This window comes from Patagioenas fasciata, chromosome 3 (genome assembly GCF_037038585.1).
Source record: "Patagioenas fasciata isolate bPatFas1 chromosome 3, bPatFas1.hap1, whole genome shotgun sequence".
NCBI classification, from domain to species: Eukaryota; Metazoa; Chordata; class Aves; order Columbiformes; family Columbidae; genus Patagioenas; species Patagioenas fasciata.
In genome coordinates this window covers 99,169,381-99,673,880 of record NC_092522.1, presented here as the reverse complement: position 1 = coordinate 99,673,880, position 504,500 = coordinate 99,169,381, and the positions used below count along the sequence as shown (strand labels likewise).

Genomic DNA, 504,500 nt, shown 5'->3' with positions numbered 1-504,500 from the left:
AGAAAGGCAGTTTGGGAACATTTGAAAGGAACGTCTTTCGTAGCAATTCTTTGTTTCCCATCCTTACTCTGACCACACATTCAGAAAACTGAGCAGCTCAGCAATGAAGCAATAGATATCTCAGTTTGTGATGATGCAGTTTGATTGCTGTCAGTGAATTTATTCACATATATGTACTTATATATATACCTAAGGACATGGACATATGTGTATTTTGTGTATGTCTTCTTTTTCTGATTTAAAAGAAGAGCCTCTAGGAGAGAGATGTTTAGGGGATTCTGCATATGAACTGTCACAGAGTAGACAATACCTATTTTTAGCTAAAAAAGTTCAAGAAAAAAAATTAATAACTGAACTATACCTTGGACAGAGAACATAATAGCAAATGCCAGCTCTAAGAGGGTTTAAATTTAACAGAATCAGTAATTTTCAGTATGTAGCACCTCTAGGCCATTGTTCCTGTGAAGAGAATACTCCTATTAACAGCATAAACAATTTCTTACCGATCAAGGCTAGTTTAACAAATCTGCTTCCTGAGAATCGTTTTAGAAATATAATAATACTACATGCATAAACTTTGCCTCTAACAGAATCTACAATGAAGTCTGAAAAATTAGAGTGATAAAGCAGCGGTCTCAATCACAATTAGCTATCATATGACTTAAATTCACCAGTGATCACCCAGACTTCACTGATGATTCTTTTGTCAATATGCACAAAATATACACAAAAAGTCTTGTTAGACCTTAGTCTGGTCACCTTAGAACAAATTATGCACGAAAGTGGATGTGAACACAGCCCCCAGTAGATCATCGTTTTGCCTGTATGTTTATTCACCCATTAGGATGCTCCTTCCATTAAATTATTAAAATGGTGAATTTTTGGCCGATTGTTTATCAATAACATTTGATATTATTTTCTAGATGCTGAGTGTGAAAAGAAAAAAAATTCTTATACAAAGCATAAAAAAAGTATGGTACCCAGTGCGGCCATGCAAAAGAGAAATTAAATGAAAATGCAGACTGAAATCTAAGCATGAATTCTGTCCAAATTAGTCATTTTGAGGTCTCTGCTACATTCCCATCTTGCTTCAGGCAATCAGAAATTGTGTCATCCTCCTCCCACACTGTGAAAGCTCTCGATGTCTTTCTTTGTCTCAGGATTCTGCGGTTTCAAATGAAGTTTCTGGTTATTCTACAAACAAGTGACATTAGCCAAGTCTGTGTGGACAGAAATCTGTTTCATTGTGGAAACTCTCAGGAGTTACACTGAGCTAAATCCATTTCACCCAAACGTATTGAAGATTCTAGCTTTCTTGACTCAAATTAAGAAAAGTACCTTTCAAAACCTACTATTCTATGTCTCTTTTTCTCCTACTGAAAAAGGAATCACATCCTGCAGCCATTATTCTTCCTTTCTCAAGAAAAATTTTAATTTTGCCATTTTTTTTGTTCAGCAAAGTTTTAAAGGACAGAATAAACAGCAACATAGCTCTGCTGTCTTAACTGAAGATAAATGTTTAGAAAAGATAAAATTTACATTAATAAACAGTTCTTTATGACATAGCTCTGCTTCTGTAATGACTTGCCCATTAGTAGCTTTACTTAAAAGAATTGCATGGTGTGCATATCGGTGTGTGTACTAGTGTTTGCAGGGCATAGTGTCCTGAGGATGTGAGTCATGGAGATAGCATGACTCATCATTGTAGAAATCACATGAAGCTCAATTCTCCTAAGACCCGTTTCACTAGCCACAAATTCCCCTTCTCCTTCTCTTGTAGCAGCAACACAGGGCCCTCTCCCATGCCCTTTGGTGTGGGACAAAGGGATTGCATGAAATCATGGGGCATGAAAGACTGGTCATGAAACAGCATCTGTTAAGTTCCTCAACTGTCCTGCACAATGGGTTAAAAATAATAAATAAAAATTTTTAAAAATTAGAATCATAGAAGTTGGGAGGGACCTTCCAAAGTCATCTAGTCCAATCCCCTGCCATGAGATGACTTCCGATGTAATATAGTGTTCAGATCATGTAATTTGAGATATTTACATAAACTGCTGCATTTATTACTGGGCATCACATTAAAATAGTGATATTTCAATGTATTGCAGAAGACTAGGCCACTATTACTTACACATTCAAGCTTAAGAATATTTTCTGCTAGCTTCAAACGTAATTTCCGGTTTTCAGGTTTGTCTGTCTTGAAGTTTCAGTGAAATTCTGTGCCAATGATTACTTTTTGCCATCCCTACAAGTTGGCAAGAAATATTAACAGTAGGAAGCCAGCGAGGAACCAGTAAGCTCAGAGTAAGTGTTGATGCTGGACCAGCTCAATTTATACCTGTGTATGATAGATAATTTTCATGGGACCAATCCTACTCCTAGTAAATAGCAGTACTTCTTTTAACCTCAGCAGATGCCTAATATTTAGACTTCTAATAAACATCTGCTTGCCTTTGAATGGCAATATTTCTTAAGAGGTTAGAGCACCAAGACCATGCTTTGCGTCCTGATAAGATCCGGTGCATTTTAGACAGATACAACTTTAAGCTGTATATGAAATCCCAGTAAATACAGGAGCTATAGGAAGAACAGCACTTAGAATTTACACTATAGAAAACCAGCAATGCCAGAAATTTACTTAATTCTGCTGTCAGCAACCACACCATATTCTTAAACCATGTCTGCAAGATCAGATTATTTTTTAAGGGACAGAAGTTTGACAACCTTATTGCTTACCAGCATTTTTGTATTCTACATCACTTCTCCAATAAATATACTTTGGTTTACCGTATTGACATAGCCAATACTCTGAAATGAATTCTGCATTATGATGATGACAGAAGGGACTGGGAAATTAGAAACTAGAGCTAATGTATGAGAAATAAACAACTGGAAAATCGTAGTTGGAGCCCAGGATTTGCAAAACAGAAGTTTCCACAATCCTTGTCATTTAAGCCATTGCTTAAAAAAGCTTGTTGTTTGGAAAGTTGTATTTCCATAGTTAAAGTGATAGCTCTTCATGGTTTAATGATGATAATGCAGGCACTCTGGGCAATAGGTACAAATGGCTGGGTTGGGTGCTCACTTTAGGAGCCCTGTCTCATTACGCAAACACTGGAGAGGGGCTTCTCTAACATACACATAAGAACATTTAGAGAAGGTCTTCAACCTTCATTAATAATACAAATCTGGAAAGAAGTTACATAATATGAATAGCCCTCATAGATGGAATAAGTCTTTCAAAAATAGGGTAGTACATTCGATTTTCATTTACTATAATTGTTATCACAGAAAACAAGAGCATTTAAAATGCACAGAAACTTTAACTTGGGAAATAATTAACTCCTTGTACTTGCAAGATTTTACAGAAATTTTGCAGATTTCTGTTCACACAAAAAACATAAATAAGAGCTCTCCTGTAACTCAGGCTATTTTCTTCTCTTGTGAATTAATATAATCCATATAGATCAGCTGAAGCTTGGGACTGAATTTAGGGCTCCTGTAGGCAAAAATAATTTTCAAACTATTCGCCCTGGCTTACACCCAAGATTTCTTTCTGTGATGTGATTGTTGACTTGCAACAGCCCAATAACATGCAGGTCCCAAAAATATGCTTTTAACCTTCTAAGTTACATAAGAATCATTCTAGGAAGCACATCCATGAAGAAGTATTTCATTTTAGTAGCGGCATCACTGTTGTTGCCTTGGAATTAGGAGGAGCAAGAAGAAAGTTCAGTCCTGCCTCAGAATGCTTCCCTGCCATTCACAACAGTTGTGGCCAATGGCTTCTGCACACAAAAGAAACAACTACCAGCAAATCAGGTAAGCTCGGGATTTCTGACCTAGCACATTCAAGAAGAACCAAAGCAGTCAACAACATTAGAAAATACTGTATATAAGAAGGGTGTTTCAATATTAGCCCTTTTGAATCTTAGTTTATAGATGATTCTCAATGTGGAAAGGCTGTAACTTTCATAATTGCCTAGCTTGCCAGTGTTACTGCAAGCAGAAGAGAGGATGCACAGGAAGGCAGCTGCTTCATTGGGCAATTCCTGTAAATTTGCTCAAGAGATGGACTCTGAAACCTGAGTAAAAAGTCATTTTGTAATTGACTTGGAAGGAATTCTATGTTCTCCTTCCTCACCAGGAAATCATAGTACATAAAACAATGATCAAGAGTTGTAAGCAATGAGCAGAAACTGTGTCATGGAAACTTAATGAAAGCTTTTTTTTTTATTTTCCCCAGAGGCCAAACATGAGTGACTGTCAATGTAGCTGGGAAATACTGAGGGATTTCAAGGTGCAGAAATCTCACAAAAAAGTCACTGGCCAGATGGGTAAGAAAACACGTTTCTTAGCTGGCTCCAAGCCACGTGGCATTTACAGATGGTAGAACAGCCTGTGCTGAGGATCACCATCTTACAGGAGAATAAAATCTGGTGTTGTTGGAGGGCTCATGGCAACCCAGAGCTTCTGGGTTTTCTGTAGCACTTCTCTAGAGCCAGCCGTGGCTGGAAAGCGGCAGAGCTGTTGCACAGAAAAAGCAGTGCTCAGGTGGCTAGGCTGAGGAAATTGTGCTTAATGCTAATCCTCTGCCACTGCAGAGAGGAGAGATGCAGTGTGTGCTTCCTTTCCCAGTAAAATGGTTTGTGCTGCTATAGTATTAACATTCCTAACCAAGATGTTTTGGTAAAATATTTGATCCAAGACTTGAGGCTCCCTAGGGCACTAATAGAATAAGGTGCTTTGTGGGTAATATTTAGGTACGCAATGTCAGCAGGAAGAAGTGTGATGTCCTGAAGTAATGGTCTTGCCTGCAGGGTGACAATGAGGACATTCTCTCATTACTCTCATTCTGAGCAAGAGCTCAGAACAGAGTTAGAAAGATAATAAATCATCATGCAAGTACATCTGTAAGGTTAAGAACGACTGTTTGAAACTGGGACTGCTGTTTTGCAGAACTTTGATTCAAGCTAGATGAAGGATTGAGCTCAAAGAGAAAGGAATAACTAGGAGAAAGTGCAGCTAAAGAAAAATCCAGCTATGGGCAGAGTGTACAATGGGGCTGATGATTCAGAGCTTCTTAGAAAGACAGAACTCAAGCGGAGCAACCCAAGAACCAAAAACTCTAGGAACAAACCCAACACAAACCTCCACGGATAGCAAGGAAAGGAAGTGACTAGAGCAGTTATTTTGTACCTTGTGTTCTCCAAGTATAATGGAACAGTAGCCTCGCCACCCCATTGGATTTTTTAGTATATCACATAGTAATTAAAAATAAATTAGGTTTCATGCTAGCAGATGACTTGAAGGAACAGTCACTATGATCTTCCATAGCTGTAATTGTTTTAAACATCTGGTAGACACATGAGGGGACATAAAGATTTCTGGTTATAGAAATCTTCATTTACAGAAAGGCCAAGATCATCCACCATATTGTACAAGAGACACTTCAGAAAGAAAGGTAAGGAGCCGCATATATTCACAGTTCTTATTCATCCAATACGTGGATATCCTTCAAGTTGAATTATCATTCAGAGATGGAGGGGAAAATAAAAACATCTGTTGTGATAACCTGTGGATTGCTTCAGTGGTGCAGAATTCCTTTTAGACTCTTGAATGCACCAGGGACATTTCAGATGTTTCTGAAGAGTATAACCCAATTTCTGAAGATCAGAAAACATCCTCACATCCTTAAATGACTTCATCTGTTCCCATAAAACATGGGTGGAACATCTGGTAGAAGTGGAAAGTACTCCAAAACTTTCTGGGAGCCAGGGTTTAAATTTGTAAGAAACAATGCTCATTTACAAAAGATCACACAATTTTCCTGGGACAAGAAGTCAGTGATGGTGGGCTGGAGCCTTGTGTCCAAAAATATGGGAGAGTAAAATAACGGAAAGTTCCTACATATGTGAGGAGGGCACAGTGACTTCTACAGCAGCTTTATATGAAATGTTGGACTTTGTGTGTTTGTTGGACTCAATGATCCTTGTGGGTCCCTTCCAGTTCAGGACATTCTATGATTCTATGAAATTTTTACAGAGCAGAAAATACAAGCTACTCTTCTGGACTGAGAAATAGTCAAAAGATTAATCCTGAAGGAGAAAGTGACTTCTAAATTATGCTGTGCCAGAATCATCCCAACTATTTGCCATAGACCTGTGAAAAGTCAAAGTTTTCTGTGAAGTTTGTACTTTGAAAAAAATCTTAAAAACCCATCAAGTTCAACAGGCACAGACCAAAAATTGTCCAAGGCCAAAAATCAGAGAACCACAAAAGTTCACTTATTTGGTTACCATGGAGATCCTCCATTTTTTGTCATATATTTACCTACTGGGAACAGAACTCAGAGGGACACAGACGACAGACTCTGGAGTGACTCCAAGGATGTTTGTGAATTCACGACCTGCCTAAACATGCATGCAAATAACACCACAATGCTGGAAAGTGAGAACTGGTTATTTATATATTCAGCTAAAAACCTAGTGAGAATAACTTCATCCCAAAGGTGGGAATGACAGCTACTTCATGAAGTGGCTTTTCAGCAGCACTAGAGAAGGCTTTCAGCTGACCAAGTCAGATGTGCTACCTGAGCAGTTGTACTCTGTCTCCTCTGTAGGAAAGTCCATAAAGCACATGAAAACATTCAGAATATCAAGCTGTATCATATCAGTCTCAGTCCAACGACAGGCAAAACCTGTAAACAAATGCTGAATCTGATTGGGCAGGTGAACATGGCTGCATGTCAGAAGCCTCAAGAAATCAGTCCCTGTCCTGAATCATTTCCATGAGCTGTTTGCCCAAGTTACTTTTAGGAATGTCTAATAATAAAAAAATTCCTGCTTTGTCCAGGTGATCTCTTATCAATTTTGTTTACTAGTATTGTTAAAATATTTTCTTCTTATCTAACCTTATTTTTTATTGCATGTTATACTCACTACTATTATTTTATCCACTTTTGACTTAAAGAGCAGATCATCTTTAATTTTTTTTTCAGTTTCTCAATTTTAAGACCAGTAAAATAGCCCCATTTGCTACATGCCTTTTCAAATATCAAGTAAAAAACCTGGTGTGCGCCTTAAAAGCAACATTTTTCTCATGCTAATTATGAATTAATTACATCCGAGTTCTTATCATAACCTATGTGCCACTGTCATTAAAGCCACAGAAGCCAAAGTGAGTAAAGACGAAGTCACACACTGGAAAATACTGCATCTGTGCAGTAGCCTGGTCAATACTAGAAATTGATTCTCGATGTAGAGAAAGAATTTGTATGGATGAAACCTGGTCCTGTTGAAAATCAGTGACTGAACTACCATAGGTTTCCTTAGGGCTCAGATTTCGTCCAGGGGATGTATTTTCCTGTCAATTACTTGATCATCTTCCACTTTCTTTCCTTCCTCCCCATTGTTTGTTTCATTTTCTTTGGTTTGGTTTTAGGAGCCTCCTCTTCTTCTCTGAGTATTATTTCCCTGCTTTTGACTTTGTTCAGGTTTTTCAAATATTTGTAATTTGAAAACAAGTAAAAAAAAAAGGTTAAGTAGCATTACACTGCTACCTAAGTAAACTGCCTAGTTCATGCTCTAGCCTTCCATACAAAAGTTCTAGGATTATTAAATTATAAATGTATGTGAAAAGTGCTCCCATCATATTGCACAGTCCATCAGATTAGGAGATTATATATTTACTTTCTACTGAAAATGCATGTATCTACATAAGTTTATATCAAATAAAGTACAACTCATGATTTCCAGTACTATAGATAATAGTGCTGGGAATTAATCAAAGTTTGCGTTGTTTTATGGTAGGATGTTTTACAACTGAAACACAGGTTTTTTATTCTTATTCCATTATTCTAATACTACTTATTTAAGTACCGAGCTTTTCTTATGCTGTTCTCGACAGCTCCAAGAAAGAGAGCCACTGTAAGATTTTGTACTTCTGCTCCTAATAATGTCAGCCATTCACTTACAGTAATTTAATGAACATAAAGACAGCCGTCAAAATGTAGAAAACAGGGGAATAACTATATTACAAAAAACAGATAATGGAGATTTTTGTCAAAAGGTGTCATAGACAAGTTAATCAGAAATGTTCACTGTGAGTCTAAGATCCAGTGGATATTTTTAACACAGATACCTGGAAAGACTCCATAATATCAGACTTGTGACATCTCCAGAAATGGCAATTTTCCCCCTCTCAGTCTGCCTAACACACACAAATTCCCACTAAGTAAAGGGATTATTCCCCCTTCTGTTTCAAGGGCTTAAATGTGAACACAGAGACAGGAAAACATGGAAGGGATGGGGGGAAGGCAGGAAAAAAAAAAAAATGGGGGAAGACTACATAAAATTGAATTGCATTTGAGGAAACAGCGACTCCTGAGCTGACGTGCTGACTCAGAGCCGCACCGGTGGCCTGGCTCTCCAGTGGCTCGCTGCAATGTCTTCTTGATTTTCTGACTCCTGTTCAAGTCTGCTGGACCCTGGGTATCCCAGAGAACAGGCATGAGCTTTCTTTCCAGTTCTGTAGCTTCAAGGGCTATTGCTCTAAGTATAATCAAGTCCATCCTGTTATTACACAAGGTTCAGCAATAAACTGGTGCAATAAAAATGCGACTCTAGCATAAAATCTCAGTGTGTTTGGGAAATTGATTTCTGGAAACTTAGAAAGTGGAACAACAATAATACTTTCCTTCAGGATCAACAGACATTAATATTCTTGTCATCATCACTGGTTACTGCCCTTTGGCATATGAGGAAAACATGACTGATTATGTTTTGTGTGACACTGAACAGTTTTTCCTCAGTAGTACACGCATTCCGGTAAGCCGGCACAAAATAATTAAAAGGATGGTAGTTGAAAAGTCAAAACTTAGTTGAAGAAACTTCAAAAAAATGCATTAAGATGAACCTTAGATAAAACAGATGCAAGAATGAGCTTCTTTTTGAACAAGTGTAATTTTACACAGCAATATGCTGAATTCTACCTTAACCCAGGGGAAGGGGAGGGATAGTTTTCCCTAGGAGCTGGGGAACAAAAAAAACAGAAAATGAGCCGAATGCAGGTGACTGCCATTGCCACCTCTCAGCAGCCCCAAAGGCAGGGAGAGGAGGCGAGGTGCCGAGGTGGGACCGCAGAGTGAGTCATCCCAGGGTTCTCTTACTGAAAGGTCAGTGGGGAATGGGACAGGGACCAACCAGCATTACTCAATTGCTCTGTGAGTTAACATTTCCCACACCCCGTCTTTTTTTCTCCGATTCCAGCATGTCCTTCCACTCAACATGTTTCATTTGGAAAATCTGGACTATTTCCTTGGAAAATGTATATGCTCAAGTTACTAGAAGCAGTTTTGTAAATTACTGCACTTCCAAAGCCCATGTCAACATCATACAATGTCATTAAGACAATAACTTCTCTTGGACTAATAGCATCAGCCCGTGGGTGCTCTGTACAGTTTTTGTGTAAATTAATTATATTCCAATTTGGCTAAACTTTGTCTTGCATTTCTGCTGTTTCTTTAAACAGTGAAGGGAACAACAACAGCAACAAAATAGCACAGAGGGTAATAAAGAAAATTCTGTGTGTTCCATGAATAAAAAAATAGTTCCATCCAAATAACTGAGTCTAAAATTCTAATTCTCCTTACTACATAGAACAAGGGTGGAAAATAAATGTTTGACTGTGACATTTAAATACAGTAGGACACTGTGAATATGCTCAGCTATATGTTCAGAATTTAAAATTTAACAAAAAAAACCAAACAAACCAACCAACCCAAACAAACAAACAAAAAAAACCCACCCATCCACAATACCAGAGCTCCCTTCTTCTATATTTAATGTCTTTATGCGTTTTTTCTTTCTTGTTCAGTCTGTTATATTGGCATGCTCCTTTTACTTCAAGCATATTTTGTGATAAGCATTTTACACGCCATCAAAATTAAATATTGACAAGATGTACTTGGAGTAATTTTTGAGATGTTTTAGTAATATTCCAATTTCCATTCAGATTTTAAAACCTGGTATTTTCTAAGTGATATCCAAGAAATTTTCCCTACTACTCTTGTTGTTTATACAGGGATTGTTACTGTTGAATTTTTAAAAAAGAGTACAGCATTTGCACATATGACATCTGTTTGCAAAGTGCTTACTTTTATTTACCAACTTCTACTGATCTTCAAATATGGATAAAGCAAGTTGTGTATAAAATTGACAAAAAACACAGAATTTTGTGCATTCCACTATGCATGTTCAGTGGTATCATATCTTCAGATCTTAACTCAAAGACTAGTTAAAATACAGATATATGTAGTTTTGTCTAAAAATCTATACCCTGAGGATCAGGAAAAAAAAAAAACACATAAACTTTCATAGTGCTGTGTACATCTAGCAGTGGTGTCTAAAGTAGTATAATACTGTGATAAGCAATTAGTTGAAAAAAAATGGAGTAAGAGTAATGCCAGAACAAGATTCAACAGTTCACAGAATCACAGAATGTCAGGGACTGGAAGGGACCTCGAAAGTTTATCCAGTCCAATCCCCCTGCCGGAGCAGGAACACCTAGATGAGATTACACGGGAATGTGTCCAGGTGGGTTTTGAATGTCTCCAGAGTAGGAGACTCCACAACCCCCCTGGGCAGCCTGTTCCAGTGTTCAGTCACCCTCACTGTGAAGAAGTTTCTTCTCAAATTTAAGTGGAACCTCTTGTGTCCCAGTTTGAACCCACTTCCCCTTGTCCTACTGTTGGTGGTCACCAAGAAGAGCCTGGCTCCATTCTCGTGACACTCACCCTTTATATCTTTGTAAACATTAATAAGGTCACCCCTCAGTCTCCTCTTCTCCAAGCTAAAGAGACCCAACTCCTTCAGCCTTTCTTCATAAGGGAGATGTTCCACTCCCTTCATCATCTTTGTTGCCCTGCGCTGGACTCTCTCCAGCGGTTCCCTGTCCTTCTTGAACTGAGGGGCCCAGAACTGGACATAATATTCCAGGTGTGGTCTCACCATGGCAGAGTAGAGGGGAAGGAGAACCTCTCTCAATCTACTAACCACCCCCCTTGTAATACACCCCAGGATGCCATTGGCCTTCCTGGCCACAAGGGCACAGTGCTGGCTCATGGTCATCCTGCTGTCCACCAGGACCCCCAGGTCCCTTTCCCCAATACTGCTCTCTAATAGGTCATTCCCCAACTTCTACTGGAACCTGGGGTTGTTCCTGCCCAGATGCAAGACTCTACACTTGCCCTTGTTGTATTTAATTAAATTTTTCCCCACCCAACTCTCCACCCTGTCCAGGTCTTGCTGGATGGCAGCACAGCCTTCTGGAGTGTCAGCCACTCCTCCCAGCTTGGTGTCATCAGCAAACTTGCTGGTAGTACACTCTATTCCCTCATCCAAATCATTGATGAATATATTGAATAATACTGGCCCCAGTACTGACCCCTGAGGCACTCCACTAGAGACGGGCCTCCAGCTAGACTCCGCCCCATTGACCACGACTCTCTGGCTTCTTCCCTTCAGCCAGTTCCCAGTCCACCTCACTACCTGATCATCCAAATCACACTCCCTCAATTTAGCTGTGAGGATGCTGTGGGAGACTGTGGCGAATGCTTTGCTGAAGTCAAGGTAGACCGCGTTCACGACTATGACAACATCTATCCACCTCATTATGTCCTCATAAAAGGCAATGAGGCTGGTCAAGCACAACTTCCCCTTGGTGAAGCCATGTTGACTGCCCCTAATGACCCTCTTATCCTTGATATGCCTTGAGATGGCACCAAGGATAAGTTGTTTCATCACTTTCCTGGGGATGGAGGTGAGACTGACCAGTCTATAGTTACCTGGGTCCTCCTTCTTGCCCTTTTTGAAGACTGGAGTGACATTTGCTTTCCTCCAGTCCTCAGACACCTCTCCCGTTTCCCAAGACTGGGCAAAGATGATGGAGAGTGGTCCAGCAATTACCTCGGCCAGCTCCCTCAGCACCCGTGGGTGCATCCCATCCAGACCCATGGATTTACGGATGTCCAGATTGCCTGATTGCTCCCTAACCCAGTCCTCATCAAACAAGGCAGACTTCTCCATTGTCCTGACTTCCTCTGGGGCCTCAGCGGTACAGGGCTCCTCAAGACAGCTTCTGGCAGAGTAGACAGAGACAAAGAAGACATTTAGTAATTTGGCCTTCTCTGTATCTTCTGTTGCCAGGGCACCCACCTCACTCATCAGTGGGCCTACATTGCCTCTGGTGTTAGTTTTATCTGCCACGTATTTGAAAAAGCTCTTTCTGTTGTCCTTGATCCCTCTCGCCAGGTTTAATTCTAAGGAGGCCTTAGCTTTCCTAGTTGCCTCCCTACACCCTTGGACAACAGCCTTATATTCTTCCCAAGTGGCCAGCCCCTCCTTCCATGATCTATAAACTCTCCTCTTCCACTTGAGCTTACCCAGCAGTTACCTGTTTAACCTCACAGGTCTCCTGGCTCCCTTCCTTGACTTCCTACGTGTCGGGATGCTCTGATCTTGAGCCTGGTAGAAGCAGTCCCTGAACACTAACCAACTGTCTTGGGCCCCTTTACCTTACAGTTTGTCCTATTCATCCAATTCATTGCAGAGATTTCAAAGTGTGCTGTCAAATAGCTTAGACCTGATATGGCTGACCTCATTTTAGTTATTACAACTTGGCATCCTTTATCTTCTAAAGAAAGAGTGCTAGAAATACACTATTGGGAACAACCCTTGTAAATTAAAAGCCTTCCAGATCAATCACCCTACACATGGTTAGACATAATCCTCCAGATGCTGAGCTCAGCCCATTCCACCACACACTCTGCCCACCTGCCAGGTGGCACTTTTGTTAAAGCCAAAGTCCTCACAGCCTCAGATAATAAAATACGTAATAGAGACATTCTTGGACATTCAGTTTAATAGGACTCACTGTACTGGTTACTGCATCTTTCCCCTGCCCAGGCAGTAGAATAAACCAGGAGCACCAGAAAGAGTAGAGAAGGGGAACAGAGGGAGTTTTAAAGCAGGGCTGTTTGAAGGGCAAAGGAATAGGCAGAGGTAAAGGACAAATTTTGGCAGCAAGGCCAAATCCTCTGTAAAAAAAATCGTAAGCAGTAATATCACTAGTTTTATTTCTTTCTCATGTGTATTGTACAGAAGACATTAAAACAAAAAATACAGGAGGTGAACCAAAATAGTATATTCTTCTAAAGCCTCAGGATCTCTTGGGTCAGTCTGAGGATTTGGGGGCTTTACAGTGGACAGATTATTTATGCGAAATTATTTTCCAAAGAGGAATGCTGTTCAGTTATTGTAACAGGATGCACACACACACAAGAAGCATATTGGATAAAAAAAATTAACTTAGGCAGGTCTCCTTCTCATAGAGGCATATAAAAGGAAACATGTAGGCTCTGTTTTAAATTTATTTTTGTCATGAAAAATTTCAAGAAGAAAACTTACCTTTTGGTAAGTTTTGGCTCTTGATTGCCTTCAAAGCAAACTAGTCCATAACTTCTGTCCCCCTCACCTCTGTTTTCACTGCACTCACCTAAAACTTGTGGGGTACTAACCATACAGGGGTGAGGAGTGGGGAATATTTATCACTATTCAGTTTATCAGCTCCCATCTAATTCTCTTAGCTAGTCACCTGCTATTTTACAGCTGATCCAACTCCTCCCTTAAGATGACAAATCTGCCTTGAGTTACAAGCTCAGGCAAGACAAAGGAACAGGTAAGAGCAATCAATGCAAGGACCCGGACCACCTGAGTATGTGTGCCTTGGGAAGGGATCCTCAGATCTGACAATTTTTTTGTAGCTGTGGCGTTGCTGGAGTAGGTGAAGGTTTAAGACACCTCCTCAGGTCATTTTTCCAAAGCAGCAAGTTCTGCTCAAGGTGGGAGCAGAAGAGCAGCAGGTCAGAGGGCACAGCAAAGCCTCCAGCTCCTGCAGCAGTGTTCTCCACCAAAAGGGGTGGGAAGAAAAGGAGGGGGTGGGAGGGCAGCCCAGGCCTTCCTCCCCTCTGAAAATGCTCTCCTGTAGTTGGCCAGGTAAAGGGGAAAGAAGGGATGAGAATGTAGGCATTCGCAAGTCTACTTCTGCTTACATACAGAAAAGGGAAAAGAGTGAAAAAAGCCTTTCCAATGTATTATAATCTCATGAAATGTGTTGTTATCAAGTACATCCAGTTCAGGTGGAAGATTCATATAGTGCTGCTACAAAACAGTTTAAACGGTGGCTAGATTATGCATTGCTCACGTTCTTTATGTTTGAGTAAGTTTTTTCTGATCTCCTTCTGCCACCCAGTGGATAGGTCCTATGAAAACTCCCCTTAGGGTTTGTTTTAAAACGTTTCCTAGAAAACATGTCCTTGCCTGTGTAATTCTGAGCAGACAGCCAATATCAGGGTCTCAGTGAGCAGCCACCAAGCGTGAGCTTCCTAGGGTGAGTATCAGATAAAAGGTCTGATGGGCAGAACAGGGAGAATGGATTGTATAAAGCTAAGTAGTCTGGAACATAAGTTTCAGGGGGGTTGGTGTGGTTTTTAACACCATACTAGTGGCTCTTTTTTCCCACCATGGTCCTTTTATTCCTCAGTTTCACATCTGTGAAAGAGAGATGAAAATGTTTCTTTGCCATACAATGTAATGTTGAACAAAACTAATTCATCTTAGTGAAACAGAGAGGACACTCCAGTAACAGCTGCCTGATAAAAGCTCTTCAGAAATTGATTTTTTTTTCCTAACAGCAGCTCCAATATCATGAAATAAGAACACCTAGTTCCACATATTGAAGTCAGCAAAAGATCTAAAATCTGTTCCTGAGGCAGTGTTATCTATTCTGTGCTCTGAGCAATTAACTGAAGTGCTATTATAATAAATACGATCAGGCTTGAATTGGTCTTTTCCTAACATTGGAAAATTTTACTTTCCAACATGGAAAATATTCTTATGAAGGACATTTTGGGTTAAAATAGAAATTACAATCATCTTCCATCTAAAAGGCTTCTTAAAACATATTAAAACTCATATAAAAATGTAACAATCCAAGCCATTGCTTTCTTTTCCACCATAAATACCAGATGTGAAAAAGGAGGGCATTACAGAAGACTGAACAAGGTCAGGCTCTGAAATCATCTCCCAGCTGTGTGATAGCCATAACAGTTGTGTGAACAATTTAGTGTTTGCAGGACTAGGACTCACAATGAAGCTTATTAAAGGTCTCTCAAATATCTACCTGTTATACATTCAGACAGCAGATACAGAGGCCCTTCTATGGGCTGAACTTTTCTTCAATGAGACAGGGAAAACTGCGATGTTAAGATTTTATTAAACTAAAATATAAATGCATACCACTCTCCCATTTTCTCAAATCAATAATAGAGGACAGCTCTTTCAGGAGAAATTATTTATTACAGTCTGATCACAATGCATATCATTAATTTTGTTTATATACATATGTATTCCTACAAAAGCTGAATTGATTAATGCAACTTTATTTTCACTAGATCTCTATCATCCATCAGTTGAACAGGTTGTGATAGTTGTGATTTGCAGAAGACCGTGGTTATACTGCAAACCTTCAAGGTGTCTTGTGCCTCTATGTTAACAAATAATTTTTCATCTTATTTTCTTCAGCCAACCATCACATCAGGCAGTTTGACTCACTTATAACTTTTGCTTCCAAAGTGGAAGGAATTTTTTCTGCAGCATTGCTGAAGTGAGGTTAAGATCACGAAATACAGTTGTCCTGAAAAAAAATGGCATTCAGTCCTGGCCAGTTCTAGCACACACACAGCAGTTCAGAGCAGACTACACTTTTATTAGTTGCTTCTCTGACTTCTACTTGACCCAGAAATAAAAATCTCTAAACCAGATTAAGATAGCTTTGGAAAAACACAGAAACATCCTCACCTGTCTTGTTAAAGCAGCTAAATTTCTAATGTTGCTGCAAATCCATTAATTCAGTTCATACTAATTCCTCCGTTATTAATTCTGGTCTGTAACATCAAACAACATAAATTACGAACAACAGTAGAAATTTGTCCAAATTTACCATGTAGGAAAAACAAACCAGTGATTTGATTCTGTATAGAGGTACAGCTTGTCTTTTTTTATAAACTAGACTCTTTGAAAATGCTCTTTTCTTTACACAGAAGGCATTGGAGAAGGGAAAAAAAAATCAAAGAACAACCTCCGAGACCTGTAGAACTTTATAGGGGAACTTCCTAGTGCGGTTAGCTATACCTGTGAGAGCCAAGGATTCTTGCTCTAGATAATGATCATATGAGAATAAGGGCCACAGCATCTGCAGAAGCCTGCTTTATTGGAAATAGTGCTTAAGCTGTGACAGCTGAGAGCTGATGGTGTGGACTTGACCATGGCTTGTTCTGTTGTGGACATGATGTTCCCCAGTCCCCCAGGCAGCAGTGCTCTGCGTCACCTCCCAGCATGATCCTGTGTTAGCATGATTTCCAACTGGTTTATGTCTGGGCAGAGATGAAGTGAAGGCATTATGGAGGTTGGGGGATGAATGATTGTTCTGCTCACACGTCACATTTGAAACATGAGTCTTGAAGGTGTAACGACACAGGGAAGACTTCTCCCTGAGGGGGAAAAAGCAGAGGGCCCACAGCAGCAGCACTGGAGAGGCAACACTAAAGGAAAAACACTCCGGAAAAACAAAGGGATTAGAAAAACAAAGACTGTTTAGAGCAAAGAAATGGCATAAAATAAACTCAAAGTTTGTTTAAAAGGACAAAACCAATAAAATCCAACAAAATAACAAAACCTCAGACTTTTAATTTCATGGCAAGAAAACTGAGGTAACATTGTGTGCTTTCAGTTTGTCACTGTGGTCTACACATATGGAAATGTGTGTTACAGGGAGTCAGAGCAAGGGGGGAAGAAGAGTTAAAATTAGATGGGTACTTTCAGTCTTATTAAATTACTTGTAGTACAGTTAGGTTAACATCATCTTATATCTCTATGAGTTGGTAACCTAAAATTTGGAAGGCGAAGTGAGGTTATTTTTGCCTATTTTCCAAACCTGGCGTGCAATCCACTGCATTTTATTCCACTTTCAAAAGTGTATTTTGTCTTTGGAAAGTATCACTAAAAATACCTCATTACTATGGTATTTAACTCTAAATTTGGAAAATAAATCTTGCTTGTTTAGAGTCCATGACATTGGAGGCGGTGATCAGCAACACACTGACAAAGATATATGATCAACATATATGAAGATATATGAAGGCAAAAAGAAATAACTCAGATATTTTTGCTGATAACTTTTTAAACCCTCCCTCTTCTTGTAGATCATCCAAGGTTTTGGCTGCACCACAGTAATGAACATAACAACTCAAATAAAAAATGTATTTTGGAACTTACTCTTCTGTGATATTCTGTGGTATATAGAAAATACTAATAAACTGTATATAATGAAATTATGATCCCTCAAAGGTCCCACAAGAAAGGGAAAGGTAAATTATGGTCCCTCAAGACCCTGTAGATCAGTGGGAGATGAATACTCTGATTATAACTCACAGTTTGCTTTCAGAGTTTTTGAAAATACAGATTCAAATAAAGTTATAAAACTGTTGCATATCATTCAGGGGTAATTTAAAAAAAAAAGTTTATTAAATTATTGCTCAGCTTGTAATAGCATTAAAATGGATATATCTAGTATTCTACTGTCTCTCATGCTAAAGTAATCCTCTCAAGCACTTGCTTTGGGCATTTTACTTTGTTTTACAGGCTTCTAATTTCTTCCATAGCTATTCTATATTTGTTTTCCCTGTATGGAAAACAAATTCCCCTGATTCTTATTGAAGGAAATGGAAAATTCACTTCAGATTTAGTTCCATGAGAATGAAATCACATATAACATTACACTAAAGAAAGCCTTTCCTGTTCCTTACACTTCATGTTCTATGCCACTCAGTGCTTAAGCTACATCTAGATTTGTGAAATGGGCCTGTTTTTCTCTCCCACTACACTTACCTCTTGCCTGGGATATCCAGGAATATCCCTACATCCTGGAGAACCCATTGGCACGGTTCTGTAGAGGGGGCAGCTGCTAGCACATTTCTTCCTCTTGCTGTCTGCAAAAGTTGATTTTTGCTCTAAGAACATTTTAACACGCTTATAATTACATGAGTTTGTGGGAAAGGTAGTGCCTGTAGTTAAAGAGCTTTAGAAACATTAGGAAAATAAAGTAGAAACAGTTCCACCAGAAAATCCCACTGAAACGCCTCCTAAATTTCCTGTAATTATCTGGTTAACAATGTTTGGCTGTACTGCCCTTTTCTAGCATCCAGCTAAGGCTAAAATTATGTTTATACTCCGAATATTCAAGCGGAGTTATTTTTACACATGGCTTTTACAAAAATAGGAAAAAAATTTACAAGAAAATGTCTGTGATCTTATCAGTTTGGATTAATTTTCTTGTAAAGTTAAATTCAGATTCACTGAGCCAGAGATGTTCCCTAATGCATTTTCACTGGCCTGAGGAATAACTTTTTGCTACCTTTGTTCCCATTCTGATCCTTCTATGGTGTTCATTGTAATTATTTCCTGCTGTATTGGCTCAATTTCATATATCTCCTCCTCACCCTAACTATTTGTTACCTTTTGTGGTATTTTAGGTCAGAAAGAACAGCAAGTCCCACAAGTGGTCCCACAGATGGGGCGATGCCAGGCAAATCACCGGCTCCAGGAGAATGTTTCTCCCTGTAGTGGTCTTGGCATCCACTCTTCCCTCCTCTGGGTCATTCATGGCACCTTCAAGCTTGTGCAGTCCTCTGTCTCCTTTCCTAAACAAATAACTCACTCTTAGTTGCACTTTGTATAACAAATTATGGCTTGCTGTAACACCGTTGGAACAGTTATTTAGCTCTTCCTGGCTTTATTCAATTGTTTTTGCAAGGAGTTCAGGTTAGATGAATACAATAGAAGTAGAGAGAAAGGAACAAATAGATCCCAAACCATTTCTTTACTTACAGTTCCGTCAGTGCCTTTTTCTCTCTTTAAAATAAAATACAAATGTTGATATTGGACTAGATGACCTTTTGAGGTCCCTTCCAATCCCTAACATTCTGTGATATTGCACCTAATTTCAAACCCATGTTCCTTCTCACTGGTTTACATACCAACTTTTATTATGTGTAATTATTATTTTACAGCTTATTAGCATCTTCACTAAGATCCAAACAACCTACAAATTATTCATTATGATGATGAAGGTAGTGGAGGATCACTGATATTTTTTCAGAACTCTTGGCTGTATAAGATGAAAAATATAATAAATATATGTGGTTGACAAAAAAAAACACAGAAAAGTGAGTGTGAGAAGACAGTAAAAATTATAAACACAGAAACAGCTAAAACAATATTTTATTTTAATCTCATTATAAGCATTCATCTTTTAGCATATATACCTGGAAGACCAGATTTTCTCTAAAGCTGGAAGAAAACCTCTGGCATAGAAAGCATTTAGAAGTCTCCATAAATTCCCTTTTTTAAAAGAGGTCATAATTATTTCAATAATTTCTACTCTAAATGATGCATGCTTCTTCCCTGTGATATTTATTAAGATAACAATTCTGAAGTCATTTACTCATTAAAATTTTTGAAAACAATACATTTTTTTAAATATCTAAATAAAGTATCTAGCTCTTAAATGGCAAGTTTAATTTGTAAATGTCATAGCATTTTAACATGTACTATGTTTATATACTTATTCCTATTATTCAATATATCCTCTTAGATTCAATATATTTAGTCGTATGATATACACAGGAAAATCAAATCACAAAATGTTTTGAGGCTTACCCAAAATAATTCTTAATTCATAGTTGAGTGGCAGAGATAAAGAATTCTCAAGCTTTGGTTCGTAAGTGTTAGGCTATGGCATTATTTCAACAGGCATTTGCTGAGGAGGGGCATTAGAGGACTACAAATTGAATTAAACACACTGTTAAATAGTCGAGACTCTATTATTTGATACCATGAGGTATCATTCAGCCTCAGGCAAAAAAATTATATCCTACTTAAGAGTGTCTCTACATTGTCACTAATTCAAGGAAAATAAACCTCTTCACAACTCTTTTGAGCCCAGTTTTCAACTTAACACTTTGAGTTTGGCCCTAGTGCACTGACAGGAGCTTCAGATGCCCATGGCCTGCACGCCTGTGCATACGGACAGCATGGCATTGGTGGGCAGTGCCGACGGCGTGGGACTCGCGCAATCACCAGGTTTTGTGGAGGAAAAAAAACCCAGACATTTTGAATGTGCAAAGAACTGAAGCTCTCTGAATCTTTGTTTCACTTCTCATCATCATAAGGCAAATAATACAAGAAATTTTCCACTGATTTAAAGCCAGTTCCTGCTTGATTCCTACACTTATCTGTCCAGCAATGAGAGGAGTCAGGAGGTTTCCCCTCAATGGGTTCATAAAAGAGTCAGGAACGAATTGCAGGCACCATTTCTGCTCCACAGAAGCATTTAGCGCCCTGAAGGAGGTGGGAATGACCAATGCGGCTGTGGCTCTGTGGGACCTGTGGGTCTCCAGGCCCAGCCAGCAGTGCTGACCTGCTCTTTGCCACACATCACCAATGGCAGCAGCACTGAGCACATCCAGCCCACCCGTGCTTCAGGGAGCACTGTGTTTGCAGCAGAATACATGCCAGAGCACATGCGTTATGGGTACTGGTTCTTCATCAACAGTACAAGGGAATCACAGCAGCACTGAAAGATTTCCCCCTAAGAAGGGAGAAATAAACAAAAAAACCCAATATTGTCTTCTGTATTTTATGTACCTTTTTTTTTCTCCTACAGCCACACACATTTACACTTAGAAATCAGACACGTTTCCAAGTAGCTGCTAATTTGCTAATTTGTTTTCCATATTTGTTTACCTCTGAAATACATTTCCTCTCCACTTTAATCTTAATTGCCCTGTTCTGACTGTACTGTTACCTGAAAATCAAAGTGTCTAATCCTCAGTTTAAAGGTAACCCTCATGCGAAACTGTATTTCTCGGTACCTTCTGTCCATGGTGTCCTGGTAGACTTGCATAACCCTGCAGAAAGCAGGAAATTAAAATTATGATAGTTCTATTTCTTAGCTGCTTTATGACTATCCATGTTAAGTTAAATCCCAAGTTTCACATCCATCCACATCGACTGCAAAACTGGCTGACATGATTGCATGTAATTAGTAGCAATTTAAACTCACCGCTGCTCCAGGGAGTCATAAGTCCTGGACTTCCAGGAATTGCTGCTGTTCCTTTTGGACCAACTTCTCTCTGTTCAGATTCGTATTTGGGAATCTGTCTCACTTCTGTGATCACCAGCTACCAAAGGAGGAAAAGGATAAAGTTCCACTTAAGCACCTTTTATTGTGACTCCCCCAAAGTGTTTCCATTTCACACAGCTTTAATAGTCCATCTCGCAGCGCCGGCCAGTGTGCAAACAGTCCGCGCTTGCTTCTCTTCACTCTTGTCTCCATTTCTCCTAGAGGACATTCAACTCTAAGAAGAGTCATCCCCAAGTGCTCTTTCAGAAGGCAGTGGTCACCCATTGACCTAGAGTATGCTATTAGCCAGGTCCACAAAGATCCCAGCCAGACAATTAATTATCTGTTAGCACGTATACGCATATGCTAAGATCCACTGAAAATTCAAATCCAGATTAGAAGAAGCATACACTAATGCATACCTTCTGTAAAAATAAATCAGACTTTATTTCAGAAGGGACAATCCCAAACAGATCATAGAATGAAACCTCTCCAAATAATGTTTGTCACGTTTAAAAACCTTCGAGAAACGTGACCATCTGTTTGAGAAAAATGAGCAACAAACAGATGACAAGTGAAAATTAGTTCTTCCTCAAGCTGCCACAGGAGCTGAATCTACCCACAGTATCTGCAACCCTCTGTCGTGAGCAACAAGCAAGCACAAATTTCAGTTTTTAAAGACCAGGGTAAAAGTAATTAGAACTTACTTGATGATGAGAAGGATCTATAACTTCATTATGATCCCATTTATGATTTCAAAAAGCTGGGTGGAAGTAAAGATACTTTTACCCCTAGATTCTCCACCAATATGAATCAGCTTCGTTGGGAGGGATGGTTTGTCTTCTGTCACTGAGTTTGTAGACTCAAAGATAAAATGATAGGTATGTTCTGAATCACTGATAAACTTACATTAACGATAGAGAATGCTTTGCCTTCTTTTCCTGCTCTTTCATAAGCTGTCAAAATAAGTTTTGTTTAAGATGATTATTTAATTCATAATCAAATAAGGAAAAGTTGGCTCTGAGAGAAAAGCCTCAAAGACTGTGCAAAATTAGGCTTAGTCACTGAAAGCTGTTCCCAGGCTTCCTTAGCATTTGCACATCCTTAGCATGGATACACAGCCTTTTCTAGTCACCCAGAGCTCTGTGGGTGCATACTGATTTCTATTTCAATTATTTCATAAGTAATTTTTGGCCATACAGAAGAAAGGATGCTGCCAGGAGGCAAATGAAACCTTCCTCCTTTAGGCCTTTCCATTTATGACAGGCAAGAAATCCTCTTTCCGCTGCCACAGCTTCAGCCTCAGCCATAGAAAATGATGGGGTTCTGTTGCCCTCCAGAAAAGACAAATGGAGCAGCAATATTCTTCTAGCAGTTTTTGTGCTTTGAGTGACCACAACAGTATGAAATAAAAGAGTGCCAAAGAATCCACAGCATGGCCTGACTTCTGCAGCCATGACAGCCAGATTCCTGTTTTCAAATCCATCCCCTCCCTGCCCTCCTCTCAGCCTTTCCCAGTCCCACTGCCCTCCAGGGGAAGCTGACTTTGTGCCAGACTTACAGAAAGTGTTACAAATGTGGAGGCCCTATAGATATAAACAGAGCTAGCTATGTAACCAAGGCCAGCCAGCCTTGGTGTTTGTTTGCTAAGCTGTATGCAGACTTTGGTGGAGATAAGGTAAGATCCTAACAGAAGATACACACGGGCCCCACTACCCATGTTACTGGTTGGCGCATCTATACCTACCTTCTGCAGTGGCAATTGTTACTCTATACACCTCGCTTCCTCAACAGCTCTGTCCTACACACGTGAAGGCTGTCCCCTGCTGCCAGAAGGTGAGTCACCATGCCTGGAGGTGTTTAAAAGGTGTTTAGACAAGGTTCTCTGGAACATGGTTTAGTGCTAGAGGTAGGTTAGGTTATGGTTGAACTCCATGATCCTGATTCCAACCAAAATGATTCTATTATTCTAATTAAGTACAAATATAATTCATTGCAAACGCACAAAAAGAGATAGACATCTTCACTAAGGCTAAAGAAATTGAGTGAAGCATTTTGGTACAACTGTCACACTACAGAACAGCTGCATCAAAGAAGGGAATTCTTCTCCAAAAATGTAGCATATACTTGACTCCTCAACATGCAGTTTGCAAATGGTGAACGAAAATTAATATTTATTTTTGCACATTTTGTCTTTGAAGAATCATCATTGGGAATTTTCATTATTTGCTTTCACTGCCACAAAGTCACTGAATTTTAGTCAATATTCTGGAGTACACACAAGAACTGAGTGCTGAAGTAGGTGTATTTTACTAGAGCTACTAAGAAAAATAGAGGCAGAACAGGGGAGGAGGAAATCAAATTAAGAACAATCTTTGTATTCCAGATCTTTACTAGCTTTTGGCTCCAAAAAATAGCTTTGGCCTTAAGGACCAAACATAGTTTTAGCAGCTAAGTGTAGCTACAGAATACAAAAATGTATCAAATAAATTCTAGAATCAAAATTGATAATTCAGATTTTTATTCTGAAAAACATCCTTAACAGAGCACTCAGAAAAGGTGAAACAAGGGTAAGCTGATGAGTGACCTTGCAATACTTAATAACTAAGTTATTCACATTGGGAACTAATAACAGCAAGTTTTGAACAGTGAGAAATTCCTAGCTCTGCAGATTTGTGAAGTACATACAAATTTGGAAAGGAGAGAGGGAAATAGACAGCAATACCAAAAGGAAGCATTGTAATCATCTATTGGGACTTACGTTGTTGACTAGAACTAGACTGGTTGATAGCACACTGGATTTTGATCTGTTCTATCTCTGTTTAGGGTTTTCCTGAGAGAAAGACACTTGCATATGTATGTAAGTGTGCATATGCCTGTGTATATATAGGCGCATATACACATGCACATGCAAATATGTGTATGAGACACACATGCATGTATGTGTATACTGTCTGCATGGGTAAACCCAGCACTTGTGGGCATCGCAAACCTGCCAGTGCAGACAGACTCTGACCTGTGCAGAATCTGTTCATGCAGCCCAAACCGGATGATTTTCAAGTCTGCCACATGCACAATGCAAAGTGATCTGAGCTCCCAGCACCAGAGACACAGTGACTTTGCAGGAATTTTGACTGGGCTGTAGGTGTCAAAAAGTCCCAGAAAAAGGTTTTTTTTAAAGTCTTTTGATTCTGACCGCACTAAATGTGTTGTTGAAAAATGAGGATATGTCTGGATTAAGTTGGATATTGCTTGCTTTAACTAGGAGTTATTATTTGAGTATGGATTTGACAATGCCCACGTTATGTATTAAAAGATATAGAGTATTGCCAGAAGGATGCCATCAAATTTTAGCATACATTATTGCTTTGTAGGGAACATCATATATTTTGTTATAAAGTTTTAGACTTTATAGCTTGGAATCTCCAGACTCCAATAAACTCAATTTCTCCTTGATCTCCCTAACAGATTGCAAAACAGCTACCAATATTAGACACAGATGTGTTACTTTTCCCCAGGAATCTGCACAAGTAATGTATCACACTGCTGTAGAGACTTCAATGCAATTCACGTATCTTTACTTTCCTATAATGCTTTATTTATACTTCTCTGGAGTTTTCAAATTAACACACACAAAATACAGCCACGATTGGAGTGAAGGAAAGAATGAAAAATGCCTCTACACCTAAAGACAGAGAAAGTTTCAGTCTTGCTTTTTCTGGGACAGAAAAACAGAAGGTCATTCAAAAACCAGAAACATGTTTCTGAAAGTCATCAGGAAAAGGGCATCTTCAGAAAGGTGTCATTCTATAAAATTCTGCAACAACACCAATTCAGTATTAAATCAGTGAGAAGAGAGCTGGTTTTTGAGTCATTGGTATTACCATTTGCATACCAAGGCTTACCCTGCCTTGGGACTAGCACCTTCCAATTTGTTTCTCAGTTTCAAAACTATCATCAGTGATCCCTGCAGCGGCAGGGAGTCTTGCTGAAAAAAAAAAAAAAAATAAAAAAATTACCATTTATAATGTATCCAGACAAAGATTTTGATTAAAAAGTGACATCCTTGTCAAGGTACTCATTTTCTCTTTTAAAGTTAGCATTAAAATGTATTATACAAGGAGAACACTTAGTTTGTTTGGTTTTCTCAGGTGTAAGACCTTTAAAAGCACACAGAATAAAAAGCAAAAACTATTCCATCCAACATGTAAACTTATCAGATCCTTTTCACCTTGAAGGAAAAAGTGTTGTATTTATTAATGAAATCAAAAGAAAAATTAGACACCTATAAAATCTGCTAAAATGGTACAGTTGTGCCAGAACTCTGACATTTCCATACTCCCCTGGGTCACTTAGAACTCTGCTAACAAAAAATAATTACATTGTTTCGTGCAAAGTGAACGTATTACTGTTGAATATTTTTAAATGACTGCCCTGAAACACAGCACTTTCTGTTCTCCTTCTAGTTATACCCTGAGGCAGAACATGTTGTGGTTTTACCCTGTTGCTCAGCACAATCCTGGAGGACATGGAGGTGTGTACAAAGAGAAGATGCTGCCCTTGCTCTGTTCTTAACCCTGGCAGTGGTTCCCACAGCAGCCTGTATCCAGCCTACGTCACTCAGAGCTGAGAAACCAGCATTTCTAGTGCAGGTTACAGCATCTGGCCAGCATGACAGCTGAGCATGAGAAAGCTTCACCTCACATGTGTACCAAATGGCACAGATGAGCACACATAATGATGATGAGCATGGCACAGATGAGATCACATAACAGAGCAGAGCCTACCAGAACAGCAATGATTAAAATCTCTCAGCTTCCTCCATGTACCTTTAGGTTTGGTTGCTAGGATGACAGCTTGCTCAGAGTGACACCAGAAAGCTTCGTCTTGGAAATTTATTTTTCCCCCTCCAGGAGGATTGTAAGTGTATGTTGATGTCCTAATGAATGGTTAAAATCCCAAATCCCACAGCAGCAGTCCTCAGCAGACTGTGGTCCTTGCTCCGCCTCTCCAAGAGAAGCCAGACAAGTCACAGAATCATAGAATAATTTCAGTTGGAAGAGACCCTCAGGATCATCAAGTACAACCATAACTTAGCTCTAGCACTAAACCATGTCCCTAAGAACCTCATCTAAAGGCCTTTTAAACATCTCCAGGGATGGTGACTCCACCAACTTCCCTGGGCAGCCTGTTCCAATGCCTGACAACCCTTTCTGTGAAGAAATTTTTCCTAATATCCAATACAAACGTCCCCTGGTACAACTTGAGGCCATTTCCTCTTGTCCTAGCACTTGCTGCTTGGGAGAAGAGAGCAACACCCTCCATGCTACAACCTCCTTTCAGGTAGTTGTAGGCAGCGATAAGGTCTCCCCTCAGCCTCCTGTTCTCCAGGCTAAACAGCTCCAGTTCCCTCAGCTGCTCCTCATCATAATTGTGCTCCAGACCCCTTAGCAGCTTCGTCACCTCCTCTGCACTCTCTCTAGTATTTCAATGTCCTTCTTATGATGAGGGGCCCAAAACTGAACACAGTATTCAAGGTGGGGCCTCACCAGTGCCGAGTACAGTGGCACAATTACTTCTCTAGTCCTGCTGGCCACACTATTCACAATATCACAGTATGTTTGGGATTGGAAGGGACCTCAAAAGATCATCTAGTCCAATCCCCCTGCTGGAGCAGGAACGCCTAGGTGAGGTCGCACAGGAACATGTCTAGGCGGGCTTTGAATGTCTCCAGGGAAGGAGACTCCACAACCTCCCTGGGCAGCCTGTTCCAGTGCTCTGTCACCCTCACTGAGAAGAAGTTCTTTCTCAAATTTAAGTGGAACCTCTTGTGTTCCAGCTTGATCCCATTGCCCCTTGTCCTATCATTGTTTGCCACTGAGAAGACCCTGACTCCATCCTCGTGGCACTCACCCTTTATATATTTATAAACATTAATAAGGTCACCCCTCAGTCTCCTCTTCTCCAAACTAAAGAGCCCCAGCTCCCTCAGCCTTTCTTCATAAGGGAGGTGCTCCACTCCCTTAATCATCTTTGTTGCCCTACGCTGGACCCTCTCCAGCAGTTCCCTGTCCTTCTTGAACTGAGGGGCCCAGAACTGGACACAATATTCCAGATGGGGTCTCACCAGGGCGGAGTAGAGGGGAAGGAGGACCTCTCTCAATCTACTGACCATCCCCCTTGTAATACACCCCAGGATGCCATTAGCCTTCCTGGCCACAAGGGCACAGTGCTGGCTCATGGTCATCCTGTTGTCCACCAGGACCCCCAGGTCCCTTTCCCCTACACTGCTCTCTAATAGGTCATTCCCCAACCTATACTGGAACCTGGGGTTGTTCCTGCCCAGATGCAGGACTCTACACTTTCCCTTGTTAAATTCCATCAGGTTATCAGGTGCTTTCCCACAACCAGAGGGAATAGGTGTGGGAAAGTGTTTGCAGTTTGTCATGAAATCACAGTGTGCAGGCAATCCAAAAATTGTGCTGACGGCCAGATTTTCGTTCTTAAAAGGAAGAGCAAAACCGCATTGTTACTGTAGCGCAGCACAGAGGAAAGCAGCTGCACCCTGGCACTGCTGCCCAGCTTCCCACCCTGCTTGCTTCAAAACTGGATTGGTAACAGAAGGCTGATACCTTGGTTTAATAGTAAGGCCGATGTATATGGCTACTAGATTTATAACTCTGTCAGATTGTCCTTTTTGTCTTTGTAGTCACATTAAAAGAAGAGTGGGGTTTGAAGAGGAATCAGCAGCATATCTATGTGGATATGAAAATTTCCTCAGGGGCAGCGAGTTGTGTTTAAAGGTTACCTGGTGGCCTGGTGCTCCACGTCCTCACAGTTTGCTGCTGGCACGAATGAGTTTCCAGAGACATCGAGTTCAGTACTTTCTCCATGCTGACAACAAAGATATATTATTTATTTTCTAAGTCCTCATTTCTACCCAAAGGCAAGTTTGCTGGCAAATGAGTTTCAGTGACTCTGCAGGCAGGGGAGGGACAAGTGGCCAAGAGCTGGCAGGTCTTTTCTTCCCCTGCATCTGGGAAGAAGATTTTGAGGACAAATCCTGAGCAGGCAGGGAGGAGGCAGAGGGAGGTGGAGAGAAAAGAACCCCCTGGGCTGTGCCGAGTGCAGGCCAGCCACCTGGGATTTCAACAAGCAGCTCTCAGGAATGGGACATTGTCCTGGCTTTGGTTTTGATTTCTCTGTGTGAGGAACTGCAAAGCTGCTTCTTCTCAGTGTGCACTAGAAAGGCTGTAAAGTCCTATGACAGAGCTGCCTCTTGGCAGACACTATGAGTAAAATCACATAAATGCTGCGGGGTTCCTGTAATTTCCACATCATGCAGGACCTCCTCAGTTACTGCTGACTGGGCATCCCACACATCCCCTGCACCCCTTGGGAGGTGACAGATGCAGCACCAGGCTGGTGGGAGCAGCAGCTCTGCCCTGTTCCCTGCTAACCATCCCCTTCTGATCCCCCTCCACAGGCAGCACACACAGTGAGCATTTTGACAAAAATCATCTTCATTTCCAAATGCTCTCACTTTAGATGCCAAGTGCAGCCTGAATCTCCCTCCTTCTGTCTACTATCTCATTTCCACTGTGCAGTCAAAGAAGCTGTGTGTTCTTAGACAATACAGAGAATTAGGGGGAACTGGCAAGCTAATATTAGGTAATCACTGGTAAAAGCAATCATGAGAGGAAGTCCACAGTGCCAGGAAGAGAGCACAGTCTGACTCTATCGGGAAGCTCCCGGCATTCTTCCAAGCAGGCTTTATCTGCACTACAGTGTATTCCAAGTTGCTTTCAGACTATATGAAAGACATATTAAAGAATTACTTTTAACTACACACAGTATGGCACTAATGAGTAAACAAATACATGAGCCAAGCAAACCCAGAAAACAGACTCCTAACCCCAGTGTGCTCCTGGACACGGCTCGTCCACACACCAGCACGGCGTGTCCATCAGCCTGGTGATGGCTGTTTCCACACCGTCTCAGACACAGGCCCGCTGCTTTGCTTTGTCCCTCCATTTTTTCCAGCACCAGTTGGTCCTCACGCACACAAGATTTCAGTTCCTGTGTAGAAGCTGCAGAATCTGCTAAGCAAATATTGAATAGGAGGCAATTACAACTCTGATTATTTCAAATTTTTTGCCCCCACTAAATCAATTTTCTTTTGCAATTGCAATTTTTAGGTGAAACTCACTGTTTGCAGCCTTTATCAGGAATAACACTCTAATTTTCACGTCGCTGCTTTCTCTCCCTCTTAATTTCTTTCACTTACGATGTACTAAACTATTCAAATTAATACAGTAAACTTGCACAAATGCTAGGGTTGGTTAGTAACCACGACACTGCATTTACATACAGAAAGGATGCCACCACTGTGCAGAATTGTATGGTTTGTCGCTATAAAGCAGACGAGAGCGATCGCCTCCCTTCTTTCTGAGTCAGAATCCCCACTAGAGGGGGGTGTTGCTTAAATAATACTATTTCATTCAATTTGCCGGAGAGGGGTGTGGGGGGGAAAACATATACTAGTTGTAATATACTAGTTGTAAATAGTTCTGAAGAGAACTACTTAATAAGAAAGATGGAAAACAAGTTTGCCACGATTAAAAAAATCAATTCTTCTGCCTCTGAAAGTCAGGATTTTTTTTTCTGATATCTGTAAGATCACTAGATAAGGAAGGAAAAAAATAAAGTATAAATCTAAAAACTGCTTTTGGCAGATTTACAAGCAAAAAAAAATATACTGACTGTAACAAAAATGAAGGCCTGCTGGTATGCTGTAAGAGATTACACAAGAAGCAGGGATGACAGAAGATTGCACAATTGTGAAAAGCTTATTTATCAAAACATAACCTACTAGCGCGTCTTACCAAGAAGCTTACTGGTCAATCCAGTAAGCATCATGCACCATTGGGTACCAGGAGGAAGCAAAGTGTGACACACCCAGCTGAGCCTCTGTTGAACCAGGTTGATGAATCAGCTGATGTATTCAATAGTAGAACATACTCATTTCTGCAAGCGATGCTTTCCTCACTTACTGGGATAGAACCGACCATTTAACAATCAAGCAATAATTTTGCATTATTCTCCTTCCTGCTCAGCACTATCTTGTGCCAAGAACCATCAAAAGCTTTCCTTGCAATCTGGAGCATTTAATCTGGTGTGGTATAGAAGAAACCCAGAGATTGCCTGCCTGTCAGGACATGGATGCCAACATGGCCTCCACTGTCAGAATTGCTAAATTGCCATAAATCCCACCCAAGCCATGGACGGCCTTTCACAGCCTCGAAGGCTGCAATGATGAAGTACTCAGATGGGAACCCATTTGGGCAACCCGCACCATAAGGAGAATACATGCAATGCCTGCTAGAGTCTGCTTGCTGACAAATACAGAAAATATGTATTCAATAAATCACATTTCTAGCGGTTTTCACATAGCTCTTTTAATGTCCCTGTAGTGCAGGAGAGAGACCCACATCAAGAGATGTTGAGGAATACATTTTAAGATTTGTATTTAAAGGATTTGGCTGCATGAAGCTTCCTGATCCTAATTAACCACGTGTCTGGGGACTTCAAAGAAGAAAAGGTCACTATCTGCATTTTTATCTCGGGCAAACTTCTGCTGAAGACACCAGGGCCACTCTTCCTGTGGGTCTGCGCAGCATTCAGAACTGAGACTACAGCATTCAGGCTGAGACTACTGGGAGGTGGGTTGCCTTACAGCACACCCGAAGGGAGTGATCTCAAGGTGCTTTTATGTATATGGATTGCAATTAAGACTACTATTTGTTTGTTTAGTAGTGTTTCATCTCTTAGGAAAAACAGCAACAGAGAGTTTAATTTATAACTTTTGTAGAGCTTTTCCTGTACTGTGTGGTAGGATCTCTGTGGTGGGTTACAGTTCATGAACTGGATTCTTCAGCTACGCTTGTCTCACTTTTTTCAGCCCACCTGAATCCCTGAAGAAACTCAAACACTGCAATTTCAAAATATTTTCATTACACTCATTTGTTTGACATGGATCGGCACAAATTCACACTGGATAGAATTTTCTGCCCATCTGTATGACTTCAGTGGCTAGGTTGCTCTTTAGAGACAGTCATTTATGTAGAAATGCTGGTCTTGTCAATGCTGCCAGTAGAAAATGAAATTATTGTGGTTATTTCCCTGCCTATACTTTAAAATCATCATGTTTGGCAACTCAAAGGAGTTCTTCTTTCAAAGAAGGTCTGTCTGCCAAGAGCACACAGGGTACTGGTGCTGGCGATTCCCCAAGGGGTGTTGGCTGTCCTGGAGGAAGTCAAACAAAGACAAAATTATGGACCTGCTTCCTCATTGCCTACTAAAACTGGAAGTTTACGGTGGTTTGGACCAGAGAATGCACAATCCCAGCTCCCCACAGCTTCTGAATCTGCATCTAAATTGATCGCTTGATTTCTCCTTTAAGAAAGCTCAATGTGATTTTTATTAATATCCTTGTTTAGGCTACCTGGTGCATTTTACAGTAAATGCAGTTTCAAATCAAAAGACTAGTTGGAAGGTATGAGACATTTCCTTCCCCTGGTCTAACAATGACTTCTTGCCCTGGGAAAAGAATATCTACTCTTCACAATTGCTTATTTTATAGTTAATTAGAAATGAAAAGTGTTTTGTCAGGAAATGTGTTTCTTATCCAGCTGCATGAAACACAATTGCATCCACTTGCTTAACTTACAAGTAGGCTTCAGTTGTGTAAGCCAAGCGCAGCGTTCCATATGAGTGTTTCCATGCTGACATCCAACATGTTATTCCAACTCAAGGAGATTTACGATTTCAGAGTACATTGAAAGACGCGTTCATAGACGTAGGAACAAATTTGGTGGGTTACTTTCTAAAATAGCATAATCTTTGGATGCAGAGTACGTTTTTTCTGTTCATTTTCACATTTTAAGCTTAATGTTAAATTGCATCCCAAATAAAGGTGCAGTTCAGGTAGTCTTCCAATCCTGTGTATACACAAAAGAAATAAATACATATAAATATATGTGCATCTTGAAAAAAAGGGGACACACACACACGTTTTAACAAAAGACACCATTATTAATTCCATGAGCTTGAATATCACTTATTCAAACAAACAATCAATAAACCACCACCAAATGTGTTGCATTTTAATAGTATTAATAGAATTTGTTGGACTACCTCAATTTTATAACATCATGGCTAAACTATGAAGAGAAAGCATGGTTACTTCTCTTTTTTCTCCATCATGGCATGTTTGTGTAACAAAGTATTTTCAACCAACTCCAAATTAGAATTTATGAGCTATGAGGAGAAAACAGTAACAGAGAGCACTTCTATGTTTGCATACTTGTAGCATTGGTTAAATACAGACACAATTAAGTACAGAAAAGGATCATAAAGAGAACTGGAACAATCAGAAATTGCATGGTTTGCATTGTATGATACATTATATATGTATATATATAGTTAATTCTGGTCACTATTAATGATAGTCCACTCCTGACAATCTCTTAAGCAATAGGCTTGCGGTAATTTTCATACAAAACATACATGTAGAGACATAAAAAAATAGTTGATAATTTTATAGGTGTTCTTAGTTAATATACTCTGAATCTCTCTCTAAAGATTCTCTACCTCTACACTGAACAAAATATTTATAAGTGCTAGGAGTGTAAATATCCCATGACTACATAAATTCATGGTTTAGAAATATACACCGCAATTCTTCTGAAAATTAGATTGAAGAGTCATCCACAATAAGAAAGAGGCAAGTAGCATCTTCTACAGCTAGATTATTAATATAGCAACTCCTGACATTTGTTGGAAAAATCATAGAATTTCAACTGAGGTTTATTAACAACGTTCCAGGTGTAGTGCATAGAAACAGTACATAGAAATACATAGTACATAGAAATAACCCTCTTTTGCCAAGAAGTGAGGTTAAACATTGAATGTACTAGTTAGAGTTTACTGTGGAAGTCTGCTCTAAGATTTCAGCTTTATGCTTTTCTACAGACTCTAACTAGATGATTCATGTAGGGGTTTCTTTGGTTGTTTTTTTGTTGTTGTTTTATTTTGTTTGGGGTTTTTTTCCCACATGGTTTTGGTGTTTTCCTCTTTCCTGTTTCCTGAATTTAATCAGTGAGACATGAATCATGTTTTCTACATGGAAAGATATATTATTAGACAGATTTACTTCTTACTCCCACCATAAGATCTAGCCCTAAAGTTACTGATTCCAGGAGGAATTTTGCTCTTAACTTCATTTTAAAAAGATAAAACTCAAACTTGCTCACGGCAAAACAAATCCCAATGTGTTCAATTGCGACCTGCAAAGCAAACTTCTCCTTCCTTTGGGACTGCACGGGGTAGGGAGCAGGTCTCTGGTGAGAACATGGAAAGGCCAGTACGTTTCCCACTGACCAACCATTCCCGCTCTTTCTATGAACAGTTCTGATTGCCATGAATGATCATCTGCAACTATCCATTGACAGACTCGCAGTGTTGTGTTTGTTGTGGTGAGATCCTCACCACAGAGGGCTAACATATGCATATATGTGTGTAACATTTGCAAGTGTATGTATCTCTTGGAAAGAAAAAGAACAGCTGACCAATCCATCCCAGGAACACCCTCCTAAGCCTCCCAAGAGATGACACAGAGACTGATCCTTCTCTGACACTGAGGTATTTTGGAGACCTTCCAGCTGGGTAGCACAAACTGCATTTGAGCCCAGCCATGCCCTGCTCAGCAGCAAGCCTGCAATTCTGGGGTGTGCAGCAGCCAGCCTGCATTATCATCTGCCCCATCAGCCTGTCTCTGACTACAAACAGACGAAAGGCAGAGGTGTAAAGAGATATACGTGCACTGACACACACAAATACTTACCAAAACCAGGGTAACGGCATTAATAGGCTATCAGGATGTTGCAGTAATAATAACAATATGCAATTGAAGCATAGTGCTTTAAATACTGATATTCAAGTAAATAACACACTGAAATCACTTCCCAAAATAAAGATCAAAGGACTTCTCAAACACCATCTTTCAAAACCTTGCTTAAATATTGCATTAGTATATGTTACTTACATACATTAGTATGCAGTTACTTTTATATCTCTGCATATTTAATATAGGGAAATGTTTATTATATCACTTCATAGCTATTAAAAATTATGTTAAATTATGTGTATATTTACCTTAAAAGACAGCCTGCACATTTCATGCTTGATACCTTGGGGAAAAAATTGCTTTAACATTCCTATAATACGACATTTAAAAAATTCTTACATGCAGTGCAGTTTAACTAGTTGATCATTTTTGTATTCCCATTATTCTGAATAAAATCACATGTTGTTATAAAGAATGGAAGAGAAATAGAATGTAAAAATTCATCTAACACAGTTAACCATTTTCTGCACTTTCATGGCAGCTGGGAAGAACAGCCACCTGGGATGGATGCCCTGTGATGGGTAAAACTTGTACAATACAGGAAAGCAACATTACAGATACAAGGAAGAAAAAGCACATCTCTGATGGGCAAGAGGCAAAGCTGCTGTGAGAAGTGAAAAAGTCCAAAAGCACACATGGCACACACAGGCAAGCAGGAAGAAATATGTAAAAGCTACAGATGAAAAGAGACCCACAAGGATCCCTCCCACCCAATGCCTTTTTCAGACCTTCGTTACCTTTGAGCAGGTTTTTTCCTTTCATTGCAGTGTCTACAAACTCTGCTCTCTTGCAGTAGAGTGGGATTACTCTTGGAAGGTCTCTTGCCAAATTGAGTTGTCTGGAAAGTCTCACCATGGCTGAAAGATATTTCTGTATTGCTTTTCTCCCATCTGCCCAAGAGCTTTCAAATATATGACACTTCACTGGCAGGGTAAGCAGTGTAAAACCAGCTTTCATTAACAGGTAAGTTCTGCTCAACCATCCTTGAGCCTGCAGATTTTTCAGTTACTAAACCTTCCTTAGAAGATTTTCTCTTTCTTGTTTTACTTGGGGGTGAGTTTGTAATATTTCAGCACATCACTTACAGTCCAGCAGTAATGACATCTGATGAACCAAAATCTAACAATACCTTTCTAGCTGCTACTCATATCTACTACGGATTTTTTTCAATGTCTATTCATTACAGAACACAAGAGTTAATAAAAATCTTAATCCACTACAGTAAAAGAGATTGTTGCTCACAATTAGAAGTTACAAGGAAACATTTGTTATTCTCCTTATTTGAGGCAATTCTATTCATACATGTAAGAGTCTGCTGTAGCCTGTGATACACTGTGTAGTAATAAGGTGCAATATTTTACAAGGACTTAGTAGATCCAAGAGAAAGATATCAGCTGTGGATAGAATGGATTTTGGACTTTTTTTCCAAATGATGCTGGTTGACTCCTAATGGTACCATAGAGAAGAATAAATTATCAACATAATAGCTGAGCAGTCCATCAGTAACCATTTATTAATTTCTCCTTCTCACATCACCTTAAGGAGACTTCAGGGTGGTGTTTTCCTTAGGCTACCTTGGACCATCAGGACAGAGGAATGGAATACTCCATGGCTGACACTGGAATGAACCCAAAATAAGCCATTTGTGTCCTTTCGTGGAGTCCCATCCACCCCACAAAATTGTCATTGAAAAAACAGATGAAAACTGAATAGTTGCTGATAATGCATCAGTTTTGAGTGTGCCTGGCTGTGTAACTAGCAGCAACACCAGGGAACCAGGTAACTTTCACTAGTACCTCACTCAACACTACAGTAAGTTTTATGGAATACATGTGATAGAAATAACTGTTGTCTTCTATCAAGATAAAATACTGAAAAAATCCTTTTAATCCATTATTTTTCTTCCTGGTAGACCAAATCCTTCAGCGAGTCACATCCAAGCCTGTTCTTCCTGTGACAGCTGCACACTCTGCCCATGAGAAGCAATAGCATCTGACCATATAATTCACAAGAAGGTCCCTACTCTTGTCCAGAGCAGAAATTTCCCTCCGACCCTAAGCAAATCTAGTGTTAATGACCTTCTATTATCTACCACTTACATCAAAACATAAAATCATGAGGAAACAATTATCGTGTCTAAAAAAAGTGATGCCACAATTGAGACTCCTGATTTACAAGCTTGAATGGAGTGCTTGCCTGCATATGGTAACATTGGTGTTTGCTCAGTCCCAATGTAACTTTCATTAATTTCTTGACTTAAAACACTACAACAATATTTTTTTTCCAGACCAGTATATTCATCCATAGGTTTGAAGAGTGTTGTTTCATCTCTTGTTGCTCTTTAATGACAAAATAGAGCTCTGTTCTATTCCTCTTTAAATTATCAGATGAGAGTTCAGCTTCAGCCTGCATGTCTAAGCTTGCTTTAGATTTCATGAAACCTTTATTGCAGGAGTGAGTACAGCATATTTTCAATAGATTTCTTGCTATCTCAGGGAGAACTCCGTACAAAAATTTAGCAATATTGAAAGATAACATTTGGAGAAGTAGTGAAGTAAAACTTGAATTAGGAGAGTAGTGGCTTTCTTATAAACTGGCACAAAATAAATCCAGCATGGTAGGCATTAAATAGGCTTCGAACTAAGACATCGGCTGTAACCTGATCGGTAGTAATTCTTCCAGCTCTAATACCCAGACAGCAACCGCAAATTACATAAACATTTGAAAAAAAAAAACATGGCTCGTCTGCACACAAATAGCTACCACCAAGTTCCAGGCTCTTCAGGCTTTGATTATCGTGTCGTTCCTTTTTAGTGTATGATAAGAATCATACCTAATTTCTTGGACTGAAAACAAACGGATTAATGTTTCTCCTTCTTGCTACCATTTCCGCTGTTTCATACCAAAATGTCAGCACAAAATCGGTGGTGAAAATGTTCGTAGCCAAACACAACAACTTTCTCTTGCAAGAGTGGTCCAGCTCTATCTGTGCTCTGCATTATAAGGATGGAAACCCAATGAGTTGCTAAGGAAGTCCTCTGCACCGTCATGAATCAACCCTATAGTCATCAAGTCTCCCTTACACAGGAAAATTCCCAGCCATAGGTAAATATTTCTTCCAGTCATCCTAGTGACCCTCACACACTCTGATCCTGGTGTTCATACTAGTCTGCTGCTTCTTTAAATCCTTTGCAAATACCCATCCCTTCAACAGCTGACCTTTCTCCACTTTCACATGAATTTTTTCCCCTTCAGCCCCCACGACTGCCTCTGTCTCCTATTTTGATAAAGTGGTTCTTCAAGGCTATCTTCTCAAACATTATCCAGACTAGAAAATGTTTCACTCGTAAATGTTTCTAGATAAAATACTGATTTTAGTCCTCTGCCAAGGACTACAACTGGTACAAAGTTGCTAATGAATAAATACCTAGGTCATCATGTCCTCATTTTTATAAAACTCAGAAGTTATCTACATTAACTAAATACAAAATCCTCCCACAAGCACACATTCTTGCAGATTCCTCATATTAATAGATCAAAATATTACAGGAGTGGAGAAAGGAGAAATTATTTCCTATTTCCAGGTATCTATTTATAAAACATCACTCTGTGTTGTTCTTCTGTTTGTGGTAGAAACAGTAAATCCCTCCATAGCCTGAACATGTAATAACTACAGGTCTGCACTTTCCTGGGTAGCAGATGGGTCACTGGCCTATCAGGCAGAGCTTTTATGTTTTGCAGGTTAAAACCCAAACCACCTGATTTTCACTTCATGTAGAGCGCCGTGCCTCAGGTTTGAAGTAAAAAAGGTCTCAGTGGCACATGCGTCAAAAGGGGATTTTCTCTTGCTGGTCCAGTGGAGGGCAGCAAAATATTTACTGAAGAGATTCCTAATTTAATGTTCTCATCACTGACTTGTCTCAATAAATGGCTCCATGAAAACCTTGGAATAGTTCAGTACTTCTTTGTTTGGCTTACAAGACCTTACGTATTTGTTTATTTTAGTTAGAAGTCAGTTTTCAGAATGTTTGAGACTATTTTTCACATCAGAGATCCTGCCTTAAGACAAACAATGCTTGCTGCATAAATAACTCTGTGGTGCTCCCATTCTTTCCAGAGCTAATGACATCCGTATCAGGAGGAGGAGGAGGGCACTAATGCTCTGCCTTGAAGCCTGCTAGTCCATTCTCTGCAAAGCTTGTGTAAATTTACCAGGGGTTTAAATCCAACAGCGTATCTCCAGCACAGCTGTATTGGCGTACTGATCATCTTGCATCATTCATTTGCTATAAGCACACATTATCTCAGCTTTTAGTTTAATATATAGGGGAGTCGGCAGTACTAATGGAATAGCTTGAGACTGTGTCCTAAACTGGGACTCAAATTAAAAAAAAAAAAAAAAAAAAGAAAATATTTTAATGTATTGGTTAATGGAGTTTCTACAGTTCTCTTTAGCAGAATCTGACTATAAAATATATTAATTTTACATCTATTTTTCATGAGATGTTACTGATAATAACCCTCCATGTGGGGACAGACTGACTGCAGAAAGACTACTGAGAATAAAATGCAGCACATCTAGAAGTCTTCGGTCTAAATCACAGCAGCTGTAAAAGGTCTTTAACTAAGGAGTGCACACGTGTTTTACAGCCTAGAAAAAACTCACTCTCTTTATCAAATGTTTAGGATATCCTCCTGGAAACCAGCTTCCTCATTGAATTTTATAATGACAACAAGGCAGAAGGCAGAACAAAGAGGCATCACATAATGGTTTGAAGCCAGGAAGGGAGCAGAGGCAGCTACTCACACTTTGCACCAAGCTGGCGGTACCTGCTCTGCAGAGCAGCCCCAGCTCTGGCAGGAGAGGGGAGCAGATGCTGTAGTCCCAGGGGTGACAATTGTTGTGCTTCTGGTGTTGGCTGTAAGCAGCCAGTTCAGGAGCTCAGGCTGAAATATTGAGGAGCACACACTGAGAGCCATGCGTACATTACCATCAGAAATTTGAATAATGCAGGTGATTTTTCCTGGCAAATACTGGCAAAATCCAGTGTTTTAAACTGTAACCAAAGCAAAGAGCTATTCAGTAGCTGCATAAAGGTGTGTATCAATGAGTGCTCAGATAATGTAGTGAGGGCACTGGAGAACCCCTCTACCCTACAAAATGGGCCGTAGGGAAAACAATAAAATCATTCCCAGTTATATCGCTGAAAATTCAGGACAGAGCAGCCTCTGCAAATCTAGCAATATTCAGAAACAGAAAAGGTTTTGCTGTGTTTCTGACAAAGATATTGTCAGCTGCTGACACTGTAGATACTTGACCGCAGACAGTGAAAGTGAAGAAAACCATCGTGCAACACAACTGCTGAACTGCGAAGAGCAAGGAGTCCAGCAGGGGGATGCAGCAAGCTGCGGGGCTTTCCTGCAGGACTGCCGTACAGCTAGCTCCGGGGAGCTGGCAGCTCCATCTTTAGAGAAGGTAGAAGTCTTGATAGCTCAGTGAAAATACAGAAGAGACAGGGCATCTTTAAGTGAGAGGCGGGATCTCAACCAGGAAAGCGGAAAGCACTGACAAGGGGTGGGAAAGGAGAGCAGAATTTTACACAGCATTATTCCTAAATTAATAAACTCTTAAAGTGGGATGTCTTGACATAAAACAAATTACCAACTTCCTCTTGGAGCTATATGAACTATGTATAAGACATACTTATCCGGGCAGGATATAATGGTATGTAATAGATGTTTACAATGCACAAAGTACCTGTACATACATATAAATTCTATTTGATGCTTGCACTTGGCTCTGGCACATTATTTTCACTGACACATGCTGCAGTTACTGTAACTACAGAAAGCACTGTGCTCATGGAGCAACCACCAGCATCAGAACGGAAACCTTGCAAAAGAAAACTGCTCTGCTTTACACTATGCAAGGACTGACTGAATAACTGACCCATAATGGTGATGTTCAGGAGGTCATGAAGGCCTGCTGAAGAGCAGGAGGACAAGCTTCATCCAACACAGTTGTTCTCAACTGGAAAACATTGGTATTATTTCTAAAGCATATGGAGCTGTCTTAAGTGGTTGTTTACAGTCATATTAATTGCTATGGAGCCTGATCAGGTGGAGATGTTGAAAGGAACAAAGCCGGAAAAGTGAAACAATAGTAAAGAGAAGGAGTGGCCCAGTGCACACAATAACCAGGTTCACAGCTGCTAAAAAACATCTCGCAGCCCCTGCTCCCTGGGACTGTCCTGTCTCGCCAAGGCTGTTGGTGAGACACCCTGCAAACACTTGAGCCTGTCCTTCCTTTCCAGGTTCACTGGCGTCCCCTCGGGCAGGGGGGAAACGCCCCGTCCTGCTCACAGTCTGTTCCCCAGCTTCTGCTACAAGGCTGCCTGCTTAACTCTAGACCTTGTTTAGCACCAAGCTCCACTGAAGGGTCAGTAACTCTCTCTCACTCTTAACAAAACAAACCATTTATACCACTAGGATGAGAGTCAACACGAATTTTCTTCACACCTGGAAGCCCGGCTACTGCACACCGTGGTGTCCCTTGCTTTGGCTGCTGCCTGGCCTGATTTCCTACTACCTTCCCTGCCTGAAAACACCAGATTACCTCCACCTTATCCAAAAACACAGGCAAAAGAAATAATGCCTTTTACTCTCCTCCCATCTCCTTGCCTCCATCTCTGCAAATTACTCATTTCTTTGCTCTTGTATTTCTCATTTCTATTTTAATATTTTTTATCAGGGTAGCATGCAGCTTACTTGGAGTAACAGCTCTGACCTGTGACATAGCAAATTGACTGTGTATGCGATTTAAAGTTCATCTGGGAGCACACGGCAAGTCTGGTGGGCCCAGAACACATAAACCGAAGTCTAATTGTACATGATCGCCTGACATCACAGACTTTCCTAGATTTCTACCTGAGATTTTCCAGCACAAACACAGAATATCTGCTAAGAGCCTCTCTGAGATAACTAGCCATGTAACTGCAGTTGTAGGAAACAAACCAAGAAATACTATCAAATTTAGCACAAGGGTGTTTTATACTCTTTTCCTGTAGTGAGACATTAAACCTGCTAGAAAGAAAATATATTAGTTACAACTATGTCTCAATAAACAGCTCACGGAGAGCACAGAGTCAAGCAGTAAATAAGGCAGAAATAAGACACATATTGCTTTTGTCGGATTCTTGGGCAACACGACACGGTTCTGTTCGGAAAAACAGTTTGCCTGTATGGCAAGGGGAGGTCCAGAGACAGTGAGGTCTGGGAGGCAGCCAGGGCTCCTGCCCTAGTAGAGCAGCATCTTCCTGCCCTGGGCTCCATTTCCTGAATTAGATGCAGCAACGGCAAAAGCTGCAGCTGGGGAAAGAGAAAAGCAGCCTGCCAAGCAAGGGAGTGAATGATGGCTGGGAGGGAGACACCTTGCAGCTGGGACAAATGGTGAGGGTATGTGGAGAGAAACAAGAAGCCAGAGGCCCCGGAGGGTGAGCGGAGGAACAGGACACAACACCAGCTTTGCAGGGGCCTCATGTGCTAAATGGTGGCCCAGGTCTCCAGAAGGGAGGGAGGTAGAGATGCTTCTCTAGCCGCTTTTGTATGGGCTGGAAGGCTGAACTGCAGAATGGCTCCTTTGTCTCAGCCCCTTGCTGGGGCTAAAAGCCATGAGGCATGTGGCCCAGATGGCCAGGGCTGGCTCTGAGGACCTGGAGGGAGGAAAAGAAGGAAGGCTTCATTCCTTAAATTTGTACTGATCCATGAGGCTTAGAGAACAAAACTCCAGGGAGCACACACAACATCAGGGAGTGCTTTATAGATGGAGGTTCTCAGACAGCTAGGAGGCACTTGCGAGGAAGAAGGGGAACTGTGGATGCACCCGCCTTATGTGACACATAGTCTTAGCTGCTGAGACCTGTTTATGAGACCTGTGTGACTCCAAAGTGCAGCTGGTGAATGAGATCTCCATTTGCTTACCATGCCACGAGCATGCCAGGAACAAATCTAGTTTAAAAAGAAAGCCCCATAACCTTATGGTCCCCTGAGAGCAGTCACTCAGGGAGCTTCCCAAAATAGAAACTGCGTAGTGGGTGCCAGAGGCAGTGAGGCAGCGTAACTAAGAAAACTGATGAAAAACAAGTGCTGAGCAAAGCAACAGAGAGGTGGTTTTGTATTAACCCTGCCAAATGGATTATTTATACCCTAATCTTCTGCTGTTGGTATGACTGAGCTTTTTGAAGGAAAGCTGCAGCTAGCTTCTCCTGGTTATTTAATGAGGCAGATAAGCTTATACCTTAAAGCAATTCCACCAGCCTCTGACAGCCGTCCCATGCACATGACTTTCAGGATAATTCTTAAGTATGACAGAAAGTGGCAGTTACAAGGAGATATTCTGGGGACAATGGGACATGAGGACTGCCCAGACCGTAAACAAACATCAGGTAGAAAAACTACATCAAACACTGAAAGTGTGTAGCTTCAAGAGAAACTTCCATGGCATGAAATGCTGATTAGAGGACCTGGATCCTGGCAAGTGATGGAGGTAGCCAAAGTGGACTTTACTGCCCAAGGGATGTCAGTGACAGATGAAAGGCAGGCAGGCAACTACACAGGAGCAGGACAGGGTGCTCCAGCTCATGGGAGCCAGGTGCCCTGGCATGGGCACACAGAAGCATTTGGAGAACAAAAGACAAGAGAAAGAAGCTGGACTCCAGAAGCAACCTTGAAAGCTTCAAGGCAAGGTAATTTCTATTTTGAACAGCAGCATCTGACCAGCAGCACTAGAGCCCCTCTTCGGCCTTACCAAAATCCAGGTGTCACTCCCTGAGTGACTGAAACCACCTACATGGGACAAGCAACAGCTTCTGCCCTTTCCTCATTAGGTCTGCTCATGTCATGGTGGAAAAATGGTCATCCTCAAGGGTCCATAAAAGACTATACTGCTCACCACAGCTCCTCACTAGAAATAAACTCTTCCAGTCAAACTTTGAGTGTTTATATATTTACATACATAGTATGTGTGTATAGACATTTATTTTACAGAACTCTAATAATGGGGTCCTACCACCTCCCACTTCTTCTTTCAAGAACCGCCAGTGCTTGGCTATTTGTATTATTAAAACAATTTGGGTTTCCTTAAAGTTTAACAGAAATCTCCCTTATTGCTATTTAAGACCATTGCTTCTTGCACTTTGCCCACTGCAGCAAATCATTTATTCCCTTCTTCCTTGGAGCATCCTTTGAAATATTTTAACAAACACTGTTATCACACCTCCCTTCAGTCATCTTTTCTCTAGACTAAACAACCCCAGTGCCTTCAACTCATAGGGCACAATTTTTTAAACTTCTGCCATTCTTTTTGTTTGCTTCTGGATGCTGTCCAACTGCTCCACACTTTCAAGAAAGTGCAGCGTCCACAGAATCACATCTGAAACTTCACTAATATGTTTAATACTAAAATAGTTACTTCAGAGATCTCATTATAGGGAACTCCATACATCTCAGTGCTGGACTTGCACTTTTTAACTCCTCTGTTCTTTTTTTTTTTTTTTTTAGGATTTCACAAGGGAAAAATACAATTTGGGATGTTACCGAGACAGTTCAGGGGTGTAGAATAGACTCCCAGGGCAGGAATCTAATGGTTCTGTGTAGGAGACGAGGCCAGATGCCAGGGTAGAATTGAGACATGTTACCTCTTATTAGATGATGCAGTCTTGCTAGTGAATTTAAGCTGACCTGTAGTGATGTACAAAATGCTCTAGCAAACTATTTCAATCCATTGTGAGTGGCAAACTAGAGTAGTTCTATTGCCATTACAGCACTTTTTGTGCTGTGGGTTTGCCTTTTTTTTAAACTAACTTCCAGACCACTAAATTAGTTATTGATCCATTGTTAAAAATTATACCAACAGGAAAACTGAGAAGTAGGAAGTACAAGTAAAATTACTTTTACACAAAAATGTGTATGCTGGAACAGATATCTTAAGTTTCCTAACATTGTAAGGAAAAACGTAAGATTGTGAAATGACTGTCACTATTACCATCACAGAGAGGAAAATAGTATAATGCATGGTTTAGGACTGACATTTAATTATTTGCTCTGCCTAATTATCTAGTGGACTCTGGTGGGGTCTACAAAAACTCTTCACTGGTTGACATTTTAATTACCTTTCTTCAATACTGAGATCTGCAAAAATTCCTCCACAGCTTGCAGTTCTTCTGGTTTTTTCCTGTTTGACATGAAATTTAACATCTAATTGCACTTCTAGAGTTTGGCTTATGAGTGCCTACCAAACTCTTTCTCAGAGCAGTATCTGACTTGTGCAATCTGGCATCATCATCCCCCAAGGACTACGTGTTTGTCTCAACCAGCCCAGGTCTAAAAAGATTGTAAGGTGTTTCCCTTTCTTCGTTGTTCTTCTTCTGACTGATCTCCAAAATTTCCTTCTTCCTGGGCATTTAAAAGTGTACAGAATCTGCATAGCAATACCTAATAACCAACCTGCTCTTCCTCACAATATGTGAGCTATTGAGGATATTACCTGCTATTAACTAATGCTGCAACTCAGAAAAAACTCAGAAAATTACCTATATTTCACATCTTAAAGTACCTTCATTTGCCCTTATGAAAAGGCAGATCTATCATTTGAACTGCTTCCACCTACCAGCCAAATTTTTTGAGACCTTGCATCAAAACCACAAGCTTCTTCATTTTCTCATTCACCATGTGTCTGTTTTCTTCTCAGTTCCTTCAATATTTGCACTACTTACTTTCTGGTCTAGTTCAAATTTGTGGTCTCTGGTCTTGGTCATATTTCTAAGGGGAGATTAATGAGGAGCCTGAGTCAATGTTTAGAATTAGCAAGCAGGTGGGTTAATGGATGCTGAGGAAAGATCCCTGTGGAAGGGAGAAGCATCTACCTGCCTTAGTCACACCATTAACACTATTTAACAACTGGTTTGTACCAGACTACCCCAGGAGCAGGTTAGATTTCTGCTCTTAAATGGTTGCATACCTTTGCACCCTGGCTTTAGAAACTGGCTCTGTTACAAGATTTGCAGTCTTTTCTTATAATACTAGTGTTTCTTCCATGCTTTAGAGAAACTGCATTAAATTCATACACAGCGTACAAAGATCTTCCAAAATCAGAATAGAGGTTAGCGTGTAGGCAGCATTGCAGTGATAACCCACCCAGGTCTTGAACCTAATTCAAGAGATTCGCAGTCATCTGGAAGCTGACACGAAGACTAGTGGTTTAAATTCTCATAGAATCATGGAATAGTTTGGGTTGGAAGGGACCTTCAAAGCTCATCTAGTCCAACCCCCCTGCCATGAGCAGGGACATCTTCACCTAGATCAGGTCACTCAGAGCCTCATCCATCCTGGCCTTGAATGTCTCCAGGGATGGGGCATCTACCACATCTCTGGGCAACCTGTGCCAGTGTTTCACCATCCTCATTGTAAAAAAAGTCTTCCTTATGTCTAGCCTGAATTTCCCTTCTTTTAGTTTAAAACCACTACCCCTTGCCCTGTTGAAACACACCCTTCTAAAACGTCTGTTCCCAACGCATCCTTCTAAAAAGAAAAAGGAAATGAAGGACTGCTCAGAAGAGTGAAAAGCCTAGATACTGTATGTGTGGGTAGAAGGGAAAGGGAGTGTGTTGCATAGACACTGTAATGGCTTGTGGAGCTGGCAGGGCTCAGCACAGCCAGCACTGGGCTGGAGCAGACTCCTCCAGCAGCACACAGGTGTGTGCGGCCTGCCCAAGGCTGGCAGAGCCCCCAGGTTAATGCGCCCAGAGTGCTAAAACTGTGTTAGTGGAACAACCCTTGGCTCCGCAGGCAGCAGCCGAGGTGCAGACAGAGTGAGCGGTGCTGCCTGCGGAGGAGGGGGTTCAGTGCACACCTCAGCAGGCTTCCAGCCATTCTCCCCCGGGGATGGGAAGCAGTTACCCGAGAAGCTCTGGCCCGTAGCCCACTTAGGGGTTGTTATCTTGTGTGGGTACAACACACAAACAGCTGATCCACTTCTGGGCCAAAAGAGATGCCGAAAGCTGCTGGTGGTGCCACTCTACCTGTGCTAACAGGCTCCTTCAAAGGCAGCAAGTGTATCAACATCAACAACTGAAACCACTCATGAACACAAAACTGCCTAGGTAACTAAGGATGCTAAAAGCATCATAGGATGCACAGTCAGACCATTCCCCACCCATAATTTAACATTTCTACCCAGCTCCTAGATGTCAGGGCAGCCAGCATAAGCACAGCTTCCCAGGAGCATTCAGTGGTTTAGCATTGAGCGGTTCTGCTCTCAGTCCTCTGGTAGCAAAGAACAGCACTACACTCAATTCTGTCATCCAAATTCTTCGTTGTTCTTGGAAAACACACCAGCATACCATGAGAGCAGCTGGTCTAATTGCTTCCTTTCATTACCATCTATGGATGCTTCTGTCAAGCTAACCTCCTCTACCGACTGGGCTTCTTTACAGCTCTTGACCTTCAGCCTTGTGAGAGGGTTTGAGACATGAACTACATTGTCCACGTCCCACACAGTCTGTTTTTTGCTACTCTCTGCCCTTCGTGGTCATTCACAGTAGTTACTCTTTTCTACAACCCACCCTGCTGCACAGCCTAAATTGCAGTTTTTCTAAAGGACAGCTTCAACAGGGTATTTTCTGCTTCAAACAGGCTACTGGGCATATTTTATATATATATATATATACATATATATCTATTAGCTTTCCAGATATTTTTGGGGTTTTTTATAGCCTAGTTTCATGCCACTTACTTTTAAATTCCTACATGGAAGAATTCTTCTTCGGCATGAGGTAGATATGGCAGAGAAATCTCCAAGGTCCTAGGAGTATCCTACCTCCTTCCTTATTCCCAGTACTCTGCATTGTTTTTAACAGTAATCAGTACCTAATTAATGTTTAGCAGAGTATCTGTGGCACCTGTGGTAGAAAAATGACTTCCCATACAATATCATTAGAAACAGCAGCAGGATGACTGCAGAAATAGCACAGCATTAGGTCATTTACTGAACACACAGCAGAGCTAAATAGGTACCATTTTTCTAGACTTTGTAGTGGCCAATAATTAATAATCAGCCATTGAAACTTGTAGAGTACAAACTTTATTTCCCTTGAGCTCTGTTATTTCTTTTCTAACCCCAGGAGCAGACTGGTTTCAGATCCTCAGTCCAACAACACTGTGATCTGATTCCAGCAGAGAGGACAGAGCAGTCCCAGCAGTCAGTGGTCATGACCCGCCACCATCACAAGACTGTTTTCTTGGTGCAGAGGCTGCTGTGGCAATTTTATCTCAGTTCTTTGGATGTCAAGAAAAAAGTGGGAGTCTATCAAAGAGGCAGATTTCTCAGGTTTGTCTGCATGCCCATTGGATTTGTGCTTAGAAGATGCTTCTGGCAGAAAAGCTGGATTGCCCACCGGCTGTCATATCCACATAGACAAGCCAACACTGCTGGACAATCCATGGAATAACCACACCATACCCAGGCAGGGCAGGATTACCTTTAGCATCTTTGAATAGAGCCAAAATAAATAACAGAAGATAACCATGACCATTTTGGACTGCTAAGGACTACTTAGAGTACTTTCATCTCCACTTAGCACTTAGAAAGTATAGCAATTATATTTTGTAATGCTGGAGCTTTTCCAGTTTAGACAGGAACCATCCCAGAACAAGGTAAGTCAGTAGAGAGAGAAGGCATGAACTTAAAAAATAGATGTAAGAAAAAAAAACAAAATTAAAGCCACATTTGTGAAGAAAATTCCTGGTTAGAAACAGACTTTGTTAGTAATCCCATAAAACTGTCCATCTTCACATTTTTCACATATTCAGCTAGACAGCAGGTTGCAAACAAAAGGAGAACTCCTCTCATGAGGCAAATCAGAAAAATTAACCAGATGGCAGAAGCTGAATTTGAATCCAAAGCCAGTTATCCCCAAAAGCAGAACCATAAGTTTCCTTCAGACAAGTATTTCCATTGCTCAGGCTGTGGAAAATTGCTCTATAATTAGAAAAAGAATGAACTGTGTTTTTACTATTCATGTAGTAATACATATTTTTTCTGATAAGAACACTTGAGAGACCTAAAAAGTTTTTGGTCTTTATTTATAGATTTGCAGGGTAAAGTAGCCTGACCAACAAAGAAGTATTATAAAACCAGAAGATTTCAGAACACTAAAAATACCCAGAAACTGTGAAGCCAATCCTTCTTGCAGAGTTTACATTCCAACCAACAGCCCGAGGTGAGAGATGAATTGAGAGGTCCGTGAAGAGGACTTTAAGGGCTCTACACAAACTATTTTTGAGGGAAAAAAAAACCAAAACCAGATAATTTGCAATTGGTGTCAGCTTGAGATAATTTCTATTAGAGCAGTACGCAGAAGCTTTCTTACACTGCTGTGTAATATACTGTGTAGCGTTGTTTTGTTTTTCTGTGGGTCTAAAGTTTGAGGTCATATATGTACTGCAGAGTAAACTGTCATTTTTAGCAATACCAGGGGGTGACTCCCAGCAAGATGGTCTGGGTACAAACATCATTAGCCAAAGCATCTGCTGTTGGCTGGTGTCAGAGGCAGGATATGAAAACAGAGAAGCTTTTGATTTTATATTGTAAGGCCAACGGGCTGCACAGAGATATTAGTTTGCATCTGAGCGGCAGCTAATGCTGCCAGCTCCATTCGATTAATCTTCCTTTTGGGCTGTACAAGCTGGCCAGGCACAGCCAGAGCCACAGCTCCCTGGAGCTTAAATCTTGCTCACTTCAGGCAAATAGACTGGGTGGAAAGGACCAGCCTGTGGAGGCCTGTAAAGGTGGCTGCTTTCTGCTGCATGGGTGTCTAACGGAGACGCCCTTGTAGGAAGACCATGTTTGGCAAGGGGTCTCACTCGCTGGGTGACTGCTGAGAGCACTGCAAGGAAAAAGGCACAGGAGAAGAGCAAGAGAAATTATCAGCATGTCTCCAGACTTTTGTCTACTTTAAATATTAATAGAAATAAAATACCACTTTCACAGTGGAGGTTATGTTCCTGCAGGGGACCGTGCCTTTCAATATACTCATAAACGGTAGAGAAAAAGAAGCAGCTTACCACAAACGAAAGCAAAGAGGTGTGAGGATATCACATAACTCAGTGACAAGGCAGTACAGCGAAAAGATGAGGTTCAATGCTGAACAGTCAGAGGATTTCAGGAGGACAGTTTTCCATGAGGCAGAAAGCTTACGATCAGCAAGTGATGTTAAGCTGTATAATGAGGCTGGTGGAAGACTCAGATAAATTCTGTTCTTACTTGTACCATTTCTGGGGGTACAGCAGAAGAAGGTGACGGTGGCAGAGCAGATCACAGCCGTGCTCTCAAATCAACAACGTTTTCCTGGGTAACTCTAAGAATACAGTTGGAAAAAATAAAAACAGTTATAAATCTGGCAACATAACTAATCTTATTTTTAGACAGTTGTCAAAATACAATGTTTAAAAACATCACTGGTAATGGAAATTTCTTTACGAGACCCACCTCTGCCATTATTCATTAGCTATGTCAGTGGCTAGAATAAAATCCTTTTTTCATGGTTTTATTCTATTAAATTGATCTAGGATAGTGTGATTTTAATCTCTGCTCTTCCCTGGTAACATCTACAACAAATCACATGGTCTTATCTCCTTATCTCCCATTATGCTTTTGATCTTACTTTTCCAAACATCAGTTTTGTTTCCCCAGTCTCTGTTCCCTACAGCAAACACATCACTGTTCCTTCTGTAACGGCTCTACAAGGGAAGGATTTCTTATTCACAGGAAACACGGCTTCCTAATGCAAAATGTTTTTCCCAGCCACACTTAGGCAACCACAGTGCAGCACCCCGTCAAGCAAAATACATTCTCTTCTATTTTAAATTATCTTCAGGCTAAACAGATAAACAAAAGTACTAAATGTAGGATCCAAACACAGAACTTCAGTTCCTCTAACTATTATTTCTGAACTCTGTTGAAATTCAGAATTTCATTGGCAGAAATTACCATTGCTCACATTTTAACAAGATTCAGAGCAGCCCAAGTCTTGGATGATTTGCAGCTGGATCCCTTTGTTTTTACAAACAGCTGGATCCTTGTACCCCTTGAACTTTGCAGGCTGAAACTACATCTAAGAAACACACTTAATGTACAGACAGCAGAATCTGGCAGGGATATACAATGCCACCTGCAGCATTTACCCAATTTATTTGCTTTAATCCCATATTACATGGTGCAAGGAGAAACGTGTTAGTTATCCAAGATTCATTCTGGTATCAGAAAACATAGGAGTATACGCAAGTCGCACTAGAGTGGAAAAAAACCCAACATTTTTTATTAGCAAATGTGAAAACAAGCGCAAGTTTTGTTTTCTGCTGGAACAGGGTCCAGATCAGGCTAGTTTATGTTACATTCCTGGAGGGAGCATGCTGTTGTAGCATGTCATATATCAGATCCAGGCATGAACTCCTGAAAACTAACACTTGCCACAGGTGTTATAAATTCTTCATTTTCTGTGTTCCAAGGGATTCTTTTTTTGCCAGTTTGCTGATAAATATTATCTGACAGTGCCTGAAATCTAAAATCATCTGCTCACAGAGGAATGACACCAAGGGTGGCTACATAAGCCTCAGCAACGTGAAGACCTTCGCCCCTCCAAAATGAAGCACCATGCCCAGCTGGCTCTTGTCCTGGGGACTGATCAGGCTGCCGAGCAGCAATAACCGTCATTTGGGGTTTTATCCTGCAAGAACTCCACACTCTGACCATTCAGCATGGAAGCACTGCCCAATAGCTGCCCTATCTAGTCTGCATTGAAACCGTTCCACAGAAGCTGAGGGACACTTCAATCAGGATTTACCCCCCGAGCAATCCAATTGGCTCAGTTAGGTTGTGGGCATCCCAAGGAAAGCAAACTGTCAGGAGGATGCTGTAAGCTGGGGAAAGAGCCATCTTCCTCCAGTCTGCCCCTCCAAAAGAACCAATCTAGGATTACAAATTGTCTCTGCATGTAGCAGCAAGACACAAAACGTGTGTCAAGCAAAGAAAAATCATCACCAAAATCTGACATGACAGATAAACATAGAAGGCATTAGCAATTGCCAAATTTTTCATAGCTTGCTTAGATCCTTTGGATAAAAGCAGGCACATGATTAACCAAAAACTTTAGTCAATAGCTGATGTTATTTCAGCATTTTTCAAACGCTTCAACTAGAACCTTGTCAAAATAAATGGTGGATTTGTGCTGTATGTGCTTATATGGCATGGTTGATCCTCACTGATACTATTGCAGTGTTGTAAAGCATAAAATCTAGTTAATGGTTTCTGCCAAACCATGAATCAGTTGCAAAATAAGGACCTGAAGTATGTTCTTTTTTTCCATTCTCTAATATTTCTTCGCAGCACAACCCAAACAATTGCTCATAATTAAACTGATTGGAGGAGCAGACACTGGCAGGAAATACACTGCTGGCGCTGGTCCGATAGCACTTCATTGTACTGAATTTAGAACAATTACATCAGTTCCTTTCATTTTGCAGAAAAAGAAGGGGGGGAGCTGCTTTTTTATCCTTTGCTCACTACAAGCAAAATCAATGTTTATCAAATCTCCTGAAGCAGATTTGTGTATTTTACATGAGCAGCATAAGTGCATCACTGGGTACTCTAATGCTTTTGCCCATCCTGTTTAACCTTCTTTATGGATGCTTTGTGTTATTAGTCATGACTCATCAGGGTTTCTTCTAGGAAAGCATGAGTAGATCACCTTTTAATAATGGCAAAAGAGAAAACGAAACGTATTCTGCAGCAAACAAGCAAAGTGAGTGAAACTGAAGCCCATATTTAAAATTCAAGATTGACTTGTGACTTCTTTCACATCTACAGAGCAAGAGTCATGCATATGTATTACAGAGCAGAATAATATCGCCCAGCACTGTAGGGAAACTAAAGCCAAACTTTGCTCTTGAGCACACCTGTCCATTTCAAACAAAGAGACCAAAGGGTATGCTGGTACCTATGGAGACAAACAGTCAAAAAGAATGCTGCATAAAACTGTGAAACTGTCCCTTCCCTTTCACAGTAGTTTTGTGCCCCAGACTAATCTGAATTCCCAGTATTTCAGGAACTTCACTTTCCTATACAAATCTAAAAAAAAATTCAGCTCTGTTTGGGTACCTACAGTTCCTCTGTACATAGAGAGGTCCTTTCGAATATCAACTGCTCTATATTGCACGAGGCTGAGCTTTCAGCTCTCGTGGCTGTCCTGAAAGAGCAGGCAGAGATTTGTTTTCATTCCGCAGTGCCCAGTCTACTGGGAAGCTCATAGAGAAGAAAATGGGGTGGCCCAGCAGTGGTTTCATGCTCCCAGCAGACCACGTGCAACCTTGGCCTCATACAGAGGCCAGTCACAATCAGGCAGCCAGTCAGTTACTCATGCATTCAATTAAAGTGCTTTTTCTCTCCCACATGCCCAGAGATGTAGCACTTCCCATGAGTGGCTGTGAATAGATCTTTGAAGAGGTTCTCGCAGAATGAATGTACCTCTGTTTCCCCAAAGTGCTGAATAGAGGGCAAACTTGGTTCAGAAGTATATTCAGTGTTAGTATAACAAGCGAGATCTGTGCATTCATGTCTCATGCGTTACCCATGCAGACCTTGAAACAAAATCCAGAGCATACTTGGGGGTAAAAAAAAAAAAGAAGGAGGGGAAGGGGGTCGAGGCTTGTGAATAGAGCTCTGTGCAGGGAATGAGGAAGATATGGCTTGCAGTTTGCCTCCACCAAATCAACTTCTTTCCCCTCTTTTTCATGGTCTAAAGCTTTGCCTACCCGTATTGACAACTCCTTGGGAGCCATAGTTGTGGTTGATGCTCCCGGATTCAGTAGTACTGTAAATATCAAATACCATCAAGAGTATGATTTTGTGTGTTCCAAGGATGAGGGTATCAGTCACAGAATTCAAGAACTGTCAAGGTTTGAAGGGACCTCTGGAGACCATTCAGTCCAATCCCCTTGCTCAGAGAGTGGCCAAAGCATGCCACTCAGGACTACGTCCAGTCAGGTTTTGGATGTCTCCAAGGATGGCAACTCTACAGCTTGTCTAGGCAACCTGTTCCAGCATTCAATCGCCTTCACAGCAAAAGGTCTTTTCTAAGTATTCTTCCTGTGTTTCACCTTGGGGCCATTGCCATTTCTCCTTTCACAGGATACCGCTGAGAAGAGTCTACTTCCAACTTCTTTACTCCTGTATCTCCTCCAATAATATTACCTCCTCCAAGATAAACAGTTCACTGTCTGTCTTTCTATGTAAAATGCTCCAGTACCTTCATCATTGTGACTCTTTGCTGAGTTCCCTCCAGTATGTCCATGTCTTGTAGTGGGGAACCCAGAACTACATACAGCACCCTAGATGTGGCCTCACCAGAGCTGAGCAGAGAAGGATCCTCTTTCAGCCTGCTGGCAATGCTTTTGCTAATGCAGGCCAGAGTGCTGTTGGCCGCCTTTGCCACAAGGGCATATTGCTGGTTCATGGTCACCTTGATGTCCACCAGGACCCCGAGGGCCTTTTCTGCAAAGCTCTTCCCAGCTGGTGGGTCCCCAGCCTGTCCTGGTGCTCAGGGCTGCTCCTTCCCAGGTGCAGGACTTTGTGCTTCCCTTCTGTGAACATCACGAGGTTCCTGCCTGCCATTTCTCCAGCCCACTGAGATCCCTCTGAACAGCAGTGCAGCCTTTTGCTGTATCAGTTTGTGTCATCTGCAGAGCAAGTTCCAGACCTAAATAAACACGATGTGGATTGTAACAGGAGCAGAAGTACGTTTCGACCTGTCTTCCTGGTGGACTCTCCTGGCACGGTTTGCACAGCCCCAAAGGTGCTGAGGCCACTGTGGCTTTAAGATGACCCGCCAGAGGCATGGTGGGACCACTGTGCAGAAAGGCCATTTGTCTTGTTTGTCCTGCATCATGCCATTCTCAGTCACGAGAATAAATCAATTACATGGGAAAATGAAGGAGAAATAACAGCTGCTTATTACAGAAGTGCAGCAGCTCTGAGATACAAGTAAAATGTCAGTGTCTTCTTGTTGGATTTTTTTCATTTTGTGAACAATCTCGTTTTGCAGTTTATCTTTCTGTATAAGAAGGAGGGTGCCTACTTTCTATTTTTATCTTTGCTGGGAAAGATTCAGTGTTTTGATTTTAGCAGAGCACTATTAAAACAGAAACATTCCAGAGTCCCAAGCTGAAAGAAACTAATATTTATGTTTGTATTACCTCTAGCCTGGGTTCCCTACCAGAAACCCTCAATGGGCACAGCGTAGTGCAATTGCTTGACTCTTACATTTGTACCTAGCACACCTGACACCTTCTCTATCAAATTATCTATGAGTAAACACTGGCATTTAACTATTTTTAAAATTAATCATAATTTAAATTTCCAGATAACCCAGAATGTCTTTTCAGACAAGGAGGATTAAATTTAGGTTCCTAAAGAGACATAATTAAATAACAACGTGCTTGAAAGAGAGGGATGTTCTTTTCAGGTCGAGGACTAGATGAAGATTAGTGTGTGCCAAACCACTTTCTTGATATGCCAGCAAATTTCCTGAATATTCCCAGCCAAATTGCTCAATCCGCTTCTCTGTTTCCTGTTTGCAAAGCTGGCATATTCCTGCTTCCCTTCCTTCCACCCTCTATCTGTCCTGGTTGTGGAGGGGTCAGAGCCAACTGGCACTCTGCAGAGGTGACAGATACTGGAATAAGGGACCAGAAGTGCCACCATAACCACAATTTTGTATCTAGAACACTTCCTACAAGGACTGAACACTTCTGCCCTGCAGGCTGTTTTGGTACATGTTACCTTTAGGAAATGCTCAAATGCATCTTAGCTCTCTCTGGGGCACATTGTTCAGACCAATTCTAACTTCACCAAGAGGTGTTTTTCTGCTCTCCGTCTCATCCCCTTTTTAATTTTAATAATCTCTTTGGAGCAAAACTTAGATAACATGTTATCTCTAGCATAAGAGAAAGTTTGGAAGTACACAGAATACTTATCCCTTTCTAAATCAACCATCTATTGGCCTCTGGAAAAAGAGGGGTGAGGGGAAAGCGTTTCAGTACATTTTGAATTCCATTCTCCAGGTGAACTTTGTGATATGCTAGGAAAAGATATGTATGAACAGGAAAAAATACCCTGAGGCAAACCATTGAGGATTAAAGCCAACCTGCCTCTACTTGAGAGTTTTCAAAGTACTTGCATACATTGACTTTTGCATCACAGAATCACAGAATGTCAGGGATTGGAAGGGACCTCAAAAGATCATCCAGTCCAATCCCCCTGCCAGAGCAGGAACACCTAGATGAGGTTACACAGGGAGGTGTCCAGGTGGGTTTTGAATGTCTCCAGAGAAGGAGACTCCACAACCCCCCTGGGCAGCCTGTTCCAGTGCTCTGTCACCCTCACTGAGAAGAAGTTTCTTCTCAAATTTAAGTGGAACCTCTTGTGTTCCAGTTTGAACCCATTACCCCTTGTGCTATCATTGGTTGTCACTGAGAAGAGCCTGGCTCCATCCTCATGATACTCACCCTTTATATATCTGTAAACATTAATGAGGTCGCCCCTCAGTCTCCTCCAAGCTAAAGAGCCCCAGCTCCCTCAGCCTTTCACATTGCTCCCTCAGCATTCTCACATTGCACTTCATTTCTTAGTTTCACTCAGCATAGGGAACAAAAGTACCAAATGGTCATTATAATTTTTCCACCCAGAACCATGAAATCCAAGAACAAGAAAACCAACTCCCTATGAACAAGAAATGCCATCTCTATTTTTCCAGCTCCACTAGTCATCGCAGCCTTCAGTTCAGTGAGAGAGGAAAGGTGCTGGCAGAGTGCCGTAACCACTTCACCAGCTCAGACAACAAAGAGTGAGAGCTTTGAGACGAGAGTCACCATCACAAATGCTGAAAATAGCATGTGTTCTGTTATATTACTGTTTATTGGAAGCATAACATCACCGAAGTATTTCTGAGGCAAACCAAGACTAACCGGGAAACTATCACATAAGGTATTCTTCATATTTCCAGTAATTTGACTTTTTATTTTTTAACTACAGAATGATTAGCAACACAAGTGCTTTATACTGGTGTCTCACAGAACTGCGCCAAAAAATACCAGCTCAAGAAATGCCCCAATACCATCCAGCTTGAAATGCTGGCTTGCTTCTTTACACCACTTTGCAATGACTCTCTGAGTAAAGGCTCTCCGGAGGTTTTATCGGCTTGAAGAAGCCCTGTTCATCTTCTGTTTTATTGCCAGCATAGAGCCCTGCCAAAGAATAGCTGCTGCAAGATATGACATTAAATCTGAGGCTCCTTGTTTTCTTTTGGACGGTCTCCCCTCCTGAAAGACTAACTAACAACAACAACAACAACAAAACCCTTGACAGAAAACACAGTTAGACACTGGAACTTGATTTTTAGCCATCTTTCCCCAAGCTTTATCAAGTCAATCCCAAACGCAACCCCACCCCCACCCAAATGCTTAAGTGCCAGGAAGACGGTTTTGTACTGCAGGACTTGCTGCTCACGCTTTAACTTGCAAGTTCTGACGGTTATTTTTGCTTTAATTGCACACTTATTTCAGAATTTAATTAGGCAGCATGCTTTAATTTGCTTTTTCTTTGTCGTCCATCTTCATGGTATTTTATCACTGTGATATTGCACCCTTGGACAGGACACACACTAGGACAAACCCTTTTGTTTATAGGCACATGGATTTCAGCCTTATTTCTGCTATTCCAAGAGGTATGAATAAATTAGGCCATAATTTTCTCTGACATGCATTGTTAATTAGATCTCTCCAGTGACAGACACAGCTGGTGCTCCAGCCTGAGACTACACATGTGAGTTTACACAGTACAATTTATGGCAAAAATGTTTCCTTGCAAGTTGATATTACAACAACAAAATTGTGTCTTCTCCTCTTGGATTTTAATCCAACTGATTTTATCTCTATGTCTACCTTCTCAAGCATGTATACTTCTTTGTGTTCGACTGCAAAAGACCTCAGTCTGGTAAGCTCGTAGATGGGTACTTAGCCACAAAAAACCACCACCAACCCCCAAAACAGAACTCTCCAAATCATCTCTTGATGTTAACACAGCTGCTAAAAATATTGTCCATCCAAAAGGTGCTTCTAAACTTTTTCAGTACTTCAACAATCATACCGTACATAATTATTGCACAATTATCTATTTTTTCAGAGCTGTTCTTTTTTAATGGTCAAATGACATCACTGTGCTTGAGCTCAAACTCCCTCAACATCATTTCAGTACTCACTTTAAAACACTTGCTCTTATTTATGTAGAGTTGGAGACCACATCTTATACCCTAGAGTTTAATAACACAGCATTCAGGGCCAGAGTCTGACTACTAATACACAAAGACATAATTTAGAAAGACATTCCTGTACGCAGCAGGACATATATCCAAGAAAGGAAAAGATGCCTTAATCTCTGTCATTTTGATTGAAAACTCAATTCCAGCTGGTAATCCCCTTTTTTAGTTTGCGTTGTTATTTAGGAAATTCCTGACTCCTAGTAGTGTTTCACTAGACAAGAACAACACAAACCAGAGAATAAGTTAAGAAAACAAAGGAATGGGTCTGCATTTTCTACCTGTCTTTTCTACCGAAACTAGTTAAACTCAAATCATGGCTAATAAAGCCACAGGAGACCATTCTGCCCCTTCCAACACAATGGCATTTTCTACAAAAAGAGAAATATTTATCTTTCTCAAAGACAGTCTTTAGAGGCATTAATTCTGAAGTTCAGCCATATCCTAAAAGTAAATGAAAAACTTACTACCTTTCATTAGGAGAAGAAATGAATACATCTTCAACAGTCATTCCGACATAAAAGTCATGGAGCTTTATGAATAAAGAAATGTGACCCAGTTGCAACTCTCCACCAGACACAAAGTCCTGCCCTTCAGGTGAAAGAAACAACAACCTGTCTCTTGTGGGTCTGAGTCCCACTACTTCATTACTCCTACAAGGTACTCACGTGCTGCAGTGAGTAGCATGAATCCTGGTTCACCTCCATGGACCAGCAGGACATACAGGTGGTGGCATGGTCCCACTGTCACCTCCCGTGGTTTGGAGCTATGGATTCTATACACATTTGCACGTGCGCACCTTCAGAAAAGAAGGTTTCCCAGATTCCCACCTGCCACTCTTTCCAAAAGCCACAGAGGAGGACACAAAGACAAGATGCTCAGATTCCTGCTGAAGAGGAGACACCAGAGCAGCTAACAGGCAACGTTGATACCGATAACTTAGTCCTGACTAAGTAAAGAGCTATTCAATTGCAGACTATGGAAAGTACTTGGGCAATTCCTGCTCTGTACATCACCAGCACTTCATGATACAGTGACCAACTGAGAGCATCCAGCCCTGAGCCTGCTGAAGCCATCTGGCATGAGAAAGAGGACAAGTCCAACACGTGCAGAAGCTCCCAGCACCAGCATGGTCTGGCTGGGGTAAATAAGGCCTCTTTCTCCCCATGCTGACACCACTGGATTGCTCCTGCCACGAGAAGAGAGGGTGGTGGCTGTGGCCTGATGACCCTGTGCCTCCACAGGCTACAGAGGACCTGGGCTAGTACTAGCCAGGGTTATTTGACTGGATGAGGTCACAGCAATGCTTTGGGAGAGTCCAACACACCTCACTGGAAACAGAGGGAGAGCTCAAAGGGGAGGAGGAGATCTCTTGCATGGAGAACTTTATAGCTAACAAATACTAAGTGCCCATTTGGGGGCTGAAGTTTCCATCAGTAATTAAGAAGAGCTTTTCCTTTAGTGAGAGCTACATTAGTTTTCTGCATCATTAAGAACAGAACCCTCCTCAAAAATCTGGAAAGATTAAATAAGTCCTTATAAACTGGGAAGAAAAAAGAAAAGAAAAAAAAAGAGGGGAAAAAACCCCTGAAGTGTGTGGAGATAACAGACTAAAGATTGATTATTGCCATTTCATCTCCCAGGTAAATGCAGTGTGTGTGTTTAAGAAGAAAACACTTGGAGAAGTCAGTGTTGGCTGAGTGACCGTCTCAGCAGAGTTACCAAGGCTTTCCAGTATCTGAAAACACGGCGGCCAGGCTGACGATCTTCCCGAGCATCGCGGGCAACACCGAGCCGTCGGCTCCCGCCCGGCCGCCTCCGTCCCCGCGCTGCCAGAAGGCGGCTGTGCCTGCGCGGGGCCCAGCGCCCCCGCTCCGTGCCGGGGGTTCAGCCCGAGGTCAGGGGCCGCGGCTCCCGGCCCCTCCTCGCTCGCCATCTGGCCGCGGGAAGCAGCGCCTCGGCTTTTGTCACAGGGCCACCCGCGCCGCCTGGAAAATTCAGTTTGCTCGTTTTAATAAGAAATGCTGCAGAGCTGCTGCGCAGGTCAAGACAACTGCACCAAGTATTTGCAAATGTACTCTGCGAGGAAAAAAACCAAAACAATATGCGTGAAAACAGCATTCACTGCTAGTGTTTTGCCTTCCTTTTGAAAGAGGTGTTAGGCTTGCTTATTTTATTTGTGGTTTGTTTACTGCATCTCGTTGTATTTTTACAGAATAAATTAAATTCAGTTCAAATTGTATGCCTATGTTTTGCCCTTGCATTCCAATATAACAAACTGTGCTCGGGATTAATTTCTGACCAAATGGAGAGCTGTTCAAATACACAATTTTCAGTAAATATTCATCGCACCCAGAACTTAACACTCAATTATTTTCATTTTTCTTCATTCCAGAAAGAGCTACTTATGCACAGCCACATTCTATTGTGCTTATTTAGAATGCAAAAAGAAAAAAATACAGAAACCAACCACACTGAAATAACAAATAGCTCATGTCTTTTTGGAAAATCCCTTTCTGTTATCTTTCTCTGATCCACAGGACACTTGCAAGGAAGAGAAACATGCCACTGTGGTATTCTTATCAATGACTTATGTTTTTAAGCGGTTTGGATATTGGTGTGTGCCAGGTCCGCCAGTGTCCCATGAAAGACGCCTTCATCTACACCGATGCCAACGGATCTCTGAAAGTTCCCACTATGAGGAATGACTGAAGAACCCAGGTATGTGTGACTGGGAGCAACACAGTGGGGAACACACTTGCTCATACCTGGTTTTGCTGCTGAAGGATCCCAGGAATGCTCAGAAGTTCCTAAAGTATTTGAGAGGAATAATGTGACTGAATTCTCGACCCGTCCTACATGGTTTTCATTTCCTGAATGTGACTAGAAATTGTGATAATTATATGATGCTCCATACTTTGCATATCCCTAAAATACATTTAGTGCATGTAAGTGAAAAAAGCCATCAGCAGCAGAACTCCCAAAGCATTTGTGAAAATCCCACCCTATGCTACTCTTTGCTAGAAGTACACTGATTAATTTGGGGTGGGATTCATTCTGCTTAAACAAGCCACCCAAAGGTTATTTGCTGAGGGCCGAGCGAGTGGCTGCGGGCTCCTCAGCGTCAGCGGAAAGCAATGCACACCTCCCTCCCAGGAGGCGCGATGAATCACAGAAACGCAGCGATGCTTTTTCCAGAGCACCCTTCCAACAACGCGCGCTCCAGGAACTTCTGAGCCAGCGTTTGCAGCTTTGTGTTAAAACCTGTCAAGGGCTCCACTGCAGATCTCTTCTGTTAAAACTGACCACCTTCTCCTACACTGTCTCTCTGAGCTTTTGAAGTGCTGTTTAACCTCATGAAGACCTTTCTTTTGATCCCATAAATGCTTACTTGAGAATTTGTGGTGAAAGACCTTGCTGAATGTTTTTGGAAAGCCATGTGGTCTATCTCAACCTTTGTCCACACTAACAGATCCTTTCAAGGGATTCCAGGCAGCTTGTAAGGCGTGACTTCCCCCCAGAAGCTAAGCCAACTCTGCCATAGTATATTTATTCAGGTTTCCGCTAATATATCATTTATTATTGCTTCTATCATTTTTTGAAGACCAAACTGATCAGCAGTTTCCCAGAGCTTCCCAGTAACTTTAAAGCAAAAGTTGCATCTAAGTTAGGCACTTTTCAATCCTCTCATGTTCACATGAGATGAGAGGACTCCAGGCAGCAGCCCAGCCACTTCACCTTTCAGTTCCTATAGCGGCCTTTGGTGAACACCACCTACTCCTGCCCGCCTTGTTTTGTTGATTTGGTCCATAAAGCTTCACATCAGTGCTGCCAGAAGCGAAGCTACACACCCCTTCCTCTTCTGATCAGCAAATGTGGAGTTGCTCAATATTTGCAGTACTTACAAGCCTACTTCTTTCATCCTCAGCTTGAACTGACTTGTTCCCTGCCTTATACTTTGACCACAGGTTTTTGAATACAGAGATATTTCTTTATCATGTGAATGCACTGCCTTTAAAAATAGCCCAGACAGTGCAAACTCTTCCATAGGTCCCCTAGGTCCCTATTACTCTGCCAATAAAACAGGACTTGGAAGTGCTATGATACAGCCCCAAAAAGAAGAAAAAAAAAAAAAATTGATGGTGTTGGATATTTTTCTAAATGTTGGAAAGATCATTGTGACCCCAACAAAAAGCTCCAAGTCAGCTTTTCCTGTCAGGACAGAGCTATCATCACCCTGGCTGCCTCCCCCCAAAGGAACAAAAACCACTGTAGATGTTGACAGGGCCTGATTTATGGTTTGGGGTTCTTACTCATATTGAATCATCTGAGTGCTAAGAACACATCAATTAACTTTCTCCTACGTACTCATCCAGGATGCCAACTAAGTTACGCAATTCACCTTCATCGCTCTTTTCTTCAGCCTTCAAATACAGAAACACATTTTGAGCACCCCGAGCTGCAATTCAGATTATTTGAACAATTCCAGTTCAGGAGAACTATATATTTATGAAACAACAACCTCCAAGACTCTTTTAGCTCCAGGCCAGATACCACTACATTTGCAACAGTCAGACCCTGAACAAGTCTTAACAGAAAGACTTCAATCTGCATAAAAAATACCTCAACAGTATCAGCCACCAAGTGTTTTCATGTAAGTTACATGTAATTTAAGCTGCTGCCTCATCCATTATTTTTGAAGAGCTCCCTTTTCCTCTGCAGTGTTCTTCTTTTTAATATATATAACTTATTTTTCTACAGAGATTAACAACCTGCCTGCGTTTAACCTGCCAACACTACTAGAAAAAAAAGCAAGCAACCAAGCCAACCATCTCTCCCACCTCCATGTCTGCAAACAGCTTATTCAAATTCAGCAGAAAGAACAATTTTCATTAGGAAAGCACCTTTTCTTTGTTGTACAAAATTCCACTCACCTTGCATAAAGATATAAACCTCCTAACAGCACCACATCCTACTATGGTCTGCCGTCAGAGCAAACATCTGGCTAAATACCACCAGCCTAGATGAGCTCAGATGCTACCACACAGCCTGAGAGTGGGAGCACCTGGAAGCTGTTAGAGCAGCTGTACCGGGATGCAGCAACCAGGTAACGCTTATTTTCCACCCCTGTTGTTATTTACAGAACATCACACAAGCGCTCAGCAACGTGTCCTCTTGCCATGCACTGTGACTGACACCTGTGAGCTCTACGGCCCCTCTCTCACACACAAGCTGTGGGGGGTTGATAGTCTTGTTGGTCCTATGGTAGACACAGGTGTCTACAGGTTGAAACGCCGCTGCAGGCTATGGTATGGAATAGCTGCTTGCATCAGGGTTTATTTTTATGAAATGCATTGATTTTAAAATTAAGATTGCATATAACCTCATCCCTCTGCTTTCACGATGTGCCACAGGTGCAGCTGGATTAGTGCAATTTATTATATTAGCATGCAATTAAGAGGCTCACCATATATCTAAACAGAAGAAGCCGAGGCTGCCTATGCCACAGGGCACCACCAGCTCCTCTAATGGTGCATTTTTCACTTATCGATTTAATCTCCAGATTTCAGTAAATTCTGTGGACATTTTCCCATTTTGAAGGCAGCAAAACAGAAATGCAGAAAGCTCAAAATTGAGCCTAGAACTAAACCAGTTTTTCTAAGTGCTAAATATGCATTATTCACTGAAGAATATGATTGTCACAGTCAGGCTTTCCATCCCTTCTTCCTTCCCCATCACCTCTGCTACTGTAGTCACAACAGTGACTGCAGAGGAGAATCACAGAATATGCAGGTGTAAGAGCCCAGGGCACACTAAAAGGCTGACTCGACTCGTCCAACAAACCAGAAGAATTTATTATCAACTCCTGTCCTTAAGAGGACAATGGAAGGGAGAAAATGCATTTCTGACAAAGATATTCTTTAAAAACTCATGTGACTGAGCAAGGTGGGGATTTCATTATAGGGCTGATCCTTCCTCATTTATGCTGGTATCAAAGAAGAAATATTTTGGAATTACAGCAAGATGGAAACCAAATACCTCTTCTTTCTTTACAAAAATTGTTCACTAAAACTAAGATACCTGTAACTTACTGGTAAGTCCACAACATGCCTTCTAATTCTGCTAATTTGTCCTTGGGTCCCAGAAGTTCAGAGAACCAGATGTTCATTTTCAGACTTTTCTAAATATGATGTTTGTAGCACAGGGAACAGAATTTTGGAAAGTCTCTCAGTTTGAGGAATTCTTGGTATCTTTCTAAGGCAGTTAAATCAGCTTTGGAAGAGGGTTATGAAGTAAGGTATCTTGAGAAAGATTTGGGCTTTTAAATAGAATTCCTATTCCTATCCCTATCTAATTTACCATTACTTGGGTTTCCAACACTGGACGGTTCTCTCAAGCCCACAGATGAGCTTCACTGGTTTTCCAGTCCCTGCCCGCCCTGTTCTGCAGTAGCCAACAAACCACAGAAGCCCACTTTGTCCTTGTGTTCTTTCAGCTGACATTGGGTTTCTCAGAAGCTGGTCACAGCTCTGGTATCTCTGTAAAGTTACAATGTAGCAACATGAAAATCTCATCAAGTTGCAGAATTATGAAATCTTATAAACACATTTAAAGCTAAGACCACAACATCCACACAAGGTGCTTCAGGTATGTGCCAGCACCTCATGCAGAAAGAGCTGCTCTGTCCATTTGGGATACAAGGAACTGAACTGTGACTGCAGAGAGTGATGCAGATTTGCCCTTCCTACCTCTTCTCCATCAGTCCTGTGGCTACAAAATGAACCAAGAATGTCACATTTGGTACCATCTCCTCCTACATCCACACAAGTGCCTGAATTCTACCCTTCTCATTTCTTTTACTGACGAGTTGCTTCAGAGACCATCTGTAACTGCAGACTGCTTCTCTTCACCCAGGGGTGTTGTGGGGTTCCAGGAAGCGCTCAAGTCATCGTGTATTTTAATATTTGAGGAAAGCAATCACCGGACGAAGAGCAGCAACAGGAGAGGTGACGCAGGGGAAGCTAAAGCAGTGCAGCAGAGCCTGGTGCTTTAGGATTCAGTGAAGGTGTGCACGGGTTCCCAAACCAGCTGCTGCAGGACTGCTCCTTCCTTCCCCGCTTCCCCCAAACACACAGCTCCGTGTTGGAGGAAAGCCTGACACAAGTGGATTTTGAGTGACTGAATGATCTTTTGATTTTGTTTTTCTGTTTCTTATGAGCTGATTGTGTGAGTCAGCTTGTGAGTTTGCAGGAAGCTCTTGTAATAACTCAGAAAACATCACCTTAGTAATGCTGCCAGTAAGCGCTAGCACCAAACGCAGGAATCGCTGTCACCTGCATGTCATCAGCTGAACTCCTCCATCATCTTCAGCAAGCTAAGGGACCAACCATGTGCCAGCCTTCCCCTAAAATTCCTCTGCAGCATTCCCTGCTATATGAACAGTCAGCTTTAGACTATTTGCCATGTTGGCCAAATTCTACCCGAGTCTTTCTGATATTATCAAAGAGCATTCTTAGTTTCTAGAGATTCTGTCACTACTTACTACAGCATCTAGCCAACCATTCTACAGCACCCCTATTTGAAGCTGCATTCTTTCTCCACTGAAAATCAGCTGTTATTCATCCTTTCAAAGAATCCATGAATGGAAAAAATATTTCACTGACAAAAAGAGCAACTAAATTACTCCTTGTGCCTTAGAGATATATAGTATATAAATGTCACAATACAATATGGCAGAAATAATTGTCAACACACAATAATTACATACAATTTCATATGATCTGATATGTGCAACTTGGTGTTTTATTAAACAAATACAGTAGCTAACCAAAATCTGATTGCTGATAATGGGAAATTACATTAAAGCCTATATTCCTATGGTAGTTACTGGTCAACTGAAATGATACATACTCTAAAATGTAATGCAGGAAATTATGTTCCTATGAAATAAGAAATACAATAGAAATAAAGTTAAGGGACATGTTTATTTCAGAGCTTTCTGCAAGCAAAATTGCTTTGATACAAAATGAGTTCAATGATACAGTGCTACCATCCACTCAAGCAAAAGAAAACCTCACATTTACATGAATGCACTTTATACTGATATTCTTACAGAATAATAGTTCAGGTATCCAGAACGTGTCCGGCCTCATTGAAAGCAATGGCACAGAGACGCTGCAAGGTATTGGAGTATCGTATTACTGGCGAGTGCTTAATTAACTGTGAGTTCTCCGAGAGATGCTGTATAAATAAGGGTACTGTGAACGTGGGCTTGTATTCCTTAGTAGCTCTGACGTACGTACTTTAGTGTTTGTTTAGTCAGCTCAAAGTGTGTAAATGTGTCTTTTGGCTTTTTAGTATTGTCTTTTTCTTTTTTAAAGAAAAATCATGAGGTATCCTTTACTGTTAACTAATGACATAGTGACAGGCCTATTTTATTCGGGTTGCAGAGACTTACTGTACATTCAGTACACTGTACATTCGGCAATTATTTTTAGTGTACTTTCTACACATTACTGTGTACAACTGTTAGTTTACATTAAAACTCTTCCCCCTTCTCACAGGATATGGCATAAACAAAAACAAATCTGACAAAAATTATACACATAAAATAAGAAGACAAATACACAAATAAGGCCATCTGCAGAATTAAAAATCCACCTCTTGCGATATTTCACAATAATTTCTACATAATATTTTACATCTTACGAACTTAAATACTTAACGCAAAAGGAAAAGACCTTTACGGAGCCAATCATATTATCTCTTCAAGGACTTGTCCAATTTGCTGGCTAGTGGCCTTCTCTGGGGAGTTGGAATTTTAGAAGGCTTGGCTGATCCTGGCCGAGAACCTGCTCGGGGTGTCGGTCTGCTTGTAGCAGGAACAGTCTCTGACATATCTGAGCACACGGACTGGATTTCTGAGATGTCAAAGTCAGACGCATCACTGCCTCGGCGGCTACTTGACCTGCTGCCAGCCTTGCTTCCTGCTCGGCTTCCAGGTCTGCTTGGGGTTTTTCTGGTTTCTAGAAAGAGGAATGATATCCATCAATATTAAAGCTAAGGATAGAAAAGGTGTACGGCTCCTTCCCAGGTCTTTGGCAACCCCAAAAATTCCTCATTGCACAAATTACACTTTAGACTCAGCCAGGTAAGCTGGACAATGACATATCTCACACTAAAGAGAAGGGAATATGAGATCAAACGATGAGACTCAGTTAATTTGTCACTAGCACATATCATTAAAAACGTATTATCCTGGTAAGTTTTTGTGACTTACTAGACATGCATTCTATATGCACCCAACAGCCAGAGACTCTCTTTCCCCTGCCATTTTCTCAGCTAGTAATCAAAAGAATTCAGTATCTGGCCTCTTCATGCATTCAGGATTTCTCAATATATGTATCTTGGATATGCCAATGAATATCCCAGTTTTTAAATGTGTACCCCTTTTTTCTAAAAATCAAAACCATACAGTTGAAAGCTTCAAGTAAACAAGGAAAGAATATACATTCTTCCACAGGCCTGAGCAAATGAGCTCTCGGCAAGGCTGCTGAAGTGAAAGCCTGCCCAGACAATGTGCCATGAAGAAAAAGCCACAACAAAGAATCTTAAACAGAAAACCATTAATGTGGTTTTTCATAATTTTCCAATTACTTATAGAATATCTTTGATCTTGACAAATCTGGTTCCCTGTAAGTGTGAAGAACACCAAGTTGAAACTGAAATCTCAGGTGGCTCATTTTTCAAATCACCTATAATTAAGAGACATGTACTCTTTGAACAGGATTTTCCAGTACTGCCCAGTATGCTCTGCAGAGCTAAAGGTTTGAGGGAAAGCCAGCAGAGATCTCTTCTAACCACCCAGCCCTCTCCCTTACACAGAGCTGCCCTCAGCATCCTGGAAGAGCACAGCTTCACCACTTCCTATTTGCATATACTGTTTCAAAAATCTCTATGATATATTCCATTAATCAGGTCACCTACAGATGCTCCCTGCAGTTCTTCTTCCAAAAGAAATGGATGACTCATGATTAAAGTGACCCCTTTGCTCCATCACAGTTGAGCATAACTTGAATACTGTGAAGAACTGAACCCTTTATTCTTACGTAAATGCTGCTTCTCTAGTTTCTTATGCAGATACACTGGAAAGACCATTGTCAAGAAGGCTGCAGTCATGAATTTGCACATCCAGAGCTGAACGTACCTGCTGTGCAACCACGTGAAAGGAGGACCATTATCCTGATTACGTACACTCTTGTGGAGACAGTAGGACTTGTACTTCTTCCCACTTTTCTGACATCTCCCCCACACGCCAACATGACCCTAATTACCCAGGTGGAAAACAAAGTAAGCAGTAGATCAAGTTCTAAAGTCAAGACACTCACCTGCAAACTGAGCTCTAACTCTGGTAGCTGCTGTTGACAGGATGCCACTGTCTTCTCCAGAGTGGAACCCCTTCCCTGACAGATATCCTGGCATCCTGAGTTTACTTCCTTGAATTGGTGTTCCCTATGCAGGGGAAAAAAAAAAAAAAGAAAGAAAAAAAAAAGATGCTTTTTCCAATTGTCTCTGCTGAAGATGAAGTCTGGTATTAGGTAGCACACAGCTTAGAATAGATCATAGCATTCACTGTGAAGCTGAAAGACTGGTTTGAGTCACTATGGATGTTTTTCATTATGTGAAGTTTTGAACATTCTATAGCAGTTAGTATTTGAAGTAATGCAAATGTCAAACAATAACAAAAAAATCAGGGTAACAGTCTGCTTGATACCTACATTTTAGCATTCTTTGTGCATATTTCAGTGCATATCAAGAAAGAAAAAATGCTACCTTCTTTAATTAGTCAAGCATGTAAGATTAGTTGATGGTACATAACTGAAATACAAGTAGTTGAACTTTTATATCTGCATAGCTTGAGTTTCCATCATTCTGACTGTGGTTATAGGTGGTGAATATATTTGTTTCAATTTTATAAATATTTTGATGGCAAAACAAAACTACCAAATTTCAAAACCTTTTGCTAGAAAAAAAGCAGCAAAAAAGACATAGGACTAACTAGATGACCTTTGAAGGGCCCTTCCAACCCAAACTATTATATGATTCTGTGAAAAAAGTTCTTGTTCTCAAGATATCGTCTGAAACGTCTCTACTCCAGTGTCTTATCCTGCCTGCTTTCTCATTTCTGAAATGAGTATTGATTTAAAATCCGCCCCAAATGGGAAGATTCCTTTCAAAGCCACGAAAATGAAATCCTCAAATTTCAAAATGCATGTAACATACAGATAAGAGGTGTATGCAAATAAGAGGAAAACTACTGTATTCATATTCATTTAATCCACACTAAAATACTAAGTAAATATCCAAAAATAAGTACAAACACTGTGGTGATGAATGCGACATGCTGAGCGGCTTGGATCCCCAGATCCAGTGTTCTGTGCCTCTGACCCCCACACAGTGGGGTAGAAAACCAAGATCCAGGAGCGTGTGGGAGCCGCCTGAAGCCAAGCGCCGAGTGCAGCCTGGCAGCTGCCAGCTCGGGCCACCTCTGGCACGTCTGAACAAAAGAGCATTGAGATACTGCAGAGCAGAGAAGCTGCTGGCTCTGACACGGATGGTCACAATGTTAAATTATCTTTAAATCCAAGTACAAATGCTCAGCATCCAACCAGCCACACCTTGGAAATCTCTGCTGTACAGAGACTGCTTCAGAGGACAAAGAGGCAGAGAACACTCTCCATTACCTCCACTGAAGCTGCTGCACTGTGGGCAAGGCATTGGGAGAGAATCACTGGTGCAAGAAGAAAAGGAGATCAAGCTTGTTCTTCCGTTTTAGTCCTAAACCCAAATGCAGCCTCCACATAAAATATATAACCACTCTCTTGGGAAAAAAATGCTGCAGAGTGCCTCAGAAATTCACTGCGAACTACACCACACCAATCATCCAATTTATAATCTTAAACCATGGTGGCTTACATACAAGAAACTCACTGAAACTACCGGTGGTTGTAATAGCAGGTGAGAAATACAGTGCCCCTATTTGAAACCAACGCCAACTGCTTCCACCTCATTGTAATTCAGTTTTAATTCAGTGAAAACACATTTCCATGTCTATAAACCCTTTAATGTGCCATCAATTAATCTTACAATTCAGTTACCAGCTAAGAGATGAAAGAAAATACAGGAGTACATTAGAAACTGACAACTGACTCAACTGTGTGCTGTTGTTAATCATTGTGAGCAGCAGCCGTGTGTGCTGGAAGTGCTGTAGATACACACGCCTGCAGTGTGCGCAAGGAATGCACCCGCTCGCACAGAAGGAGGGCGTGAGGAGTTTGTTACGCATCTTTGAGCAAAGCCACACCAAGTTCATGTAAACTTGGCACCAGCAGGTGTCAGAGGGCCAGCGACAGGCATTAAGGGCAGATTTGTGAGCAGCAGATACAGCAGCACATACAGCAGCACAAGCTTCCCCTGGCCCAGGGCAAGAGTGACCCTACAAGGGACACGGCAGCTGGCAGCCTGAGCCACCTGAGATCCTTCCACTGGCTGGAGCGACAGGAGAGGAGACACTTGGGCTCCAAGCCCATTCAAATTCTGGTCCTACAGCTTGACTGCCAGCACGATCCTAATTGCTACACTAGCAGTTTCTGTGGAAGTCATGGCCTGGAAATAAGACCAAAGCTCATTTCCTGTGAAGTCACCGAATAGCTATCTTCTTAGAGCGACAATTGGTCACTAATCCCCCTAAATGAAGCATTCAGTTGTTGGAAAGATTTATATATCACAGTCAGTCTTTTGTGCAATCTTCTTGACAGGGATTAGCTATCTATTTAGTGGTTTTGCACTGGAGATCATAATTTATTAATCTCATTCCTACAGTTCATGAATATTACGGTACATTAAGAACTCAAAGTAAACAGCTTTAGAAAAGAAACCTGCAAAGTATATAAACCACTTTATAAAGTACTTTTCTACATTTGTTCATCCAGTTCATTGCACACTGTTACGATTTATTAACCATTTGCACTTTAAATATAAATTCATTGAGACTGAGTTTTCCTAAAAGTCAAACATGGTAACAAACAGAACATTAAAAAAAAAAAAAGACTTGGGGGGTGGGGGGGGGAAGAAATAAATAATTTGACAAAGGTCTAAAATAACAACAATGCATTAATATGCAAAGGATGTTGCAGCTCTGAAGCACTGAAACTCTAGTGGCTGTTAGTGAAGTGACAGTTTTAGTGAAGGAAGGTCATTAGACTAGAATCTCTGTCCTTACTGTACCTCTGCAGATGACCCTTGATAGTCTGAGGATTCTGGTGGCTTAGAAGGAGTTGACGTTTTGCTGTTTGTCAACCATGGTTTACCATAGTTGCGTGTTAAATGATGGGGTGTCTGTATGAAACAATGGTAAATCAAAATATGAAGGACAGTAGGTGGAAAACAATGTCATGGAGAAAGATACCCAGGCTTTCACAAGAAGATCCAATCACACAGTAGAAATAAAAACTAAGAAGAAAGAGTTGATGATAAATGTTCTGAGACGAAGAGATGGCAGAGCTTATTTTTTAAAAGAAATGGAGAGGTTCATTGCTCTTTCAGAGCTTATTCCCAAATCACCAGTTAGCTCATGAGGCACCTTAAATCTAAAGAATTCTTCCATTCCTCTGCTGCAAACAAATGGTAGAGGAAATACATTGAGAAGACTTCTCAGATCCTCCCCAGCCTACAAAATAAAATTGAGATCCTTCTTCCCTATTGGCAAGGGAAAGCACCAATATTGTTGGAGCAAGGGGAAAAAAACAAACAAAAAACAACAAAAACCCAAACCCATACCCTATTCGTTTACCAGCGTGGTTTTGTAGGTTTCTCCTTACCTTCGGTGTACTTGTAGCAACTGCTTGCGGGGAAGCTGCCTGGCCAGCTTGACTCGACAGAGAGGTGGATCTGTTGGGAGAAGCGCCCCTTGAAGAGGGTCGTGATCTCCGGCCCCTCGGTCGGAAAGCTGCCATGCTCTGACTGGCACCATCTGCCAAAATGAACTTCTCACGCAGCTCCACATTTGTCCTTCCTTTAGCTGCAGCAAAGAAAGGTGTTCATTTAATCAGATACAAAAATTGTCACAAGGCTGTTGATTGTCATTTTTGCCATGCCAACTTCAACACATTTTAACAATAAAATGCATTACCGTGTAATGCATTTATTCTGAACACAGAAGAGTTATGTGCAGAACTCACTTATTCTAATACTTTATGCCAGCAGGAATGAACCACTGTCAAAGGAAGTCAGCGTGATAATGGAATGCTCAGCGTGCTAAATCGTTGTTAATCAATCAACTATCAGTACATAGACACAACCTGATGAGCAGTTTTGCTAACTCTACAGCTACTCATAATAAATAATACTTGCTTCGATGTTCCAGAAGAAATTGCTAAGTACAGGAAAGCAGCAAATATATTTATTCAAAACGATGAAGTTATGTAGTTTGGCAACATGCAATGATGAACACAAAATCCAAACGATGATGAGGTAATTGGTGGCTAAGCACTCACACACATACAAACACACATATGAGAGAATATTCCGCAAGAATAGATGCAAGACATGTTAGAATTTAACTCTGTCAGTGTGAATGACAATTGTTTTTGAAACACTCTTAAAGCGTGTCAAAAAAAATCAGCTTGCAAAGCACCAGCCCATGTAGGAACACATTAAGCTAAATGTGATGAGTGTAGCATATTGTCAAAAGTATATATTATAATAAAGTGGGAAGGAAATGAAGAGAGAGGAGAAGAGGGGGAGAAGCAGACAAAGAGAGGGGTTTGCCAACCTATAGTAGGCTGAGTGGTAATTGAAGAGTTTGATTCCGAACGTAACATTTTACTCCCGTGATGATGAACTAGAAAAAATGACACAGGACATGGGTCACATTAAAGAAAATCGTTAGCAGGAGAAGAAATCAAGTACAGCAGCTGCATATGCAAGAGACTCAGAGCACCAGGCCAAAAGACAGGACTCAGAGCAAAAGCTGTCTCTAAGTGCTCCGAGATGAGTTCTCAAAGCTCTCCCAGGCAAAAAGGAAACAGCGCTTGGATAAAATCAGCTGCAGTCCCAACTATAGTTGTGCAATAGTATTTATCTGCTGACATAAAGAAATAATATAAGCTAAAATTATTTTATATAACTAGGTCTAATACTTTTAAAGCCATTTATGACAACAGTTCTTTGAAATATCATTTATCTGAATACATGAGAAGCCCTTGGTGGAAATGGAGATTTGCCAGGTGAAGTGCTTAAGGAAAAGTCTGAACCTGCACCACTGACATCAGCGACTAACTCATCACTGACTACAACAAGACCAGGATTAGGTACCATGCACAATGTCCAGTGTCCAGATGACTTTACAGAGATCGGTATTCCTTTACACTCCCTGTGTTGACCTAACTGCTCATATATTTCCCATGAAAAAGGGATAAAGTGCTATAGAAAATACTACAGAGATACATAGAATACACGGTTTATTAAAAAAGAGGGGATAAAGTTCCAAAGGACTCTTAATCTGAGGACACTAAAAAGGAATTCCAGTAAATTAATCAGTTTTTAAGTATTGTATCTCTCAGTGCCAACCCAAGGAGGAACTGCAATAGTCTACCTGTCAAGAGGCTTGTGAAAAATGTTTGGAATACATCAAAAGTAACTAAGTTAACCCTTCAATGAAGTCAGATATTTTGAGGCACGTCTCATTTTCTGTTACTGTGCACTTTTGAGGAACGGGAGTAGAAAGCTGTAACGTAAGGATGGCTCTGCAGCCACAGATGACTCACCAATAGTAGCAGGTGCAGAATCAGGTGCTAAATTTCAGTCAGACCTGTGGTCCAACACCAATAAATGTAACATTACTGTTACATTTCTTTAGTAAACAATGTATGCAATACATTGGTAAGCAAAAAGTCTATAAAATAAATAGTGCTGAAAAACTCACAGAGGTCATCACAAGGTTATGACAGCTCTTTTATGTTACTCTGACAAGAAGTTTTTTAAGGGTACCTTGTAAGTCTTGTAGACAAAGGTTTCTAGGCCTCAGTGGCACACTGTCAGCCCTTACAGGGCTTTGTAGTAAGATTTTTTTTTTAATTTAACATCCTTGACTTAGCAAAACAATTGCTACAAATGCAAGCTCTCCACCCTCTCCAAGGTCTGTATCAAACAGTTTAGAAACCTTGGTCCCAAAGCAGAAGCTGTGTGAGACAGCTGACACTAGAGTCAGGTCTACAGGACAGTTGATGTCTGCCTCCACTAGCTCACTTGTCTCTCCTGAACTCCTATGATGTTCTCACGCTATTACAATACAGATTATGATTCTGTAGAATGCCTGACAGGTAAAAACGCAGCAAACTTAATGCTGCTAGTTAACTGGATAGAAATGCCTAGTTATAGAACGTCAGCTTGCTCTGAGCAGTCATCATACTTTCTGCACCTTATGACTGCCTATTATTTGACTTGTATTTCTCCCACTCCCTTCACAAATGGCATCTTTTCTATCTCCAGCTGTTCCTCCAAGAACAATGCCAGAGAGCATATACTTTCCCACTAGAGCAGCAAGTGTCCTGACAAACTATGATGTCATTACACTGCTGTGTACCGATCAAACAAGGCATTTGATGCGGTGCCCTGGCGGGCGCGGTGATGAAGTGCTCCCTGCTTCCCCAGAGGACAAAGTCCTCCTGACCCGAGCATTTTCCACTTGCTTTGTAGAAGGCTCAGGGCTCTGTGAAGTGGTTTTGGGGAGGATGCCAATGAAAAGACAGAGCTACGAAGGCAGAGCCTGAAAAGCCTGGGCACAGCCACTGGCCAGAGAATTTTTTTTTGTGGTGGTATTGTCTCTTTTCAATTCAATTGACTTATTTAAATTTATTGCTTTAAAACTTCTCTCTTGCTGAGAAGGTTTTATTGGACATTTCTCTGTGTTCTTTCTGCCAAGTCATACAAGCAGCTTACAGGCCATAAACTCTGTCTGGGCTAAGTTCAATTCTTAGCTACACCACTCTAACGCTGGAGGAGCTGCGCAGAAGACACCACAGTTATTCTAGACATACATCAGTGCATGTGAAGAAGATCTTAACCATGGGGTTTAAAGTTTACAAAAACAGATCATTATGTGACAGTTAGTGAGATGATGTTTACAGAACTGGCATTTTATACAACTCAATCTCCATCTTGAGACAATGAATGGTGACTGTAACCAAATAATTATCTGCATGTCCATTTTCACCACGGTGTTACATACCCCTGCAAGGATCATTCTTCACCAAGAACTCATCAAGTGCCATCCAGCCACCTCCAACACGAACCATGACAGTACTTCTTAGGATACGAACAAGGCGTAGTTGTTGAGAGTCACCAAACTGAAATAAAAATCAAAACAACCATCTCAGGTTCTCAGTCATTCAGATGCAGTTCAACACTGACAGGTTAAAAATCAGACACTTTAAAAAGTTTGATATGTAATTATTAGTAAATGCTAAAAAAATCAGATTTATTTATGCAGATTATTAAAGCTGTTAAGATTTCAAATCAGATGGTGCTGCATTAATCCAAAGGAGATAGCAGGATGGTAAGAAAGAATCTCAGGTTTAATTTTATGCTTGATTCTCAAATGTCTGAGCTCATAAAGGAAGCAAAATTAGTAACACATTATTTAATTGGTTACGATCTGCATTTGTGCAAATTAATGAAGACCTATTTGCATTATTTCACTGTTAAAATCTTAAGCAAACTCTCTTCTGCAGCAGTCAAGATTTTAATGATGTCAGCTGGAAGGAAGGCAGCATCACTTTAAAATGATCAGCATGTGGGCTGGAAATTCAATACATTGCAAGTGTTGCACAGTTCTATCAATTGATTCAATTATAGGGATATTTTCAGGTATAGCATTGACACTGCTCACGTATAGCGAGGTGCACGTGGGGAAGGATATATTAAAGTAGCAATGAATGACTGACAGCTACCATCACTGTCCTTTGTTATAAACTGTTTGTCACTTCTCTGTCTACATATCGAGGTTCTTCAGAATTCAGAGATGCACAAAAACCTGTTTCATCCTAGCTCTTGTACCAGCCCATTCTTCCTTTGGGCTGATGGCCAGGCCTAACATACATTTTCCTCGTGAAACCTGTATAACAAAACCTGTATGCGGTATCTCTGTTCAACTCCGGATCAAAGAAAACATGACCAAAACATTGACCACACAATCTCAGGAAAACTAACCAGAAGAATTTCATACCTTTTAGCCAATGCTACTAAAATATTTATTTTGATATCAGATCATCATGCCAAGTGCAATGCTCTCACATGTAAACATGCCGAGCACTCACTGAAACCAACAGGAGAAAATACACCTCTTTGGGGCAACCTCTGACCCTTGGAGAAGGCTGGCCATGGTTCACCTGTACCTACTTGCTCCGAAGAGGGGACTGAAATGCTTTAAATGCAAACCACACAAACGTGCTCCCTACTTGTTAAATGACTTTAGTTGTTTGGTACTACTTAAACCAAGAAGAAAAAGTTTAAAGGAGTATTACTTTTAGGAACCAAACAAAAGCAAAGCTTGCTGCTTAATTCAATAATATTTGTTTGTTTGTTTTAAGTAAGAATATTCACATAACCATTATTTGTAAGGGCTTTTTAATAATGCATTCAATATGTGGTAAACAAAGAACCATTTTACATCTGTAGATCAAATTTAAAAAAAGAAATGGCATCCAAATTGATGGTGTTTACTTTCATTGATTTGCTTCTACAGAGAAGTATTTTCTAGAGGTTCTAAAAATCCTCTCTTTTTTCTTTATTTTTTCCCCATCCCAGCTTAATTCTTCAGTTAGACCCTATCAGGCAACTACACCAAGGGTCAGATCCAGCATCCTTTGGAAACTGCCTACCCAGGCAGTGGTTAATTCAGACAGTGGGGCTCCTGGAAAATAATACAGGTATCTATTATAACAAAAAGCATTTTTCCTAACAGCAACTCAGTCCATTTCCTTAAAATAGCCTGGACACCAACTTTCCTTGAATAGTATTTACTATTGTTTCAAGTAATCAGAGCTAAAAACACTGGAATAAAAATGCAAAGGAGGTCTTGTTCAAGCTCCAAAAAGGCCTGTTCTTGACAACAGCCATATAACATCACTGTCACTAGAGATACCTCGGCCAAGTTGCTTTAGGTGATTTTTACTGTTCTGCACCAGTAAGAGTTAGATGCTCTCAAAATATGCTGCATTTTTCCCAGATCTAAAAGTACAGATGGCAGATAAGAAGATTAACCTAATTTCAAATAGTCTCTTCAAATAGAGGCTCGTTCTATACATGGAAAACATTTAAAATTATTACTTAGAGGCATGTGGTAAGATTATCCACGGCTCTTTGTGCTTTCTTCTAGACTTCAATGGGCTTTGCCAATAAATAAGAATGCAACCACATTCTCAACAGCTCTAGACTGAAAATGGCCGATCTGTTAACACTACCATTTCCAGAATGGATTATACATATTATTGCCTTTATAAGAGCATGAATAAGATACTAATGGTACCCAGTATCTGGCTTGTGTAAAGTATTTCCATTCTTACCAGGCAAGCGTGATTTAACACCGGGCAGTGGTGTTATCAGTACGTCCCATAGAGGTGAGCGTATCCCCCTGTCCCACTGTACAGTGACATCCTACTGACACAAACTGTTCTTAAACACAACTCCAACACGTTATAGACCTGCCAGGGCTCTTTGAAAACACTCTGGGAGAGGGAATAGTCTGAACTGGAACAGCAAGTTTAATTTGCCTGTTTCTAAAATATGTTACTTAATGATTCACTGAGTTAGTATATAAAATGCCAACAATTAGCTAGGTTCTTAATCACTCTGCTTGATTGCACAAGGATTTGTTTTAAATCAAAGTATTTTTCACCTAATCTGGAATAAATACTGATCTGTGTTTACAGTGAGATCAGCCTTTAATCTGACAGCCTAAAAAATAAACCACAGAATTTTAAAGCATTCCAGTATTAAACTGAAAACTGATCAAATAACAGTAATTCTAGAATTGCAGTTTAAATGCTCAAGATTTTTTTCTAGGGGAATTGCTGCCAATCATTATCTGGTTCCTTTAAAAGTAATCTCCTTAATGAGGAAAATGGCCAAAGAAAGCAGGTGAGGGATTGAAGAGGAGGGATCCTGAGACAAGGAATGCTCCATAGCATTTAAAGAAATACCACAGCTGACCAGCAATGAATTAGCTGAAGATGTAAGGATGGCAAGAAGACTGACCACTGCAAGCTTTAATCACTATGCGTTAGGAAAAAAAAAAAAAAAAAAAAAGCTTCATAACACATTCCACTGGTTTATACCTGATTTCCCAGGAAGAACTGATAAGAAATGAAAAATGGAAGAAAGACACGATTAGTTTACAGGAAATTCTCTACATGACTCTAGTACACATGCAAACTAACACATTAGACATTCTAAATAAAGCATCTACTTCAGAGACGAACAGGTAGATAGCCATCCGGAGACTGAATATTGGAAAATATTCAAGGCCTTCATTTCCTTCCCATTGCTGTTTCTGTGGTCTTTTAAAACAATCTACAAGTATTTAGCAATCTCTCTTGGCCACATCTTGTATATTTCATCTGAAGTTATTCCGGTTATTGAATCTAGGGGTAGTAGATGTTTCTCTACAACAGGATTTTTATTTTTCTGTGATCTGAAATTGTTCTTAGGTATGTAACGCATTTCTTACACTTCTTCAGAAGGAACAGTGTGCTCCAATAAAATGCCAGGGAGGATAAAAGTGATTGAATACACTTTGGGAACAGATTTTTGAAGTACAACACAATACCAGCCCCTGTTTTTATGAAACTAACAGAAAATCGGTTACAGTTTAAACACCTTGGGCATCCAGGAAAAAAAAGTGTTTTTTAAGGAGCTGTCATACGTATGTATGCATGTGTGTATGTATGTATGCATGCGTATGTGTGTGTATGTATGTATGTATGCATGCAGTCAGCTTTTACAAATTCTCACATTGAAAACAGTTTCTGTAGTGTCAGTGAAAATAAATACAAGCAGCAGCATTTTCCCACATTTTTAGCCTATATGTTCTAACAAAAGAAAACCCATAACATTTAGATAAGCTTAAGAAAACATAACAATATAATACAAAATTTCTGTTCATTAATGTACCCTAATTCCTTGCATAAACAATGTCATATGAAAAATCTTCAGGCTACAAGAATTAAAATGGTCTTCTGAAGACTTACCCTGTACTTGTTATCCCCAATCTGTTCCACTTGAAACCGTTTTGCACATTTACATTTAGCTACCTGCCTTGTAACCTGCAAAAAATAAAAACTAGTTAATTACTTTACTGCTAATATCACAGTCCTAAAGATTTGTGTAACTAGTAAACTTCAAATTATATAGGAGTGAAAATAAAATTAATTATTAAAGAACATGACCCCAGCAGAATGGAGTGCAATGGAAGAAAGCAGATCATGTACCTCATCTTCAATTTTGTCAGCATCTGTGAGAGGCTTGTATGCATCCTTGTTTGGATGGAGAGCTGCTACAAATTCGTAATAGTCAATATATCCATCACCGTCTCTATCAAAGATGTCTGCAACAGCACTCATTTCAAGTCGGCTTGTTGGGAATTCTGCAAGACAAAGACAACAACAAAAGCTAGGTTTTTTAGCTTTTCAATACCATGACAATGAAAAGCCTTGACACAAATATTAAGAGGTTTTTAGGCAGTATGTGACAGAAAATGCTTATTAAAAAAACCCCAAGACATTCAGAAAGATTCCTTCATGCTTTTGAAAAAAAAATCTGGATCTCCAGTGTTACCAAGATGTTGCATTAAAATGAATAGCATGGTCTGTCTTGAAGAGAGACACAGAAGTGAAGACAAAGATTGAATTGGAAGATATATGTATTTTTTTTTTAACATTTTGACCTTCAAGGTGCATAAAATACCGCAGATTAAAAAGATAAATTGTTATTGAGGAAAGGTCAAGCGAGAATTTCACTGCTAATGAAATTCGGAATACAAGACCTTCCCACTGCAGAAACACAAACGATGCTTTGTGAAATTATTCTTTTAGATCTAATTCACAGCAGCAGAATATTAACCCACACATATATTCCTGACGAAATGGTCAAAGAAAATTTCAAGATGGTGAACCGGGATTAGAAGTATTTAGTAGTTGTAACAAGCTGATACCAAGTTAAATAAGATGCTTAACCTCTTGGTCGTATCAGGTGTTTTTTTCATTAATGTCTGACAATTTATGTAAAACAGTGATGTGTGCATATAGTGACTATTTTATTGCATTTTGGAAAGCAGGGGGGAAATACATAGACTACAATATTCTTCTACTGAATAATTTAAACATGAGATGCTAAAAGCAGCCCAATTCTAAATGCTCTCTGCTCAAAGTCTCCATGACCTGAAGATAAAGGATCATTTTAAGTAGTAGGCTCTTATCTGTTACGAGTCAGTTGCTAAAGGAAAACGTGATCGCATACAGACATGATGTGCGCTTAACGTAACCACCAACTGGTCATACTGAAGGAATACCAATCCACCAGGAAAGCTGTGAAAAGTCCCTTCCTAGTCTGATTGCCTGACATTTTTATCCTCATTATACAGGTACATGAATATGGTCACAGTTCGTGGAAACACTGGTTTCAGAAATTACATGTTTTCCTTCTACAACTGAAACTATTCCATGTAAGTTCTTTAATGCAAACCATATGATCTTATGAAATTATTTTGAAAATTATCTATAGGTTTTATAAGGTATGTTTTACTATTCTGACTAATCAATGAAAAGTAATTGTTGAAGTGGCTAGTGTACTGTAGTGTACTGACAATCCGAGTCCAGTAAGTCAGTAAACTGTTAATTAGCCAATAACGTATATGCGAAATTCGTAATCTGATTTGTAATGTAAAGTAACTAGAAAGAGTTTCTAGAATCCAGAAATATTTTCAAGTAAAATTATAGTTTAAATTAATCGTAATTCAGAACTTCAAAATGGAAATCTGTGACCTTCTAACACAGTAAACCACATAGTGTACACTGTATAGGCAATAAGACTTCATGAGATGTTTGTTCCAAGTTCAACATTAAGTTATTTTTAAAACTTACTTGAAGAAAGAATTCCATCGATGAATTCCTGTCTTGTTATCTTTCCATCCTGATCTTTATCAATCCTCCTAAAGAAGTCCATCACACGAGACTTCTTATGGTTCATCCATCGCATGTATTTTTTCCTCCAAATATCAAAATCAAAGTTGGCAAATTCTCTCAGCTTAATTAAAAAAGAGAAAGAACTATTTTCACTTGAAATCAATCTAAACAATCCATGAGAGAGATACCACCTGCGTTCTTTTGAATAACTGGTTCTTTGAGGACCTGTACAAACATTTTAAACATCTTAACTCTCCTCACATTTGAAATGAGAACGACAGCTTCTAGAGCACATTAAAGCATGTATATCACAGTTTTCAGCTACCTATATCATCCAATATCATACAACAAATATGGAAGCTGTTTACAGTATTTATGATATTGAGAGTTTAATCAGGGTAAGCTACACAGAAAGTATGTATATTCTGTACAGTCCTTTTCTGACCTCTTCAAGCCTGTCCAAAGCGTCATTAAGTTTTCTTCTTCTTTCCAAGGCCAGAAGCCAGACCTGCTGCCATTTGCTGACTAAAAGGTTTACCCGGGGATTCTTGGTTTCAATTTGCGCCTGGGCTGCTGAAGGATAAATGCCTGGTGTTGGGGAACGCTTTCCTGTTAAGATATGATAAAACATGTAAGTCTCACTCAGTTGAAACAAAACAAACACTGACATGATGGGTACTTGACTCTCCTAAAACTACTCCTTCATGTCCCCAATAATGAGCCAATACCCTGATATGATTTCCATCTGATGGGATTTTTTTTTCCCCACTGCTGGGCAACGACTACATGGTGGCTAAAGCATCTTTTGTTTAGCCAGAAGCAGCTCATAGTGGCTGCACCAGTGAAGCTACACAGGTTAAATAAAATCTTTGTAAATCTATCGGAGAGTGGCAAAGTAAACGACCTGATTTTAGAAGCAGGTTCCATGTATGGGCAAGTATAAAATACAATGGGTAAGTATATCTAAAAATACAAAAAGCAATTTCCTCACTTGATGATTCACTTCCTATTCAGCTTTGCTGAACACACTTTCTAATTGAATCCATATAATTTCACAGACAGTAAGATCAAAATTTTGTCTCTACTTCTTTACGTAAAAAGTTGTTTGCACTTTCAGATAACAGTACATTTGCAAAGACTCAGCATATGAACACTCTTGGAAGCTTAACAGCATAAAAAAGGCTGCATGGTTTAAAAACAGGCATTCAAGAAGTATAGGACAAAATGTAATAATACAAGTCTGCTCTGAGAAATTTCCTCACAATGAAAAAAGAGATAATTTTAAAAAACAGCCAAGAGAATTTCACTCTGTTTCACTAATCAAACCTATTAGTAATCCATTATCTTCATAGACAGTGCAATGGCACATGTGACCCGCCCCAAACCACTTCATTACTCACTTCCTGTTCTCCCCTTATCAAGGACAGGAATATGAGATTGTACTGGAGACGGTTCAAGTGCCTTTCTTTTATAGGTCTTGGTAACTTTATCCACATCAGGTTGTTTTCTGGTCATTTCCTCCATGAATGTCTACAATCAGATAGAGGTGGTTTTAATTAACCATACACAAAAGTGACCACAAGAATGAAAAACACAACAGTGAAACACCAAAGTTAGGAGAATAGCACAGAAAGAGTCTTATAATGCCAGCCTCACAAAAAGACACAGATAAGGATTTGGCAGGTAAAAAACATCAGCAGTATAAGATTTTAAGACCACCATGGCCTGGCTGATAAAGGAAGTCTAAACCTAAAAAACAGTCTGCCAAACTCCTTTATTAACTGTGTTTGGTGAGGTGATGTACAACAGATTTTTGCCCCCGAGTACTCAGGCGTTTCTTGCTGTCCAGACTGCAGCTCACACAAGTGAGCCAGCTCTGGTGTGTAACCTGCGGTAAGCCTGTGTGCACGCACTGCACCAGCAGCTTCCTCTGGCACTTTATAAACATATTTTTGAAATCCAATCCGTAAAACCATACTGCAATACTAGTTCTAAGGCAGCAGCATTATTATGTATTTCATGTGTGTTATTATTACCCTGTTCCTATGTGGAGTTGTAGTTTTTCTTTTAGCACAATGTAGTGCTGAATTTTTGTCTGTTTGTTTTTCTGCCTCTGTGTTGAATAAACTACAAGCACGTTGTGCACATACAAAAGACACAACTGAGATTCTGATAAATGATTATTAGGAGAGAATGGTAAGGAGATTAACACTTAATTACAAAGCCTCATTGAGTAGTAAGCACCATTTGTGGAATGTGTAGGGCACATGTCACTTAACATGCCTTACCTGATGTTCAGCTATAAGTGCTTTAACTTCCTCAATCTCCTGGGGGATAATCTCTTTATCTTTTTCAGTAAGCGTAGTCTCTGCCCACTGCAACCAGGACAGTAAGGCTTCCAGCAATTCCTGGTTAGCAATAAGTCCAGCCAGAGCTCCTGCCAGTCTCTGTTGATGTTGTTTAGCCCATGCTAAGACCTTGATAAAAGAACCGATGCATGAGTATGTGCACAGCTGAACTTCTTTAAAATGTATTTAAAGGTGCCCTGCTCACTGTAAACCCAGAGCTTCCTCCCAGACCTATTGATGTTCATTATCAAAGGTGCTAGATGTAGTGGCTAATCACTAAAGGTGCTGGGTAACTAGAATTCCCAGTTCAACACTTACCTTTTCCACAGATATTCCAGATTAGGTGCTGTTAACTGAAGTAAACAGCATATTCAGGCAGTACATTAAGAACTTTATCAAACAATATATTTAACTTAGTGAATCAGGCAGGATTTGGTGTCCATCTTCCCCCTGGGCACTTCTGAAGCCACACTTTGCTAACACCAGTATTTTGTTTTTCTTTAAATTTAATACACACAGATAATACCATCTTAGCAGCTGAGAGGGTAGTATACCCTGTGAGACCTACTTGTTGCCAGTTAAATAATTTGGAAATCTTCTAGATTAAGAATCCTCCTTACTGCAACCAGAAAATGCTTCACGTTTGCTCTGTATTTTGTTTCCTTTGTAACTTTTAAACTTCTCCCTATAAATTATTGGCTTTCTTCACATGGGAAGTGTCAGTCAGTATTTCCTCTAATACATACAAAGAAGCTTGACCATCTGCTTTAGTTCTTAAAGCCCTGAAAGTTTTAAAATAAAACCTAGGGAAGGATGGTATTCACATCCATCACTGCGGGTATTTTAAATGTTTAGTTCTCAACAGCTGGATCATTTCCTCCCAGTGTAACTACCATGCGAGTTGTCAGCTCTGTTCCAATCAAAGACGGACTGTAGCAACGAAGATGGCTTGACACATACTGACCTCTTCAAACCTGGCTCTGATGATTGTTATCCAGTGCTTAATGGTGGTGATGGAGTCTGGGTGGCAGATAGCTAGGATAGCTTCTCCCATACCTGTTGCTTTATTCAGTTCAGCCTTTTTCTCTTCCAGTTTTTTCATGAATTCCTAAACCAGAGGTAATAATTTCAATTACATGTTGACAAAATTTGCAAGAGAAATCTGAGTGCATAACCTGGAAGGTCATAAGCCTCTCGATTGCTCAAACAGGTTCAACTTGCAAGAGGCAAGTTTGTCTGAGAAATGTTAAAAATCCTATTCCACATAAAGTATTAAGTGAAGCCCTAAAATCTTCACTGCAGCTTGCCACTCCTTAAAGCCCACCATATGGTAAATACTTGAAAGATACATCCACTTACTAAAAACTAGAAGGAAAATTAGGGAATTTTAGAAGTGCTGTAAATCATCTATGTGATAATCACTGGCAACATTTCAGATGACTTATTTTGTCTGTCTGTTACAGTAATTCTTCATAATAAACCATCAAGCTCCTAGCAGAGGCTGGAAATGTCCAACTATAATTACATGCTCAGACAAGATGACAGAGGACTTCAGGAGCAGCTATACTAAACTAACACAAATGTGAAAACTCAGCAGCTGAGGGGGAGAAACACAGCGAGAACAGAGACAGAGACTGCTAATTAAACAGCTGTTTTCAGAGGCGCTGCCATGTGGGAAAAGTCTTGTAAAAGCAAAAGAATGTTTACAGCTTTAGACATCCAAGCTCATGGCCACTGATGTTTCTGGGAACCCAGCACAGAAAAGGGTGGTAAGAGCAGAACTGGGGGGCAGTGGGGGGACACCGTGAACGGACAGCAGCAAAAATCCTGCAGGACTTTTCACATTCTTTCCACAGTTTCCATATATTATTATTTTTATTATTACTACTACTATGGTTTTACTATTCTGTCTATTTTGTTTTGTCTAAATGTTGTGTAAGTCTGTGTGTCTCTGTGAGCACCCTTAACTGGAACTCCCAACATCTCTCAGTGCCTAGTGGAATTGCTTGTTATATTTTAACATCTTTAATTGGGCTATAAAATGGAACCATGTCTCGGAAAGTTTAGCTCTTCCTCTCTCCACCCACAAAGGGCTATTTTGGATTTCAGAAATTAAAGATTAGCCAAGTCAGGTCTTATAAAATTCAAAATCATCTGAACATTATAGAAACAGGTTCTACAACAACTCATAATGGCATTATCCTGTGTCTTCACAAATTAAATATGAAGCTATTAGGAAATAAAAGTGTAACAAAACAACCTCTTCTACTATGCTCTAAAAGCCTTGAATAGGTAGGCTGCATATTTAAAGAGGCTCATTACTAACTGATTTTGACTTAAGCTTAAATTAATGTCATAGTTTAAGACCCAATCACAATAGCAGTCCTTCTCTCAGAAAGACTTTAGAGTTCTTACAATATTTCAGTTCAAAATGCTTTTGGAAAAGTGGAGGTGGGCTGTAGTGAGAGAATACCAAAATAAGCCAGGGCCAGGAGAAAACAAGGAACAACACTGTTTTACCTGCACAACTGTACTACAATATCTCAAAACCTAAATCTACAGTATACTACATAGTGTATAAAGCTTCCCCTCAGTAAAGGATGTTAATTGTATTGAACTGTGTGGCAGTCCAATGCTACAGACACATTCACAAGAGAGGAGATGGGATGTTTCTCATTAACTAATGCACTGCATTAACCCACTGCACCTCTCGGTCCCTAGAGAGGATGGCGAGTGACAGAAATGTCTCTGCCTGAGATAGCAGAATTCATTACATCATGTGCAGTATTTGAGAAAAGAAAATCAGTGATGGGCATAAAGATGGACCATTTGGATAAAATATCATCCTGAAGAAACCTTTCTATGTGTAGTTGGATACAAATGCATTAAGACTATTTTACAAGAATGACAGTGATAAAAGGAACATACATTTTATATTTATGTAAATGATGGCAGTCATACATTTCTGATATTAACGTTGCAGCCATATAATACAGACACGGTCTTTAAAACTAATATAATATACTACATGTTCCTTTTTTTTTTTTTTCTTGAAAGCTAATATTATGAGTTTAAGAGGAGAGACCACTCATTCATGGAAGATTTTGCTGTATGTGCTTATCGAGTGGTAAAGAAGCAGTGTCACAACCTTTCTTAGTTGAACAACTTCTGTTATTCGCCCTTTAAGAAGAAAACGCAGTTGGGAGAACATCATCTAAATTCTACTAAAAAAATTTAAGTACAGTATGGCCACATCTAACACTGAGATTGATTGTGTTGTGCTAGTGATTCTTCTCCCCAGCTGGACAAGGTTTCTCAGAGACAAACTTTGCTTTGGTTTGAGCTTCCAAGTTATGCTTCAGCTTTGGCAGCACAATTTTGAGCTTTACAACAGAAATAGTTGGTTAATCTATCTACATTACAGAGGGAGAAATTTAAGATTTTTTTTCTAATGATTTCAGTAGACGTAAGTTTTCATTCAGACGGTTCTTTCCCTTGTATTTAGAAGATCAAAAAATAAATAAAAGGAAACTGATGAAGCACACATGGAGAAAAGGCAGCTAAAAGACAAATTTCTTTGCACTGGAGACAGCGGGTTGCTACTGCCAGCACCCGTAAGCACACGCTTTTGCATACATACACCTGGCCACTAAAGAACAGCACCCAGTTTCCAGAACCCTAATTTAAATCTGAAAATGTCATCAAAACACTGCCGCCTAAGTACCTTAAAAACTCCATAGTTAAGAATCATTAGACAGTCATACTCTGCACGCACTCCTCTGCATAATAATATTCCCAAACTCAATTTAAACAGGATGATTTTCCACTCTCCATTTTGTAAGTTTTGTTATAACTTTCTTCAGAGCAATGATGAACAAATCCATTACTGTTATAATTTATTCTGTGATATTGTGGGCAATTTCATTTTTACACTACATTCTTGGTACTATTACTACTGCACTTAGAAGCAGAGTTTTGCATGAACTTAAATGTGCCTGTATGTAGCCTCCTGTTTGGAGACTGAAAATATGACCTCTATGTTCCTTACTTAGCCATTTTGTCATTTAATTACGGCAAAGTTAGTTTGATGGCTTATAATCCAGTATCTGCAGTACCTATGGCACTGCAATATTTCAGTACCTAATGCATGTGAAGCGTGACAGCACACTGTTTCACCATGACAGAAGGTTAATGGATGATAACATCATTCTGCTGACATTTACAAATGACCTTGAAAGAAAAGTATATGCTGGTTTGCTCAATGGTGCTAAGAAGATAGAAATACTTTCGCTACCATAGCAAGCTGTGTTATAATTGTCAGAAAGCGCATATTCCACAGAGGGGTTTTTATCGGTCTCTAAATGTTTACAGCAACTTTATAAAAGCCCATTATTTTCTTAGTACGCCCAGATGACTCAAACAATAGCCCAGCACCAGTATGCAAACCAAACTGTCAACTCCGTTAAATTTCTAGCTTACCTATAGAAACAGTTACAAAATCAAGCTGGATGCTGGATATGACTATAAGGGACAGACTTTGCCTCCTTTCCTTCATTCCACCCTCCAACAGACTTACTAGAATGAAGAGGACCTTCACTTTCTTGCTTACCCTGTGTTGGTCTATCAGTGTACGTAAGGCCTCCTCATCATCTGGAAGGACCCCGTGGAAACGAAGAGCCTGCTCTGCCTCGGCCAGCCACTCCAAAAGGACATGGACAACAGAGTGGAATTCTTCTGCCTGTTAAAATACAAGAAATCATGGTCACTCATGAGAGGATCTGACAGACACACTGCAGCTCACATAGGGAGACTGAGCCCACATTTGGAGTCATTAATCACACTGCAGTACTGGCACATTAATTTTCCATTTAAAAGTCAATGATATACAGTACTACATTTTCATAACCGTAAAAATATCTCATGCTTCCCAAAAAATTATACGAAGCCTAAAAGCCTGTTCATGCTTTTAGCCATCTGATTTATAGTGTATTTGCAGCTCAGTTGAGAATGTCATGCCTTTACACTGACAAATTACCCGGGAGGTGCTTTCACGGACCAGCTGGAGAGATGAGAATTATATTTTCTGCATAGTCTAAATCACTGGTTAAGCAAAATTAATTGACAGCCTGTTGGTGACTGACCCTTTTATGTCTGGAGAGAACAAGCAAGTTCCACCTTTGGTTGCAGCCATATTCAGACACAATTTGTGTTTGAGGTAGCTCAGGATTGTGCCTGCTCAGAGACCAGAGCACTGGACAAACACAGTACCCTGGGAAAGGCAGGGCAGGAATATTGTACAAAGCGGACACATTGCTATTGCAGAGGTCCCATCCTAGCCTAAACTCCAGATAGTCTACAGAGCCTTTACAGAGCTGTACATCTGTATTATCTCAGGTTTGGAAACAATACAGATTGGCCTATTTGTCTGGGATTGGTACCAGCCAATACTGAGATACATACACTGTTCAAACTCCTGAATGCACTCAGCACAGCTTCATTTTTTCTGCTACGTACTTCACTGTGCACTGCCATTGTGCCAATGTAAAAAAGTTTCCATTACACAAATTCACTTCTTTCCAATAAGGCATGAAGGGCATAAACGTGATTGCAATCTCCAGCTTCCTGTGAAGGGGCCATAGTTTTTAATTACCCTTCATGCTTGACTGTAACATCAGTGATTTCCTTAGATGGTAAGGTCTTTGAAACATTTGCTTTGCATTTGTGGTATAGACTAATAATAACAGCAATAATAAATGCTAAGAGTCATTATTTATGTGCTGTGGCAAAGGGATGGAGACAAGGTAAGCAAAGCATGAGCACTAAAATGAGTATTTTCAAATGAAATTAAATGACACGAAGGGAAAATGAAATTTTTTTTTTTGGCAAATAGACTGTAGATATTTTCTCCGCTTCTCATAAAGTACATATAGCACCACAAGTACTGCTCTACCTGCCGAAGAGCCTGTTCCAGTCGTGTTTGCTTGGATACTGACAGGGCACAAACTGTCTCCCACCGAGTGCTTAGCTCCTGCATTTGGACCTTCACCCACGAAGAGTCATCACGACTGCCTTCTATCAGCTCTCTGGCAGAGCGCTTCAGAGCCTGGACGCTGCTCGTTCTTTTTCCCAGCTCCTTCTGGAAAACCTAGGCACCACCAAATACATTTGATATGTTTAATTAATTAAGGAATAATTATGTAAAGACAGACAAAAAACTACTGGTTATAAGAAGAAACTGGAAGATGGATTTAGTTCAATCAAGAGTAACTCCACCAAAGTGACTCAAAAGACATAAGTTGTCGTCATTAGACTCCATCTATTTATACTCTATCCTATCCTAATAAAACTGGAATATGGCAGGAAAATGCCAGACAGATCCTGAGAAGCCATCCTGATGGAATGCATGGGAAATCCAGTCTCCTTACCACACTGGCTTTACACTCTTTATCAAAACAACTGATCTGACAGATTGGATTAACGTTCAAGATTGCCACAGCAGGAAAACATCAGATAAAATGCTAACAACCAAGGAGAAGATTTAAAATCACAAAAATGGAACTTAAACCCCATCTGGGGCTTTGAATATAAGGCTGTAGATCTCGCCACTGATTGATATATTTATGTGAGACTATGTTTATATTTTCAGACATAACAAGAATCACAGAATGGTTTGGGTTGGAAGGGACCTTAGAAATCACCTAGTCCCAATCCCCTTGCCAAGGGCAGGGACACCTTCCACTAGATCAGGTTGCTCAAAGCCCCATCCAACCTGGCCTTGAACACTTCCAGGGATGGGGCATCCACAGCTTCCCTGGGCAGCCTGTTCCAGTGCCTCACCAACCTCATGGGGAAGAATTTCTTCCTTATATCTAATCTAAATGTACCCTCTTTCAGTGAAATTCCATCACCCTTGTCCTATCACTACATGCCCTTGTAAAAAGTCCCTCGTCAGCTTTCTTGTAGATCCCCTTTAGGTACTGGAAGGCTGCTATGAGGTGTCCCCGGAGCCTTCTCTTCTCCAGGCTGAAAAATCCCAACTTTCTCAGCCTGTCTCCATAGGAGAGATGTTCCAGTCCTCTGATCACCTTCGTATTCCTCCTCTGGATTCACTCCAACAGGTCCATGTCCTTCTTATGTTGGAGGCCACAGAGCTGAACACAGCACTCCAGCTGGGGTCTCACAAGAGTGAAGTAGAGGAGGAGAATCACACTTCTTTTGATGCAACCCAGGACACAGTTGGCTTTCTGGGCTGCAAGTGCACATTACTGGGTCATGTAGAATTTCTCATCAATCAACACCCCCAAGTCCTTCTCAGAGCTGTTCTCAATCCATTCTCCACTCAGCCTGTATTCGTGCTTGGGATTGCTCCAACCCATGTACAGGATCTTGCACTTGACCTTGCTGAACTTCATGATGTTTGCACAGGCCCATCTCTCCAGTCTGTCAAGGTCCCTCTGGTCCCTTTTCTCCAGCATGTCAAATGCTTTGCTCAAGCTCCAGTTGCATAAAGGAAGCTCTTAAAAGCAGATATGACACCTACAGTATTCTCTGCCACTATGACTTAAGTTGTGATGTGCAATGGGATTTAAGAAGCAATTCCATCATACTTCAGGCTAATTTTTATAGACAACCCATGTTTCCAAATACTTATTTTCATGAGGGAGAAAATCTCCTCCTCACTGAACAGTCTTTAGATACTGGAAATCACTGGTAGACAAACGGAGAGATCATCACCTTGTAATCCTCCCAGTCTCCAGAGCTCTGTATGTAGCCTTTGCAATACCAGTAACTTCAACAGCTCTTTATTCCAACATACTGAAGTGCAAAACTGGGATTCAGAGGCACAGTCCTACATCTCCTACTTGCTCCCATCTCAAAAAACACTTTGGTAACAAAATACTGCAGCTTGCCAATGCAGGCTTCCTGGGCCATAGCCTAGTTGTATAATTTTAGCATTGCACCTACTTTTCTCCATGAATATACAGCAGCCCTGCAGGTTTGAAAGGCTGCTGTAGTCATGACAAGTGCACTGAACTTTTAGTTAGCAGATTACTAAATAAAAGCCCTTTTTCTCCCAAAGATTTACAGTAAAATAATTTTTGCCACCTCTTGCCCATATACACGTATTAATAAATGCACACTTGTGCATTTATCATAAAAACAAAGGATAGCAGCACTAAGTAAAATATCTCAAAGCTGACTGGTGTCAATGAGTCTCTAACAGTTGTTTTCTTCCATATATGTTTTACAGCATTTCCCATTGTTGATGACATGTTGGTGCTATAAAACTATTCCATGTTTCTAAAAATTACAGAATAGCCAAATAAAGATACCATCAAAATGCTACACTTAGCAGTCTAGTAATTAGAAAATCATGGTTTTGGAATTACCTTGTGATTGTCAATCAGGTTCATCACTAAATCAATGTCTCCATGTACTGGCTGATCTTCCGCCAGCTGAGGTTCAATTTTGTATAACCAGTCAATGAGAGCTTGGAGAGCATCAGTAAATTGTCCCGAAAATAACAGGGCTTCCTCCAGTTTATTTTGTCTGAGAGGAAAAAAAAAAACAAAACACCACACACAAACAAAATAATCATTCATTCACTTTAAGAAAACATTTTCAGCATAAAATGATAACAACCAAGACCTTTCAATCAGCGTTTCCCTTTTCAAATAGTGAGACCATCACACCCATCCAGTCCTCTTCCATACCATCAGTAAAGGATACATTTCCAGTATTCTACTACTTGGGCACTCTTAACTCTCAAACAAGGTAGCCAATCTGGTTTTACTTCTACACAACAGAAGCTGAAACAGAAGTCAAAAGAATTCTCCTAAGCCTTTTTCTTATCTGCTGAACAATTAGTTTTAATTTACCTTTCCACTGATTTTCCACAAATTGTATCCCACTTATCCCTTAGTTCACTCAGCATATCGTCAAGTTTCAGATTGTCATCAGCCAAGGTGGTTTTCTCTTTCAAGGAGCGTCCAGTCCTATTTGTAGTATCATACACAGAATGTTTGGCACCAAGAGATTTCTGGAATTCCTATGTATATGGAATAAAAAGAAAACACCTATATAACATTAACTGCTTACAGGTCACAGTTTATTAGTCTTTGACATATTATTTACAATGGAAATTGTAAATGTGGCTACAAGAAAATGTTAAACTTACTGCAAATTTTCTAGCCTGACAGTGCCACAGTGCACCTGACATTATATGGGGCTTGACACTAGCAGAGTCCCTGCCTTTTGTCCCCCTCTGTAGCTCTGTGTCTACTGGAACAACCCCTGGAAAATCCCTCCTTCAGTGACAGCAATGATTCCTGTCCTACTGCCATATTCCTGAATTTGAGCAAGAGGCTACATGGTAGTCAGAAGAATGTGAAAGAACTGTGACTTTGGGAACCATGAACTCAACAGTATTCATACTACATTTTTACGTACAGAGATTTCAAGCCAGTGTAGAGCACCCCAAGGGATACAAAAGTCACTCTGTTTTAGCTCAGGATGGTGAAACTGGGAAGCCTCCAATCACAAGTGTTTAACCCTCCTAAGACTAAAGCATACTATAATTGGTAAGAATTGTATGCCAGAAATAAACAGATCCAGGCACAAGAAGCAGCCAGGTGACATTCCAATAACCCAGTTTGGGCTGGAAGCCACAACCACAAGCAGGTTTCTGCGATCCAATGACTCTGGAAGATGACAGTGACACAGCAGTTCCATTCACCTGACAGCTTCTTCTGCACAGAGTCACTGGAAGCTTTTCAGAGACACAGAGGAGCACACAGAATCACAGCTCATCTGATACTGCAGAGGAGTTAACCAACTGACAGGGTAAATAATTAAATAAAGAAACACTGCCAAAAGACAGAAACAGTGCTACACATCAGCTTTTAAACGGTAGCAATGCATAAAGTATGTTATTTCACACCTTCATGAACTGCTAGCAGGAAATCAGTTAACGAAAAAAATGAAAATCACGAGCTTGCTTTAGGAAACTGAGATATACAGAATTAAGTTTGGGGGTTTTTTTGGGTCACAAAATAATACTAGGCCAAAAGAGTCTGTGCTCCTTTTATTTGATGAGGTTTATTAACTACTTTATTAACTACTTAATACTACATGCATGGCTGCCAGAGAAGGATCATACAGGAAAAACAGATTTACAGGTGAACAAATGGTTGCAGACAATTCCTTCTTTGAGAGACTGACTACACATACTATATCATATCTACTTTAACTTGATTTCACAGAGGTGTAATGTAGATTTTGGTTTAAGCTGCCTGAAGCAGACAGGTAAGATGAACGGAATCTCAGTAATTAAGTATTTACCTTCCTTCTAAGGAAGATGGGAACATATAGATAAAATTAGCCAGGTTCATATCAATGTACTGTCAGGAACATTCAGCATTAGCACAGGAATGGACTGGGTGACCTAGTAAGGGTTTTTCCATTCCTGACTTTTAAAAATGAGAAAAAATTGCTGATAAGCAGACCGTGAATAACCCCCAAAAGTCCCTGGCAACACACTAGATATGACTGAGAGAGAAAACACATTATCTTGGCTTTTCTCTTTCAGGGACTCTTTTTTCTTTTTCTTTTTTTTTTTTTTTGGCAGTAACAACTGGTAAAGAGTGAGTCCAAATTATTGCTTACAGCACACACATTCAGTTCAGATAGCAAAATCGTTAACTAAATGGAGCAAGGAAACCTTCAAGGCTGGACAGAAAAGACAAAGACAGACACAGGGGGTATATGTGGGAGTGGAAGGAAAGGACTCAAAATACAAGGAAGGACATTGCAGTGTTGGGAAGTTTGACAGCTCATTAAAAAACAATTGAGTTGATTTCTTGGGGGGGTTGTTTGAAGTTTAAAGTCACAAAGTTCACAAAACTCCTTCTCTCACATACATTCATCTTCTTCCTCCAAACTGCCAGTTTCAATCCTAATATCCCTGTGTCACACTCCATGCCATTCCTTAATGAGATTCAAGCAACTGAAGCAGCTACTCTCTGCTGGCATTTTTTAAGAAAAGAAGCTGGCAAAAAGCTACTGAGAGAAGTGATGAGTCTGCCAATCCATGTGAGGCAGCCTCATCTCATAAAACGTACTGCTGTAGGCGGAAAGAACAAGTGAGACTATCAAGTTTAACATGTCAGAAGAGGGGAGGAGAATAAAGGTAGAGTCAAACCTCAGGACCTGGAAGAACCTCAAAGCATACTCACAACGTGTTGACCATACTCATGAGGAGTCTGAACTTTACATAAAGAAAATAGAGCAGTGGAAGGAACAGAAGACTGATCAAGTCACAGAAGACAGGAAAGACTACCTTAACAGATAGATTTTTTTTTTCCCCCCCCCTAAATTCCCATTGCTGACTTAAAATTCTGGCAACAGCAGCAGTCCCAGAACAAACTGAAATTGCAGAGTTAGCATAACAGAACGTTAATGTAGGTTTTATCAAAAAATTTTAACAGCAAGCATAGGTAAAACTATTTTTGTTTGACCAAAAGCCAACCTTCTATAAAAGAAGAATATTTTTCTGGTTGATAAACAATACTTAAATCATCATGCAAACTGAGAGATTATAAAAATATAAAGCAGTCTGATGCAGTAAGCAATTATTAGTATATGTGGAAAAAGCTGTCAGAGGTAAAAACAACCAACAGAAGCTACAATGAGATACGCAAATCCTTGAGGATATTGCGCAGAATGAAAACATGAAAGAAATTAAGAAAAATAAAATGGAGATGAAAAGTAGAAGTTATTGTATGCCAAAATGTAGAAAAATGAATGATCTTTCGATACTCTTGTCTCTGATGAAACTGCTCCAAGACAAATCTTGAATCACAGTCTGTCCCTGAGGATTCTACCACTCACTCACTTGATCCTCAGTAATATATCATTAAAGGATTTTACAAAAGTAAAAGTGAAGTAAAGGCTTCTTCCATCCTTTATTTTTTCTGTGTTTGATGGAACTACAGAGTTTTTACACCGCTATTATTATTTGTTTGAGAAGCAAGGTCTATCAGTGAGATTTTCATTTTCACCTACAGTAGTTGGTTTGTGGAAAGCTGGTCCTGGAATTTTGAATCCCATAAACAAAAACGGCCTTTGCTACTAAATGGTGTCATTTTACTTTCCAAAGGATATCATAAATATTTCCACTTGACATAAAAAACAACTTCCACTCAAAATACAAGATTATTTTTCAGTTTTCAGGTGGTTCTGTAGTATTAAAATGAAAACCTCAACCCAAATAACTGGATGGTAAATTTGTGGTTTAAGGACTGAAAAAAGTCTGCAATAAAACCTCTTCAGATATTCCTATTCTGAGATTACTTTGTTTTTACAGTTTCCATGGTGCTGTATTATTATGTCTTTCTTTTTCATAGTTATCCGTTCCCCCCCAGACAAGATAGTGTGAAATTTTTGTTTTCACTCCCCACCGGTAACACACCACCATTTAATCTGATGCTAATAAACACTCCATTGTAGTAAAGCCACAAACCTTCTTCCTTTGATGACTGAATAGTATGAGATTGACAAGACTTACCTACATCTCACTGGGCACTTGGCATTTCCTCACTCACGACTCACCTTATGCTGTGCAAGCTGCATCTTTATTTTGTCAGGGTCATTTGCAATTTCAAGATCTGAGTCCAAAGATTTCTCTGACTCTTCCAGCCATTCCATAAGTTTGTGCCAGGCATCATGGAACTGTGGCAAAGTGAGATTCGCAAGAATTAAAAAACTCACTGGTTCATAAAATATTCTGAAAACATTAATTACCGACCAATTCTCTACAGGCCAAACAAGTACTCTGCAGACTTCAGAAAAACCTGGTGTCCTTCTACTCCCCTGTCTCTCACAAAGGACCAGCCAAACCATGGACTCAGCCTCCCCTCTCCTATGTGAAATAGCAACCTTTTATGTACATGATCTGCACACATAGTGTCTGTCTTTCAGAAACACATTGATAACTCCTGTTGATGTGCTCGTCATTTAGATTCTTACATTTTTAGTAACGAATAGTAAACAGAGCAAGAATGGGGCTTAGCTCTTGCTTACATGGGACTACAGAAATAAATCACTGGGGAAAACTCCCGTCTGAATGACTGCTCAAGATTTTCCCCGGGATGTTGACAAATGCTGTCATTAAATCAAATGCAATCTTGGTGTGCAAGGAACAGATTCTTGATCTTCCTTCCTCTCTCAACAAAAAGAGCACTTCGGGGAAGGAAGCAGGGAAAGACTAAAGATTCAACCAGATTTCACTAAGTGGCATCCCTTTGGGATTCGATTTTCTATGCTACCCATTTCTCTCTCTGCATCCCTTTTGAAATTTTTTCTTGCCTGGGCTGCCTACAAATGAAAGCACAAGAAATGAGTCCAGAAACCTCTCAAAGCTCCTGGACCCTGTTTTGCATGACTGGATCAGGCCTTGACACCAGCACCCTTCAGTACTCCTTTCCTGGTCTGTACAGAGAGTTGTCATCCTAAATTCATAACTTATTGTTTTCAGTTCTGTCAATTGATATAGAGATGAAATCCAGCTCATTGCAGAACTGTTGTATGCATGAATGCAGAAGAGAAATTGCTGGAAAATAAATAACATTTACTTGGCTTATGGACTAATTAATTGCCCAGAGAAGTTCTTAACTCTATGAGCTGAGCAGTGGTAGCAGTGAATGTGGGAATGTGGTTTGGCTATGGACATGACCAAATTCTGGTCATGTTCACTTGAATAAAAGCAAGCTAGAACTTTCTATTGACTTTTAAACATATTACATTCCTCTCATACATTTTGTTTCTTATCATTTATGTTCGTCTGTGAGTGGAACACGAATCCAAGGAAAAAAATGTACGCTCCCTGGTGAGGAAAACTGCGTAAAAAAAAAACTCTCCAGGATTTTCAGGAAATAAATGGAGATACATTACCACACAGAAGATTATTGGTCTAGTAACTAACATAAGAGATTAAGGAAGTGATGACTATTAATCAGAGCACAATGTAAACCCAAGAAGAAAATACTAAGGAATACTCCCACAGATAAATGAAAAGGGTTCATCACATTCTTTAAAATATAAGGGGTTGATTGTGAAACTTCTTTTTGAGGACAGATGGCACTAGTGCACATCTGGAAGCCATACTGTAACTTTCTTCTTTCAGACTATTCTGTACTGCAGACAGAAGTCACTGCTCGGGTTGAAAATGATGCTTTCACCTCCCAAATGAAGTGCTCTATGATTGAATCACAGAAATTACTCCACTAACTCAACAGTGTCTGTCACACTAAACACAGACTTACTTGAAAGTGCTTTAAAGCATCATATTCTTCAAGAGTCTGGATGTAATTACAGCTAAGTTCAAAGAGTTGTACAACAGCTGTTGTCCGATTACCTGTTTTGCTCTTTTCCTTGCATCATCCAAAGCTCTTCCCCTTTCAACTAAGCGTTGAACTACTTTTTCCCATCGGCTCTGTACACTAATCAGCAGATTCTTAATGAGGACAACATCCTGTTTCTGGCTGAAATATTTCAAATGGGTTCCAGTTTTGTCCAGCTCTATGATCTGATCTCGATGAGAATTCACTTCTGTGGCAAAAACCTTGGAAAAAGGGGAGAAAATTACTCTGGATACTACATTGCTCAAGCACTGGGTAAACACTGAAAAAACTCCAGTTTGATAAAGAATGATCCAGCGAGAAAAAGTATAAAACGTACTTTAAAACAAATTAAATGTTTCTCTGAATGCCAGCATTACAGGGTTCATTTGGACATTGTTAAAGTATCTCCACAGAGTGGGAGAAAAACGTTACACATCTGTTTCTTTACATACCTTGTGTTCATCAATTTGAAACAAGACAGTGTCCAAGATAAGACTTGGCCGAGAAGCTGCAGTTAGAGTTTGCTCAGCCTGAGTAAGCCAATTGATGAAATCTTGAAGTGAGTTGTGGAACTCCATAGCTAAATTGAGGGCTTCTTCCAGTTTGGTCTGTAAAGATAGGTCATATTTTAATAACAGCTGATATTGTGCAGGGGCCTCAGCCAAGTAAACCATTTTAGGTCCGTATTTTGGAGTAAACCATTTTAGTTTAGCATTTTAAAACATTCTTCAACTCAAAGTTTCTGACCTCTAAAATAACAGCCTGCATTTCAGCATATTAAAGGAGATGGACAGAAGAGTAACAGTAAAATGATGTACAATAGATAAGTAGAAAATACAGCACCTAGTATCAAGATTAAAATTTCCACATTAGAACATTACATCTACTACTACTTAATCCTAACGTATGGATTTATCCATTTCAATACAAAATCTGTAATATATCATAAATCTAAGGTGGTGGTGCACTTGGAAGAGCCTCAAAGAGGCTTCTCTTGCACTGAACAAAAGAATAAGTTTCCCTAGACCACTTCTTTTTAATCAAGCCCAATTTTCATTTTGGTTGCCTGAACTGAGACGCGTTTCGGACACAGAATTTTTGTTGATCATGAGATCGCAGTCAGAGATTTTCAAACAATTACACTGCTGGCCTAACTCAGCACTTACAGCTTCCTGAAGGAAGGTGCTCATGTTGGGTATTAATTAGTTTGACATTATTACATTATACAGCTACCTTAAGAGACACCAGCATTCTTTAAAATATAACTAAGTTGTGAATTAAATATTTGTGCTTCATACACATCAGGGCTGTACAGAAAGTTCTTCTGTTTGTAATTATTTATATTCTTCATTGTTTGATTGAGGTAGAACAAATGGACTACACTTCGTGAAGGAATGAAAGCAAAATGAAATTAATAACAAGAACACGTATGTTGCATATCAGTGAAATCATGCTATTCATCTGTGTTAGAACAGAAGGTAGTCACTTGAAGTAAGTGGCAGAAGGCCAAGCATTTGGAAAATTTAAGAAAAAAATGGATGAAAGCTAGGAAAATTAATGAAGCAATTCTGTACTGAGAAGGGGGTAAGCTTGAATGATCAAATAATCTTATTCACTCTCTTATTACTCTCTGTAATAAAAAACAGAAAAGCCCTCATCCTACTAAATGAGCATTATCAGTATAAATTAACATATTTCTGTGGAACAGACTTGTACCATTCCCACCCATCCTCCCCCCCAATTATAGATAATCAACTTCTTGAATCCCATTTTTCCCAGTACTTTCTAAACAAACAAATGAATTCTGCGTAACTGTCTCTACAATTGATTTTCAATCTACAAGATCAAGCAAGTATGCATGCATAAAAGCACTGAACATTAACATCCTTAAATACATTATTTACACTTCTATTTTTATGTAAAAATACGTACTTTTCTTTCACTGAGCTTTGTTTGTACCGATTCCCATTTTTCTTTTAAGTTATTTATGTCCTGCTCAACATTTGTTTCAGCAGACTCTGGGCATCTTGCAAGCATCTGCTGGCCTTTCTGCATTAGACACTTGTATGTCTCTTCTTTGGCTTCAAAGGCAGCACAAAGTTCCTAAATAAAGCAAGCACAAAAAAATAAGTCAGGTAGAATTTAATACTCTCTACAAATACTATTATGATATTTATTCCTCCCCCAACATTTAGCAGGTATGATTAAGACTAATAAAAGAAACATATGTAATTCATAAAAAGCCAAATGAGCAAAGAAAGGGCCCAATTCTTCAGGAAATGAGAACTTGTACTGTCTGTCAGATATTTTCTCTGAGATCTAAAGCCTGGCAAAGAAAGTACTATGCACTTAGTGCACAAGACTTGTTACAACTTGGTTGGTTTAAGGTCCATGTGCAGCTGACACACACAAAGTGTCAGCATTATACAGTGCGCTGAAAGCCCAGACCTATCCCAATACGTCTTCAAAAGTGGGTGGAACAACTTGGGAGGGCTGCTTTATTGGACACTGTCTCTTTTGTTTTGCCCATATATTCATTCACTTGCTAGGCAAGAGCACTGAAGAAATTTTACACAGAAAAAGAAAGCCAGGAGAATAACGGTAACGGCTGTTTTACCTCCTAATTACTCTACTAAATATTCTTCTTTAACTATGTTAAAGACAAGGTGGAAAGGGGCATGTTCAATATTGTAACAGACCATCTAAAAACCATTAATATTAAAAAAGTTGCTGCAGACTCCCAAATGAGGAACATCTTCCAGGAAATGAGAAATAAGTGTCTTGCAAACAGGAGGAAAAGGACTCTTCCTCTGATTCCCAGGACAAGAACCCAAACCCCACATTTTCTTTGGGCTAAGAGATTCTGCATACAGGGTTCTACCTGAGCACAGAGGAGAGCAAAGCAGGAAGCAGGTTCAGCCACGAGCTAAGGCTTTAACAGGACACAAAGCTCCTTTGCTTTCTTTCTGAGGACTATGAGAAGTGGTGCCATCTAGCCTGTTTCCTCTGACATTCTCAACCTCCCCACAATATTTCTCGTTTCCAGAACTCCCCAAAGCATCTTATTTTACAGCAGAACCTCTCCATAGTAAACCCAAGGAGTCCAGCACAGGTGAGTCACGGTGAGGCAGGAGTAGCCCCAGACACTGGGGCTGGGCTCAGCCTAAGACAGGGTTGCAACACAAGTGGTTAATTCAGCAGTACAGTCATGTTCTGAAGTGGGCAAGAGCAGTTAAAGTTGTTTTAAAGGAGGAACTGAGAGAAATGATTGTTTTAAGAAAAGGAGAGGGATGTTCTGAGCAGCGCTGGGACAGCCAGAGGCATTTTTTAAGACCTTTTCCTGTTGGTGTCCTGTAATGTCTCTTCATATCTTTTGTTTTCCTGAAGCTGCCTTAGCTGGAGACGCTGACCAATCTCAGCTCCATTCATGAGCTGATTATGGTTAAGGGCTCTCTTATTTATATTTGAAGAAACAGATTTTATACTCAAGAAAACGGTTCACAGTGTTATTTCCAAAGAGAAACAAATCAAAGTGCAAAACTTTCTTCTTCAGCCACAAACTAACACAGGTTCTATCACTTAGGGGCAAGTTTGAATTTAGAATAGTACTCAACATGACAAGTGGCTTTAACACAGGAAAAGAAAAAAAAGGAGAATTTTCACATATCTGCACAGATGAACTGAGAACTACCTAAACTGAAATCAAGTCCTGCTTTTTAAGGCTTATATACATTAAAGGATAACAAGTCAATGCCTGCAGTTACATGAAGGCCCACACTATAGTAACAATCTGTTAAGACATCCACATACAGTTAGGAAATGATTGTATAGAATACATATTACTGGGGACACATTCACATTTGTTTCAACTATAACACTACATTCAGGTTAAGGATTCTTTAATCAATCTGTAAGTAAAGTAACTATTAAAAATGTGTAGAGTAGAAGAATCCATGGAAAATATTTTGGTCTTGATCTGAGCTTAAGTCCAGGATGAAAAATGGAAAGAGCTCCACTGACCCTCATGGAATCGTGATTTTGTCCCACCCACACCGTGGAGAGAAAGAGAGAGAAGGAAAAACAAAAAGGTTTGTTTGTTTGTTTCCCTTTAAGACCAAAAGAGAATGATTGAGGGGATGATCAAAATCACAAGTTTATTTCTGTATTTTGTCTTAATTTCCTGTCATAACTGACTTTAAAACTGTAAATTACTTTCCTTCTCAAAAATAGTTATTGGTAAATTTTAGAGGAAAAAACAAAAAAAAACCTGCCCTGCCCCATATTGGTGGGCAATGACCTTCAGCATTATTCCAAAATGAAATCTGATTTTTAAAGCTATGACAATGCAGTATTCTAATGGAAACAGTGTCAGGCATATTCAAGTTCAAGGACAGTTCAGTAAATATCACTGTTACATCTGAGCCAGGAGGTCAGGAGTTTAGATCACTGGATTTAGACCTATATCCTGGCCTAACAGCACAGCACGATTTTACATGAATGTAGTACTACGAACTACCTTCCTTTGAGGTAGGTGATCAAGCTTAAGTGTCTCTTTTCAAGCTCTGTGGTTGTACAGGGCCAGAGAAATCCACAGAAAGTTTCTTAAAGAGAAAGGAAGGGAAGGAAGAGAATAATTCAGGCATTCTGATCAGCTTGCAATTTCTAATGGAAGTAGAGTCTCTATATGAGGCAGTAGTCCTTATTACATCTGTACTAATGATGACTTCAATGTCAGCTGTGGTTAGATAAAGAATAAAGGATCAAGTCTCTTAATTCAAGGTTCAATTAATGTAGATCACTTTGAGGTTCACTTTCATATCTTAGAAGCAGCATAAATGTAGTCATGGGGATAGAAGGGAAAACAAAAATAGGAATCGCTGAAAAATCTGCAAACACTTTCTGTTTTTCTTTCTGAGAGAAGGGATGCAAAAGTTCTTTTATTTCCCTCTCAGCACTACTAATGGTTCAGCTTTGGGCATCTCCCAAGTGACTACTTTTCCTACACTGAAAATAACAGTGTTGTTTTGAAGGCTATTAAAATGTTTTAAGATACTGTACAGACATTGTGATACATAGAACATGCTCTGTATTTACCATAAACACTTTTGAAAGATAGTTAGTCCTGAAATGTAATTTGCAAAACATTCTAATACTGATCCTTACCATATGGGTATTAAGCTGCTCTCTTGCTGTTTCTGGTAAGCCTCCAACAGGTTTTGATGCCAACAGCTGACGTTCAGTGTCTGTCAGCCATTGCTGCAGATCTTCAACTTCACCATGGAAACCTTGGGCCTAAAGGATACCATATCATTTTAGAGCTCACTTAAATGTTCTTTGTTCTAAAACCGGCTCAGATCCAGAAGTATAATGGCAACATATTTAACCAAATACTTGCAATAATCAAAGAAAAAAAACCAAAAAACAACAACAAAACAAAAACAAAACCAAAACCAAACAAACAAAAAACAAACAACACCAAACCAAAACACCACAAAAAACACACACACAAAGGAAAAAAAAACAACCCAAAATTTAAACTAGCTCAAAAACCACGGAAATCTTGAAAGCAGGCTAGAGGAGCAACTGCGAGATCAATGCTTTCCCTGAATAATACACCTATACAGAAATTTCAGCCTTTAAAAATACATAGGTCAAAAGCTGAAGTCTTAATTCAACACTATAAAAGCCAGTGGTCAGCTGTTAAAGATACAGCTGGATTCAAACTTTCTCCAAATTCAGCAGTGTTTGCGTTATGGTTTTGATTTAGGGCAACTTCTAATACTTTATCTCTGTATTTCATGTAAAAAGACCCTTTTTTCTGAGTTATCTCTCTATTCGATCATTTCCTGTTCACCTGGATCAAGGCACTGTCCAGCTGCTGTTTCCTTTGCTCTGTTTTTTCCAACACATTTTGCCAGTGCTGATTCAGGAGTTCCAACTTGCTCCGTAAATTACTTGCTTCTTCAACAGCACTTGATTCCATCAGGTCATTTCCTGCTTTCTTAACTGCTTCCACTGTAGACTGATGAGCTAAAACATCATTTTGTAGCACCTACAAATATAACACAGTATGTATGATTGGCCATGTTGATACCTCATTGAATTAAAGCAATCACAGCAACCCAGCTACTTCTAATCTAGTGACAAGGCAACACTTTAACATGTATTAGCAAATAAAGCAAATAACCAAGGTCTCTTCAGTCAAAAGCAGTAACAGACCATTCTGCTAAAATGTTACAGTTTATTTTACATCTTGGAAGAAAAATATACTCCTTCTGAATACACATATTTCTGAAATTACGAAAGGTTTCTTGTAGTGCTAGTTAAGAACTATTTCTTCACTTTCTTTCATTTGCTACATACTTTATTAGGATTTTTCTTTGTTTTTGAGGGTAAGGTATGGAAACAGTGCTTGTGGAGCAGTAGTCTGAGAAGAGAGAGAGGAACAAGAATACTATGTGCCTGCTGTGCCATACAGCCACACGACTGCCGCGATGTCTTTTCTGATAACACGACAAGTCACAAGTAGCCTTGTATGCAAAACACACATCATATTTGCTTTAATTCTTCTAAGCTAAGGACTGGAAGAGATTCTTTATTTTATTTTCCTAACAGGGTGAAAAAAAGGCATATTCACAGAAGCAGATACATCCTATCACTTCCTTCCTGCTGAAGCTCACTAAGAACAACTTTCCAAAGTTATTCAAGAGATGGATGTTTTTACAGGCTACCACAGGATGCACTACTGCATGAACTTTCTAACCTATAAACTCTGTTTTATGAAAAGGAAGTAGATTGATTATGTGTTTGCTGAACTCCTTTGGCACTGAAGGTAGATGAAGTCATAAATGATGTGTGGATGCTTCTTCAGTAGTAAACCACTTCTGTTTGATGAGAATATAAAAGGTTCATGGAGCAGAAGCTATGTTTCTAATTTTTTTTTAAGGGCCTGTTTATAACAGTAGTCACACAGGGCACGTGGATATTTTCCTCTGCTCAAGTTCCAGCTCACCACACAAAAAGCTTCAGAAGCTACATTAATACAAACAATGAAAATGCCTTAATTATCTGTGTACTGTCAGTTTAAATCAATTCTAAGACCAAAACCAACTCTGAATACTTTTCACATCATACGCAGGCCAAAAATTAAATGGCAGATTTAAAGGAAAGGAGAGGATCTTTGAGATTACATTGAAATCTTCAGGCCTAGAAAGAACACATCATCATGAACAGCACAGAGTCACACAAAGTGGTAGAGAAGATCTCTAGCTCCTGGGAGATACTCTTCAAAATAAAGGCACAATGGAATCATTCTTCCACGGGCTCCGAAGTCACAATAGTCAGTAAAAATACTAAAACAAAAAACCAAAAAATTAACCCTACACTCTATGTAACAAAGAGAAAAAGATGGGGGTATTGATACCCCTAAAGTTTGCAGAGACTTTCAGAGAAGCATTCTCTCTGCTAGCTGGACCCAACTGAAATACAATTTTGCAGAATTCAGAAGAACAAATGACTGTTTCCTGAAAACAAATAAACAAGCACAAGAGATATATAACATTCGTGCATTTTGTGAAACCTGCCCTAAACAAGGAGTTTACTCCTTCAGGGAGAGCAGCAGGTTCCATAACTTTCGAATTCCCTGGGTCAAATGAAGGTGAATAAAGGTGGAAACTAGGGTGAGCTGCTCTTTTTTTGGCTGAAATTTATGCCACTTGCATGGCATATGCAGGAAGGAAAGAATACAGAGGAGTAAGAGCAAAGACATCAGTTATTCCAAGCCTGCATTTCAGCTATAATCTACATCTTGAAAATCTCTATAGGGAATTATTTATCAAGTGCTAAATTTTACTACAAGACTCATCACTAAGATAAACATCAAAAGAACGTTTCAGTTAATACTCATTATAATTACATACATGATGTTTGGCAAGTTCAATTTCAATAGCCTTAGGGTCTCCACCCACAGGTTTCTGTTCGTTCAGCAAGTCCTCTGTATGCGTCAGCCACGTCAGTAACTCATCCAGGGCGTGCTGGAACTGCCCCAAGGCTAACAAGGCACCTTCCAGCTTGTGCTATAGTAAAAATAAAATTAATAATACAATGGTTTCATGATGCTATTGAACTGGCTTATATTACCATTAGTCACCATAATCCAGAGTGGAGTACATGCATATGATAGCACAAAAACCAGGGAGAAACAGTTATCCAACACAAACAGCTACTTTAGAGCTGAGTGAGCAATTCCCTTGTAAAGCCTTACATTCCAAGCCCAAATTCCTGACCTTCGAAGATCCCATGTAACCAGAGCAGAATCAGACATGACAGTAGTTTTTCATCACTTAAAACATAATTTCAATATAAATGCCATTTGTGCATGATCTTTGTTATGTAATTATTCAATTTAGAAAAAAATACACTTCAAATCACTGCATCTTTAAATCTTTCACTTTGATAATTTAAGAGCACTGAAAGAGTTTAATATTAAGGGATTTAAGAAACTAAACCAAACCAAACCAAACCAACCAACCAGCACCTATTATTAGTTTTGCACATATAAACATGTTTTCAGCTGTTACTTAAGATGTCATCAAATAACCAAAGTGAAATAATAATGATTCAACATGGCACCGCTGACAGAGGAAATGACAAAAAAATACCGCTAAGGGTTTAAAAACCAAAAAACCAACTTGGTAAATTGTAAAATTAAAATTCTATTATATATGGTTCTGTAATTTCCAAAATAAAAGGAATAACTCTGCAAATTAATACAAACATTATACATAACTAAAAGCTTTTCTCAAAGTCATGAATAAAGCCCCCATCTTCAAGTTTATTTACCTGTCTATTTATAATTTTTTCTTCTAGGGTGTCCCACATTAGTTTGAGCTCTGAGAGAGGGTCTTGAACAGTGTGCTTGTCACTCTCTTCTGTTACCTTCTTCAGCAATAATTCTGCCTGATGGTTCAATCTTTCCATTTCTATCTGCTGCTGATAAGCTTCTGTCTTAAATTGCTATGATGAATAGAAAAAAAAAATACAACTAAACATATCACAAGCAACAACCTTATTGACTATGGCATAGTACAGCAATATTTACAATACTAATGCATCACTGTCAACTCTCATAAATTTGAGGGTTTGTCTTCCATGGTCAAAACGCTTTTAAGACACTAATAACTAGATAATCCCAGTTAACTGAAAATATACAACAAATCTTACTATTCAGCAGATATTGCTAGCTGTGACCAGTGGGTGATAAAGATGCCCAATAGGAAAATATTCTCTAATGATCTCCCTGATCTGTAAAACAGGTAGAACATATCTGGAGTAACTTCTAGCTCTTGTGGTTCAAATAGAATTATTCTTCAAAAGAGCTGAAAAGCAAATTTTTTTTAGTAGAACACCCTCTTTGTACACACAACTTGTGCAGCAGTCTGAATACAACTCGCATATGTGTGTTCTTCTGAACTATGTGAGATTATGGTTCATTTGAAGTTATAACATAAAATAGATGAACAACCTGCTCACAGTCAAAAAAGAATGTATGAGTGAGCAACAAAACCAAGGACACGCCCTGTTCATTACACATCCCTGGTTTTTTATATAGAGCATAACAGCCTAGAACAGGTCAGAAGCACAATCAGCCATAGATCCATACAGACAGGTTTCTAAATTAGCCTGAAATTTTGATTTTCAGCTTAATGATGTATTGGGAATGTTATGATCTGCGTGAGCATTTAGATAAAGCCTGTAATGGCAGAAGTGAATCTCTGGAGACATTTTCTTGGAGCCTCAAGGAAACTGTTCATGACAGAAACCAGAAAATGTAAAGGTCATAGTGAAAGAACCCTGTACATAATAACCTTATAGCCTCTGAAAGAGAAAGAATGCTATTAGAAGTATTTGTGGGTTATCAGAACATAGTCACAAAATAAAATGTAGATTTTAAAATGAAAAACAGTTTAAAATGAAAAGTCCGCAATGAAACGTTATTTGAAATTTTCATACAGATTTTTTTTTTTTTTACCAGAAATTGAAAATGAAAATTGCTTTTTACTCCTCAAAACTACTAAGCAACACAGAAAAATGCAGACAGGTGTGGCAGGATGCAAGCACCCTCTCTCCCCCTCCCTCCTTCACTAAGGAAGGAGTAGGCACATCTCCCCCTCTCTCTGCTGTTTAAGGCTAACAGCTTCTTCTGTTTGGTCCCAGAGCACCCTGCCAGGGCCATTAGGAGAAGGGAGTGCCGAGGCCCAGTGAGCCGCTGGGCACCTGCGGCCAGTGTGGGGATGTCTGGAGGCTTCAGGGGCACCCCACAGCCAGTGTGGGGGTGTAGAGAAGCTTCTGGAATGCCTACAGTCAGATCTGATCAGCCTATAAAAAAACTGAATTCTCGTCAAGACTCCGCCCATTGTCACAGGTCTCTCGGAGCACGAGCGATATGCTGCCGCTGAGAGCCCCCACCCCCCCCCCGCCCCGGGATGGAGACTCCGCTTGCCTTGCCGCCATGGGTGTGAGTGAAACTTCTCGTAGGATTGCGAGTGTATTTATACTTTCTGTGCACATATGCACGTGCAACTTTCCGTGCTCAGTATGAGCACGCGTAAAATTAATCTTCGCATAATCGCGGGTGTATTTTTCTCCCGTGCTTCCACATAAGCACGTGTAACTTTCCGTGCACATTTGCACGTGTAACTTTCTGTGCTTAATACAAGCACGTGTACTTTCCGTGCACATTTGCACATCTAACTTTCCATGCTCAATACGAGCACATGTATAAATTATTTCCTCGCACAATCACGAGTGTATTTTCTTCCCGTGCTTCCACATAAGCACGTGTAATATTCCGTGCACATTTACACATGTAGGTAAATTAACCCTCGCAGGATTGTGAGTGTGTTATAAATCTACCCTCGCAGAATCGTGAGTGTACACATTCTGTACTCACTACGAGTACGTGTATCTCTTTAAAAATAATGCCACATCGTGTTCAGGCAAGTGTGTACTCCTCCGGGACGGCTCCGGCATTGTTTTGGTGAAGCCACGTGCATGCACTCTGTGGACCGCCTGTTGTATTAGTTGCTGCCCCTTAATCATTTTCCTCAACTGATATCCAAACCTGTATTTAAGTCACTTTTGGAGTGCTAAAACCCTGTTTCTCACCGGTTTAGTAAAAGTTGTTTTGGACGCTGCTGTCCCTTAAACTAACCTCGGGGTGCTTCCGTGACAACAGGTTAAAATATAAATTAAATAAATTGCTAGTTCATACCTTAAGTTCCTCAGTTTGCTGCTTCACTGTCTCCAGATCCGTTCCAACTGGGGACATAGATGCTAACTTGCTGCCAGCAATGTCTACCCAGTCAAATATTGCCTGAAAATCAAAGTATGAAATTCAAGCATTAGAAGAGAAACGACGTCTGTTTGAAAACTGTATTAAGTAAAATACCTGTTTTTTTTACTCCAGAGAACAATATTGCTGTGCTTTCTGAAAGGAAATACCTTTCTTCAGCGAAACCTGGATTACTTTACAATACAAGGGATCACATATTAACTAAAGTATTTCATGTAATAGCTACAAGAATGTACATGCTGCAAGACTGAACTTCTATTAGCAGCAATATTGTGCCCGTACTTTCAAGCTGCGTAGCACTCTAATTCTTGAATTAGAAAGCTCAGAAAATAGTAGCAGGTGAGTATACTGATCTGTGTTCTGTTCCTTTCAGGTCACATAAATATGTCATAACTTCAACCCATCTATCATATGAAGTATTAAATATCACAAGAAAAAGTGAGCAGGATTACCATGAACTTGTGTGGTATCAAAAAACCTCTGATCTCGTCAATAAACAAGGGGACATTAATTTTGACTCTAAACATAGTGCAATATGTGAACTACATGAAGAACCCACCAGATCTATTCACTAATGCAAAAAAAACCCCAAATGAACAAACACCCCCCAAAACACAAACTGAATTAACCCTGAGAGAAAGTATCTGCCTACTGAAGAAAATAGTCACTATAATAAGAGTAATACATCATTTGCCCCCACCCAATCACAGGACATTTTTAAACACAACCACATTAAATCCTATTGACTCAGGTTTGAGGTAAGTGTATCACACCATCTTACCTGCAGCCCATCTTGATACTGCACAGCTGCCTGCATGGCTTCAACAAGCTTGTCCACCCGTTCTTTCCAGGTTTTGTTTAAGGCATCCCAGGCAGAATTCAGCTGCAAGTTAAGTGCAATTTACTCCAACAGACAAAAGAATTTTACTGCTGTATAATGTGCATTCACTAATTATTGACTGATCAATAACACCAATAAACTAAGCATAAATAGTTCATGTTCATTCCATATGAACACTCTTGTTCTCCCTGTCACGGCATAGTTTCCTTTAGAATACATTAGAGGTTCTGCAGTACAAAAGCTGTAAACTTCAATACTGGTTATTGCATATTTTTATTAACATAGGGATTATAGTTAATAAAGGAGATGATATTATTAAATCATTTGGAGTTGCATTGTTATAATAAAGGTAGCTTAAAAGAAATGTACATTGCTGAACATCAGAAAACTTAAAAGTACTTTGTAGTGATTCAAACAGGACTGTCTCAGCTTTCTCACTGCATAAACCAGATATCTGAAATTTATTTTAGCATTAATTTGCAAAAAGTAGCCATCTACCTTATTAATACATGAGTATTTTTACAAAATATCTGTCTTTTACAAAAATTTTAATGCATAACCAATAAAATAAAATTGTCTGTACATTCTAATCTAATCAGCATCTGCATTTCCCATACCTCATCTATACTCTTGTTGACAATAGGTTTGTCAGGCTCTCCACAAGCAGCTCTAAGCTCAGAGCCAAGGCTCACAACTGCTTCTAGTTCTTCTTGTAGTCCATCAATTTCTTCTTTAACAGCCTACAAAGAGAAAAAAATCCAACACTGCTAATGCTATATTTAATAATATACATACAACTTGCTTTCAAGACAGAACATGGCAGGATTCCACCTTTGTTTTCTTTAAAGTCACTTGCACTTAGAATTAGATGCTTAAAATATAAGAATCCCTTTGCAGCCTCATAGTGAAATCAACTGACATCAGTCTAAATTATATTAATGGCTTATGATGTCATTTTGCATGAGACAGAAAAAAATAAACAGGAAGTTTTAAATTAGATTTCTTTAATCAGACTGTTTTCTTTTTCAGAGGTTACCATTCAACTTTCAAATCTTTAACTATCAGCATAAATAATTACAGGCTTAGAGCATAATACATCTGTATACCTTTCATTTAGATGTTACGTGTTACTCAGGGAATCTAAGGTATGTGTAACTTTTAAAAGTCTCAGTGACGCTTATTATATACATGTTTATAAACAGATATGTAAATATAATGACAGGCACATGTTGCATGCTCACTGCAATTAAGCACTGATACATGTTATTTACCATAGACTCTTGAGATACCATTATAGTGAATTTCTATACAATTATCCCTCTTGGTCTCTAGAAAAAAATTGTCCTGTGGTATTTCATAGTAATTCTGTCTTTCCTCTGCCTACTGTTAATAAAATACTTCAAGTCAACGAAATACTTTCTACTGACCTCAGTAGCTTCTTGCTGTTGTTTCACTACAGACGGGTCAACTCCAGGTCCCTCCAGTTCTCGAACGAAGTCCTGAGTATCTTTAATAGTAGCTACAAGAGCCATATGATCACACCAAAACTTTTCAGCCAGTTCCATTACATCCAGCAATTTCGCCTCCCTTTCCTCCGTCAAAGTCTGGATGTCTCCCCAAATGAGGACCATTTGGTCTAGTTTATCCTGAACAGCTAAAGAACAAAGGAACTAGATTACTACCTTGGCAAACAATTCTCAGCCATAAATCTCTCCACAGTTCTACAGCAGAACCATATGTGTACATTTTAAAATTTAGACTCTAAAATTGTTTCTTTAACCTATAATGTTAAGTGGAAACAACCAACACAGCCTTTAGAAATAAAACAAAGGTCACATCCATGATGAATTATTTTAAATGAATGCTTTGCTTTTATAAATCTTTAGCCGCTTCTCCAGGAGAACACAGTCCCCAGATCAGTGCTCATCAGAAATGAACATGTCTATATGGCTGCAGTTTGCTGCATTTCCAGTACGTGAAACTTTACTCAACTTATTACCTTTAGCAGATATATCCTTATCAGCTCCCTCTGAGCGAGCAATCATTTCCTCCCCTCTCTGTTTAAGTGTCTCATACACTGGCTGAAGCTTTTCCAGATCCACCGACACATTTTTATTTTCACTGATTTGCTCTTTAATCTTCTCGACTTCTGCTGAGATCGAAGGTGGCTGCCTCAGACGTTCAACTATGCGTTTCAGACTCTCAAGAGTTGGATCTATCTTGTCATGAAACTGGGAGGGTGGTAAAGGACAGCAAGAAGTGGCAGAGAAATTAGAAAAAGCAAACCAAACAAACATCCGAAATTCTCTTGGAAAAAGGTACTTAAAAATTAACACATTTAACATTTCTATCCAACATACATTTGTGCAACTTGCAATACCCCCCCTCATGGTTATACCTATCTTTAACATCTAAATTACAAAAATGACCTTGCAAAATGATACTTCCTCTCAAATTTAAGAATTTTACTGTGAACTCTGGTTTTGGTCCTGAGACACTCCACCTGAAGCTACTACACAGCAGCATTTGCATTTGGTCCTGTGTAATTCACATAGGAATTTGTACCCTATTTTAGAGAGCCACAGCTTCCTGATGTCATCATTTTAGAAATATATTTACCTTAATATTAAATACATCCATTTTCATATCAGGAGCAACATACTGGCATACAACCACTGATTAAGATTTGATACGTAAGGTCATTCAAAAGGACACTTGTTAGTGCCCAGGTGATGCTTAGTGCAGTAAAGGCCCATTACTGTCTGCAACTAAAAGCACTCAACAGCGGGTATTACGTTCACCCACATTTGACTGAGCCCAGGTATGTGCCCAGAAACTCAATTACAGCCGTTTTAACATCGTTCACCCTTTGGTCCAGGTCCGAAGTTAGCCTTTACCGTATGCTTTTGGATCCACAGAGATTCCTAAAAATACCACTACACCCCTTTAAAATTGGAGCAAGTAATTAATTGTGGTTGCATTGAATGATCCTCCAGGATCTACAAAAAGCACTCTGGACTACACTTGGGAAAGGTACTGGGAAGAGCATGGCAAAACAAGATTACTGTATGTGAACAAATGGCTACATCCTTTCTTTTCAAAGGAATATAGGCAATACAAATGTAATTACTTTTTCCCACCATACAATCCACTTCAAATCAAACTCTCTGACTAATATTACAGACTCAGTGTTTTTGTTAGAGGTGTGAATATCACACAAGCCAGCAAAATATGCTATGAAAGATAAGTAGTCTTCCCACATTCAAGCCTTCTGCAAAACTGATCGTGGCAGCAAAAACTTTCAAAAGCTATAAAAACTGAAATTAAATTGGCAACATTCAAGTCTAATTTTAGGACACATATATTCCATTTTTAAGCTGTCAGTAGGCTTCCTTGTACTCATACTTCAACAAAGGAGACAAGGTGTTTGAGAATTTAAAAGGAAGAAAACAGAAGTCATTACAACCTCTCATTCTGGTCCTGCCTTTGATACATAATGCAATTTAATATAATTTAAAAGCTGAAGAGTTAAATCATTATTCTTCCAGGACTGTCTAGACAAACATTGACATAGCCGTCATCATACATAAACATATATTATCAGGGCTCTGTATCTTAATAAAAAAGGAGATTATACAAAATTATATTCTGGGTGTTACAATGTTTTACTTTGCCAACTGCATATACATTGACGTACATAAAATGTACCTTAAAGTACTGTATAAGTAAGTACTTTCTCAACATACTATTATATTCTAGCTGTTAACAAAAAATGCATTTCTTATTCTTGCTTTCAGTACTTAGCCAGCACAACATCTCAATGTCTATCACACATAAAGCAAGGACTCGAATATTAAGTAAATACCCTGATTTTCAAATGGCCATGTCCAAACAGGGGGAGGACTGAACATTTATGATAAAGGAAAGAACCACTGAATCTAAATAATCAGGCATCTTTAAGAGGTGTGAGTGAGGAAGTATTTTTATTCAGGTTTTTGTACACAGTTTTACTAAGTTATTTTCTGAATCTGGGGTTGAGTAAAAGAATTTCAGTTTGGGTTTAAGAACAATTAACCCAATATTTATAAGTCTCTGGAATGTGATACCTAACAATATTCTACCAAGGTTCACTGCATTGGCTGATGAACCCAAGATACACAGCTTTTATGAACTTGATCTGAATTTTATGCTTATGATGACATTTTGTGAGGTCTAACTTTGCTCTCCATAACAGTTCCAGCTTTAGTTACATTAAGTTCTTGTGGCTCTGCAACAAAGAACACATGCTATTACTATTGCCAAACTACTCTCTAGTTCCATTGGCAGCTTTAGTTACAGTCCATTACCAAGTTCTAGATATAACTATACTCAAGTTAACTGATCAGCATTCACATCCATGTACAAGCAAATTATCAGCTAGTAACAGACCAACAAGAGAAAACGGAATAAAGTGGAAATAAAACTGCATATTTTTAGACCAAACGTTCCTTTTTTTACTTAAAGCTTAAGAAGCAATAACATTTTTTGTCTGCAGCAGAGTCATAATACTAATATATAAAATTATAACCTCTCAAGAAATAGAAAAATCAACGCCATAAGCAGTGATATGAACATTCACAGGCCATTAAGTTGAAAAATCCAGATAAACCAGCAGTTTAGTCTTGATATATACATGTAAGATGATGATGTCGGTGTATCTTTCCATTTGAATGAATCCAATTACACTTCAAATTTAAATTCATACCTGGGTACACTGAGAAATGGCTTCATCCAGTGCCAGTGCTCGCTTTTTGACATCTTCCTTAATTTTACTGTAAAGGGTGTCAGCTGCCACATATTTCTCTTGGATAGAAAAACCTTCTCCTGGGCTCAGCTCCAGCAACTGAGGCCCAGTTTTGTTCATCTTATCTATATGAGGCTTGTGCTCAGCGATCAGCTCACGCAGTTGCTATAACAAACGAAACAACTTATCAGTTTTTTATGCTTGCACCACCACATTACAGCTGTCCACACTTCTAACACATCCAGCTGGCAAGAAATTCCAAATAAATACCCTTCATCCTAATGTAAAGCACAAATAATATCAAATCAAGTCAATGACTCCTCTGCCAGTGATCGTTCCCATTCTGACACAGCTACCCAGGCACGAAACATCACACTTGGAGATGCACTGGGAAAGTCTGTGTGATACTCTTGTAGGACATATGAATACAGGTAAAATATAAGATGCTAACTATGCATATGATTCTGGCAACATTCATTCATCATATTTAGCACCTATAATGACAGAAATGGTAACAATACTCCAGACATGCGTGTAACACCACCATGAATGTACTTTTCGTGTTGATACTTGTCACTTGCCACAAAGCCTTCTATTGAGGACGTCACAGAAAGAGGTACTGGCATTGCAAGAAGTAAGTCACAACTGTGCAGAAGACTGTGCAGAGGCTGGTGGAAGTGAAAAGTCACAAGGTGTCTTCCGGCTTGCCTAGGGATTTTGGTTTTGTTTACTTGCACTCATAGATCTGACAGAAGGGAAAGGTGTTTTTTTCGTGGGAGTAGCCTGATCCTTCCCTCCAGTTTTATTTATTTTCCCAGTTCATCCCTCCTTTTTCAGAAAAATCCAGCTGCCTTGTGAGGCACTGTCTCTCTCGCTGCTGTGAACTCCATTCATTTCTACCCTATAGACCCTGTGCTGGAACATCAGAGGCACATGCTCTCTTCCTTCCAGTGCAGAGTTTGTTTAAATTATGAAGACACAGGAAAGGGTCTATATCAGTCTCAGTATAAATAAATCCTCTTCAATTAAGGTCCTTCCCTTAAAAAGAAATCCTGATTCTGGCATGCTTACTTGCTCCTCCCCAGAAGACGAGAGGTTGAGAAGACTGAAAAGACAGTGACCATGACTCTCCATTGACCCCTGATGACAAAACACTAATCAAAATACAAAAAAACCTTGACTATAGCTACATTCTGAGAATGTAACTCTATATCTTGCAACAAGAAAAGGAATGTTGACTAGCAGAGAAGAGGAAAAGGCGAAAGTAAGAACAGCTTGAAAGTTCTTCGAAAATAACTTCGTGCATTTTGGTTTTGTGCACAAATGGATGATCTGAAACAAGGCCACAAGACTGCACATTTCTGGGTCCAAACCTGATGCTAATACTCTGCCCACAGCTCAGTTCAAACCAAACTGACTGCATGTTATTCACAAAGAATAAACTCAATGAATTCCATGACTTGGAATGAAGATAGTAATCAGTAAAATACATCAGAACAGAAATGTAAGTGAATATATAGAACTGTTTTCCATTAATATTCAGAACCTTCTTCCTTTTTTTTTTTTTTTTAATAGAACAAGAAATTATATGGTCTTCTCCATGACCTACTATTGGGTAAACAATTCCACTAAACAAGTATTTTGGATCAGATTATGTGTGAAAACTGTCTGACATTAATTTTCTACTTAAACAAATCTCAGCTAATGGCATAGCCCAGGGAAAACTCAAAAATAGCTCATCTGAAGGGTCTCTCATGCAAGCAGGATGATTAAACTAGATGGGGAACAATCCTGTAAGTAAAGCAAACATGATTTGGTTCACAGTGACTAATCAAGATAGTTTGTAAAGCCCATGTCATAGAGCTAGTCTTAGTAGAGCATGTTTGTTCATTGTGGACATAAAAGACAGACAAATTAGTGAAGCCAGTGTTTACCAGTTCATAAAAGCGGTACATCTTCATCGACTAGTCTAGAGTAAACAAGACTTTGAAGACGGAGTTCATCCTATCTAACGTGAGTCACTTAATTGAGGCGGCTAAAACAAAAAAAAATGAGTTACGCTATGCTCAGCAGGGAGAGACAGGTATCTCCACTAGCCATGAAGGCTTTGCACGTGTCAGAATCTGCTCATTTTTCATCTTGCTAGGATAGATCTGATTCCAAGTGATACTAGTAGCCATATATGAAACATACAGATTTTTATCCCAGCTGATTATTCCTCCATGTCAGAAATACCACATGGTGACCAGCCTATAACACTGTTGCCTCTGTTTTGTGATGGTATGGTAAACAATTATTTCTTTTAATTATTACATAACAAACATACTTGACATGATAAACGATTACAGGATGGGCTGGAACTCAAGCAATCAATTCTTGGCCCTCTTAACTGTCCACCTTTCTGGTTCAGCTAAGTTTAGTTTCAATGCCATCAACAAAACAAAAGCTACATTTTTTAAATGCACATAAGATCAACATGTGTGCATATTTGTATACAGACTGCACATAAAGGCAGCATTTCACTTTCAGCACACTGACAGCAGGTACTCTAGTTCTCCAGATAGTCATGTTTTATCTTCTTTTGTTTCTTGCTACAACATCCCATGCCTGTTCTTCCTGTTTATGGGTTTGGCTTGTTCTAATACTGACATAAATGTGTACTTTTAAATATACTTCTTAACTATTAACTTTTGTGTGTTCATTTTTCTCACTAAAACAGCAATTTTTTCCCCTTTAGCCCTTTCTATGCTTATACATTGTTTGCTGCTGTCCCCAGAGAATCTTGTTTGTATGTACAGTTTGGGAAACAGTAGAGGTATGACTGAAAATGTATTTATTTTGTATTATTATTTTAAATAATTATTTTTTCAACAGAAGTATAACTGTCTGGATTTTAAGCTTTTAGCAGAGTAACCCACAGTTCTAAGCAGAATATTACTGGGCTTCTGACACTCTGCTTTTCAAAACTGGCAAAATGCTTACCCTATGCTCTTCTTGTTGTTGCTTTAAAGTCTCATATTCGAGGGCTGGAGCAGGAAGCTGAGAGATGATCATTTCTGTTTCAGTTAACCATGGCCAAAGCTCTTCATAAGTCTCCCAGAACTGGTTAACCAGGGACTGAGCCCGTTCCAGCTGGAGGTTTCTCTCAGAGTTCATTTGACAGACTGCATCATATTTCTGTAAAAGGCTTTCCATTTTTTTCTGTAACACAACATTAACAAAAAATAACAACGTATGTTTTTTCCTCATCTATTACCTTAATTTCTAAACAATCTTTGATAACTATAGCGCCAAACCCCAGTGAACAAAATAATGATAAACACAGATACTGTAGAGACATTAAGGTGGATAGAATCAATAATGTGGGAGATAGGAATCTGGCAGACTACTTTCAAAGTAATTAAAACATATTTAATGACACTGATATTTACAAATAACACTTTGTTCATAGGGCTTCCAGTCAAGCTGCAAATGACTTCAGTGCAGATCTTAGCCCTGCTTCCTTGCTGAAGACATTCATCTCCAGTGACTCTTGGCAGAAACTAAATTTTCTGCAGCATTTCTACATCAAAGGATCATGAACCATAAACACTTTTTTTTTGATCTGGCAAGATAATAGCATATACTGTTGTGCTCGTAGCTTACAAGCGTGCAACAGAAACAACAAAACATTATTTTCCAGCTTAGCATACATTAATAAGGATGTGTTATCATTAATAATATGATAGAACTACAAGGTTTAAACAGTATAAATCTACTGTAATTGGGCATGTGATAATAATAGAAAGTATCAACTAGCTATACATTTTTTGCTGTGGAAGACTGCCCATGTTATCATTTTTATGAAATATTATATGCTGCAATGCACATAAATGCTAACCTTGGAAAATCTAGACATATAAGCAAGCCACAGAATGTGAAGTAAAGAATCTTTTTTGGCAGAACAAGATATCCTTTCATTTGTTATGTCTTGCATGTAAATTAAGTACAGAGATGCTATCCAAAGGACAAAACATAGCCTAACACATAGCTATACAGTATTTTTGACAAATACAAATATTTCATAGAGACTCACATAAAACTGCTCTCCCTTATAACGACAGTTTCATAGACAGAATCTCTCATCTATTTTAAATTCACTTAAGAGCAAATCAAATTTATTCAGAGATCGTATGGCAAAGCTCAATTAGTGGAAAATTATTGTTCAAGGAGGGTGGTAACTGGAAGGACTAAGTTTACTCAACATATCCAGCCTCACAATATTTTAGCAAAAAAACCCAACCCCACAACTAACTCATTCTGAAACGTCAACACGAAAAATCTGTCTGTATATATAAATATATGTAGCCCAAACATCATGCTCTGTGTGTGTGTAATAAGCAAAGGCATAAGCCTTTCATGGGCTGCATCAGTCAACAGGTTGGAAGAATCCTGGCAAGTGAGGCCCACACTGAAATCAGCAGAAATGAGAGTCAAGCTTCACGTGGAGGTGCAGTGCCACTGAATCTGGCACAGCGATACGCACAGAGCATCACTGAGCCAAGAGAACTGGGGAAGATCAACAGCCAGATTCTACACACACCACCCCCAGATGACTAATACCTATTCACTCCATCTTCCATTGGCTAACATAGTATTTACCAGAGATGAAGATGATAAATGGGGCTCCAAATTAGTGTCAGGCAATGAAGCAAGTACACAGTGTTTGCTCATTGCACATCCTGAAGGAAGAAGAGTGATACACAACAGCACTACTTCTAATATTACAATCCTCAGACTAGAAGCAGCCGTAATTAAAGCTTTTTCATTGGTATTTAAAAAAGGACACTATAGGAACCCTTCTACTTATACATTGTCTGCACATCCATTGTTGTAGCTGCAATTTAAGGAACTTTACCTTCATGGTCTGCTTCTCTTCTTCAGTGCACGTATTCATAATCTTATCCCCAGATTTAACAAGTTCATCTATAATATCTTTGTGCCTCAGAATCTCCATGGTAAAAGCCTTCAAACACAATAAAAATTGGTCAGAAAAAAAAAAAACAAAAAACAAAAAACACACAAACCAGAGTGCATGGAGCATAAACTATTTTTGAAACTGAAAATTAAATAATGCCAGTACATTTTCTAGATGGAGAGCGTGGCGGCCAATAATTAACATGACAGTTGGAAATGCATTTCTTTTACCTTTTGAACTTGTAGCTGAGTTGTGGTCTGGTCTTGCTCAAGCCTAATATCACCCAGAGACATTAGTTTCTTTTCTGTTTCTGCAATCCAGGCAAATTCAGCATCAGCTGCCTGATCAAACTAAATGAGGGAGACATTAATTAGTTCAGCGCTTCTACAGACATGAAATTAGAATGACTGTTTCAAAAATTGTAAAGAAGATGAAAAAGTATATTTTGAACTGTTAAAAAGACAGCGGCTCACTTTCCATATGAGGTTTTTAAACAAATTAAATACAAAGCCCAAAAGGGTTCTGAGGATTGTAATACAAACAGCTTAATAAATAAAGCGTGACAAAGCAACAGAAGCAAATATATTTTTCCAAAGCCTACAGTTCTCTAACTGACGCAAGAAAACAAAAAGGGTTATAATTTCAAAATTCTAACTAGACTGTTTATTTTCATTTTATTGTTCTTTCACGTGTCTTCTCCATATCTATGTTTATTATTACTGTCAGTGTTGCAATTATCCCATGAAACAGTTGTTTGATCTTATCCTTTTAATCTTAAGAGTTGTTTTGGTATTAAATGATAAAGGTAAAACAATCACAATTCAATGAAGTCAGCGGAAGAACTTCACTGAATTCAAAGAATACAAAACTTCACCCAAAACTAGACCTTGATTTAACGCAACATTTCTTTGGGGCATTTGGGCGCAGCCAGTCCTTTTCCTAAAAGATTAACGTTTGACTACCATTACTCAACACTTAAATGTTTCAAAAATTACCTCAAACCACTAAAGTGATGAGAGGATTTAAAGCATGTGTTTTTTACTAATTTGCAAAGGAAAGTATGAGATTCTGAAAATTACTACGTGGGGATCTAATACTAATCTAATAAATGGCATGTATCTTAGCACACACACACTGCAGTACTCAACAGGAACAGCTTCGAGCCTAAGCCATAGAGAAATATTACATGGGAAGATAAGTTGCACAAAATAGTCATTGTAGAAACTACTAAGAACTTATTTATTTATTTTAAACTCTGACCTCTGCTGCAATTAGCTGAACACTAATATGGCTCTGAGATATTGTGATAGTCTATCAAGACGTTTTAGGCCAGAACCTGCTACTTGTGTTGTTGATAACTACACTTTCCTCAGAAATCTCTTTCTGACCACACTCAGTCCCTCTTTTCTTTTACATCTGTTGTCCTGTGCCTCTGTGGCTGTAGAGCACAGCAGCCTTGCTCCTGTAACGTAGCTAGAGTTCACTTTAGACACTAAATCAGTCTTGTCTTAGTGGTTAATCATGAGTCATACAAAAACAAAAGAAGCAGTTCTGAGATTTCATTCTTTATGAGTCAATCTTTTTCAGCCTTTATAATCCATTTGTTACATGAAAGAGAACACAAACATTCTTTTTCACTGTATGTCACTTCTCATTTAAAGTAACAGAAGGTAAGTTTTGTCCTAAATATTGTGACTTCCTAATAGAAAGGTATGTTCTGAAACAATTAGTACGGTAAACATTACCACGAAGTACATGCACCAGTGGTAGTTAAATCCTGGCATTAGAAACTGCAGCTCACAACCACGCTCTTCAGAGCCCAGCTATTTATGGTCCAAATCAAGGAAATGAATGTGGTGATTTCAAATGTGTCAGATGTACAACTCAACTGCAATGTGCCTTCCTGACACCTAATACGCATGGGTATTTAAGTAATATTGAGCAAATATTTAACGGAAATAACAAAATCAAGGCATAGCAGTGAAACTTCTAAAACTTCTAGGTTACATAGCATCAAGGAAAGACAGGCCTCTCAACTCCATTTCCTGAAGGTACAGGATTTCCAACCTGTGCTGTTCAAATATAACATTAAGAAATAAAAAGCACAAAATTGGTACTCTCTGCATGGAAATTTTGAAGTGTTTTCTTCCCACGATGCACGACAGTTATTCATGAACTCTAAGCGTCACTTGAGCCACCATAAAATCACCTGTTTCACCAAGCACAGTGCATTGTGGTACTTTTTCTTCGAAACTGGAGCAACTGACTTCTGAATATGCTGACACTGTGATTTGCTCCATGAATGCTTTTTAAAGCACTCTGTGGCTTCTTTGGAGTGAAGAACAAGTAAGCCAAATGTAGAATATGACCTGTTTCTTTGTAGCACCCCCTGCACTAGAGGAAGACACCGACCAATGCCTTCACTGTTGAGAAACAAAGACTACAACGTGTAGCTGAATTTAAGGTAATTCTATCCATCTGGGAGCATTTTGCCCAGGTTGAGCAAAACAGGATGTTGCATTAGTCTATTAAGCCTTCCAGCTTCCGTTCACAACACGAACCAATATGCTTACCTGTTCAGATAGCTTATGGCATTGGTCACCCTGGCCCAGTAACCTCCAGCACAAACACCACACTACTCCCATGGAACCCCCACATTCTTCTTGGCTTTATCCTCCACTCACAACTTTTTAGTAGTACAGGCACTTAAACAATTGCCACAGCATAAACTTACAGAGCACTAGCTTCTCCAAAAAATGTTCTTTATTTTGCATGGTCTTTCTCTGAGATAAATGGAAATTAGTTTATCCTTCACTTGAAGTGTATTAAGCCACTTGATAATTTATCACAACATACAGAGTACAGGAGTATATTGCAGTGATGTGAGTTGGGCTGAAGTGGAGGTTAGGGGTACGTCCTCTTGACATCAGTTAGTGGAGCAGCAGCTCTGGACCTTTCATGCCTGGACTGGAATCTGCTAAACTTGTGCTAGGGGATGCAACATACTTGCATAATTCAGAAAAGTTGAAGGAGAGCCAACATACACTCTCTTATCTCAACTTATCACTCACCAAAAAAAACACACCCTTCATTTTTGGGGATTTGGTTAATGACATGAGATAATATTCACAGCAAACTCCTTAAAAGTTAAACATGGAGTTATTTTTAACCTTGGTTATAAGGAGATCTGAGTTACTGCCAGCCTCTTTTGGTCAGCTTTCAACAAACTTTGAAAATGTCACACATGCTTTCTCCTTGTCCAGTTACAACTGTTTATGGGAATGATTAGCAGAAACCGAAATCTCCACCAATATTTTTATGCCTGAACTGTAGGCAGACACTGGAAAATTTTGTCTCCACAATGCATTTTTAAGCAAGGAGCTTAAATATGGGACTAATTAATGATGAAGTTAGAGTGCCAGTTCTCAAAGACTACCCCTATATATACATCTGTGCATGTCCAGAATACTCCACGTTTTAAATTACTCAGTTTTTGAGTCCCAAGAAGAAAAGTAGTGTGGGTATTAATAAAAGCAATTGTTATTTAAAACCTCCACCACAGCCTGAGCAAGATGATTCAGCTTTTAATCGTGTAAAGTACGGAGGAGCTATACCACCAGCTGATGCTAAAAGGTGTAGCAAGGGGGCAGGGGATCTGGAACATATTTGACAATGTGATCTGCAAAAGACACAGACCATTCAGTTCTTACTTAAGCAAACTCCCACTTAGGGAGCCACAGGATAGTTACAGCAATTTTAACTACAAGACTGATGTTTGTGTCAACCAAAAAGCAGACAACTACAACACACAGATCAGCTGAGTTCTGGCATTCATATCTTAACAGTGGAGTCCCATTCTACTCAGCCTTTTGTTGCACAGGCACAGCAAGTGTTTGGTAACATTATTAAAGGACATCTTTTGTCCAGGTACAAGTTAGACACTGTTTCTGCCCCAAGAGCAGTTTTCAGTACCTGCTGGGATCTCAGGATGGCAGCATCAATCTCATCCACCTTCTGAGCAATCCTGTCACTCACTAATCTGTATCGTTCGTTGTCCTCCGTTATCATCTTGTCAAGCCCCTCTCTGGCCCTCCATGGCACCAGCTCCAGGAAGGCACTGCCAACTTCGTTCAGAGTGTCCAGCAAACCTTTATTGTTCTTTGCTTCTTTTTTCAGCTCCTGAAAAAAGCCATTGAAAGTAAACACGCGAGCATGAGTTGAAAACACACAGCTTGCACATTTCTTTTTCTTTTTCAATTACCCTGTGAGTCAAGAACTGAAGTGTTTTCCATACAAACCAAATGGATAAATTAGCACACTTAATTTCAGCTCAGTTGCATTAGCTCTTTGATACTATAAGTTGTTTGACAGAAAAGTGGGTGATTCTTGATAAGAATTTTCTACATAATATATCTCAAATGTATTTCTCCAGTCAGTATGGCAGTTTGAAATTCTTTGTAATTTTGTAAGAGCTGGTAATACTTCATGAAGCAATCAAAGAAAATGAAACTAACAGATAATCTTTGCAATCTGCAACTGCACAAGGGACTAATTCACCAGCAAGTGAAATCAGGCACACAATAAAGAATATATGACGAATCCAAGTGACTTCTTACATGAGCACTGGCTGGATTAAATTCCAATCAAATCATCACACAATACTTCAGAAATGAGTTTTTACTTGTACAGAAACCCCCACCCCTGTTTCATTTCTTTTTGTATACATCAGAAATTTAATGGAAAGAGGGGGTTTTTAAGCTCCCCCAAAACACGGTCTGCACCATCCAGTTTCTACTGCAATTTTTCTTTCGAAATAAAGAATGTTAAATGAGATTAGTAATATGTATTATAAATGCTGACTCTTCGTACACTTTACAGGATTTTATCCATGTCACAGCTAAAGAACCAAAATAACTTTGTTTGACAATCTAAGAGTTTTCCCAGGATTAGGTAGCTGCTTAAATAAAAACGAAATGTTGTGCTTCTCTTGTGCTAAAAATAAACCTCAGCCCAATTTCATAAGTGAATTTAACAGATGACTCTGGAAAGTGAGTTTGATTCTTAACTACTGTTACATTTAGTCAAACGATCTGATGTCAAAATTAGTTATCCACAAAACATCTCCATGCCAAACAAAAGTTAACACAAACCCTACATGAATCATACAGCAATAATTCACAGGTTCTAAAACATACTTTTTGTCTTTCTTGTACTTGGCTTAACTCTTCACCCGTTGGTAACTGAGTTTCATAGGACAGTAACTCCACCTCCACTTCATCAAGCCATTTGCAGAGCTGCTCGTGAGTTGGGTGCAGTTGACCTGCAAGCTGCAGAGCCTGCTCTAAGGTCTTGGATACATCAGAACACAATTTTGTAATGTCTTTGTATCTTGCTTTAATGCCTTCCAGTTTATCTTGAATTATTACAACTTCATCACCTAAAATATCAGAGGAATGTTATTTCCTGTGATCACAAATATTTACAACCAAAAAAAACCCCGAATCCCAACCCCCACCTATTAAAGAAATCTCAATATTTATTTATAAAACAACCCAAACAAGCTGACAGGGTCAATCCTCAACTGTTGTAAATTATCCTTCCATCACCAAAGTCCACAGAGCTCCAAAGTTTACCTCAGCTCAGGATCTGTCCTTCTGTCTTTCTTCTACTTTACTGAACTATTAGAAAGGACTTAGATCCAATATTTAACACAAACATTCTCTAAAAAAAATTCCACCCTTATATTCACAACACTTATTTTACAATCTAAAAAGAACAATTCTAGAAGGGTTATTGAAAATGTGAAAAAAAAAGTCAATAAAACACTAACTAGATTTTCAACTACAGCAATATTTGGCATCACTCTACACCCTCTTTACTATCCGTTTAAAACACAACTCAAAAGGCTAAAATAAAAGCAACCTACTGAAATTTATCAGCGTATACTCAGATGTCATTACAGACTACGCCTAATGTCCAAGTTTGGAACAGAAAAGGATAATACTCCCTGCCCCCAACCATATGTGTGTCTTAAAGAGTTCAAGAACTTTACAAGTACTGGAAAATCCGGACAAATGTTGATCTACAGAACAGACACGTTGTGTACAACTGGAATGCAACTTTTCCCACAGCGTTAGCTCCAGTGGCCGATGCTTTTCTCTCACAGTAAAAGGTAGCCTGATCTCTCGCTCATCTGTGGATGCCTGCAGGGAATTGACTGCGTCCACTGCCAAACAGGCCTCCATTATGAGTAATGGCCAGAGCTTGCTATTAGGAATGGAATGCAGGTTCACTAAAATAATTTTCCACTAAAAATAATAAAGGATTCAAGGGCCAAATTCTCTCCAGGCAAAAAAAGACTTTTTCTCACTTACATTAACAGTAAAATTGGCACAAACACATAACCTATCTTGACCTCAAACCTTTATTAAAATAAACTACGACTGCTTTAACCAGCAAATATGGACTGATATTTACAAGTTCCACTTTAATTTGCTCATAAGCACTCAAAATACAAGAAAAAAATCCTGATGAATCATAGTTTTATATAAGCTCTCACCTGTTGTTTGCTTCAGAAGCTCTAAACCATTTTGTATAGCCAAATCAACATTTTGTTTTCTAAGAAGAATCTCTTCCTGAAGATCCTAAGAGAAAAGGCCACTTGTGTTAGCAGACATAGAAATTACATTATTTTTATTTGGAACTATTGCCATTCTTAACAAACTTTATTAATGTAAAATAAATGACGTATGGAAATATAAATCAAACTTAAAAATGAATTAAATAATAAATGAACAGAAATGAAAATACCAGTAGTTCAGAGTGCTGTTTCTCAAGCAGTTCTGTGTTGCAATCTTGGACTGACAATTTGCTCAGTTTATTATGGACTTCATTCAGCCAGTTCATCAGTTCAACTTCATCCTCCCCAAAAATCTGAGCATTGCTGTAAGCTTGCTGGAGAAGTTCAGACCTGCTGTTGCTCTTCTCTTGAATCTCAATGTATCGCGCCTGAGAAGAATCTAGCTTTTCCTGCACCATATCTTTATCTTCCCTGGAGCTCATAGTCTTTAGAGTCTGACCAGTGCTAATGGCCTGATGTAAACTCTTACTGTGAGCTAGGACATCATCTTCTAGGGCCTACAGTTTTTTTAAATAATGAAGAATAATGGAAAAGAAAATCAGAAAAACATAAAAGAAACATAAGTGGAACTCAACAAAAACAGAACAAAAAAGGACATGTAGCCAACACAAATACATAAAATTCAAACTACAGAAAAAGAATGCAGTATGGTAAACCATAGGTACACCACAACAGCTTTGCCAGTTGTGTTGTACTTTACGGAGCATCTACAAAGAATGACACAAGCAAGCGTGTGGGTTGTATCTTACTTTATGCTGAGAAATTTGCTGCTCCAGTTTGGAGGCCTGTGTTCCAATGGGTTCTGCATTTGCAAGCCTCTTCTCTGTGGCGGTCAGCCACTCCACCAGTGGCTCCAGAGCTTCATGAAACTGCTGCGCTACCACTGAGATGCCTTCCAATTGACGGTTCCTAACACCACACCAAGAGAAAGGTTATTTTTGTGATGAAGCAAGTGTGAAATAGTAAAAAAAAAAAAAAAAAAAAAAAAAAAAAATCCTTGAATACTTTGCAAAAAAAAGAAATAATTCAGTAGGAACCAGTCATCAAATGAAATAGAAATGTATCTATGCTACTCAACCACAATCAAGGTAAAAATACTTTTAAAACCTCCAAAGTTGTCTGAAAGTCTTTTAGCCAATATGCAAGTCTTGCAAATAATAATAATATTACCTTATTCATACACTTCTTGCTGAAAGCATCCTAGCACTCAATTCAGCAAAACATTCTTTTCTACCCAATTTGTATCGTTCTCAATTTTCTAGCTGTCTTTAAGTATAAAGTTACATTCCCTTGATTATTATACATGTTTTAAAGTTGGGCAAAGGCTTTATTGAACCAGAACATGTCGTCATGCTTCCTCAGCATTGTAAAATATCTTTAAACATTTGCTCAATGATGTGAACAGAACTCCTTGGCTGTACTTTTGCATATCTTGTTCTGGATAAAAGCTCTCAATGAAGTTAGTGAGACAATGTTAATAAAGCACAGAGACTTGACCTCCAAAATAAAAAAGCAGTATATGAAACATTTCTGTTTCAGATTATTACATTTCACGGAAGACTCTTGATTACAGCAACCACTGCTGAACAAACATCACTCAAGCAGACTTTTAAGAGAGATTTGCCCTACATGAAAAACATCACAATATTGTCTCTCAAGTGGGGATCTAATTCCAGATAAAAGCTATGTTTATACGTGATTCCTAAGGCCTATAAACAAGGTAGACTTGAGACAGCCACAGAACACTCAGTGAAGCACTCTGCATAGATTTCAAAATCATCCTCAAATCTCTTCATTTCTAGAGACTGCCCAAGGAAAAATGGAGGAAAGATTGCAGCTAATAGATGGCCTGGGAAAAGCTGCAATTTGATTTTTAATTAAATATCACCAGACTGGGAGAATAATATTAAATTAAACATGACATCAACATTTACCCCAGGTAATGAGTCAGATTTCTTCAATTAAGGAAAAAAAAAATAAAAAAAAGGAAATAATTGGCTATTAATGGTTGACTCTAATGAAATAATTGTATTATCAGTATGAGGTAACAAAAGAGGTTCTGAGTAAAGGAACTAGAGAGAGGCTACCAGAAGGACTAAGAGACAAAAGAGGTGAGTTCAACGCTACCCTAAGCTCTCAAATCTCAACATGTGCATTCACTCTTAATTGCAAAGCTTTGCTGTTCACTTAAATTCCTTTTCTTCAACTTTCCAAGTACTTTCCTGCTCTCAATAACATGTCTTTTTCAGGCCACCTCTTGAGCACACTCTTCTCTCTACTCTGAACAAGGCCATCCTTTTCCAAATCCCCACCTAGAAAACACATTCAGCCACCCTTTCAACACAGGTTTCTTCAAAGACACTTTACAGTTCATAACTTTCCAAGTATTTTATACCTCGACAACAACTCACAAATCTATGTGTGTGTATACACAGATACTGTGTGCATGTTTTTTGTTTTGTTTTTTAATTGGAACTTGAATTGGACCGCATTGCCTTTAAGAGACAGCGTTTTCTCTGTTGCTAGAGTATATCTACAAGCTTGGAGGGTCCTTTTTCTTCTTGAGAATCAACAGAGCTCAGCACCTTGCATAAGTACATCAGCAAATGACCGTATGAGGATGTCCAAGTTGTAGAAACAATTATATGGACAATGCCGAATAGCAAAAGAGAAGAGCTGAATGCCCCCTCATTATTATTAGTTAAGTGTAAAATTTGCACTTGATTCTATGCAAAACAGGTTCATACATCAAGAAACTTGCATTCTAATGCACTAACAGAGATAAAATATTCAGAAGATACATATACAATTAATCCTAGCAGATTGTAGCATCTTAGCCTAAACTTTAAAAAAAATTTTTGGTCTGTTCAAATCACTTCTCTCCACTTTTGCTTCAGAGGACTATTACATTAACATCAAGGCATGATAATGTAATGTTATAACAAGAATGACAGTAATTACAAGATTTCACACTACAGAGTTCCACATGCTGCTTTCAATAATCTATCACATGCTACATCTACACTTTTCAAAACTATGAAAGGATTTCAAATACCTTGTTTCAGCTTTACTGAGCAATGCATCCCACCGACTATCCAGGAAACTCAACTGTTTCAAGATTTTCACTCTATCGGCAGGTTCTGCTGACTCTGCAATTTTCTCCCCTTCACGTTTGATTACCTCAACAGTAGGCTTGCGGTCATCCAGCAGCCTCTGGAGAAGCTACAGAGAAAGCAACCAGGCATTAGGTTATTAATAAACATTGTAATAACACAAGTGTAAAAACACAAGGAGCTAGACTTCTTGAAAAACCTGTTAAAGCAAAAAGAAGTAAAAAGTAGTACCTATATTGTGATGAAAGTGTGAATAATGCTAATCAAAAAGAGAAACACACAACAACCCCTCCCCCCAACACATGCTCATTTTATTTGCTCAAGTGTTTTGCTATGGACAGCAGTCTCACCACACCCAACCAGCCATTCTGATATTTATAGACAAAGGAAAATAGATGTAAAAACCCTTGTATAATCGACTAATCACTTGTTTGAGATACAACTGAGTTCACTGACCTAGTCCAGTAAATTAACTTCTCCATGAAGAATAAAACACGCCACTGTCTAAAATCCTCCCTTCCTCCATTCTCTGATTGCCTTTGGTAACATTAACATTTTGTCTCTGCAGATATCCCAACATGACAACCTGTACTGACCATAACCTTATATTAAATCTCTGGGTGGCAGTGGGTCACACAGTCTAACTGCATGGAGCGTGTGTTTCATGAGCTACATTATGGTTCTTTCTTCTATAATCATTATGAAAATTTGCAAAAGTTGTCAACACTGATAGCACTTCTACATTAGCACAGGTCATTTCCCAACAGCATTCCAACTAATTACCAACAACAATAACATTACAATTAGGATCAAGAGCCAAGTATTTAAATCCATAATCTACAATTCAATTTACTTTGGAATTATTACAATGAAAATTTACTAGTTTTCATCTTCTACTTTCCAAAGGGTCAAACACTGTTTTTATGCTTTCTCTTTTTCCAATGGACCTCTAAAAATTCTTTCCAAATAGTGTTAATAATTCTACCAGAGCTCAGATTGCACAGTGTCACTCTTTGTCTTATGTCCCAGAAGACGAGCATCTCTGCCAATCCTGGACACATTCGTGAATATCGAACAGATGACTGCTTTAAACACCTCAGCACACTTCAATGTAATATAATAAACTTGAACAGATTTTATGCTTTGTCAAAGACAGGGAAATTATTCTCATTGATCCAGTGGAAAGAGAGATTTTCTGAATGCATTTCACTTACTTTCTGTTCTTGTATTTGGGCTTTCACAACTTTGAATTCAGCAGATGGTGGTTTCTGATTAGCCACAAGGTCTTCTGTATCAATGAGCCAGCTAAGCAGAGATTCGAGGGCATCCTGAAACCTCCCACAGTGAAGGAGGGCTTCCTGCAGCTGTGCAGCACGCTGGGCAACCTGGAAACAAGTACAGTATTGGACTGTGCTCACCTTTTTATTTCTGTGAAATAAGTAGCCAAAAACTGTAGAACATCTGGCAATATCACTAACAAGTACTCTCATTTTCACAGCTATTCATAACGGCTCTATGGCACAATTTAGCATTAACCTCTTGGGGCTACAGATATGCAATGACGAGGTTGACTGCCAGTAAATCAGACTGCTCTAGTAGTCCTTTGCAAGAGATACTCCTGTTATATAGAGCTGCAGCATTACGAAACATACTGACAGGACATGTATGTTTCAGGGAGTCTTTGTTTTCCTTATAGAAAGACCAAGCCAGAAACCCAAAGCAGCAACTCTCAATAAGAAGCAATAATCCCTTCAAAGGAAAAAAGAAATAGGAAAGAAGAAGGCCAACAGGTGAACCACAGGTGTCTATGGTTCTGCTGCGTCACTCCTTCAGTAAGACAGACCAGGGAAAAATGAGCACTGGTTTTACTTCCCACCCTTGCCATCTTCCAACAGCACCTACTGCTGGAAGAGAACTCTTCAAAAGCGAAGAAAAACATCTATGGCAGTGGTATCTTCCAACGTCTCAAGCAACACAATTCTTAAGGGGCTATAAAAGACATGTGCCACCAGTCACACAAATCTGGACTGCATCACTGCCCTGTGCAGGTACAACAGTGTTCATGAATGAACACAACAGAGTGAAAAAATGTGTGAAGACTGAAGAAGAACTACTTGAAAGTGGGTGGCTACAAATGACATAACTACTTTTCCCATGAATGCGTCACAATTTCAACCTCTTTTATTGGGTTATCCGAATTCCCTGATCTGCTCAAGCAGGAAGGAGCACATACTCCTAGAGGAGTCTTTCTTAAGTAAAATCCAGGACAGACCTACAGAAAGTTTGACAAAACCTCATAAATCATAGTAATACCTCTGGTTAAAACTGATATAAATCTTATCCTCAGAATTACCAAAGTGATTGTGTAAAGTAATATAACTCATATTCTTAGTGAATGTTTAATTTCCTGTATTTTGAAAGACGTCAGCAAGCCAATAATCAAAAAGCAGAGCACAACAAAAGCAGAATAGTATACAAAATAATAACCTTCTTATTAAGAGTCTTCCATCGGGTGTTGACATCTTCAAGGTCGTGTTCAAGGTTTTCTGTGTTGGTACTTTTAGCAGCACTTTGAATAAGGCCTTGACCCAACCAATTTACCTCCTGTTGTTTCACCTGAAGAGGTTCAATTTCTTCTTTCTGGAATACCTGCAGTTGAAATACAAGACACTAATGAAACATTTTATTTTCTGACATAAAATGCATTTAGTGGTTCCACCACAGCAAACAACAAGCTGAAAATTGGTCTCTAGAAGAAAGGAAACCACTCTTCATCAAAACCTCCCTAAAAAAAAAATATCTGAACAGAATAGACTCAATCTAAATTCAATACATGACAGAGGGAAAACTACATACATTTCTGTGAGTAGTTTTAGACAGGAAGGAAAAGGAGAGAGAGAGAGAGAAGGGGGGGAATTTTTGAGGGAAAAAAAAAAAGAAAAAAAGAAAAAAATAAAGAATTTCCAATAGAGGAAGAATCTCAAGACTGGGGAAACTTATCCGTTTACTTATCTATCTGCAAAATCTAACAAAAACTGGCACAGAAGGATTGTTAAGCTTCATCAAATAAACAAGCATACACACACCAAGAGAGACAACGGGGCATTTTTTTTCCAAATTAGGATAAAAGCAAAAGTTTTAAGTTAAAGAAGCAGTGAAGGAAGAGATATTTTAAGGTAGTTTTTAGGAGAATATAATGGTAGCAAGCAAGGAGGAGGCACTACAGATGCTGCTGAAACAGTATCCCAGCAAACGCCCAGGAGAATGGGTTTTCATTCAGAGGGATATTCTTGCAAATTGCCAGGGCTTTGACAGTACCCAAACAGCAGTTTGAGCAGTTTTCTGTTTGCTTTATTTTACTCTTTCAGGTATTTAAGCTTTTCAGAGCCAGATTATTACCATTAGCAACAGCAATGTAAATTTCCATTTGTATTCAACTGCATTAGGCTGCACTGACACCAATGTCAATGAGATCAGAAAATGGCCCGAAGCCCCTGAATTAATTACACAGGCCAGCGAAAAATAACCAATGAATAAACAATGCTAAAGAATGCTCAACTTTTGACCCTAAATCCTTCTATTTCTATAGCAGCATTCAGCTATTCAAAGAAACCTTTCTCAGCACCCCGGAAAGCCCAGATGACTTGGAACACACCAGCGCCTCCTCCTTTACACCAAACACAGTGTGGAAAGTGAGCACTCGGACAGCCGAGGAGCTCAGGTGGCTGAGCACACTTCCACCAGCTTGACAAGTCAATCTAGAAGCTAGAGCAACTGCACCAAACACGAGGGGTAAAACAAATTAAGTACCCTTAAGAATTGTGTTCCTAAGGATAAAGAAACCTGGAAACTATAGGACTAAAAAAAGAGTTGCACTGAAAGAGTGCAATCAGCTGGCTGCTCCCAGAAAAAGGAAAACACTTGTGTTTTTCTTGACTGTAGGGTAGGGAGGAGGCAGAATAATATTTCCACACAGAATCAATAACAAACTCTTCTTTTATGTTCCATAAAGCCTCAACTTTTGAGAGCAACGTCCTACCACAGGGAGGACTGATCTCCATAATCTGCCCTTTAAAAGAGTGTGCATACTTTGCAGAGAGAAGCTTAAAGTAAATTACAATTATTGCTGAGGCCAAAGTTTACCAGAACAACTTAGCAACAAAGCTTGAAGTATCTCAGATTTCAACCAGAGTGGGAAGAAAAAAAATTACAGACCCGACACAAACACCCTTTCCTTATTACAAAGCTTCGCTTTTTACTCTCTTACCTCATCCACCACACGCAAAGCACTGCAAGATCCTGTGCTTGTAAAATACTACTGTAACGTCAGATTAGCCTTCTGGCACACAAACGCAAAAGGCAGCTTTCAGAAGAGGCGGTGAGCCTTTAATCTGCCTGCTTTGGAAACCACAATGATCTGATTTTGCTGCTTATACCTTGATGAGCAAGGCTACACGGGCTGCAGCTGCCCTTGAATGGCGCTGCCTGTGACCGCATTGCCTGCAAACACCCAGCACCATGCGGGTGCACGGGGGAGACGCTCCAGTCGGGAGTAACAGGCACCAGCTGGGCAACACAGAACCCTGCCCTGCACAGCTGGAAGTGATCAGACCTCTCAGAATTTGCCCCCCGCCCCCCCATTTTCTGAACTGACCATCTCACCTATTTTGGACAACCCACATGTGCAAATGACACTGATTACTGCAGCAGCTGAATTAATAAAAAAATGACATTTTTGCAACCGCAGCTTTAAACAAATACCTTTAAAGCTGTGTTACAATTATTTACCAAATCTATAGATTTTTTTTTTTTAGTTACCTTGTTAGACAATAGGCCATTGCAGACTGTATCCAAGGTTTCTTGGATGCCAGTAGTCCAGATATTGCCTCTACTTCTCCCCGGGACAGCTTTTGGACAGTTTACAGTACTATCTAGCTCAAGCTGTTCAACAGAAATTGTTATTTCATTTGAGCCTGTACATGCTATGCTGGATTCCTCTGTATCAGATAAAATCTCATATTTTGCTAAATCCAAGTCACTAGCATTTACAGCAACATTTGCATAATAAACATCTATGTGATGTGCATCATGCACATAATCCTCCTCTACTGCTGTAACTCGTGTTTGAACTTTTTCATGAACTTCATATACATTTTCCACTTCATTTTTGTCGAGGGAAATACTTCTTTCATCACTTTGAAGAGGATCTTCATGTGACAGAGTTTTCTCTTTGAAACCTTCTAAGTGAGAGTATTTCCCACCCATCTCTTCCTTATCACTCTCACATGTCTGTACATTACTTTGTTTTACTTTTCCAGAGGGTAAAATGTCATGCAAAGTCAATCTGCAGCTTTCTTTGACAGGGACACTACTGCTTGCAAGCAGTGGGGTTTGCTGCTCTCTGCAAATCGCTGGGAAATAGGATCTGAACTGACCTACTGCATGGATATCTTCTGCAGAAGATAAACTTTGTACTTGAGCTTGCTCCCCTGCTAACAGTGTGTCCTGTTTTTCTTCCCTTTCTGCTGGAGGGCTGCATAAACCAGAATCATCTTCTTCCGAGGTAAGAGAATTGGTACCCCATTTGCATTTGCCTGATCTAGCTGTATCTGACATATCAGCAGTTTCATTAAAGGAGGATTCACTTTTATTCGTGTAATCCGAAAAGTTGGGCGGAACAAACATTCTCCATGATCGCCTATGCTCTTTCTTTTCTGTGTGAGACTTTGCTTTGGGTAACCCAGCTGTCCGAATTATATCACTGTTCAGTTTCAGAGCATCAAAGATCATTTTTTCATCTAACTTGTTAGCTTCACGGCTTCGGAGCTCAAAAACACTGGAAGAAGTAAGGGCACCATTGGAGCACAAAGTGCTGATGTCCAGCGTTCTGTGACTGTAGGGTAAGGTCCGGTCTGTGAAGTGCCTCGAGGAGAGGCTGCCCTTGGAGCCTGAATCGATCTGTTCATTCAGCCGCACAGTGTCATAGATGGATCTCTGGGGAACGTAGCAGTCCTCAATATTTAGATCTTCATCTTCTTCCCCTTTGCCAACACAAGGAGGATTCTGTCGTAGACAGTCTGGCCTGCTAAGTGGCTTCCCCATCCTGAAAGTATTTGCACAAGTACACCACTATACCTCTGTTTTCATGGATATAGGAGAAACATTCAAAAAACACCAGTACTCCGAAGAATTACAGTAAACTTGCCGTTAGCATAAGAGGCATAGATACAAAATACACATCATAACTTATGAGGTGGCTAAGGTCATTCATAATCAGTGCGTCGGTTTAAATGCAGCTTTACCTGGATGTGAGGTTTCCCCCCTCCCCAGAATACAAAGTGCTTCAGTAAGAAAATAACAAAAGTCTTCCAATGTCACAGAAAAACAAAGTATAGCAAAACCCAGCAATGGCTCGAGTATTTCCAACACTCCACAGAAGGCTTAATTTATTTTTTCGGGTCAGAATCTTTCTTTGAAATCTCCCAAATAAGCCCTCCAAATGAACAAGCACTACAGAAGGCAGGACATTATCTTCTGTAGGTGACGGCTTAACTGTAATCCATTTAACTCGTTTGCAGAGTCCCATCTCCTTTATAAATAAAACATGGTGTGGCAGCTTAAAAAGATGGAATCCACAGTGGCTGTGTAAGGTCCAGACCAAGGCACAGAGAAACTCTTGGGGTGAGGGAAATAAGTTAGATCCAGAACAGCAAAAATAATAAACCAGCCCTTTACTTTTTTGGCAGTAGCTATAAATAACCTTGATCCGAAACGCAGCTTATCCTCCTCTTGCACCAGGCTTGTCCGTGGTGCCTCCACAAGTTCCACAGCAAAACATCCCTTTCGAGCAGCCAAACCAACGCGTCCTTCGAGCAGACACTCGGAAAACGAACGTTTTAGACCGATTCTACCAATACCATTCCGGAGAGCTGTGTAAGGCAACTGCAGAGCAGAGCGAGCGCGGCGCGTCCCCCCAAAGGCACGGCAGGTTTACATTCAGCAGGTCCCGACTACAAGCCGCGGTCCGTGGGCTGCCCTCCCTCCTTCCTCCTCTTTTCTGAAGCGCAGCTGCGAGGAAGGAGGCGAGGGCGGGAGGAAACCCCTCAGGGAGCGCCGGCGCGCACCGCCCGCCCAGCCCGCCCCGCTCCCCCGCGGGCCGGCGCTGCCCTCCCAGCGCCGAGCTGTGAGGAACGCCCCGCTTCGCTCTTCAGGCAACATCTGCTGCCGGCCCACCCGCTCCCGCAGCGCCGCTCTGGGGGCTCCCCCGCTGCCTCCTCGTCTCCTCAGCGCTCGCCGCGCCCTCAATGCTGGCGTAGGGTTGTGCCGGTGCAGTGCGGCGGGCGGGAGGCGACACGCTGGGCAGCCGGCAAAGCGGGAGCGCGGCGGGGCGCTGCCCCGGGGTCGACACTGCCCGAGCGAGAGGGCAGGCAGGGCGGGCCCGGTGAGGTGAGGCCACAGCGCTCCCGCCGGCGCTTTCCTGAGAGAAACTCTGGTCAGGACACGCATTGCTTTTAACCACCGCCCGCACCCAGCACCCCGTCTGGTAAAGCCCTCATTTAAATGGACGCTTCCACACAAAAGTTAAATTGAAAGTATATCTGCGTATTGTTTTTAAAATCCCCCAAACTCAGCTTTAGTGACATGTGAAGAAAGTGAGCCCAATTTTGATTCTCTCTCGGTTCTTACCTTCTGGCTCTGAGGCAATGGCTTACTGAGGAACACAGCAGCACCCAGACACCCCCTCCCACTGAAACAAGCATTAAAAGTATTGATATTTGGAAAACTTTTTTTACGGGACTTAGACTTAACGACAGAAGCAAGCTAACAGGACAAAGATTCAGGTTTTGGACATTTGCATCTTTTAAATACTGTTCAGCATTTTGCACCTACACTTCTAGTTTATCCTCATGTAGGTGAAGGGGTGGGAGACTCAGAGGTACCTCACCAACACTATGGAGAAACTGTCCTGACCAAGCTGCAGCTGCACCACAGAAACCATACACTGAATGACCAGAGACCTGCACTGCTTGCATGACAGCAGCCATCAGTCACAGTGACAATTCAGACCTCAGTATAAGGACAGCATATAGCAATTAGTGCTAAAACTTAACACAGAGCAGTAACTACCATCAGCTTGAGCTTTCTGAGTTAAGCAACAAGCAAGATACACTGTATGCAAGAAATACACCACACTTCTTGTTTAGTGATTTACTTGATATGCAGTCAGCTACATATCACAGAATCATAAAATGTCCTGAGTTGGCAAGGACCCACAAGGAACATTCAGTCCAACTTCATATAATGATCCTTCCACAGGTTCACCTAAGGATACCTTGTTATGACTTTTACTTCCTCTAGACAGTCAAGTTCGACCCTCTTCTTGACACTCCAGCAGGGCCAAGGCCAACCCACCAGGGTCGATCTGAGGACCTCACTAAACCATCCAAACACTAGTAGTGAGGGGTGATGTGTACAAAGGGCAGGGACTTTACACAAGCTTATGACCCAAGCTTACTGGGAATTCCTCATTCACAGGGAAAAACTGCAATCCCAGACGCCCATCCCTAATGGGGTTCAATGGGACAGAGGAGGGCAGGCACAAGCTGAGCCACTCAATGTAGGATGCGTGCAGCCCTGGACATCCAGGGCATCACAGACCTGTTATTGCTCAGTCTCAGGTAGCTGAACGCTGCTTGCCCTCTAAGAAGTTGGGGTCACGTAACTAGTTCACATGCCAGAGTCTCATTTGTTACTGGAATTAACCAGAGAAATCACTCCACCAACTAAGAATGGCCACGTGCCACCACCCCAAAAAAGAAGGGAACACATCCCTTCCAACTGTACACACAGCACTTCTGGAGCTGTCAGAGGCCCAGCATCAGTGTAAGGCTGGCAGCACAAGCCTCAGCTTTGGCATGCAGGCAGGAGTCATTCCTCATCCCCAGCAAGCAGGAGGCTGTAGAGGAAGATGATGGCATGCTAGTGGTCCTGCTGAGTCTGCCGTGCCATCAGGTTGGGTGGAAGGCACAGGAGGAGGCTGGAGAACTAAGTGGCAATCATGGCGACACTGGTATTGTTGTCTTCTGAGTATTTGAGTAGCACTCAGAGGAATTATATTAGGTACTGAAACATGCTGCAATGGCAATGAGGCAGCTGAAATATCACCTGGCAGCACAGCCAGCTGTTGTGCAACCAGGTGAAGCACCACTGATAGAGTTTGTAGCAGATCACTGGGTCTGGCAGGGCCTTGAGGAAGATGAGCAAGACTTCAGCCACACAGTAGTTACTGCCCAGGATCATCCTGGGGATACTGGTGTTCAGGCAGGCAATTATTTCTCCAACTCTTCTTGCATGCTTGGAGCCTGGAACAGGTCCTCCTGGTGGCATGCATGCTTGAAGAAGTGGTTCACCAAGAGCAAGATCTCCTTTGGCACCTGCAGTGGCATCCCACTTGCATCCTCACTGTCCAGGGAACCCATCTGCAGAACTGATTTCTCCTTTTCTAAGATGCTTTCTTCTCCCAGGTCAATGAGTTTGGTGACTGGAACTTCTCAGATCGGTCATCTCATTTGGCATAAGGCCTCCAGGAATGTGCCAAAGCAGCTGGGCAGGTAGGTCCCACTGATAGTAAGGAAATAGTCCTTCCCTTCGTCCAAGTGAAGTACAGGAATATCCTCAATTGTATCCTCACCAGAGTTCAGAAGGGTTACTGAGTCCTTACTAACATACCTGTTCGGGGAGATCTCTATGCTCTCATCTGGCTCCAAGTAACCTTCACAAAACTCGGTCTGAAGCCATGGCTTACAGTAGTGGCTTACCACTGAGCTTTGCGATGGAGAAGTGGCAGGTGACCTGCTCCTGATCTCGAACTTCTGCTTCTGCAGCTGACAGAAATTCACATTCCCAAACTCAAATTCTCTCCTGCTTAGCTCCAGTGAAGGAAGGAAGTCATTCTCCATTCTGTCCACCATACAAACAACATCTTCAAACAATTTTAGATGCTTCTGCTCATCCACAACCTTTACCCTGATGTGGAAAAGTGCACTGACTGGCTTTTGGTCACTAGTCTTCAGGTTCATATGGCTACAATATTTATATGTGGGGGTGAATTTAATCTCTTGGTGAAACCTGCAAATGCTTTCTTATGAGTGCGCTGAATATTCAGCTGGTCATGTCAGCAATTTCTGAAGCTCATTCTTACTGATAAGATTTTTCACTTCACTGGCATCAGGGAGACAAAGCCTGTAGTTCAAGTCTCCTAGCCAGGTGATCACGTTTCATGATGTTAAGCTGAGGTAGACTGTCATCAGGGGTTACAAAACTAATCTGAGCACAGATATCCTTATAATCCTGGTTTCGCCACTTGAAGTCCTCCACGTGAGTGACAAGGTGCGAACTGACAATGCAGAAAGTTGTGTTGTGGAACACGAACCCCATGGCCATGCCACCCTTGTTGCCCTTCTTCCCCATAATTCCTGTGCCCACAGACTTTGTAATGATCTCTCCAATATTGCGCAGCTGATCCTTCCTAGCCAATATTAGCAACATCATCCCAACTAGATGGGCCATTTGCTGTTTCTTATACTAAGCCTGAGGGTGCAGGGATCTCTCCATAGCAGCCAACCATTCTTGCTCCTTTACAGAATCAAAGTACTAAATACTTTAGCATCAAAATATTAAAGTCAGGCAACACAAATTCTCTTTTCCTTTTCTCTGGTGAGCAGCCATAACATTAAAATTAGGCCAAACAGACACTCACCTCTGGATTCTATAGCTGAGAACACATACTATAATGGTAAAGAAGTGAAAAGCATTTTTTGGGATACTGTCACCTGTGGTTATTCTCACCCAAAACACCCACAAACAGATCCTTACTGAATTCAAACAGTGCCGCACCATTTTGTAGAGAACGCTTAACTGAAATTGGTCTGTATTTGTTCAACAGCAAAATGATTTTTATTATCATTTTAAACATATTTAGCATTTTTCACTGAATCTATTGAAGATTTTCATATGACGCATCTGTCACTTTCAAATACAATACTTGGAAAAAAAAAAGTTTGAACACTTGCTTATTTTACCTTTGCTTTTCTACACTTTAGTTTCTTACTGAGCACAAAGAGAAACCTCGGATGATTCTTTCAACATTATCTGCATTCGAGTGAAAATCGGAGGACAGACACCCACTACACAACTAACATAAGCCAATTAAAATCTTAGTTCAAGCTCATTGGCAGCAACGCTCAGGCTAACTAAAAATTCCTATAAAGTCCAATTAGAAGGCAACCACTAATGACTACATCTACTTTTGTTCCAAAAATAAAAGCAAAAATCAAATGAACCATACATGTGCTGATGAAATCTGTAACAGTGCCATGTTGGTTTTACTAGGAATGATGCCTTTTAATGGCAGTATAAAGAATTGTGCAAAGGTTTCCAGAAGTAAAATAATTGAAGTTCTGGGGTTTTTCTTTCTCGCTTTCAGAGAGAACCTAGCTGCAAATACTGCTCCTACCATGAACATCCCAGCGCTGTGTGGCTATCCAAAACCAGAGTGTTCAGTTCAGCCCATTTGCACAATTCTTTTGTGTTCCGCTTTTGGTGGTGGACTCTGTGTACCTCAACAGACCTAATTCACTGAAATTTCCTTTTATACCAATCTTCACATTAGGTACAGACTTTGGGGAAAACTGTCTAACAAAGCTGAGTTAATTAGTAATTGATTTTGTGTGTTTTATATTAATTAAGACAAATTCATCATTTGATCATACTTCCTGGAGTACTTTGTGAAGCAAGAGTCACGGTTCTACTTTCAAATGAACTCCACTGGAGATTTTAATTTACAGAAAGCAAGCTTTATATCTGCATTGTAAATAGATACAGTTTAACCCTGACAATGAACACTTTCAATTTAACACTCTATACTGACTGGAATAAGTAGATTACAAAACAAGAATATAAATAAACAAGTTTGTATATGTATATATAGAGATAAAAAAATACAACTCAGAGCCTGTTTTTTTTTTTTTAAATAACTACGCATTTTAATGTCATGCCAAAAAGACGCATAAAGCTCTAACTCTTTGTACATAAAAATTGGTCAAACCACAAAAACCACTTCTGGCCCATTACAGGAGATCCTTCCCTGAAGACAGTGAAGATTTCATGTGAATACATCTATCTACCAAAGAAAAACTCTTTTGCTTTACTTTTGAGGAACACAGGCTGATCGCACTTGACCACAGAAGTCAAAGCCATAAGGAGGTGACCTGTGGTTTTGTGGCCACAGCCACATTTTCAGGTTGTGTGTGTTTGCGTACTCGCACAAACATGTGAGCAAACACACCATGAGTGGAGAAGGATCTGGGGGAGCCAATCTCCCCACAGTTTGCTGCCACAGGTAAAACTGCTCTCTGGAAGAGCAGAGAGTACGAACAGGTACATTTCCTACTGTAATTTTGCCATGCCCCAGTAGCACTCACAACAAGTATCAGGAGAGCAATCATTGATCCTGATACTCCTGCTATCAGTATCTCTTTGTGACCTACCACCCTCACCTTGTAAAATTTCCTATTCTGGTCTTCCTATTTCCTTCCTTTGGAGGCTCCCCACCCTGCTGCTTTATTCCTGCATTTGCTCTTCACTTACTTAAACAATCCCTTCACCTTTTCATAATTTTTCACCTCATGTTTAATGGTATTGTGTTTTCACTCATAAGCAAAAGCATGGCCTGAAATAGTTGCTTCAAGCAAACATACTTGTAAGCTTACAAACATCTAACATAAATACAATCCTGGAGTAGGCTTCTGGATATAGACATCGTACAATCACTGTTCTCCTTTACACCTCTGCAGGTTTTTTGGTCCTTTGACTCTTTGGCTGTAGGGACACTCTCCCCACAGATCTGCACAGACCAGGGAAGGCTCTCGTTCCAAAATTGTGCAGCTGGTATGTCTTGTCCAATGCCCTGATGAAGCACAATACTGGGGCAATGCACAGGGAACTCAATTCTCCTGTCTGCTCATCAGGCTATTTCCCTCCAAAAGTGTTGTTCTTTGTAGCCATAAATAAATGAATAAATGCACATATATAGCAACAAAGACTTAAAGCTGCATCTAATGTTTGAAAATGCAAGAAATGTGGCAAAATCAGAGATCACAAATGGGCTACAACTGAAATCCTGTACAGTCAGCATAAGCAAGAGCAATTCCAGCAGAAGCTTTTGCTATTTTCCAATATCCAAAGTGTTTTTCTAACCATATACAAAGAAAAGCCATTTGTTTCTCTTTTAAATTGAGATAGACTTGTTAGGACAGACTGGCCTACAATTTTAATCCTCTCAGTCTAATGGAATCTCCTCATAATGTAACTATTTGTTCAATATTTTTGTCTCTATTTATGCATTCTGAAAGATCATCAAAACTCACAGTCACTTGCATCCAAAATTCCCACATTAAAGTTTTCGAGTTTAGTTTCCCTTTCTAATATAGTTTAGTTTAAACAAGCAAAATGCACCCTCTGTTGGGCCAAGCCTGTAATGACGTTTTTCCAAGGTCATTTTTTTTAGTAACATGGTTCATCAAATCCTGTTACGGAGGTTTATTTTTATGACTAACTGCAAACTAATGTACAAGTCATACAAACATTTGAATCAAAATTAGACTGAAATGAAACCAAAGCAGCACAGAATATTCAGTGTTACTACGGAGCCATTAGAAGATTTATGATCTTTTTCAAACATTGCTTACATCTGTAGGATTTATACATATTTCCAGTGAGCATTGGAAATTCATTTATTGTAACCTAAACCAAGCAAATATCTGTATTTGATTTCAACACTAAAGCACAATTAACACTCGCTATCACTGTAATGCATTTTTTTTTTGAGCTGGACAAGGATTGCTAACTGGCATATTAAAAAAGCTACGCACAGAAGCTCCAAAGTGTGTTTTGGATAAGGATGATGCAGATATATTCCCAATATTAAAGGCAGCTTATTTTACCTGGTTTCTTCTTCCCACGATGTTTCTAGGTAAGGGTGGGATTCAGTGAGGTAAAACTGGCCAGTGTATTAGAACAGAAAACAGCAAAAGGTAAGGTCTTAAACCTACATATGCTGAAGCCCATACCCACGTGAAAAAAAACTAAACTACTCAGATCAGCAAAGTGAACACAGGCCAGTATGTGAACACTGGAGTCTAAAATTCACACTGCAGTGAAGGAGAAAGTTTGTGTAACAGATGGACACAGAGATAATAGACAGTTCTCAAAACCAGAAAAGGCAGAGGGATCGCATAAGGAAATGAGATGGTGAAGAGGGAACTGGGTGCAGTAATTGTAAGCAGGGATGCAAAGTTACTCATGTCTGCCAAGCTGCAGCCAAGGAAAACTCCTCTGGAGCACGAGACAATATTCCATTTAAAACAGATAAAAAGCACACAGGTAGAATGGACTGCCGTGAAGCAAGACTCCTCCAAGGTCAGCAATTCATTAATGAACCCCTTTCACAACGGTATTTAATAAAATTGAAGTGTGGTAAAATACTTTATGTAGTAAGAAAGAACTCTTCCTACCTTGAATGTATCCAGCTGCTGATTAATAGTCTCTGTTTCCATTCCAACAGGACCTTGTGACTCTTCATGTTCTTCAGCTCTCCCAAGCAGACTGGAAAATGCTTTCAGCTTACTGTAAAACTCCTCAACACGGCTAGTAGTACTCTCCACTTGATCTTCCCTGGCTTTTGCTCTGTCTAGTAGCTTGTTGCACTGTTTGTTTAAAGCTTCCAAGTCTCTTTTTATACCAACAAGATCAGGAGAAGCTTCAGCTTCTGTGGCTAGCATCATTTTACAGTTTTTATTAGCATTTTCATTATTCATAATAAGATCCTCCAGCTTTTTCAGGAAACATTTAATGTCCTCTCTCTGTGACTGCAGTACCTTGAGATCTCTCCCCACTGGAGCCATGCTATCAAGTTCATCATCGAACTCTGCAAACTGAGAGAACATCTCTCGGATGCTGTTTTGGAAATGCCCGATTCCCTGAAGTTTTGTCTCTAAGAAGGAGCATCTATCTTCAACCTGCTGGTTCACTGCAGTGTATTCTTGCTCCAAAGATTCAGCTTGGATCAAAAGGTCAGAAACACCTGCTGAATCAGAAGCCTCTACCACCAGATCTTGGGCAAGCTTTTTTGCTAAATCAACATGAGGCTTTAAAGCCTGCAAGGCTTTCTGCTGGGCCTGCATCATTGTCAGGTGTTTGCTACTGAATGACTGAGGTCCAAGTGAGTCATGAGCTTCCAGATGCTCTTTGGTACTTTTAAGCTGTTTTTCAGTTTCCCTGGTTGATTCCTGAAACTCTTTCAGCCTTTGTGCTGTATTTTCCAAGCACTCTCTCTTCTTATGTAGCTGTTCTGTAACCACATTCACTTTCTGATTCAGCACCTTAGTTTCTTCTTGAACTATTTCTTTATCTGTTTGACTTGCACTGAGCAAACTTTCAGCAGTATTATTTAATAGCTCCACTATCCCATGGTGCTTATCCAGGTCCTTCTGCCAGGCCCTCACCTGAACAATAGAATTCTCTATTTCAACAGGGTTTACGCCAACTTTTAATTCACACAGGTTGCTTTGACACTTCTCTATCCACGGCTGCAGGTTTTCTACATGCTGTTTGTATTTGAGGGCTTTCTCCAGACAATCTGTTAATCTATCTTGCCTTTCTTTTACCTGATTATTCATTTCATCCCAGTTACTTCTGAGTGTGGCAATTTGGGATTGTAGCGCTGCTTTGTCAGCTCCCTGAGTCTTCTGTAAGATACTTTCTCCTTCTGCAACAATTCTTTCATATGAACTAATCTGATCAGTCATGGTCTTCTTAAAATCTTTCTGTTCTTCAATTAGTGACTGCAGGACATCAAGTTTGGCTGATACAGGATGAGCCTGGTTCAGCTCTTCTTTCTTTTTGCATAGCCAGGTCTGGAAGTCCTTAGACATTTGCTGGAACTGATGAGAAGTGGCATAGACTGACTGAAGTTGCTGAACATGGTTATCTACAAAACAGAAGACAACACAGAGGCTCATTATCAGAACCTGCTAGTATTCAGTGAAGAAATAATAATATTAATTCTGTGCCTACATGAACCCCATTCAGGCAGATTTTGTGGGTAAAATACACACAGTCGTGTTTCATGATATTATGAAGCATAAATACAGGGAATATTAAGTAGTCTAGCATAGCAGTGTCTAACTCATGACGTGCATACAATATGTGTTCTTCAGGAGATCCTTTGAAGTTTCTGGTGACCAGAGGAAACAAAAAAGCTAAAACTGAGGCTGTTAGGGCAAAGAAAGTATGATATTGCTTGCAATGTATTACTTGCTCAGTTCTGTTTTTCACAGGGTAATGGAAGGCTGCAGGCTACCACCCCCCTTCTGTCACAGGCAGTTTTATACTATTACCGCTGCATTTTATCAAGCCATTAACTGGTGCTTGCCTAAAAATTACAATTTTGGGTTACACTCTGCACCTACATAGTTAGGTAGCTCAATGAACAGCATCCTCTTTTGGTATTCTAATTCAGTGAAGAGGCACCTGAAGCAGCCCTGCTATTATGCTTCAAATTGTCTCCCAAACTGTTTGCTAGAGATCCTAAGTATTGTTTTTACCTTTTCAAGGTATGGGGACTCCCTTAAATTCTAATGCACAACTGCGTGGGGGTTGGACTGGATAGAGAGCTGGCATGAGGCTCGGCTCACTCAACATGTCTATAAAGGCAAATGACACTACCATGCTTTACTTTATGCCTTAGCTACTATTTTTCTTTAAATAAATACTAACCTGATTTCTGCTCAATATCCTTAAACAATTTTAAGATGCCATCTAACTGTCTTGTAAGTTCTGCTTTCAAATACTCTTCTTCAACCAGTGCTGACAGTTCTTCACAAAGAGCTTGAGCTGCATTTATGTTCTTCATTTCCTGTTCTATTTCCTCCTTCATTTCTCGAGCAATTTCCAGTTGTTGTTTCACAGCATCAGGTTGTGTACTCACAGCCAGGCTGCTGCTTAGTTTACTATCCAAGGCACTTAATTTATCAGACAGACTTCTGAGCAGACTTTGATACTCTGTGCTTTTTACAATGGCTTGGTCAATTCGGTCACATCTGTTCCTCAGCTGGCCAGTTAGACTGTCCCATTTTTGTGCCACGGCTGCCAGTTGCTCTTTTACAATTTCATGGGAGGGCAGATGTTCACCAGGTCTCTTCAAAATCCCCTCACCAGCCATAGTTAACTGCTCGTATTGTGGCTTTCTAGTGTCAAACTCTTGGAGCAGAATCTAGACAGAAAGAACATTTTAAAAGGCATTTACCACATGGAAAAAAAAAAAAAAAGCAAAGTGCTTCTGACAAAAATCATGTAGAATTTGTGGTAGTTGAGTTCTCTTATTGAGTAATCAATCTCAGAGTTTAAAAGCCAGTGAAATAATTGCGTCTTCTACCCTTCTAAACTGTGCTGTTTTCAACTGTTTACATCAAAGAACAAGAAGAAATTAGGTTAATTTACACATCATCTAATGGAAATTCAATCAGCAGATACAAACAAACACTGGATCCTGTTAATACTACAGTAATTAAGTAACCATAGCAAGTAAAATAATCACTGTTTAGTTTCAAGCAATGTCTTCTTTCCTAGACAGTTTCAATAAGTATCTTAAGATCGAACTTCAAAGAAGGTATATTCTGACATAATATTGCAATGTATTATTATAGCAGAGAGAGTATTTGGATAATTCACAAAATGACAGAATGTGTACTGTAAGACCTTTAAAGTTTATATCACCAATTTCCAGCTTGTTTTGTTTTGGGGTTTGGTTTTTTGTTTGTTTGTTTGGGTTTTTTGACAGTAAGTCACAGTGCTTGCAGAAGAAGGGACAAATATAATGGTTTTACTTTACAGAACATTCCAAACCCTTTCTTTTTAAGTCAGTTAGGTTTAACTTCTAAGGACTGTTAAGTAATACATTATAGTCTTACACCAGCTGTCTAGATTTTTGAAGCACTTACAAACCAATATTGTCATTTTGACATAGTACTACAACATAGTTCATGTTTTAAACACTTCATTTTAATCAATATTGATATGCCAGCCTTAATAATATTTTTGCAAAATAAAAGTTATTTCTCATCACAGTTTAAAATAACTGGCAGCAATAGAAATGTTTGAAATTAAAATTTCTAGTTTCTGCAACTCTGTCTGATTTAACTTTTGTTTCTTTTGGCTGCAGTTTGCTGTACTTCTGCAAGTAAACTACTCCACCTTTTCATTAGACTTTGTCTTCTGTCTTCCACACTATTGGCCCCATATCTATTCACAGTACTGCATTTAACTTGCCTTCATATTCTTATTATAGTACAGTCAAGTGAATAAAATCTCTAAAAGGTAGTTCTACAGCATAGATTGTATATAAGGACTGACCCTAAAATGTTACATACACAGTCAAATTAATAAAACTTCAAAAGGACATTTTCATTCGAATACAGGGAAACCACAGTGCGGTCAAAACAAACAAACAAAATGTATCAGGGGATTGGTATCTCCTCAACTTTTTTTTCCTTTAGCTGTTCTGATCTCTCTTCATACTTATGAACAGCTTTTCTTGTAATTACCATAGTCAAGTATGACTGAAGCTGATATTTGCTGAAAACAAATGTAATGGCTCATACTAACTGTGCTGTACTCTTATCTAGATGCAAAATAGTATTTGCCAATAGCAAAAAAGCAGAAGAAACTTAAATCAATAATGCACATGGGCATGACTCACCTGAACCTGTTGCTTTTGTGTATTCAGCATATTAGGATCAATTGACAATGGTCCCAGCACGCTGACCATTAGCTCCTTTTCTACAAGCCAGTGCTTCAGCTGAGCTTCTGCTGTTTGGAACTGGGTCAGGTAATTTGAAGACTCCTCCAGTTTTTGTTGTCTCTCAGATGTAACTTGATTGAGCTCTTTCCATTTGGAATCTAACAATGGTAATGTTAACATATTGCATGCACGTTCTAGCAGATGGGTTGTCAGACAGCAGACTATATATGAAACATAAACAGAGCTCTCTAATAAGGCTTCTAGCTGATTAACTCCAGATGCCTTATTGCAGTGATTCAGCAAATACATCTTTTAACAGTCAGATCCATAGACACTTGGATAAAGATCTGCAGCTTAGCACAGCCACGTCCAGAATTTTTAGAGAAATGAATATATAACATGTGATAGCATTAGAGTAGAATATTACAAAATGAAATACCACCAAATTTAGGCTCCGGTCTCTAATGAAATAAAAGCCAAAGGGTTGTACTCAGTTATAACTCAGGTGCCTGATTTAGATAGACAAATCTTTCTGCTTATTCAGTAAAAAAGAACAAATACCTTTCCAAGGATGTGCAGAAGCCCTAACTTAGGCTTCTACTCTGAACACCCCTCTGAAGGAGGAAACCTCTTTCAAACGTCTGTATTAGGAGCCTGTGGAGATTAACTGCCTCATTTAGACATCTAAACCAGGCACCTAATGACAGGCAAGGGGAACACTTCTGTACATGGGTATTTCAAAAGTGCAGTGTGAGCTCAGGTTCACACCTAGGCCAATCTATAGTCTCTTCTATTTGTAGTAAGCAGCTTCCAGAGCAGCCATTGAGTCTGAAACTCTTGTAACCTCCCCCTTCCCTCTGCAATACCATCAGTGCTCACTCAGCCAGCCCTAATATTTTGCTAACTCTCTTTGCCCCCGAATTTCATCCATGTTTTTTCAGTTTCCTCTGCCACTTCACTGTCTTTGACCTCCGCTCATTCTGTGTTAATTCCCTCTCAACACTTCCCAAGTTCTCTTGGAGACCTTACCTTTCAGAGTTTCACTTACAAACGGGACAGCTCAGAAAAATTCACAGCTTCAAAATTACTGTTGGTAGGGCTACAGAAATACCTATCAGTATGAAACAAGACTGACCTATGATTTATTTAAAATATGACAAACCTAAGAAGAATTTTTAAAAGCTAATGACAATTATGCACTGCAGTATCTCAAAATCTATCGTCCAAATATGGTCATTTGCAATTTTTTGGGCAACATTTATAGAAACAGTTTTAGAAAATTACAAAAGGCCACCAAAACCCACTAGCGCACAGGAAAAAAGCATGCACAAGAGCATTACCAACAACTCAAACTGTTCTACGTATTAAATCAGAATTAACTTAATTTGTTATAATTTGTAAGAAGAACAACACATGTATCTGGAGTAGTAACTGATCAGTCAAGTCAAACACACTGTTTAAAAAGACAAAGCCCTCTCAGCCGGGGCGTCAAGCTGTAGCCTCTCTCAGTTGCACTGATACAAATTCAAAGCTCATAGACATCAGTGGAATTACTCCAGATCTACTCTCCTGTAAAAGGAGTTACTTCCACAGAATTTAAAGGGTAGGAGGGAGCAAGATATTAAAAATACTAGTGATTGCAAATATATTTAAAGACTCATAATAAACAACTTCCAAATCAGTCTGAGTTGTAATACAGCTTTACTTAAATACCTATTTTATCCAACATTTGTCTCCACTTGGGTGCCTCAGGAGAGTCAGGGTTCTTCTCCAACAGTTCCGTCACTTTGTCCTTTAGTTCCTGCACTTTATTCGCACTTTGCTTTAATTCTGTTTCAAAAAGCTGAAAATTCAGGTGATAAAATAAATATATATGTAAGAGAGTATAGAAAAATAGTAAAGTATAAAGATTGAAGGCCATAATACTGCAATGCCAAGCATGAAGATAAACAATAAATAGCTAACACTTACATACTACTTTTCTACTATGAATCTCAAAACACATTGTAATGGCTTATGTTGCTGGTCAATCTCCTTTGGAAGACATAACCAGACAGATTTGAACTACATTAATAATAACAGTTTTTATTAAATTTGAAAAAGTGACAGAACCAGAAGAATTCAAATAAATAAGATCCACGAGGTCCCATCATACCCACATATACTTGGAATCTGTTCTTGTACAGAAGGCGAATTGGCTAACGCACAGTACAGTCTAGTAGAAACAACCCAGCTAGCACCAAGAGAGGAGCGTGGTGTAGCCTCATTTACTTCCCTAGAAGTCTTGCTATCATGGACAGACTGTTTGTCGCAGATCATCTAGAACTATAAAGGGCAGCATAGCTGAAAGTGTAAACCTAGCAGGAGACTGAGATGACCCAGCAATTCCTCAGTCATGCTGTTCTTAAAGACAGAACTGAACAGTCATTATGCCTGGCAAAGGGCTCTAACATGAATATTCTTAAGTAACAAAGCTCGCCCTGTGGAGTTGCATTTTAATTATCCAAACTCACTAAAATAAACACTGAACAAAACTGTGCTTGATTTAGAACTTTCAGTAAAAGGTCCAACCACATCAGAAGGACGACTCTTGCCTGAGCACTCAGTTTTCCAACTATATGCGAATACTCTTCTACGACTACACTGGGGGTAAGATGGTCATGTTAGCTTTGCACATTCTTTGTTAAAAAATAAGAAACTAGTTTTTTTCCACATGTAGTCTGAGTTTTAGGACGGAAGGTTATCCAAGTCTGAGGAAAGTCAGTAGCTGTTCAAGTTAATTTTTAAGGGTGACCCATCAAATATAAAAGTAACTCAGTTGAATCAATTTCTGTTCTTGTTTATCCACAATCACAGGCAAGGAAAGAATTTTCCCTATCCATTACATTTCCCTTTATAGAAGAACCTTTACATGTGCAAATACTGCCCTTCACTGCTAGAGAAGCATGTATCTCCAATGCTGAAACAGGACAGAAGCTTACTGCTGATTCAGTGGTTTTCTCATATCAGCTTAAAAGCGGGGAGAAGACTGTTGTGTAGCTATATAAGTTAACAAGCATGACAAAGCTGCTGAAGAGAAACACTGCCCTGGAACAGGCATAAGCTGCTGCAGCTGCAGAGACCAGGCGGTCTGTGGAGTGTCAAGTGAACCATCAGCTGCAGAAACAGCTTTTGGATAGATATAGCCCTTCAGATCTCACAAGCAATCCAGTATATATCTCTAAACCACTAAGAAAATTAAAAAAAAGTTTATTGCAGGATCAATACAGCCTCACCTGTTTAAACTGGCCACCAAAATTATTATTTTCTGACCTGCACAACTCCCTCTCTCTGACACAGTGGCCCTTTTACTCCACTGACACAGTTTGCCAGATTTGCTCTAAGTCTGACTGGCATGCTTACTAGGATCATTTAAATACTCCCTGCAGCAGTAAGCTAGGCTGAGATACCAATTGTTCAAACAGAATTTACCCAATAACTGCAAGAAAGAGTATTTTTTTGAAGGCACAAAATACCTTATGTTGCTCGACTTGGGCTTTAACTGCTTCACTATCAGTTGGAGCAGCTTCCCAATCTGATGCAGTTTTGTCCATTTTTTGCAACCACTGCATCATTGAGCTTGATTCTTCCTGAATATTCTGCATTTTTGAAAGCATACTTTCTAGTTCTGAAATCTTTTCCTTCAGTAAAACTCCCAAATCTTCATAACTGTGATTTACATCAGACATGGCTTGTTGAACAGCTGTCAGTTCTGTAAAAGGAGAGATGCAAAAGGCTCTGTTAGAGGTTGCAAGCCCTTCAAACAATACGTAAGACTTCAAGAACTACAAAACAGTACTCTGAGTTACAATACCTAATAGTTCCCCAAATAAGAAGTCACTAAATGTGTTAGAGATATTTCCAGTTAACTTTAAACATGGTAACACTACATCTGAATGACCTAGTATAAGTTCCTATTTGCTTTATATTTCACAGAATTAATTACTTTAATACAGACAGGTACACAAATACCACAAATACCTTACAATCTTTCCACCCATTGTTATTTTAGTATTTTAAGGAACAATTCTGTGACAAGAATTACTTACATGACAACCTAACATTATGGCAACAATATTTTGTTTACATTTATGTACCGTTATAAACGTGTTTTATCACTGAGAGAGCATAGCAGGCAGACTGGGTACCAGACAGGCTGTAGTTCAGAACAGACACTGCAGACTGGGGACATGGTACACGGCAATCCATACACAGATATAAACTGCCTATGTAAGCTCCTTTGCTTCTGTAAAGGGGTTGGTCACATACAGTGATACAAGTGTACGCAAGACAGGTATATTTGTATATGTATGTTTGTGTATGTACATGTTGTGAATGTCGGTTAGTGTTAAAAATTTTCAAACCACATACACGCATGTTAGAATTTTCTCCAAAGCCATGCATTATATTAAAATAGCTATCCCTGTATACATTTATAGAAGTACATATTGATTCAGAAAACACAGCCAGCTTTGACCTGTCTTCAAAGAAAATATTGAAGGGAAGTATTTTTGCAATTAATTTTAGTATTATCACCTGGTAAATATCATTTCCTTACATGATGGCAATGTGAAATTTCAGTCTAGTAGTGACTGCTACAAGCAGATTTATATGCAAAAATTTAAAAAATACATATTTAAAAGTAACTAGCAGCACATTTCTTTATCACATCCTGAAATTTTTACTGACCTTTATTTTTCAGGAAATCATGAGTTCCTGGAGCTCCTCCTTCACCATTTAACATTGTGCCACCTGTGGATCAAGAGAGACCAAGTCCTCTGCTAATCCTGGCCTTTTCGCACCAAAACCCCAGCATTTCATTTCCTCTTCAAAACAACATGATACATAGCTCTCATTATAACATTAAAGAAGTATCTGAATGCTAACCTTGTAGCAGCAAATATTTCATTTGAACTGGTTTACATATTTTAAGGGTTTTTTTATGTTTTAAGCTGCTCTGGCCAGCTAGTACTGTAAGTGGTAGCACACAGGCACAGCACATGCATAGCAGGTAGGTGTGCATATGGATATACACTTAAGTGTGCACATACGCATGATGTTTAAGCAGTCCTACCACTTACAATACTATGCTAAATAAACAATTCCATTGGACAAAGGTCTGTGCCCTAGCTGTGAGGTCTGCTCACATCCATATGGCTAACATCACCTCCTTCCTCTCCGCAAAAGGAACCCATTCTCTGCTGCTTACTAAGAACATGGTTTTGCCCATACCTGGGCATGGCCTGGGAGAGCGCCAGCTGGCAAATCCTCACACTCTGAGGAGAGTGCTAAACGTTAAACAGCAAACAAGCCCACTACAGACACCACAACCAAAGGCACTGCTTACTCAGGACACCTTCACCCACCCGGAAAGTGGCTGAGTCACCATCCTTGGAGGTATAAAAATAATGTAGATGTGGTACTTAGGAACACGGTTTAGTGTTGGCTTTGGCAGTGCTAGGCTAAGGGTTGGACTCGATTTACATGAAAGAGTCTTTTCCAACCTAAATAATTCTGTGACTAAGCACTACCTTTCCTCTGCACAAACAGCTCTTTCTACCAACTGGACAAATTCCTCCCTATCTTGTCATAAGTAAGACTTAAGCGTGTGCTCAAAGACAGGGATTGCAATGTAGAGTCCTTACTGCTACACATGATGTCCTTAATGTCACTCAGAGGCAGCCACTCACCCAGCCAGCTCTACCAATTAAACATAATTTCAAAGCCTCTGGAACCAGAGCTACATGAGCTTTGTGAAACACCATCAGACCACAGAGCTGGGGCACACGGTCAAGCCAAAGAGAACTGCGGGGAGAGTCACTTCCCACTCTCCTGCACATATGTATTTCCAGATGAGCAATTAACAGGGAAAGATTAACGGTTGCCTTGGAAAAGGCTACACATCCACTCCACAGTACCAGCTGGAAAGTGAGGACCACATTAGTGGCAGCTGGAGGATGGCAAGTGAAAATAAACCAGATAAGAGAAGTCACAGGCCCCAGCCAGAGCCTTGTAAATCTTCATGGTCTATTAGCTGCACTCCGGTATTTATAACTCTGATTAAGTGATACACAGTACAGCTCTTGTCTAGGAGGGCGAATACTCTAGTCTGGAGGACTACAGCTGCTCTTATATGTTAGTTATGTAATTATTTTTCTATTTGGATGCAAAGGAGAAGAGAAATGGGCAGAGGAAGGATCCCAAATATCCCATATAAGGTTCCTAAATGTTCTGTGAAAGGTTTTTATTAAAAATTCAAAGAAGAATAAAACCAAAAAGCAGCTACTACACAGAGATGTGAAAAACAAAGTGCTCTGCTCTTGCCACACAGGCATCCTCTGGCAGTTCCCATACTCCCAGTCCTTTGCAGATGACCAATGAAGGCCAACACACTTGAACTGATTAGGTCTGGAAATAAATTCAAGAACTGACTGTAAATGTGCTTATGGCCATTAAAACACTCTTGGAACCACATATGCCTTGAACAATGGCTTGAATTATACTTAGCAGAATTAATGGTTTCTCTAAAACAAATTAACATTTAAACACTAGAATACAGAAAATCATGGAAACAGATTTGCTGTATTAAAACCAGATTACTGTTAAAATATTATTGACTAGCATTAATTATGCTATCATATTGGGACAAGAAGGTTCACATAGGCCCACTTTTTAGATAAACCATGTCTTCACCACCCTTCTAATAAAAACAACTCTGCAAACCTTTATGTGTGTGTTTGGCATCACACAGAATACCCTTGTGGCCAAGAGAGAGGTGTCTCTGTGGCAGCAAAGGTCTGCAGGTACATCAGGGTTTGCAAAAGTGGGGTTTGTTTTTGTCCTCCTAGCAGACTTGGTGGATATGTAAAGCACTGAGCACTGATCAGAATAAGTCAGTTCCTCATTATCAGAACTTTTCTGGGATCATGTGAAGGCAACTGTGATACAGTTCATTTTGTTCATTTATCTGTGAATTACATACTGAAGTAACAGCTTTAGGACTTGTTAATCTTTTACATCAAAGTGCTTTTACACTATTTTGGCAGTGTAAAGCAATCAGAATGTGAACTGAATTACTACAGCAGTTAGTTTAAATGATAATCACAGCAAATGATGGTCAGTACAGACATGGCTAACTGACTTTTCATGAGCCACAATATTCAGAAAGCTAATCCAAGTTTTTGTATTAAAGGTTTTTAAACCTCCTGAAATGTTAGGCTTACCTGATTATACAAATGCATACCTGATTTTGCAACTGCTCTCAGTTTGGCAGGAGAAGTCACAGCAGTAATTAGATTACACAGCAATGTTCCTCTGCTGTTCATTTTCTGCAGTTCAGGTGCTTTCGATGTCCATTCATCTTTCAAATTCTGGTTAAGAAAAATAGTCATTTGTTCATTACAAAAAGAGATTTCAGACTTAAAAGATTTAGTGTAGAGAAAGGAACAATCTTGCTGCTTGGGAATCCCCCGCAGTACATCCAAACATGCAAAGGAAATGGGAATGTAAATGTAGACTGCAAGCTCCCTAGTCCCAATTACTGTGACTGCTTATCCCTTAAGTCTGTGCTTTTATGTTACTAACAGATGCCCTATTTCCTTCAGCCATATTTCACTTCTCATCTACAACATCTTACCAATGTATCTTCCAAAGGTTTCTTTAACTCCTCTGTATTCAAAGAGGGTTGTGCTGCTGGAATTCGTTCTGTCATCTCTTTTATCCATTTCTTTAATGATTCTACAAGAAGCTCGAAATCATCCATTTGCTTCTGACAAGACAATACATCCTCTTCTCTAGACAATTAAAGACAGCAAAAGAAATTGAACACTGAATGTCAGTATTCCTTCTGATAATTAAACCAACAGATATTATCAATCTGATATTGCTGTTCCTAAATTCAAAGAATTGCAAAACCTTATTTTATGGATATGAGCACTGAATGTGGAAAATCTAGTCTTGCTATACAGGTAACTTATATGGAAGCTCTAACAATTTCTCCAGTTTTTCTTTGCAGCCTGATTCGAAATGGTATTCTGTTGCACAAGAAGCAATTTATATTCTATCAGTGAAGGGAAGAGGTAGAGTCCTCTTAAAACTGACAGAACTCCTGTGAATGGCACAAAATTTGAAGTTACTTGTCTCTTCAGCCAACATTAGAGCTCCTGAACCAGAAAGACCAACTACAGGGCATTTCTGATTAGAATTTTTTTTTTTTTTTTGTAATAAAAAAACCCTCTCTACTTTGTGGACTTTGAGACTGCATGCAAGAGGATAAGCCTTCACAACATTCACATATTATTAACCAAGGCAGAAACACTTTAATTATTCAACTTACTTTTCCTTTACAGTCTCTTCTACCTCTCTGAATTTCTTTGACAAAGCATTTACTTTTTCTAATACCAATGCTTTATCTCCAGGAAGAGCATGGAATGAAAGTTCTTCAAGAAGCTGCTGTAAAACTTCCAGATCCTTCTTATGTTGTGCCAATTCTACACTAGCTTCCTGCAAAACAGGATTACATTCTTCATATTACACTTCACAATCACTTATTCAAAATTGAATTATTGATTTTAGCTAACCAACCAAAGCTGGGAAACAAGTATGCCTTATTTGTTGTCCAATCACTTAGATGAGTTAGACCGGAAACGTGCAAGATATACAAATGGAAGCGTACAGTACCTGCATATATTGAGACACTTCACTAACATCTTTTCTTGGTGCCTCTGTCTCACTGAGTGCCTGGTTTTTCTCATCTAGAAATGACTGCAGCTTTTCTGACAGATCTTCAAATAACTCTACTTTAGTCTTCAACTCCTCCATTTTCATAAGCTTCGCTTTATGCTTGTTACTTGCTTCAGAAAACCGGCCTGCAAGTTCACTCATCTTAGCTTGCAGTGTAGATGCAGTGGATGGATCTGCTGTTTCCATGAACTTCTTCACTTTTTCATTCATAGTGTTTATACTGCTTTGGCGACCCGCAATGTCTTGTTCTAGCATCTGAAACAAGCGAGGAATACTTTGTATTGCTTATATTAATACCTAAATTTTAGTACATGAAGCTGTTCCACCATACAAAGCAACAAATCAGTACAGCTACACCATCAGCACAGATCTAAGCTACAAAAATCCTTATGTGCAGTTTCACTTAATGCAACAATCCTCTTTATTAAGAATTCTGAAACCATTAAAGATGCTAAACTAAGATTTTCAGCCTTTCTTGAAATCTGAATTATCAGACGAATGTTTCTTCTTTCAGAGTGTGCTACTTACAATGCTTTTACTAATAATATCCTGAATAGCAGAAGAATTCAAAGGCACTTGATCATGCTCTTCAAGGCTCTTTTCAACACCTTCCATCCAATCCAGCATTTCATCCAAACCATCCTGCACACTCAGCGATCGTGTCAAAGTTATTTGGAGCTTCTCATTCCTGTCATTCACAGACTTGGATAAATTGTCATATCTCTCCACAATATCATCTGATAAAGAAAAAATATATTTCAATTTCTTCGTTTAGCCAAACTAAGCTTTTAACTCATTTCACCAGTTCTCACCAGGTAACTGTGAGTCAAAAATTGCCCACATCAGAATGAAGCAAAAATATCAACTTTATTAAGTAGAAACACACAAGCAAAGATCAAAATCTTCAGATAGAGCCCACAGGACAAGTGAAATGAGGGAACAGGTTACAGCTGTGCTCCTCAGCTTTTAGAAACTGGTTCCCATGCAGCTCTAGTTTATGCCAGCTGTTAAGTGTTCACAAGAAATAAAATAGCAGAGTATTAAGATAGCTCTTCCACAATTATGTCTGTTACTGTTGGAGCTGAAATGTTCTGCCAGATGGTTCTTCATTAGACCTGCAACTCTTTTATTTGGCAATAAATTAAATTTAATGTTCTCCAAGTCAAGCCTGTTTTGCTCATGACAGTAACTGCTAAGTGGTTGCCCTGTCTTTATCTCGACCCACAGGCTTTTCTACCCTCCTCCTGTTGGGCAAGGGGAGCCAGAGAGCTGCTGGGTAGGCATCTGGCAGCCAGCCAAGGTCAACCCATCACAGACAGTTTCTTGAAGTCAGAAGGAAATAATTCCTTGGCTAAATGAACTTCAAATAATTGCTTGGAAACAGATAGTTGGAGTCATGTTCCTTGAACCTGAACATGCTCCTTCCTACTGGAGAATTTATGATCTTCAGCAAATCACTACCTCTGTTTGGCATGCCAATCTGTAACATGAGAATTAAACATAATCCCTATTTCTGAAGGAAAAAAAAAAGACAGCTTTTAAGTGAAAAGCATTTGGATCAATCTAGGAGACAGACCAACAATGAAGTTACTGTGTTGCAACAGCTTATGACTCAACAAAACATGGAATTGGACAGTGACACAAGAATGTGCAAACTCTGTATTTTGTCTCTTCCAGTACCTGCATGCAGACACAAGTGATAAAAAGAAGTATTAAGAAAAGTAAACACTTTACCCAGTGTTTTCTGAATCTCATCTTTGTCTGGTGTCAACTCCCCCCTTGTATCCAACAACACTTCAGCAGCTTTTTTCAGTTTTTCTACAGCAATTTGGTGGTTAGACACTTGTCCCTGAAGAATCTGTAAAATTCCACAGTTATCAGTTATGCTTTTCAATACAGCTAATAGTCACATATGCGAGGCTGAGATATGTCATACAAACTAAACTTAGTGTTGGGAATAAACTAACTCAATTTGTGACCTCTCTTTATGAAAAATCTTCAGCAGCAGCTCTGACTGCTGTCGACCTTCTGGCTCTTGTTTTAGTTTGTTCACCATCTTTTTTATCTTCTGTTTTACAGTACTTCTCCGACTCAACTGATTTCTCGCGTGCAACTTCAAAAGGTGTCTTTCAACTAACTGTATTTAAGGACCACTTGTACAGACTCATATACTATCCAAAAGAAAAATAAACATATTTTTCAACTCAGAATCAGAGAACAATTCAGGGGGAAAAACAGTCATTAGCAGTAGTTACACATTCACTATCAGTTGTATTGACAAAGGATCAGGCTGATATTGTAGCACCAACAGGAATAGTTTGAAATAAGATTATCGCCTTCCCAGTTTAGGAACCTCCTGGAGGCAGTGTCACTGAATTTTGCCTAGGTTTGTCATCTAACCAAGGAATACAGGCTTACAGCCCAGCCAAGACTTCGTCCAGAGTCAACAGAGAAAGACAGCAAGACTGAATCAACTTCTACAAGTGGCTTTCTCTCTTCAGTGTATAAAAGTATTTTATAGAGTGAATAGTCATGAAATTATTTCAGGCCTCTGTGCCAGTGTATATGATGTACCCATTAAACTTTGGACAAATCAAAATGAAGGAACTTCTCATTTATTTTTTCATATACCCTAACTTAATGAACATATGACTCAAAAGGCAATCCTATCTGCCCCAACAGGACAAAGAAGTCATGTTGCTGCAATAAAACTCAGACTCAAAGAGGAATTTTCCTTACACTAGAGAAATATACTGCACTTGTGGAAACAAAAAAAAAAAAAGGGAAAGAAAAAGTAGAAAGATGTCCCAGAAAACCTTGCAGGCTGACAGAAAGCAAGCAAGCTGACACCAGAGGCACTGAGGAATATTCTGAAGAACAGTTAATCCCCATAAAAAGATTAGACCCCACCATGGTGCCAAGGTCTGTGTCTAGCTGGATTATCAGCTGCATGTGTTGGCTACAAGGGAGAGCTTTAACTTGCAACACCTGACTTCTTCAGCAATACTCTTTGTTTTGCTTTCATTAATTGGCTTTCTTTCTACAGCCTCCCATTTTTTCCCTTCCTTTGAATCTTTTGACACTTTGCACCCTCTCCCTTCTTCCCCGCTCATATTCATTGAGTGCTCTTTTGTGTGGCAAGTAATCCATGTAGGCATTACACAAAAGAACCCCAGTACTCACTCCTTTTGTATTACTTGCATGAAAACTGGCATTATACAGGATATAATTCATTTTGGCATAAGGAACAAAAAGTCTAAATGAAGCTTCAAATTGTAATTGGTGTTATTCCTGCTTTCCTAGTTCTTAGAAGCATAAATGTACCTAAATTGTTCCACTGTTAGGAGTTCAAAATTTACAGTTCTACTTTTGTTGTATTACAGCATCGCTGTGATTTGTCTCCTCTGACATGTCAGGCAGCAAAGTGTTGGGCAATTTGAGTGGCAGATGTGGAAGACACCATGTGGTAAAGGTAACTACTGCTCATATAAGTGAAATATATACTGCTGATATAAGGGAAACTGTTAAAGGACGTACTTTTTCCATTGACTATCATTTGACAATAGCAAGTATATCAGACCTGCATGGATACTCCACATAGCACAGATAAAACGGAGAGGAAATAAATGCCCAGCCAATAGCCTTGCTCACTGAAAAATAAATAACCTGGAATTTTAATTATAGTACAAATCTTTGTGTTTATGAAAATATAAGAGTCAGTTCAAAGACAACAGATTGTACGAAACTACGTAATCTACCTTATACTTGGGTTCCTAAAGCATTCTGTAAACCTACATTTTACGCAACTAACCAGAGATTTACCTTCACAAGCTCCATCACTTCTTGTCTCTACTAGAGAAAAAAAAATAAAACCGAAACAGCACAAATTATGTTACGTTCAATCTCTGCAGGGCAGACCATACTGGATCCAGCTGAGGCAGACAGACAGGTCACGTCACACTGCTTATCCAGTATGATCACTTGCGTAATGCAGTAACCACATATGTGAATAGGAAACAGTAAGAGTCTCAGACAACAAACAAAAATGGTCTTCTCTATCAGAAGCCCAATCCCAAACCCTACTCTGATAGTAAGTTGTAATCACTAAACCCTTAGCTCAAAAACGTACCAGATTTCACCCTATCATTTGCTAAGTGATATGAAACACCTCTTGCTTTCACCACTGCTAATGGCATCTTGGTCTCTCATTTCTTTTCACCCCAGTGCTTTTCAGATAACACTCTGAAAAGCTGAATTTCAGAACTATAAAAGTTGCACACCCACATGCAAGGCAAGAATTTGGCTTGCAGCTACACGGACTGTGTCAGATTATCCTGTTTTTCAGGCAAAAAGCAGCTCTTTTTAGGACAAAAGTACTTCTGCTTTTCAAAGCTTTTCACCTTGGTTTCTTCTAGTTGTCTTTGGAGATTTTTGGGATCCACTGCAATTGGCTCTGACAGTTGTTTGTTCACAGCTATTTCAGAGGCCTGGAGACCTGACAGAAGTCCAGATGAGGCATCTTCATAATGCTGGTATTTATCCACCAGGTCTTTAAGGTTATTTCCAAGGATGCTACACTGAAAGAGTAGAAGATAAACAAGTAAATACGCAGACATTAAACTGTGAGCTGCATTTCATACCAAGTTCATACTTTCATTCCTGAAATACTGCAGAATGTTTTCCTATCACCATTCTACTGTTTAATCCATTTCTGAATTAAGGCACAGCAGCTGGACAAGCTATGCAGGTGTGACTTAGGATCAATTCACTAATGCAGCTGGGAAACCAGAATCTAACCCATTGTACTAGAACAGGAAAAGCTTTAGGAAGATTTTTTGATCCACCAACATAAAGATTCTTTATCAGCATTCTGACACCAAAAATGCAGAAAATTAAAAAAAAAAAATAACATCAGAAGATACATGTATGTTCATCAACATACAGACAGCAGAGTACTGCTTCCATAAATGCCTGCATAGCGAATCCAAAGTGACATGGCTCAGTATGGCACATATGCTTTGCTTTTGGTCCCTTAAGAATGTCATCTGACCAAGATCCTATTCATCCTATATGTTTGCATATCCCAAAATAGACAGTGAATCATCACATAGAAAGGTCAGTGGAACTCTTTCAGTCTTTTTGGAGATGGTTTCTCATGCAAAATTGATTATATCAAGTCATAATATTTATAAGCTGTTACTTTAAATATTTATATTCTGAACCTTCCATACACTGAATTTTCATATTTACATTTGGTACTTGGTCTCCATCTGGTGGGCAAGTACAGAATGCATTCGTTTACATCATCAATTAACTCCAAACTGACTTTAACATCCCTTCAATAAGTCTACCTTGTGTTGGTTTTGCTCTACATATTTATGGTCAAATATTTAAAGCATGTCTATAGTGTCTGTGCTAAATGTACATATGTAAAGGATAGAATTTGGCAAGTTGATTAATATGAGGCCACCAATCAAGCCATTAGCACAGGATTTTGATGTGCTTAAAAATAAGCTCTCTGAAAATTGTGCAATGAAATCTCTACATTCACACTCAAACTAATCCAATAAATCAACTGTTTCAGTGCTAAGTAGGAGAACGAACTTCTGCAAATGGAGAGCCTTCTTCACAAACTGTTCAACACAATTTACATTGGTTTTGTAATCACGTGATCAAATCCGTGACTTTACAGAATTTACATTTCTGTGCAAGAAAACCTTAAAGAGATGAAAATACACCAAGATGGCAACTGCTGCAGACCAACACTGTATCAGTGGACACTGAAGCTCTGCTAAGGAATCTGAACCTCTGATCTTAGAAAATTATGAAATGGCATAGCCAAAGCACATAGTAACTGCCTCTTAAATGTTTCAATTAATAACTATCTCAGAAGTGTAAAATTTCAAAATACTATCAATATTAAACAACACTTTGTTAATTTTTTGAAAACACCAGAAAACAGACCAGTTGGTGATGTTTGTCTGGTTCTACCAGACAGATCCCATACGTGAACATGGCATAGAGAGCTGCATTATCTTCTCTCTCTAGGGTATGTGGAGAAAAGATTTTGCATTGCTAAGTTTCCCATTAGTTAGAGACCAATCTCAGACAGTTAAGCATAAAATGTTTATTTGGCAGAGTAATGGAAAGGATTTGCTATCCTGAAATCAGTACGTTTTTGCACGCCTACGGCTGCCAACAAAGGTCATGTTGGGATGAACTATTTCAGGACACAAATGAAACTGAAATTTTGAATGTCAATCTTGGCAGAGTCTCTCTCTTTCTAGACTCATTTTATTAGTAGGAAAGCATATAAATAAGCACCTGTGGAAAATATCACAAGGAAGATAAAGAAATGTTACCCATCTATAAGTCTTACGATTTCTTTCCACCCCAAAAATGTTGCTCAGGCATTCTGTGCTGTCATAAAGAGTCTGTTTAAAGCTGGAAAAAGTAATGAGGAAATCTGGTCTGATTTCTTCCTTACAACACAAGGTAGAAAACTTCATCCATTCAGACCTTAAATAGTTTGACACTTGACTAAAGCAGATCTTCCAGAAAAGCATCTTGTTCTGTTGTCTAACTTTAAGAAACAAAGAATTTACAACTTCCCACAGTATTTGTTTCATCAGTTAACCTCTTTTCACACAAACTGCCAAATCAATTATAGTAGTCTTTTCTACCCAGTATAAATAAAACTTACCTGAGTATAGAGAGATTTGAAACGATCTGAAGCACTATCCAGTTTATTTTGCACTTCAGCATACGTAGCTGAAGTATCAATGCCATCTTTGTCCACCTTCACACCATCTCTCTTGCTACATGACCTTGCAGCATCTAAAACTCTTTGTCCAGAAATTGTAATATACCGTAAATCACCTTTGTGAGATATAACATCTTCTGAAAAACTCTTTTGCCTTTTCAGTTTGACCATAATACCACTGAAGTCAGAAGCACCTGCCTCCAAATTTCCAAGTTCTTGTTCTGCCTGCTGCAGCCAGATTTCAAATTCACTATAGTCCGCATCAAATTTCTCAAGTTCTTCTCTCAGAGAACGAGTCAACTTCATTTTCCGTTCTGATTCAGCTAAAGCAGCCTCATACTGAGCCTTCAGCTCTTTCATATTCCTTTGCATCTTGTCTTTTTCTTCAGGGGAAAGGTGGTGCCCTTGTTTCTCAAGCAGTGCCTGAGCAGACTGAGTTGCTATGATGACAGCCTGCTGCTGTGAAATAATTTTCTCATGTTGAGCCTACAAGAAAAAACAATCAAAATTACAACCAGCACCTTCTCAGATGGTTCCATTAGACCATCATTGTCTTGAAATTTCTGCTGAATTCTATGTAGAAATGATAAGTAAAACAAAGTCCACCAAAATTATAAAACCTTTTCTCATTTTCATATTATTCGTTAAAAAACATTTTGTGTTTAGTTTCAGTGAAAGCACGACTCCTGGTCACCATATTTCTGTACAGTTTCTGAAGCCTTCAAAAACTGCTCTGCCCATGTGTCAAAGTCATAGGAAATTAAGATGATAATTTCAGCAAACCACTGTTTGTAGCTCTTGGTAATAAGTGTTCACAGGAAATTGCAAGGGGGTTGAATTATTTGGCTACTACAAAGATTCGTGAATGAGTCACATAAAGCTTATTAATTGATGTTGCTGCTTTTTGCAATTTATTTATCTTCATTAATTTCTTGCTATAAAAATTAAGAACAGACTCACCATCACAATTCTCAACATCTACCTATAGAATACGTCCCTTTTCTTATTTTGCAGGGAACAACCACAGTAACAGTAAAAAAGTGACAAACTTGCAGTACATTCTAACTACTTAAGTTCACTGTATATCACTAACTTCCTAGTGCCTGTTCCAAAGTCTATGACAGAAAGGATGAGATTGAATTCGCTTGTGTTGAATGAGGACTGGCACATTTAGCACCTAAATGTTGAATAAACCCAGTAACAGTACCTTGACTTTCTGATACTGCTGGTTCAGATTATCTTCTGTGCTTTTTACTAGTCCATCAACCTGAGTTTCAATGTCTTCCATTTCCAGCAGATTACCATTGACATCATCCTCCTCTCCTTCCAAAACCTTCACATCTCCCTCTTCAAAGTGTGTTCCATTCTGTTCTATCGCCTGCTTGAATTTCCGGCCATGCTCTGCTTCTTTATCCACATTTGATAACCAATCCAAGAGATTTTCTATTGTATTTTTACTTTCTTCCAGCTGTTCTATGGCTGCAACCTACATTGAAATTTTACAGTTTCAGTTTAGAAATCTTTAGGCACTACAAAATATTATATGCAAACAAGCAACTTAAAATACAGTAAAATTAAATAAAGGTTTTGATTGACATAGATCTTGTTGTTTATTTTATAAAGAAAATAAATAAGCAAACAGCTTATTAATCATCCAAATGGAATATGATTTTAACCACTCCACAGTATATCAACAATAAGTTGCAAGACACATTAAAAGTTTGAATAAAGGTATGAAATGGTTGCCTAAAAACCTTTTCCGTTTCTTGCTTAATTGCTGTTGTCATAGCTTTATCCAGTTCTTTTTTGGACTCTTCTGCCTTCTGGCTAAGGAGCAAACACTTTGTCTTAGCTTCATTCAGTTTCTGTTCAAGAACAGTCTTGTCTTCTTGTGACAACTTTTCTCCATTCTCTTTCAAGAAGGTTTCAGTATTTTTCACAATCTCTGCCAGTGTCTGGGCACTCATTCTCATGTCTTTCTGTATCTCCTTTAGGGAAAAAAGAAAGCAAACAGAAGTAAACAAATTATTTACCAGATCTTTTCAACTAACTTTATTGGAACTACCTCTGTTCTATGGGCAAGCAACACACTGGTGCTTTCTAACTTTGGAGAGTATATGGTACATTACTAAATTGCAGATAGGGTTATTTAAAACAAACAAACAAACAAACACAAAACAAAACAAACAAACCCCAGAATAAATGCAACATCTGGCAATGCTGCCGCAACTAAATATTTTTTTTTTTTTTAATTTCAAATCTGTTGGCTTATTCTCCTTTTCAGACTGAGGCCACTTTTTTCCTTTTTTTAGCAGCTCAAATATTGTATTTCCATGTACACAGAAGAAAACATATCTTATTTTTTAGATATCAAGAGATAAAGTAAATCTGCTACAGTGTAGTTAGTAAGGCGAGTCTCCTGACAAACTCCATTCCACTACTATCCTAACAGAAAGCTGCAGAAAATATAGTGACTGAATAAAAGAGACTTGCAGTTATCTTTCCCAGGTGGAAGTTTTACCATATTTCTTGGTTTGGTTCAAACAGAAATGCCATAAGAATATTTTTCTTTAATTGTTATCAATCAGGATATTTCAGTCTCTAAAGAACATTAATTTTCACAGAGGGCAGACATTTAGTTTTAGTTTATCCAAAGCAATTTTCCTAGTCCTGTGATACAGTGAGATAAAAAATCTGCCTCCCAGTTATTTGAATGGAGCTTTAATGATAACAATAATTATGCTGTTGAATACATTCACCCAGTTACTGAAATAATGAAGGATTTTTTTTTCCTTATATGCAGCGTAATACTCCTGAAGCTGCAAGACAAAACATTTGGTGCTTATTTTAGACTACAGATTTTGCAGCAATTATAGTTTGGCAGCTAAAACTACAACTTAACACTCCAGTAAGTATGTTAGAAAGGTCTTCCTGGGGACACTACATCAAGACAAGATTCTTCTCTGACAAAGATCTCTGTGTTTCTTGTGGATGAAAGCTCTGACTTGTTCTATAAAAGACCTTTTTTAAGCCTCCATTCCCCTCCTAAGACACACTTCTGCAGTGGTGTCTAGAAGAAATCAGTCAACAAGTAACAACTAGTCTCCTACGCAGTCACCAACAGCTGATGGGAAAAAAACCAAACCAAACCAAACCATAATGCTATCTCAGTTCTTCACTCCCATGGGCACCCCATTAGGCCATAAATTCTTAAGACAAGTAAGCAATATTAGAAGGTAACCCAGGGGTATCTGTATCTTTCCACTGACTACTAAGAGAATTTCAACAAACTAGATGTGTTACTTCGAAGTAAAGTAAAGCAAAGCAAGATGAATAAAGATATTAATGCCTGTATAGATTACTAAACCTGATTTGGAACTCTACAGTATAGCAGACTACTACTAGGAGAAGGAGGAGGAGGACAAGTACCAAGTCCTTTACAGAATCACAGAATGGCTGGGCTTGGAAGGGACCTCTGGAGATCATCTAGTACAACTTGCCTGCTAAAGCAGGTTCACCCAGAGCAGATCGCACAGAAATGTGTCCAGGTGGGTCTTGAATGTCTCCAGAGAAGGAGACTCCGCAACCTCTCTGGGCAGCCTGTTCCAGTGCTCTGGCACCCTCCAAGTAAAGAAGTTTCTCCTCATATGCAGATGGAACCTCCCGTGCTTCAGTCTGTGCTCGTTGCCCCTCATCCTATTGTTGGGCACCACAGAAAAGAGTCTGGTCCCATCCTCTTGACACCCACCCTTGAGATACTTAAAAATATTAATGAGATCCCCTCTCAGCCTTCTTTTCTCCAGGTTGAACAGACCAAGCTCTCTCAGTCTCTCCTCGTAAGAAAGATGCTCCAGGCCTCTCATCATCTTTGTAGCTCTCTGCTGGACTCTTACCAGTAATTCCTTGTCCTTCTTAAACTAGGGAGCCTGGAACTGGATGCAGTACTCCATGGCAGAGTAGAGGAGAACCTCCCTCGATCTGCCGGTCACGCTCTTCCTAATGGACCCCAGGATACTCTTGGCCTTCTTGGCCACAAAGGCACACTGCTGACTCATGGTCAACCTGTTGTCAATCAGAACTCCCATGTCCTTCTCTGCAGAGCTGCTTTCCAGTAGTTCAACCGTTAACCTGTACTGGTGCCTGGGATTATTCCTCCCCAGGTGCAGGACCCTACACTTGCCCTTGCTGAATTTCATCAGGTTCTTCTCTGCCCAGTTCTCCAGCCTGTCCAGGTCTCACTGAATGGCAGCACAGCCTTCTGGTGTGTCAGTCCTTCTTCCCAGTTTGGTATTATCAGCAAACTTGCTGAGGGTGCACTCGTTCTCTTCATCCAGGTCACTGATGAACAGGTTAAGCAGGACTGGACCTAACACTGACCCCTGGGGAACCCCACTAACTACAGACCTCCAACCAGACTCTGCACCATTGATCACAACCCTCTGAGCTCTGCCGTCCAACCAGTTCATGATCCACATCACCATACATTCATCCAGCCCACACTTCCTGAGCTTGCCTATGAGGATGTTGTGAGAGACAGTGTCAAAAGCCCTGCTGAAGTCAAGGTAGACAACATCCACTGCTCTTCCCTCATCTACTCAGCCAGTCATACTATCATAGAACGCTAACAGGTTGGTCAAACATGATTTCCCTTTGGTGAATCCATGTTGACTACTCCTGATAATCTTTTCCTCCACATGCTTGGAGACCATGTTTGGAACGAGTTGTTTCATCACCTTTCCAGGGATGGAGATGAGGCTGACTAGCTTGTGGTTAACTATCATGAACTCAGCACCAGTCAGGACAGAATAAAAGCTTACAGGTGACAGGATACAACTGAAAGGCAAGGTCTCGGTAGGAAAGCAAAGAAACAAAGGAGATTGCAAGCTATACTAGAAAAAACAGAATTCAAACCAAAACAAGAGTGAGGCAATGGCAAGCCTTCCAGCAAAATTCTTCAAAATATTTTGAACAGGAATAAGCACTCCCCAATACCAGTTAAAAAGTTGATTAAATTATTTTTGCATAATTAACAAGTCTGATTTTATCATATCTAACAGGAACAATCTTAAGCCAAAGATTCATATACCAAATTTCATGCCTGCTCCAAGAGTGCTTCTTGAAATGTCTAGTACATATTCTAGTGTCTTCTACTTTGAAAGCTCTTCTCCAGCTGGCACATACTGGAGTGTATTCACAGACAGCAGTTTAAGTGCATGCCATTAAGCCTTTACTTTTGGTAAGTCAAACACGTCTATTTTGCTCTTCTCTCACATGACAGTCTTGTTATTCAACAAAAAAAACTAGTCAGTCTCCTCTGCACTCAGTCTTCTTTATGTGACTGAAATTGTGCATACCTCCTGTTTGGTCTGGTATTGTTGTAGCTCAGCCTTGCTGTCTCCAATAACAAGAGACTCTCGCTGTCCGATGAGTCGATTTTCGGTCTGTGTAAGCAAATCACAGATTTCCTGCAGTTTCTCTTTGCATTCCTGCTGCCGTTCAGCCACATCCTATGTTAGAGCCAAATACAATCAAACAATAAAACAAAAACGTCCTCACTTCAGCAACTAACAGACACTCTAATAGGAATAACCTCCGACCATTAATATTGCAAAGCAACCATTTTAGAAGTATGCTGTAAACATGATAGCAGTGGTACAAGGAGCAAGATGAACACACAGAAGTTATGGATAAACCTCAGGTATGTTGTAAGTAAAAGAGACCATGTTTGATGGAATTGCCCAATAGAAGTCTGGCCATGCACATATGTGAAAGATGAAATCTCCAAACAACAGGAATGAAAATCCAGTCTCAACCGCTGAAACCTGTGATAAACACTATTCTGAAAAAAGGATATCAAAACAGAGGTTAGTTGTGATTGCGAGTTAGGCTCTTGTTGGTATGTATAATGTTACCTGAATAGAAAATGTTGACGTTTTAAGCAGTAGAAAAGAATGAAACATGCAAGCTTCTTATTATTACTAAATCCCAGAAAAGTAGGTATGCCTCTCTTTTACTCAATTTTATATTTCTTTGACAAAGCATGGTAGAAACAAACAGTAAACCGATACAAAGTCCTCAGAATGCTTAAACACACACAAACTGGGGGTTGAGGTGGTGATTCTGAGTCTTAACAGTGCTTCTGTGAGAGAGAAAGAGATGGAGCTACACTGCAGCATCTTATCACCTACAACTGCAGCCATGCCAGCTGAAGAGGTAACTGCCCCAACCTGACTCATGGCTTTCCCAGGGCCCGCACCTAGAATTGCAAATATCTTAGCTGATTTGCTCATGTTTGTGCCTCTAACCCATCTCAGTCAAAACAACAAACATGGTAGCAAGGCTTCGAACAAATCTAGTTCTTGGACGACAAAGGCCTAGTAAAAGATCACATAAGCAGACAACCTGGTAAATCAGAGGAGAAAAAAAGTCTTCAGCAGGGCAGAAGTGATGAGCAGTGGTGAGATAATAAATTCATTGATTAATACAGATGCAGTCAAAAGAGATCACTGCTTTAGTTATTGATATAGCTGCTAAACAAACACCTGTGAGAAACCTCAAGTAAATTTCTCTCATTACTAGGAAGAGCAGACCTGGTCACCTCAGGCTGTACAGATCTTAAAGTCCAAAATTGTGTCTGTCCATAATCTGTTAATAATATGCTGGTTTTGTGACTGTATCAAGAAGAGACAAAAAGGACATTTCACCAAACTTGCTCAACACCATTTTTGTAGTACTATGAATGTAGCCGTTGTAAAACTGAGAAGATAGGAATATATTTCATAGTGCATGCTGGTGTTAAAATTCCTTGTCCATAGACAAAACTGGTCAGCACACATTTACACAGAAAGGCAAACCTTCTGATCACCCAGCTCTTGCGCTGCCTGCAACTGAGCCTCTAAAGTTTCCACTTGAGATATTATTGCTTCCTGTACTTCCTGAAAAGATTTCTGTGTGGTATTTAAGAGCCTCAGTAGCTGTTTGCTCTGATTAGGAGAAAGATCTTGGGCATGTTCAGAAATGAAGAACTGAACATCGAACGCAGTGGACTCCAGTTGCATTTTTTTACTGCCAAGCTCTGCAGCACTGTTCTGTAAATGAAGAGAAGGAAATTACCAGCAAATTCAGTACAAACACAACACAATTATTACTATGCTTTTCTCTTAGCTCTGTTCCAAAATGTTTTTCAGAGACAGTTTAGCCACAATAAATCAAAACTCTGGGTCAGAATCATTCTGACACATTTGGATATGGCATTTGATTTTGAGCATGGTTTGTTCTGGGTCAGTCCCAGTCCAAGCAGTAGATAAGAAGACCTTCAACATCTCTATTTCTTTGCTCTCTCATGGATGTCTGAAAAGTGGTTGACCTTCAGTTCTGAAAAATTTGCAGTCGGTTAGGTTTAACGTTTCCAGGTTCTACATTTGAAGACCCAGAAATGTTAAATATTTACTTGAAAGCATTGCTATTCTTAAATGCACAGCAAGAAGCCCCATTTCCAGCAGTGTGGCAAATTCTGCTCACAGTTACACACTGTGCAGCCCCTATGACATTGTCATGCATACTGGAACCCTAATATAGCACAGTAAAATAATGGCGTTTTTATCATTCACACATAAACTTTACTAAAAACTTGATCTGTTTTTCATGATTGATTTCATGGAGTGTGTAATGAAGAGGCTTTTTATTTTTCCCCATGTTCCGTTCTCACGCGTAATTGATTTGGAAGGTAAATAAACTTCAGTAAAGATTCTGGATCTTATGCACAAAGATCCAATTTTAATCACTGAAACATTTGCACTATAAATTAGATTTCCAAAAAGGGTCAGATTTTATTGCAACAAATGTAAGCAGAACAAATAGCTTTCTTAGTAAGCCAAACTCTATCAAAATTTTTTGCAAGATAAAAAGCAAATCAAGTAGTTGTCTTCCTAAGTGATTAGTTCTAGCTGTCTGTTTAAGTGATAGAGGTTAATGTACAGGTATACAAAACCTAGCTAATACTTCATAATAAGTAGTAACATTTGGCAGAAGTACCAACACATGCCATAAAGGACACTTACTTTAAGTAGCTGTAAACTTTTCTTGATCTCTTCTATACCATTAGTATTCACTATGAAGTCATTTACAGTTTCATGGTTTTCTGCAATCCAGTCTGAAAATCTCTGCAGTTTGCTTAGAAGTTGCTGGTGTGATACTGCAAGCTTAGACTAGAAAGGGAAGTTGTATATTTATTTGTGTCCCTGGAGCCTAGTCCCATTTTTTATTATATGAAATAAAACCATAAATGCATTTTTGTACTAAGATAAAACAAAATAAAGCAAAATCAAATCCCTTTTTAGCCAAATCGCCTTGAAGAAAACCAAGACAAAAACGTACACTGATAAAAACGTACCATTTCCAAGTCAACAGCACAGACTATTTGTTTTGCTCGTTTTGAAGATGTTTCACAGACAACCAAAAATGCTTCCCGCAAACAATCATAGCTTATCTTTAGCTCTTTAAGTTTCTCTTCAGGAATATCCCTGTGACAAAACTTTAAAAACTCTTCTGTCAACTTCATGTCCTTTTTTAGGATAATTGCAAAGGTAGCAAGTCCTGATTCAAATGACTGCAAAGAGAATATACATAAAATTGCTAAGCAAGAAAGACATTTAAATCTGAATTACACAGTATCACAGTATGTTAGGGATTGGAAGGGACCTCAGAAGATCATCTAGTCCAATCTGCCTGCCAGAGCAGGAACACCTAGGTGAGGTCACACAGGAACATGTCCAGATGGGTTTTGAATGTCTCCAGAGAAGGAGACTCCACAACCTCCCTGGGCAGCCTGTTCCAGTGCTCTGTCACCCTCACTGAGGAGTTTCTTCTCAAATTTAAGTGGAACCTCTTGTGTTCCAGTTTGAACCCATTACCCCTTGTTCTATCGTTGTTTGCCACCAAGAAGAGCCTGGTTCCATCCTTACGGCATTCATCCTTTATATACTTATAGACATTAATAAGGTCCCCCCTTAGTCTCCTCTTCTCCAAACTAAAGAGACCCAGCTCCTTCAGCCTTTCTTCATAAGGGAGATGCTCCACTCCCTTAATCATCTTTGTTGCCCTACACTGGACCCTCTCTCCAGCAGTTCCCTGTCCTGGAACTGAGGGGCCCAGAACTGGACACAATACTCCAGATGGGGTTTCACCAGGGTGGAGTAGAGGGGAAGGAGGACCTCTCTCAATCTACTGACCACCCCCCTTGTAATACACCCCAGGATGCCATTGGCCTTCCTGGCCACAAGGGCACAGTGCTGGCTCATGGTCATCCTGTTGTCCACCAGGACCCCCAGGTCCCTTTCCCCTACACTGCTCTCTAATAGGTCATTCTGCAACTTCTACTGGAACCTGGGGTTGTTCCTGCCCAGATGCAGGACTCTACACTTTCCCTTGTTGTGTTTAATTAAATTTTTCCCCACCCAACTCTCCAGCCTGTCCAGGTCTCACTGGATGGCAGCACAGCCTTCTGGCGTGTCAGCCACGTGTCATCAACAAACTTGCTGATAGTACACTCAATTCCCTCGTCCAAATCGTTAATGAATATATTGAATAATATTTGCCCCAGTACTGACCCCTGAGGCACTCCACTAGATACTGGCCTTCAACTGGACTCTGCACCATTGACCACCACTCTCTGGCTTCTCTCTTTAAGCCAGTTTGCAATCCACCTCACTACCCAATCGTCCAGACCACACCTCCTCAACTTAGCAACTAGGATGCTGTGAGAGACTGTGTCAAAGGTTTTATTGAAGTCAAGGTAGGCCACATCCACCACCATGCCATCATCCATCCACCTTGTTATATTCTCATAAAAGTCTATGAGGTTGGTCAAGCATGACTTACCCTTGGTAAAGCCATGCTGACTGCCCCTAATGACCCTTTTATCCTTGATATGCCTTGAGATGGCACCAAGGATAAGCTGTTCCATTACTTTCCCAGGGACAGAGGTGAGGCTGATCGGTCTATAATTACTCGGGTCCTCCTTCTTGCCCTTTTTGAAGACTGGAGTGACATTTGCTTTCCTCCAATCCTCGGGCACCTCTCCCGTTTCCCAAGACTGGGGAAAGATGATGGAGAGTGGTCCAGCAATGACTTCAGCCAGCTCCCTCAGCACCCGCGGGTGCATCCCATCTGGACCCATGGATTTATGGATGTCCAGACTATTTAATTGCTCCCTAACCCAATCCTCATCGACTAAAGCAAACTCCTCCATTAACCTGGCTTCATCTGGGGTCTCAGGGGTACGGGGCTCCCCAGGACAGCCTCCAGCAGAGTAGACAGAGACAAAGAAGGCATTCAGCAATTCTGCCTTCTCTGTGTCTTCTGCCACCAGGGCACCCACCTCATTCATCAGTGGGCCTACATTGCCTCCGGTATTAGTTTTATCTGCTATGTATTTGAAAAAGTTCTTTTTGCTGTCCTTGACCCCTCTCGCCAGCTGTAATTCTAAGGAGGCCTTGGCTACCCTAGCTGCCTTCCTGCATCCTCTAACAGCAGCCTTATATTCCTCCCAAGTGGCCAGTCCCTGCTTCCATGACCTGTAAACTCGCCTCTTCTGCTTGAGCATACCCAACAGATCCCTATTTAACCACTCAGGTCTCCTGGCTCCCTTCCTCGACTTCCTGCGTGTGGGGATGCTCTGATCCTGAGCGTGGAAGAAGCAATCTCTGAATGCGATCCAGCTCTCTTGGGCCCCTTTTCCTTCAAGCAGTCTTGCCCATGGGATTTCCCCCAGCAATTGCTTGAAAAGGCCAAAGTTAGCCCTGCTAAAGTCCAGGGTTACAATTCTACTTGCTATTCTGTTCCTGCCACACGAGATGCTGAACTCCACCATCTCGTGGTCACTGGAACCCAGGCAGCCCTCAACCTTTACTGCTTCGACCAGACCCTCTTTGTTAGTGAGGATGAGATCCAGCAGTGCACCTCTCCTGGTCGGCTCTTCCACCATCTGCATGAGGAAGTTATCATCAATGCACTGGACTGTGGCTGGCTGGCTGAATGGTCCTTCCAATTGCTTTAATTATATTTGAAATCTTTTTTTTTTTTTTTTTTTTTTTTTTTAGTCTAAGGGCTCTTTCTGGTAGCCATCACTGAAGTACAAGCATTAAGAACAGAGTTCTTACCTCTAGTTGTTCTAGTTCATCTTTTAGTATTTCCAGGTTGTTACTAATAGGCTGCTGGTTATCTAGTTGGCTTTTCATATCTTGAAGCACTGCCAACTGCTCCTGCATTTTTTCTGTTAACTTTAAACATTGCTGCACTTCATCGACCTGAAAATGAGTTTTAACAATAAGAAATGCTTTTCCAAACTGACTTGAAAAAAGCAATAGAAGTACTTGTTTTAATTATAATTTATTTCAAGTTTATAATTTTATTTCAACCATTTTTCAGTTTATTTGTTGTCTCCAGCACTTGGAAGGATTCGTACAATTCCTTCAACACAGTTGTTACTTACCGTGCTAGGGGAGGTGTCTCCCAGGATGGCTGCTTTTGTTTCGAGAAGAGGCTCAGTAAAGCCTTTGGCCAAGCTCTCTGTCTTCCCAAGCTCCTGGTCACTTTTCCAAGCAAAGTCTGTGTCAGCTGCCAGTGTTTTCTCTTTAGCAATTTCTGATCCAAACTCTGATTGTTCTGTTGAGAAAAGAGTACAAAGCCCATCTACTTTGCCTTTACCCTCCTGTTCTGTGGCAATACCAGCAACCTGTGAGCTTGTAAACAAACCGCTTATCAGCTCCTCTAACTTGCTTGTACTTTCAGCTCCAGGTGAGATTTGAAAAATCTCCAGAAGGTCAGAAGCAGGAAGCTTTGGAAGAGAAGCTTTCACGCCTGTTTCACTCCTCCTTTCACTTGGATCATTCATGTTTTGCTTGCAGGATTCCTGCTTCAGAATATCACGAAGAAGATCAGGACTTCTGCAATCAGGCCAAAGGGATGAAAGAGCATCACTGTCCTTGGGCTGTGGACACGGCATGGTAACCGTTAATGCAGTTCTAACAGCATTGCTGATTTGCTTGAGATTTGACTCACTAGATAGGTCACTCCCAAGCTGGGTGCTTCTCACCATTTTAAGTAAACTTTCCATTAAAATTTTGGTATCGGAGTAACTTAGGGGTTCACCCTCCTGTTTGCAAACATGTCCCATTTTCAGTTTCCTTTGTAATACATTCTTTAAGTCTTCCATTAGTGTGTCAGACATCTCTGGTGATTGTGAAATACATTCATTTACTTGAAAATCTTTGCAGGGTGCCATTTCCTTTTCTAATGACTCCATGGACCTTTGTTTTTCGAAACCATTTCCAAGGGAAGGGGTCTCACAGGCCATGACATTTTCTCCCTTTGTGTTTTTCAGTGGGACACTCCCTTCCCCCGATTCTTTGGCATCCTCAATACTTCCTGAAGCATTTGCTTTTACTGGGGAAAATTCAGTATCATTGTTGCTCTTGTTTTCTGAAAAGCCTTCAAGAACATTGTTAGTATTTTGACAGATAACTCTCCCTGTTTCTTTAGTTACGCTCATTTCCTTTGGTTTCACTCTATCAGTTGAGGGAACAGAATAAGTGTTAAATTCACTTGAATGCATTTCATCCATATTTAGCAGAAAATCCTTTTCATTCTGTATACCTTTTTCCCCTCTTTCCCTGTCCTCAAAGCAACAGGATTCAGTTTTAACCAATTCTGAATGGCCACTTTCTTTTATGTCTGTGGTATATACTTTTAAAGAAGCGGAAACGTTAAAATCTCTCTTCAATTCACCTATTTCCACATCACCTCCAACATTAAGCAAAGCTTGATCAACATTTGCTTTTTCCTTACTTGAAACAGGAGTTTCTCCATCAGCTTTAATTACTGATGCATCAAATATTTCCCCAAGGCTTTCCATCTGAATGGGACTTCCACTTAGCCCCATGATATCACATTCCTCCATAATATTTACTCTAGCTTTATTTTCTGTAGGAATTTCAAAATCTCTTCCTATTTGATCACACTTCCTGCTGTTGAGTGGATGTACTTGATCACTGAGAGAACTATCACCATCACTCACATAAGGCGTATCCATAAGAAATTTACTGTCCATTTGGGATGAACTTGTCCGAGTACTTTCATCATCATCAGTAGGGTTTTTTGTTATTAGGAAGGCTGCTGTACCAATGTCAGATGTCACAGTATCATTAAGAAGCTGAGAGCCTGGAACATTAGGCAGTGCTTTATTATTTTCTTCACACTTACGGGACATCCATTTAGTATCAAAGATATTTTCTGACTGAATAGGCCCAGTAGTATCTTCTGACATGCGTTTACTTTTGATACAAGTCCCATATTTATTTTCTGTTTGCTGCTGTCTGTCTTCTTCATTTGTAAGACCAATACATCTTTCCTCAGGAACACCTACTGCAAATTCACATTTTCCTGAGGATAGTTTTCCATTTTCATAGTTAGACTGGAATTGCAAAGTATACCCTGTCTTGTGGCCTGAAGGATAGCAACAGTCATCAATATTCTGATTATTTTCATTGTCATCTTCTATGTCTCCTAATGAAATTAACAGTTGGTCACCTTTGTTTATACACTGATGGTGTGCGTTAAAAACACCCATTTCTTCATCACTGTCAGAATCAGTGTCAGAGTCATCATAGCTATCATAAACCTCCTCATAATCTTCCTCCTCCCATGTTCCTTCAGATTCATCTTCATCGGAGTCACTTTCTGGTTTCATTTCATCTTCCTCATTTCTGTTTTGTACTTGTGCTTCATACTTCTTCTGTAAAGAAGTAAGGACTTCCTCCTTTCTTCCTTCAGTCTCCAGAGTAACTGGTAATTTTTTCTCCTTCTCTCCAAAGCTCCCTGTTCTTTCCCTTTCCTCCTCAGGGATTCCTTCCACAGCTTCGACACTTGCAGAAGCTATATTTATGCTCTCAGTTGGGCCTGTCACATTTACATGGACACCCTCTCCAGCATTAGTTGCAAGTTCTTGAAAAGAACTAGTGTCTTCTCTCAGGGTTATTAGACCACTCTTCTCTTCTAAAAAACCCAATGGAACTGATGTTCTAGATAATTCTGGCTCTGGTGTATCATCATCCCCCAAATGCAAGGCATCAACACCATCATCACCTTGAGGAGTTCCATAAGAATCATCATCATCAATTTGTGGAGTATCATATACATCACTATCATCATCACCAACCTGAGGTGTTTCATAGGCATCATTGTCATCATCATCAAACTGAGAGCTGCTGTCTTCAGAGGTTACCTCACCACATTCATGCTGCAAGCAGTTCCTTTCAAACTGTGGGATGCCATCATTCCCGTCTACTGATGAGTCGGAACTACTGTCACACGGCAGTAATTGGCTGAACTGAGTGCTTTCTTCTGCTGCTAGCCCTTGTGCCATGCTGTTGCTGTTCCCCACAGGTGGTCCACTCTGTATAACAGTATCACCATCCAACAAAGGACTGCAGTGCATGTCTCCACTATCTTCTAGACACAGCTTACTCTGCAAATCACTGTAATCCTCCAAGGATGGCCTGCCATGTATATAAAGATACTCCTCCAACGATGGCCTGTTATGTAAATCAGTGTAGTCTTGAAGAGGTTGTTCACTAGACCCATTATCTTCAAACTGTAGCATGTCACCACATAGATGAACCAATTCTTCTGGAAGTATGCATTTAGTATCTGCACTTACACATGAACCAAGACTTCTCTGGAAATCCTCTTTCTTGCTGCTATCCAGTATCGCTGTGCTATTTTCAGCCTGCTGAATGTGAGGCTCATATTTTGTGCACCTTTCCAGCTCTCTCCAGGTTTCATTATCTGACAAATCATTCACACCCAAGGAATTTTGTAAGGTTTTATCATTCCTTTTTTCATTACACAGACTGTCTGCCATACAAGTCTCCTCCTCTGTTTCTGAAATAAGATTCGGATTTGCATCATTGGGAAGATATCCTTCAAAGTTTTCTGAATTTGCCTTCTGCTTGTTATGCTTACACAGTTCTGCCCACTCAGAAACCTCCAGAAAGCCTCTGAGTGCATTTCTGTTCATGGAATTTTGAGTGCTACTTGCTACTTTTCTAAACTCTGTAGGATTAGTTGACAACTGTGTATATTCTGATTGCTCGGTACCAATAGCATTGCAAACACCTGGTCTACACACATGGAGATCTTCTCCCTGTAAAGATATGTAATTGCCCAAATCTTCAGACTGATTTAATTGCCTGTTATTAGACACGTTCTCAGCACCTGAACGATCACCCTGAACAGTGCCCATAACACTATTAAAGTGGACACTGCCAGCTGATTTTAGGTTACGTCCTTTTGGGCTTATACACGTGTTATGAAACTCCATTTCTGACACATCAGCATTGCACGCAGCACCATCACCTTTCAGCAACATATTGATGGCTTCTTGCAGCTGTCCATCATATAATAAAAGTCTTCCTCCAGTGTTTGCATCCATATAACTATTTACCATCAGATAAGATATGAATAATTTCTTAGCTTGATCTAAATTATGACATACAGGGTCTTCTGTGCCAGAATCTTCATGTTCCTCCTCATGGTCACGACATACGGATGGCAAGAACTCATATATTGATAACCACCTTGCAGCATTTTTACAAGGGGACTCTAATTCTTCTACATTGGGCATTTCATCTGGTAAAGTCACATTGGTCAGAACAGATACAGTATTAATATCTAGTATCCCTGATTGTGCAGCCTCATCTAGACTGACTATTTCACAAGTTTCTGGAATGTAAAGTGCAGCTATTTTCTGTCTATTATTTAGTATTTTGAATGCCAGCTCATTTGTTATCATCTCTTGGTGCAAAGACGTTGATATGGGGAATATTTCACCAGTGTGAGGAAAAATCAGTCCAACAAAGCCTCTCTGTGCTTCTAATACCAGCAGAGCACTGGTAGATGATATCAAGTTGCACTGCACAGCTTCATCAACAGTCAAGCGCTCTCCTGAATTTGGACAAAGGATTCCACCAGTCTGAACCTGATGTGTGAGGATCCCACATGCAGTGTCCTGATCTATCAGCCCTTGTCTCATGGCCTCTTCCACAGTCATTTGCTTCCCTGAGTCAGGTTCAATTAAACCTCCAGACATTAACTGAGCACCCAGCAGCCTGAACATTGTTTCCCGATCGATGAGCCCTTCATGGGCTGCCCTCAAAATAGTTATCTTCCTTCCACATTTGAACACGATTCTACCTTTTTCTTGTGGTTTTACAGGTAGGAGTCTTAATCCTGTTTCTTCATGTATTACGCTTCTATGAAGCATCTGTTCAAGTGAAATCTTCTCAGCACAGTTTGGGTCTATGAGATCTTTACATGTGTCTTGTCTTTCCAGAAGCTTTTTATATAATGTTGGAGTAATCAGGTTTCTCTGGAAAGCAGTCTGCAAAGTCAGGTTTTCGCCAGTAGATGGTAAAATCAAGGGCCCACTTGAAAGCTGATTCTCAAGAATTTTGATAGCCAAAGGTTCTGAAATTAGACCTTGTTCTAAAGCTGACACAACTGGAATATTTGATAATGTTGATTCTGAAATAAGCTTCTTTGCTCTACTTAATTCCTGCAACTGCGACACAGTCTGCTCATCAATCAAGCCATGAGCTTTAGCTTCTTCCAAATCATAACATACTCCTAATTCTGGAGAAATTATTCCAGAAAGGATCAGCTGATTCTCAAGCAATCTAATTCCAGTGTCATAGTCAATAAAACCTTTTAAAATAGACTGAAAGACTGAAAGGACTTGTCCAGTTGTTTGGTCAATGACACCAGCAATGACTTTATTCACCTAGAAATGAATATAAAAGAAAAGCTGTCACTATTTTCAGGCTGTGTATTTTACATTTTCTTTTGATTTTGAATGCATGGTAAGCATAAAAACATGTACTTACCAGGCCTGCAGGAATGCTGTGAATGTTAGCAGCTCAAATGCGCAAGTGATCTATGTCATTCATTCAACAGCACACGATGTGATAAAAGATTTTAAATCACATGCATCTGTGAATTGAAAACCTATGCTTTGCACACATAAACAGGGTTAGTGAAAGACAATAGAAGAAATGATTGCAGAGTGAGCAAATAGAACATATACCTGGAAAGGCAAATTTTCATGCTCTAAATGTCTGTGAAAGGTTAGCATATTCAGAAACAGTATGTGATTCAAAACAACCATGCTATTCATGTTTACAGCATACAGCACTTTTGTTTATACGCTCAACAATATGGAATCAGATACTCCATCACCAAATACTGCATTTAGTTTGCATGGAAGGCATGAAGTCAGTTTGGCAACATTATTTGAACTAATTACACAGACACTGTGTAGATGAGAACACTTTTTTGCAACGTAATTTTTGAGAATACCATATTTAAGCTCCATTAACAAACGTATTTGCAGTGTCTCAGAGCTAATCACATTAAGTGCTCCCATTTTCATATCCAGATAAACTTTAAGAAAAACCGAAAGCAGATCTCTTCTAGAACATTTCTGAGTGATACATGGGAGAGATTAACATGTTATTTTATGGTGTCATTTTTGCAGCAGAAACACAGACTTATCTAGCAGTCAAAGAATGGCTTTGAAGAGAAGAGTTAAGAGATGAATGATTTATCTTTCTTCATGCAAGGCACACATTATTAAGACTCCTCATAAAAAAAATATGATGAGCAGAATGTTCATATGCACAGGTGAGGTCACACAGTATTCCATAGCAAATACAAAAAAACTTCAGTCAATTAAACCTCAAGCTCCTTTACACACTGTTAATTGCACCTTCTTCTTTTACTGATCATTTGTGGTTCCCAAACCATGCAGTAAATCTCAGAAGAGACTGAAGTCCAAGTTTCAGTCTTGTTACCTTTTCTTCCATCTTTTCATCACCCAGATACTGTTCCTCCTGCAGCTGCTTCAAAGCTTCATTGGATAACAAGCTGTAGCTCTCCTGGAGGGATCTGACTTGCTTTTCCATTTCATTTCTCTCTTCATCTGTCATTCTATTAAGAAAAAAAAAAAAAAAGAAAATAAAAATGGAAGAAGATCTCTTTGAGTAATTTGTATCCTGCAGGGATTGATCTGCTTACCCCCTTAAAAAAGGTGAGGTGGGGGGAGGGAAAACCGGTAAAAGCAGTCTGGAAAAAATGTAGCCTAATTAACAAGGATGTTCAGGAAGGCTACAATCTGCTTGTAGTTCTTCAGGAAAATAAACTACACTAATCTAGAATTTATGTTGAATTATTGCTAAAGCATTTAACCTTTGCATGAGCCTTTATTTATAGAGTACCAGTCAAGACAGGTAACACAGCTAGCAAGGAGTTATATCTCAGCAATTTAATCACAGAATCACAGAATGTTAGGGACTGGAAGGGACCTCAAAAGATCATCCAGTCCAATCCCCCTGCCAGAGCAGGAACACCTAGACAAGGTTACACAGCAATGTGTCTAAGCAGGTTTTGAATGTCTCCAGAGTAGGAGACTCCGCAACCCTCTTGGGCAGCCTGTTCCAGTGCTGTTACCCTCACTGAGAAGTTTCTTCTCAAATTCAAGTGGAACCTCTTGTCTTCCACTTAATATCTTAATATCTTAAACAGTCTAATTTCAAATACAGATGAAACAAACTTGTAACATATAGTACAAGTGTTAATTTAGTACTAATTTGTTAATTTTTGTGACTTCAAATGAAAATTACTATCTAATGTTTTTAAGCTGACCACAGTCAGATTCTTGAAATAAAAATGCATCAAGTTTCCCAAATGGGAAAAGAAGATAATAAGACTAACAAAACCCCTTGATATATTTGTACATGAAACATAAGTGAAACTGTAAAATGAGGAGAGGATTTCTTTTTAAGCAAAAAGTATGTACTGATTCAATTCATTACGTTCAAAAAATATAAAATGGCATACTTGTCACTGTGCTTAGCTAAGAATGACTGAGTAGTCTGCAGAGCTTCAGCTATTTGTTCTTTCTTGGTTGACATCTCATCCAGGGAAATCTGCAAAATAAACAACCCATGTTCAAGACTTAATTATGCACATATATAAAAAGAAAAACAAAGTACACGGTATTTCTATCTGGGACCAAACTCAATAGTAAAAGAACTCAATTTTTTTTCCTTCAAATATCTGCCACTCTTAGAAAAATATTATTTATTATGGAATTGCTTCATTTACAGATGGAAAAGTCATTGTGCTATGCCTCTTTGCTAAATAAGTTGTATTAGAAAACTATTGGGTAAGACAAATGGAATGTATTTGTTTGAAAATTCACCAGTCATTTAAAACCAGTTCTTATAGTTGGTACAGTTTAAACCAGGTTTATAAAGATACGTGTATAATGGTCATGTTCAAGAAGATGCTCACCAAGATGAGAGAAAACTTTTTTAAAAAACATATCAAAAGGCCACAAACCTTCGTGCAATTCAATGATGAAACAAATGCAGTATCAGACACTTGAAAAACTGAATTATTTATCAATACTCTCCATATTATCACTTCTGTGTTATCCACACTAAGGCACTTGCTCTGGCACAGGAACTTCTGAGAATTTAATCTTTTAACTCCTGTGAGAAACTGCCTGCAGTCTCTTCAGCGAAAAGCACTCATTTGGGATAAAAAAGGGCAAAATATCAAAGTGGAGTCTAGGATGTCATTAGCAAGCCCAAGATACATGCAATGTCTATGCTAAGAGAACTCTATCAAGGTTGTTTGGCTCTGTGTTCACCTGTCTCTGGACACAACCAATTCTGCCCCTGGGTGCACCACGCCAAAGGGCCCGAGTACGGTCTTGAACAGTGCAATCACCACCAGCAAGACACGATCCCACCACTTCTGCTGCTTGGGCAGAACCCAAGAGAGCAGGCACTGTATGCACTGCACAAAAAGGCGACATGGGCAGGCTGAGGTAACAAGTGGGGTCATGAGCTCCACTTTGCTCATGGAATTGGCCTCATTGCAGCTGCTGCCTGCACCTTGTCACTACTGGCACCACCTTCTCCATGCACGCCATGGCTACACCCCACAGCTAACACTAGCTATCAAGTCTATGTGTTTCTACAAAACTTGTCAAGACACCTGTGCTGGTCAATGGAAACACAAAACCAGGCACCTTTGGATGATGCCACTACCTTGCCAGGGTGTTTCAAAAGGGAAGAAAACACCCTCAGCACATGCCCATCTCCTACAGGCTGGAGGAAGCCAAGGGGTCTAACTCACAGGTTACTCACTGAGGGCTCAGGCTGGAGGGGGGTGATGCCACCCATAGGTGCTGAGGTAAGCTGAAACGCTCTAAAGAGTTGAGCACTGGCCCAACACTGACATAGATTTGCACTGTTGCCATTAACAAGGACAGAAAAAGACTAGTGTTGAATGCTTCTGCAAATCCTGATCCTAACTACTAGGGATTTACCAGTCTCCCTTCTGTAGACACAAGGACATGCTCAGTAACAGAACTAGCACTGATTCTCTATGATCAAGTGGTGTGCTGGCACCAGGGGCCATTGGGACTGCAGGACTGCTGACCTGCCCAACAGCAAGCTTGATTCACGGACATGCTGCTCCAGTGGCTCTAACCATCACGCATGACCAAAACAACACGGCAGGAACAGCCTGCCAGGAGGGCAAAAATCATGTTTGCATGACCACACATCCAGCCCTGTACCAAGGGATGTGGAAAAGACACTGTTCTGTTTCTCTGCTCCTCAGTGTGCAGGTAGACCTTCATCTACTGAAATCTTTCTAGGTGTTACCAAGCTATTTTGTGGGCCAAGTCTGCGAGCGGTGCTGTTAGACCGTATAGGAAACTTCACAGAAGGAAATTCATGGTCAGAGTGACAACTGCACACAACAACAATGTACCTGTTGTACACAAAGGTGTGAAGATGGAACACTCCAGCAGCCTGCGGACTCACGTGGTAATAAAGAGGGCTCAGCCAACAACTGTTGTATTCCCCAAGACCACATTTTGACTACCCCATATGAGAACCCCTCAAAAATAACTTTTTAAAGGTGAACGAAAAGAAACCTGGCCCTCAGGCCCCTCCTTCCCAGTGCCACAGTGGAAGTTACCAGATTTATTCACTGAACTACCTCATGCCAAGGGAAGAGACCTATAACATGCTGTCCTGCCAGGATGCACTGGCCCTCTACTAAGGCTGGGTTATGGACTGCAGAGTCAAGCTTCTCAAACTGACATTTTGCAGTGTCAGAATACGTCACATGTCAAGCCTGTAAAAAGCAGTTTGCAATTTTTCCTGAGTACCATGTTTGTGTCTGTAAACATTGGTGTACATTTATCCAGCCCTCCACTCACAATCAAAGGTGGAATTATATCTTTAGTAAAAAGTGGATGGTCATTTTAATCAACACAAAAAGCTAAAACGAGAAAGTGGTATTTTACTAAGACAGATGTGTACCTGCTGCTTAGGCATATCTGTCTTTTCAGCCTTTTCTCCTCCTTCTTTGCTGAGTGTCTTGCTGAGGTTTGACACCCATTTCAATAAATCCCCAGCTTTCTCAACATGTTCCTTCTTTTCTTCTTCCATTGACTTCTGATGAGCACCACAAATTGTAAAAAATATGTAAACATAAATTGTTGGAGTATTTAACATTAGCGTCCATAGAAACACAATTCTACCACAATGGCACTATTACCACATAAACATAAAGTGATTTCTTTTTATTTATCACCACATGCATTACTATGACATTTTGATGTAGGAACAAAAATACCACATAATTGTAGACATTAACAGCATAATTCCTCAAATTATTCATAACTATGATTATGGTGCTTATTCATAGACACATACATTCATTTTAAAATGATTAAGAAAAAGCACAGCTTCCCAGCCATTACTCAGCAGATAACATCTAAACATTTGCATATAAAATATCTTTGAAGTGCTGCCTTTGCATTACCCTCAGGTGTAGATAAGTACAGCCAGCATAAGATATTGCAAACTACGCACACGGATTCCTAAATTACAATCAGGAAGAATACACTGCTTTTGTGTCTACAGAAACAAGAACAATACAACTAAAATTCTGAGACATTTCATCTTTTTCTGCACAGGAAAAAGAAAAAAAAAATATATATATATATATTTTTACAGTAGTACAACCTGTTAGTAGTTTGAAATTTATCAATACTTGGAAAACATGCTCAAGTCCTTCCTTGCATCACAAACAAAAATAAAAAAAAAATTATTTTAATCTTTATTTTTTTACTTGATATGGGAATGTGATTCATTTGCCTAATAGAGCATGAAAACAATTTTTTAAAAAAAGTTACCTGAAGTGAGAGAAAAAACTAGGATATGTAACTTTATGATGTGAGTAGCCCGTTAATTTTAAACGAAATGCCAGTGTGAGAGAAGTTACTTACACATATGTTTACTGGACCACAGATTTAACCCTTGTATACTTGTTTGCCACTTTTGTAAAGTAAATTGTATCTACAAACCAATCTGTAATATTAAACTAAGTAATCAGGCCACATGGAATACTGCGCTGTCTTCATTAACAAAATGGACACCTATTTTGATTTTTAATATAAAAATCTGATTCTTGTCTCACTGAAATCTATCCATTTTGCACTAATGTTAACTTCACCAACATCAGTATAACTTGCAATTTATAGTACCTACATATGCTATCTTAAAATGCTAGATAAGGCCTTCAGGTAAAGCCTGAACCCACAGTCTGCATTTTGAAATTATGAATCTGCCTAAGTTTATCTAAAAATTTCAACTTTATAACAAATAACATCTAATTCCAGGTTTCATCGTTTATACTAACTAGTTTTAAAGCAACTCACAATTACATTAGACAACACCATTTATAGTTTTCCCTAAAGGTCATCACAGATCTTTTCCTTGACTTCATTGGGTTTTAAAGCAGGTCCCAAAATGAGTACTAATCTCTTTGTTCCATTATGAATTATAGTAGAGACTGGAAATTCCTGTTTTCAAAGGCTGAGCTGCTTCTAACAACCGCAGCCCAGTGTGGTGATCAAAAACAGCTCTCTCTAAAGCTTCTTTGTAGGTTATCTTCTTCTTCGTTTTGGGGCACGTTATAACCTTAACATACGAGTTTTCATCTTTCATCTTTGTAGCTGTGACAGCATCAATAACGCCATTCTTAATCGCATCCTCCATTGTCAATCTGCAATGAGACTTCGGATCTACCAACCCACCAGTCAGGTACTGATACTCCAGGCAGCGCATACCCATTTCTTTGTCTACGGCATTTAAATGCATGGCTTCTACAGCTGACATCACCGTGTTCCTTACAGGGTGGATGATCCCAGTAAAGATCAGCTCACACTGCTGGATTTGCTTGGCACAACCGTCATCGATTAACTCCCTTTGCAAAGCTTCTGAAACACTGTACTTTTTTCCAGTAAATGGGTCAATTATGCCTCCTGTACTAACCTGAGCTTCAAGACACCGGAGGGCAGTAACTCTATCTACCAAGTTTTTGCGAGAGGCTTTTAAGACTGGAATTCTTTCATTGGTTTCAGAAAGCCAAAATCCTGCAATAGGACTGTTTAAATCTTTATTTGGCTGGGAACTGCTAACTAAAATATCACCCAACTCGTTAGCTGTGATTAAACCTTCCTTATATTTATTGACTAATGCTGTGCAAATTCTACCCTGATTTAAGGTCTCCTCGATATTAAACTGTACACCAGTTTTAAGATCTGTAAGCAAACGAAAAGAATTCCCATCAGAGTCAAAACACGTAGACTCCTTCCAATCAAATTCCTGTTTGGAAAGCTCAAGATACGTAGCTTTATCAACACAATTTTTTTTATAAGCCTCATATGAAGTCATTTCAGCTCCTGTTTTGACATCTACTACAGAAATTTTATGACTTTTCTCTGCTGACGGGCTGCTTATTTTCCTCTCACCAACTGGAAGCAGAAAGCATTGACTGCTTACACTGAACAAACACATTTTCAGCAAATCACAGTAGTACATAGCTTTCCTGTTATTTGGATTGTGAAAGCATTTTGCATTACTAGAAGGTTCATGCAAAAATTTTAAAATTGTGTTATTCAGCAAGCCAAGCTGCACAGCGGTTTCTGGAGGTACTCGAACACTTCTTATAGGATCAATGACCCCTCCACTTGCAATTTGAGCCTCAAGGATATTTTTACCTTTCTGTCTTTCTAAGAGCCGAGCTTCCATAGCCTGATACACAGAGATCACTTTCCCAGAACAGCAATAGCCCAAAACAGCTTTCTCTGCCTCAAGCAGTCTATTCTTGAATTCATTATCTGCAAGTCCTCTAATGACACAATCATCAACAGAGAATTTCTGACCTGTTGTGGGATCAATAATGAAACCAGTAGCTGCTTGCGCCTCTAAAAATGCTACTGCCAATGCTTTTCCAATGATTCTTTTCTTTGCTGCTAAAGCAAAAGAGAGGATCTCCTTGCTGGATTCAAGGTACAGCCCAGCTATAGCTGTAGGTTTAGTTAAAAATTTTTCAAGACTTTTCTGAACCGCATCAATAGTTTTCTGCCCTGAACGGAGCTGCTCAATTGTGAGCCTGTCTAGAAGTTTTACTTCAGCCAATTGTCTGGCAGTCACATCACGTCTAAGACCTTGAAATTTAATATCATCATATTCCTCTGTAAAATAATCCAACTGAGTAGCATCATCAACAGTTTTCAAAATCTCTTCCCCTAAGAGAGAGCTCATCTTTGCAAAGTCTTCTCTCCTAAACCCTTCCGACGTTTTGTATCCCTCAAACATCCTCTCTTCGTTACCAAAAGTCTTGTCATTTTCTTGGTTTAATGTTGTGACTTCAACATGCATGTCATACTGCTTGTTCTTCACTATCTGTAAACAGGAATTTTTTGAGAGAGTGAGAAATCCGTCTGCAGAATTATGCTGTACATAACTCACTCCTAAATCCACCACCAGAGAAACGAAAGGGAGAACTTCAACGTAAGTCAGAAAAAAGAACGGCTACTAGCATTGGAGAGCAGAGAAATACAGATAGCTAGAGTTTTAAAGTGTATTTGACATTTCAAATAGTTATTCAATAAAAGGAATGTGACTAGACTAAGCAACAAAAACTGGTTTTTGTCACTATATGAAATCTGTTCCATTAATCAAAGCTTATTTTAACCAATAACGATACAATGGTGTATGTGAATTCCCATCCCCAACAAAAACTTCTAAAATAATGCGTTTCTTAGGAATTAGTAAACCTGCTACAAAGGACTTATGAAAAGCTTTTTGTGGCATGTGAGAGTGGAGTGGTTCCCTTCACCAAGGCAAGAAACATCAGAGAGAATACAGAATAGTGATAAAGCATAACTAAAACCAAACAAAACAGAACAGTAAAAACTAGCATTAGGAAGGCAAACCCTCACAAAACTTAGCGTGTACCTCCAAGGGATGCAGTTTTACCACTCCTAATTCATGTTTCACGTCTTCTTCATGTCTAATAGTTTGTCTGGAACTGTGTAGGTTCCTGTTTCTCAATTTGTCCCTCTCAGATGTTTCAGAGATTTGGTTTGCTTTATCGAAAGTTATCTGGAACTGTGTACTCGTTTGAGAAACAAACTCTGTAAAAGATTGTGGGTTTGCATCTTCTGCTAGTGATTGGTTTGTTCTTGACATCTGAAACTGCACCTCTCTCGGTATCGTATCATCAGCACTCACATACAAGGTATTTTCTTCTATTTGATCAGATTTAAAACTTGATCTCTCCTGTTTCCGCCTTAACAGAGGTGAGCGGGGTTTTGCATGTGGAGAAAGCTGCTCAAATTCTCTAGCTGCAGTGTCACTCAGGTAACTGAAATCATCCCCTCTTTTCTCACAGCTCAATTTAAATCCAGAATCTTGGAGTTTATTATTTTGCTGAAGTTCATTTTGAAACAAAAAAAACCTGTGTTCACTCTCCTTGACCTGCAGGTCCATTTTCTGCTTCAAGCTCTCAACCGTGCGCCTCTGCACTTCCAATTCTTCCTCAAGTTTCCTGCACTTCTGGTGATATTCCATTTCAGCCCGCTTCCCTTGCTGGAGCTGGTCGTGACATTTTTTAAGCCTTTCTTGCAGATCTTCCATTTGTATCTTGAAAAACCTGATGTTTTCCTCAGCCATCTGCTTCTCCTGCTGAAGGGCAACACATTCTAGCTTTATGCCAGAAATGTCTTTTTCTGTGATGCTATGGGATTCTAGTAATTTTTCAACTTTTTTCCTAAATTCCTCTGCAGAGTGTTTAAACTTAATGGATTCTTCCTGAAACAGAATCATCTTCTTGCGTGCCATTTGTTCATCCAGAGTCTTCTGATGGAGTTCATCCTGTAGCTTTTTTAATTTACTACTTAGCTCTTGTATATGAGCTTGTTGCAATTGTACCTTCTGCTCATTCATTCTCTTTTCCATACTTACAGCATTAATTTGGGCATTTAGATTTTTAATCTCCCGATCAATGGTTATGGTGGAAGCACTTTGTTTATCACATTTTTGTTTATATTCACTAGCTAAGTCTCTTGCTTTTGCTAGATCAACTTCTAGGCTTTTGATTTTACATATGAATTCTTGCTCCATTATTGTTTGCTTATGCAATTGTTCATTTGTTGTACGCAGTTGCTCTTTGAAACCATCTGCTAGGGCTTTTAACGCATCATTCTTCCTCTGAATACTTTGTTTTTCCAAAGTAATCTTCTCTGATTCAGACTGAATTTGCTTCATCAGTAGTTTCGTTTCAGTATTCCATTTGTTATGGTCCTCTATCTTTTGTTTCAATGTTTCTGACACCTGATGACTTTTGGCTAATTCATTCTTCAGCATCTGAATTTCCTGCTGGTTTTCTTTCTCTACTTCCATTTTTTGAAGCAACTGTTCTTGAACTTTCTTATATTGGTCTTGAAGATTATTTGCTTCTCCTTTGCATGACTGTGTTCTGTGTTCGGCTGCCAGCTTCTCCTTTTGAAGAGAACTGATTTGTGAATTTAAATGTTTGATAGTGATTTCAGTTTTTGTCTGTGATCTAGTTAATTCATCTAATTCTCTTTTTAGCTGTGTCTTCTCTTGCTGAAGAGATTTCAGCTCCTCCTGATAGTTCATCTTAATTTTCTTCAGATCTGTGGCTTCTTGCATCACCTCTTCAGCTTTACCTGTGGTTCTATGTAGCTGCTTGTCCAGTTCTTTCAACCGCTGCAAATACCCCTGCTCTACTCGGTCTTTTTCCTCCAACTTAATTTTTAGGCATTTAAGTTCACTATTGAGCTTATCTAGTTTTTCTTTTAATAAACGAGACTTTTCTTCTGTTGATGATTTCTGAAGTTCAATTTCATTCAGTTCATATTTGAGGTCTTTAATAGTTTTATCTGCTTTTTTGTTAGCAAGGGTTAGCTCATCTATCTTCTGTTTAAGCTCTTCTACTTTTTTATCTTCTTTCTTCTGGAAACCTGTAATTTCATAATCAGGCCTACAGTGGCTGCCTCGCCCAGCCGTGAAACTTGGCAGGGAAGTTTCTCTAGTTACAGAGTACCTGCCTTCAACAATCTTCCTTCTGGTTTCAGTTTTCTCTTTTTCTTGCAGCTTTATTTCTGATAGATTTCCTTTAAATTCAAGATCTTGTTCCATTTGCTTCATCAGTTTCATAAGTTTCTCCTCTCCTTCTGTTTTCTTCTTCAGCTCCTGCATTAAGGTTTTTTTTTCTTGCTCTAAATCATGAAGATTAGTATCTTTTCTTCTTAGATGATCTTCGAGGTTTCTTCTGGTAAAGGTAATTTCTTCTATTTGATTTCGAAAAGCACGGAGGTTTTCTTCCAGTATACTCCTTTGAGTCTCTGCCTGAAAAACAAGCTGCCTTACACACTCCAACTCCTGCTCTGCATCTGCTTTCTCTTTCTCAATGGTCTCCAGATCTATACGACACTGCTTTGCCTCTTGCTCAGCCTTGGTCTTCTGCCGACAGATGTCTTCCATGTCCTTTTGCTGCTTCTTCCGCTCTTTTTCTGCAGCTTCCCGCACTTTAGGGAGCTCCTGTTCCACTTGGAATTTTTGTTTCTTCATGTCCTCCAACATTTCCTCAAGTGTTTTTACCTTTCCCATGAGTCTTCTGTTCTCATCAATTGTGCTGTTTTGTTGTGCCATTAGATCTGAATATGCCACCCGCACTGATGCTTCCTTATTCTTTAAGATCTGCGAAAGAACAAGACAAGTTGGAATGTACTTTTTGTAATACAGCATACAAAATGTATTAGGCTCTTTGAAAAGCAGAATGGAAAATACTTACTCATATATAAACGGTATGTCCAGAAAGTAGGATGAGCAGTTCCCACCACCATCACCTTGTCTTGATACAGTAAGCTTCAGGCAGTTACTGTTAGCCAAACAGGAAACCCTTCAGAAAGATTTCCACCAAGCGAAGAAGTCCTGAAGCCTCTCACTTCAGTCAGATGCCTCTTAGCAGTAAGCAGTTTCAAACAACAGCTTGCATGTGCTTTTTCTCCAAACAAATAGGTAGAGCAAACAGTGAGCCAAACAGTAGGCGGAAGAATTCCCAAGGAAAAAGTGTCCTGCCATTTCTGGATCAGTTCAGCGGGAAACAGAAGACGGATTTTACGCTTGCAAGCACAAATAACACAAGCAAAGTTTGGAAATCCCCTCCAAGAAAAGAAACAGTATCTAGATTTAGAGCCAAGATGCATCATTTCCAGAAGAAAACAGTATCTTAACCCCAGTACATCTATGCTGCGTACTGTGCTCCGCAGTCCCAGTGCTCCCACTGGTTCAGCTGGGACACTGGTAAGAGCGCAGCTCTTGTGCAGTGTGGACACAATTTAGAAGTATAAACATGGCAATAAGGAAAATCCCTGTGAAAATCAGTTAGCTAGAAGTCACCCTATGCTGGCATATCAAGGGAAACTCTTATAAGCAAGACGTGTACTCACCAGTAAAAATATGGCTGAAACCAGACACACCTTGTCTTCATTAGCATTATTATGCTGTTAGTTACCAAATGTGAGCTAACATGAGGTAAGAACACACCTATATTCCTATGATCATACAAACATGGCATGAAAGGTAATTACAGCAACATTTTCAAATAAACAAAATGTTGATTTAGTTCAAATTTACAAGATCTACTTGATTTTTCAGATGATACATGAAACTTATTTACTAAAAGGTTAATGCAAAGGCAGCTTCTTCAGTTCCTCTCCATATTTCCCCTATGTCACAACTTTGAGCAGGCCCCAACGGAGAAACATTTAAATTGGTTTCTTATCAGATCTCCTTTTATGTTCCCATGGACACAAAATCTAATGTTCATGCTTGAAAAAGAAGAACTAAAGATACAGACACAGTCACAAACTGTATCTTGTTAGCTTTCATTATTTCTAATCAACATGGCTGAGCATCAGCTGTGTGGAGAAAGGCATGATAATTAGATAGTAATACAAAATAAGCAAAAATAAATAAGAACTTTTAAAATGTAAGCATCTCAAAATGTGAAGTAATTAATATAATTAGCATATTCATTGTTTGCATTATAGTCAATCAACTTTAAATCATTTGACCTTGGTAGATTTGAAGATTCAAATGTTGATTTAAATTGATTTAGAATCATTCTTAAATCAACTGTTTCGGTTGCACTGCATAAAAACTGTGGTACCTTAAAATGAGTTGTTCTCCTTTTCTCTTCATTATCATTGTCTCTTTTTTTCGGCTTTTCTTTTTTTTCAAGTGAGGCTTTTTTCTCTGTTTTTTCGCAGAACGTTTTCTGGAGTTCAGTGTTTTTTTGAGGTACCTTTGTGCTATGACCCTTACCTGTACTGTTCATTTCTGCAACTAGTAATAAATCTTTACCTTTCTGACGCTGTTTTAACTTGTCTTCTCCACTCTGCTTCTTCCCACTTATATGGTCCAAGCCACAAATTTTACCCTCTGATATTCTCTTCTCATTTACTTTCTCATCATGACTCAAAAGTTCTTTTGCTAACCCATGTTCTGATAATGGAAAACAATCCTCTCCTTCAAAATTAATTTGTGGGAGGGCTATATTTGCATGTAAATCACCAGCATTTCCTAACAATTCCACACCTAAACCTGGATCACTCTGTACAGGTGACACTTCAAAATCTAGTGGATAAGATTCAGAGACTTTTGCCGCATACTGATTCCCTGAAATACTTCCTGAAGTAACAGCCAACATTTCTCGCATTGTACTCCTGGCTTCATTTGGATTTAAATTTGTTTTTTCTTGTGTTTCATTTTCTGCTATGAAGTAACATTTATCCAGAGACGCTCTGTGCAGTTTGTTTGTGTCCCTTTCAACACTACCAGAAATGCCTGGATTGCTCACAGATTGCAAATTTAATGATGTTTTTTTGCTTTCATTGTGTGCTGCCAGCTCTCTGAAAGAGGATGCAATTTTCTCTGAAGGTGTTGCATCACTCACACCTGAAAGAGAGTCACCTTTTTCATCACATGCTTGAAACTCTGAAGAATTTAAAGTATTATGGTTATTACTTTCTGCAAAGCAATGCTCTCTATGCTGACATTCAAAGTGAGTTCTTGGTGAAAAATGTTGCTCCTTGTAAGGGTTAATATCCACAGCATGCTTTCCAGATTTTGGAGTAACTACATCTTTTTTTGTTGTTGGCTCAAAATTGGTTTCTAATTGCATCTCACATTCTTCCTTTGTTGGAACATCACTCCTTGCCTTTCTTGAACAATTTTTTCCTGTGCTTTTGTGTATCATTTCCATGTCAGGTAACTTCTTTGACACTCCTCCTGTTTGCTGCCTCTCTCCATTAACAATTTGCTCATTTAGCATTTTACCAGGACCATTACTCTTACTCAGACAGACTTCTGCTGAAATAAGATAATCTTTTCTACCATTTTCTTCTTCTTTAGTTTGATTATCAAAACCAATTAAACTCTCTTGCTCTGTATGTAGCTTATTTACTCTGTTGCCACTAGTGCTACTTTCTTGACCACTGACATTTAAAAATGGCTTTACTGTTCTATCACTTTTGTTTTTATCACATCTGGCTACATCTAGTTTTCTTCTGTCAATTTCCAATTTATTTTCTGTGTGTTTAGGCTTACTGGAAGAGTTATCTTTCTGCAAATATTCCACATCCACCATGCTTTCATTAGGCGTGTTTTCCTCTCTGAATTCAACAGCTTCATTACATCCCAAACGTTGAAAGACTTCAGCTGACTTCACAGATTGCTGGAGTTCACTCTCCTCTGGTAAGCTCTGGGCATGACAGCATATGAATTAAACTGAGATATCATGGAAAGGATCTCATTCTTTCCTAATTCTGTGCATTCTTAACGCCAATACTAAGAGTTAGGAAAAAAGGCTGGTATGGAAGACAATCTTGGAACAATCACAGGCTTCAGAGGTCTGATCCCAGAAGAAAAAAAAAAAAATTAAAGAATTTCTCTTTTGAAAAGGATTATTAATTTTCTGATTTGCTACCCTGATTACAAAGAAAAAAATCCATCGAATCACTTTGAGACTGGAAACCTACTTAGGTTATCTTCAAAGAAGCCATCAAATATTTAGTAAGCTGCCAGAAGGTAGAGAAGGATGGAAGATGAGGGCATTTGATTTCCAAAAAAGCAGTCCTGGAGATCCAGAGCAGACAAACTCAAGAGAGTTTAAGAGACTCCATTTGCTCTTGAAGAACATGAAGCCTCTTGGCATTCACAGGTTTCTTGATCCTTGTTTCAATTTGTGTTCTTGGTTTCATTTTTTTATCCTGGATACCATTAGCATTATTAGTCATACTAAATCCTCAGTTATAATGGCTGTTTATCACCAAACATGAGCCATTTCCATCCATATGCTCCACTCCGTGATGCACAAAGATCCATGTTGATAGTGTTACAGTTTGTCCAGAGGCAAGAAAAGCCAATGAAGACAAAGCCAGCACCAGAATTACATAACATTCATGTAAGAACTCTGATTCTTTTTTTCTTTAATAATGTTAACATTTATACCCTTATGAGAGCATTCTCCAATTTATGCAATTTAAATAGAACTACATTTAATAAGGGCACAATTAATTACAGGACTACAGTTAACACGGGCATTATTTGAGAAATATGCACTGCACCATAGTCCTTAATGAATAACTATACAATCTCTTTCAGAGAGAAACATTTCCAAAGAAAGCGAAGGGTTTAAAAGTATTTTTTTTTCTCAATCATCTGGAAGGCTGATTCTGCAGCAAGCATGTATTTTGAGTAATTTGTCCAGTTCCAGTAACGTACTTTTGTTAATAAGATTCAAAGCTAAGCATAAATAAAATGTTTGACCCCCAGGAATCAGTACAGTAGAAAGGTAGAAGGAAAAAAAATTCTAAACATGTCAAAGAAACTTAAGAAATTGAGATGGCATTGCATCTCTCTGTTTAAAGAACTCCCTTATAAGTTTTTAAGTGGACCAGAATGTACACAATGGAATACTAAGGCCTACACAGGGTATCAATGGTGCATGCACACTGTCTGCCCTCATCTTAATGTCTGCATTTATACAAAAGATCAAACCTAAAATATTGAAGTATTAAAATGTACTATATGTAACCAAATCTCAATCATAATTTAGTTAATCATATGATCCTTCTAGCTGGAAGAACTCATAAAATGTAAGGGTAGTATACGATTTTGCTCATCTGAATAATGGTGTAATTTAATGCTCCTGTATGAAGTGTGCTGTATAAGGAATTTCAGTCTTTCAAATCTGCTTCTAACTTTGTAAATACTTCCAACAGGTATATTGCTCTTTGTTTGCCTGGCAAGCCAAGGGAAGACCTACCTCTTCCTCTTCCAGTCTTCTCAAAGAGTCACCCGCAAACTTGATGTATTGAGTCATCAAGGTCACTAAGGCAGTATAACGAGTCCGTAAATCCATGAACTGAAGAGAAACAAAGGGGCAAGGGGAGGGGGAAGAAGAGAGAGGGAAACACTCCATCAGCCTTCGAAGAAATGACAAACATGACTCTAGAACCTATCCTGATTTTGATCCCAAAACCCTGATCGTGGAATCCAAAGTCCTAATTTTTATTTCAAAGTGGAATGCCACCAGCGGGGTGCACTTGCACAAATAAATCCTAAGGATCTATGAGGAGATTTATAAGGAGAATAAACAGAAGACGATGTTTTGAGTTCACAGTTACTTGATTCTTTCCCCCTGTAAGACCAGGTTATAAAAGGGACAAGCAGTGCTGGCTGCTGGTCCTCTCTGTAACAGTACAGCAGGAAACAGATTTCTCTTTCCCACCCAAATGAGGCTGGTTTGCCATAGAATCTCTCAAAGTCTCCACATCAAGTAAGCTCTACCATAGCAAAGATGAAAGCTCTCCCTATTTACTGTGATCAAGATCCAGCTCAGAGGTCATTCTAAACAGTTTTACTGAGGTACATTTCTCATTAGTTTTTCATAATTTGGGGAACTTCTGTTTATCCACAGCAATATACCATCTTGTTATCTAAATACTACATAATGACCAACAGGATATCTATCACATCATAAATCTATACAGGAAAAAATAATCTTGCTTGGTTTACCCTATTTAATCATTAATAAATCCTAATTCCCATTCTTGTGTTCACTCTGTTTTAAGTAAAGGCTCAAAAACACCCCATGTTTTCCTGTCGTAAGAAATCCGTTTACCTCTTGAATAATGAAGTCTGACGAGCTTTGCATTCTTCGGCGTTTCACTGGAGATTTTTGCTGGGAGTCAACCATAGCTCTGTAGGTCATAGTCTGCAATTCATAATCCTGTAAAAAAGAGAAAATACACAAAATAATTGGCATTCCATGTGATACTGACACTAAAAAAAAAAAATAGGGATTTTAAGCACAACATTATTTATTACCTTCACAGCAGCTGAGTATTGTTCTGAATACTTCTGGCATTCATCTATTTTGCTTTGTTTCATTTCAATCTCAGAAACCAGCATCTGTAAAATGAAAAAATTACATCTTCATCTTAAAAAGTTATTTTTATTACTATTATTATTAGCATTTCTATTTTATCTAACATCATGAAATTTACATAATACACTCGTTTCCATGTGTGTACAAGTAATTACATTCTCAAGCCCTGGCTTTGTCACGCCTACAGAAGCAGTGAAAAAACCCTGCCAGGTTTAATAGCTCATGAGTGAACTTAAAAACAAATTAGGAATATACACCTCATGCATATAATTGGTTACTCTGTTTCTTATTTAAGCTGTATTTCCTTCTTGCAGGAGAGAGTTTAGCTCTGCCTCAGTGAAAATATAGAAATATTTCAACTACCAAGTGCAGTACTGAGTAAAAAATTATGTGATAAGGAGAGTCCAGAATTGTAGGCACTCTCTAAGGTTTTGCTCTTCTTGCAGATTTGAAGATCTAAACAATCTCATCCATAGGAATGGCTATAAACCGTGAGTGATACATTAATGATATTAGCTGCAGTCTAAATCCCCAAAAACATAAAAGCTGGTGATTATTTGAAATTTTACAATAAGCGCTGAGGGACATAAGCACTTCCTACCAAAAAATAAAACTGGTATGACTGGGTTCAAAAGATCTTTTAATTCTTTTTCAGTCATTCAGTGCTTTCCTGCAATGAAATTCCCTTTCATACCTTATGTTGGTTCAGCTGTTTAGCCAAAGCTTTGCTATTTTCAGGATGGATTTCTTGAATCTTTCGCTGAGTATCTTCCACTTGTTGAATCCACGTATCCAAAGAATTATAAGTATCTTTGTAATACTTCAGAGATTTATTAATACCTTCTAAGTCACGCAACCTGGTTTTATTTTAGAAGACATGCCATAGGATAGAAGACGAATATAAAAGATAAAAGATACATTAAGCCAAATACAGCCTTAAAGGCTTCAGATGTCTATAGCTCTGATTACAAACATACTAAAATAACACCAAGCTGCAAAGACACATGAATACAACTAATACAACATGCCACACGATTATGGACAAACCTACTTATTTAGCAACTTTTTATAGTCTGACTTGGAATGAATAGTTTGAATCACACTAATTTTGCTCTCAAGATGCAAAAAGGAGTCTGAAAAAGAGCAAGCAAAGGCAACAATATTGCTCAGGTTTCATACTTAAGCATGTTTTAAAGCTAGTAACCATAAAAAAAGAGAAAGGATGATGATAACTGGAGCCAATATTTGTACATACTTTTCATATAATGATCATCAGTGTCAAGCTGTTCAGAAGCAGCAGAGCAAACATTTGCAGAAAGCAGCTTGTTTACAGCTACATGCTCAATTACCACAATCTGTCCTATTTACCCTAGAAGCAACTATGCATTAACAGTAGTTTTTCAGGATATTCTGTTCAGCATATTGCCCTGTGAGGAGAGGATGTGGTTCATATTTGCCCTCCAAAGAAATAAGGAGACTTCAGTACCTCATACCACTACTGTTCATCATTTAAATTCTGTCATGCTACCAGATGATGAAAAATCCAATGTAGATTTAAAGCTAGCCATCCTGCAGTCAGCTTTAAATGAGTCAGCTTTTGCCCACCTACCTTTCAACTTCTAGCAATTTTAAACAGAGACAACTAAATTTGGTAATTGTAAGCGAACAACTTCAGTATTACAGCTGTACAGATATTCACCCCTTAAAAACTGAGGACAAAAATACGAAAGGTTGTTGTGTGAAATTTTACATGAAAAGCACTGCCTTTGATGCGCTTGTTCAGGTTATCTATAATGACAAACTGAAGTAGATTTTAAAATAAATAAATTCAGGCTGTATAGTACAGACTTCCTTAACTTGCACATACTTTTTCCTTCAGTCTCTATAGTTTTGTTTCCTATCCATACAAGAAACAGAACTGTACAGATGGAAGTAAAAAATACTTCTAGGAATGTCATTTATGGATATCTCCATCAGAATTACAGGTAGGTGTGTTCTGCTGTACCTGCACATTGGTGTAGGCATGCGCATTTGAGTAACACTCTCCAATAACACAGTGACAGTAAATACTGAAGGGCTGAATTCAGAGCACCATTTCCATTGGGTATTGAGACTGCACGAAAACAGTTGCACACCAAAAGGAAATACTGGTACTTCACCAAAAGTTATTGTGACAAAATTATCACAGAAGTCAATGGAAGTTGAGGACTTTCAGACTTATCACTGGAGTCATTAAAAGCAAGTTAACATAAATCCAATCATAACTGATGAATCACCTCATCAGTTTAGCCTGTCAGAGATGGTATTTCCACAGGACAGTAAGCCATTTCTGCAGGCCTTTTTGAGAAAGAAAGAAGACAAATTATCCCTACTGCATCTCAGTAAATTTTAAGTAAATAAAATTTCTATATCTTGTTAATTTTCTGGTGCTCAACAGTCACGGATGTTTCCTGTGGAAAAGATAAATATGTCACCAGCACAGAAGAGGTAAGAATCCTTAATCTTAGCACTTCTCACAAATAGTTCGGAAAACTATTCTGCCCTATTTTAACATTTATTTCTGATTGTTTTTTCTCAGAAACAACAAAACCTGCATAAAACATGAAGAGATTACAATAAAAAGTTATACAAACCTATTTTCAATTTGAGAGTGAATGTTTTGCCACCTCTCGGCTAACTGATCAACTTTTTCTTTATGCCAGTCAAAGTCAAGATCACGTTCCTTGTGCATTTTAAACATCTGATCACTGATCATCTTTGCCTTCTGCAGTTCATCCTCTAAGGCGTGGAACACTTGTCTTTTCTCGTCTACTTCAGATCTCCATTGCTAGCATGTGATAAATGATAAATCGTAAATAACTCCTAAATTATTACACTATTTTATAAATCAGTATTTTACATGAGTAAAATGTATAAATGAATAAATGAAAAAAATATATTTAAATGAGTATTTTACTTCTGGTTGCTCAAACACTGAAATGGCACCAGAACACAGCTATGAACTGCAGAATAATTCTGAAAAACAGCATCCCCCCAACATATATCGAAATAGAGCGAGCAATTTAACACACTCATCTTATGAACTAAAGCTTTCAAAAAAATCCTTAGGTGGATGCCAATTATTCTCTCTAGCAAAAAAGCATTACTAATCATTTGCAATATTAATATGAGGTGCACGGAGTACATAAAAAAATACTCAACTTCAATCTTATCCTTTCTCAAAGATTTCTGCCAAACCTCCTAGGAAACCCTGATCAGTCAGTGTACCACAGCATTAGCAAGAACGTTATTGTGGCCACATTTATATAACGATATATTTATGTTACCTTAAGCACATGTTACCTTCTGAAGAGACCAAAAAACAGTTTTACTGCAGCACTGACAAGTGCCACTCTTGGCAGTTTCAGATGCTGCCATGCATTTCCTCAAAGCAGGAACACACTTGCAAGTGATCTAATCCCTAATGCTCCAAAGTCGCCTCTTTTTTTCTGACATGTCGATCCTAATACAGAATTTCCTCCAAATATACAAGCCAACCTTTGATACACTATACAGTACAGCATAAACAAAACAGGTGTTATAAGTGATAATTTTCCTATTTTTTTTTTATTTACCCATGAACAGGTGCCAGCCAACTCTTACCTTTAATGTCCCCATTAGATTTTCAATATTGTTTTTGTCAGCTGTTACTGCCTCTTCTTCACACAACTTAGTTTCGTAGAGTTTTACTAATGATTCTGCTCCTTGGGTGCTCTTCAGCACCATATTTACAGTTTTTAATCTGAAAAACAGTAATCTCCTGTTAAGTGAACCACCAATAACAACACTCAACAAGCTTCTGCTTTTCAGCCTTTTCATGTCACTGCGTAACCCTTTATACAGTGGTAAAATTACGTTAACTGCCTCTTCTTTGATGAGTATTATTCATACTAACTCATTTATTTTGAAGATAAAATTGTAAACTAAAATGTATGATGGGAGATGGCCTGTTACATACTTATCTATGTAAATGGAAGACATGGAATAAACTTGGTTCATGTTCTGAATAACAACATTCAGTTCAGAACGCAGAGTAGGGACTGAAGGTGAACCAGCAGCTTGACTGAAAAACTCTTCACATTTATTTGTGATGATTTCCAGGTCATCTTTCAGTCGATCCAGTTCTTTCTTCAATTTCTGTAAAATGAAAGGTGATTGACAGAGCTTTTATCCTACATCAACCTCATGTATATTGTACACATCATTGTCAGCACAGGTCTGCTCTCCTTTGCTTGCTTCATGTGGACATCATGAAAATTTTTTTAAAATAAACGTATGTATAAGGGGGAAACTAACAGAGTCACCTTTTATTGGCATCTCTTTTCTCACAAGCACAAGCTTAAACTTCGACTCTTGTTCTTTCAAAGTGCATCGCAAACTTTCCTGGCTACACTGAATACAGCTGGACATAGTTGTTTTAAAATAAAACTCTTCTCCTAGGTAAACCAGCCTTTTGCAAAGGCTCACCTCTTGCTCTGAAATCCTGAACACACTTTCACGTAGATCATCTCTTTCCATTGGGGTTCGGATCTGCCGTACCAACCGCTCCTCGCAACTCTCCAGCTGAAGTCTGATATTTCTGACTTCAGAGATATACAGATTGTAAATAGATTCTTCCTGCTCCTCTGTGGAAAGAAATGAGTCACACATTAGCAAACAAAGCCACCACGTCATTTCCACCATGCATTTTTAAGAACACTTTTTAAAAGTCACCATTCTACAGGTCTTTTTACGATTAGCTGAAATCCCATCAATTTCCTTTGGAATTTTGGCTATAAGACACATTCTAAGAACCTTTATATAATATATTTTTGCTATTATTAGATCACCTCCTCACACATGAAAAATTAGTATACATCTTTGATCATCCATCCCAGGCACAGCCATCACCCCTCACATGGACACTGCTAAACTCAGTGACTGATATTTTTTTTTTTAATCCTCTCTTTCCAACAAACAGGGCAATGTATTTTCCCTTAAGTGCAGTGAATTATGCTATGCAGTAATCAGCTTTGCACTACTATATTTCTTCAAGTCATTAGCTACTTGACAGTAAATCAAAGCAGGTATTTCAAACTTTCTGTTCTTACTGTATACAGAAGTTGAGACTGCAGTAACTACAGGCATTTGGTGGAGCTAGGAAAATATCTAGGACACTTCTTGCTTTAACACCGGGAAAAAGTTCTAATTCTGTTATGAACTCAACATAATAATCAAGTTACATTTTCAACATTCAAAAACAAGGAAGGCACGATTAACCAGCGAGTTGTAGCACACAGAATAAATTCTTTGGCGTCAAATTCTTTGTAGCACTCCACATATTAAGTAACACATTAATATTTCTACATAGCTCAATATATACAAAGTTAAAAAACCTTAGAGCTTCTATACAATGTAATTGTGCACATTGTTAAAATGATGACTTTCTGTTTGTTCAGAAGAGTTGGGCATTAACAATATCAATATGATAAAATGGGTCATTCTCTAGAACTTTTTTTCAAAGAGAGAAGTTTTATCAAGAACTTCAATATCTCTTATGAGAGCATCTTTCTGCTTTCCTTGGCCAAGTTATACCTCTTTCTGCAGATTTCAGAAGCTCTTGATAGTATTGCTTGCAAACATCAACTTCCCTCTCCAGCTGTGCTGTATCAGAGCTGGTGAAAATTTTGGACTCCTGGCTATCTTCCACAAAATCGTCAAAGCGGGACTGCAAATTGCTTAGAACCTGCTGATGTTCACCTGGCAACATTGTCTTTATCTGCAACAGATTATAAACCCAAGGCACAGTTAGCAACGATTCATCATTCACACAGTTCCCTGCAACACTTTTTATCAAAAAGCAATATTGACCAATCACTCAGTTGGTAAAAATCAAAGAACTGAGGTTCTGAAAGCTTGTTGCTCCTTGTGCTGAAGTCCACTTGACAGGTATCAGTACAACAACTCATAGTTCACGCTCTAAAATCCTTTTCCATCTTTAATGCCTGTATTGGGCTATGTTAAGACAATCCTACATCAGACACCATTTCTGCATCTAATACCATGTAGCAACAGACAGGAAGCCAGCAAGAGTCATACAAGTAGGGACACTTCAAGAATTATCTCAGATTCCTTCTCTTCAACAGCAACAGTGAGAAATTAGGAGTAAAAATGTCTTTTTGGGTACTACAAATATTATTGCAGCAGTCTGTAGAGAGATACATGCCAATGATGTATAATAAACTATTATACTGAATCACGTTATGCTATACATATAAGATTCTGTAATTCAGTGACATCACCCGCTATTTTAGCCAGGCACATTAGTCTTTTGATACATATCACTATTTCATTTCTGACAAATTGATCCTAATTAGCTATTTAACACTTCAAGTTACTGACATGTATAAGAATTAAATTATGCATTACAGAGAAATGAATGTTCAGCTGCGTTCAACTTGAAAGACTAAATGTTGCTTCATAGTTGCTCCATTTTCATCAAGAAGTTGTAGCCATAAGGAAATAACAGGGGTTTTCATGACAATTAACCTTAGCTTAATGAAGCAAATCTTCCACATAAGTAAAGAAAGGTAGATTCTTCAAGAGCAAAATTCAGATTTAGTCACTGTTCTACTGCTTCTGGGAGATCCTGTTCCTCTGCTGACAACAGCAGACCTGAGAGATGAGTGCAATACGGCTACAGGTAGTTTTCATAATACAACCTCTCTGCTCCTTCCCCAAACACACCTTTGTAAAGGCTCCTCAGGTAGAATGTTGCACAGTGGGAACCAGCACGGCCACTGCCAGCTGTTCCCTCAAGGAAGATAACGACTGCTGGAAAACGTTAATTTTACAATATTTCTGGGAAGTGTAGTCTATGGTATCCCAGCAAAAGGTTGAGGCCCTTGCTAGACATAGCACGTACCGAGGCAACATTGCCAGCTCGAACAGCTTCGATTTCATTTGTCAGGTAATGCCAGGACACCACACTCTTCATGTTTACATGAGACTCATGCCAAAGGGCCAGAACATTCTGAAATTGCTGTTCAATCCTGAAACATAAAAAGATTCCAACTTTAGATCAAAGTAATGCATGGAAAGGGGGGAAAAAAAAAAAAGCTAAGATATTATTTTAACCCAAGCTTCATATAAATGAATTTTAAAAGAAAATGAATGGTTTTGTTTTGTCCCTACCTGTTGGCTGTATCTATTGCTTCTTTGTTTGGTGGAGGAACTGTAAAGCACACAGATGGAACCATGGCCTCATTACCACTTGGGCTAATAACTTTCCATTTAGCACGATGGGAGTTGTTTGCTAAGACACACTCATCATCTTTGTAAATAGTTATCTAGTATTAACAGAAAAGCAGAATAAGCTAAAGAGATGAGCATTACCAAATACTTTTACAAAGCACTTCTGCAAATGGTGTCAACAAATAAACAACAGAACAAGAAAAACAATGTTCAGCACAAAGATTTGCTCTTGTAGAAGGGTGGAAGAAATTTAAGAGCCTAGTGTTCTCCAGGAACATCATAATTAATGACACGTTAGCTGAATTCTCACGTCTGTAATTGATTTGAGGGAATTCAAGCTTCTAACCTCAATTTGTCTATAGTCACAGATGGCTTTAATTGGGATGGATGTTTTGAGTATACAGTCAGGGTTCCTTGGCTTCAGCTGAATTATTGCCTTTGCTCTCCCCACAAGGCCAGCTACTGTGCTCTTATACTGCAAGAGTTGTTCTTTTTCTTCCTAAAACAGTTAAGAAAAGAACACATTATAAGAGATGGTCAGAATACAGTGCTGCTTCTTTGATCCTGTTACGCTTTTTTTCCCTCACTTATTTTACTATGTTTCTTAAGAGTAACAAATTTTACAAGAACCAAAGTATCTTTCTGAAGTCACTGGTTTCCCACAACATCTGCTATTGTAAAGATAAAGAAATAAAACTGTATTTTAAGTTCATGAAAAACATTAATTATACATGGACAGATGCCATTATTTAAGTTCTAAAAAAAAAATCTTTTTATATTCCTTCACTTCAAATGAATCATTTAAACACATGTATTTTAAATCCAATTATAATCTACACATTTATTGTTTAATTGTAACTCATGTTAACAGTATCCTTGAATTCTTACCATAGACTCCTGGACAAGGTCTTCCAGTCTACGAAGGCTGCTTGATCTATCACAACTGTATTTTCGGTATATGGTATCTTTCAAATTCTTTAAATATTCCATGGCTTCTTTGGCATCACTGAAAAACTAGGATGAGACAAATATCTGGGTTATTTTTAAACAACATAAAAGTATACAGACAGGTACGCTATGAAGTTTTCTTTAAGTGCTGTCTTCATAAAAATAATATTTTCTAGTAGCCTGAAGTGACCACTGTACCACAAAACACTATTTGTGATCTCACACCTAAATGTACTGTTCAAGAAGGCACACACTGTAACATCAGTTATTCTTGGTACTATCTACATGCAAAATTAATTCAGCAATTATTGAACTTCAGTTAATTATCGTTCCTGCAATGAAAAAATTGTCTGAAGTTATTCTTGCTTCCCTTGGAATTACAATTACTTTTATACATAAAGAACAGACAGACCTACAAACTGTAGCAAACTAGCTGCAAACTTCAGCAGGCACAATGAAGTAAACATTTTGTGCAAAACGGGAAGAGAGTGACCACACTTGATTGTTCTGCATGGGTATCTGCTCCTCCAAACTAAGGTTCTGGTTAAGCATGACTGGGAAGGGATATGCCCTATGATAACCCTTACCTCATTCTGCTCCTGAAACCTCACTTCTCAAATCCAGAATTCCCTTTTCTTCCCCCTTCCCCTTGGAAACCAAATCAATCAACTATATCTTTTCCAACGTCCACTTCCTAACTTCGGGCTCAGACCCTTCTCAGTCCAAATGCATCTCATCCAAACATCACCCCGCTTCCTCTTCAACCATCCAAGCCAAGAAAACACTAAGGACTAATCTTCATAATTTAAATATATATTTAAAAAGAAGTAGACTTTTTTTCCCAAACAAAAGACTCTTGAATCTTCATTCATCTTGCATGTAACTGAGTATCATCTGCTGAGTGTGTGGGTGATAATCAGAAGGGTGTTACGCTGAACATCTCCACTGTCAGGGTGTTCTCTGCTCTGTTTATTATTAATGCCATACATTACATTTGTATTTGGGTAGTCCTGGAAAAAGCACCCAGAATATGTTCTCTTTGGGCCAGCATTAACCACCCTCCACTCTACATCATCTGCAAAAGCTGCATTGACAGCAGTAGTGCCTGACAGGGAGAGAAAACGGCTTCGTTCGCAGAATCCCTACTTGTAGCTGCAGCACTCTGAAAAAAAGTCAGGCCAGATTTTTGTCTGCTGCGAACCGATATAATTGTAGCGAGGATAACACAGGTATAGAACACTATAGGAGCACGGTTCATCATCTCATGATTGCATATGACAAATGTCAATTCTACAACTACTGTGAGAGAGCAACTAGCACTTTCAGTGGAACTTTTTTTACTATGGTCCTAACAACATTTTGCAGCCTTACCTCAAAATATGCAGCATTTTCCCTCAAATGTTGTTCAACACAGTGACAGAGCTGAAGAATCCAGCTCCATTGTGTCTGCATTGCAGCTCTATAGGCCTTTAAAGGAAGAGATTTTACAAAAGGAAACAAAAATTATAACATGTATACCTTCACAGAATTTAGGAAACATAAGAGTAATGTAGCAAACACAAGCATCTAAACCTGACTTCCTCACCCAGGAAAAGCAAGCTGCAGCAAAGAAAATGCCAATTATATGTGAGAAAAATCCTGTTGCTACAGCACAGTGGTATCAGAAAACTTGCCCAGAGCAGCTGTGAAATCACCACATCCTTCGGCATGTTCAGAATTCAGCCAAAGGAGGTCCTGACACTGCTTTAGGCAGGGGCTAGACTGCATCTCCCAAGGTTACCCCAGTCTTATCCAGTGTATGATTTTGTGGCTTTACTTATTCATTCAAAACTCATGGATTTTTCCTTGGATACAAATCAGACTTTAAAGTAACACTGAATGCACAATAAAAATAATTAATCAGGACTTACTGCAATGTATAATTTTGTGTAACAGTTGCACAGGAATTTAAGGGACAGAACCCTACTCGAGTGATGCCTCCTGTACTGTCTGCAGGGTGCTGCCCCTGCAGAGGCACTGCAGGCGCATCCACCACCAGAGGGTACTCTTGACTTTGTGAAATCAGCCAAAAGTCTCAATTTTTCAATTCCCTGTGACTCTCCGGGAATTCAAGAATCTTTTCATTGGCTTCAGTGAACTTCAAACTGATGCACTAATGTGTAGATTCTGTAGAGAAGGCATAAGAGTTGTCTTTTTTTTTTTTTTTCCCTCTTTCTTAAATGTCCCAATACAGCATTATTGCAGACATCATAACCTGCATAGTCATCTCCACTGTGGTGGCCTGGTTTCATAACGTGTATCTTGAATATATTAATATTTAAAGTATATTACACTGGTAAGGACCCATTAGAACAGTATATACTTTGTAAAGAATAAAATTCCCCACATTACATAAAAAGTCATTTCTTATTCATAGTAAATGTCATGAGAAGGACGGAAGGCAAGAGTTTTCTTCATGTTTCCAGTTTACTCTCTGAGCTGAAGAATAATAAAAATCCATCCTCTCTGTTTTCTCATTCTTATATAATAAAACCATTTTTTATTGTTGCCATTTTTACCACTCACTGTTTGTAGTTACTCTTTCCTTGAACCTCTACAGGGAAAAGTGTTTTACGTTCTCCTTTGGAAACTTGTTACGACCCCACAACAGCTACAATAAATTTCCTGTAAACTGTTAACCTATAATATGGAGCGTGATTCAAGCCTGAAGTAAATCGTATCACCTGGTCAGATTTTTAACATCCAAACAAGTTTCATAATTCACTGACAAATAAGTTATGAAACCAACTCTAAATCGTAATAGGAACACGTACCAGTAAGTAACTAGAAAAGCCCCTACTGAAACTTCTTTCATTTCAACAGGAGAGAAACCACCCAAGGACTGACTGTTCCATGCCCTCCATTTGCCAATGCAATTTTTATCAATAACTCTAGAAGCTGCATGCACGACCAGAAATGTCTGCACAGATCAACTCCGGAAATTCTGATTTTAGACTTCAGAAGGATTTTACCTAAACAATCCAAGATGTAACCATAACTTTACAAAAGTGTTTTTACTTTTTGGAAACTGGAAAACAGATACAAAAGATATGCTGAAGATGAAAAGAAGATAAAAAAAAAAAAAGGCCCCATCATTCAGTCTTCTTGTTTAATTTCCTATGAGTTAGCACCTCCCCACTTCTTCCCCAAAATCTAAGGCCTATTATATCACAAAACTATTTTCTTCTTCGTCTGATGTGCCTACTGACTTACCTCAATGGTTAGCCTGGCTGGGTGATTTTCGAGAAGGAGTTGCTCAGCTATTTCTTGTACTGACTTAATAACTTCTTCTTTTTGATCAAGTTCTCTCATTAATTCCTTTTTCCAGATGACAAACAAAAACACAAACACAAAACGTTTTAGAAGTCTCTTAAATTCTTAAAGAGGATTTAATTATTCCCTCTGGATTAGATAAGCAATACATACTGCATGGTATTCCTTTTTTCTTGCTATATTGGGGTTTCTTTCACTCCAGTCATATGCAACCTCTTCCTCTTCTTTCTCATTCAGCCATATCAGCTCTCTAGTAGCACGAGACACAAAATTGTGAAGAGTATCTAGATGTCTTTCCTGATTTCTCGATGTGTTCTTTATTAAAAAGAAATAAAAATGTTTACAAAAATCAGAATTTAAAGCTCATGCCTTATCAAACATGATGTACACTAAGTAGCTGAACATAGAAAAAGTATTGACAAACTTACCAAGAGTTTTGAATACTGACTCTCCAGTTTGTGCAATTTTTCTGCATAACTGAGTTTAAGAGGAGCAGTCATTTGGATCTGTATTTGGTATATAAGGTCAAAAGACAAGAAAAAGTTCAGATATGTTAAACCATTAGTTCTCCTGATTCCATGATATGTCAGTCAAAGATCACAAATAAAAGTAAGACTGTGAAACCCAAACACAGTTCTGAAATTCAACATTAGTTTATGGGTCACCCAGTAAGAAAGTAACCAAAGAAGTAAAAACCATGGTGCTGTACCTCACTGATTTTAGCTTCTTTAAGGCTGGATTCAAATTCCTCAATAGCTTTGTGGACATTTTTGTGATTTTCTAAATGGCTTTCAACACTTGGTAAATCTGATCCCCATTCTGCTCGATCAAGTTGCACCTTACAAATGAGAAGAAAAATTAGTCATGACCTACAAGGAGTAAGCATTATAATTAGAAGTGGACTGTTTCCATAGAGATTGATACCTGCATTTCTTCTACCCAGCACAATAGGTCCTGGACAAATTTCATGTTCACCTCTTCTTCTGTTAAATTCTGATCTACAAAAGCCGATTTCATAAGAGGTTTTCTGATTTGCGTCAGTTTGAGTGTTTGCAGAGTCCCACTGTCTACTCCTGTCACATAGCTTGGAATTAACCGTGGTGGGATGCCTGGTGTGTAAGCAGGAGTGATGGTTGGGGTCAGTCTGGAAGTAAGACCCGATGAAAGGCCGGAAGTCAAGCTGGAAGAAGTCAAACTAGGTGCTAACCCTTGGGTCATTGCAGCATTTAATTCAGGGGTTAGGTTTGTTGTAAATCCTGAGTTTAAGCTTTCAGTTATTCCTGATATCATCAGTTTTGTCTGCTCTGTTGTCAGTGCATGCCCCTTGTTGTACACGGAAGAACATTCGGTCCGTATGACCATCAGTTCATCACGAAGTTTTGCAACTCTATAAAATAAAAGAAAATCAATAAATGAATAAAAATAATTTCAATTAACGCTTACAATCAAGGCTTACCATGCTGAATTGAAGAGCAATATGAATTCACAAGACCTCTTACACTTTAGTTGTACCTAAATATTTATCAATAAACATTTATATCAGAAAATATACTTCTATAAATACAGATAACAGATGTAGAAATTGGGCAATGACTAGAAAATCAGCATGGAATGGGCACTAGCATGCACCACACACAACTGCAAGGAACAATCAGCAAAGCAGAAATCTTACAAGATACTACATGTTGTGGTAGATCAAACACTTGCAGTTCACTGCCAAGGGGCTGTTATGTGCTTGATCTCACCCAGTCCAGGATGAATCCTGCAAAACTTTGGAGCCACTTCTTCATAAAATTGAATTATGCTGTTTAAATGCATCTTTTTGCCAAGACTGTACACATTGCCACGTATAAGCTAACGTTACTCCACTTATTAACTGTTAAGATATCTACAGCCATCATCAGAAATCTTGCCTCCATTTTTAAAATCAAAGGCATTCTGAAAGCATGTTAGGTGCAATAAAACAAGCTAATATCTTTACACTCAAATAGATGGTAAACATTAAACATTTACATCTCATTCTGGTGAACTACATCATTTTCACAAATTAGTACAAACTGCTCCTCTTGTCTTAAACAATGTTTGTGGGTACTGTACCCACCAGAATACCTGATGAACATTGTTTGGGTGCCCAGTGACAGATTGAGAAGTTTATCCACACACATAAAAATTTGAAAATGTTGTCCATAATGGGTACCCATATTTGGGACATCTATTTATTCATATAAATACACTATAAAGTACCTTTGCACCAGCTGATCTGCCTGATAGTATTTTCCATCAATAAGAATTTGGGCATCAATCACTTGCTGGCGGAGAAGGTTCTCAGATTCAAGAAGATACCCAGCTATCTCTGCTTCATGTTGTAACTGGAGCCCTGACTCTAATCGCTTGGCATCCTGAATAAATAAGAGAAAGCCATTAGTCCTGCAGCTAAGCCAAAGAGAAATAAGCTGTAAGAAATCCCAAGTTTTTTTGTAAAAGCTTATTCTGATCTTGAAACAATTGTGAAGCATTTTATCTAACTTCCAACAGAAAAAAATGAAACAGAACCCACTCTAGGAAATTACTTATATTTTCCTGAAGAAATAGTAAATTAAAAATAACAGTACTACGAAAATAAAAGTAGCAGCTATTAAGTACACACTTCAAGAATCCTAAAGAATTTTTTTGAAGTAACCATTCCACTGCAGTAAGTTCATGAACACAGAGAAGTAAAATCACCAACTGACTTACAGAATGCAGAGCATTCCTGGCAAGTATTAGTTTGTCCTCACAGCTCCGGCTGTCCCGTTGAATTCTGTTTGCAATCTGCTGCAGCATTTCCAACCTAGGTGATGCCAGAGCATTTCAGAAGAACAAATATGTATTAATGTTATTTATATTTACTATATACATTGCATGACTTTAAAAACAAACAAACATTTAAGATCTAACACAAAGCACAAATACATATGCCAAGTTACCTGTTTCCTTCTAAGGTGCCATTACCAAAGCTTATACAAGATCTAATCAGCGTGGGACCACAATTAACGGAAAGGAAATTCTCGTTAGAGTCAACGCTGGTTCGAGCACTAGTACTGTTGCTAAACAGAGAATCACTGCTGTGATAGCTATAACTACTGCTATTCATTTTTACATCCAGAGCACAGTCCTTCTGGCTGTTTACATTTGCTGAAAAAATGAAAAGATAAAACTCCTACAAAATGTGCAGCTTCTAGGAATGAAATTTCACTACTGGCTTTTGAAACACCTAGCACTCCTCCTTTAAATAGGCTTCGGTACGCATACTCAAAATCCAGCAATTAATATTCTGCCAGCTCTTCAAAGGATTTCACCTGGGGCTACGTACACTACCTTGTTTTTGGCTTCCCTACATGGCATTAAAGCTCTGCAAGTACAGACTAGACAGCAACATTAGGGCGTCTCTAGGAAACAGACATGCCAAATATTTCATTTAGGTGTCACTAAATGTCTATATGCCAAATAAGAACTTAAAGAAGACTCTGCAGTGTTTCTCAGACTCTTCAATGAAAACTTTCAAAAAGGAGTGAAGTGAGAACAACTCCACACTCCACAGTATGGTACAAAACACCTCCAGGTTGGTCTGACTCCTTTTGCTTCAAATGGAACTGCACAAAAAAACCTGGGGGAATATCATAGTTAATCAGCTCATATCAGTTTAATTTGGGACACCTGTACCCCATCCAACCCAACATTATTAACCCACTGCCAAATATGCATGTTTACTAATCTGTTCTCCTGCAAATTTCCCTTCAGCTTCTTTGACATTCAGAACTAATCGCTTCTTACTGTTTTGACTGCAAAACAAGTAAGAAAAACCTGACCACTGCCTTTAGGTTTACGTTTTAACTCAGATTTTGGGTTCAGGGTGAATTTTTCAGTATTTCACCAGCTGCTTTTAGGACCTCCTGAAAACCACATCCGCTCCACAAGATGCCTGTTTAGGCGGAGGAGCACAGCAAAGGCACAGACACACCCTGCAGCAATTCCAAACTCTGCTGGGTTTGCAAACCAGAGCTCAGTTTGGCATTCTCCTCACTGACATCATATTAAGTTTCAGTATTTGCCAAATTTCAACATTAGCTGAGGTCACTTTTTTTGCCACTACTAAATCCCACCCCAGGAGCTGTATCAACACCTCATCTTGGTGAGTTGCACTCATAACCAATGCAACTAATGTGGATTGAGTACTTGCGTCCAAATCAACCAACTCTTTTAACTTGATCACGAAGCCAGAATCACTTAATCACGGCTTCTCTCTCATTTTATAGTGACCCTCACCATACAATCTGTCACTTCAAATGTGTTTACCAACCCTGAAATATGGAAAGGAGTTTACGTTTGTTTGCATTTACCTGAACTCAGTTTCTGAATAAAAAATAAATAAACTATTGTAATTTATTCACAGTCTAAACAAAGATAATCCAGCTTTCTGCAAGTATAAATAGGATTCCTTTTGGCGAAAACAGGCACTAACTTTGCTTTTTGCAGGTCAGGACAGATGAACCTACAAGATCTAGCAGGCTGTATTTCTTCCACTGCTTTCTGCTGCTCTGCCCTGCATGGTGAAGACAACCTTGTATTCCTTTGTAGGCACTTCTTTCACAGCAGGATCCTCCCATTGAATCTGCCATTTCAGTCATGCTCTTGCACCTATTCTATCAACTCTGACTTCGTGATTTTCTCTTGCTAAAATCTGTCTTTGAGAACTTCCTACACAATGGTCTGGATCCTCCAAAACAAATTTCAGGAACCAAAACCAGAGAGAATGACCACCCTACTGTCACCAGAAAGTCAGTGCCAGGATTCTCTAGAAAGCAATTCAGATCTCAGGTGTCTCCTTTGGATGCTTAAAGTCAAGCAGAATGGATCCACACCTGGGTGGCTATACCTACCTGCAGGTAGAATCCCAAAGAATCATTTCACTTTGAGTTAAAAAATGTTTTTTTAAAAATAATGAATAGATAGAACCTGTGTCTGCCACAGAATTCAAAAGAGGTACCATTAAAAAGGTACCATAAAAAAAAGCAGAAATGCTCTAAGACTACATAAAGATTTTAAATATGCTCAGTGTGTTATTAGTGACGTACAAAACTGTCACACATTCTACTACCAGGGAAGACTACTATGAGCTTTACATGTTTAAACACTTTGTGTGCCCTTGACTACAACCAACTTTTAAACAACCTCAGAACAGGACATTAGCCCACAATGCTGTGCACCAAGTGAAATACACATTCAATGTAAAGGATGAATGTTACTTATACGAAATGAAGTTCAAATGAGACAGTGTAGTGATATGAACCTAGCTCTGACTAACTGTACAAAGAAGTTGTTTATATTTAAGTGCTTTCCCTATCTGAGGCACAGATACTATTTATCACAACCTTCTGAAACCACTGAAGTTACTTCCATCTGGACCTGCTTCTAGGAAGCAGGTAAAGAACTTAAGGCAGAATTACTTGATCTAGAAAAATAACACGGATGTTACCACAAAAGAAGACATTTAGAATTTTCAGTAGCATACCTCTCTACTTCAGGCCGAAGGATCTTCTCTCTTTCCAGCATGGCAATAATAAGCTTTCCCCATTCCTTTTCTGTATCATTTGGATGATAGCCTTGAGGGAGTTTGATGCGTCCAAATTCTATCCAGACCTTAACAATTTGCACATATTTGTTATTTTAAGCCACAGAAAAGGAACTTGTATACATTTCAATGCATGTAAAAACTTACCTCTAGCAGTTTATATAGACGTTTAATTTTTGATTTATCTGTTTCTTTTGGTGGAATTTCTGTTTCTTTAAACTGCAAATATTGATTATAAAGTGCCTACAGAAACATAAAAACCATCATCAGCTTTATCTTACAGAGAATATAATCTTACCCTCAATTCTCGCCTAATATTCTTCATAAGCTTACATTCTTATACTGCTCTACTTGTACAAAAAAGATCAATGACAGCTAAAGATTTGCTTTTGATTATTCATATGTTAGTAAAGTATTTATTGTACTTTGAAAAGGTTAAGGAGTAGTTTTGTCCTACAGTTGATTTGATTGTATAAATCAACAAGCACTTCATTTGTTCAAGCATGCTTTGAGTCAGTAAGATGAAATATCATTCCAACAAGGAGTTTAACACAGCACACCTCACCTTTAGCTCCACAGGATTGTTGGGAAACGTTCTGTCAGACATTATCGCAACATGGTGTCTGATCCACTGCATGAGGTAGTTCACCATATTCTGATATTCAACCCATTTGACCTCCACATCCTACCAAAACACAAACCAGACTACAGATCAAAAGAAAATAATCAAAGAGCTCATTTTTACTTTATCTTTGAAGTCCGAGATCTACACACACATAGAAAAGAGATTTCTGAACTCTACAATTCTGAAACAGTATTTACTTGCTCATTACAGCTCACTTAAAACTTCCAAATAGATTATTTCACTCTTCAGTTCTTGTCCCAAATAATTCCACCAATACACATTTTCTCACTTAATAAAAGTCAAATTGATAAGAATCAGAGAGGCACAATTCACAGGTCTATGACTGAAAGTAAGAACTTTGACTCCATCTTTCTCCAACTCATGGTATATTGGTTTTAGTTAAGCGTTTTGTAGGAATATTTTCATGTCTAAAGCATGAAATAGCTGCTAAACCTCTAAAAGCTCAACCTAGAGAAAATCATGTCAAAGAAAGGTGTGACAGCATTCCCACAGAAGATGCAGCTAATATTCTGGAGCTGAAATCAAGAATCGTATTAATGAAGCTCACACATTGTACAAGTATTTTTCTCCTACTTACATTTGCACTGATGCCTTCACCACCTTCTGGTACTTTGGGAAATGCATCATAAAGTGATGACACATAGGTTATTACTGACTTCTCATCAGGTGAGGAAACATCAACATCTAAAAGCACAAGACAGAACAGCACTTTATCACGTAGTTGTAAGAATGCCCACATATATGCTACAACCTGCAGGCAGTTTGGATTTTATTTTAACATGAAGGTTTTTGCAACAAAGCCCTTTGCAGCTGTCTTACCTTCAGGATCCAGAAGTCTGGCAACACCAAGTTTTTCTGCTACAAAAAAAGCATGTTCTAAGTTTGCAAGGTTGCTTTGAACAGCAACGGTATTCATGTCTATCAGGTCCGGCCTGTCAAACAAAAACAGTAACACTTGATTACAACTCTACCTGTTTTAAATCACTGCTGTATTAGTTAATCAAACCAAGAGCATGGATCGATACAGCAACAGCGTTTTCATTAAAAAAGGATTTCATTAAAATCATGTGAACGAGCTGAGGTCAGGGCTAAGCAATAAACACAAGTAGCAGGCAACTACAACACTGTGCGTTCTTCATCTACAAGCTAAAGTTTCTAGCCATGTCTTTTATGTATACATTTTTTGTTCTTGTGCATGTTTATTCAGGTGCATTGCCACTGTATTATCACACCTTGCCCTTTCCAGTGCCTTTGAGGAGGTTAAACTCACTCTTCTCATTTACCTGAGGATGTTCCTTTCTTTTGCCTTTCCAAGTTTTTAGTCATTCTGCATCGAAGTCTTCAGCACATGTCAGAACCCATATGGAAACAAGTTCAGTCACAAAACAGCTCTTTACCCTGGAAGATGAGTGTTCTGACTGTGCTTTAAGGGAGCGCGGTTCAGGCTGTGTTGAAGCCCTGCTTGCAGATGAACGCTGCAGCCAGTCCCTGCACTCACACTCACACCTCCATCCTGCTCAGCTCCACTGCCGCACACAACACTCTGGTTTTACTACAATACTCCTCTTAAGCCAATCTTACCTATAAACTTAATTAAGGCCCACAAATATTATCCTATGCCAACATCACTAATGTTTTAAATTAATGTAAAACTTGAAAATTAGTACTGTCCTTCAGTTTCACTATATGGTGCCTGCTTTTCAGATCTTGAGGTTCTCAGGGTAGACTGTTCCTGTCTGCCAATTACACCACTGGGAATCCTCTTAGCCATAACAACTAAAAGGAAGAAGGAATTATCAGAAATGCTGAGCAAAAACTCATCCCATTGAAGCCAACTAGGGTCTGAAACTTTTGCTACTGAAATCTTATGCTACTGAACACCAAACCCACACTGAAACAAAAATACCACCCCCCCAAAAAAAAAGAAAAAAACCAATCACACATATAAACTTTACTGAACAATTCAGTCTCTACATTTTCTCATTTCTATTTCTAGAAAAACTATTTTCTTAGTTTTACCTAGCAGAATCTTTAAATAATTGCAACAGAGAGAAACAAAACTGTTAAATATCACATTTTTCAAAACAAATGCTAACATTTCACTTGGCAACACCCCAAATTCCCTCGATCACAAAATGGTATTAACTTTGGGACACTCAATACAAGATTGTCTTTGAATGAACTGCAGGGGCACTGAAAATAAAAATAAATGTATTTCTTTTCAGCCATTTAGAATCACTGGTTTCCTTGTGTTCTTTAGAAGCCAAGTCTACAAGACAGATAATAAAACTGCACCTATTATTTCTTGAAAGAACATTTAATTAATAATAAAACTTAGGCAGTATAAAAAGAAACATAATCCTCCTAAACCAGTGGGACTTTCCATTTCCAATATGCTTCGCGGGAGCATGAACAAGTTCATGCCATTCTTCTCTGAATTTCAGTGTAATGAAAACAATGCAATGAAACCAATATCGTCTGTTGCCATTGGCAGCACAGAAAATCCATGAAAAATAAAAGACAATACTGGAGTGCTCTGTTTCCTTTTCTAGTCTCCCATTTCAGCCACAATAACAGAGATGGTATGAATAATAAAGATTACTTTCACAGCAGTTTAGATGAGAGAAGCAGGTTTCTGTAAGCGTACACTGTTGGTTTGTTTTGCCTTTTTTTTTTTTTTCACCTGCCTTCTTTACATTCGCTTCACACTTGATAAAAATGGCCCAAGAACAACGTATGTTGTTTGTTTGATTGCCAGCTCTCAGAACAAGAAAGGACAAGTTGATGATCTGCAAGCTGCAGAGCCACCAACACGATTATCTCCTTAGAATAAAGTTTTTATTTAGATGAGGAAGAGGTAAGGCTTTTATCACAGTGATAAGGTAAGAATCAAGAAAAAACAACAGCCTTTGTGTAGTACATCATTTTACATTACTGCTGTGGTTTTGTTCCCCAGCTGAAGGAGAGCCCACCCTCTGGGATGCCTCCCCCTTTTTAAACATCCTTTCCCATCCGTGTAACTCCTATCACCATAGGGTTATTCCAGTTTCCCTTTAAGAACAAGGGAAATTTGCACTGTTTCTGGTTATTTATACAGGTAACACACAGCATACCAGCCTAGATTAATCAGTCTTTATTTACCTAAAGTCTTGATCTACCAGAAAATATTACAGAAGACAGCACTTGTCTCTGTCTTGATTGTGCTTGCCTTTGGTTTTCTCAAGCAGACAGAAGGCTCAACAGATGATTGAGGACAAGCCCAATGATGTTTTATAGAGAGAAAGAGATAGGTATTATGACTTGAACGCAAAAGCATCTGGTACTGGCCATGGGAAATGCACCCTGCTGGGGGTTTGGGGCCTGCCCCCTCCGCAGGTCACCCCTTCCCTTCCCAACTGGCTGTGGGACATGTTGCAAAGCCACAGAAAAAGGAGTTTACCTCCCAAGCTCAGCACCGACTTCTTTTAACCCCAGAAAAATGCATCCAAAAAACATGGCTTAGGAAATCACCAATTGCCACATTGTTCTTTTTGTTTAAGAGTGTTTCCTCATGATTTTAAATAAAAATCAAAGTAGTTTTTATCTGCTATAAGCTTGCAGAGACACCCACCCACTAAGTGGGTACATGGGAGTTTGCATGTGAGCATGCCCAGGCAGATTTCAGCGCTGCGATCACTGATCACCACCCTCCTCTGAAGAATCACAGGAATTCAGTCTTACTGGGTACAGGTTGTGCACAGCGAGTGTTGTGGGGCTGTATTATAAAGGTTCATAAATATTTTCTAATATCTAGCATTTAATGTCTCCTTTAAATTCTGGCATACTACTAACTGTTTAAATTTCAGTTGTGATTAGTATCCCTCTAATGCGTATTTATTTAACTGTCTTATTTGAAGTAAATGCTAGATTTAAAAGCATTATCCACCACAGCAAACACTGTAATTTTTAAGGCTAAAAAGAAAATAAGCAAGTTTTGTAGAGGGCTGTTATTTGTCATTTACTATAAATATATTTTTATATCAATTTGCATAGCATTATTAAGTGGTTTTATACATAGTCAAGAACAAATCAAATTAAATGTACATTAAGTAAAAGACGATGACTCTACCTTCTGTTATAATATTGTGAATCATCTTATGGCAGATTTTTCAGTGGGCTGGGCCCTTGCCATGAAAACACACACATAAACATCCCAAACACCAGCCCAGTTGGAACATTCCATGCAAAGGAGATGCTTCTCCTGCAGCCACACCTAAGTCAAGGGGTTTGGCTCCTACACTGTGAGTCATCAATCATTTCATTTATAAAAAGACTGGTGCCTGCCATTCAAGATCTTCGTGTAGGTGTTAGAAATTAGACACAATTTGTATCAGAAGTGAGGGGGAAAAAAAGGGTGTGATTAATACCACTTTAATTAGGAAGCTGACAAAATTATGATCAATTCAAAAAACCAAAAATATCTAGCACCACAAACAGAAGCAAGTGAACGATATTTGCAGAACAGCATGAAGAAATGAAGGGGTTTATAATGCAAGTCACACAGATCAAATGTGAGCTTTCTACTCTGCAAAGACTCCTTGAAAGAGTTGTGCATAATAAAGTTAAGCACGTGTAGATTTTCCTGTAGCCAGAATCTAATACCTAGTAAACCAGTTCAAGATTTGAAATAGCAGCTACAATATTTGTTGATTACAACAAAATGTTAGATTTGAAAGGTATTTCATACTTCAAAGTGGAAAAGGGTATTTAATCGAACCTTTATTTTCCCAGTCAACAATCAAGAAACCACATCCTTCTCTTCACTGTTCCTGGATGACAACTGCCCAAGTTACAACAATGTTTATTTAACTTTATTAAAACACATATACATCAGAGTAATATTCCACATTAAAATACTGTTAATGAGTTAAGGAGGCTGACAAGCTTGAAGTTATTTACATGAACCATTTAAGATGTTTAACCTGCACAAGTTTGTTTCAGCTAAAACTCTGTCTGCTGTCTGAGTAATACCTGACATTAAAAGGGTATTTCTTTCTTGGCTTATATTGAGCAGAAATACTAATATAGCGAGTTTCAAGTAGAACTCTCAGACAAAACATAACTGAAGATGCAGAGTGAAATGTATGCGTTGTTATAGTCCACTTCGCGTTTCCACTGCTCTAACTAGAAAACACCTATAAAAAACCCCAAAATTCTTTGCTTCATTGTTTTTAGACAATTGAAAAGGATGAGTTCCAGAGAGACTCACGCATTTTTGAGGGATGAGAGGACTACTGAAACAAATTGAAGACCATGCCAGAATACACAGTCATAAAATAAAATTAAAAAAAAAAAAAAAAAATGAATAGAGAAACTTCTCAAACAGATAGGATTCAACACATATTTCAAAAGGGAGCACAAGGAATATATCATCATCTGCACTAAAGATTTTGGTTAATAGCAGAAAGACTGCAAAGAAAGGAATAAGAAGTTCGGAAAAGTCCACGTAAAAAGTCTCCTGCTACTTTCCCAGGAACTCTACAAATGAGATGATGAAGCAAAATCTATTTATTACTTAACCTGCTATAGAGTAACACCTACCATTTAACCTACCCCTTAAGAAAGTTTCAAAAGCTCTAAAAAATATTTACAGCAGTTTATGTGCATAGCAAGTGTCTGGGAACTTTTTAAAGAATTTGTCTTCATGTCAGGTAGATACCCTTTGCTAATGCATATATCTACCACAATTAACTTGCCTGATCTTTTTTCAATCATCACATGGGAGCTTCAACATAAAGGATGCCATGTTTTAGAGGAAAAACGCCATATAGGACTAGCTGGATTCAGTAACTCAGTTTCGGAGAACCTGGTAACCCCAGTTTCAGGGAACAGAGCAATTCCGATTTCCTTCCACATAGTCTGATCACTTAGAGAGGAGGAAGAGAAGACTTTCTACTTAGGCGTGACTTTGTGGCATTAAGGAGGAACAGATCATCATGAGAATCAAGGATCACAATATGGACACACAGCACAAAGTTCTGGAGCAGGTTCCTTGGTGTGAAAAAGCCCATGCTGTAGAGAAGAGGTACAATGTTGACTCCTGAGTCAGCACTTATCTCCAAATATACCCTTGGCCACCCCCCTTTCAGAAGCTCTAAATTCCTTACAAAATTGTCAGTTTGTCTCAGAAGGATCTGTGGACAGCAATCACACACGAGGGGGTCTTCTAGCTTCACTGAGTTTCTTGCTCTATATTGGGAAAGAACCCTTCACTCTCGGCCTTCAGCACAGAAATGTCGGCATTGATCTCCATGCCGACATCTGCAACTGGCAGGAGTAAGTATCAAACCAGATGTCTGAACCAGGTGACCTTTTTTACCTGACGCACTTTGGCACTGGTCCTTGAGCTCTCATGTCTGCTACATGGATAGTTTTGCACCCTAAGTTACAAACATTTGAGTAGAAAAGCTAGAAAATTAAACATGAAAGATACATCATGGACATAAGTGTGACCAAGTATCTTAAAGAACTGGTTGCAGCTGTCCTTCAGAGGAAATAGGTCAAAGGACAGGAAAGACTATTAATTCCTAGGTACAACACTACTCAGTCTGTATGCATTTCATAACAGCCAGTGCAAATCTGGTCAACACGACCAGTGCAACCTATTTAGCAAACTATCCACAATCCAAGAGTTACTCCAGAGGAAGCCAAATCCACTGACTGTACCAAGTAGAAGTTTAGATAACTGCAAAGCTGTCATGAAATGTGCTGCCTCCCTGAACACACAACATTTTGAGACTGAAATGCAGAACTGCCTAACTGGCTCTCCTAGACTTGATAACAATCATTACTGCAGATTTGTGTAGGACTTCTTGAAGACCTTCTCATTCCATTAATATGAAACAAATTAAAAAAAAAAGCTACAAAAATTCTACCATCGTAATTATGGAGACACGTGGTATGTCATGTCTGGTAGCTCAACATTCAGCACTTGACTGAAAGTCTAAAGGTAAAAGCAGGTGAAAAGTACTCCATGAAGTCCTTCTATCTTGACCTATTGATACAGACTATTTGAAGTAAGTTTCATAAATATTTGACTACATTTCAGAAATATCTTTGGCGGAAGGAGATACAGAAAATATTTCACATAATCTCAAATGTGAGACTTAGATGACTGTTCAACCATAGACTTCACAACAACACGTGACATGGTGACACCCCAAAATTACCCAACACATCAAATCCCTGGTGAAGCTGAGCAGTGTCATCACTGAAGTTAGGCAACACTTCAGAATTCAGGGAAAATGCAAACAATTTTCTAATTGAAAACCAACATTGTAGAAAAGTTTTATCCTTAAAACTGCGACAGACCAAAAAGCATGCTGCTGATTACAGCTCTGCATACTGTTTCTTGAAGTACGTGGCACATTGTTTTCTCATGCTCCACAGGGCCCCTGCCTCAATGACACACTGTGCTAATGTATTTCACATGATCATTATGACTTGTACAGTCTTTTTGGTTTTGTTTTCTCTTGTGTTGGTATGACAGGAATGCCTGTACTATCCATTATTTGATGTGCCTCTATAGGTTTCATTCAATGCCTCTCTAAAGATGAACAATGACGCCTTTTTATTCCATCAAGAGCTGAAAAGTTCTCATCTGATCTGAACTCTCCAGTCCTCCTTTGTATATCTCTTTCCTAATTTTTCATACAAATTTTCATATACAGTGAATAATTCTGAAAAAAAAATATTGCAAGTGACAGTGAGCTGGAAATACTCTAACAAGGGCACACTATTCACAGATATTCTTCTTGCCTATTCTTCAGATATTTCAACATGTTGTAGCAAGACCTCCATAGAAAAAGAATGAATGTTTCAGCTCCACTAAACATAAGGGCACGTGAGGGCTTTTTTTTCCCTAGGTTACTAATTTAGCCCCTAACAATATATACAGCTAATTCCGTATATCGTGCATGTCCTTGATTTGACAAGCACTGAGTTTAATAAACCAACTAAAAGCCTCCTGTCCCACCCTTGTTAGCACAGCAAAACTTTACCTGTAACTTCCTATACCAATTTATTTAGATAAAGACACAATTGAGGCATTGTAACATCAAAGACCCAATAGCTAAACCCTGAGCTCAGCTTTAGCCATGCCTAACCAAACCTAACCACAACTTGGCAGTAAGTTTGCAAAGCAGACTTCAAGCTATACACATGAATGAAACTGAAAGGATCTTAGTCCTTTCACCAGCTTCAAAACCAGATTTTACATGCACTTTGTAATAACTCGAGATGCTTCTGTCATTACAAAAACAGTAATGGTATAGTATTATAACTTTGCCAATTTTTTGCCTACGATAAAAGTTAAATAGCAGAAAGGCTCATAACTGTTAACCTCAACCCACACTGTGCAGTCTAGAGAGAAAGGAAAAAAAAAAAAACAACAACAACATAAGTAATGGTTCCTTGGAGTGTTTGAATACCAAAAATACAATGGAGAAACCAAATCAAATATTTTTCTGTTCTGTTCCCTGAGAAAACTCCTCCCAGATGCCAGCAGTGACTGCCTGATGCACTTGCTTTCCAGTGCGATTAACACGGTTGCCAACAGCGAAGAAGGGTGAGGTACCACAATGGGTTCAAGACCAAGGTTCCTCCTTGTGCCATCCTGCCTTGGAGGCAACTGTTCTGCCATGTGCCACAAACTTGTCAAAGACACTGCCAGAAGACCAAGACCTTTCTCCCTGTCCTATTTATCATGAGCACACACATCGCCACTGCTCAGTCACCATGTGCTTTTGAAAAAACTTCTGACACCCACAGGTGTCCTGGACTTTTCTAATCGAAGAGTAAGAGAGAGATGAAATTCATATTTTAAAAAATACCTTTCAATTCAAAGCTTTATTTTTCAGCTAATTTCCAGCTGGTTAAACAAGAAAAAAAGCTTTGGTTTCATTCCAATATTATTTTTCTTCTCAGTTAGTGCAAAAATAACACTTATCTTTCATTCAGCTGCTACTCAGCAGCAGGATCCAGCACAATATACACAGGGATCACTTTAAGTCCAGATCTGAAATTAATCAACACAACTGCCTGGAAGTCTTCCATTCAATACCCACTAAAAATACCCACCACCACAACACAAGATGTTAAAACTGCAGGCCTGCTTCCAGTACTATTTTAATACAGTCTTTACCAATAGCCATCAGAATTCTGCTGAGTACATTCAATTAAACTGTAGCTGAGGTTACATGCTATTTCTAAACCCATCAGCTATATGTATGTGCATACTCAGGCAAGTACCATTAGAAGCAAGTCTGCCTGTCAATATTTTTAATAATCCTAAACCCTGTTTATCTTTTCCCAAATTACCAATTCTTAATGCCAAGTTTGTTTCTTCTACATAAGAGAAACTGTTCAAAACAGCTCAAGAGTTGAAAACTGTTGAAAATCTGAAGAACACAGTGGGTGGGAAGTGGGGCACAACACAACCAAACACACATTTTCTTTTTGTTAAAGATGGGTAACAATAAATTATGAGTTACAAAACGGCAAGCCAAAACTAGCAGACCCAACTAATCTCTTTATTTAAAACATATCCCCTAGCATTTTAAGGCTTGACACTGTATAGTATTTAGTTTCTTTCTCATTCATTCCCCAAGGGTGTTTAACATGTTCCTGCACATTGAGGCATCACAATCCCTCCCCTTGAGGAATGTATTCATGTTAGTACCTGATCAGCTGCAACATGTTGTAACATCAGAGGATGCCACCTGCACTGCTGCCCAGGAGCTCAGTATTAGTTAACTATACACACACGGCAAATCATGCTGGGTAAAGCTGAAACAGCTTGTTCTAAACCAGAACAGTTATTTAGTAGGCATGAATGTAGCTTGCTCCCTGCTATACCACACTCCAAAAAACACCCACCTAGTAATTCTGAAAGCATATGCAGTATTATAGTAATATTTCAACAGAAAAGTGTTGTGGCACTGGCAGATTTGCCTCCCTTGCTTTAGCATTTGTGGAGTTGTCACACTGCTCCCTCCTTTGGGGACACATTCTTTGCTGCAGCTTCTGTTCCTCATCCTCTCACATGAAGCACCCAGTGTACCTACTACACTAACCCCGTGCTGCATTCTCTGTCAGTCTCTGCTCCCCACCTGTTTGGGGATAATAGCCATTTTCTCCTCACTCTCTCCCTAAACTGTATTCAACGTAAAAGTATAAGCATTTTTAATGTCTTGCACAAAGTTTACCAGTACCAAAGGCTCCTTTGGATCAGATCCCTACATTTCTTCAACAATACAGGAAAAAACGTTTTTCTCCAAACCTATGCTCCAAATACACCCCTTTGAAATCTATCACCACTTTTCCTTTCTGCAGCATTTGTAACACTTATCATTCCTATCAGGTGGTGCCAAAATTTGTAGACAACCGTCTGCATGCAGCCTCAGCAAGCCTTGGTACACCATTACACGAAATAACCTTGCTCATTGCTTGTTTCAAACCCTTCATGTGTGTACTATAGTCCTGCTTGTTTGTCAGGCCTGACCTAAGCACAGTTTACCCATGTGTTGTCCTAACCAGTGTCTTTCCATTTTGCACGGCTGCTAAAATTCACCTAAAAGTACAGACACAACTGGACATGCCCATTCTGAAAGTGTGCAGAAGCCCATGGCTCCAATTCATGGTCCTTCCCACAGCATGACCAAGGCCACTGCAACTCACACCCTCCCAGGCAATACCTGGGACACCAGTGACCCAGGATGGCTCCGCAGGGGCTGCACCCCATCCGGGGGCAGCGGGGAGAGTTCAGCCCCAGAGACACAAGCCCTGCTGAACCGCTCACCCACTGGGCCAGACAGCAGGGGCTGGACCCACTGCATGTACTAGGACTGACCCAAAACCTGAGACCAGAACTACAAAAACGTGGCTTTGTCTGGGAACTAAGCTTGCAGGGCATCCTGAACAATTGCTGGTTTTTACCATACAGGTACCACTGGGGCTATTAATTAAATGCTAGTATCTAGTTACACAACAACATACTGCCTGTGCTAGAATTTCTTTTGTAAATGCTAACAGCAACATTACCTCTTTATTATAAAAACTGTAATACAAAAATAAAATGCAGACAGCAGTGCACACATCTTTGACAATCCTCCATACCTCATTTTTTTTCCTTAGAAAGTAAGATGAGTGGGTCTGTAACCACACCTGTGGTTTCTGAGTACCAGCAGCCACTGTCCTTAACAAAGTGTTTATAGGTACTATTAAACTGTAAACCTTGAAGCTCTTATTTCTGCTATTGCTGAAATTCAGTTTTCAGACACTTGCTAACTGAAATCGCCTGCAGATCTCATACACCAAAGGCTCAGGGCAGTCTGAGGTCAAAAAAAGCAGTTTGTTACTTTGGTATAAATGTTAATTTTATTTGCTTTGCTTTACAATAAAATGTATTTGCAAAGCGTAATGTAGATCTACAATTAAGATTATTGGCTTCAATCTGGCACACAACTCCTAATGAAAGAAGAGTAGCCTTCATTGTCTATAGACAACTGTTTCTATACATTTTAACAATGGGATACACTTTCAAAAAAATGAGTATTTCTTCTCCCTTAGCAAAAGGCACATACATAAGAAAACAAAAACACAAATCAAGAGCATTTACCTAAAACGCAGCATAGTGACTACAAATACACAAGGTGATAGAGCTGCAAGATGAAGACCCCAGCATGCAGAATGGTAGTATCTCTGGGAAAATCTGAGCATTACAGCCTCCAACACTGAAGTCTGGCTTACAGGTTTTTGCTACGTATGATATGATGGTATGAAAGAAACATAATGTACTTTTTAAACTGCCTGAAGTCAGATTTCTTCCAACACAAGACACTAAAGTAACACATGTCTTCAATTAAAAACTAAGCTATAAAAGGCCAGTTACATAATAGATGAGACATACAGAATATTCTTGAATCTCCGGGGCGTATCTGTAGCTTTCACTAATGGACCTGACCCCACATTTACAGAAAGGTGTGGAGGTTCAAAAGAGTCTGAAAGATTATATATTTACCTCGTTTCCCCCAAAATGAGACAGGGTCTTATATTAATTTTTTGCTCTAAAATATGCTTATTTTTCTACATTTATCTGGACACTATTTAAATTGACTTTTTTTATGAACTGCAACTAGGACTTACTTTAGCTTATATTTAGAGCATCCTCAAAAATCCTGAAAAATCATGCTAGGACTTATTTTCATAGTAGGTCTTATTTTCGGGGAAATGGTAAATAAAAATGTACAATTAACAAACGTGGTAATGTTCAGTAGTAAAACTGACTTTCTAATCTGATCATTTTATTTGATATTTCTATGTAAGAACAAATATTCACACAGAATAACAACATGAAAAGCAAAATCCTGGAGCTGCAATGGAGCCCCCTGAAGCAGTTCTTGAAGCCAGTGGGGAGCCCCATTCATTTCCCAGGATTTAACCACATTTTATACACTCTTCAGAAGCTCAGCCGAGTAATCTTCAATCTTACATTATAAACACAGACTGCTGGAACCTGCTTAACACATAACCAACCTTCTTACATGAAAACAAATTACATTTTCCTATATCGGGGTGGGAGGGGGGGGAATCCAGTGGTATATGGAGCCAAGTATCACAGAGTAATTTTTTCCTCTCATTTCTGTCATTCATAAAATTACTTTCATTTAAAGAATACTGCAAAGTCACTGGAAACTCATTCATACTCTTAGCAGAGGTAAGAGAGAAAGTGACTGAAGGCCCTTTCAAAAAGCTCTGGCAGCCCAATTTGTGTTGTTTGAGAGGAAAGGAAATAAATCTCCCGTGTTTGCTCAGGACAGCAGGTGACAGACTTGTGCGCTGCCCACCTGCCCAGGCTGGGCGCTGAGGCGGGTGCTGCCTGCACGGCTGTGGGTGCCCGCAGGGCAGAGGCTGGGCAGGAACCCGGCTCGCCCAGCCACCACACACCGGCCTGCTGAGCTCCGACAAGATGCTGTGCGGGTACTACAGCTAGTCATGTTGGCCCTTTCTCCCAGACACTCTGGGGAAGTAGGAAGCCATGGCAAATACATGTGCTATTCCTGCAGTTCAGCATCATAAATCTTGGCTGGTTTGCACCAAAAGGTGCCGGGATCCTCTGCTGGTCAGAAAAAAATTGAGATGACTATGAGCAGTCCATATGAAACAATCCTCTGTAGCTGTTAAGTGCAGCTGGGCTGTCCTCACTGAGGGGAGACGCTATCCACCCGTCGGCAGCCGATTCACAGCCCAGATCTTCACCCAGTCCTATGCAGCTTTGCAGTTTCCTGCTGTATTGAAGCTGGTGTGCACTTGCCAGTTAAAAAATCACTTATGCCTGGAGAGGAGGTAATTATAACCTGCCACTCCCATCCCCTGTCACCTAGAACTGGAAAGTCCTATCTAGTTATCTCATGGACAAATGACTGTAGGAATCATGCTGGACCTATATGGCTAGTGTTGTTGATGACTTATCCAGAAAGAACTGCTCAGCTATGGTGTCAGTGCTGCAAGTACAGGCTTTGCCTGTCTGTGCTCAGGTTCAGCTCACAGACAGCATGTTTCCTGCCCTTTGGGAGCTGCTGGTGCTCTCACCTCTGGCCCCAAGCCCAGCACTGGCCCCTGCAGTGGTGCAGTCCACCTGTGGGCCCACATCCCAGGCCCAGCCACAGCCCATCCCCAGGGATGTGCCCCATGCCTGGGGCTGGTGATGCCCCAGTGTCCCCCGCTTCCCCACTCCTGACTGGGGCACTGAGATAGGCCCTGGCTGCCAGGCCCTGACCTGACAGACCCTCCACAGGGGTCCCCCACCACTGTGACCTGACATGGGTATGTGCTCTCCATCCAACATGCAGCTTAATGTCGCTCAGTACAACTGCAATTCTAGACACCAGTAACATGTCTGGGTATTTCTGAGCCTTCTGGTAATTACTATAATAGCACTAAGTGTCATCCCCTTAAAATCAGGTCTGGGTACATTTAGATCCCTTCCACGACTGGCAGTCATGTCCCTGCTGAAGAGCACTGTCACCACTCGCAGAGAACAGATACTCCTGGCCTAGGGTGTGTGGCACTTCTGTAAGGAGAGGTGTCTCCAGCCAGCACAATATATCTGGCACAGGAGGGGCTGCCACGCTGCACCATGACTGACAGATGTGCACCCAGAGGGGTGCTCTGCAGTGCCAGCACCCCACACCCACCCCACTGTCTGAGCAGGAACGCTTGGTCACCTGCCCTGGAGAGCACACCAGCTGGTGGTCTCTGCAGGATGCTCTGCCCAGCTCCTGAGAACATCTGGGATCCACAAACTGGGAGCTACTAAAACAGACAAACAGAGCGTATGGAGAGTCACTGCTCAAAATGTGCTCATTTTGGTAGTGTTTAACCTACTTACTGCTCAGAACACAAACCAAGCTTTAAAAGAGTTCCCTGGAGTAAAATACTGCAGTTAACAATATCAGATGACTGTTTGGAAAGACCATTCCTATCTTGTGAGCAATACCTGGAAACTATTATCTCTGTTTTAACAGTACAAAACAGCAAAGAAACATAAAAGCTCACTGAAATCAGTAGAAGAATCTCATTGATTTAATCAGCAAGATGGAGTCCAAGAATCTGTAACCTCTCACAGCAAAAAGACATCAGATAAGGACGGTAAACATTCGTGGGAAGGACACGGGATCCTTAAGTGCAGAAGTTATGTTTACAGGAAGAGGATAAGCTAAATGGAAACTGGCACAGAAGCACACAAAAACGCGGACTCTGCTCTTCAGCCACTGAATCATCTGCTTTGACACACTCACATCCAAGGCGCCTGTGCTTCCTTGCTCAAATGCTGTGAACAAAACTCAGAGAGCGCTGCCAGAAACACTGTTCCAGCAAAGCAACTGCATGTACTCAGTCATTTCCCAAGGCACTAACATTTGCACAGTCAGAGGACAGAATTCAACGTTTTCATTATTTATGAACTTATATATACCACAACTACTAGTTGTTGAGCCGTAAAGGCTACACTACTCTATGCAAGTGGTACAAGGCTCTGAAAAAGTTCTGGGAAATACTTTCCATTATTCCATCTCATTAAGATCTTTCCTTTTTTTCTTCCCCTCTCTCTGTATCTTCCAAATTGTTTATTTTTTCCAAATACTTGCCTGTGCTATGTTCATTCTCTTGGCTGCTCTGTCCTAAGTAAAACAGCCCACTCTGTTGCCAGCTATTTCCCTTTGTCTTGCCAATGTTACTAAAAGAAGACTTTCTTGCTGGCATGCTCCTCCTCCCTGACCAGCTACCCAGAACAGAAGCATTAGTCAGAAAGAGAACTCATTGATTCAGTTGCAGCTTCCTTTTACCACAGAGCTATGCACTGCCACAGCTACCTTCTCTGGGGCTCTGTACACTATATGTTATGCTTACAGCCTCTCTACACAGAGTGTGAGGAAAAGGCTGCATCTGCTTGACTCGCCCGTTTTACTTCAGTGCCCTGGTTCCCATACAGTGTGTGTGTTGGCTCTGCCTATTCTTCTCTCTGTGGTGAGCCAAGTGGTCCCGCAAGAGAAAATCCAAGAAGAGAATAATCTGCTCCAGGGTCTGTTCCCTGGAGCTGCATTAAAATGTACCAAATTTGTCCCTCCCTAATTGGGACACTCCTTTGGTATTATACCAAGGAAATAACGTACCCTCAAACTTTGTTATGATATGCCCCAGCGTATAAAGCACAAACTATTTACTTATGCTATAATGAAACCCAGGAGCTGCAAGCCTTGCACACTGAGGGACAAGTCAGCACACGCTAGTTAGCCCAGTGGCCAGAATACTCTCTCATGCAGTCCTCTAAGACACAAACTTCTTTATTCAATTCAGGAAACAAAAAATGTACAAAGCCAGAGAGATGCTGCCAACCAAGAGAGAATGCTGAGCACAGCAATGATCTTAAATCTTGTTCCTCTGTCAAGTTTTGATGCCAGAGCTGGCTTTGTCAAAAGAGACTTGTTTTCACTTAGAAACTAGAATTACAAATCCTATCTCATCAGTAGAATTCTTCAACTGTATTTTAAGAAAGTTAATGTAGTGCAACCTTTAGCTTCTAGCCACAGCCACCAGTAGTTCTACAAATGTCTGTCTATAAGATTGTGGTCACGAAAGCATCAAAAGGGGGAGAAAATAGCACACTTTCCTTCTCAGACTGAGAACATTCAAGACAACTGGTCTCATTTTTCATGAGAATACCCTGCCGTTTTACAGGAGACATCTCAGTAGATCTGGACTGCAAGCAGAAACACCAAAGAAGCTCTAGGCTTCAGGGGCATGGTAAAGTCACACAAGGTAAAATAAGGGACCCTTGGGCATATCTCAGGTCATGCAGTAGCTGATGGACTTTACCAACAGTGCAGTTTTGGACTTCTGTGATCAGTTCTGACTGTACCTTGCCTATACTTCACAATCAAGATGACCAAAAGGGACTGTGACAAAGACTGAAACCTGGGGACATTCTTCTCAGCAGCTTGGAGGTGGCAAAGAGAGATGGGCAGGATTCATGGAGATGCTCCTCTCAGTAAGGAGGGGCAAGTAAGGGCTAATGAGGCATCCTTGGGCTGCAGAGAGCAGGGAATTGCTCAGGAAGAGTCAGTATTGTCTCAGCAGCTGCAGTGTTATTACAGGCATAAACCACAGAGCCCTCTCTATGTACATTAAAATGCTGTAATTAATATTTTTCAAGGGAACAAACAGAATACTTACCTGTATTTATGAATGATGGCATTAAATAACCTTCCATCGCGCCAGCAGGTAGTGAAATTTTCACAATGGATTCCAGCATAACCCTCGGTTGTCTGCTGTGACCACAGGAGCAGCCTCTCTTTAGCAGACATGTCCTCTGACTCTCCAGTAACATGGATATCAGATATCTAAAATACAGTTAATATAAATGTTACATTTAACACATAATAATGTTTAAAATATTGCAGAAAACCACTCTGCATTATTGAAAAATTTTCTGTCCGATACCTGTATACATAAATATTTTTATTATTAATCACTGTATTAATACTCTTTCATGTCACATCCTTACACACTCTTAGTGTCATCAATATGAAATACAAAATTCATAGCTTCACAATTTTCTTCTGTTAGCTAGTTCTCAGCCTCTTTATTTCTGGAGACAATGTAATACTATTAAATGATGAAAAATACTTAATATGTCTATTTTATGTTGATAATGTGAATAATAGACTATTTTATGTATTACACCTATTATACATAAATGTTATATAATTACATTTACATACGACATTTTATATGTATATATTCACAACTTATGTAATAGTGATACTTATATCTATTTTATTTTGCTGAAGTGTTTATCTTCTTTTAAAATAGGTTAAATCGTAATATAGGCTGTTCTGGAATTCAGTAACACAACAGTCATTTACAGTGAAAACTGACAATAATGGGTTTAGAATAAAATTATCTGAGAAGCATTTCAGGAATGACTGAAAGGTTCAAGGATGATACATGACAATTTTTCCTGATATTTGTTTTTAATTTATCTAAGCATCATCAACTTCATGTCAGACAAAAAAGGAAAGCATTGTGAAGATTACATACAAGTACTACTTTCTAGTACCTTGAATTTTCCCTTAATGAAGTTCAGTCAGTTTGCTTAGAAAACTATCACTGTATGAATATGAAGCAGACATTTCCCTAATCTGCACATGCACTGTTTGCACCTTATGTGATAGAAACTGTATTGAATGTGTATCTGAAATGCGAGATATAACAAAGAGATTACATGTCTTGATGAAGAAGCGATATCACAGGCTTTCTTCTAAGTGGCCACCTTTCCCCACTTATTCTAACAGTAGATGGTATAAGATGTTATTATGAAGAAGACTAAGAACCCAAGTACCAAGACGCATTGCACAAGGACCCATGTACTGCAGCTCAGACATTATGAAGAGCAGGCTGAACGGCTCAGGCAGAGGCAAGAGGGCTTGAGACAAGGCCAAGATTTGTGGGTGGACACCACGCACTCCGGTGAGCCCACCAGGAAGAGGCCCCACAGCACAAGGCTACAGCAGCCCTGTGGGGAGAACACTGGTCTGCTGTGACTCTGGAGGCAGTGCAAGGCCAAGGCTGAGGGCAGGTTTGCCCACAGACAGCTCTGGGGGAGAGATAAGTGCTGAGTTAGCTCCTGAAAAGGCTTTACTCAAGAGCTGTGACAAATCCAGCAAACCTGTCCTAGTGTAAACCAGAGAGCAATGTCCATGAGGTCAGATGGGACAGTCAGAACGACGCCTCCTGGCCTTGAAACCTCTGCACACAAAGGTATCTTCTGTCTGGGATCTTCCTCAGGGAATTCAGACAGGCTAGGCTGGGAATTATGCGTTTTTCTCATGTTAAAGCCACACAAAACACAGTGCCAGGAGCAAAGAGATGTAGCTTTCCTACCAATGCTGCCATGTCACTGCCTGACAGGAGGTGGTGGGCAGCACCAGCAACTGGGGGACTAAGGAAGAGCCTTGGGCTGCCAGGTCAACGCAGCTGCTGCAGGACCCACTGCAGCTTCTGCTTAACCACCTCACACACTTTCAGGGGACAACGAGCATTTACAGACATACAGCAAACATGAGTTAAGTTACGCAGGGAACAAATTAATTTACTATGCAAGTATTCACAAAACAGCACGTTGTGAAAGCAGTTCTTCAGATACTTATCACAGGCCATCATATCCAGTGGCTCTAGGTAAGGGAAAGATAGAAGTACTGACACTAGAAAGTGGAGCAGTTTTAACTGTTCACCTAGCCCATAAACGCCTTCAAAGATCTGACAGCATTTTTTGTATCCTATTGTCTCCAGATTCAACACTGCACATTTTTAAGAAAAATCAGAGAGAGAAAAAAAATATATCTTTTTTTGTTTAAGACACTGAAGAGAACCACATGTAGATGTGATAGCTTATAAATTTCTAAGTATCAAAATCCTGTAAGGAGTATTTACTACACGAAATCACACAAGATACAGATGGTATGAGTCCTGCATGTGAAGACAGCAGGGAATCCAATGTGGCAAAAGACCAACTTAAAATCAGTCTGAAAATTTTCTTGTAAAAAAACTAGGGAACTCATCTGTAGTATAAGATTTCCTTTCAGTGGGTTACCTTTATTCTTTGGTATTTCGAAGCAAGAAAGCAAACTAAATATTTTTTCAGTAGCTTCAGTTTCTATTCATCAGAAAACAACTAGACCACAATATAAATGCAGTCAACCATTTACCACTTATCCGGACAATGCTTCTGAAAGAGATGATGTCATCTGGAAGTGCCAGATGTCTAGCAGAAAAACCCCTCCAAACCGATACATTTTTCCCTGTCATTTTCAGTAAGTCTTCTATGTATAATCCTTAAGTATCACATTTTAAAATATATTGTAACTCAGCAATCTAGCAATGTAATTTGCTAATGGCCATTCCTTACTGCTAGGTTAAAACCTTTAGCCTCCTGCACGGCTCATTACCTGGCAATGGCTGTGTACATTTCAGACTGCAGAGTGCAAACGCAGCATATTTGAGGGCACAGCAGATTCCTCTGGCAACAAGCATTTTCAGACATCAAGGCAACTTTTGATGGTCCTACTTGTATCTATTGTTACATACGAAAAACATTGGTAGCTATGTACACAAACACAAGGAGAATATTTCTTATTCTGAACTTGACCACTAGAGAAGCTTGCAATCCAAGTTTTGGATGGCTAAAACATGAATTTAGCTCATTACCCTAAGATTAACAGCATTTTCAATCCAAAGATCTTCCAAGCACCATTCAGCATCCTAGTTAGTGCTGTGGTTTAACCCCAGCTGGCAACCTAGCCCCAACACAGCTGCTCATTCACGCCCCTGCAGCGGAATGGGGGAGTGAATTGTGAGAGAAAAACTGAGAAAACTTGTGGACTCTGACAAAGTTTAATAGGTAGAACAAAAGCTGCACAGGCAAGCAAAGCAAAACAAGGGATTCACTCACGACTTCCCATCAACAGGCAGGTGTTCAGGCACCTCCAGGACAGCAGGGCCAGGGCTTCATCACACATAACAGTTACTTGAGAAGACAAACACCATTAACACCGAATGTCCCTCTTTCCTCTTCTCCCAGTTTCACATGCTCATCATGACATCATTTGGTGTGGAACATCCCTTTGGTCAGTTGGTGTCAGCTGTCCCAGCTGTGTCCTCTCCCAAATTCTTGTGCACCCCCAGCCCACTCACTGGCGGGGTGGTGTGAGGAGCAGAAAAGGCCTTGACTCAGTGTAAGCACTGCTCAGCAGTGAGGAAAACATCCATGTATAATCAACATTGTTTCTAGCACAAATCCAAAACATAGCCCCACACTAGCTCTTATGAAGAAAATGAATTGTATCTCAGCCAAAACCAGCACAGTTGGTCATCTGAAGAAAAAGGAGTAGACTAGACTGGGTTTAAAAGCTGAAGTTGCTTTTTACTCGTGGAGGTAGCCTATTTCAGTGCTGGTTAAGGAACACTAACATTAGCCTGAGACCTGAAACAGGCTGAGCACTTCTGTTCTCTAAATAAAGTACTTCAGATTTCAAGGCTAAGATTTCACACTTTTTCCTAAACACTGAGTTCATATTCAAAAAGTATAAAAATACACTGAAGGAAATGGTGAGACAAAGAGCTGTAGCTTATTACATTTACAAATATGAGCTCTACTTTGCAAGATGCCCTATTAACTTGGAACTACTTAACAAGTAAAATGCAACCCCCACAAAATAAGGTGTCAGAGGGAGAGAGAGCACATCTTTCCTTTGATAACTTCATAAGGACAATATAGATACTCATCTACTAACTATACACCATCAATATTTATCATCACTTGCCACAAGAAAGAAAAATAAGGACTACTGAATTAGGAACACTAAAACTGAAAATAAGAGGCAATCAAATCTTGCACTGTTCAGTTTCTGGACTTCAAAGTAAAGAGTTTGTGTGAAAGTTCCATTCTTATACCCCACAAACCTATAATTTACCCGCTATCATTAGTTACTAAAGGACATTTGTTCCTTGAGTATGGAACAAATTATTGAGTTTGCATGAGTTTGAACAGTTGTTTGCTAGAGATCCGGTTTTCCAAATTATCTCAAAGCATATGAATTATAAGGTATGCAAGAAAAAGAGACAAATAATTCTCTGCACAGCCCTAACATTTCAGGTTCAAAGTCTTAATTGGCACTAAATACTCTATTTCTTGCTTCTAACTGGGAGAACTAGCCCACGTCTGCTACTGCATGTGTTTTTTCTCTGCCTGTAAGTTTTCTCTGCATCATAAAGTACACAAAATCCATACACCAAAAAGCTTCAAACTCTTCGCAGTGATTTCAGTGATGCAGTTTTGAGTCCAAAGAGCAGAGCAGAGCAGATCAGATCAGAGAACATTTTCCAAAAGAGATCAACAGGGTTGCTGGATATCTGTGGCTGATTTTTTACAGTGCAAACAGAAGAAGAGGCAGACTTTTAAAGTAAGTAAGGAGTATTCCCTCCAATTCCATCTCATCCCAAATGTTTTGAAGCAAGTCCAAACTTGACATAATGTACTTAACTGCACAAAAGTACATAATAAGCTAGAGATGTATGAGGTATAATGCAATATATTCTGATGTCAGCTAGCCTTACACCAGAAAAGTCTGAAGAACACAAAGAAATAAGAGACAAAAGAATATGCTAATACGGATAGATTTTGAAATGCTCTTTTCCACTTAAGCTAAATAGTTACATGTTGTGTTTGAAAAGGATTGTTGACAACATGTTAAGGGAAGTATAGTTATAGGAATGGAATTTGAACTTGCACGTGATCACAAGAAGTCATCTCCCCTGATGTTACAGTTGGACTTTGTGAGTTTCCACTTGGCTATAAATTCAAATGCTCCAATTCAGCTCTCACAAGGCTCTGCAGAGCTGTGAGTCCAGCTTTGGGCAAGACCCTTCAAAATATACTGCATCAGTTGGAGCAGATCAAAAGAGAAAAACAAGAACGACAAAGATCTAAAAATACATGACCTGTTAGGAAAGATTGAAAAATTAGGTTTATTTGAAGTAGGAAAAACTGAGGGGAGATGTGACAACAGTCTTCAAATACATAAAATGCTGCTGCAAAAAAAGGTAACAAATCAACTCTTCTGGCAATGAGAAGAGAACTAATGAGTTTAAAATGACCATACTTGTTTTCAGCTAAAACCAGTTTTTAATAAAAAAGACGGATGAGCACTAGAATAAATACTCAGGAGACATGTGAAACCACCAATAAGACAGACACAGATGAACAAGAATCAGTCAAGAAGAGTTCTCATGAAATTATTGTGCCTTCATGTACAGAGATGACCCAGATGACCTGTCCAGAACCTTTCCAGCCATGGCTTTGTAGTTCCATCAATGATTACAGATCTCCTTCACCAGCATTTAAGGTGGATTGCATCTGCTTCTTGTGAAAATTACAAGGAAGTAAACAATACTATGCCAATAAAGCAAAACTGACTTTTGCATTTTTACTGTGCTAATCACATTCCAGAAGAGCAACCGGTATCTCTTCCTCCCTTAACTGTACTATATGAATAGATAATACAAGATTATATGATGGTGGAAGTTGTCTTGTTATCTTACAATTATTTCCAATAATAACTGAAGTAATAAACATATCACTATTTAGCCCGAAGTATTCTGCTGAATATGCAGGTTACAAATATTCCACATTTTTTATATAAAAACAAGTGTATTGCCTTCAATCTGACTCAAATATGCATTGTTTTTCCTTTTTTTGTTGTTGTTTTTGTTGTGGTTTTTTTTTTTTTTTCCCAGATTATTGTTAGTACTATAGATAAGAAATCCACTGTATCAGACACTATGTAGATGCATGGCAAAAAAACAGCTGAGGAACTTGCAGCCAAGACAACAGTTCAATACTGGAAGTAGATTAGTTATTCTCTTTACATATTAGAATTTTTTTTCTGGAAAACATATACGTCCATAAACCAGAACTGAAACTACCACAAACTAGACTGGAAGAATAATGATAATGATTGATGATGTGATAAACACAAGTCATGGGTTTTGACACAAGCTGGCAATCACCAAACACTGGTGGTAAAACCAGCTGGTAGCTGTTTTTTGCTGACAGTGAATGAAAACCACAGCTTGCTTCAACACAGGAGACATCAAATATCATGGCGGCAGTATCTCCTGTAGAGATACCAAAACTACAGCCTCGATTTTCTACTCTACCTGTATTGTGCTAAAACATCACTGAAAAGGGCTCTGCTGCAGGAAACCTCCTTCAGTCTTGACTCACAACTTCTCGACCTCAGTGCAAACTGCCATCTGCTCTAGGACAGCCCCGAGTCACAACAGTATCAGAGCGTATCTCACTCAAGGAAGTCGTGTTCCTGCATTAGGAGCAAAGGGCTGCAGAAATAAGGCTTCATCAGAGAGTAAAAAGTTTTTTCTCAAAGCTATTACTGAGCAGTCAGGAACGAAGCTTCACAACACCCCGCTTACCTTAATTTTACAAATAGGAAAACAGAGGTACTGAGGTAGCATGTATTTGAACATGAAAACGTAACTGGTTTACATGCATAAGACGACGTAACACAGACAGAAACTTAAGGGATGTATTCCAGTAGTGGGGACTAAGGCATTTCAGAGGGTAAAACATGTTACAGTGCATATTAGCCAGCTGTACCAATAAGTTTCCTCTGCGTGCCTGTCTCTGAGTTTGAAAAGCTACCACACTTTCAAATATCAGGCACATCTGGGGCACTGTGGAAGCTGAGAGTACATTACAGCATGAATAAGTTGACATGGTGAGTGGAGGCTACTGATCTCTGTAATTAAAGTAAAGAAAATGGTAAAAACTGAGATTGGTAACTGCAAACCTTGTGTATCAGCTCAGGCTGGTAACAGGAACTTTGCAGATAAGTAACAGCTTCACTGTTTTATACTGAAATACAAGAGATGCAAATACTAATTCAGTTCTCAAAAGTAATCAAAAGGAAAGTGGTCATGACTTTGTAAAATAAGCTAGAGTCTGAAATCTAGTCTTCTTCCTGCATTTGTTTTCAGGTCAAAGCTAAGTGCTCTTAAAATTACTCATACTCAAAATCTTGAGTGGAGAAAGGGAGCTGAACTGAAAACCAGACATTTCAGCAACTTGGGCATTTAGCTTGACCTGTCAGCAGATTTCATATTTATACCTTTATGCAGTATTTTATCAATATCACCAGCACAGCCCTCAGTATTGATGCAGGTGCTCAACAAAAGCCTCATGTTTCCCTTCCTCCTCCTGTGGTAACAAGGGTTGTATGCCTGGTTGGAGTAATAACTGCAGCAATATTAGAAGCTGTATTATTCTGATTATACAGAAAAAGCAGCCATGCTTGGCAGAACTGACATACTCTCTTACTCAGTAATGACGTTTTGTTCAAATCAAAGAACATCCGTAAGCTGTTCCTGAATTCCAGCTAAGATTAGAAGGGCAAAGATCTCCGTGTGTATTAGGAGGCTATTTGTACTAGTGTGTACTGTGTGATGTAATTTGGTATGTTATCTGTATTTAAAAACTAAGCTCAGAAAAATATAGTATCTGTTACAAAAGTAAATTATGTAAACAAGAGAAGTGCAGTTACCCTTTGCTGGAAGGAGTACCTTTGGCACAAGTCCATTCCCTCTGTTCACCCAACTCGAAGCTCAGACATCCATGTTGAGAAAGGGAAATCAGTTTTGGACCAGATCCTGGATTCAGCATTTGATTAAAACTTACAGATGAGTGGGGCAAAACTGGTAATATGGACTGAATTGGTAAGCATGGATACCAACAGAAAAAAAAAAATTGCTTTCCTTCCAATATTCCACAACTAACCTAATGCTTTGGTTTCTTTTATTGTAAAAGGAAAATAATCCTGCCCTCAGAGGAAGACAGAATTTCAATAACTACTATTAATAGGTCATACAGACAGTTTGGGAGGAAAGAGCTTTTAAAAGAAGTGTAGAGAGTTATTAACATGATTTATGCTTACTTTTTCTATTTCAAGCTGCCTACATACTTCTATCTCTTCAGTTCCTATTGGCCATAACTGAAAAGAATTAGAAATATTCATTTCCTTGATACAGGGCCCAAAGGAATTACAAGACTGTCAAAAGTTGATGACATTTACTGCAGACATTAAATGTGAACTTAACTCTCTAAAATGCACTCCACCACTTTAACACGGAAATATTTTTCCTAAATTAGGAAGCACATTAGACTACAGACAGCAAAACAGCACAACGATACATCAACACTCTGGAAGAACAGAGATATTACTTAACCTGTGGAAAAGATGAAGCAATATGTCCTGTCCTATGACTACCTGTAGCATCATAGCAGGGGTAAAAGGCTTATATACGGTAAAAATACTGTTTCAGTATTTATTCTTACTTAACTTTCAAATATTATACACTATGCATATATACAATATTTACCTTGTTCCTGTTTGGTGGAATGCTAAATAATGTATTTTCTTTAGACAGCTGGGAAAACACAGCATCAGAGCAATAAATCCTGTTTTGTTCAAGCAGCGGATCACTCCTGCTTTCAGAAAGAAAGTGACGCAGCTTTCCAGATCTACTGCTTTCTGGGACATCTTCAACAACTCTGCAAGAAGTTATGTTTAACACTGTTTCATCACGTTGTCTACCTAAAATGTGGATAGCAGAATCCAAGCTGGCTGCTTTTCCATAACAAAGACCACTAGATTTCTTCAGGAATGCAAATTCTCTCCTTTTGTCATCCTCCAAGCATTTCCTCTTCCACGTACAGTGTTTCTCTGAACTCCTCTTGCCTTGCTCCTTTAACCACGTTTCTGTTTCATCAGACTTGGAGAGCCTCTGATTATCACCCTGAAAACTGTCCTCACAAAGAGTATCACTCTTTGTTTCACCCAGTACGATTTTTGCTTTAGTAAGATCAGCTGAAAGGTCTGTACTCACAGGCAGAGCATTACCAGCCACTGTCACTCTCCGGGGGAAGGAATCAGCCAATTCCACACCCTTGGGATGTTTCTCGGTGTTTTCTGAAATCCCCAGTTCATACTGGCTTCTCTCTTCATTTTCTTTAACCTGTACTGAATCTGGTCCCTCCTCGGTTGACTTCTTTCTCCTTTTTCTTCTGAAATATCTTCTTCCAGGGGAATGTTTAGCTGGACTTAAGGGAGCTTTGGCGGGATCTAAACACTGTTCTTCCTTTTCAGCCCTTACGCATCCACAGACATTCCCCATTTGGCTTTCGGTAACTCACAGTCACACAGTCCCATTCATCCCGGTATATTTACATACACTTAAATCCTCCTCAGAAAGTTAAGAACTGCCATTTGAACCGTAATTTCTTCCAGACTTCACGTCCATCCTCCTCAGTACGTAGCCATTTTGCTTATGAGAAATGCACACGCAATAAACGTTGTGGCAGGGTGCCCAGGCAGGGCCTGTGTCTGATTAGACACTGTGGCTTATTTCTGGCCACCAATCCTCTTAAATAAACATGACTGCTTCAGTGCTGGGCTGTAACGCTGATGGCCTTTCACAGAGATGACATAGCACTTATGAGTAACAGAAAATCCTCGCCTGCATTTTAACTTGACATTTTATTTAGTAACTCGAGCAAGATAAAGTAGAAAAATATGCAGCAACCTTTGAAACTATTAGCTATACTCCAAATCCAAAAGTAAGCAGGGCAGCAAATAGCAGGGATTTAGCTAGCAGATTTGGTTTGCAATTCATGTTTTTATTACGGATCCAATGATCCACAGAAGGAAGATTAAAGTGGAGGATCAGAGATTGCTCTGACAGCTTGTTGAGGGTCAAATTTTTATCTGTATGTGGAGTTTTCATAGCAGTTGATGTGATTTTTCACTGATTTGTCAGCTATAAATAACCTGCTGTTTCGCTACTATAATAAAAGCACAACAGCTTGCTCAGGGCAGTGGTGCCATGTCCTGGGAGCTGGAACTTTGGAACAGATTTGAACCTTTTGGCAGATAAAGGTGAAACAAAACACAAGAGCCAGTCTGTCTAGAAACTGTCCACAAAGCTACAGTTTGTAAGAATGGAGCTTTATCCTCCTCCCATGCTCCTGTTCCGTAGGCATTTCTGTGTAGTTCTAAATAATAACATCTAAGAAGCATCTAACCACGCCTGAAACTAGGTACAAATGTACACTATATTCAAATGCAAGTCTAATCACCAGCATACTTTGTTTGGAAAATATCTTTTCAATCTTCCACGTCATTTTTGTTACTGATATGCAAAACCTACTAAAACCAACACACATCAGCAGGGGTCAGTGTGTACGGTTCCTCATGCTGAGAAAGAACAGGCCAGTGACGCTATCAAGCGTTACCATTGAGTTTTCCTTGGAAAGGAATTGCAATAATAAAACCCAGAGACTTTGTCCCCAGGGGCCAGTTCCACTATGAGATTTTACTGACGTCTGATTCATCTAGAATAAATAATATAACAAAGAAGTAGGATCAACCTACAAAGAATTTCCAACAGAATTTTATACCGTAACACGAAGGGGCTAGGAGGCTGTCAGAGAACACCCTGTACAGTGGCAGACAGGCAGCTGCACACAGGCACAATACCGACGTGTTTCTTTCCAAAGTCGATGCTTATGCCATGACCACACTCTCTTTCATGGCCTCAGTTTGTGTTTGCATTTATAGTACACTTAACATACAGGTGCGGTTGTGACATTTGCTCCCTACACTCACAGTACAAAGCTGTATTCTAGTCAGCTTAGAAAAGTGATTTTCAGTCATAGCCCAGAGGACTCATTGATTTAAAACACATATCCACATGTGACTGAGTTGGGTCCTGACTTGTCCTCCCCTTAATTAATAGAAAGGCACATTTAAAAAAAAGTATTTGGAAATGACATTGCTGTGTTTGTACAAACAAATGGCTTTTACACTTGAAAATATGACTTTCTTTCTCCTCTCTCAGAAGATTCAGGACTTTGCAGTGCAACAGACCAAGACTGATTTAATTACATACATGTATAGCTTCTGGTTTAATAATAATATCTCTAATAATAATATATGGTAAGATATATTACAACAATTATGAAATATTACATTATGCACTCATAAAAACAGACTTATTACAGCTACCTGATAAAGTAGAAATTATGTAAAAGGTTAAAGACAAGCCTGCCCAGCATTTGAATGAAAAATTGCAAGTTCATGCTATATTAATTCTCTGATCAAAAACATATTAAAGTAGATACAGACTAAGATGAGTACAGTACCAATGTTGTTCTTTATTGACAAATTTCATGGGAGTTAAGAATTTGCTTAAAAATACTGCACATTTTTGTTTTCTAGTGCAAGTGGCATACTTCAGTTAAGACACACAGGCACTGAGGTTTCTAAACAATAATTACATTAGACTGAGTTCTAATGAAGTGTGATTTAGTATATACTTTTTTAAAAGCTGTTTACATGTTTAGCAATCAGCACAATACCATGTAATACTAAAGAGAAAACGTCCCTAAAGAATTCTCTGTTATTTCAAAACTCCTGTTAAAATTGGTGTTAATCTGTCATAAACATTTCAAATAAAATCCAAATCAAGATAGGTCAGAAGAAACACATACTGTTATTTTATACCTGACAATCTGTGTCTTGTAATGTAATCGGTAATTTAGAAAGCCTTTGATTTTGCACATCCTCTTTTATACGTATCTTAAATCTACCTTTTTTTTTTCTTAAGACTAAGTAATTCACTTTTTCAGAAAATCAGGTGCCTCTGAAGTGGAATTTAAAATTTGCGGTAGCAAACATACAAGAACCGGTTCTGAAACACTCGTTACAAGCTCAGAGCTCCCAACAATCCTGGCTTACTGCTGCATATTCCAGGTCAATTTAGTTAAATGCAGATTATATCTGCAGCTATTAATTTTTAAATATTCACTAGGAACAAATGCATTGCTAATAGGTCTCTACAGATTGTGGGTAGTATTTGTGCCTTTCTATCATCCTAGAAACAGCTAAGAAATATGTATTTTTGATACTTTTAAAGCAATGTAGCAATACTTACCAGCTGTTACCTGAGATAGTTGTCACCTCTATATTAACAATTCTTTCTAGTGCTCCTTGTTTTTCCATTAAACAAAGTTAAAGCGACAATAAAGTTACTTTTTGGAAGTTACTTATGCTCTTGAACCAATGAAAAGATCAAGGACAAGAGAACTGACAAATTGCATGTATGTCAGTTGTATTTTTTTTAATATAAAAAACCTATACTAAATCATATTCCATGTTAAGGGAAGATGATAAATGAAAATGTGAGTAACTAAGGGAAAAATAACCACTTTCAGCCAATTTAAATTCTATTACAGTTGTAACGTTGGTCTCAGTGAGGAAAGAGACAGAGACAACAGGACTGAACTGGAAATTCAGAAAAGGGAAGTTGAAATTCCCTCTAAACCCTGCCTGTGAGCACAAAGAAAGACGGCATTCTAAAGCACCAAAGGAGACTACCCTGAAGGCAACAAGAACCACCAAAACATAGCAAAGACCTGACCACACCAGCGATTTGTCTCACATACCTGGAAAGACTCAAATGGAAGCTCAGCACTGGCTAATGCCGAAGATCCAGATCATCAAAGCTGTTAAAATACTATAATGGATTTGTTTGTTTGTGGTTTGTTTGTTTTTGTTAACAAAAGACCCAAAGATACAAATTTATACTCACCAATGCTGGAAAGTTTTAAGGGGAGATTAGCAAAAGACTTTTTCTGCCACATAAACCCTTAAGAAGTATAACATGAATAAAGGATTAGACCAACACTTGTCTCCAATTTGATCTGCCTTAGAGGCTGCTTGATCACAAACAAGAGGTTAACATTAAGACATGGCAAACAAAAGATTAACATCGAGATATGAAATAACTCATGCAGATCTGTTTGAGTCTGCATTTAACCATAGATTTCTGTAACTTGGCAAGCACGACTGCGAAATGCATTATGCTCTTAACAAGAGATAGATGTATTGCACATTAAAGTGGCAACATTGTTGAATATCTATTTGTTACTCTGCAAAATACTGAGACCATTCACCCTGTGTGCACTGCTAATTTATGCTTTATAATTGGTTTTATATAGTTAGCAAACGTCATAAAGGAAAGGTTATTTCACTTTGCCAAATCAAACCACACCTGATATCTTTTGTCCTAGAATAACATGATCAAGAGCCTACTAGGAATGCATTTCAGGTAGTTTTGGATTGAAGATCCCTTCCTCGTCTTGTTGTTGTTGATGCAGCACAGCAAAAGCAATGGAGGCTTTTGCATAAATGGGACATCATCTCATGGTACTAAAACAGCACACCAGATCACCAGCACAGCCTGAAGATCACATGCAGAATGACAGAGAGATAAGCATAAGCCAAAGAGAAAGTGAAAAGTAAAGCAGCACAAGATAAGAGAACAAGGCAAAAAATAAAGGCTTGCCAGCACACAACATAACAAAGGTTATATTTGGAGCTGTTCGAGCTGTCCTGGCAACCACTGCTCAAAATCTGAAAGAGCTGTTCAGCTTTCAGGTACCACTGAGGTACCAAAAGTCAGGACCCTGAACAGATGTTTTATACCCAGGGAGACAGCTTACTGAAAGAGGAAATTGTTCCTTGTTGATGGTTTTATGGGATGAAGGACAAAACGAATCAAACAGATGAGCTCTCTGTTTGTATATCTTATCCTGCTGCAGATATCCCGGTACTTGTAGAGATGAAGTCTAAATATGACTCTGCAACCAGCCTTAAAAGCCTTTTGTCCTTGCTGTGATTCAGATGAGTCCCAAAAATTCCAAGAACTCCACACTCATTTTATGAGTCAGCATTTATTTTTATTGCTGAAGAATTCGGGAAGAGATAACTAGGAGCTCAGTTGAGGAATAAAATACAGGAAGAGTATACCCATCGTATGCTGAATGACAGGTCTGCTGCAATGGCTAATGACTGGGAATTGCAGCTCCCGGATAGAGTGCAGCTTCCCCCACGACCACTTATCATCAGAGATTAGACAACTGAACACACAGCCCCATCTTCAGATCTTTGAGAAGATCAGACCTCGAACTGTTCTAGCTGTTTTAAAGCAGATTAAACTTCACTCCTTGTGAAGGGAGAAGGAGAGCAGGTAGCATCTCTCACGTAGTGACTCCATCACAGATTTATCAGAAGAGAGCTGAAGCAGAGGAGGGTGTATGGGTCCCACAGCATCCCATTATTCCTCTGCCTTCTGCATGTCATGCATTGGAATGGGCCACTACAGCTGAGGTGTCTCCTCCTCTGGTCACCCTGTACAATGGCCACAACCTTCATGACCAACCCAAGAGTACTTCAAAATTACTACCTGCATTGCAGACTCTGAACCCCTGACTGCAGTAAGGGGTATTGGGAACTTGAGAAACAGCTGCATAGTCATCTTTTATCTCAGCCAAGTCAACTGCAAACAAATGCACCCTTCTTATCTTTTTGCCAAACACAGGCAGAAGTTGAACGTCTGATCTGCTGGACCAAGCGAACAGTCTATAGACTGTATCAGGGCGGACTGATAAAGAAATCATTTTGCTTGATGGTTTATGGAGGGTCAGCAGCAAACAAAAAGTATTTGCTGGCTTACGAGCGAAAGACGAAGAGGTTACACATGCCCCAAAGAGGCATGAGAGAAAGCAGCCACCTGGCCAGAGGAGCCTGACTGCCCTGTAAGAAAAATGATATCGATTGAAGCCTTGAAAAGGAGCATCCTACAAAGAGGCCTGACAGCGGGGAGCTAGGGAGAGTGGAAGGAAAAGTGTTTCACACCAGTTCCTGAGGTGCAAAATTATGATGAAACTGAAAAAGTCCATTGAATTATGACTTAGAAGCTCCAGAGATTTTTTAAGGTCTGAGTTTACAAAGCCCTGCTCTCAGATGCATTAAAGTTCGAAGTTTCAAGTTTTGTGTTTTGTTTTGTTTTGTTTTTTTTCTCCAAACCACTGCAAACTATTCAAAATATTTAACATTTGATAAATTAAAGAATGTTTGCAGTCGTTTGAAAAGAAATTATGACAAATTTTCACAGAAATTATCTTACTAAAATTGTGGTTATTTACTGAGGCAAATTTCTGCTTTCATTCACAGTTGCTCATCTCCAGTGTCATCAGTGAAAATATACTGGGTGTTGAATGAGGAGTCCAATCAAGTATTAATTTGGACATTTATACATACAGCCTATAATTATATAAAATACTGCAATGTGATTGAGCATGTTCTACAGGTGCCAGGAAAATAACTTGCAATAGTTATTGCATTACAAAACCTAGTTTTTAAAAAGTCACATAATATTAAAAGCATGTGAAATATTGAAAACTTGCCTAAATCCTAACAACAGACATGTCTCAGGGATTTTTGATACACACAGGACAAATTATTTTCTAACACACTCAGTTCAATAAACCACCGGATTTCCCATTCCATCTTTTCTATGTCTTATAAGTAATTACTCGGGACACAGAAGAATGTACAATTTCTGGACTTGTGCAGCTGCAAAAGTGGAATAACTCAGTTATATTTATTTAATTATGGGTACCAAGTTACAAAGCCATAACCATCTCTAGACATAATTCAGATGCAAGAGAAACATAATCCTCAAATATATATCACTTTTATTTTTGTTCATCATGTCTTTCCCCTAAATCATTCCTAAATTCATCCCAATACTCATAAGGATTTTCTGTTTTGAAAAAATATCCTCCAGATAAGTGCCATGACTCAGAGAAACAAACAGCCACAAACAACAGCCAAAAAAAAAAAATCCCTGGTATCTTGACTACCTCCCAGGCTGCAATGTTATTAGAATACACTTAAATGATGGAGTGGCAGCAGTAACATCACAGAGTAAATAACTCCTTAAACTCACTGAGAAGGTAAACTACTTCTGCAAACACTAGGAAAATTTAAGGCACAGTTCAGGTGTCTACATATACATGGTTACATACTGGCTATGTCTTGAAGAGCCCATTTTATCCAGTGGTGGCAAGATTTAAGTTTCCTAAGTGTGACCTTCTAGAGCTCTTTGAGACACCCTGCTGTATCTCAACTAGCCTCCAGCTGCAGGTCTAGAAGAGCTTGGGTCTCTCATAGATCTGGTGTCTCATCAGAGAACCCCACACATGTCTTCAATACTCTAGCACACCTCAGATGTCCCTCAAATGCCACCTGTCTTTAGGAAACTGAATCCAAAACCCTGGAGATCTATTTAGTGTAATCAATGGATCTTGAACAGTTATGTTTCACACCCTCAAATAGAGACGTAAGAAGAAAAGTTAATCGGTCATCTAGAACATGTGAGACACTTAAAACTGTCCAAGATATCTACATGGGGATAGCAGATACTGCATATTCTACTGAATATGATGTGTCCTCTCAGATCACAACAGCACTCAGCAGGTACTCTAGGTACCTACTGCAGGGGGTCTGAATTGCTCCAGCAGCCTCACCCACTGTATTGACTTGCCCTGCAAGTCTCTGACCTGTTGCTAAACTCGTTTACAACCATTTCAGATGCAGTTTATCCTGCCTGTTCTGTCTCTTCTCAGATGATGATGGGTCTCCCATAAAACCTATGTCATGTTTCTCACACTCAGGTGGGTATCTCATAAATCTCCACCACCACAGATGTTTACATTCAGTCAAATGGAGCGAGCCTCTAGTTGCCGGTTCACTGACTCACTCTCTAAACTGTACTAGCCGTGTAGACTAAACCTCTGCCACTCAGATTAGCAGATTACTGGGACAATTTAGACACTTAATGCATATGAACACAGCTCCCCATAAGCACCTGGATTTAGATGTCTTAACTTTAAACTGAATCTCACCATAGCTTTCCCAGTATCTATAGAATTACTCCATGCATAAAGAGTTATTGCCATGAAACTTCATCCCTTTGTGAAGATTCTGCTATTAGACTTTTCTGCTCAGATTTTTCTCTCATTCAAAATCTAAGTGAAGCAAAAAAAAGTATGTGAGGTGTAAGCATGCACATTCTTTTGAACTTCCTTACACATTCTGAAGGCAAATCAGCCACAAAAGGGTGTCAATGACATTAAATTGCCATATACTTCAAAAGAAGTGAGACACCCCTAAATGCCAGCGTAGCACAGATTAGCCCAGAGGATGTCTCTTACATCACCTTACAAATCCTTTCTGCATTCAGCGTAGGTACAGCACCCAATAATAGCAAAGTAACAGAAAATATTTTTTAAAAAAATCCTGTTCTTCAGTTCTTTCACATTTATTAATAAGGCTTAATATTTAGTCCAAGAAAAACTATTCATTCTTAAAATTAATTTAACACTATTTTTTTTAAGATATTATTTTGAAAAAAATAAGAGCTGACAGGTCTGCAAGATCTGACTTGCACTGATAGATTTAGTTGGTAGTTACTGGGGGTCAGGACAGAGGGAAGCGTGTTTCAGCTACAATTTAAATGCTGCTACACATTTCATATGGAGGTGGATACCTTACAGGTGAAAAACATTATCACACCAGTTAACCCAAATTACTTTATATAAATGTTTTCTCTTCTCATAGTGTCTTACAGCTATAACTAAATTTCATCACTTCTTCTAAGTAGCCAAATTTGCGTTAGAAGTCCTGTGCTTCAGCTAGTGAGAAAAACTAAATTTCATCCCGCAAAAACTTGTTCAGAAAGATAAAACATATATCAAGTCAAAAGTTTATTTCAACTAACAGCTTTTATTAGTAAGTTTTTAATAATCTTTATTTTTTAAAACACAACAGCATTCAATCACTGCCTCAATCACTGAGAGTCATGCTTAAATATGTTTAAGCCCAGCCTTCTTTCTCTGTATAACCATATGGAAGCAAAGACTCACACAACAGGGGAGGCTGAAGGAGCTTCAGGTGCTCACTAGTAGTGAGCAGTTAATCGTTTCTCTGTTACCCTGTGCACTGGCCTGGCCTAAACTGTGCACCCTGTTTAGACCAGGGCCACATTGGCTCTATTCATACCTTCTGCTCCTCACTAGGATTTGCAGAAAGGCAAAGTAGATCCTAGCAGCCGTTTTGCTTTGAGGGTTTTTCAAGAATTTTTTTTCCAGTCATAAAATCACTACACAATGCTCCTAAGTGAACCATGCTTCTTCTGTATGATCAAGTAATTTTCTGATCATTTAAAATGCCTGTACAGCAGGGAGCTTATCACTAACAATGCTGCAGTCACTAAATGGGAATTATCTGTCATCTGAATTACATCATCTACAGTCAGGGCCATCGTGAAAGCCTCATTTTGAGGAGCAATTTAACACCACACACTGTAAGGCCGCATTATACTGTACACAATCCCCTCAGTGTCCAACAACCAGAGTGCCACCTAGTGTGACCCGCCTGACCAGCACTGGAGCCAAACACTAGTGCCCAAGTGTGAGGGACTGCTCAAAAAGGCTGAGCCGTGTTCACTAACATACTAGTATCAGCAGAGAAACTCAAATTCAGAATTAAAAAAATATTTTAGACCTTTTAATATATTTTAATACTCATCAAAAGAAGTCTGCAGAATAAAACAAGACTGGTTTGCCCAAGCGCTAGAAGGAAAAACACCAACTTTTGTCTTTAATCATGTTCAAGACCAAGGTATTTTTCTCTCACTCCAGACAGGAAATCAGCAAACAAACACCACCTTCAGATTCACTTCCCCTTGCAAAATACAGCATGGAAACCTTCAAATACACATTAGAGAAGAGACAGAATCTGTATTTTTGCACAGCCTCTATGGAGTTCTAAGCTGATACATTCATCTTAACTGTATGCAAGAATGTGACCAAAATATACCATCAAGCAAAACTGGACTTACCTGAAAGTGCAAAATTATGGTCCATATCAACCCCAAAGTCAATTTGGGATTCCCATCTGTTATGTCATCATTTCTAATGTTAACCAGTTTCACCTGCCATGGTAAAAGGAAAACACATACAAAATTGAAACACATGTCACAAATGCATGTTGCATTACACAGACGTGACTATAAAGGATGCATTACTCACTTCCCAAGCCTACTCTGTTGGGTTTTTTTAATTCTCAAGAGTGGAAAGGAATTGCATTCTGGCTGTAAGCAGCGCACCAGGAATCACCCTGTCCCATCCACGCCAAGCTGAGAAGATGCCTCAGCTGTCACTACGCCAGCAGATCCGCTCCCTGTGCCAAATACCCTTCCCCTCAGGCTGTCTCAGAGGGGGAAACAAGAATACGATGAACTAGAACTGTGGTGTTATCAGTCTCAGGCAATGCTGAGACCTGGGAAGCTCTCACCACCTTTCTTCCCCACCACATTCTCCTGCACCAAAGCTACAATTCAGCAGCAGGAGAACTGGCCTGCTATAATACAACAGTCTGGCTTGATCAAACCAGGAGTTTAGTGTCATGTTTAAATAACCAACGGCTCAATAATCATAGCAGTTACTATTGCTTCTTCCATTGTACTCATTGGCAGTGCTACAAACATGAAATAGTTAACAGAATTAAAACAAAGGCTGAGATTTTTGCTGTGGCAATAAACTCACATCCATAGTGAGTTCAATAATTCTATTTTCTTTGTTGTATTACTATTATTACTTAATTTCTCTGTATGTATTATGTACCTCTATAGCCTAGCAATTAAGGATGACTCGGCTAAAAGGGTGGGTTTTTTTTGCTTCTTAGTAAAGTTACATACACGTGCTTTTCAACATATACCCTGTTATCAACAACTAACAAGCAAAGGCATGTCCTCTTCTTGATCTGCAGACATAATCTTAACCATTAGGTAACAAAAAAAAATAAAAGAACAAAACAACACAAACCACCACCCTAAACCAAAAGCACTGTCTCTGGAAGAAAATGTATTCCACAGTTCAAAATAGAAATCATAAACAAATACAAATGTTTTGTTCCCACTGCATTATAAAAACTGTGTTTGGCAAAACTCTACAAGATAGTCAAATATCTTTGCTTTTTACTCTAAGTCAGGCTCCAAATTTATCAATCTATACCTTACAATCTATACCTTATCAATCTGCCTTACAATCACAACAAAGCATTGTATTTGGAGACTGTACAGCCATCCTGAGCAAGTTCCTCCTCAATATGGTTTAGAAACGCCTGACATGGGGTTGAAACTTTCATCAAATGCAAGTCCTGTTGGCAACTTGCCCTACAAGCATTCTGTACAGTGGAGCACAGACATCTTCACAGAACTGCGAGGCTAAAGAGAGCACAAAAATTCTCAGATCACAGTTGACAGCTGCATGATGGAGACTTGCGGGTCCCAATGACACACACACATTCATAAAATGAGGATGACCTGATCCTTCATCTCCCGCATTTAATATGTGTGGTCTGTCACGCATAAACAAGGCATGGTACGGCACAAATGACTGTCATTTCAAGTAGCCTGTCATTTACTTCACAGCATATTTGTTGGTGGCTCACTTAGGTTAACCAGAAAAGTTTGCTTTGAACTCAGCGAAGCAGGATTGAGTTCTCAGTGCACACACACTCAGTGACCCAAGAGATGGTTTGCAATTTCACTCAGAATACGAAAAAAAAAAAAAAAAATGTTTTTACAACCACATTAAGTACCTCTCTGTGGTTTGCTACCTCATATTTTTTCAAACCTTTCAAATAGCAAATTAAATTTAATAAGTAAATAAATTAATAAAATTGACTGATCAGAAAGCAGGTTTCCAGTATCAAGTCATTTGGATGAGATCGGTAAGGAGGCAGTTTTTCCTTCCATCCATGTTATGGCTATTTTTTAATATTGACATTTTGTAAAGGAAGAAAGCAGGAATCCTCTAAGTGTTTAAAAGAAATTTGGAAGTGGAAAGTAAATTGCAGCACTGGAAAACCACCCAGCAGTGTGGATTTTGGGTGTTTGGCTTAAAGGTGAAATTAAGCCTGAATCTTCCACAGCCCAGGTGACTCCGCTGCCTTTCCAGGGCACCAGCAGCTTTGCTTTCATCAGGATCAAGGTTTGAGAAAGTTTTCCCAAACAAACATCATCAAACCAAGGAACTCCCACGCAATGTTCCAATTTCTCTGAATCTGCATTTTGCACTAAAAATCAGATTGTGAAGAAAATTTCATACTAGCTAGTGTCTGGACAAGCATAAAAGACAGTCAAATCTACTGTAAACACAACTCCTGAGGATCTTATCCATAATTTTCTCCTCTGTAACATCATATACCACGTGAAGTGTGGTAATGTTATTGTTCAGACAAGGGTGATGTAAAGTTACCTTTGCCACATCTCTCAACCGTCTCAAGCCTCAGATCAAACCAGGCCTACACCAGCAGCTATTATACAACATGTATAAAAGACCAAGTAGGACGCTTATTTTTTATTAACTACAGGTGATGAAATTTTCAAGTTTTTTATTAAACTTTTCACCATACCTGGCGTTTTTTCAAATAGTCAAGTGCAATCTGGACGTTCTGGAGTCTGTGAAAACGCATCCGACCTTTTTCTCGGGGCTAAAATTATAAAATAATAGTTGTGAGATTTTCTCTTCAGACAAAAAAAGTTTCATTTAAAAGACGCCACATAAAACATCTGAGGCACTACATCTTTAATGAAGCCAATACTTTTGGTGGAAAAGTGTGCTTTAGTAATATTTTTCTTAAACTGTAGTTTAAATTTTTCAGCACAGTGGATTGTAAGAGAGACCAGCGGTCTCCAACTCCAACTTTGATCCATGCAGGCTGGCAGTTGTCCCCCTGTGAAGTATTATTAAAGCCAAGAGGGCTAAAAAAGTCCCTACATGAATCTACCTACTGAAACTAAACTGTAATATATTATTATTAAATATTTACAACATATTAAGCAAAGCAAGATAAAAGCAATGTCATGGACCTTTATGTTGCTCTGGTAAACTCTGTGATGGAAAAGCTTACCTCTGTATACAACTTCATGATTAAATGTTTTTTATTTACAGTAGACTGCATAATCATTATGATATAGATACATATTTATTTAAAGCATCTAATGAAGAGAATACCTTCCTCCTAATAGAAAAATACACTCTAGAGCTGTATATATTGTAAGTTTAAACTGTTGACTTGCATAGAACACTGCAAAGCGTGAAAAAAAAAACCTAACAAATCACTCTTCTCACAGCAAAGTCAAAACTAGCAAGAAGAAACTGTAAAATAAGCATGAGTGGTGTGTTAATGGAAAGATGGCAAAACTGCATGCAGTTAGCATAAAATCACCAAGAAGAAGAATCACACAGAAAAAGCATATTTTACTTAGCTGTCACAGATCAGCCATGGGAAAGCAGTTAAATTTATATCATCATCATATCCAAATCCTTCTATTCTTCTTATTTCAGAATTTTCAAAAACTTTCACAGCAATAAACTGAAGGGGACTGTAATTGCTAGGGATCACCCCTGCATATGAGTATTTCCTCAGTCAATCACTGTGAAACACACAGACACAAGCCCAAGCCTTCCTCAACTGCCTGTTTTTTTGCCCTGTGGAGTATCCGACGCTTGCCGAAAGAAAACATGGGAAAATGAAGTTGAATTAAGAAGCATAAACTAAGACACAAAGAATTTTAATTTGCATTATAGAACCTTTAATTTAGCTCCTTGTATTTCATATGGACAGCCCAGGATCAAGCCCCACATCCCTCGCTAACAAGTCACTTCCCCAGATGGACTGAAGGACTGCAGATCTGGAACCCAGATTCCCACAAGAAAGAGGGTATAATAAATCCCAAACTATATAGTTAGGTATAGCATCTCAGAGGGGAAATATTTTTTTAAATGTACAGCTACAATGCACCATTTTGAGTTATGTTATGCCTCAGGAAAAAAAAGCCCAAAAATGCCACTGAATTTAAAACTGCAACGCAACACACGGGGAGCCCAGAAGGTACTCAGGCCCTATGACTGCAAGTTGCTTTAGCAAAGGTCAATAATGTCAGGTCTACAAAGGCATGAAACAGCTCACTTGGACTAATAAACACTCAAAATTTTACACTTTGTAAGTAGATATTTCCCTTCTGGATGGTTAAAATACAATGAAATGATAATTCAGCATTTGTTGTGAGAAAGAAAAACTCTGCAAACAACCCATATATGTAGCAGCCACTACATCAAGCTGTCACTTTGACTATCTGCTTCAATAAAAATAACTATTACATTTGATAAACTCTAACAACTAGGTCTGCACATCTGAATTGCCTCATTTCAAAATATCCAATATTATGTCAAATACATTTGTGTGTCAGCTGTTCAGAAAAAAGCTGAATAAAAATCTGTCTTTATCATACGTTTATCACAAACATAGGTATCCTGGTTTACCAACAAGATTTCTTTGACCTTTCTACAGCACACTACTGCAGCACACCAAACTAAGAATTTACATGAGCAAACACCACACTTCAAACACTACGTTAGTACAGTTATGGGGGTCGGCACCTACCCCCTTATCCTCATCCTCCACATCCTCATGCTGTTCATTTGCGCATGCTTCTGTAGAACTCACCAACCGTAAGGTCTTCAAAAAATCTCGCTCTCTTGGCTAATGAATATAACAGACAGGAGACAGGACAGCAAAAACACAAGACAGACCACAAATGAAAAGAAGAGCATGAAAAGAAGAACATAATGAAGAGAACAAATACCAAGCAAGGGAAGTAATGCTCACAAAGAAAGGAAATGACACCTGAGGAGTGTTAGACAATTTCAGGGACATTTTATCCTTGCTATTTGTAAGTTACTCCCTGGAATGCCAAGGGACTTTAAGCATCCAGTAATTGTTAAAAGAAAAACTGTAAAGAAAAGGGAAGAACAGAAAAAATAGCGCATTAGCCTATTACGAAAGGAAGTCTCACTGACTACAAGAAATGAAGAGAACAGATTGTACTCTCCCACAAAATTCAGAGTGGGATACTTTACCAACAGAAATAAAACTTGCGTCTTTTGTATCAAGTCACAGATTTTATAAAATATCAAAGAAACCTCCAGCAGTCAATACCTAAAGAGCTAACAAACAGAGCAAACGTATACATAACAAACTGGAACCACTGTATTCCTATGTAAAAGCTTACCAAGGTGTCTCCAGAAAGGACTTCTAAAAGTGAGATCAAGTTATGTCCATCTCTTAGGTCTTCATACAGGTCATTGACATGCTTTCGAACCTACAGAGATAAAGACAAAAATCACATGTAAGATCCCCAGTTATACCTGACAATTCACACTCATATTAACACACATATTTTAGTACACAGATAAACTTCAGCATGGCTTTTCAAATTTATTCACTTTCATGACAAATTTACAAACCCAAATCAATTGTAACAGACAAAATTCACATCTATCTCTGCACTTGCACAGTTTCATCACATATTCTTCTATTTTACTGAAAAGGAAATGAAAAGTAATACAAAGTTATGGTAATGAATGCATGTAGCAATGAAAAAAAATCTGTATCTGACAATTTAAACATTAGCAGATGCCCACTTATTTTGACCTCAATTATGGCTGCTAACAGACAACACTAGCTAGATCAAATGATTTGTAAAAAAATACACATGAAGTATATATTATGCTCAGCATGCATGTTCACTGGAACCAGGTAAAAACTTAGAGCACTTTTTGGCCTTAAACTTACTCAGAATCTAAGCATAACATCCACCAATTAACAGCATGTTTAGTTACCTCGGATTTCACAGAACTTAGCGAGTTTTCCCAATGGCTCACATGCCCACCTCATACACTATACCAAAGAAATATGAAGTTAGGTTGATCTAGCGAAGCTGAGGATGCGCACAGCCCTTTCCACCAGTCGTGTGGGTGGCAGAGCTGAATTTGCCTAAAGCTCAGCAGCACCACACAACCAGCAATCGCCAACCCAGCCATCCCATTCCCTCTTGTGGTGCCCCAATAGATGTCAGCCTTTGCCAGCTGAACAAATTCAACTAATGCGGGTCGAGAAGCACTGATAACCAACAGAGCCTGTGAGGCCACCCCTGAGTGAGGGAGCAGATACAAGAAGAGAGACAACCAAAAGCCTAACTTTTCTGACAGGCACAATAAAGCTGGGAGATGTCTGTCCACAATCCAGTCTCTTGTTTCTTAGCATTAGCTTAATTATAACTTATTTGAAATTTCTTTAACAATTTCAGCCAGCTACTCTTTAAAGATGAAACAAAGGGTCTCGTTTATCGGAAGCAGATATTTTTGATATTGCCAGCCAGGGCAAAGGGCTTTCCAGCTACAATTTCACATCAGTTCCCTGGCATTCCTATCGAGGTGTCAGATCAGAAACTTCCTAAGCTTGCAGAGGATAAAATACAACATCAGGATTTTCTTCTAAAGTTATCACCTCTACTAGAGACAAATGGCACTCCCAATACGAGATCTATGGGACAGTCCTCTGACGGCCAACATTTCTCTGCGTATGATGAGGACAGAAGGAATTGACCCAGATCTTCAACTTCATACAACACCTCTGTTTCCCTGACTTTTAAGGGTATTTCTAGATCAATCCAGTTGAATAAAATAACTGCCTCCATTCTGGTGATTAGCTTCATAAATACTTTTTAGTTCAGGTTTTCTTACTTCAACTTTTAAGCATGACCTTACCTTGTGATCTGTTTTTTACAAAGACCATCATCTTAAATGAGAATAATGGCAGAGCATAGTTATGCTCATGCAGAATACTACCCAGAACAAATCACCTACAAGATTGTTCTGTAAGTAATTACAACTGACAATATTTTCCAAAACGTTTATGCAGACTCTACATAAGCAGTTGAGTTATATACTAGCACTCATATACATAGCTTTACACACTCACACACATACACAAAAAAAAAAAAAATTAGGTCTGATTTAAAAATAATCCTGTAAGCAATTCATTTTAGAAAATTTCCAAGAGAAAAATTCCCTGGTAGTATTGAAGTACCACGAGGCTGAACAAAGAAACAGAACAGATGTTCTTTTACTAGATCTGTGGTGAAAAGAAAGAAAACGGGAAGCCACATAGATATAATTAAAATCCTTGATAAAAGACCTGATTATGCCAAATGCTTGAAAGATGAAAAGTACAAGGGTCTTTATTTTTTAAGCCAAAACAACTGTGACTTTTCATTTTTCTATTCAAAGAACTATGCCGAACTGAGTGTCAGACTCTTTCTAACAAAAGCAGGCAATTTTTCTTTACAACGCGAGCCTGTGAGAGGGCTCCCCCCTCCTCCAGCTCAAACAGGCCACTCTCCACTGCCCTCAGGAGAGTAGAATCCTGAGGCAGAGCAGATCCACAGTGCAGGCTGGCAGCCAGACTCACGGTAGAACATCAGGTTAAGGACAGAGAGATGCGCCTCTAACAGACACTCACCGACACAGCTGAAGAGCTACCTGGGCAGCACCACATCAATTCCCACACTCTTTTTAACACAGAAATCATGACAGTTGCCCAACTCACAGGTATCTGAATTGTGGGACGAGAAACACTACGATTTCTTATCTGTCTGCTTTTATTTTCCGTTAGACAATTTTGTTATCCTGCTGGTCTGTCTCTCACAACACACATTTGTTGACCTTCTGTTTGTTTCTTATACTCTGAGGTTTCCAAAGTATTATAGAGACAACCATCTTGCCCAACTTATCTTTCTAGAAATCACAGATGCTTCAGAGATGAACTCATACTGTGTATGAAGAAAGTGCCACAGGGCTGTCAAAACAGGAAAACCAGCAGTACACCTCAGACATCTGTCTTAGTTCTGCCATTGGCTGATAATTACTGAGAGGATTAATTATTTAGGACATACTGTGTTGGTATGCTGGTACAGGACAACATAATAAGGAAATGCCAATATCCTGAGCCACGGATATGCACCTAAAAAGATGTATTTGAGCAACTAACATTCAGCAAGCATGTTCACTCACAGCAGCAAATCACTTCATTTCAAAGGAGCACCTTGTGGCGGATGGAGATCCTAGGCTGGCACTTCAGAAGAACTTGCAAAATCATCTCGGCTGTCTCTTGGGGAGGTCTCATCTCTCAACATATATAACGAACTCTTAGATCTCTAAATGCACAAACAAAACATATTACTATTTCATCACTGTTTTGCCATCATATGCAGTCTCCTTCAGAAGATGTAATGCCACAAGTAATAGATGCAGATGGGGTTCCTGGATGGATCTGTGGGACCCGCCCATGTCATTTCATTAAGAGTTCTTGCGGCTTTTCCATAAAATAACTGAATTGTCAGTCTTACATTTCACAAGGTTCATGTGCAAAGCAGCCTATATGCTGCCTCAGGCAACTTTTTGCAATATACCCTCTTGAGCGTGGCAGCTTTAAAAATTCAGGCATGAGAAAAGATTCTTTAAGAAAAACGTGGGAGGTGCTGAGGAGCATCTGACAAAACTTAAACAAGAGCAGCAAAATGGCTTCATCAGTCAAAAGGAGACCAGGAGAATTTAAGGCACTGTTTCAAAGGCGATTCCTCTTCTTATCTTCATCTTCCGGCACGTATACCATGATGTTTGTGGCAAGTAAAGCTCCATCCCCTTTAATACAAACATGAGATATTTTTGTAACATACCCTCCAAGTAAGCTTAAGCTTTGCAGTCAAGTACCTCGTGGAGAACCTACACTACCACCAGTAACAAACAGCTTTTAAAACTGCAGCAGTCACAGAGCTGCAGTCTCGCTCCTGGATGGCAGCATGTTAGGCACTTGACAAACGAAGACTGTGAAGCTGGCTGCCACCTCCAAAAGCCAGCAGCCTAATACCCCAGATAACTTGCATAGCTTTATGATACCATTCAGCTGACACATCTGGTCATCCTTACAATCAAGTTGCTATCGATTCCACCCTCATGTACCATTCTGCTTCTGCAGTTAAAGACCCTGGCTCACCAGGCTTGGCTTCGTCTTCTGTGGCTGGCATCGCAGCAAAGCTGTCACCACCGCCTTCAGTCTGCCTGGTTCTCATTTCCATCAACACAGAACAAAGCCGCGATTCAGCTGCCCAGACACACACCTACAGCCCTGGGTTATGGTTATGTTTAGGGGGTATTGCCACTTAGCCTTCACCTGCTTCTTGCTTAAGTCCTGCCAGCCAGTCTCCCACAGTCCTCAGTACCCTTAACACACCTCCAACAGCCCTGGATGTCCATACTTAGGGAACTGAAACTGCACACAGAGGTCTCTGGTTTTGCCATAAACAAGCCATCTTCCACAGCCAGCCTGTTTCTTACCATTTTTCTTGATATTATGAGTTGTGTTATGCTGACACTGGAACAAAATCTATAATCTTACACAATAAAACCATAAGCTGCTTATGCTTGGTATGGGTAAAAGGGGAAGGACAGAAGATGCACAGGTTGGAATACAGTAGGAAGGTCATGCTAACACCACCATACCTTTATGAAAACACAGAAGAAACACCCCTTTTTTCTTATTCAGAAGTAAATCTGGCAGGAAAATAGGGTTGTGGCCCTTTCTGTGCACACAGCGGGTGCACACCCAACATACCCGCAGGCAAACCTCACATTCATGTTACGGTACAACATGTTCCAGACCAGCACCTAAAATGTGAGGGACCATGTTCTTGACTGAAATAGTGTAGGAATGAGTGGAAGCAAACATTAATGTGCTACAGGAACTAGAGTTGAGGCAAAAGAGAGTTCATAATCAGATCAGGCAGGAGTAACTACAAGTAACTCTCAGGCCCGGGGTCCACCAGGAATTCCCCCAAGGAAGGGAGGGAGGCAGCCGCTGCAGCCCCGGCCGGCTGCCAGGCTTGGAAACAAGGCAGACTTCTGTGCTTGCACGCTTGCAAAATTTTCCATGTTTACAGGGTGAGGAAAGCAGACTATTGTAATCAAGTATCTTTCTTAAAACATGTGGAGTCTCCTGATCTGTATTATAATTAAGCTGAACTGATCATTACAAGAATGCACTAAATTATATATTTTCTTACATTTTCCAGAAAAGGCGAGATTAGAATCAAATCTGAATCACGTTTGTTTTGAAAAACCGATGTTCAGCTGAGAAAACTTTATAAAATCATTGTCATCCCCAGTCATTATCAAGTATTATAATACTATGGATCCTACAGAGGCTTTTCAGAACACATAGCCTGGGAAAGGCTTTTCAAGTACCACTCTCTTTGCTTCTGGAAGCAAAGTTAACTAAATGCCCGGCACAGACATAAAGCATTACCACTTTTCCAAAGGAAAATGGGATAAGGCTCAAAAGTTAGAACTGTAAGGGGTGTGTTTGGGAAAAAAAGGTCAGGCCTTAATTACCACTGAGGTCACCAATAAGTCCAAATGACAGCTGGCACAAGGCCGCCAATAGTTTCACAATGAACTTGAAATTTGTTCTTTAAGAATCTGATTTGGTGCCCATGGAAAAAAGATCCCCTAAGACTCCCATTCACTTCAGCTACAGTAAAAAGGCTTTTCTCTGAGATAATAGACACAGATAGTTAAGAGGTACTATAATTACACTGTTCCATACAAAACATCATCAGCATTCAGACCTCGGCAAAACTGCTGTGGCCACTGCATCAGATCCTGACATCCTGATGAGTTTCCCTCATGTTTCAGCTTCCTAAAGCTACACTTAAGTTTGTTTTTAAAGGACAAATTGTACTAAAAGTGCTATTGATGAAGAAACAGTTTTCTGTAAATTTTGAAAATTTGTATGTTTTAGTCCTTTCACCTCTGAAAATTAAGGAACCATAGTGGCAGTTCTAACTGCATGATAGCAAGTAAACCTACGCCATGAGTAGAGAACAAAAAACCTCTCATACATAAACCTTTATTTTTGTACATAAGTAGAACTTTACTATGCCAACACATGCAGCATGATTTACGAGAAACACTCTAAAATTGTGAACAGGTTGTAACAAGATCCATGCAACATGTAATTGCCAAAACATCAGATTTGTCAAAATATTTTCACGTGACTGATCTGCCAAGCAAGTCTGCCTCTTCAAACACCTTCAAGGCCTCTTCTTTTGCTCCGCAGACTTCTTAGATTCACCCATGTAACGCACATGGGTGTTGCTCGATATGCTGCAGGGCCACTCCACCTCAGGCCATTTCCATCCCCAGGGGCTGCTCGGTGCAGCGAGGCGCTGAGTCGTGCTCCGTGGACAACCTGATGTCACGCAGAGAGAGCAGGGAGCCAAAGCAGTGACACAGACTGACATCCTCCCTCCAAGCCTCTCATGTTCTTTAATCTCCTTACTTTAAAACCAAAATCTATTTCTGGGGAAAACACAAACTGCAAATATACACCCTGGTCACGATCTTAGTTTTGTACTGAATCTTATAATAAAGTGCACCAATTCTGTTAAAAATAAACAAGCACAGAAGTTCTGGCAGAATGTAATCGCTGGCTAAGCCTGCAGCAGTGACCTGTGGGCACAGCTCTCCCCAGGGATGGGCGCAGGCACACGAGCGCTGGGCTGTCGATGGTGCTGTTCCCCAACTCCAGCACTGGACACCTCCCCGCCCAGCAGACCCCAACCTGTTCCCCACGGCCCGACAGCACGGGGTGCAGCCAGGGATGGCAGCAAGGTTGCACAAGGGGGAAAACTTGTGCCTGGTCTCTCCCATGCGCTTATTCACTTGCAAGTGAAGTCTGCCGAATCCAGGTTTAGGTCCAGTGGTCTGAAACTCACTGTCACTCTTGTTCGCCAGTCTGACAATCCACTCTGCAGGAAACATTTCGTGCAGTTCACTGAACACAAATCATTCTTAGTTTCATACTCAGGAGTAATTTTCTAGCTGTTTGACTTTGGATATTAATTTTCCCAACTAGTGTGCACAGCTAATGCTACTCCATTTTGTAAAGTCCCTTTACCATTCCAAATACTTTTAGCGAGTCACCTTTAAACAAGTCTCCCATACAAAGTGAATTCAACACCCCGATCTGTCTTTATAACAGATGTTTTGTAACAGGAGGTTCACCCTTGGCTGCATCCTTGGGTTCATCCTTCAATTTCTCATCTGGACAATGTTCTACACTCTATTAGCATGAGAACTTTGTGATTTGAACATACTTCATCTGTTCCACTCCTCTAAAGCTCTGTCCTTGTACCCAAGCTTGGATCAGTCACAAATATATGTTTGTGGTTTTTTTTAATTAAACTTTGCATCTCTCTCAGACAACTCAATTGTACAATTGCTTTTGCATACTCCATTTTGCATTTGCCACCAGCCTTTGATTGTTTCATATGCCTCTGGATAACTCTTAATAAACTAACTTCATTAAAAAAAAAAAAAAGATACTTGTATGGCTATAAGGGAAATATACTGTTGCTCAATTAAAAGAAAATAATATTCAGGTCATTGCTAAACCTTGTCCTTACACTTCTCTCCTTATATTCATATGCCTGATTTCATGAAATGCATTACAACAGTCTCCTAATCCCCAATCAGCAAGTATGTAAGCAGGTGCATAACATTACACTGATATAAAACAGTAGCACATAAACATGTACATCCCTGAGTCCTTCTCTGGATTTCAGTGGCTGTGTGATACCTGAAACACCCTTACTGTACAGAAGAAGCTGAAATAAATGTCTTACATGCAAAAATCTGTCTTTTCCACCTCCTACAGAAAAAAAATAAATTTTTCTCCATCCCAGCTCACACATATCAATTTGTTTTGAAGTAATGGGCTGAAAGGTTCTGTTCAAACAACACTGGTCCAGCCACTCACAATACCCCTATGTATCCTATTCTGCTTATTCACTATCATTATCACAGCACCACCCTTGCTGTTTTTAACACTTGCACAGTCTTGGTCAGCTGCTTGCAACTTTATGTATCAGGATCAACCAGCCCATCTGAGTGGAGGCCAGAAATGGGTATCTACTAACACAAAATGGACATTATTGCTACAATTTAAAGTCCTAAGATATTAATTTCAGTTACAGAAATATCCAGCCAGCTTTATCATCTATTTCACCAAAGTTACTTTCATTCTAGAAGCCCTCAGTGAGCACAGGGGACAGATGCTACATGTGGCATATGCCAGGTGAGGTTCCCTGCCACTCCACACATGCTCCCTGCCCATTAACACTTTCTGCACCAGTTGCAATTTTAATGCACAGCACGCCCATCTCTCTCCCCTGTTTTGCACCCCAGTAACCTTTTCTGATTCTTCCTCAATGCAGTACTTTTTGTTCAAACGCTTTTATATATAACACTATATATTTATAAATCTCAGACACTCACAAAAAACCCCACATTATAAAACCCTCTCTACATCTCTATCATATTTTCTAGCTGTTAGGAGATAATACCTCAGCATGTATTACTGATGATAACCAAAGTACGATTCACAACCTGCTTAAAGTCTTATTTGTGACATTTATCCTGTCCTCTTTTTAAAATATTTTCTTGCAAAGGCATAAATAGAGATTAATGAAGAATATAATGCAAACAACACTAAGTTTCACTTTACAGGGTAGTTCACTGACAGGGCATTCTCACCAAAACTGTAAGATTGATGCAGACTGAAATGACTAATTTAATGAAAACACAAACCTTAGCAAAGAACTTGACACAGATCAGCTCAAAGACTCAAAGTTGAATATTATTTTGATAGAGAAGGGCTCAGCCTTGCTAGGCTGTCATAGAATAACATAACTGTAAGGCTAAAAAGAGCTGAACAGATCACCTCACATAACCCAGTGCAGTTGACCAGATTGAGTTTGGCTAGAACATGCTGGAGATGCTTCTCTAATTTTTTTTTCTTTAAAATTCAAATGAACAAAATATAATATGTAATACATATACTTGAGTGTTTTACTACATTTGCTTGCTTTTCAGAGATGGGGATTTTTTCCTTGCTGATCTTCAAATTAAATCTTCTTCTGCAACAAAAATGAATTTTTTGTTGTCCCTCCACTTAGAGCCTGATCATAGAAAATACTTGTTCGCCAGCCTCTGCATAATCACCTTTTTACATACTGAGGACACGTTATCATGCGTCACTTCAGTCTACTCTGTTTCAGACTAAACAAACTCTATTATCACAACTTGTCCTTGATCTTTCAAGACAACTTATCTTCTTACAGCTTCATTACAGAGAGCTGCAAACCTCTCATCGTTACAAAGATCAGGAGCTTCACAACTGTGTGCCCATAAGCACGTCCCATACTTTCTGTCAAGGATTCCACAGACCCGCTACAGTTTCCCACAGCATGTTCGCTTGTCTATGAAAAGGCAGAATTACAAGCAGTCTCTTAATGTCCCAAGCACCATACTGGCCCACAGGCAGGGCGAGGAGCTCATTTATAGTTCCTGGAGCTCCCATGCAGCCCAGTGCAGGTGATGGACCCTGCAAGACTAGTGGCAGGACAGGGGTGATGCTGCTAACAACATGACAAAAAGCCTGAGCCAGAAAACGGCACAGCCTTACACAAACAGAGGTATCACTACAAGGATGAAGTGACAGAGCTTGAATCCTCACTTGAGGACGTGCCACAGCAAGAGCAGCAGCCACGTGGCTGCCATCTCCGGGTGTAAGAGAGACGGGTCCTTGCTCATGCGTGTAACGTCCCCAGAGCCACAGGATGCTGCTGCAGCACCTGATGGCAGCCATGAAAGCAGCACCAAGCCAGGGCACCGGCTCTTCCTATTACCAGCCCTAGTTGCAGCTGGTACCGTGGAGTATCCAGGCAAACTATACCTGGGATCCTTTTATTCAAATGTTGTGACAGTAATCTGCTGACGAGACTACATGTGGTAGCATGTCAAAAAATGTAGATACACCACGTGCATCATTTCCTTTTCGCCCACTTGCTTTCACAAAACAGCTGTGCCACGGTCTTCCCAAGAACGGAAATTACCCTCCAAGGTTGTAACTCCCCTCCTTTTCTTCTGCTTGGGAGAGAAGTATCGTGGCTACTGCAACTGCAGGCTCCCCTGTCCTCTCTGAATTCTTACACAGAATGATAAGATGTTACAAATGACTTCAATTAGTTCTTAACTGTTGGGTGAATAAATCTGCACAACCATAAAGCACACAACTTACCTGAATATTCCTTGCCCTGCTCTTTGCTTATCCGAATTTTACCCTCATCTTGTTAAAATATATTTCGTCAAGCTGGTATTTTGTAGACTGAAGAGGCCAGAATAATTCAGACCTTTCTACACCATTCAACACTATTCCTGTTTTGGATTTGGATTTTTTTTTTTCCCTTGGTAATACATCCATACTTGTCCTTTCTTCTTCATATTCTGACATAATTACAGAGCCTTTCTCCTGTGGACTTACATCACACTCTTACTGTAACTCTCTTCTGAACCGTCTACTTGTCTGGTTTTACCCCATCATGCTTTACTAACTCCCTCATACAAATCTTTAGTCCTGCTGCCCTTATTTTCACTTCTTGTATGGCTCCTTTGTATTTCATACATCTCTTAAAAGCTGCAGTATATTCTATATGATGCCTCTATGTGTCCTGCCTGTCTGCAGCCTGCTTTTGTGCCTCCAATACAAATGCTTTCAATGACTGTCAGATCTCCCGCATTCCATCCTGGATTACTTTCCCAGGAGACCCTACCTATTGCTTTCCCCACTTCTGCTGCTTAGAAGTTCATTGTCCTTTTTCCACTTCTCTCTTTTCTTTGAAAGGTGACCCTGGCTTTTTGCAGTTACTTTCCCTCTTTAAATTTTCCAGCAGTCGCTCACAGTCAGTTCAGACCTAACTGAGTAACTAGGAGTTTTGCTAGTGACTTTCTGAACCCGACAGGCTGAAGGCCTCTCCGGCGCCCCCTCTCTCACAAAACACATCCACACTGGGGGCAGCCGCCCCAACCCCTGCAGTGGGCAGGGAACAGAACAGTAAGTGTGTCCTGACCTGGTTTGCACACCCATGGGCAATGGGCTGGGCTGTGCCACAGAAACGCCTCCTTCTCACACAGGCTACAGAGGGCACCTGTGGAGGTGTTCAAACACAGACCTCCACACCTGCTCCTCCTGCCACCTACAAGGATAAATTATTTTCCCTGTTGCTACACAGTCCTGTCCTTCCAATGCAAGTTAGTAATCCAAAAAATATACTGCCGACCTCCTTCCTGCAGTTCAATGCCTCCAAGTGACAACCACCACAGTCACCTTTTGTGACTTTTTCTTTCTCTTTGGCCAGAGACAGGCTGTGGTGTTTCAGCTGCACAGTGCCTCCGTTCTTCTTCACCCTTCATGTTTCCAACTCACCCTCTCCTTTCTAGCCCTGTACTACGTCCCCAAACATTCCTCACTGCGGATGAATTGTGTAAAGTATGCAACTGTAATCCTAATAACATGAAACCCAGCCAATACATCTGGCCTTCACAGCTTAAAACTACAGGGATACACTTAACTTGGACCAAAGACAATACACTCCACACCTGCCTAAAGCAGGTAAAATACAAGGCTGACAGACGTAACACTCTTCTGATTAGAGCCAAGGTACTGTATTTCAGTAGGTAGATGAGGAGTTTAAACATCATGTCACTACTTACATTTCTTTGTTCAAAGCACAATAAATGCCTTTAGCAGACAATACATTCTCTACAGGAAGAACATGTATTCTGATAACTTCTTAGGTCCCCCTGTAGTCACACATCTACATTAACTCAGGGCAATGGTTTTCCAAAGTATACAAAAAACCCGCTGTGAAATTAAATATTTTGGTACTGTTTATGACTGAATGTTAGAGGTTGCTCACTGTTTGGAGTCCACATATTGGGACAAATACTGTGCCAACTGGAGCCAATGGCACAGTTACTCTGGCCCCATGGGAGCTCCATCAAGCCAGAATACTTCTAAACTGATACAGATACTACTATTAAGTGTGGGTACATCAAAAGGATAGAGATAAAATATAATTTGATGCATAATTTAACAATTAATTTAAAAGCTGGCACTTAATTGCAAATGGTAGAATTTTCTCTCCTGTGATCTCTAAGGAATAAATAATACTAAATAAAATCTATGCTGAAAGCAAATTGCAAACAATGAACCCACAAAAAGAGAATGAATTAATATATAAATATATTAGCCTACCATAGGAAACATAATGATTCTAGTGGTTCTATTTCATCATACAGTAATCTCATAGTAGACTTAACTCTGCTTACACACATTCTTTCATATATGAGCACCCTTATAAAACAATTTTTAAAAACTCAAACACCAGAATAAAAAGGATCATAAAACATACACTCAAATAGTTCAACAGTCCTGCATGCCATAAAAAATATTGATGCACTCAAGCTATCACATATTTCATGCATATTTAATTCACTGTTTTCAATTATTCTGTTTCCTGCTCCCAATTAGTCATGAAGTCTGCATGCGTTAAGAGGATCAAACAAACTAGAAATCTGTGGCATGGTTTTTATTGACTTGGATTTATTTGCATGCAGAGAGATTTTATGATTCAGCCTAAAATTAGCCTCTGGAACTTTGTACAAATCTCCTTCTCTTTTTCAGCTTTAACTCCTAGCATTCTGTCACTACTACTTCTCACTGTGTCCTGGTTACCTTTCTCCCTCAGCTGAACTTTGATGAAACACCAACGAAGTCCTGAGTTTGCTTGCTGATCTGCTTTGCAAACAGCTATAGATTATACTAAGCAGATAAAAGAAGCTGTGGGGTTTACTTCCAAGCGAAGATTTTTTAAAAATTTGCATGCAATGTAGTGTGAATAAACTATGATGGTGCACATTTCGAGGGATAATAACAAAATCAAATACTTATTTACACTATTAACTGATTATCTTCTTCAACAGTTAAAATTCTCTATTTTTCTGAAACAGCGAGTCTCAAAGAACAAACACTTCAAGACCTTTTAGAATAGTGCTCATAAAATAACAGTAACATTTCTAGAAGAAAACCAGAAATATTCTTCTGTCTACCAAGAAGATAATAGGCCCTGCTGAACAACTGCAAAACAAAATGGAGGAGGAAATACTGATACCTCACCTACATCCAACGCCTAAAGCAAGCTGTGTACCATGTCAGAAGAGGAATTTTACAGGATTTACTCCCAGTACAGTATGCAGCAGCTGTCAGAATTAACCAGGAGGAATACATCGAAGACTCATTTAGATGCACCAGCACAGCAAGCAATCTTCATCTTATTTTCCTTAACACAGGAAAAGAAACCCAAAACATGCTTTTCCCCAGTATGTTTCAAAAACAAAAGCTGTTAAATTGAAAGTACCATTAGTCTAAACATCAGGTGCCTCATCTCTTAAAAATGTAGAGCTAAAATGTATTCATTTCTAAAAGAAGAGGAGACAGGGAATTTTAAGGAAAAGATTAATTACATGGTTAAAAAGATAGTGCAGAGTAGTGCTATCTGAAATAATAACCACTAGTGCCAGCGAAGTACCAACTTTCAGCAAGGGAACAATGACACTATATCAGGAATGACAACTCTGCTTTGTTAAATGCTCAGGTATACACTTAATGGCAATTGACCTAAGTGGCTATTTACAAACCCTGTGCTGCCTCAAGGACGCACAGAAATCAATAACTTCAGGTTACTGGTCTGAATTATTCACACATTCTTTGCACAACAAAAAGCTGCTCTCTCTCTAATGCGCTACCACTGCAACACAGCACAGGATTTTGGATCTTTAAACCAGCAGTTTTAAAAGCATTTTGTCCAATTGTTTATAAAAACCTTCTTGTTCATAGTACCTGTAAAAGTGACTTTTGGAGTAAGTGATGCCTGTGCAGGAATGCTGCCCATTGCTCCCATGACCAGTGGGTTCTCCCAAGGCCCAGCTGGCCAAGGGTCCCAAGCCCATCTGCGATGCGGGGACACAGGGTGGCCAGGGTCCCTGCTGGTGACGTGGGCAGGACAGCTTAACCTCCAACTCTGGGGAGCTGCCCAGACACTCCAGAGTCCAGCATTGCTGATAAAAGTTCAGATAAGACCCTCTACAACTTTTTATTCCAGGAAAAGGAACAACAATTACCCTTCGAGAGGAAATACTTGAGTGTTCCTGGTATTTTCACATTAGAACACTGAACTAGCCAGTCACTGGCTACCTTGCCTTTAATCCTATTTTCAGTACATCATAATTTCTGATAACAACTTCTAAGTACTTCAAAATATCCTTTTCAATCTCTCAAGACTAATATCCAGCATTACAAAAATATTTTTCAATTGCTTTGAAAAAGGAAATGAATGATGAGTGTCTGCTTTTACGCCTTTTTCATCAACAGCTTTTTTTATTTTCAACTTTTATCTCATTCTCCCTCTGTATTTGATACTTCTCTCATTCTTTCCTTAGGTTTCTGGGTCTGGGATTCAAAGAAGTGTCAGGAAGAATTTCTGAGGTTTAGAAGGAGTTGGATTTCTCTTTGGATGCTTTAAGACCACGCAAACCCCTTTCTTCCATATATTTACCTGTTCTTGTTACGTCAGAGGCTACTCACTGCTCTAACAAGTCCTAGAATTTAACATCCTATTCTGACAACAGCAAACACTTGCTGGAAGCAGAGGCACATGAATTTCTCCCGGGAAGCTCATTCCACAGCAACAGGTGAGTTTAAAGTCCAATATCTCGACTCTCCAGCCCATGTGTCAATAAGAAGGAAAAGATAATGTTGAAACTGGAGCCCCACCATCAGACATTAAACACTAGCCTTGGCAAGTGCAATGCTCTAATCAGTCCTCAGAAAATCTATTATCAATTCAGAAGAAAAACTTCAGCATTTAAAAAATGTAGTGACAGTCCACTTGATCTTAAACTGTGCAATTTCAAGGTAACTTAACTGGTTGAACTTTGCAAATAACACATTAAGTACCTGTCTGTAAAACTATGTATCTCAAGATCCTCTGCAGGAAATATTTCCGCAATGACTATGTTTCTAGTTTATCAATGCATGCAAACACATGCTTAACTGGCCAACCAATCTGACAAGGGACTAATCTTACGCACTGAATTTCATATAGTACACACTTACGTGCTCTGAATCCATTGTAACTAAAAATGGGCAATGGATGGCAGAAAGGTAAATATTTCTCAGCCATCCTGTTGTTTGTGGTTACTCAGTGAATCTCAACAACAGAATTTAATTAGACAGTAGGCTTCCATGCCATCCCCCAACGAATTGATAGTAACCCATAAAAGTATCATGCTGTTGACCTAGAAAAAACTCTTTTGAATATACTGCTATAAAGAGATAAAAGTCTGATTCTTTCCCAAGGACTGCAGGAAAACAGGAGATTAATTAAAACAAGCAAGAAAAGAACTACACAAGCAGGGAAAAAGTATAAAGAGAAAAGTAAACCCGAAAAACTTAAAAAAGAAAACCAAAGAATAAACAAGAGACAGAGAAAAGCAACAGGTAAAAGAGAAAGTAAACAACGTAAATAGAATGGAAAAGAAGATGGAAGAAAAGCGCAATCCACCCCCACGCCCATAGTGGGGTCCTGTCCACACGCATGGTCCGGTGCTTTCCACGTTCTCTCATAATTTCCACGATCCCCTTCAGCCTTCCCACTTCTTGCTGAACCTACACAATGACAGGTAAAAGCACAAGGACCTCCTTTTTCAACCAGTGCAGAGAAAGCACTTCTATAACACAGTAATCTCTCCCTAAGGAAGGTACCTTAGGGGTACAAGATCTACTAGGTTGGTGCAAGAGGAACTGCATTTTTTGCACTGCTGAAATTCGTCATTTAATATTGGAATACATTCTTAAATACATGTGGTTATGTTATACATCATTTTAATACGCTTTTCTAGTTTTGTGGGTTTTTTGCTACTGACTTACTGTTTATTTTATATTTATTTTAGACTATGGAAATGATGTCAGACAAAAAGCAAATTTGAATGATTTTCTTATTTGAGTTCAAAATGGGTTGTAAAGCAGCAGAGACAACTCGCAACATCAACAACGCATTTGGCCCAGAACTGGTAATGAATGTACAGTGCAGTGGTGGTTCAAGAAGCTTTGCAAAGGAGACAAGAGCCTTGAAGATGAGGAGCATAGTGGCCAACTATCAGAAGTTGACAATGACCAATTGAGAGCAATCACGGCAGCTGATCCTCTTACAGCTACATGAGAAGTTGCCGAAGAACTCAACATCAACTATTCACAGAATCACAAAATGCTAGGGATTGGAAGGGACCTCAAAAGATCACCTAGTCCAATCCCCCTGCCAGAGCAAGAACACCTAGATGAGGTTACACAGGAAGGTGTCCAGGCAGGTTTTGAATGTCTCCAGAGAAGGAGACTCCACAACCTCCCTGGGCAGCCTGTTTCAGTGCTCTGTTACTCTTACTGAGAAGTTTCTTCTCAAATTTAAGTGGAACCTCTTGTGTTCCAGTTTGAAGCCATTACCCCTTGTCCTACCATTGGTTGTCATCAAGAAGTGCCTGGCTCCATCCTCGTGACAGCATTTGAAGCAAATTGGAACGGTGAAAAAGCTCGGTAAGTGGGTGCCTTGTGAGCTGACCAGAAATCCAAAAAATCATCATTTTGAAGTGTCATCTTCTCTTATTCTATACAACAACAATGAACCATTTCTCAATTGGATTGTGACATGCAATGAAAAGTGGATTTTATACAACAACAAGGTACCATCAGCTCAGTGGCTGGACAGAGAAGAAACTCCAAAGCACTTCCCAAAGCCAAACTTGCACCAAAAAAAGGTCATGGTCACTGTTTGGTGATCATCTGCTGCCGCTCTAATCCACTGCAGCTTTCTGAATCCCAGCCAAACCATTCCAACTGAGAAGTCTGCCCAGCAAATCAATGAGATGTACTGAAAACTGCAACACCTGCAGCTGGCACTGGCCAACAGAAAGTGCCCAATTCTTCTCCACAGCAACACCCAACCACATGTCACACAATCAATGCTTCAGAAGTTGAAATAATTGGGCTACAAAGTTTTGCCTCATCCACCGTGTTCACCTGGCCTCTGATCAACCGACTACCACTTCTTCAAGCATCTCAACAACTTTTTGCAGGGAAAACACTTCCACAAGCAGCAGGATGCAGAAAATGCTTTCCAAGAGTTCACCAAATCACAAAACATGGATTTTTACACTATAGGAATAAACAACTTGTTTCTCATTGGCAAAAATGTGCTGATTGTAATGGTTCTTTCTTTGATTAATAAAGATATGTTTGAACCTAGTTATAATGATTTAAAATTCACAGTCCAAAAACGCAATTACTTTTGCACCAACCATAGAAGGACCTGCTCTCTCTGCAATCTACAAGAGAAGTCTGGGTAACTAGCCCAAATAAAGCTATTGAGATGCTTGAAATAAACCAATTCCCACCTTTTTTGTCTGCAACAAAGAGTGAATGGGCAAATAAGAGTTGCATGTATTTTGTATTAAATCCAAGGTAACTGAAAACTAGAGCTCAAATTGAACTTAATGCAACGACCAGGACAGTTCTAGTGACTCTGCTACAAACACACCCACTTATGGTGCTGCTTTTTCTGCATTCCCTCCATTGGATGGTATTTTCTAAATATGGCCTTGTGTCTTAAGAGAGAACATCTGAAAAATTAATTTTAATTCCCATGGAAGTCACTGTTCTAGAAACAACGCTGTAAGAACAGAAATTTGACAACTGTATCACAAACTGCTTTCAAACTGCGTATTTCCAGAAGACAAAGTTGAGTTGCTACATAAATTCCAAGTTAATGGAAGAGCTACAGTCAAACTGTATTTGCGTAAGTCATCGATTCTTAACTTGAATTCTAAAGTGGGGAACCTGACAGGAAAATCAAGGTCAGCAGTACACACACAGACATACATGCACACATATATATATCTACATATCTAGCTGTATCTACCCCTACAATCACTGACATTGAGAACTATTGGAAGACAAAGGCCTGAGGCCACTGACCTTGGCAAAAAACCAAAAGGATTTAGTGTGAACTCTTTACCCTGATTTCCTTACAGGTTTAGAGCCTAAATCTTTTTTAAGCTACTCCCAAGAGGTTGACAGTACAGCAATGATGACTGTGCATGTTTTAAAAGTGTGTAAAATAACAGTGCATGGAAACATAATTTTCAATACACTGCTCTTCTGTAAAAACAGACATTGTTTTTAACTTGTACTAAAAGATTGCGCTCCAAAAAGTTTCAGATAAGCTTTTCCTCATTCCACAGAAAATTAAAACTGCATCTTTAATACATAAAAAGATTAGTAGCCTCTACAAACATGGTAACAATTACCATCAATTAAAAGAAGAAATGCCTGATGGTTAATTTGGAGATTGCCTTTTGCTGCCAGAGTACTGGCCATCTGCCTGCATGTTTTTTTCTTTAAATCTAATTTGTCTGAAGTACTAGACAACAGATATATGTCTTATACTGGAAATTTCAAGTAAAATCCAGAAAGGGAAGGCCACGGGTCTACAGCCTCTTTTCTCATTAGCAAGTAAGACTTCTGCAAGGACATGGGCCACTCAGCTATTTCAGGATTACAGCGAGGAGGTATCTGTACAGAAGGGGTTCTGGAGTAGCTGTTTCTATACCAGTAGTAAGTCCACAAAGGAAAACCTATAGGTATGAGCAGTAAAGGTTGTGTGCTTCACTGAGACTGATGTCAGGACCACTCCTGATGGATCTGGCATGGTAGGAAGGACCAAAAGACACATTCTGGAAGACAGGTCACTTGCTAAAGACAAAATTGAGACCAACACCATATCCAGGCCTTGTTAGCTCCCTACATCATGCCATTTCCAAGAGCTTTTAAAGGATGTGCAACCAGAATTCCACATCTCCTAGAAGACTGAGGAGTCAAAAGAGAGTTGATTTTAAACATTCCTGAAGAAATTTTGTTCTGCCTCAGTGTCCAATATTTCCCAAATACCCACAAGAGCAGCCACAAGAATCAGATAGATAACTAAGTGACCTCCTTAAAAAAAAAAAAAAAAAGGTATTTTTCTCTAAATACGAATACAAGCAGATCTGTCCAACAGCCCCTGAACATTATAATGCTTAATTAAATCTCAACTCTGACAGTTTGCAGATACATTTTTATTTAATGTGACTTCTACATGAATTCAACCTCGGGGGGCGGGGAGGGGGGGAATCAAAGCAAGTTATGTGAAGCAATTACACAATCTGCTTGCTTCTCAAGATGAATGTCTGGACTAGACAGTTGGCACTGAAACAGCAAATTAAATTTAGACCTGAAGGGCCATGCAGTGAAGGAGAACTCACAGCTTTTAGTTGTCTGTTGACTAAAAGCTGCACATGTTGTTAAAATGATGTGCTCTGTCCCTGAAACAAAGTTCACTGCTACTCAAAAGAAAGATATTGAAAAGTGACTTCCATCTCTAAAAAGCCCCTATTTCTAATCCATGAACAGCATACTGATGCCACAGGATGATCTACAGCCATCCTTCTCAAGGTCATTTCCCTGACCTCAAAACGATATTAAAAAAAATCCCAAACATTCTTCATTTGCCTCACCTGTGGTACGACAGCCATGACACTCTAAAGCTTTGTAGAAAGAAATCATGTCTCTTAGGCTTTGACTCATTTTAATTTCAAATTCAAGTATTCAAATAGATCACTTCGGGATATCAGACAGCAGCATTTCAACTCCCCCATGACTCCTCAACGACAAAGTACACGCATGAATCTCATAATTTAAGTTATTCCTTATTACATGTAATGCAGCTGCATCCTGAAATCAAACATTTAGTAAAAGACACAATCACTGCTGTAGTAACAGTCATCCAGACATCACAAAAATATCAACTGACCTTCATAAGATGCTGATTTATCCATTTTGTGAAGGTCTTCTTTTGCACTTTGTCCCGCTCATCTGTAGGTACAAAGGAAAAATAAAAGGGTTTAACAGTTCTACAAGTGATATAGATGATTTTTTTTTTTATGAACACCTTCATAAAATTAGCATTCTAATAAAGTTTAAAAAAATAATAGTCCGTAACATCTCTGAAGTGTTTGATCAAAATAATAGCACACAAATGTTTTTGCAGTATATCACAGCATGTCATGAAAAAGTTTCCTGGGCAGAAGCTCCAGGCAAGCTCCTCCAGGTCGACAGCCCTGCTGGTACGATAGCAGCCCTGTTAACAAAAACGTAACTTCCTAGGCGAAGTCAGATGTTTCCTAAAATGTACTGAAAAAGTCAAGGCAAAATTTTATGAGCTATAAATACTACTTATAGCATCTAAAATTCAATTAATTATTAAAGTATTTAGCAACAGAAAATCTCTTACTGTATGAAAGCTGGCTTTTTTAATCATCATGGGTTTTGACTGGAATATCACTCTTGTTCCAAAATGCAAAGATGAGCTACAGCTTCAGTCTGAGAAAGGACTCTCTTGCTTTTAATCCTCTCTAACATGAACAGGGATGTGCATGAAGCCAGATACAGGACCCAGTCACTATCAGCAGTTTGCTCCCTAGTGTGGCAGTTAGCATCAGTGATTGCCCACAAAATACTGAGAAACAATAAAAGCAAAAAACTCCCTGTAAGAAAACATCACAGTTACGGACGGGCAACATATACATGTACTCATGTCAGGTTACAGAAACACTGACAGCCACTCCAGATCCAGAGTTATCTTCACAAACCTGGGTATGGTCACCCCTCAATACAACTGATACAGAGCCCCTTCTCAGCCCGGAGCTCAAGTCACAGTGCATAAGGAGCGGGACCATCTGTGCAAGCCTAAAATAGCAAGATCCCTTAACACCTTGCACAGCACAACTGCAGCTGTTTCATTGACTCAGGCTATTTGTAGTGCGGCTGAGAATGAGCAATGACCTCAGGTAGCAAAACAAGACCCCTTCTGCAGCTACTGTCATCACCAGAATATTGAATCAGATCCATGTGTTTTCAGCTTGGTTAAAGGCAACATTAATAATAATAATAGTAAAAAAAAAGAAAAAAATCACAGAAGGTCCATACTCAAGGGTTTTCAAGTCTCTGGTGTGATACTGAGGTCTTTCAAAAATGCATGAGATCATATAGAAGTCCATCCTGAGTACTGAGAAATGAGTATTCGGGAACAAATGCAAAAACAAGACAAGCAAAAGCCTGTGAAGCCCTTGTAATACTCCTCCCTTATGTGACTCACAGACTTTCTACATGCTTATATATGTATTTGCATGTAAGAGTCATAGATGTATTTTTTTTCTGTTATTTTTTTCAATCGTTTCATACCACACCTATAACTTCTGCAGCCACAGTTCACTGTGGCAATGAGTCCTTCAAGTAGTACATGCAGTGTATGCGTACATTTGGCTCTGTACAGTATAGCTGCTGTTCCCTGTATGCCTCTTCCATGACACTCAAGATCTTCCAAGTTTCTGGCATATGCTTTTTTTCCCATTTTGCAGTTGCACACCTTCTTATACTAGTTGAGGACCCAAGAAAGAGGAGAAAAACTAAAAAGCAAAAACTAAAAAACTAAAAAGCTAAGTAGCAATACCAGAGAGAAAAATCTGGCAGATGAAGAAAACATTTTGCAATATATACATTTCCCTATAGCCTTATCTAGCAAGACAGTGTTTCTGACATCAGTTGTTTATCCTAATAAGGTAGAACCTCTGGTTGGTAAAGAACAGAGTATCTCAGAAATAAAAGAAATCCAGAAATACTTTCACTTGTAACTGTTCTCTTAAAAGTAGCTATTTTAAAACGAACACAAGTTTTGCCAACCACAGAACTAAATGTTCCAGCCCACAGGTGTACAATGTGTCTTTTTTCCTAATGTTACCTCAGCTAGTTTGGACTAATTACTACAGAAGTTTACACTTCGGGAAATGCTAATGTGACAGTAAAAAAAAAAAAAAAAACTTCCTTGTATCTTCTTAGAACATGCAGTGACTATTAATTCCAACTCTATTTTTAATTAAAATGCCAACCTACATAAAAGAAGCGATGCCTACTCTCTCTGTTCCTTTTACATACGTATATGTTACACATAGACTCACAGGAAAACTCTGTACCTGACATATACAAATGTGCAATAAGGAGGAAAGCTGTCACCTGACATGTTGTGAAAAACACCAGGATTAAAAAAAAAATGAAGTCACCAACACACCACAACTGTGATGTTTAATAAAAACAAAAAATGCTTCCAGAAAAGCAAATGCACAGTAGGAGGAAAACAGTGCAACAGTATTCAGCGTGCTCAAGTTCTGAGCAGAACATACCAAATCAAACTCCCTACATGAAGTAGAAAACAGACAGCTGACCACAAAGAACCCCAAACTGAGGAAGGAAACTCACTCTGGGAGAAGGTTCCCCCACGGGGAGCTGCGCTGGCTCCCGCGGCAGCCCAGCCACCCTGCCAGCCCCATTACTGACCCATGCAGCACATCCCTGCCACCAGCTTTGCACTCTGCTCCTTTTCATCTTCAAACTGTCCCATTCTTCCCTTCAAAACTTGAGAGTTTCTTTTCTTTTCAGGGATAGGAGAGCCAAGGAGCAACCAGGGCTTCTCCTTAGCTGACTGAAAGTAGCAACTCCCCTTTTTAAAAAAAACGAGCAAACAGCCCATGTGCTGTCACGGCAAGAGAAACTGCGAACGACCCAGATTTCAGACTCACAGTGAGCAGTAAATTAAGCATTTGTGTTTCTTTATTTTGAACTTTCAGGTGTATTAATACACATTTGAGTACAAAAGTTGAGCTCTTCAAACCAGGAAGTCTGGGGTTTTTTTTCCTCTCTCTACCAGCAGTGAGTAGCAAGGAAAGAACGTCACCACAGAACGAGCTGCAACCGTGCTGTTCAACCACGGTAATTTAAAAATACAGGTGAGGAAAAAGTTGTGCAAGGAAAACACATCTTCCTAGATTATCTGATCTGTAGATTGTCACAATAAAACCTCAATAGTTAAATAATCAACTTGAGCTTCTCTGTTTATTGCAGGCACACATATTGCAGGTATTATTCTGATATATGAGACATACAAACTGAAAGCCTCTTATGCTTTATATGTCTGCAAAGTACTGCAACAAAACGCCTCCAGTCTCAATAGATTGCCACCTACTTTATGAACCTACAACACAGCAGTAAGGTACCATCCATCTAAAGAGGCTCCAGATTAGAAAATTTGGACTTAAAAAGCTGTTGCCACAACCAAGGCACCTCATTGCACCTTCTTAGCATTCCTCAATCCCAAGGATCAATTCAGGGGCCAGATCCTCCCAACACCGATGCCTCCTTCCAAAAATCCCTATGGCTTGCACGGACCATGGTGTCTACAAATTAGAACAGCTTCTCTGGAAGACAGGTTTGCTACCAGGATTACTCCAATGGTGGTCCGTGGCATTGATGCCTCTTGAATGCTCTCCTGGGGACAAGCTGCTAGGCGGTGCTCTCTGCTGAAGGCCACCCAAAACCATCCCTGAGCACCTGCACCAGACGCCTCCAGCTTGAAGGACCAGAACAGCACGTGTCTCACACTGAGGAATAGGTAGAAAGAGAGCAGGAATACAAAATCCCTCAGTTTCCTAGCTCAGCTGCAAATTTCTGAGCTTGCTTCTTCATTCTAACAGTGAAAAGAGCTAAGTCTGCAGTTCCTCCACCTAGTGACAGACTTGCAAAAAAAATCTCAGTTTCTCAGGCAGCTTTTTGCACTGCTAATTTGTATTTGCTTCTCTCTTGATATTTGTTTGCCTACATGAACAGCCAGATAGGTAACAGGTTTTTCTGCATTCACCCAGGTATTTACAAAAGCCCTGATACACGTTGTTCTTTAGTCATGTACAAATGCACTAGTGTTTCTGCACATACTGTTTCTATTTACAATACCTATTTATATTAAACTCAGAAGGCTGTGTTAAGGTTGCAAAGTGAAGTGTTCAGAAGTGCAGTTAAAACTGGATTTAAAATGGGCTGCAAAACCTTAAGACAACTTTCTTGGGAATATGCATTATGATATTTAATTAAATTATCATTTATAATTTTTACAAGACTACTGTCTGCTGCATAGAAGCGATGCTATCCATTTACGGAATAGTTATTCAGTAATGTATTTCACATTGTTGTTCAATACAGAGTACCAAACCTATTCATGAATCAGTTTTCAAGCTCTGAAGACAAAATTCATTTCACAATAAGTTTTTCTCTGGTATTCCTAATACACCTTCCACAAACCAGCCCCTGATATCTCAAACGTCACACTCAGAAAAATGGCAACATAATTAGCATATGATCTCCTGGAAAAACATTTGTTTTATGACACTCACACGGAATCACAAAGTTAAATAAGAAACCGGAGATGAATCTAATTCTACAGTCAATGCTGAAACGCCTTATCGAATAGGCCTTGACCTCTGCTCCTGCAAACTTGACCTTTACTTCTCTCGTGCTTTCCATGTATATACCCATTATTCATTCTTGCTAATTAAGAACCAGACGACATCCAAGAAATCCATCACAATCTGAAACAGTCTCCAGAAAGGTAAAAATCTCAGTCAACAAAAGTTTAGTTTGGAAAGTTAAAATGACTGGATTTTCCATAGGGAAAGGCAGAATAACCTTACCAACAGGTTATCTACCAGCTTTCAGATCATTTGGGGGTATTCTTAATTATAGCTGGTTTTAAAATGTCTCTGCCTGTAGGCCGTGTATATGAATTTGAACTATCTGAAACGATTCAGTGAAAATTACCCCTGTTATGAGTAACTGGGAACATCCTCGATACTGTGCAGTATCCTAAACCAGATAAACTTAGAAATTAGCAAAATAAAGCTTTAACATTATGCAGTAATGTGTACTAGTACAGATCTATGCTATGAACTGTGTGCTATCATGTCAAATTTTCATTAAAACGTACGCTATACAAAAGCCTACATACTTTCACAACAACTTCCAATAAGAAAATAAATACATTCTTTCTGCTACAAAAGTATCAAACACCCTTATATCTAAGGTATTGGCAGCTGTGGTGAGGTCTTGTAGAAACGCTAAAAAAAAATTCTGAAAAAACACTTTGGGGCCTCACATGAGGATTTCTGCACAACCAGTCCCGCTACCACAGCCAAGAGACACATTGAGTCTGTAAGTGTTACAGTTCCAGGACTTGCTTTTGTGGGGTCAACACCTACTGTATCAGAAGAACTCCTAAGTTATTTTCAACAGTTTCTAACATAAAAATAGATTTTTTTTTTTAAATACCACACAAAACCAGGTCTCCATGAAACACTTAACAATTTAGTCACCCAGAACTAGAACGGCAATATACATTTACTGTTCATCAGGAAAGATTAGCTGCTCATCTAAAGGATCTCTCCTAAGTTCTCACCTCCCAAAAGTCCTGGATAAATAGGACAATTACGTCAGAGTAATCAGCTCACCTGGCAATCCATCTTTTTCTTAGATGTTTGCTCCCTCAAATAGAGAGTATTGTGCTACATATAGTGTTTCATGGTTTATATTTCAAAACAATACTCCATGCATTTTAATATATAATGGTGCTATCCTTAAACCAGTTGTTCTTAAAGGGCAGGAGAAGTTTGTCAAGTGTAAAAGCAACATTTTATATATTACCATCTTTCTCAGTTTTTTAATTTGCTCAGCCTCCCCTTGGATTTATGACACTCATAATATTTCTTGTTTATGTCCCTGTTGGTGTTCACATATTCAGGACAGCTTGTGGAATAGCACCAGCAGCTTGCAGGAGCTTGCCTTGGAGACAGCATCACATTACTTCTTTTTTTAGATAGACTGAATAGAGGCCTTGTCAGCCAAATACAAAATAAGAGGATAACTGGAGACAGACTGGTAAGGTACGGAGTTTAGACAACACAGAGAAAGAAAGACAGTAATGGCATGGAGCAAGGGACAGACATGGTCCACACATGAGAAGTAAGAATTTTTAAAAAGATATATGTATTGACTATCGATAGTGAAATCTGGATAAGAGAATTCAGGATAGACATAATTATGGGGTTTCACCCTACCGGAAGAACTGTCAGAAAACCAAGAGGCAGCAGGACAGACAAGGACTCTTATAAAATGGATATATCCTACTATTTAAGAAATGCAGGCAAAAATGAATGCTGCTAGGCATTAACAAGTAGGGAACAAACTCTTGAAATGCATTGCTTAATTGAGGCTCACTTCTTTAAAATCATGAAAAATCTAAAACCTTCTTTAAAAGTCTTATTAATTCAGGTAAAATTCCTTCATTTCTCTTTCCCACTTCCTGGTTACTGCCATCACTTCTTCCTTGTGACAAGCTTCCATTCCAACTCACCTGGCTCATGGATGTGGAGTTTCAACTACTACTGACATGTCCCATGCATACACAGAGGCATGAATGCTGCCGCCATTGCATATGTACAAATGTAGCTTTTCAGAGAAAAAGGTGAGGCACAAAGTGCTTCTCACTATGTTACTCCCAAATGTCTGGAACCTCAAACTGATGCACCAGTGCAGCGGAAAAGGTTAGGTTATGCAAGAAAAATACCCATCAGCAACCAGAAAATTTAGGGAAAGTGCTCAGATCCAAAATATTTATTATTTATGTTTAAACCCGGTAAGAAAAGCTTGTATTATGCACTGGTGTTCCCATCACTGTTCGCAGTATTTTTAGCTACACCATCCGAGGATGGGAAAAGTACCACTAGATCCTTCTCCTGCTTCTACCCAGGCATCCACCACTAGCTGCTGTCAGGGAAGGATCCTGGTGAAGCAGAACTCGGGCCTTCCCCAATATGTCTCGCCATCAACTGCTACACTCACAAACAGAAATATTTGGTAACTGGTATCATCTGATCTGTATTTTTCCAGAAAATATATCCCCACTCCCTCAGTGTCTCCTCTGACAAGGTCTGCATGGGTATGGCAAGGTTCTTTCAGGAGAGTGGCTCCTCTTCCGCATATTCCTATCAGGCAAGTCATCGACATTTACAAAACTTTTACAAAAAATTTAACAGACATAAATGCACCGAAGACTGAGAAGTGCTCAGGGTTTTATAAAGTTTCATGAAAAAACACTAAAAATGACAGAGACTGAAAATAAGCTGGGAAACTTCAGCATTTGATTTTGCATTACACTCAGTCATCCCCTCAGTGAGCTTCCCAATAAAGTTGTCTTGACTGCAACAGCTGCAAACAGAATCCAAAGATACTGCCCTTTCATCTGTGCTTTACTTAATGCAATGCTTGTTCACTGAATTCCAGCAACCTGCTTCAGCAGCTCCTCTGCCTTGCAAGTGAAGTAATGAAACAATACTGCAGATGCATTCCTGGAGAGAAGACTTGAAATAATACAGAAGTTTAAATGTTGTGATATGGCACAATACTTATCTCTGAAACTCTGCAGTTCTTCATAACTAAATACCAGGATAATAAGTGATTAACAGGTGTATTTATTAAAATAGATAGAACAGACTACAAAATCTGAAATAAATTGCTTTGATATGTTAGCAGTATAGTTCCAATGAAATTAAGAGGCTCACAAAATAAAGTCTTTAGTCACACATAAACTGTTCTATTTGGTCTGTCACCAGCTCTTGTAAAACGCTTCACAAAATTCAACACTCTGGAAGATACGTTGCTACCCTTCTGTAAAATGTAATGCAACATTTAGACTCACATTCCCAAGACAATCTGTTATTTGATCAGATGGGCTTATCAGGACTCACATACAGAGTCACAGTAAAATCGTAACATCAGCTGCACTGTTCCGTCCAGCCATACACACACCAGTTGTTCATGTATTGTTTCTCAAACAAAAGACCTGATTCTACATGCAAGCCAATAAGCAGTTTCCCTGACTCTATGCACGATGAAGATCCAGCAGAACTCCACGAACCAACAAGAAGACTCCTCTGGAGTTTGGGGTGCTCAAGCTGCCTGCAAGGCTTGATTGCACTTGGCTCCTGGCCCTGCAGAGGGAGGACCGGAAGAGCATCAACCTGGACACTCTTCAACGAGCCCCTTTGGGTAACTGCAGCAAAACTGCTACACCTGGGAGCTTTAATTCCCACTTTGGTGTCAGCAAGACTTCGGTTGCTCTGGCTAAACTCAGTTTCCCAACTCCTTGCTTCCCAGCTATCTCATGCCATGCATGAAGCAGGAGTGTCAGACAGGTTTGATTGTAACATAACATTCATAATCCAGACTGATCTCAAGAGATATTTGCCAAAACAGAAAGATAGAGACGTAACAATTAATATTGTTCTCTGTTACTACTATAGTTTGCCAAAAACAAAATAAGACTTTTTGATATTTTTGGAAGTCAGAGTTTAATCCCAAATGCAGATGAAGGAACAATTGTAAAACTCCCACTGACTTTGACAGAGCTATGACCACCTCAGAAATAGAAATAAAGATCACATGCAGACAAAACCACACAAAAAAAGATCTAAAGCATATGAGTGACTGGCTCACCACTTAGGCAGGTGATATTTTGAAATGCACTGCACATCAACCCTACAAACGGCAGAGAACATGAAACCACAATAGACAGTAAGTAAATACTTTGTGTGCTGAAAATATTCAAAAATTTGCTAATTGCACACCCATCTGGCTCAAAAAGAAACTGCACACATCAAATTCTCGCTTGGACCTTTTTTCTGCCACTCCTTTCTATCTGTGCTTGGAGCAGGATGAAGAATTCAGCTGCCCCACACCTGAAACACCTGGGGATGCTCAGCTGCATAAAGCCTCCACAGGTTTGCCCAGGTTTTCCATTCTACACAGAAGATGTTACATATATCTTCAACTACTGGAACAACAACCATACTTCTAATATGATTTGCAGGTGTGTAAATTAACAGTACATGAAATAAGCTCAAAAAGCATTTTTCTAGTGTCTTCCCAGCAATGAGTGCCTCAAAAGGTTTAGAAACACAAATCAGACACAGGTACCAGCCCCTGGAAGTTTACAGCTGAAGTATAAAACAAGGCATCAATCACTAATACAGAGAGAAAAAAACACAACAAAATAATGAAATAATAGCATTTACCTATAAGCCTGTTCCAGTTAAGGAAACAACAACAAAAAAATTAATATAGCATTCAACTTTCTTATCAAGGCTTTTTAAAAAGAAAAAGTAATCAACCAAGTCAGATTGACTAAAGCCATGCAGAAAATGCCCTTTGCAGTGCTACAGATTCCCACGTCTGGTTCCTTTCTGATCCGAAAAATCACTCCTGGGCAACTACTGCACTAGCATGATACCCTGTGAACAAAACTCCTAAAGCTCAGTGATCTTCTCATGCATTTCTTTTTTGTGAAGCCCACTCCCTCAAGCCCTATAGCAAGACAGATACTTAACACTATCACAAAGAGCCCAACAAAGCAGAAAAATACTTGTTTTCCAATTTGATTCAGTTTTCAGTATTATTTGATTTCTGCCTTTTATATGAGAGAGAAGATCCACTTGAAAATGTCACATCCAGCTACCGAGACATGTAAAACCTGCACGTAGTCCAAAAAACTATCTCAACAGGCATCACACTGCTGGGAGGCGTACCACAGCACCTTTTGCCTTTATCCCTTTCTTACATCACCACCTCAAACAGCATCTAAGCTTTTTTTTTTTTAAGTGAGATATCACTACAAATCAAAAATGGGTTTCTACAATGCCAGATGACAGCTTATACATTATAAAATGTTGAAGCAAATTTTAAAAGAAAACCCATACCAGAAAGATGTGCTTAACCAAACAGTCAAAAGCTTATGAGACTAAAGCCTTCTTCCGGTGTAAACTCAGGTCACAGCAATAAGCAGCATTGCACTAAGAAACCCACAGTCATTTTCCCCAAGCCCCTCAGAAGCCAGTGGAGATTTATACTGACTCTGTATTTCTGGCCTTTCATTGAGTCCTGCTCAATTTTTTATATTCTCCCTTGGAGAAAAAGCACAGGGATACATTCCAAGAAACCAAGGGAAAGAAGACAACTAGAACAGTGTTCCCTTTGCAAACTGTTCAGGCAGCCTTTGAAGTCCTGTGCTTGCAGAGACTGGACCAAGTCCAGACTGCCGCAGAGAATGAACAACTGAGGGAGAGCAGTAGCATCTCCATGTAACACACTCGGCCTCCAAACAGCGGGGTTTCCATCGCCTTTGCCTCAATACAAGCCAAGACTACGAAAGTTTAATGCAGCGTACAAAGTAAATAAATCCTCTCACAAGCAGACTCAAGACTGCTTGAAAATAGGGGATGGGACAGAGATCTGTGATGCTGAGTTTAGCTAAACCAGTTGGTCTTGCCATCCCCTCTCATCTTCACACACTCCAATACACTTACAGTAAAGAAGACTAATGCAGTTTATGTGCGGTGTTAAGATAACCAGAACAAGAATCGGAATCACTGGACATTAAAAAATAAATTTTAAAAAAATCCACTTCACCAGCTGATGTTTACACCGCAGACATATATGATATTGCTCCTCATTCATCTCCATCAGCACACTCACCCCTTGTTCTCCCTTCAATTTTTCAAACAATAGAACATTCTCCTCCCCAACAAAGAAATGTAAAGTAACTACTAGGATGTTTCCTGTGTTATGAGAAGACAAGGAACATACACACTCTGAAATCACTATCAGATTTTCAGAGATTCAATCCCAGCTCACATTAAAAAAAAATTAAAATGAGTTGTTATTAAAATGAAAAGCATTCCAGCCAATTTAATAGCACAGTATTTAAAGTATTTCAGCCAATTTAATTTGAAGACCTGGTTTAAAGAACACACTTTATTTTTAAAACAAGCCTACGATAATACAGAAATTTCATCAACTACTTTGCTTGATTACCACACAAACCCAGAGTCAGAGTTGAAGTGTTTCAAAAGCATTTGTGTTTCACCAGGAATACCTATAGTCTTAACCCACTTCACAAAGACTTACTAACAAAGCAATTTTTTTTCACTCATGTAAAAAGAAATCAGCTAATTGAACTGTCATGCTGAGATATGCAAAGTTATGTTGAGTAGGGAAATAAGAAAATTATTTACTTGATGAATGACATGTGATTGCTTTTCAAATATAGTGTTGCTATACAGAATACACACCTGTACAAACATCTGGAAAACAGTGGAAAGCAAGGGGAAACTACATGTGTGTTTAAAAGCATGCAGGAGGGGACACACAACAACAAACCAAACACACTCCACCAACACCTACCTGGGCAGGCAGGTGGCCCTGATCATCAAATTATCTTAATTATCTTTCCCATCTTCAATTCTTATTCTAGATTTCATAGTCTAAGGCATGCAAACTTGATGAGCAACTAACCAACTTCTGTATCTCCCCATTTTACACAGACTTAGCACAGAAATTCACAGCCTATATCAAAATGTATCTCTGCCTCTAACTTTCACAGAGAGCTGTGAAAGCTTCATATGATGACAAAATTCCCACTCTTTATGAAACAAACACTCTACCTGTGCCAATAAAGGAAGTATACCACATAAATACTCTATGTGGCTACACTGGTGCTATTAAGTTAAATGTAATGGCAGTGAACTCAGGATACAGAGAACATAATTACAGTGCAAATTTAATCACATTAAAATTATCCTGAAATCACTCATTCTTAAAGTAAATTTCCACGTATAAACAATCAATTAAAATTACATATCTTATTCAGCGATCTGTTTCCTCCCCATATTCATGACATCAACACAGTATCATTTGAATCACCCACAATAATGACGCAAAAATCAAGTCCTGCAACAGTCCTGAAGCATATTGAACAAGGGGTCAGTGGGGCTTGGGGATGATGCATGTATGGGTATGTGCCCCTTCCTTCATTAAGCTTCCTAAGCACATAAATGCCCCTTCCATCCAATCTCACTGCACCACCACAGACAGACAATTAGGGATTTTACACTGTGGTGCAGGTACCAAGGCAGTGCTGGAGGAGCTGGGACACCTTTGCTCTCCTGATCCCCTGGAGTCTGGGACCTCTAAGCTCACTTCAACACATATTTTACTCATACTCAAAGGTTCATGGATCTCTGATGACTTCATGTTCATAGTAGTTCCATGCTGCAGTACAGCTAAGAGAAGTACCACCACGGATGGAGACTTTAAGGTTTTAAGGAGAAGAAAAGGTCATTTCCCAGAAGACATTGTCAGGCATAAAGAGCAGCTGATGAAGAGCAGTACAAGAACAAGCAGCAAAGCGAATTTGGACAATGGCACTGTAGGAAGAACAGGAAAATTTCAGGAATGAGAAATGATACGGCAGAGAGGGCTGTGAGTGGTACTGAAGATAAAGACAAGAAGTGTGTGTGTTTTACAGGGAAAGAGGATTCCAGGACAGCAATAAAGGAAGAATATTATTTTAGTGAAAACATCCGCTGAAGTGACTGGTTAAGCTCAGCACCTGGAGCAGTATAAGGACGGATCCTATGGCAATCAGTACAAGACTGAGACCCCTACACAGGACAGCTCATGCTGCATGCAGAGAGAGGAAAAGTTTCAAAAGCACTCTTTAGTCTGAAACTACAGACTAAGACTCCAGGAGAGAAGCCATGTGTTTCAGCCTTAGTGACTGGTGAGTGCTCTCAGCAATGACAAAAATAATACAATAAATGGTGATTGAACTTGAGGAATTTTGTGTATCGATATGATAGGGAATGTAATTTTGGCTGTATTTCACCCAAAGGGTGGCAAGGCAAACAGGCAATACAAATGAGATGGGGCAAAACACAGCTTTGCTACAGCAACAGATGAAATCACCAGGACAGATCGGACTGCCCAGAAACACCAAATGGAAGATAAGACCAACAATGGGCCATCACAATCTCAAAGGAATAAGGAAAAGAACGATGAGGATTACTCCCTTCAAGGAAAAGCTACTGGAACAACCAAAAAAGAGAGGAAGAGCAGGGGAGGAAGAGCAGTGCAGTTAATAGCTTCAGAGTAGTCACAAAGGTCAAATAAGGTGAGGAAGGATTTAAAAAAGTAAAGTGAATACAAAGCTCTGAATGTGTCAAAACATTCCACCAGGGTGTTAAACAAAACAGTCACATGTAAAAATCACAGCTAAATCCTGGATTTTCGATGCATGTTATTTAAATATAATTTATAAATACAGTATTTAATTCTTTAAACCAAGAGCTAGCTAATGAGTAGGAGCACGTAGTTCAATTTTTATTATTTTCTTACATTTAAAGATGAAAGGATTGCAAACTCTAAAAATTATAACTAAGTGAAGTACATCATGAGCAGAAAGCTGAACCATGTTCCAGAGCAGAACAGTTACAGGTGAATCACCTGCTAACAGCACTAAAGCTCCTCAATTGCAATGATTTCTACTGCCAGCAACACTTGGGTTATGGCTCAGACTGCAGCTGGATACTGGGGAACGTCCTTGCTGTCATTCTAATACTGTTGTACCAGCACTTCCCAACCTCCCTCCATAAAGAACTCTTGCTCAGGGACACTACTCACAACTAAGCCGGCTGGGAGGGTCAAAGCACTATCTCGAAAACATCTGTGTTTTTCAAACGAGAGACAAAGGCTTCTTCAGCGAGACAGAAAAGCACGGCAGCTTCTCTGCCCAGGCAGTCTAACCCTACCTTTTAAAAACTGCACAAATACAATAAATATGTACTTCCACGAGCAGTGAAACCAGGGACAGCTGATTTCCTGTAAGCTGACTGACTGAGAAAGCGCAAGATTCACTTGACGCCTCCCCTGCAGGCAGGGCAGGGAGAGGGAGCAAGGCCCTTTCTCCCTTTCCCTCCCATAGCCACACCTGAGGCTTCTCTGCTGTCTTCCAAATGGAGCCATATGTGCTCTCTAACACCTGCTTCCAAGTCCTATCACTCAGATTTAACACAAAAAATCAAAAAAGGGTTTATGTGACCCTAAGGAAGTGTATTTATTCATTAAAGCTTTTTGAATACTTAAAGCTGTGGGAGCACCCCACTGAAGAATCCAGCTTCCACAGCATCTCTGGTGTGTCAGAGCTACAAAGATTTGGATCAAGCATGTACACATACTTTGTTCATGTTCTACTTTTGTCTACCTAATTTTAAGAAATTCCTCCTTTTGAATATTTTATTACCTATGCTTTTTACAGCATAAACACTTTCTGAGATGTGTCATGGACAAGATCTTTTTCACCAGTCCAGATATAAAACCAGCAGCCTCTCCCAGCAAAAAAGTCCCTGTTACAAAGCGTGATGAAAAAAAAAAAAAAAGAAAAAAACCTCATATGCATAACTCTCAGCTCACTAGTTAATAACAAAACTCATCTTCACTTCAGAGTTTACAACTTTCTTCTCTATTAAAGTAATCCTTTGCAAAGAGCAAGTTATTTAAAAAGTAGCCACATTTCTGCTGTAACTGAAGGAGCAAGGTGGGGAGCTCTAACCTGAGGTGACCTACTGAACAGAAGAACTATCATTAAAAAAAAGGCATAAAGTACATTTAAAATAATGTTTCTGTATGAATAACAATTGCAGGGCTTTGCTGTTTTTCTGCATGATCCAGAGAGTTGTGAACCAAGAACATAAATGAAAAATCATTAGCAAAATACATGTTTGTGTACTTAGAGATATCATTTTACATATGGCCATAACCTTCCTGCCAACCTAAATTATCTCCTCCTGTGTGAGCATAAGAGTCTACAAAAGCAAGTGCCAGGCTGATATTCTGCACCATGAAATTTGGTAGGGAAATTCTGAATCTTGTTTGAAGCACTGTACCTTATGGCACTAAATGAAGTGATATACCTAAGACCTTCAAAATTACATTAATATCATCGGTCATAACTGATCCCAAATTCCAGTAGGCAGAGTAAAAAACCAAAGATTTTTCCCTCCTAAGACTATTCCTTAATACCTCTGCTGTGGATAATTTTAAAAATGAAAATGATAGAAGCAAGATCCATCTTGCCTAACTGCAGAAGTCTGCAACGCAGATTCATCCAACTAAAGGAGTCATAACACAATTCCTTTGCAAGCAACAGAGAAAAAACAAGCTCTTTCATGACTGTCTTTTCTCCATTAACCACAAAGACATATAGAGCTAGCTCATATTAAAATATTTTCATCTGTTCTCATGAACCCAACAACAAACCCAACGGATACTCCAACTACTGAACTGGAAGTTAGTTAGCCTGGAGAAAAAACAAACAAACAAACAAAAAACCAACAACACCTAAACCACTTAAATCTACAAACTTTTGGTTTTGCAATTTGTACAATTAAATTTTTTAATCCATTTCATATCCTTTCTACAGTTAGCCTTAAATTACTAAGCCATTTGAACATTTCCAGTAAAAAGCAAAGTCAAAAATCAGCAAACTTGGTTCCCAGACACAATGGGTACAGATACTACACTTTTCAACTGCAAAGCAGCTTGCATTATCTAAAATGCTTTTTCCCACAAGCTGGCCATCCACGAAGCCGGAGTTTGAAGGAGGCTCCAGCATCCTTCAGATCTGGATAACTAGAAGTATACAAATGTTTGTGTATCCTTTCATACCTTTACATCATACTTTGACAAATTCCAGTATACACTGAACGGATACACTAGCTAATGCAAGCTTGCTTTCCAAAATCATTGTACCAAAGAACCCCAAAAAGTCCTCCTTTTGCATTTAGCTACCCAGCCAGAAGTGTAAAGGTACTCAGATTTCATACCAATTATAACACCAAATGAATGCCCTTGGACAATACCTCTCTTCTGGAAGTGACTGTACTCATTTATGAGCTCCACCTCCCCCTGCTCTGAAATAATGAAGCCTTTTGAGCCTTTCATCCCCCCCTAAAGGCTTCAAAAGATTTCTGTAGCAAAGTTTTCAGTTACTGTCTTACTCCTATGTTTTAAAAGCCATACTCCACATTCTCAACTCAGGAAAACATAAATTATTCACTAAAACCTTGACGGCCTATTTCTGTTCTTACAGGACTAAAAATTCACACTTGCTGACTTCGGTGGTACCTGGTTTTCTTCAGCCCTGTAATTTCAGTTTGTGTTATACTTTATTTAATCTCATGGCGGGAGGATGGTAAACAATATGTTAGAACACTGAGAAACACGGTTTTCTCTTGGAACTCTGAAATATAAAACAAAGCACTTCAAGCTTACAGACAGAAATTACTTTGTAGGTAAAGAGAAATAAGGAAAACGTAACTAGAATGCAAATATTTCAGAAAACTCTGAGTCCTGGGAAAGAAACTAGATCAGAACATAGATTATCTATAACTTGATTGCAAAATCCCCACTAACTTAGCCTCTGTGATGACTTTATTCCATCTTTGTCTGTCTCTAAATCTTTGAAGATCTATATTCAGTAGGGGATTTCTCCTATAAGAGGAGATGAAATACAAGTTTAAGGAGTCTAATGTACTCAGAGACACAGAGTGCAAGCACAAGAGAAAGGATGACAGTAAAGGAGGCAGACTGAGTGACATGCCACCTGCCTGTCCCAGGCAGAGAGATTGATTACCACCACTGGGGTTGCCAGACCAAAACCTGCCTCTCTGTCCAAGTTAGGATGTTATTTTTAGTATTTGCAAATATTACTGGACTATAAATGGATTTTGTTCTAATACCTTTTTATTATTATTGCAATATAGAATTAACAGTGTTTTTATCCACAGAGATTTAGCATCGTAAAAGCAGAAATCTTATGCTAACTGGGAATGATCATGAAGCCTCATGAACATTGGTTAGCCCATGACCTGAAGAACTACCATACTTACACATGCCAGCCAAACACCAGGTCAAGAAGGGTCCCTGTCGCAGGAGGTTGTATGACAGAACTGATGACAGACACCAGGTGACAGGAACAACCGTAGAGACAGAAAGGGGCTCCCAGAAGAACCCAGGGCAGGAATTGTCCGAAAGGAAACTGACCCAAGCACTCAGCTGTATCTGCTTTCTCACCTATAGTGCTGTTATTCAAACAGGAAGGAAACACAGCCCCTACGACAGCCAGATGGACAAAGTCACCCACCACGACAGAGCCAGACCTACTGCCCAAAACCAAGAGGAAACGCCAGCAGCAGTTAACAGCACGAGGACCAGGCTGAGCAGGTCCTGTTTAGCCTTGCCCCCTTGTATGTCACCATGGTATTTCGCGACAAATCAAGGTCTTGCCTTATGTATGCAGTGACATGCACAAGGAACACCACAAACCAACAGAGTCTGTTAGGCCAAGATGGCTGTTTAGCCCAAACCGCCTTACTGAAAGCAAGCTCAGGTGCCACTGAGAGTCCCCACAAGTCTCCCAGCCCTTTAAAAGGAGGAGCTTTATTTTTGAAGCTAAGAGCCCGAAGCTTGGCTTGTAACCCTCAAATAGTTATTGCCTGAGATAAAAGGATCAAATGAGTTACTGTCTGAAATTACTGTAATGAAATAAGATACAGTCTGCCCAGTCACAAGATGCTGACAAGATGTGAACTACTTGATTTTACAGTACTGCAGTAGCAGTGTGACTTCAACTTGGGGTAGAGAGAAACTTATTTTCAATTGAGTAGGATTTTGCTAACAACTGGCTTGTCCTACACATCAGATTTGTTCTACGGTTCCTGCAACAAATTCAAACTCATAAAAATTGTATTATTTTATATAAGGTATAGCTACAGAGAAATAACAAACCTGATTAAGTGATCCCCTACATAATCAGCAAGATCTTCTGCCAATAAAAATGAAGAAGGTATGAACAAAACTCATCTTTGAAAGTGCTCCACGATTCACATACAGACGTGATCCAGCAAATTCACAACACAGAGATCTTCTGGAACTGCTTCCCATGCCAGAATGAGACTATGTATTTCTCCCACCTAGATTACCACAAGGAGTACCAATTTCTGCGAGTCTCAGGAAAGAATGAGAGATCCACAGTTACACAGATCATAAACCCAAAAGAAGGAGTAACTGCGACAGATGCTGTAGCAGTGGTCCATGACTTACAAACCAGTGAGCTGGACAAGATCTTTCAATCAAAATCCAGGACGCTTGTGCTAGAAGAGATTTTTGAAACACTACTCTTTTATGACTAGAGAAGCAAACATTACTGGATATTAATAATCAAAAGGTGAAGAATGAAAAAACTTTACAACAGGCAGGCCTGGTACCTCTATCTTTGCAGAGGCAAACATTTTACAGGCCAATGGCTTACTGAGTTTGTGCACCATCACACAATAAAAGCAGAAGTGCAATATTTAGTAACATTACAAATCTTAAAGGTAGAGTCAGAGATCAGTCACCAAGGCAAATGAGTACCTGGATTTTGAAAAGCGTTATTTAAAATGGCAATCACAGCAGAAGTTCTGGCTTCTGTGGAAGTATGATTGTTCATGAAGGAAAATTTCTTAAGATAGGCTGAGACAATATTCCTAGGGATGTTAAAATATTTTTTTTAAAAAGTGTGCACAGGTCTGTCTGTAGCTGTCTGGTTCTGTCAGTCCAGCGAAGACCTAGAGCAAAGCAGCAGGGCTCAAGATGTGTTCATAAGCATAATTCTGTCCACAAGTTTCAAGGATTTGCCTTTTTTAATCACACAGCTTAGAGCAGAGACACTCCCTGTTTTCAGGGACACACAGGCACTGTAAGTGTGAAGGATCCTGCCTCCCCTAATCCCACCCAGAACAGCTGCACAAAGCCCACTGACTAATCAAGGGCAAGAATGTCACCCTCCATTAACAGCTCCAGTTAGAACACAACAATAGCGATTGTTAAAATACTCAATTCTAGGCAGCTTGCTGCATTACAGATACGTAACCTAGGTTTCCAGATTTATGGTAAATAAAGTTAAAAACTCAACTGTAGGAAAAAAAAAAGAAAAAACAATCATTTCAGGAAAAAATACATTCACATTTGCGATGTTAAAAATAACACAGATGAGTCATGGTTACCAACAGCAAACAGAAGCTCATGCCCTGTTCAAAGTGGCTAGCTTAGACAGCTTCCGAAAGAAAACTTATAAATATACAAGCAGACCCACATTCAAAATAAATCCTCTTGAAAAACTAAAAAAAAAAAAAAAAAAAAAATCTGAAACTTAAATCAGAAATAAAGTGAAGATAAATGAAAAGCAGTAGCACACCCATTGGTCCTTAGCTGTACATATTTATGAAACTACCAGTACAGAGTACTAGCTAGCGATCACATTAGATATTCTTACAGTACTTTGGAAATACACTGGAAAATCTCTAACTTGCACTGAACACAGCTAAGTAAACATGTAGTTAAAACTAAGTATTTTTACATGAAACAGAACACCAACGAAGGCACCAAAGCTGTTCACATACTTCCCTACAGATATCATGTCCTGTGCTCACGCCTGTGGGCACTGGATAAGCAGCTCCTTACTGCACTGGTTCAGGGAACTTGGCTGTGTCTGCCCCAGTGCTTGACTGGGCCCTGTGGCTGCACCACAGCATGAACTGCTTTTCACTTCTTCACTGCTTTTCTTCGTCTTCACACAAGGACGTGGGGCAAGAGAAAGTTAGGAGACAAAAGACAGGAAATATTTCTTGCATTTCTTTGTTAGTTTCTTTATACTGTGGTAGTCACTGACAGCCTTCCATTGTGCTAAGTACTCAAAAAACACACGAACAGACAATTATTGCAAACATTTTTTTCTTCTTTTTGTTTTTCGATTTTTTAGGCAACACTTCTGCAAGAACTGTTTTAAATGAAAGCCCCACCAAAAGCAAAGGCTAAAGGAAGTAAATGAAAATAGTCTTGCAGCTCCACTTGTACTTCTCCTTGTACCACCCATCAGCAACGAATATAGAAAAAAACCAGGATGAAATGTCTGCCCAAGAGCACATATATTTTTGTAACACTAAATATACATAATTTTCTTTCTGTATATTTAATATAGACTTAATATAAATTAAACAATTCTACATATTTATCTTTTAAATGTAAAAGTGTAGGTTATGGGATGAGATCATAGGAGAGAAATATAATTTCAGAATGAAATAGCCAAGCTCCTTCCCCAGAGAATTTTCCCAGTGCGTCTCCACCTCCAATACTAACTTTAGCAAAGGATTTTATCATTCTAGTAATTGTGGTACAAGATTCATAAACATTAAAAAAAAAAAAAATTTACTGGTTTGGGAAGGAACTGAGCCAAAGTTGCAGCTCAGCCAGAGGCCCATCTTCATTCATTCAGAAGGCACCTATAAGGCCCACGCTGCCCAGGAGTCTGGGACAATTCCTCTGAACTAGCTCCTAGCACAAATGTTGATTTCCACTAAATTACTGGGAGCTCTGCTGTAACTTTTAAAAATTGGCAATTTCAGAAATGTTACTTTTTTTAAGTGATACGCCTAATTCTCACAGCTACTGAACCAATTCAGAAGAGGGAGCACTTGTTCATGAAGCAGTCAAGAAACAAGACAAATGTAAAAAAAAAAATAAAAATTAAACTAATCTCACCTAAATTGATGAACACCATTGCCTTATGTTATTCCAGTTTAAACTGAATGGACAGACAAACTAGATTACAGTAGATTAAGATCAAAAGAAACAAACCGTTCTTCTGGAGGCAGCCCCTCCACCCAAGGAATCCTGGAACTACATGTATAACCAAGGCCTTTAAATCACGCAGTGCTATTAACACCTAGGTAGTCTGGTTTTAAAGGCCCACTCTTGTACTTTTTTGGCCAGATCTAACTTAAATTCTTATCTTGGATTTGCAGCTTTAATAGTACTAATTCCTATTCCAAGTTACAGTGCTTGATTTGTAACCATATTGTCTTTTAGCAAGGACTTTTAAATCAAAACTGAGAAAAAAAAATTAAAACCTATTCTGATAAGGGACTTAGGCCCTGTTCTTCCTATTGCTTGTCTGATTAAGTAAATGATGACAACAAAAAGGCCTTTATCTTCTACACAGAGGAGCCACAAAAAGCAGATGACATGCTGTCTGCAGCTTCAGTGTATTTTTGGACAGAAAAATTGTGTGCAGATCGAGCGTTCTTGGGCTTGACTTCCAGGGTGTATTCTCCAAAGCCCTTTCTCCACCTATTACTGCAGCTGTTCCCATTCCTCTTCTGCAACTATCTGGCCTTTTGTGGATCTCCTTCTTCTAAACACCGTATTTTTGGTCTCCTGCTCCCTTCCATCCTGCTTATCCCCATTTCAGATTTTTGCTCATCAATCACCATTCCTTCTCTGTGTTTCCAGCCTTTTGATGCCACTATCCCTACACTCTTCACTTTCACCTTCCTCTTGTTCCTGCACTCCTTGGCTAAATAGAATGCACCCCTTTTCCTTCGTGTTACATGAAAGTCAGCAGAAGGAACGGATATACAAGAGCCAACCTTGCTAATGTAATGGAGGTGAGATGCTCAGCATCTAAGCATCAGAGCTCCACCCATAAAACACATTTAACCATATGTCCTAGAGGTGTGTGTGAGAATAGCCTTGCTGTGCCAGAGCCAGGAAGAAGCTCTCGAAGACAGATATATCTTCACTCTAAGCTCTATAGCCATGAAGTTGTAACTTAGAGTAATCTTTTAATTAACTTCTAATTAGCTGCAGCAAAAAGGCTCATTTTGAAAGGCAGCGTTCTCCACTTATTATTAATGGCTTATGTGTTCACAGTAGGTTAAATTCATCTCTTAATTTTAGTTCACTGCAACAGAACATCATCTGGCTGCACATATACTGTTACTAAAGATTACAGCAGTAGTGTTTACTACTAGTAAACAAACTGATTTGTTTAAATTCCTCCTTTGACACAAAAGCTTAACTAGTTTAACTTATGATCAAGTCCCTCAGACTCACCAAACCCAGCTCTCCTCCTTGCAGAACTAAATAACAATTGTATTTGTCTTTTTCAACAGCTTTTTTTTTTTTCTGTAAATGCACTTGTAAACACAAGTTACAGTTCTCTTGCACTTTTCTAGCCATGAAAATAGCCTTCATTAAGGGAAGACTTCTGCCATTGCTCCCTCTGTTGCTCACCATCAGAGGATTAATTAGCACCATACTGATCCACAGCGCCTGCAGCATTGCTCATCCAGTGGTCTGTCAAGTCACATCTCCAGTGCAAGGCAGGAGAGAGTAAAAGGTAACAGCCCTGCGTGGGGTCCAGAAGCGATGAGGTGAACAAACCACCCAAGAAAGAGTGAAAGGCTCAAGTGACCTTTGTCTCGCTGTAACTGGAAGGCATATCATGCCTGGCAGAAGAAATTAAGACAAATGGAAACCTGTTCTAGTTGAAGTAGCCCAAGAAAAAGAAATTATTTTATCTTGGTGCCAGAAAGAGGTATGAGAAAGGACAGAGACCATTTGAATGATCATATCCATCCTGAGCAAAACAAAGAGGGAACCTAGGTGACTACTGCAGCATTTCAGCATTTATCTTTGGTTGCCCAACAACGCTGCAGTTGAACAGTTTGCCAAAGAGAATAAAAATGGAGAGAGAAGGTCCTGGTATTTTTTTCTTCCACTTTTTTCATGTCAGGACACAGCTGGAACGAGCAGCAACCTGGGTGATGGGGGCATCAAGTGCTGCCCATGGAGGTGTGACAGGGCAAGGCCTGGCAGCTATGGCCCGTCCCACCACCCCAGTCAGGAGCAGGACAGCTTGGCACTCCAGGGCAGACCCAGCCATCAGGCACCTCCCTGGGCATGGGAACAGGCTGAGGGCAGGCCAGGGTGTGGACTCATACATGGATCCTTCTCAGCAGGGCCCATCTCAGTGGAATCCAGGCTTTCCACGGACGGGAAAACCTGACTAAGTCCTGCTGCAAAGCTGCCAACAGACAGCTGGGCACACAGACCCTTCTTGCATTGTGGTAACCACCAGTGCAGAGTAAAGGGGATTTGTACTGGCAGGGAGTCTACATGACCACCTGTACATACTCCAGTAGTCTCCTACAACCTTAGCGTCCTAAGAAAGATTTAATTTCATCACTGTGCAAAACCTATTGAGGCTGATAATTTAGTAAACATACTAAGGGTAATTTTAAGATACCACTGGAACATCAGCTGGGTGCACAGGACCAAACAGAATTACGTTCAAAACTTCACCCTAAGAGTTAAGCATCACCACATGTACTAACCTTCCCATTCATGACAATCCAGTAAGCAAGGATAAGGGATTCACCTGCATTCTCACAGGAAGCTGTTTTGCTAGGATTTAGGCAATTGTGGCATTCAGAAAAAACACCATGTACTCCTAAATCCAGAAATCATTAAAAATTACAGCAGAGGTCACTTTTCTTTAAAACTATGTACTGTTCATGTGTTAGCATTTATTTTCTATTCTTAAGCAAACTACATAGTGTTCAGCGGGGGGCAAGGAAGTGTGACAACTGAAGTAACTGAGAATATCAAACATTCAAAATAACTAGGATGAAACACACTTATTCAAGTAGGACATACATAGGAAGCAATTCACGATTTAGTAACAAGAAATTTGTATTCTAGCAAACACTACTGTAAAAATGATGTGAAGCTTTGAGAACAGATATACCTTTTTTTTCCCCTCTTTTATCCCCTCTTCAGGCTTATTGCCTATCTAAAAGTCAACCACATTGCTGACTTCATTTTCTCAAACACAAAAATAGAGCCCTGAGGCATACACATTAAAACTAACTTAGTTAACATAAAACATAACATAAAACTAACTTAGTTTCTGCATGCACATTAACAAACATCAAAAAAAGGAGGAAAAAAGAAAGTGGGGATAAAGAAAAGACAAACTGCATGCTCTGTAAAACAAAGTGCTGCCTTTATGAAGAACATTATACACAGTACTGTAAACCGCTGGGTTTGAATTCTTCCCCAAAACAGCACGATGACCTTTCCGTGTTGCCTAGCAGAAACGCTGAAGCTTCCTCAGATGACTTTGAGCCAGGAATGGAGGGATCCGAATGCCTGAGTCCCCTCTGGAGCCCCACCAAGGAGAGGAGAAGCACCCCCATTGTACACAGATTGCCTCCTGACACTCAGAAAGGTTGTGGCAAAGAAATAGTTTCCAGAAGAGCTGCAGTGAGGAAGATGAATGTTCTTCCCATCCAGATAATTTCACTACATTTCCTAAGGTTTTCTGCTAGAGTCAGCTATGAGTGGTATTGAAAACCGACAGAAATGAGCAACAACAAGGCAAGAATGCTATCTAAAAAAAAAATGCCCACATTTTTCCTGTAGCTGATTGTGAAATACTTTTGTTCACAATTAGAAATAATAAACCAATATAAAAAAATGTCACATAGCATGAATGAAAAAAAAATCAAGGCAAAGAATTAACATTAGATAGATTGAGAGGACAGTTTAATAATATTATATTCATATGATTTTTTTAGTGTATGTCATGTCCTAGTCAACCAACCTTTTCATTTGCTGGTATCAGGCTGAAGTCATACCATAACAAAACAGACAGAATTACAACTACTAGTGCATGCCACAATGACGTGGAGAAAGTTTTTGTGGGTTTTTTGTTTGTGTTTGTTTTTTAAGAAGTCTTATCTTCCAGTTGTTACCTGATTTTAACGCTCCATTAAATAGTCTGAATGAGTATGAAAAACAGGAAAAAAAAAAGGTAAAACTGATAATTTAACAATAATTGGAAAACTGCCAACTGATTTTTTTTTGGAAAACTAACACTGAAGAGCTTTGAAAGTATTAAACCACTCCTTACTTAAATTTTATATTAATTTCCACGTTACAAAGCTGTTGCCTATGGCTCCTGAGCTTCATGGTTATTAAATACAAAAACACAGGATTCCCCAGGTCTCAGGAACAGTGTAGCTGGTGTATAAATACACAAAAAAGGGGAAAAATCAACTGTAATCTAAAATGCATACAACTGGAAGATTTTTGCTTGATAAGCAAGGTCATCTTCACTAACAATATAACCTCTTGTAAGAAACGTTTTAAAGCTACAAATGAAATATGTAATGGTATTTCACATGGTGTATATATCAATTTGTGTATTAATGTAAGCTATTTATCATCTGCAATGATTAGTCCCTGTGATAAAAAATAACTATCAACGGAGCTTACAAAAACCAGACCATTTTGACACTGAAATGTACAGAAATGGTAAAGTTACAGAGTTAAAATTTTACAATGTATCTACTTTTGTTTCCATTCAAAAAGATGTCTTGGTTCACACACTTCAAGTGTGATTTACCTGAACAATCTGTCAAATCTTTCTAGTTTGCTTTCTAAATTGTCTTTTCATTCCCTCACTCCACACATTCCCATGTGCTTTGTTTCCTTCATACTGGACACAGCTCCATCCTCACCTCCTACCCATCCCAGTGGTACTGTAACAAAAACATTGCAACAGTATCAATGGGCGGGCCTCGCATCCACACAACTCCTTTGGTAAAGCTAAATCACCACTGAAATGGAAGGACTCATACCACTGTTCAACAGAAGCAAAACAACAAACCAAGCCAAAAATGATGAAAAGAAATGGGCTATCATGTTCCAGGCACAGCTAAGTTTTTCCCCATGCTCTCACATAAAAACATTTGGAAGATTCATACATTTATTAAACTATTTTCTCCTTTGATAAGGTCATGTCCTGCATCAGCACAGGCTCTTACTCTCCATGCTGTACATTCGGCAGTGTGTAAGGACATACTAACCACAGTCAGCTTCATTCTTCCTCCTCTGTGGCAGGGCCCAGCAATATTTCGCAAGATGCATTCACCACATTTATCATACAGGCTAAGGCAAAGCCATGCTGTAGCTATTACTTTTGAACTGTTCTTCCCTAACTTATTTAGCACTAAATGATTTGTCCAGCGCAAAGCAAAGATCTTTGTAGGTCACCACACTTGATGCATCACTCAGGGAATGGTCTGAGATTTGTAGAAAATCTGAATGCACATATCTCTGTAAAACATGAGAGATTTAGAAGAACAACAGGAATTTCTTCATGGTGGCAGCTGTCAACTCAGCCAACCTAGGTTTAATAATGACCCTTATTACTTCAGTGCTGATTTCAGCCACAGTCTCCTGAGCTCAGAAGTCTGACAATATCCTCTGCTATTCTAGCAAATAAACCAGAAGACTTCTTTTTTAAGTGAAAAAAAATAAACTCATGATTTTTAACTTCCTTTCATTTTTCAGCAACATTTTTAAAATACCACTCTACAGCTCAGATATTCAGAAGTCAGATCATAAGACTGACACAGAGATCAGTGAAGGTTTCATCTCTTAATCTCTTTCCAATCATCTGTTGGAGGTGCTTCTTATACTTTTATTATTATCTTTTTTCCATCAAATGCTTAATAAATGCAATGAGTCTACCCTACAGTGCAGGCTACAAAACCTCAGGCATCCCCTGCTATTCAAATTATCTGCACAGTAAATCCTCATTTTAGATAAAACTAAAAATAATATCAAATATTCACGGTTTCTCTATTCTCTTCCAACGCTGCCAGTTTTAGTTATTTGTTACAATCATTTTGGTCCTAAAGTTACTGAAGCAATACCAAGCAATACCTGGCACTGCAAGCATCTTTGGTTTTGCCCATCAGCACCACCAAACATGCCCCCTGCCAAGCCCCCCCCCACCCTCACCTCACCTCGACTTTGAATTGTTCTCTTACACAAACACCCCACAGATAAATCTGGGCAATCCCTTTTTTTGCTGTGTAACCTGAACGTATCAGTAGAAGCTGCATTTGGGAGACATTTTTTTTTTTCCAGTAACTCTTCCTAAGCCATTCCAGCTCCCTGTGACCTGGAAAGAATCTAGCTTTGGAATTTCAAAATATTTTTAGATTTAAGTTCTGCCTATTCCCAATACTAAAAAATAAAGAATGGTTTAAAATTTGAAAGGTTTTGTTGTTGATGTTGTTTTCAAATGGCCTCTCTTCAGTTGCTTTCAGCCCTTGAATCTTTAGCATTCCTACTACCAAAATTTCCTCTGATAGCATCCAAGCCAAAATCTCACTCTTTCTAATATAGACAAGGGTTTCTATGAAATCATATAAAAACAGAAATACAAGATTTTGTAAGAACAGTCAGTCTTGAAAGGCACAAAATCAGATGACCAGTGATAGCAATTTATTTAGTGGAAGACATTCTGAGAAAACCCAGAGAATTCTCATGTCGAAAGTGACACTTCCTTGTTCCATCCTATTGTATTTGTGTGACACAAACAGTAGAAAAGTAAAATATCAATTACTCGATTCTATACCACAGCCCATCAGTTTTACAGTGGAATAACTTCAGTGACATGACAGCTAATCAAACACGCTGCACCACTACGTAGCATAAGAATCTTGTTACTTGATCAAATACTCAACAGTGGTGAGTGGGGTTCAAATAATTTGTTAACACTAATATTAACAACTAAATGCTTCTATTCTTCTATCTCCTTAAAAATGTCCAGTCTGAACAAAAGATCCTACAATCAAAGAGAAATACTTCCATTAAAGTCAGTGAGATCCAAGACTGGGACTTGACCATCCTATTTACAAGAACATTGCTGACTGGAGCTGACTGTGATCCAGAAAAGGAAAGTACCATGGTCCTTGTAACAGCTGTGCGACCACCAGGACTCAACTGCCCAGAGGCAAAACTCCCATGGCCACAGTATGACAAGCATCCTAAAATGCTCTGACATTTTCAAAAAGGCCACTAAACCCGAAGATATGGGCCTGATGAAATAGAGGGAGTGACCAAGAGAGGTAATGTGAGAGTCCAAATTCCCAGCATCTGACTTCAGTTGCGTAAAACTCCTAGTAAAACAGAAAGGTTTAGCTATGGCTTTCAGAGCCACTGGAAAAGGTAGATTGTAACAAGCAGTAATGTTTCAGAACAGGAGTCATATATAAAGTGAAAAATAATAGCACCAATTTTTAGTGGTGCCCTTTTGAAGTAGTTAAGAAATGGAGTGATGACTAAGACAAGAAAAAGCAGTGACAAATAAAAATGCCCCATGGATTTCAATACTATATTTAAATTATATTTTTATGTCAGTGGAATACTACAGATGAATATGAAAATCTTTTGTACTGACAGCTGCAGAGCAAGGGAAGAAGTTCTATCTCCCTAACAGCAAAAGTCAGAGACCTAAATTAGAAACACCTGGGAGTTTTGTATCCTTCAGCTCCCACTTCTGCTACATACACATTTGGTATCTCAGGAGACATACGGCAAGGAAACAGCCAAAACACTTTCTGACAAAGAGTTTTCCCTGCACAGGTAGGTATACATCTCCAGCAGCAGAAGCTGAAGTAAAGCTGAAGTAAAGCTGAAGAGCTTTACACTTCAAAACCAGAGACCTCGCAGAGAGACACTTTCTGTCATGAGCATTTTTCATTTTTCAATTACATTTTTTGTGAATTATTTTTCACACTGTGTGATTGCAAATGTACACTTTTTTCCATAAAGGCAGACCGCCACCTTTGTGTGCCATTAAAACTGGTATTTCTCTGAGTAATTAGCTCTACAGCTTCCATAGACATTTATCACAGTGAAACAGCAGCAGTGAAAATGAGAACAGTCTGTGTTACCACTGCTCTTCAGGAGGGGTGGGGAGGGGCAAATGCTCTCCATTACAGAAAAAGATTCAAAATAATGTAGGGAACCACTGTGATCTCTTAATACCAAGTCAACTAGCTCCATCGTACATCCCAACTTAGAGACAGATATAATAAAGACGGGAGAAAAGGCTTGATTGTTGCTCTATTACTATCAAAACAAGTATCCTGTTAGGAAAAATGGAAGCATCCCAGTTAGACAAAAAGGGCACAGCAGACATCAGCAAGAAGATGCATGCAGCAGAGCTGCCCATCCTCTGAAGTGAAGTGTACACACTTTCCATAATCATCTGAAACAAAATGTAAGGAAAACAATTATATAGTCACCTGTGCCAGACCAACTACTAGTTCACATCAGCCAACCTTTTTGCATTAACAGATGAGGAACAGGCAGCATCTGATGCCATTATTGACTGATGTCACATTACCACAGAATTTGTACTCATAGATCTTTGCACATAAAGAGTTAATAAATGTATAGGGTTCATAATCTAGAGAAGTCACGTTTGGAATTTGCTACAGCAGCCAAGAAGGAAGCAGAATTTGAAAGCAATCTTTGAAAATTTAATCGTCAATATTTTTAAGCCTTTCATTTGAGTATCTAAAATTTGGGTGCCAAAGCAAGCAAGATTGATTCAGAAGTTTGATGAAAAAAGAGCCAGCTACCTACACTTCAATGTATATCTGTGTACCAACACACTGCCTAAATCTTCAAAAAGGAGCCTTAAAATGCTTTTGGGAAATACCAACAACACAGTTCAACTAAATAAATTCACCTTCTCTTTCATCAGTCTCTGCACTGTTCATATATTAAATATTTCAAACAACTAAACATTAATTAACAAAAACTTCTTTCTGAAGTTTCACTATGACGGCAACTGCCAGTACACATAGTGCTATTACAGCAAGGAATTACTTTGTGAATAAATAACATTAGTTAATTTTATTAAAAAAAAAAATCCCTAAGACCTCTAATAGTCATTAACTATTACCATGTAATAACACGTTATTCCACTCACTGTTTCTCATTTTTTAGAAATGAGATCCAAGAACACTGCTCAACATCTTTAATGTATTATAGAAAGCTGGGAGGTAGGGTTAATATTATTAGATACTTCTAAGTTTTAATCCAGTGGAAACCTGGCATTGATCTGATACAGTTCAGGATGATGGTCAGGATGCAGAAATAGCCAGAGAATGAGATTAATTCCATGTCCAGGAACCTGATCTGAGCCTCTTGAGCCATATGTGAAGTAGCAATGCCAGAACACAATATGTGTTCCCATGAAGAAAATGGATTTAGCATATAAATAAAACAAAGATGTTAAAATAGCCAACTTCAACTTCTCTCTTCCAGGGATGAGAAACTGAAAAGTGCTGAAGGATTTTGTCTTGTTACCTAACTACTTTTTAGAGATGTCCCATTACATTGCTTCTAGAACCAGAACTGGCATGGGAATCACAGTTTTTACAGGAGTCACGTTGCTAGCAGCAGAAATTTTACAGCTGTGCAGTATAAACAACTGGGATATGCTTTCCCAGGCTCACCAGCTTCTTCACTCAGATTCCCTCAAACATCAGCCCCAGACCTTGAAGAACACCCTCCCAAAAAGTGGGGAGGCTGAAAATGGGGAAAACCCCTGAAGTTTAAGCTTCTTCTCTTCTGTTTTTATTAGTATTCACATTCTAATAAAATTGCTATCAGTATTGTAAGTCAAATTGCCAAAAAAAAAAAAAATCACCTTAGTGCAAGTATGTATTAATAATTGTTAGGAATTTAATACTACTTCTCACTAAGCAGCAGGGTACCACAAAGAGAACCCGCAATAGCTTCAAGCAGTCTTCCAATGAAACAAGGTTTCTAAGGTTAAAATAAATTAAAAAAAAAAAAAAAACAGGAAAAAATGCAGGCCTCCATGATAAACATTGATGAATACTCATGCTATGAAACAAACTACTTTAATATATTATTTTCTCATTTAGTGTGAAGATGTATTAATGATAAGCTTAGAATTAAAATCACAAGTTGATTCCACCATATGAAAGGTGAACTGATAAAATGGACTATCACTGGAAAGTCAACCAATTCCCGATGTGTCAGAAGGGGGAGAAAGCCATCTCCACCATCCTGCAATGCAAAGAGCTACCAGCAGCCCCCAGACATTCACAGTCAGGAACTGGTACCATAACTTGACCAGCTGAACTCAACTGCTGTGTCGGGTCACACTGAAGAGGCAGCTGCTCAAGCAGATGCCATCTACATCACTTTTGAGTTTGAATTTCTGCACTCTAAAATGTACCTGGAAGGGAACATCCAGTCTGCCTAACCTTTGTAGAATCAGAACAGTGTTCTCTAAATAGCCGAGTTGATTGCTTAGCTATCCTAAGCAGAGAATTAAATACTCCTCAAGCTGGAAAGACAGAAAAAGCCTGGCAAAAGACCACTTCTTCACCATACTTGAAATACAAATTAAAACAAACACCTTATATCCACAAATCCTTTTCCCTCTTTGAGCCATTAGATGATTTTTTTTTCTTTATTATTCAATTATATTTGTGTAGTCAGTAAAAAAAAAAAAAAAAAATCACCTGGTAAAAATTATAGTTAATATAAAAGATCCTCTCATGACAACCAGTACTTGTGCTCTGCACGAGTTTAGCTGATGGCTGTTGTTGTGTATTCAGATCTGTGCAAGCATGTTTAGTATGTGTAGCTAATCAATGTAGCTAATACACAGGTCAAACTGTAAGTATGTAAAAGTGCCATGACTTTTTTTTCCTATTTACTGCACCTCACCACTGGCTCACAGTACATTACTATTCTGCTTTATAGTTACAACAATTTCCATGGTAAGATGAGGGGGTTTTTCCCTTTAATTTCCTGTTTAGAATGACTGACAGGAATAATTTTACTCCTCCATCCAATTTAGTCTCCCTGATTTTGTGCCCCTTCAAATAAATTGGAAAAAAAATCTAACTGAAATAACAGAGTTACTTCACCAGTCATAAGATCATACTGTTCTTGCATTACACCAATAGACACTAGGTACTGCAAAAAGACTAAAAAAATTTAGTAGTATCATGAGATTGACAAGAATAATTTACAAGCCCAAAATGAAAAAACAGACCAAGTTTGTTTTGAATTTTTGAAAGTATTACTCTGCAATTCCATTTGTGTGGTTGCCACAAAGCCTAAGCACACTTCTTCACAACGTGTTCATCCAGAGTCCAACACAATGCAAGGAGCCAAGGTCCATCTGGGACACAAAGGTACCAAGGAAATGGAAAGTAATAATTTAAAAAACAGAAAAGGTTGAAATATAAGACGACAAAAAACACTTCAAGCCTATGTAATCACTGGACTTAGAAAAAAAGGATGTCTATCACTGATGATTTTCTATATCCATGTTATTTATTGTGCCTTGGTCCAGGATGCAAATCAGTTGCAGAGGCAGAAACATTCCAGTCTCTGAACTGATGGTAACAGGCTGTAAATGAATTCCCAGATGCAACGAGAAAGAATTTTGTATCACATCTAGTCATACATAGTGCTTTTTCCAAAGGTATGAGATAGGTCAATTCTCCTTGCCAGGAACCTCTGCTCTGGCAGTCTCCAGCCTTTTCCAGCTCTCCTTCAGCCAAGAGTAAGGCCAAAATAAATCTGTCATCTCTACATGCCAGCTTCTGCCTTCCAATTTTCCTAGACTTTTCATTAGCATATTGAAAATTCATTACTGGAGACAGCAGAATAGGAAATGAGAATGTCAGTATCCTCTTTACCCAAAAATGCTTACTCTCAGTGTGCCACAGCAGGAGGTAGTCATTCTACACTGGCACAATAACACGGTGTCTAATACTTACCCCGTCAGCTTCCAAAGTTACTCTCTCAACCAAAAGTTACAGAAAACATACATACACAAACCATTTTTTTTCCCTTAAAGACAACCTAGGAAGCACAGAGAACTGTTTAGACTTAAAAGCATTTTTTTCATGGACATGAATCAAATTGGAAACATTTTGATCCAATATTAATGAAACATTAAAGCACGTTTCTGCAAACAAGACCAAGAGACTTCTCACTAAGGAGCAAAGAGAAAACAGTCATGGACAGGAAACAAACATCTCACCCAGCAAAAGCTGTTTTACTCCAATGATGTCAAACCAGTGGCAAGAAGGGGAGAGCTGCGATCCCAGCCTCAAATCTACTGCAAATCAAGCAGTTAATCACAGCCAGTAAGTACCTGTAGTACAACCCATATTGGCAAGGGGCCTACCAGGGTTACAGCAGGTAAAGGTGTTTACTCCAGGAGCGCAGGCACTGGGGGAGGCCTGCAAGGCCTGATGCCTCTATGTGGACAACACAACTCTTTCACCTTGAGAGCATTTGACCAATTTTTTTCCAGTTTTGAAAAGTCAATTGTTCTGTCAATTGTTACTGTTCTCAAAGTATGACTACTCTGCAAATTCCATACTAATCAACACCTTTACATTAGTATTACTTCTAAAATGGTAAAGAAGACTACAGCTTCTTGTAAATAATCTTAGCAAAATTATGGAGTATCATCAAGGATGACAACCAGATGAAATACACACTGAACAGGTCAGTATAGTGCATGCGCTCTCTCTGCTTTACTGTACTCTCTATTTTTCACTATGAAGTTACTTTCAAAAAAAAAAAAAAAAACCAACAGAAATATTCTTTCGAAGTTTTCCTATTCCTTTTTTCACTAGAAAACAATAAAATGAAAATTCTACTCTTTGGTCGCAGGTATCTGGCAAACCACTGGAAAACACCTAAATGAATGTGTTCAACAATTCGACTTTTATAATGAAACCCAGGTATTTACAACGTTAAATTTCAACTTCAAAGGAGGAAAATAATAACCTGTTTTAGCAGGGATTATGGCCCAATAATTGTTTTTACCCAGTACAAAGCAATTGCACTGTAACACAATTCCTACAAAGACATATAAGAGGTGCATTGCTTAGCAAGTCTCAGAAAACTCACCACTAGAAAATGACAGTCCTCTTTCAAGAGAGTCTGAATTTGAGATGACGTCTTCTCCTTTCACTAGGAAGGTTTCTCTCCTTTTTTTGTTTATATCTGCTTTCTTCTCTGCTTGAGACATTCGAAGATGTTTTTTTTTAAATAAAGTTTTTTAGAAAAACAAAATATAATGTTAGAGTGATATGACTAAGCTACTACTCTCCCACGAAGGACAAGTGAAAATATTTAAGCAAACAGTAATGAGCACACATTGTCCAGAGTCTGTATTACAGATGGAAGAGGATTTTAGTCACTGATTTACGTATCAAACGTTGCCATGGGACCCTATTAGAAGGAGATTTTGTTAGCAAAGAACATTAAAGGTCCTGATAATTTTTTTTCTCTGACAGTTAATGAATAATTATTTTCAGAAATGAATTTAGCAAGCTTTTCAAACTTGCTGAATCACGCATCTCTGGAAGGGTAAGTGTTGTTCCCAGGCCCAGCAATCTCCAACTGGATCCTCAAATTCCCTGGACTGCAGATGCTCCAGAAAATTATTCTGCAACATCACTTAACTTTTACCAACCCCTCACATTCCATTTGTGTCTATTAGATTTACATCAGTTAATTTTATATCTCAGATAAGTTTAAAGGAAATAACATATACTGTGAAAGTGGATTTAAAAAAATCATGTAGTAAATGACCTATTAGAGAGCAGTGTAGGGGAAAGGGACCTGGGGGTCCTGGTGGACAGCAGGATGACCACAAGCCAGCACTGTGCCCTTGTGGCCAGGAAGGCCAATGACATCCTTGGGTGTATTAGAAGGGGGGTGGTTAGTAGGTCCAGAGAGGTTCTCCTTCCCCTCTACTCTGCCCTGGTGAGACCACACCTGGAATATTGTGTCCAGTTCTGGGCCCCTCAGTTCAAGAAGGACAGGGAACTGCTGGAGAGAGTCCAGCGTAGGGCAACAAAGATGATTAAGGGAGTGGAGCATCTCCCTTATGAGGAAAGGCTGAGGGAGTTGGGTCTCTTTAGCTTGGAGAAGAGGAGACTGAGGGGTGATCTCATTAACGTTTACAGATATATAAAGGGTGAGTGTCACGAGGATGGAGCCAGGCTCTTCTCAGTGACAACCAATGACAGGACAAGGGGCAATGGGTTCAAACTGGAACACAAGAGGTTCCACTTAAATTTGAGAAGAAACTTCTTCTCAGTGAGGGTGCCAGAGCACTGGAACAGGCTGCCCAGGGGGGTTGTCAAGTCCCTTACTCTGGAGACATTCAAAACCCTCTTGGACATGTTCCTGTGTAACCTTGTCTAGGTGCTCCTGCTCCGACAGGGGGATTGGACTGGATGATCTTTTGAGGTCCCTTCCAGTCCCTACCATTCTGCGATTCTGTGATTTGAGTGCAAAAACTGCTAACACTCTTATAAGAGAGATGTCTAAAATAAGAAAGCACAATTCTAAAAGGTAATTAGCAAGAAGCACCCACCAATATGTTAAAGAAACTGGAACTTGCCTCAACATTGGACCACCAGCCCTGGGGAAATTGAAGCAGTAACTGTCTGCTTGCCCTGTTCAATGCCAAGCCTCCACTCAAACCATATAAACATTTTTATACTTTAATAATAAAATACATAACCTTCTAACCCAAAAGTATTTATGAATTCATGTCACCTACCAGATAAAATTAAAAAATTCTGTCAAAATCACTAGGTTTCCCCGTTTCCTTTTGGTAATCCATTCTAGACAGCCAGAGCTTACACACCTTTTTACTTCCATGAAAGGAACAGAATAGTACTTGCATGTATTAATACATTTTGGAAATCACTCAAAGTGAACACAAATCTCAAAAGAACATACACCACACTTTTCCTTGATATTTGTCACAGAGCTTGAGGAAAACTGAAGTAATGTGAAAAGTATAATAGTTAATGAAACTGATGCTAATAATAATAATAACTAATGCCTAATAGAAGGGGACTTCTTCATAGAACAGTAGTGACACACAAGCATATTTTACTAATTATATTAGTTGTGTTTTCTTCTGCTTCAATAAACTCACCTATTTTTAAGTTTTATAACACTGAAATTCTCATAGGGCTTAATTCTACATCCTCTCAGAGCACAGGCCCCTCTGGGAAGGAGCACAAGCACCTCATTCATGAGTAAAGAAAAATCTGGAAGTTCTTAGCGGTACCATAAATGTGAGAGTGGAAAACCACAAACATATAGCTCCTTCCTTTGGAAACAGATTTTTCCAAATTGCAAGAATATTTCTTGTTGTTAAAATTTCTTCTGAGTTTGGCTATTAAATAACTTTCTAATGCTTCAAGATTGAAAAAATGTAGTATTCTTGAAGGTTGAACGATGCAAGAGTTTTCTTCACAAAGTTTATTTCTTCTACTGTTAAGGCACAAAGAATCATAAAAATGAAAGTACTATGTGCAACTCCAGGCAGGCTCAAGTTCTTTTTGTTTCCATCTTACAGTTTTCAAAGAAACTGGGTCTGGCATTACACTGTTGGAGGTCTTGCAGAAATTGCCTTGCAACATTTAGATCATCCAAAAAAAAAAAAAAAAAGGTGGAAAAAAGTCACAGTTATACAATTTCTGTAACCATATCCTGCACCTTCTGTATTTGACACCACAGTGGATGATATTTTACTACCCAAAAGACAGGCCAGATCTTATCAGCAATAACTCCTGTGCAAGTGTCACCACTGCAGGGTGGCTGTACTGAAAACAAAAAGGCAAACTCACCAGCTTGCAAATGTTAATCATCATCCATACTTTTACTCTAAAAGAACTGATCAAACTGTGGGCAGGACAATAATGGATTTTCAAATGTTTGTTAGCACTTTGCAAGAATATTTGGCAATTACTAGGTAAGCTGTGTAGCATTCACAATTGCCATTGGTACTTAAAAATATAAAGGCTTTTAATTACATTAAATGCAAACCTTACCAAGATCTTTAGAAATATAATACCTCCTCATGTAAAAGGGAATGTGAATATGAAAAAACATATGTGCAAGTATGAATGTTTGCTAGCATATAGAGAGATAGCATTCATAAGAAGCAGTGGTAAAATTATCAACCCAAGGTGTTCAACTACTGTTCTCACACATGTATGAGCCATAATTATTAAAACTATCACAGGAAAAATTTCAAGGGAGGGGTGGAAAAGACAGTATTCATAATTACAGGCAGATTTGTTTCTCGGGAAGGAAGCAAAAGCAAATCTGCTTAGTTTAGCAGAGAAATATTATCAGGTTTTCAGAGCTGGACTCTTCCGTGTTGGACAATTGTTGCTTCATATTACATTTCTATACTCTGATGCTCTTTGAACATCAGCTGCTTCCTGTGCTGAAAATTCACCATCACCATCTGCTTCTACAGTTCTCCTCTAAGTTCATCATCCTAATGAAATAAGCTTAGTAGGCACCTGGCCTTGACCATCCCAGCTGAAGCACAACCATGCACTTGTGTTACCTCAAAAATAGCATGTGAGATCACTTCCTCAAAATAAAGGTTTTGCTCTCCCACACTGTTACAAGCAGACTGAAAACAAGTGCTGTTCAGTAGCTGTTTCAAGGCTGAATCCACTCATTCTAAAAAGGAAATTAACCCTAAAATTTTGGCACCAGATAATCTATGCATGCACGGCTTTGCAAAAAGGTAAAACATAAGTTTTTTGGGTTTTCCATCTCCCAAAGTCATTGTATTTGCCTCCGTTGTGGTACACCATCTTGGTCACCACCATTCTTCTGTTTTCAGTGGAGGTCTCAACCCCCCAACATGGGTCATCTGCTGACACCCCACCAGCAGACTTCATTGCTTTTTAAGCTACACCTGCACAGCAGAGTATCCATGTTCTGCAACAAGCTGTAGATTATTCAGACCAAGGACCTGATTTACAGCTTTCTTCCACCTTCATGCCCTTGTTTCCTCTCATTGGAAACCTGGATTCAGGCTTAAAGGAAAAGCAAAAGAAGAGAAAAAGAATAGCATGTGCTCAGGGCTCACCCCAATATTAAATCAGGACACAGGCTGTGAGGCAGGATCTGGAAAGTGCTCCTGAGTTCCAAAGTTCAAATACAACCAAATTAGGAGGACAGCCTAAAAGCACAGGTCTCCACTTTCATCCCACTTAAGTACTTCACCATTAAACACTGCTACCTTCCAGTTCCTTCTGTACTCGACACACAGAAAGGGACATGGTCAAAGACTAGTCCCAAGTTGAGGTCCCACCCTGCTGATATTAACAGCTCAGTGAGGTGGGATTACTCTTGACCACAATGTTTCCATCTTAAACCTCTGCATGGCCCTCAGTATCCATCAGGATTAGCAAGCGGGGGGAGGTTGCTTGGCTTTACGCTTGTTCTTTTACAGATTGTTTGTTTTATTTGTTTGGGTTTGTTTGTTTATTTTTAGTGGGATTTTTTCTGCGGCCTTTTTTAATGCAACAGTAACCACAAGATCAAGCCTTGATCACAAAAACTGACATCAGACATAACAGGGTACTCATACTGTTTAAAGTGTCACTCTCTAGCATTCTGCCAAAAATATGTAGATGTAGTAGTATAATTATAAATATCAAAGTGACTTTTAAATACATTAAAATATGAATTAAATGTCCTAAGGGAAAAAAAATCCGTAACAGCATGATTTAATATCAGTCCTTCTGTAACACATAGATATTTTTAAAAGCCCGTGTATGAAATACTGCTTATGTAATTTATTATTTTTTATGAGCAAGAGCCTTTAAGAACACCTCTCAGCAGCACTAATTAACATCCCCTCCTCTGCAAATGATTTTTTTTTTTACCAAAGAAAAAGAACGTATATTGTGGAGTACTCTTAGCACTAACAGATAGGAATGAACAACAATGCTTTTTTATTTGATAGAGCAAGAGCAGCTTTGGGCACCTCAATCTTAAACTATGCATCACAGTAACCAATTGCATAGAAATTTCTAAGAAAAATAACGGTTTTAACTCAAGGTTAAATACCATCTATGTACCTAACCAAACACTTTTCCAGAACTTCTCCTACCTACATGAAATCAGCCAGCACTCAATGACCAGACAAGGGGAGTTAAGCCGTGTTTGGGAAGTCTTGAAATGCTCCCGAAATTCCTAATCTGTTACGCAATCACAAAGCTCTTTTTAAACATCGAGCAAAACCATCAGTTTTTAGAAGTATAAATGTATGTTGTCATGGTTTGTTCAGGAGAGAAGAGAGCAACTATTCTTGCCTTCCACTCTGTAACAGTCGCCCATGGGCACTATCCCTCTCCATAGCCCTTTCTAGAAGAGCAAACACAGCCCAGATTGTCAAAGTCACACCAGCTCAGGGCTACAGAAAAGCTCTGTTTCCATACCTGAGAGAGGAAGGGGAAGCAAAATATCTCCCTTTCCTCAAACAGAAAAGCAAAGCAAAACTGTTAAATCTGCCAATCTTCCATATCATCTCCTCCTTGAGCACAGATGTTCTACCTTTGTCTTATTAGGCACTTTGACAGTCAGGACAATACAAGCCTGCATGTATAGCATACCTATACACACACAGCTTCATCCTTCCCATTTTTAATTCTTAGTTGTACAAGCCTTCAAAGATTTTTTTTTAATTTTGTTTTTTAATTTTTTACCTTTACAAGACTCCTACTCTGATATTTATCAAGGTCTTCAAGTGATGACTGAACTTAAACACCTCATTAAACACCTCTGTTCAGTCCCAGTGTGGGAAGGTGCCTACGCCACCGGATGACTGGCTGTACTGATAGAGCATCTTTCACACCTCCTGCTGAAGCCAAGTGCCAGGAAGCAGAAAAGCACAAGCCAAAACCTGTTTATAAACTCCCTCTTCCTGAAAGCATTCAAGCCTGAAGCGATCACATACAGAACATGTGCACTTACAGAAATTCAGATTAGGTTGATTAGATCCCTGTCCTCATTTCTAAAGTGAACTTTGTGTGCTTATTCCTCTAAAGTTTTTAAAACCTTTTTATTCGAGAAACTACGGTGTTCCTTTTCACAACTTTATTCCTCACATGAAAGACTCCTATATTGCATGGTTACTTATTTTCCTCCTAAAAAAAAAAAAATCTAGAATAAAAAGAATTATGGTCAACTATTTTTCCCTTTCTTTCCACAAACTTCTAGTAATCCTATGCAGTGACCACGCCATAAAGATTTTTTTAATTATGCAATGTAATTGTAACTCCAACATGAGAGAAAAGTCACAAAGAAAATAAAACTATTTTAAGAGTTTTCTCCTTTCCACCAAAGACAACAGCTCTCCTAGAAGTGTCTGTAAATCACTTTATCATGAGCACCATTTCAGCAATCAACACTGGGTTGCACATTAGTCTTTTGGGGCTCAGTGGTCACACAAACGCACGTGCTCTCAGATTATTTTAGGTTAGGAAGAGATGAATTGGTCAACATGCACATTCCTCATACTTCAAAAGGTTAACCCAACCCACAAAATAGTGGGATATAAAAGAAATTATTGTGACTTTTGTAAAGTAAGTACTGCCTTTGATCTTATCTGCTACAAATGCAGCTACCCCGCAGCACCTCTGGAGAGCCTGTTTTGTGCTGCTGGGACCAGAAAAACGAGGATTTCATGTGATCTCAGCATTTCTACTGAGAATCTCTGCAACTTGGCTCCCACAAGCATCTGATGCTATTTCACATTACAGAAAAATACTAAGCAAAAAAAGTAAACACTGATTTACAAAAATAAACAAAAGAAGTACAAACTTCAGATATGTATTACTTAATAATGTTAGATCTCCCTAGTCTGCCATATTTCCAGCACCGTTTAAAATGGTTCTATTACTTTACTGCTCCTGCTATATACAGCTCTATAAGCATAATAAATATTCCACAGTAAACATAAATCTTTTCAGCATAGCATGATACTCTGAGTTGAGATCTATGTATTAACTGCAGCTTTCAGATCTTATTCTGCTCTTTCTGTCTTTCAAATGCATTCTGTTTTGCTGAAAAAGCAATACTTTTTATCTACTGTCTATTTAGATTTTCATTTCCTGCTGATTTTGCTACATCTTTACATGACTACAACTGGCAATTCCATCTAATTATTTCAGTTGCTTTTAAGAAGATAAGTATAATAATTTTCCCAAAGTCAGTAAATCAATCAGCAGCATCTAGAGCTGGAGGATCAGATGTTTCTGCATACGATCTGAATTCAAATTCGCCAGCCCAAGATCTAGACACCATTACAGTTTATGGTTTTGATGAACTAATATATAATATGCTCTTTGCTCATCTTTCTTTTTCCCCTTGCCTCTACTGCAGAGTTAACTGAAGCTGAAATTAGTGTTAACCCTAATCATCATCCTGTGCATTCAAATCTCTTCTCCTAAGGGGCTGATGTTCTCTATTCAACTTGTCTAATCTGTCAGAGGGTACAATGCAAACCAGTGCAACTCATTAGCTGCTAACTCATCATCTTCATATCACAGTGAAAACAATGACTGAGCAGTAATCCAATTTCACTCTGCACCTCATATGTTATTTACGGCGGCTGGTCTCCCTTGAGCTGGGCTAACTTGCCAAAAGGTAATGCGAGCAATTTAATTTTTCAAGAAAGATTTAACCTAAGACAAATTTAATGCGGCCAAATGACTGAGTCAGAACTGAAAATTAGGTATCCAGACCAAAGTTAATGTAAAGAAAGTCTGTATATCCTACAGATGAATTAGACAAAAAAGGTACAGAGTACTATACCATGTACCAGTTCCAAAGCAATGACACCAAACAAGTAAAATTAATAACTGGAAAACATGCACAATATAGTTATTGCACACATCTAAAATAAGAAATGTCAGCAATCAGGCTGAGCACGTCTACCTCACAAATCAAGTTCCACTAAGCACATATAAAAGTAATGACCATGGCACAGGGAGCAAACTCTCATATTAATATGTAAGCAGTATTTAATAAAAAATAAATAAAAATTTTTTTAAATATTAAAAATTTTATTTTATATATATATATATCTCCACACAACCATGAGAAGATCCCTTTTAAATCTTTTCTCAGCTATGCCTAGTGACAACACATTTGTAACATGCACTCCCTTCTGGTCCTCTTGCTTTAAAGAGTAGGTCAGTCCTAAAACAGACCATTTATCCATCCCACTGTGTTACTTCCTGAAGTAGAACAGAATCTGTGTGTGACATTTGTTCAGCTGTTCTTGTCTGTGGTGCCAATGGACTGTACGCGCTCAGTGGGACAGCATACTGATACCCCAAAGATACCAACCACCGCAGATGGACCACAGAGCACTGACTCGCACCAATTCTGCAGTTTAATGCATCTATTCCAGATCTCATTAAAAATAAACTCATCCAAAATCCTCAACACATACTCACCTCCAGAGTTAAATACACTATTTATGTGGCATTTGGACACATCATAAAACCCCATGAGAAGCTGGAGCATACCAGCAGAAAGCATGAGGTGCTTACCACAGCCCTGCAGAGCACAAGAGTAGCTGCGTTTCAGGGGGGCTCCTACTCCCCATTAGACACTAGAATCCAGGGCACATTCCCATGTCACTTTGGAAAGGTCACTGTCCATCAGGTTTGGTGCCTGAAATCACTGCTGGGCTACCACAGGATTTTCAACTTTGTTGATGATAGACAGTCACGGTCATGCCTCATCCTGTGTCTCTGGCAGTTCCTGAGCACCAGTCACAGGCTGATTGTTGGTGGTTGTTGGTTGGTTGGTTGTGTTGTTGTTTTGTTGTTTGCTTGGTTTTTTTTAGCTTCCAAATATTATTTAAATTAGTCGTCTTTTTTTTTTTTTTTTCCAAAAATACAGATGTTATTTTGAGACTTTTTTTCTCTAAAGAAAGAGAAAAATCCTTTTTTCCATAAACTTATCAATTGAATATTTGGAATACGTATGGACACTCCATTTTAAGAAATCACAATTCAATGCTGCACATCTGTGGCACATGTTTGTGTGTACACAAGCACACAAATAAGTGCACTCTGAAAGACTTCTGAAGAAACCTTGAATCAGTTATTTTGCTTTAAGGAGATAAGCTATTTTTAGAAAAAAAAAAATCCATTTTCCTCAGTTTTGAGAAAACTAATTTCTTCCATGTGAAAAAGGCTTCAAAAATCCTCTTTCATACAAGTCACTGATATTTTTTATGAAGCAATAAGTCTTGCCTAAGGGACCTATATTTTTCACATTTCATATACTCCCATTTAGAGCAAACAAAAGAAGAATACAACAATCCATCAACACAACCAAGCAAAATTACTTCTGCATTTTTTCATAGTCAACTCTGCCAAAGGCTACAGGAGCACACAGCTGACAGCAGCACAGAACTGACAAGCATTTCATATTCTCCCAAATGTTTACTATGTTACAATTCGGCAAATACTGATCATATGTAAGGTTTCAACTTTTAACTGTGTTGTAGATTGTTAATTATTCCCTTTCCTCCTCTAAACTAGTAGGTATGTTTCCACCGCACTTAAGCCTACTCCAGTGTGGACTTGACATATTTCAATGTTCCAGCAACTTTTCCATTACTATTAATATCAAAATCTTACTAAAATATATAAAAGTATTACTGCATATTCCTTGCCCACGTTGTCCGCTTGCATTCTGGAAAAGTAAATGCTGCCAAGACAAGTGGGGTACCGTGAGGGGAGGTAACGAGGGGACACAGACCGTATAAGACATATCACAGTTACTGTGAAGCAAATGTCAGATTGCCTAGAAGCGCAGTGCTGGTCGAAAAAAAGATTTAGTTACAACCCATTTCACCACCGAGCATGAGCACAGAAGGTAGCTGATACAGATTAGCTAACGCTCTGTAAACTCTCATTTTATCTTAGTCTAGAGCAACTTGTCCATTTTGCAACACCATACAGCAGCTACAGATGAAGACAGGAGGCGCATAAACCTGCGGTACTTGTGAGTCTGGGCAGTTCTGAAGAGCAGCAATGACCACATGCCCTGTGTCGCACTGGATGACGGCGTGCAAGGCTGCTCAGACCCTGTCACAAGTGAGTCAGTACGGCTCCCACTGCACACGGCTGGCCAACACCATTCCCTCCAAGAAAGACACGGAAGAGCCATTTCAGCTGCCTTGGTCAAGCAGCAGGTGAAATGCTGCTCTCTGAACCAAACATCCAACTCAGCAGCCAAATTCAAAGCACCATGCTTGTATTGCTTGTTTGCTTACACCACATTGCTGCTGTTTTAACTCACCTGTGCTTGAAGTGGGTAGAGGACACAGCAACTGGTGTCTCTGATGTTCAGTTGGACAGAAAGGTTACCAGACAGCTGGTACCTTGGCAAGATCAACTAGGTTGCGCACTTCAATATTATCTGTGAAAAGACAGCTATGGCTCCTTAACTTCCTCATACCACAACAAACAGGAGGCAATAATCAGTAAAAGAAATCAAAATCTTCGGAACATTAAACCAGTTTCTATTTCTTCTATACTAAATGTGGTTCTAAAAAGAAAGGACACTTCATATGAAAGTTATCATTCTGAAATTAATCTTAGACAAATTTCACAGTCCTGGTGAAATGCTGTTGCTTGAAGATTCAGGTAGAAATTCGTTGCTGAAATAACGGCTACCAAAAATAGCTCAAGTGATATTTGACTTGATGTAAGGTCACAAAGGCGACATTTGGTGACGTGTGATGAAGATATATAAATTTCAAAATCACTGGATCCCAAACTGACCTCACAGCAACAGACTTCTTGACAGTTAAGAGTAGCTTCATTGTAATGAGACAAGGTCAAGATACAGAAAACCTGTACCACTGAAATGTAATTAAAAAAAAACCAAACACTACTATATGCTTCAAATACAACAAATAGTCAAGGACTGTCAGTGACAAAGTCTACATGAGACTGTGTATGACCTTGCAAGAATCTCTTCTGTACTTCAACTGTACATCTCTAGTATGCTACAAAGAATCACATTTAGCAGATTAATCTCTTCCTCTAAACCAAACCATCCTGGGACTATAAGCAGCAGTTCCTGCCCAGAGTACCAAACCAGACAACAACCACATCCCCTGTCACAGCAGTTGCTGCAGGGACTCAAGGTCTGCCTGGAGCACTTCCCCTGTTACAGTGGGACAACAGACCACAACAGGCAAGGAAGCACATCCATAGCCACAGAGAGGGAACAAATGCATCTCCCATTTACCTGCACAGCTCCAACAACCATAAACCTCTCTCTTCTGAGCAACAGGATGCTGCAGTCTCAACAATATTAGAAATAACTGCTCTACAGAGAAGAAAAAAAAGATGTCATACGGGGCAGGGAGGGAATGAGTGACTCAGTGTGTGCACCTAGATTCAGCAGCAAAGCATTCATTAGCCTGTGCTGAAGCGAAGCCAGTGATGGTGCTACTGGAGAGTGGTCATGCTTGACGATTCTCTGAAGGCCTCTGGGCACATCCCAAACCATGTGAGGGACGTGAACTACCAACTGAGTCTACCCCACTCCAGGGCTGTGGGCCTGAACCAGTGGGCAGGGTTTCTGCCAGCCCAGTTATCACACTGGGTTCCCAGTACCTCAACAGAGCAGCCAGCCCTCACTGCTCCCCAACAAGTTCCTCAGAGTTTCCATCCTCCCATCCAGATGACAGATTAGAAGGTATTATGGAGAAGGGAAATCACAGGTATCTCCCAAATCCTCACTGTTGTTTTCATAAAAACTGCTCCAGCTGCCTGCTGCAGCCTGATTCTGCTGGAAATTATATAGAGCTTTCTATCACAGATTGCTGTTTGGATCCTGTTCTCAACAGAGTGGAGAACACCATCGCTGCTTTTGATGAAGATATCTACATCCCTGAATGGCAGTGTCATAACCTCTCTTGGTATTCTTGATGTTGACAGCTTTACAATTTATATGGGTTGTCAATGTTGAATACGTTAGTGGAATCTCTAACTGTGGGTCTTCATGGAACTGTTACCATACAGTAGAGTTCCACTCAGTGTTTCATCCTATTCTTTAAATTTTGTATGAATATTAACATCAGTGAACAAAAAGAAATACAAGCCCAAGAGATAAAGACCAGAACCTATACTTTCCTCTACTGCACACCAATCTATAACTTGCTCTGCTTTCAGCCTTCTTACTCCTACATCATCACACAATAACTCAGCTTTAACAGAAAAACATTGTATTTCTACCCAAACACCCAAAAGCCTGTGGCACTCTGAGTTCCAGATAATCAAAATTCTTCAAGCTCAGAGAGACCAAAAATTATGTCTAATTCTCAGGCAAATACTCAAATCACTGTTATTCTTATGCAAATTCACGCAGAAGCAGCATTCAGTTTTGGACTAGGTTTCCCTGGTTAGTAAACCAAAGAAAACATTAAAGCAGTCTGCTGTCTGACCCTCAGCATGCAGAGAACCCTAGGCAGAAAATGAGCACGTAACCCCTGAGAATGCAGTATTTCTGAGAAGGCACAGACACCCAAGGGCTTTTTAAGCCAAACACTGACACTCCTCATAAATTCAGATGCCTAAAGAAGTTGGCAGTGGTGGAAAGCAGCTAAGCTGGACTGATATATAAAACATTCCAATTTAGGCAGGATTTAGGGCTGGACTTTGCCCTTTCTCTTCTATACGGTCTTGCTACATACACCCTTATTGCTAAACATCACTGAGTTTGCATTAAGGCTTTAGTATCTCTGAGCCTTCATTTCTTGGCTGCACCAGACAAAGGAGTTTTCTGTACACTGGGTGGTCTGAGGAGTGGGTATCAGATCAGCATAACACCACAATGCAGAACACTTCTTCCAAGGATCATGGTATTTTCCAAACATTAATTAATTATTTTTCCAATTAGTGATACATATGCAAATCATGAGGCTCTCCTAGCTCCTAAGAGAGCTCTCTTCCCAGATCCTTAGTTACAGTTACTTCTCAGTACCTTTTAAGTTGTGCACTGAACTTGTTCTATAGCCCTTCCTTCTCCATCACTGGGTTGTTAGGCCCTGCTAATAATAATAAAAGCCATTATCTTCAAGAATATGTTTAATCTTCCTGTCAAATCCTCACATAAATGCCATGCTTTTATCTTAGTTCTTCACCTTCCCTGTAGGACTTTCAATGTTCCATATTGTTGAAAGACTTCTGAGAGCTACACCTCCTGAACAAGCTGTTTTAGTGGTGTTACATTTTACTCCACTCAGAAACGTGAGGGTGGCTCCCTCCATCCCCCCAAAAAATCAACATTAAATATACAGTCCATCACATTTTGAGAGTAAGTGAAGAGTTTCTTCAGGCATTGTACAACTACTCCTACAGCACCAACAAGTAACAACAGCTACTTACTGCAGCCATGGTCCTCTGAGCAGACATGGCAGCTGCTGATTACTACTCCCATCTGTACTGAAATCACTCATCAGCCCTAAAACTGAATTTCTCCATAATCCTTTCTGATTAAAAGTTCAAAAGCGTGAAGAGAGGGGAGAGGTCTATTTTTTTTTCCCTCAAGTAAACAGACATCCATAATTAAGTAAGAATGATGGAGATACATGTCAGAAAATGTGAATCAAGCTCTACCAAAGCTGTATAAACAAATTAATTTTATGTTCAGAGAAACTGCATCAATAACACTGTCTTAACACATCACTAAAGTGTGTTATTTTCATGGAGCAGTTTTGAAACTACACCATAATTTCTAGAATGGCCAGCACTAATGAGCACATGATATAATACAGCTGGTCAGGAAGGCACAGCCAGCCAAGCAGGTGTAAACTAGACTCCAATAGGAAAAGTTGTCATGCATGCATCACAAGGCCGGGGGAAAAGACAAAATCACAAAGAAACACATTAGTTAGTAGTGAAAAGGTAATTTAAAGAGAAACTAGGTGAAGCAAAACATAGGACTGCAGAGAACTGCCACAATGCAGAGGAGACCAGCGGCTCCCTGTGGTCAGGGTGCTGGGGCAGCACGGGCTCCCCATGGAGGGTCCAGCAAGGCAGGGCCTGCCAGTCAGGGCCTGTCCCACAGCCACAGCCAGGAGCAGGGCAGCTGGGGCACTAGGGCAGCCCCTGCTATCTGGTTTCTCCTTAGGCATGGGCTGAAGCCAGGCCATTCCATGAGTTCATGGCCAGGCAGGGCTGTGGGGGCTGCAGACCAGTCCTGCTGCTGCATTGCTGGGACAGGAGCTGATGGCACTGGGGGGCTGATGTGGGGTCCTGGGCCGTGGACAAGTCAGGGAGCCCCAGAGGGCTGGGCTGGGCCAGTCAGGCTCATTACTGCCCTCAGAGCCCAGACAAAAACTAGCAAACAGCAACTGTGATACCAATTAAAACATAAAAATAGCTTTACCCTGATGTCGAAAGTGAAAATGGTCCAATGGGTGAGATAATAAGCTCCACTTGCAGATAAAGCCACTGTCACACTAAAAATATCAGCAGCAACTGACACAAAAAAAATCCTGTTTACAAACTTCACAGGAAGAGACAAGGTCGATCATGAGGGATAGCATTTCTCATGAAGCTGCCAACAGTATCCATCAGGAAACCTTCAGCATGGGGAACACTAAGCAGAAGAGGGAACTATAAATACATAGTTACCAAGGGTAATAAAAATGGCATTAGTGTCTTCCAAATCAGAAAAAAAGTACATTGCTAATTTTAAAAGGTTAAATCTTGAAATCTTCATTCAGTCTTTATTTTGATTAATTGCCTCAAGATATAATTTAACAGATACTTATCTGCATGATTACAGAACACACTGTCAATATTCTGCACAAGACTGGGGATCACTTGTTTTTAACAATGAGGAAAGCATTACTGATGTCACTGTGTCCATTTTTCAGAAATAATTTACAAGCAGAACACCTTATTGCAGTTAAGATTTCAAATGTCAGAAGTGGCGTTTGATTTCAAAAAGGCAAAGAGTAGTATCTTTAAATTACTTATATTAAAAATAACGAAGATTTCTAATTATAAAACAGGGCAAAGCACTATAGGTAAGTCAAAGGGAAGTAGGAGAAAGTAAAACTAAAGTTATATTACTCAAGTACATATAATAACACGTGAAAACAAGAAAGCATCAGGTAAGGGAAATTTTGTTTTAAAAGACACACATCTCGCTATTTTTCTAAAACTTTCCCATCCTATACAAGTACCTTAGACAATGTTAGCTAATGGAAGTACGTTATAAATTCATTTTTAATAAGGAAAGAGAGTGCAAGATTGATCTCTTTCCACATGAACATTATAGAGTGTAATTTACTTAGGTACCAGCAGGCTACTAATTTAAACGCCCAGTGCCAACAAGCAAAGACTCTCATGCTATAGAAGCTTGCAGTGCCAGAAACAGCTGCATAACAAGACAGAAGCCCTACCCAAGCAATGGCTGGAAAATCAGGATAACAAAAAAAAAAAAAAAGATACATAGCACCTATCAAGGGAAAAAAAAAGAGAAATTTGTTACAAATCAGACAATAATAAACATGTTCATGGATGATCAGAATGAGGGAGGCAGTGAGAACAGGCAAGTCACTGCAATGGTTAGGAATCTGAATGAACTATTTACAGAGCAAGGACCTGGTCTTTGAGATAGCAGTTTGTCATTCCTTTCCTCAAAGCCTCCTTTACAGAAAAATTACCAAGTTCCATCACAGGAACGAATCTCAAAGAAGAAAGGAAGTAGCTGCACAGGAAACCTAAACACATCCACATACAAGCAGCTTACATAGCCAGCTACCATCACCTTACAACAAATTAAAAAAAAAAAACTTAAAGTATCAGAGAAAAAGGCTGCTTTTAAAACCACTAAAATACATCACTACTCTCCAGATTACTTGCAAGAAGTAAATGAAGCAGGTTGAGAAATTACTGATGTAGCTCTGACTAGTTCCACTAGGAGTAACTGGAAAGTACAAATTAAAACAACAACAAAAAAACCCACCACAAACTGGGAAAGATACTGAGAATATAATGCCAGATTGTCATCATTTCTGCAATGATAAATCAAATTTCTCCGTAATTGTTTGTATTCCTCAGGGTTAAAAACAAAAAAGGTGCGTATACATATAGGGAAGGTGTGTATACATCAATTTTCCCTCTATGTATATTTCCAAAGATGACTAAAACCAACTAGAACAGAGCATGTAATCCCTTTGTAGTCTGAAAAATTACTTGGAGAAAAACAAAGTATTGAATTTTGGCTGCTTTCCAACATAAAAATGGTGTGGTTTTCCAGAAATCATCAATGCATTATGCATTTATTAAAGATTCAGAGAGGGCAGTAAACAGAAAAATGAGATCTTGACTGATGATACAAATGTTTTCAAATTGGGAGAGCTCAAAAATGTTAACTCAAAACCAAACCTATTGAAACTGGAAATACTATTAGACAATGACAGGATATTAAATATAATTAAAACAAAAAGTAAAAAAGTATTAGGAATGAAAAACAGAAGCTAAGCATCTCTGAACTACCAAGACGATCAGTGGAAAACTGCCTGCTAACTGCATTAGAATCAATAAATCTTATACTTGGTATTCTAGAACTATGAAAAAGAAAAAAATGGCAAAGGGAGTTCTGAAGTACATCTCAAAGACATACAATATAAAACAGTAATGCAACAAAGGTATTGCATATAACCATGCTGTATCATCTCACAAAAATACATCAGTAGTAGGAGCGCTGAGGTCCATGTAGAGCCATTAAATGCTTCAGTACTATGGCACAGAGAGAATTTAGAAGCATAAAGAGATTGTACAAGCTGATATTATTAATCATGAAATACAGAACTAAAAGCATTTTAACTGAAATACAAAAAAAATATGAAAAGACAAAAATGATAATTAGATTCTCTTTTGCTTATTTGGCAGCCTGACCAAAAAAAAAAAAAATTGCAAGCAGACTCCATTATCTCACCTAGCATCTAAGCCATTTGTCAACACTAAGTGCTAGTCATGGAGATAAATACTGTGATGGTCTGTTTATTTACACAGAAGGAAAAAAAAAGGCAAATAAAGCAACTTGAAAATATTCATCAGCTGAGTTGTTACAACAATACATGGAAAACAAGTTTCAGGGATTTAAAATACAGTCAAGATACAGACGACATATTAGTTGTCACACACAGCAGGAAGGGAGCAGTTGCCTTCATTGGCAGCAGGAGGTCCAAGCACAAAACCAGACCAACAGTCTCACCCTAAACAGCAAGGCTCGCACATCCAAGTGCAAGACAGTGAGCTGAGACCAAGAGCTAACGAAATACAGTCATTTCAAATGAAGTGACAATGTGAGAGTGTGTCCCCTGGGCATTCTCCTCTCTCAGCACTTTCACTGAGTGGGATTAAAACTCCACACTTCAAACGCTCTCACAGTCGGACACCCACACATTAGCTCATGAGCTGAGACTCAAGTCCCAGTTGGGCTTTATCCCGACTCTAGGAACTCGAGTTCACAGCAGGAACCAACACATGGGCACGCAGCCTGAGAAATTTCATTCCACACACATCTACTTTTTACATTTGATCATGACAAGGAAAAGCTCAAAGGTTTCTCCACAGCTTCAACTACAGCTCAGGGGGTGAGGCCCATGCTGCTCCCTGGGACCAGAGCTAGTGCTCTGCTGGAGCCCCCACCACAGCGGCGGGCAGAAGACGGGAGACAAGGCCTCCTCTTCTGCCACCAAGACCGGGAAGGGACCAGTCTACAAAGGAACTAGCAAATGTGCAAACTAGCAAATTGGGTACAGGGGTGTGCAGGTGTGAACCACAAGAAGCCTCTCACAGCAAGCCAATCCTCTGTCTGCACTGTGTAGCTGCTGGCCCACAAGAAATCCAATCCACAGCTAAAGTGTAACTTGGAAGCGATGGAGGAAAGGAAAAAAGAGGAATCAAGGGTAGAGTAATAGGCATCACACTGTGTATTTCAGGTGTGAGGAACAAAGCCCTTTTCTTTTTTTGGGGGGGGAGTGGGGGAAGTTGTTTTTTTTTCCTTCCCCAACTTGAGGTATTTTTAACTAGGAACACAAACAAATGAAGTGGAAAATGACAGAAGATCAGAGGTGGGTAGACTCAACAAAGCAGACAGGTTGGGTAAAGACAAAGGAAAAAATCCAACATCCAATACAAACTGCACAAAGATCCATCAACATTTTAGTCATATAGCTACACCTCTAATACACCATTTACAATGTTGGTCACTGAAACAACTACAAAAATCTACAACTATAAAATTCAGAATATATTTAATGTTTAGAATAAAGACAATCCGCCACTTTCTAATGTTGTTTTGTCAAATCCATACATTCAGTATTAAATTGCAAATTATTGCGGAGACATGCATGCTTTCAAAGTGTAAACTTAATTCTTCAAATTCTCTGGAGCATTATGTGGTTCCTCCAAGCCAAAAAAAAAGCTTCAGAATGTGAGTCAAAATATCAAGGCATAAACATGTATTGTTTCTAGGACATTAATGTAATCTTTATAAATTAGATTATAACTGAGATTATAAAGGTTTGATGCTGATCAGTGCTACTGCAAGCATATTTTAAATGGCATGTTGGACAGCTGGACTAATTCAGTGTAACACAAGTTCTGAAGAAAATATGTATCTGTGAGAAAGCAAAAATAAACGTACAACTTCAGTAGAAACTTGTAACGCTCACATTAATCAATTTGACTTGATTTAGTACAATTTGCAACAGAAACAAGCAGAAAATTAGAATTTGAGTTGTTATTCTCATAGGTAGGCTAGATTCAGCTTCACAAGGACTGTACGGATTTTATTAACAAGGGCTCTATTTTAAAACATTGAAACAGAACAATGCAAAAGTATCCTGTTGAGCATGGTAAAATTATAAGATAATTTCATCAAGGGACCTAATCAAGTTTGGCTTTCTTTCTGTAGCTCATCTGTGTCTGTTCTTCTCTTCATTAAATAGATACTGAGCCAAATGTTGCTTTAACTTTACTGTAAACTGGATGTCAACAAAAATCATTTGCAAAGAAGAAAAGCAAAAACCTACCCCAAAACACAATAAATGTTTCTCAGCAATTCTTTTGTTACAAATTTGATGAAAAGGGTAGAAGTTATAAAGCCTGAAAAAAAGGTTTGCTTTACAATACAAATAAAATTTCAGCATGTCTGAAAATGTAATTTTAAATTCTGAAACAAACTTTCTTTTAAATATTATGATGAATTTCCCTCTAGAGAAGATTTCACATGTAAAACCTTTCAAAAACTGAGCTTTAAATGCAGAACTAATCCATAACACACGGTATTTTAACACTGTTTACAGCACCAGGTTATAATCAGAACCATGTATAGTCACCAGGAGAGAATTTCCAAGACACAAACAGCAGTGAAGCACCTAATTTCTATTAAAAGTCATTTGGGCTAGCAATCAAACTGTTATGTGTGTTTTTGAAAATATCCTCCTCTGAAATCAGAACTATCCTAGCAGCAATACCTTATTCCCAAAAGTTATGGAAAAGTAGACAGCAGTGGCTTCTCCTGACAAATACCCAAGTAATTTCCTAATTTCTAGGACATAATGCAAAACCTTTATTTCTAGATTAAAAATTTATCTGAAGGCAGAGTAATTTAAAGCATTAAATATTTATGAGCATCAATAGCCAGGTTCCTGACTCCTACCAAAATTAACAAGTTTTATCTGAGTAAAATCCACAGCATTGCAAATGCCATTCCTCTCTCAAAAAAGCTCTTTTGCTAACTGCTCAGGACGCTTTATTAATACTGTAAAACTTCCATTTAAATGACTACACACATTTTTCTAATGCTGCTTTCACTGTGCCCAAGAGACCTTGTCACAGGAGGAACACCCAGCCTGTAACCTGACCAGGCAGAAGAAACGTCTCCCAGCAGGATGACAGGATTCCCATTTCAGTGCCCGGCAAAAGACTTTCAGAGACTTCTCTGTTCACCCATAGACCCACCTGCAAACTGCCTGAAACATGCCTCTGAAAGATGTATAAAGACTCAGACTTTTACCCATTTTGTGAATCAAAACATATACACATCTCCCTAATCCGAGTGTAGAAGAGCTCTGCTAATTTTAGATCCAAGTGGTGCAAAGTGTCATAGCTGTCAGCTGGATACCTGAATCTCAGGCCAAACTAATTTAGTTTTCCAACAAAATCAGGCTATAAACCTCACTTAATTGCCAATCTGTATTTATATGCATTGTAAAACGAATGATTAAATACTGTAATTTCACATATTAACTACAAAACTGAACAATGAAAATATATTGAAAAGTAAACCAAGTTCAAAAGGGCCATGTGGCTATAATCAAGAGCAGATTTTGGCCTATGCTACTGAAAAGCCCATCAGGGGCCTAATCCTCCTTGTCTTACAGAAATAGTTACACTAATTGTGTAACTGCAATGTGCAGAATTTAACCCTCAATATATTTGCCTAGCATTGTTGTGCTTTCACAGATTTATTCACAGCTATTGCCAATTTATTTAAAATGTATGAAATCCAAAAAGTTGATAGATTACACTCCACAACAAAACTATGTATTCTCCAGGTATAATGAAATAAAATCCCAAAACACACTAACTAGCTTTTAATGCAGCCAAGACCAAATCTGAATGCCCCAAAGGATGACTGATTTCAGCAGGAATATGCCTTAATAAAGGCTGAGCTACCACTGGGGCCCAAATCTTGGGAAGAGGCTGTGGGGGTGAATTTCTGAAGCCAGCGTATTCCCACAAAAGCACCGGAGTCAGCCTACACAGATCAACTTGTAAGATCTGGCTATTAACATGCCCTTCAGGATTTGACCCACAGACTGAAGTGTCTTTGTAAGCATTGTTTCACCTGTTTGAAAGCTGGGCTGACTGAAAGCATTCAGTAAATGAATATTTTCACCCACTACAGAAAATCAAGGCTTTGTTAAATTAAACGGCTTTAATGATGTTTTACAGAAAACATTTCAGGCATGCAGCAATAAGCTGCATTCATATTTGACATTTAGAAAACTTTCTTCTTTTAAGCCTGAACTTATAAAATACTTGTACTTAACTTCAAGCATGTGAATAAGCCTATTTTTATTTTACAAAGCACTTAATTCCGAGTACATGTTCTAGTGAAACGGTGGAATAAATTCCTCAAATCACGCATATTTTAAACAGTATAGAGGAAAAAAAGAATACATAATCTGGTGTTCAAGCAAAATATCACTAGAGATTACTAAACTAAATCACAGCAAACAATTAGAAACACCTCAACCAAAACTATAAACTGAGCCAAAACAAGCCTTTTAACAAAACAATGACTGAAGTTTATTTTCCTCCCCTCCACATCACAACTTCCTGGTGTTGGCCCTAAAAAAAAAAAAAAAAAGGAATTATAAAGTATTCCTGGGAGCTCTACTTAAAAGATCTTGCTGAATCAATGGGATATTGGGAAGCACCAAAAAAGCAATGAAACAGACCTCTAATCTCTGCCCCAGTTCACATACCAAAGATACCTGAATCGATGGCCAAATTCTGCTCACCTTAGTCATCCAAACAGGTATTTTTTTAAAAGCCATGGAGACACAACTGTAGTTTATTTATACCTTGGAACTCAGTTTCAGAATCTGCTTCCCAAATCTTAAAGCCTTTACACAGACAAAACCTCACTGAATTGGCTAACATTCAGGTTCTCAATATTTTATTCCAATGAAATTAAGACCTCTTCAATTTAGCTCAAGTGAAGTGCTCACACAAGTCAAATCTGGAAGACCCAGTTCATATTTATGATGAAATGTACTAAAAAAATCCTGTCTCCAAATGATCTGAAGGTGAGAGCTTTCTGTCATATGAAAAAGGAATGCTGAAACAGTAAAATAGCAGGTTTTACATTTTTACACAGCCCAAAGAGTTTACTGATTTTGTGTGACTTCACACAGCACAAATGCCACTATGTTTCCATCCCTAATTGAAGGCACCTTCTGCTGGCTACAATCTGTGGTTCCCAGGAAGTCAACCTGCCATGGAAATGCTCTGGGAACAGTGGAAACAACAGCGCTGTCATGCCAAAGACTGGCACGGTGGCAAAGAAAGGATTAGGTAACCTGCAGCTGGATAATCCACACGTACCCTCCACTAGTCAGCAAAAAACCTGTCCTGTTTGAACAAAATGTGATCAATTCCAAGGCTAGATACCATCAGCCCATGAGACGAGGTTGAAGAAAACCATCCAAGGTGAAAATTCCTTATACATCCTGCAAAACTAACACCTATATACCACCAATTTTTGTTATGCCAAAGGAGAAGGAAAATAAATACATCTGATCAATTATTCCAGTTTTTCAAAATCAGAAGCCCTGAAGCAGGAGATCCAATTAGTTCACAGCCCAAAGCCCAGAAGTGCAAGATTCTACAGGCTGTAAATTCAGTCCCCTGAGATCAGAGCATAAATAAGGAAATTCAGAAATTCACAGATTCCAGAGCCAGAAACATCTGCAATGGCCTCTCCTGCCTTTGCTCTATGAAGCCATGTCTTAGGAAGAATATCCCTGGACTAAGTCTGATACCAAACACATTTAAGAGATTCCAAATTCCTAAAATGCAGCAGCTTCATTTTTGAATGTACAAAAATAATTCTGAGCAAATGGTCCCTTCCTGAAGCCAGCTCAAAGGAGCTGGGTGACAGGCATCTTTTTTGTTTATCTTAATTAAAAAACTGTACCCAAACAATGTCAGAACAGCTTTACTTGATGCTATCCTCAATCAGTCATTAGAACAAATTACATTGTTTCTGAACCCTACACGGGCAACAAAATGCATCAGATGACCTGCCAGCTCTCATCCATTTCTAAGGTCTTTGTTTCTCAGAATACAGAATCAGAACTGTTTGCTGTGTTTCAGCTGAATGTGTAGTATGACAGATCCTTTTAAAGCAAGAAACACCAACAGCGAAACAGAATGCACTGAAGTTTATAAACAACCCAACCTGAGTTTTGCTGTCCCCAGTCCCAGACTTGCCCCTCCTTCCTACAGAGACAGAGGCCATGTAGCCAGCCCCAGGGACCCTACAGAAGCAGCCATCAGGCATCTGATCCAAATAACACACTTATGTGATACCTCTCCTATCACTGATGACAATTTAGCCACGTCCCTGAACCACAAGGGTGTATTTCTCACGGGCAGTCACCTCAGGCGAATTTTCTAATAGATCCATTTCCTATAGAGCCAATATCCACAGCATTTAAAAGGTCTGCATGGGCGAGGTAACCCTACTTAAGCTTTGTTCTTACAGGTATGCTATAGTTCTTGAATAATTGTGATTTAATACTTATCTCCAAGAATGAGCTCTTTTTCAGAGACAGTAATCACAGTCATTAACAGATGTTCCCATTTCAGTAATTACGTCAAAGGGAGGCAACTTTGTTACATAATTGTTCAAAATCTTGCAGAAATATAAAGTTGTTGCAACTGAAATTTAAATACATTATTTACTACCTGAACTGAAAAATACAATATTGGAGGGATCATATATGTAAGTCTTAATCTTGGTGTATTACTTAAAATTTACACCAGAGTAAATCTAATTAATGCACTGTACTTAGTGATGTTTAAAAGGGTGATCTTCAAATCTTTAATGCTTAAATAATGTTGCCATGGAACAATGCATACCTACCCCATCTGATAGAGATACCATTTAATACTTTAAAAATGAAATGTATATGAAATACTATTGAATATTTTTAATTAAAAAGTCAGAAGGAACCACTATTTATCAAGAAGGCCGCAGTTAACAATAACTGTATTAATTTTTGTTCCCAGGCAGTGATGAGATAGATAGGTTACAAAGCAGCAACACGGATTTGAGCCTTTACAACCTCCTAGAGAACTCAAATGTAGTTTTGAGATAAAGTTCAACTGTTAGTTATATTAACAAACACTGCACGATTTCTCATCTTCCTATTCTGTCACAAGCAAGACGTGATATACGTGAAACATTTCAGATTAAATATGCTGGGTATTTTATTGCCACTATCTCAATAAAGGCTTTGCCTTTGAATTCCAAGAGGCACTACTAAAAAAGCAGCATTTTTTTCACCTGAATAAGTAGCTTCATTCAACATGATTTCTAAATCATCTGAGATAATGTGACTTTTTTCCTCCACCAAAATGCTTTAGAAATACTGCCAATAAATTACAACATGAATCAAGAAAAAAAATTTGACAGCCAGCAACTGAGCTGACCAGGAATCAGGAAACAGCACCCTCTTCTCACATAGCACAGAAGAGCTGTTTGCTATCTCAGATTTAGCAAACAGTTGCCTAATTATTTACTGTCACAGCGAGAGACATGGTCAGCAGACAGAATTTGGAGATGCACAAATATCCTGGTTGTAACTGTTAAAGCAACAAGGTACTTGGGATCGTGCAGCCTTCAAGATCCGCAGCCCACTTTGGGTGCAAGAACAGATGAAGAGTAACATTTCACTTTTCTACATTCAAGAAGGACTGCTTTTCTTTCCCTAAATCAAATGGCCTGAATGTCTTAATGATATGGCATCATATGATCCCAAGCCCTCAAAGACAGGCAATGAATTTTGTACAGCTGACCCTGCTAGTTACAGTACTCAACAGCTGGGACATAGATAATTTGGCACCCTCATAATGTCCTAGATGAACACAACAGTGCTCTGCAGACTGTAAAAAACAAAACAAACACTATGGGTTGGAGCTTGTCTTGAAAATGAAGTCAATATGGCTTGCATTTGATTAAGAAAATTACTAATGGTGGTGTTTACAAAACTGAGAAATTCAGAGAAATGGCACTCCCTCTTCAAAGCCTATATTGTAACAATTCTTTTCTGATTAGATCAGCTCCCATAGCAAGTCATCAGAACAACAATCGCTGTAGTGAAGTCATACTACTGGGATTCGGATGGGAAATCATGACCGGCTTGGAAACACATTTTAAAAAATAATGTGTTTTCCAGGCTTCCAATATATCTTAATTAAAACAACTTTAAATTTTTACTTTTACTCCCAATGTCTGAATAAAGTTTAGCTAGAGCAGAAAAATACAGCATACCAACATAGAGAACACAACACTAAAAGATGACAACAGAAACTGAATCCTTCCAAATAATTTCAGGATTTGGCTGTCACTGAAAACAGCATGTTAATGGACCTGATAATATACCACAATAATATACCAAAATATTTCAAGAATGTGCTTTATTTCTAATAAATGAATTATTTTTAGTAGTTTATTTTAATCAAAATCCCTTTCCCCAAAAAAACCTTCAAAACAAAATCTTTCAGTCTTTGTGTTGATAAAACTCTCACTGAAGTAGGGGAAATTAAGCCAAATATCTTTACCAGGTTTTTAAGCAAGCAGACAAAACTGGTATTACAATGAACCTTACTAAGCCTCACTCTAGCAGCAAATCAATAGTAATCTAAAGCAGAACAGCATTACTTTGGATTAGAAGCAGAACATAAGAACAAGTTTCCTCAGCACTTTCATTATTTACAAAGTAAACATTCTACTTGCTTTAAAATTCTGCGAAAATTTGTTCAGCTACATATAATGTAATTGATGACAAAAAAAAAACGAGAATGGGATAAAGATGTGTTTTTGAAGATGGTCTATTACAAACCATAATTATTTCTCAACCAATGTATTTCAGTACAGAAATAGCGCACATGCTCCACAGCTGCATTGACACAATGGGCAACAGACACAAAGGAGTCATTAGTCAATACTGTTAATGACACATGAAATTGCAGGTGAAACAGGTATAAAGTAGACTCAGAACTGACAAGTTCTCACGTCAAAATAACTATCTGTAGGGGTTTTTTCAAAATATTACCACTAACAACCCAGATCAAATGAAGTCAACTCTCAGTATCTTCAAATCAAGCTGTCTTAAACTATGCCACTCCCATTCCCATCAGTGGAAACCATTTAACCAAAACCTTTAGAACTGACTGGAAACATACCACTGAAAAATTGTAAACCTTCAATGTAAAAATTTCAGATACAAAAATCTTATTTTTTATCCAAACATTACAAAAGGACTCAGCACTGCAAATGTCAGCATATGCTGTGACATGCTGTAAAAAGCTCTTTCTAGGATGAATATTCAATCTGAACAGTTAACTCGATCCCTTTTGCACTTAAAATAAAATCAGACCTGTAACACTTCTGACAAGTATTTTCAGATTTAGTACTAGTGAACATACTGAAAAACAGAGTAATGAGTCATGTCTCCCAAACCATATCTTCCATCCCAATCAATTTATGAAAGAAATATAAGATCAATTTAGCTGTGTGCATCTTCATTACATATAATCACCTTTTTGCTATATTTTCCGTATTTGATGAAAAGGGAAAAAAGGCCAAAATAAACTAAGGCTTTAAAGACATATCGAAATGAAAATCGCCCTGTCCGCATTTCCCTCGAAAAAGATTTTTAAAGACACGAAAGTACGTTTCACCCACTGAGGAGGAAGAGACGGTATTTCAATTTATCGCAGCAGCCGCGGACGTGCGCTCCTGTGGCAGGCACCACGCCGAGCCCCGGGCCCTGGCTGTCCACCCCGGCGGACCCGGGCGCACCTGCCCGCCCCAGGCGCTCCGCCGGGGCAGCACCGGAGCCTCCGCGTCCGCAGCCGCCACGCCCGGCGAGGCAAGGGCAGGCTGGACGGTGCGGCGGCCCCGCTGCGGGGAGGGCTGCCCTACCTTTGTATCTCTCCAAGACATCTTCGTAGGCCTGCAGGTACTCCTGCTCCTCGGCGTAGAAGTACGCGCCCGGGGAGAGGTAGCCAGCCATAGCCACGGGCTAGCCCTGCCCGTTTCCCTGCGCGGCTCCGGGCAGCCAGAACCCTCGGGGCCGGCACAAGAAAAAACCCAGCGGCTAGCGGGAGGAGGGCGGGGGGGAGGGCGCTGCCAGCCCAGTCAAGGAAACGCCCTCGCCGGCCGCTCGGGTTTCGGTAGCCGCCCCTCGGAGCGCGGAGGGGGCGGCCCCAGCCCAGCGACAGCCACCGCCTCTCGCCGCAGCCCCCCGGCTCCAGCCCCATCGCCGAGGCACCGCCTGCGGGGCCGGCGAGATATGCCTCTGCAGCTCAGGCGCTGAGCCGCCTCCCGCCCGCCCCCCGTGTTTCTGTCCCGGCCGCCGCCGCGGCGGGGAGGCGACGCCCGCCGCACAGACGAAGCCGGCGGGGACACCGTCGTTCTGCAGCGCTGGCGCTGAGGGGCCGCAGCACAGCAGACACTGACGGGAGATGGGGGCGGGCAGAGTCCCCACGGGCAGCCTCCGGCGCTGCCAACTGGCCGGAGCGGGACCTCCTGCTACCCAGGGGCGCGGGGTCGGGCGGGGCGGGCACGGCGGCAGGTGTCACCGCTGCTAACCGCCCGCGGTCCCATCCCCACCGCGCCTGCGCCCCGCGGGCCGCCACCGCCTCTCGACCCTGACCCCGGCGCCGGGCCCGCCCCAGAGCGGTCCCTCCTGCCCTGCCCACGGCACGGCCCAGCGCCGGGCCCCCGCCCCACACACCCTGCCTCCGGGGGGCGGCAGCAGCGGCGAGCCCCGCGGGTGGCCGGGCCGGCTGCGCACCCGGCCGCCCTGCGGCTGCGTTCAGCGGCTGGCGAGAGCCGGGCTTCGCAGAGCTCTGCCACCACGTCGTCCGGTGCCCCCAATAGCGCCGTTAAGATGTATTACCCTCAGAAACGCTATCCCAGGAGGGAACCCACGGAGGTGCACACAAAAGGGGGGGAAGAGGGGCAAGAAACAGCAGCGTCCCAGGGGAGCACCGAGGAACGCTGCATCTTACAAGGATCCCTTTCTCGGCGGTTTCCAGCTTTCACCGGGGAGGACGAGACCTCCGCCCTATTTTCGACATCATTTGTCGCTGGGCGGCGGACCAGCGCCCGTCCGCCCTCTGGCACAGCGAACGGCTCCGTCCCGCTCCCTGTCCTCCCCCCAAGATCGCGGCCCCAGCCCCACACGGACAAAGACCAGCGCCTCGGCCCCGGCACCCGCAGAGCATCATCAACCGCCTCCACCGCGGCCTCTCCCCGCCCTGCGGGCGGCCCTGCGCCGCTTCCACCCAGCGAGGCCGAACGTTCCCGCGGCCTCCCGGCCAAACGCCGGCACCAGCTGAAATGGCTGATGCCGCCGCTGCAGCCCCCGCGCCGCTCATGCGTTTTCGCATGAAAGTTTAATGGGCGCACCTGCGTGTATTTCGCTTTGCTTTCCCACACGCGTCAATTCACCCAGGCGGAAAACGCGGCTAAAGAGCTTAGTCACCACTCGGAGGGGCCGTGTTCAGAAAGCCAGGGGACGGAGGTCCCTCTGTCCCCAACCCGGTCCCTTCCCGTCGGCCGCGCCTTACCGGCGATGCGCAGCACGGCCCTCTCGGCGGGGTCCAGCACGGAGCCGCCCTGGATCTTTCGCTTGGACCGCTCGTGTTTGGGCAGGTTCCAGGGCAGCGTGTCCCCCGGCGCCGGCGACACTGTCCCCGACCTCTGGCTTAAGTCCTCTTCGTCGGAGAAATCGGCGGAGGACGACATGGAGCATCGGTACGATGCGTTGCCGGAGCTCTGCATGGGGAGACAGACAGGGGTGAGTGGATAACGGCTCGGGACGCGAGGCCTCCGGTAGCACCGGCAAATACCCGCCCCAAGTGGCGTGGAAAAACATCTCATGGGAAAAGGAGGGGAGGGGGACGCCGCTCACCATTGCCGCGAATTTAAGGGGGAAAGAAGGGTGCGTGTGCGGAGCACCGAGGCTGAGCCTCAAAAAAAAAAAAAAAAAAAAAGGCCGGTCTTTAGTGGGAATACATTGGGAGGGATGTGTGGGGAGAGCCGTGGCCTGCGGGTGGGCAACCGGCTCGCAAATGAGCCTCCCACTTCAACAATAAGCCCAGCAGCAGCAACAACAACAAAAAAAAAAAAAAAAAAAAAGGAAAAAAACCCAAAACCTTCCGGGCTACAAATCGATAGCGTTTGGCTCCCCCAGCAGGACGAGGGAAAGATTCGCCATCACCGAGCTGCTGCTGGAATCATTCGTGCAAATCGTCTCTGGGAAAGAAAAGATCCCCGCCCGCAGGCAGCCCACGGCGGGTCTCTGTGACCGTCGGGCCCCTCTGCCTGCCCCGGTCTCCCGGGAACAGCCCAGCGCGGCTGGCGGGCGGGGAGGGAGCAAGGAAATAAATACGATTTCTCAGAGCAGCCCCTTTGGGTGGCCGGGAACGACAGGCGGCTTTTGGTCACGCCAAGGCGGGTTTGGCAAACAAACGGCTGATCTCGGTTTATAGACCGTGTTCATGCTTCCCAGCGACCCGAAAAAAGAGTGCGTCCAGAAATGTAAATAAGCACTGATGCACTGCAGGGATAGGGCTGCTGGCCTTGCTGGCTTCACTGTTCAGGGTGAAGTTCAAAACAGGAATGTCTGAATGACAACACTTCAATGCAAAGCTGATAATTTAGGATACAGCATTATAGACAGGTTGTCAGGACATGATGGGGGGCAAGGTGCTATTTCTCTTCCTCTGCATTTTGTGGTTGGGGAGACTTGTGGTTTCTCCAGGGAACCTAACTAGCAAAGGATGGTTTTGATTTGAGATTTCATTTAAAAGTAACCTGATGCTGATCCAGGCATGATGTTGATTTTTAGGGGTATGCTATTCTCAACTTGGAGAGATGTAGTATACTTATGTTATGTAGAGACAGCCATCATTCAGCCCATCTAGATTCCAGATTTTTTTTTTATACTAAAACAGCTATTATTTTAGGCTTGTCTTGTCTCTTTTTTTTTTTCCCTTTTTCTTTTAAGTCCCTCAGGGAGGGAAAAAAAAATGTACCTTTACTTACAGGAGAAATTTGTACTGTCACTGAGATCTGATCATTGTTGCTGTCAGAACCATTTTACTGTCAGTTCTCATGAGGTGGACAAGTAGATCACTATTATTAAATTTGGGGGTATTTTACCCATTTTAAAACTCAAAACCTGCATAATCCAGAGTAACAACATATTGTATCCTTTGCTATGCATAAAACTGCCAATAACATACAGTTAAATAATCTGCTAAGTAAGAGGAGATCTCTTATTAGTGGTTGCTCCTCCTGACCTCTTTCACTTGTGTTCCAATCCTCTTTTCTCTTTCTACCGTACTTCGTGGTGAAGTTTGGAGGTGAAGGAGGGAGGGAATGAATGCATAAAACCAGTTAACTGAATTCTTGTTCAATGTATTGTGAAGAGAGCAAGAGGTCAAGTGCAGAAAAACAAATATGTCAGACACAGATCTGATTGTCTTCATAATTAGTTCTAGCGCCAGCAATATTTTGCTGCCAGTTCATATAATAAGCTAAAACTATCTGCAGAATCTCGGAAAGCAGGGTAGTCACAGCCAGGTTTTCCTGGTGGGAGCTGCAGTCCACAGCTTGCAGCAGGGTAGGGAGGGCACTGTGCTGTATCAGGTGGGCCTAACAGGGCCATGATGTGCTTAGTCTGGGATTAGGTTTCTCATGGCCTGTCTTTAGCTCCAGATTTTGCAAGAAAAGTGAAAGTGTTCCCTTTAATCCCACCACTGAACATCCTGCTTCAGGCCTGTATCTGCTATTGGCTGCTCAGCAACCCTCAGTATTTTTGGATCACACAAAGCCATAGAGACAGATTTTGCACTATTTTGCAATATTTGGTTGTGTTTATGTAGCAGCCTGGAATATGCAAGGACAAAGGACAACAGCAGTACTTATTGAAGCTTTGAAGGTCTCTCAAGTCTCAGATTTATCTTTGAAAGTATGCTCCAATTTTTATCCAGCAGGATTTCCTTTTCTCAAAAGAGGCCTTAATAGCCCATTTTTATTTTTTTTAATAACAACAACTTCTGTAGTTCCTCCTACCAGTAGAAACCAAAAGCATTGTTGGGTGTTCATTCCATATACATCACTGAACGTGTTCTCCATACTCTCTATTGAGATGTCAATTTTAAGAAAAAGGGGACTGTCCTGGCCAGCTGTGCTACGCTACTGGAACATAAGCTATGTGAGGAGATCCCACTCCCGTGTTTTTGAGAAATCAAACTGAATAGGCAATGGTAGAGCGATCTTTGGCATCTATGGGTATTACAACTAGCTATCCTCTTTTAAGTTGTCCTTTTACCTTACTTAATGGATTAACAAAATGAATGAACAGAACCCACTTGAGCTTACTAACTCTTCAGGAATTATGGTATCTCATTTTCAGAACAAAGTAGAAAGCTCAGAAAGGAATTTTTCATAATAGCAAAGTCTAGCAAACTGGCATCTGAGAAATACCAACTTCTAACTTAAATACAGTCTACTTTTTTATTCAGCATGGAGATGCTTCTGACTAATGTGTACACAGAGCTATTAAGCCCACAAGTGTTTTTAAGAATATCAACTTCGCTATTCCAAAGACGCTTATAATGGAACTTAACTGTTTTGTTTCAGTAAAATAATAGCTTTGATAAGAAGTCTGTAATTGTTATCTTCTTGCACAGCCACTGTTCACAACATGCTTACCACTGGATTCTTTGTTTCTAGCAAATACGTTTTCCAAACCATAGCTGTAAGTCCCAAATAAGCATTCCATTAATACAGCAACATATTGACTGGTTCAAAAAATACAAAATAATGCAGAACATCTATGCTATCCTGAAAAGGGTTCCTTGTCAGTTAGGACGGCATGTGAAAAAAAAAAAATCAGTTATATTCTGTTAAAATCAAAATCTGTAAGGTACTTCAGTTATTTTTCTATAGAGCACATTGCTGTAGGCAAGTGGAAAATACAACAGCCAATAATATGCAACTTTTTTTGGGTTACGTGTGAGATGGGTTTTTTATATCCACTAAAATATTGATCAGACACATCCTTACTTAGCCTACTCCAGGATTTAGTGAGGGTCAAGGCTTGACCCTGCTTAGCTTTAAGGCCCATAAGGTCACAGCCGAGATGCTATAGCTGCTTATTCTATGCCTCTGATTATGCATTCCTTCTGCTCATTAGCCTAAAGACTTATCTGTAGCCTCTACTGTTGATCAACAGGAACTGTTGAATTTGCATAGTGGTTATGCATACAACAGCTTGTGCACTGAAGCCTGTGGGTCATACATAAGCAAATCTAAGAGGAGTTTTGTCTGCATTCAGAGTACAGGATGAAACTGAACGCATGATTTCACTGTCAGTACCACAGGGGGGTGCAAACTCCACACTGAGTCCTCACTGCTGTGTCTCGGGAGGCAAAGTGCTCAGGACAAGCATTTAGGAGAGCAAAACTGTCTGCCAGTGTCTGGGGTTTTCTCTGTGATCAAGTGATTCGCAGCAGCCGCCTGGGAGTCAGACTTGTTGCTGTGCTATAAAAGTGAGCTCGTTTCCAGTAATGGGAATGATTTCAAAGAAGTATTTAGTGTATTTCTTGTAAGAGTTACTTGGCAAAGTACCAAGGCATGATTTCCCTTGAGGTGGGAAAGAAGGAGTGTTTGTCACAGGTGAGGCACTGCAGATTAGGTGGAAACTAGGTGGAAGATGAGGTAGCTGGAAAACAGTATAAGATAAAACAGTATAAGGTAATGCACAACCCCATGTATCAGATAAGCTGCCACTGAATAGGATCTGATGCCCTCAAGAACACGCGTGGGTTTTGCACTGTCATTGCTCGAGGCGGACGCATTAGCAGAGGTCGGGTTTTACACTCAGCCAAGCAATCCAGCTGGCAAAAGCTACCGAGAGGCTGATACCGAATTATTGTCATATTGCAAAAATTCCCCACCTTTATGACACGTTGGAGATTGTGCTGGCCAACTGAATTATACTCAAATATCTTGTACTTTCACATCTTTGAGAAGACTCTCCTTTCCAAACCCAGTGAGTCCTTTCACACTGGGTTTGGAAGCTGTTGGGAAGTACAGGTCCATAATTGCTTGAAATGTAATGTTCAGTTCAGTTCAAAGTTGTTTATATTTCACTTATACTAAACTATCTCAGAATTCCTGGAATACATTTTATTTCTATATGTTCATTGTGGGAAATGGATAAATACTAACAGAAATGGAGTGTTAGAATCATGGTTTTACTGAGTGTGCTGCAACAGAATTCCTCCTAATTTACAATATCAGTTGAATGTAACAGGCTATTTTTGTCCTTTAACATCCCAGATTGAATGCTATTAAAGTGGATCAACTTTTAAAGTAAAATAACTTAATAAAGGTAAGACAAAATCTAGGGCAACTGAATGTTCCCATTAGTAAATCTTTACCACTTTAACCTGATTAGATGATAATTCAATGCAGAATACAAAACATCCAATGTATGTAATCAGGCTACGCAAGTCCCCCAGGACTGTAAGTTGTCAGAAATGATCAAAACTCAAAACAGACATACAAATGAAAGTACAAACAAGGGCAATGTAAAACCAACTATGCTAAGCTTAAAAAAAAAAAAAAAAAAATCCACCAGTGGAGACAGTCATATTAAATGAATGTTTTTCTCTTGTTCTGTGCCAGTCATCCAAGACAATGTCCACACTTGAAAGTGGCTACATTACCAGAGCATACAAACCAAAGCTCTGACTCTAGGTTAAACCACCTTTGCCAACAGGTAGACTTTTTAAACACCAGGACAAATTATTGCTTTGTAGAGAGAATTTACTTTTTTTTTCTTTCTAAAGATAGGAGAAGATGGAAATAAGCACTCAGGGTTTGGTTTGTTGTTTTTTTGTTTTTTGTTTTTTTTAATATGCATTTTGAGCCTGTAATTGTATCTATACCAGAAAATTCTGATGCTTTCATAGTCTTGCAAAAGGAGATGGGATTGTTTCTGGGTGCTAGTAGGTCAATCTCTACCATGCTTCCACTTTGCAAATAACCTTACAGAGGCAACTTCCATGAAAGAAATACGTTATTTGAGGACATGAAATTCAAAATGGATAAAGAGCTAGATCCACGTTTCTACTTGGACATTGCAACACAGTTTTGTAACATCAAATTATATTTACTGGATAAACATCTACTTACACATCTAAACCGATGTGATGCAAAACTGAGGTTTTGGTAGGAACTAAGCAGTCAGAAAAGCCTTGCCACCCAGGATGATGCAGCATCTCATTCTTCAAGGATATAAGACACCCCAAACCTTCTCCTGAAATCGGTCCTCAGTCATCCTTTCATAACAGCAGAGAGCACTAGTTTCTTTTGAACCATCAAATAACTGAAGCAGCTGTTTGCCTTTTCCTTATTGTCTTAACAAGCTTGAAACAAGGGCTCAAGCCTTCATCTCCCAGCACCCAGCCAGGAGACTATTGTGGAAGTGCTACAGGTTTAAAAAAAAAAAATAAAATAAAATAAAGAGTTTGAGATTCTTGGTGTCGAAACAGAGGAAGAGGGAGGATAGCACTCCGCTCTCTCTGGGGAGAAGGAGTGCTGGGCTCTGATCCCTGCTCCAATGACTGCTTATACATTCTGCTTTAAGTATTATAGCAATTAGGTGAGGTATTGAAGTAGTCCCTGGATGAGACGTGCAATGGAGGCAACAGAAACCACAATGTAGTTTGTGTACCAATTCTGCAGAGATACACCAAATCTCAAGTATTTATTGGTCTGAAGCAATACCATCTTCTCGCAGCTAAAAAAATGAATCAGTGTATACTATGCTACAACAAGTAGTTTCTGTTTCATTCACTTCATTTATTGGTGATCTCTTTCAGGAGCAGAAAGTTGAGAGATGCTCTGCATTTGTAAATGCTTGTTAACCATGAGATGAGCTAAGGGATCAGATACTGCCAAGATAATCTCCACAGATCTCAGCAACTTCCAGCAAGGAAGACAGTAATCATAAGAGAAAAACAGTGTTTAAAGTATGTTGCTATGCAAGGAAACCTTGCTTTTGTTTTTAAATGAATACACTGCAAAACAAGGCATACTTCACTCAGTGTGACCAAGACCAGTATATAAGTGGAGCCAAATAACATTCAGCTTAAACTCACCATATTGTCCCAAAACATTGGAAAAGCTGCTTAGTAAAAGTATGCTAACAAAACTGTGAATTCTTTTTGAATGTCACTTGAAAATTAATATCACCATCAACATGACAGCCCTGATATGTTACATATTTAATGCATTCCTTTATTCGTCACTTATTTCCTCTGTTTAGTTTTTCAATACGAATTGCAAGGATTCAATCTTGAAATCACCTAACCAACATCATAGAAGCCAACAGAAAGGTACTGAAGGTTTTACAGGTAGGAAGTTAATATTTTGAGCTCTGAGTATCTGCAAAGCTACATCATGGGGAATAGGTCTTTTAGTTGAGTTTTATGCTAAAACCATCAGCAAGATAGAAGTGCTACTTCCATTATAATTATCATGATCTTGTTTCAAAATTAATGCTTCATAGATACTAATATCTAAAATGTTAGGATTTCATAGTCTCAAAATCATGAATTATTTCTGTAAAAGAAATGCATATACCTTAGATGACTGCTGTATATAACTGTTGCAAAAAACCCCTTCCCATTACTTAGAAATTTTTGTATTAATTTTTAATTGCAGCTGTCTTGCATCCATTCAGATCCCCCCTAGTCTGCCAGACACGGAGGAGAATAACGTGATAGAACGGCTAAGGTTTGAGGAAGGCACAGTTTTATCTGCCTGCTTATGCCTACAAGGCCAACCACGTAACAGAGGAAGAGTCTCGAATAAGAAATGATGTAGCTTCAAATACTTTCCTCAGCCTTCTAAATGTCTTATTGTAGATTGTATTATATTATATATATGTTTTAATAGCAAAGCAAATTACTCCTGCCATAAAAGGTTTATCAGAGTATGGAAACACTCTGGACAGCAAAGAGCAAATTTAAGTTCTAAGTAGCTTTTGAATCTTTGATGGGCACAGATTGTTTTCAAGAAAAAAAAAAAATAAGAGGAGCAGTTAGAAGAATCTTTTTTAAATGACATAATGAAAATCTAAAAAAGTGGTATTGATATTCTGCTTTTAGTAACAACTGTTAACATTTCTGACTGACAAGTTTCCCTCATTATAGAATTAAACAATCGTCAGGTTTTTTAAAAACTGTTTCAATCCCATGTTTTAAAACATTTCAATACTTGATCCAGCAATCAATCAACATTTAACTATTTGAAAATACAGATTCTTGTAACTACACAACAATAGTAATACTGTTAATAATTATCAAACTGTTTTCTCTTATAAAATGTATGGTAAGTTGCCTTATGTTTGGTTGAAAATACTCCCTGCTCAAGGTTGAATTGTCTTGAAAATTTTTAGTGAACGGCTGACTGAGAAGCCTGAGAGCAAGGTGATGAAAATGCCCAGTAGTTATCTGTCAACAATAAAATATATCCCAGTGATCTTTTCCGGGGACAGATACTTCAAATATGAGCGTCCTTTAGGCTAGACATAAGCCTTTTGCCATCTTTGTTAAAAATCTGTCTACATTTGTCAGAGTGGTAAGTTTTTGAGATTATATAAATATCATCTGCTATCCCTGGGATCAGGGAGTATAAAGTAAAGCTTTTAAAGTTTGGGGTTGATTTCACTGCTCTGATAAAAAAGCTGCTTTAGAACCTTCTGTCCTCTTGATTACAAGTAATCTTCCTCTAGTTGCTACCTGAAACTTATTTCCAGTCTTTGGGTTTGTGATAAGAGTGTTCATTTCCTTAAATATATTTTTTTGCTTCCCTGCATTCATAGCCTGCACTGTACCTCCTCTCAGCCTTTTTTGTTTTTCCTGAGGAAGTCAGCTTCTTTTAATCTCTCCTCAACTGCTAGTGGTCCTTCTTTGCAAAGTTAAATAGTTTTAATTATTCCTAGGGCCCCAGTGACTACCAATGTGATTTTACCAGATTTTTTTTTAAACAAGGCTATATTTGAATTTGTCAACTAAAACATCTTCAATGTATCAACTAAAATCTATTCAGATTGGCACCCACTAAACAAAGCTCCTCAAGACTTTCAGGGTCTTACAGCTGCCGGAACAATGCCCCACCATCACAGACTGACCAAGCAAATTCCACCCTCGTAGCTCTTACCTTAGCTCTCAGGATACCTACTATCCCTGCCGAGGAGCTGAGCATGATCCGTCCAGCTTGGAGATATGGAGGCAAAACTAATCTTTCCATCTAATAGTTACCTGCTGTGGTTGCGGACTGATGGCAGTGCAGGCAAGAGGCACGGAGAGCAGGGGAGGGCAGGCACCAAACCCAACAGGCAGGAGCCCATTTCTTTTTATGCTCTCCGTGACTCGCTCGGCTGTGCTTAACCAACAAGAGGAAAAAGCAGAACAATCTGAACATAGAGAGGACAAACACAGGAACTGGCGCACTGGAGGAAAGGGCTGGAGAAATATGCTGGGACTGACAGCCTGAGGGACAAATAAAGAGACCGGCAGAGTCTGGGAGCTGCAGATGAAAAGCATACAAGGGAGCGGCAGACTCTGTGGATAAAGACTAGAGGAGACATGGACCTGCAAGATAACAGCTGAGACTAATAATCATCAGCATTGGGGAGAGCTAAGGATCTGATATGCTGGCATGAAACTGGTATTGCCTCAGCAAAAGGCTTTGAACAAGGTACTTTGAACTAGGAGGGTAGACTGTAAGGAGTTGGTCTCTGAGAAGGGCGACAAGCACCAAGGAAGGTGCGCATGGAGTATGCAACCAGGGGCCATGAGGAGTCACAGAAATCAAAGTGACTGGTTGACCAAGTGCCTCAGAGCAAGGAGGTGACAGACTAGGTGAGCCTGGGCAGGGCTGTGCCATGGACCAATGCTCCAAGGGCTGTCAGAGTGGGCAGAAAAGGGCTGAGCTCAGCAAAGGAGTGAGGACTGGGCAGCAAGGAAGGAACCAGCGGTGGCTCAGGAGCTGGGGGAGATGGGGCAGAAGGAGCCACATTTGAGAAAATGAGCACACAAAAGCACATCCTCCTAAGAAGCCTGGTAGGAAAGGGAAATTTCACCCCAACTCCAGCCATTAGCACACATTTGAGAGTTCCTGATAGTCATTCATATGGAGAAATACAAATATCATCAATCTCTCCCTCAAAACCAATAGCAGAATCTTCTGTGTTGTGGTTCAAGTGTCAAAACCTGCTGATGAGCCAGGCAGGGGTGCTTTGGTTTTAAGTTTACTTTTTTAACAACAGTAGGAAATCCAACACAAAGTTATTGTTAAAATACTTTTCTTAAGATAGCGAAGTCAAGCACTAAAATGTTACCAAATCCCAGATTCAGGATTCACCATGCAACCTTAGTTCAGCCTGTTCTTTTGTACACTATGATGCAGTTGTGATGTGATCATATTCTATTACATCCCCAGTGTCTTGTTCTTATTTAGTGCAAATGATGGTATAAACAGTTGTTCAATATTTTATGTGTCATCCTCTGTTCAATGGGCAGCCCCAGAACTTGGTTTGTTTCATGCTATTCAGCTGCTGGTATGAAGAAGAAATTATTATTTCATAGACTGTTTTGTGGTGCAGTAGTATCTGACTGCTTCATAAATACTACCAATCTTTCCCATTACACAGGATGCAACTAAAACCAGGAGTTCTATTTTGATAGCTAGGACAAATTGAGATGCCAGGGATCTGATTTTTTAGAGTTATTTGAATTATGTTTTAGAAACAATCTAGACTACAGCACACATGGAGTCCAGTCGTGACTGGCAGCTAGAGAACTTTTATAAACCCAACTACATGCTTTGAGTCAGGCACTTAGAAAACGGAAAATAAAATGTATTTTAAGGCAGTTATGCAGCATGTTCACAATGACCTTGTGCCCACCCTTCACTCTCCAAGGCAGCACTCACTGCTTTTTAAAGGAATAAAAGATTCTCTCCCTGCAATCTCCTGTTTTATTCATTTACACACTTTACAACTTCTGCAGCAGAACTCCTACACATAAGAGTCATCCTAAGAGCACTTCCATCCTACGATGAATACAGAGCACATCCTGTGAGAAAACCGTACACCATCCTACAACTAAAGTCTATATGACAATGCAGATGCATAATCGACTGAATTAAAACTGCATGTGTAACCTTAATTCCAGCACTTCCTAATCTTTTAATACTTGGCTTTGACAAACTTCTTTTGTAATAACATGTAATGTTATATATAAATAAGAGTGGATAAGGGAGTCCCTTGCTATAGAAAGATGTGCTGCTTTTATGCCACAGTAGGATGTTACACAATGCAGCTCTGAAGAGTGACTGCTGTGGCAGTGAAGGAAAAGGAAACATCTGCATTTAGACTCTATAATTACTATGCATCTATGAGACAATTACTGGTCATTTTAAGTTGTGCAAACACCACCATCATGACAAAATCAGAGCCGATTAGTATTTTTAACCTGCCTTCAGCTACTGTACAGAATTTACTATCTGTGGTTACTGACATGAAACATTTTTTCATACTGTTAAGACCACTAGCACATTTTAGCAGTTTGGGTTTATATTACTACTTCTCAAGGAAGGATATTGGGATTTTAAAATGAAAAATTCTGAACAGTTCAAAATCTAGTTTCTTAGTGAAGCTACACTGCATACATGTAGTACAGTTTTATCAATGAACACAAATCCCAGTTGATACAAATCATGGCAAAATGACAGTGGCCAAAAAAAAAAAAGAATTAGAGATTTTTTCAAGCCAGACTTTTACAACTCTATTCTTTGATACAACAGTTGAAGAATATTATATCTCATCCACTTCTAGTTAGCTTCAGGTCTGAGGACCAGCATAATGCAAAGTCAGGTTTATCATGAAGCTATTGCAATCTGAACAAAAATATAAACCACAGTATAGAAAGAGAAAATCACCATATTGGCAACTGATGTCAAATGTGTCTGTTTGATAGTAAGCACTATTTTTTACATCAAAAAGAGTGTAATTGGCTATGCTGCTTGCTTTTTTCTCCCCTCAAGACTAGCTACACTGCTTTCTTTTCTTTGAGCTTGTAAAAGAGAATAGAAGTCAAAGTCACATCCTACAAGAAAGATTGCTGCCTTAGCTTCATGCTGACGGTGCACTTTGACCATCTTTCAGCACTTCAGATCAAACAGACCCAGGCTGGTTTAAGCTCTCATCCAGTTTTCACTAAATAAGCATTTGCCCTGGGAATGAAAATTGACAGAGAAAATAAAGATTGTATGGAATCAGCTTAGCTATCAAGGCAAAACTTGTCATATTAGAGGGCTTTGCCTACAGGTGTAGGATGATTTGAAATGATGTATAGAAAAATAACATAGATTTTATGCTATTTGCAACCACAGAAGCGTAAATCTAAGTAAATACACTCAAGCATGATCATGCCACGGGGACAATTAATTCAAATGACCTTAACTTCCCAAAGAGCTAGCAGTGAAAAAGTCAGTTAAAGTCCTCTAAATGTGGATTTGTACTATTACTGCTATGCTTATTTCGATGTATTTTATGTATTTGTGTCATCACCAATTATTAGCACTATTGCAATTAACCATTTCTCTTGCATTATGCTTAATAGCTGTAATAACTCATCCGTAGGGGGGAAAAAAATCACTAGAAAGACAACTGAACAACAATTTTAAATCTCAGATCTAATTCTTAACATATGACCATCGTGTTTTAACAAAAAAGTAGTTGTAAAGACACCACCTCCCTGGCCTAGTGAAACTCATGGCAATACACCTTTAAGAAATCCCTTCAAAAATCTGAAGTGTCTGGAGCTGGGCAGAAGGAGTGGAAGAAATGGGCAGTTGCTGCAGTGCAACAGATGAGCTGCAGGGTGGAGAGGGAAAAGCAGCCAAGAGGAAATGGGGAGCAGGCAGCAAGGGAGGAGGTCACCGCAGTTCGCCCAACAGTGGGAAAATGGAGTCTTTGTGCAAAACTCTGTGGAAAATTTATCAGTGAGGAGTTATGTGCTGTAAGAAAAGCAATAAAACACAGCAGTCCAAGAAAGAGATGTAAACAGTCTCTTGGTGGACTTGTGTTTGGAGAAAGAAGAGGTACCTTTGAAGTCAACCTAATGGCCACTGAAGGCTTTCTCTTTATTTCAGAGGTGACTGGATTTAGCATTTACAGTCACACCTAAAATAGGTTCCTTGAGGTATTTTAAAAAATGTTTAAGATAGCTAGATGCTTAAATCTTGTTAAAAACTTGATGAGTCCATCAGCTAATAAACTGTCAGGTGCTTCTCAAAATCTCCATCAATATCCTTTAGGTCTTACTGCAAAAACGCAGTCCTTGTTTCCCTTTTTATATTCATTCACATGTTCCCTGCATTTCTTCATTGTGGTTGTGCTCAAGTTATCATGAGAGAGGACGTCTCTGTGTGTGTGTGTGTGTGCACATGTGCATGTAAACTCTGGAAGCTCACAACTTTGTCACACGTTTTCAGAACACTAATGCAATGTTAATAAAAATTATGAAGGTGAAAGATGATATGATAATGTTTTGCCATATTTGCTTCTAAATGTGATTCACAGGAGACACAATCCAACACAAGCAGATGTCACTGAAAGAAAGAAGCTACGAATGCAGTCTACAGATAAAATAGCTAATACTTGGAATTAACTAAATCTTGTGCAGGGTGATGAGTAATTTTTGTATGTCATCTGTATTAGGTCATTCAAATATCACATAAAGTACATCATGGTATTGGAAAACTAGCAAATAACACCAAAGTAAGAATAAATGGAAAATAACAAAATGACAATTATTTAATGAGACATATAAAAACTCCTAAAAATCCCTGTAGAACAACTTAAACCATATGAAAAATTTCATTGCAAGTAAGCTGTCAACTTATACACAGACTAGAGTCATAGAATCACAGAATGTCCTGAGTTGGAAGGGACCCACAAGGACTGAGTCCAACTCCCACCCCTATGACAACCCCACAGTTCGCACCATGTGTCTGAGGGCGCTGTCCAGTCTCTTCTGGAATACTGGCAGGCTTGGGGCCGTGACACCTCTCTGGTAGACTACTTCTATAAATTATTTGGTCTCAGAGTTTAAAAAACTTCCTAAGTGTTTTTCTTACAGAATTGTAATACTGTTTTTCTCACAGAACTGTAATACTGTTTTTCTCATAAATGTTAGTGCTTAAACATATACAATTAAATCCAGGATAGCTGAATAAGACCATGGATGGGACAGTTCATGGTTTTACATGCATCAGAAAATTAACTTTGCTTTGAAGCTTGCATCATCAGACTCTTTACAATGCAGGCTTCACTTCAGTCATGGAAACAGGCTCAGTGGAGCCAAACGAAGCTGCTCACATCAGTAGACTTTTTCACATGTGTCCTGCCAGACATCTGACCATCCTCCCGGTTCCCTTGTAGTGACTTGTAGCAATGCTGCGCCCACCCCTAAGGAGCTAAATTGCTTCAGCAAGTGGCAGTCTTTAAATAATCAGAAATGGGTTCATTAGGAGACACTGAGGGATACCTATGAGCAGCAATCGTTCCAAGATCATCCTGAATAATCATTATCCATCATCAGTTTATTTTTTGTAGGTTACTTCAGAGATACGTTTGTTGAGGTTTTTTTGACACTATTCAGTAGATAATCACTTCTTTATCCGCTGTCACTACAGTGCTGGGACAAAATACACCAGAAACTTTGGATGTGTAAAGTACAAGGCTTTTGAATAGAAACAAGGATTTCATATCTGACAGTGAAGGCACCAGGTTTATTGATGCCCCAGTCTCCATAGCCTCATCTGCTGCACATCTTACAGTGATCATGTTACGACAAACACAAGTGCAAATTTTGGTGCTGCATCTGATGATCTTATATATTCCTTGGTGGCTTCCTGAGTCAGGCAATTTAGGAGCCCTCCACACTGTTTGACAACAGAGAGGTCAAAAGATGCTGCTTTGACAGCATCTCTTTTTGACTATGTACTTAGACATACAGGTGAAATTAGAATTTGGCAGAACTGTATGTCTAACTGACCCCACAGCTCAGCAGTCAGATATCTTTACACAGACTCAAGGCCATTTTTTTGTTCCAGGCCAGCACAGGAAGAAAACCTAATAATAATTTGCAGTGGTTTATATTTTCACTTCAGAGGAGACCACTATTTAAAATACAGATATTTGCAAAATGCTTGTAAATGAAAGCCCAAGATTTTAACAGTGTAAAATTTGCCCTGGAGAAGTAACTGTAGACAGCAGCGAGCTCACAACAGGAGACATTTTTGCACATCCTTCTACACCTTCAGAAGTTTTAACTACCCATACAGAATCAACTACCTGATTCTTGAAAGGAGTGATATGTAAAGCTCCTTTGACTTGCATGAAGTCATGCTGATTTAAAGAACATAGTCCTGTTCGTTCTCAAGAGTTCTCCATTGTGTTCAAAAATTCAAAGCACATTTCAGTAATAGGTATTTGTACTCCCCTTGGTCTGAAACTGATATAAAACTGTCACCTATGGAGAGTGTCAGCACAAATAATAGAACTACCAATGAAAGGGTGACCTGGGGGGCACAAGACTTAAGCAGATGCCATCAAAGGCGTGAGCTACGCACCATTATGTTGATGTTGCACTGCAGTAAGATGAATAAAATTAAGTTAAAATGGCTATGAACTCTGTCTGGTAAGGATCAGTAGCAGGATGAAATGTATTTAATATCTTCATTAATGACCTGGAATGTGTAAAAAAACCCTGAAATTTTCAGAGAAAACGAATGTTCTATTTCTGCGAACATCTGCTCATGTAGCTTTTCAAGGGGAGCAGTTATTGTCTTCAGCAGGATTACTCCCATACACACAATTACACCTAATTTAGTTCTGACAAGATCAGGGACAATAGTGGAAAGATCTGAGATTGCTATGCAGGAAGTGAGAAATAATCCAAGCAAAGTCAGATAATTATAACCATGGCTAGGAAACTGCAAAACAAGACTTAGACACAACAAAACCAACCAAATACAAAATAGTCTAAATTAGCATGAATAAGAAAGCTGAGCATCTAGACATCCAACAGAATTTTTAATGAAATATCTGAAAAGTCTTTAAGCCTATATCTAAAGACAGCAGCAAAACAGGCTAATGTATTTTAGGACTGATTACTAAAATTTTCCTAGAGCAAAGAAAAAATCTTTCTGCAAAGCTGTCTTATAGTTACTTTGGAAATACCATTCTCTATTGTCAGAAAATAGAAAATAGAAAAAAGCAACAAAAATGATCAAAAGAAGAACCGTTTTATGAGGAGAAATTATATCTCCTAGGTAGCAGACATCATACATCTCTTTTTTCAAGTGATGACTAAGCAGGATATCGCCATAGCTGCCTAAAAATACTTCCATAGTGTAAACATCAATAAAACAGATTATTTAAAGTGGTTCAAGTGGACAGAGCTAGGAGTAACAGGAAAAAACAATGGAAATAAATTATGTAGACTAACAAGAGCACTTCTGGCACTGAGTCACATAAAACCGTACAAAGATAAAGGCCAAAAGTCTCGTCTTCAAGACATTGAGACTAAGTGCAACGAAGTTGCAACAAACTGCGGGATGGACAACATTGTCACTGCGTCGAACTTCACAATGCTGCAATGATTTGTCACGGCATGAACCTTACTCACCCTGTCACCAAGGCATTAATAATACATTCAGAATAACTTACAATGTCCATGAGAAATGAAATCAGTGACTTATGTTTTCTGGATTGTAGTCTAATAAACGTAATGATTTATGGTGGTTTTTTTTTGTGGAAATGTGAGTTCATTGAGGCTGTAGAACGAAAAGCTATCGAAAGAACTATATAACTTCACCTAAAAGATATACTGCAAAGGTAACTGCAGGGTAGTGACGTAATGGTGAGAGCACTGAGAGTAGTTTTCTCTAAATCTGGGATTTATTGTTGTTTCAGTGGTAGGTCTTGTCAGACACAGCATAGACCCATGAAATGACAGGAAAGTGAAGTCATATAGTAACACTGCACATTTTCTAATCTTATACATTTTTTTCTTTGCTGGTCCTGAAGTCCCTGATGTGTTACTGACTTTGGGGAAAAGCAGAGCTTTCTTAGCTTCACTAATCTATACTTCAAAGCCTGTTCTGCTGCTTACTCCATTTCCACTGTTTCAGCTCTATTTCAGCACTACTGATGCTCTTTTTCCCATGCTGGTAATCAGTGGCAGTTGGTAACAGCCTCAGCAATTACAGGCAGGCTTACCCTCAGCGTAGGCCTATCATGGAAAAAATTAAGAATACTCAAACAAGAAAGGGAACCTAAAATAAATTAGTGGAATGGAAGATAATAGAGAAGATGATGGAAGAGATGACGGAAGGACAACAAAGTGGGGAAAGAACCAGAAGCAAAAAATGAACAGAGGAGAGCCTGATAAGAGGCTGGAGACCTGGTAGTAACAGTTAGACAAAGTAGTCTAGAGAGCAAGACGGGGTGGGAGCAAAAGGGAGATGATTGAGAAAAAAGGAAGAGCAGATATCTCTTAAGAAGAGCAGAAGACAAATCCATCAGATCAAATTAAACCATGGGAACAGCAGCAGAGTGAAATAAATAACAAACAGAAGCATGAGAGAACAGAGGAAATTGGGGCGTAGTGAAATGAAAGCAGAGAAACTAAATGTATCAGCCAAAAGGTAAAAATTCTGGCAGCTGTTGACAGCTCAGGCTTTCTTTTCTGTGCACAAGTTTCTTGCTCTCTCAGACAATGTACTTCCACTGGGGAATATGCTTTCACAAACATCAGAGCGCTCTGATAATTCTTGGTGCTCAGTTAACACAAATGTGGGAAGGTACAGTGAGGCTGGAGCAACCTCAAGATAATATTTTTTAGAGTATGCTCAATAGTTAGCTCTTTAATAACACTGGCTTAACAGAAGTAGTTCAAGCCCCTTAACATTGGCACAAATAGGTTAGTCAGTAAATGCATCAACGCAATGAGCTCTCATTCAAAAGAGAAATGCATTATGCCTGCAGGAAGTATGACAGAATCATAGTTTGGGTTGGAAGGAACCTTCAAAGCTCATCTAATCCAACCCCCCTGCCATGAGCAGGGACATCTTCAACTAGATCAGGTTGCTCAGAACCCCATCCAGCCTGGCCTTGAATGTCTCCAGAGATGGGGCATCTACCACCTCTCTGGGCAACCTGGGCTAGTGTTTCACCATCCTCATTGTAAAAAATTCCTTCCTCATGTCTAGCCCGCATCTACCCTCTTTTAATTTAAAACCATTATCCCTTATCCTATTTTCCACACACATTTCATTAGGGACTGTGTAAGTGTTTCAATGAATTGTCATATTTCCTCACTAAAAGCAGGTTGTCAACATTCAAAGAACTATGTAGATCAAGCTGAGGAGCAAAGAATGGTAAGAGTTGATACAAGTTTTGTTGAGCAGAAAGATTGTAAAGATTGTATAAAGCAGAAGAGACCTCAAAATTGTATCTAGTAATGAGATTTAATAGAACTTGGCTTCAGTACACAGAATCTCTGATAAATATGAGTGAGGAGTGTCAATAACAAACATGTCCATTATAAAAACCTGTTCAGTAATATCACAAAACTATCACATGAAATATCTTACTTGAATGTTGACTATGGACTGAATATTAAATAAAATGCAAAATTCAAAAACCCCTCTTCAGAACTGGATTTTTTTGAGTTATGCATGAATGCTAAATACAGTCCAATAAATTTATACCTGGATTTGCTGAACATGAGAACTGAAAAGGTTTTTAAATTGAGGAACTGAATATGGATGTCCCAAAAATTAGAATTATATTACATGCCTTTCTAATATACTTTGAGTGCTATTTATGCCTAAAGGAAGATTACTTACAGGTTTTCGAGTTGGGGTAACTTGAACAGAATGATAAAATTCTGGTTGAACTCGGCTGCTTTTCTTGATTCTTCTTTTCCTTACAGAAGTTTCCTGCTCACTTAGGTGGTGAGCTTCCACTAGAGGTTGTGTTTCCTCAAGGCGAGGTGCTACACGCCTTCTAGCATGACGAGGACTTGATCTAAAGCCCTGAAACAGAAAAAGCAATCATTGTGTTTGACATCTCCCAGAATGGAGTCATGTAACAAAACAAAAATCATACAGGATCTTAACAACAACCTGAGGTACAAGCATGCTCATCTTAAATTAATATAACATCTGTATTTACTCCATGTAACAATAAACATATGCTGTCAAGTGCTGTTAATATCACATTTGGTTTGTATTTCTCAATTATATGCACTACTGACACAGGTAGTAGCAGTAACTCCAGTTACTTTTCTTTATAAGCTCACACTGTAAGTTATTTATAACTAAATAGTTCTAATTTAGAATTTATAATTACAATTTTCCAGGTTAATTTTTGGCCTCGTGGGAAATTGTTTTAGGGAGCATGAGCTGAAAACGTACATTTTTTTCCTGAGAATGAAAGTAAAGAAAAATGGGTAGCTGGAAACCTTTAATTATAACTAACAGATCTTGTTAAGAGTTCTGATGCTGCTGGGTTTGGGGGGAGACTTTACCATCTGGAATAAAATAATTAAGAGTGAGTGCTGCCTTTTGCTATTATCTGAAAAGTACATGTATATTTGGCCAAATTAATAAACTGAGGAAAAGCTGCCCTTCACAAATGCTTTTTAGAGGTTTGCTGTGAAAACCTCTGAGCATCATCCTGAATGTCTCATAGCCTTACGCATTTCATTCCTTTAATGGCAACATGTATAATGCTGTTCCTGTCTGGCTACCTGCAGAGCATATACAATGAGCATTCTCTCATTTCACTGAGACCCTCATGAGCGTGCACGAGCTTGCCATGCGTTATTTGTACTGAATAGCATATTAAACTTGGCCAGATTGTAAATAAGAGTTTCCTTCACTTAGTCACATCAGCTTTCAGAATAAGTGAGCCAAATCTATGCCCCTAGTGAAAGGCTGCAGTTTAAGAACTATATTCCCTTTCAAAATGAAGAAAAGATGCAACAATTCTTAATTTTCTACCTTATTTTTTCTTCTAGTAAAACATCTCCACTGAAGCCCTTATGTGAGAAGCCCAGCACTCAGAAATTAATGGTTTGTATAAAGAATCAAACTTCTGCAAGGTGAGATTTTAGCTAAAACTGCAGAAATCTATGCTGCGAATCTAAATATTCTGAGTTGCTGCCAGCTGAAAAGTAGTGGGAGCAATACATTTCCATATAAACCTGCTGTTCTTTATTCTCCCTTCCCTTAGCTTCTAGTTTTGGGTTTTGTGTTTTGTTGCTGTTGTTGCTTTGTTTTAATCAGGAAATCAGCATAGAAAAGTTATGCTAAAATGTTGTTATGTTGATAAACATAAACAAGGTCAGATGTATGGCCCTGTGCAAATTGGATTTACTCCTCTAATGTTCATGAGACTGCAAGGGAAGAACGCTCAGTCTGTTCTGGGCACTCACAAAGACAGACAGCTATTTTCATTATTTAAAGGTGTGCTTCATTAAGTAAATATACCCCTAAACAGCCAAAACACACAAACGGATATTTACATACACATGCTAGTCATTGCTACAGATATACACTGCATGCAACAGATGATGTGAAAAGGTTGAAGTGCCAAGGTGAATTATCAGGTGAAGAAACTTCCAGGTAGCAACTTTCTACTCCTGGACACTGGACACAAATAGAGCCCAGCTCTATTTAGTCCACCTGGGAGGTTCACAGATGTGGTACATCACGGTTATGAAACACATTTGATGAAAAGATATGGCCAGAATTTCCTGAATCCCTTTTTTTATGATTCATGCTATTCTACTGAAACAATAGAGTCTTTCAGACTACAGGTAGGGCCAGGCTCGGACTGTCTGTATCTTAAAGGAAACGGAACCTTGTCCTTATCAACTAACACAAGCAGTGTAGTGGAAGCCACTGCAGCCAGCAGACCTGCACAGATTTAAGAAAATCTCGAAACATTCAAAGAGGTAAATCTGTCTGATAGTCTGCCACACTACTACAGTGGGAGAAGTTATTGCCCCTTTTTCTTTCTATGTTGTGAAATAGCTAAGAGATACTTGTAACATATTATTCAACGTGATACTAGGACTGTTCAGGATGTCAGGGAGAAAACAACACAGGAAGCCTACTATAACAGAATCTCTTGTGGAAATTTTCTTTTACAAAAAAATGTTACTGTGCATCAGGGATTATTCCATAGTTAAAGAAAATATTCCTTAAGAGACCAAAATACCCAGCAGATCTGTTCTGAGTTCTGAAATCAGAAGAGACTTTCTAAACGTTAAATGCATCATGACTCATTTACAAATGATAGCTACTGGCCGAAGCCTGGTTATATACCCTGTGCTGCAGCCGCTCCCTCACCGTGCTCCCATCCCCATTAGCTGGATAAAACTCTTTGGGAAAGTAAGTTTATGTAACAGAAGAATTTGGTAGAAGCTAAGCAGCTCTAAAAGTGCTTAGAGACATATGCCAAATAGGGATTTAAGTATGTGGGTCTCTCTCACTGAGTGAGTTCACCTCAAAATACTTCCAGGTTTACTGATTATTATGTTTTGATATGAAAAAGTCACTGTGACTTCCAGAAAAGTCTGGTTATAGACAGTGCTTCTCCTTCGTATTTTATATATTTTTCTCTTTTGCTGTTTATTAGTAGCAAGAAAACGGGATCTTTATCTCTTTAAGAGCTCATCTGCCTCTGTTTGCTGAAGCTTATTCTTCGCTCGAAGTCATAATCTGCCTGCAGTATCACAAATGGTTGCTCTGGGGAGGATTATAATGCAATAAAGGCAGAGGATCATGATTTCAGGTGGAAAATTAATTCCATATCAACAAAGGTAATGTTACAAGGGCAGAGTCCTCAGGCCAAACCCTTACTCATTCCTGAAATGAGACTTTGCCAGAGCAAAAACCCAAACCTGTAAAATTTAAAAATTTGGTAATAAAAAATGAAGACAGGAGTCAAAAGTGATGTTATATATGGGAGCTGCTACTCCTGTGCTCCATTGCAAAACTAGAATGGCCAGCAACTCCTTTTCAAGAGCAAAATGAACAGACGCTCCTGTCATCTCTGCCATTTATCATTCAAGTGAACCCAAAACTGAAAATATACCATACTAACATAGCAATGAAAACAAACCAAAAAAAAAAGTGAAAACGACACTAATTTCTGTTTGGCAAAGATGGCACTATTTTAGATGTTAAGTCAGCACTCATGGAAGAACAGGAAAGTATTGCAAAATATCCAGGGATACACAGTACACCACCAGAGAGCAAACCCCTGAGAAAACACTAGAGATTTTAAAATCACAGGGGCAATACAACAGGGTTACTCTAACACCATTAAGCAATTTGTAGTTTCCGGTATCACAGCGAATGCTGTGTCACCGGACAGTGACAAGGCTTTCTGTGCTCTCTGTGCTGATAGGGAGTTACTCATTCCTAGACCCTACTGCCTGACTCATCTTTATGCCTGTAAAACTCCGAAACAAGCCAAACCAAATAAGACTTCAAATACATCTTTTTAGAAAATCCATCTTCTAAATACTAAAATAACTGCACAAAGGTTTACACTACAAAATATTTTTCCTTTAATAAACAACTCAGATGACCACCAGAACCAGTTTTAGATATCACAGAGAAAGACACGAGGCAAACTGAACCTGGGATTATCTTTTCTCAAAAGCATTCATGCGCATCTTTCCAGTTAAGAGTCTGTTTGAAACCATGAAGACTGATCTTCCTGGTCATACTCTCCAGTCAGCAGGAATAGAGAGGGATCTCTGGATGCTGATGCAGAACCAAATCCTAGTTCACCTATTCTCAAGGGAGCCTTTCTGTCTGTGGAAGGAGGCTGGGGAGATCAGTCTCCTTCGGCTGAAATTCATCCTTTAAGTCTTCTCTGAAAGTTTTGTTTGATTGATTTTGTTTGTCTGTTCCTCTGGAATGAAGTATGGTAATACTGAAAGGACCTGCTGTGTCTCTCTTTACACCCAACCAACAGTGACTGTTGCAAACCTGGGCACTGGGTGCCAGAACACACAATCCACTGGTTGTGTAAAATGACTTCCACAGTAGGAGGTTCTGTTAAAAAATATTTTCTTATCCAGCCAAGTTTTAACTCCACACCTCTGATTCAGTGACTTATTTCTTGTGTATAGAAACATGGTGTTAGATTCCTCTGACCAAAGCTCAGCAGACCTCTCCTCCCTGGGTCCCCTTCTCAAGTCACTGAAGTCAGCGGGTCAGAAGAACCATTCCCTAGTGGCACCTGTTTCTCTCCATTGCTATAAAGGGAGCCCAAGCTGACTGCTTCACTCATAGACATCTATACTGTAAGTATGCAAAATAAGATAGGAGGGATCAGACCCAGGATGACTAGGTTTTGGTCTGCCTACAGTATTAATCATTCTGTATTACAAGCAGATTTCCTCTTATTTTCCTCCTTCTACATGAAATAATCCCAGTGTCTTCCATCACTTTTTTTTTCTGAGAGTTTTACATGACGTTATTCACCAACATCACTTGTGCTAGATCACCATAGTTCAGCAGAGTACTCTTATAAATTTGTATTACTGAGATATATATAATAGTGTAGCATGCTTTTCCATTCTGTTTAAATATTTCCCAAGCCATTTTCTTTTCTGATCAGGCTATGTCAAGATCAGGCTATGTTCATTGTCAAGAGTAATTCAAAAGGCCCTTTCTGGAGACCATAAACTTAAAAATTAATAAAGTGGATAAATGACTTTTCTCTGTAACACACCCAGCCATATCATGTGTGTTCATTTGCCCCATTCTTCAGAATTTCTTCAGTATGGTCTGGTAATATTGAATTATGTTATTGAATTACATTGAATATTTGATAACAAATTATGTGATATTCTGCAATCCTTGTTATTTGTTTGCCTATTCCCATTCCTACACTTCCTAAAGAACTTATCCAGCTTCTGGGTTTTTTTATTTACAGATGAGGATATTTTGGATAATGTGTTGAACCTTTTCCTTTCACTTTCTTAATTTTTCTGCATTTCTTCTTAATTCTTTGTCTGATACTTTAATAGTACCATGTGAATGCATCAGTGCTATCCCATGTATGCACTATTGCTTTAGTGACATTGATCTTGGACTCCTCCATTCTTTCAATGTGTGATTGTATTAATTGGCCAGATCTTTCTCTTCTCCATTTTAGTTTCTACTATCCCTACTGCCTTTATCGTATGTTTTCTATTATTTTTATGCTTGATAAGAAACCATATTCATTCTTCTTTTTTTTTTCCAGTATGTAAACATTTTATATAGAATATATTTGGTGTCAGAATTCTAATTTTGAAACCCAGCCTTTCAGAGTCACTAAACATTAACTTCAAGAGAAGTAACACTGCATTATCTGATGTCCAACTGAAGTCAACACAAATCTTTGCATTAACTTCAGTGGACATTGGGCTGCAGCCCAGTTTACCTTCTGGCAGAATTTCAGTAAACCCCAGAAAAAGCACTAGGTAGTGTTAAGCCACAATTCAGCACACGAGGAGGAATGACAACAGAACTCATCTGTGTTTGGAAATGCCTTTACAGATATTTGAGTGAGTCCCACAGATTAAATGCACTTTTGCAGGCGCACTAATGAATATCAAAGCCAAAGGAAGCCCAGATAGGATATCCAACTTCATATGCCTGCTTCTAAGCTTTTTGACAGTGGTTGTGTATGCATGAGAATTGTCATCTATTACGATTGTCAATTAATGGCCTCAATAAAGAGTCTTTGAATTGTCAGTTACTGCCTCTTTAAAGCTTGGAAACTTTCATGTATATGCAACCTACAACATCTTAGGGCCTGGAGACATCAGTATGCATAGTATCAAAACCTTCTCAAGATACCAGAATTCTCAGCAATTTTGCAGACAGGCTCAAATAGAATTAAACCCTATAGCTGAAGTACCTACTTGAACTAAAAAGGCAGGTTTAATTAAATAACTTTATTGTATCAAATTCCCCTGTATGATGAGAGAAATTTGAAAGCCTTCCTGCTGCACATATAAAGATACATACATATGCACCTGTATTGTAAGAACAGTTTTAAATTAAAAACTGACCAAGACTGTGTTATCTCCATTGTTCTCCCATAGTGACTTCCATCCCAAATATTCTCAGTTTACAAAGAAACAGAAAAAAACCCACAACATTTATTTAACTGCCAGTTCTGCAAGTTTAACCCAAAATCCAGAATTCAAGTTAAGTCCTCCAAACTACTTATACAACCTCTCTAACAGTAAAGATTGCTAAGTAAAACTGGGTCTTAGTTTTGTACAGCAGGAAGATTACCAACATTCACACAGTACATTACTTCACAAATGCACAAGGAAAAAGCAACAGCATTTGCTCTTTCTTGGTTCTCTCGGGTCTCAAAAAATAGACTTGCAACCATTTACTGGGGGCTTGTCTTCATTATTTTCTTTTTAATCTTAGCTAAGGGTTACTCCTACAAAGATATGAATCAAGATTTAAAACATCAAGTACAAGATTTTACATTCCATTTCTCATTCCAATCCCTCATTAACAAGCTTTCACTGATGCTTCTTTCCATGCCTTATGTTTATTTTAGGAGATATTATACTTATCTTCTAAAACCTAAACTCTACACAGTGCTAGAACCGTATATCAGATATTGAAGACTGTGATTCGGCACGTGTCGTATTCCGAGATAAAACCACACATTCAAAGGGATTAAGAGCAATTGTCTTTTACATAACCTGAACAAGATTACTTTTCCAACTGAGTTCATGAAATACAACATCAATAACCTGCTTTCCAGATCTTAAGCGGGCCCCCAGGTGTATACATACAAGACCTTGTATGAACCTAGGGTTTAGATGTGAATTTAGAATATAGTTTTTTATAACCCATGCTGCATTACACTGCTGTTTTAAACAATGTGTTTCTTTTTTCCTATCGTAAGGTTAGGATTCCTATCAAAGCAGGTAAGCTATAACACTAGGAAAATCTGTTGACATGTAAGCAAATAGCCAGTGTCCGCAGTCATGCCTCAAGATACCCTTTAAATACTCTTTCCTGTCTAAATCCATAAACCGCAGAGGCTGGCCTGTTCTCCAAGCAGTTCTATTATAATCTGACAGGGAGACTTGCAACCCTCCACGGCTGCCTTGCCTTTGCAATGGCTTGTCCCAGTTCCTTCCCTGTTACCTCAGGGCACTGCAAGCCTACAGTAGGAAAGGAACAATTATTTAAGAACAAAAATAGATCAGAGTACTGTTTGATCAGTGGTCCGCAAGGGAAAGTTTCATTTAGAATATACTAGCACGTTGCCCAAGTATGTCCCTTTTCCACCCCTGCTTCCTCCATTTTCTGTCTCATCACTTCTCAGCTTGGGCAGTGCATGGTCGACATCAGGTATCAGCCATAAGGAAATACCTTCAAATATTAAAAATACAGTAGGAAAGAAAATAAGAAATAACACACAGATTGCTAAACCGTGTAAATGCTGCCAAACATCTAGTATAAAGAAATGACTCTCCTCTGTCCCATGTGCTTGTTCAAAGTGCAAACTGGTGAGAGAATTTACACCACCATAGCATGTGAAGATGGGTCTGCCCTTTGTCAAGCATAGAATAGACGCGTAACTGCTGAGAGACTTAACAGGCATATATATAAAAAAGATACCTAGAACAGAATTCAGGTATCTATTAAGATACCTAGATTCACATACCAACAACATATCTGAATGGGTCTCTCCTTCAGGAGCTCCTAGTCTAAGTTCTTGTTATAGCCAATGAAAAATGTAGTCAATACACATTCAGTGAGGCTTGAAGAACTGTTCAGTTCATCCTGAAGCAGACACCTACACTAGGTCAGCTGAGTAGCTCTGGAGACTATAAACTGTAAATGCTTACAGCAAGCTGATCTTGCTGTTTGAGAAGATGCTGTTTTTGCAAAGTCACTTTCCGCTTCTGGCTGCACTTTATGTGCAGGAAGGTAGCAGCAGCAGATCAGAGGGGAATGATGCCTCAACCTAGTTGTATCATTTTCTTTTCTTCAGAACAAAGGAGGAGGATAAATATAATGCCTCCAAGCTGACATGATTATGCATTTCAGCATAGTTAGTGCTATCGATTTCGATAATCATAAATTAAGTCTTGTAAGAACTATGTTTCTCTTCCAATCTTCTATTTACCCTGCCATCCTGAAGCCAAGTGCTGTATTTGAGCAGCAGAGTGGACAGGGGCGATAAAGAACATTGGCACAACTTGCAAGAAATGTGTCTTTGCCCAAATGCAGTTGGTTTCTAGAGCTGATGTGGCGTTTTCACGCTTCAGCCGTAACTCATGTTTCATTCACCCGATGAGTCAGGAATGGCAAACCACTGACTCTCCTTGATGCAAAGCAGAAGGGCATGAGGGAGCACAGCAGGGGCTCAGACACTTTGGACGGCAGAAGAACCCAGATAACAGGTACCCAGGCTCGCAGGTGAACTAGATACACAAGGAACTGGCTCAAACCAGACAACTTTGCTGTCACTAGCTCAAGCCCAGCCATATCAGCCTGACAATCCACTCAAGCATGTCTACAGCGCAGTGCTGAGTCCTTGCCCAGGGGTCTGGTGGGCCTAAATGTGCACTCCGGAGACCACTCCGGAGCACAGAGCATGGGGAGCAGTTGAGAAGCTGCAGCTCGGATGGTACCTGCTCATATTTGACATGACCAGGCCCAATAGCTCAGCTCAGCTAAATTGCATCCTGTATGAAAACAGCAAGGTGACTTCACCCTGTGCCCTGCATGGTTCTTCCACAGCACATCCAAGGTGCCTCTCCTTAAAAAAGTCTGGGAGAGGAAGAGAGTGCGAGCAATGTTCCCATGCCCTAGGAAAACACATGCAACAGCCCAGGAACAGAAACAGCCCCAGAGGTTATACTACCCCGTTCATGCAGTGGTTTCTTGCATTTAACAGCCTCAGCCTAAAGTGCTGAGCTGTTTCTGAAGGGGCATCCACAACCTGATCTGCCACCCTAATAATCTAACCAGAGTAACTGAGAAATTAGTGTAGGTGGTTAAGGTTTTCTGAGACATACGTGATCTGCAGACCCCTGCATGATCCTTTCTGTCCAAGCACAGTTTCTACAGCAGATGTGGTAATACATGTGCTCACCACAAGTACGACCTCAGCTATTTTAATTCACAGTTTCAATCTGAGGTTAGTTTTGGCTAAAAAACAGTAGCTACAAATTCCCATTCTGTACATGCGTACAATGTGGCTGCTAACAAATGGATGGCGACAAGCCGTGCTCCACCTGGATCCTCTTGAAACCAGGGCTCTGCTTGCTTGCAAGCAGCTGCCTGTGTGCACCAGGAGTGTGCGCTGTAAACAGGCATACGATGTAACTGAAGCTGAAACCTCATCTAAAACACACATTTCCAGAGATAACAGTAGATTCTGAGAAGCCTGAATATGTACATATTGACATGATAGCTAGGAGGTTGTTGACATAACTATACCAATGGGAAATTACATAGTAAGAACTTTGATTATGTACCAGGTCTTTATGCAGTGGCTATCCCCATCCTGATACAGAACTGAGAGGATGTGTTCATCTATAATGCAGGTCCCAATCTACAGTGTATTGAGACCATGCCTTACTCATTGATGTGAACGGTGACACAATGTCAGTACTTTATGGGGTGATTGATAGAGCCAGGAGGAGACCCCCTCAGCATTTGAGTGCCCTGCACACTGTTGATGCCAGAACAGAGATGCAGGTAACCAGGTGGCCATAGAAATATAGAGAGCATTTCTACACTGCACTGTAGCAGGGAGTAAAGACATCTGAGTAACTCTGGAGTTAGCTCAAGAACCCAAGTGGTCTTGCTGCAGCAACTGGGGAATTGCCATGTATTTTGTGATACAATTGCCAAACGGGCTGTTTCTCAGCACAGACCGATGCTTGCTAGGCTGTCTAAAGGCAGCACTGCAGTGAATAAAGCTGACAGTGACGGACAGAGGTGCAGAATCTCAGTGGTACCTAGTTTGCAATTTAACAGCTCAATGTAACATACTGTCTGGGCCACACTCTTGGACATGTTATGAAAACTGGATAGAAGGATTTGTCCTTATACAGTGTAACCTGTATTTACAGCTCTCCATTCATTCCTGTACATAAGTGGTTTCATACATCTAAGAAAACAATCTATTTTTGCCTCTGATTTATTTTCCCTTGAACTTGTTCCTTAACTCTTAGACAGCTAATGGAAAAAACAGTTTAAACATCCTGGGGGGAAAGTACATCAAATACAAAGGTAAAATATTTTCAGGCTGATTCAGCTCCACAAAGACAAAGAGAGATCCTTTGAATAGGTGAATGGATGTGTTTTTCTGCCTAGTCCTGTACATTTCTGTTGCTCCCTGAATGCATTGCCTTAAATCAAACAGAAGACTCAAATTCAGCTTGGAGGGTCTGCTGATTTCCCTTTCACTGGAGCTGTACATACATATCTGGAGCAGTTTATAAATAACTCTGCAATGCCTGGGATAAATTACGGCACAACTCTTCAAAGACTATTCATTATTGTTTTGTAAGATATCTAGAATTGTATTTTTAGGCAACTGTCTCACAATCAGGAGAGGGACAATTATGGTAAAGGCATGCTTAGGATAAATTTATGAACACTTTTTCTCGGCATCAGTCGTTGGCAAAGTCAATATATACATTTACTTGAGATCATTGTACTATAGTTTTGCATCCATTGTACCATAATGGATGATCTAGCAAATTCATTTGCTCTTAAAAATTGGCATCTGTCTCAGCTGACCTATTTCACTACCAGTCTTGTCACAACAATAGACTGAATATATATAACCTTGTAGTGACTGTTCAGTATACTAAGAAGAATACATGGGGTCTGCAAAACTCAAATGACCAAATGTTATTCCTTTGCTACAGCTGTGGTTAATACATGCTGCCAGCCCTCCCAAAGAGTCTTTACATCATGTGTCATCTCCTGTTTGCCTCACTGGTGTGTCTAGTCCCACCAGACATGCACCTGGGTTATGTGAAGTCAGAATTTACAGTGGACTGTTTAACTTCTATGCATTTGCTTCCTAGTGGGTTTATACCAATAGGTTTCAGTGGAAGCATTCACAGGAAACTTGCTCAAAATATAGGCGTCAAAATTAAATAAATACAAAAAGATACCATATTGCTCATGACTGCCCACTGACACTGATACCTTCAATTACTGAGATCATATTATTTCTAGTTTAAAAGGTAAAATAAGGGAAAATGTAAAGCTCACAAAAAATTTCAGGCAAAAGGTTTATAAATCTGGTAATTTTTCCCCCCCAATAATATGAAAACCATCAACTACTGGTTTAGCAATTAGCACAATTATCCCTTAATCATCTAATAAAAAAACACCATTTAAATATTCTGAATGAGAACCTTCCTTTTCAACAATTCTTATGCCCAAATACTGAGATTTTAAGAATTATACCTGTGGATTAGTTCCTTCTAGCCTTAGGGCTAGAAGCTTATTTCCTTTTTAATTGAAAGGTAGAAACATCGCATAATCCTGTGACTCCAGGCATTTAGACAATGAGGAAAACTAATGCAAAAAGAAATTTAAATCACAAGAAGTAACAACACCAACACATTAAGCAACTCCTTTAAATTGTGAAGTACAGAGGACACTCAAACCTCTTAGTAAAGTGCAAGAAGCTAAATGTTTCAACACATCGAGCCCAAGCCCTCAAAATACTCAGAGAAAATTCCTATACTTTATGAAAAACCAAACTTCGACAGAGAGCAAAAGAAGAATGAAGTCAGTGAATCCTTGGCAATATTAAAATTTTTGAATATACAAGGAGTAATAATAATTTTTAAAAACCCAACACAGTCCCTATTTTAGTAAAACTCTCACCAAGTTATATTGTTACTTTGGTGTGCTTTTGCTTGAGCACAGACATTTCATTCTACAACTGATTCTCAAAATAAAGAAATAATAGTGCAAATAGCTACATCAAAGTCTGATTTGTCATGTAAGCAATGAATATTTCTGTTGGAAATTTACTTGTTTTCTTTTTACAGCCATGGCATATCTAGGTCTCCCTCAGATTAGAAACTTTAACTATTCTGGGTGCGATTCCAATGTGACTTCATGGAGTATCTATAGCACCTGAGGGATGGAAGGAATCTTAAGAGCAGTTATAGTCATAATGAACTTAAAGGATTGCAGATTAAAAAATATATATATAAAAAAATAGACCTGACAAACTTCCAATAGTATTAAATGAATGTTAGTGGAGAGGAAGACAAACCACTGTATTATCTCAGGAAACCCTCTCATCTTCTTGCTGGTTAATTTTTCTGTTATGGAACACCTCAAACAAAGACAGACTTTAACCTACTTTATATTCATAATGATTCATGCAAATTTGCCTCCTTTTGAGGCAGGGGGTCAAGTGTTTAAGTTCATTCCATAATGAGTCTGCATAGACTTCTGCAGTATAATAATGAGACATGTTATGCAGAGACATTCAAAATCAGGACCCACGAAAACAAACTATTTGTGGATTCACTTCACCAGTGGCATATAAAAATCAGACAGAAGAGCTGATAAGGATCATAAATACATTTTCAAAATTAGTATTTACACTCCCATAGTATGGTATCTTATTTGTTAATGTGGGGTGCAGTACTAAAGAAAAGGGAATAAATATTTCTCACTGTATATAGGCAAAGACAACGTAGGCATGCACTGTGAGAGCTATGACTCTGGCAAAGAACCTCAACATAAATTTGCTACACATCTATTTTTCCAAATATAAGGCTTTCCTGGCAGGCAGCCAATCACGCAGGAATTGCCAGCCGTTCTGTAGATAGGGCAATTATAATTCTCTGTGCAGTGCCACTAGACCACCTGCATCTTCATGTGTGATGTAAGTCAGATTTGAACCCAGCTCTCAGGAGATTAATGCCAACCCTCTGCTATGTACTATCAACCCATTTTTCATTATCTTTTATTATCATTAAGAAACACCATTTATATCTGCATCTGACAAACAACTATGCATAGTGGAAGCTAGTAAATGGACCCTGTGCTAGAGAACTTGGAGTTGAGATGTTATGTTCATTGTGGGGGGCAGTAGGAATTAAGCAAAGCCCATATTTTTACATATCATGCTTTGCATTCATCAACATCTTACTGGAGTTGGAAGTGCATAATGCTTTGTGCTGATATAGATTGAGAATGTCAAATTTTGTTTCTGATAGTCCTGCCAATATTTTTTGTGGGAATATGCCTGTAATTTATTAATAATCAATTCAATTAGATTCATTAAAATAAGGTTTTACTTGGAAAAAAATGGAAAATTAAAATGTAATGATATCATATGAGTCATCATTTTCTCTTAAGAATCAAAAGTCTATCATTAGATAATGAAGGGGAAAACAGCTCCATCACTTACTTTAAAATGCAGTTTAGAGCATTAGCTGCGGTGTTATTCTGTCTAAACAAAATGTTGAAAAATATGAAAGAATATAACAGTTCTTAATGGTTTATTCTAGCACTTTGCAGTAAATGCAAACTTCTAGGAAATATTTTAAATGTGTCTACTTCTAACTGGGTGATATGCAAATGACCACATGCTGGATGAATAAAAATACATTAGTCACTTTGCAAACTTCCCTTTTAAGAGTCACCATACAGGACATGTATATCAAAAGGCTGTAACACATTAAAATTCATCTTTATCTAGGCTCAAGAGTGAAAGAATTTTACATGGAAACCAAGTATTTCATATTGGAAGAACTAAATAATGAAAAAAATATTTTGTTTTCCGGAGGGACACAATTTTTTTTCATTTACTGTACCACTGTTCACTCAATAACACAATCAGACCATTCATGGCTTAAAGACAGGACACTCCCTATGTCATCTTCTTTTTGTGATAGTGCATACAAATTTCAAAATAGTTAAGAGTGTAAAATTAATTGCCAATTCAAACTATGTTGCAAAATTTCTCCCATACACACTCTTTAAAACATTACTCATAACTGGGTAATTTTCTCACCCACAACTGGGTCAGGAAAAATGCAAATAAATTAAAACAAAAGATCATTTTAGTGCAAAACTCTCAAGGCCTCCAGAGAAGCAGGCAATGGCATGAAGATATACCTTAAATCAATAGCAGGAAACCAAGCAACAGACATATCTAGACAGGAGCTCTACAGGGCAGCATGGAAACAAAGTGGATGCCAAAACAAGTTTTATTTTCCATATTTTCCCGGAAATTCTGCTCCTCATCCAGAATCCCTACAAAGTCACTGGGTTTAAGGGACTGGGTATGTAAGTGGCATGTAAGAGTTCTTACTTCCCTGCCCTACAAATAGAGTCACGAAATGAGGCACCTGCCAAGCAGGCTTGTGGTCTGGATCCTTCTGGGATCTCCCACGGCAGCATCCAAGCCCAGTGGCAAGTTCTCTGACACGGAGCACAGCACAGGTGAGGGCTGGTGGCAAACAAGCGAGCAGAAGCTCTGCAGTCAAAAAACCTACCAGCTCTGCACATATTTACACTGCGGTCAATAACTGGGCTCAGGGTTGCTTTTTGGACTGAGGGAGGTCTGGCATGTACAGCAAGCACTGCTTTTCTTGAAGTAACCAATTGCTTTGGAAATGACACAAACCAGCAGGCCAGTTAGGGTAATATGAATGAAAATCTGACGTTTTGTGCCGGCAAAAGAAAAATTAAAAAAAAAACAAACAAGAAATGAAAGAGGACATTATGTCTTTCATGCAAAATGAAAAGTTTGCTACGTGATTTCACTAACAAAAGACCACAACGATATGTACTCAGGTAAATAGAACAACTTCTGACCTTGAAATTGCGTGCTAAATAAATTACCTCAGAGCGAAAGTGATGAGTTCTCATAACAGCATCTGTAAGGGAAGCAGAAAGACACACAGGCTGCATCCAGCTCCGCCTCAGATTTCTCTCTGGCTAACGGGTTTAGCTAATTGCTCGCCCTTCAGCGCATATTCCCCGACCGGCTCTGCCTCTCCCGGCGCAGCCGGCAGCTCCGCCCGGCATTTATATTTAATTCATCGGGAAGAAGTTGGGCATAAAGTTCTGCTGCACTTGAGAGACCGGGGAGGGCTGGGGGGTTCCCGGCCCCTCACTTCCCTCCCGCGGGCCGAGGTTTCGCTAAGGGATGGGTGGAGACAAGGCTGCCGCAGTCCTGAGCTCGGCTTCAGTTTTATTTAAAGCCTTTGCCCCGCTAAATGGAGGCACAGCGGCCCTCCGCCAGCAGAAACCGCGGGCTGGGCCGGGGACACCCTCCCTCCGTCCTCGGGGATGAGCAGCATCGCTTACCTCGGCTCCTTGAGCGACCTGAAAAGACAGATTTGATGGGATGCCTCCCTTTCTGGAGCCTGCGGTGCCAGCAGCAGAAGAATAAAATCGTAGCAATGGTCCCCAGCAGCAGCAGGAGCAAGAAGAGGGCGCACTGGATGCTGTAGGGTCTCAACAGAACCAGGAAAGCCGCGGCAATCATGGCTCAAGCGCACGGCTGCCCCTGTGCGTGCACGGGTCTGCGGCGAGCGGCGGGGGGCCGGGCAGCGCCGGGCAGCCTCTCCCCCCGGCAGCGGGGCGGGCATCGCCGCCAGCACGGCGCTGCTGGAGCTGGCGGCCGGGCGGGAGGCGGCAGCGCGGTGGAGGAGGCGGAGGAAGGCGGGAGGAGGGGAGCGGGATGGGATTCAGGCCGTGACTCAGCAACCGCCGCCGCGGAGACGGTTACGCCGGGGCTGCCCCTCCGCGCCCGCGCGGCAGCCGCGAGCGAGCAGCGCGGCGGGCTGAGCGCCCGCGGCACCGGCGGGAGGGGCGGGGCGCGGGGGGCGGGGCGCGGGGGGCGGGGCCCCGCATGGCAGCCGCGCGGGCACGGCGGGGCGGGGCGCGGGAAGGAGGAGGAAGAAGAAGAGGAGGAGGGTGCCGGTGGCGGTGTCGCCGGAGGGAGAAAGGGACGAGCACGCCGCCGCCGGGACTTGGCCGGGGCGGCCGGTGACATCACGCGCTGGAGCTGCTGCGAAGGGAAACGGAAAATGGCTGCGGCGAGGTAGCGGGGGCTGGCGGGGCTGCTTGGCTTCCTCGCGTGGGCCGGGGACCCCCAGTAGGAAAGCGGCAGAGCCCGCCGGCCGCCCCGCTCCGCCCCCGCGGCTGCCCCCGCTCTCCCCGGTGAGGAGTCCCCGCCCGCCGCCGCGGAGGGCAGCGACCTGCGGGGCGCGGGGTCGCGGCGACGATCGCCCCTGCAGGTCTGTGTGCGCTGGCGGGGCGTCGCGGGGGGTACAGACCAGCAGACCTGGGACACCGGTCGCGGCCGGTTTCATGGCGAAGCCGTCGCAGGGGGAAGGGACTGGGAACTGTTAATGAAAGACATACTGAGAAGGTGATCGGGGTCCCTGTGTCGCGCTGACCCCTGTCTCTGATGCTGGGATTTAGGCACAGCTGCCAGCGGGAGGGACAGCACCAGCCTTCATCTGGGCTGTGCAGTAAAGCACACACGACGTTTGGTGCTTGTGGCCCGGGCGGTGTGCGGTCTGCACGCCCGCCGGGATGTTTCCCGGGTGAAAGCCGTGCAGAAGGCGGCTGGTGCGGGGTCTCGCTGCGGCGGGAGCAACCCGGAGACAGAGCCAGCGTGCCGCAGCTGATGTCAGCTCCTGTGCCCTTCTTTGCCGCCTTGCTGAAGCTTACGCGTCGCATATACCATAAAAATCCTGGCGTGTGCGGGTTGCTAATGCAGATAATAACAGGAGTTTATCTCTGTCACTTACTGCTACCCATGTAGCTCTCACTTTGCTGATACTCCTGACTTTCAAAGATTGTTTCAGAGGTCTTTGAAAAACGTAGTTTTTAAACTCCCTTGTACTACTACTACTGCATACACACACACAATTACATGCTGCAAATATATCCAACATATTTTTGTCTGGGTTACTGCGGAAAAAAGTTAGGGTTATTTTGTGATTAAATTCATGCTCTTTTTCATGTATCTTTGACATGAGCACATAAATGAGAGGAACATTTTGGAAACTTTACAGAAATAATGAAAATCTCTGTAAACACTGGAATAACAATGAAATGTTACTGCTTTACACGACTGCCATAAAAGTATATAGAAAAGCGTATGTGCAAATTTAAATTAAACTACAAAATATGAAGGACAGAGAGGGAAACAGATCTATGGGAGCTTAAATAAGATCAGGAAAAATTATCTCTGGAAGACTAAAATTCATTTATCTCTGAACTAGTAACATTGTAACACTCTACCCTTAATGACAGGGAAATCTCTCTTCATTTAATAATTCTCTTGACATGGAGTTTGGGGGCTAAGTAAAAAAAGAAAAAATATGTTGGCTTTTAGGTCTCTAATATTTTATTTCAGGAATTTTTTATCACTTCATAATATATGCCAACACAGTGAGCCAAAATAGTCTGTTGTATTACTTTGTAAGATGGAAAGTTGCTTCATTGCAGCTTTTGATTTAAAGCTTTCCCTGGCAGCCTAGGAACTGACAAATGCGATAAGGTTGTGTTGTATCACGTGACGCAATATTGAAATCTTTCCTAACACCGCAGTACACTGCAGTAAAATGGTTTTAATGCAGATTACCTGGAGATCACTCAAACGGTTCACGTTACCTCGCTGTTACATGAAGCAAATTGGTGTGATGCTCCACTGCAGGATATTGCAGGAGCAGCAAACTTTTGGACACCTTTTGCTCTGCGCTGATTTATTGTTTCAGAATGGGGTGGTAGAGGAAATGTAACACAGCAGTGACTGCATGGCAAATTGCAGAGAACTGAGAGGAAACAGTTATTTTCACATTGTTCTCGGGTAGCAGTGCATAGAAAACATCTGACTGACAAATCTCGAATGTTAGCTTTTTTAGTTCAAGGTTTATAGCTTTCCCCTTCTAAGACTTAGAGTTCATTGGTGTCTTGAGGATAATATTTTGCCAAAAGGATATAATAAATTTTATGACATCTGCTTAGTTGGTTGGTTTTTTGGTTTTTTTAAATGCAAAAGATAATACAGTTCACCACAAGAAATGCTGACATGCATGAATTTTCAGAGAGCTACTGCTCTAGGCTTCTGAGCTAACTGTTTCCCATGTATACCAAACCGCTGCTACGGCTTTTGATATATACATTACTGCTCTGTGTTGGTTAAATACTGTAAGGTTGGATAGTGTGGTTAAAATATTACTTCTGTGGTGAGTAAATTTTAAGTTACTGAAGTTATTTCACATTAAAAAATAAGCAAACTATATGTAGGTAGATTTTTTTTCCCTCAAAATAGTAATAAAGAGAAATTAAAATAAGTTTTATGTTTATAGCATTTTTAATATAAGCTTTTTTGCAGAATGTTTTTTGGGGAACTTTTCATAAATCTTAAGGATGACAAACAGAGAAGAGAGAAGGAATGAAGAGAGAAGGTTAAAACAAAATTGTTGGCTCTCAGCTGAGATTTGACCTCAGAAGGAGAATCCAGGAGGTGAAGCTATTTCAGAGAAGAGGAGGTAAAACAAGGTAACGGAGTCTTGAGATTAATGGTGGCAAGAATGTGTGGAATGGCAAGGCAGGTCAGAAAAGAGATCTGCGTGCTTGAGAGCTTGAACTAAGTTAAGAAAGTAGCCTCCGAACCTGAAATAAATAAGGGGTACTGCTGCCATTGCAGGGTATGCATGATGTGGCTTGCACTTTTGCAGAGATGTGAGAAGATGGAAGGTAGCATCATACAGATGGGTCTCACAGGGAAACAGAGCAGCGACAAAGTCACGGGCACAGCTGAAGTTTTGGGCAGGAGGCTTGGAAGCAGCCTTTCAGTTGAGCAATGCTGAGGGAGGAGGTGGTGATAAGTACTTGGGCAGAGGGATGAAAAAGGAAAGTTCTGCTTCAGAGACTCCACAGAAAAGAGGCAACCAGCAAATGTTTGCAGTGGAAAGGGACAGGAGGAGAGGATGTTTCTCTGGTTACAGTCACTCTTGAATGCAGTTGTTTACCTATATTCCCAAGTTGCATTAGGGAGAGGAACAGCACAGATATGAGGTCAAACTTCTGCAGTTTAATGGAAAAGTTGAGCAGGGAATGTGTTGTAGCAGCAGCAGCCCTCCTGCAGGGACACAAGGCAGTATTGCCCTAAAATATTCTTTCAGCCAGTGTTTTATGATGACCTGTTCTGACTTAGCAATCTTTCCCAGCGAAGCTGAAGGTAGAGATACTTTCTTCCCTTACTTTTGCGCTGTTCGCAGAGTTGCAGTACAATCTATGGACTAGTGCATATTCTTTGATAATTTCCATAAGGTTCAGTGACTCTTTTTATTATAAAAGAAACTAAAAATCCTACCTGGGTACCATGGAAAGGAATTAAAAAAAAATGCAAAAAGAAAGTATGGTGGTGCTTGGAGTGGAGAAACCATGTCTGCAGAGAACTGCTGACTTCCCCCAGTATGAGCCATGGGATTTGAGGGCAGTCAACTCTCAGAAGTCACCTCTCTGTTCGTACAGATTTAGACCTTGTGGACCTCATTTTGTAATTGTAAGACTCCCTGTATCAGTGAACCAAAAGAAAGAGGTCAGATGCCAGATCTGGTGATGTGGACATAAGAATAGGGTAAGATACATTATATGATTTCAGAAGAGTTGCTAAGTAAGCAGGAGAGTAAGATCATTTCCTTTCACTGGTATGTAGGTATGCTTTGAGGGCTGTGTTTCTACTAATTAATTAAAATTAAGTAAAATATTCTGCTTAAATGACTACTTAACTGGTTAGAAGGGTTCTCTAATCATCTAATACCTCTTAACAAAATATTTGGGTGTTTTTTTCTAATCAAAGTGGAACCTAAGTAAATGCAGTAAAAACCAAAGCAGCAAGCAAAGTAAATACAGAACATATTGTAGTATCTGCATATTATCAACTTCATTCAATGAATGGTCCCCTCAAACCCAAACTGTTCTATGATTATATGATTTTATAAATAATTGACTTTCCCTCTCAATACTCTGCTTCACAGGTTATATGCTGTCCTCAGTGTGCTTTCTAGCAGTTTAAGATGATGTATAAGAAGGTGTTGTATGACTTTCTAGTAGATGATTAAACCTTATAAAATACAATCTTCAGCTGAAAGAATAAGATTTTCCAGCTTGATATAGGCGTCACATGAAAAAAAACTCAGCAAGGTTATTGCAAATCTTTGTTTTGCAAAACTTGTTAATTTGTTTGCTTTATGCAGGGCTTTGTGTGTTTGGAAGGCACACTAGCATTAGTTAATTCCCACAGTATCCTTGAAATTATATAAATATGTATTATTATTTCAGATCATTTGAAAAGAGAAGCTAAACTGTAAAGGTTGTTTAACTTACCCAAGACCAAACTCTGATTCCAGTACTGCAGACTAGAGCCCTCCGTGACTGGAATATTTTACCATCTGCAGGTGTCTTGGGTGACCATGTAAAACCAAATTCTGCCTCCTTTATGTATGCAGAGGTAATTGACCTTATTTTGCAGGTTCAACAACTCGCACAACTTGCATGTTTTGATTACCTCTGTTTATTACACTGAATGTAAATCAAATGGAGTATGAACCATGCAGTTAGAATCACAGAATTATATAGGTTGAGAAAGACCTTTAAGATCATGGAGTTCCACTGTTGATCTACCTCTGAACCTCTAAGCACCTCATCTATATGACTTTTAAACACCTCCAGGTATGGTGACTCAGCCACTTCCCTGGGCAGCTTGTTCCACTGCTTCACAACCCTTTACTTGAATAAATTTTTCCTAATATCCAATCTAGACCTCTCCTGGTTCAACTTGAGGCCATTTCCTCTCATCACTTGTTACGTGAGAGAAGAGACCAACACCCTCTATGCTGCAACCTCCTTTCAGGTAGTTGCAGACAGCAATAAGGTCTCCCCTCAGCCTCCTTTTCTCCAGGCTAAACAGCCCCAGTTCCCTCAACCGCTCCTCACAAGGCTTGTGCTCCAGACCCTTCACCAGGTTCGTTGCCATCCTCTGAACTCTCACATCAATGTCTTTCTGGCAGTGAAGGGCCCAAAACTAAACACAGTATTCAAGATGGGGCCTCACCAGTGCTGAGTACAGTGGCACAATCACTTCTCTAGTCCTGCTGGCCACACTATTCCTGATACAGGCCAGGATGCTGTTGGACCTTTTGGCCACCTCGGCACAGTGCTGGCTCATATTAAGCCGGCTGCCGATCAACACCCCCAGATCCCTCTCTGCCAGGCAGCTTTCCAGCCACTCTTCCCTGAACCTGTAGCACTGCCTGGGGTTGTTGTGACCCAAGTGCAGGACCTGGCACTTGGCCTTGTTAAACCTCAGACAACTGGCCTCAGCCCGACAATACAGCTGGTCCAGATTCCTCTGTATGGCCTTCCTAACCTCCAGCAGGTCAACACTCCCACCCAATTTCATGTCACCTGAAAACCTACTGAGGGTGCACTCAATCCCCTTATCCAGATAATTGATAAAGAAATTAAACAGAATTGGCCCTAATACTGAGCCCTGGGGAACACCATTCGTGACTGGCCACCAACTGGATTTGGCTCCATTCACCACAACTCTTTGGGCCTGGCTCTCCAGCCAGTTCTTTATCCATCACAGAGCACACCCATCCAGGCCATGAGCTGCTGGCTTCTCCAGGAGAATGCTGTGGGAGGCTTTGCTAAAGTCCAGGTATGCAGCATCCACCGTCTTTCCCTGATTCACCAAGTGGGTCACCTGGTCATTGAAGGAGATCAGGTTGGTCAAACAGGACCTGCCTTTCATAAATCCATGCTGACTGGGCCTGATCACCTGGTTGTCACGTACATGCTGTGTGATGTCACCCAGGATGATCTGCTCCATAATCTTCCCTGGCACCAAGGTCAGACTGACAGGCCTGTAATTCGCTGGATCCTCCTTCCAGCCCTTCTTGTAGATGGGTGTCACATTTGCTAACCTCTGGTCACCTGGTTACCCAGGACTATTGATAAATGATGGAAAATGGCTTGGTGGTCATCTCCACCAGCTCCCTCAGTACCCTTGGGTGGATCCTTGTTGTGCACTCACGGCTTACAGCATTGCTGGAAAAATGCTGGCAGGAATTCTGTGGGCATAAATTTACTTTGCAGACGGAGCCTGATATTGAGCCTAGATGGAAATATACTGCTAAAGCTCCTATGGCTTTTTTTTTTTTTTTACTATTACAGCAGTGATATGCCCTTTTGTCCTTGGTTAAAATTTGCTCTGTATTCATTTTTGGCAGCGTTTAATGTAGCACTTGTCAATCTGAATGTGGCCTTGCATCCCGGAGGGACTTGCACTTCATTTGTATTTTATGTATATAATTGGAAGTTCCTTAAGGATTGTTTCAGACCAGTACACAACACTGGTCGTTGAGCTCTTATATTAATTTATAAAGTTAGGTTGAACTACACACACTAAAAAGACATGTAATTTTACATGAGGGAAAAAATAGCTCTAATAAGGTTTGAGGTTGTTACGCTTGCAGGGAAGATACCTTTCTGTCAATTCTCCTAAGCGCATGCACAACCACTCTTAGCTGCAGTAATATTCTCTGGAGTAAGAGAATGTATATGTCTCTTGTTCTAGCTCATGACCTTTAATAGTAATGCAGATTTTTTTTTTTAACTGGAGATCATCAAATTCATCCCTCCTACCAACATGTTGCAAAACCAGAGCAACTGAGGAAGAGCTTTGGAGTAAAAGAGCAGGCACTTCAACTATTAACCAGGCATGACTTTAATCTATTATCACTCCCCTATGACAACCAATAAAGACACAGGAGAAGAGATAGTTAAGATGCCACTAGGTTATTAAATACAGACCCAAGTTCAAGCCTGGGATTTCCTTAGCTATTTCACTTCTGTGCTCTTTGAGTTGAAGGGAGAATGTCACTGATAGTATTACTTTGAGACAGCACAGATTATTGAACGATATAAGATACTCTTTTTTAAAGGTGGCAAAAACTAAGATGTCTTTCTTACAAACTTCCCACCAGGTTATCAGTGGGTTTGTTTCAACATAGTCCAATTTGAAACTATGTTAGTTGCATGTGGAAAGTACATCTAATATTTTTTTCAGCCTTCTAGGAAGAGGGTATTTGAGAGCTTGGCTGTTACATATAGCAAGTGCACAGTTTTTCCACCTCAGCACAAATTTGCATGTGGTCAAACATTCCCTTAATGATTCTGCCTTGCCATAAACATCTTTAGGCAAAATAAGCAAATACATCACTGGTCTTTAACCTTTATAATTTGGGAGCTCTTAAGATGCATTGCATTGAATTACCCAAGCCAGATCAGAATGTAGGTAGCCAAGTGGTAGACTCTACAAAGCCATGCTGACTTGTTTCTTCTCCCAGGCTACTTCCTGCTTCTATGAGTTTGCATATGTTAACCTGCATGGAAATAGCTTTCATGTGACTATTCAAATTCCTGTAGCTTAGGTATCTCATCCAGTTCAATAAATAAAATTATTTTTGTTGGTCTGTATATTGAATACCTTTTGTTGTGCATGGCATTTGCGAACAAGCAAGTGAAAGTGGGTACTAGTTTTCCACCTGTCAGCTGTGAAATAGTTATTTAATAAAGATACTAATCTACATTGTAGAATTAAGATAACTTCCTGCATCTTGTTATTTGGCATCTTGTTATCTTTATGTGGATCTTTCACTGAGTGTGGGATTAAAATACAGAGAAGTAAATATGCGGTTTAAAGGCATGTGAGGTATCTAAGCTCCTACTTAAACTCAGTTCAATCACTGGAGCCTGAAGAACAATTTGCTTCCCTAAATGTATGTGTTTATTGCCATTTGAAGTGTAACCTCCCTCATGAACCTGGAGGAGGGTCTAGGCCCTACATGAGGTATGTTCAACAGGGCCTTGACTCTTGTGACTGTTGGGAGGTGCTCAAGGCTGAGATATCTCCAGAGGGACAGCAGTTGTGATAAAGACCTGTGGGAGATTTGCACTTCTTGAGTAGCAGCTGAAGGCAAAGTAGAACACCACAGGACATTGGTGGTAGACAACTACATTTAGGAAGTGAAATTGATTCTTAGATCTCCACTGATTACAGTGATAACTTTGATACCTGGTGCACCAGTGACACCTAAATGTAGGCATCTAAATATAGAACTAAATCTGTCCTCAAAGTCCAATAATGATGCCAGGTTGCTATCTTGGAACTTACTGAAATGTAAGCCATGTTTTACCGTTAGTTTAGTAAATTATTAATTAGAGCAAAAGTTTAGTACTTCTAATCCTACTAAATATACACCTGCTTAATAAATTAATTATTTATTCTTTCCTATCACTCTGTACTACAAATAAAATTAATGGTTTGATGCAAAAGTCAGGGATTTTCCAATAAACTTTTGATTTAAGACACAGTCCTACAAAGGGCTTTGGTGTACTTGGGTATTAATGTTATTTTATAGAACTTCTAGGTTGCTAAAACTCTCAGCATGGAGGGCACTACTGTGAAAAATAGTAATGGCTTAATGAATTCCTTGAGCTACTCAGATCAATTTTGGTATGTGAGACAAGGTATGGGCCAAATTCTGTGTATAATCTGTGGCTTGTAAATGCTGCTGAGGCCTTGAAGTCAATGAGATAATCTGCATAAATAAGGGCAGAAGATGTTGCTTTACCATGAATTGCATAACTTCTTAGAAAAATATCTCAGATTATTGAAATAATTGAAATAGCTAGTCACACCAGGATAGCAATCATCTCCAGTCAGGAACTGAGCTGTGGGTTATCAGTAATAAAAGTCATGTAGTTCTGTTCTTCCTGTGGAAGTGAGATAATTTCTGTGCATTTATAGTCTTGAAAGTTGCAGTAATGTTCTGATAGATGCTCCCCCAGATTTCCAGCTGAATTTGGAACATAGTGATACTGATGATTCTGGAAAATCTGTACTCTCTATTTCTCAGCTGAGAGCAGCAGATTTGTGCTTTTAAGTCTCATTTTTTCCCATAAAATGACTAAGATATCACACTGTAAATCTTTTGAGCAGTAACACCACTTCTGCATTCTTCCAACGGTACCTAATTCCACTGAAATAATTAATAAATCTTACACTGGTTTCAGGGGAACGAGATTAGAACCCACAACAGGGCATGTAACATATTTAAATATGGTCATGTTTTCCATCATAAATTTGTTAGAAAAAGCTGGGAATTTTGAGACTTCAGTGTAGCCCAAGAGTTTTACACCAACATTGTATTTTTAGGTCCTCACAAGTTCAATGTAAAATGCCATAGTCAAAGTGGCACAAACCAAATCTGTGACTATCACTCATTATACTCAATTGCAAATAAATAGTTTGAGCAAGGTAAGAGTAATTTCTAGCTTAGTAAGGGCGGTGTGTTTTGTTTTGTTTTCCCAAGGAAAACTGGGACTATTGAAGATTGAATTTAGAGGCTAGACAATACAAAGTATTAGTACTTTATCATGGATTTGTGTTGCATGGTTATGGTACAGTTTTATAGAATCATAGAATCGTTTAGGTTGGAAAAGACTTTAAGATCATTGAATCTAACACTTAACCTAGCACTGCCAAGCCCACCACTAAATCATGTCCCTAAGAACCTCATCTACGAGAAATCCGTGGCAAAGCCCTATTTTAAACCACGGCAGAATTGGACCCATTGACTTGGCCTACAATCTCATGTTGTAAATTCATAATACTTTACACTGCATTCACTGAAAGGAAAGAGAAATAATGATCTCAGCATGCCATCTGCCAACTCTCCATCTGAATGGAACAGACTATGTCAGACAAAGGGTGACATATGTCTTTAAAAGACTTTTGTATGTTTTGTTTTGGTTTTTTGTTCTTTTTTTGAGTTGCTTAGTAACTGTTCTGTGTGCAAATTTGTAGCACGTGTGCAGAATGTGAGGTGTTAACATGTTTGTAAAAATTAAGAGGCCAGTTAATGTTTCCTTAAAAATTAAATGGTTCCTTCCTTTTTTTGCCCCTTCTACAAATTACCTGCTTTTAGAAAAAGACAGATTTATGTCTTAGAACAGCGGTAAATCATAAATTTGCATTTCAGTACTTTTCAAGTAAGTAGTTAGTGTTTTAAAATGGAGAGTATAGCAGAATTAAGTTGCAAAACGTAAGTGGCTTTCAAAGGTCATGTAATTCTGCCTCTGGTTAGCACCTGCACACATACATCTTCCAATTAAACCACCGAACAAAGCACCAAGTGGCAGAAATCTTACTTGATGACTTGCAAAACTGTGTAAGAAAGATTTGAAACAGAGAACTGGATACACTTTAACAGACTTCACACTCCATCCTCTTGGCTTCCTATAGCAGAAGGTTTGTAGGAATCCATCCTACAGCTTTAAACCAGAAGAAACTAATATAGGATGGGTTGGACCAAGCCAGCTTCTATAAGGAGGCATACCTCACCTGTACAGTCACTGAATAGTCAGTAGAGAGAAACAGGCTCTCCCAGACAGTAAGTCATCCACTGTCTTTTAGATATGTGCCTCAGGGTGAAATGAATCACCTCTCTTTCTGCAGTGACTGAGCAAAACATGGCTAAACAACCTCCCACTTTTAAGGCAGTAAAAGTTTGGTGAGATTAATCCCACCCCAATTTTTTTTTTCCTGATGATACAATATATTTTGCCTTTGATCTGTTTTGGCAAAGGAAATAGTTTAGAGGGAGACATCTGGAGCAGTCCTTACTCAGACAAAGTTCACATTGACTCCAGTGGGAGAAGAGGGTGAGAAAACACTGCAGGACTTCTCTTCCAGTAAGTGCAGTATTTATTTCAATGTTCCTTTTATTCATTAAAGACATTTTGTTCTACCTTTCCATTCCCTTTATTCACTTGCTAGATGATGCCAGCAGTTTGGTATTATCCCCAAGGCCCATGGGTTGTCACAATAAATTCTGTGGAAAGGCTTAGTTTGAATAAATGGCTGTTGGGGGAGCTGAAGCCATAGCTCCGTAACAGAAAAATACGAACAATCAACTATTGCACTCTGTCCATTTTATTTGGCAATGTAATCGTTCCATTATTTTATGTATAATGCGAGCAGCTGACGTGATGCCCAGCAGAGCTGCAGCAGGAGAGATGGGACCTGGCCAGTCCCTGTTGCTGCCCCACAGCTGCTTTCCTGCCTTGGTCCCTCCAAAAGCAGCAGAACAGACAGGACCAAGCACAAGCCTCAGAAAGCTGCCGGGAGGGTTCTAGACTCCTGCTGGGAGCTAAAGGAGTGATCTAACCCATCCCGCCTGCCATGACTATTTGTGAAATCCATTCCTTATTTCTCTCAGCATTTTATGTAGCTTATATTTTAACTTGGCAGCTGTTAAGACTCTCATGAAGTCAGTTTAACTGTAGTACTAGTATACCCTCCCACCGCAGGCAAGAATCTCGACAGCTGAAAAGAGCTTTATAGATAATGTACACATTGACAAATTGCTGATCTCCGAGTCCTGCCATGACCATGGTAGAATTTGTCCCTGGCTTTGAGTGGTGGTCTGGATTTTCGTGCATGCAGGTGCTTGTCTGGCGCAGACTGTTGGAGGGATTTTGCTGTCCATGTGCTTCACAGTGTCCACCAGTGGCACCAGGCTGCTGTCATGGGTTCCAGACATCCAAAAGTTCACTTGTCCATTGACTTCATTAGACTGTATAACATATATGCAAATCCAATACCTCCCAAAATCTGTTGGACTTGCTACCAGTGTGCAGCATTGGCACAGTGTGTGTGTGACCAGCCCCTGTGCTATAGGAATCACTGCTTACCCTCCATACTGCGAACAGCCTGTGTGTTCAGCGCGGCCCTGGAAATCCTGGGCTGGCTCGCTAACCCTGTACGAGCACAGACCACAAGCATGTCCCGTGGCTCAGAGAATATTTGTCTTAATACAAAATGGGAGACAACATACACACTGTTAAAGGACTGCAGGGAAACGTAAAAAATATATATATAGAAATCAGTCAATCAGCTTTCAGTCTTAGGACACTGGCAGCTCAAACTTTGCTGCAATTCTGTTGACCTTATGTGGGCTTTTAGGAGGGTAATGAAGCAGCTCACAGCTGCCAAGGGCCAAAGAGGGGAAAGCTCCAAGTACTTCATTTGAGAACTGAAGAACCGGGTGATGGGGATTGCTGTGCTGGCTGGATCAGAGTTAACATTTTGCATCTGGCACGAAGATGTTGAGCTGACTGGGGTTTATACTCAAAAGCAGTTTGAAAAAGACAGAAAAATACTGATGGTCAATGTGGTTGCATGCATGGGCTGCTTTAAATTGTTGTTAGAACAAACACACCATTTCAGTTTGGACCTCAGCTATCCCTAGTGAGGTCAGTACCGAAACTCTCCTTGGGGTTCTGCTTTGTCTATATGTTTATTCACCTGAATGATCCCTGTCTGTGGTATGAGGATCCACTCAGCATAGATCAGTGGCAGAATGAGGCCTCTGGTGATTCATACTAGGCATAGACATTCAGGCTGCTTCCTCTCCAGAATTTACATGGAATGGATGTTTCCCAGTCTTTCTAACTCTCTTTAAAGAAAATTAATGTGAATTCTTGCAAACACAGTCTCCTGTCTTCAGCAGTGCAGTACTTAAAAATTCCTACTGCTATCACACTGAACACATTCTGCATAAAAGCATGATTTAATACTCTTTTTAATGGCAATTTTTAACGCTGCTTGCCTCATTGTATCAGTAAACATGTTGACATGGGTGCAGCTGTCTTCCGCAAATTAACAAGTTCACCCCTGTGTGAAGAGCCAGCTCTGCTGAGGCGTAACACAGGCACGGTGAATAGTGGCGAGCTGGGCTTCTGCAGACAAATTGACGTTGCTTCTTAGAGCACTGCAGCCAGATTTTCTCACTTTGACATAATAGCCCCACATAATTCTCCTTTCTCAGCTCTGAGTTACATATTTGACAGCCTCTGCGTGAGTCAGTAATTTGCCTCCGACTGATTGAGGCCAAGTAAATCACAAATCATGCTGTCACATCTGGGAATTCATGAGGTTTCAGCGCTGTAAAAGTCCTTCACCTCTATGGACGGGCAGGCTAAACCATACATTTGTTGGAAAGAAGATCAAGGTTTGACAAAATCAGATTTTTTATTAATTTGGTTTATCTGATTCAATAATTTTTAAAGTAGAAAATATCTTCTCTGAGTATAATGGCAACACGTAAATGAACCATTTACATTACCAGTAGAGTTTTATAGTGTATGTTACATTTCACACTTTCTTGTAAAGCATATATAAACTTCATTAGAAAAATAAAGCATGAAATATTACTTGTTCCCTTCTCCCATTGTAGAACTTAAGTGCTTTAAAAATCCCAGAAACGGTCCTTTGCTTTAAAAAATATTGTTTTATGTAAGCAAAGGATTTAGCTGTATTTTTGGGTTTGAGTTCTCTGTGTTGCTGTTATTCTTCATGAAGCAGCGCAGCTCTCTTCCAGTCCTTGGCCTGTCATTTCTTTTGTACGTCAAGTTTTCCACTGCCAGAACGTGTCACACCTCACCCAGTCAGTTGTTCTGGGTTGGTTTTCTGTGGCTGCAGTTGTACATCTTGCTGTCCGTGAGATGAATAATAGAGCCCTGGAAGTCATACATCCCTCTTCATAGCATGTATAACTAAGACTTTCCTTCGTTCTAGGGAATGTTTTCATCACACCAGTATCTTTTAGCTAGAGGCTAGACTGAAAACTTTTATTGGGGCAAATGTAGCGGTAACAGAGATCCCAGCCCGGAGATGTATTAGGCATGGCAGAAATAGGGAAGCAAGGGCCCTGTGAGTGAGAGCTGTTTTCTCTGCATAGTTCTGGAGGCAACTGTCTGATGTGCGTGTATTGAGAAGACTGTCTCCCAGCTTTCAGGGCAGATATAACACGCTGGTTGCCTAGTTTTCCTTATCTGGAATATTTTCATGCAAGGAAATTACCAAGATCCAGGAATAGGAGGGTTGTTTTGGGCTTTTTAAAGTGTTCTTGTAACATTCCTGTGGCATGACATGGTAAAAGCTATTTTTCCTATGGTGTCCTACAGGCAGTGTCTGTGTGACAAGAAAACCACTTAACAATGAAAAAATTCACGCTGTTTGATTTTGTAAATGATAATTCACTGCAAATTGGAGAGACTTCATGGATACAGGACCTTCCCAGTGATGACAAAGAACTAGAAAGACTGCTGAAACCAAATGAGCACGTGCTAGTAAACTGGCCTGTGGGCGAAAGAAAGACAGAAAAGCACCTGGTGAAAGTTGTGTATATGAGTGGTGAGCACAGTTCCAAAGCATTTGTCTGATATGAAATTTTAATCTAGTTGTAAGGTATTGCTACCTGATTTTCTGTGCTTTGGTCTTTTTTTCTTTTCATCACTTCAGATGACCCCCAGGAGCTGGTGGAAATGATGCAAAAGATATTACAAGCAGATGAAATTACAAAAATACAAGTCCTTGGAAAAGGCAAGAGGAAGAGGATAGAAATGATATTCTCAGAAAGTGAGGACAGTGACCTGGATAAAGAGCAGGTGAGTTTCTGTCCTTATGTGTCTGATAGTGGTAGGCCCATAATGGAAGGAAAGAGACTGTAACTATTGATTCTTAACAACATAATACACAAATTAGGTATAGTAAGGGTAGGAATGCAAGCAGTCTCAATGTGGTACCTTAGCACAATAACCTTTCACAGTAACTAGACAGGCCAATAGATTTTGTCCTATGCTATTTAGAGAAGTGTTATCTAAGACTTTGGATGCTCTATAGCTCCTTTACATTTTCTCCCATAAGACAGAAATCTGACCACAGCATAAGAAAGGGAAGGGATCAGGTTTTCTGAGCTTTGCATTGTGCTAAGATCTGCAGTGACAAAATGCAGGGAAAGAAACTATAAACTTAATAATAAAATTACAAACATATTTTTCAAAAATAATATGAATATTGAGTGCACAGTGAATAAAAGTTTATAATATACTATGAGATACTGTATGAGATCATAAACTTATGAAATACTGTAATGAAAGGCTCTATAGGATGCAAATGCACTATTATGCTCTTGTTTACAGGAGAAGATTATGAAGCATATAAAAAGAAAGAAATCATTGCAGGCATCTGCTCCTGCCAACATCCTGAGTCAACTTGAAACATCTTTAATTAACAAACAGGTAGACATCTCATCTTGAGCGATTTTTATGTACTAAGCAAAAGCCAACCAAAAGGTATTTCTTTAGGGGGGCATAAGAGATTTGTTTCAGTGAAGTTAATGGTTCTGAAAGACACTACCTTAGAAAATTGGTGAATGGAGAAGAGAGGGAGAAATACATAACAATTTTGTATTACACTGATATTTTTAATGTTAATAGAAATGGTGACAACTATGTTCAGTAACAGCTCTTATTAAAATGCACTGAGTCTATACAATCTGTGTACAAAGAGAATATTCTGATTTAGCCAGATATTTGAATGTTAGTTTTAATGCTTTAATTTTATGTTGTTGTTGCTCTAGATAGCATGGTTTTGTTTTGCTTTTTTTCAGCGAGAACAATATTCAGGAAGCAACTTTCTGTACAGTGCAAGTAGCAGTGATGATGAAGAGCCTTTATTTCAATTATCCAAGGTAGAACTGTGTGCCAAAATAAAAAGTCTCAAGAGGAAGCTGGCAGACACCATGAGAGAAAACTGCCGTCTAAGGCAGTCCCTGGTGATGCTTCAAGGTAAACTCAGGGGAGGTATTTTGATGACGAGGAAAGCCTGAAGGTCATGAAAAGCCTGATTTGTAAGAGACTATTTGGATGGTTATTATGGATGCTGAAGCACTTGACATGGTCAAGGCCTACCATGAGCATCAAGCCTTTGATGCATGGCAGCATTTAATTCCAGCAGCACTTAGAAAAAACTGTCTTACATGGAGGCTAGGCAATCAGAGTTAGAAATGGAAAAATCTGTCTAATTGCTGTCAGTTGTTCCCAAGAGAACATTTCTGTACGCTGTAAATAACCATTGGCTAAGCTCAAACACTCCACTGACCAGTCCAACTAACCTCATTTATTAGCTATCTTTCTTCATCTACCAGAATTTTCTTTATTCCGGAATGGTTTCATTTCTAATTAGTTTGGTATTTCCTCATTATTGATAATCTGAGTTAGTCTCAGGTGCCACAAATTTAGTCCTTTCCCAGAGGTGAAGCATTTTTCTATTTTATAAATGAATCCTTCATCACTTAGTGATCATCTGGTCTGAAGCTCCTCTTACTTGCCCTGTCCCTCACTATGGGGCAGCCAAGACTGAATCAAAAATTTCAAAACATTGGTGAATGAATCAGGTTTAAAGAGGATTTGCTAATTCTCTTGCCAGCTGCATCATACCATCCCTAGACACCCCAATATCTCTCTTTTTTTAAGTGTCATATGATTTTGCAAGTGCTTATCAGGTCCACTGTTCACCTGATTCTATTCCATATATTATTCCACTTGCTTTGAATCATTCATCCTCACCTTTTTGAATATTATTTTGAAACATTTTGTTAGTGTCTCTCAACTTTTCTTACACATTTTGGTCCATTTGCCTTGCGTCTGAAGGACTTGTATTAGTATTTTCTGTATTTTAGTGATTCTGTATATTGCTGATTCTTTATCCCTTGCATCCTTTTTGCTCTGGATTGATTCTTCTTAATGGATTCTATAAAAGTTTATGTTTGAAAATAAATATTGGAGAAAAGGTTATTTAAATTCTCTTAGACTGAAAAAGAGGAAAAATGTCTGTGCAGTCTATGTCATTTATTTGAAGGGAAAAAAAATCATAACATTACTTAGCCCATATTGAGTAACTTTACAGACTTGTAGAGATTTTGAGATAGCAAAAAGAAAAAAAAAAGATAAATAGCCTACTTAGTGCCGTGATGGGCATAAAATAATGGTTCCTCTTAGCCTTGCAGAGAACTGATCTATCCTGTTCTAGAAAGAGAGGCCAGATCTCCATGGGTGAGGCCAGCAGAATAGCACGAAAACATTTGAGAGAATAGGAAAAAAGCACATTGAAGCATCTTTGCTGACTACTTTGACTCTTTCACATTATGACAGAAACATAATTACAAAAATTTACATGCTTATGTAATTAGAGTCTGAAGCTTCGATTACTATTTTAGCCAGCATGTTCCATTTGATTTCAGTGTTGCCCCAGGCAGTCACCCATTTTGAGGAGCTGGTAGGGATGGCTGAAGCGCTGCTCAAAGGAGGAGTGACATCATCTACGTCCAGTCTGCCTTCCCATGCTGTTTGGAAAGCAGCTGCCAACCCATTAGCAGATTCGTATGCAGCTGTGCATAGTAACGCCAGCTCACCAGTGACTTTGAATGTGGACGACGAGGAGCAACAGGCTGAAAAACAGGTCAGTTAAAAGGCATAAAAATTAAAACTTTATACAGTACAAACTTTACTGTTGTAGTATAACAAATACAAACAAATAAGCATCAGAAAAAATCATTTTATCATCATTCAGTCGATGATGTGACTAACGAGCTCCTTTTATGCAGAAGGCTCTTTCCATGAGAAACCAAGACTTAATTCAGTGTGCTGGTACACTCCCAAACTCACTTTGGTTTCAGTGGCTTTGCACATCAGTGACTAAGGGCAGAATGCTGATGCATGAAGAAAATACTGAGACCAGGGATAACCTCCAGCCTAATACTTTGGATGCCAGAGGAGAATGGTAGTGTTTCAGAGATAATCTAAGAAAAATACCAGCAGTCTGTTTAAACTATTAGTAAGTACATTGGGGATGGTATGATTCTGCTCTTGTTCCAGACACTGGCCAGCAATTAAGTAGAAATAAATTTATAGAGAGATAATGAATGATGCTCCCCTATTCTCTGTAATTATAACAGAGCATAATTAAGAAATCTCAGGCACAAAGGCTGTACATGGAAAATATAAAGACCCAACCAAAAGAATAATGCCAGCTTCTGCGTTTGCAATTTATATAAAGATTCTTATGCACCAAGTCATGCCTGTTGTTGGAAATCATTCTCCTGCATTGTCATGGGGTCCCCAAAACCAATGAAATCTATGAAGAATTATCCAGGTATGATGTTTTGACTAAATATTGCAACATACAAAATCTGACCTAACATCTCCAAAGAAATAAACACAATCAATTTTCTAAGCAACGGAGCCTTATTTAAATAGAGGTAGCTGAAAATTGCCCATTAGGAGAGCTGGTGCTTAAGCTGTACAACTGCTGTGTGTTGAAGTCACTCTCGAGGCCCAGGACCAGATGTCACAGTTCTTCGGGCACGTCTGCTCGGAGGCAGGAATATTAGCTTGGGTGCAGCGCCATGCTCCCTAGGCCGTACAGATTCCAGGCCAGCACTGGACCACAGCCAGCCCACATGAGGTGCAAGCAGAAGGTTTTAGATATGTCTGAACATGTCCTGTCTCCACGAGTGAGTAATAAAGATTGCTTGATGAAGTGTTTGCTAAGATGAATGGGGTCCTTAGTTTGCCCCACACACACTTCTGAAAAAAAAAACAAACATCAACCTGCAGGTACAGTTGCAAATGTTGAGTGGTACGCAAATTTAGCGTTGATCTCAAGCACTCAGTTTGCAGAAATTCCTTTGGAAATTGTAGGGGTTTTTTTAAAAATGAAAATTGTAAAAAATATATTTCAAAGATAATGCTGTATAATATTTCTAGAGAACTGCAATAGTTATGTCTATTACCAATTTTATTTTCCAGTTCAAGATTGAAAAGTGGCAGATTGCACTTTGTAACAAGAGCAAACCTCAAAAGTTTATAAATGACTTGATGCAAGCACTTTATACACATGAATACATGGCTACGCACAGCCTCACAGGTGCGAAGTCGTCCTCTTCAAAGGATAAAGCAGCAAAACCAGCAATGAATCAGAATGAAGTTCAGGAAATCATAGGTGATGACTTGTTAACATTACTGAATGTGGCACTGACTTGCCAGGGGGCTTTCTCTGGGGGGGGGGCTCTAATGCTTAACAGCTGGTTTGCTCAGGTGATGTGCAACATGTTTTATATTTCCTTATTCTGGTACATACTTTACCCATCTGTTACAAATACTGTCAGTGAAATGCTCAGTAGTAGTTTTTCTATTGTGTGAAATTTGTGGTTTTTACTTGAGTGGATACTCAGCACAGTGATATATTTTTTTTTTAGCTTTTGAAAGGTTAATCTACAACAGTCAAAATTGAAGCCTGAGAATTAACAGATAGGGGAAGGTAAATAGAGGACACACTTGGATCAAATGTGAAATAATGTCTGCTATATTCTGGAGTTAGCCAGTGTTATGAATTCTGACATTTTAAATAGCACTGGAGGCAAAACAAGACAATAAGTAGAGAAGGCAAGAATAGTGATCAGAGAAGCAAACAAGATTTGTTTTATGCTTAGGTTAAAGGCAAAAAATGTTTGGTGCATAGGAAAGAGAATAATTTCAGTTGGAAGTAGCAGCTTTAAAGAAAATAGTATTTTGTGAGCACATGAAGCCTGATTTTTGTTGGATACACACCTATATCTTAATATGTGAACAACATAGCCTACATTCCTGTACTAGAATCCCTTGCCCATTGCCATTCACCTGGACTTACCCAATTCTCTTGGTTCCTTTCCCAGCTTAGCTCCAGTTTCTGTACCTTGATCTGGTTTTGTTGAAGTTGGCCAACAGTTTCAAAAGTTATCAGTTGCAGAAACCTCTTTTCCTAAGAACCTAACTAGAGGAAAAAGGCCCAAAGTCAAGAGAGAGAAAACAAAAGACTGTGTAAGGTGGTGAAAATAGATTTAGAGGCAGTAAGATGATACAATTTTAGTTGTATGAGAGGAATTAAAAAGATTTCATGGGATGAGAAGAACGATTGGACTCAATGATCTTAATGGTCTTTTCCAACCTAAATGATTCTATGATTCCAAGAGCTGCTAGTGACTTTTCTAAAAGCGGATTCTGCGGAAGCGTCTAGGCAAATCTGAAAACTGAAGCAGAGAGGATCGTCAGGACACTGAATGCAGCATACTGCAGAGAATTCAGTGACAAAGGGGACTCTGTAGAGAAGTCAAAAATGTTTAAGGAGAATGAGAATGCTCCCGAATTCAAATAGAAAAGTGTCAACATTATACAAGAGAAGAAGAAAAATAAGATGGAAGGCTAGAAATTCTAGGACTGTAGCAAATGAGTTAGCAGATCATATTATTTTAAAAAAATGGGAACTGTGAGACTTCAAAATAACACGAAAGTGGGGGGAAATCAAGAGAAGGGAAGATGATGGAGAAAAGGAGACCAGGAGTTACATTCCTGATATTAAGTCCTGTTTGGTTTTTTTGCATTCAGAAAAAGTTAGCCCGCCAAAACAGAAGGGAAATTTTTAGGGAAGGAGACATCAGCTGCAAATGAAAATTAATGAACAAAACCTGTAAAATTCAGAAGTGTGAGGACTGGCAAGGATGGGAATAGGACTCTCTGATCAAGAACAGAACAAAGCGAGAGGAGATGAGGAAACACAAACCACTCACTACGGGAAGCCCTTGTGGCCCTGGAATTCCCGTGGAGCTTGCCAAGAGCAGGCACAGCAATATGGAAGGCAAAGAGAAAAAAGCAAGAGCTGGTGCACACAGTATCTATGAAGTAGTGTTTGAAGGCAGCAAAGTAACTAGAGCTTAAGCTGAAGTAGCTGGAAATTTCAAAGACACAAGAAATGTGTTTTAGATCATACATCTGTTGTTTCTCTGATCTGGAGGCCTCATATATGTCATCTCTTTATTTTGCAGGAATCACGAAACAGCTGTTTCCAAACACAGATGATGCTTTAATTAGGCGAATGATGGGACAAAAACTGAACAATTGCACCAAGAAGCCAATTTTAAGCAAAGATCTTAACTCAGGTGCTTTTCAGAAGCATAGCTTTTGGTAAGTCTTAAAAAAAAAAATCATAGCCTGTCATTTGTAATTCCATATATTAACCTGTGGTAACAAAATCTAAAAGCAATGTTAAAGTTACCATGAAGATATATGTTCATATACACATTGCCTAATAGTAAATATTTTTATAACCTTGTACCAAACGTACATAATACAAAAGCAGTTCAGCTTAACATTACATCACAAAAAGATTTGTTCATTCTAGACAAAGCAGCATGTGGCTATTAAATTACAGGAAGAGAATCCAGAAGTAAACGGAGTTACTTTGATCAATATATCTATTTCAGATTTGGCGTTATTTACTTTTCTTATTATTCTCTGTAGGCTCTCCAGAAACCAGTCAATTCCTTTTTCATGTCACTTGTGCCTCAATTAACCCACAAGTAAAGATAAACATAATCAAAGCTCTTTTGTACCTACTGTTAAAAGTACTGTAGGAGAGCTCAATTAGCATTCTTCTACTGCCAGAAGAGTCTAAGTCATTGTGACAGAGGAATTATTAAATAACATCTTGCTTAGTATGGGTATTCTTACCTTGTGAACAAGACTAGTCTCAAATTGGTGAACTCATCCCTAGCATTAGTGAAGTCAGCTATTTGCACAGCACTATTTCCATATATACCGAAAGTACACATCACAGAATACCTGAGGTTGAGAGGGACCTCTGTAGGTTGGCAAGTCCAACCCCTGCTGCTCCATGCGAGGTCACCTAGACCAGGTTGCTCAGAGCCATGTACAGTTGGGCTGAGTATCTCCAAAGATGGAGACTCCACAACTTGTCTGGGCAACTGTGCCAGTGCTCGGTCACCCTCACAGTGAAAAAATACACATAGATAAAATCCCCTTGAGCCTTCTTGAGGCTAAACAGCCCCAGCTTGCTCAGCCTCTCCTAGGGATTAACAAGGAACAGGATAAGAGATTAAAATTAGTGTGACAAGGAGAACAGATTTGTCCTTACTTAGACTTTCCATACTGAAATAATATTTTACTTCTTTCTAGTTCAGTTACCTCATGCATGTTTTAATATGTATTTGCAGCTGTAAGGCACTTCATAATAACAACAACAACAAAAAAACCCACCCCAAGATATTTGACTCCGTTAGGACACAATTGTTTGAGAAGTATTCGTAATAGCAGTGCTTTGCTACAAGAATTCTTCTCTAAGCCACCTGGAAGTACTTCATGGACCACCAGTGGTCTGTGAATTACTACTTGAGAAATACTCAGATAATATCTGTTGGAGGAATCCGCATACACAGGTTTTCCCATCTGGAAACAACAAACTAGCCTGGCTAAAATACAGTTTATTATGTTAATTGTTTTCTCCTAGAGATGAGAAGGCTTCACAAAATGAAGGTCCGCTGTATTTGTAACACACAGTGCAAACTGACTCACTGTAGTACTTTTCCTTGTCCTTGACACAGCTGGTAAAAATAACAGCACAGAAACACAGACCCTGTCTTCCTTGAAAGTATTAAATCTTAAATATTTTAAATGTTTCTCTGCATCAGATGAATCCACAAATTTTGTTAATTCCTGAGTCTTCTCCTGTACACAATATTCCTGAAACCTTGACAGGAGGATCTTAAGCTAGCACTGTGTCAAGGTTTAAGGCAAGGCGGCAATAAACCATGCCAGATGCTCCCTGTTATCCCCTCATTTCCTGCCACCCCTTACTTTAGATCGGAAAGGTAAGAGGAAAGGAAGAGAGACTTAGACTTCAAGTTGGAGAGTTTTAAAGGGTTGTACTAATGCTACTAATAAATAGAGAATATATATACAAAATATACAAAACCAGTCTCAAGTGCTCAATGTGGAGTTGGCGTCACTCCAGCAGCAGAGCTGGGTGTGCGGAGCTGGCGGAACCTGGTTGCAGGGATGCAGGGCCTGAGGCCTGTGCATCACAGGCAGACAGACAGACAGGGTCCTCTCCAGATGCCGGCCGTAGTCGAAGAGAGAGTGACCCTCGTGATCACCCTCTTATATAGGGGTATGACAATTATGGGATGGAATACTCAGTTGATCCTCAGTTGGTCAGTTCTAGTCACCTGATCCATCCACCCCTCCTACAACAGAACTGGGGACAACTTATCAGTCTTTCTTGGCTACCATAGTAATAAATCTAAACACGAGCTTCTTCAGCAATCCGTTGGTCTCTTATCAGCACAGAGTATAGCATCCTAGAAAAATATGCAGGCTAAAACTCAAAAAAGTACAGCCACCTAGAAGAACTTAGCTGAAAGGAAAATCACTAAAAAAGAACCGGTCTTGTTTTTAACAAAACCAGGACACACTGTAATAATTCTGGATTGTTTTTTAATACTGCCTATAGACCTTTCAGTTTAAACTTGATATCTTAAAAATGTCGTTATGTCTGTTACTCATAAGTGCCTATGTAAAATCCAGTCCAACATCCATTGAAACCAATGCAGATATTGCCTGTGTGGTGTCTCTTGAATGGAAGCTTGTTAGAATACATTTATAATAGATTAGTTTTACATCTGTTAAGAGTTCCCTCACTGTAAAAGCATTAAAGCACCTTGTAAGTAATCAGGCTAATGGTGGCAATTCCTTTAACTCAGATGACAGAAGTTTTCTCTGTAAGAAAATCAGAAGAATTTCAAAGTGCTCATGACCTCCTTCAGTTCACCTTCCAGCAATGAGGAGTCAAGAGGAAATTCTGCAGTGCAGAACCTCTAGTAACAACTTACACACAAGTTACTAACTTTTAAAACTGGTGATATTGCACTTTTGATCTCCTCCCTTGCTGCTCCTCCTTCCTTATCCAGCATCTCCACCTTTCCCCAGAACATGATTACAATTCAAGAGAAGAAATTTTGAGCCAAATCCAACAAGACAGACAAGTCACCATCTCAGATCCATATGGCTGAGGTAAAACAAAGAAAAGGGAATAAGTCTGAAGAAAATTAGTTAATTGGCTAATAAAAAAACTCCACTGCTCAAAAACTAAGAACAGTAGTAATTGCACTTTTAATGTTAGTATCTCAAGCTTAGTTATAAATTCTCTCAACAGTAGTTCAACAGCTGCTCCTCAGGGCATCATCTCTTCTGCTGTTCATCCCAGCACACAAGACCAGCAGGATGATGATTCACCAGCTGCTATTGCACAAATTCAGCAAAGTGACAGCCGTCAGACCCCTCCAGCCCCCAGCACACCAGGTCAGCAGGAGCGCTTCAAACCCACCTCCAAGGTGGAGTCTCACCTCGGCAGCAGCTCACCAGCGCCCTCTCCCAACCAGGATCTCAGGAATTTAGACAAAGAATAACAAGGTATTTCATACCACTTCAAATTCTCAACAGAGATTAAGGAGTAGTAAAAAATAAAAAATATCTAAATGGGTCTAGCAACAGTGAACAGAGCTACTGCAAGCAGAATACAAGCCTGAGAATAATTTTCTCAAGCAACTGAAAATCCCACAGCATAGAAAAAGATGAAGGTATATTAGTATCTTTGGCTTTAAGATATTATTAAATATATGCATGTTACACGGTAAATCAAAAAAGTATAAACTTGTTCTGAAGAATATAGGAGTTCCCCTTAGATAGAAAAAAAACATTATTTAAAGTAATACCAAAAGAATGTATAAGAGAAACCTTAATCCCCTTGCTTTCACCTTGACAGCTGGTAAAAAACTGCTTTACCAAACAGAGAAAGTTATTGCATATTAATACAAAAAAGATACAGAGGTATGAAAAGAGAATAGAAAAATTTCCTAGTGAAATTAAGACTATGACCAGCACGGGGTTAGAAAGCACAGAAAGCCACAGGAGCAGAGAAGAAATAAAACAGGTATATAAGGATGTTGTTAACCTGGGGAACAGAAAACATTCTTAGAGCAATGAAACTGCCACTCTCAAGATGTCTGCAAGAAAGAAACAGCTCATTTTTAACCTCTGAAAGTTGGAAAGGCACTGAAAGAAGCCATGTTCCCCCTTGGCGCAGGGCAGGGTCTTCCCTGATAGCCTGTTTGGTTGTGGCAGCCATGGCTTCTCCCATAGGAGTGCTGCTGATGGTACCCAGCTGGGTTGGCAGCTCTCACTCTCTTTTCTTCCCTGAACATCAGGTTCATAGGACCAGCCCAATATTTCTGCAAACCTAACTGTACTAGATCAATGCACTAATAAAATGCACTGTGGAGAACACTTCTGTGTGGGCAGGGGTATGAACTAAGTGATCTGCAAGTCTTTTTCATGTCTCATTCCTTGTAGATAGGATCAGGAGAAAAGCAGGTATGAAATATGATTTAAGTTCTATCTCATGTTATTAACTAACATCCATAAAATGTAACAGAAGGATGTTTGCTATTATATATATTTTGTATATGTACCTGTATGTACAGCATATAAGAATGTATATAGTTAACCATATTTTTGAAGTAACTTTCTATCAAATAAAATGAAACATTACTGTGTCTTAGCTTTATTTTATTATCTTTATTGTCTTCTGGGCCTTTCATACATCAGCCTCTAATATGGAAGGTGGTTTTTGTTTTTCTCTCACTTTTCTTTTTCCTTTTTCTTTATAACTGTTCTGAAGCCAATTTCTATAAAGCTCATAATTTTCAGCTGGGGAAGGGGTTTGGCCCACTTTACACCTTAAAGTTGTCCTGGCTGATACTACACAGCTGCAGCTGTTGTGCTGTTTGCGAGGTACAGAAGCACTTGGGCAGGTACATGGAGCCAAACACAAATGGCTGCTCTCCCTGGTGCAGCACTGAAGATCACACTGTACTACACGCTCTTCTACTGTGCTGATTAGGTAAGTTATCAAAGGCTTACCGCAAAGAGAAAAGGAAGATTTTTGTGATAGGGTGATAGGCCAGGGAAAGAGATGGATGTTCTGGACAAAAAGAGCAATATAGAGAAGATCACTCACCAATAAGGTACAGTGTCTCAGTCCCCAAGGAAATTTCCTTAGATGGCAGCCCAGTCTAAGGATGAGAGTCTTCCACTGCTCCAAGGAAGACCAACTCAACAGCGGCCTCTGATGGGCTCCATTTTATACTCAAGTTGAATCTGAGCTATGATCATTTATGGTTGTGGTCTAGAAACTTCTCTCAGGCAAGGTGTCTCTTGGTCAAAGGCTCTGTCTTTTGACCAAGGGGCATGTGCATGACCATACTGGTCTCTTGGTCTAGAAGTGTCTAATGCTTGAGGGTGGGGGGAAAGCGCATCTGCCATAGTGCCTGATACTAATGCATGCAGCATGGGCAATAAACATGATGAGTTAGAGATCTGTATACAGCTGGGAGGCTAAGACCTTGTTGGGATCACAGACATGTGGTGGGATGGCTCCCATGACTAGAGTGTTCCAGTGAAGGAATACAGGCTCTTTAGGAAGGACAGGCTAGGAAAACAAGGAGGAGGAATCACCCTTTATGCGAAAGAGCAGTTGGAGTGCATGGAGCTCTGCCTGGGGATGGAACAGGAACTGAATGAGAGTTTATAGGTGATGATTAAAGAAAGGACAGGTAAGGACATTATAGTCAGTGTCTGCTGTAGGCCACCTCATCAGGAAGAACAAGCAGATGAGGTAGACAGATACCAGCAGCTTCACGTTGGCAAACCCTGGTCCTCATGGGGAACTTCAACCACCCAGAAATTTGCTGGAGGAACAACCCAGCAGGGTATAGGCAATTCAGGAGGTTCCTGGAGTGCACTGGTAATTTTTCTTCCAAGGCATAAAGGAGCCAGAAAGGACCAATGAAGAGCAGTGCTTTGCTGGACCTCATAACGAGGGGCTTGTTGGGAATGTGAAGCTCAAAGGCAGCCTTGGCAGCAGTGACCATGAAATGGTGGAGCTCAGGATCCTGAGTGGAGGGAGGAGTGTAACAAGCAGACTCATAACCCTAGACTTGAGGAGAGGGAACTTTTGCCTTTTTGAAGATCTGCTTGGATAAGGCCTTGGGGGGATGAGGGGCCCAAGAAAACTCATTAATATTCAAGGATCACTTCCTCTAAGGTCATGAGCAGTTCATCCCAGCAAATAGGAAGTCAGGCAAAAATACCAGGAGGCCTGTGTCAATAAGTAGCTCTTGGTCAAGGTCAAACACAAACAGGAAGCCTACAGAAGGTAGAAGCATGGACAGGTAACCTGGGAGGAACACAGAAACGTTGCAGCATACAAAGATGAAGTTAGGAAAGCTAAAGCCCAAATGGAATTGAATCTAGCCAGGGATTGTCTTCAGGAATCCCAGGTCCCAGAGACCAGGGGGAAAGGCGGGAGCAAGGAAGATGCACCCTTGGTGGAAGAGGATCAGCTCAGGGGATACTTAAGCAAACTGGACACATGTAGTCCATGGGCTCTCAGGGGATGCACCACAAATGCTGAGTAAGCTGGCACATGTCATTGTGAGGCCACTCTCGATAATTTTTGATCAGTCATGGTGACTAAGAGAGGTGCCTGGGGATTGCAAGAAAGCAACTGTCACCTCCATCTTCAGGAATGGCAAGAAAGAGGATGCATGTAGCTACGTGATCCCTGGAAAGGTAATGGGGCAGCTAATCCTAGAAACCATTTCTAGGCACTTCAACAACATTACCAAGGGAAAGTCAGGCCTGACCAGCTTGATTAACTGTAATAAAAGGACTGCCAAGTTAGATGAGGGGAGAGCAATGGACATTGCCTAAGGCTCTTGACACAGTCTCCCGTAAGATCCTCACAGACAAACTGTTGATGTCTGAGGTGGATGAGCTGGCAGTGAGGTGGGCTGAGCACTGGCTGACTGGAAACGCAGGACGCGGGGCTGCACGCAGCCACCCGCCCGAGCGGCCACCCCGGAGCAGCCGCCTCCCGCAGAAGCGCTTTCCCCGCTTTTTCCCTCCTCCACTGTCAGCCCCAACGGCCGCCACCTTCCCCCTCCCCCCGAAGCGGCGTGTGAATTTTCCTGCTCTGAGCAAGAACTACCTGCAACCCAAGCGCAGGCGGAAGAGAGGAAGGAGTTATTGAGGGAACGAGCCCCGAGCCGCCGCGGTGGGGAGGCTGCGCCATGGCGTTGTGGCGGTAGCGCCGGCAACTGCCATGGGGGAAGACGAGGAGGAGCGAGGCGCGAAGCAGGCGGCAACTACAAATCCCGGCAAGCCGTGCCGCGCTCCCGCCCCACCCACCGCCCTGCCGCCCCCCAGGCTGAAGAGGAAGCGGCGGTGCGCTGGGCTGGGGTGTTGCTGTGCCCTCGGGTGCTGGCGGGGTGAGCGGGGCCGGGGCCTGCGGCGGGGCCGGGTATTGTGAGGGGCGCGGGGCCGTCGCTTAGCAACCCAACGCCTGCCGGGCGGCCCGGCGAGGAGCAGGGGCCGGTGAGGCCGCCGCTTCCCTTCCCGCCGCCCAGCGGCGGCAGGGCGGCCTGGCGGCGGCTGTTGTGGGGCGGGGGTGCCGGTGCAGGCGCAGAAACGTGAGTCAGCAGAGCCGCCCGCCGGGGCCGCGCTGCCGGGGCCGCCGTGGGGCGGGCGGCGGTTCCGCATCGCGGTTCCCGATTGGCAGGGCGATGCTCGTTTTGAAGCAAGTGGCTCAGCCTTCTGGCCCTGTTGCGGTCCTAAAGCGGCCGGAGGCATCGGAAATATCCCCTCCTGCCGATTGCGCCTGAGCTCACCCGCGGCTGGTACTAAACCGCGGCCGGTACTAAACCGCGGCCCGTTGTGCTCCAGCAGAGCCTTTGGGCTGCAGCTCCCTTCCTGGGAGTTTCGGATTTAATCACATTGCTGAACTCTGGCGCTACGCTATAGCCGTGGCTGCTGGAGAAATGTAGGTGTTGGGATTCTTGGTAGACGGGGCCACGTTTTGCATATTTGGAAAAGTACAATAACGTGATTCAAGTTGCAGTTGTTATCTCTTAATCTGCTATTACTGGTAATTGTCAGTGCATGATATGGAGAGGCTTGTTGAGTGCAGGTATGCCTACTTTGGCTTTACAGCCTAAAATGGAAAATGCTGTGTAGTTAAAGAAAGCTACGAAATGAAGTGTTGAAGCATCTTTTGGTTTGTTTCTGTTTAGATAATGGAATCTAGCAGCTCTACCACCATTCGTGGGAGTACATCATCTACTTCTGAAAGTGAAGATGACATTGAGTTCGTTAAAGTAAGTAGATCTTGAACTGGAAACATGCTGCCTGTTCCGGTAAATATGCTCACAGTAGCTTGATAAAACAAGAGGGGGAGTCTTCGTGTACTTAGTTGATGACCTTGATTATATTTTGATGGTGAGCATTATTTTTGGATTTAAAGACAATTTAATTTTTAAATCGTTGTGGTAGATAACAGGTCTATCTTAAAAGTGTATTTCCCTTTTTTTTTTTTTTTTTTTTTTTTTGGAAGGTTATAAGGTGATGTGAGTTGGTCCTATAGTAGAATGTAGACTTGAATATCCCATCAAGTGCGTGGGGGATAACAGTGATCAGTGAGGTATATGAGAAGTCACTGTAGATGAGTTTTCTGGTAATCATATTGCATAGCATTTTGCTTCATGAATGGTCTCACTGAAGTTAATGGAATAAAGCAGTATTTACTCTGCAAAACAATGTCAAAACCACTATACTTTGTTTAGAATGTAACTACTACATTTATACAGTCCTATAGTTACATTCGGCCCTTTGAAGGCAACCATGAGGCTGATGTGGCCCCCAGTGAAGATGAGTTTGATACCCTTGATTTAGAAGAAGAGGAAGGAAATAATGGGTGAGAGGCTTTAAACAGTTTTCTCAAATCATGAGGCACTGTATAGTAGCTACAGTACAACACCTAGTCTAATATTGACATGTGGCTTATGTTAATGTAACTTTAAGACACATCTGTTGACTATCCAGGAAAAGTGGAATCTTCTTCCTGCTGCCTGTATTCTGGCCTCAATCCATCATCAGTGAAGTGGTGCTGGATAGCAGGGACATGTAAGAACAGAAAGATGATCTTCCTTAACAAACAAGTAATGCAAATAAAATCAAGTGCTTAATTGATGCCAGGACTAATAATGGCTCATTTCCTATAGATTTATCTAATTTTTAGTGCTGAACAATAACTAGATGTGGGGAGTTTTTTTCTGTTTTGTATGGTATTTGGTTTAAACCTAAGCTCAATGTACAGACTTTTTCTGCAAGGGTATTTAGGTACTCCAGTGTGAGGGACGTGTGTATTTTTGCAAAAAATACAAGTAGTTGATTATCTCTGAGACTTCTTGGTCTTTTAGTTGATTTAGTAAAAATCTAATGATAAGTTCAGTGTTCATTATATACACGCATGAGCATTCATGTATAGCATGACTGCATAAGCTTGATTTTCTTTAAACACTGGGTAAAGAATGAGGAAGCTAGTATAGCTTTGAATGTGTGATGATAGAAGGGCTGCTGGAGCATCGAGAACAGTAATTGAAAGAAGAGAGACCTACTAAAATCAGTGCTTCTGCTACGTTTATTTTTCTTGGTTTCACCTGTGGTTAAGATGGAGCCTTTCTGGCACCTGTGGTGATTGCCTCTGAGAGAGGCTGCTATATATAGGAAGGTGACTGCTTAGGTTGGTTTGTGCAGGATTGGTGTCTTGGGGTGAGGAGCTTAGTGTTGCCATTGATAAATACGAGGGCAAAGGCGTGTGACCCTGGCCATCATCTACTGTCAACAGAGTGTCCTCAGATCTCCCATTTGCTCCCCTCTGAGTAAGGGTGAACTTAGACTCTGCAGAAGGATTTCTAGACTAGTTGGCTAGCTGTAGATCATAGTTTCCCTATAATAATGTGTATGGAGAGAAGTAGGTAGGCTTCATAAGTGTTGTGTTTGAATGCTGCATGATCACCCAAACGCTATTTTCTGCATGTCCTGGGGACCCAGTGCCCCAGGTCGTACTGTATAAATTGAATTTGAGAAACCGCTTGGATATCTCAACCTGTGCTCATTTTTTGATAGAAAACTAATAGTTGTAGGCCGTGTGATCTCTGTGGTGTGTGTTTGTTTGTGTTTGGTTTTGGGTGGGTTTGTTTGTTTGTTTTATTTCTTTTTATTTCCTTGAAAGTAGGGTGTTTTTTTGGTGTGAGTTTTGTGTGTGTGTGTTGTGGGTTTTTTTGGTTGGTTTTGTTTTTTTCCTGTTTCAATCACCTTACTGTAGGACTAGGACAAAAAGTCCTTTTTTCATAGAATATGAGCAATTTCTGTTGCTGCCAGACTTTTTGAGCATTTACTAGTCAGATTGACCCTCATTCAGGAAACTTAAAACTGTTCTTCCATAGTTTCCCATCTTTTAATTCCGCATTGCAACATATTTGTCCACTTCAATTATTCTAAATTTTGCATATCAGCCGAGAGATATAATGTAATCTGCAATGCAAGCCATTATTCCTAATGGCTTAATTTCTTACGATGGGATGGTCTGGCCCCTATTTTCTTTCCTTGGGAAGGATAAGGCAAGTGTGAAGAGATTCACAGGTTTAATGGGGTCTATAGCACTTAAGTAGATGTATTATTCAAGTTGCCACAGTCTACACTGAAAGCATTGGATGCTGAATTGTTTGTTTCTTCATGGTATTGATCCACTAGGTTTTTTTTCTTCTAATTTCTTTAAAGATGAAGGTTGTCATTATGCTGTTCTTCTAAAATATATGTTATCCCTGACAAAGTTAGTGGCTTTTACAGACAGGAGCTCTTCTTACCTTTGTTACTATATGTGGAACCTCAAAGTAATATATAGTTGTAGAAAGTGTTTAATTTACTCCTGACTTCTCTGTGTTATAATGGCAAACACTGTTAAAGAGGGTATTTGTGTTTTATTTTCTGTAAACATTAGTTAAGTACATATAAACATTAGGTATCCAAAATAAAACTCAATTGGAAAATTGAAGATTTATGTATTTTAAAGTTAGTTTCATTTTCTGATGCAATGTTACATTTGTGCTAAGTTTTCTTCAGTATGGGTGATTTTTATTTCAAAAGTCTGAATTCAAAGGAAAACATATTTCCACGGGCCCCGGTTTATTCAATAATGAGCTCTACATTGATTTCGGTTTGACATCCAGGAAAAGCAAACTTATTTCGTATACTTTGCAGCTTTTCCTTTTTACAATGTTTTGGCTGCACTTCATAACAAAAGCTACAGCCCTTTTCTGTCTGGAGGAGCTGGAGCAGCCACTTACTTTATTGCAAATGAATGTTTGTTTTTATTTCAAAGCTGAAGAGAACTTATGGCCTATTTTGAGAGGTGATGATATTAGAAACATCGATTCATTAAGAACAATTGCATTTATTTGAGTTCCTACAGAGGTCTTAAGGAACAGGTTAAGGTTTTTGTTTTCCTTGTAGTTGTTGTTTTCCAATAAAATTGTATCTGAAGAACACTTGGCCCTGGCGTATACCAAAATCAGGCAATTTGCTGGAACATGATAGTTAACATTTAAAAGGTTTGTTTCCTTCCCCCCTGAGGTATTAAATATTAGATATATATTTGTATCTCTGGCTTTACGTTGCATCACAGCAGGAACGCAGTAAAATTGTAGAGGTGTTACGGAGCATCTACAACTTTTATTTTTGCTCCCAACCTATGTCAGCAAAGAACTTGGATTTTTCTATTTGTTTGGTCAGTTACTCAGCAGTCTTAAAGATGGAAATCTGCTAGGACAAAGATGTAGAGTACAAATAATATAACTTGCCAGATTTTTTGATTTATCATAATTAGTGTGTTTACATATGCATACACAATTATGCTTGCATAATTATTTTGCCATAGATGTGTTAATTCTGTGGTCACATATACTGAAAGCTAGTTTCATGCGTGTATAATTATGTAAAAGTTTAATTGTGCTTTTTAAGTAGACTGAGTATTTGGTTACGTACAGCTAAAAACTGAATAAACTAAAAACTTTACATGATGTATTGGTGGACTAGGTGTCTGTCAGCTAGGCCTGATTACCCGAAGATTGATGGAAATGTAGGAGGGGAAGAAAGTGAGACTACAGTTTAGGACTTTTTGAGAACTTCTGGCAGCAGTAAAAATGAGCTGCACAGAGCTTCTTGAAGAGCCTGACCTTGGAGATTAATATGAGGCTTCATCTTTACCAGTCACTAATTAAACAGATTTGATTATATTAACTGTTACAATTGATATTTTTCGTAGCATAGTGAAACTATGGTTTTGTTGATTTAATGCTAATGTTTTCAACCAAAGCCATGAATAACAGCAGGGACACCACAGCTGCCTGGAGACTCAAGAGCTAATTTTCTGACAATTAAAACCTAGATGTTTTTCTGGTAATCAGAATAGCTGTGGTTTGGCCATTGGTTTATTGCTCAGTGGCATAAGTGTTGATTGGTAAGAAGAGTGGCTTTCAAAGCTTGTTTAGAGAAGTCATTAAGTGGAGCATGAGGGGTTTTTCTTTGGGTTTTTGAATGTGAAGGATCTGCTTAGGTCATGTGCAGACTAAACATATCCAAGTACCGAGCACTGATGGCTTTCTGAGTGCCAAGTTTGCTGGTATAATCAGCTAGAGAGGCCACAACTTTCAGCTGGTTGTTGCGTGCATGTCCATGTTTCTTCTATTATCTCAGGCTCTTGTGTGCCAAGATACTTGTTAGCTGGTGGTGTTCATCCTGTGGGGAGGTACAAAGAGCTGGATGAAGCTAACTGATCCTCAGCTTCTCAGCTCTCCTGCAGTGATTAAATCGTCAGGGTTTGCACTGTCTTTGCATTGTGTTACTATTTAGTTTGACTAAATGAAATAATTGGACTTCTCTTAACTTTCAGTTAGCAAAAGCGGAATTCCTGATGTTTCCCTCCATGTGGTACTGGAGTATTAATTGGGAGTCTTTGCTAGCAATGCCTGCTCTCTTGCTGGTATAAAAGGATGTGTTTCACCTGGCACCACTTTTCCAATCAAGATGAAAAATATAGGAAGTCCATCAGAAGCTATGGCATGCATGAAATTCTCAGAAGACCTCTGTGAATGTTTAAGAGGGAGAATAGTCCTAGACTTGGCCTCCCTTCATGAGGATGATTTTTATCCTGGGCCACTCAATAAAGAGGTTTTGAATGTTGGCTTTCATTCTGTTTTCAGCACGTTTTGGCAGAGAGGAGCACTGCTGTGAGGGTGAGCCCAGCCTCAAGTCTCTGTGCCTTTAGAAGTAGTGGTTGGAGTCTTTTTGATGTGATGGCCTTCAGCTGGGGCAGATCTAAACCACTGCTGTGACATTTAATGTTGGCTTTCAGTCAAGGTTTCTCATATATTGACTTGAGCAGTTGCTGAGTGGATATACTTGGGAGGGGTTTGTACTGTTTTCCCCAATTCTTATACTTTCTAAAAATAATCTTTTCTAGCACACATGAGTTCTTGATTGGACTCAGGATTGTGGTTCTCACACTATTAATTTCAGTAATTGTTTTTAATCCTCATCTAAAGGTTAAACTACCAACCAATGAAACACAAACTAGCCTAAACAAATGCTGTGTTTGGGACTTGAATTATTATTGAGGAGTATATATAGGCAGATGGTGTGATGGTTTGCTTCTTCCCCCCTCCATTTTATTTTTGTGGAAAATAAGGGTGTGTATCTTTAAGGAGTAATTTAAAATAATTACCATATTGCACTTATGTTCAAATTAGAATGCAACCCAAAAAGTAGTACACAAAAGTGGTGTAGTAAGAGGCACAGCGTTCAAAAGAAAAAAAGGACATTTCATATATGTGAACAACATTTAAACAAGTGTAATATTACTTGTGTCGAATTGAATGTATTGTTCTGGTCACTAGAACTTCGAGGCTTGAAAGCAAGTTACTCTGCTTTTCAGCTGCCAATTTCCAAACTTTCAGTTAGATGCTGAACCCAGCGAGTAAGTAAACAGAGATAAGGAAGAAACTACAGTTGTTAGGGTCAGAGTTGAGCATTTTGAAACACATAATTGAAATGACTGGATAGTCAGGTGGTCTGTGTGTGTCTTTGAACTGTTACTTGTTAACACCTGTTGTTTAATAAAGACTTAATTTCTTAGAAACTGGCAACTGCTATAAACTTCTACAAAAGCAAATCTATAATCAGCTTTTTTTTTTTTTTTAGATTTCATTTAGAAAACCATGTTCTCTTTATTTAATCACAAAATAGTTAAGCATTCTTTTGGGGTAATTTGAGTCCTGCAGCTTGATTCATTATAAGCTTTTGTCATCTGTCCAAGATCTCATCCCTCTTCCTCCCTAGTGAGACAATGAGGAGTGTTTATGCCTGACCAGATGAGCAGTTTTACAGCCTTGAAAGGTGGAAGAATGTAAAGAATGAGATGCAGCAAGGACAGCGGAGAGAATTGCATGCTGCCGTTCTCTCTGCTGCTTCTCATGAGGCAGTAAATCTTCCTGGCCTGCCCTAGTACGTTGATTGTTAAGATCGTGAGGACATTGCCAAATGTATGGCAGAGGTGATGGATATAGTACTGCACTTCTTGAAGAAGTCAGTCTGCTGACTACTCTAAGTCCTTCTTCTGCTTGGAAAACTTAACTTTCTACATCTCTGTGTTATCTGCCAGCAATACTGCCAGACAAATGGCTAATACTGCAGTTTAGTCAAAAACTATGTCATACATTATAGATGGCACTGCATGTACAGACATTAAAAAAAAAAAAAAAAAAAAACAAAAAACAAAAACAAACAACACCACCCCTTCTCACTACCAAAAACTTTACCTGTCTTTGGTTTTGATTTATTTACTTTGAGGTTAGATAATAACTTTCAGTATTTAGATGGGAAACTTCTTATGGCATGTGGCATATTTAACTTTGCCTCTCACTGAAGATGTATACACTTGTGGCCATGGATGTGAGTTAGGGTCCCTAGGAATATTTTTGTTTGGTGTATATAGACGTACTCATACTGTCTCTGAGGAAAACAATTTTATGCTTTTGTGTATTTTTAACATTTTTTTCAGGAAGGACCTTTAAGACCTGTGCTTGAATGCATTGATCTTGTCAGTAGTGACGATGAAGAACCTAACAGCAGTTCTTATGTCCACGTGAGTATGGTGCAATTTATTTTGGGACTTCTCAGTTGAATCAAATAATTAGGCTCTTTATTTTTTCTGTCAGTTACTTTTCACAAAAAAACTTGTTAGAGGTGTTTTGATTTTAAAATATTAAAATATTTTTGTTTTTACCTACTGTTGAGTGAAAGGCAAGGATGCCATTGCTTCATTTTTTCCAGAGCCATTTTTTTGCCTTTTTGAAATGGACTTAGAACTTTTTGTTGGCTTTCAGTGGTTTTGGCAAGTGTCCCAAAGAAAAATGTCACTCTACAAGTGACCTCAGAAGTCAGCGTGTCCAGTGTCCAGCCTACCAATATATCTGGCCTATTTCCAGGCCTTTTTTATTCTAAAATAGCTCTTTAGGAGCAGTTTATGCATTGGAGGACCTTATTCTGGTGACAGCCTGGTCTTAACTCAGCCTTATTCTTCATAATCCTTCCTAAAACTGTATGAGTCAGAAGAGGCTGGTGAATTCATGTATCCCCAAAGCTCTTTGTGGCTGCTTTGCAGGGCCTTGGAGAGGGACAGTGCCTGAGAATGACTCTCGTAGAGCTGATTTTGGCAGCAGTGGCCATTTCTTGACTGCAGTTTTCCAATGTTGCAGTAGAGGATGTCTGTAACAAACCTGGTTCTTGAGGAAAGGTGGGTCTTCTCTACATGCACAGGCTCACTCCACAGGGATGATTGCTGGAGCTGCTTGTGTAGCAGGAGCAAACTACAGTATGTGGCTTGTCCCTCATGCTAGAAAAAGCTGACAATCTGCCTTACTGAAGATACTGGGCAGTGTTGTCTTAGAGCAGGAATGGTGGCGGTTCTTCATTTTTCAGATGGGGCTGCATGTTGACTTTGAAGTATTTAGGAATTTTGTTTACCTACTTGGAAGAATTGGTTTAGTTTTTAATTTGTTAGAGACTTCTGGGACACGCAGCACAATCATGCGTGTTCGTTCTAGTGTTTTGGTGAGGCTAATGTTGATGTTGAATTGCCTTGAATATGTAGGGTGGTGAGGGGTGATAGATTTGTTTGTTTTTTTAAGAGAAGTTACAGATCCTATAATAGTAAACAGGAAGAGAAAATTAGCAAGGTAGATCATGGAATGTAGGACTGAAGTACTGGTACTGACTTATGTCCTGATGCTTGGCTGTCACTTTTCACCGTATAAGTGCCTGCTACGTAACAATTACCAAATGAAAGTTTAACTTCTCAATTGTAGAGAAATACTAAGCGTAAAGATCACATCGACTATCAGAAAGAGCGAGTTGCGTCTACCTTGGATCGTCTGGCACGCCATGTTGAAGTGGAGAAACAGCAAAAAGAAGAGAAAAACAAAGCCTTTAAGGTACGGACTTTTTTTTTTTTTCGGTAGAATTGCATATACAGGCCTTGTAGTCAACAGTGTGTTTGTTTTTACTGCTAAGTAAATAAAAAAAATTGGTGAGCCAGACCTGGAACTAGCAACGAGAGATTTTTTGCTTCTGGGGCGTCATTTGAAACACAATATGGATTTTGTCTCATCAGTGTCTTTTAACTGATCAGTTTACTACTCTTATTGCAGTTCTTAAAGGGGGAAATAAACTTAACTTCATGCAATCCAATAGCAAAAACTTGTTCTCTTGTTTGTGTGTAAAGCAGAGGGACCTTAACATCAATTATTCTGGTTAAATAATTGAAAAATAAGTTATCACAAACCACCATGCAGCAAACCTAGTTATCTACCTGCTTTTGTCTGAGATTTTTGGAAAGCCATTTGTCACATTAAATCTCTGTATCAGGTAATATTTTATAATGGGATGAAATTTTCTATGTATGAGGCATAATTATGAAGCTGAATCCTATTAATTGTATTGTGCAGCCATTTGAAAGGCATGGATTTTTTATTTTATGATTAGCTGGGAGGTGCAGTCAGTAGACTTAAGGGTGGGGCTGCTATCAGTGGGACAGGAAGAACTTGAGGGAGTGGGCTTACGAGGAACCTCATGAAATTCAACAGGGACAAATGCAAATCCAGTATTTCTGACTTTCCGACCTAATTTTCTGAATGCTGTTTATGGTGTTTAAAATAACATAATTGTACTATAGTTACAGCTTGTTATAGTCTAGGATGGACTATGCAACTGTAATGCAACAGATTAAAAGGCTGTTAGATATAGTCCAAAGTAGTCTTGAAGTCCAGAGGCCTACATCCACCTCCTGTCTCCTCCACTTAGGATTTGGCAATCTTTCAATATCTCCACATACAGTTTTTTCAACTGTAAAGTGGAGTCAGAGATAGCCATGTAGCTTTTAAAGTAGTCTGAGAATGATGGCTAAAAAATCCTATTTGTTAATGATGAATATTTTCCTGCTGGGTGGCTCCTCACTCCTCATCAGGTAATGCAATCTGCAGAATTAAAGTTACTCTTCAAAGTGAAACTGTCAAATTTTTTTTTTGCCTGGCACTGGAACAACTTCACAGAATCACAGGATGTCAGGGACTGGAAGGGACCTCGAAAGATCATCCAGTCCAGTCCCCCTGCTGGAGCAGGAACACCTAGATGAGGTTACACAGGAAGGCGTCCAGGCAGGTCTTGAGTGCCTTCAGAGTAGGAGACTCCACAACCTCCCTGGACAGCCTGTTCCAGTGCTCTGTCACCCTCACTGAGAAGAAGTTTCTTCTCAAATTTAAGTGAAACCTCTTGTGTTCCAGCTTGATCCCATTACCCCTTGTCCTGTCATTGGTTGTCACCGAGAAGAGCCTGGCTCCGTCCTCGTGACACTCACCCTTTATATATCTGTATTTCCTCATAAGGGAGATGCTTCACTCCCTTAATCATCTTGATTGCCCTGTGCTGGACTCTCTCCAGCGGTTCCCTGTCCTTCTGGAACTGAGGGGCCCAGAACTGGACACAATATTCCAGATGTGGTCTCACCAGGGCAGAGTAGAGGGGAAGGAGAACCACTCTCAACCTACTAACCACCCCCCTTCTAATACACCCCAGGATGCCATTGGCCCTCCTGGCCACAAGGGCACGGTGCTGGCTTGTGGTCATCCTGCTGTCCACCAGGAGCCCCAGGTCCCTTTTCCCTACACTGCTCTTCAATAGGTCATTCCCCAATTTATAATGGAAGCTGGGGTTGTTCCTGCCCAGATGCAATACTCTACACTTTCCCTTGTTATATTTCATTAAATTTTTCCCTGCCCAACTCTCCAGCCTGTCCAGGTCCCGCTGGATGGCAGCACAGCCTTCTGGCGTGTCAGCCACTCCTCCCAGCTTGGTGTCATCAGCAAACTTGCTGATAGTACACTTTATTCCCTCATCCAAATCCTTGATGAATATATTGAATAATATTGGCCCCAGTACATGTTGGTTTCAATAACCATTTTGTGTTGCTTTAAAAACAAAAAAAACCCGCTACTATTTGTTTCTTTTTACAGTCTTAAAAATCTTTTTGATTATGTACGTGCTTCAGAAACTTCAGTAGGTGCAGTAAATTAATTGACCTAACCTGTAGTTTATATTTAGGACATAAAAATTAGTACAGGGTTTTTTTCTGTTACGTTTCATCTTTATAGTGTTACGTAGAAGTCAGTCAACTTGTAAGGTGGTTTGTTGGGTTTTTTTTTTCTCTCTTTTCTCTTAGGTTTTTGTGGTTTGTTTTTGTGTCGGGTTTTTTTTTTTGTGGTTTGTTGTTGTTTTTCTTGGGTTTTTAGAGACCCACATGTAAGTTTTGGTATACATACATAATCTTGATTTTTATTTAGTTATTTTAAATGTCATTAATTTCATTGCTATCTTGCCTGACACGTTTTTCCCTTCAGGAGAAAGTTGATTCCCAATATGCTCATGGGTTGCAAGAACTAGAATTTATTCGGGAACGCAGTGACACAGAAGCTGCAAGATTATGTGTGGACCAGTGGTTAAAAATGCCAGGTAAGAATAGAAAACTAAGTTTCAGTGACATGTTTTCTAAGTCATGCATTGCAGAAGAGAACATGTAATAATTGCATTGAGCAATGCTAACATTGAGCTTGCAGGTGCCTTTTATGCATAACCGAATCTTACAATGCTAACTTTGTTACAGCGTGGCATTTGAAGGTTCTTATACACTCATGTCCACAAAAGCTATTCTTGTAATGTTTTGCTGCTTAGAAAATTTGATATACAAAGTCTAAAAGCCACTAAGGCAGTGTTAACTACTTTTGTAAGCAAAGTTGCTAGAAGGAAAAATACTACTGCTGAACTGGTGCTCAGGGAAATGTCTATATAAGTAAGGAAGGAAGTTCAATCAATTTAAAATACTGCCTGGAGGATCTGGAGTAAGGATGTCCAAGTGTTTGAAAAGTAATCCTACTGGGGATTAAAGAGACAGATTCTTCAACTGAAAGGGGAGACTTGCTGTAATAGGATTGACTTTACAGCACAGTTAGCTTGCTTTTAAGAATCAATATAACTTGATTTTTAAATGCTTTAGGACTTGTGTGTATTATTTTGTTTGTTTTCTTAAGCCTCTAATTCAGAGTCTGGTTAAGTGCTTTTTTTTTTTAACACAGGTCTCAAACCAGGCACCGTTAACAGTGGGAAAAGGGGTGTTTATAAGAGGGCAAGTGGGATGAAAGTCAACAGCAGTCCGATGTCTTGTCCTGTGATGCACTGCAACAGAGAGTTTGATAATGGACATCTTCTCCTAGGTCACCTTCAACGGTAAGGACATAGTGCAAGAACTCAGTGCAAGAAATTATGATGAATGAATATGTTCAGACTTAGGACATCAGTGTCAGGTCTACTTTAAACTGCCTATAGTGACAAATTCCATTTGTAAGCAGATTAATATGTTACAGATTTTATACAAATGATGTGATGAGCTTCCTGATTGGTTGGGTTTTGGTTTTTTGGTTTTTGTTTTTTGTTTTTTTTTCTTTAAAAAAATATTAATTCAGCATTGATTTCTTCCTCTTGAGCATTTTTTAATATCTGGGGTTTTTTGAGAAACAATATTTCTGTTCTCTGGTTCTCTTATTTCTTCATCCAAACGTCAAAAAGAGCAAAAGGCTAATGTATGCAATTTGGTGGTAAAATGAAAAAAATTCCCCAATGGAGGGGAAGAGGAGCAAGAGCTTTAGGCCAGATGTGTTCATGGCTGATCATTGCTAGTCAGCACTCCCTGTGTCTGGGGCCTTTTGACTGATATGTCATGGAGATGATGGTGGGGAGAGAAGCCGAGGGGAGTGTTGTGGATTAAGCCCAGTAGGCACCTCATTCCCACACAGCTGCTCGCTCACCCAGTGGGATGGGGAAGAGAATTAGAAGGGTACAAGTTTAATAAGTAAAGCACAAGCTGCACAGGCAAGCAAAGCAAAATGAGGTATTCCCATTGACAGGTAGGGCTTTATCACACAAAACAGCTACTAATGCTTGGGAAGACAAATGCTGTCACTCTGAACATTCCCCCTTCCTCTTCCTTCATGCAGCTGTTATTGCTGTGTGTCATGTGGTGTGGGATGTCCCTTTGGTCAGCTGGCTCAGCTGTGTCCCCTGTCAGCCTCTTGCCCACTCCCAGCCTACACACTGGTGAGAGACTGAGAAACAAAGGAGGCCTTGATGCTGTGCATGCACTGCTCAGCAATAGCTGAACCACCCCTGTGCTATCAACATAAATCCAAAACACGACACCATATAATCTGCCTCAAAGAAAATTAACTTTGTCCCAACCAGAACAAGTGCAGGGAGGTAAAAATAAATAATTGGTTTTTAAATCCCTTTGTAGGAAAGCAAGGCTTTGTTAATACTCTTGCTCTTAAAAATAGTGTGATTCCTTTGCAAGGTGGCCATTATAACAAGTAAGCTGCAGGGTGAATCATCTCTGTACAGGATACTTCAACTGATACAGCTAATGGTAGAGGAAGTGAGGAATTTTACAGTTTAGGTTGATCTGATAGGTTTTTGTCCAACAGCTTCAGTTTGTTAATTATTTCTTCCTTTCCAGGTTTGATCATTCTCCTTGTGACCCAACAGTCACGTTACATGGACCCCCAAATAATGCTGTTGCCTGTGTGATATGCTGCAAAAGATTTGAGACCTCTCAGCAGTACAGTGATCATCTTTTATCTAAGGCAAGATCATAAGGATAAGTAACTTGCGAGACTGAATGTAGTAAGGGATTTTCAAAACATATAATTAAGCACTGATATTTTTTTCCTTTTAACCCTTTTTCTCTCCCCTCTGTTCTTTTAATCTTCAAGGTAGTTTTTCTTATTTTGATGTGTTTCAAACACGTGGTGTATCCTGACAGTACTGCTGTTAGATGTGACCATTAGGTTTTACTTTCTAGCATACTTTCAAGAAGACTATAGTTCTGTCTTGTATCTCTTATCTCTCTAGTGCTGTCAAATGGTTTTCCCTTTTTTTGCACTCCAAAACTGAAAGATAAAGGCAAAAAGTTAGAGTGAGATAAGTGATGGTAAAGAGAAGCAGCAGAAAGGAGATCGGGGTGGAAAAGGGGCAACAGAATGAGAGAAGATTGTGGTGATTGTGTGCAACTGTTTCTTCTCAGTTTCCAGTCTCTCAAATAGATTTATTTGCTGCTACTCCATAGTTAACTTACAGAAAGGAAAAATATAATCTAACTTTTTGAGTTTTGATTTGAGTATAAGTAAAAGGTGTTTGGTTTTTTTTTGTTGTTGTTCCTCCCTATGTCCACTCTTTTCACTTTTTTGATAATTCTCTCTTTCTTTTCTGTTCATAATTTGCCACTGTAAAACCTCAGTTCAGTGACAGATGCTCAGGTGTTATCTTCTGGGTGCGTAGTTTTCTTTAAGCAGCCTGCTGTTGAACTGAATAATGGATAGCATTTTCGAAGTTTAGTGTTTCAATAGCAAATACTGTTGTGTACCCAACCTAGTCTTCAGAAGCTGTGTTAAATTCCGGGTGAGTTTTAGATACTCTGAAAATCAGACTACTTTTAGCTAGTAGTAGTAACTCCTGATGCATAGTCACACCTGACAAGCTCAAAAGATTGCTTCATGATTTGTGCCTGCTCTTTTTCCATTGCTTCTAAGTCGAGTGCCTGTGGTGTGTCCAGGGTGTTAGCAGGAGTTACAGACAAGTTTGGGGAAGGGGAGTGGCTCTTGCAGCAGGCAAGAAAATGGGATTACTTTGGTGTGGAAGGATGGGGAGATAATCCTAAACAAAACTGTGGAAGGAAGCATAAGCATATCACAAAGATTCTTTGAGTGAAAGGAGTAAGCGAAAATGTCAGAAGCAAAATTAAAGCCTCTTTTCACTGAAGGAAGAGATCTGAAGTTAATACACAGGGCAAAGGGGGTACAAGGAGTTGATGTTGATAAAAGTCATGGGCCTGTCAGGCTACTCAGGAGCAGTATTTTGAGAAATTGGGAGGTTAGCAAGATGAGGGAAGAACCAACATGAGGACAAATGACTGCTTTAGTGACAGAGGAGCTTTTTCTGAGAGCCTGGGTAAAGGGGCTAGCTAAGAAGTGATGTAGCCCATAGTTCCTGGGGAAGGTGGTTGCTCCCTGTGGTGCAAGAAGAGAACGGAACAGTGGCTGATATAGCAAGGATGAGTAGCTGAGTCTGACAGTGGCAGTTTGGCCAGTGTCTTGCATCTAATGAGCTAAGTGAGATAGATGTTGCAAGTGAAAACTGAAAAGTTAAAATATTACCCCAGAAGGGAGGAAGGAGTGGAAGGACATAAGGAGAACTGAGACTGGTTTCTCAACTTAACATTAATCCTAACTAGATGATTTTCTCTTCCAGCTGAATGAAAAGGATGGACATAAAAAAGATCTCCCTCCACAGCATATTCCGTGTTTTGCATGCCCAAACTGCTTCCTGCTTTTCACCAAAAGAGAGGAATGTTTGCAGCATATGTCGGGAAATGATCACTTCCTCCAGGTTTCTAAATTGAGTGGTATGTTGCTACTAAGTGTACTGCTTTTCATTCCTTCTAATAATTGATACTTATGATATGAAATTACTTACATTTTTCTACTGTGTAAAAAAAGCTTAAGGTTTTTAAGATTCTGTGATACAGTTCTGTAAGAGATGCTTTGAAATTTTGTATTTTTGTGTAGCAATGATTCCTCCATCACCGTTGCTGTAATAAGAAGCAGACTTTCTCTCCATGCGGTCAGGTGTCTCATAGGTGTTTCCCATCCTCCAGTGACTCTCTGCAACTACTGTCCTAAATAAGTTTACATTTAGCATGTTGATAGAAAATTGGACCAAAACACATATACTTCTTTTTCAATTCCAGTCAGACCTGTTGTGATGTTCCTCCCCCTTACTGTGCTGTTTGAAGTCTGCTGGAGGCTATTTTTCTTGTCAATGTCCTTGGTGTTCCTGATGGAAAAGACCTGTGAAAGTTTCTTCCCCGTATAGCTGTGAACTTGCCTTGCTTAGGTGGAACGGTGCTGCTGGTCTGGTGCTTTGTACTGGCCACATTGCTACTTGAAGACTAAAATACTGGTTATGTTGTGACCTGCCACAGAACATATCTGTCTGATCATGGCCTTGAAAACAGGGTTAATGACTATCATAGCTGTACTGACTTTTTAGCTTTGACATAAACAATACGCATTAAAGCATTTACTTTAATTTGAGGAAAACAAATGACTGAGACAGGTGAGATATAGATGGAGTTGACTTATTAAAAAAACTGCCTACTTTAGATAGTGTAGTTTTCAGGATAAGCTTACACGGCCAAAATTATTTGTATAGTTAGTTGTTATCATCATAACTTTATCTTCTGCCCTTGCCCAGAGTGGCTGCAGAAGTGTACAGTACAGACAGGCTTGGGAGGAATCTTCCTGCAGGTCGAGTCAGTGCTGCCATCTTCATGAAAGTGACAGCTGCGTGGTTCTGAGTTCTTTTATGTATTGTAAATCTAATGTACTTTTATTCCCACATAGGTTATTAATGCTGAATGTGCTGACCGTAGATGCCTTTAAAATCAGGCCATAGGGCTTAAAAAAGATTACTGGTGAGCTATTGCTTTGAAAAGATTAAAAGCATGAATAGTGTTTTCTTCTGTAGAGATGGATAGCACTTAGCTCAGAAGAAAAAAAAAAAGTGTGCTCCATTTTATCCTTTGCATTGCTAGGTCTTCATGATTAATATTACCAGCATGGTCTGTAAGATCTGGCTGTGAAGTTAGTTGAAAGGCATAACTTCTAATTACTTCCTGCTGATCATCATATCTTACTAAACAGAAAATTCAAAGAGAGTTTGCCTCCTAAGATGCAGAACTTGAACGGCAATAAATAGTTCATAAGCCATTTCCCATTCTCTTTTAAATAGGATTTTTTGTATTCTGCTGGTACCTGGACTTAGACATGGAGTATGTGCTTGGAACAATAGAAAGTCCTGCACCTCTGGCTTTAAACAAAAGTGTATGTAGTAAGAGTAGACAGGTGGCGATAGATAGAGGTAAAGAAGGTCTATAGGGACCTCCCCAAGAGATATATCTGACCTGACGTTGTAGAAGGTGGAAAACAGAAGTGGAGTTGGTCACTGACTGTGAAAAAGCGAGATGCAGACAGAGTTAGATACGAGATTGTTACAGAAGTTTAAAAAATTAATGAAGTTTTACTTAAAGCTCCCATTGCACCATTACTGTGACTCAGCTGACACATGATAACTTGCTTTCTGAACCCTGTGCCAAAGGAGTACAATTCTAACTGTCATCTGAGTGCTGAATGCTGTGAAAGGACTCTCTTAATATGTGGTTGCATTTTCTGCTGTTCCATATTACAGATGAAATGAAGGCTGGCCTTCCTCTACCTTTCCCCTCCTATGCAAAGAACCTTCTGATATCCCTGTGCAAAGAGGTCCCCTTCCAAGTGAAGTGTATATCCTGCTACCAGATACTACGCTCGCATATGGAATTAACAGCTCACTTCAGGTTTGTGAGAGACTGCTGTCTTTATAGTGTGAATATCCATAGATCGATAACAGATAGACAGATGTGGTCTTAGTGATACTAGCGGATTTCAGGGCATCTAGGACTATCTGAATCTTGACTTCCTGAGTGAACTATCAAAAAACTGCCCTCTTCCCTTGTTTTTTACACCACTGTACCCCACACAGTCCACTGCAAAATACCAATCGATGTCTGTATCGTTTTTGTTACAACAACAGAACTTGGTCTCTATTCCACTGTTTCTAAGTTGGCTGCATTTGATTTCTAAAATGTGCTGAATCAAAAACATAAGTATCAATGTAAGTGATAGATTTGGAAATCAGCACCTAGTTCCCCTTAAAGTACAGAGACTAGATAAGCATTGCATGCTTTTGTCAGCAAGCTAGTGGGTGGGTTAAAGTTATCAGAGGACACTTTCCACACTACTAGGTAATATTTCAAATGTTTCAGGTTATGATGCAACCTCTTTATTTTTTTTAATCGATTCTAGAACACGTTGTTGTAATTCTGGCCCTGTGGCACTGTCAAAGAAGAGCATCGCCCAAGTTGCAGAGGTATTTAAAACAAAAGGTTACTGTGAGAACTGTGACAAACTGTTTGCTGATAATAATCAGATCACTGAGCATAATCAAGCCACTGAACATAACATTAAAGTTCTTACTACAATGGAAGAGTCCATCTTGATGTTCTGTCATATCAATGGAAAAAATAAGAATCAGTCTCATTTGTGCCATATTGTGGATCGGTCAAGACCACTGCTTAAAAGACATTTGACTTTGAATGAGCCTACCAGTGGACAGGAGTGTGCTCCTTCAAAACGGAAGACTGATGTAAAAGATAGAAATGAAGACCATGTGGGAAACCAGAGTGAAGGTAGTACTTGCAAAGTAAAAGCCTGGTTTTGTGAATGCCTTCAAAAGTTTTTTACAGAAGAGTCAGTAGAAAAGCACATTTTATCAGCAAATAGGATCTGTCACAAGTGTGCTGTGTGTGGAAAGCTTGCCGAAAATTCAAGCATCATCCGCCTGCATATGAGTCGATTCCATGGGGGAGCACACTTGACCAATTTTCTTCTCTGGTGCAGAGCTTGCTCTGTAGATCTCAGAGAAGAGGATATTATGGGACATGTGACTGAATTTCATGGTGGACATAGTTGCTATTATGAGCAAGAAGCTCTGGAAGATGAGCCTATGCCATCTGTTTCTGACACAGTGTGCATTTCTGTAGACGAAAAGAAAGACTGCATTCCTAGTCCTGTAGAGCTCTCCCCTGAAAAAAGTCCTGTTCTGGGAAATTGGCAGTGCCGCATTTGTGAGGAGATGTTTGCATCTGAAGAGAGCGTTAAACAACATTGCATGTCCTTAGAAAGCCACACATTTCACAGATACTGCTGTGGCTTATGCAAAAATCACTTTCGGAAATTAGGAACTCTACAGCGACACTTCCAGGAGCATCATAACCAAGAGACAGAGACTAAATACTTCTGTGGCCTTTGTGGTAATCTCTTCTTTGACACAGAAGAAGAATTTCTAATCCATTTTAAGGAGATTCACAGCATGGACTATGCATTTGTGCCTGAACAGATGGAAGTATCAATTAAAGAAGAAGATGACTTCCTCCCAGTAGAAAAAGGAGACTGTTTAACCTGTGGTTGCCGGACAGCTTATGTCTCCAGAATAAACAGGAGGAACGATTATTTGAATTGTCAGAAAGCCATGCTTCAAAAAGGAAACTTATGGTTTCGATGTTGCTTCTGTTCTGCAACTGCACAGAATTCTGCTGATATGTACAGACATCTCAACAGTCACAGGTCACCGAAGCATAAGGAAGAGATGTATGTTGTTAAATGTGCTGCGTGCAACAAGAACTTTGACCATCTTGAGAGTGCACATCAGCACTATCACATGAAACATTGCTTCTTGCAGAAACCTGATCTGTCAAGTTTTGCATCTGAATCGGAAAATACAGTATTTAAGTTCACAGAAAGTGGGGGTTGTGTGGACAGAAAGCCTCACAAGCTAAACTTTCCAGCATCTCCATCCAAGACTCGGGAAAGACTACAGTCATCTCCTCTGCGGAGAACAATACAGGGAAAGAAAGTAAAAAAAGAGACCTTGGCACACTCTGAAGAACCTGGTGAAGGTTTGTGGAATTTTTTTTGAACACTAGAAAAATGCTTCTACTAACATTTAAATGTTAGTAGAAGTATGTAGCATATCATTTGCACACATCCAGTCAATAAATCTGTACAGAATTTAATATTTGTTAGTTCTCAAAGCTGCACTTTGAATTCTTGGTATTTGAGTTTCCAGAACTTAGACTCAACAATTTATTGCTATATGCTGTATGCATGAAGTCCTTAAAAAACAAAATTAGGCAGCTGCGAGATGCCTGGTACTGAAACATTTAATTTTCAGATTACTTGGGAGCATAATTTGGTGTTAAAAAGAAAAGGACAGTCAAGGACCCCAAATAGAGATCTAACTCCTAGAAATGTAGAAGTGGTCTATAATACACCCACATTCAAGAGAAACTTGCTGCCTTTGTATGTATAAATATTTATGACCCTGGTAGTGCTTTCTATGTGGGCCAGTCCCATTACATCACCATCTTCTGTTTCCTTAGCTTGCCAAAAATAATTTCAGCTGAGAATATATATTCTTGGTATGTATTAGGGTTTTTTTTTGCCTTGGGCATGCGAATATATTTTTTTGAAGTTCACATCCCTCTGAGAATGACATCAAGAATGCTTAAGGTGTACCTTGTGTTCAAAAATCAGAAGTGTTATTATTTACTCATGGTGTCAAAATGCTTTTGATTAAAGGGTGACATTTATGTTAGATATGCAACAAAAAGTACATCTCTAAACATTTTATTGCCTTTATGAATATAAGCAATTAAATGTCAGAGACTTGCCATAGTAAGGTGTGCACAGTTGAATATTAAGTGGACTGTTAAAATACCTCAGTGCAGGACAACAACTTTCTGTGCCTACCACAAAACTATCCAACTCTACACCATTGTACAGCTAGATTCTATTTCCTTTTGTCTAATTCATGTGTTACTAAATGCTACCTAAATTAATTTTAAAACAATGTGGTCACCAAAGAGGGTCGTGTTTTGTAACTTTTAGCTTATAGAACAGTTGAATACATTAATTTTAAAAAGCGTATCATAAGTTGATGTATGTTGATTGACCAGAAAGTCAGGTAAACCTTAAATGCATCCTTTTTATCCCATTGAAGATGGTGAACTTCCTGATCTTGACTACCTGAGTACCATGACTCACATTGTGTTGGTGGATCTGGACAACTGGGGAAGCTTATTCACGCATCTGCCAGCTAACCTGAACCAAGGGACATTTATCTGGGGCTTTCAAGGTAAAAAGTGGTTGGAGGAAATAGGAAGATAAGATTAACAAGTCTACATAAATACTTGAGCGGAGATTCTTTGAACTGGAGAGAATGAAGAACAGGAACCAGCAGCCAGTTTGGCTTCTCAAGTCACAAATGTCATGGGTACCATGCAACAGAAATGTTCTTGAACTTCTCTAACTCAGTCTTAACCTCCTCTGCTCTTATTCCTTCTACAACACTGTTCCAGAGTTGCTGAGCTGTTCCGGAGCCTTTTTAGCTTCCCTGCTGAAATAGGCTGCATTATACTAGGTTTTCATAATTATCAGGACAACCTAATACTCAAAGATTATCTTCTATCTCCCAAGTTCTTTCCATAATGTTCTTTTTCTTTTTAGTTCCAAAAGAGGTAGTTTTACATTCTTGCACTTGAATTTTGTTCTATCTCTGGCTTGTTCCTTAAGGATGTCCCTGGTCATCCTGTACATCAATAGGTGTATCTCACCTCTGGAAGATACCCGTAGTGATACAAGGTGATTGATGGGACTCACATTGTTATGGGTTTGTCTTTTTGCAGAGTCTATCAATAGTGTTCCTTTAACTTGGTACTTTTCTTCACTTGAACCAAATTCTTCTCCACCTCATGTTTTTTCTACTGTTTTTTTCTGCACCTGGCTTTGCAATTATTTTGTCCATGTTACATTAAATACTTCAGTAAAGTCTAGGCAAGGGATCATTTGAGAAAATTCATTGCCCAAAACAGAGGCATCATCTTAACAGACTTACAAGAATTGTCAGGTGTGTTTTACACTTGTTAATGTTCTTGATTATTTCTCCCTTTAAAAGATAAATCAAGAACATCATGAAAGCTGAGAGTTTTCATGGTGCTTGCTGAGGTTCTACAGAAAGGCCTGTTGATGCCTGGATCACTTTTTTTTTTTTTTCTTTTTTCTCCCTTTGGAAACAGGTGTTCCAGTTAGCTGGTGAAGTCAGAGCAAGTATGTCTAATGTAAAGTGCAAGTTCCTCAACCAACCAACTGTGCTTCTGGACCTGTAGTCTGGTTGTTAGGTGTTCTAGGGACAAATCCTCCAGTCTTCTCTGTTAAAGTGGGTTATTGTCCTGAGTTTTGTGTTCTGCTCAGGCACTACTCCTGTATTGTTACCTGTATTGTCATTACCTTGCCTTTGGCCTCTCTGTGTGGTAACGGTGTTCTTGCACGTGCACACATATGTGCACAAAGCCACAGAAAAGCACAGATTTTTGAAGGTTCAGATTACATCTAATAATCCTGGCTTTCCATTTCATCCTTGCAGTCTGGCTGCTCTGTTTATTTATATTCTCTTTCCTATATGGCTGAACAACCTGTTGTTTGGTCTTCGTATATTTTGTGAGGCTTTGCCCAGCTTGACTTCTGGTCAAATTTCACTTCACTTCTGCACTCCTTGACTTCTAAGGCTATTGTGATTTGGGGTTTGGCTGTGGTTTTTAATTGCTGAAAGTTTGTTGTTTATTTCTATAGTTATTCAAACCACTTGGCCTTGGAAAACCTTTTTTTTTTTTTTTTCCAGATAAAAATAAGAAACTATTAGGATCTGCCCTGTTTTGATTCAATTGAACCCAGGAATTTCCAAACTATATCGTTGTCATAAATGTCTTGTCTGGCCTATTTATGGAAGAGAAATAATCCGTAGCACAGTCTTAATGTAAATAATTTGTTGTTCAGAGCCTCTGTTAATACAATGATCTTACCAAGCAGCACCTCTGTGCCAGGGAAGACGCTGTGCCCAGAGCTGTCCCAGACACGGGCACCTGCTGGCACGGCCCAGCCCGCGTCAGTGCCGCTCCATTCCTGGCTTCCCGAATGGGGCTGCCGTACGCAGGCTGCCTTGTGGGAACGGCCCCTGGAAGCACTTGAACTGAGAAACCCACGCCAAAGAGTTAATGGTGATTAAAATGAGCCATATTCCTACCAGAGAACACTTAAGCAGTTTTAGTGTCAACTATATTGTTACAGAGCCTGGGAATGCTGAGGCTCCCAGGCACATATGGATTTACTGTTGTAGGTGCCCTCTCATAATAGTGGTTTACAGAGTTAGGTGATACATGCTATTCTTGTTTGTTTAGCCTGTGAAAATTTAGCAACATCCCTGTCTCTTCAATTTTTTTCCTGCGTTTCCTAAATAACTTTTTTTTTTTATGTGATACTTTTGCATTATTTCTCTTATTGCTATTGCTAATACAGCCTTAGCTTTGCTTCGAGTTCCTCCACTGTATTGCCCAGGCTTTGTATTGTTTCTGTTTTCAGATACTCAGTTGTTCTTCACAGCTCTGCCAGAGTAAATACAGTTCTGTCACTGTTTTCAGCTGTCCTGGTCAAATGTTTATGTTGTACATGGATGCGGCCAAAAGCCAGGGTTGGTGATTACAAGTCTTTCTCAAACAGTGGTGACCGAGGTTGTCACAACAGATGATAATGACTTGCAAATACCATTTTTCTCATGGACCCTAGATACACCTAAATCATTTCGGTGTAGTCTTTTACTGAATCTTTGGGCTTTGAGTTGATTTTCCATACTCCTAGGCAGTAGGCTGGAAGGGAAAAAACAAACCCACACACCACAGGAGAAATCTGCTCGAGACTTCTGTACTTGTTTGTCAGACTGGGGTGGACAGGCTGGAATACACAATCCTCTGCAGCCTGTTTACTTGAGCCATAGTTTCACATGTCCTCACATGAAGTGCCATCACTGACTGCTTTCACTTCCTATTCAAAATCCTTTCTTACATCCAGCCACTCTTATCATCTGACAGATAAAGCAAGATTTTTTTCTTCCCCATTGCAGATCCATTATTTCTTAGCAACTGGGAATGTAATGAAATTATTATTCACTCCCTTCAAATTTTCCTTCCATTTGTTTTCCTTTTTATGTTGTCATAGTAACTGCAAGCTCCTCTGTTTATCCCCTCTCTTCTTGAGACATGGCTCCTTTCCTTTCCCTTGCAACCTGTGTCAGCCTGGTATTCTTTTTATCTGTAGCAGGCCTGTTACACAGCTCATCTCTGCTATCCAACTATTTTCTCAGCCAGTAACTATATGTTCCAGGACACTGTTGAGAAAATTTCCGCACTTTTTTTTTTTCTCCCAGTTGTATCCTCATTTCAGTTATCCTTGATGGCATCCAAGCGTTTTTTAGGACTCTAGCAGGTTTTTTCAGTTGTTGCTCCAGTTCTTGGATCTTGTTTTTAAAGAGTTCTGACATGTGATGTGTCAGGCAGTTACAGAATCTGTCGGAAATAATCTTGAGCATTACAGTAGTACAGGATTTCCTCAGAGAAGCATGTCTGTTACTTGTACTACGTTCCCAGAGCTCCTCTACTTCTGTGTGTTAACCATAACTGTACTTAAAACTGGAAAAAAATACAACCTTGTGTCTAAATGCACATGACATCTAGAAGATAAGTTTTTCACGGTTAGGAGAAAAAATCATACTAAATTGAATGAGAAGCTTTGTGTAGGATCAAGCTAGCTACTTTTTCCTTTTTTGCTTTCTAACCCAAGCACAAGGGTTCTTCTGGGATTTTGTTCATATGTTTATTTTAGCTTTCACGTTGGTCAAAATAAATTCTGACTTGAAAGCCAGATTTGTTTGCTTTTTGGCTCCTTGCATTCTTAATTCACGGTGGAATTTCTGGTTTTGTTTTTGTTTGTGTGTGTGTGTTGTGTTTTTTGGTTGTTGTTTTTGTTTGTTTGGTGTTTTTTCCTTCTTCTTCACTCTTTAGGAGGATACAGCAACTGGAAACCTCCAGTACAGTGCAAGCTCTACAATTATCTTAAGAGGATTGGATGTTTCTTTCTTCATCCACATTGTGGTACCAGAAGAGAAGCAGCAGACTTTGCTCTCTGTCTTCATGTAAGTTAGTGCACGCTTGCTTTGTTGTTGCATTTCTGTACCCAGAAAAGAGTGACATGGTATCTGCAGTTGATGTTAATTACTAATTACTGCCGAAATTCTTACACGGTTCTTACATTCTTTCATTTTCACATGACTTCTACGTCCAGTAAATAGCATGGGGGAGAGAACTGGAAAAAAGTGGAACTTGGGGTTTGAGATAAAGGCAGTTTAATAGAAATAAAATAATAATAATAATGAATATACAAAACAAGTGTTGCACAATGTAATTGCTCACTACCTGCTAACCAGTGCCCAACGTGTCTCCGAGCAGCAGCCCCCAGCCAGCTTGCCCCCAGCTTATATACAGAGCATGATGTCATATGGTGTGGAATATCCCTTTGGTCAGTTGGGGTCAGGTGTCCCAGCTGTGTCCCCTCCCAACTTGTTGTGCACCCCCAGCCTCCTTGTTGGTGGGGTCACTTGAGAAACAGGGAAAGCCTTGACTCTGTGCAAGCACTGCTCAACAGTAACTGAAACATCAGTGTGTTATCAACTTCTCATCGTAAATCCAAAACACAGCACTGCACCAGCTGATAGGAAGAAAATTAACTCCATCCTAGCCTTAACCAGGACCATCAGTTAGAGAAAAGTACTTGAGAATCTAATTGCAGAACAACGGTGTTTGTATGTTACATTACACTTAATGATTCTTAAAATGCTCTGCACAAATTACTTGTTTTATGTGGAGATGGTTCTGAAATGCTGCTTTTTATGAATTTGTTCCATACTCCATCTATACTGTTCTGTTAACCATTTCGTACATCTGTTATCATACGTATAGAATAAATGCAGCATCAAACTTCATAGTGGCATAAAGTGCATTGGACCATAAAAGTGGAGGTAAATTGCTGTAGAAGGCTTTCCTATGGAGACCTGTCTTACAAAAAGCTAGGCAAACCCCATGAGATAAAAACAGGATCTCAGGTCAACACTTGTCATTTGCTTCCATACAGGCTGGTCGTCTGGATGAGCACCTGCCCAAGCAAATTCCTTTCACTATACTGTCTGGAGACAAAAGCTTCCTGGAACTGGAAAATCAATTTAAGATGACCCAGCGGTCAGCTTGCTTCCTAAATCCTCACCACATTGATGGAGACATGATGTGTGCCTTGCTAAACAGCATTTCTGATACCACAAAAGGTAGAAAGTAAACATTAAACGTAGTCTTTCCCCTAAACCAATAGTTCTTTCCAATAAAAGAATGCTTGTGCTGGTAACACAAGCTGTTGCTTGATGCTTCTTGTATTGTAGTGGTATTTCAATGAAATACAGATCAGAAAATCTATTTGCTTGGGACCAACTTTGAAACCAGACTTAATTAAGCATTTTTATTGGGCATAACAAACTCTGTCTTCCCTGTTTTCTTTATTACAGCAGGAGGAAAACTCTTGTTTTGGTCTGAAAACTTCTTTCTAGTTAAAGAGAAGCTGTTTAAAGCATTCTTGTGTGCATATTTGTCAATTTGTATTTAAATCTGCTTTGCTTGATTTGTTCTGGGTCTGAAACAAACATGAACCTGCTGAAGCATCATTGTTTCCCAAAATACCTCTGTGTTTTAACTCCAATTGTTCTCCTGGTTACTTCCCGTCACTAGATAAATGTCTTCACTGGCACATGGCTCCCACATCCATTTGGAGGAAGAATGTCGATGAAAGCTTTTAAGTTCTCTGGAATGCTGTATACTAATTAACGGCACACTAAAACAATGACACTTTTTACATAGGGTAATGCAAAAGGTTTGAGCCAGTTCATTTTTGTGCAAAGGACAGCAGAGCTGAGATGAGTTTTAATACTTCTAAATATTTTAAAATACCATGAAGTAAAGTTTTCCTAGAAGACCTGACATTTCTTTCTAGACATGTTATTGCATTGCCTGACTTCTTCTTGTGGTTTGTGGGAGCTTGTAAATTTAGTACATATTACAGAAAATTGCTTTTGAATTAGTCCTAAACACTGCTAGTCTTGATGCAGGTATATGAGAGCTGTCACATGGTGCTGCTGTTCTACCAGGAAGATTTGCAGTGGAGTGCTAGCACTGAATGGTGAATTGGCATCGATCAATTAAAAGGAAAAAGAAAGATAGGGTAATTAAGTGGTTTCCTGAAAAAAAATGTGTTGTTAGCTGGAATTGATTTATGTGCTTCTGATACAGAAAAGGTGCTTACAGAGTTTTCTGGCCACCCCAGATATTTTTCAGCTGGATTATGGATATGTGATTCTCAGCCAGACTCATCCATAGCAGTAAAATTTCTTGGTGAAGGGAATTACAGAACTGTCACTTTGACTAGTGCAGTTCATTTTGCACAAGGAGTAAGATGACATTTCTCCAGTTACCTGTAAAGCTACACATTGAATCATGGCATTCTTGCTATGAATGTTTTCTTTGTAGAGCGTATTGAAATTCCTAGATTGAAAGATCACTTCTAATGTAATTATGGCTGTAAGTATATATTAATGTGGGGGGCTCTTTTTGCTTCAGGATCTTTGTATATCTTTGGGAGGAAAAGCTGGAAGAGAGCTGTAACTTGCAAGCAGTCAATTTAAGTCAATGTAACTGTAGAGGCTTCCTTTCTTGTACATTTTACTGTGTGACTTAATGATATGAGATGGTGTGGAGAGGGGAGTGACTGTTCTGCTACGTAAGCGTACTTCAGCTCCCTGCCTGCCTAGTTTTGCTAGTACAGCTTTATTCACTGGGGTATACTGGCTCAGAGGTGATGGATTCGATCTAGCCCTTTTCCGTGTATACATTAAACTCAAGTATTTTTTTTTATATTGGTTTTGCTTTCAGAAGTTTCTTAATTTAAACCTACTTTCAATGTCCTTTACTACATGAATATTTAATTTACTGTTATGGTGATGGGCCCTACACCTTAACTTGCTGGCTGGCGGATCCTTGAGCATCCCACTTTAATTATGCATGTGGTTGTTATCTTAAAAAAAAAAAAAAAAAAAAATAGGCAACTTTGAGCAGGGTGGAATTGTGCCTGAGTCCTTGAGCTGTCCCTGGCAAGTGTGTAAGGAACAGAATTATCTTGAGTCTTCCTGGGTCCCCTTTTCCAGTCAGTGTCAGCAGGTGTGGACCCAGATAGTGAGAACTGCCTTTGTCTCCTGTTCCTGGATTAAAACAGGACATTAGCAAATTCAGTTTAATTCAATTTTGATAATAGACCTGGGTTCACTGTGCAGTGGAATGATGTTACCAAGAGTCTTATGAAGTTTATTTCAGAAAGATAAAGCCACTACATAATACACACTTCACTGTGTGGCTCAGGAGCATCAGCAACATTTGCAAATCTTAGTGTGGCAAGACCGGTATCAGAGGGCTGAGATGCAAAGTCATGCAGTGTATCATAGGCTGGTATAACCTGTTGTCCTCTTACAGAAATGCAGCTGAATATAAAGCAATATAAACAAGAATTGCTTGCTTTGTGACTTTCTCAAGCCTATGGCTGTTATTCCGGAGGGAAAAATAAGTGGAAAACAGTTACCACGGAATCGTGTTGAAAAATACACAACAGTTGTTGGTATTGGATGAGCTTCAAAATGCAAAAGCTGTTTCCTTGAATCACCTTTGGAGAGTTGTCATTAGCTTGTGCGCAGCTGAATTGTGTTTGGATTGTGGCAGCCTCTGACAGTTGGATCTTGTGAACTATTTTACCATGTCAGCAGAACTGCTGTGGGAACTGTGGTATGTTCATTCATTTTAAAATAAATAATTAAATAAAAATAAAAGTACATGCATATGTTGCAATAGGATATCAACTCTATGTGACGTTAGGAAACCATTGGCTGTACTGGATGCATTAATTTCCTTTGAAGTATGACAAGAGGAGGCAAGGCGTTTACTCTTATTTGCTGCTGCTAAACCTGGGTTCATAAACACAGAGGAGTTTGGGTGTTCATTTTTTTTTTTTTTTTATACTGAAGGTGTAATTCATGCATGCTAGTCAAGCGGTTTAAGAAGGGTAGAAGAGTTTCCAGTGTCTCCCTGTCCTGTCCCCTTTGCAAAGAAAAGTTGGTAGCATGCGGAAAACCATTGTTCCCTTGTCTGTCTTGACACTAGATACCTAGTCATGACAGTACTGCTACAGCTTATACTTTTAATGAGTGCTGGACAGTGTTGAGGGAAAAGCTGATGGTATGTTAGGGGTCATCAGACCCATCCTGACACTGACAAGAAGGCCACAACTTCTTGGCTGACAAAAGTGATTTTTTGGGGGTTGATAGCTGTGGCTTAACTGTATTTATCACAGTCATATTCAAATGAGATCCTTTATTGACTGAGCTCTTAGGTAAACCAGACTTTTTTTAACAATAAGAGGACCAAGATTGTTGGAATATTTACTTTAAATAATTGTCTTATGATTCTGTCAAAATCAATGGTCACTGACCTATTCGGTTCATTTCCACTGTGCCCAAGTAAAGTTGTCAGCCTGCATCTTCAGTCTGCTACTATTGCCTGAAGTCTTTAAATACTATTGGATGCAGCTTCTATGAGCATTTATATTTGAAAGAGCAGGATTTTGGTTCATTTTGATGAATGCTGCTAAGCTTCCTAGCTCTCGCTTTCCCAAAAAGCTTTTGGTTTATATACAGCCAACAAAAGAATTCAGGAGGAGTTAAGAATTAATTTGCAGAAGACATTGAGAAGAATTGCTTGCCTTGTCAGTAGTCAAGTTGCCATGGGTATTGAGGTCCAATATGAATACCGCATCTGACCCAGGTCTCTGCTTTTTCCAAACCTTCAGTTAACACAGACCACAGACGACAGAAGGTGGGTCACAGCCTCCAGACCCTGCCATCCAAAGGCCAAATGTGATGGACATGAGCATCTGCAGTGTGATGCACCATGAGTAAATGATAGTTACTCTACTGAGAACCTATTTCTGTATTTACATGGTTATCACAGTGGCCACAGCCTGTTGCAGTAGGGAGTGATAAGAAAGTCATCCTTAAGTTGTAGCTTTGTGTTTAGCTACAACAGGAAGTTATTATTGGCTTTGGTATGTCAGTGGCATCTCTTGTGCATCTCTGAATATACATATATGCCCTAGGGAGAAAGCAATGTATTAAGACCTACAATAACGAGTGTGAACGAGAATTGTAGCCGAGTGGATGAACTGGGAAGACCTCATCACTCAGTCCATAAAAAAAAATCCTTGAGGTTTAGTTTAATCTGGTTGTGAATTTTAGAAGGGTTTCTAACATGAAGGTTAAATGAAAATTCTAGTGATCATCATGGTATTTGCTGCAGTTTCCAAAAAATGCATTTGGAAGATGATGGGGGATTGAGAGCTTTATTTTTAGTCATGCTACACTTGAATGAACAGACAAATGAGCATCTGTAGTGAGAGATACATAGAGCAATGCATTAGTTTGCAGGAAGGAAAAGAGGTCTTGTGCATTTGTGAACCCCCAGCAGAGATTAGAGCAATAAGTATTAGAGAGGAGTATGTGGGGAGGATCCTCCAGAGACATATTAAAGAAGGAATAAAGGAAAGGATCCTGGAAGGAACAGTACTTTAAAGGCAGCATGATCACACATACTGAATGTGATTGCTAATGAACGTAAAGATAGGGTACTGATCTTAAGTTTTTGGCTACGTAGTTGCTAGGGTCCTGAATGGGGTAACTTCAGTGGTATTATTAAGGTAAGGGGTAGCACTTCAGCCATCAACTGTAAAAGGAAAAGGGTCAGTGGTTGGAGAAACAGTGACTTAAGTGTGATATTAATGTTACCATACAGTGGGATGGGAAAGAGGCAGATGAGATTGGGAGTTACTGAAAAGACAAAGAGCATGAGCATTGTAGGAGAGAGAAGTGGAGCCAGGGTGTGAGACTGCACAATGTGTGAAGTGGTCAGGAGGTGTGTTAAGAAGTTGTGCAGCAAGTTGGGGGGACTAAGGCTGGGAAAGGGAAATTGAGTCTCTGGTGAGACAGATGAACTGGTGAACTTCATGGAAATTATTAAGGGGATGGTGGTAATTAGGGAGGTTGCAAGAGAAGAGGATCAGATATAAGGGGGTAATGCTGAACCATGTGAGCAGCTAGTCCAAATTCAAGCTGTGGTGCTTTGATGTCAGGACAGTGGGTGGCGCTTGCATTCTGTGAAAGTTTACCAGTCTTTTCCCAGAATAGGTTTTTGTAAGAGACTCATGAAATGTTGATAAATCACTATAATGCCTCCCATCTATGGGGTTAATCTTTCTGGTCTCTGAGCTCTATATTCATCCAGAACTTGCTTTGCTGTTTTTTTTTTTTTTGTTCTTTCAGCAGGAATTTGGCACTACATAAGGACAATAGTGAGCAATAGGATTTATTTGAGAGAATAGGTATGGTCATAATTTCTTTGCTGTTGTTTATTTAACAAAATGTACTAGAGAAGAGGCCGTATCTTAAGATCTCTTGGCTGAGAAACTGGGCAGTTGCTTTTCCTCTGACCCCAAAGGAGCTGGGAGCTACAGAATGTGCTAAGTATTTTAACAAGAGAGACAGGACGTGCCTGATTTCTCCAAACTAAACATGCTCGTTTACTCTTCATCATGCGAAGATACCAGCACTACCAAGAGTATATGCTGATGAAGTGTGGGCTGGATGAGCAAACTGTGAGGTGGATTGAAAACTGGCTGAATGGCCAAACCTGGAACATGGTTGTAAGTGGCATGAAGTCCAGCTGGAGGCCAGTAACCAGCTGTGTAGCCCAAGGGGTCAGTACTGGGTCAGGTCCAGTTTAAAATCTTCATTAATGACCTCTATGGCGGGGCAGGGTGTACCCTCTGCAGGTTTGCTGATGACACAAAGCTGGGAGTGGCAGCTGATAGACCAGAGGGTTGTGCTGCCATCCAGAGGAACCTTGACAGAGGAGAAATGGGCTGACTAGAATCTCATTAAGTTCAAAGAGAAGTGTGAAGTCCTGCACCTGGGGAGGAACAACTCCAGGCACCGATATATGCTGACCAGGGGTCAACCAACTGCAAAACAGCTTTGCAGAAAAGGACCTGGGGATCCTGGTGGACACCAAGTTGACCACAAGCCAGCAATGTACTCTAATGGCTAAGGTAGCCAACTGTACCCTAGGCTGCATTAGGAGAACTGTTAACAGCAGTTTGAGGGAGGTGATGCTTTTCCTCTATCAAGTTCTGAGTTCCCCAGTAATATTCAAAAGCTGTCTGGACATAGTCCTGGGCATTCAGTTCTAGGTGATCCTGCTGGAGCAGGGGAGCTGGACAAGATGACCTCCAGAGGTCCTTTCCAACATCAGTAATTCTGTGATATTTGTATAGAGCAGATTGTTAACTGGAATCCAGGATCTCCTTGAGAGCGCAGTTCACTCACAGAGTACAGGCATGCTACAAGGAACATCAGATTGAGGACTGTGACCTGTCCCCATGTGGAACAGCAGCCTGGTGTCTTCTGACTTGAAAATGCATCTGTTCAATCAGTTGGGCTTTCCTTCTCTTTGGTTTATGAGTTCCACACTAATAGTTTGTGCTGTTTAGCCCGTAAAGGAAGTTGAATTCCTGTCCCACACCCACTTATTTGTTGGAGCATTTCTGCCTGGGAAAGATGGCTTTTCTTCTGACTCTTACAGTCTTACTCCTGATTGCCATAGAGCCATATCACAATATCTTAAAATTCTCATCACTAGTGCTTTTGTGCCTCTAGATTTTGTGTGTAGAGTTGGGGAATGTGAGAATGAGACCACTGAGCACAAGCATAACCATGTTTTTAGTTTTGGGTAAGGAAAGTCTTACTAGAATTTGAGATACTGATAAGCCTTTGCGTGCAAAGCTCCTCAATAAGATTCGGCTCTTTGTTAGCCTCCTAATAGGTTAACTTTCACCAACTTAAACATTTGGGAGGACCCAGTAATGGCCTTCATGGGAAGCTGAATGTGCATTACTAGAGTTAGGTAGAAGGGAGAGAAGTCTTGAAAATAATGACCAGTGAAGGCAGAATGTAGCTCATAAGACTTTTAACATGCTTCATAACCACATCTGACACTCTGCTGATTTCCCCCCCCCCTCAAACTAACAGAAGATCATCAGTACTAATGGTTTTCAAATTTCATACTTCCTGGCACTGGAATGGTCTTGTCTTAAACTATGTTTTAAGCAAACCTGTTCACTATGATGTTACAACTGTCAGTAGTATTTAGTTATTACATATGAGGTGCAGCGATAAATCATGGGGCAGGCAGCTTGTTTGCAAAAAAAAAAAAAAAAAAGTTTAAATTGTTTTGCGTGTGCATCTGTTCCAATATGAATGGGTACCCCATGTTATTACAGTGGTGTAATTAAGGTGGTGTGACTAGCAAAATATTTTGACAAGATGAGGCCCGCATTCATAAATACGATGAATCCTAAGCTTTCTTAATGAACTAAAATAGTAATTCTGCCTACCAGTCCTGTTTTAACATTCATAACCGTCCTAATTGACAGTAAAGTCAACTTAGCTGCTGATCCGCTGTATTCTGAGAAATGAGTGTCAGGTCAGGCTGTTGCATGGGTGGGGGAAGCCAGGAGTAAGCAGGACAGTGCTATCCTCTGATAGCATGTCAGAAGGTTGCTGTCGTAGCTGCTTCTGTAATCAATGCTAACCAGTTCTAGGAAAGCTGGCGGCTTTAGATCATATCTGAAAGAAACTCCTGGATTTCAGACTACTCCTGTCCTCTGCTGTTTAACCGTCCATGCAAGATGATGACAGAGGGACACTGCCTTGGCTCTTTGCCAGTGTCTTCAGTCGTGTGCCCATCCCTCCAGCCTTCAGAAAAGTGCTCTTAATGCACTTTTATTTGAAATGGTAGCAAACCAGTGACTCTCTCGTGCTGTGCCTTGCTGCTCACAAGAACTCAATTCTTCTATTATACTTATGCCAAGAAATGAGTTATGGAGTGTTTGCTTCAACTGTTACACCTCTAACAGGTACAAAACTTTTTAGAGCAGTCTGACATGTCTTCTGGGCTGGAAGATTTAAAAGGATGTTAGTAAGGCAGAAGCCACTTGTGCAAAGCCTTTTCTTTGCACTTTTGCCTTCCTTTCATAAGTGACTGTAGTGATATTTTTATGGGTTGTGTGGATTTTTCTATCTTTTGCTTTCTTTGCTTTGGAAGATAATGTAAAAAATAGCATCTCTTCTGCCCAGAGATAGTAGGCAGCTCCAAAAAGGATTCACAGTCAGTCTGCCAAGTGTCTGGAGAAAGACTGTTCTAACTACAGCGTATATCCAGCTATTTCTGGCATCTTTGTGGGCTCCTGATCTCTGTTTGATACCAGCTGTTGGAGTTTATATTCCTGGAACTGGGAAAGCCAGCAAATGAGATATGTGTCAGAGATTTGAAAATAAATTTCAGGAAGTGTGCCTGTCACGTTGAAGTACTAACTTGGATCATTCAAAATGCCAGAAGTCACACAGTCAGTAAATTAGACATCCATATTGGAATGTTCGTTGCCGGTAAATGTAATCAGAAATACTTTGGAGTACTAATAAATGTGGTGACTTTCAGGGAAGTGTTTCTGTTGATGTGACTGTAGGTGACCTAATTGATTGTGAATACTATAAGACCTCATTACAGAGGCCATCTCCCAAAATAGCAATAGCCTATAGCAGGAGAACGAATACATCATGTGACTTATTGACTTATTTTTTAACCTGTAGTTTACTGAGACTTTGTTTAAAACAAATTAAAAACAAAAAAAAACCCTGTAGGTACACCAGTCTCTGCTAGACACTCCAAAACAGAGCTGTTATTCTGGAGCTGGAAACCAGCTTCACGAAGAGCATTATTTAGAAGGTGAAGGTGGAGGAGTTTTGGCTGGGCTTGGCTGTGATGGGTTAGCAGATTAAACGAAGTGCATCAACTGTGCTCTGTGAGAGCTGAACATCATGTGCCGAATTGCGCTGCTCAGTTGAGTTACAGCACTCAAGTGGTCACAGGGAGTATTCAGGCAACAAAGTACAGCTACGATCACGTGTAGGCAAAGATGCTATAGCACTTCTTCCCATAATTAAATCTTTGAAATATTTTGCAGAAAGTGTGTAATGTCTTTTTGTAATAACTGAGTATTGCAAAAAAGCAAATGCAGTAGACAGTAGCTTTTGCACCTGTTATTTCCTGTTACTGCTTTAAAATAATTGAAACAATCTGCATCTAGATTTTGGGGAGAAAGGGAAGAAGATAACTCGAGAGGTAGAGTTATTTTTCAGCTGCTGTCTTAAACTACCAATATAATGTATTTTTATCTTGATTTTCAGATCATAACAAGTGTGTGTATTCAAATCCAGCCTACAATGTTGTTACAGTAAGAGAGTGCAAGAGGGGACTGTTAACTTTTTTTATTAGAAGCAACGTGTAATTTCTGTTTCATTTGTGCGTTTAAGGTTCAGATAGCGAAGAGGATGAAGATATCAAACTCACAATGAAGAGGAGCTTAGAAGAAGCAAAGAAGCAGGAAGGTCTGTTAATTTTCACTTTTCTCTGTTCAGGAGTGCTGTTAATTATGGAAGATACAGAAGCTAAACTTAAAATCAGTTTTATGGCAAGTGACCTCTTAGGAATACTCCCTAAAATATGGTTGACAATCTTAGTAGTTAAGAACACTGTCAGTTACAAATAAAAAATAATTTCCTAACTTAAGAAGCATGTCAGTAGACACAAAATCAGTGTCATTAGTGCAGCAACAGGGTATTATGCAATTAAAGACTTGACTGAGCTCACTTTGTACTGGTTTAATATGTCTGTGTGGACTCAGAATAGAATACTGATTAAATAACTGAACTTCTGAACAGAAAGTTCAAAATCAGGTATTCTCTCTTAGCAAAGCACTCTGGTCTTCTAAAAGAGCTGTATATTTATGTGCAAGTTTGAATCAGCAGTACAGCTATCTGCTCACATCATATCTTACCTTATTTGAAGTTGTTTTCATCCTCTTGCTGTTGTACTTAGTGGTGGTGTTCATACAATGTAGTCACTAACGTTTTGTGACAGACTACAGTGTGCTTTGAAATTATTTTATTGTTTAAAGGCTGGACTCTGCCCTTCCACCTGATAGAAATCAAACAAACTAAAAAAAAAAAAAAAGAAATTATATGTACAAGGTCAGTGATAAAACTGGTAACTGAATCTTACATTCCTAGAATTTATTCAGTTATAAATTTAACAACTGTTACTAAATATTGTTATTCCATGCCAAACATATTAACCTGCAGTACTGAAAGTGTGCTGTGCTTGGCTCCCCCTGGCACTGGGCATTGCCATCAGGGGCAGCAGTGGCATTTGGTGCATACAAGAGATCCGAATCCTGATGCCGCAGAAAGGGGTACAAAGGAAAAAGCACTAGCAACTGCTGGATGAGGAGAAAGCAAAAAGCGAGTGTACGAGGTAGAAAAAGCTCCTTCAGTAGTTGCAGGGAGCTCATATATATAGGGTGTCCTTGTGTCCTCGTGTCCTCCTAAAGCAGAAGATGAATAATTCAAGAATGGCAATTTTTAGGAAAACCACTTTATTTTTTCCAACGACATCCTTGGTATTAATATTTACTGTACATATAAGCCTTATCTAACTTACGGTATTTAATTCACTAACGCCAAACAGTGCCCAAAACAACCTATATGTAATGCGGAATCAGAGTTTCTTTTTGGATACTACAAAAGGTGTTTAAGAAAGGTTGTTAACAAGTCAGATGAGTGCAGCAGAGTCTTCTTCCCCGCCATCAAAAATGTTGCAGCCCTGATCTAGACTGATCTTCCTGTTGATGTGACTTCTCTACTTCTGTCTGGCCTTCCTGGTAAGAGTGACAACAGTGGTGCCAAGTCAGAATGTAGATACAGGAATATCTACTGATAAGGAACTGGAATGAAAATACTGAAACCTCTCTGCCTGTTTTGTGCGTCTGTATTCTTTGTTTTAATACGTTGTTTCTCTTAGTGCATACATATCAGTTCTAATCATGGTATTCTTATGCAGTTGCGTTATACTTCTAAACTAATCATTGGGCTGCCCCTAGGTAATATGGTGGAGGGTTGTAGGGGTTGTTCCTATATTACTGAAATGTTGAAAAGACAGCATAAGATGGAAGGAGGGAAAATACTTTCATGCTGTTACTCTACCTTTTTTTGCAGTCTACTGACGTGGCCCACAGAAGTAAATTGTTGCTTTATGTAGTAATATGAACATAGTTGTGTTTATGACTAGTTATCAACTATAGTTTGAGATTATAATAGGGGTTTTGTATTTATACAGAGCAAGATGCAGAATTGCAAGAAGCTATCAAGAGAAGCCTTGAGGAAATGTAAATGGAGATGCTTCAGTACGCTAACACCGTGTCATCAGAGCTGCTCACAAAAATAGAAGCTTGTTCATCTATTTACAAAGGTTCAGGAATACCACTTCAAAAACACCTCTGTATCTTGAATTGTTAGATTAATAACCTGATGTCCTGTCCTCTCTCATGCTGACAAACAGTTTATGGATATCCTCTGCAATATGTTGTATATGATAAAAATAAATTTTTAAGTCTTTGTATATTCTGTTTCTAGTGGGTGATGACTAAGTCTCTCCAGTCTAGCTGTATAAATTGTTGCCTAATTAGTAGGCTGGTCTTACTAGGTATTTTGGAGTTTGCATTTGTTGTTTGGGTTTGTTTGTGGGGTTTTTTTGTTTTTTGTCTTTTGTTCTTGTATTTTATTTTTTTGTCACAAAATGTCTTTGCCTTTATTTACTTTTTCATGTGGTCTTTGCAACAGATAAAAGTAATAAACTCCAATTATCTCAGATTTGCCTACCTAATCTTGTTATAAAGAAAAGCTTAGATCCCAGGTTTATAAATTGAACTTATGGCCCAACTTGCCTGTGGCCAGTCTCGCCTCAGAGAATGTAATTTTGTCGATGTCTTGTTTGTCACAAATGTCAGAATCAGAACCACAGGCTGTACAGTTAGTTTGTTAGCTTTATTTTTATAAATGCAGATGTTTTTTCAACAGTAGCATGGTAGAGTGTTGGGTTTGATGGCTTAAAGTTTGATGGGTTGGATTCCTCACCCTGATCTGAGGCTGGAACAAGTTTTTAAGGGAACAGAAGCTAAAACTTTCTAGTTCCTGTTTTGAACAGATGTGAGAAAAATTAAGCTGTATTATTCCTACATACTGTTGTCTTTGCTTCCTAGTGTTCATGAAGAGGTAAGCTTGGATAAATTAATGTAAATGTGTTAATTATTTTTGTACTGTTCTTATTTTAAGATGAACAATTTCTGTGTTTAAAATTGCTATCTCTGCCACCTCTCTCAGTTCCTTTATTTAAAAATAGCTATGCAAGCTGTCCAGCTTTACCAGCCTATTATACTTCAGTATATACTGCTGTCAGTAAGTAACAAATCTCAATGTAATAAAATGCCAGCTTGATATTTTATTGTTATTTATTAGCCTGTGAGTTTGCTTATAACTGTTGTAATTGTAAATATTTGTTATGCAAACAAATACTTTTTGTGGAGAGTAAGACAAGGGGAAGGCTAGATTTTTCTCACTCTCAATTCCAGAGAGTCAGAATAACTACAGCTGTGCGTCATCATGGTTAGAAAAGCTGGAAAACTGGCACTGGTTTATTTCCAGTCATGATTCTGATCTAATTGCCATCTCTGAAGCAAACAGAATTACTGAAGAATCTAGTGAGTTATCTCAGTGCTCATTAGTGATCATACAACATGAAGAAAACTGTTCAAATGCTAGAAAATAGTTGGAATGCTTCTAATGTATTTGATTCTGACACCCAGGTGTTAGAGTGAGCCGGACCTCTTAATGTTTTTGTCTTGTGTCTGCTGCTTGTTTTCTCACTGCAAATTCAGATTAATCACAGTCCTGTTCAAATCTGGGTGTGCAGTCTGTGCTGCTGCTGAGGAAGCCTGTTCTGGAAGATTGAGTTGCCTTTAGCTGTTGACTCCAGTTAAATCAGTTCCTGAATTTTTCATGCCAGATTCTTCTAATAAGGGTGGAATGAGACAGAAAACAATGTTCGTCCTCAAAAACATTTCAGTCCAAGTTATAGAAGCTTTTGGGCAGGTTTGTTTGGTTTTGTGGTTTTTGTTTGGGTTTGGTTTGTTTTTTTTTTTTTTTTCTCAGTGTAGATCATAAAGTTGCAAACTCCATTCAACTTGAGAAAGTTTTTTTGCTTGGCTCAACAAGTGTTTAAAACCTGTGTAGATGGTCGTCTTCAGGGTCCGCTTTGTTAGGTTTTGATCATGTGCTTTATTCCTCATAATATTTCAATTCTATCACAAATGTAAAGTTTGCTTGTACCTGGTGGGCCATGATTTAATCAGATGCATTTAAAAAAAAAAAAAAGCCACATGTGCACACACATTCTCTATACCTTGAGCCCCAGTTACTAAAGACATTGTATTAGCATCCTCATCTGCTTACCAAAATAAGTAGCAAATCCTAACCACTGCTGCTATGGCTTTTAAAGAACAGCAAGAGTTCTAGTCTCTATTCTTTTCATGTTAAAATTAGTCCCCAGAATTATTGGCGTCCTGACATTTGTCCTCATTTCTTTCGTCTGTTTGAGGTTCTCTTAACTCTGAAATTTTTCTTTGCAGTTTTCTGCCATCACAGGCTTGTGATACTTTTGTTTCCAGAAAACAAAGAAAATTGGATTGTTAAAACACTGCGTGTACTGACTTGTTACCAGCATCTCATGGTATTGCACCTTGTTCTTCAGCTGGAAAAGGTGTCTTGTAAATGGCTGTGTTTCAGATTTTGGTGTTTCTGGCTGGGGAGTCTTGTTTAACTGGCTGGAATTTTGGAGGTTTGCCCTGCATATGCTGAGACATTTGTCTGTGTTTACAAGCACAACTCGCCTGTTAAAAGAAGCTTGCCTGGCATCCTTCATGTTTGTTCTAGAAGTGATTTGTCCTGTCCTTTTTAAGAGACTTTGCTTTTGTGGTGATGTTGGAGTTGACCATTAGTCTAAAGCAATCCTGTGGTGCTTTTTTGGATTTATCTTTAATGAGGAAAAAGTCTAATCTCCACCTGGCTGCCAGCAGCTGTTTGTTAATGCTTTCATTTCCATATGGTGCATGCATAAGTTTTACAAAACTGAAATCATGGCAAGTTGAGATTGGTGCAAGGCTCTTATCTCTGGTGCTCTGTGTGCCATATTCCTCCATATCAAACAAACTCCCCCTTTTGGTTATATTCAGAGAGGAGATGGCAAATAAGTCAGTGCGACTATTTGGAAAGTCACTGGAGCACTAAAATCCCATGCCTGCCTGATTGCTTCTGTAGTTTAATACTGTAAAAAACTTTTTTTTTTTTTTTTAATTGAGATTGGCTTGCTGTAAGTTACTTGATTTGTATATGGTTTTGGGTGGTGAGTTCATTTCCTTAGCTCTTCAAGGTATACAGAAATGACCACTACTGTCCGTATAGCAATCACAGAATGCAAACCTTTACTGAATCTTTACCAAATATGGTGAAGTTTATAGAGGTATGAAGTTACACCATCTTCTTTCTTAAAAGGAAAGCGTTCTATCATCTCTGTGTCCTGTCCTAGCAATGTTTACAGTGACTGCTGTAAATTGGAAGGAGGTGAGGGAGATGGATGATGAATTGTTTCAGAGTTGATTTGGAGAAATTGGCTGACAATAACACAAAAATACTTTCTGGCAATTCTTTCCAGCTGAGTAGCTTTAAAATAAAGTCTGCATCTGCATATTTCTTGGCTTCTAAACCTCCTTAGGTTTCCTGTAGGAATTCTGTATTTGGGTGGTTTAGAGCTCAGTGTTAACAGTCCAGGTCAAATAATATGACCTGAGTTGTTATAAAAGTGGATGTAAACACGTTAGAAAACTTAAAAGTGGTAAGCACATGATAAGTGTTTACTCAGATGGCAAAGCTCTGCGTGCTTGGAAATTCAATGTGAAGTTCCCTTTGTAGATCTGTGCAAGTTCACTTTCCCTGACTATAGTATCTTAATTTTTAGGAGTCCTTCCATTTGTTTTTTTGCTCAGACCTCCTTTGACAATCGGCTGAGCATCTGCAGCTGTACAGAATTCACTGCCTCATTTACCAGGCAGTTTTCCTCTCCGTGAGAACGAACTGCTGCGTGCCCCGAAATGGTCATACCAGCTTTCAGATTGCTGCTGCAATAGAGGACTTCAGACTCCTGACAGGCTTGGGTCCTCAGGGCTTGCCTACACAGTAAAGAGACTTGTCCAGGCAAACCCAGGGCTAGCTGTAATTATTGGTAACAACAGTAGCAGAGACACCGTAGCACAGGTTCAGCCGGTGCTGAGTGAGGGGGCAGCCTACTGTGAAAGCAGGTATGTATTTGGATTGAAAACTTGATTGAAACTTGCCTTGGTGACCCATCTTTACTGCTCTTGTCATGCTGCCAGGGAGACTGCAAGCTGGTTGTGGCTGGCTGGCCCAAGCCATGGTTGCATCCTTCTGTGATGTATGGGAACGACTGTGTTTCCAGAACACCTTCTTTGGATGGATTTCCGGTAGTTGAAAGGAGGGAAATAATCCGGCATGGCATTTTTTGGGTGTGGACTTTCTCTTTGATCCTATTCCATGATGGCTCATGTATAAGCGTTAGGGTATGTGACAAGGTGTGTTTCGGGGTTTGGAATACAGCAAGCTGGAACTAAGGTGCTGTTTAGCAATATGACAATTTGTAGTGCTTCTGGTATAGATCATCTTGGCTCTGGGACTTCTACAGCTACATCAGACATCCAGAGCCTGGGGAAGTTGCTCTTTCTGTTATTTCCAGGGACCACGTGCATGTGAATTAGACCCTGGCTGTTGCTCTGTTTTGCAAGTGGCACGCGCTTTTTACAGTGCTGTAGTTTAAAATGAAAGCCTGTGGCTTCACTGCTGAGGCAGGAGTGCAGAAACCATGAGATACACACCCACCCTCTCCTCATGCGCTTCTCTGTGGTGCCCACAGCCAGAGCAGGGCTGTGCAGTCCCTGTGAACACCACTGTGGAGAAGAGGAGGAGAGGGGGACACGCTGGGCAGCATCCCTCACTCGGCCATCACCCATATTCACCACAGAGCGCAATGAGGAGGATGAACTATCTGTTTCAGACATGAGGGCCCTTCCTCCTCCCTTTGCTTTGTGGCCCTGAAGGACCTAATTCTCACCTTCTGAAACCCCAAGCTTCTTGTCCCAATTGAGCTGTGAGTCACTTCCCTTTCTCTTGAGATGGACTCCTGTCTTTCCAGCTGTCTGTTATTTTGTAAAACTGGTGACAACTGCACCTTTATGTACCTGAGCAGTAAAGAGGGTAAAGGGAGCAATGGACACCTCTAGAGAGCAGGAAAAGCAGTGTTCATGCTCCTTCAAAGTTTCCAAATGGGAAAATATCCTGGTTTCCATAGGGAGCAATGTCAAGGCTTGTCCTAGAAGACCATTTTTGCTTTTAACCTGTATTTTTGTTTCATAGTGTTTGCTGTTCTCACTTCCAGGGCAAAATGCCTTTTTTTTTTTTTTTTTTGTCAAAAAGGGTAAGTCACGTGATATGTTTGGACACAACAGCTACAGTCGTTCCGTGCCTCTGTCTCATTGCAGCTGCTACCTGTGTGAATTAAAACCCTGTGCAAGGAAAAAGAAATGTTCAAAACCATTCAGCTAGTTTGATTTCTTCTTTTTAAAGCCAACCTAATTGATATGTGATAAGTTGGCATGGGAAGAACAGAAGGATCCCAGGCACAAATGGCTGCAAACTGCATGTCATGGCTACAAATGGTTTCTGTTTGCAGATATTTGTGGTGGGAAGTGGTTTTTAATTATCCTTACAAAGACTGTAGAGAGATGGATGGAACAATTGTTCAAATAGACTTGTTTCCATGATCTCACAGGCAACGAGCCTTACTTATCCAACTATGTAAAATGAAAATACAGGCAATTAATTTAATGAGAGCACTTAGGACATTATATCATTCTGAATGGACAAGCCTGAGAAAATGGGTATTTTGAATCATAGCGGGATAGGCATACAAAACAGTATCCCTGTGCAATAAAATCCCCCTTAGCTGAGTGCCAAAAATTGGTCTGTTAGCGCCAAGCGGTATTTGCCCAAACCTGGACTTTTGGGATAAGCAAATTCCTTTTTAAATACTCATAGCAGTGGCACGTAGAGCTTATGTGTGACTTGAATTACTGGAACCAATGCTCTCAGCAGGAACCTGAAGCACAAGAGATTTCTCTGTCAGTTGTTTAAGTTGGTACAGTGGGCGCTGGCGAGAGTGAAGGTGCTGCTTTGTACAGTCAAGTTAGATGCATCTCAGAACAAGTCATTATTAGATGTAGATCCACTACATTAGCTGCCAGGAAATAGTTATGTTTTTTTCTTTTGACATAGGAAGAGAACATTGAACAATATTATTTCTCATAAGCCTTTTTGTATTATCTTGGACAATGAAGTTGGCAGAACTGTTTCTCTTCTGTGGGTGGTCAGGGGCCTCTTAGAGTGGGCATTGGAAAGATGTGCCAGCAGTGGCAGTATCTCAGGTATCCTGGTTTGTGGAACGATGTTCTACTTACAATAAGGACCATCTCTCATTTAGCTTTCTCCAGCTTTTCTCTCAAACAGGCTTCTGGATTTTTAAAGCATTTTGTTATCCTCTTACAATTTATTGCATTTTCAGGTGTTTCAGCTTTGTAGCTAACTTTTTTGATAGCACTATATAAAAACAACAGTTGGGTAAGGGGGGGTTTCTTCCTTTATTTAACAAAAAAGCAAACCAATGAACAAACCCTACAGAACGGTTTTGAAGGGCAAATCCTCGTATTAACGGCTGCCATCTCAGATTAACCATAGAGATTGAAAGCTTCGTTGTCCTCCTTAGCTTCCGCTCATCTTGCTTCTGGCTGGTCCAGGTTTCGCTACTTTTGTCACGCAGGGGCCGGGGCAGCTGGGGGGGTCTCGGGGAGCAGCAGCGGCGCTGCGCGGAGCCGGGGGCGTGCGGCCGGGCCCCGCCGTCGGGCACCGCCGGGGCGGAGGGTGACACGGAGTGGCTTTAATCCCCTCGTGTGGCCCCTACCCCCGGGTAGCTGATGAATTCAGCCCGCCACGGCCGCTGCTCTGTCCTGCTGACGCGGCTGAGCCGCTCGGGGGCGGTGGCCGGCGGGGCCGGGCTGCCCGGACTGCGTGACGCGTCGCCCGCGGGGCCGCGTCCCGGCGCGGAGGCGGGGTGGCCGTGGGGGCAGGCGGCGGGGCGGGCTCCTTCTTTGGCCATGAGCGAGGTGCCGGCATTCGGCCGCCGCCGCCGCCTGCGGGACGCGGGGAGGGAGCGGCCGCAGCGAGGATCCGCCGGCGGCAGCGGGCGGGGGCTATGGCCCAGGCCAAGATCAGCGCCAAGGCCAGCGAGGGGGCGCAGCAGCAGCAGCAGTCCGGCGGGCAGCTCCGAGGCCGCTTCTACCGCTCCACCTCCATGGCGGACCGCTCCAGCCGCCTGCTCGAGAACCTGGACCAGCTGGAGCTCAGGTGGGCCCCGCTGCGGCCGGGCACGGCCGGGCGGAGGGGAGGGGGACGCGGCCTTGGCCGGGCCGGGGGAGCCACCTCGCCCGCAGCCCGGTGCTCCTCACAGCGGCGGGAAGGGGCTTGCGCCGGGGTGAGGCCTCCTGAGGTGACGAAGGGAAAGGGATCGTCGGGAGCGGTGGGGGGGAACGCTCAAAGTGGCAGCTGCTATTCTAAGGTGAAATAGCGTGGGCTGGAAAATACGTGGCCCTAAGAATATGTATGTGAATGTATGAAAATGTTTCTCAAAAGAGGTGCAGAAGACTTTTCTGGGTTTGTTAGCCCTTGCGGTTTGGGGAGTCTTTAGCAGAAGGGGCACAGGGGTTGCTGGCAGTGACAGTGTGACAGGATGTGCCCAAGCCCTGCGGTGGATGTGTCCATCACCCTGCCCTGCAGCCCCGCGGTCCCGTCCCACGGCTGTCACGGTCCCATGGCTGTCACTGTCGCACTGCTGTCACCGTCCCGCGGCAGCCAGGCAGGTGTTTATAAGAAGATGCAAGAAAACCAAGGGTAGAACGTGGTGTCGTTCGGGCCTCGGAGGCTTTTGCAAGCCTTTAAGTGCCCTGCTGAATGCTGGTGTATGAGATTTTGTGTCTCCCAAACCTCCCTTTGCACTTACTGGTCTAGCTATGGATGTTCTTGTCACCTATGTTTATGTTCACTTTCTCTCTGAAAAATCACATAACTATAATGTGAATAGCATTGCATTCTGCAGCTTAAGTGTGTTTTTCTGGAGTAATTGTGAATATGACACATATTTTATTGTTGGACCAAGACGTGTCCTGTCTCCTCCTGCTACTTGACGCTCCCCAAAAAAATCCCATTTGATTTTTTTTTCCCAGTTGGGCCACATGACAGACAATTCCTTGCCTTTAATCATCCTCCTCGTCCTCTCAGCTCTGCCTAATTACACAGAGTCCTCTCTGAGGTGGATGGATGCACAGTGTGCCGCGGGTGTTCCACTGATTCACCTCTTGCTGGTTTGGTTTCAACACACCCTTTCCTTCATTACAGCTGCATATTGATCAGCTGCTTTCACAGAACCACCCAGAATGTTTCTAGGACTTTACTGTAATTAAAAGAGTTCTGTGGGATGCAGGAGTTGCATTTTCCCCTTTCTATGTACACTACTTTGCATTATTCAGGAGTGGACTTTACGTGCTATTATATTAGCCTTTCACTTAGCTCAATTGGATCTCGTTGAAGTCCTTCGCAGGCTTCTCCAAATTTGACTAAACAAAATCACTGTCTGCAAACAAGTCTTGCTGCTAGCACATGAATATGTAATAATAAAATGAGTAGCAGAATATGCAAAAATGTGTTTTAAATTTACTGAGTAACTCTGAAACAAAGCAGACGGTTTGGTTAACCAGAAATTAAACCCCAAATTAAACTTCCCAGTTTGCTCTGGGTCTTTCAAACAGGCATAGTTCTTAATGTGGAACAATTATGAAAAGAGAGTCAAACTACTTGGATTAAAGTCACTCAAATCTTATTTTTTTTTCCATGCACAACGAATCAACATGCCTTGTTTCAAAGTTATTTGAATGATGGGAGTTTTTCCACACTTCTTCCTTCTCCAGCTGGTTTAGTTCAGCTATAGACCCTTGAGATGTTGCTTGTGAATATAAGCGAAAATTTGTCAAAGTGAACTACAGCCTTTAATTACACCCCTGGAAACCCCCCCAGTTCTCAAGTTGCTTCAGGTTGGCTGAACTTCGTGAGGGCAGCCCTCATCCCATTGGAGACACTCTGGTTTGCACAGCCTCCCCTTTCCTCCCTTCCCTTTCACGAGCAGCTTTGGGGGTGGTTCTGTACCTCCCTGCTGGGTGTTTGTGGAGGGAGTTTCTTCTGTCAGGACAGTGAGTGGGAAAGGGGGGTTAATTTGAGTGTGGGGAGCGAGCCCCCAGGCAAGGGTAACAAGGGGGGCAGGTGGCATTCTGTCCCCTGTAAGGGCTCAGACCTTCATGCTGCCCTGGCTGCTGGTCAATGCCAAGACATCTCAGGAGCAGCTGGAAGCAGGACCAGAGTCTCTGTTTATGAGTCACTGTGTTCTGGCAGTTAAGTGAACACGCAGTCCTAATGATATATGAGATAAGTCATACTCTTGTTTTTTGTTGTGTTTTTGTTTTTTGTTTTTTTTTTTTTTTTTTTTATTTTTATTTTTTGTACTTTTCCTCCTGCTCTCCTTCAGAACAACCCTATTCCCCCATGGTTCCATTTGTACGTTCATGGGACTGCTCACTTGAGAACGCAAACTCAGTTTAGGCAGCTGAGGATACTGAGGTGAAACCCCTATTTTGTCTTCATCCAGTGTGCTCAGCTCCATCTCAGGAATAAAGCCACACCATCTTCAGATATTTCTTATTTCCTTTGAAAACGTGTCCACACCTCCAGTGCACAAGCTTTACCAGTGAGCTGTGAGTCAGTAGTTTAAAGGACAGAGTTATTGCAGCTGTCATAAGAAAGCAGCTATCGAGTTTCTCGTCTGGAAACAAAAGCTCAGGCTGGTCCACCTGTTTCGTGGGGAACGCTCTGCTCATGCCAATGGTATGTAGGAAGGAAAGGCTCTGTGCGGCTGGTCACTCTTAGACCGGGGAAAATCAGAAATAAGGAATGTGGTTTTTTTTAGTCGTAGGTAATGGATGGAATATGTAGTTGATGTTCAAAGCAACAAATACACTTCAAATAAAAATATGATTGGATGTTTTCATCTGTTAGAAAAAGACTGTACTGCTGTGTCAAGATAATGGATAATTGGGCATTAATGAGTATTTTATGTTCTTTTTGCCTTTTCTTCTTTGGTTGGTTGTTTTTTTGAGACTTGGGCTGTATCTCCACTCTTTTCCATGGCAGTTGCCTCTGCTAGAGGTTTATCTCCTCCAATCCTTTTTTTTGTCACCTACACCAGGGAAGTAAAGATTGACACAAACCTCTGCAGTCAAAGCACATTTTAGGAGAGAAGCGATGAGAGCTGACTGCGAGGTGCGGACCTGACACTCCTGCAGTGAGTAAGGAGGGAAGGGCTGCCATCCCTGCGGGGCCGGGGTCTCTCCTGGCCAGCGACCTGGGGGCCACAGGAGCTGCTGGGACCCACCCCAGGCCTGGGCACCCGCTGAGGTGGCCAGGTGGGCTGAGGCAGTGGGAAGTGTCTCAGCTTGATAAAGGCCCCCAACACCTTCTCTGGAGCACTGACTATTTTCATGAGCCTGGTGTGAGTGATTTCCTTGGATTTGGTTTGGTTTTTTTTTTATTCCACCCCACCCCCTAGAGCACTGTTCTGAAGTGACCCTGTCCGGTTGTTTTGGTCTCCATTCGATCCAGGTCCCCAGCAGTGACAGCAGCTGCTCCCTCCACTCCTTGTCTTACCTTTCTCTGGCCATTTCTCCTCATCCTCTGTTGGTGCATGTAACTCCACAGCTGCTGGGCTGCTGCCTTTGCTGCCCATCTGTTGTGTTATCACATGGTACCTCCACCCTGCCCTCCACATGTCTCTCCAAGGAGTTTTATTTTTTTGGGGTTATTTAGTCCCGTCACGCTGCTCATAATTGGTCAAGATGGACATTTTTTGAAGGGACAACAGGGAGCTGGGTGAGTCCTGATGTGCTCTTCCCTCTGCCCTCACCCCAGTGGCAGGAGGTGATGCACCTCCTGCACCTACCGTTACCTGGCGCTGGGGTAGGCGCTCATTTTCACAACCGTTTATGGAAGCAAACATGCTAAAATTAAAATCCCAGTGGATTTTAGTTGTGTGGCACTCTGTATTACAGTTGAAAAAGTGGTTAAAATAATCCCCGAGAAGCAATTTTTGAAAATAAAATAGTTTTCCAGATTCGGTTATATGACTTTCTGTAAAATAATGTCAGTCAAAGCTCTGGCTGGTAAATTACGATGTTTTTTCTTGCTGCATACAATCATTAATTCTGATAATTTGGCTTTTGGGTCCTACCTCATATATCAATAGTGCTTTTGGAAGCAGTGATGGCTTAGGCATCGTCTTTTGAATTGCACCAGTTCAGGATGCATCTCTGCAATGCAGTTTTTCCCCATTCTTCACAGGACTCAGCAGAGCCCGTGGAAATCACGGATTGATCCATCCACCGAAGCCAGACCTTTAGTTTTTAAGTCAGTACAATGATATACTGAATCTGATTTTAAAACACTATTAAAATTGAAATTCTACACTTCTGAATTTTAATTTTAAGCTCTCCAGTGACCATAATGCATATTTTTAAATTGTGAAAATACTGTGTTTTTAAAAGGGCATGGCAGGGCATTTATGAAAATATTGCTAGACTTCCTGAATTATAAAGTGCAGACATCTGAAGTATGAGATGACTACACCTGCCTTGTTACTCTTACTAACCAGCCCAAAATAATAATTAAAAGTGTTTGCTCTTGGCACGAATTTGCATTGCATTAACTTTTCCCACTCCTTCTTGAAATGAACATTAAAGGCAAGGCCTGAAGCTTGCGCTTTCACTGGCTAAATTAGGCTAAATATTTTGTGAAACAACCATTTCGTGAGCAGGCTGCATGTGAAGTCTGAGTATTTATATCCTCAAATGCCCCCGTTCTGCCTTTTTTTGCCCTCTTTTCTTTTCCTGCTGTTTCTCCCAAGTTTCCTGCCCTCAGCGAGCCCTTGAGGAAGGAGCAGCAGCTCCACACCTGTCTCATCAGACAAGCTCTTGTCTATAGAAGCAGCAATGATGAGCCACCACCGTCTCAGGGCAGCGGCCAGTAATGTTGAAGAGCACAGAGCATCTAAGAGACTTAACAATGTTTTGGTTTATTTCCCCTTTTCCAGCCAGATTTAATATGAATTTTGGGATAGATGGATCCATGTGCTGCTCACACCAGCTCGACCTCCTGAGCTGTGTGCTGAAAGCCTCCAGGTTCACCCGATACTCTGTTTCCTGTGGTGTGTGGGAATGCAGAGCTGACTTTTTTGGCACAGTTCTTGCAGCCAGTTGCAGCTTGGCAAACCCTCTGCGAACCCCTACGCTTCAGCCTCCAGGGCAAAGCCTGGGGAGGGGGATGTGTCCCTCTTGTCCCCACTCTCCAAAGTAGACAGGTCCCAGATGTGATTTTCCAGATGACTCCACTGAATGCAAAAGCCCTCTCCGTAAAACTATGGCGGGGAGTAAGGTGTGAATTAAGGAACGGGACTCACATTTCTAGTGTGGCATTTTCACATCACCCGTGGCCTGGTGGGCCTGTCCCCTATGGCACGAGAAGGAGGGCAGACTGTGGGTGCGCAAGCGCAGAGCTTACCGAGACCAAATAGTCACCAGGGAGAGCAGCTTCGGATGGGCCTTCCCCTCGCCCCTGCCCCTCATGTGTGAGCTTCAGCAGAGTGAGCAGGACAGCAGTAGGGGTCCTGTTTCGGGAGAAAACGGGTTTTGTGCTTCTCTGCAAGCCCAGAAATGGGAGCTGCTCCCACGGAAGCTTCCCCACCGTGTGAATCAGAGAAAGCGTCGCTCCGCGGAAAACACCAGTGACTGGGAGGGCAGGTGATCCAGTGTCTTCTCCCCGAGACCAAGGCAGGCCGCTGAGGGGGAAGCCTTTGTCACGTCAATAAAAGCATGTGAGCTTTGCCCCTCCTGACCATTCTTCTCCCTCATGACAGGAGTCGTTCGGCTGCAAGGTGGTGTGTGAGTTTTCCAGAGCGTTTTTTGCTTTGTAGGTGGTGGTAATGCACTGCTGGCCTGGGCGGGGAGCCAGGCCCTGTGCCACCTGCATCCATGTGGCTGCCACCTTCACCCCCAAGTTCCTGATGGGCACCTGCTCAGGTTCTCTTCTAGTGAAGCTGTTGGCAGGAATTGCCAGTTAGCTATAGGACTTGTGCCACAGGGCTGTAGGACTGTCAGGCTCTGGATATCCAGGTTAACTACAGAGTAGGATAGAAAAGCACTGTCACTAAAACAAAATATTTGTCTGATCAAATTATTGTTGGTTTGGGGTTTTTCCCCCCATTTGTTTGTTTTAAAATTATATTGAGTCTTGAAAAGCGAAGCTAAGATATGGGAGAATGTAACGAAATCAGTCTGGCTCATGGGTAATTAAGAACTGACTGTACTTCTTAAGCTGGAATTAAAAAAAAAAAAACAAAACAGTTCTGGGCAGCTATAAAGGTGAACAGCTATTTCAGACATTTTGTTTGGTTCAACCATGTTCAGGGTAGAGGCTTTCCGTGACGCAGCGTCTGCCATGGAACAAGAGAAGGAAACTCTGCTCGAAATGATCCACAACATACAGAACAGCCAGGACATGAGGCACATCAGCGAAGGTGAGCAGCTGCTTGGCTGAACCCCCAGCTGACCCGCGGGCAGAGCAGCCCAAGCCTTGGGCAGCAGCTCCATTTGGGTGCCCGCTGCTGGTGAGAGGGGGGACACTGGAACTGGCCAAGGGTCCTGAGGGGCCACCCCTTACCATGGGATCTCCTTTTTCCTGACTACAAAAACTCATGTACCATTTTGCTGGATGTTCTACCAGGTATTGTGTATGTGAAAGCCCAGATTTATTTGCAAAGTCAGGATTAATATAGCTTGGCTGAGGGCAAGGAGTTGATCATAATGGTGATTAGATATAGTTGAAAAACCAGCATTTTAATGGCTTTGACTACTGGAGAGGCATGAGTGCTACAAATTAAGATCATTGTCATGATTGTGTGATACATGGCTTTAAATATATTCCCTAAATCTCTGTGTTTTATATTGGGTGCTTCAAATTGCTAGTTTATTGGCTCTTCAAGAGCCTACATGTCAAATGTGTTGTGCCCATATTTTAGGGGAAAAAACTGTTTTCAGAAAATAGAAAACCAGATTTTTCATGGCTCCTCATTGCACCTGGTAGTCAGAAATCTGTTTTCTCTTTACGGTCTTTTGGAGTACTGTCTAAATCCTTCCCTCAGAGTGGCGCAGAGGGTCTTTCATGTGCCTGCTCTGTTAATGAGTAGAGTTTCCTGATAACGTCTGCTTTGCTTTAATGTGACACAGTAAGCACTGTGGCAGCAGCGGAAAAGCATTACTTACAATTTTAGTAGAGCTTAACGCCTCATTTCACATCAGAAGCCGCAAATTGGTGTGAAATCGGTTGGACTTGGGCAAATGTGAAAAATTCATTTCTGACCGCTGGAAGTCTTGTTGATTGTCACTTCCTTAAAGAAACAACCTTGTTTATTGCAAAGCTGGAGCAGTTTGATTGTCTTGATGACGTTATTTGCACGGGAAAGTATTTGCCTGTAACCTAGAATGCTTTCTGATTTAGGTGAGAGAGAAGAACTTAATTTGACTGCTAATCGCCTGATGGGCCGAACCCTCACTGTGGAGGTTTCTGTAGAAACAATCCGAAACGCCCAGCAGCAGGAATCCTTACAGCATGCCACAAAGATGATCGATGAAATTGTCAATAAACTTCTAGATGATCTGGAAGACGCCAAAATCCGCTTAATGTCGCTTTACGGTGCGTGCACATCTGACGTGCCAGCAGGACCCATCGATCAGAAATTTCAGTCTGTGGTAATCGGTTGTGCCATTGAGGATCAGAAGAAAATCAAAAGGCGTCTAGAGACTCTGCTCAGAAACTTAGAGAATTCTGAAAAGTCAATCACATTGTTGGAGCACCAGAAATCATCTGTTCGACAGTCTTGCAACAGCAAACAGGATTAAACTATCCTCGTGGCTCTTTCTGGCAAATCACAGGATGAGCAATTCTCCATAAAAAGCACACAGAAGCTAAGGAAAAAAGATCTCTGTACATGCACACGTGTATATACGCATGCACACGCGCCGAAGTCTCTTTGATTGCGAGGTGCGAGCATTTAATGGGGTTTGGTAGCATTGGCATTTTCTTTTGGCAATAAAGAATGCTATCAGGAGTTCTCCTCTAGAGTCAATACTGCTCTGTTGCAAATTGTGATTGTGCTTCTGCTGAACTGTCAGAAACCATCAAAATCCAGCCTTTCCTCCATTCTCCTGTTTTTGTTTTTTTTTAAACTAAATTTGTTTTGTCATATAGTGAGATTTCAGCTTTTCTCTGCTGTATACATAGTGTGTAAACCAGGCTTTTGGGGAAAAAAAGACAAATTACAGCAATAAACCAAAAACAATAATAAACTGTATATGGTATTTTCATAAACAACACACTGTCCTACTCATTTCCTTTTATAATTTGAATAAATTGGCACTTTTCCTCAGTAGATCACAATCCTTTCAGGAGACAGGCAGATACCTCCAGACTGTAACTACAGAAGTGAAAAGGGACATGTCTGTCCTATGGTCACAACTGAGGACAGAAATGAGGTCCAGCACCATTCCACATCTGCCCAGTGACCCATCCTGCCTCTCACCATCTACCAGTATTTTGAGGTTGCTGTGGTGTGGGTTTTTTTTTTTCTAAAGATCAAGCGGAATGGTATTTTTCAGCTACTCTACTGCAAATTGGTTTTGCATTATATGCAACTCAGAGCAAAATGGTTGAATTCTCGACTAGCAGATACTGTGTGTGTTTCTTGTATAGGGCAATACTATGGTTTTAAAATTTAAGATGATTTACTCTTTGGGGAAGGTGTTTTGTTTTTTTTCCTTCCACCTCTGATAGTTTCTGCTTTTCATTGCCACTCTTCCCCAGCTGTCGGTCAAACATTGCAGATTTTGGGATGCACCCGGAAATCATGCTGTGAAATAGTTAAGCTGAACATAACTTACTAATGCGTAGAATATTCCTTCAATACATGTATGTTTCTAAGGCCACTATAAGGTTAGCCAGGCCAAGAATGTTTGGGTTTTTTGTTTTCTTTTTTTAGATCCTCTTTGTTGTACCAATAGCTAAACGTATTTTTATTTTTTATAACAATTGTACAAGTGTTTTTGTTCTCAGTGACAAAAAATGAAGTGATTACAACATGTGTATCTATCTACAGATGAGTTAATAGTGTAGATTTGACTTATTTTGATCTAAGTTACTGGTTTATTTTTAAAATTCTCTGTTTTCCTTCCACTTTCCTAGACCCTGTGTCATCTGACCCGCAGGCGTCCAGCACAGCCACCACTACCCTCTCCTACGCTTGACGGTTGCACTCTGACAGGCCACATCCATTAAAGAGCCCATAGGTTTGAACAATCTAATGTTAAAAACAGCAATACTTTCTTTCACACAGTCATGTGTGTAAGACACAGCTGCGTATCTTAAACATACGTGACCATGAAAAAACACTTAAGTGGCATCAAGGGTTCGGTATCTTCAAGGTCTTCACTCAAATGTAGTTAAGCACTTCCCTGACCTAAAAAAAGGTGACTATAAAAATGTGACTTTTCTCACATTTCTAGACTTTTTTTTTTCTTGCCAGAACATGGCTAATTAATCCTTATCGGGGTGTGAGGCAAGGGCATTGTTTTTCTGTGTGAAAAATTGCCTGCACGAAGAAGCAGGAGTTTATTACTGCCCAGATTCCTGAGGCACCTGGGTAAAGAGGCAGACCCAGATGCTGTGAGGCATTTCACTAATTAAAAAATAATAAAAAAACCCCAAACCAACAGTGACTTGTTACCTGTTTCTTTTCAGGAAATGTATCAGGCATCTTTGATATATTAGTAATATTTTAATGCCACTTGCAATGCCTACAAACATTGCCTTAAACCTTGTCACTGTATTAGCCAGACCAATCATGAAAAATAAAATGACCCGAAAAAGCAGAACAGAATCTGCATTTTGTATCTGATCAGTGTGGTGCAAAAATTGGGGTGCCCACAGTTGCTCCTCTGGGGGTCCCAACCCCCCCGGCCTTGGAGCCCGGTTCTTTGCCACACGGGCTGGACTCAGGCACTCCAGGTTCTCAGCAGATTGAGGTTGCACAGCTACAGGGTTACAGCAATTTTGACATTTAATACACCGACAATTTAATATAACCACAAAAATAGTGACCTGTATTGGACCAAACAGTAATTAAATCAAGATGTCACTTACAAGAGAATAGTAGAATTAACTCGTAGGGATTTTACAGGAATGGCATACACAGAATATTTAGTTTTAAACATTTATTTTTTCTCTTGAGGATTACTGTACATTGTCTTTTTTTTCCTTAAAAATATGTTACATTCACTTGAGATCACGATGGTGATAAAAACAGTTACGTACATTATCTGTTTTAACCATTCAGATTCACACGAACTTGCAAATAAGTCATCCATTAGTAACGATGCATCTTTATCCTCGCAATGGGAACGGTATTTCTCCTGGTCTGGATTTTTACTTCTTTTTGACCAACTTGAGTCAGTTCTGCTGAACAACATTTATCTCAGGAAGAGAAGAAAGAACACTCACTCCACAAATTATCAGTATCACCCGACGACTAGAAACCTGAGAGTGAGTCTAGTTCAGTACCAGGACTCCCCTGTGATGACATTTAGAAAAGCAGCAGGGGCTTGGGTACCATCACTGGAATCCAAGCAGCAAGACTGAATTCCCACAAGGGGTTCTGCAGTGCAAATCACTAATGCTGTTATTACCTCGTAGCTATCAACTTGAACAGAGGAATTAACAAGTTCAAAGTTCACCGAGTGTTGTGCACGTACCCCCTGAGTAACCTCCAGGCACTACAACACCGTAAGATGCTCAATTCCCTTTAGTATAACGTACATCTACAGAAGTGATGCAAAGGAAAGCTATGTGTCAGATATGCTGTAGCCCAATAATGGAGAGAAAAAACAAAATCAACACAAATTCTACTGAAGCATAAAAAAACCCTCCAGGAAATCAGACTGACGGTGTGGTAATCCAGGCATTTTGACTCAAAAAGGTAAGCACTGCCTTAAGAAACACTGAAAATAAGAAAGCTCCAAAATTGTCTTATGTGGAATATTTAATTAAAAAAAAAAATTAACCACACACACACACACACAAGCACAAAAACCTTAGTGTGATCAGTCTGACAACTTTGAGATCTGTTCTTTCCAGTTGGAAATACATCCGCGCTGGCATTACCGCTTTGCATCAAATGATGCCCCACGCGCTGGGAGAACACCCATTCACTGAATGGACACAACACGGAGCCACAGATGCTTCCGTGTCACACTCTTTAGTAAACATTTATTTCACCAAGGCATTAGGAGTTACTGAATTTTTCTACTAGTGGTAGCATTACCGGCTGAAAGCAAAGAATTTTGGCAACATTCAGATAATACACCCAATGAGCTACTCAAGAGATATTAAGAGATAAGAGAAGTGCAATTCGCTTTGTCTCACGGAAAGAAACTTGTAGGAACATCTGCTGCTCCCAATGCAGGATGCTGACCTGCCACAGGTGTGACAGCTGTGTCCCCTTCCATGCAGTCTCACAATTGCACAGAGAAGGGCACTGTTAGTACCAGCTCTGCAGCTGGACGTTTTGGTAACCAAAACAATGATATTTTAATGAGATCGCTTCGAGTGGAGAACAGGGAAACGTCCAAAATAAAAATTACTCCCAAGGGACAAGGCGAGTGCTACGCGTTTAGGCACATCTCTTCATCCAAAAGGCAAAAGTTACTCCCACTGAAGAGTGATGAGAATACCTAAGGATCCCTGCAACATGCCCGTCATCTGGTTTACTTCTACACACTAAGCCCAGGAAGATAAAATATAAGTTTTCAAGCAGCGCGCATGCAGAGCACTCTCCAAAAAATGCTGATTTGGCCAGTCTCCATCTCAGTCATATTACAGACCAGGCATCGCAAAGTCACAACAAAGGAAGAGCCACTTTAGATTGCAGACAGGAATGAAATTAAAACTCACTGTTACCCAGTGCTGCAAATATATATTCCTACGTTAAAAGCGTATGTGTACTGAATTCAAATGTATCCTAAATTTAGCAAGTCTGTCAAGTCTCCACCTATGAAAATTTCTACTGAGTTTTCTGTCCTTAAAACAGAGGTTTATAATGACACTTTAAATACAAATGGCTTATGTAATTGTACAATGTCTGCAGTATAACATGTAATAGTAGAAATGGTCATTACATGTAATAAAGACTGACTTTTCAGTATTCTGTACAAAGTCAAACAGGGCAAAGAAGATGTTTCAGACACATGGGGTTTTTTTTCAAGAAAAATGAATAAAAACTGTGAAAACGACAGACAGACAACAAAATGTAAAAGTTTCCATATTAAAAACAGTTGTCAAACTGGTTCATGCACACACTCTGTCCTGCATCATGATGCTGTAAGGTGGCCCCATGATGTACAATCGTTAAGTCTTATCCTAAGTACCCTGCTTCTTAAATTGCTAAGACAGATACGACTTGAATCCATTTACACACACATACAGCGATTAAATGCACTTGTTAAAAAATATAGGCCTTCATCCAAGAGAAAATACAGGAAACATCAGTGACGAACACACGGTTTTGCTGCAAAAGCAAAGGGATGGAGCGCCCTGATGGCCGCTTCCTGGCCAGCAACAGGAGAGGCTCTTACAGCTCATCAAGAAACAAAGTCTAATGTAGTAAACATAAAATAAAGAGTTCAGAGATCTTTAGTGTTTGTGCATAACTTATCACCCACTTCTCCCCCTGCAGACAGTGGGAAAGAGTGCATTTCAGTTTTCATACTCATTGACTTAGAGACAAAGTCAGTCAAGCCCCCTACGTGAATTCACACAGTGAAAAGTCCTTCTTCCAAAAATATACAGCATCGCTCAACTCATTTTCATTCTCATACACCATTTAAAAAACTATTAAAACTTTGATTTTTTTTTTTTTTTTCCAAGCAGCATATTTTGCATTTGTCACTGGCAGGTTTGTTTTAGAAATCCTAGAAAGTTAAAATTATATCATACCATACAAAACCACGTAAACAAAACGGAGATTTTTTTTAAAGGCATGCATGCTCTTAAAGAGGATTAAAAAGTGTTTATTTTTGGTAAATAAAAGATATCTTGCTTAGCATTTTTAAAAGCACCTTAGTGATTTAGGAGCCTAAGTCCAAATAACTTAAATTTAGATTTGAGCTCCTAAACATCTAAATCAATTCTGTGAAATCACTTAAGCACTTGGAAAATTTTTGCCATATCTCTGATCTTGCAGAATTAGATTTTCTGTAACCAACAGCTAACTTTGAATCTGAGGCAACATTCACAAATGTCTCACAAACGTAATTCAATCGGCTGCATTTTTTTGAATCCTCCGTGTCTTATTTTATGGCATCTATCAACATTTTTTCCAAATAAGAGAACAATTTTGTGACACCATTTTGCAAGTTCCTTTTTCATAGACAACATAGGATACGACAAATTTGAACAGGAATGTGATTATATTGTATGTTCCTTCTGAATAGCTATTAGTGTCAAAGACTCTGTTATTTGTTCAACCTGTTAACACTGAGAAAAACAAACTTACAAAAACATCTGTAGCATAGCATTAGGTAAAAAGGAGGAGCATTTTTGGCACCGTACATTTTTAAATCTAAGCTTTTAGGCCCAAAGTATAGCAAGTTAAATGTACACAGTGGCAGCTGGGAAAGTCGCATCTGAAATGTAGTTAAATATTTTCTGGAAAATGCTATTTCATTATCAGTAACTGATCTCCAAGTAACATATATACTGGAATTTAGCCTAAATATTCATACCAAATGTTTACATATATACCTTAGCACTCGTATATATTATACAAGTACTACCAGAACTGCCAGAATCCATATTAATATAGTCAAGCATAAAATGTAATGTCTTCTTTTTGCTCTTCATTTATCATCTTCATGTCCCGACTAACTAATTCTAACGTCTTCTTTGAAATTTAGTTGCAAGGTTGCTATTTTACTTTGGGCCTTAGTGTCATGGTCTGTACCTATACTTGTGTTATCCATACATTAAATGTGCTTTGCAATTCAGCAATACTTAGCTCATAGCTCTGTAAATAATTCCCTCACAAGGAGAAGCTTGCCTAATTTTTACAAAGTGCACGGGGCAGCCCCGGTTCTGTGTTTTGCCACCAGGTGTCTCACTCCACACACCCAAAAACGCTGCGATCAGCGAGTTCATATAAACCTGTCCTGTCAAGGATCCCATAGGCACAAGATTTGCTAAAGCACTGGTAAAAATACCTCTGCAGCTGGCTTTACTCTGTAATCCAATTGCACAACTTCATCCAATTCACTGCGTTGTTTGTTGGTTGTTTTTTGGTTTTGGTTTTGTTTTCCTCCAAAAGTGGTCTAAGGTATGCTGCAGTTGCTAAAAAGATTTCTGTTTTTCTTGGTCCTCTGCTTGTTCGGTCTGAGGTTGATGACATCTCCACCATTAAGAGTGCTAGAATTCTGGCTGGAGTGACTTCCACCAGCTGTGTTAAAAACACCTACAGAAATTAAAGACAAGAAAAGTATTTGCATTTCTTTACTTCCTGCAGCATAATACATTAGGACTTAAGACATAACAGCTAAGGCACAGTAGTGCCCCTCACACACACTCTAGTTTTTAAAGGCTTTGTCTATTTCTGAGTCAGTTTTGCAGCTGAACACGAAGTACAGCCAGACGGGATTACCAGCCAGGCAGTATTTAAAGCTGGTCTACAACATCTATGCAACCAAAGGGCTGCATATGCACTCATCTGCCTATGGGTATGCTACTAATTGCACGCTAACCAAGTTATGGTTAGCTGAGTAATATAATAAAACACAACAATTTTAAAGTTAGAAACTTTGCTGAGATAAAGGTAAGGAAAAAGCCTGAATAAAAAGGGAGTGGTTTAAGGAAAATATGTGAACCGACTGAGAAATGCATTAAAGAAGGACTACACAAGTTCAGTGCTCCCTTACAAAAGGTAGATTACAAAGACATTCTTATTATAGGCTGGATTCTTTCACCGTGAGTCTCCTACAAATCTGCACCAAGATGAGTAACACTAGTACTAATTACATTTAAAAACCCCAACAAGCATCTTTTCTCAAGTCCTTACACAATGTTTTTTTAAACAAATTTAATAGAAGGTCACTTCCCAAACGTTAGCTGGAAACTTTAGTACGCTGGTTTGACGATCTTTAACTTTACAGAGTCACAAAGATATTTTACAAAAGGAAAAAAGACAATATCCTAAGGTGGGAAGGTAATAATTAGATCCTGATTCACCTTGTATTAACTCCATACAGAAACAGATGAGACCATAAGCTTCGATGGCACAAAATAGTGTCTTCTGGTTTGGTTTTTTTTTTTTTAATACAGTATACATACCAATCTTGTTACTGCTTGTATGTGTGAGTTCTGGATCTTCAGATGTTTGTTGCTTGAGCCTCTGAAGATATTTATCAGCCAAATACTTAAAAACTGGAAAGTTAAAAAGAAAAAAGGTACATCAGAGTATGTTTAAAAATAATCTTCAAATCAATAATAATACCTTCATGTCAAAATTCTGTGTGGTCACAAAGGTGCATTCGACACCATAGCTTTAGCACAATCTGGTAAGCGATTCTCTCTCAGCCCAGTACCTGAGCAGAACCCACGTTAGTCCAGGGTCTACCCAGGTTTGCCATATGAGGGTCGTGCAGAGCAGAAAGAATGATGATCTCTGAGGTCTTTTCCAACCTAGCCAATTCTGTGATTCTGTGATCTCAATACTCCTTTAATAAACCTGGCACATACATATTGCCAAATGTCCCAATTCATGCACCTTGGAACTTTTTAAAATTATGAAGGAATTTTATATATATGTGTGTATATACATGTTTATACATGTATATACACACATATATATATATTGCAAAAAGCCTTAGAATAATATCAGTCATGTCAAGTAAGGCTATTAATAAAACTTGGCAGCAACATTTTAATAATTAACTAAAGCTATCCTCATTTGTATTAGGGTATCGAAAGTCTACTTAGGATTCTGGAAAAATCTACACTTATTGAGGAATTTTCAGAACCCATATAAGTTGTGATTATTTACATTTTAACTGCTAACTCATATGAAGATGATACAGAAACATTTTACATTTTCTCTCATAGATTTTTTTTCCCCAAGGTGAATGACATTAACAGAGGAGAAACAATTAGTTTACTATTAAGTTGGCCCGAGTAAACAAAAGTTATCAGAGACTATAACTCAGGATTATTCAAACCTACCCCACAAAAGATAATGACTGAATTTTATAAAAGGACTCTAATGAAATGAAATATATACATCAAAAAGCGGTACTTGTGAACTAGTAAAAATATCATCAGTAGACGAAAGACTGCAATAGGTCCAATCTTTTAATGTACTTTATTTAAATATAACCAAACTACGAAATAACTGTTTATATAAATTGTTTATTAACTATTAATAACTACAAAATAATCTGTTTGAGAATTTGTATGTTGTAATAATTGAACTTTATGTATAATTTTTTTTAAAAGCTCAGTGCTTACTGACAGTCATTAGAACTAAGCAACCTTAACACATTGGCACTTCTAAATGTTGAAGATCTGCACTGTTTGTGGAAGAGAAAGGAAAGACACTGATATCAAGTGACTTTAGCCATGTTCGAAGCGCACTGCTAAGAAACACAAACAGGATTGCCAACAGCACACAACACGGGAAGCACTGGAGGGACACTGAGTGCACAGAGCAGCGGGCAGGACGGACGCCGGCTCCGCTCCATCCCCTACCTTCCGTCACGTTCAGGTCTTCCTTCACAGACGCTCTGTAGAACCTTAATTTTAGCTTTTTTGCCAGTGCTTCTGCCTCTTCACTGCACAAGAGAAGACGACTTTGTAAATACTCATTTGTATTATTTGCCAGCATTTATTCTTATGGACAAAATGCTTCGTGCTGAGATAAACATGGCAAGGTGGGTTAAGAAACTCCAACAAAAAATACCCGATCCTTGATTTCTTTACAATACCTCCACTATAACAAGAAGGTATTTTACATACAGTTTCTGTATGGCCAAAAGTAATTACTTCTCAATATTTATTGACTTCATTAACTAAAATTTCCCAAGGGTTCAATGACAGGTGTCAGTGAAAATAAAAAGGAAAGAGGCTGTAATTAACAGCACTAGAATCAGAACAATTACCGTGCAAAGTCAAAACAACAACAAAAAATTAATCCTTATGTATATTTTAATAAAGCAGTAGACTACGCAATCTAATGAATGTAGAGATTAAATAAAGAATTCCTTTTTTTCTGTGAAGTGAAAGAGAACTGGTGCTAAATTTTAAGGAAAAGCTGACGAAACTTATGAAAACTTCACCAAGGCAAATCACATCATCAGAAAGATGAAACTACTGAGGCAGATGGAGTATGCTGAGAACAAAACCTAAGGGACATACCATGAAGAAAGGAGTTCAAATGCAATTTTGCTTTTCCTTTGAAAAATCCTCAGTATTCTTTGCAGAGGGAGTAGAAGCTGATTTATGCAATCAATGATAGCAAACAGAGAACAAAGAAAGCCAGTGCAGGAAACAACAAAAAGAAGAAATAATTTAAATCTCTCAGGAAGATGTAGAAATAAAGAAGTGGAGAATGATCAACATCATGCAATATTTTCTATATGTTATGCTGTGGTAAATAAGAGTTAGTATTTGTTAAGCTGAAATTGACCATATATACAAAGGCAAAATGAACTGACAGTAAAATCTGTAAAGAAAAATATAGTGAAGGATTAGCACCATGCGGTTCGAGAACATTAACAGACATGTACTTCTGTAGAGTTATAATGTTTTGATAAAAACAATAAAAGCAAATTAGGGAAAAGCAAAGCAAAACTTATTAAGATATTTTACCAAACAAACAGTTTAATACTACTTCAATCATTTCAGCAAGCATTCTCTAGCCAAACTAGGCAATAACTTCACTGATGCACAGCACAGCTTAACAGGAACTGTCAATGTTAACAGGAGAGAAACTTTACAGTTTTAGAATTTCTGATTTAAAAAAAAGATAAATTCATATAATGGCACAAACAAACTCTTGACGCTATTCTTTTTTTGGCTGACACTTTGGAAGGCAACGTGAAGCAGAGAGCTCCAAGCTTGGCAAGCACATCTGCCTCAGGAACTATTATACCCTCATGCAGCAACACCTGTCCCTTGTGCTTCTAGGGCACATTTTCATGCAGGGCACACGTTTGACAACCTGTACCGTAAGTCTTCACCAGAAACTCCTGCGGATTTTTTTTTAAACATGTATCTACAGGGGGCATATATTGTTTTTTAAGCAGTAAGATAAAGCTCCTACTTCTTAATACAAGAGTCATCAAGAAGATCAATCTTATTCTGCACAAGAACTGTGGGAATGTCTCCAACTTCAGTCATGACTTTCTCTTTCCAGGTAGGGATTGCTTTGAAGGACTCTCTGTCAGTTGTAGAAAACACAAGAACACAAGCCTGGGCTCCTAAAAAATATACAAATCAATTACAAATACAAATCAACCAACCAACATTAAAAACAAAAAACCAAAAACCCAAACAAACAAAACCACAACCCAACTAAAACAAACAAACAAAACCCTTCCATATAAAGTATTTCAAATATGAGGGATTTTTCAAGTTTCTCCCATTAAAGTGCCCAGCTTGTGTCAAACCAATGATCATAATTGCCATATTATTTTGATTGTTATACACACTCTTCATGATGGCTACGGATCTATTACCTTTCAAGGTATTTCCAGCAGGGTGAATGCATGCAGGGGAAAGGAATAGGAGGGAGTGTGGAATAGCTGGAAAAAGGGAAAGGGAGGTTTGCTTATTGCTCACTGTTTTCCAGACAGCTTAATGGAGGCAAGAAGGCAAACATTTTTCTGTATGCAGTATCTGTAAAGCACACTTCATGTTATTCTTCGTGCTACAGTAATTTGGATTTTGAAGAAAGAAAACCTGGTTCTCAGAGAAACTTGTGATTATTTCAAATAAATTGTCCAGTAGCTTTTTGGAGAAAATAGGTGTATTTCTAATTCATATTCATTCTATCACAGCACTATGATAAATTATACAAAATATTTTGCACCATTTTTGTTATGGTTTTGTAACAGCCTTAACAATAGTTAAAACCCACAGATACTGAGAAGATACTTCCACAGTTTAAATATTAGTGAATGGCCTTCTGACTGTCCAGTAGCCCTTTGTTATCTTCAAGAAGCTACTTTTCTTTACATATAAACACCTGGAGAAACACTTTATTATTTATATGCCTTTAATATATTTGATAGATAGTTACAGAGTGTAAAAGGGATAGATAAGGTGTTTGAGACTCTAATGTTACCTTGTGGCGAATATCCCAATCTCATTACATATAGCATGAAAAATTATTTCATCAGTACGAATTTTCTTTTATCTATGACTTTCACCAAGTATCCCCCATTCTTGTATTATTTTGTAAATAAAAATTTTATTTTCTTTCACACAGAGCACTCAAGTTCTTTTATTAGGTTTCATTTTATTTAGCTTTTTCAAAGCCAAGTTCACTCTATCTTTACAAAATTTTCCTATGCTCTTTAACATTCTTTCACATGTCATTAAGACCCTTCTGGTTTAGTTCTGTACAGAATAATAAGAATTGCCCTCAGAATTTCAAATCAAGCTCTACCAATAAAATAGTCACAATGTAGTCTTCCATAATTTTGCCTGTTATTTGTGTTCTAAAATCTTGTTTGCTTCCTCTGATGTCCACAGTATGTTCTAACGTATGCAATTATCCTGATGCAGTTCCACTTGGGTGTAAAATTAATTATTCTTTCCAAAGCAAGTTAGTTTGCATTTATCAATGCTGAATTTAAACGACTGTTTTGCAATCTAGCTTAATAAAGCTTCTCAAGTTCTTCACTCCACTGGAGATGAGAATGTTTATTAAAAGACTATCACCATTTGTAAACATCATCTTGTTCCGTTTTATGACTAGGGATTCTATTGTAAAGTTTCCACTCTAAGACACTTTTAGTTCATCTCTCTCCTTTCACTCATTCATCCTGAATGCTAAAACATGGAGATAACTTTGCAAAAGTAAGTTCAGAGGGAAAAGTCCTAGCATGTGGTAGGTAAAAAGGGGATGACTTAAAGCATCAGACCTCCTTATTCAATTTACATATAATGCTCATAGAATGCAGTGGACAAGGACAGTAAAGATAACTCAGCTTGGCCACAGTGCTTTTTAAAGAGAATTATATTATAGGCTCTAATTGGAAATTAAACTGAAATATTTTTTAGGACCTTAAAGATTCTGGCATTTAGAGGTTCTCTCCGGGAAATTAATAAACAACAATAAAAGAAAGCGTAATCAACAACTGCAAATTCTGTACATTAGTGTAACTCTGTATTTCCAAGTGTCTGCTGAAAGTTTTGATCACCGGACTGTAAGAAATATCATAATTTACTAATCAAATAACCCTGCAAAATGCTTATTTAAGAAGATAAGAACAAAAGGTACTCCTCTCACGCTCAATTCAAAATGCTATTCAAATGTGATCTTCCTGGAAGTATGCCTTAATATGGGGCAGAAGTTCGTATGGCAACAGAGTTCAACAGAAGATGCTGCAGAGCAGAGATCTTCCTCGGTATATTCATTGTCTCAGAATATTGCTAAATACTCAGTATTTTTATTAAGAACATAAACAAGTTTAAGAAATTATGATGTCCATGTAGGAGCTCTAAGAAGAAAAAACACAGACAAACCTCAGGATTCAGGCATGTAAACACCTTTCTGTATGCAGCGACTGACAGTATTCAAGAGTCAATAACATCATTGGCACACTCATCCACTGCAAATGGAGTCACACACCACCTCTGCCGTACAACACACCGTGTACAACAGACAGCAGCAGCAAAGGCACTGGAGTGTCAGACACAAACACAACAGCTAAAACCAGGATGTTCTCTATGAGTATTTTAAATCAAAGTTCTTTTGTAAGAAGCTGTTTCATAAAGCTACTTCAAAGAACTGAAAAAGGGGCACTGGTTTTTTTGTGTGCAGTTACTGAGTTGATAATCCCTATATCGTTATTTTAAAAAGGTTCCAACTGGCTGCAGAATCAATGATATGATATCCATACCTAGACTAATTCAGTAAAAAATTAAGAGAGCAGTGCCAACATTCTGTTTGATTTAAGGAGAGCATACTCTTGTCAGCTGTGTAGGTCTTAAAGATCCTCAGCAGACTATCCCGTCGTCATAGACTCTTGTAACTGTATTTTCTCCTTTCATAATGGTACAAAGCCTACGTAACAGAAAATGTGTAAAGAAACTCCTTGCCACAAGCAGACTCAAACAGGGCCTTACACCTGGCACCTATTCATTTCACTCTTCTATTCTTTGCCTCAACTCTTCCAGACTATGACACTTCCACTGTAAAACTGATGGTGGCTAGTTGAATCTTAAACTGAGATCAAAATCAAAGGTCAGTGATATCACCCCAGAAGTTCTTGTTTACTGCTGATAAATTCTGCAGATCCCAGCTGTCTTTAACAGGCTTAGCAGGGTGCCAGGTCTCACCAGCAGTATCCAAAAGAGGGCTGCCTTGTTCCAAATTCGACTAGGAAAGTCTTGCAGCCCTCCCATTACCATAGTCACTACAGTCAAAAGTGACTGACCAGAGCAAGGTAGAGCAATGTTATGACAGCTTGTGAAACATGAAGCCCAGTTATTGTGCGATAAAATGAGGAGCCTGAGAACTTGACTAACCAGCAAATGAGTAACAGACTAATGAGCAAGATATCTGTTTTCCATCAAAAACCTTACAAGGGTCTACTCAAGATACCCATGGTAGTGGATGGAAGAGGATGCATGCTCAAAGAAGTGACCAAATACTGCTGTAAAAAACATCCATAACATGGACAGAAGACACAGTGCTGCTAATGACAGCCACTTATGTATGTGCTTAACATACGAACAAAGTCCCCAGCCAATCAGGAAATGTGTGACTTCCATCGAATGCTAACTGGTAAGAAGATGCATGATACAATATAAAAAAGAAATTATTAAATACATACAAAGCTTCCTTCAACTCTGTGAATTTAGGCTGCTGGACTCCTTGTGCTGTGTGATCATGGGCAAGCAGCTACACCTGCTGCACGTATTCGCCTGTACATAGAAAACCACACGACAAATTCACTGTCAGCTCCAATTTTGTTTCTCTGCAAGGCTGAATAAATTGGGTCCCCGGACAAGAAAGGCTCAGAAAACACACTCTGAAGCATTCGTTGCGTGACCACTGATGAGCAGGTGATTCCCAAAGAACTGACAATACACAATGTTGCAGGAGAGTACATAAGACCTAGTGTAACAGTAAGTGGGACAGTGACCCGTGTGAGAGGCAGACCTTAAAGTAACAGCCAACATCTACCTTACCTATCTTAGAGCAATTATCAGCAATAATTGGCAATGAAATCTTTGCATTTTCAAAGTAATCTTGACCTTCTGCTTCTACAATACTGTGCTTGCAGACCTGACACTAAACCAAAATTGCACTCCAGATTGCTATAATTTCCCTTGTCCTTCATGAGTCAAAGTCCAGTGCAGAACAGTCACTGTATCTAATAGCTTGAACTCTTAATATATCTGTCATACTGTCTACAATGCACATCCACAACATGACTATACGTTCTACTTCACAGTAGCCTCTTTGGTATTAAGATCATGAAGGTAGAGATCTAACTGCAATATGCTGGGCATGAGTCACAAGCAAGATTTTAAGATACTCATGAAGATTTTGGGTTTTTAACCACCAGGCTGTTTGCGGTGAGGCCAGTAAGTGTACTTGAAAGTTCTTCTGAACACTCCGTATTTTAGCATATCAGTTCCAGTAATTAGGAGAAAAAGGCCAGGAGAGTAAGAAAGAAACTCCAACAGAATCAGGTGCTACCTTCTAAAATGCATATACTCAACTTGTCAGGTGTAATAGAACAGAATGGTCTATTTCCACATGAGGATTAAAAAAAAAAAAAAAAAGGAAAAGAAAGATCTTTCTCTGAAGACACCGTAATCATCAGTTAGGAGCGATGACTAGAAATACTACAGACAAAAAACCTCTTAGTTGATAAAACAATAATGAAATATAAAAAGGTCAGAGGACTACACCACCCTGAAACAGCACAGCATAACTATTATTTTATCTCTAAATGAGGTAATTTTATAAACATAGCAATATGCGTTCCCCAGCCATCAAGTAATTAGTTTGACAACAGCTGAATGATGGAATCTTTGCCAAGTCATTCATATCTGTCATGTTGAAAAGAAAAAAGGAAAGATTTTCACAACCACTGTTAAATTATATGCAAAGAAAGCCTAAGTATGCAATTTGTAACTGGCTAAATAGATGAACTGCCTTTATAAGGCTGAATAATACAGTTCCTGTTTTATAAAGTAAATACCCCTTCCTTGTCACTCTTCTGTGTTAACGTGTTTGAGGCAGTCTGTACTAGCAATACTGCCTAGCAAACTATCTTTCTAAGAGGACTGGTGGATTTTTTCCCCTTGGGTTAATTTCTAAGTGCCCCCGCCATAGCTTTTGGAACATTTATAAATACATGTCCTACAGAAAAAACAACACTTTTAGCAGGAAAATATAAATTTGCATTTGATTGTTTGAATGGCTACATTCTGTGCAGTTTCTGCAGATATTTGTCTCATATTGTTCTATGTTTTTGAAGGGCACTACCAAGCATCCTGCATTAAGTGGCACTTACATAAAGCAAGGAACTTGCATGAAGGAAAAAAATATTTAAGAACTGCAAAAGGTGACCTAAACATACTTTGCACATACATGAATTAACTAAAATTCTTAATACAAAGACAGAAAAATATCTTAGAGGTGTGCAGACCAAAAACCCATCACCAACTGCCAAATAACAAACATGGTATTTTCACCTCTGTAGTAGGCCTTAGTTATTGCATCAAACTCTTCTTGACCCGCAGTGTCCCACAACATCAGCCTGACGTCTTCATCATTAACTCTGAAATAAAGGACAGTTTTGTAATCAATACAGTGAACAAGAGCAATTCAAAACAACTCAGCTGGAAATACTTCCCTGTCTACAATATAAGAGTAATCCAAGTCAAATTTTACTTGATTTAAAGATAATGTAACTTAATATTAATAGTGGTTCACCTCCGTAACTTACTATGGCAATAGTCCCTCAATTATGCTACATGTTCTTTACTGACAAGCTGTATCACATTTTCCTCTAGACCTCTTCTTTTACATTTTCCTCTACAAGGAAAAACAATATAGACATCAAAACTTAGGTGCCTGAATAATGGTCCTTTAGCCTTTTTAATCAGCTTACAGAATTTATAGAATTTTCTTACTTCTCATTCCCATAGTATTTTCCATTTTATCAAACATAATTGGCTATTATCTGCTTATATTGCATAAAAAGGCTGAATGTGTAGCATATTTCATTATTTTTATCTATACTGGCTAACAAATTTGCGTAATTGTTTTATCATAACCACTTCCACTTCTTCCATATGAAATTACAAAAAAAGGGAAAAGCTTAGTATGATAGAGGTTCCAAATCTTATTTATAATTCTACATCTTGGATGGAAAAGAGAGTGATATAGTTTCAGCCCACTCTGCAAAAGACAAAACAACTCCCTTTGCTGTGCTTCAGAAACAGCAGGCCTTGTCTTTCAAGCCTTCACAAGTCTTACGAGTACAACAGAACAAAGAAATAGAGAGAAAGTTAAAAAAATCAGTATTATGGTATCTGTATAATACATACTGGATTTGTCTTTCCAGGAAATCTACACCAATAGTTTTCTTGTAGTCTTTTGTAAAAATCCCCTTGCAATATCGCTGAATCATACTGGACTTCCCAACAGCTCCATTTCCTACTACTACCACCTTGATGGCCACCTCCATATCTTCTTCCAACATCTTTGTGTCTCAGGTGACTCTCTGGCTTATCAGGAAACTATTGATCCTCTAAACAAAGCAAATAGCTATGTTTATAAAAATGCTGTGAATAGAAAGCAAGAGGAAAGATGATCACACATTAGGATTCACACAGATAGAAGAATTTGTTTCTAGCTCTGCCACAGATTGCTTAAGTGACCTCAGGCAATTTATTCAAGCAGCCTGCACTTTGATTTGCCACCTATTAATTGGAAATTAATATAACTGTTCACAGAAAATATCTTTCCACTGTACAAATGGATTGTCATATGTTGATTATGTTCCTGATGCTCTACTGATCAACCTAGTGTGTATCCCGAGCCTGAAGTACGGTAACGTCTCCCTTCAGCCACTGTTTTCTTACACTCAGTTCATCACCTGACACCAACACTGATGCTTTGAAGACATAAACCTATTTATTTCTGTGATTATATCCTTTTCTCCAGTTCTTATGACCTTGTCTAAATTTGCCTCTCTGGGGAAGTACATTAAAAAAAGAAATAACTGTGTGCCTTTATTTTTCCTTTTGCATGTGAATCAAAACACTAAATGTATTAACTATTTTTGGACAATTCTGAAAATCATGCATTTTCCAAAGTGGATTTTTTTAAACAAGAAACTAAATAATCCAGCTGTTTTAATCCTTTAGACAATTTATCTTATTAATAATACACAAGTTATTGACATTTTAAAAGTCTGTTTAGCATTACGTGTGAGCATAACCCCACATCACACAGCTACTGCGGGGGAAATACCTGATTTCTCTCCAATTTAATTTTACTCGCACTGGAGGCAAAGCCAAGTCGCTTAAGTATACAGTCAAAGCTCACACTGCAAGTGGTTACAGTGGACATGGAGATATTTATATAAACTAAAATTCCAATGTGCAAAAATTCAAAATAATACATTTGCATTACTGTAGAGGTATTTAATGTACGTTTTGCTAGTGGGTTGGGTTTTTTTTTTTTCCGAGGAAGAAACGCAGACGCACAGAAAAGCTAAGTTTCCCCAGCGGTTTGCTGTGCTGGGCTTTCATCACAGGAACACTTCGCATCTGCGGGGCAGCGAATTTCCTCCCGTGAGGGACAAGCCGCCCCCTTCCACAGGAGAGGAAGAACACCCCTACACCGAACACCCCCGTGCTGGGAGAGCTGCGCTACCCGATACCCCGCCCGGCTCACCGATAGCTGATGTTTTATTCAGAAAGGACTGCTTTAGTTGCATTCAACATTAGCATTCAGGCCATTGTAAAGCGAGCATCAACGCGCCAGGGGGGACCCGCCCGGTGGGCTCAGCACCAGGAGCCCCCGCGGCCACCGCCGGCCCTGCCCGGGGGCGCCGTGGCGATGAGGGCGGAGGCTCGGGCAGCCGCCCCAGCCCCCTCCCGCGGCCCCGGTCCCTCCGGCACCCGCCCCGGCCCCGCTCCCCGGCAGCCCGCCCAGCCCAGCCCGGCAGCACCTCCCGCCTCGGAGCGCCCGCAGCCGCCGCCGGGGCCCCGCTGCCCTCCCGCCCGCGGCCCCTCTCACTGACCGCCGGCGGGAGCGGGGCGGGTGGCGGCTCCGCCTCAGCGACGGAGAGTAAGGAAAGTGGAGGAGGGAACCCAAGATGAAGCCGTTCGCTGGGGCCGACTCAACCCGGACGCACAACCCGGCTCCCCCCGCCCGGAAACGCCGTCAGGAGCGGGGGCGCCGCTGGGGAGGTGCCCGCCCGCTGCCTCCGCCCCCGCGGCGGCGGCCCCGGCCGGGGAGGCGGTGGCTGGGCCGTCGTCGGGGCCGGACCGGGCGCGGGGCTGGGGACTGGCCGGGAGCCCCTCTCGTGGGGTTTGGCTTCGGGCCCATTGGCTGCCCGAGCGGGGGGAGAGGGGGTGGATGGGATCTGCCTGGTTGTGAAAGGCTTTTGTCTGCGTTTTTGAGGTAAAGCCTGCACGAGGCTGATCTTCCCACAACCAGGTGCGTCCATCCCTGCTTCATTCCCTGCGCGGCGGCCTTTCTTCCTCACCGCATCTTCCATGGAAAATAAAACTCTATGTGAGCTTCCATGGGCTTTCCTCAGGGTTTCACAGCCATCGCTGAAGTCAGCTGCCGTTCTGTGGGGAGCGCCCAGTTTTTTGACCAAGGTGTGGCTGTGCCAGGTCTCACTCCCATCACCATGGCACGTCGCCTGCCACCTCCCACACTTCATATGAAATAGAATATGATAGGTTTTAGCATAATTGTAGACATGATAGTCTTAAGATCTGAAGTTTCGGTTGCTGAGAACTGCTTTGCACAACTGAGGTCTCCATCCCTGTCCCAGGCATCCCAAGGCTACATCTTCCCTCTAGAGTCCATTGGTGTTGCCTATGCCTGAGTAAGTACCTTTTGGATGAGCGCATTTTGTAGCTACACCTCAAAAGTATAGCTAAATTTTACACGTGTTTTTTATTCTGAAATTTTTGCTTTTGTTTTGTTAATGCTGACGCTAGCGGCCAGTCTCGGAGTTCGTCTGACGACAGGGCATGTGTGTGCCAGAAGGCCTTGAGTTAGGGAGACCTCCCATGAATTCTTAAGAGAAATTTGTTACCTGCCTAATACCGAAGTAATTATGTCAGAAGTGCTCCTTATTGTACTTACCCGGTTTCATCATGGGAGCCGTGAGGTGTACGGCTGGGATTCATCTCACCTAATACCTAGGTTGTAAACATTGGTATGGTATGGTAGTGGAAATGCACAGACTCCAGCAATTCAGAGATGCTAAACCATTCCAGCATGTCTTATGGGTATATGGTGAGCAATTCAGGAAATTACTCTTACCGTGTCCCGGAAGGGAAGAGGGGAAAGGAGGAACAGATACATTCACAGATTTCAAGGTTTTAGCATATATGTGTTGATGACTTGTGATCAGATCAGCCAGCTGTGTGACATGTTCACAACTCAAAAATGGTATCTCTTTTCAGTTTGTCTAAATTGAAGTTCCAATCGCTGTGTCCTACTACATCTTTTCATGGAGACTGACTAGCACCTACTCTTTGATGTCTTTTCCGTTTACAGGATGCACTAATGAAATCAGCTCTGAACCTTTTCAGCAAACTGGATGTCCTGAGCCCTGTAAGATACCTATCACAAGGCTAACTTTTCAGCATCTAGATCACTTTCTGTGACACTCCTTTTAACACGTTTCAGTGTTTCAATGTTATAAGCAGATACACCAAATTAGGAAGCAAATTATACCAAAACAGTCTTACAGTAGTAGATGTACAGTGGTGAGGCAGCTACCTACCTTCTACTTTGCATTCCCCTTTACAGATCCCCAAAAGTTCTTGCTAATCCCTTTTGCCATACCGTTTCACCAAGCTGTCCTGTTCCGACAGTTTTCTGCATGTTCTGATGTGATTACTGCTTTCCAGGGCTTTTTTCTTAACATAAACATATAGCCCATATTCCTTTTTTTTTTTTTTTTCCAGGTGTACTATGGTGCAGTTAACTACAATGGAATTGTTTTGTTTAACTGCAAGGCAAATCAAATTGATCTATAACAGGAAAGTAATGTCGCACTTTATTAAAGTAATCTGTTAATGGCAAGCTTTACATGAATATCATTGTTTGATTAATCAATAAAAATGTTAAATAATCTTTCACTAAGAGTCCTTAGGAGTCCCATTAGAGTCACTTTAGTTACTGATATCTCCTTAATCACAACTATGTTTTAAAATCTCTCAGTGAGCCAATTTAATGCATCTGCTGCATGCCCTGTTTATTCCGCATGATGTATGTATTTCAGTCAATGCAATCCTGAAAAAGAAGGAAAAAAAAAGAGCAACAACTTCTTGAAATAATTTGTTTCCTGTGAAATTAGCTGGACTTCTGGTCACTGTATCTTTGTTAATGTGGTGAAAACATTTCCATTTATATGTGTTTATATTTTATTATCTTAAATCCCTTTAAAGTTGGATTTTACTGTAGTTGCTTATATGGAATACCTAGTAGCTGAACTGCATGTTAATAAGTCATTAAGATCATACAGCTGAAGTAGAACATGAGGGTCAGAGACACAGGTGAATGGCTATGTGCTCCTTTGAGTGAGTAACTAAGATTGCCAGTTCCCATAAGCCCCTAAAATTAGAGGGGTGACAGTGGACCTTGCCATATGATTCTTTGCAATTCAGCATCTCAGACTCATACACAGAAACAATCCAGACTTTAAGAAAGGTTTGCCTCTCAAATCTACCACCACTGATATTCTTAATTACTCCTTATTTGCTCTCTTCTGCCCCCCATTACAAAGCCTTGCAACCCCAACCTACCATTTTCTTCAACCTACCATTTCTATTGTTATCACTTATTTTTGTAGACTGTATGTATTTTTCTCTCTATGACATCAGAAGAAGTAGTTTTCCAAACAATGCCTGTAAGGAATTATATGAGTAGCCTAAAATAAAAATGATCTCAAGCTTTTCTTTAGATTCTCGGCTTGCACATCATGCCCGATCTAGTGCCTTCTAAAAGTAGTTTTATGTTTTCTTTGTTTCATTAAACACAATCTTTGCCAAAAGTTGGAGAAAAAAGGTACAACACAACCACAGGAACATCTAGATATGAGAAAAGTTATTCATTTGCATGCCACAGTGTAAAACTGTCAGTAGTTATACGGTATTTTTTAATGGAAAGTCTATATGTGAAATACAAAGTTCCATTTTTTAACCAATATTTGTTGCATTTTTGACACTGAAAATCTGTTCTACAAATCATCCAGTTTTGTTTGGCATCTAAATGAAGAAACAGGCAAAAAAAAAGTTCTTAGAAGCTGCACCATTTTTCATTGCCATTTATTTTTAATTTTCATGCTTTCCATTTGTATACCATATTCAATTTTAATTTGTTTCATAAATATATAAAAATTAAATTTTGAGTGCATTCTTTTTGTATTTTTTGAAACTGATGTTACGTGATACACTCTGATGTTGTTTTGTAATCCCAGGGCTAGGGCTATGTCAACAAGGTCAGAGAAAGTAAAATATGTTGCCTAGGAATTATTTTTATGGCTATTTTTGTAATTCCAAGCATACTAATGTTTAAGACTGCAGTTATTAATGCATTGTTATGTAAATCTTAAATATGCCCAAACCCAATGTGATCCTTGAGTAGAAGTTAACGAGTCTTGAGATGTCAACAGTTCTAAAGATGTTTCTCATGCTGAAGGCAATGGTTTCTATGCTTAGGTGTAAATGAGGTAAACCAGATGAGTTGCTGGCGGCAGTGCTTTCAGCCAATTTCAACCAATGTATTCAGTGATGCTGCTGAGTTTTCAAGTACAAGCAGTGTGTCATGCAATGAGAAAGTACAATTTCTAAATCTCATTATTTCTTTTGACGCTGTAAATACTGATTTTTTAAAAATCTTTGTGCTGTGTGTTTTTTGAGTAATAAAAATGTAAAAAGAAATTGAAATAGTTGAGGACCACATCACAGTTGAAACACTAAATATTAGCTGGTTCAGCTGTATGTATTGAAGAATCATGCATAGTTTTAGCATTTGCTATAGCATACTTCATCTGGAGATATATTTGCACAAAGAAATTGCTGAAAGATTGTGAAGTTGTATATATTCAGAGTTACTGATAAATCAATATTAGTTTGTAGGAATGGACTTGCTTCTCTTTTCACAGAATCACAGGATGTTAAGGATTGGAAGTGACCTCGAAGGATCATCTAGTCCAATTCCCCTGCAGGAGCAGGAACACCTAGATGAGGCTACACAGGAATGTATCCAGGCGGGTTTTGAATGTCTCCACAGTAGGAGACTTGACAACCCCCCTGGGCAGCCTGTTCCAGTGTTCTGTTACCCTCACTGTGAAGAAATTTCTTTTAAATATAAGTGGAACCTCTTGTGTTCCAGTTTGAACCCATCACCCCTTGTCCTACCGTTGGTTGTCACTGAGAAGAGCCTGGGTCCATCCTCGTGACACTCATCCTTTATATATTTGTAAACGTTAATAAGGTCACCCCTCAGTCTCCTCCAAGCTAAAGAGACCCAGCTCCTTCAGCCTTTCCTCATAAGGGAGATGCTCCACTCCCTTAGTCATCTTGGTTGCCCTACGCTGGACTCTCTCCAGCAGTTCTCTGTCCTTCTTGAACTGAGGGGCCCAGAACTGGACACAATATTCCAGATGTGGTCTCACCAGGGCAGAGTAGAGGGGCAGGAGAACCTCTCTGGACCTACTAACCACCCCCCTTCTAATACACCCCAGGATACCATTGGCCTTCCTGGCCACAAGGGCACAGTGCTGACTCATGGTCATCCTGCTGTCCACCAGGACCTCCAGGTCCCTTTACCCGATGCTGCTCTCTAATAGGTCATGCCCCAACTTATACTGGAACCTGGGGTTGTTCCTACCCAGATGCAAGACTCCACAGTTTTCCTTGTTACATTTCATTAATTTTTTCCCCGCCCAACTCTCCACCCTGTCCAGGTCCTGCTGGACGGCAGCACAGCCTTCTGGCGTGTCAGCCACTCCTCCCAGCTTGATGTCAGCAAACTTGCTGATAGTACACTCTATTCCCTTATCCAAGTCATTGATGAATATGTTGCATAATACCGGCCCCAGTACTGACCCTTGAGGCACTCCACTAGATACTGACCTCCAACTGGACTCCGCCCCATTGACCACGACTCTCTGGCTTCTTTCCTTCAGCCACTTCACAGTCCACTCACTACTTCCTGCTCTTGTTACTTTAAATATGTATCCAGTGGCTGCTTGAGAAAGAGGGATCTGCCACCATGCAAGAAGGAAATGGAGGTATTAATCTTAAGTGGGTAATCATTTGAAAGTATTTCCTGGTAGCACAGAAAATCTCTATTTAACAGTTGGCAGACAATGGAAGTGTGAAGACGTAGACAGCAAAGGAGGGAAGAACTGAGTCAAAATTAGCAATAAAGAACTTGACATTAAATATTTGCTATTAGCACCATATTCCCCTGGAAGGGCAAGTTCTGAATACTGCTTATCAATCTGCCATATGATGAATCTTCAACATTTCAATGACAAGGGGGTTAAATGAAAAGCACTAGAAGTAGAAATTATTTGGGGATAAGAAAACAAACAAAACACTCTTCTGATTAAAATTTTCTGCTGAAGGTAGCTGAAGAGACCTGTGTTAATGATGATCAGAAGGGTTAGACAGTCAGATCTTTTTATTATTAATTCATTCACTTATTTATACAGACCCTCCTAAAGTATTTTGGAGAACACAGTGCTTACTACAGTCAAGAAAGCTACTGACTTATTTTTACTTTATTTTCAGGGAATGTTGTTGATTGAAGCATTTCATCTGAATTTCCAGAATTCACAGAATCACAGAATGGTTGGGTTTGGAAGGAACCTCTGGAGATCATCTAGTCCAACCCACCTGCTAAAGCAGGTTCACCCAGAGCAAATCGCATGGAAATGTGTCCAGGCAGGTGTTGAACCTCTCCAGAAAAGGAGACTCCACAGCCTCTCTGGGCAGCCTGTTCCAGGCTCTGTCACCCTCAAAGTAAAAGTGTTTCTCCTCATATTCAGATGGAGCTTCAGTTCTGGTGCTTCAGTCTGTGCCTGTTCTCCTCATCCTATTGTTGGGCACCACTGAAAAGAGTCTGGTCCCACCCTCTTGACACCCACCCTTGAGATATTTATAAACATTGATGAGATCCCCTCTCAGCTTTCTCTTCTCCAGGCTGAACAGAACCAGCGCTCTTAGTCTTTCATCATAAGAAAGGTGCTCTAGGCACCTCATCATCTTCGTAGCCCTCGCTGGACTCCCTCCAGTAATTCCTTGTCCTTCTTAAACTGCACAGTGTTATATTTAACCATCTGAGTTCATCTGAAACCATGTAAGAGAGGCTACACGAATTTTAGATATACTGAGGACTTACAGTTTGCCTGGAAATCAGTGGACCTGAAGAATCTGAGTAACCTAAGAAATTATTAGCTGTATATGTACATACATGCATACATAAATATATGTACCTTACAATCCATGTGCATGTTGACTGAAATATCTTGTGAAAATGCTTTTTTTTTACTTCTGTGTATTTTGTGAGTAAACATTTTGACACCATTTCTGGGAAGAATTAAGAATATAGAATAGAAACGAGATACAAAAAAGGTGACAATAATTCTGTGAAGTGAAAATAAATTCCAGTTAGCGGGTTTATTAAAACTGTTAAATGTCTAGTAGGGGAAAAAAAATGATATATTGGCAGCTATTATTACCGTGGAGAAATCAGTTTGCTATTTAACAGGATAGAGTCAAAAAGTCAGAGGAAAGCAGACATTTCCATTGCTTTAGTCTTGAGAGCTTACATACATACGTATATACATACATACATACATACATACAATTCAAACAAAGCTACCCACAGAGCTAAGCTGAAAAGAGTTTTTCTTGCCACCCACTGTAATTTTTAAGTGCTGTTCAGACTTTCTACAGAGCTGTATTTTAATTCTCATGTGAAATTAGAGGAAAATGTTCCTATGAAGTGCAAAACCTTCCTAATGAGAAACTAATGCCGTTCAGGAACTAGAATCGCCAGAATGCAACAAGGTATAATTAAGTGAGGTTGTTCTCAGACGCAATTATGGGTTTCACAAAGATATTAACTTGCTTCTTTTCTTCATAGATACGTTGTCATTCATCAACATTTAGTTTCCCCCACATTTTTCAAGTTCCCTTTTGAGTCACTGAAGACTTTATAGAAAATAAAAGATTTGAGAAATACCTTGTGTGACCTTTTCTGTTTTGTGGCCCTATTGTGGCAGTCAGCATGATGTACTTACAGTGTTTTGAAACCTGCAGTGGCAGGAAATAGAGGAAAAAATCATACACATGTGGATCTCTGTAGCTAGACAGTAATGCATTTGCCTGGTTGCCAGATTTTTATTATTTGAGAAATTTTTCAGGGACTGGAGTCATTCGTAATTGTCACATTTCTAAAAGTGGAAAAATCAGCATTGTGTACAATGAGTCATCTGTGTGCAGACTATTTTTGAAGTAAATTAACATATTTTGTGAAACTGATGGTACCTTATTTTAAACCTGCTCTGTTACACAGAAGGTGTTAATTTACTGTATTGAGTAGTCAGCAATTTTGTGTCCTTATTTTTGGAAGCATTAGTTCTCCACATTATAAATTTTGCATGCTGATGTGTTCCTCTGCAGACACTTGTTACTAGAGAGCAGTTCAATGTGGATTTGGACTGCCACACTGTGTGCTGTTATTCCAGTTCAGTCTGAGGAGTTTCGCCCATTTCAGACAAAAACTACCAGCTTAATGTTTGAGATTATCATAAACCCATTTTGGTTTAGGACATGTCTTTCAAAATGAAGAGACTGATAATTGCTGTCTGAATAAAGCTTTGAAATATTGCACCACTACAAAACAACACAAGAATTTGGGGAAAATGTTGCTATCATCTACACAGTCAGGAAAGGACTTGTATTTATCATATGTTACAGATTTGTCCATGTGATATCTCATCTAGTTGCTACTGTGAAATGTCATCTGTCTTGTACTCAAAATATATGGAAAAGTAAATGCTGAGCTCTGTAACAAAGACTTTGTGGATAAATATTTTGAGATTAGTGAAGATCTGTAGGTACTTTGTATTATTAACTTCATATATTTATGTAGACATACAGTTATTTTTAGAAGAACATATAACAAAATGAAAGTATACCATTATTAAGATGTTAGTCTTTTCATATCTGCAGTTAAAGGAGACCTGTAAGATATTTGTGATGCTGTGACCAGCCACTGGTAGATCATATAGCAGGTGGTATCTAACAAAATATTACATCTGCAGTTACGTCTTGAATTTCATAGCACTGTGAGATGAATGTGTCCTAATATACAAGTCTATACATGAGCATGTTTTCTCTATCAAATTGGATGCTTTTGGCAGAGATGAAAATGTTCTACTTACATCCCCATGGTTAAACCAGAGAAATTGTCTGCGGTTGTGTAATGGTTTTGGTAATGCTGGACTTTAGAAAGTTATTTCCTGAAGTATATCAGGAGTGAGTTTCGATTGATTTTTAGATACTTTTATAAGGATATTTACAAAATTTAACAGCATGTGTTTTAAGAAAAACCTGAACTCCACTTATTGTCCTTTTCTTTAGGTAAACACAAAGAAAACTGTTAAATACAGGTAAAGATGCCAAAAAGAACACTCTACAAGAGTGAAGCAAGATATTTTGCATTAGAGCAATCAGAAAACTCTTAGGCAGAATTGTCAAGAGAACTGGTGCAAGTATAATAGATCAATTTGCTATGGAATCTACGTAATTCACACTGAATTAAGCTGAATAAGTCTGCTCCAAATGAAACGAAACCTTGTAATTTTTAAGTGCAATAAGTACCAAATGTTTCGACTTTACTCAGTGAAAAACAACGTTAAAATGAAGAGTTGGTATTTTTATGTAAGGCTACATTACCCTTCCTCCTTCCTTCCAGCTTCACTTGTGGCTGACAGTGTGAAAGTATGGAAAAGGAACTGCTGAACTCTGTAACAAAGGGATTGTGGGTGAATATTTTAGTAGACTCTGCCTCAGCACTCTCCAACGAAGACCTAATTTTCTGTGAAGTTCCCTTAAACTCTAACGGTTTTAACAGTGGAGCCTGAAGCTGGAATGTGTTAATTCCTGTGGGGACAACAACTTTAAGTCACCGTTAAACAATTCTTCACCCAGACTGTGTGGTCTGACCTAGACACACCATGTGCAGTGTTGCTTGTGGGCATCCAACGTGGGGTGAGGATGAAGTGGCCTCTTGGGGTTGTGTTCCCTTGTTGGAGCCACTTAAGCAGAGACTCAGAAGCCACAGGGGGACCTTGTGGTATTGACAGTCTGCCTGGAAAACTGAGGCACAGATTTCTTTGTGGAGCAGAAAAGAGGGAGTAGAGCTAGAAAGTATACCTTAGCTGCATGTAATTTTATCAAAAGCTTTGCCAGATATGTGGGGTATGTATTTACTAAGCCCCCAATTAATTAAGACTAAATTTTTGGGGACTGAAAGTGCAGATCGTAACAACTGACAAAACGCAAAAATATGGAAAGTTGTTAGTTGTGCTGTAGAAATAACCTAACAACTTGTTTTCTGACATTTTATTTAACGTTTTAGTCAAGAATGGCTAAAATTCACTCACTTCCTGTGAAGGAGAGAGATATTAATAGAAAAGTAATAAATGAATGATTAATAAACATACAGTCCTGTATGTTATACTTCTTTGTATGCCTACATAATTATATGTATTGTTCTCAACATATTGTATCTTATATCTTAAAATGCTATAGGCTTGTTTGAAATAACACTCAAAAAGTTAACAAGTGTGAGTTATTTTATAAAAAAGTTGATTCCGAAGTCCCAGTAGCTGACCTGTCTTTTGTCCTTTCTCCATAATGCTGGGGTTTTGTACATTTACCCATCAAGTATCTATAGATTTCTTAGGATTTTTTGTGTTTACGATTGTATAACATGATGAGCTTGGAGAAAAATTTATGTCTGTTGAAGTTGGTGTATGTGTTTAATCAAAAATGAACTTTCATAAGGAAATAATTTGCTGTGGGAATGCATTAATTGAGATAAAATGTCATTTGGTCAAGCCTTCTCTCTCTGCCCAAGTAACTTGAATCATATTTTGACCAATATGCTGGAAGGACACACTGGAGGCATAGAAGATTTGACTCAAATCAGACAGAAGAGGAGTGTGCCCTAGATTTCAGTTTTCCAAATTGTAACTGTAAGCACTGGGCAAATAAGCACAAAGAACTGCCAAAACGCTGCCTTATGCTCTGCGTGAGGCTGGAAGCTCACCAAATGACGACTCCCAGGGCAAGTGGTGTAAACTGTTCTTGTCTCCCCGTCCTTGGGGGCAGACAGTTCATATAACATGATGGCAAGAGTAGTCTGTGATATGACAGCTTAACTCTTCACCCTTTTCACCCTTGTACCATAAAGTTTTTTGGCACACTTTCTGTTTCTTTATCACTTGATTGGCATATGCCCTCTGACTGTATCACCATATTCTGCATAAGGGGCCATTACCATCACTGCCCCTTGGCCTCTAATTTACCCTTGCTGTGCCTGCTGCCAGTGAAGCTGACCAAATATCAGCTCTGCAGGGCTTGTTGAAGACTATCAACATCCCATAGGCTTGGCCAGATGGGTAGAGTTTGGCATCACAGATGTCATCTTCACCCAAAACACCAAGCATAACCAGGGCTGTTTCAAGATGAGACAGTGCCCTTTACATCCTCCCCTGGATAGTGGCCAAGGCCAGTGTCCTCTGTGACCAGGTGACAAGTGCATCCCAGCCAAGACTTTCTATTATCCAACCGAGGTTTTGGGTGAGGAAACCAGCACCCATTTGTAGGACCATATGGTCTTCCATTTTGGGGATGACAAGTGCTGAGCTTAGGAAAAGAAGGGACATGTCCAGAACACTGCCCTGCAGCGACAGCATGTGTCACATAGTCATGTGTCACATAGTCATAGTCATGAAAACAGGACAGAAGCCATCATTTTCTATGGAGCCTAGCCAGTCCAAAATGTCTACATTTTAGCTGGGGGCTAGATTGGTATAAGAAACTCTCATGAACTTGTTAAAAGACTTAGATGTTGTGAGTTCGGACCCTATCCAGCTGCAATATGACTGGAACTCAGGGATTCTCAGTTCCTGAGTGAGTACTCAAAAATTAGACCTTTTTGTGAAAGACCTTCTTTCCCAAAGACACCTGATTTTTTAAATCCTGAGTGAATGAAGACACTTTAAAAGAGGAACTAATTTTGGTGTCTAAAGCAGTTAAAATAGCCTCACACAGGAGAAAATGGTTTAGGTATACCTCTTTCTTTGGCCTTTGTTCCTGCCTGGTGCGGTCATCTCACCATGCTGGCTGCTGCAAATCCTCACCAGGCAGCATTGCCCTCTGCCTAACTCTGGATCATTTAATGTGTAAGGTTAGGCAAACACAGTTTTGGTTTGCCTCCTTTGTTTTGTGTCCTCGATCATAGACATGGTGAAAGAAAGAGGATGAAAGATGGAGGTCTTAGAAATATCCTGCAGCAGGGCCCCCTGTGCACCCCCAGACTCTGTGGCCTTGCCCGCCATGCAGGGGCTTGGCTGCCTGGGCTGGAGGCCAGCACTGGTTTGGGGCCACATGTTCAGCTGGGATCAAGCTGCTGGGGGGACAGAGCTTTGGGAAAGAGCTGTAAGATGCTGCTTTTGGGGATCCTCTCTTTGCCTGGGAGCTGTGTTTAAGCTAAGGCCCTCAACCTTGGTTCTCGCCTGAGACACATTGGAAGAATGTCTGTGCCTGGCCCTCATCTTGACCTTCTGACATCACCTTAGACCTGCCTTGTTACCAGGGCCTTGCCTGAGCTGTGACAGGCCCTGGTTAGGGTCACCAGACCTGCCCTGCTCTCCTTGCTTGGGCACGGTGGGACTGTCCCCTGGCTGGTGAGGACAGTGTCCTGCCGCCTCGCTGTCACCCTGGTGAGCAGCCTGCTCTGGCTCTCACAGACAACTTACAGAAGACTATTTTTTTTCCATCTCAGACTTTTATCTTTTTCAACCTGTACTATTTGTTGGGACTTTTGCTGGAATGTTTTAAAGTGTCTAGATTTTATATTGGTCTAGGACTGATAATATATCTAGCTGATTTTAGGAAAAAAATAAAAATAATTCATAAAGTAGAATTATACAGAAGATTTGTGGTCTATGAGTAAAGTAGGTCTTTTAGTGCTTTTGGAAATACACGTCCAAGAAATCAGAAATCACAGTGGAGGAAAAAAACAACCTGAAACCCATGAATCCATAAGTCTCTACTGAACATTAGCTCAAAGACTTACTCTTCCTGTTCTCTGTTTCACATTCATGCGTGGCTTATTTATATTGTATGACTGGTTACAGCTGAGAGGACGTTAGAGGTCTTACCTCAGTATTCATTTCAGATGTTCATGTGCATTGCCAGATTACTACAAATCTCAGGAAAGCTCACAAGTTATTTCCCCAAAATGCCTGTTGGAGTCAGCTATATAGCTTTACCTTTCAATGGAAAATATGCATTGATAAAATTGATGTAAACTGAAACGCCACTGAAAAGAGGAGGAAATGACTGCATAGCCTTTCACTGCGAGGCATGGTAACCTGGCGGAGCGCTGCAGCTTGCCTTAGCCAAGTAGGTTGTCTATAGCTCCTGTCAACAGAGGGATAGATTTTCTCTGTGAACGCCTCTGTTGAAATGAATACAGCTCATGCTTGACTTCCTAGTGGCACAGTGAGTCACTGAGCTTCTGCTAAATGAGCTGACCACAGCTTCAAAGGAGGCTGTAAGCAACTAATATGTGGAAATCCAGCATTGACTGACATGTCGAAATAATTTGGACTGAAAAACTTAATCCCTCCCTGATATCAATTAGGTTAAGAATTGTATTTAGCCAAGCATAACTATAAGATTGTTTTGCTAGATTAGAGATGCGATTACTTCATTTTGAAAATGGGAGGGTTTGTACATGAGGGTATCACCAGATCCAAAGTCCAAGTCTACCTTGCAGCAGTACTGTTTTTTTGGGGATACACTGCACTTCTTAACCTTTACTAAGACCACAGGAACACAGCACCCAGGTGGCATTGCTTACCTCTGCCATGAGTTAATTTACCTTTGTAAATTCTGCTGTCAGAAAATGGAAAGAGCGTGTTCTCTGAGCCCAAGATGTATATTGAGACTCGCTATTAGGCTAAACCCCTTTCTTCTGACACGGTATCCATTACGTCAGGTGCCTGTCCCATACGGGCCCAATGATAAAATCAAAGCCTTGTATTTTTTTCCCCTTCAGTTCCACACGTTCTTCCTCCCAGCGTGTACTGAGGGTTTTTGTTTTATTAATGGATTACTTTTCAAGCTTTTCTCCCCCTAGAAAGGCTAATAAAACTCAGTAAGTGCCAATGTGGGTCTGGAAAGTCTGAACGGTTGGGATAACTAATCTACTTTCAGGTTTGTCTTTTAGAGCTTTGCTGAAGTATAGCCTTCAGCAATGCAAAGACGTATTAAGCTCCATAAATAAAATCTTCTAACAAATCAGTAAAATGTTCTTTAAGAAAAGACTTTTTAAAGGGGCAGCTCTAACAATGTTACACTGAACATCTCCACTCCCCTAAAAGAATAATAAAGTAAAACGTACTAGCCAAATGGCAAGGTTCAAGATCCAAATATATCTCTTTCTCGTTATATGAGGTTTTTAAAAGGTGACTGGGAGACTAGGAGTGCATTTTTATTGCAGAATGGCAGGAGAAAATGTAAAAAATGTCTCTATAAATCTAGTCTTCTCACTAGTTTAATTAAGAGACATATAACAAAGCACTTAATCTGACTGGCTTTTATAGCCAATGGCAATAGTAAGTCCTTTACAAAGAGAATGAAAGAGAAAAAAGGATTTAATGTGTAGGAAATTTAAAATATTATTTTTGGTGGCTACTTTAGACTTAGAACTTTGCTATTTTATCCTGCAATCAGATTGGTTTTTGTGCTGCGAATTTTCATGTCTATATTACTGATACTTGATACCTTTGCATAAATATCCGTCTTCCTTGGTAACCTCCTTGTACTTCCAGCATGCATATTCTTGCTTGTCACTTAGACACTACTCGCTAAACATACTTAGTAACAGTACTGACTGTCTTTTCATAAAGATTGTAAATAAAGAAGAATCTCTGACAACTGAAACAAAATATTTACATCACTTTAAAGACAAGTAAATGCATTAGAAATAGGTTCAGGAAGTTAGGGCAGGTTGTGGCATGTCTCCAAAGAAAGAAATCAGTGAGTTACATTTATATGATAGATTAAAACAAAGGTGTTATTCTGCAGGAGGTGGAATTAGGAAGGCAGTGTAGGTAAGCTTAACTTGGATGGGAAGGTTCAAATCCATTAGGAGAGTTTGGATTTCAATATCACAAGGCAGAAGGGAAAATACGGAATCTGAAAAAACCTCTTTTTTAACATTGACTCTTGCTCCTGACAAGTGGCTTAAAACAGAGTTTATGCATTTAGGTACGCTCAGATTGTCAAATGCAGTTATCAATTGGAAAAAGACCAAATTAAAAAACAAAACAAAACAAAAAGATTAAAGAAACATAAAAGGTATTATGAACATGCTAATAAAGTTGTTTCATTGGCAACCCCCTTTTTCCTATGTTTCAGAGTGTCAGTGAATGAAGATTTTGTTACATTCTCCAGTGTTTAAGTAAACTGAGGACCGTTAAAAATGAAGCATATGTGAGATAGAGAGTCTTTGCTTTACTTAAATATTACAAGGATTATAACAAAATGTTCAGTCATTTATTTAAGGATTTTCTTCTCTGGTATATTCTAGAGAAATAAAGACCACAATTTTGACACTCTGACAGGCTATGTTTTAGCCCCCGTAATGCAGAAGCTCAAATTGTGTCAGAGAAAAGACAAAAAAACCAACCTTTATTCAGTGGCCTGGTGAACGTTAACTCCTCGGGAAGTCGGTGGAAGCTGAGCAAGGACTCTGTTTCTGATGAACTGTCTGCTATTTGTGTTCTTCATCTCTTGGCCTAGATGCATCCCCTCCTGCCCATAAACATGGACACCTAAACCAGGAACTCTGTACAGGTGTCGCAAGACACAGACTCAAAGGGAAAGAACAATTCCAGTAACATTCAAAATGGTTCTGTGGGTCCGCTTACTGCCTGCATTGAGTACCAAGTCACATCATGGCTGAGGTTGGAAGGGACGTCCAGAGATCATCTGGTCCAACCTCCCTGCTCAAGCAGGGTCACCTAGAGCCATTTGCCTAGGACTGTTTGGGCAAGTTTTTAATACCTCCAAGGATGGAGACTCGGCAACTTCTCTGGGCAACCTGTGCCAGTGCTCAGTCACCCTCACAGGGGGAAAGTGTTTCCTGAGTTTCAGATGGAATGTCCTGTGTTTCAGCTCATGTCCATTGCCTCTGGTCCTGTCCCTGGGCACCACTGAAAAGAGTCTGGCTCTGTCTTCTTTGTACCCTCCCTTCAGGTATTTATCTGCATTGGTGAGATCCCCCCTCAGCCTCCTCTTCTCCAGGCTGAACAGTCCCAGCTACCTCAGCCTTTGCTCAAAGGAGAGGTGCTCCAGTCCCTTAATCAACTTTGTGACCCTGTGCTGGGATCTCTGCAGTGTGTCCATCTCTCTCATGTCCTGGGGAGCCCAGAACAGGACCCAGTGCTCCAGGTGTTGCCCCACCAGTGCAGAGCAGAAGGGAAGGGTCATGCCCCTCTACCAGCAGGCAACATTCCTCCTAATGCAGCCCAGGATACCATTATCCTTTTTTGTGGCAAGGGCACATTGCTGGCTCATGTTCATCTTGGTGTCCACCAGGACCTCCAGGTCCTTCTCTGCAAAGCTGCTTTCTAGCAGGGTGGCCCCAGCATGTGCTGGTGCCTGGTGTTGTTCCTCCATGGGTGCAGGAGTTTGCACTTACTTTTTTTGAATTTTATGAGGTTCCTATTGGTCCATTTCTTATTTATAGGAAATTTCTAAGAATCAGACAAATAAGAAATAAATTTCTTATAAATAAGAAATTATTTAGATAGCAAAAGATTATACAGAAAACGTATATTTGTTCTGTTTCCCTAGGGCAGAGCACCTATGCCTCAGTAATTCCTGATAGACATTTGTTTTGTTTATATTTAACACGCTCCAGTAATGAAAACTTGGCAAATAGCCCCAGGCACTTCTTTACTATGAGAAGGTTTTTCTCATGCCTACCCTGAAATCTTCCTTGCTGTGATCATTGCTTTTCCTCTCTGATGGTTTTTGAAAATTGTCAGGTTCCCACTCTTCTATACCAGTCTTCTCTTTTCTAAGCTAAACAACCACACTTTATCTTTGTGATTTTTAGATCTTTGATTATACTTGTTGCTGGACACTCCAGTTTTTCTGTATCCTTCTTAAAATATTATGACTGGCTGCAAAAAACATACTTGTGGCCTCAATTGTGGACTTTTGTTTTGGGTTTTGCTGATGGTTCCCACTGAAATTCCAAAATTAAAAAAAAAAAAAAGGGGGGGGAAAAAAAAAGAAAGAAGCTGAACTACGTTGAGCTGAATAGCTATGCAAGAGACCCACTGTGCTCACCAAATCTGTGAAGCTTCATCCAACTTAACTTTATCCAGCTTTCATCATACCAATGCAAAAGACAGAGACCTGGGGTTTTGTTTGGTTTGGAGTAGAAAATCACAAGTTTACTTTCTCTATATCTCTAAAATAATATGTATCAACTAACTGTGATTTCAAACTGTGTCTACATAATGTTGTTTTTTGCAGTCCATCTTCAGAGGACTTGAAAAAAAGCAAGGGGGGCATCCAGTTCAAACTTATCATCTCAACTACCTCTGTACTCAGTAGAAAGAGGGAAGACTCGTGGAGGATGATTCATCTTGGGATAAAGTAATTATCAAAAACACACTGGAGATATTTTGGTCTCTGAGGCTTCTCTCCTTCCAGTAACCACTGAGACAGCCAAATCAATCAGCTTAAATTAGACACTTAGCCTTTAGATGAGGGAAAGTAACTTGCAACATTTTTTTTTTGTTTCAGAAATTCTCATTACTACTGAAAAAAAATACTACTGCAAAAGATGACCTCATGAAATATTAGCCTGCTGACTCTCTTGTCCAGCATAACAGAAAAAAAATGCTTGTAAAACCAAAATAGGTACAGTTGTGGGCTGTCATGTCAGTAAACTGTACACACAAGTCACAACTAATGACCTGTGGTGAATCTGCTAAAAACGCCAAGGGTTGAATCACTGCAGTATGAGCAAATCGAGTGGTAAGAATTGTCTGGTTTTGCAGAGATTAAAAAATAATATAAAACATCACATTGAAAAAGATTTGCTTCAATCAGACAGCACGATCTCATAAATGTGCAACTTCTCTCAGTTTACACAATCACCAATGTTTCATACAAGACATAATCCATGAGTTCGATTATTCAATAATTACTGACGTTAAGAGTCCAGTAGATTTCAAAAATACGCAGGCATCAATCGTTATGGTCCCTATTTTGAGTTGGTTTGTTTGGGCACGTGTAGCCATGCCCTGTGATCTTCTACAAGTAGGTTATCCACAACTTACAAGTATTAAACAAGTGTTTACTGACCTACACAAAAAAATAGCTTGGATTGAATGACCTCTTAGGTTAAGGATTAATACACTCAGTGTTCTGGATATGACACCCAGGGTCTGTGCTGCCCAGCCAGGTGTCAGCCACGGGGAGGAGGGCAGGGTGGTCCCACAGCTCCCCACAGGGCTCCTAAGCTGCCACCTACCACCAGCTCCACCGACACTCATGACACTGGTGACTCTACCCAGTAGCTTCTGACTAGTCCCCGGGCTGACAAAACACCCTTTCTTTTTTTGATTTAGAACTGCATACCTTTCCATGCTGGTGTTTTCCCCCTTGAGATGCCAACAACTCTCTCTTGCCAGTTCTAGCTCCACCTCTCATTTTTCTTTTTCCTGCCTCTGTACAAACTCACAGCTCATTTTCAGCAGTCTGAGTAGAGGCTGTGCAGCTGTGGTGTCAGAGCTGGCCCGTGGACCATTGGTACTCAAGCTGCTAAAGCCCTGGTGATGGGGGAAGCTTGCAACAGGGTACACAAAGACAGAGAAGGGGTTCACTGAACAGGATGTACATTATTAAGGTGATGGGAGAAAGTGAATTTGGAAGGGATATGAGATGCCATTCTTCAGGGCATGCAGCAGCTAAACAGAAAAGTTAGGAACAAACTGTCCTTATATATCAGTTCTTCCATGACTGCTTACCTCGTGAATTCTGTGGAAATTTCCTTGCAGCATCTAGTACCTGTTTTTGCAGCTCCTGCGCTTTGTACAGATGTTTGTCTTTTTTTTTTTTTCAAACTTCATTTGTAGAAGATTATCTATTCATATTTATATCACATTTTTATGTAATTGATGTCCTTGATGGTTGCTATGAAGGAATATTGGCACTTTAATCCAATGTCGCAGTTATGAGGCTAGTGCACTGTGGTCCTCTTACTTTAGATTTATATTTTCTACTTTAGTAGCTTTAGATTTCTTTCAGTACCAAGGCTCTTTGCCTAGTGAGTGGTTATCAGTCACCTTAGCATTGGTAGGAGCTAATTTTTATCTTTCCTATTTATTATGTTGACTTTCCCTTTAGAGCTTGTCTCTCGTGTATTTGAAACTGATTTCTCTCCTAAAAATTACACAGCTCAAACTTTTTTTCAGAAAGAAAAATGTCAAGACATGTTTTTGTCACTTAGAAAAATTATTCAACCATTAAATGTGCAAATTTGTAATAGTTAAAGCTAATGCTACCCTCAAGGTAGCATAACTATGGTGATGCAAAAATGATGTCCATGAGAAGCCCATTGACTGGCTTGAGTTCACTCTGCTATGTCATCCAGGGAACTTCCTTGTTTCTCAAGAAGAAGTTTTCAGAAGTACCATTTGATCCTCTTTATTTGTGACTTTTCACTTTCCTCTTTGCCTCTCTACAAACACGAGTTTATTATTTATTATCTTCAGATTGAGATAACAGTAATGAAGGAAACACCTTCATGCAGAGGAGGGTAGACTCTTGCTGTAAACCCCAGGAAACTCCAGGCTAGAACAAGCCTCACACAACTTTGCCAAGCCTGACTAGGAAGATGTGGTTTATATATCATGCAGGTGATGCTAACAACCAAAAATCCTGTGGCCTTTTCTATTTCCTTGAGCGCTGCCTTCAGATCAGCAGTCTCTGCACTACTCTGAGGTAGCTGGGACATGTGGATGTCTTGGATGAGATTGCTAAATAGATGTGGATAGGCATACCAAGGAAATTAAGAGGATCAGCTCTTTGGAAGCTAGGGCAAACGGGTATGATCTGGTAACTAGAATTGAAGATTGTTTGAAGGTGGTGTTTTGGGGCACGGACTATCAGTAAGCATGGAGGTGCAGGTTGCTAAGGCTCCTGTGAACTGGAAATCCAAGGGGAAGTCAGGTTCAGCTGCAGAAGGAGCCTGAGACCTCAAGCTTACGTTGCTGCTCCATGTTTCATCTTACAACTTCACAACAGGTATTCACCATGGGAAGCAAGGAAACACAAAGCATTTTTCTATTCATAGCAGCTCCATATACCTTGAAAACAGGTAAGTGTATGTAGGAGCTTAACATTTGAAGGAAATACTCAAGGTACTGCTGTCCTCCTCCCTGTGCTGTGCCTCTCACTCAGTTGCTCTAGAATAACAGTTTGCTCATAATGTAAACTGCATTATGAACTGAGCTGTTGTTAAAAAACCACTAAGGTGCTTTGTTTTGTTTTTCCTGAAACTGAATCAGTTCCCCAATCTGCTTCACAATACGGCACACCATCATAAAAGCATAAGAGAAAATGCCTATGCCAGCATCACTGTTGCATTTATCAGGTTGTGAAACTATGGCGTGAGATACCATGTGAGATATTGAATATTCTATAGAACTGAATTCTGATAGTCATCATTTTTAAGGACGTTATAATAAAATAGCTTCTTCTGTAAGACATAGAAAAGAACTGAGAAAGCAATATTGTGACCAAAGGCCTTGTTTTTCCTCATCAGAAACAATGTGTTATAAGTTTGCAAGGAGGGCACCAGATCACCTGCCAGCATTGTCCCCATTCCATGCAACATTGTGTGGTGAGGACAGGAACTCACTATTTGAGCAGCAAATACTGTCCACACAGCTGGATTCTGCTGACTGCCTTTGCAACCCAAGACATTGCAGTCTGTTGCTAATGTAACTGCAGAAAAATTCTCTGAGTTGGCAGCTGGTGATGGAGGTGAATGATTCCTCCTCATAAAAGTAGATTCCAAATAATATAACTAGAAATCAAATAATATAGCTAGATAAACATCTCAAAGATGGCAGACATTCAACATGTTGCCTGAAAATTGGCAACTAAGTAGATAAAAGAGACCTAGATAAATAAGTGTATTTACCAGAGTCAAGACAGCAGAAATCATCTGTCACTTCTGACAGCCTCTACTTAGCTAACCAGCATCCAGGCTATGCCCAACATGTGTATTATCTTCTTCTGGCAGGGAGGAAGAGAGGAAGAACCTAGGAAAAAAGAATGGGGAAGAGGGTGAGGTTGTTGTGTGTGAAACGAAGCAGAAGGTTGTAGGCATGCCAGGGGTAAAAAGCACAGTGATCCACAAAAAGCCAAGTTGTTTGTGCTCTCCCAATCAGAGTAAGTGCTGTACTTCTAATGCCATGGAGAGTTCAGGAATTACACCGGGTTCCAGGTACTTCAGGGAGATCTTTACTCAATGACCTGTTCCCGCAGCCTCTGTGGGTCACTCCATTCCCAGCTGGAACGAAACTACTCAGAGATCCCTACACCGCAACAGGCACAGCTATAGTAGCTTAATAGCTACACAGAGCTGGAAATAGTAGTTTTGTAACATCTAGGTGGAGTAATGGGGATGGAAAGGAATGGATAACATGGCTTGTTATCTTTTCCCTTCTGCTTTTAGTTTATTTACATTCTCAAATGGACCTAAACCACCAGAAATAGTTTTACTAATGCCTGTAACATATACAAGATACACTATCTTGTCCATGTTTGCTTTCCTCAGCTTTTGGTCTACTTATCTACAATTATAATTGCAATGAATAAGCCAAAACCTGAGAGGAGAAACTGGACAACCCTTTAATGAGCTGAAACTGTTTTAGATATCATATCACTGGCAAAACCTCAGCCTGGATATGTGATTGTTGCCTCAAAATGTTCTTCCAGCTGACTGCCAAAGGCTTTTTCTGTTTTAAATGAGACGCCTAGTGCCTGATCTATTTTTTCATAAATTTCAATCCTGACATTCTGTGGCTCATGTAGTACTGCTGTTATCACCCTAGTCTCTGTGTTTGTAGTCCAAAATAGTCATAGCTTGTCTATATGATTTGTTTTGTTTTAAATGTTCATTAATCTTATATTAAAGAAAAAAAAAAAAAGAAGAAAATTCCTTAACTATGTTTTTAAACCTTTCAGGAATTCTTAAAATAGAAAAAAAAAAAAATTATTCACAGTTAATTTATGCTTTACTTTTCTTTCATGCTTGACAACAAAATTAGGTAAGATATATCCATGGTAATGCATTGAGATCTTGCTGCAATCTATGAGGAACTTAGAAGTAAATTTTTATTATTATGGCAAAAGAGATAAATATGATGGATTTGTAAGAGCTTAGTTTTATAAAATTTGTTTCAAATTCAGTATTTAATTTGACAATGTTCTCTAAAGACATTTTAATGCCTTTTTCCTTAAAAATATGTATGGTTCAAAGGTTACAACTTCAATTTTTGAGATGCTGATGAAGTAAAGCCTCATAATTCAAATTTCTATCTAAAATAATACCAATCATGAACTGACACTATGCTTCTTAAGTTTCTACCACTGTAAGTGCGTGCAATAAGAAATAGCAATGCTTTTCCTCCCAGGGTCAGAATGTAGGTGTCTTTACAAAATTACTCACAGAACTTATTGCATATCAAATAATTTTCTGTGCATTTTGAGATGTTGATGCCATGACATTTTTCAGACATGCTGTTTTGTGCATGCATGATGAATTTTTCTCCAAGAGCATGGCTCCTACACTCCACTGCAATACTAACAATGACAAGGAAGAAAGAAAATTTGCTGCCGTTACACAAATGTTCTTAGCAAAAAATGTACCCAGCATACCTAAAGTCTATTCCTTTTTTTAAAAAAAAGCCAGTTTCAGATAGTTGAAGAAATGTGAGTAACTCAGCACCAGTCAGGCTTGTGCAGCAAGCACAGCTGGACTCCAGACACTGACTCATTCTCCAAATACCACTATCCAGCTTTTTTTCCAACAGGCTCTCTTCTGCCAATAAATCTTCCAGCTTCCCATAATGTACTGTCAGGCTGAGGTCATGTCAATGTAGACGTAAAAACTAAATCTATGTCCACACCCATAAGGAGGAAAATAAGGCAAGAAATTTGGAACTAGCTACCAGTAATAGAAGCAGAAAAAACCCCAGCAACTAGGAAACATACAATTTTAGAACTTCTTTGTACAGATGACAGTGGAAATACTCTGCATCTGCATTTACCATGCCACCCTCTGTAAGTCTTCTGCATTTCTGCTGCAAGCAGGAGAGGAAAGCAATTTATATTCTTGAGAAAAAGGGTTGTCAGGCATTGGAACAGGCTGCCCAGGGCAGTGGTGGAGTCACCATCCCTGAAGGTGTTTAAAAAGCATTTAGATGAGGTTCTTAGAGACATGGTTTAGTGCTAGAGTTAGGTTATGGTTGGATCCAATGATTCTGAGGGTCTCTTCCAACTGAAATGATTCTATGATTCTATGAAAAGCTACCCTTAGTTAAAAGAAATAAGACAAGTAAATTTGACTTTGTGAGATGTTACAGCCCTTGTCTTGCTGTCATACATAAAAAATAATTAGTGATCTGAGGGACCATTTGCAATGTCTTGCTGCAAATTTCAGATATGTAATATGTTCCATGTTCTTGTGACTACAGTGTGTGGGTTTGACTAAGTTTTGGAAAAAACAGATCTCCCCTTTACTTCCAGATAATTTAGATATGAGTTTAATTGAAAGATCCTAAGATCCGCTCTTCCCTAAACCATGTCTTAGACCAATTTTAGTTGTATGGATCCATACACTGAAAGAAATTCCATGGCCTGTTGTATGTAGGCAGTTTAGATATATTCCTTCTGGCCCTAAAATCTATTAAAAACAAGCCAGAAAAAGTAAATCATAGAGCATATTTTATTTTTTCTAACTGTGTGACCAGTTGCTTTCTGTAGACCACCAGAGAACACCTTACAGTCAACCCATCATCAGCAGACCACAATTTAAATAGACAGTTGTCACTGATGGAAAATGACCTGTCAATCACAAAAACAATATAGAAATTGCACTGTTGAATTTCCAGAGCTATTTTGTTTCTGAGGAGTTTTTACAGATATTCAAAGGTTCTAGCCAACTGACTTTTTAGTCCCACACAACATGGGGTCGATAATATCCCAAAGTAAAAATGTGGCTGACAAACTGGTTAGTAGAAAGTTCCAAGAGCAAAACAAAATTTTTATAAAAACTTGGTTGGTTTTGCAAAATCTCAGCCAGGTATTTTTTTTTTCAGTCTTTTCGAAGTTCAGAAATGTCAGGGAGAATGAGTTTCTGACATTTTGTTTGGCTGTTACTGAAAACTCATCTATATTCCGGCTGTTACACTTGAACTTTGAAGAGTCTGTCATAGCAACCTTAAAAAAAAATTGATGAGTCCAACTTTAGCTTACTGAGGGAAAGAGGAACCTCATAAGTGAATGCAGGTATTTTTATACCAGATTCTGAGGACAATGCTCAATAAAAATAAAAGAAGTAAAACACTATGAAGAAGGATAAAAGAAATGGGAAGTTATGCTAGTCTTTTGCCTTCAAAGCTGATGATCTGTATCAGCAAATGTATTTGTAATTATCTAAAATGTCATTACCTCCCCCCTCTTCTTTTTATACATTACAACACTGAATTTTCAGGAAAACCCTTTGTCCGATGTGTTTCTTTGAATTTCAGTACTCTCAGGACACTGCACCAGGAAGGTGCAGCTGTGCTGCTGTTGCTGACTTGGCCGGTGCCCACGTTTGGAGGGGCAGAGGGGTGAGAGGTGGGAGCTCTGCTCCTCCTCCTGGGACAGCCTGGACTCCTCGAATGGCAAGGCTAAGATGGAGCCAGAATGAAGAACAGGGTCTAGATCACTTCAGCTGTGACTGCTGAATGGGGAAATGCCTGGAGATGCAGAATGAGCAGGTTAGTAAGTCTGATGCTGGGGAAAAGAAGTGTGGGAAGAAATGGGGCCGGCTGTGGCGCTGCGAGTGAGGGAAATAGATGAACTATGGTGGCATTATCCAGGACACCAGACTGGTAGGGAATGGGGTTACTACTATTGTTACCCCAACTACTGAATTACTGCTACCCTTTAGTGAGGGAGGTCCACATATTCAGAGCCGGGGAATCTGCAGGCACTCCCACGAGTGCTGCCTGTGCAGGAGACAGAGTTTGGGAAGGGAATACTGGAGGGGTGGGGAAAATGAGCATCACAAGGTCCTCCAGCCCAGAAACCGCCCAAGTGGACTGAGATGTTGTACGTGAACTGGGATGGCAGATGAGGCGAGTGAGGAGGTTGGGATGGCAATCTAACTAGCATACTCCTGAGGATGCCCGGGACTGTCCCTCCCTTTTTGAGACTGCCTGCTGTGCACTCCCCTCCCACAGCTTTGGCTTTCTCAGTGCCCTGTGTAGAATTTGCAGGCTGCCACGGGCACACAAAGCAAAAATGAGATGTTCCCAGGTCTGTAAATACATGAACACTTTTGGCTATGTTCCCTGAGAGTATCACCTGCTCCCTCCCACAGGGCAATGAGATCGGTTGGTGTTGGATGAGGAGGCGTAACATGAAGGCTGTGCTGCCTCTTGCCACCAAAGGACTACTGACAGCTCTGTCACTGCCATAAAACTGGGTTTTTTTGTAGGAAATCCTCTGTTTACCTTTGTGCAAGAGGTCCCTGAGAGATGATACAGTGGACTTTTAAATCCCAGATGTGATTTACTGTCACAGAAGAGCACATTTCCAACTATCTGATTTTCTCACTGTCCTTCTCATTCCCTTAAATCTTCAACTAATTGGACTTTTAAATCAAACCCAAATATAATTTTTCTTTTATCGCCCTTCTGTTGTATTGATTTTTTTCCACTAACAAATGTATTATTGTTATGTGGTACCTCTTTCTACACTATAGAGGGTTTTGTTCTATGTAGTTTCTTGTACTATCCTCATCTCTCTGCTGTGTGGACAACTTCTAGGGATACATGCAATATCATTAATTTATTCCACATAGTTGGTTCTTTCTCTCAGACTCCTACCAAAGGGAGAACTGTATGGGAAGTTTAGTGCTTTCTTGCTGCATGTTATTGTTTTTATTTTAAAAAGCATTTCTATTCATTTAACAATTTGTATTTATGATAGAGAAAGGAAGGCAAAGAAGTTCTTGCACTTTTAGTGAAGGCATGAAAAACGGCTTCCCCAAGTCCCTGTTGTCTTTTACCTTCTTAGAAAAATGCTTTTGGAAATACACTTTATTCCCTAGGAACAGAATTACTGACCTTAATCTTAGACGATCCTTTGGCCATAGAAGTTTGTTTGTCCTCAAGAAAGAGAAAGACTTTGTGTTCAACAGAGAGCCAGCACAGGGGACAAGGAAAAGAAAGCAACTTTTAAAAATTAATAAAACATCAAATTTGTTGGAATACAACAAAGAGATCAAACTAAAGCACACAAACCAAATCACTCTGAGAACTCTTTGTGCTATGTGACCCCTCAGCTATGGACTTTGTAGAAAAAAATGTCCTGTGTTGCCTTGAGACTTCCAGTCTTTAGAGTTCTTGAAAAAATCTCTGAAATAGCAGGTGATTGTAAACTACAGCAGCCCTAACAGATGAATTTCTGTTATTCTACAGCATGTGGCTTGTGCTCTGAAATAGAAATTTTTGCTGTGCTACTGGCCACTTTGCTGCAGCTAAACTATGCTCATTTTGGTTTATTTCCGTGTCCTGTAGAACCTGCCTGTAGGTGCCCATTGCTCAGTAGCTTTCCTCACAGGGTGAAGGTGTACGAACATGTGCACTCTGTGCCGTGAAATCGGGAGAGGGAGGAATTGGGAGAATATTCAAGCTGCCAGAGAACAGCAAGAAGAGCAAAGAGAAACACTGAGGGTGATTTCTAGCTGTGATGACTACTGTTGTAATCGTTGTACCTGCCTGACCTATCTTTGTTGTACTTTGAAAGTCTACTTTAGCTAAACGTCTGGATTAGAAGACCTTGGAAGAACTTTCTCCCACTAGCATGGTGTATGAAGTTATCACAGAGGTCATCATATTCATCATAAATTGATGAGGCACTCAACACCTCCCCATGTACTCAACACTCAATATGTAATTATGTATCTGCCATCATTTGTACTCATATTTATCCGTATACAGTTCCTTGTGCAGAACTACAGGCATCAAAACATGTATACCATGCAGATACCCATGTAAGAAATGGGCCCATAAGGGCTAAATATGTATCAAGAGATAAAGCATTTGGGAAACTTTATGCTAGGAAAAGTGCTGCTGCTTTTATTTGCAATGCATCAATACCACCTAAAATATGACAGCAAGGTATACCAGCTGGATTAGTTTAGATTAATTGTGATCCACCCTTTCAGTTTAACTGTTACCAGATTTGCTATAAAAATGCTAGATCTTCAATGTCTAATAACTGTGTGGTTTTGAAAGCATTATGTGTAAAATGGCTGTGTAGCTGATATACTTGGTTTCCTACTTGAAAGTGTAAACACAGTGACGTCTCCCACTTAGTGTGGCTATATCGTAGGCAATTTTAACCGCTATTTAAAAGTTATTAGGATGAGTCTCAGCTTTTGTTATGCAAAGGTACCATGTCATTTTCCAAATAATAATGTGTGTACCAGATTTTTACATATTCATGAAGGTGATCTGAAGAAAGATTGCAAAGATATTGGTGCCAATTGTTATTCTGGCTCTGTAGTCTGACAATAAATCAACAGTTTTATTGACAAACCCTGAATTTTAAGGAGCGTCACAGTAGGAACTGATGTGCCCAGTGCTGGAGGATGTGTTTAGGGATGCACATTCTGAAGCTAGATTCTGCTTCCAGTGAAACCAATGCAGTTTTAGACAAGACTTAATGGGGAGAGAGGTCTTTATTTGAACTTTTCACTGTTCCTTTTTAAAAAAAATCATCAGTGTTGCTTCTTTAGCGGAGTTTCCACAAAGCCTCAGACAAAGTAAATGCTAGAACCAGACAAAAGTAATATAAAGACAAAATACTAAGAACTAAGTGTGCTGGTTTCAGAAGGGATAGAGTTAATTACAAAGGAATATATTCAGTTTCCAGTAGGAAAGTGACTCAAGAATTAGTATGTTAATCATCTTTATCTCTTATGTCTTGCCCAGGCAATCTCCAGTTAATTTTGCTTGCATAAGGAATATAGTGGTTACCTCTAACTCCTCATGCTGATATGATTTCATGACATGGAACAGGACTTAGTATTACATACAAGGGAGACTCTTTTCCTGTAACTTGCAAAAATGCTTTACTTTTCACTCCTGAGCATCACTTATGTTTTAAAAAGACTACAAAACTGAAACCTTGAAAACAGCCAACTAACCAACCAACCTCCTTGCCCCAGTCAAACCTCTCAAAACCAAATCAAGCCAAACCGAACTTGAGGAAAACAAATGGAAAAAAAAATGCAGCTACCCAGACACCTAAGTTTAGGCAGGCTGGATGACCTTTCAGATGCCAGCAGGATACCTACTTCTTTCCAAGTATTCCAGGGGCAACTATTCCATCTAAAAGAAGAGCTTAAAAGGAAGCTGCAGGTTTAGTGGAGAGATTAGGCAGACTGTATCCCCTCTTGGTGTTTATTTTAGGGGTTTTCACTTGTAACAGCAGAAGTGCTTTGGGCAACTCTAACAGAGATTTCTTTGCAATTGGAAGACAGCTGGCGACTTACATTTAGATTGGAAATTTGCAGACTGTTTTACACAGCGACTGGGTATTTGAAAACTTACCAAACAGGACATTTTTTCATTATCAAGTCATAGGCTTAAAATGGGAAATCTGCCTGGTTAAGCCTGTATTATTCAATAGCGCTAAATAAACACCAGAAGACTGAACAAAATCCTTACACTGCAGTGGGTTTATTTTAGTGAACATGGGATAATCTTTTGGAATTTTTAGACAATAAGAGATCCTGAATCCTGACAATTATTTTTATATGATTAAAAGAAAAAGATAAAAAACCCTAGATACATATCTAAGTCTAGTTTTTATGTTGGATAGAAAAACTTTCAGGGTTAAAAAAAGTTTTCAATTACCTACAGATTACTTTATAAGAAAGAATTCTATTATTTACTGCTATACAGGTAGAAATTAGATTAATCTCAAGAGAGTATCTGAAATACAGAAGATTTTAAATGTTATATGTAACAAATGCTTTTTTTCTTTTAGATTAGTTTAATGGTAGTAATTTCCAATAAATGAAAACATCAGCATCTGTATAGATAGATAGACTGTAAACTTCTCTATGTGTTTCAGAAGCTCATGGTAGATAGACATAAACTAGGAAAAAGAAGGAGATCTTTGTGCAGCAGAATACATTGTCTACACATTAATTCCACTTTCTTAGTCCTGATGCTCAATAGCTCAAATCTTCCCTGTCTGTTTGTTCTGAGACGTTGGAGCAGTGGCTGAGCTCGAGCTCTATTCACGCAGCTTGATGTTTGTGTTGACTGCCTGGCTGCTTCTCCATGCACAAAAGAGCCTGAGTTCTGCTTTTCTTTTCTATGGTAGAAATTGGAATATTTTTTTGTTACCCAGGCTCTAATTTCTCACAGTTGCGAGTACTTCTCTCCGATGTATCAACCCCTCTCGCTAATATTGATCAAATGTTCAAAAGTTATCAGAGGAAGATTGAGAAGAGGGAAAAAAACAACCAACCAACCCAGGTCAAAACTCCCCCCAAGCCCCATAACGGCAGGCAAAAATATTTAAAGCACATGGGACATCTTGTGATTGAGGACAAGAGCAGCATCCTTTCGCAAAAGCCTAGCACAGGGACAGGGCAGATTCTTCCTCGATATGTAGCCTGGAAAATTACGCTAAGGGATTGAAAAGATGATATATAACAGAACAAGGATGCAGCGAGAATGTTCACTACAGGAACCTAAATATATGGAAGAAGATGCATACACTGAGAGGCAGAAGTGGACAACAGACCTACCTGTCAGAATAAATTTAAGAAGAATATGAAGATCTACCTAGATTTCCTCCTCCTAGAGCTTTCCTTCCTATTAGAGCTTTGGACAGAGAACTTGGGGAACAAATCCAGGACCCAAAAGTCCTGGAGTGGAGCCAGGGAGACACAGTGTCACAAGGGATATGAACATCATCACTCCCCACTTAAATAAATGAACACCAAGAAAGTGAGAGCATATTCTGACTAAAATAGCCCCCAGAACCTCTCTTCACTGCATGAGTCATGTTTTACTCCCTTCAGAGCCTGCAGGAATTTGAAGGTCAGCTCAGAACATTTACCCTGCTATTTATAGTAAGTACAGAGGTATCTGTACATCACGGTCAGAAAAAATCTTGGTATAACCTGCATGGCAACTATTTAAAGAAGTAATAAAAAGCATGGAGTGGAGAACTACAAAACAGACATACAAAGAGAAGTTGGGCTGGCAATGGCACAAAAACACTACAAAAAAAATGTAAACCAGTCAATATTGCTGGGAAGGCCAGATCTGTAAAGGAATTGAGTTAAATGATGGAGAAATCAAAAAAAAAATAAACATTTTGAATAAACAAAAGTTTAAAAAAAATTCAAGAAGAATATATTAAGAGGTGAAAACCTCAAGAAAGCAAGTTATGAAGACAGTATGTGTGGAGGCTGAGTTACATGAGAATTCAGTCAGGCTGGTGATACCTGTAGTAAATAAGATTGTGGGTAAATTAACAATGAGAGCTGAAAAGGAGCTGGAAGCAGGGAAGCGACATTTTGTGCTAATTACTGCCATCCACAGAGATCTAAGCATCCCAGACATGATGGATGAATGGGGCAGCTTGAATGAGAGACCAGATATCTGCATCGTCAGGTTTACCCTCCTATTAGCAGTTCTAGTTATGCAAGTAGGGAAGAACCGGGCTCCAATAGCTTAGCATCAGGCACTCTGCTAGTTGGTATGACAAAAGTGGGAGTAGAAACTGTGCAATGCTATATTTTTAATGCAGATAAGGAATATGGTTTTTGTTAACTAGGTAGCAGAACTGTTTGGGGTATGCTGGATTGGGCTGTGTTTGGATGGGATGATGGGCACAATTTGACAGCTGACCATATGATGTTGTTGTAAAACATTTGTGAGGTGGGTTGTTGCAACATCAATGATTCTGTTTAAAAAATACTTCAAAAATCAGTTCCTACTGGTAATATCACTCTGGAAGTAATGAAAATATATATGGAAAAAAGTAACTGAAATACTAGCAAAACTGTCTATAGGTTTCAAAAAATATGTCAGCAAGAATGTTTGGGTTATGAAATTGTTTGAATTGTGGTTTTGGGAGTTTCACACCAAAATTATATCTTTTCACTTCCTTGTCTGTTTTTTTTTCCTAAGAAAAGGATTTTTGTGTGAAAGGGTTGACAAACCCCTCGTAAGGCTTGGCATTGTAAGATTTATTTGAGTCTAGTAATACAGATATTTATTTTGCTTCTTAATATCTGCTGAAGAGATCATATTACTTTTTGCAATAATGTTAGCGAAAATTAAATTTAAAAAAAAGAAACAGGGTAGGTCTTGTCTTAATTTCAGACAATTTGAGGATACAGCATTAGGGAAAAAATGGATTAAATGAAAAAAGAAAACAGCAGATGTAGACATAGCTGCTGACGTGGTTCAATAAAAGAAATGGTGACGAACAGCAAACTGCATACCATGTTTTCTGAAAGTGTGGTACCGCTTCTGTGCCAAACCCTAAAACATTAGTTGAAATGAAATTAAACCAAGATAGATCGCTGGTTTCTGTGGTGTGCTCCTCAGCATTGTCGCACTTCTCCCCCTCCGGTCCAGGCCGGGTACAGCACTCACAGCAAATGTGCGAGCTCTTGTATGGATGGAGCATGGCCAGTCTCACTGACATCTCCTGGATATTAACGCACTGGTCAGTCAAAGGCAAAAGCTCTGCCTTCTTGCAGCTACTAGGTGGATTTTGTCTTATTCACTCCTGCTCCTGAGCAACTCATGTAGCAGACCGGTAGAGCAGGGAAGAAACTGTGCAGGTGTGAGCCCTGGCTATTAAAAGGAAATTGCTTTGGGTTAAAGTTGTTTTATGTATATATATATAAAGATATAAGGTTGCTTTGGGTTAAATATATTACATAAAAATAAATACAGAAACAGATATTGACAATACACTTTCTTTCCTACAAAACTACAGAGCAGCCCTGGAGAGACAAACTTGATTTTCCATCCTGTTAAACTGTTCAAATGGTCCCTTAGCAGAGGCTTGGCCCAGACCAAAGAGCACACTTGATAGTTTGAGAATTAGCATGAGCATAGGAATATTCTCCATGGGCAATTTGGATGTTGACACCTTGTTTGGAAAGGTAATTGGAATGGGTTATCCTCTGTCAGTTTAACTTGGCACCATCTTTAATCTGCTGGTACAGAGGCAGACTGCAGGTTTAGGCTGATGTCCAGTGTCAGTGTTTGTTAAAGCTGCAATCAGATTACTTGGCAATATTTTAGGTGTTGCCCATGAACATGAGACCAGTATGTGTCCTGGTCCTGGTTCTTAAGAACCTGTCAGCCTAAACTACTGATTTTTGTCACTTCATGGGCATAAACTTCATTTCCTTTCTGACTGATCTCTTTACATTCCAAATTTGTTGCAAGACCATTAACCCACTTCTCTGGCTGAGGAAAATCAGCAAATAAGTGACATTTTGAGGTAAGGACACAAAACATAACATAGTCTGAGCTGTAGCAAGACGGTCAACCCAGTGGCAAAAATGGCAGTTATCTTGGAAAAATGACAAAATTAGACAACTGTAGAACAACGTAGAATTTATGGGATCATGGAATTGAAAGGAGGTTCCTTGGAGTTTTAATACTGT

The 504,500-nt window shown here is 39.8% G+C and overlaps 5 protein-coding genes, 1 long non-coding RNA gene and 1 pseudogene across 48 annotated transcripts; 4 read left to right on the top strand and 3 right to left on the bottom strand.

The window, feature by feature from the left end:
* Positions 1–65,659: 65,659 nt before the first annotated feature.
* On the bottom strand, positions 65,660–372,762 carry DST (dystonin). 34 transcript variants are annotated; one of them, XM_071806938.1, is made up of 105 exons: positions 372,467–372,762; positions 371,972–372,033; positions 356,939–357,127; positions 338,497–338,704; positions 276,438–276,499; positions 256,752–256,841; positions 256,124–256,222; positions 254,090–254,167; positions 251,511–251,603; positions 232,305–232,471; positions 216,354–216,466; positions 216,112–216,218; positions 215,454–215,573; positions 215,036–215,131; positions 214,829–214,956; positions 212,014–212,107; positions 211,522–211,676; positions 210,202–210,664; positions 209,987–210,115; positions 209,706–209,783; positions 209,431–209,592; positions 209,218–209,322; positions 207,337–207,432; positions 205,906–206,031; positions 205,364–205,516; positions 204,958–205,112; positions 204,689–204,815; positions 203,359–203,542; positions 202,252–202,409; positions 201,743–201,921; positions 201,388–201,526; positions 200,379–200,572; positions 198,440–198,602; positions 197,685–197,768; positions 197,479–197,586; positions 196,621–196,719; positions 193,462–195,054; positions 185,229–185,363; positions 182,722–182,810; positions 181,677–181,812; positions 175,262–180,607; positions 174,930–175,076; positions 172,163–172,378; positions 171,831–171,977; positions 170,625–170,858; positions 169,125–169,277; positions 165,525–165,758; positions 164,978–165,256; positions 163,711–164,256; positions 161,408–161,584; positions 158,742–158,865; positions 157,536–157,744; positions 156,945–157,262; positions 156,601–156,767; positions 155,902–156,058; positions 155,509–155,635; positions 152,955–153,017; positions 151,742–151,977; positions 149,940–150,069; positions 148,185–148,384; positions 146,204–146,699; positions 143,941–145,415; positions 131,855–132,016; positions 130,582–130,752; positions 129,310–129,476; positions 127,004–127,163; positions 126,425–126,751; positions 126,174–126,258; positions 124,810–125,051; positions 123,587–123,793; positions 119,845–119,964; positions 119,555–119,662; positions 117,640–117,858; positions 114,619–114,822; positions 111,874–112,105; positions 111,302–111,528; positions 110,492–110,614; positions 109,815–109,916; positions 108,953–109,054; positions 106,522–106,695; positions 105,600–105,755; positions 103,535–103,732; positions 102,844–102,972; positions 99,613–99,783; positions 98,133–98,288; positions 97,695–97,901; positions 95,891–96,010; positions 92,161–92,330; positions 91,672–91,831; positions 89,232–89,426; positions 87,891–88,019; positions 84,246–84,389; positions 83,222–83,410; positions 82,334–82,463; positions 81,379–81,542; positions 80,892–81,054; positions 79,242–79,396; positions 79,002–79,076; positions 78,090–78,107; positions 74,984–75,101; positions 72,527–72,595; positions 71,574–71,773; positions 70,981–71,091; positions 68,082–68,205; positions 65,660–66,719 (listed from the first exon to the last, which is right to left on the bottom strand). In XM_071806938.1, the coding sequence occupies exons 1-105, from the start codon at positions 372,645–372,647 to the stop codon at positions 66,454–66,456; spliced, it is 24,927 nt and encodes an 8,308-aa protein (XP_071663039.1). In that variant the 5' UTR covers positions 372,648–372,762; the 3' UTR covers positions 65,660–66,453. The 34 variants fall into 34 exon arrangements, with proteins under 34 accessions (XP_071663039.1, XP_071663042.1, XP_071663041.1 ...); XM_071806941.1 differs by having other exon boundaries at positions 256,187–256,222; positions 372,467–372,761; XM_071806940.1 differs by having other exon boundaries at positions 371,999–372,033; positions 372,467–372,761.
* LOC136100105 (inositol polyphosphate 5-phosphatase OCRL pseudogene) lies at positions 138,347–140,744 on the bottom strand (annotated as a pseudogene).
* BEND6 (BEN domain containing 6) lies at positions 372,397–398,544 on the top strand. 6 transcript variants are annotated; one of them, XM_071806971.1, is made up of 11 exons: positions 373,064–373,401; positions 375,513–375,679; positions 383,842–383,947; positions 387,224–387,452; positions 387,561–387,706; positions 388,241–388,339; positions 388,711–388,888; positions 390,343–390,560; positions 391,910–392,102; positions 393,961–394,099; positions 397,146–398,544. In XM_071806971.1, the coding sequence occupies exons 4-11, from the start codon at positions 387,257–387,259 to the stop codon at positions 397,396–397,398; spliced, it is 1,422 nt and encodes a 473-aa protein (XP_071663072.1). In that variant the 5' UTR covers positions 373,064–373,401; positions 375,513–375,679; positions 383,842–383,947; positions 387,224–387,256; the 3' UTR covers positions 397,399–398,544. The 6 variants fall into 6 exon arrangements, with proteins under 6 accessions (XP_071663073.1, XP_071663072.1, XP_065692107.2 ...); XM_071806972.1 differs by lacking the exons at positions 373,064–373,401; positions 383,842–383,947 and adding an exon at positions 372,397–372,670; XM_065836035.2 differs by lacking the exon at positions 383,842–383,947 and having other exon boundaries at positions 373,064–373,205.
* Positions 398,545–401,196: 2,652 nt separating this feature from the next.
* On the top strand, positions 401,197–439,736 carry LOC136100564 (E3 SUMO-protein ligase ZNF451). 4 transcript variants are annotated; one of them, XM_065835791.2, is made up of 15 exons: positions 401,207–401,319; positions 402,121–402,204; positions 409,005–409,088; positions 410,311–410,436; positions 412,897–413,008; positions 413,629–413,779; positions 415,062–415,188; positions 416,852–417,005; positions 418,850–418,997; positions 419,506–421,157; positions 422,261–422,395; positions 426,150–426,280; positions 427,276–427,462; positions 436,706–436,780; positions 438,567–439,736. In XM_065835791.2, exons 2-15 carry the CDS (start codon positions 402,124–402,126, stop codon positions 438,617–438,619), a joined length of 3,216 nt encoding a protein of 1,071 aa, XP_065691863.2. In that variant the 5' UTR covers positions 401,207–401,319; positions 402,121–402,123; the 3' UTR covers positions 438,620–439,736. The 4 variants fall into 4 exon arrangements, with proteins under 4 accessions (XP_065691865.2, XP_065691863.2, XP_071663038.1 ...); XM_071806937.1 differs by lacking the exon at positions 401,207–401,319 and adding an exon at positions 401,579–401,727; XM_065835792.2 differs by lacking the exon at positions 401,207–401,319 and adding an exon at positions 401,896–402,017.
* Positions 439,737–445,522: 5,786 nt separating this feature from the next.
* On the top strand, positions 445,523–455,023 carry BAG2 (BAG cochaperone 2). Its single transcript, XM_065834812.2, has 3 exons — positions 445,523–445,810; positions 452,023–452,132; positions 453,113–455,023. Exons 1-3 carry the CDS (start codon positions 445,659–445,661, stop codon positions 453,511–453,513), a joined length of 663 nt encoding a protein of 220 aa, XP_065690884.1. The 5' UTR covers positions 445,523–445,658; the 3' UTR covers positions 453,514–455,023.
* Positions 455,024–455,865: 842 nt separating this feature from the next.
* Positions 455,866–472,362, bottom strand: RAB23 (RAB23, member RAS oncogene family). Its single transcript, XM_065834148.2, has 7 exons — positions 472,204–472,362; positions 470,501–470,737; positions 469,643–469,728; positions 464,025–464,181; positions 462,452–462,534; positions 461,039–461,131; positions 455,866–460,166 (listed from the first exon to the last, which is right to left on the bottom strand). The coding sequence occupies exons 2-7, from the start codon at positions 470,653–470,655 to the stop codon at positions 460,027–460,029; spliced, it is 714 nt and encodes a 237-aa protein (XP_065690220.1). The 5' UTR covers positions 470,656–470,737; positions 472,204–472,362; the 3' UTR covers positions 455,866–460,026.
* Positions 472,363–472,375: 13 nt separating this feature from the next.
* LOC139827622 (uncharacterized) lies at positions 472,376–479,407 on the top strand. Of its 2 annotated transcripts, XR_011738487.1 has the most exons (4): positions 472,383–473,022; positions 476,317–476,421; positions 477,343–477,447; positions 477,953–479,407. It is a non-coding gene; the product is annotated as an uncharacterized lncRNA (long non-coding RNA). The 2 variants fall into 2 exon arrangements; XR_011738486.1 differs by having other exon boundaries at positions 472,376–473,022; positions 476,317–477,447.
* Positions 479,408–504,500: the final 25,093 nt, after the last annotated feature.

What these genes read in the sequence shown, in the direction of transcription:
- LOC136100564 (XM_065835791.2), top strand. Translation starts at nt 402,124, where the DNA reads ATGGAATCTAGCAGCTCTACCACCATTCGTGGGAGTACATCATCTACT. An exon ending in ATGACATTGAGTTCGTTAAA is followed by an intron (nt 402,205 to 409,004) that starts GTAAGTAGATCT and finishes CATTTTTTTCAG; the next exon opens with GAAGGACCTTTAAGACCTGT. An exon ending in CTCTGAAGAACCTGGTGAAG is followed by an intron (nt 421,158 to 422,260) that starts GTTTGTGGAATT and finishes ATCCCATTGAAG; the next exon opens with ATGGTGAACTTCCTGATCTT.
- BEND6 (XM_071806972.1), top strand. Translation starts at nt 387,257, where the DNA reads ATGAAAAAATTCACGCTGTTTGATTTTGTAAATGATAATTCACTGCAA. An exon ending in CATCTTTAATTAACAAACAG is followed by an intron (nt 388,340 to 388,710) that starts GTAGACATCTCA and finishes GCTTTTTTTCAG; the next exon opens with CGAGAACAATATTCAGGAAG. An exon ending in TGAAGTTCAGGAAATCATAG is followed by an intron (nt 392,103 to 393,960) that starts GTGATGACTTGT and finishes TTTATTTTGCAG; the next exon opens with GAATCACGAAACAGCTGTTT.
- DST (XM_071806938.1), bottom strand. Translation starts at nt 372,647, where the DNA reads ATGATTGCCGCGGCTTTCCTGGTTCTGTTGAGACCCTACAGCATCCAG. An exon ending in GCTGGGTAGAAGAAATGCAG is followed by an intron (nt 210,116 to 210,201) that starts GTATCAATCTCT and finishes CTCATTTGTAAG; the next exon opens with GTGCAACTTGATCGAGCAGA. An exon ending in CAAGGAAAAGAGCAAAACAG is followed by an intron (nt 96,011 to 97,694) that starts GTAATCGGACAA and finishes ACTTTGCCACAG; the next exon opens with TTCCATGATGCCTGGCACAA.
- RAB23 (XM_065834148.2), bottom strand. Translation starts at nt 470,655, where the DNA reads ATGTTGGAAGAAGATATGGAGGTGGCCATCAAGGTGGTAGTAGTAGGA. An exon ending in AACTAAGGCCTACTACAGAG is followed by an intron (nt 464,182 to 469,642) that starts GTGAAAATACCA and finishes TATATTTTTTAG; the next exon opens with GAGCCCAGGCTTGTGTTCTT. An exon ending in TACAAGCAGTAACAAGATTG is followed by an intron (nt 460,167 to 461,038) that starts GTATGTATACTG and finishes TAATTTCTGTAG; the next exon opens with GTGTTTTTAACACAGCTGGT.
- BAG2 (XM_065834812.2), top strand. Translation starts at nt 445,659, where the DNA reads ATGGCCCAGGCCAAGATCAGCGCCAAGGCCAGCGAGGGGGCGCAGCAG. An exon ending in CTGGACCAGCTGGAGCTCAG is followed by an intron (nt 445,811 to 452,022) that starts GTGGGCCCCGCT and finishes AACCATGTTCAG; the next exon opens with GGTAGAGGCTTTCCGTGACG. An exon ending in CATGAGGCACATCAGCGAAG is followed by an intron (nt 452,133 to 453,112) that starts GTGAGCAGCTGC and finishes TTTCTGATTTAG; the next exon opens with GTGAGAGAGAAGAACTTAAT.